The following is a 561150-nucleotide window of genomic DNA, read 5'->3' as shown; positions in this document are numbered from 1 at the left end:
CTTGGGTGAGAGATGAAACTGTATCCCAGTTGCGCAGATAGATGTTCATGCCGTTGATCGCTGGATTGTCTGGTCCAGACCCGATTATTTACAGACCGACGCCATACAGCTCAGATATTGCTGAGCGTCGAGTGCTGTGTAAAACTAAACTCACTCGCTCAATGGCGTTTGACGGTGTTTTCATGTAATGTTCATAGGGTTGGTGAGTGAGTTCCTGCCCAAGGCCGCTACATCCGGTTGCCCCACCTACACCAAAGGACGACAACTGCATCCTTACAATCGGGACAGCTTAGGATCTCGGATTAGGCTGTACTTTAAGAGACAGTGTTGCGACCGAGACGTCCTGTTAGAGGCGTGATTTTGTATTATTTGTTGTATACTGTCAAACAAAGAAACGCATAGACGATAAATCTTTTGCGAAGATGTTATAGTTTTTAACATGTATTACATAAATAGCCTTTAGTGCATGAAATTTGTCACCAGTTTAGAGGAAGGTAATGTCCATACGAACAAAGTGGATATATTAAGACGAAGGAGACTTTGAGCGCGATGGTGACGACGTAGAACGACCCCGACATCGGGTTTCCTGGCACTCAGACCAGTTTCTTTCAACCCGTTTCGCACAGTTTGACCGGATATCCTCTGAAGTCAAGGCACTCTTGCCGCTGTGCTCTCACCTGAGGCAGTACGATCACGCAACTGTAGTACCCGGATGTACCGATTTTGGGCTGTAGTGGTAACTCGAGATCTGCCGAATCGGAGGCGGTCATTTGTTATATCTGTTTGGTTGCAGCGAGCTGCAAACCATGATAATATCTTGCTCAGACTATCATTTAGACACCTGGCAAGATTGATCATCTCCAGCATGCATTCTTTTAGTGGTGATGTTCCGTTTCGCAGAGTCATGACGTGACCTTGTAACCTTCAAAACGAATGCCAGTTTCTGAAAGTGATCTGGATTTTATTTCCAGACTGTGAATGCTCTTTGTTGCACAATTTCAACTGGAAGGTGATTTCTGTTGCGTTGTGGCGATGCCTTTCTAATCCTTGTAAGAAATCTCATCAAAATCAACATTTTCAGGTAAAATTGATTTTTTTAATGTGCAATTGTGTAAAATCACGTTATCAACACTTTTGTTGCATATTTTGAAGATTGTTTGAACACAATAGGTAATTAATAGGGTTTTTAAATACAAATCGTCTATGCGTTTCTTTTTTGGGAAAGTATATCATACAGACTATATCCTCAGGGACGATTGGGACACGTATGGTTCAGCAATGGATCCCGATTCGAGCTCTACAGACAAGATGGAAGGACCCGTGTCTATCGCGATGAGGTGAACGCTTCGCGGCAAATTGCATACATAAAGTGTGGCGGGAGTGTAATGTTGTATGGAGCCATCTCAATGGCACTACAAGCTCGTTCCAAGTCATGACTGCATTTAACTCAAAGACTCCAAGAAATGTATGTTCTTAACTTATAAGTCATGCTTTAAAGATGAGAAATTTGCAGTAACTGACAAAACCCAAAGAACTAAATGTCTTTTTGTTTACTTTTGTGCAGGAACTAAAATAACCACGAAACTTTTATAAATGACGCTTCCGAATTATTTACGGTGATCGATCGCTTGTAATAAACTACCTAATTCCAAACACTGCTATGACCCTACACAAAATACAGCTACTGTGCCTCGTGGGCATGTAATAATAATGCATTAAGTGCATTTTCCATCCGTTGCGGTAGCTCAAAGGCGCTGATTATTATTATCTCTGATATTCCAAGGTGTTTGTGAGGCGTTAGGAGGTTAATGGCCACGTCACTTATCCCACCGGGTACCCATTTTCTGCTGGGAAAACAGATTCAATTTTGAACAAACTCACTTGCCTAAGGTGAGACCACATGTCTCATGTTCTTCCTTGTCGGGCAGGAGTGGAGTCCTGAAAACTGTCAAGTTGCCAAACACGGTCACCCACCCAAAGACACTCCGCGCCCAACGCTGTTTTAACTGCAACTGACCTAAGGTTTATGTACAGGACCACACATATATGTCCAAACGCACAAATGGTAAACTACTATCATACCTGTTATTTTCACATCTTCAGTTGCAGTGTGTAACATACATGGGGTTCATCAAATCCCCCTCGCCAACAAGTACTGTCACGGTTGACGCCTGTAGATTAGGTTTCCAGTTTGAGCATCTAAACTAAGGTAAATAAAGTTCGCATCTAGTGTTTGGGGACTATTACAAAAATGGAAAGTGAAAGTATTTTGGGTGTGACTTCCAAGCTGTCCTACCCAAATGCAACCTTGCAACGTGGACGAATCAGATTTGACGGCTTCCGTCGAGATGACCGGAAATGGTCGATACCTACAATCCTCCCACCACTGTGTTCATGCTGCTGCGCTGGCAGATTAAACCAACTGTTGCATCTCTACGTTATTTAAAGGTCACATGCAACCCAAAAATCAAACATAATTAAAACACACTTATCACTTATTCATGATATATAAATGGATTGCTGAATAAGAAATAAACAAATAAACAAAATTATAAGCGTCTAATCGCAAAGCAAACGAAGCAGCCGCGATACCGAACCCAGTCAGAGCCGGTGACTGTGCTCTCAAAAGTAACGAACCTTTCTCATTGACCGTTGGTTCATTTGCCGATACGTTTAGCCGGCTCTTTGTTTATGAATTAGGCGTTAATTGCGTGTGGTCAGTGACTGAAGTGCATTGCATATTGCCACTAACAGCAGTTAGCCATATTCAGTAGACAGACAGCCATCAACAAGTTATCGCAATCAACATGTTTATGTACACAATCAAGATTAGACTACTGCTCATGACCTCATACTCCTGGCAGGCATACTGTCTCTTGCTCCGCGAACCTACTCACTGCGCATGCGTTAAGAGCTCAGCGCAGCACAGCTGTTGAAACCACTTTTACCCCAGCGCTGGGGGTAATTTAGTGAATCGTTTGAACTCCGATTTCACAGGCTTTTGTTCATCGCGTCTTTTTTCAGCTTTATAGGATGAATTGGCATTTTTGATAATTTGTTTCGGTAAGTGCATGCCGAAAGGTATCAGAATCTGCAAAGTTGTTTGTTTTACGTTGCATGTGATCAGAGGCACAGATCCATGATAAAGGCATGCTGAAGGACACCCACCCGTGAAGATAGGGGTTCGAATTGATCTTCAGCAACTCATGCTAAACTTAAGGGATCAGGCTCGCTGACCTGGTTGACACGTGTCATCGTATACCAGCTACTCCGATGGGTGCTCAAGCAGGGTTATCGCCCTTTGGAATAAAAAGTCAGCCCATCCCAGTGAACGATTTTACACAGTCAAAACGGTGAATTTTCGTTGACATCAGTCACACACGGATCAGACTCTGGCATGCCTGGATACAGTGAAGGTAAGCCAAGAAGAACTTACTGATCAGCATATCTGCAGTAATTAAAACCTTCGAATTTGAAGAAGTTTATTGTTAAATTCCATTCACTGTCAACTTTCTGTTTAGTGTCATGGTAATATACTCGGAGATATGTTTAGATCTTTTAAGAGAGTTGTTTTTCGGCCCCAAATTTGTTGCAAACTGCATTTAAAATATCCCACTTTTAATTACGGTTTTCGGTTTCCAACATTTTATGGAAATACCGAAATTTAGAACAAAATATTTTTTAACATAATTATAACTTTCCTAGTTTGGCTGCTATTTGATATTTGGTTTCAAATCCTGAACACATCCTTACAGTTAAAATCACAAATATTTATCTTTCACTTTCAGTGAATTTAGTGAACCGGTAGTGTTCAGCGAACAACCATGTTTGTCTCTATTTCTTTGAGTAAAGTTATTCCGAAAAATCTGCAGAACAGCTGAATGGGATACGAATATTTACGCAGGTATTTCTATCTTTGTTCCCGAAATGATTATGGGTCATTTGGGTATTGTTCTGATATATAGAATATTCATGTAGGTCAACCCAGTTGCTGTCCCTCACCCAGATCAGCTCGACATTAACAGTTGGTATAGACACCGATAGTCTGTCTCACAGTCCCCGAACCACAATATTTCCCTCTCTGCAATGCTAAAGCTAAAGCAAGTTTAGATTTCCCCAGGCTCTGAATCTCTGCGTTCCTGGGGCTCCTTGTCAGTTTATATAATTTACAATCAAAATTGTATATATTCAGAGAGTAAGCGTGAGGGCAATCCTGCTTCCGTAGACACTACTGATACACTACTGAGGCAAACATGTTGTGGCTGTTTCAATGCAAATATGTGTGTACATCATGTCAGCGTGTTACAGACGCATTACCTGGTGATAAGCACCCCCAGTTTTTTCGCTTATACGATCGGATCCTACGGTTGGAGACACAGATATGTGTCCCATTAGCCTCTTTGAAAGGCAAAAGTGTTTTGGGGCGGGTGTGGGTGGGTATGGGGAGGGAGGGAGGTGAGGGAGGGCTGGTATTACAACGTGTCAAGTCCATTACTGGTATCCTTTGCTGAGCGCGGTTTGTGCCGCAGTACAAACCATTAAAATAGGTGTATACCTTTGATGGTGGCGATATTTCATTTTGACATGAAAAATATTTTTCGAACCGAAGCGAGGAAAGTACGTTGCTAACCTTTGCTCGATTTGCATGCGTGTAAGAAAACTGGTCATTTTCTCTATGCTGCGCAAACCATTTGATTCACTAATATCTCCCCTCCGTCATGTTGCTGGAATAGTGCCAATAGCGGCCTACAACTCATTCACTTCACAAATATCCGAACGCAGACTGCTATATAGCTTTAAATAATATTGGGACAAGCAGCGTTCTTAAAAGAACAGGGGCGGTGGGGAAGCCTAGTGGTTAAAGCGTTCGCTCGTCACGCCGAGGATCCGGGTTCGATTCCCCACATGGGTACAATGTGTGAGGCCCATTTTCTGGTGTCCCGTGATATCGCTGGAATATTGCTAAAAGCAGCGTAAAACCAAACTCACTCACTCACTTAAAAGAACAGATTTGTTACTACTGAGCCTCGTGGTGCCAATCACTGGAGTATCTGGTCCAGACTCGATTATTCACATACTGTTGTCACATAGCTGGAATATTGCTGATGTGCAGCAATAAACAGCAAACATGTTACTGCTAAGGTCACCTTATCCCATAAGTGTACATCGATGCTCATGGTGTTAATCACTGCATTGCCTGGTCCAGACTCGATTATTTACAGACTGACGCCCAAAAAGCTGGAATATTGCTGGGTGTGGCATTAAATAACATTCAGGCAAACCTTTGTATGCAGGTAGCCTTTGCTTGATATTTTAAACAGTCACGCATGTAACTGCATGTGCTCCACATAATAAGGTATTTATTATCAGCAAGAAATTATTCACACCTGTGAAGAGACTGAGATCGTTCTGATTTAAGTACACTAGTAACTTGGTTGCGTTAGTTTCATTGACGTCAAAGTCCCACTGTAACACGTCGAAAAAAGAGTCCAACGTAAAACATATTTAGTAAAATGATCTTCAAATAGCTTTACATTATATCATTCATCCAACTCCCCAACCCAGAACTGGTCTTCAGAAACCTACGCTTTTCGTAAGACACGTCTAACGGGATCGTGGGATCAGGGTCACTGACTTGACTGACACATTGTATCCCAGTTGCGTAGATCAGTACTGATGATGTCAGTCGCAGGATTCTCGGGTCTTTGTTTTTTACAGCCTGCTGTCATTACTCCGCAGAGTGCGTTTTTATTCAAGAAGCAAACAAACAAAACACGTGTTTGATGACACATGTCATCGTATCGACGATCAGTTGCGTAGATCGATGCTCATGATGTTGATCACTGGACTGTCTTGTCAAGACTCGATTATTTACAGACCGCCACCATACAGCTGCAATGTGCTGTGTCCTACACTGAACAACTGACACACAAACAAACATGTGCGCGACATTGTCTCCTCTGGAAGTCTTCGTACAAACTGTAATGGACAAAGTCAGTGCCTCGGACAGTGATCCTTTTGATCCTGTGTACATGCATAACATATTTAGAAAGTATGGAAGACTCTATGAAACTATAACAATATATGCCGCTGCGTTTACGGATGTGAAGTATCGGACACCGACAAACCATGACATGATAGTACATATAACATGTTAAGCCTAATAAACCCTTGAGCGGCGTTAAACAACCAACCTGGATATACCTTCAGTCGAACATTAAACACACATTGCCAGCACATCCCCACGGGTACCCATTTTACAGCAAGGTGAACTGAGAAAGTGTGGATCTAAGTATCTTGTCCAAGGATACTATGCAAATTTACGCACCTCGATGCCGGAGCCTCGGCGCCTCCATCTTGGATCGGACCTGGGACATCAGCGTTGATAATGTACGCAATATAACAAATGCCTTTTTTTATGATGAGACATATATTATTTTGTTCTAACCATTGTCTTCGAAGGAAGGGATTGGGACTACAAATGCGCCCTGTTTCCAAGCGTGTGTGTTATCGTTGCACATTTTGATGATTACTGACATATTGACAGACTGATAATCTTTCATATATATCTTGTACTACAGTTGTCATACAACTGACAGCTTAATATAAAATAATTACACATTTCCATTTGAAAAATGGTCAAATGTAACGTGTTGTATTTAGGATTACACTTTCTCAGTCAAGTACAAATTCTAGTACTTTCTGGGGTTGAGTCTCATCCGGGATTCGAACAATTGTGGAAGTCATGGTGGTTGAGCGGGTTGGGCGATGGACTTGGTGTTTGACTGAAGGTGAGGGTCCCGGAATGGACTAAAGCACTAGGATTGGTACTCTTCTGAGAAAGTGAAATCCCAAATAAAATATCTGTTAATATAAAATATATGTCATCCCCAATCACAAAAATATAATTTGGTGTACAGTGTTCACAATTTGCAAGTAGCAAGCAGCAATACAGGGCATGTTCACACATATTCAAACACATTCACACAGATTTACTAAATGTCAACAACAGTGACCGGACTGATAGAACCGCGAGCCAGTGTTTGTCCGACTGGACGTTATCAAAGTTCATTATCAAATGTCTCCTGTTATATCAAATTTCCGATTTTGTTTTTTTTTTTTCAAAACGATCCTGCGGCAACGGCATGCCGATCTGTGACGAAGCATTCTGGTGCAAACAAAAAGGGGTCAATGACAGCCCGGCGACACATGCTTACATAATATGTCATTGACATGATATTGGGTCACATCCGCCCAGCTACCATACACTGCGAGTTAACATGTACTTTACCTCTGTTTGACAAACACCCTCTTATCTCCCAGTAACAGATAAAAGAAATGAGGTCAGTTTCAGACTGGAGCCCAGTTTTGAGAGACGCTAACAAAACGTGAGGCCTCTGGTATAAATAATTCGCTTCAGGGGATTTTGTTAAATGGCGTATTTTCCAATGAAAATAAAATCTGTCTTAGTAATAATACTGAGTATACTTTTGGTCAGATCCAAACTAGAACCAGCCTTTAGCAACCCATGCTTGTCGAAAGAGGCGACTAACGGGATCGGGTGGTCAGACCCGCTGTCTTGGTTTAAACATGTCATCGTATATCAGTTGTCATGTTATCACTGGATTGTCTGGCCCAGACTCGATTATTTACAAACCCTCGTAAGAGGGCTGGAATAATGTTGAGTGTGTCGTTCAACAAAATAGTTTTGAAACCATTCCTCGTGACATGTCCCAAAATTATGTTGTTGTATTTAAAATATCCCCATTTGGGACACGAAGGACGCAAAGGTAGTGTACGTGTTTCTCAGTTTTTGCTTGACGTTATCAGTACTCATGGAGGAACTAGAAATGCTGAAATAGAACATGTTTGTAGACATTTTTAATTTTGACTCTATGTTTTGACATTGTTGACGGGTCTATTAATAAGGTAATTTCAACAAACGCCTCATGTAGGTTTGACTGTTTTGACACTGTCGACGGGTCTATTAATAAGGTAATTTCAACAAACGCCTCATGCAGGTTTGACTGTTTGCAATGTGTGAAGTCAGACCGACCGGCCGAGACGGGCTAGATTTCTGACGGCCGGTCTGAATTCACATCTGGCCATTACGATGGTCTGGTATTTCCTTTTTAAAATGTTACATCCATCTGAGAAAATTCACCATATTTTGGAGTCTAGTCTGTCTAAATCCTTTTGGGGCTGGTAACGTTTTGAAATTGCCAGCCTTGATGCCTGACTGGGTTGTGGGCTTACCTCATCAGGGAGACTTTAAGGTACTGTAGCGGCACAGAGTAGATTATCCCGGCTTGAACTGAGAAAGACTCAACACCAGTTGTTCCGAATGCACTAGAATGAACATTCGTTTTCACCCGAGAGCGATAACGCTCCTTTCCAAATGACGCAAGTGACGGTCACATTGCGCGCTAACAACTTACGATATCTAAAGACAGAGGCAAGTTCACGTTTTGCCTTTCTGCACCTTCATAAAAAAACGGTGGTTTACAACAAAAACATTTTAACTAACACATGTTTTGCGGGTTTTTTTCTGTGCCCAGATATTTCAAATTTCAAAGTAACATGAACGTGAGAAATATTTGAATAAAAAGGTGCAGTAAATAACACATCTAGTCCCAGAAATGATTATCAGATTGTAGTACAAGCAGAGTTGTTTGTTCTTGTTTTTCGTTTCTTATAACATATCCCAGAGTCCTGCAAAGGGTTAGACCAACATGTCCGGTTTGTTTGATGGCCCGACAGAAAATGCCGGACGGAACAACCCGATTATCCAGCCACAACGAGCGGCTGCTTTGAAAATCTGAACAATATAATATAAGGCTAAAGTAGACAGTTATCATCATTATTCAAACATCACAGTGATGGGACCTAACGCCCTGTTGGGATTCTGTTCCCCAAATATTACCCCTTAGCAACCCACGGAGGCTGTAAGACAAGACATCATGGGTTCGCATCCAATGTTTGTTCCGAACAGGACTGGACTTTTCCCGGCATGAAACTCAAACCCACGTTGGTAACCTCCTACTGTCTTTATATACTTGGAGGGGCGGTAGCAATCTCTCACTCACTCACTCCCAAATCCGTCGTCTTGCCACTATATTACTGGTAAGTTGTTTAACTCTCTGAGTCGAGCAGTTGTTTAAATAGCAACATATATCTTTTATGTGTACTGTTTTTTATTAAACATTTCTTCGGTATTTTCCCGTTTAACCATCCGAGAAATAGTCGTACAAGACATAGCACATACTGTCTATAGGAACTCCATTTCAAGTGTGTACGGTGCATAGGATAAATGGCATGTGTAGGTATGAGCAGAATGGATATTAAGTAAAAACATGCTTATCGTAAATGCTGGCGTTGTAACAAATACAAGCGTTGTACACTGCTAAATGTCAAGTGAGATGTGGATCATAGGGATTGATATTGTAGAGAATTTTCATATTGCGATGCGAAAGCATTTATTGCGATATGTGTTGTAGTATATTGCTGGAGGTTTTTTCCAAACAAACAACTAACTTATGATGGAGTTAAGGTTTGATTTATAAAGCAATAAGACAACAAAGTCAGTATGCTTGATGGAGTTTTGATACAAACCTAATCATAACCCTTATCAACAGTTTCCGTCTACCGAAAGTTTTTCAACCTAAACCGGTAAATACCGGTAAATACCGGTAAATACGGGTAAACCGGTTCTATTTCCCAGCCCTGCTGGATCACGACAGACTTCATCCGGGCAATCACAGGCAGTGTGCGTTTTAACGAAATCATAGCACGTTTCTTGTAAATGATTCTAAAGTTATAGCATTAATTTTATATTTGTTGGGGTTATTAAAATGCGTTCCGTCCGTGCGTCTTTTCCAAAGCAGATCTTTAAAACCGTTCACTATTTCTTCACCAAACCTGGCACATAGATAGACCCGGTAGCGTACTGATGCCTTTTGGTAGTTTTGGATTTCTGCATAAAATATTTTTTTTGCGTTTTCATGGCAACACGTTTGGCTTTGTTATGAAACTGGTGTTCGTGCTCTTTTCCGGAGAAGAACCTTAGAAGCGTTGAGCATTGTTTGGTGCCTTTTGGTATTTTTGGAATTCTGAATGCAAATATTGTTTGTGTTTCCATGTCAACAGGTTTGGCTTTGACTGAATTTTGTGGTGGTGCTCCTTTCTGGGGCAGAACTTGAAAAATCCTTCCTTCCACTTTGCCGTATAGATACCAAAACATTTGACATAATCATAACTAGTGGTCATATTCATGAAGAGCCGTTGCGGGGGATATTGATGACTTTGCCTTCTTGATTATATCTTGCACCTGATTGTCACAACAAAGGGCCAGGAAAATAACTGAAGCAAACTGTCAATCACTTTTTCACTTTTTTATGAATTTCAAGAAATAGCCATCAATTTACGCTCATTCCACATGTAAAATGAACCAATTCAAGACAAGAGTACAGGAATTCGTCTCATGTCATTTGTATGGTGTTTTACACCAACCGAGTCCAGTAGACCCGTAAAAGATTGGGTTTGTCTTCTGTAACCCATGCTTTATGTAAAATGCGACCACCAGGATCAGATGGTCAGGGCCTAGATTTCCGAAGCTCTCTTAGCGCTAAGATAGTCATAAGTTAATGTTAATGTATGACACTTACGACTATCTTAGCGCTAAGAGAGCTTCGAAAATCTAGGCCCGCTGACTGGTGAACACATCTCATCTTATCCCAACTGCGTAAATCGATGCTGATGATATCAGTCACAGGATTGTCTGCTTTTTGGTATTTACAGGCTGGGAAACTGCTGACTGCGTTTTTATTCAAACAAACAGACAAACAAACCATTAGACAGTTTTTTCCGCCTTTAACCTCGAGAGATTGTGGGTATTGTGTTGCGTTGGGTGTTGGATCAGCAGAAGAGATACACCTCTGTCGCCATGACAGTTTGTTACCCTTACAGTCTATTTATTGTTCCAGAACAACTTCAACAGCTCGTGAAGACGAGTCATGAGGTGAAGAAAATGGCGCACTGCCCGTACAGCAAGTTCCCAGTTGGGGCAGCCCTGCTGACGGATGACGGATCTGTGTTCACAGGTTGGTCAAAGTTATGTACATAAGGGTCTGTTATAAGACCGATGGCCGTTCAAAAACGCTCATGGCATCTCAGACGAACAAGTTTTCCTCACTTTATCATTTTAACTCGTTTTAAGGATCAAACATGTATAACAAACACTTTAATGGTCTTGTTACCTTGGTTTCCACAAGTCCCTACCATTGGTGCCAACACTTTACGACCTAGTAGAGACAGTCCAGATCGTTCTGAGAGAAATTCCAAATAGAGTCTCTTGCTCAAAGTCTGTTCCAGTTAAGGACACTTTATTCAAGGCTTCAAAAAACAAGCCAGGCATTTGAAAAAAATGAAACAGGCCTCACAAATGCATTGGTCCCATGTAGGGAATCGAACCCTGGTCTTAGGCGTGACAGTCGAACGCTTTAACAACTATGTTAGGTCAAGGTCGAAGCCGCCTGATGTCTTAGCCTGATGTGGTAGCCTAGTGGTTAAAGCGTTCACGCGTGTCGCCGAAGACCCGGGTTCCATTCCCCACATAAGTACAATATGTGAAACCCATTTCTGGTGTCCCCCGTCCTGATATTGCTGGAATATTGCTAAAAGCGGCATGTTACTAACTCACTTGCGTATTCAACAACAAAACAGGTCCTACATTGAATCCGACTCTTTTAAATGTACAAACAGAAAGATTGCCTTTCATAGGAAGAGGGAAATGTGAGGAATATTCATTTTAATATATAGACAAAGTGTATGTGAGCACACACGCACGCTGTTTCTGCAACATATCAGCTTATGTTGTGATATTTGAAGACAGAGCCCAGTCAAACAGGACATGGTCACCGAGCAAGGTTTCTTTGTTGGTGCTAATGTTTAGTAAGTGTCATGTTATTTTTCCTGAACAGGCTGTAACGTCGAAAATGCTTCAAGTGGCCTGACGATTTGTGCAGAGAGAACAGCCATTGTCAAGGCCGTGTCAGAAGGTCATCGGAGGTTCAAGGCCATAGCAGTTGCAAGGTAACATTGTGAAAATAGAGGGGATAATACCTCATAAAAGTGGTTATTTCAAATCAGGTATAGCGCATTCAGTTGCGAAACGTATCAATGTTCAGGTTGGTAAGTCAAATATTGTTGTATTAGTAGTCGCGGTAATAGTGAGTGAGTGAGTGAGTGAGTTTAGTTTTACGCCGCACTCAGCAATATTACAGTTATATGGCGGCGGTCTGTAAATAATCGAGTCTGGACCAGACAATCCAGTGATCAACAACATGAGCATCGATCTGCGCAATTGGGAACCGATGACATGCGTCAACCAAGTCAGCGAGCCTGACCACCCGATCCCGTTAGTCGCCTCTTACGACAAGCTGGGTCGCCTTTTATGGCAAGCATGGGACCTTCACGGGTCCGCGGTAATTGTAGTAGTAGTAGTATCTCCACTATTGTAGTAGTAGCAGTAGTAGTAGTAGTAGTAGTAGTTTCTCCACTTTTAGTAGTAGTAGTAGTAGTAGTAGTAGTAGTAGTAGTAGTAGTAGTAGTAGTAGTAGTAGTAGTAGTAGTAGTAGTAGTAGTAGTAGTAGTAGTAGTAGTAGTAGTAGTAGTAGTAGTAGTAGTAGTAGTAGTTTCTCCACTATTAGTGTAGTAGTAGTAATTTAATTGTAGAGGTAGCAGTGAGTATTTAGCTTTCATGTTTTACCTTGATGTATGGGTATTATCCTAGGTAATAAGATGTTTTAAGACGATTGACATACTGAACAGCAATAGAGACGCAAGTTTCGAAAAAAAATGAAATCTGATGAAAGAAAGCTTTCATGTTTATGGCTTCTGATTAAGAAAGTTGACGAAAAGCAAGAGTTGCGTTTCGTTTTTTCTGTCAGTATATATGAATTTTTAGTTGTTTGTTTGTTTGTTATTTTAATGTTTTTGTTCTTTGAAACTATATTATGGACTAACCAATTGACAGAAAGTAACCCTGAAATGTAATACATGAAAAATGTGTATTCATTGCCCATTGCATTCTCTTCCCACAGTGGTTACTTGTCACGTCTTCCTACGTAACCTCTGTTCTAATACGACCCTTTCATGGTGCGAGTGTTCAAGACTCGTGATTGGAGGCAATCAGATTTAGTAGTGCAATCAGTGACCTTGTTTCAAAAGTGATCGTTCGAAAGATCTCGGTAATTTCAGGATACATCGTGAAAACTCGAACCTCTTCCCGAGCGCGATATTCAATTGTTTCTTCTAGACAGAACTCAGTCACGTCATTTTTGTTTCTCCACATTGCTTGCATTTGTCAAGTTGAATCTAAGTCGACGTAACACGTGTTCTGATTGGACAGAAAAAAGGGAGATAAATATGCTGCCTTTTTTGCCGCTAGGGGATTTTACGAGAACCGCGAAATATGGCCGTATTAGAACAGAGGTTCGTAGGAAGATATGACAAGTAACCTCTGTGGGAAGAGAATGGGTCCATTGATATTAACCATATATATATGATTGTCTAATTAACAGTGATGTGAAGGAAATCGTCATTGCGCCGTGTGGTGCATGTCGACAGGTCCTGGTGGAGGTGAGCCTGATTTGTTATCATTATTCGTCCTTATGTGTATATAAATGTGACTTAACAATGCCGTGAAGGCAGTGAAATGGTACATTTCTCAATGGTAGACAAATTAATTTACATTTTGCATTTCCGGTTATCAGATTTGACTCTTTTGCTGCTGTTGCTGTCGTTGCTGTTGTTATTATTTATGCCTCTCCCGCCTGTCTCATGGTTACTTACAATATCAGTCACGTACCATTGGACCAGGGCCATTATTTTAACCTTGGTCTCTGTTAATCAGGCTAACTGAAGCAATCAACATCAAAAGATACCGACCCCTGATTAACAGAGACCAAGGTTACCCCATCCCCACAGCTTACGATGAGCTCATCAAACCACTCTAGCCTACTATACAAACAACCCACTCTATGCCCCTCACTGGCTTACTTAGTTATCATCACATCGTTACTTGTATTTATACTAGGCTCTGTGCACCACTGGCTTCCATGTTATCCTTTTATCCATTGTTAACCCTTTGTCTTTATCATCACTTGTTAATTAGTTTATGTATATATATCGCCTGTTCTCTCCCTGTATCATTTACACTTTGAAAACGATAGAAGAACCTGTATCGAAACGTCGTGTTCCAGTATTAAAGAAGTTGTCCACCATATACAGTTATCCTAGTCCGTATGTATAAGAATTTGCTTGCCATACTGGACTATTTACAAGCCTCCTGCATAAAATTAGAATATTGTCGAGTGACGCTTCATAGAAACTACCCACACAGACGAATCAGTGCAGGTTGCACGGTAGACTAACTAAGATATCGATAATTTGATACACACAAAATATTCCTTTGAAATTATGTTCCTATTAAATACCGGGGCATGGTAGGCGAGCTTCCTAAGGCGCCAGACTGGTGATCCAGCGAGGTTGAGGTATCGGGTTCGAGCCTACCTGTGACCGGGTATAAAAAATCTAGGAGTCAACTTTGACTCTTTCAGCGTTGTCATAATCCTTAGTGTACAGTACACAGGTACTGTACAGCCCTGTGCACTTAGGAGAACCCACGAATCCCTTTATAGATGACCAGATGGTGGCTACATGAACACATGCATTGTGCAGTAAACTTGGACAAAACTTGTGACTATGTATCCCAAACCACCCAGCTTGGAGTGGGTACCTCGTAAGGATTGGGAGGCCGCAATAACTCGGAGTAAGGAGTTGATGTTGATAAAAAAAATATGTTGTTTAGATTGACATGGTCGAGGGGAAAACACCGGCACCTTGACCATGCCGTAGTGCTTAGACGTGTGCGCTAATTGATTATCCAGTTATAATAAATTAATAAGATACCCCACTGAGATGGGACATCCGGGCCTTAGGAAACCTAGACTTGCTTTGTTTAGGGGCTTTAACGTAACAGAACAGGTTGGAGGAAAGGGGAGATAATCCAGTTCAGGGATTATGAGACAGACCAGTTGTAAGAGCTCGTACTTCATTTCAGCTGCCAAGGTCCACTTATCGATGGTTTAAATCTCCATCACCTGTTCAGGACCTCAGCGATATAGTTTGCGAATACAAAGCCTCAGTATTAAAACCCGTGAAGATCTGATTCAGAATTGATCCTCAGTAACCCATGCCTGTCGTAAGAGGCGACTGACGGGATTGCGTGGTCAGGATCGCTGACACGTCATCGTATCGCATTGGCGTAGATCGATGTTCATGCTATTGATCACAGGATTCTCTGTTCCTGACTCGATTATTTACAGACGACCGCCATTTAGCCGGAATGTTGTTGAGTGCGGCGTAAAACTAAACCCGTTCACTCACTAGTACGTGTAAACGTGTAATTTTTAGCTTCGAAGAGATTCTGAAACTATATATAACTGTTGCAGTTTGGCGTCGACTGCGATGTAATAATGACCAAACCGGATATGACGTACAAAATAATGACAACGAAGGAGTTACTTCCCTGTTGCTTTGGACCTACCGATCTCCAACGGGAGCGAGCTGCATAAACTGGTGATTTGACAAGAAAAGCTATTCTAGTCAGTTAATTTTAAGCCAATTCCTGGTGTCCCAGCCGTGATGTTGCTAGAATATTGCTACAAGCGGCGTAAAACTAAACTCACTCACTAATGAGTAATCATTTTATCACCGCAGTTGACCACGTGGCCAAACGAAATTCAAATCAAAACGGGGCAATGGAAACATGTTCTTAGAAGGGTTGTTGTGTGCGTTATAACCAGCCTGGCTCTATCCAGGGAAGTGTAATGGTTAGAAAAACATTTTGGCAACCCTGTGTCAAATATATAACATCCTATATGCAACATTCATTATATCCAGAGTAAACTGTATATTCTAGGACAGTAAATAATGCCCCCTAGTCTGCTTGTAATCGTGTGTTTATTGGCAAAAGTGTCGAAAATTCATGCATTTCTCATTTTATGTAGTTATTAGTTACAATTTGTTTTTTGTGCGTTTGTGATGTACACAATACTGTTATGTTGTTGGCTGTTCAGATGCATTTGTTTTAGAAACTTAGGGGTGATGGGGTAGCCTTGTGGTTAAAGCGTTCGCACGTCACGCCGAAGACCCGGGTTCGATTCCCCATATGGGTACAATGTGTGAGGCACATTTTCTGGTGTCCCCGCCGTGATATCGCTGGAATATGTGTAAAAGCGGCGTAAAACCAAATTCACTCACACTTAGAAACTTAATTTGAAAATGTCAAATATAATTTGTCACATTAATGACTGGGAGACCTGTGACCTATTGCAACACATTCAACATTGGATTCGGCAGGTACGCTATAACCGCGTCGGAGACAAAACAATTGTGAAAAATATGAAACGTCTTTAGGACATCTTTTGGAAATGGAAACACGACGTTGTTGGTGTTTAAATAGAAAGTACGCGCATTTTCATGTGTTAGCTGCTAAAAGCGTGTTCGCCTTGGTTCAGTGATTTTTTCAGATTTTCGAGCTTTTGTTCGTTGTTTAGATTTAGTTTATCTAATCCCTCAAAGTTTGCCTCAAAAATGAGAGAGTGACATTGTCGATGTGAAGGTCATCAGTGGAGAGGTACTGTTATCCCCCACGATGTGTTTTTCAGTCAGTAGCTGTGTCTAACGATGTACATCCTCATCCATTCCCTTTGTGCATGTATGATTTCCGCTGGCTTACAATTTTCTAAACAAATGCTTTTTAGGTTTCCAGGACCACGACAGCATTTACTATTGCTGGGATATATTTGTTCTGTTTTGTCGTGTTGCGTTAAAGATGTATGTGTTGTTTAAAAGTTTTTGTAAGTCATGATTTGACGAACAAAGAGTTTGCCGCTGAGTAAATAAGTTTTTATTGTTGTCTTGTGTTATGTTTAATCATTGTAGGCTTCAGTATGAGTGAGTGAGTGAGTGAGTGAGTTTAGTTTTACGCCACACTCAGCAATATTCCAGCTATATGGCGGCGGTCTGTAAATAATCGAGTCTGGACCAGATAATGCAGTGATCAACAACATGAACATCGACCTGCGCAATTGGGAACCGATAACATGTGTCAACCAAGTCAGCGAGCCTGACCACCCGATCCCGTTAGTCGCCTCTTACGACATGCATAGTCGCCTTTATGGCAAGCACGGGTTGCTGAATGCCTATTCTACCCCGTGACCTTCACGGGTCAGCTTCACCATGGTGTTATTATATGCTGACATTAAAGGGGCTGTAGGGTAGTCTAATGGTTAAAGCGCCCACTCGCCGCTTCAGTTTCCCACATGGGTTTCAGTCTGCAAAGTCCGTTTCTGGTGCAGCCGTTGCTGGAATATTGCTAAAAGCGACTAAAACCATACTCGCTCACTCGCACAATCACTCACTCACCCACACCCATTTCAGTCACTCACTCACCCAACTCACTTTAAAGACACACAATGATCTGACCCTGGTAGCAATTCGGTCAGGATCTATGGGTTCTTTCATAAATGATTCTGCTTCATGTCGTCACTACCTCCAAACTTTGTTCTTTGCACGCAAAACTGTCTCGACACTTGTTCAAATGTTTCAATCACTCAGAGAAAAGCTCGACGAAGGTTTGCTGATTAGAAAGGTCAGCGCGAGTTCTTGCCCTCGCTCTTCGGATATTTAGAGCGAGCACATGAATGTAATCACCACATATCCTACAAGCAAACAGCGCGGGAACATATCCTAACATTTGATAGTCATGCACAAACTTCACCTTGGAGAGGACATTTACACTCTTTTGTGAGGTAAATGGGGACTTTTAACGACATGTTACAGCGATGCAACAACCTCAATATTCGTTGAGTTTGATTGCAATAAAATGTTGTCAAATTCAGCTAAAAATCATAAAAACACACCAGCAGCATGTTTGATTCAAACAGCCAAACAAGAAAACTAGTGTATGTGGAAGACATCCCATGCAGCTTGTGTCTACGCTTCCTGTAAAAGAAGTTACAGACAGTAATGAAGCTTACCAACTTCACCATGCCACGGCGCAGGCCGTTGGACACACGCCAGCAGCAGCGCCATTGCATGGTTACAAAGTGGTGAATCCATAGGAAGTGTTGCTCGCCATTCACAGACTGAGGGACAAGTCTGAGTTCAGGACAAAGCTGGAACTGGAAGACCCAGAAAACACCAAGGGCAGATGACCGATATGTTGTGCTCCAAGCCCCTGGGAATCGATTTACAACTGCCATTGTCCAATTGCCACAAGCCGCATGGGAAGTCTGTCTTCCACATGCACTAGGCTATTGTGTTTGGGCGTTTGAATCAAACATGCTGCTGGTGTGTGTCTTGCTTGTTTTTCGCTGTTTTTGACAATATTTTATTTAACTGAAACTCAAGCATCAAGCATGGTGTTGTTATGCTTCAGCACCCTTGTTCTTCGCTGGTTTTTACAATGTTTTATTTCACGTCAAACGGATTTTGAATCAGTTGTATGACTGCAAGTTCTAACATGTCGTTCAAAGAGTAATTTAAGCACGCAAATTTGCCTCATCACGTTTCGGTTTATATATGACTATCAATTTTAGAGTGACCCCACACGTTTGTTTGCAACATAATACGGTATGCGTCGATTTGGAATTACATTATTCGTTGCATTACTTAAATGTGCAAAATATGGAATAAGATTAAAACTTCTAGAAAGGTTTTTGGAACTAATACATTATGGCGTATACAGGGATGAGCTGTCGGAAATGCTGTCAGTGTGCTAGCTATTCTCAGTATTAACAAGATAGAAATTATATGCTATGAATAAAACCACTTGCTCATCGGGTTATCACTTGTCTAAATTCTGTGAATTTTTACTTTTCCCAATCTCTCGACTTAGCTCTCGTGCTGGGGGAGGTACTCACATCTCTGAAAGTGGTTAGCGATGAATTTTTTATGGAGGGGCATACACAATGTGAATGGCCACTTACTGCGGCGTAAAACTAAACTCACTCACTCAAAGATATTCTGTCGCCAACCCTCCGTTGGGCTCCGAAATGTCATTGAAACAAGAATTTCTTTCTCTAAAAGTACGAAATGAATGTGTTTCGTGACACCCAATGAACATTTGTTTTGTCCAAACATGATTTCCGGACAATTTCAGAAACATTTTTTGTTGTTGTAAATTCAAAATTGTATAATACTTTCGTATGTTTTCTCCTGCCATCTTAGACATGTTATTTGGTTCGAACGACGTTATATATATATAAAGGTTTATTAAAACGACAAAAGGGGACGTATTATCCAATAGGTGGCGGTTCAAAACAATCCAGTGATTTAGGCAGTAACTAACGGTACAGTTTCACAGGTGTGTCTGGTTCCCAGGACCCAACGCTAGGAGTTGAACCCAGGCTTACTTTCACCCCCGTAGTGAAACAATGTTAGGAGTTGAACCCAGGCTTACAGTCACCCCGTAGTGAAACAATGTTAGGAGTTGAACCCAGGCTTACAGTCACCCCGTAGTGAAACAATGTTAGGAGTTGAACCCAGGCTTACTGTCACCCCGTAGTGAAACAACGTTAGGAGCTCAACCCAGGCTTACTGTCACCCCCGTAATGAAACAACGCTAGGAGTTGAACCCAGGCTTACAGTCATCTCCGTAGTGAAACAACGTTTGGAGTTGAACCCAGGCTTGCTGTCACCCCCGTAATGAAACAACGCTAGGAGTTGAACCCAGGCTTACAGTCATCTCCGTAGTGAAACAACGTTAGGAGTTGAACCCAGGCTTACTGTCACCCCCTTGTGAAACAATGTTAGGAGTTGAACCCAGGCTTACTTTCACCCCCGTAGTGAAACAACGTTAGGAGTTGAACCCAGGCTTACTGTCACCCCGTAGTGAAACAACGTTAGGAGTTGAACCCAGGCTTACTGTCACCCCCGTAGTGAAACAACGGCGTCTTTGTGTCCTGCTGTCGTAACACAGTGAGCTAGTCATGCCATATGCCAGAACACAGTGTAGTGTGTACAAAGATCATCGTCATCATCATCGTCGTCGTCGTCATCTTCATCGTCATTGTCATCACCATCTACAATGCTTATAGTGTACAGTTCCGTTGTACCTACAAAGTTCAATCACTATTTGCAGCTTGTATAATTTCGTCTACTCCCGTTAAACTACAACGAAACCCAGTTTATGTTGTCATTCTTGTAAAGTAAGGTAGTTCGTGAAGCTCGGCGGAATAGTTCCGGTACCACTGACCTCCCTCGACCTGCCGTTTCCGGAGATCGTCGAACCAAGTGCCTTCTGGGAGGTAAACATCACGTGACGTGGCCCCTTTCTCCAGTACTGGCGCTACAAGCAAGTCATTGCCTAGGAGATATTCGGAATCAATGGTAAGAGCGGCCTCGTCTTGAGGGGCTATCCACCATATTGGACGAATGATTGGTTCGCCGGTTCTTACCGACTCTTCAGCAAGTTGTACAAATGTTGATGTATAATTCTCGTGGAGCTCAGTGTAATACCGCGTGATTTCAACCACAGTGTCGTTGTTGTAAACCCAAGGAACGATTGAGAATTGAAGAGATGGGAGGAAGGTATTGAGTTGCATCCATCTTATAAACAGTTCTTCATCCGGGTAGTTACGTGCCTCTAAACCGGAAGAGTTGTCATAAGCATTACCGCCAATCATGTCCGGTAGAATAAACGGGTATCCAATCAACCCCATTGTCAATGCACAGGGAATAAGTGTCTTCAAACCATTATTGTTATCCCACGTGGAATCTTTATCCATCATGCGCACAAATATGGGAACACTCTGACTTCCGGCCCCAACTCTGACTTCTTGGCGCCTTACATCCTGGTCAGAGCGGTAGGCTAAATCTACCCATTTTCTGGTGAACACATTCGGGTTTAAGTACGTTTTGTTGACGCTGTAAGCATAGGGGAGCCATGCTACTTCACCGGCGTCAAACTTGAAGGAGCTGATATTGTAGGTGTCTTTTAGAAAGTTGGTCTTATTGATGTACCAGTCCACGGCGTAAGGGTTCGTGACATCGAGTATACCTGACAGACGACCTCGCCACCAAGATGTCAGAGCTGGAAGTTTGCGCTCTGGGGCTCGAACTAAGTAACCTAATTTGTCGGCTTCATGAAAGGTGTTGGAATCTATATTAAAAAAGGGATGGACCCAGACAGTCACCCTGAAGCCATCTTGATTGAGTTGGGAAATCATTCCTTGAGCATTCGGGAACTTGTCCGTTGTGAAGTCCATGTCGCCATAAAAAGTTGTCCAGTCGTCGTCAATCTCAAGCTGGGAGTGACTGAAGCCGTTGTCGACGATGTCTTTAGCCAGTTGTAGTACCTGTGTTTGGTTGATGTCTTTCTTGTACATGGCCCACGTCGACCAGATAGGGGATCGGAATAGGCGGCGATCGGGGACGCCTTCAGGGCGGGGAATGTAAATCTCGGACATGTAGTCATGAACTACCCGGATGTTGTCAGCTTGACAAACGGTGTAAGAGAGACGAGGTGGTTTGTTGTCGATGTTGATGTAAGGTGAGCGTTCAAATTTCGCCAACATACACATTCTGTTGCTGTTTTTCTCATTGAAACTCAGATAAAGGGGAATATTAGAATCAATGAATATACCCAGTCCAGCTGATGAAATGAAGTATCTCTCCAACACACCACCATATTTCCCGGCGTAGGAATCGGTGGCAACATAGGGCGCCATCTCCTGTTGTATCTCATTCATTGGCCAGTATTGGTGGTAGTCCTCAAATCCGCCATACCAGTGACCATGTGACAGTTCCACACAATCCTTCAGTTCCTGTGACACGCAGTTTACCGCCTCCCAGGTGACATTGTAACACGTGACCCTATCGTTTCCTGTCTTGTACACCTCCAACTTCCGGTCTCTTTCCCAGGAGAGACATACGTCAACTTCCGGATGGTTGCAGTCCTTATAACCTGCGGGTGTCCAATCATAACCCATGTAGATCTCCCCAGTGGTGACATGGTTATGACGTACAATCATGTGCAGCGTATTCTGTTACCAAAGGAAAAACATACATTACCATTTATCTTACCTCACACATGAATGTCGCTTTCAGATTGGCTAAGGGCTATTCTATTATTTGCAATGTACCCCGCTTACAGGCGATGTATTATTTTCAATGTACACCGCTGGGAATTCCGAACTCTTCCGCTACTTCATAGTAGTACTTCTTTGTATCGAATAACATTGAAACATGCATGTAGCACGGAAATTACCGATGTTTTGCTATTGAAAATCGATGGAAGGGAGATAACTCTAAATCTGTTTACCTTGTGTCGTCTGTAAAATGGCGATTCGCCTCGCATTCAACAGAAGTGTATGTCAGTATATACAGGGGTATATCTAAATAGACTGAAAAACACAGAGCCAGTTTAATGCCTTCATGTCCAATGCATGCATGTATGTATGATGGTATGTGTGCGTGTATGCGTGTGTGTGAGTGTAGTGTTTAGCTGCCCATTGACCTAAGCATCAAGGAGGTTGTCAGATTTAAACTTTCTAACTCGATGACAACTCGATGAATAATTTTGTTGTTTTTGTTTGGGTTATTGCACCTTTTGAATGGCAGGAGAAAATGTTTTGATTCTCCTTGATCGACATTTTGAAAGTTGATGACTTGTACAAAAGGTAGGATGATTTGGGGCGGCACTATCTTTGTTGTATCATCGTCCACGATGCCACGGATACAGATTCTTACACCACTGTCAAGCAAAAGCTAAGTGTTAGACTAATGTTTGTATAGCTGTTATGAGATGTGTATATTTAAGTGCAATGTGTGAATCCCCTTTCTGGTGCTTTCTCATGAAGTAGCTAACCTTTCTTGGCAATGTTTACGCTCACAATACGTATTAATCGTTTCATTTCGACATTTCGACATACACTGCATAATTCTTCATCCTTCTAACTAAACAGGATGCAACAATTCACAGAAAGAAAGATGTTTTTCCTGGCTCACGGACAAATTGTAGCGCAACAGATCGAAAGTGACCAGTCTTCTTATTTGCGAGCTAAGCGAGCAAAGGTTGGCAACGCACTTCCCCCGCTTCGGCTGGGAAAATATTATTATGTTAAAATAGATCAAAGGTTTCCCTCCCTTGAACCGATTTGATTTGATTATAGATTGGATAATAATACCACGAGTGATGTTTAAAATGTTGAATGAAATATATTTACGCTAGGAACTACCAGATATTAGACGTTGACCTCGCGTATAAGGAGACTAGTCATTTTCTCTCTGTTCCGTAACCCTATTTGCGCCATCGTTTGCCTGTGCCTGGCTGCTCAATATATCCCGAAGATGAATATGACCACGTTAATCCCTACCTGTATATGAATTTCTGCGTCTCCTATTTCGTACGCGTCTCTTATTTCGTCTTTTTGTTCATCACGTGTTTCCTCCCACACGACAACGCCAACAACAACGACCATGACGGCAACTGCAGCTAGAGCAAATGCGACAGCACAACGTCCGCAGCCCTTTTGTTTTGAGGCCATGGTATCTGCCGAAACAAGGGGGTGACAATGTCATTGGGTTAGCATCTTAGCCTAGAGCAAGGTACTGATAGCCTAGAACAACCCACAATGTTACCCTATAGTATTCCCAGATATCACTGAGAGAGTTGTTTCGGCAAATACCTAATACGTGTATATAAACTATAGATGTTGTACTTAAATGAATGTGTTGAGATATGATTCTCTTACAGTCTAAGTGTCTTAGAGTCTATTTTTTGGACCTCCTTGCTCTGCAATACACGACTGAATGCGCCCAGGTAGTAAGAACACTACCGATCAAAGTTTTTAAGAAATCCCGTATCCCAATATTTGACCACTTCCTTCTTCATCCTAAATATTTCTGAGTCTTTATTGGTTTATCCTGTCCCTCATTAGTCCCCACGCACTTCCAACTGAGATAAGACCTGGGTTGTGGTTGGACCAGTATAAAACATGAACATTTTCCTCCGACAACCACTGTTTTGTGTCGCCCTGCGTGTATAATGCTGGTTATCGTCATAGAGTGTGCGGACCGTTAGGAGGAGGTGATCATTTAGGATGTCAACATATCGTTCATTAGTCAAATTTCCTGTGAAAATGCACAACGACACAACGATGTCACTCTGTGTGATAATATTCCATCTCACATGTGAAGTTTTTGGCGTTGTTTCATGGTTTCTTGACACAGTTGGGACAAGCCATAAAAATGTCTTCAGAAAAGAAAACATTATTCCAATCTTGATTTTTCGTGAGCCCTACACCAGTGTAAACGTCTTTTTTGTGTACCTTTAATCAATGGGAAGGGAATTCCGCGCGTTTTCACGTACATGTAGTTAAATCATCGGAATTCTTGTGTAAGGGTTTCATTGCATACCCGACGACTTTCTCTATTAATAATCACATTGCTGATTTTCCCAACGCTTTCCATTTTCCCCTACTCACAATCTGACCAAGTCGCCTGCGGTCCCTGGTGCTGAACTTCTTTGGTCTCCCTGTTCGGTATACTGCAATATATGTCTACCAGCTATCATTTTTGCCTTAGTCACATCCCTTTCAAAACCATCCAGAACCCGCTTTCTTTTCTCTTCTACAGTCATATCTGCCATATCAACAAAGGAAGCCGTCTGCCACAGCAGGGGAGTTAACTCTTGATGTAGTAAGATTCATACTTAAGCAAGAGTTGCCTCCCATATTGAGTACCTTACTACTTATTGTAACATATTTCAAAATTCTATTTCAGTATTTTGAAACATAGATTTTCGCATTAATTTCTAGAAAAAAAAACTGTACATAAAGGCACTTCGTAAAGACAATACTGTTTACATAGAGCATGACACTTTGTTTTCTACAGCAATGCACTGTGTTAGCCTCGAGGAAAGCATTGTGTTACTCAAGAGAAAGGCAGTGTTAGCCTCGAGGTAAGCATTTTGTTACTCAAGAGAAATATCGCTAAAAATCTAATAACTCTACTGAATTTTTTATCAGGTCATTTCATAAATATATCAGTGACACTCTCTCCGACTTGGTAAGGTATAATACACTTTTAAATCACGCAAGATTATGGCCAGGGCCCACTTGCACAAAGCGATCTTAGCGCTACAATGATTGTAATTCCCATTCTCCAACATAGGCTTAAGATAGTCGTAGCGTTAAGATCGCCTTGTGCAAGTGGGCCCTGGTCAAAATGTTCATCATACTAGCATACTAATGAGGAAACCCGTGTATGCTTTCAAATTTCGGGCAAGTGAATTATTTTGCGGGGTAGTAACGTTTACGTATATCCAGCCCGACTGACTAGCAAAATTCGGAAACTGGTATTAACCCAGAGGAAGATAGTGTGCGTGATTTGAGTAAGATTGTATATGAGCCTGGAAAAAGGGCATTGTATTCTTCTAGAGCAGGACATTGCATTCCTCTACAGCAGGACATTGCATTAGTCTAGAGCAGAAAAGTGTATTAGTCCAGATCAGGACATTGTATTAATCTAGAGCAGGACACTGCATTAATCTAGAGCAAGGTATTGTGTTAATCTAGAGCAGGGCATTGTATTCGTACAGAGCTGGTCATTATGTTAATCGAGAGTCGGGCATAGCATTTGCCTTGAGCAGGACATTGTATTAGTCCGGTGTATGACATTGTATTATTCTACAGCAGGGCAATCCTGACTGTTGTCCCTCTGATGGGGGAAACTGATAGTAAAGCGTATTTCTGAAAACGAAAATTAACATAATGACTTTGGCATCTTTACTCACCTTGACTGTTGTACCCCACACTGCGGCAGGCGACGTGTCACGCCCGTATCGCCAATGCTAAGTTAAGGAACGTTAATAAACATCGTGAGTGGCCGTTACGTGGCTGAAGGTGTATTTGCTATATCAACACTGATAAGTGGGTAACCAAGGGCAAAAGGAATTTTACATCTAGATTCCTCCAGTAGCCGTTTCACTAACACTGCACCACCTTCGCTCGAGAACATTTGAGAGGTTTTCTTAAACCGAAAGCAAGAGACCTGCAACACTGTAACACATGTAATACTTATCATTTACAAACCCTTGTTAAGTAGTTCACTGACATCATTTTATGTTTTTGTGACTGTTCGAATGAGCTTTAGTACAATAGGTGTTGTAAAACATATGTCTAAGCTACATCTTAGCTTAGCGTCTGCCCCAACCCTCTGTAATGCTTAAGTTCTAAATGAAGTAAGTCTGGTTTTCTTTAGGCTCTGAATCTCTCACCTCAATAGAGTTTCCAATCAATTTTAAAAGATATTTGTGTTTTTCAAAGATATCAAAACTTCAGAGACAACATAGGTTGCTGGCATATAGCACAGGGAGCTTATGTGATTTCCAAAGAGTGTAGTGTGAGTGAGTTACGTTGTACGCCGCTTTTAGCAATATTACAGCAATATCACGGCGGGGGACACCAGAAAATGGGCCTCACACATTGTACCCATGTAGGGAATCGAGCCCGGGTCTTCGGCGTGACGAGCGAACACGTTAACCACTACGCTACCCCACCGAACCTCAAAGAGTGTAGGCGAGTGTAAGATAGATATACTAGTGATCTATATTGCATCACCGGATCCACAGAGGGTTTGCAAGGGTGCGTACCCATCCCAACCACCCTCTTCCCCTTCTCAAGAAGCTGTATCCACCCAAAACAAATTCTGGTTGAAACCAAGTCACTAGATATAAACGTACACAATCTTTACAATCCTTCCATTCTTTCATGAACTTCCACAAGCCATTCCGACAACCACCTGGAAAATACCACTCATGTATTGAATACTAAATATTGTTCGCTGTGACTGTTTCTAGGTTAGTCAGAGCATTACCAAGGTTAACACTTTGTACCCATGTGTGGTATCGAATCCGGGTCTTTGGCGTGATTGGCGAACGCTTTAACCGCTAGGCTGCTCCACCGCCCATGTGAGCAGTCTTTCGGTGAATTGATTCAGACCTATAGTAAATCGACTGTGTAGTCCGATGTGATGCAGGGCGCATCTAATTACCTCTGTGAGGAAAGCAGGGATAGGGGAGTGGCTAGAGCGTTCGCTCGTGCCTTTAAAACACTAGTTCGATTCTCCATGGGGACAATGTGCGAAGCCCATTCCTGCTGTCCCCCGCCTTGATATTGCAGGAATATTGCTAGAAGCGGCGGAAGACCATGCTCACAAACTCACAGAGCTACGATATCATACCTTGATCGATAGATCAGTGTTCATTTTCAGCATCCTTGGAAGTATCCAAGCTATGCTTTTATCTAAGGCGGTTTACAGATACATTCCTATTGCATCCTACCGGGTACCCATCCACTACTGAATGAAGAGACAATGAAGAAGACTACTTAACGTCTGTGTTAATGTATGTGAGTTAAGATCACCTGAGCGCTAAGACAGCCTTACGTCTGTGTTAATGTATGGGAGTTACGATCACCTTAGCGCTGAGACTGTCTTCGCGGGGGAATTAGGCATTACGAACAATGTGGTGTCATGGAATTAGGCATGTGCACACAGTGCAACCTCTCTAAGCCGGACTTTGCGATTCCTGGGATCATTCATCTCTAATATACTGGAATATACAGCAGAATGTTATGTCACACCTGGATTCAAAAACGCTTCTGTAATGTCAAGATTTTCACCACACTTTATCCAGTGAACACTATATTAGGAGAGTTAAATCTTGGAGTCACAAGGCTGGCGCTTTTCTGGGCGTCAATGTGGGTAGCACAACAAAAGAAAGGTACGATGTTTCAGAAAAGTGTTTAATTCATTTACACTACATCGCGCTCTTACTAACAGCAATATGACGGATGAGTGTGTGAGTGTGGTTGTACGCCACTTTTAGCAATAATCCAACAATATCATGGCTGGGGACACCAGGAATGGGCTTCATGCATTGTACCCATGTGGAGAATCGAACCCGGGTCTTCGGCGTGACGAACGAACTCTTTAACCATAGGGCTACCCCACCGCTCCCAATCTGAAGCGCGGGACAGAGGCTTCAGGGAGGTTGTGGGTTATGAAAGATGCAGGTCAGTGTTTTGTTTGTTTATTTGTTTTCAACACGTCGCACTCAAATATCTTCCAGCTACATTACCGCGGTCTGTAAATAATCGGCGTGATGAGCGAACGCCTCGGCATAGCGTTTGAGACGTTACTCATCCGTACGCTGTGCGATTTTCCAATATTATGAAAAAAATGACTCTTAAACCTGATTTACGAGACATTGTAAAGTTTGTTTTTCACGTGACGGCAAATGTCGGACCACAGTCTGTGTACCGTTTGATCGGCACGGTGATTATTCGGGTGAGTTCGAGTCGGCAGCGCGTGTTATTCACAATCATACAGACCTGCCGGCCTGTATATTGCTGCATATATGTTCACAGACCTCGTAGACGAGAAACACTGTAGGTACACCATGTAGGCCATGTCTGACACACAGCAACATGACACTGCTGAGTACACAGGCCGTTGGGATGTACCATCACCAGATCTTCAACCGAGCTTGTCTATTTTTCAGTTAAAAAGGTCAGGGCGTCCCACTAAGCGAACTGAGGACAAGAAATATTTCATGTCATATGACATGGAGAACACTCAGTAATCGAATATGTACCATGTGACAGTGAAACCTCGATAAACCGGACACAACTGTCCGGTTACCAAAGGTGTGAAACTGCTGAATGTGTTGTTTTTTCAAGGTCTTCACCTGTCTATACATCTATCAAAAGCCCAGCAGTTTATGTCAAGGAAATACCCACGATCAAATACCAGAAAAAGACACTTCCTTAATGATTTTCGCTTTCTAAACGGTTTAATCCGACCTATAAATGTAGTGTAATACAACCTCAAAGCATGCAGGTTTTAAACTGAAATGAAAGTGATACTGCATACTGAGTGACTTTCTGAACGTTATGCACGTGCATTAGATATGCAAATCCTGTATCTGTATGTGTGCATGAAGTAGCACATGCGTTTCCATTAAACGCATATATGTAATATCTTAGAAAGAACATATTTCCAATAAATGAAGACTAGAAGATCCAAGTCATGCTATTTCTGACTTATTTTTTATGTATTCCGAACAATATAAGTACTTTGAAACAATTTCTATTTTAATTTCTGATAAAGGTCCATGGTCCAGTGATTGATATCATGAGCGTCGATGTAGGCACGTGGAATATGAAGCTATGCGTCAACCAAATCAGCGGACCTGGCCACCAGATCTTTTAACTGCCTCTCACAAACAGTGTCGCCTCTTCTGATTTGGTTCGATGGGATAGCCTAGAGACGCCAGTCACGTCAAAGACACGCCAAAGACCCTGGTTCGCTTCCCCACATGGGTACAATGTGTACAGTCCATTTCGGGTGTCCCCCGCCATGATATTTCTGGAATATTGCTAAAAGCGGCGTTAAAACCAAACACACTCACTCACTCACTCACTCAACTCGTCTGATAGTCAGACCAGCTCTTACCCAGATCTTCACAACTTCGTCATTAAAATCGACTCAGCACAGACCAGTGGATCCAGGAAATTCCCTGGATCACCGAGGATGGCACAGATAGCGATCAACACTATATCATCTGACACTGAACTGTTTACTCTCCTCCTTCCGTATGTTTGCTGTGGTGTACATTGCCAGGCTGAATAATTCTCGGCGCCATTGTTGGTTTTACCCTGACACAGTTTCTTGCGCGTTCAATGGCATAATACACAATGGACTGGGTTTGCCTTTACAAAGCGCGACAGGTGCGCTACATGCACAGAGGTACAGGGGCGTGAGAAGTCCACCACTGAAGCTGTAGGTGTTGCGGAGTAGTCGAAACATACAGGTACGTTACGGCAATCTTTTTACAACGTCTTGCGTACATCTAACAAGTGAGACAGTTTTATGAAACGTGAATATTTAAAATTCCAAATGAAAGTACGTAGTTCAAACAGAGGCGCACGTTCTTTTTCAACGTTTGACCTCCATTGATTTATGGGTTTAGTTGAACGCGGTATTAACTGCATTTTTAGCGTAGTGTTAGGCGTCTCAAGTTGACTACAGCAACTTAAGAAAGCCAGCAATATATGTCGTAGCGAAAAAATTGAAAGCTGTTGAGTTTTGAAGGTTTCTGAAAATGTCACCTCACGTGTAATATTCAGTACGTCATGTGTGTGTGTGTGCGCGTGCGTGCGTGTGTGTGTGATTTAACATACATGTATAGTAGTATCTATGGTGCTTGTCTTCGTCTGGGCAATTAGCTCATACTTGTACATGTAATACTTTGACGATGACGATGGCTTATACAGTACATAATACACACATATACATGTATGAGGTGAGCGGAGATCCAGATCATACCCCAGGGCGTTTCCTTCTAGCGGCACTTTCCTGATCGCGGTCGTCCCTAAACACAGTCGGAATACCGGACTCCGTCTTTTCAGTATAGATATGAACATATATTTGGCAACAATGAACAAAGACTCAACAATGGACAGATAGAGAAACAATAGTACTTCCTTCTACAGCACTTGATGTGATGACAGACACAGCTAAGGGAGATGACCAATAAAAGCCATAAATGTCATATGCAGTAATTAACGGAAGTGACAAAACAAAACAAAAAACAAGAACGAAGAGGGTGGCTGACAACACAATGTACACTGCGGTGTTGATATAGATAAGGATTATAGAGTAAATAGTAATAAGTCTCATAAGACTTGGATACATAGATTTAGGTGTTTAGAAATATTTGAACGATGGCTGTCCTGAATTTGACACCATGACATCAGTAAAGAAGATGAATAGACGTGTAAGCAAGGGTGTATGGACATCATGTATTTCAATGTGAAAAGGCAACTTATGGAAAAGTGTATTCTTGTGTCTTGTGTCCACCACAGTGCCTACAACCAGACTCCTATACAATAGCTTTGCTTCAGATATCGAAATAACAGTTTCTGGAGGTGAAAGTTTGAGATGGACAATCTGTTGTGGGTTAACCCACATATGAACGTGCGCCATTGGGTATGCGGGCTGACATGAATAATTTTTAGGTCACCATGATTCACGTTCCCAGCAATAACAGTCCATTTGATTTCATTTGATACGATGGATTGCTCAGCAACTTTTTATTTGGAGTGAACATCAGGGTTTGTCTGTCGATTGGTGTTAGTTGTGTAACTGGTAGTAGTAGTGGTAGTAGTAGTAGTAAGAGCAACAGCAACAGTAGTAGTTGGTACAAGTAGTAGTAGTAGTAGTAGTAGCAGCAGCAGCAGCAGCAGTAGCAGTAGCAGTAGCAGTAGCAGCAGCAGCAGCAGTAGCAGTAGCAGTAGAAGTAGTAGTAGCAGTAGTAGTAGGAGGAGAAGGAGGAGTAGGAGTACTAGCAGCACTATTAGTAGAAGTAGTAGCAGCAGTAGTAGTAGCAGTAGTAGTAGTAGTAGTAGCAGCAGCAGTAGCAGTAGAAGTAGTAGTAGTAGTAGCAGTAGTAGGAGGAGGAGGAGTACTAGCAGCACTATTAGTAGAAGTAGTAGCAGCAGTAGTAGTAGTAGTAGTAGTAGCAGTAGTAGTAGGAGGAGAAGGAGGAGTAGGAGTACTAGCAGCACTATTAGTAGTAGTAGTAGCAGCAGTAGTAGTAGCAGCAGTAGTAGTAGTAGTAGTAGTAGTAGTAGTAGTAGTAGTAGCAGCAGCAGCAGCAGTAGCAGTAGAAGTAGTAGTAGCAGTAGCAGCAGCAGCAGCAGTAGTAGTAGTAGTAGTAGTAGTAGTAGTAGTAGTAGCAGCAGCAGCAGCAGTAGCAGTAGAAGTAGTAGTAGCAGTAGGAGGAGGAGGAGGAGTACTAGCAGCACTATTAGTAGTAGTAGTGGTAGTGGTAGTAGCAGAGGCAGCGGCATCAGCAGTAGTTAAGCAGTACTCACTGACCATGTAAAGTTATCATACCTTTAATATAAACAGCTTACCGTAGTTCCACCTTGTCTGCTTCAGGTGCAATGGGATCCAAGCAGATCAGCGGGCGGTGGGCACTCATATTTGGTCTGGCGGCCGTCGTCCTCGTTGCGGTCATCACCGGGGTTGTGGTGTGGCAAGTGACGCGGACACAGCAGGCAGAAGAAACAGAAGAAACCCCGCCCTCGTCACGTGATGTGTACACTGTAGGGGATGCCGAGCTGCTCTTGCAGGTTGGTTTGCCTAATGTGTAAGAAAGTGATAAGCATTTATGACACATAATTGTAACAACCCAGTCTATGTGCTGGCCAGTATACTGTATGCCTTGTCAGATTAATACCCTCTAACCTGAGAGCGGTTGGGTAGCCCAGTGGTAAAAGCGTCCCAATGTTACCGGGTTCGATTCCACGTGTGGGTACTAATGACCCCAGAATAATAGTAGTGTGTCCACGGTCGTGATGTTGCTGGAATATCACAACAAAGTTCAGCAAGACTATCAAATAAACAATAGTTAAGGAGAATGCTGACACACGTTGAAAACACATAATCATGTGGGTTTAAGTGAGTGAGTGAGTGAGTTTTACGCTGCATTTAGCAATATTCCAGCAATATCACACAAGATATGGGTTTCACACATTGTACCCCTGTTAGGTCTCCAGCGTCTTTGACCTATAATCTACCCCATCGTACTATGATGGTTTAAAACGTCGAAATGTTGCGTCCTCGAAACCCATTCAGGCAACAATCCACCCCGTACCACGACCCCGTACCACATGCCTGAATCTTTATTTTATTTGGCCGCAATTAACCAAACATCTTTTTTTCGTTTGTCAGATCGTTTCAGTATACATCTAGTTGTGTGCTTAAATATATATTTCTCTCTGAACAGAAGCCAATGGTGATGAAAATACGCCATAATGGCGCGCTCACCGGGGAGATCTACATGGGTTTTGACAAGAGTGACGTTCGTCATGATGAATGCAACACTGCGTCTGACGTATGTTTGTCGTGGGACCGAGACCGGAAGTTGGAGGTGTACAAGACGTCAAGTGACCAGGTCACGTGTTACAATGTCACTTGGGAGGCGGTCAACTGCGTGTCACAAGAACTGAAGGATTGTGTTGATCTGTCACATGGTCACTGGTATGGCGGATTTGAGGACTACTACCAATATTGGCCAATGAATGAGATACAACAGGAAATGGCACCCTATGTTGCCACCGATTCCTACGCCAAGAAATATGGTGGTGTGTTGGAGAGATACTTCATTTCATCAACTGGACTGGGTATATTCATTGATTCTAATATTCCCCTTTATCTGAGTTTCAATGAGAAAAACAGCAACAGAATGTGTATGTCGGCGAAATTTGAACGCTCACCTTACATCAACATCGACAACAAACCACCTCGTCTATCCTACACTGTTTGTCAAGCTGACAACATCCGGGTAGTCCATGACTACATGTCCGAGAAGCACATTCTTCGCCCTGAAGGCGTCCCCGATCGCCGCCTATTCCGTTCCCCTATCTGGTCGACGTGGGCCATGTACAAGAAAGACATCAACCAAACACAGGTACTACAACTGGCTAAAGACATCGTCGACAACGGCTTCAGTCACTCCCAGCTTGAGATTGACGACGACTGGACTACTTTTTATGGTGACATGGACTTCACAACGGACAAGTTCCCGGATGCACAAGGGATGATTTCACAACTTAATCAAAATGGCTTCAGGGTGACTATTTGGCTTCATCCCTTTTTTAATATCGATTCTCGAGCTTTCTACGAAGCAGCTGAGCTTGGTTATCTGGTTCGAGCCCCAGAGCGCAAACTTCCGGCTCTGACATCTTGGTGGCGAGGTGTTCTGTCGGGTACCCTCGATGTCACGAACCCTTACGCCGTGGACTGGTACATCAATAAGACCAACTTTCTAAAAGACACCTACAACATCAGCTCCTTCAAGTTTGACGCCGGTGAAGTAGCATGGCTCCCCTATATTTACAGTGTCAACAAAACTTACCTAAACCCGAATGAGTACACTAGAAAATGGGTTGACCTGGCCTACCGGACTGACCCGGATGTGCGACACCAAGAAGTCAGGGTCGGGGCCGGAAGTCAGAATGTTCCCATATTTGTGCGCATGTTGGACAAAGACTCAGTGTGGGATAGCAACAATGGTTTGAAGACACTTATTCCCTGTGCATTGACAATGGGGTTGATTGGATATCCGTTTATTCTACCGGACATGATTGGCGGAAATGCTTATGACAACTCTTCAGGTTTAGAGGCACGTAACTACCCGGATGAAGAACTGTTTATAAGGTGGATGCAACTCAATACCTTCCTCCCATCTCTTCAATTCTCAGTTGTTCCCTGGGTTTACAACAACGACACTGTGGTTGAAATCACGCGATATTTCACAGAACTTCACGAGAATTATACATCAACATTTGTACAACTTGCTGAAGAGTCGGTAAGAACCGGCGAACCAATCATTCGTCCAATATGGTGGATAGCCCCTCAAGACGAGGCCGCTCTTACCATTGATTCCGAATATCTCCTAGGCAATGACTTGCTTGTAGCGCCAGTATTGGAGAAAGATGCAACGTCACGTGATGTTTACCTCCCAGAAGGCACTTGGTTCGACGAACTCCGGAAACAGCAGGTCGAGGGAGGTCAGTGGTACCGGAACTATTCCGCAGAGCTTCACGAACTACCTTACTTTACAAGAATAACCACATAAATTAGATTGTGTACAAGGTTCTGAGGAACAGCAATTGAAAATAGTGGGAAAACAGCGGACTTCTAACTTAGTTCTGATACGATGTACTTGCAATGGCTTGAAGTGATTTCACTGGAGACCCTCGGATTAACCTGGGTTTCATCTGGGATAAGATGCATATGAGAAAGAATTGATAAGATTTATTGACTGATTATGGTTCAATAACGTCTGAATATGAGTTGTTATATTTGTATAATAACTACATGTAAAAGTAGAAGCCACAAAACAACGGTTGCTCAAGGGAGATATCCTTTAGCTGGATCATTGAAGTGGCATCCAATAGCTTCAAAGGGAGATAACTGACAATCAAAGCAGTATTCAGTCGAGCTCCGTTGTCTCCAGCTTTTCTTTACTAACTCTCGATCACGGTACGTATGTCGATGTTTCCGCACGCGAGGAGTTCGAGTCAGCTGGGTGGGATTGTACGTCGCAAATATCGATTTATCTTTCATCAAACAACTACTTCTTGATCTTTATATTTCATGGAACGTATGTACCAATCCCTTTATATTTATTTTGCAACCTATGTACTAAATATTTAAACGAAAATGCCCTAAGAACGATGACCTCAGAAATAAAATAAAAAGTAGAAAGTTTCCTGTGGGGACTGGCATATTTTTTTTGTTATTGGCCCGTTTCTAGAGAGTAAAGCAACTGATGGTGTTACATGAAATCACGAAGTTTGTTCATAACTATTTTCCCCTTACCACCTTTTAAACATATCATTGAAGATCCCGGGTTGAAATGGTCCTCTGCAAACTATGGTTATCATACAACATAACGGGATCTAGTGGTCAGGCTGGTTGACAGATGTCATCGTACAGCCTTGACATGCCACAGTGACACAAATGGAAACCTGCTCACCAACTCACCCTTATGTATATAACAAAATCTATTGCAGATACGACCCGTGAAGGTCCCGGGGTAGAATAGGCCTTCAGCAACCCATGCTTGCCACAAAGGCGGCTATGCTTGTCGTAAGAGGCGACTAACGGGATCTAGTGGTCAGGCTGGTTGACAGATGTCATCGTACAGCCTTGACATGCCACAGTGACACAAATGGAAACCTGCTCACCAACTCACCCTTATGTATATAACAAAATCTATTGCAGATACGACCCGTGAAGGTCCCGGGGTAGAATAGGCCTTCAGCAACCCATGCTTGCCACAAAGGCGGCTATGCTTGTCGTAAGAGGCGACTTAACGGGATCGAGTGGTCAGACTCGCTGACTTGGTTGACACATGTCATCGGTTCCCAATTTCGCAGATCGATGCTCATGTTGTTCACTGGATTGTCTGGTCCAAACTCGATTATTTACTGACCGCCGCCATATAGCTGGAATATTGCTGAGTTCGGCGTAAAACTAAACTCACTCACTCATTCACTATTGCAGACAGGTACGATGTGTGGTCTGTCCAGCAGAGGTATTCTGGACTGTGCCGAACAACGGCGTAAAATTTAATTAGGCCAGAGCCTATTTATCAAACAGGGGCACGGAGGCTAGCCGTTACTAGCCGACTTAACTGTAGAGTCAAACACTCATTGTCAGAGTGTTGACATATTATGTTTTCATCAGCAATGAAAAGCGCGTTTCAGGGCCTATTGCACCGAAGATCCCATGAGTTACCTCCCTTCCATTGCGCTGCTCTCACAGCTATAGTCACTTGCTGGTTACACTAAACTCATTTTTTTTCAACAGACTCCCATAGTAATGTGTTCTCTAAAAACACTATGGTCTGAAGGCTACAATAAAAGCAAAGAATTTGGCATGTAAACCATTTCATTTTCCGAGTACAGGAATCTGGGTCCCCCAGTTCCACACCAAATGGTACATCCTTGAAAAAATCTGTGCACACATTCAGCACAAGTCATCGTGTTAAAATAGGCAGTTCTAATTATTGGAAAATATGGTCGGTTTTGAATACTGGATGTACATTTGAATAACACAAACATGTTACACAATCCAATCACGGGTGTCTGGTGATTCAGTATACACAGAAGGCACCTGGTGTTGTATAGCATTATACATTAATGTTGTATAGCATTACTCCATCACACCATATGACACCTCGAAGGCACAAAGGATGATTCCTTTATCGCATCAATAAGAAGCTAAAGTGCTCGCATGTGCTCAAGTATGAAACGTTTTCGTGCTTTAACTATAATAATTCAGGGCGTGTATTTTAATTCGTGCTTTAACTATAATATTTCAGCAAATATTTTAATTACACTATACTACTCGATGGTAGAGCGAACTGTATTTCATTTCTAAGATGCCATTTGAGATTTGATTTGATAAGTGCCGAGGCAGAAAACAAACAAAAAGTAACACATGATAAACCGTTTGATGACGACCCACTGACCCTTCTCTGAATTATTTTAATCACATTTGTGATTGACGTATACCATATGGGACAATATGAATGTAAAAAGTATGCATTATTGGCTGATAAAGTACTGCCAACGCCCTTGGTCTCTCACCGAAGTGTGTTGTATTGTTGGTTCTCGTGTGTCATTGTTGGTTCTCTTGTGTCATTGTTGGTTCTCGTGTGTCATTGTTGGTTCTCTTGTTCATGTGATAGTGTTGTTTCAGTTGTTCATGTAGTATTGTTATTTCTTTTGTTCATGTATTAATGTTGTTTCTCTTGTTCATGTTGTATTGCTGTTATTGTTGTTCATTTATCACTGGTCTTTCACTGGTTGATGTGACTTTGATTTGAAATAGGCACTTGGTTTACAGAACAAAATGAGGCTAAACCGATCTCCGAAATTACGGAAATCTGAGTGACATGGCTGTGTCGGCATGGCTGTTCCCCTTCCTTATACCACATGGCAGGGTAATTCAGCGACCATGAAATGTTTCCAGATAAGATCCTTGTGGCCCGTGATACAAGCATTAGTTTGCCAGACAGCTGAACCTCACCAATACGCTCAGACACCGGACAGTTTATATCACGCATTACGAATATGGAGCTCGGACAAATATGCACCGTGTACCTTGTGATGTGTGTTGCTGCATTGACTGGAGGTGCGAATGCAAATAGATCACAGATTGAAGTTTTGAAGGCGCAGATAATACCAGAAATCAACGCGATAGTCAGTAAGAAACTGGATATCTTGATAGCAGACTTGCGCCAGGGTTTGCAGGCTGATTTGAAAGCCCAACTGAAGGAGGAAGTTTTGGATGAAATTCGGAAGATGTTCCCCGCTAAGATGGATGCAGACTGGAGTAACGTTGCTGAACAGGGCAGATGTGACCTCCCTTGTCAGAATGACCTTGAACTGTTTACCTCCACCCTTCCCACGTCATCCGCAATAACAACAATTCCAACGACGGAACGCCCTAGAATCTCGCCAGCGTTGCTGGTGGTCGATTCGGACCGGAAAAACTTCAGATTTGTTGATTTGAAGACTGCGAAGGTTTACAGATCTCGAATTGGTCGTCGCCAAGTTGTCGACGTGACATACGACCAGACACATCAGGATATATATTATATAACAGCCGACTCCATCTACAAGACAAATCTGGTGACAAAAAGGGAAATAGAAGTGTGGAATTGTTCTGGAAAAGGAAAATACATTGCAGTGGATTCGGTAAAAAGGGTTCTGTACTTTATACAGGAACACAGCAGCGTAGGAAACGACATCTGCTCCTTGGACATAACACGTGCTGACGCGAGTGCGAGTTGTTTCATCCTTTCGGAAACTGGATCTATCCGAAACAGGAAGTTCGCTGTTACTGTGGGCGGTGTGCGCGCGCCTCTCCAAGGACTGTTGGTCGATGGTGCTCGTGGGCGATTGTACACATGGGCTCTGTCGCAACACCAACAATCGCTTACAGTTATCACACTACAAAATAACAACACATTAGTGGAAAAAACAGTAACTGAAACTTTCCTTGATGATAATCAGCTGCTGGCTCTTGATGAAACGAGTGGCGATGTTTTTGGTAATAACTTTATGGAAATTCAGAGGAGATTACCAACCACGACCACCTACACTTTCCTGCAAGATATTCCACAGGAACTGACGATGCATGATGGGATTATTTACATCGCTTATTATGCAGAGAACGACCTGGACACGGTGGACCTCAACGGGAACAGGAAAAGACTGAGGCGGATGCATAAGACCTCGAAACGTACCGTTAGATCGCTTTGTGTCGTCCATTAGAAAAAGCCATGGTGACTTAATGTCACGTATGCGTTGATGGCAAGACTATGTTAAACACAGGTATGGCAGAGCTTCAAATTCTTTTTTAAAAATCACTTGCCACAGGGCAAGTGACTTCAAGAAAGTAACTTGTCCTGACTAATGTTCCACTTGTCCTGATTTTATGACACAATGTTAATGTCTGATGTTAATTTTTACTGGACTATCCATCGAAGATTTCAAGGAACGATAACTCTATTTTATTATTAACGCGAAATTTAATGGCTACATAATGAGCAGATATGAAATGAAATGAAAGGAAATCCAAGTTCATTTATAATTTGATACCATTAGTGGAAATTATCTAGAAGCCCACGGACAAGTAAGATGCCATTATTTGACTGCCCGAAATAAAACTGACTTGACCGGGGATGGAATTTTACCCCTGTTTGGTGGAGTACTGCCGGGATCTACGTGAACACTTCGAGTTGTCCGAATTTCGATACAACAGCAAAATGAAGGCCAGAAATTACGCAGTGACCAAGCTTCTTTCTCACGAGATAACCGTGAGTTCGACACAACATTGCTTGGCTGTTGTTATGGACAATTGTTTTGATTACCTGTTCCTTGCTCGATGCTTATTGGTTAGTCAGAGGCTTCAGATTCACGTCTCCCCTAACAGATGCTGCTTTAAAGGCCACTTTTTCTAAGGAAAATGGCGCTCCTTCAGCGGACAGACTATGGTGGTATTCATGCCATCTTCATCATTCAGGCAGTTTCACCAGTTTTGAATAAACATGATTTATCTGTTATGATTGAAAGTAATTCTTCTTGATGCTAGTTTGTTGTTTAACGTCCCATTAGCACTAAAATACCACTTATCTTGCAGTTCATCAACCCTTTCATTTCTTACTGAATACAAGTGAGAGCGTGCGCTCATGGTAGCAATATACAAATAAATGATTCCTTCTTTAGAAGTAAATGGAAAGTGATCAGTAAAGTTAGGTAATAATGAGTGAGCTGTAGAGGTAGGAGGAAGGGAAGGAATGGCAGTAGCGGTAACAATTGCTACTAGCACGAGTAATCGCAGAGCAGCAACATTAGCAGTAGACGTGTTGGTGGAACTAGTTGTAGAAGCAGTAGTAGTAGTTGTAGTAGTTTGTAGTAGTAGTAGCAGCAGCAGCAGCAGTAGAAGCAGTAGCAGTAGTAGTGATAGTAGCAATAGCAGCAGTAGTAGTAGCAGCAGTAGTAGTAGCAGTAGCAGTAGCAGTACCAGCGGTAGTAGTACCAGCAGCAGTAGCAGTAGTAGTACCAGTAACAGCAATAGTAGTAGTAGCAGTGGCAAAAGCAGTAGCAGCAGTAGTAGCTGTAGTAGTAGAGCAGCGGCAGCAGCAGTAGTAGTAGACTGAGTGAGCGAGTTTAGTTTTACGGTGAACTCAGCAATATTCGAGCTTTATGGTAGTGGTCTATAAACGGGCCAATGGACCAGGCAATTCAGTGATCGACGGCATAAGCATTGGTCTATGAAATGGGAATACAATGACATGTGTCAAGAAAATCAGGGAACCTGACCACCCGATCCCATTAGTTGCCTGTTGTGACAAGCCTGGGATATTGAGGACCAGTTCTAATCATCACGGGTCTTGTGTCAAGGACAGATGGATGAATATTTATTTCACAGGCGCCTGAAAAGATTATCATTGAATATAATTGTGTGTATGCACTTCGAACGCAAGTTCAAATCTTCATATCGTAAAACTGTCGCTTGGCATAAAAATATCGAAAGTGGAACTATTAACAGCATAACACAAGCTGAAATGAAATATTTTGTACACATCCTTTTGTAACTATTGTCGGATTTCATTACTAAAAATTTTGCAGTAACGATTAGCTCCTCCGCTCAAAAGTCGGCTTATGAACAGTCTAAGTAAACTTATCCTCAGTACTTTTCGTTACACTCCACTACTGAGTCTAACAAAACCTTATGGGGGGTCGCGTCAGGTAACCTTTGAGATTGACCAATCAGACCACAGCTTACCAAATCGCGAAAGTGCACATTCGCACATTCCTTTTGAACTTTTTATCTCGAAAAGGTTCGTACCCGAACGATTCCGAATGTTATTAAGCGTACGATCGCTTCCAGGTGATGCACACGGCGTACGTACAGCCATGACAACGGTGAGTAAACAGTCGCTGAAAATAGTGTTTTTGACAATATTCAAGGATGTTGTCTTGCGGAAATATTAGCTAATGGTAACCATGTCAACAGAAACCCCAAAGCGTATATACTGTAGGTCAAATAACTGTGTTATATGCTAATTTTTGTTCGTGGAGAGATCTGTGTCGGTGACCTGAATATTTTGAATGTCCCTCCGATCCCTAAATAGTAGCCGTTGTCTGATTGGTTAAATCTATTTAACCGTCTCGCGTTTGATTGGACTGTGATTGGTTGCTCAAAGGTTACCTGACGCGACCTTCTACTCGGTTTTGTTAGACTCAGTGGTGGAGTGTAACGAATTACACTGAGACGAAGTTTACTTAGACTACTCTTTCTGTTGCTGTTGTTCGTGTAGTTGCTCTTGGTTTGATTCTCAGTATACTCTTTCTGCTGCTGTTGCTTGTGAGGCTGTTTTGTTGTTCAAGTAGTATTCTTCAGTTAGCCTGATTTTATATCCTTTCTATTAACATATCACATCAGTGTTGCTGTTTTTACCACCAACATTTTGCACATTCGCAAGGTTTACAATTATCACATAACTTAACGGACAGCCTAAACTTCGCTCAAATAATGACAGAGTGAGTGAGTGTGGTTTTACGCCGCTTATAGCAATATCCCAGCAATGTCACGGCGGGGGACATCTTAAATGGACTTCAAATACTGTACCCATGTGGGGAATCGAACCCGGGCCTTAAGCCTAACCAGCGAACGCGTTAACTACTGGGCTACCCCATCACCCTCGCTCAAACAAACCTACGCTGAAATACGTCCCTATGACTTTGAGCGAAGCTCTCCATATGTAATGTTGAAATGTTGTCGACAGAGATCTAGTATTAATTCATACAATAATCGTCTCTCTCGAGCCCCGATACCGACCGCGTTTAATGATGTTATTCACACGGGTAACAAAGCCATCGTCATAACCGGCTGCCTGGAAACGCTAAGCTGCATATTTACTTAGCGACCATTACCCTAGTAACATTCAGAGGCAAGACCAGATTTAACAAAATTGGCGATAACCTTGTCGTTTCTGATCATCGTGGCGTCGCATGTTATCCAAGTGACACACGAATTCTGAAATTTGCGCCCTGATTTTGACTTATACGTATACTCTGCTGTGCATTTCTTGCAATGGCAATGGGAGGATGCTATGTGCCACTAATTGTAGCACACTAACACGTCCTTAGGGTGGCCCAATCGTCTCAGACGCAGCAATTCGCTGTTAGTTGGGTCCCTTGGCAACGAAAACCCCATGCGATCTTTGAAACGAATCCCTGTTGACCCCAATCCTTTTTAAGGTTTGTCTGCACCAAACCCGTGCTAGCAGTTTTTGCCAAAGTTGGTAAACGATTGTTAGAGAGTGAGTTAATTTTACTCCTGACGGGGAAACCCACTTACTTCTACCGGGTACCCATAAATGAAAACGGACAGATAACTGGCAAATGAGTTTGGGTTTGGTAACAATTCTAAAGTGACTGCTCCGCTCGACTAAGTCGCTATGTATCAGTGAGTGGGCAATATTCCAGCAAAATCAGGGCGTTGGACACAAGATAAGGGCTTCACACATTGTACCCGTGTGGGGAATCGAACCCGGGTCTTCGACTTAACCAGCGAACGCTCTTATCACCAGGCTACCCCACCAGCGTTCCCGCTTATATGATGTGCGAGTAGACGAGCAGGTGAGTGAGCGGGTTGGGCGACTGAGCTGGGCGGACGAGTGAGCATGGCAGGCGAGTGGGCTGAGGGCGGGCGAGTGAGCGACGGGTGGGCAAATACGCGAGGCAAGCGGGCGAGTGAGCGAGTGAGCGAGTGAGCGGGCGTGTGGTTGGATAGTTTTGTGGTTTAGACTGGTTGGGTGGCCCGATGAGTGAAAGAGTTAATAAATTGGTGGATTGTTGTGCCTGTATACTAATGGTAGAGTAAGTCCTTTTTAAACAGTTGGTATTTTTTACGAACCATCTGCTAAATGGGGTAGGAAAGCCTGGCGTGGTGTACATTTCGTTAAATCCACGAAAAGCACGTTTATGGTGCTGAGAGAAGTCAACCTGGAAAATGCGATCCCTCGATCTTAGATTTTATCCTGACACCTCATGGTTGCTCCAGTAGTAAACTAACTTTAACTGTCTGAAAATATATGTTTTGATAGAAACAAATTAACAACGATATTGAAAAGGTGCTCTAGTCAGCTGAGAGATTCATTAATCTGAAGAAAATCTAGACTTGCTCTGCTTGGGGATTTGCTGTAAGTAGCAACATCACCAGTTGCAGTATCTTTAGTACCAGTAATAATAATAATAATAGTAATGGTAGTAGTAGTAGTGGTGGTGGTAGCAGCAGCAGTGGTGGTGGTGGCAGTAGTAGTAGTGGTAGTGGTGGTAGTGGTAGCAGTAGTAGTGGTAGCGGTGGCGGTGGCGGTGGTTGTAGGGGCCTTGAACCTTAGATAGCCCCAAGGCTAAAATGGCTTTCAACACGTAATTCGTTTTTTGTCTCGACAAACAGAGACGCAATAACAAAGAAGAACGTAATAGTTGTCAATTCATTTTATTGTAAAAGTAAAATATCGTTGTAAAGGAATTCTGATCCGATGCATATAACATGTAACGATAATTGCGTAAAACACGGAAATGCACAATGATGCAAGTATATATTACAGAACACATTACGATATACACGATTCTCTCACACAAGACGCCCATTCATCCGTGGATATATATGGATAGAAATAACCTTATTTACAAACATCACATATACAATTTCAATGACAAAAACATTGTTGTGTCCAGTTCGGTTAATTCCAACTGTGGATTCATACCTGAGCGTGTCGAAAACGGATTCTGGACTATAGGGTTATACCTGTAGATTTTCGTAAATTAAGAAATTCAACCTTTGGAGTTGATGATGCCTTATCGAGTCCTCGAAAACTCGGATCCGAAACCCTACGAACTACAACATGAAGTATTATTAAACTGAATCATTGCATGTTCGTAAGTTTGGAAAATCCAGCTTTGTCATTTATAGATCGAAAACACCTTACTGAATGTCGAAAACTCGGATCCTGAACTTAAAGAGCTACAGCATAATGAATTATGACTTTGAAGTATTGATTGTTCGTAACTTTCAAATTCAAATTTATAGGGAAGCGTTGTAAGACAATTGCCAGAAAGACTAACCGCTTAACCGCCAAAACGACAAGCGCTTCACATCTCTAGACATGATTGTGAGAGCCTGTACAATACATTCGCCATTTCCTTTCAATGCACAAAGCAAAACATGTACATTTCACCAGCCGAACTAGAGAATCGAACTGGCGGTGACACAGCCTATAGTTTCCAATGCCCCAGTCTGTCCCTCTCAAAAGGTCTATATGTTCAAGCCCACTCATACAACACAGGTATATAGTTACAACTGTCACCTCCCTTTGATCCAGTCTAAGGCCTCATGAATCACAGTGTGTTGCTACCTTTTACTTTGCGTGACTGGAATATGTACTTAGGAGAACAGAGAATATTGCCCTACACGAAGAATTTCACCACTCATTTTCTCAAAGTACGAAAAAATAACCAATCATTTGGTCTCTAGCATGAAAACATTGTCCCAGGTTATTTGAGGTCGAAAGTTATGAGAAATGCAGTTAAACTGTACTGTTTATGGGCTTAGGGACCGATCATTTATGACGTACGATTCTAAAGTTTTGGCATCATTAACGTACTGAACAACGCGGCCACTTCTAATGCCTGTAATGAATTGTAATGGATTACCCAATGTCCCTGTTTTTACCACCCTATCCTGAAAAAGACAAAATGCAAAAAAAATATTATTATTTATAATATCATTTCCATTTTGTTATGATAAAAATGTTATTTTTTTAATGACACTTCTCTTGAGATTGTCTTGGGTTTATGACCCTCCCCGTTTCCCTCGACACAGCGTCTGTAATAAATGAACAGTCCCTTATCTTAACAGAAGCCTTGGCTATAAACTCGTGTACATCGAAAACGCTCTAGAACTGTCATCGGTGTTTCCACCTTTCAAGGACATACACAAGGACGTTCACAAGGACGGCAGAGACATGAAGGAGCAGTGTCATCAATGGTAAAAAGAATCGGTAATCGTCACTGACAGGGATATCAACGGAAACACTCTCCTTGAAAGTATTGTTACTCCATAGTTATCTTTGACAGTAATATCAGCTAAAAATTACCTTTAGGAGTAATTTTAATCAGTATTATCGACAGTTCAAATTACCCATGAGAGTAATTAATAATTATCATTGACAGACTGAGTGATATCAATAACAACTTATCATTGATAGTAATGTTTATCAAGAATTAGTTTTGATGGTAATACCAAGAATTATTACCGTTGAAAGTAATATTATTGCAAATTGTCGTATCCAGTCATCACAGATAATTATTTCCAAGAACAATAGAAATAGGTGGTGTAATAATTTTATGATAAAGGATATTATTAATGCTGATTGGTCATTTGGGATGAGATGACGTCACTTTGTTTTGTTCGTGACGTCAGAACAACAGGATCACTTCAGTGAGCCTTCTCTTTCCGATACACGTAATTTGTTTGTCAAATCACAGTACATGCAAATCAAAATGGAATTCGTTATTATAGAATACCTCACAAGAGGCCATGGACTTACTGCATTCACTCACTTGGAATAAAATAACGTCATTTCACTTGTACTCTCAATATTTGCACTTGATATCATCGTGGAAATGCTTGATCAGGGCACTTGAATGTCCACCAATCACAGTACGCACACTGTAAAACCGGTTACTCTATACCGCATTACGTCCAATCGTTTTTATACACGGTGCGCTAAAATGTTTCTCAGATGTAAAATCTCCTGCGTATAACATGACGGTATGATTCTTCCACAGCAGGACCAATAGCTCAAACAGGGTGTCTATTTGTCATCAGTTGCCATTCCACAATTATCTCCCCTACACACTCATGACGTTAATATCGGCGTTCTTGAGAATGTCATCAATCGCTGTTTTACAATTTCGCGAAATGCCGAGATGCCGCCGACTGAATTTCATATTGATTAATCAGAGTTCTTAAGCAGAGGTATCTCCCCTACACACTCATGACGTTTATACCAGCGTTTTTTAGGATAGCTCTGGCGACGTCAACAACAATTCCGCTTGTATATTTTACCATGTCGGCATCAAGTTCTGGGAAGTTGTCGACCCAGTGTAAAGACATAGTGTCATTCTGCCAGCTGAACTGACGGCCTGGCTTGTTCTGGATCAATCGAGACCTATAATCGCCCTGCCAGGTAGGGTGGCAATTATGGTTGAGGCATTTGACTTGAAGACGTGAATTCAGGAACATCTGTTCGGGATTAAGTTCCACTTCATGGTATGACAAATAATGATCCAAGAACCAATAGTCTTTCCCGTAAAATTTTTGAAAAACACGTCGCAGACTTTTCAGATATCCTGAGTTTCTTTTCGCCATAAGCGTGCCGTGGTTTATCGACTCCGGCCATCGTCCATGCATGTGCCAATCAGGGGAAGCAACTGCGCTGTATCCGAACAGCTTGTGGGGCACCTGTTGTGTCCACAGTACATTGTGGTCGTTGTAAACGCCACCATATTTCAGAAGGATGTCCACGCGCATCGTGATGATCGCCATGGAAACGGACATCTGTTCACCTGATTCAGTTTCCGGAAACTCCCTGTAGACGTATACAAATCTGTGGTCGGAAGACAAGCGTCTCCACCAAGTACCTTGAGGTGGAAGAGGTCCGTGGATGAAGACCTTCTGAAAACCGGCGACGTAGATGGAACTCAGCATGCTTAAATACCCTGTGAATTTGATGAAAGGATCTTCGAGGCATATGTAGTGAGCAATTCTTGGTATTGGCGACTTAAGGTCATAATTCGGCTCGATCTGACGGGAGCCATACATGACCACACGTGACAACGTGGAGAACTTGTTCCGACCCTTCCAAATGTCTTTAGGAAACAGCTCTCGACTTACGGTCACGCAGATTATCTCCCCTTTCTTGTCCCTGTTATATTTCATTTCAGAGGCGCATGGTTTCAGGCCTCCATGTTCCTCCCTCCCTTTGGCCATTACAACCTGCAGCTCCTCTGGGGTTTTGGGGTTGTTGAAACTAAGCCGCTTACCAACCATCAATCCCTCAAGGAAATCAGTGTGCGTCCGTGCGTATGCGCCCGTCACAAGCGGCAAGCTTCGAAGATGGACTGGGAAGTCTACCAAGATTGCGTCTTCTGGGGTGTAAATGCCGCCATATTTATGCAACAGATTCATAATCAAGAGAAAACGACCTGCTCCCTTTCTGTGACATGTTGTATCATTGATTCTGTGTAACAGAAGATGTCCTATTTCTGCTATGGATTGGTTGAACCATCGGTAGTACTCCTCAGAGTCCGTTGTTGGCAGTTCCTCGAAGTGAAAGTAAACTTTGTCGGGCTTGATTACTCTCACTGCACTTTTTAGAGCAAGGTAATGTTTGAATTCAAAATGGCGACTACCACACCATACGTAATGGAGCGTTGACGGAGCGAGGTCAGGTAGCAGGTCATTGCTGGGGTCATATTCAGGTGGAATGTCAAGGTCAGTTGCTTCTGGCTCTTCTTCCACCTTTCGAACTGCTTTAGGAAAGCGGTTATTGACAGTGTCAAGGATGTATTCATTATCGACGATGTTGCCCCTGTTGACACGTGCCTGCATCATCTGTAACGTCGCGTCGTTGAACGCCATCACCAGTATACACAACAGCACCGTAGTTACCCAGAATGCCGCCCGCTTGGTCTTCCGGCTGCGCGGTCGAATCCGGACACAGAATTTCATGAACTTCATCCTGGTCGTCGCTGCAACAGAAATATGTAAATGAATATCAATAAAACAAATTACCAACCAAACAATTTCAACAGACATGTTTAGCAACGCATTCCCGAAAAACAACAGTGTCAAAGACGCTCGCCCATGAGTACAGGTGGTTAATCAGATTTGATATCTGTTTTGTAAAGTATTTTCTAAAAGTGTCTTAAATGATATATTACCCAGGTATTATCACAAAAATGTGTTATAATTCTCCAATTTGCGTAGCAGTACGCAGTAGTGAGTGAGTGAGTGAGTTTAGTTTTACGTCGCACTTAGCAATATTCCAGTTATATGGCGACGGTCTGTAAATAATCGAGTCTGGACCAGACAATCCAGTGATCAACAACATGAGCATCGATCTGCGCAATGGGGAACCGATGACATGTGTCATCCAAGTCAGCTAGTCTGACCACCCGATCCCGTTAGTCGCCTCTTACGACAAGCATAGTCACCTTTTATGGCAAGCATGGGTTGCTGAAGGCCTATTCTACCCCGGGACCTTCACGGGTCCAGTACGCAGTAAGGGATGTTAAACTAATATCGAAGTACTGTCCAACAGTCTTTGAAGGCCCTCTGCTTAAATGATGCATGCATTGTATTGTTGTAAATTGTAAACAACCTGAACGCTATGGCATAATATACCATTAAAAAGGGTGGGGATAATCCATTATGCGAGCATAGCAGAAGCCATTGCCAATGCATATGAGAAAAAATATATATCCACACAGATTCCAAAAGGAATGGAATAAATTGCCACGTTTTACCCCAGTCTCTCTTCATCATGCACTTCCTCCTTGGCTTCATCATGCGTTTTATCAGACTTGTAAATCCAATATCCCCTACTTTGTTAATGGTTTACAAGCCCTGTGCACAAATGATGCATGCATTGTAATGTTGTAAACCTGAACGCCATGACGTAATATTGTGCTTATGCCATAGCGAACTGTATTGAAAATGTCATGTCAAGATCTACAGAACTATTTCCGATTCAAAGAACTATAGCGTTAGTCTTGTCGGCGCTTAGTCAATGTTAAAGTATGAAAGTTGAGGCATTCATAGCTCGGCACCCTTCACGGAACGACGTCCAATTTTGATGAGAATACCCCTCCTTAAATAGATTTAGAATCTTCGTGTTTGATTGACTGCGTTGAATGTCATATTGACCGTTATAAACACGCTTCAATGTTTAATGACATATCTGGTATTATTCACCGCGTTCACATAACGTGCTTTTAAAGCACGCGGATGACCCGATAATACATTTATACAGGAGTGACACAATAGACGCCTTGCTTGTCGCGTCTTGAGGGTGGGTCTCGCTGTGATAGCTGACAGGAGTCCCACCCCATACTGACAACGTTAGTGACAGAAATATAGAGACTTGATGCACAATTAGATCACCCGATTTCCTTCATATTGCCTTCATTTAGGGTTGGGTGAAAATATTTGAGGTGATCGCACAGTGATTCAGATGAGTGGGAGAGTGTATGTATTGATTTCGATGGTTTCACTGGCCGGTGGGATGAGGTTTGAGAGAGAGAGAGGGGGGGAGAGAGAGAGAGAGAGAGGAGAGAGGTTTTCCTTTTCGGTGGGGAATAAGGAGTAGAGTAAATAGAAAAATAGATGGGATGAGAGACAGACTGATGGAGGAGAGAGTGAGAGAGGCGAAGAGTGGTGGGGGACAGAGGGCTATGGGTTGAAAACGAGGAGGAAAAGGCAAATGCTATCCCAAATACATTAAAACAGACAATTTTACATAAACGGAACACCTGCGAAATCGAGTCATGAATGCCATATGGGTTACCACTAAGACAAAATATGTTGTATAGTGAAGAAAACTAATACCTTACCAACTATAAACATGGTGTACTCCCGAAATCCTACTCCTATTGGGACGCGTGGCCTCTCCTACTGTGCGTGAACGCTGAATGACTTAAGGCGCGTGAATGGCAAGCTTTCTAACAGTACAGTCCCGTTCCTGATTCACTGGTGCGCTATGAATGCTGGGATTGGCGTCGTCACAACCGCTTGATACAAACACTACTGCTTGCTATATTTGGTTGGTATGTAAATACACCAATGAGGTAAATACGTCATGGGCTCCTCCTTTCCTTATGACGTGAACAAACTCATTTCGTAACTCCGAGGTTTTCTTTAACGTTCACCACACTTCTTATTCCAACGCTAGTTTAAATCTTCAGATTGTTAAACTTTTCTTTAATATAAAAAACTGCACAGCGGAACTATTAAGAGCAATAATACAAGCTAATTTATACTAAACATTTACCAAATCGGCTTATGGGTGGCATAGTGTTATATGCTCTCGCTCTTCACGCCTAAGACCCGGGTTCGATACCCCAAATGGGCACAATGTGTGAAGCCTATTTTTTGTGTCCCTTGCTGTAATATTGCCAATATTGCTAAATGCGGCGTATAACTACACTCGTTCACTTAGTAGTTACAGAGTTTGGGCAGCAGAGTTATTTTAGTAGAATAACAGAAACAATTATCAGTCGAAAAACGGTACTAATAATTGATGGAACCTGCTTTAATCACCATCGCGAGATGGTGCAGTGATGACCTCCCATCAAGGACCATACATGTATTTGGGGCAGTCCATGCATGTACAATACTGAAGTCCAGCTGATTGCTGTTGGAATAGTGTGTGAGTGCTTGAAGAAGTTAAGATCTCTATAAATTTAGGTTGATCGTTGTAAATCCGTCTTGATATGACCGTCTGTTTTTTCACGGGGTGACAGATTTACTGGTGCCATATACGTTTTTTCGCTAAAATCTTTCCACGTAGTATATTCCAGTCTGGGCATGGAAAACCTGCGGTCGATAGGATGAGCACGACTAACAGACAAGTCAAACCCTGTCAACTCCGAATCAGATTTCACCTGGATAATGACGTGCTCCTCACTGATACTACTGGGATAATACTATGCGGCGTAAAATAACATCGATTCAGAAAAAACATGTGAACATATAGCAGAGATGTCCAGAGGTGCGCAGTAAACCATACGCGACTCAAGGACATGTTATTGGCTTATGAAACGATAATATTGTCGATTGTATATTAACTGTAATTTAAAATGAAACGATAATATAGTCGATTGTAAAACTAAAGCATATGAAACGCTAATATAATCGACTGCATACGAACAATAATTTATATACGTCGTTAATATAACCGACTGTATATAAACAGTAAATTAAATATGAAATAATAATATAGTCGTTTGTATGAAAACATTAATTTTAAAAGTGACACAGTAATGGTTTGGTTTGGAAACAGTATGTCGCAATTCAGCAAACTGAAAAGAGTGGCAATGTTCAGTTACACAACAGGTCAATTTTCTGATTTAAAAAAAAATGTTCTCCGATTCTGACATATCAAATTTACACAGTGTTTAATGGGGAACAAATCAGAAGCTGTGACACTTTGGCTCCACGACTGAATACACGTGGGAACGAACTGTTGGCGCATATTAATTAGATAGCATGTGATTCTGTGAGATATTGGTACTCATACATGAACAGGTCAATATATTCCATTGAGGCTAGAACAGGTCAAGCAAATCCGGTCGTGTATAGATACCTGTCATGTGAAAATACCTACCTGTGCGCGATATATTTTGTATGGATGGCCGTGAACGTTCTACACCTGCATTTAAACTGTCAATCTCACGAGGTATTTGTTTGAACGGGTTGTCGTAAGAGGCGACTAACGGGATCGGGTTGTCATGCTTGCTGCCTAGGTTGACACATGCTATCGGTTCCCGATTGCGCAGATCGATGTTCATGCTGTTGATCACTGGATTGTCTTGTCCAGACTCGATTATTTACAGACCGCCAACATATAGCTGAAATATTGCGAAGTGCGGCGTAAAACTAAACTCATTCTCTCTTTCAACGGGGTGGCGTTGCTGTTGGCAACAGCAGCTACCTCTTCAACTAATACTGCTACTTCAACCTACCAGGACTACCCTGACTAATGGTAATGATAATAGTAATGACATGACTACATTTTACAATTTCTTATACCATCAGTAGGCTAGCGCTTAGTCTCTGACTAGATAATATAAGAAAGACAGTAGGGCAAAAAATGTGGTTTGAGTGACACTTTATCAGGGACTTTATCACTTTGTTAATTGAGTGACAGACTTTATCAGGGTCTTTATCACTTTATTAATTGAGTGACAGACTTTATCAGGGACTTTATCACTTTTTTAATTGAGTGACAGACTTTATCAGGGGCGGTGGGGCAGCCTAATGGTTAAAGCACCCGCTCGTCGCACTGAAGACCCGGGTTCGATTCCCCACATGGGAACAACGTCCGAATGTTCTCCGCTGTGGTGTTGCTGGAATATTGCAAAAAGAGTTAAAACTAAACTCACTAAGTCTCACATCATTATGATTATTGCTGTTTGTTGTTGATGTTGTTGTTGTTTTTGTTATGTTGTTGCAGTTGCTGATGTTTATATCATAATTAGCCTGCTACACCCGCAAGCCATAGACTACTTCCAAGGTATTTCGACAATGTTGCATTGTTATCGAACGTAATGACATTCAACAAACATGTGGAAAACGTGCCGCAGAGCTATACAGCAGTAAATCGAATGACGTCAGACGTCCTACCCGTAGCCACGCCCACATGAATATGTCCGATCATGCTGCACTGTACTTCTACGACTTAATAGGTTGTGAAGCACCCGCTGCACAATCAGCACTCGGCTACCGAACCGCACTACGAATAAAACGCAGTGTTGACGTTGGTATGTGCTTGAATGATTTATACAACAAACGGGTTTGTCACTCCAACTGTGCAACAGCAGACTTAACGCGTTCACAAAGCTCTCGTGCCTTCTGTAGCCTAACGTACACTTACGACATCCGTAGCGCAACGACAGCATCGACGGATCCAGAGGAGGGGTACAGGGGTGCCCACTCCTGCCAGTTCTAAAGAAAAGATCTTTCAACAAAAATGGGATTTTCGCGTATTATTTAATTATTGTGTACAAGGTTGACGTACGATTAGATCGGATATGTTGCGCTTGTTACGATGCAATACCATTTGATGCGATGACAATCAATCGCGTTAATCGTAGAAATTTTTGGAACAGTCCAAAATATGTCTACGATCAACACGGTTGCCACGACTGACCTCAATATATCTGATAATATCTGATGAGATCTGATAAGATAACAGCGATTATTCCGCGATTCAGACCGCGATTTCAGTCATGGCGTAAATCGTGATAATGTGTACATAGCATGACATGGGTCCGCCAGGGGATGAAACAGGCGGTCGTTTGTGATGTGGCTAAATTGTTCCAGTGCTCTCAATACTTCACCATCTGCTGGGGTCCATACCACAAAGATATGTCTCAATTGGGGTCAAATGGATATTCCAATGTGACCCAAGTAAAGAAATGAGCTATTACAAGAAAAACCGATTTATTTGTCACGGGGATGTGGCCATACGGCTATGAACCTTTCTGCCTCCTACTGTCATACTGCCCTAGAGAACACGTGGCATTGCAGAGGAACGATTTGAGTACGCAGGTCGCTTAACAGAATTATGCACAGGCGTTCTACGTATACAAGTGTTCACAATGTGTTAAATTGTTCAATTTGAGACGCGGGTATGATGGGAGGAGATACCTCATTTTCAGTAGCGGGTGGGGCAAAGGTTATGTATCAATATAAGTAACAGAATTGCTGAGATTTGGCGATGGGTCATTCAGCCGTTTTCATTTGAAATGCTAAACGTTCACAAATGAGGGTATGATATGTTCGGCTATGCACGGGTGTTGTCATGTACATACAATAAAATGCAATAAAAAAAGGTCTGTTTTGAATAGGAAACGCGGAATTAATGGTGATCTGAAATTTGTAGTGGTGCTCCATTCGAGCAGATATATACAGGACAGGATAACAGGGAATATGAGGACTGTGATGTAAACTCATGTGCAAAAGAAAGTATACCTCTAGTGTATATGGTGGCGAATATGAACCACAGAAATTAGTGATCTGTTTCATAAGAAAATAAATTTGTAACCATTTTATTTTAGCGTTTCATGCGACAACCTTTAAAGATTCAAATCCTTCCATGAACTGTTTTGCATACATATATATATGAACACGGTGAAACTGTGTGATCTCATCGAAATCGTATCAGAGTGAGTATGGTTTTTCGCCGCAATATGGTATTTCAGCAATATGATGGCGGGGGACACCAGAAATAGACTTCACACATTGTATCCATGCGGGGAATTGAACCAGGGCCTTGGCGTGAAGAGCGAACACTTTAGCCACTAGCCTACCTCCACCGTTCCGATTTCGTATCGATAAAAGGTGACTATGCTTGTCGTAAGAGGCGACTAACGGGATCGGGTGGTCAGGCTTGCTGACTTGGTTGGCACGTGTCATCGGTTCCCCATTGCGCAGATCGATGCTCATGTTGTTGATCACTGGATTGTCTGGTCCAGACTCGATTATTTACAGACCGCCGCCATATAGCTGTGATATTGCTGAGTACGGCGTAAAACTAAACTCACTCACTCACCTCGATTTCGTATCGTTGTTGTTATGTAATAACGACGTTCCGCTTGTCGCGATACTAAATAATTCAAACAGTTTCTTCTGTTCGCAAGAATTCCAAATGTGTGTTGATTTATGTATCAAATCCATATCACTTTTACAAACATGGGAAGAATTACACTGCAAGTATTGGGGATGCCAGTTAAGTAGGAGTAGAGCATTCCCTTTTGTCCAAGCGATATCCAATAAAACATCTATTCACGAACAAATCTGTCACGCTATTTGTTCGTATGCAAACTTTTGGGTATTTCATACAAAACAGTTTGTTGGTTTGTTTCACCTCTTCCCGACAAATAATTCGTACATATCTGAATAAATAACTCTTTTCATAATTTCCAACCCAAATACTCAACAGAAAGATCTTGTAATGCTAATCAACACAGCAAAAACTGTACTCCTTGAAAATGCAGGTTTATCCATATGAACACATACTACGAAAAGATATTACCACCTTTTTAATATTTGCTCAAGTAAATCAGCCCACAGATTGCCAAGTGGTATGGTAACCGTGGACCTTATCTAACGGAAGGGCGGGTCATACGGGTGCTCCTAGGAAACAAAGTGGTTGCTCGGTTATCTACAAAACAAACGTTTCGTATTAAACGAAAGTGAAAGGGCGCGCCTCTAAAATAACGCTGGACAATGACCACCATACACACAATATTTGGTTTCGTCACCGAATATATTTAGACAACATATAACAAAACCGCTAGCTGTAACTATGCCGGCGCGTAAATAAAATTAAATACCAGTTCTCTCTCTTGTCACAATACTAGCAACAGTATAATGTTACAATTTCAACAAGCTTCAGCAAAGGCTAGACTAATTTGTTGACAAGGGTAATTGGATTGGCTGTGTCTTGTCGGATGGAAAGAAAAAGCTTAGAACTGCCCTGATGGTGGAAGTGAAACCAACACCTTCTTGTAAACAAGGAATAGAGGTACCGTTAGCTGTTTAAGATGAGGACAGTGACAGGAGACTGGGCTCGTCTATATTCAGGATCTGGCTTCATGTCGTACAGAGAAGGGACATCCCTCAATATCACATGGAGGAAATGGAATTCCTTAGAGTGTGATATCGCGTTGAGATGCAGAATAATAACGCGTGTTTTCGTGCCCTGGGTGAAAGGGGTCGTGTCTAAGATCCTAGAAGGTTCAGTAATATTTGCCTTGCAATATATATTCAGCGTGCCGAACGTGTCGCATTCAAAGAATTGCCTTATTAGATCAATTGCTTGAACAAGATAGGCGCAAGCAGGGCAGATTGCGACAACTAGTTTATCATATTTCATACCATAGGTTGGAGACCTTAAATATTTCAGGTTAAAAGTATTTAAATTCACTGAAATTAAGTTATCTTTCTCGCACCTAAACAAACATATTAGCACATATGTGAAATTTAAACCGAAACGAAATTACGTCTTCAGCTCAAGGCATTTGTGTTCCTTTGAGGCTTGTGATAGAAAACGTTTTCTCTGACGACGATTGTAATATGATCGGAAGTTGTTCCTTTCAGAATCTTTGAATAAGAAATAGGAATCCACACAAACAAGTATGGCAATTATCTCGGACGTACCATGGTGTAACGGGGTGTGTCTACAAAACTAATTGTAGGGGTGGCCTCCACATCTTCTGCTCAGTCATTACGTGTACAGCACGTAAGTATTGTTGCTTTTTTAACCTGTCCCGCTGCTCCGATTAGTGCTTGTGTTTGGGTCTGTTTGCGCATGTTCGCGTTCCTATGTTCCACGAACGCCAAACGTGTGCGACATGTGTCCCGAGTATTCTCATATGTTCGGGAGATGCTCTGGGGATAACCACCCATCGCCACGAGGACTTCCGTTTGTAGCCAAGACACTGCCCCGCACCACAACAACTGGTCCACCCGGATATCTCAGGTAGCATTCAGAGTCCAACGTTAGTAAACACTGGGCCAACGTCTGAATGCTACCTAGGTAACCACCCCTCGCCACCGGGACTTGAACCACCTGTTGCCAAGACACTACCCCTCACCACGAAGAGAACAACTGGTCCACCCGGATAACCACCCTTCTCCACAAAGATTTGGTCCAACCGTTAGGCAAGATACTACCCTCTCACCACGAAAACAACTGGTCCACCCGGATAACCATCCCTCGCCACCGACACTTGGGCCACCTGTTGCCAAAACACTACCCCTCACCACGGAGACAACAACTGGTCCATCCGAATAATCACCCCTCCCCACCGACACTTGGACCACCTGTTGCCAAGACACTGCCCTCTCACCACGAAAACAACAACTGGTCTATCCGGATAATCACCCCTCCCCACCGACACTTGGACCACTTGTTGCTAAGACACTACCCAGACTCGAATAACCATCCGTCGTCACGGACTTTGCCCGATACCCGGATAACCCCCATCCACACGGAGCCACCAACTGCTCGACACCCGCATAACCATCCCTTGCCAAAGAGACAGTAAGTGGTCACCACCTCTGCTACCCTTAAACCCTTCAAGGATCCAGACATCCACCTCAACACCTCTTTCCTCGGCGAGTTTGCTGTCTACACCTCACATTCATCAGTCGAGGTGCATCCCTACCGATAATTGCAAATAAAGATCTTATTTCACCAACAAGGACTCTTTGTACAGCTACATGTTGCACGCATAACAGAACATCAACCACACTGGGGTTTACATAATTTAAGTCCTCCACATTCCGTATCGTCGTAATGGGCTATTTAATACACAAAGGAGTTTCCTTTCAAGCTGTAGCAGAAATTTTAAACCTATGTAAACATACAAAGTTTTTGTCAAAGTGAAAAATCACAGACCCACCTTAAAGCTATATTTGACGTGAGGATGAATCGCGAGTAAGTGCTTTTTAAAACTGGATTTTAACAACAGCAGCGTGTGAATAAAATATCGCACGTGCAAAAGTGGGTGAATCATCAGTCGTTTTTGAATAATCGGATTGTGGATGAAGCGTGACCAATCACGTACATGTCACACGTTCATTTGTCACGTACTATTTCGTTCCTCAATAGCGGACATGACATCGATAAAGGTCTTCGCTCGGTTAACACGAAGGAGTAGGTTCACAGTGTGCGCCCAGTGCCTGTGACGTCACTCCGCGAGGTTCGCGTACCGACGTGACAGTGTAACGAGATATACACTGTCGGTGATATTAATTTTACCGTGGTATCTGTATACTGGATTATTACCGAAGAAAATAAGTTTTGTATCACTGGTGTCTGATTACAGATATAGTCGTTATTCCCCTCCTACATAAAAAGATGGATCATTTTCAACAGCAGATTTTTTTAAAATACATGTAGTATGTGCCACCATTCCCAATTGTTGGATACTTCGTACGTGCATTCAGTACAGTTGTCAGTACATGTTCGTTGTACGAACATATTCATAACATGAAAATATCAGTTAATGATGTACTCACATGACATGCACGTCAGGAAACAAAGAATCCTTCGGACATTTTCCAACATTATACACGAGTCAGCGGTCTCTTTCCTATCGCGCTGGGGAGCTTGCTGGTCTGACTGGGCTTTTGAGGTTGCGCGTGAAGCGCCCACAGTGAATTGCTGGGAATACTCATTCGGGGCTGGTGAGATTTATTTAACGGCCAAGACTTTGTGAACTAATCCTATTGTGTTGAAATCAAGCATTGCGACAGAGAATCTGGCCATGCGACAAGTCAGTGATTCCTACGTTTTAAGTACAGTTTATTGTTAAGCTCGACTGAATCTCCACAAAACGAAAACGGTTGTTGAAATAATTACGCAGACAAAGATACATTTAGACATTGCTGATTAAGCATAATGTGGAAAGGATTCTAAAGAGAAGGATGATTGTACGTGGTGATCATAACATAAATAAGCATAATGGTTTACAGAAAATATGGATATTATATTACTTGTAAAACTTTATTGACGAGGAGGTAGATCTACAACAATATGTACCACGGATGGTGAAACATTAGCGATATTAATGGTAACTGTTATTAGGTTGTAGAGATTTTGTTTTTAAGATTTTGATTAAAATATTTTGACCCAAACTATGCAATGTAAGCCAGAGCACATAACATTTTAATGGAAAAAATTCAACACAGTTGACTGTTCAGCTTATACGCTTCAGCTCGGCAGCAGACATACGTTCAAATTGTTTCTCGCTTGCAGAAGGTTTGGTTGAAAAAGTTCTATATATAAATATACATGTCGCGTGAAGCAAATATTTGACTACAAGAATCTGCTCATGCATTTCTTACAGCAGCAAGACGCTTTGAAATTCGTTTGAGTACATTAGAAATGTTTGTACGTCATATATATCATTAAACGTCGTTCATCGTGTTGTGCTCCGGGGTATTATGCAAGTACGTTTGTACTGCAGAGGCCTTCAAACAGGATTGCACTAGTCCACCAGTCCCTATTTATTAAATCAAACAGACCAGTGATTATACCGTTCTATACCCAGTTTCAGCTCGCTGTTTCGTCTACATCAAAATTGAAACCTGCTGTTAACAAACGACTTTGGTGAAACGTACGCTTGTATACTGAACAACAAAAGAAACGCAACGTCTTTTGTCAGAATTAAAAATAGAAGGCATGAGCGCTTACTTTTGTCTTTTATTTTTTCGAAACTTGCTTTTCCTTTGCTGCGCAGTGTATTTTATTGATACATGTTGATTCATTTTTTTTAATTTTTTTTTTGTACACCTCAACGTATATTACTCTAAGACAGCGTACAGAACAAACGCAGGATGATCGGTTTTGTACTGTGCCCAACCTTGGATTCTCAGTTATGTTGAAATATATTTTCAGGTGTTCAGCTTCATGATTTATACATATTTACTGCAGAGGCTTAGATAACATTTCATTGGCTAATTACATCGTCGGCTATACAAGGTATTGTTAGTAAAAATGTTTTAATGTATTGTTTTATTGTGTTGTCTTCAAGTAGATAACCTGTTCCTCCGCTACATGGCAGGTATATTGCTTACTTCAGCGAAAAGCTATGTTCACTCACTACAACCTATTCCTGCTCGATCGCCAAGTTAAATAATATTTCATAAAATGTCTTAGAATTATTCATGTTTAGTAATAATATTCTATTACTATGTTATATTTTAAACAATATTTATATTTATTAATATCATATTTTTTAAAGAAATGTCGTATATGTATTCCTGTTTATTAATAATATCCCAGATATTTAAAAAAATCACTGTTTTGTAGATCTGAAGGCTGGACATTTCACATACCAGATTTTCTTTCTGTTTCTTGTTACTTCATTCTGTTTTCAATAAAACAGGGTTGAAAGGTCACAAGTCTTGACCCTCAACACATTGTCCATTCATTATTAATGATCGCACTAAACGCACGGCACCATTTTCCCAGGAAGGAAGAAAGAGAAAATATGCATTGGGGGCTCTTATTGTGCTTCAGCGTTCTATTGATCCTGAAACTTCAAATGACCACCAACTCCCACACCTCCATCCAAGGTCACGCGGAAGGTCACCCTTGTCCCAGGCTGGGCGAGATAAATGACATTCGTTATTCAACAATGGTTCCAACACCAATCATTTTTACGGGCTGTACGGCCTCAGTGGATAACCATTTTCCCAGTATTTTTATTGATGTCTTGTGAATTATGTGATTAAACTTTGAATTTTGATCTTCTTAAATGGCCCGGAATAATCCTTTGTAGTTAGAGTTGAAATGACTTTATTTACATGATTATCGTTCAACTGAAGCTCAATGTGCATATGTGTCAGAAATCGTTGGCTAATGTCTAGTTTTATCATGTCTCACAGTCCTTGAACCACATTATTTCCCCTACTGCCCAGCCCTTCTCTGCAATGCTAAAGCCCTAAATGAAACAAGTCCAGATTTCCTCGGGTCTGAATGGCTCAATTCACCGGAGCTCCTTTTCATTTTTGTCAAAATTTTATTCATTCAGAAACTAAGCATTAGTCATCCTTAGTTTCAGCACTAGTCTGATCTAGTTTCATCCTCCACGAGTGGTGTTTTACTTAAAAGTACAGGTTTTCTCCCTTTTCTACAGAGCTTGTTTACAGAGAGGAATTAGGTAAGCGGTACTAAAGAAAATGTAAATGCATGAGATAAAAAGGTATATAAATAGTATACATAGGCTATGAATATATATATAACATACATACATACATACATACATACATACATACATACATACATACATACATACATACATACATACATACATACATACATACATACATACATACATACATACATACATGTGTTGTGACAATGTCCAGAATATTTACTATCGAGAACACGCCCAGCTGAGATTGTCAGTGAAATGTATTTATAGTATTTCTATTGTTTATCTTACCTCACACATAAATGCCGTTTTCTGATTGCAATCACTGTTCTGTAATTTCAATGCCTCACTTACAAACAGGGTACATTTCAATGTACCCCGCTGCCAATGGCAATACTTCGTGGTAGTGTTTCTTATCTCGAATAACACTGAATCAGTGATGCACGGATATTACCGATGTTTTGCGAATGCATATCGATGGAAGGGAGATAACTCTAAATCTGTGATTTCTTGTTTCGTCTGCAAAATCTAGCAATGGCTACGAAAATATTTATTTCGCATTCCAATAAGTAAATTTTGACAAAACGTTCAAATGTAGTTCCTGTGAATAATAAGGGGAATAACACCGCGCGTCGACTTCACTTAGACAACACAAACAGCAAGGTGCAAGATTCGATTCGTGTGATTCACACAGGTTGACTGAAGTGTACGATCCGATACCGATGTATCCGATCCGTTGTTCACTGGTCTTTCGGGGTCCATCGGTTGATGTACCTTCGATGTTCTTTATGTTGCCCCCTCCCTTCTGGCTCAGGAACATAAACAAGCATCGAGGGTACATCCACCCATGATCCCCATCGTAACCAGTGAACAACTTACATTATAAAAAAACACGGGAACATCCAAAGCAGAGGGTGCATAAGTTTAATGACGCTTTGGACAGTACGATGTTGACCGACACGAGGATAACGTCTTGAATATACGAAAACGTTTGTTGAAGCTGTCGCCCACGTTAGAACCAACAGGCTGTATTTGTAAGAAATACGCTGCCAATGATTGTTATAAATGTATATTTCATCTGTATTTTAAACTCCATAATCAATACGCTCGTAATGTGGCGTTACTTCAGATCTGACGCTTGCATTTGAAAATATTCCTGAGTCTATCTACATACTGCCAGCGTTCGTAGTAGTGTGATATGTTGTATACAGCTGTAGCAGTATTAATAGTGCTCAACTGGGATTCTTAGACCAAGACAAGCCCTCCTCGCGCCCTAAGTATTTTATATATTTATATGTACTGTCTTCATCAGAGATGCGTTCACAATGACACACCATACTTGTCTACAAGGCACAGCATTGACTACCCCAACCCCATCATCACCGTCGCCGTCCTAGGTCAGTATCCCCGATAACCGCCAAACAGGTCGAGGACAAACTCGGCTGTATTGCTCTGCTCAGCCAGTGACAACGCTGTTCACAGGGGCGGAAACAACAACTCCATGTTCTGTATTTACGACTTCTTAAACTTACTGGACATTAACGTTATTGAGTATGCCCAGTTATGGGGAATGATATATTAGCACAATACAGAGGCATTCTTAAGTCAAGGTTATAGTATTCACTAGGGAAACGTCACTTCTTTAACGTTCAGGTTCAGCGTGGGGCGGTGAAACCGGCAGGTGGCGCTAGCAACAGAGCGGAAAAACAAACGAGAAATCCGACTTCACATACAAATGAAAATGTACACTTGCAAGCGTATTTGGCGTATCAGTTGACATTAAAACATATCTGGACAATACCTGGGCAGGTACGTGTGCACTGGAGCTAGAACCCTGGGTGTCTCGGTCAGTGTCAAAGGTTACTTCCGCCGAAAACTCACATTAACGTAGGAGGCTGATATCATGGAAACGATTTGAGTTAAATATGGAGTCTGTGTGTCTCTTTACCGACTGTATGTAATATTTTCCCACAAGGATGCAAGGAAGCGCCTTCAAAAATGCGTTTGCTTTGTTTTGTTTGTTTGGGGTTTTTTTTTTCTTTTTTCTTTTTTTTTTTTTTTTTTTTGTTTTGGTTTTTTTTTTTGCTTTGTTTTGTTTTGTTTTACATTTCAGCTACATGTCGGCGATCTAAAGTGATCGAAACAAGAGGGTCAGTCTTATTATTTTAAAGATTCATTATAATGTTGATTGTGTCAGTAACAAAAATAAATACTTTTTTGTATTCTGTATAGGTAGCTTTGGCACAACTAAAATTAATTTCACTCAGAGCCCTAAAATGACGTGCTATGGTTGCAACATAGATGTCACGTGGTACGACGCCAAACTACTTTTAATAGTTTTATTGTGATGGTTTTAATGGTGTTATTGTGAGAGTTTTAATAGTGTTTTGTGAGAGTTGTAATAGTGTTCTTGTGATATGAAACCTATTTTAGTTGTTTCGTATTTTGGGTGAGTGAATGTAGTGTTACGCCGCTTTAGCAATATTCCACGGCGGGGGACACCAGAAATGTTCACACATTGTACCCATGTGGCGAATCAATGAGCGAATAATTTAACCACAAGACAAACCTACCGGCCTCGAAAAGACAAAGAGTGTTATTGGTTAAATCCAAACTGGTTCTGGGAGACGCTCAAATTACAATTACTACATTTAGTCTGTGATAATGGCCGACATTATACCTAGAACAACTTCTCATTTGAGATAATTGGCCAAATCTGTCGCTTTCATTGACAATGAGACCATGGCAGCATGTGATAATTGGTCATAAACAATGGCCTATTCAGAACTGAAACAAGAATTCGACGTCATGTATATCAACACCGAAAGACAAATTAATTACTCTTGCAGTTTAGGCCCAGGTTTTAAAAGAACCACATATCTCAGACGTGACCGCGTTGTTCCATTGGGTTCTAATTCTGACTGATTGATGAAAAAAGGTGTGATGTGCCGCCAGCTATAAAACAGAATTTTCTGAATTGCTCCAAGCTATAGCACCTGTGGTAGGAGACTCTTTTCATGTGTCGATCGCTTGAAGGAATGACAATTTTGCATGTTTAATTTAATTAATGCACAAACATGAACATGTTATGTTAACTTATATTCTCTTTATATGCATGTGTTGGCATGTGTGTTTCACGGGACTTAATATTTCGCAGAATATTAACAATGTCCGATATTTACTTATATATAGCGCATGGCAGCAAAATATAATTAGAACAATAGAGACTTTTTTGTTGCGGATCATCAGTAATGAACGACTGTATGATGTGTTTTCCTTAACAAATAGCTTTATGTTTACAAGTAATCTTTACTTGTGTAGGTTAACATCAAGAAACTATTGTTTGAAAATAACTTTCCTGATTTTTTTACCTTGGTTGCTCGCGAGCTGATAAATATACATGAGATAGCTATGCTTTTAACAAGATGCGACAGATAAGGACTGTAGTTTTAAGATGTTCTTAACTAGTTTGGCATAAACTGAATCCTAAATCAAGTTTTTTACATCCTTCCCAAGAAATACATCGTTCGATCTAAATGATAAGTCACATTTACGACCATATTGAGACCATACAACAGTATGTTTAGATACCCTATAGATCTTCGTTAACCCAACTGTAAGCGGGGACTAACAGGATCGGGTGGTCAGGCTACCTGACTCGGTTGACACGTCATCGTATCCGTTTACGTAGATCGATGCTCATGATGTTGGTCATGGCCTGTCTAGTCCAGGCAGCCGCCATGTAGCTGGAATAGTACTGAGTGTGCTGTTCAACATCAAATAAACGAAACATTTTTTTCTGATATTCATGGATAACAATGTAATACAGCCGAAGATCGCCGAGAATTTTATCACCTTCATGAAGCCACGTTTGTGCACAGCGTAAGTGGCATTTCATTGTACATTTACGACAACCGTCAAGCGTGCTGTTTCCTCGTCTGGTGCGCCAGCTTTTCAACCAATACTGTCGATAAACTAACCAGACAATTGAAATGTACTAAAACTATACGTTTGACCTGTCGTTATCCGAAAATAGGTCGTATTGTCGTAAAAGACGGGCCGGTTTCTTTACACTTACTGTCAAGACAAGATGATAATACATACTCAGGTATCGACTGCATGTTTAAGTGCATTTTTCGAAAAGATTTTATGATCTGAACAGAAAACTTGATCTGCTTGAAAACATCGATGGCTGAAATACACTGACTTCATTGACCTTTGATGTGTAGAAAACACGAGGAAGCCTCTAGGTACCTGCTTCATATTTTGATTCATGTATCAAGATTCACAACGACAAAAACTCACTACAAGGCTGTATGACCAAAAAAGGTGATTTCAATTTCCCTATAGTCAAGTTCTCTTTCATGTCGAGCAATATTCCTACAGCCACTGACTTTGATGTTTGCATTCACAATCCAGATTCAATTGAATATGCGCTTTTTACAGGATTTCACGGAGGTTCTTGCTCAGAGCCTTTCCAATTCAAGGCTTCACTCAAGCTCTCAAAGTGTGCATGGTAAACATGTCGAGGACATTTCAAAATTGGATGCATATGTATTAAAATATCATGTCCGTTGCAAATTTCCTGTTTTGCCTTTTTCGATATGTTCATGTGATTTTAGGATGCAAAATTTCGTTGTCTTTGCATGCGCTTGGTGATGGATCAGTTCATCAATATAAGAGTGAGTGGGTTTAGTTTTACGCCGCACTCAGCAATATTCCAGCTATATGGTGGCGGTCTGTAAATAATCGGGTCTGAACCAAACGATCCGGTGATCAACAGCATGGTCATGGATCAGGGAAGTAAGAAACCGTTGTCAGCGAGCCAGGCCCGATCCCGTTAGTCGGCTCCAACAAGCATGTGTTACTGAAGGCCAGTATTCTAACCGGAACTTCACGGGTCACATATTTTGAGACTATGATGAATAGAAATGGAACAATAAGGGGACGAAAGGGCGACAATGAGGAGTTAAGCGCAACTCCGCTTTCAGTAATATTCCAGCAATGTCAGAGAGGGACACCAGAGATGGCTTTCACGCATTGTACCCATGTGGGGAATCGAACTTGGACTTTCAACATGAGGAGCGAACGCTTTAACCACTAGGCTACCCCACCGCCCCGATAATGAAAACAGTAGCCAGAGATAAGATGGATAACACGTAATAAATTTTCTAATTCAACGAACGGGTATTTAAATCATATAGTCTGAAAATTATTTACCTATTCACAACAGGCATTATAAAGCGCTGAAATCCTCACGTTACCATGCACTACTAACGAATACATTGTGCATAACACTAACATCTCGGCAATCAAAATAAGCAAACGAGCGCGTGACTTATGACACCCCACTTGTTATGTTTTATTGCCATAATGTATGAAATAAGAGGACCCTTACATTACATCGTCATGCCTGTGGCCAACTGTACGTCGTGAAGCACGGAAATATAACGCCTATTTCATTTTATGCTCTTCGCAAACGCGTTTTTTATCATGGATTTTGTTATATATATATAAAAGTCTTGTCGCGATTTTATGGCGTCTACCAGTGGTTTCAGTTTCGGAACTAGAAATTGAAACGGATGATTGTCTCCTTGGTGTCAAACTGTTAAACTTCTATTTGTTAGTCTGCTTTCGTGTATGTGGTTATAAATTCACACAGTGTTGAAAAGCTTTCGCATGGTAAATCGTCATCATATGTTTGGGTTTTTTTATTCTGTGTTATTGTGAAGGCAGCCAATATCATATTTTATATAAGACTTATACGCAGAAAGGTGCTTAATCTGTTCTCATCTAACTTTAAGACTTTGTGAGTAAGGTATAAGGATTCTAAAATTCGAGTCTTGAGCATGGTGTACGCACACAATATATCGTCAGTGAATGTTGGTTGGTTTACTGTTTAAGGCGAAGTCCGTAAAAGTCAAACTAAATATAGTGGTGTGTAAATAACCCAGTCTGGAGCAGAGATTCCAGTGAACAACAGCATGAGCATCGCTCTACGCGATTTGGATACGATGACAGGTCAAGTCAGCCAGCTTGACCCCCGATCCCGTGTCAGTGACTGAGTGAGTCGGGGCTACGCAGCTTCAATCAGTGCTCCCTCACTTTCACGACGTGGGACACCAGAAATAGGCTTCACACAATTTACCTTGCCACAAACGACCCTGCTAACCTGTGGCCGTAGAAATGATCTCAGAGGATCTGGGTTGGTCGGAATAGGGATTAACACAAATACACGAATACGTTCAGTAACGACAGCTTCAACAAGTGCTTATATTTTTCCTGTAACAAATATTCGTCGGTATTAATGTGACAAAAAACTACGATTTCATATTTTTACAACAATTTTCTTGGTTCAGTGAATTTGCATAACGAATCTTGGCGTCTATTCTTCTCTAATATCAGAGATCCCGTTGACATAAAGTCACCTGACATGAACTGGATACCCCGCTGATAATGTCACTCCATTTCATAACAACTATTAAGACTTCTGCTATTATATACGAGAGACCTATTTAGTGCCGCCATGCAACTGGTACCTTAGCGGGTTAATGGGAGCATATTATTGCCTTGAAATCAGAGAATACTGATAAAGAAATCAAAAGCTTGGAGGTGGTAATTATCCTCTGAAATATCGTTATGAAGTTAGAATACATGGGCTGTAATTGTAGCACTGAACAAATACTTAAGCTGTATCCATTATAGGTAAAAATCAGTATGGACAAACGGATTGTGTTATTACACTCCCAGCAGTAGGAGAGCTGTATTTCTCTTGAACAATACCCAACGGTAAGTGTTTGAGGTGTCGCCGAATGAAAGTGATTGACCAGTTAACTAAGCCAACTCTCTGTGAGAGCTATAAGAAAATATCGGGTTAAACTCTTTTAGATGACACACGCTTCTTATTCTTATTATTCCGGCAGATTATTTGCGATAACGGGAGACGACCCGATCCACGGGGTTATTAATGATGTTAATCATTTAAAAGAGGGTAATATTAGAGACATGTTTGATCCTCCCGAGTGTTACTCAGCAATATTAACATTCGTTTCTTAGATTGCTTATATGTGATGGAAATATTCATATAAATATTCATATTCATTTCATTAAAATGTACTTTGATATGCATTTCGATGTCGATTGGCGGTGTGTTTTTGAAGGTTGTAGTCAAAAGGGCCAAAGGACAAAAGGGCCAAAATATTCCAAAGGGCCTTTGACTTAAGGTAAAAAGAACATTAAGTCATACAAACTTACATATATATTATACATTTGATTATATTAGTACTTATTATTTCTGTATATATTTGTATTAATGTGTAAATAGTATAACAATTAATAATTTATAGTGTGATCATCGTGCACTTCTAAAAGTCTATTTGACTTTCCGTTGGCCCTTTTCACTTTCCTTTGGTGCTTTTGACGTGTTCAGTTTTGGCCCTTTTGTCCTTTGACTCTTTTGACCTGTTCCCTCTTTTTGACACACACCTTCGTTTTATTTCACTTTATCGGGATGTAAGGCTGGGCAAAGCCCCACATGCCGCCGTCAGGGGACCAAACAATAACAAAGGCGCACCCATGCATTTTCCTCGTTGTACCAGGAGTATTTTGACCAAGTCAATAATAACGGATCTTCATATTTTACATATTTCATAAGGAAGGGGGTATCTTAGGTGCACAACAGAACTTACACGATTACATTTATTTACCGATGATTTAACCCACCATTTTATGCTAATGGATAGATAAAATAAACAGTGATTTTATTGTTTGATTTACAGAACCGCACATTGAAATTTATTGATATAGCTCTTAGTACGACGCAGTATGTCGTAATTATTACGGGCCTGTTTCAAATATTATTTACTCATTTATTAAGAATATATTCTGCAATAAGCGTAGTGTCTATGCAAATAATATTTTTCTGTTAAAATGTGACAAGACTTATTAAATGAAAATCGGGAATTTGCTAATATCACTGACACTAATTCATTCAGATATGGTAAGACTTAATAGATTGCACGAATGTTATCACCTACCTGTTCCTCTCAGTATTCGACGTGCGATAGTGGGTGGTTCCAACGGCACTTGAGAGGGTAACGGTTGTGGGAACAAACTCATTTACAGGTGTGTCCCAGGTGTGTTGAGCAACGTTCAGATCGCTGTTGACAGTGAGACTGGCCTCACAAGAGCTAAGTCACCATTATAAAGCACGCGTGGAAGGCTCCGCCCCTTTTTTCTGCACAGTGGGGTGCGGCGGGGTTACGCTTTGTCGTCTATTCTCTTTCTATTGTAAAGAGATTATCTAATCAGCTTGGCTACCTGGTGTGATTAACTATTCAGATGTTAATACAATAGGGATGACATGCGACCCCGTTTTAGTAATACTTCAGATAAATATTTTCACTCTGAATAAAGCATATTGTTTTGGGTTGTTTCCAGTTTGAAAAGCCAAGACACTTAACTATCAGTAGTCTAGCGGTCTGGAACTGATATTACAGTTTGTGTCTAGTTTACAGACATGAAGTTGTAAAAACTTGAAATCGACATGATAGCTACAGTCTGTGTCAAGTAGTACTCAATGACTAAGTTAACGTTAATGTACGCTCGAGGGCATTGACTGTGTAAGGGACCGTCTATGTCTTAACTCCTGAAATCCGCTTCAAAGTGAATTCCGCCTTCCTACATGTCCCTTTATCCTCGGAATACGTTTTAGTGTAAATGACCTGAACTAACGGGAGAAAATAATTCAGGTAATTTTGAATACCGGTTTTATACGTCATATAGTTATGCTTGAGATTTGAGGTGAAATTTTCTCGAACACCAAATATCAACGCTATTTGTTAACAATTTATTAACACATACTCAACTCATGACATTGTACGGATGCATTTACGGGCAACGAAAATGATGCCAAGTTGGAATTACTGATATTAGAAAACGACAAACCACCATTGTGAAAAGGGAAAGTGAATTACACCCGTTATTAAATTTACTTTCCTTATTTAATGTGGTGATTTGTCGTTTTCTAATATCAATGATTTTGAGTTGGTATCGTTTCTTTTCCACGTAAGCTTAGTACTTTGAATTTGCCATTATCTAAAAGTTCTTTACGAATATGGAAGCAGTTTTTGCGTGTATTCCATAACATCTGATTGATGATAAATTATCAGAAACAAATTATTCCTTTAAAATCACCAAAGCTGTATCATGATCCCTTAAATCCAATGGGGCATCACAAACAAGGTATCTTTCTTTGTTGGTGAGGGTTCATTGTCGTAACATATTCTATGCATTTGGCAGAAGGGAATGACAAAGCCCCCCTCCTAAATATAGACATTTGGTTATTCATACTGTTTCTCAGGTATTCGACCACAAAACTATGTTTTGTCTGGGAAGTGAAAAAACAATGTTACAATCTGCGTCACCAACAACAGTGAAGTTATATTATGCACGTAATAGAGGAATGCGTACGTTGGAAATTGTAGAGTATACGTCTTGTCCGGGATATGACGCAGATAAGTCCGGTTTAGACACTTTCTAGATCTTCCGTGATTGTAGACGGACAGGTTAACTGTATCAGCCTTACTTGTGGTGAAATAAATACGACACGACTCAGAGACGTGTTACAAATTTTAGCAACTCCATTGAGATTTACGAGTGATTTTGAAAAGGAAAACAATTGAAAGATAGAAAAAAAGTAACACCTTAAACTTAAATCAGTACTGTAACCATACGCTAAATGTGTAAACATGAATTATATTTAAAGTGTAGGAATGAATTAAGTAAAAATCGTAAACCAGTAAAACAAATTTCAGGTAAATGTAAAGTCAGTGATTACAGGGGAAAATGTAAGCATGTAATGCTTTACCGATAACACGTAATTTTATAAGCTCAACGGGGTGTGCGTGCGTGGAATGTCAGTGACATACAGTAACCAGTCAGTTCAAAACAGACAAAAAAATGTCGAAGACCATTCTAAGAAGGAAAACACTTTCGTACCATTCAGATTTTGGTAAAAGAGTGCAAATTATAAATCCCCCACTGCCGGACTTTTTAATTGTCCTCTACATGTATAGACAGCGGGTAAGGCTAAACACCTGTTGTCCACAACGTATTAATCCCTATTGTTTTGATCACTCAGTCCCTTAGCCGAGGTGTCAACACTACCTGGTTAAGTCTTTGTTTTAAACGTCTAATCTCTCAATGGTGTTACGACCCCAAAGGGCTTAATCCCAAGACCACCCCATGCAGCTAAAACAATACTCAGATCCGGTCACAAGGGTTTGTTTTTTCCATTATGTCATTATTTGGGTTTTGAATGTTGTTTCTTATACTTGTCAGCCATGTTGTGTCCTGTGTGGCGTTCACGCTCACACTGTCAGGTATTGTGTTGTTCCCAGGGCCGCAAGATATACGTTTAATGGTATGAATTTAAAGCACACTTTAAATCTTTAAACCAGCATCATCATTACCTGTAATCAGTATATCAGTATAATCTATAGTCCGTTTGTAGAATCATATCACTTGTGCTTGACTGTACCCGTGTATTAAATGTAATTATTAACCAGCTATACGTTACATTTGACCATTTTCAACATATGTCATATTTGGGATTTCACTTGTGGAAGACTTGTGGAAGTCGCGGAGGCTGAGCGGGTTAGGCGACTGACTTTGTGTGCTGGCGATTAGGTGCCTGACCCTGAGGGTGCGGGTTCGAATCCCGGATGGGACCCAACCAAAGAAGTACTAGAATTTGTACTTTACTGAGAAAATGAAATCCCAAATATAACATATGTTGCATTTGACCACTTTCTAAATGGCATCGTCTAATCATTTGACCATTTTCAATAACTAAGCCGAAGTATTTCAGTCACATCATATATCATTATTTCTTTACTTGAAGTAAATGTAGTGGAATCAGAAAAATAGTGCCTACTTTTACATCCACGGATATGACCGAGAAACTATTGTATGCGGTAAAAAGCGTCTAAGCAGGTTTGTTGAAATGGATATATTAAAATATGTTCATCGCTTCAGTGTTAAAAGCACTTCATAAGTAAAACTGACAACAGTCAATACAGTTTCAGAAACAACCCACAGTTACAAACAATTAACTGTAAGACGTGTGAAAAGTCTTTTCTACCAGACGCAATTAAAATTGCGAATTCGTTACCTGACGACCCCGCGAATGTAAACATAGTAGGTGATATTTTAAACTATATTAATCAATTATGAATCCAATAAGTGTCCTGACCTGAAATATGGTAACCGATTTTGTCAGATTGTACACAGTCGTCATAAACTGGTCTGCAGTGATCACCTAATGCTAAATGCGCCGGTGGATACAACAATAAAAATACACTGTCTCTTCACACGTAAATTGTATACTGCTATTAGAAATAATGCATACTTTTGGGCAAATGGTCACAGTCTCCAAACTGCGATACACCGAACAAAATAAATAGCAATTATCTAAACAAAAGGTAATAAAATGTAACTACACATACCATTTTAGTGTATGTCATTTTGGTTATTTAATTCATCCGGTCTTTTTTACTAGTTCTTGCATGTTCTGTTGAGTGTCATATTTGTACTAGTGAGGTATTAAAAAAGACAACGCTTTGCTTGTTCACCAAATCAGATTCTCTAATGAAAAAAATATTTTAAGCAAACTAAAATAATCGATTTGCAAATGCTTGGGCAAGTCTGGTATGATTATGACTGCAAAATCTAAGAGGCTATAACTATATGTTTACCTGCTGTCACTGCAACACTTATATTGTACTGTTAATTGCATTTTTTGCTTCATTTACTTATGAACACACGAATCAGATTTATTTACCCATGAACACATGAGTTGTCAATTGTTTTCGTTTACTTGTACCCTGTACCCTGTCCGGTGTACCCTGGTTATACTTGTACCCTGGATATAAAGCCATGTTTATGCCAGAATGGATTTCCCGTCTTTATAATACCACCCTGGATATAATGCCACTTGCCAAGGGTCTGGGGGTGGGGATCATTTTCCCCTAGTTATAGTGTCAATTACACTGGCTGCATGTTGTATACAGGAGGGATGCATGTTGTATACAGGAGAGATGCATGTTGTATACAGGAGGGATGCATGTTGTATACAGGAGGGATGCATGTTGTATACAGGAGGGATGTATGTTGTATACAGGAGGGATGCATGTTGTATACAGGAGGGATGCATGTTGTATACAGGAGGGATGCATGTTGTATACAGGATGGTGATTGGAGCTAATCGCTATGTGTTGTTATTACTGGAAAATGCATCCACTGTCCTACCTGGTTATATTTTGTCCTGAACGAACGGTGGCATTATAACCAGGTTATGATGTATGTGTACAGTCAGCAAGACGACGACGAAGACGACGATGACGACGGTGATGATGATGATGATGATGAAGATGATGATATCCTCTCTCAATGTTTTTCCTAACATTGAATATACCAGCGGATTCAATACTCACGTGGGTATATTGAGTTCATTCCATTTCTAGTATCAGTCCTCATGAATATTTCTAAGAGCCACACAAACCCACAGGGGGAGGGGGGACCTACTGGTGGAAAATGCATTCGCTCGTCACGCCGACGACCAGGGATCAACTCTCCAAATGTATACAATATGTGAAGCCTATTTCTGGTGTCCTCCACCGTGATATTGCGGGAATATTGCTTCAAGCGGCGTAAAATCAAACTCACTCACGCACTCACTCACTCACTCACTTTCTATGACAGTAGTCCTTTGTTCAGCAAATATTATTCCAAAATGGTGTTGACCTAACATCGTGAGACGTGCCTGCGTCTGTGTCAGGCTGTTGAAATACACCGGAGTGAAAGCTTCTATTGACACTTCTATTTTCTCTATTGTAAATGCATACTGAAAACATCACCCCGTTTTGTCTGGTGAAACATTACAGCTATATCACGCATTATTACCATGTTGATTCAGGTATGTATAAGCACGCGAATTTTGACGACCGAAGGTCTTCCATAGATCTCCTCTCAATAGTGTGTTTGTACTACTCTGTCGTTTATATATACTTTTGATATGAAATGTGACACATGCTACTAAACATTCCCCTCAGCACAATGGAAACTGTAAAATGATAGGTATCACTTAACAAATGTTATGCTAAATTTTGCTTGAATTTGGTGTGGAACAAGGTTGTCTTCTGTCACCGTATTTATTTTTTTAATAATCACGATCTGTGGACTATAGCTGGTGTTATTAGTGATGAAGACCTGGTCGGTGTTCTTGTGCTACTTGCTGATACCACATAAGTGAGTTTAGTTCTACGCCGTATTCAGCTATATTCCAGCTGTCTGTAAATAATGGAGTCTGGACCAGACAATGCAGTGATCAACATCATGAGCACCGATCTACGCAACTGGGACACGAGCGTGTGTCAACCAAGTCACCATATTTATTTGTTTGTTTGTTTGTATTCCCCGCTTGAAGATATTCCCCGTGATATTGCTGAAATATTGCTAAAACAAGAATACTCACCCACTCACTATTCCCTAGTACCGGCCACGCCCTGTTTTGACCTCTTCATGTCGGACCACTGCGCTCCTATGATACTACGCAGACACTTAGTCTCAGAAAGTTAATGGAAATCTTTTGATTTCGCTTGCTTTCACCTGTGTTGTTTTGTTCACAGACCAACAGTGCCTCTGAGTGATCACTTTAAGAAAGCGTTTAAATTGATTTTTTGTCAGTCACCAACCCAGATGAAATGAAATCCGTAAACCAACGGTACAGTTAAGAAAAAGGGGCGTAACTGCCAACCACGGTAAGTTCGCAGTGAAGCATATGAAGAATGCTCATAGGACGCGTAATCGCACCGCAAACAGTCGGGTTCATATTTCTAAGCCATTCAAACTCTAGAACGACGCATGGCTGTAAATAATTTAATTGACATGCACCTGTTGTTAAATACATCAATACATATATCACCCGTACTGTTGAACCTGGGGGGTACCAGGGTGGTGTTGTTGCAAATGCTATTATAATTCACCTATCAAATGTTTAGACTCACCAGAGTAAATGTAGCCATTTACTTCAGTCAACTGTTCTATTTAGATTTCACAAAGTATTCCATACCGTTTAAAGGTACTATTTACACGTTAACTGATGTATTGTAAAACAAGTTCGTAATGTTAAAAAGAGTATTGTCATTAGTTCAGTAAATGACGAAATGCTGAAAATGTACCAACTGAAACAAAACTTTACACCAAAGCAATTTGATGCATGATCTTCATGCAGTTCATCTGGGTAAGGTTTGCAGTTGATTCCACCAAGTTAGAGGAGAAATTCATCTTCGATGTAATCATATCCAGTATGAATGCATTAAGAATGAGTGAGTGTAGTTTACGCCGCACTCAGCAATATTCCAGCTACAAGTATATGGCGGCGGCCTGTAAATACATGTAATCGATTCTGGACAAGACAATCCGGGGATCAACAGCATGAGCATCGATCTGCGCAACTGGGAAACGATGACATGTGTCAACCAAGGCAGTGAGCCTGACCACCCGATCGCGTTCGTCGCCTCTTCTGACATGTATTGTACCTCTTTATGGCCAGCATGGGTTGTTGAAGGCCTATTCTACCCCGGACCTTCACGGGTCGAGTGTTTTAAGAGAGTGTAAACTTGTGACGGGGAGTATATGATGGAGGAACAATATGCCAATATCTAACCTTGTAGATTTTCCATTTACCGTTTACTTCATCAGAAACGCACGCATGCACGCATGCACGCATGCACGCACGCACATGCATCATGACTAGGAGGTTATTTTTACGCCGCACTCGGCAATATTCCAGCTATATGACGCGGTCTGTAAATAATTGATTCTGGACCTTACAATCCAGTGATCAACATCATGAGCACCAGCCTACGCAATTGGGATACGATGACGTCAATTATGTGCCAGAGGGTTATTTTACGCCGCACTCAGCAATATTCCAGCTACATGACCGCGCTATGTAATAATTTATTTTGGACCTGACAATCCAGTGATCAACATCATGAGCACCAGTCTACGCAATTGGAATACGATGACGTCAATGATGTGCCAACAGAGCCTGACCACCCGATCCCACGTCAGTGAGTCGGGGCTACGCAGCTTTAGCAACTATCCCCGAACTAACACGGCGTGGGACACCAGAATAGGCTTCACACAATTTATCCGATCCCGTTAAGCCGCGAGGATCAGTTTTAACCACGGTCTCCCACCATGGGCGAAGTTTGACAATGTGCGTTACATCATTAGGACCTATATTGTCAAAGCTCTCTTAGCGGTAAGATAGTCGTAAAATCCATACTTTAACATTAATGTACGACTGTCTTAAGGCTGAGAGCGCTTCGAAAATCTTGGCCCAGTACCGTACACTGACGCCGTGTTTCACAATGGCGGTGTGTCATTCAAGGCGCACCCTTCTGCCTTGAGATCGACACGTTGCACAGTGTCAAATCCAACGTTTGTTTGCAATTCAATAAATCCCATAGTCTCATGGATAGACGCGCATTAAATGTATAGTGTTTGCATAGACTCTCCTCCAGGTGATTGTCATGGCTTCTAGAGATGTTTTTTTCTTTACGGTTGTAATAGCATTCTACATGGGCGTGCGTAGAAAATACCCGCTCAGATAGTCTCTTTGTAATTTTTGACAGATTAAACAAATTGTGAATCCTCACCGAAACGTCTCCAGGCTACACCACAAAGGTGTGTACTATTTTGCTGACTCACCAATTTCTAGAATGTTGATCAAATGTTGTAAAGCCCCTCAACAACAATCAGTCAATGCAATTCTGAACAGATTTTGTTTCAGTGTTCGATTGCTTTGTATAAAACTTAAGTAAGTTATCGCTTGTTTTCTTCGTGCCGATGTCTCTTGGCGTGTCAAGTGTGTGTTTCCAAACAACACACACACGAGCACGCGCGCGCACATACACACACACAACACAACACACACGGACACACACGCACGCACAAACACACACACTCACAGCCAGAGAGATAAAGACAGACACTCAGAATTAAATCAGACTCCATACGTTTTAAATACGTATACAGCAATGTCATGGGGTTATTCAACAGCAACAGCAAACACAAAAAAACGAGAAAAAGATATTACACTTGAGTCCCTTTCTCAAGCATTTAATGGAAAACGTCCCGGGTAGCACAATCAACCACTGATTCTGTTAAAATGTGTTAAAATGCTCATTTGTCGATCCACACAATGCACCTTTAACCATACAGTTTATGCTCTGGGCTTCCAAGGTTACTTGGGAACAAAGATGACATGCATCACAGTCTTCTAGAGCGCCGCAGAACATCGTCAGTGAGGTCGCATGTTTTTCACAAACTGGCGAAATAAACAAAACGGAACTTGGCTCAAGAGGTAACCTTCGTCACCACCAATATGGCTGATTGGATACCGGTCAAGGATCTGACCAGCTGAGCTACAAAAATATGAAACTGTTATAGCTGTTTCCTATTTCGAATCGAACCCAGGTCTTCAGCATTAGGAACGGATGCTTCAACCGATGGGCTACCCCACCGCCCTTGGTTTTTCTATATATGCTAAGGTATCAGGGTATTTGTTGTTTCTGTTTTGTTTGTTGTTGTCATTTAGTGCTTCACTCAGCAATATTCCGGCTGCATGACTCAGCCCTTAATGAATGAATGAGTTTAGTTTTAAACCGCAATCAGCAGTAGTCCAGCTATATGGTGGCGGTCCAGTGATCAACAGCATGAGCATTGAACTGCGCAGTTGGGAACCGATGACATGTGCCAACCAAGTCAGCGAGCTTGACCACCCGGTCCCGTTAGTCGCCTCTTACGACAGGCATGAGTTGCTGAAGAGGATCAACGCAATTGGGCTAAGATGACATGTGTCAACCACGTCAGTGAGTCTGACCACCCGATTCCGTTATGGTTCTATATATGTAGGACATTTTCCATTTTCTGATTCTCTAGATCAGAAATTTTAAATTTTCTGGTTCTGTATTCATTTTCTCATTCTCTATATCAGAAATTGTTCGTTTTCTGATTCTATACATTAGAAAAATCCTTTTTTCGGATTCAATATACGAGGAATTTTCCATTTTCTGATTCTATATCATCAAAGACATCAAAGATTATCCAGATGGTGTATTTCCATTCTGTCATGAAACAACCAAAGTTTGCTGTCTCATCTTGGGTGATGTCATGACCACATCGTCCCTTTCTGTAGTTTATTGGATGTTCCTGTTTAGCGTTGCTCTAATCGAAACAGCCTGAAAAATTAAATCCATCCAGTCTCGACCAGTTAGTCTAGGACTAAACAATTCAATGACACGATAGCAGTGGGGCGGTGGGGTAGCCTAATGGTTAAAGCGTTCGCTCGTCACGCCGAAGACCCGGGTTCGATTCCCCATATGGGTACAATGTGTGATTCCCATTTTCTGGTGTCCCCCGCCGTGATATTGCTGGAATATTGCTAAAAAACGGCGTAAAACTAAACTCACTCACTCACGATAGCAGTAACTTTTGTTGAAAATAGTAACGATAAATAGGGATTGTAGAATTTAGTATTTAACCGTTCTACAGAATAATTTACGGAAGGGGTGAAGGGACCTGATGAAATAAAACTTATCTTGAGCGCACTAATAAGTATGTTGAGCGCACAAGTTAGTATGTTGAGTGCACAAGTTAGTATACTGAGTGCAGTAAAAAACCATTCTTTCCCGCAATAAACTCCTACTCATGTTCATGCTTAATTCTTATTATGACATTACAAACAGCTCGACCTGCTTTATAGCAACGAAGTGGTAACATCAGTTACAAAGAATAGTATTAACAACCATAGAGACGGTGAGCATTTACATAAACCTTATCAATGTCCATGCACGCTTTCACACAGTCTCATCATAAGCACCCAGTTAACTATGGAATCCGAGAAGGGACACTGTCGCGTTGTCGCGTTGTCGCATTGTCGCGTTGTCGCCCTCTCAAAAACAATCACAACGAGGCAAAAATTAACCAAGGCGCGACAACGCGACATTTTGCCCATTCGTGGCGATGTCGCGTGTCGCGTTTTGAATAACATTTTCTCTGTTCCTACAAATTGCGACACGCGACATAGCGACAATTTTCAAAGTCAAAATATGTCGCGTTGTCGCGTTGTCGCCCTCACAGAAACAATCACAACGAGGCAAAAATTAACCAAGGAGCGACAACGCGACATTTTGCCCATTCGTGGCGATGTCGCGTTGTCGCATTGTCGCCCTATCTAAGATATGTAAAAGTTCACCAAAACGCGACAATGCTAAACTATTGACCACAGTATGCATATAACATATTGACTAAGACGCGACACGCAACAATGCGACAAAATATATGTCGCATTGTCGCGTTGTCGCCCTTTCCTGCTAGAAAGTCAACAATGTCACATTTGAATATGTCGCATTGTCGCGTTTTAGTCAATGTTTAGTTTTTTCTTTACACATCTTTGATAGGGCGACAATGCGACAACATGACATATTTTGACGTTGAAAATTGTCGCTATGTCGCGTGTTGCTCTTTGGAGGACAGAGAAAATGTTATTCAAAACGCGACATGCGACATCGCGACAATGCTACGAATGGGCGAGATGTCGCATTGTCGCGCTTTGGTTAATTTTTGCCTCATTTTACTTGTTTTGGGGCCTCGGAGTGCGACAATGTCTCTTCTCGGATTCCATGCCTGATGTTTTTCGACAAGAGACCAAACATGGCACCCCTGTGGCACTATTGAAGTCAATATTTTAACAAACCGCGACGCGACACAGTGCGACAATGCGACATTTCATCAAAATCGCTGAGTGACAAGAGTGACTCAGTGAGAGACGGAGAGTTGCTTTCTGGCACCTCAAGGGTACGCACTCTGCCAAGCGATTTCTTTCTAAGATAATGATGACAGTGCATTTGTATGGCGTTTTCCCTATACCATTTTCAAATAAGACCTTAACTGTCTTTGGGGTCTCGGAAGGTTAAGTGATATCTCATGCTACCTGGATACGCGCCGAAACATCTGACATAATCATATCTAAGCATATTCATGAAGAATAGTTTGCCATTTTGTGGGATACTGATGACTTTGTCTCCTTGTTTGAAAATGTATGGGCATTCTTAGAGTATGTCCCACCAAAGTCAGAGGCTTAGAGTTAATAGTCAACCCGCAACAGTTATATACTTATTGAAATGAATACTCGAAATGTGCCTACATGCGTTGTTTTATTGTCTATACGTTATCATGAATTATTCGGGCCCGTGAGGTGTCTGGTATGCTAGCAACATTTTGGATCAATAGCCCCTCTGGGACTTGGGGCACAAACATTGACCATGTACTGTTGTAAGGGGTAAGATGTACAAGATACACAGAGACCTCGGACACATACATACATTACGGACTGTGTACGTCCATAGGGTGTGAGATGTACAAGACACACACAGACTTACGTAACATGTATTGACTGTGTGCTTCTGTAAGGTGTGTGATATACAGGGTACACACAAACATTCAAACATACGTTCGTTTCTACTTCTGTAAGGTGTGTGATATACAGGGTACACACAAACTTTCAAACATACGTTCGTTTCTACTTCTGTAAGGTGTGTGATATACAGGGTACACACAAACTTTCAAACATACGTTCGTTTTCTACTTCTGTAAGGTGTGTGATATACAGGGTACACACAAACTTTCAAACATACGTTCGTTTCTACTTCTGTAAGGTGTGTGATATACAGGGTACACACAAACTTTCAAACATACGTTCGTTTTCTACTTCTGTAAGGTGTGTGATATACAGGGTACACACAAACATTCAAACATACGTTCGCTTTCTACTTCTGTAAGGTGTGTGATATACAGGGTACACACAAACATTCAAACATACGTTCGCTTTCTACTTCTGTGAGGGGTGAGATGTAAAGTATACACAAAGCCTTGGGACACATACATTAATATTAACTGTATAGTTCTGTAAGATGCGAGATGTAAAAGACACACACAGTCTTAGGTCACTAACATTCATTGTGTACATACAAAGTGAGATGTAGGAGACAAACACACGCTTAAGTCACATACGCTCGTATATTGACTTGTGCTTCTGTAAAGTGTCATTTATACAGGAAACACACACAAATACATTCACGATGTGCTTCTGTAAACTGTAAGATGTACAAGATACACACAGGCTGGGAACACATACCATGACTGTGGACTTCTGCAAGGTGCGAGACGTCCGAAACACATAGACTTTGACTCATAAATTGACTGTGTACTTCAATAAGGTGTGAGATTTACAAGATACACACAGACTTGGGACACATACATTCACTGTGTACTGCTGTATGGTGTCAGGTGTACAAGATACACATAAACCTCCACACATACATTGACGATGTTCTCCTGTACGGTGTAAGATGTGCAAGATATACACAGGCTTGGTACATTAACATTGAGTATCTACTTCTGTAATTTGTAAGATGTACAAGATACACACACACTTTGATACATACATTGACTGTTTACTCCTATAAGATGTTACATGTACAGGACACACAGACCTTCACAAATACATTGACTGTGTACTTCTGTAAGATGTGAAATGTACAAGATACACACAGACCTGAGACACATACATTTACTGTGTACTTTTGTAAGGTGTGAGATGTGCAGGACATATACAGTCTGAAGTCTCATACATTGAGTGTGTGCTTCTGTAAGATGTACAAGATCTACACAGACTTGGAACACATACATTGACTGTGTCCTTCTCCAAGGTGTCAGATTGCAAGTCACACGCAGGTTTTGTCACATACATAGACTATGTACTTGTCTGATATACAAGTCACATAAAAACATGCATTCACTATGTACTTCTATTCTGTGTAAGACGAAGAAGATACACACAGACCAAGGAATTATAAATTGACTTTGTACTTCTGTAAGGTGTGAGATACAAAGACAATGACAGACCTGGGACACATACGTTGACTATGTACTTGTGTAAGTTGTCAGATATACAAGTCAAGGAAAAAACTTTGAAACATGATTCAGTATGTACTTCTGTTCGGAGTAAGATGTAGGAGACTCTGTACTTCTGTAAGGTGTAAAATGTGCAGGACACACATATTTGTGTGAGTGTGAGTGTGAGTGTGAGTGTGAGTGTGAGTGTGAGTGTGAGTGAGTGTGAATGTGAATGTGAGTGTGAATGTGAGTGTGAGTGTGAACGTGAGTGTGAATGTGAGTTTGAGTGTGTATGTGAATGTGAGTGTGAATGTGAGTGTGAGTGTGAATGTGAGTGTGAATGTGAGTGTGAGTGTGAGTGTGAGTGTGAATTTGAGAGTGAGCGTGAATGTGAATGTGAGTGTGAGTGTGAGTGTGAGTGTGAGTGTGAGCGTGAGCGTGAGCGTGAATGTGAGTGTGAGTGTGAATGTGAGTGTGAATGTGAGTGTGTATGTGAGTGTGAATGTGAATGTGAGTGTGAATGTGAACGTGAACGTGAATGTGAGTGTGAGCGTGAATATGAATGTGAATGTGAATGTGAATGATTTACCTGAAACAGTGTGTTATGTTAATGAGAGACGCTGTTTGCGATTCACCAAGTACCTTACAAAACACGTTCACATAATAAATCCGACATCTACTCTCTTTCAAAGACATCATTGGTGTTTTCGGCACTTCATGTCGAGACATTTTGGCAGTAGTCGTAATGTAAAGACAATTCCTGTGTTAGAATCCGTTAATTCCGTTAATCATGCCGTGGTTCTTGAGTATTGCGCGCAAACGCAAACCTAAATGTGCTTGTAAACGTTTGTCTTTCAACATGAAAACGATACAGTGGAAGCTGTCTAAACCGGCACTCGTCGGAACTGAAGAAATAATCCAGTTAGGGCAACGTGCCGGATTGCAGAGCTGATGATAAATGTTCAAGCCACAGACGGGACTGAGATTTTGTGTGTGTGTTGACACCTTGCCGGATTGAACAAGTGCCGGTTTTGACAGCTTCCACTGTGTATTAAAAGTGTAGAAACGTCTTCCTCGCGGTGAATGCGCAGTATGTCCAGACAAGAGTAGAGAGATCGACTATATATGGCCAAACCAAATTCATCCGTTCATAGGGGCGGTGGGGTAGCTCGCTACCCTGAAGACCCGGGTTCGGTTCCCCACATGGGTACAATGTGTGAAGCCCATTTTCTGGTGTCCCCCGTCGTGATATTGCTGGAATATTGCTAAAAGCGGCGTAAACCTAAACTCACTCACTCACGCATCAGTTCATTGCGACAATTACGACGTTAGACAAAATATGCTAATGTTACTGATCAAATTATCGCCATTGATCGTTGTAAGCAGGGGAGCCCCAGCCTGCCCTTGCAAGACACTTCAGTGTCAACCACACCATCATATCCTGATGGTGACATGCATAAAGTGATAGATGTGGTTTGGGTGTTCCAGTGGTGTAGTGGTGGATGTAGTTGTGTCGTAATTAGTAGCGTCTGTGCTGCATCCAACGTTGAGTCGGTGGCTGTGGTGTCTAAATGTAGTGGTGCATGTGGTGGTGGTGCCCCATGCATTGGTGGATGTTGTGGTGTACCCATGTAATGCCGGTGGTGGTGTGCCATGTATTGGTGAATGTGATGGTGGTGTCTCATGTACACGTGTGTTGATGTCCGATGTTGAGATGATTTCTCACTGTAAACAAAAAGCAAACCAAACATAGTGAAATTAATACTGCGAATCCACACAATTTTATCTTGCCAATTTAAGTTTAAGAATTTTATTCAACTTAGGATTAAATTTGTTTAACAAACGATTATTATTACTGGTTTGTGTTGCAAGGAGGCAAGTGCGCAGTTAGAACAGGGAAATAGAAGCACGTGCGGTACGTGATGAGCGTTAACTTAGAAAAACCCAACTTCTCGGCGTTATATTTAATGTGCATACCCCCTCGCAATACAAACAAAGAAAGTGATTTGAAATTATGATCGTTTGTTAAACATCTTTCATCCCCATTTGAATAAAATTCTTGGAATTAAATGCTCAGTTGTCAAGGTAAAATTACGAGAATTTGCATCTTATTTTCACGTTATTCGGTTTACTCTTTTGTTTAAAGAGACATTCATCGGTACGTTTTCACGGCAAACAGACTATAGTGACAGAATAACACGAGTGAGTCACGAAAGCGAAGAGCAGTGATAAGCACATCACAATTTACAACATTCCCACCCACGGACGACAGTTTGTTTTAATTCATTTGTATAGAACGAGCCGTACACCTATGTTACTTTTCGTTTAGCATGTAATTTTAGTACAATGCGTCATACCTTTACCCTTTGTCGATTCCAGCTGCACACTTTATGCGAGCCCGCTTGGAGTCTGATCACCGACTCACAGTGATGTGAAATATTCGTCGTAGGGTCAGAAAGTCTGGAAGTCCTCTAGAGGCAGGACGACAGCAAGGAAGCCGACAGAGAACCGGGCAGGCAGGTTTTCAAGAAAACACGCTTGTTTACGATAATGTCTCATAACTGTATAGTGCACACTCATGTGCTTCAAGTATCCAGCCAAGTAGATAGATAAAAAAACCAGATACTATTTTCAGCATGAAAACCGAGAGGTAGTGTGGACTAGTTGTTTAAGTGTTGGCTCGCCATGCTGAGTGCCAACGTTCGAGTCTCTACTTAGGTACTATGTGTGACGTCAGCTGCAAAGACATCCGAATGTATCCCTCTTAAATTTCGTTCGTCAAATCATTTGACCTGAATATGTATTACTCGTGATAAGGATCAGTTTCAACGGTTTTTGTTAATTGTATCTGAACTTAGTGAAAGACACATGACATGCCAGCACCTGATGCCCACCGTTGGAACATTGCTGAAAGTCAAACCAATCTACATATAGCTTACGCACGGCTCTTTTTCTTTGAGACGCAGGAACACTAGCACATTCTGGATTTGGTGTTGTGTCCCTCCAACCCCTTCTACACCGACTTCAGTACACTGATTTTTTTTCGGGAGACCAATGGGATGAGCTTTTGTCTGACGGTGGCTCCATAGTACGTCCGCTGTCCGCGTAGCTCCCCGCCGACTGTACATGGAGTAGGTTTGGTGCTAGGGCCTGATTGTACAGTCAGGATAGTTGTTAAAGCAACCCAGCTAGTTTAGGGTTGGCACACTGTGACCCCAGTCTTTCTCAGCATTCCCCAGTAGGCCCAATGCTGACTGCACTTGACTGGTAGATTTCTCAAAAAAAGGTGTTTTTTATGTCTGGTTTTACGTGTCGGGCTACAGTTACCTTTGACCTTGTTCAAATCTCAAATGTGAACAAGGTGAAAAATTTAGACACACAGCAACACATGCGGCAACAATGTTGGTGTTTATATTCGAGAATCTGTTCCATGTTGGCAATGATGAAAATAAAAAACGTAATCCACACAGCTGGTCCAATTGTACTTGTTCTTGTTTTGTTTTTGAAAGTTGTGAACTCGAGAAGAACTGTTTTTGTCCATGGGAATCGGATGTGCCAGGCTTTATCGTCGTGTAGGAGTGCTTGTTATGCCATATACTGTCATACACTGCTAAACACTGCCAACAGCAACAGATCTCACTTTTGTTGCAATATCGTAACCATTTAATAATCAAGTTGTTATGCAGGGCGGTATAACGTCAGATGCCATCAAATCCTGGGAAGGGAGACACCAGAGGGGAACGCGTTGATAACGGGGAGGACTTGGTTAACTGAGTGTTAGACTCTACCTTCAGAATACAGCACCACAAACTTTAAAAACACGTCATAATACTCTTTTATTGCATGTGATTTTGTTCAAAAGCATGCTCTTGATGCCCTATGACGCCGACATAGCAACAAGGTCGTCAAGCTCAGCGAGTGCGTAAAAGCTCCGCTCAGTGATGTTCCATCTCTACCAACCATGTCATTGCAGAAACCCAACGATGTTGTGAGTTTCCTGTAGTAGTTCACCGTCGGATGCGCAATTTTTTGCAAGCACCGGTTTTAAATTAGTTTTTCGTTTTTGCAAACAACCAATCGCTATGCTCACATTTCTTTGTATTGAGAAGTGCTGATGTGTTATATTTTGTGCATTTATATATTTTGTATTTTTTAAATTTAGTAAGAATGCCCTACACTGGTCACATTTTGCCATATTCTATTATTCGCAGTTTTGGTCAATTTAAATAATCTAAATATACCATATTTTATATTTCGGTTCCAAACGTAACTTCTTGTATCAAATGAATTATAAATGTAAACTAAAATATATTAGTTGCATTGTCGCGCTTTAAATGATAATGTTTGCCTCATTTTGCTTGTTTTTGAGAGGACAACCGCGCTACAATGTCCCCTCTCGGATTCCATATTTAACTCTATCAGACATTGTATCGCTTGAAATTTTCCAAAAAGGATATAAGTTTGTACATTTAGCCAACAGTCAAGCAAACGTGTGTTCCCGTAATGCCACTACATGCTAAACACGAAGTTGTACGCTCAACATACTGACTCGTGCGTTCAGGATTAATTTTATTTCATCACGTCCCTTCAACGCTTCCTTTGTAATTCTATTACAACATTACATGAACTGACTTTGTTTATTTATATATATATATACACACACACACACACACACACACACACACACATATATATATATATATCGTACATCTGCATATACATGTATATCGAAACAAGTTTTTTCACTTGTATTCTTTGCAAACCGACTGGAATAGGGTGGGTTTGTTAGGTAATGTAATGTTCAAAGGTGATAAACAGATACTAGCTATAGAGTGTCAACAGGGAGTTGTTTGGCCAGTGAAGTTGTCGTTTTGAAGAAATTGATACCGAACGTTCCATTAGAATTTAGTCTTCGTGTTTGTTATCATCAGTAGACGAAAATATACAGACAGTAAATCCACAGTCCCAAAATTCTGAGAAATTATACATGTAAAATATTTTCAGAAAAAATACATCAGACAAAAATGTGAGTAAATATACATCCAGTGTAAAAATACATTATAAAAAATATGAGAAAATACACATCCAAAATAAATATGAGAAAATATGCATCAGGAAAATTGCACGAAAATATGCATCCCCCAAATTATGAGAAATTATCTATCCCAAACGTGACAAAATATAAAAAATACAATTAAAATCATGAGAAATTATGCATGCAAAAATTGTGAGAAGATATAAATCTAAAATATTATTTATGAATTCCAGAATAAATTTCATTAGCCATAGCGCTATATGGCTTTATATATCACTCGAATCTGTTGATTCCAACTGTAGAATCAACTCATATAATCAACAGATGATTACATTACACCGTTTCTGTTTATTGCTACTTAAAAGCGAACTCATTGTCGCGTCGATCACACGTACTTTAAGCATTAAACTTGCGTTGTTTGGGAGCGCAACGGTGTGTGAAGTATTGGGAAATGATGAAATCGCTGCTCTTGTAACGTCTTTGCGATCTAAGGAGCACTCCTTAGAGTTGGTGTCGTTGTCCAAGAGACCAACAAAAAACAGGGCTACTGGGTCAGATCGTTTTATGATATTCTGTATACCCACTTGACACTACTTACCGGGAATTGAACCGGCAAATAATGCAGGCGCGTGACCCTTATTGTGGAACTGACATTGGTCGGACCATTATTCTGGAACTGGGTATTGAAGAAGTGTCACTTGTGACAGGAACCATTAAAACAGTGGTCAAAGACCGACATAATTGTAACGTTATTTATTATGTCTTCCTTCTATATATTGCACCCAAGAAATAGTGGCCTAATTTCGTTTATAGCCCTTAGTGTCAGTGATGTGTGGTATAATACATGCCGTGGACTGTTTTGTTTGACGCGGGTGGAAATACCTATGCTCCAGCAGACATTATGTTTCTTTACCAATGCAGGGAAATATTTGCATTATTTATGGTGTGATGGTCCTTTTGGACATTGGTGTTGTTCCTTTTGGGAATTAGTGAAACTGCCTTGCCTAAAGCGTTTATTGAATAAAACATTAAATTTCTTCACTATTCCAGAACAATATATTTTTTATAATATATAACGTGGGTTGTTCTGTTTGGCACTGACGGACATATCTCAGCCCTAGAAGTATGGATGGATAAAAGCGTCAAAATATTTACCATTTTATCTGTAGACATACCTTAGTCCTTGATCTATATTTCGACTAAGTAGTGAAAATATCTACCATTTCAATACAAAGCGTTTTTATATACACTTTAGAGGGTTGGTCCCGTTCACCATAGTCGGGCATACCTCAGCCCTTGAGGCGTTCATTGACCGAGACATTAAAATTGTTCGCAACTTCAGTACACAAAGTTAACACGTTGATTTTGTGGGGACCAGCGTGATCAGAGGGTGCAGTAGGTTTAATGGGTGTTCAGTTGACCCCGTACCCCATACCCTGAATAGAGACATTCCGCTACTGTCGTCTGATGGCAGCATTCAATCATATCATTGACTTTCAGATCACTGGGACTAGGCAAAATATGACACCGCGAAACCGTTAATCCACACTGCATCGTTCAGTTAAATTGAACTATTACGAGTAAGTTTATATTCAGACCGCCTTTACCAATATCCAGCAATACCAGGGTCAACAGGGCCCCTATTCTCTAAAGGACCCTAGCCCTAAGGTATCCTAACTTTGATCCTAGGGTCTGGGATAGGTGTCCTACCTTATTCTCGAAAAGTATCCTAGCGCTAGGATATCCTAACTTAGGACAAATACTAGGATAGGTTCTGACTTGTCCTATGTCCATCTCAGTGGAAATAAACATGGTGTGGTACTTGTTTGTTCACTAATTTTGACGTTGTGAAAGCTTAATTACAGCTGAATTTACAACAGCACGCAGTTTTTATGAGTTAAGAAGATTTTGTGAGTTTATATCATCAATTTATCAGTTATGAATAAGGCTTACTTGTTGCAATACACATATTCTTTAGATCTACAACCAATATGTATTTATATTCTTACCTATTCTATCCCTTTTTTAAAAACATGGGTTTTTTCTGTCACATTCATCTGAAATGTCTTCTGTTTTTTTCCTAAGTGAATTTTCACTTTGTGAGATGACGCATAATGAAAGTTCAAGTCATGATAATCATTAAGAAAATCAAATGAAACTATTTTTTGCGCGTCTTAATTCTTTTTTGGCAGACTTTCAAAATCTGACGACAAATGTTATGTCCTATTTTCATAAATTAATCTGATGTGATGAAAATGTTAAATATGTTAACACGCAACAATACTTAGATATGATAAAATAATTTCGATCTATTCGAGTACAAGTTCACTCTATTTTTCTGGATACATAAATATAATTAATTACAATTTCTTTTAGATCAAGTAAGTCCACCAAAAGCTGAATTTCACCACTTTCAAACCTTTTACTTCGATTTCTAGTCTCACCTTTTGTCTTGTAAACGAGATAGTAGCTGCCCTTACATGTGTGTTTTTCATGCAATGAAGAATCGATGTTATTTAGGTGAACTTGATGAAGTTTTTTTTCTTTCCCACCTAGTGAACAGCTCGCTGCCCTAGCTAGGATCTGTTACTCAACTTAAAACAAGGATAAGATCGGCTCGAGAACGGGTCTTATCTTAACAGTAGGATGTCATAACTCCTGTCCTAACTAGTTAAGATCTGTCTTAGCTGGGACACTTTCGAGAATAGGCACCCAGGAATCGGCTCCATACATTGTACCCACGTGGGGAACAGAACCTGGATCTTCGCCTTGACAAGAGAACGGGTTTTCTTTTTCTTTTCTTTTCTTTCTTTCTTTGCCGTGATTGTAAATATTGAGAGCAACATCCCGACAAAATAACTTTCAACTCCAGTATATGAACAAAACATTCCGGTGCTGAAAGTTCATTCGGTCCTAGTTCTACCGTCTAGGTAAGCAGTGTAAGAGTGGGTATAGTTTTACGCCGTTTTCAGAAATGTTGCAGCAATATCACGGCGGTGGACACCAGGGACAGGCTCCACACATGGTACCCATGTGAGAAGTCGCACCCAATCAATTCATTGTCCTTTGCTTGTACAACGTTTAAAAATAGTTTAACATACAAGTTGGGAAGGGTAATTTACAAAGCTTATCTCTGGGAACACATGACACTTTTTTACCCAAGTATTCGCGTAATAATCGTTTTTAAACAAAATTACTCTGTCAAAGATAACCATTACAAACTGATAGTTAAATAGACATTTTCACATTTAGCTCTTTTTTTGTCAATTTTCAGTTTAATAAAATTACTGAGCATTTTTCACTTTGGTTTCTTTATTTCACATGATAAAATTGTAATATGAATCTGACATGTTACATTCGTCATTGATATCTTTATATCCACCGCTCTTGGCTAAGACGTATAACTAAATTATTTCCAATGTTTCGTGCAAAATACGTAAGAAAATTCTGTTGCATGGCACAAAGCATAAAATCACAAAGAACTGAGATGGCAGCTTTGTCTATTTGCACCTACTCCACCGTCTTGGCATGACGCTGCGATATGTTACCACTGTTTGATCGAAAACAAATCTACTTGCCGAAAAGAGAGTTCGATTTCTCCATAGAACGGACAATGGCATTCTGAAGGTAAACTGTTTCATGGTGAGTAAATCTATTCAATAAATCACCCCTAATGTCCGGCAGGGTGGTATGGAAGAATGGATTTGCTGACTCGGAAAAGGAATTTTATCGTAGCTTTAAGTCTCCGGAAAATGTTGTTTCTATAACGCTGCCATGCATTCCGTTGACGGTCGTTTACATTCGTGAGTGATAGGCGCTTTATCCCAACAAAGAAGGTGCCTTAAGATGTTGTGGGATTAAAGAGTGAAAAGGTCTTTGTGGACGGTAAGGGTGTAGGAAGCAGATGAGGCGGGTTATATGTCGCGTTTGAGGTTATTGTACTATTAAAGTCACGTGTATGCGGGCGGGCGTGCGTGTGTGTGATCGTGCGTGTCTGTCTGTCTGTTTCATGATTAACGCCTCATTCAGCAATATTCCAGTTTGATGTCGGCGGTCTCTAAATAATCAAGTCTGGATCAGACAATCCAGTGATCAACAACATGAGCATTGATCTGCGCAGTTAGGAATGGATGGCATGTGTCAATCAAGTCAGTGAGCCTGACCACCCAATACCGTTAGTAGCCTCTTACGCTAATCATGGGTTGCTGAAGATCAATTCCAACCAGGATCTTCACGGTCACCTCCACGGCAGTAATTATGATGCAAGTGCAACACTGAATAAGGAACATGAGTTATTCAGCTGAATAACACTTTTCAATTTCAGGTGTGACAATAATAGCCAGCATGTACAAAAACTACCATTTTCAATTTTTGTTCATTCATAATATATGAAGTGGCGTTCGTCTACACAAACACAAAATATATCATGATTGGCTGTTTTGCACTAATTTGTTTTCGTCTATTTGTATGTGCAAACTCGCGCATAAAACTTCAATCTAACAAGACGATAGCTGAGTCACGAATTTCAGTCGCGCAGCAAATGCTGAAAGGCTGCGCATGCATTCAAAGATTTTTATAGATCAAATTTAATGTTTGAAATTTATATGAACCTCATGTCAGCCTGGCGAGCACGAACACATTATACAGGCTTTTGTTCGCATCGGAATATTTTTTTTTAAATTCAGTGATGACGACCACCCCTCCTCAGCAGCTCAGGTGCAAAACATCCTAAAAGGGTGTGACAGCCATGAAGGATCATTGTAATGCTGTCCCTCTAAGTTTCTCTGTTCAAATCCTCCCCATGGCTTTGTCACCGAATTAATGGTCCCTGTGCTAATATTTACGTCACAAATCATGGGATATCTACAAACTGTAGACCTCCATCCGGCTGTGTGCAAGGTCAGTGAAGCAAACTTTATTTGCATCAGATTCCCATTAGGTCGCATCTATTCAGCCAGCTTGTATACGGATATGCATGACTCATGTACTTATTTGTTTATTGTTTGTTGGTTTGTTGTTTGACGCTGTATGTAGCTATATATCAGCTATATATCAGCTATAAGGTATACGGTTTGCAATTAATCGAGTCTGGGCCAGACAATCCAGTGACTAACAGCATGAACATCGATCTACGCAATTGGCATACGATGGAATGTGTCAACCAAGTCAGCAAGCCTGACCACCCGTTAGTCGCGTCTTATGAAAAGCATAGGTTCCTGTAGGCATGTTCTAACCAGAATCTTCACTGTTCTCTGATCTGTTTTCAGATCCATCGATTCATGACTGCATGGGCCATTGCTGAATGTTAATCCTGTGTTCAACACAACCACACACAAAAATCAATAAGTACAACATACTTGCCTTCACTGCTAGTGGCGGCGGTGTAGCTTGGTGGTTAAAGCGTTCGCTCGTCACGCCGAAGGCCCGGGTTCGATTCCGCACATTGTCTGTGTGTCTGTCTGTCTGTGTGTGTGTCTGTCTGTCTGTGTCTGCCTGTCTGTCTGTCTTTGACAGGAACTTGTCACTGTCAATATCAATATTTATAGCCACAGACCCTCATGCTATTCGTGCTGTTTCTTCCTTCCGCCGCACACAAAGGCTATACACCTTTCTTCGTGAAACATTCACAAGCTACACACAGAACACCTAACGTTTTCCTGTGTGTGCCCGAATGCTTAAAGTTGTACAGCGGGCTGGACAGGACAACACATTTATATAAACGGAACGTTTAATTAGCCAAATATATTCCACAACACGCTTTGCGTCTCGACTTGTATACACTTCCACAGTAGTTCCGGATAACGGGGAAAAGTTGCATTCTGGGTAGACCGAGTTCCTTTGCCGTGCGAGTGTCTGAAGCGGCCTCTGTGGATAACGTGGTCAGCGAAGACCCAAGGTGTAGGTCGGTGCTTTTGCTCCGAAAAGTTCTGATTTATTTTATTTTGTTTCAGTCTTGCATGCGAAACAAGAAGTATCCTTTTACATCCGGGTTAGAAGTGGTCCCAGTACCCCGTGTCGGCGACTTTGAGGCCATTTGGGGGAGTTGGAGGACGTCTTTGGACGTTGCTCATAATGTTGCATAATGTCAATCACTGATCATCAATCAATCTTCTGACCGTTATCTCCCATCCTGAAACAACTGATATCATTCACAACCAACCTGTGTTATTCCTGCAAAAGCCGGAAAGCCTTTGGATTCTGTCTGGCCCGATTCTGTGAAAAGGCTCAAATAAGAGATGGTGAGGCATTTTAGTAGGATTTGGTTTCCAGGTTATTTTTTCTATTTAAGAGATGCCGATTACGAAATAATACCTTACCCAGCTGAAAAAGCTTTTCATCCTCAACATGAAAAACAAGATGGCAGCCAAAATCGCCTAAAATAGTGGTAGGCGTGCACAGTATTTTTGCCTATGACACATCTCTATGTTATCAATTTTGGACCCTTCACTCTTTAAGATATTTACAGAGTGTGGACCATGAATAAATAGTTTTCTCTTGGTATCCTATTTTTTCGCTTGGTGAAATAGATTGGATACCAAACACTACTAAAACTGCCTCTTGTGTTACATTTATCCACAATCTCCGTCTAAAATCAATTTATTGGTCTACTTCCAACATGTATTTCTCTGTGTTATATAAATCATATCGGTCTTAATTGACATACAGTATATTCGTGAACTCATGTTTGTGATGTAGTGTGGATAATGCTAGAGTAATCCAGGGTTAACCCAGGTTTGTCCTTCACATGGTGACAGGCTAAGAATGTTTGGAGGAATGGTTGGATCGGGTGTTGCCTCGCACTTAGAATGTCTCACGTCAGTGTTGCAGCTAACTCGTAACAGTAGACACTGAGAACTGTAAGGTTATATACTGCATTAATCAATTCAAACGTATGTGTTTAATATCATATTTAGGAGCGGTGATTTACACCTGGATCGGCTCCGTTTGTCCATGAGATCCATTCAGGTATTGAGGCTCCACTCGTCTAAACCGTGGTCACAACAGTTTCTGGGTTTGTTCTGGAGGGTGCTTGTGAGTGCAACTTCATAAGCAATGTTTCTTTGAAGTGAAGGTCATAGCAAATATTTGGATCGTCTAGGACTGGAGAATCTGACCATATCAAGGTCGAGTGTAAATACAATGCAGTTTATTTTATTTTCCCTCCGGGTTGTGTCGATGTCCATTTCAACATAAAAAAAATGAAAATGTTTTGCTGTTTCCTATTTCAAGTGAATAAATAATGAATGTGGTTTTATACCGCTTTGTGTCAATATCCCAGCAATATCACGGCGGGGGACACCAGGAATGGGCTTCACAAATTGTACCTGTGTGGGGAATCGAACCCGGGCCTTCATTTGACGAGCGAACGCTTTAACCTCTTGGCTACCCTATCGTCCCCAGCATAAGATTCAACATGGATGTCCAGTACGGTTCCTACTTTAATTTTCTTGTAATAAGTACCAGTTTTCAGCAATTCACGGAACATCAGATAATATTTCATGTGCTCGGGACTCAAAGGACAGTGCTTCCCAGCCAGTTCGTTAAATTCGTTAGGAGGGTGTTCGTTATAAACACACCAAAATGAATGAATGAATGAATGATAACATTTCGACATAGATTCTAATGTCGTTGTCAAACAAGTGAAGAATAGAATTGATCTTCAGCTCATTGTGAGAGGCGACTAACAGGATCGTGTAGTCAGGGTCGTTGACTTGATTGACAAGAATCGACATATCTACTTGCGTCGATCGATGCTGGTTAAGTGTAAAAACATTTTGGGTTTTCATACTCCTCTGATGGTGAGACCTACGAGTCCTATTTCATAAATAAACGTGGAGTTTTACATCGTTACGCATTGGCCACATTTTCTAGCCAGAAACAGCAGTAATTGTGGCTTGACGGTTGAATTTAGTATGTGACGAGTTGTTCCCCTTAGATCGCGATACACAAACCACATGGATGTCTGAGTTTGTGTGCTTTGTGGGACGATGGGGTTGTCTAGTAGTAAAGCGTTTAATCAATGCCCAGAGATCGATTCCGAACATCAGTACAATGTGGGAGCCAAACACTCGTGTCCCCAGCCCTGGTATTGCTAGAATATAGTTGCAGATAAATCCAATCCAACACACTCAAGAGTCAGTGTGCGAAGTAGTTTCCAAATTTTGCTAGCCATTCAGGCAAGCTATGCCTGAAAGTTCCTCGGCAACAAAATAATTCACTTGCCCGAAAACTCAATGTGGTAACTAGGCTAAAGATTACAAAAGGTGAAATAGCGTAACAAACAAGTGACCCCATGAAAATTCACTCTCCGTCGCCAGGTGACTGGAGATTTACTGGCCCTACTGGATCTTTACTAGACACGGGCTTGCGGACCAGCAGCTATTTCGCACACTGTCACGTTTTGAGTATGCGTGCATGTGTGCTTGCCAGTCGCGTTGCAAGTCATTTTTCGAGTAAGCCCAGTAAGTTGTAAACTTTATATTTAGATAGTATTGAGGGCTTGCCCAACTGCTTTAGCAACAATCATGTGTAATAACAGGCTTTTTAAGATGGTAACTACACCACTGCTTGCTTTGTTAAGATACTTATTTGAAATGCCTATTCGTATTTGTAAAAGACCCCACACGAATAATACCTTGCAAGATATTTTACGGTCTCTTCACAAAGTTATATCTTCTGAACGTTCGTGTTTGGTTGTTGCAAAAATTTAGTTGGCTTGTTGGTTAACTCCGCACTCAGCAATATTACAGAAATATGGCTGTAAATCATAAGATATGATTTACGACCATTCAACCATTGTCAACCATTCGCCACTAACAATAAGCATGGGTTGACAAATTCTAACCCGGATCTTCAAGGGTCGTCGAAATAACACTAAGTGTGAAATAACATATTCTTCCTTTCCACATAAACTCGTGTGGATATTTCCACATACATGTATATATATTTCCACGAGTTCATGGGAATGGCTATCTGTAATAATCAAGTCATACTCGTTGTTGCTGTTGTTGGTGGTGGTACTGGTGGTGAAGGAATTTCTACTTGGTTATATTCCTGGACCCCGTTCCTCATTGCGATTGTATCGTTACAACTGTCTGTTTTTAAGTATGGGAGTTACGACTGTCTTACGTCTATGTTAAAGCAGGGGAGTTACGATCATCGTAGCGCAACGATCGCTTTGAGGAACGGGAGCCTGAACGAACGTAAGAAAGAGAACTAATGTGGGAGTGAGTATGGTTTTACACCGCTTTTAGCGATATTCCAGCAACACCACGGCTACAATGCTATTAAGAATCCCTATCGTGGACATAAATAGGAAACAGACGTTCCTGCGCCTTCTGGGACGGTGGGGTAGACGACAACGACGACGAAGGTTCGATTCCCAACATCGGTACACTATCAGAAGCCCATTTCTGGTGTCCCCCATCGTGATATTTCAAAGAGAGGCGTAAAACCATTCTAACTACTATGTCTTCCATGTTTCCGTCCCTGCTTACTATTGCAATATACTTTGGGAACAAATATTTATTTAAGTTACAAAACCTTTTGTGCGATTTTGTGCTTCGTTCATAGGCGTCGTTCCTGTGATTTCCGTTTCAAATATCCCATACCAGCTCACTGCACGTGCAGTCCGCATTTTTTATCCCAAATGATGTTTTGACAACCCAATTTGACAAGGGCTCAAAGAAGCGCCAGCGACTATCCTGTCTTGCAAAACGTATGCAACAACAAAACTACTCAATAATTGCAGGTAATTCTTGGAGGTATTGATTTGCATACCATAAATCACCAGTGTGTACAGTGTGGCTCACACCATATAGCAGAATGAGAAAAATCAACAATGCCCTTGCCCAATATTTTATTTTCAATATTCCAAATTCGTGACACTCAACATCATGTACTGGAAAACTGTGCAAATGCAGAGTCTTCACAAACTGTGTCACAGATGAACTGTACTGTACTGTACACATTATTTCCCGGTTGTCAGCAAGGTATTGGAAAGGACAGTTTGACAATTTCCATGTTGGGAGTCAGTCGAGGGAGAACACCCACCAGCCAGAGATTCAGTCCTAAGTTCAATTTCAGCAGGAGTGCGGCGTAAAACTAAACTCGCTCAATTTCAGCAGTGGAGTTCCAAACGGATCGTCTGCTTGACATTCTGTACACAAGTAGTCATTTTAGGCCTTCCTCTACCCACTCAAATGTCAACTGAACATGTTGGCCCAAATCACGCCATTTGTGAAATAGCCTTTAAATGTACCAAAGTGTTGGACAAATGCATGTGAATGGCCACATTTTCTCATGTCTTATAGCTGATTACTCCATTCTTGCAGCTGAAATTACAGGTTCCTTTAACTTCTTGCTTATTTTCTGCATAAATACGATATACGGCAAGAACCCGAGTTTCTCTTTCACAATTCCAAAGTATTCTCTAAGACATTTCAGCCAGTCATGACTGTGGTTGTATTCGGAGTCTGACAGGCTGAATGCTATCAAGGTCAGGAATGTTCTTGTCACACAGGGGACATGTTAAACCAGGGTCTGCTTTGTAGTTGCTCTGAAAAAAAATACATGTACAAATTAGTACTGTCCTTAGAGATATAATTCTTAACTCACACTCACTGTACGCCTATAGTTATTTGTGAAAATATAAAAAATCTGTTACGACCTGAGCAGGAATATATGCTTACATGTATACAGTAGTAGCAGAATACATGCACACAGCCAATCTCCTGCGGGTCTACTGGCCACTCCCCACACACACCACATGAAGTCAGATGGTGTCGTGACCTCTCCACCAGAGGGCGCTGTTTAGTTTGACGTGGGAATATCCAGCGTGTCACAGTGTTCTTGACTCTCTGTATGTTGACTAGTGGGAGGGCAAAGAACAAAAATTCCTGAGGGAAGAAACAAGATTTGATTCAACTTACAAAATGATCTTTAAGTACAAGGTCTCTTCTGGGCTAAATGGAAATTTTCATGGTTCCGCCAGGGAGATAACTCTAAATCTGTTTTCCCTGTCATCTGCAAAATCCAGCGATGCATACAAAAAGATTTGTACCCATGCTTAAAACAATTCAAAATTTAACATTGAGGTGTTTGGTAAGATAAATATGTTGTTCACTGGTCCCTAAGGGTCCATGGGTTGATCATCCTTGATATCTCCTGGGTAAACATTCCAATAAATCTCCACTATACCCTGAACAGCTTAAACGGTCTGAGGTAACAGCCCTTGTTTACCTTGTTAAATGCTGGTGTCTGCACACATGGCTGAGTAATGCAGGACAATGTATTACTCAGCACTGAGTTAAACAACGTGTACTGCTACTTACGGAGAAGCCGTGCCAAAGCAGCTCTCTGGTCATGAACTCAAAGCTGACCTGAAGCAAGAAAATGTTTTTAAGGATGAGTACCTGATGCATGGAACTTTCACCTGAAACATCAGAAGTAGTCAAACTGATAACACATAAGCATTCTCTGCAGTTTAAGACATTCCGTAATGAGAAAGTAGGGTTTTATGCTATTTCGAGTTACTTAATCATTTCTCATTTGAACCTGTAAACATGGTTCATAAAAACATACAATGCTAAAAGCGGCATAAAACTGCATTCACTCACTCTAGCGAACACTGTTAGTGGAACTATCTTGAGACATTTCCCTTGTCAGTGTCCTTCGGGCTAAAAGTGTCAACCTATCAAATAGTGAGGTTCATCAATAGATACTACAGATGGATGTACAAATCTAGCCTCACACCTGTCTCAGGCCCTGCCTCTGCGGGAACATCGACTGAATACCCAGAATCCTCTCCACAAGACTGAGGTAGCCACCAAGACGTAGGAACATCAGGAAGTTAACCAGTGTCGCCACCTTCATTGTCGTCTCCGCCCACTGCAAGTACTTCTCTATCTAGGACATGAAAATACATGGTCAGTAAGCAGCACACAATCTTCCCGCTAAGATGACCAGGGCTCACATACTCTTACTGTTTAAACAAACAACAGAAACTGCATCAAGAGCACTTTGCTGAACACAATCCTGTACTGTAACTGTTCTTGGAAACTACAGATCATTCAAAATATGGTCATTATGAAATATGTGATGGCTGAATTGCTGCAATTTTGTGACCAGTCCGAGCAACACCAGATAAAAAACCAACAAAATCATACCCTATCCTCCAAATTCTCAATGCGAAGTAATCTGACAAGGTCATGTGATCGGTCTCTGAGCCAGGGACAGCCAATGAGGAGAAGGGTGTACAACCACTTCTGTCGACTGGACATCCATGTCTGTGATCCCTTGGTGCCTCCGTATCGGATGTTGAGGATCTGTTGCCCAATGGAAGCATCCCATTGGTGGATGGAAAACTGAAATAGATCACCATAAAGTGTGTGAGTGAGTATGGCTTTAGCAATATTCAAGCAATATCATGGCGTGGGACAAGAAAAATGGGCTTCACACATTGTACCCATGTGGGCAATCAAACCCAGATCTTCAGCGTGACTCTTTGACCAATAACCCCACCACTCCTGATGATAAAGATTTATTTGAAAAGGCAAAGTAAGGTCTAAGTTATTCAGTTAATCAATATTGTTAAAATTCTTGAATCCGCTACTTGCTGGTAACATATATTATATTTGGGACCATACCTTCTTCAGTAAAGTATAGATTCTTGTACTTTTGTTGGGTTGAGTCTCATACAGGATTCAACCTTCCCATTCTCAGAGTTACACACCTAATCGCCAGCAGTCAACTGTCTAACCTACGCAGCTTTCACAAAAATGGAAGTCAGACAAATGGCCGACTAGACAGTGGAAATTGTGTATCTCATGATAAGTGTAAACTGGTACTGCACCCACAGCTGAAAGCTATGAATACACAATGCCATTTAGAAGAAACCATAATCCCAATTATTACTTGCCCATTGAAGATACTGCAGTTAAATATTTTTATGGCAATATTACACTAGTGTAAAACCGCTTGATGCATGAATTCAAAATGGTTCAAAGATGTGATGTCACAATGCTAATGTCTCTGTCGCAATTGTATTAGACCTTGCTTGACACGCATTTAGCTGAGAGTCCTCACACTGTAGGCAATTTCTGTCAATTTATGTTGCCGAGTAATAAAGAGAATACTAAACTCGCTTACATGAAATACCGTTTACGCTCATTTGATACCAAATCATTAACTCGTTAAATAAAAAAGGTATTACATGGAAGGTTGTTTAGTATATAACATGTTACATTTAAACCACTTTCTAAATGGCATTATGTATTCACGACATTCCTAAGCAGAAAATGCATAAAGAAATATCAGCTTCTTCACCATAAGACTCTGTGATTGGTATATACCATGGCACCAAACATGGTCCCAGCATATTCCCTCCTTTTTGTGGTTTTGTCAAAGCTTGCATAACTTGAAGTATTCAGATATGTCCCTTCACCTTCTACACAACATGGATATGTCATTTGGATGCTTATAAAGCAAAACAACATAAATTTAATTTTTGTTTTCTCCTTGTAGCAGGTAAGACCCCAGAAATGCTCTTGCATGGCACTAATCCATTGACTATTGCCTATCTACACCCTTATCTACTACCTGAGCTGCATGGACACAAGGCATAACAAATACATAAGTATGTTTATTCAAAGTTCACCCATACAAAGCAATAGTATTTTGAGGTTTTAAACACCTGCTTTCAAGAAGTGACTTTATTTCACACGGGAAGACACCAGTGAATAACTCGTCTTTAGCTACCCATGATTGTCACAAGAGGCAACTAACAGGATTGGGTCGTTAAGTTCGCTGACTTGACACATTGTCATCATATCCCAATTGCGCTGACAGATGCTCATGCTGTTGATCATTGGATCCAGACTCAATTACTTAAAGACCGCTGCCTTATAGCTGGAATATTGCTGAATGCAGTGTTTCCAAGCTACCAACCAATGGGAAGATACAGAACACTCTCTCATACTCTCCCACTGACTTTTGCAGACATTGACCACAAGGGCACCTCTATAGATAACAACTTTTAATCTACTTTTGATATGTAAGAATGTTCATCTCCGATTGCTTCATGTGACATTGAACAATTTACTACATATGCCTGGTGCACGGCCTGAGCAGGGTATAACTCTTTGTGAGAGAGATTAGATCCATTTATATAACCAGCCCCATGGAAAAAGCATACATTTATGGCAATCAGTGAACCATACACCAGTGGTCCACTAGTCAGAACCATGTTAGTAAAATATATGATTGAATTTCAGTTTGTCTTAGTTGTATATTTACATAAAGAGAAATTTATACATTTGGTAAGATAAACTTGTTGAAGTGTCATGATTCCAGGTATACAGGATTGATCTATCTGGTCTACGGCTCTCATCATTGATAAAATCTAACACTGGTCGCACAAAACCCTGCATACCCCTCATCACAAGGCTTACAATGTCAAGAATGGGGAATAGGGGAACCATGAAGCAGATATAAGATTATAAACAAGGGGTGGTTGGTGAAGGCACACCCAGAGCAAGTCACAAAAGTGGAAACATGCACACTACAGAGTGACATTTGCTTTTTCTTTATACAGAATTGGGTCCTGATCCACAAGCATTGTACACTACATGATTGGCTTATGAATGGCGTAATGCTACAAACACTTAGTGGATCAGACGCACACTGTACTTCTTTAAACACCTGAACCCTTGTTGCTTTGGCAGACCGCTGAATCATCCTATAGATGACATCCTGACCTCGGCTGCTTGCTGATTGGCTTAACTAGTAACCACTTTGGTCATGTGACATGGCGTCTTCATCTGCAGATCCTTAGTTTGAATCGGCTCACTCTGGTAGCCAAGTGGTTAAGTGTTCACTTGTCACACCAACAATCTGGGTTCGATTCCCCTACATGGGAACAATGTCAGAAGCCTATTTCTGGTGTCCCCTGCCTTGATATTGGAGGAATATCTCTTCATAAAAAAGTAATGGATTTTCTAAAAGAGACCTTTCAAGACATGCAAATGAACATTAATTCATTAAAAATAACAGATTTCCTGGACAGACCCAAGCTTTTCCAATCTTTGAAATAGAAATGATACAAAGATGATGCTCATAGATATTTTGACAGATATCAATTAAAAACAAAAATATTTTTTTTGATTATACAATCCATATTTTTATCAGATGATTATCCAATAGTATTTTCACTTTCAATTTGATCAGATAAATAGAGATGTAATACAAAAACAGCATGATAATGTAATGGAACTAGTCTCCAGAGAACCATCAAGTATCAAAAGCATGTTACAAGTAATCAAAATGAAAGAACAATCTTTATGACATGGCTTATCAATCCCAAAATGATCACAATTTTCTCATGCATCATTACACTCAAAATGCATACGATTCAGTTAAAATTCAACAATAATAAACGGTAATCATAATCATTTTAGATACAAAGACAGGGTTTTAAAGAGAATTACTTTGTGTTCAAACTGAATATGTGCATATATTGTAACATTTCTGGTCATAGATTGAAGACGACCAAAATAACTTCAGAATATTAAGGAAGAACATTTTTTAGTCTAATCATCTGTGATAAGTCTCATACTTCTCAATGTAATGGTAAGTGTTTGAATGCAATTTAATTAGACTATTGATAATCAATAAACCTACCATTCTGCCATCTACAAGGAAATCGGTTTACCATCCACATGTCCACTGTTACCAGGGTGACAACACAGAGAGCATATCATGATTTAATATTTCTGAAAATGTTACATTAATGATTGATTAGGGCAATTAGCATGCAATAAATGGACCAATGATAACAGATAATCAATATGTAATTACCAGTACCAAGTCTCCTAAATATGATTTGATATGAAATGGGAGACAACTCTTTATTCCATATCAGGACAACCAGCACAAAGCCTGGCCTGTATATTCTTTTTGTATTTGATTTTTTAGGGTTTGCTTGTCATGCTGAAGACCTGGGTTCGATTATCTACATGGGTACAATGTGTTAAGCCCATCCCTGCTGTATCCTTCAGTGATATTGCTGGAATAGTGCTTTAAAGCAGGGTAGAAAAACACTCACTCTTAATGTCTGGTGTATGTGCATACTGTAGGAACACAGCAGAGTGAATGCTCTATCACTCTGTCACTCGACTTGCCCATTCACTCACTCTTACAGAAATTGCCCCCAAGAAGAGCACAAGTCAAATCAAAAGTTACAAAGCAACATTGCCAGTCTGCCTCTTTCACCTAAGGGAGCAGTTTGAACTTAACTATATTTCCTCTTTATGAGGTGCAGTGCCTAATGGTTAATGTGTCTGCTCATCTTACTGAAGACCCTGGTTCCATTCCAAACATGGGCACAATGTGAGAAGCCCATTTCTGGTGTTCCCAGCTGTGAAATTGTTGGAATGTTGATAAAAGTGGCATCAAGCCATACTCACTCATTCATTATGACAACAAATATTCATGTAAAATGTCACTGAAAATGGCAGAGCAGCTTCTGAGATGGAGCATTTGGGTATTTCACTATGGTCAACTGGCAAAGCTGAATACAGTTGAATACACTGGTAAAAAATAAGTTTTCCAACCAGTTTAAACAACATCACGTAACATCAGTGTGCAAAACTGAATCTGACCTGCTAGCCAGTGGCCTGTAACTCTTCACACCCACTGGCCCAATGGATAGTAAATTTTCATGGGGTCATTTGCTTTCTTAAGTATTTTACCTGTCAAAACCTTTAGCCTACTTTCTACATTCAACTTTCTGATAAGTGAAATTCTGTTGAAATTTTAGTAACTTTCAGACATAGTTAGCCTGACTAACAAAATTTGAAAAGTATTTTGCACACTGCATGATATGAAGGATATTTCAGCAGAAATTCAAAATACCAGACACTTAACCATCAGGGTATGATGACATGCAATCATTCAAGTCACTGACCGTGAACACATTACATCACAAACATTGGTTGCTGGGGATCTATTGTTAATCAGAAACCCTACTGGGAAACAAGCAGAAGTTACTAGGGAAATCTCAAACTTCCAATCTCTATAGGGAAACAAACACAGGTCGCTAGGGATCTATTCCACCTGAAAATGTCTGGGGAAGCAGCCTTGGTTATAAACAATGAAAAGATTGAATTTTAAAAATCCTGCTTAAAGCATCATTTTCTATACAGTTCCACTGAAAATATTAAAAGCTGGTTTCTTAAAGGAAACGCACAACATAATGGCTCATACTTTAAGGCATGTTACATAAGTTTATGCAAACATTGCATCAATATTTTATATTTTGATCTTTGTTACACTGGGCTGTTAGCGACAACACTGATGTCGTCAAGTAACAAATGAAAGTTTGTAACCAGGATACAAATATACATTGAAAAACAGCACGCACATTACGCACTATTTTTTGGTCCCTTTATTTTCAATACCCCGCCAAATGATAGAGATGTTATAGAGATAGTCTTAACATGGCCATTATTCCTTTAATAGATTTCTTACGACGGTGACAAAACAGGTCCCCGCTGATTTGCAAGGTGATTTGAGTGTATAGGCTCAATATTGACTAAACTGCTATCTGGTAACGACCAGGGCGCACACAAGGCAAAACCCATTGATGATCCAAAACAAACAAGAGTGGAGGCAACCAAAATGTATTTATAAACAAAACGTGATTAATGGTTGCTACGGTTAAAACTGGTTGTCAAGGAAAAATACATACATAAATTATGTTCGAATCTAGATTTAATATTGTCTTACAACCATGATATGGAGGAGAAATAACAATGCTGTGACCGGGTGAGTGAATTAAATACGGGTCATATTGACAGCCACAGGTTGGAGCTTGCCGTGTAGTACGACAATATATACACCTGCTGGAGAACCTTGATCAGCTATAATGGCAGATACTTAATCTCCGAGTGTGAGCGGGATAATCTTACACTGGGTACAGCACTGGTCAATAGATGTTATCAATGCACTGTGGAACTGTTGTCACGGATGGATTGTTGCGGTCGTAGGAGCACTCACGTTTTGTAGAGCTACAGCATGGTGGGTTTAAATCTTTGTGCTTGACTGGAGTATTTACTGTGGGCGAGCGAGATGTGAAGGGCTGTAAATGCCGGTTAAGCGGGGACATTTGGATTGCAGCCATGTTCAATATGCTGAGTTGTTCTGACCTGAGTGATAAGGATATGTCGTGATAATTATGTGCAAATGTTTGAGGACAGTATGAACTCTGAGCGTGTGTGACTGCTGTCATGGAGGGAGCTGACGGACAAATCAACTTAGAATCACATTCCCATGTGGATGTTGAGGGGGCACCTGCAGACACTGGGTCTCAACCATCCACAGTGTCTGAAACACCTGTCAATCAGCCATCAGATGGATCTGCAGATACTGATGATACTAGTCTTGAAATCCCATTGGCTGATGACCAGACCAGTGAGCCAATCAGGGATGGAGGTGAAATTCGAACCCCAGACCAGCTGATCATCCATTCACCTCCCCCACCTGAAATTTTCGTATCCTTGCCAGAGGATGAAGATGAAGGTCAAGGTCAGGGTGATGAAGAGGAAAGTGAAGGTCAGGAAGATGAGGAAGGTCAGTCATTAGATGTCAAAGATTTACAAAGAGCTGAAACTGACAACCATGATGATGATGATGATGATGATGATGATGATGATAAGAATATAACTGTTGTTGAGGACATTGTTGCCGCAGCTGAAGACAACACTCAGAATCTGCAAGGGAATTCACACGAAACAGAGAATAACGAGTTTGATGATAATGATGAAAATATTGGCAGTGTCAGTGATGAAGAACAAAATATCGCAGATGACTCCCTCAACAGCTTTGAAGACAATCAATCAGGTAGTACCAACTACATGGACATGTCGCCCAGATGTATTCCGAGTCTCTCAACACAAATTGTATCCAGCATGTTGTATGGCGACGCTGACGACCTCCTTCAAAATGTCAAAGATGACGGTCAGTCATCCGTGGTCAGTGACATTTTTACTGATGTGAGTATCAACAAGATTCAAACTGGTCCTACGCCAACTCAACAAAGCAGAGTTCCCTCAACGTCCCTCCCGTCCTCCAAGAAAATGTCACCACCCAACAGCATGAAAAGCATTGGCTCAAAAACGTTTGGCAGTCCAGCCTTCTTGAACATCCAATCAGAGAAGGGCTTCTATGTAACAAAGACTCCCGTTGGCTACTATCTTGATGAAGAGGAGGCTGAGGTAAGTGGTCAAATATTCAACAACAAATCTGAATTATCAACTAATTATTAGGGGTCAAATGATGCAGCAAGGTCATGATACAATGCATAACACAGAACATTGGTCATGATGCATTGTTATACACATTTCAACAACAAATTGTGTTTAAGTGTCTGGACTAAATATATGTCAGAGTGATAACAAAAGGAAGAACCAGCTGCAGACATGTTCATAGCAATATTCTTGAAATGAACGCAAAATGTTAATTGCCACAAACTTATCTGAATTACTGAAAAAGTAGCAGGAAATGTATTTTAAGGAAGTGTATCATCTTGTATTGATATAAAGATAACATATTTAATATGATCTCATAAAACCGACAATTTACCAGCGCACCAGACTTGTTTTACCCTAAAATTTGTTTTTATATCAACTCTTTTTAAACTGATGACTTCAGTGGTCTCTGTGAACATGCTTTGTTTGTTGTTCAGTGCTAAACAACAGTCCAGCTGTATGGTGCAGTCTGGAAATAATCTGGTCTGGACTGGACAATCCAGTGACAACATCATGAATATAGTTGAGTTAACCAAGTCAGACAGTCTGACCACACGGTCAAGCTTGCTGATGAGTCGTCGTATCCCTATTGTGTAGATCGATGCTCTTCAAACAAGATTTATAATGAACTAATCTTACCAGGTCCCTTCGAGTTTGCTATAATCATCACATCTCATGTATGATGCAGTGTTGAAATTTGAAAATACTGATTCTAGCCAAAATAGCTAAATGAAAAAATATTCCTCTTTTTTTGTGAATAACATTCTTCATTCTCCATCATTTCAATGCATGGTAGCCTTGTAGCTAAAGCGTTTGCTTGACACACAGAAAACCAGAGTTCGATTCCCCACATGAGTACAATGTGTGAAGCCCATTTCCAGTGTCTGGTGATATTGCTGGAAAATTGCAAAAAATCAGCGTAAAACTCATGTAAACAGCAGTGAGTGAGTGTACTTTCACATAACACTCAGCAAGATTCCTGCAATATCCAGCAACACACTGTACCCATGTGGGTATCAAACCCATGACATGAGTGCAATAGCTAACCCTTCCACACAAAGGTACCCCACTCCATGCAAGGACCATATATCAACATGGACATTTCCATCGATGGTCAGACATGTCTATTGTCAACAGCTCACCCACACCAACCTGAAGTCTCTCTCCTTGTACAGTAGATTTTATCTACTACGTTTGCAGACCACTCCTACTTGCACTGATAGCCTACCTCACGAATAAACTTGTTCCCTCAATTCTGGCTGAACATACCGCTATGAGTTTTCATATGGTTACTACAGTGGTATTTTGAAACAAATTTCACATGTTGGACCTAACTTGTGCTAAAATCTGACTCTACTTAATGGTAATGGTACCAATCTCATATTAATCTTCAAAAGTGATACCCACTTCTCCATCCTCTACCTGCTTCGACAAATAATTCTCTTACATGAGCAGAAAAAAACCAGCAGGCTATACAATTTTTGGGGTAGGTGTATTCTTGAAATCTTTTTTACGCTTGAGATATGAATCATATTCAGCGACCACGCTTGATATTAGAGGCAGCTAAGGGAAATTGTTGATCTGTTTGGCATGTTTTCTAAAGACATAGATCGATGCTCATGATGTCAGTCACTGGATTGCCAAGGTTCAAACTCAGTCAGTTATACCTCCTTATTATACAGCTGGAATATTGTTGGTATGGGTATTAAACAACCAACTCAGTAATCACTCCTTTTCTGAAAACCCTGACATTGAATCAAATCAAATCAATACAACCTTTACGATCTCGTTCAACCCATCAATTATTCAACTCTTATGGGTATTGTATAGAAAGAGTTGCTGAGGTAGCAAAAGACCTTGTTTTGATTCCCACATGACTATAACATCTGACACCACTCTCATATTGTTTCATGTCATGAAATTGCTCTCAACCAAGTTGTATTTTCGTTTCACTCTTACCAACAATCAGTCCCTTACACAAAACACCCACCCACTCACCTACCTACCCACTCACCCATCTACCTGACCACCCACCCACTCATCTTCCTACCCACCATCCACTCACTCACTCACACACAGGTGTCGTAATTACAAACTCTCAAGATATTTGTACTGAAAAAGTTTTAAGACATGCATCCAGTCAGTTTACACAACATGCATGTGCCACTTGGAGCCCATTTGTGAAAGGAGACTACTTATAGCTAACATAAAGGATGGCCAGCTTTGGTAATGGTGACATGTATTAACGGACACTAGGACCTATATTATTACTTTGAAAGCAATGCTAAAATACTTCCAAATTTGAGAATATAAAAACTATAAAACAAATCTCCATTCCAAAAACAGTTTCCCAGTTTGCCTGCCAAGGAAGCACAGAAACCGGAACACATCACCAGATCCCCCATCAGTTAACATTATTGCACACAATCCTTGTTCTTATGTCTTTCATTTGTCCTGAACTGTCTGATGTATGCAAATATCCCCACGAAATATTAATCACTGTATATGAATCATGTAACATGTCAGAAAATACACAACAGATCACACCTCACATTCTCATATCATAAATTCACCATCAAACCTCCCGTTCTTTCAGTTTCGGTGAATGTTAATTCAGAAACACTAAAACCCAATGTCAGGCTGACCATATCCCTGGCTACAAACCAACAACAGCTAGATTACACGATTTCTTGCCATTGCTATGGTTACCTGCTGACACAAATGCTTGACACATTTGTGTATTTCTGATCAAGTCAAAATGGAAGTCAATGCTAATGCTCAAAACTGTTGTCTTGTCAAGCAATGCCACATCAATTAATGGTTCAATGGCCAAACTCTGCACACACAGGCTACATAAAGATCATATTGGTGAGCAAAAATAGCTGACATACAACAGCAGCTGAAGCAGGTTAACGTATAGACTAACAACTACTCTCTCAAATGAACATATTTTACTGAAAAAAATCCATGGTAAAAAAAAACATAATATAACGAAATGGAGCCCTGAGACTTTCTTCATTTTCATTTTTGAAGCTAAAGAAATCTAGACTTGCCACATTTTTAGACTTGCATGGTCTTTCTTGGACATATTTGCTTCAGGGTCAGTACCACAGTCTACTTAACCCAATAGTGAGTGAGTGAGTTTAGTTTTACACTGCACTCAAAAATACTCCAGCTATATGGCATCGGTCTGTAAATAATCGAGGCTGGACCAGACGATCCAGTGATCAAAAACATGAGCATCAATCTGCGCAATTGGGAACCGATGACATGTGTCAACCAAGTCAGCAAGCCTGACCACCCAATCCCGTTAGTCGCCTCTTATGACAAGCATTGTCGCCTTTAGTGGCAAGAATGGGTTGCTGAAAGCCTGTTCTACTCCGGGACCTTCACAGGTACTTAACCTAATACATACACATTCACTCATACTTGTAAAACAACCACCTTCAATATATACAATGTTATTCTTAATTTTATCGAACTAAATGTTGATAAAATCATAAAATGTTTATGCAGTTTAAAAAACATGAGGTATGCAACTCTTACTGAAACAGAATAACCTGAAATAAGTTGCTAGGCTACAACAATACTGAAATGTAATGATACAGTCAGATATCATACACTAGTAACCAAACAGGGTCCAACAATACTATTGAAAATTTCAGTAAATCATGAAGGCAGTAGTTTTTGTCCATGTTAAATTTACACAAAATTATTCGATTTCACGTCATTGGCCGGACATCGGCAATGCAATGGTCATGCAATGTGTGAAGCCCAATTCTGCTGTAATAAACAACAGCAGCATAAAAACATACACACTTACTCAGGTTTACCCAAGTCAACCGTAACCTCTATGAGATTGGCTTTCAGAGTCAACATTGAAGCCTACATCCACATATACAATGGGACATATCACCCATAACTGAGACATGTCACATTGTGAATCTCCACATACAGCTACATCCCATGGCCCCATCCACTACACACACTCGCTGAACTCTGTGATCAGCATGTGGCTCACAGATAGCCCTGGATCTATTAGCTGTAAAGCTATTTAAGCTATGTATTTTTTCACTTCTACTGACCACCCCTATGGTCATGTGTAGAGAACGTCCGTCCCAAGGACCCATGAAGGCTTGACGTAGACTAGGCCTTCAGCAACCCATGGTTACTATAAAAGATGACGATGCTTGTTGTATGAGGCAACTAAGGTCATTGTGTGGTCAGGCTTGCTGACTTGGTACATGTCATTGATTCCCTACTGCGCAGATCAATGCTCATGTTGTTGATCACTGGATTGTCTGTTCCAGACTCGATTATTTACAGACCGCTACCTAGCTGGAATATTGTTGAGTTTGGCGTAAAACTCAACTCACTCACTTACTCCATCCGAAGAGCAAAGTTTCTGAGGTTCATCCGTGGGTGTGTTCACACACAATGGTATCGATAGATCGTACGTGTTGTTCTCCTGCCTGGCACTGGGAATTAAAGAGATCAAACAAAACACAAATCCCTCTTATCATTAAACTCATGTTCAAATCCAGTGCTGGGATGCGCACCATTCACACAAAGTTCAGTTTGTTGTAATTGTTGTTTGATGAACATTCCATGGCAAAAACATTCGTCCATTATTACAATTGGTGTTTGTTATAAACATGGTTTACTGTGTGAAAAATAGAGGATACTAAATGACCTGTGTAACACCATTTCTACTAAATGAGCTAATGATTTCATATCAATCAAGAAAAGCAACTTTGATACTAAATATCTATGAGTTTCATGAAAATGGTCTTTCATGGGCATGAATTTAGTAATCTATTTATTACTCGCCAACATACATTGTTAGGAACTGTGTCTGTCAGCTCTATGTGTGATAACTCTCAGCTTTCTGTGAGTCAAGCAAGGAGTAATACCATTACCACTGCCACAGGGGCATTGTAATGTCATAACTGTGAACCTTATGACGTCATACGTTTAGCAGTATTACACTAGTGTAATATTGCAGTAAAAATATTAAACTGCGGTAAGGGTGAGTAATAACAGCACTTAACATAAAGATATAATGTCATAGGCAGATTTTTCAGTGGATTTCATAATGTTTCCAGTCTAATATTACCGTGTCTGCACAGTCGGACTATGAAATGCATAAAAAAATCAGCAGTAAATATTGATTATGCTATTGTTCACCGATACGACAACGCATCCCACGACACCTCGATACAATCAGCCCCTGAACAACAACAGCCATCAAACCAATAAATAGACTGTCAACCGATGTCAGTTTCCCAATATCCATCATTACATTGTGTTCAAACATGGCTGTGAGTTGACACAATAATAGGGCGTTAATCATGGCCACTTACATCTACAAAAGAAATCATTCATGAACACAATCAATAAAAAGCATTTCTCAGCAGGTGTCCAAATGTCGTCAGTGCTGTGCATTTTCAACACTTCAGGTGAAAACCAGGTGGAAATCAGGTGGATATTTTAAATAATCTACCCTCAAATGTATCTGGTGTGAATCAGGTGAATTTCTGATTCTTAATTTCAATTTTGATTTAAATCATAAATCTTTTACACAGATGAATACATTCAGACAACTATTTATTCATTCACCATGGGTAGAATAAATCCCCTGTACCTCATTCTACAAAACAATTGTGTAAAAATGATCGTAACTCCCAACCTAGGCCTAGATTTTCAAAGTTATCTTAGTCCTAAGACAGTTGTAAGTCAATATATGGCACTTATGCCTATCTTAGCACTAAGAGAGCTTAAAACAAATCTCGGTAATGGTACACAAAATTACAACAGTCATACAGCATCAACAACTGTGTGAATCCCAGCATAGTGCTAAAAGCTTGTCATTAAATTAGTCTTAGTTGCCGACTAGTTTGGTTACACAGTGACTTTGTGCGTTATTGCTTGATATGTTGACCACTGGTTTCATCTACCCTGAATATATCTTTTACAAGGAGCCATGATGTGACTTTAACACTACAGATTGCAGCGTTAAATTCCATTCCCTCCCTCTTGGTAGAATTGGTCTTCTGCAAATTGGTCATCAGTTACCCATGTTTGTTGAAGATGGACTTGGACTGGACTGGGGAGTCAAGGTTTCTGATTGGGCTGATGCATCATTGCGTATCCCAATTACTCCAGCTGCATCCTCGATAATCTCCTTGGATGCATCTACGTCTTCTTCTTATCTCCCTAAGCTGGCTTTCTATTCCTCAGATGTCTACGATGGGCAGTTGTTTGAATGTACAAATCACAACTCACTTTTGCTTCTGAATTACCTAACCAATTAAACTTGGAAACACAAATGATGCAGAGCTGATGTTTTACTCTGAACCTCTCTGACAGAGGTAGAAATAGTTCTTGCACACATATTTTTAAAGATTGGGACCTGTCATTTTGTCTGTATGATTTCAAAAAATCTTAGCTGTACTGCCAACAAACCTCCACAGCTGTGACCATCTTTGTTCACACTGGCAAACTAGGATGTAACAGAGGCTCAGCTGATTGGCTACTGGAAAATGCAGAGCAAGCAAAGGGAGGTAACAAAATTATCAGGCCAAGCCAGAGATGCGTCCAGGGTATAGTGTAGATTAATCCTAACATATACCCTGGAGATTATCGAGGATTAGGTTGATGCCTACCTGTGGACTGTAGGGTCGAGCGTGAGTTATTAAAGGACCACAGTCAACTGGTATATTGCTGAGATTGTTGTTAGACAACAAGCTCATTCATATAATCACCTCTTTTTTGCAGTTTGATTTCACTTTAGCTGAACATTAATTAAGATTTTTGTGAAAACATCACATGCAAACTGACATAGATGCAAACGTAACCAAAAACATTTTACTCGCTTTCACAATGATGACATATTACCTTCTATTACCTCCGAGGGCAAATATATTGGGGTCCATATTTTTCATGCTATGCCCTTGCACAAAATATCACAATGTCACAGTAACATGACATCATGAACGATGCTATGACGGCACTCTTTTTCTGTGACATTGAGTTCTACATGCAACGACGGCAGGTAGCTAGCCTATATCGGAAAGTAGATTTGGGTCTATTTTTGGTAATAAACAGAATAATATATTCATGCCAGTGTCACACCAAGTTTAGGACACTCATGCCTAAATATCGGAATGTCCCTCACTCTCACTCTGGAAATATCAACATTTAGACACTCGTGTCATACACATAGTATGACATGGACACTCATATAATATCCTCCACCTTTATCATACTGTCTCTCGCTAACACGCAAGGTCAAGGTTGCATCCCTGATTTATTGTTGCACCCTCAACTTCGACACAAAGACTCTTAAATAAATCTTAAATAATACATTTTCACAAACATTATGATTTCTATCTGACGGTAAAATATCACCATGAGGTAGTTTCATAAAATCATGAAAATAGATCGATAAATGTCCAAAGTGGTCAGTTCTTGGCGAACACATTCAGGAAATAGCTAGCCTTTTTCAAACCCTTCTAGCCACTTGGTGTATAACATGTCAATATGTTATCAAGCTTGATAACTTGGGTGTCTAAACAAATAACTGGAGGCTTCACAACAGGATAGGTCAGAAAGTTGGTAAGGCCACATCAACTTAATTTTATGGTGAACACAAGTTTCACCATCCAATTTTACTTGGAGTAGAACATAGAGAGAATGGGTGAGACAGCAAAATTTGTTTCCAAAAAAGCATTTATTAGGAGTTTTCTGTTCATAGTAAATATACGTTGATGCACCTCCTGTATATTTTCTGATTTGATCATTGAGTATTTAAATAGTGAAGCCTTGCAAATACATGAATGTATCCGGCTTACTCCATAAACAATGAGCATTACAAAAGTTATCTAATATCATATTTTTATTCAAGTTTTAGTTCATTTTTCTGATTGTAACATTTCCCTTTGTTATGACTAAATGGTAAACTCCAAAAGTTTATAATGTGTGGCCTAAATATTCCTCAGTATATATTGAAAATGTTACAGTGAAAGGCCACTGCTAAATATGTTATCAAGTTTATATCCTTCATTCTTTTGTCTGTTGTGCATGTCTTGGTATTTTGGAATCAATAATCATATGTTGTATAAACGAATATATTCAATACCAACCACCAGAGATACAAATATTCCCCTTAGGATAAGAAGTTAAACAAAATACAGGGTTACATGCTAAACATTGTATACTATTCATATCTGTGCTTTCATCTTATTGATCAGCCACCACCTTTCAGTTCCAAGAGAATATTCCAAATATTGAGTTTGTTCCGTTTCCTCTCTGTATCTTTTTCGAGCACAAAAATCAATAGGACTGGTCAAAATGATCAATAATCAGAAACACTGTCGATAGAGAAATTATTAATGATTATCAGTATGAAAATTGTGATATTGATAGTATCATACAATAACTTTTGCGATAGAAGAAAGTCTTCTCATGCAATATACAAATTTAGGATATTGTTCATGGGTTGCTCTTATATAATATTCATGAAGCTGTATTGTTAGTTATCCATGCAAAACACAAATCACAAGTGATTTGAAATATTTCATTTCTTCCAGATGTTTTGGGCATTTTTGCTTAAAATTACGTCTCCATCATTTATTCATAATCCTTGCATTTTTAGCTTATGATTATTGACTGCTATGATCTCAATCGATAGCCGGTGTTAAAAATCAATCATAGCAGCTATCAATTCATCTTGTATTGTCCCTTACGTCTAAGTGACATCCCTTCTCACGCTCCACTGTCTTTGTGACATTTTCACTGGAAAAACATGACTCTCATGTATGAATTTCATCACACTTTCATCACGTCTATTTTCAGCTGAATATTCAACGTGTTAACTTAAACATAATCGTTCTCAGTGGGCATTCATATTTTTCTGTTTTTTTAAGCCCTCCATTATTCTCTCTACACATACCCAGCAACAAGATCTTACACAATATGGATCAAATTGTTAACTATTTTAAAATACCGATCAATATTTATAACCGTAGCCTCCACCTTCACTTTATAACAATGTAGGTTTCCCTAACACTTCAGCTCGTGTCAAATTACGCATATCAGACAATAACTTTGTCTCATAATTTTTAACTCTTTATACTAAAAATGTGTGCCTGACATTTTAAATATCAAGAAAAATAAGCCATGGAAATGCCAAAAAATATTTTATTCAGAATTCCATAACTATCAAAAGGCACCAGTACACCACTAGACCAATCTATGTGTCAAGTTTGATGAAGAAATATTGAACGGTTTGAGTTCTGCTCCGGAAAAGATAAATGTGCATGAACGGACGGGGCGCATTTTAATACCCCACACAAAACGCGTTGCGGGAGATAACAACATCTGAAGAATATATTTCCTTTTTCTTTCCAAATCCAGCAGCTAGTTAAGGCAGTAGTCAAGTGACAATGAGCTTTTGTCTGCACACTGACTAATAGGAAGAGACATGAAATCCACTGATTTTTCTGTATCCCAGCAGGTAAACAAGGGCCCATGATTGTAATTTACACCTGAATGGGCACTTATGAATACCGCTGACAGAGCATGTTGGTAAACAAGTTCTACATGCCTTTGTTTGTAATTACCTGGAGTATCTATAGACACTTTGTGATATACAATGTTACCACTCCAAATATGTTATATTCTCATGGTTCCATATGTCAGAAAGGAGAGCATTACTAAGGTTTCATTTCACACAAAAATTGATAAAAAAGTAATACTAATCCAGAAGTGTTCACTTGGCATCCTGCATGCTACCATGTTTTAAAAGCCTGTGACTGTCAATCACTGTGAACTTCAATGATCAATGTCCAGTGTGAGGATTTACATAATCACTAATTTCCAAATGTGTGACCAAGTTATTAAAATTACATTCACAAAAGATTTCACAAAATACATAAAAAAGAATTTTTGCTCAAAACATAAAATTAATATACGTGCATCCACTTTGAACTTATTTTAACCATGCAACCAGGGCCTTGGCACTTACATACAAGGAATTTGGAGCCCTGTGCTTAAAAGTACCAAATGTGACAATACGAACTGATCTGAATAGTCGTTCTGAAACCATTCTCATTTCCACCACCAGACCTAACATGATCTCATAAATGCCTTGAGAATGCATGAATGAATTATAGATATGTGTGTTCACATCCGCATGGCAACTGATGACATCTGAACTAAATATCCAAGTACTGATACTACGTGAAAAAGATGACATCATAGATACAACATGAAAAGAATGATATTACAAATACAACCATCCTTGATATCTCCAGGGTATACATTCCAGTAAACCTACACTATACCCTGGATGCATCTACGAGAATTTTATTACCATCCTTGGTTGGCTTCACATTCTCACAGTGGCCAATCAGCTAAGCTACAGGACAGCAGTTGCAGCTGCAAAGGTTTGTTTGCAGTGCGACTCAGATTTTGGGAAATCATACAGACAAACTGTCATGTCCGAAACTTTAGCAAAATATATGCAAAAACGCCTTGTATCTCTGCATGATTTGTGTTGCCAAGGTTAATTGGTTACATACCTTAAAAAGTGACGGTGAGTTGTTCCCAGTGTAGAAACCTGATTGGATAAAAATCCAGCCAAGGGAGGGAATAAAAATATCAGGCCATGTCGTAGATGCATCCAGGGTACAGTGGCAATTTATCAGAACGTTTACCCTTGAGATATCAAGGATGAGATACAACATGAAAAGGATGACATTATAAATATAACACACAAGGACATCATGTTGATGATGCTATGATACTATGCTACACAATGGCATAACATTATGATAAAGTTGTTTTTAATAAGTTAGTGTGGTGTTTCATAGTTGGTCATTGTTTTGCAACAAAATAAGAAACATTAAGTGTCTGAAAATCCATAATGGAAGGAGGCATTAATTAGGCTTTTCAGCAACCCATGCTTGTCATACGAGGTGACTGATGGGATTGGGCAGTCAGGCTCATTGACTTGGTTGACATATGTCATCATATCAAAAGCGCGTAGATCAATGCTCATGCTGCAATCACTGGATTGTCTGGCCCAGGCTACTATCTAGACCATTGTTATTCAGATGGTTTGTTTGCTGAGTACGGCGTTTAAGGAACAGCGAAACAAACCAATCTACAATTATTTATACAATTACTACATGTCATCAGTTAACGTTCTCATGGAAAGCAGGCCTAGGTGGTATGCCAGCTGAAAATGGTCAGTTGGTATATCCATTTTGATACCATTGGTCTGTTTCTAACAAATTTTGGCTTCTGGCTGGTGAACATTACATCCAATGTCAAGGACAGACACCTGCTTCAGATCTCCACTTTACGAGCTTGATTAGACTCAGTGCAATCCAATCATAATGACTGATTTCAGTCAGATTAGTGCTGTAACTCACCACAGCTTTGGGGTTTCATAATGTTATTTCATGTTGGGAGTATTAATCCTTCATTGCTGGTATGCAATATATAATCCCTTTAGTCAGGTACATGAAAAAAAATATAATCATGCGCACTCAGATTATATTCCGAACTAAAAACGTTTGACTGGCATTTTTCGAAGATGCTATTTGACAAACATAGACAACTTTCTGCGTTTCACTGCAAAAAAGAAAAAGAAAAAAGAACAAGGATAAAAAAAATGATGAAATCCAGAAAATTCTCTGTTCATGAACTTTCTGATCACAAACATCTCGTCCACATCAGAAAGCTGACAAGCTATTGATGTCATCTCTGGTAGCTATATAAAAAGTGGTACAGTGATCAAAGATACGCTGAACCCAAGTCAATGACAAAGAAACATTCAATACTGACCTTCCAAAGTACAAACTTGAGCAGGGCGTTTATTTCTGGGTCGTATGTTGTCAAAAAGCTGCTCTGTAACACAAGTACACAAATAATGCAATTAATTAATGGTTGTCTATACAAGTTTACTTTGTCCCATAAAGACCCAGGTTAGAATTGGTCTTCAGTAACTCATGCTTGTCAAAGGAGGCAGTTAACAGGATTGGGTGGTCAGCCTCACTGTCATGGTATCACAATGGTAGGTCAATGCTCCTGATATTTAATCATGGGATTGTCTGGTCCTTATGTTATTTGTTTACAGACTGCTGGCATATTTTCAAAATTGCTCATTCTGGTATTAAACAACAACCTAACCCATATCCTATAAGTGACTTACACAATCCTAAGTTTGAATCTAAAGCTCAACCTGGTTACAACTGGTGGTTTACCAGCACCAGCTTCTGGGACATAAAGGGGAGATAACTCAAAGTGCTGTGGGGAAGATTAACTTCCTTGTTTTATCCATTAGACCCAAATTTAAGATAAGCTTGTCTACCTAATAAAAAATGTGTTAAGCCTGACAAATCAGAGAAGCATTGAAAAACATGACGCACCTTACCCTGGTATTTTCTAAAACAATTTCATACTAGTTATTAAGATGATGATCACTTGGACTGACTCCAAAAAAATATATAAGAAAGACTGAAAAACAGGCAAATGTACAAAGACTGCATATAAATGCACAAAGAGTCCTTGAAAACACTGTCAACATAACATCAAGTGGTTAATTGAAGTTTTCGAGGCATCAAGATATCCCTAACACCGACAGAGATTTTCTTATCTATCAATCAATGAAATCAATACCATTTGATTCATGCTGATCTGACTGGATCACCCCTGGGTTACCAAGAACAGGGCTAACCAAGGGGGCATGTCATAAGGCTTTGTAGTATCTAAACATGCTTTTTAACTATACTGAGATAACTGTAATGATAATTAAATTCCTATTTCAGCATATATTATTCATCAAAGCAAATACTTGTTGCCGGTTAAAAGAAGGGCACATGTTAACCATATACATTTCATATATTATTGTTAATGATTCATGAACCTTTTGAAACTGTCCCTGATCTAACTGAATATGCACAGGCATGCAAAAGGCAATAGTACAAAGTCACTCCAGTACAATGGAGAATGTGCATAAATGCTGATTCATTATTAGTTACATGGTGTTTAAAAATTTTGAAAGGCTGAAAGGAACTCTTGTAAATTCCAAAATACAGAAGTTACAAGGGGTTACATTGGCTTATAAGCCCGATAGGTGTTAATTTCAAATTGCAAATGGTCAGTATTTGCCGACAGGCAGGCAGACAAATAGGTGTCATTAAACCAGACACTGAGTTTTCTCTGCGACAGAGTCTGCTTGTCACAATCAATATGTTTTTTTGATGTAACGAGTAAATTATTTACTAGTTTATGTACAAAACCAAGATTAGACTACTGCTCACGACCTCATACTCCGAGCAGGCATACAGTTTCAAGCTCCACAAACCTACTCACTGCACGTGCGTTTTGGGCACAGTGCAACATAGCTGTTGAAACCACTTTTTCCCCCAGCACTAGGGAAAAATTTGTGAATCGTTTGAACTCCTATTTCACAGGCATTTTTTCAACTTTATAAGTTGAATTGGCATTGTTGATGATTTGTTTCAGTAAATACATACCTAAAGGTATCAGAATCTGCTAAGTTGTGGTTTACATTGCATGTGACCATTAATGTAACTTATCTCTCAAACAATAACATTCAGCCTTCAGCAGAGTGAGACACAAAACATTTCGCCATGATGTTTCCTGAACGGTCATAAAGGGAGACTACTGAGGATGACTTAGTTTATGTTAAAAATTATTGAATTTAATTTTTGGTTAAATGATAAGTGAAATACAGAAATATATTACTTTTTTGGATGCATTTGTTCATACAAACAAATACAAAAATATAACAAACAATTGTATTGGTCTGTTTATGCCCATGATTCTATATTCCAAATCTAAAATTTCGAAGCAATCAGACATTTGGCAGTCACATTCCGTCTAAGGTAAAAAGTCATTCGTACAACACCTGTAGCGTGTCATGTGACAGATTTGACATGGTTTTGTATGCTTTGACTATTGACCAATCAGAATATGACAAATTTATAGGGTAATAAAATACCATGTTTCATGCCATTTTGTCTTATTTCAAGCTCTTTTATCTAATATAATACAGAAGCTTTTTTGACAGTTTGTTATGCCATAATTCTGTGAAGACCCGGTTTAGAATTGGTATTCAGAATCCCAAGCTTGTAAGCGGCAACTAATGGCAGAGAGTTCTTAAGCTTTTTGAATTGGATGTCTCTGTATCCCAAATATGTAGATCGATGTTCGTGGGGAAAGACTTGTTTCTGTTCCCCAAAACTGCCAAACAGCATTAATATTGTTAAGTGCAGTGTTAAACAACAAACATTCACGCCATGTCCCTAGAGATCCCTGGCTTGGCAGGTCCTGAAAATCTCACAGTGGTTGTAAAACTGTAAGTTTACTTATAAATGGATGAACAATTTCTTAATATGGAGAGTGATGTTTCTGTGCAGGTTCTAACACCATTATATCAAACAAGTGATAGAACAATACTGATACACTGCTCTCACTATAATATACATGTTGTTCATCCATATATTGTTATCCTTCCTTAGTGCTGCAGCTTCTAAATCCTGAGAGGCTGTTGTAAAACGTGACAAGTCTTAGTGACCCAGTTTGACTTTGTCATTTACAGATCATATTGCTGGAACACTGCTGAGACTGGCACTAAACAAATTCAACCAACCATCAATAGAGGTTTCTGCAATGAAGGTGCAATATTGCCCCCTGTGTCATACATATTGATGCTCATGCTGTTGATTACAGGGCTGTCTGTTCCAGAATCAATTATTTAGAGACCGCCACCACAAAGCTGGAATATTGTTGAGAGTGGCGTTAACTAAACTCATATAACAGTACACTCTTATGAAGTTTATACACCATGTTTATTTATGCATGCCTCACATGGGAATTTGCTTGATATGCAAAATATCCATTGTGCTTATCCATATACACTTCACATAGATCATTTTACCAAATAAATGCCTGTCAAAAACATATTGTAATCAGTTAAAACTGGAATTCACCCCTAAATCCTTAAGGGACATAACTCTTGTCAATTGGTTTTCTTAAAAGTTTTGAGACTACACAAGGAAAAGGTATGAAAATGTTAAGATCTGAAAACAAGTCAAACTTTTTCTAAGGTGTCACTATGGGGTATTTCCAGCTGTAACCTGATTATCACCAAACTGATATTTTATGTGCAAAATCTCTTTACACTCATGAGCAAAAAATTGGTCTGTATCATTATAGTAACTATATGTATATGCATATGCATGACAAATTGTTTGTTTTTCAATTGTCATGATGTTTCCTAATTGTAAATAATATTTGGATGAAATGTTGAACTTAGTACTGAAAGTAGACATGCATATATTTGTAGACTTTGTCTCATTGCTATATAATGTATTTAGATGATATACAGCATAATTAGACCGATTCTATACATACAGTTACAGAATTGTAACTCATAATATTTTACCTTGATATATTGCTATAAAGATAAGTTTGAAAATAGTTAATAAACCAAACACATTAATGACATATGAGCACTTTCACTGTGGTCATATTCAGAACTCATTGCATCAGGAGTAAATTATGGCTGCACACTTAGAGGCACTATCATATGGACATTAGGCTAGTTAAGTTGCAAAATTACTACATAAAACATGAACTTTTTCACACTGTGGTCACTACCCACACATATCAAACAACTCTGTCCGCTCATATACACAATTTAGTTTTCTTTTTTCTGAGCACACAATAGAAAATTGGATATAAATTATATTGGGACAGACGCTTGATCTGGGAAGGGAGACTTCTGAGCTCGGATGTCTGAGTGTGAGACACAGCCTGAGCAAGTGCAAGTGCTTCAAAGGCCCATTCAGATATTATGCATTAAAATGCATTAAAGACTGAGAGTTCTAGCAAACAAAGCGTATCAGGGTAAGAGTTCCGCTCGTAGCCCCCTCCCAAGTATTTTCAAGAATTAATATCATCCTACAAGTGACTGAATGCCATTACAATACCTGGTGGTATTTGAATATTTTGTTGAGATGTGTCTTGGTCAGTTGTAGTACTTCCTGATCTAACTCAGCAGCATCCAGCTGAAACAGAATATTGTTTGCCTGTGGTAAAAACACGCTTCCTTGTTCATACCTCGCCGAACACAGAAATGTAATCACAACCACGCCATTGTTTGTACATTACTGTGGAGTTAGGCTAAATTGGGGGTATCAGCTGAGTAGGAATGAAATTTGATTGTAAACGCATCGAAAGCGACAGTCATAGTAGAAAACTAACAGGGAAATATAAATCAGAATTAATCTGATTTGTTCATTAATGATCAAGCTTCCTTTCAAATTCAATATCAACACCTGTCAAGGCAAATTCAGCATGAAAATTCAACTTACCTGACTTACTCTTAGTGCTGTAACACGCCCATCCACGTTTTCCGCCATTTTGTTTGTTTATAAGAGGTCTTCTGAAACGAGCATTATGATTGGTGAATAAACCAAGCTTTATGTATAAGCTATTATGATTGGATAAAACAACTTTTATTTTCAAGACCACTAATGTTATTTTGATTTTTACCCGTTTCAGCCAGCAAATCTAAACATATTAGCCAGAATACAGTATGCACAGTTGACAATGAAATGCTTCTTAAAGATTATTTCTTTGATATAGGAATTGACCGTGAAGCTCTGGTTTGCCGACATTGGTGACTAATCGCATTATAACTCGCTAATCCATCCGACGTTTTCATAATGTATGCTGGTTGTTAAGAGCGTCGAATCTAGCAGACGATATTGTTATCAACCAATAGAATCTCATTATAGAGAAATTGGGATTGTACTTACGCCAATTATAACCTTTCTTTCATCCGTCCTTAGACTGGCGGGGGATTAGAATGTAAACACAAGTTACGACCAGCTGTTAAGCCATGTATATAAATTTGATTTGATAAGACCGAGGCTATTAAGGTCCTTGTGATCAGTCAACAGCACTCCGTCCGCTGCAGGAAAGGATTGTATTTTCGATAAGGTAAGTTCAGCAATCGTGTAAATGAACCTGGTATCGTAACTGCCAGTGTCAAATAGTGAAATACTTTGTTCAGCAATGTTCTCAAACTTGCTGATTTTGCGTACCATAACTTTTTTTTTCGTTTATACGTTTTATTTAATAAAACAACTGTGCAAAATATCACAACTGCCAGCTAGTCTTAGTAGATGCGTGTCCACAGGTAACAAGCCAGTAGAACTAAAACTTTAAAAGCCATCGTTACTTATTAACAAGAAAGATTTTAAGGGTGGCTGATTGTACACTGACAAAAATGCAGAAATATTGTTTTTAGTACATGTCTGTTTGCATTATTCAAAAATATGAACTGACATATATAATTTATATTCAGATTTATGCTGTTGAAACATGTATACTGTGGTGTTATGTAGATATAAAGCTTAGTTTGAACAAATGTTCCATATCCAAAAGTTGCGCATGAAAATAAGAAATGCCAATCAGCTATACCATAAATTGGCTTCAACATGCCCCAACACATGAAGCTATGTAACATTCTCCACAATCACATCTAATTATTTTAAGGGTATTATTTTATTAAATTAATTATGATATACATATTTTTCTTTGTGTAATATTAAAAAGTGATCATATTTTAACATCAAAGTGTCTGCAGGTCAATCCAATTTGCATGTTTGGAGCTATATTTACATAAAGGACTCCAATACTCAGATTACATGCTGAGTCAAGTCTATTCATCAGTACCTTGCAACCAAATGGACCTGTCAACTTGAAATTTCTTATTTATACATCAAATGTCTCCTCCTAATGGACATGTCTTTTTTTTAACTTTTAAAAGTTCTTAACATTTTATTTGAGATGTTTTTATTACTTGATTGTGGGTTCTACAAACCTACGCATCCTCAAAGCGGAGCAAAAACTAGAATAAATATTATAAGCATTTTTATGAATGCAGAGCCTTTTCCAGTGACTAGGATATCACACTGCACCTAGTATGTGTTATAACCTTTTCTCAGATATATCACTCGAGATATCAGTTCAACAAGCCAGAACCTGTGAATTACACCAGATTTGACTTACCATAGTCACTATAATAAGTGTCCTCAGCATCTTGTGAGTAATGTTTATTAGTTTCCCCAGAAGTTGAAAATTTAATGATGCTCTGCTAAGGTGTATGTGACATGAAAAAAATTATGTATAATGGGATATATAAACACATATTATCTATTTTTTAAACAATTCAGTTTTATCTTTCTGTTGTTTGAACTTTGTTTCTTTTGTTCACTACTGATCAGTTCCCAACAGAAGGGTAGCCCAGTGATTAAAGTGTTTGCTTATCATACCAAAGACTCAGGTTCGGTTTCCCACATGGTTGCAATGTGTGAAGTCTATTTCTGGTGTCCTCTGCCATGAAACTGCTGGAATATTGCTAAAAGCAGCGTAAAACCAAACTCACTCAGTCACTTTCAATGCCAAATTTCTCACTCCAATTTTCTAATCACCCAGGGAGTTTTTTACAGCAATTATGGTACTACGTATGGTGTACATGGTTGTGTTAGTGCCTGTTTCAGTACCGAGTACATGAGATCTAATGTTGACATTATATTGTTTAAACAAGCTTGTCAGGTTGATTAAAGTTCCTGTCAATAATAGAAGCATATAATGGGGTAGACAAGTGGTTATAGAAATTGCTCATCACACCAAAGGCAAAGTTTAGTTCCAAATCTTGTTAATTAACCAGTTCTGGTATCCTCCATTGTGATATAGCTTGAATATTGCTAAATGCTGTATAAACACTTTACTTACCATTCACAAAGTAGGGAAAACCAACTTCATATTTCTAAATCATGGGTATGTTTAGCCCATGCTGAAGAAAATTGTGAAATCTTGGGAATTAAGTTTCAATCAAGTTGAGTGATTTTATTTTTGCTGATTTCGTAATGTCGTTACCTCAAACATTAACCACTGCAGGAGGTGAGGCCTTTGGATCTCTTCCAAACAGGAGTGAATGAATGTTGTTTAATGCCAGTCAGCAATAGTCCAGCCATGTGTTTGGAAGAATGATTTTCAATGATAACTAGAATCTACCAGCAATCATAATTTAAAAAAAAAAAGAAAAAAAAAAAAAGAAGAATCTCACCAAAGTGTTTTTGATTGTATTTTTTAAATGACTTTCAATTTCCAGTATACGTCAACAAACTGTCAAGACAAGCTCTAACCTCTGAGGCTATGTAATGTTCAGGGTAGTTATACAAAGCAACCTCATTATAGTGAGTACAGCTGTCAGAAGTCTACGGTCAGGCATGGGAGTTGCAGTATCTTTTGCATTGCGATCTCTTTGTACAATGGCACAGTGCACAGTAGGCAACAGTTTGTAGAGCAATAATTCAAAACAAACATATATTTTTCTGAGACATTTGCTTATTTCATAACAAGAATGATATTATTCAAAAGACACATTTGACAAGATATGGTGACCGTTGGAGTGCTTGAATAATACACAGGTTCAGATATTAATCCAGTCACTGATAACATTGAAGATCTAGATAAACAGCAAGATTACTGTATATATCAGTGTATATATCAGAGTGGAAAAACAGTCATTTGTCTCTGTCATGGACTTCATGTTATATATAGATTCAGCTAAGCACTGGATTAAACTAATATGTACTGAGAAACAGCCATGAAAGTGTAGGCAGTTATGAAGATATATTATTTAGAGTACTACTTTGTCTTTTTATTTAGAATTATCTGTGGAATGCAAAATTAAATATTCATGAAAGTGAAAGTTATAGCTGTCAATAAGATCAATGATACCAGTTTTCAGAAACGCAACTATGAACTGTTTGAAGAATATTCCACCATACAGTTGGAATATTGGTGTGTGTGTCATAAAACCAAACTCACTTGAAGAATATTAGGCCATTTAAAATTGCCAAATAATTTTACACCATATATTTTGGATAGACCTTCCCAGTTGTTGTAGTGTCATATGGCCATGTTAAGTATGGAGAATAGCTTTAATCCTGAGAGCATCGCATGTTATGTTTTTTCCTGCAATGTGGTGTTTCCATGGGCAGGTAACTTAGATTGAAAAATGTGCCCAGGTCATCAAGCAGTGTACGGGTACCCAGTGGGATGGTAAGGTGACTGTTAGGTTTCTTGGAACTTCCAGACAGAATGGGGTGTACGTTTCCCAGGGAGCTGAAAACAAAATTCAGGTTTATCCTTTGATCAGGGTATTAGTAATGCAGAACTCTGAGCATTCCACAGTGAAATTACATTGCAATACACATAGGTAGCTGTTAGAAATTATGAATCAAGTAAGCATGATAAGTAAATTTTTGCCCTGTAATTATTACCCGTGTGTTGTAGCAATAAGCATAACACAAACACTTCATTAATGTCATTTTAATAGTTACATTTTTAGCCATGGCAAACACAAAACATTAGTTTGTCACCTGACTTTAATAAACAACTTAAAAAGGACTCCAACTTAAGTCTGGAATGATTGAGCCTGGTTTGATTGCCTCACTTAACTGGACAAAGAATTATTCTGGGCTCCTTTTTAATTCAATTTATTTCCTTATCTGTTGATAAGGATTTTTGCAAGAGGTACCTTTTTTTCATGGACTAAATGTCAGCCTAACAAATGATATCCATGAGCAAAACCTCCTTGATGATGTTGTTTTTAATAAAAACATTCTTCAGTGTTAAGAACTGACATCGCAAATTTGTTTTAAAATTGAAGTATGCGTAATCTTGGCTTTGGTAATTTTGTTTTAATCCTGGCATATCCAGTACTGCATAAGACTCTTGACTGTACATATTGTCAAGAGGTACAAGTTGAGTTCATGTAATTTGTTAATCCAATTCACGCAGATTCACCATATTTTCATTCCACACAATAGACAAAATCTGAGCCCATAATGAATTATTTATTTATTTGTACTTTCACAATCTTTTTATCAGACCCAGACATGAAGAAAAGCTGACTTGCAAATACACAAGTCTGAACAAATCAAAGCTTTACACAGTTACACGGTGCAATAAGGATTGAACAGTGAAGAGGGTATCTCAGTGGTTTCTAAGAAATGTCACATTCAGTCCCTCTCCTGTCTCCTCCCCCTCCATATCTCTACCCTTGAGGTTGTTTGCCACCCATAGACTCATTTGGGCCTTGTCCCCATGAAAGGGCTCTGTGTGTTCATTGCAGATCAATACAGATCAATACTTCATCGATCCGACAAGATTTGTTGGTCCCACCAAATACACCTCCATGATACAATAGAAGCGGTTGTATGTCTAGTTGGAGCCTGTATACGGAGTATATCAGTATATATCTGTATACAAGGCACCTTATAGTGAATTGATAAAACCGTTTTAACAGTGTCACAATGAAGTCTCTCATTCTCAGCTTGTGGAGTCACAGGTAGGTATTTCACACACATTTTATGTCTAATTACTTTACATATATGAATGATACTGTCTATAAAATTTGCAGCTGACAAATTTGTATTTTTTGCCTGTTGTAAATAAATTTAATATCATTTATGTTCAATCACACTTTATAAACCATACAAATGTTAATATGTATACTGATGTTTCATGATCACAGTGTTCTCAGGATTGACTATTGCAAGAAAAGAAAAGTTTAAAAGGAAAAGCAAAATAAGTACTGTAAGCCAGATATATGGAGTGCATGTATTTAATGAATTGCTTGTTTAACATTTAAGTGTGCACCGTTTTAAAAATGAAAGCACTAGATGATTCAAAAGATATATTGAATATGTGCTGTATTTATATTTGAACAATTGTTATATTTAAGTATGTTGATCTTCACCAAATTCAAAATAAGATCACTCACCAAATCACTCACTTGCCAATGTGATATTAAAACCTTCTCAAACTGCCTTTTGTAAATGAGAGAAAATAGTACCTACCTATGCATAGAGTGGTCAGGTTAAAATTTAGACATGGATACGAAGGTATTCACAATGTTTCATGATAATATCATTATTAATTCACCTGTAAAAACTAATGATAATTCCAATGGTATGATAAACTGAATATGTTGCTTGTCAAACCTAAATTATTTGCTGGCAGGTAAGTTTTGGTTCGGTCTGGCAAAATTTACTTCTAAACACCCCTGTAGTCTGACTGAAAGCCTGCTATGAGATCGCCATATCTATGGTAACATAGACATAAAATACACAGGATTAGTGAGGATGTTCCTGCTTACTCTACATTTAAGCAGGGACCATATATCAGATTATTATGGTCTCTGATTCAAGTGATTGATGCATTGATTGGTATCAATTTCTGATTTCTATTTCTCAAAATAAATGGACTGAAATTATGTTGTGATGGTTAGTTAGACCAGACCAATTTTATTTCTTGTTTTTCACATCAAAAATAAGAAGCATAATAAAGATTAATTTTCCCCCTCAGTGAATAAAATCCTAATGTTAATGTGATATATGTATAGAAGTAAAAACCTCTTCAAATCAGTGGAAACCTGAACTCACTCAACTTATTTTTAGTTGATATAAACATACCAAAAGAGTTAACATGGAAACTCATGGGTTTTTCCTTTTGACTGGTTATTTTTTTTTTCATCTTTTTTTCTGTCCTGCCTTTAGGTGTTTTGAGGGGAAAATCCGTAAAACACGAAATACAATTGGTCTGGCCTTATACACCTCACACTTTTGTGGAGACATGAAATGCAGCTGAAGGGAGTATGTCCCTTCTTACGCACTCAATAGGCATTCATACAGCACATCTGACTATCTCAAAATTGAACTATAACATCAAGTTCTGAATGTGAAAAAATAAGCCATGAGGCTATTGTGGATCGATGTGATACTGTTGGATGTTCCTCAGGTACATACACATGGCATACTGAACAAAACAAAACATGCAAATAGACTTGGATCAACCTCTTTCAAATCAGATCTTTTATTCCAATACAAAACTTTCCTGCAGTAAGATCTCGAGAGACCTCCACTGGAGGTCACATCAGGGAAATTGCCCAAGTAGTGCCAGACATCTCTGAGTTGAGGCCAGGCATTAAGAAAACATGGACAAGGATATCTCTTCTGAGTATCAGAGGGAGAGAGATCTTATTTAAATGAGATTTTATTGTGAACCATTCATTTTATGCCACTGCACTGGTAAACATTAGCACAGTAACATGGAAAATATTCAGGTATTCATGAGTGATTGCATTTGCGAAATCACATTATGTTAAGCCAAAGGGCATAATTTGCAAATATTCCCAACAGATGAAAGATTAAACATGAGACTGATAAATAGTGATCATAAACTTACATTTTAACATAATGAGCACGTCAAAGCATATGCACAGTGCAATGTGGTTACCATATTTGCCCCAGCCATTTTGGGTACTGATACTGGGAGCAATGATCAAATAAAGTCATATTTAGAGACTTTAAGTGGCAAGATTCAAATTAGTTCAAGCATTGGTGATATTACACAATAATTTCCCCTTTCATAAATATAGCCATAATGTATTATGTATATTTGTTTTATTTCCACAATCCTTTATCAGACCCAGGCAAAAAAAAAAGCTGACTTCAAACACACAAAATCAAAGTGTTCCACAGTGCAATAAGGATCCAGCTTTGAAGTGGTATCTTGATGGTTTCTAAGACATGTCATATTCAGTGCTTCTTCTCTTGTGTTTTTCTGTTATGTTATTTTTAATATACAGAGGGCCGTCAGTATAAATAATGGGTGCTTATATGGCATGTATGGTAAATCATTTCAAAAATTTTTTGTCTTGTTTCTATGACATTTTGCAAAGTCAGCAGTATCCTCTGATGGTAGGTTTGAATCCCAGATTGGTCCTGATGCCATATCAGGATTTATCATCACCATGCCAATACACACATTTCACCTCATCTGAGCTAGGATGTCATTCTTGCTGCCATCTGAGCAAGGATGGCATTCTTGCTGTCATCTGAGCAAGGATGACATTCTTGCTGCCATCTGAGCTAGACTGACACTGTCTTGCCCATGGTGTAATTCCTTTGGTCATGATGACAAGCCATCCATCCTTGAATCAGAAAGTTTGTGGTTTGAATCCCATCCACTTGCACCAGTAACACTTTTTTTCCAAAACTGATTGACAGACTTACTCACTCCAAAGACTAAACAGCATATTCTTATAGCATACTCAGAGTGAGTGTGCGAGTGAATGAGTTATACTTTACGCCACACTCTGCAACATTCCAGCATCTGGCATCTGTCTATAAATAAGCAGATTTGTACCAGACAATAAAGGGATCAACAGCATGAGCGTCAACCTGTATAATTGGGATACAATGACATGTGCCAATCCAGTCAGCGAACCTGACCACCAGATCCCATAAGTCGCCACTTACGACAAGTACGGGTTACTGAAGATCATGTCTAGCCCTGATCTTCATGGGTCTCAGCAGTAGTCGTAGAAGTGGTTGCAGCAGTAGTAATATTTGTCAAATCTGTGCCCACCGCATCCTTTGTTTTGGTGTTGGGATTATCTCTCTTGGAAACGGGTTATCTCCCCTTCAGGATTTGCTGAAGGTCTTACAGTGAACCAGGACATGTAAAGGCCTCACATGAGAAGATTAGAGCTTCGTCATTAGAACTCTGTGAAGTCCACCAACATAGTTCACAAACATACATATTTTTCATGCTACCTGACCTTTAACATAATAATTCCATTAAAGATTAAGAGGTTTAGTGGGAAGCCTAATCGTCTTGTTGCCTCGAGTTTCATATTACTGGTTATTTGTCCGTAGACTTATGGTAAGCTGTAGAGTGTATTATTTGCTGTAGGGAGAGATATATGGTGATTCTGTATGTTTTATTTCTTTATCTGTGTATTTTACATAGGGCCTGTTGAGGTCAGTGTTTAAAAGCTCTTTAGTGTTGTGGTTGTCTGTGAAGGATAACACATTTGGCATTGGTTATCTCTTCTATTAGCCTGTTGCCTGATTTGTAGCTTTAGTTACTTGTTATTAATATGTTATAGTGAGAGTACCATTTTCTGGACAACATCTTTACAACTGTTAGATCATGATGAGTTTGTTGTTTAACACTACACTCAGCATTAATCCAGCTAACATGGAGGCAGTCTGTAAATTTGTGAGTCTGGGCCAGACCATTCAGTGTTCAACAAGATGAGCATCAATCTTGGAGCCTTACCACCAGACCATCAGACCTCGACAAGCATTGGTTGCTGAAGTGATCAATTCTAACCTTGCCTTTCACAGCTTGAAGCCAGTTGTGACAGTTACTGTTATATAATTAAGGGGATATAACTCTTGTTAGAGAACCATAATTCGTTGGGCTCAAAAGCGGTGAATTGCTGTCTAGCTCAAAAACTAATAAACATGACATACTCATTGTAACGTTGATCATAATCAGAACGTGCGAGAAAGCATGGAGACAGCACAATTTAATGAATAAATAACTTTCTTGGCACATGTGCAGATGGTTCTCCAACACCTGGCTGTGCCTTTCTCTGCACTCCTCCCTCATAGTAAACAATGAACTGTATCAGTATTTAAATGATACTTTGTCAAACAACTTTCTTATTATTAGAGCAAAAATTCTGCAAAAAAAACTCAAAGAGTTGGTATGATGTTTTGATTATGATCAGTGTTTCATTGAGTATGTTATGCTGATTAGTTTTTGAGTTACATTGCAATTAATCAGTCTGCCTTTTAGCCAAACAGACAAGTGGGAACAAGATGATGTATTCATACAATGTACTCTCCTTATGAAGAAACTTTCTGTATCAATTTCCATAGCCCCATGCCCTCACAAATTACTCTTGGAGTTAAGATAGTTATAACTATCAAACTTCACCACTTACTTCACATAGTCGGAACACTATGATTGCTCATGGAGACTGGATCCTGGGTCTGTAAATGGACAGGCTCTCTACCGTAGGTTAACTGAGCCATTTCAGAGTCATGACATAGTTACCTCCCCTTCAATGAAGTGCTACTGGTCCAACACAATCTTTATTTAGTAAATGTTTGTGTTTGAACATCAAATATTCATACAATCCTGTACATTGAGAAATATGTTTTCATGAGGAGAAATGATATGGTCATGAAGGGGACAAGTTTGCTCTCGTGTTTTTTATAATCCATGGACATATCACATCATCTTCCATATGCAATCTCTTCCTCTCTGATGTTCCAAATGCTTTGTTGTATTGTACGCATGTTTGTTCCTGAAAACCTTTCTATGTTAACCTTGAAAGGTAACTGGATATGTTGAATTCCCTGTTGTATCAATCAGTCATCCAAAATGTGGAATATGAAAATTTAAAACTTCCACATTTGAGACCGTTCATAGTTTATGGCTAGGGGGTGTGATGATGATTTTTATGGAAGTGCACGTACAATGTGAATGACCCCCCTAAAATTAATGTACAAAGTAAGTGACCCCCTATCCCCTCCCTACCTGCTTGTCATGTACAAAATCATTGAACCCTCCTGCAGAACATGTGTACAAAAGTTATCACACACACACACCTGCACACACACACCACCCCACCTCACCAGAAAAAAATGGGTACCCCGCTAAAACCATAACCACTCACCTTAGCCATAAATTATAAATGGTCCCTTATACACTTGCTGCCTGGTAGATTTAAAACAGGAACTCAGATACGAAAATATCAGTGTCATATTAAATCATCATCATCATCATCATCATCATCATCATCATCATCATCATCATCATCATCACAGTTGTTATCATCATCATCCTTTTGAAATCTTTGATGGGCATTAATAGAAATTGAACACATTAGAAAAACAAAATTTATGGATGTCATCTTTATTGTGAGTAACGTTATTTTTTGGAGTGTATGCTTGGTCCTTCATAAGGTACCTTCCTAATAATCTTCGCATGCTAGTCTTGAAATGCAATACTGTAATACCAGTTTTCTTTGATAAGCATCAAGATCTGGTGATCATTCTTAAATTAAATGTAGATCTTAACAGATTCAGTAAACAGCAATCAATTATTGGTGAGTTCACATTTACATATCAAATTGCTTGTAGAAAAGTATGACAATGGAAGGTTGATTTCTTTGTTAAACTTTATCAAAGAATAATACTGAGGATACCTATTATCTTGTGATGTTTTTGGAGTAAACACAGTTGCCATGGGAAAAACTGGAAAATTGATGCATGTTTTGTTAAAATAACTGATTCTGCAAATTCTTACGTTAACAATCAGAAGTGAGAGGACAAGATCGAAAAACATGCATGCCTATCATAATGGAAGCCTAATCGCAAATAAAAATCATTCTGTTTGTTTTAAAAAAATTAGTGGACACACATAATAAAATTTATTACAGTGCTCACAAAACAAAAACATTCACAATGACGGTATTTCATAAGTAAACAAAACAAACTTTTTATTGATTTATGAAAATAGATTTCACCCCAACATTATGTCATAGCAAAATACAAAATCAACAATATGTTCTAGTTTCATAGTCATGATGAGCAAAGATTTTCATCAGATATTCCCTGTCAACAAATATGATATTTAAATCAATATATTGATTAGTAGATCAGTTAAATGATATGACTGTTAATCCCTTGTATGCACCATGTTTGTATTCTCAACCGCTAAACATGCTGAGCCTGCTCTTGAGCATATATTCTGCTGGAGAACATATTGATAAAAAATAAAAAGTGCTATCTATTTGGCAAAATAAATCAATACTTCAATAAATGCGTGTGTCCTGCGGTTACCAAATATTAATTCAGTTGATATGTGTTCAGATCTTAAGTGTTTTTTTTACTTGTCATACTCTATGGGTTGACAAGTTCACTCTGCCGAAGGAGGTATATTAATAAAAGAAGGTATGTTTAATAAACAACATTGAAAGATGAATGTTTCTAGAATAATGAATGTGTTTATTGGTTAGTAAATATTGTTTCTCATGATGTGTGATACGATGTGTAAGTTGGAATTGACATACTCGATTTTCAGACAAATATGCTCTGCTTAAGATGGTATGTTTATAAACACAAAATAAAAAGAGGTATTTATGAAAAACACTGCATCATGAACGTCTCCAGATAGATAAAATAGATAAACGTTTTCAAAGGTTAGTAAATATTTGTTTCACTTGATGTGTGGTCAGATGTATGAGCTGTGCTTACATATTCTGTTAGATGGCAAATACACAACCTTTAACAAAATCATTAATTTGGACATGTTTAAACATGTATTATTTAGGTTTGGCTAAGTATAAGTTTTTTTGCAAATGTGAAAAAAAGATAACTGGTCTTTCTACAGAATACGACTCTAAGTTTCCAGGTTTACTGTTAAAATAAATATCTATGATAAGCATCAGTGTTCCACAGGGACACATTTCTCTTAGGTTAAGTCACAGAACTCTCTTCTATTACAGTTTCCCAACACCATTATTATGGCTTGAAGTTACATGTAATATTTTATATAATATGTTTTCATTAACATATTCTCGTTTGCATATTTGTAATAACTTTGATCTATAAATATGTATCTTTTTCACTAATCACACTGAATACCTGGAGAAGCAATGTAAAAAAAATTATCCCACCATTCTCTCCAAGGTAGAATCCTGAGACATCAGCCAATGAGGTGACAAGCAAATACCCAATGTAATTATCTGGGTGAATATAACCTCATTAATCCCAGTCTGTGTTGATGTGGTCCCCAGCACATGGTTCATTACTTCTGTTCAGAAAGGGAAACATTTGTTGTGATCTACTGGGCAGGCAGACATTACGCCTTCATATCTCCCACATAGACTGTCACACAAGGGCTTAATTGAGCAGGTAACTGACTTGACTCACAGTTCACAGATTCCTGCAATATGATAAACCGTTTGTGGAATAAAATATACATTGTTACTCACGGGTGGGTTGGAGGTGGGGGTGGTGGTGGTGGAGTTTGGGGATACTTAGTCAGAGGTTCAAACACTAGTCACTCCAGGGACAGGAGGCTTCTTCAGGTTTATAAATGAGCTGGCTCTTGTTTTAGTTCAATATTTCTTTTCTTGTATATTTTCAACTAAGCAAATGTAACTGTCCTCAAGCTGATAACAGACATCCAGCCTTCCCAGTACCTTGTCTGTCTCCCAGAAAGTAGGGACTAAATTAAACACTATGCCAATCTAGAATGGTCTAGATTGTCTGAGTATTTATTCAGAGCACAGTTTGAAGATATGTATTTGTATACATATCTTTAAAAGAGATGCACAATATAGCTGAAATATTGCAGATGTTAAATATGAAATTCACTTAAAAATTTAATTTCATTCATGGGACTAAATTGTGGAGGCAGAGTGTGCAGTCATCTTCACCTGCTTAATAATGATAATAATACACTTGTGCAGCACTAATTTCCAACAGGTAGTTGCTCAGTGGTGCTTCACTAACTTTAGAATAAAATATACAGTGCTATTGGTTGAAGAGTTAGGTCCTCAAGTCACGGTGGAATGACTCCACAAAGTCCTCAGATTTTACAGATGTTGGGAGGCTGTTCCACAGAGTTGGAGCCACAACTTAAAAACCCTTGCTAGCTAACTTTGTCCTCAGAAAGGGTACAGAGAGCTGGATTTGATCAGATGTGGAGAGTCTATGGGCAGTGATATGGGGAGTGAGGAGGGCCTTCAGACCTGGAAGAGTGTCACAGTGGAGAAGAGAAAAGCAGGTAGTGAGGGTCTTGAAGGATATTCGCTGTTTGATGGGTAACCAGTACAGTTCTCTGAGAACTGGAGTTCAGGCATTATATGTTGAAAAAGCATTATTTCAATATGACCTGACAATGTATTATTTTAAGGGATCTAGGATAATCCCCACCTACACAATTACCACCTAGGACAATTTACACCCAGACAATCCCACCCCAAAATAAAAGTAACATGAAGAACATAGTTCAATTTCAACATTTATTCATTTTAACATATGAACCATATAACAGTATTTCATATAAAACAAACATGAACTATTACCTTCTTCTTGACATGCTTTAGTATCAGTTTTACTGATCCTATTTAATACATAACAAATGATAGCATTTAAGTAAGGAAGCACCATTTTGTGACATACATAAGGTTGCTATAACTTTTAATGATATTGCCATGTTTGCATGATATTGCCATATTTGCATGATATTACCATGTTTGTATGATATTGCCATGTTTGCATGTTTACTGATGTAGCGTGAACTCAAGTTCTCTACATTCTAATATTGTGGGCACCACTTCGTAAGAAGTCTAGACACTGTCTGTTGGGATAGTCTGTGGCGATTGACTGCGTGTGTCAGACGTATGTGTGAGTTCATGCAGGACACCAAAACACTGGTGTTTGAGAACCTTGATTGACAAACTACACTGTCCAGTCCGTTTCAGCTCACAGTGGTAGCTGACAACTCCATTCTTCAGATCCTTGTGTCTAACCTACCAATACCCCCTGAAGTGAACCTTCTTGACACCTTTCTGCGACATAACTCTACTTGGTGGAAGTGAGGTGCATTTGGAATACAGACCATTTTATGTACAACTCTAATTTACTACAAACACTACTGAATTAGATTAATGCTGAAAAACAAAAGGATGAAACCTGTAGAATTCTACTGTTTTTCTTACAAAGTATGTATGCTCACCTTATAAGAACACTCACTCTAAGATTCATCTCAAAATATGTATACTTAAAAAGTGGCACCCAAGTTTATATTTGATCAAAGTGAATATTGCACAAAGTAAACCCTTCATGTGGTATGGTGGGGATTGTAGTGAAAATAAGTGGGTGGGAATTGTCCTAGGTGCGAAGTGCCCTAGGTGGGAATTGTCTGGGTGGGAATTGTCCTGCACCCATTTTAAGGTTTGTGTTCCCAAATGTAATCGAAGCAGTTGTCTCATTTTTTAACTGGTGTCGCCATGTGTTAAACAGTGATATGGTAAATGTTTGTCAGGACTTTACAGTGTTTCTAAAATAACTGTGTACTAAGGACATTTAATATGTATTTGTTTAAATGTTAGTAATGTTAGCCATCTGAAATTCTCAATAATTATTAAAAAACCTTAATATCTAATTTTGTTTATTCCTCCTGAGACAAATTACAAACGGTTAATGAGGTCCTATGTCACATATCACAATGGACAGGCTTTATAGTATTTTTTCTTCTCAGTTAATGTTTATATACTTTCAAAAATTAAAATTCGTTTTTGTTTTTGATTCCTTCTTTTTGTAGCACTTTGTTATTCTAAGGTGGCGCCCAGAGAACCAAGTACCATTTCAAATGGCTTGGGCCATTCAGTTCATAAATTCATCGACTGTAGCCAGAAGAAGATGTAGTGTGTGTTATTTTCATGTTTCCTAGACGTATGGTCTACTGGAGAGATAAATATAAACATTTTCGTCTCTGAAAAGATCCAGAGAAACACGCATATTTTCTAATTGCTAAAAATCGGCCACATGTCCCCCAAATAAGCTTGTTGCCTGGAATAGAATCCGTATTCGGCAAAAAGTCATTAATCTATGCCATAGAAAAAGGAACAAACGGGAGGTTGTAACAACAATTCCACATATTGTCCAAATCATTTATAGCTGATTGACTACAGCTCAAGTAGCCTTTATGTTTGTATCTGGGGTTTGCGCAACATCTCAGTCTCACTCTCAAAATCAATAATTACAAATTAATTACAGCAAGCAATGTCATATTCATAATTGGGAATAGTGAAGATTATGAATATGTAGATTTTTTTACATTCGTTACTTACAGAAACTTGTAACCAATAATCGGTGCTTAGGGTAATGTGAAAACTATCGCCCGATATATCCAGATACAGTCATAATTCGTAATCTATAACGAGTCGATATTATTTATTAGTCATTAAACACATCAATTTCCTGAACACGCTTGATCAAATACGACAGCAAGGTGATCCATAAAGAAGATACTGAGCTAATATTTAAGGCTTTTCATTTTTGCCTCGTCAGCGTTCTGCGCTTATGGGACGGGTGCAATGAAACTATACCTTCTGATTTTGTCCTTTCTTCGTAGTTAACTGTCTATGAACCATTTTACGAGTCTAACATGAAATTATGACGGTCAATTGATCCTTGAATGAACAAGAGAAGTTCCGGGAGCTTACAAACCTTGTAATTGTATTGGTTTCTTCATAAAGAAGAAAGAGCTACTGAGAGTAGACTGGCTTGCCTGCTGTTCAGCTCATGGGCGCACCCACCCCAAGCAACCAGAAGACCTAGAACGAACGATACACGATATATTTTACATGACTAATCTAAAATACGCATGTATGTATGGTTTTATGGTTTCATTCAACGGGGTTGAGTTTCGTGACATATTTGTTTTTGTAACTTTCAATTTCTTCTTTGGCATTCTAGAAGTTGAGATGAGGACAAATATTATGGATATATAACGTATTTTTTAATATTTTTTAGGCGACGTTTCGACATAGATTCAGATGTCAGTCTAGTGGTACATGAAAAAACTTCAGCTATGAATTAGAATCCTTGTCGAAACAGAATAAAGATGTCGTATATACGCATAAACATTGTCCTCATCATTGCACGATTCAAATGAGTTTTGCTGTGACAATTTTCTGAAGAAACCGCGTGAATTGTTTCTTTTAATAAATCGTCGCTGTTGGGAGTGAAATTAAATGAAATCACGCGTTAAAAGGAAGGATATGGTGAGGCGCTGATTTATTCGAGGAGCACTTTTAGAACCACAACTCGTGAGGACGTTTGAGTGAAGTTAACCTACCCTAATCTAGCTAACCCATCCCCCTACAATTACGTAAAATAGTATTATGACGTGTTTTTAGAGTTTGAAGTGCTGTTTTCCAAAGGTAGGTCTTATTCGGGAATAGTAGTTTATCAAAAATAGTACATTAATCATTGGATTCGACCTGAATTTCCCTCAAAACGAGGCACGAGTGGAGACAAGTACCGGAAGTGTCAGCCACGTTATCAATGACCTTGTCCTTGCGGTATGAGTAATGTGTTGGCAGAGTTCCAGGATAGACCTTCAGTATACGCATTGAGTGGTTAATATACAAGCCCACGGTTGAGCTTCTTTGAACATCATTGTTCAGTGGGACAGATAAAGGCGGTTAAACCTTGAAGGATTTAATAAAGATTAATTTGTTACCTCTTGCCCCCTGGCTCGAGGCATAAGATTAACTCATATTTTTGTGAAGCAATACAACAGAAGTTATTAAGTGCTTTTAACTTCGACCATGTATTTCGGTGTGTTGGAATAGGCTTTTCTTGGCTCGCGTTCACATTAGGGAAACCCCCAGGTGTTTCCTGGTGAAAATTGCTCGATATCATGTCCTGGTCAAGTGCTCATACTATCAGTCACTAGATTGTTGAACCCAGACACGATTGTGTACAGACCACTGTCATATCTTTCTGAAACGCCACGGTGTGGGGGTGGGGTAGGGGGTGGTAGCCTAGTAGTTAAAGCGTTCGCTTTAGTAGTGGCGAGTGGTCCTGTGCGTAGTGCTCAGGTCACCATCAGTTGATGTTAAGCACCGTCGAGCTTGGACAGTCCTTGGATGGGTGGCCGTGTTTGGCAGCTTAACTCCTGAGATTTTCAAGGAATTCGGTACTGCCCCACAGCGAAGCACATGGGAAACATGTGATCTCACCTCAGGCAAGTGAGTTTGTTCAAATTTGCCTCTGTTCACCCAGCAGAAAATGGGTACCCGGTGAGACAGAATCCTGTGACCATAACCTTCTAGCGCCGAAGCCTGGGTTATCCGGGGCAATGATAATCAGATTCTGATTAGAGCGTCCAGTGAGCAACTAGTCAGATGGATACAAGGCGCCATATAAGTGAATTATTATCATTATTATTATCGTCACCCGGGTTCGATTCCCCACGAGGGTACAATATGTGAAGCCTATTAATGGTGTCGTGATATAACTGTGATGTTGCTAAAAGCGGCGGAAACCTGTTCTTGCTCACTCACTCACTCTGAAACGCCAAAGGGACACAAGTCTGCAAACCAAATTTCGACAAATACGTCACCACTCGCGCTTTTCGTAAATTCCAAGAAGAGGTATTCGGCTTCTACGAAAGCGAAGTTCCACTGGATCACTTGTACCTCCAGAACCCAGTGGTAGCCTAGTAGTTGATGCGTTTATTTGTCACACCAGAGAATGGTATTCTCCCTCAGCGCTTACTTTTTTTTCAACGGACCTCCAGACCCGGCGCTCATTAGAGATCCGACTTTTATTAAAATGCCGGTCACCTGTACCGTGCCATGTGGATGACAGGAAGTTATGATTTAAGGGGCCGTTCCATAATGTATTATTTTTCGACCAAGGGAGAATACGTTTGCGAAAAAATGCAAAGGTCTATAACCGGCGCTTATTAAAGACCCAGCTTATTTCTTAAGCACTACGTTATCCACGGCGCTTATTGTAGACCCAGCGCTCAACAGAGGAAATGCGGTAGGTTCTTTATGAGAAGATAATTCGTTGTGTCTCCCATCGCGACTTTGTAGACACGTGTCCAAAGACCCCGAGGATTAGTTACTACATGTATCTGAACGATCTGAAACCTAAGACGCAGACAGTACTATAGCCATGAAACTATGTGTTGCAATGTGCCACATCAAACAAAACAGACCCGTGAAGATAGTACATCTGGAATATCGCTGAGCTAAAAAACAAGTAAACAAAACAAACATCAGTTCTCTCCATTAATATTTGTCCGTTTCTGATAAGCGCCTTGTTGGGTCATTGTCTTGTTTCAACAGGTGCCCGACACTGACCATAATCTCATAATACCCAGGTTAAGTGTTAATCTGATCAACGTGAATCCATTCATCCGTGTCATCTATAGTTAGCCCTTCGGTAAAATATACAGCCATCGTTTTGTTGTTTGGTTTGTTGTGGGGATTCTAAAGAAACTAAAGCGATCTTGTGACGCGTATTTTACTGATATTAACGGTATTACTGTATAATGTGGAAACCAGAAAGATCTGCTTTGTAAGCTGAAGCGATTAGGAGTCAGTAATGTCATATATTAGTGTGACCTTATCAGAGCAGATATAAAGGAATATACAGGAATTAGTTTCAGAACAGGCGATCCTATCTGTGGTGATATTCTTTCACTGAATAGAGTACGCCGACATAATTCTGTCCCGAATTCGCGTCATTCCATACACCCGGACGTCATCTGTTTACAGACTCGTGCAACGGGGCACCTTTGAATAAACAATGCCTTAATTGTTTAAAACTACCTCAAAGAAATCGGTCTTTCAGCAATATTACACTCATTAGGGTGTCCCGTGAATAATCTGTAGTGTAGATGTACGAGCAGAGGGCCCATACATGTTGTTTGTTGTCGAACAGTAATATGCCGTCTATATGGCGTCTGGTCCAGACAATCCAGTGATTATCATCATGAGCTTGACCACTAGTTAGCCGCCTCTTACGCCCAGCATGTGTTGCTGAAGATCAATTCTAACCTTGATCTTCACAGGTCAGTGTCTCCTGATAACATGTTAAGAACAGTTTATATTTTCCCCGCACAAACTGCTAAATTCTTGGCATCACATTTCCAACATCTGAACGCACATGGGTACAATGTGTGAACCCCATTTCTGGTGACCCCCGCCGTGATATTTGTGGAACATTGCTAAAAACGGCGTAAAACTAAAGTCAGTCACCCACTTACTCCCAACATTTTAACTGCTGTTCGTCATCTTGAATTAATGATGTAAGACGCTGTTCTCCAAATGATATTCATGGGTTTGCTGAAGGACAGTTCTAGCACAGATATTCACGGGTCTTGCCATACGTGAATACTTCATCCAAGCTTGGCCATTCTTGTAGGACCAACTCATGGAGTGACACGGAATCCTGTCAGGAATTAAATTTGATAAGTTACTGTTTTATGCCACATCTTTTGTGACCTGCAACGTTAAATACCTATGTTTTGATATAATTTCGTAGCCCGCTCTGTACATGTTTATGACAGCAGTTGCCCACGTGAACCCACAAAATGGTAGTGATTGCAGCAAAATGCAATTTCCAATATTGTCATGCACAGGACCTTAAAACAAACACACAAGTGTAAATATGATCCTTCAACTTCTCAATAGTCCCGTCAAGATGTAAAAGTGATATTGTTGTCAGGTATATCACCACCTCAGGTCGTATAGGAGACCGGTTTTATGATCGTCATGCTCGATCAGCAGTTTATGGATATTAGTCCTGGAACACACATTATGATTTCCTTGTGTATGACGCCCCCTTGTGTGACAGGTAACGTGTGGATACCCGTTATTATACCCTACTTACACCCTACTTATATATCCTAGAGACTGGTTATAGCGTACAACGCCCACTAGTCGTGTTTTGATGCTCTGTGGCCATATACACCAATATCTCCCTGGGAAAGGTTATGGCTACAGGACGCTTCCGTACAAAAAGTCCTCTACGGTTCTGACTTGGCGCAATACGGCAATACGTCCATATATCCTACTAATATCTCCCGAGGAGGGGTTATTGCTTTCATACATCATGCCCGACTGGCCTGTGACTTGATACTACGCGTCAGTATGTCCTATCTGTTTGTCCGAGGAACGTGCTAAAACATCTGTGCAGAGGCAATGCATCGAGCCTTGCCATTATCCTTGTTTATGAACTTCACATACATTTCTCAGGGGCAGGTGATAATTGCTATATGAACCAGGGTGGGGTTGTTCAAAACAATACGTACCGCTAAGGTGATCGTAACTCCCATACCAAACATAGACTTACGACAGTGTTCGCACTAAGGTTGTTTTGTGCAAGGCCACACAGAGCCCCTTTGTCTTTAACTGGACTTTACTCAATTAATCTTTGCTCAGCACCACTTGGCAATGGCATATGACAATTGAATTTATCAAGTTTCGCTATAAAGTATTTTAATGAAAAACGTGTCAAGTGAATCCTCGAAGACTGACGGATGTACTTTGCCACATGCAGCGAGATGCAGCGCCGAATGTGCGTCGTATTGTCAGAGCTATTTCACAGATAGGTTCTAATACACTTGCCGAGAAGTGTTTGTTGAAGACATGTTGCGAAGGTCATTGAAGGTTGGCCATGCTTTTTGACAGGTGACCCGTGAAGATCGCGGGTAAAATAAGTCTTCAGCAACCCATGCATGCCACAAAAGGCGACTATGCTTGACGTAAGAACCATCTAGCAGGATTGGGTGGTCAGGCTCGCTGAATTGGTCGACACGTCATCGGTTCCCAGTTGCGTACATCGATGCTCATGTCGTTGATCACAGGATTGTCCAGACTCGATTATTTACAGACCGCCGGAAAATTGATGAGTACGGCGTAAAACTAAACCCACTCGCTCACTTTAGACACGCACGAACCTTTGGCCTTTTACCCAACGCCACCATACTGGTGTATGACACGTGACGAGAGGACATCCGTCAATTAACCTTCTCTCGCCCGCAAGTTTGACGTTCGTCTGATATTTACACAGACCCGCCCTGGAGCTAACATATGGTCCAAGTCTATAACATATGTCTGTAGAAATTCATACTTAAGTTATCACACCATCTAACTGTCATCACACGTTTGGATTGCTGACCCGGTGAAATACACGGATTGGATTTTGGAAAGGGTTGTGTTAATCAGAGATTTATCATGGAGCGCCAGTGAACTACATGCACAAGAATACTGGAAAGTTTTTTGTCTATCAGAGATTTACCTATACCTACTACAGCTACTCACGGGGCCATGCCGTCTAAAGCCTGCGACAGATGACCGCAAATAATCCCAGAACAGGATTGTGTATTTCCTGGTCCAAAGTTTACAGTAGTTACAAAAAATGTCCTGGTTTTGTCAACTTTTCTAACAAAATATTATCCAAATTTGAATGCCAAGGTAATATATCCCAGCGCACAATGAGTTGTTGCATATGAGTAGCGTCGCTTGGGCACAAAAGATCATAGGTTCGAATTTCGGTTCGTCCTGATAAAGGTTCTAGGTTTATCACCACCTTTGGAAGGATTCACCAACACAGAGTTGGAGAACTGCAATATGTCGGGTTTCATCTTCAATAGCAAGCTAGAATTATGCTCTATATGCTCTATATGCTCTCTGAGGAAACTGAAATACTGTTTAATTGGGCGTTATATTCACCTCGTCCCTCAGTTACAAATCTGAATAGGTGATGAGTTCTAGTTCCCGATCCACAAATCGTTCGTAACGTTACATGTCGTAACGCCATAGTCCAGCATAGGTTTACGACATGTCGTAACTCCATAGTACATCATAGGTTTACGACATGTCGTAACTCCATAGTACATCATAGGTTTACGAATGTCGTAGAGCTACGAACGTTTTGTGGATATGAACCCATGCTGCTAGATTTAACAAGAGGTTAGCAATGGAAATACTAAACATTATCGGGGGTCTATCGGGCGGCAATTATTGACAATACACGGCAATTATTGACAATACACGAGCCAGTACTCCGGTGCTTGTCTGTCTACGGGATACAGGTACAAAGTTAACCATGCTTGATTAAAACTCTTTAAGGCAACTATAACTTAGGTCCATTATATACATTGTTCCCGGTTCGCGGGGGGAGGAATACCCAGAAGTGCGTTTAGTGACCGATTAATCAGGCCTGACGTTGGTAACAATACTGCGACCGTGTTACTCAATGGCGGTCAGAACTCCCCTGGCTCTGTGTAATCGGGCTGAAACGTACTTAAGTACCCACAGATATGGGTATATACATTTGTGCTTGAACGGGCTCAGTGCTCAGCTGGTGCCTATACTGATTAAGGCGTTCGCTCGTCACTGGGAACACCGGGGTTCGATATCCCACTTGAGATCAGTGTTGTGGTGACCCTCACCATGACATTGCTGTAATGTTGCAAAACGCGCGTAAAACTTAACTCACTCACTCACTCAGAACCCAAATGCAACGTCACTGCCAAGTATCTGCCTACACTCGATTATGGCTGTACCACGTGATAGCGCTAGACGTAAAGTTCCGAAGTCGTACTTCAAAGGCCTTATAAGGCTGGAGGGAGTTCGAATCTCGGTTTGTTCAAATCATGTTTCAAGGTTTGCTCATTGGTTTAACTGACGTAGGCGTGTCCTATCTGCTTCTCCTCCGCGCTCTCCCGACGCCATGTAACTAATCAAATCTGGACCAGACAATCCAGTGATCAACAACATAAGCGTCGATCTGCGCAGTTGGGACAGGATGACATTTGTGAACCAAGTCAGCAAGCTTGACCACCCGATCCCGTTAGTCGCCTCTTAAGACAAGCATACTCGCCTTTTATGGCAGGCATGGGTTGCTGAAGCCCCATTCTACCCCGGGACCTTCATGCACGTGCCTTATGTTGCTGTATTAAAAACCATTCCTACTCAAATCAGCGTAATTCTCACGCTCTCTCACATACCGTGTGGATCATTATGATAGATACTACTTATTGAGATCTTTTATATGTAACAGAGTATACTCTTCTTTATAAGGCGAATTCCACTATGTATCTATCAATAGTATTTGTCAAGATGTAGTCCTATGTGATAATTGTATTCAGATGGAAATCTGACTACTTCTTTGCGGCATTTGGTTGAGTTATAAACATAATTTTTGGGATTTTGGGATTTGGTGATGAACCGCCATGTGAAGTTCTTATCACATGAAAGTGGGCGTGCACGTTCCTCTATATCCAATATCGTTAGGATATAAGAAAATTCAAATCAGAAAGGAATTTCAAACTGAAAGGCATTTGTTGTGCCTTTATTAAATTAATGTCACCCTTAGTACGTTAAGGTGAGTGAAGTCCTTTTCTGGTGTCCTTCTCGGTTTTATTGCTGGGATATTGATGAAAGTGGAGTGAAACTAAACTCACTCATGCAAATACGTGTACTGTTTCTTAAGAAATTAGAATGTTAACTCATGAAAAGCCTACAACTCAAATATATTAGATGCACTTTACAGCAAGCCACTGTGTTAGAGTCCCAATAGTGATTTTGGCCTGAGACAGTGATTAATATGCACATAAGGCGTTCAGTGAGTACCCCAGACAGTCCAGCGTGCTCGCCATATCACGACATAGGTACACATAATGCTATATTATCATACACGACAACAACCGGTGTCTCTTAGTACAACCTTGCGTGACAACCAATTGAATAATAACCAATCCCTCGAGAAAAAAGGGAGTTCAGTTGTCCGTTTGGTGTGTTATAAATGCACGAAGTGTACGTAAAATTGTACAATCGTATGCAAGGGGAGGTAACTCCGAAGCGGTCCTGGCAGTCGGTGCGATTTAGCGGCAATGCTTCCTTCATTAAAGAATGTAAATTCCGCGATCTTTTACATGCATCATATATGTCGGCTGTCACTGATGCAATTGAATCATTTTCAAAAGGGTTTATTTTTCAAATGTTGTGGCACATGTATAACCGTGTGTAATAATGTAATATAAACTTTAAGTATATACTTTTGGATTGAAAGTGTAAGGTGGGGTGTACGTGCATACATGATTAATGTTATGAGTTCAACGAAAAGTGGTTTTATTCTTTAAAAAGATAATTGTTTTACACAAATCCCCTCTTTCCACGTTTCACAGTGTTAATTTTGTGTTGTAAATTTGACTTGATTGTAATTTGCTGCTCTACTCCTGAAACATCAGATACCGTGTTTCTGTTTCAACACTGAGTACTCTCACAAACGTTTGGACGAACCTACTGAGACAAATATAAGTCAGTGCTGTTCAAATTATCTTACAAAGTCAGTTGCTTAGTGTTTCAATACCTTTACCACCGTGACAATCACTGGAGAATCAACTGGGTCCCAGGGTTGCCTATCGAAGGTGCCAGAATAATCAGCGCAACAAATCCATCTGCCTACAGCGGTCATATATTCAGCAGGGCAGCAGGTGCGCGTCCTTGTCCGCACGTAGCCTGGCAAAGAAGCCAATAGATGTCTTGTGTGTTTGTATTATGCGCATTAAGCAAATCTTATCAAAATCTGATCTCAGTGCTCGCTAGCGTAGATCTAAACATAATAATATTTGTATAAGGCGCAATGCTGTGATATATCTGTGAGTGAGTGAATATATCCCTACGCCGCTTTTAGCACTATTCCTAGGCCTAAATTTACGAGGCTGCCATACACATAGCGCTAAGGAAGTCGCAAGTGCCATAGATTAACATTAACTTACGACTATCTTATAGCGCCAAGAGAGCTTCGAAAATCTTGGCCCAGCAATATTACGACTGGTGGGGACACCAGAAATATTTCACCCATCGTATACGGGACTTCGGCGTGACAAGCGAACGCTCTAGCCACTAGTCTTCCTCCTCCTCTGATATATCTGTGTATTGCCTAAAAAATAAGGTGTTAATATATTTTATGTCACTATTGTATTGTGGCTGAGGTGAGTGATAATGATATTTGGAGGTGGGTGGATTGATAAGTCAAAGAGCGTAGGGACCAATCATTTGATGGTACCAGGAGACCAAATGCGTTTTCAGCTCCATGCACGTGCTAAACTAGTTATTTTTCCCAATTAAGACTGTTAGGTATCATATATTTAGGGATACCCTGCAACAATGGATTTTGCTAAATATTTGATATGCTACCCGGAATGAGCCACTGAACCGGGATGTGCCATGTGAACATTCTCTAATTCTCTTCTGCAAATATGGTTTAAAATAAAAGCTAAATATCACATGACTTTATGGATTAAACTATATCCAAACATCTGTGAAGATCCGTGTAAGACGTTTTACTTAGCGCGTCGTTGTTGTAAGAGGCGACTACGGGATCGGGGTGTCAGGCTGAGTGATTTGATTGATGCATTGCATCGAATCCGATTTGGGGTGGTGGGATAGCCTAATGGTTAAAGCGTTCGCTCGTAAGGCTGAAGACCCAGGTTCGATTCCCAACGTGGGCACAATGTGTGAAGTCCATATCTGTGGTTCCCCCTCCGTGATATTGATGGAATGTTGCTTAGAAACCATGTAAAACAAAACTCACCCACTGAACTGCTCATGAGGTCAGTCATCGGATTTGAGGGGTGACAGACCCTTGTCATAAAGCAGGAATAGTGCTACATAAACTAGAAACAACGAGTGCGGCGTCAAACAACAAACACGACCTCAAAAACATGACAGTTCTTGCACACCCGCGACCGTGTCTTGTACATGCCGCACGTTATGCGTTAGTTACATCCGTTGCTGTCGAAGCATTTTCTTCTCTTGCGTAATGAGGATCGCAAGTCCATAACTCATTGTTAAACATTCTATTTGTGCGAAGCTATGTTTGTTTAAACCTGTCTATCCTGATGTATCAATTTCAAAATCAACTTTTATTCACAAGTCAACTTCTAAACAAAGTCAGGTTTTTTTTATCTTTTCAGTCTTCGATTTTACCACTTTACCATATCTTACAGCAGTGGCACCGACGGCCGTCTCTGTCTGTAGGTACAGCCATGTTTGCTTTGTCGAATTCTTAAGGTGATTTTGTCCAACCTATGACGCGCGTAGGGTATCGATGTGTATGAGCCGACCCGAAGATATTGTTCGCGGGAGAGAGGGACAGACAGGTATAGACTTGATAAATCTCACATATCGAACATCGCCATATTGGTCGCAGCGCCATCTGTGTCGCAGCTATGTCCGTGTCAACATGAACGGAGATATCGACTGCAGCGGGAGGGGGAGAGAACGACAGCATCGACGATAGTTGTGTCTACGGCTGGTATGGGCTAGAACGTCATATTGCTAGATTCGTTGCTTTTGTAGAAATAGTAGTAGATTAACGCTGTGTGGCTTGGAGGAGATGTCGAGAGAGGACAGAGATCATCGCTTGGAGAAAGTTATACAGGTGGGCCTGTTCGTGGTTATATATCTTCGTGTATACCTACTTCAATTATATACGGTCGCTCGCTCGGTTTCATGATTTCTGTATGGGGTATTTAATAAGATAAGGTTCCCATGTTATAAATCATATCGACTGATACACGTGCATCCATGTGGCACATAGTTACAGTATATTTGATGCTTGCTCAACACTGAAATCTGATACAAATCTTGAACAATATTGAACTAAGTTATTTATAATAAATGGATATGGTTAATTATCGTATGGCCTGGATGTCACTGCCATTAATTCATGTCCGCTGTTCTCATTTACGTTCTTTTTATACACTGCTACACGAGGAATTGTGAAAACTGAAAACCGGTGAAAATATCACCATAGAAACATGACGCTATGAGTGCGAGCCTGTTATTATGGGTTGTCCCGAAACTGTTATCTATTTATAGAACAGGAAACTTCGAAGAAGCGTTTGGAAGTTTTGTTTGAATGTACAAAAGAAATTGATGAAAGTTCCCAGAACTAGAAAACTGTAGGATGAGTTATTTGCAAGACAGGAGGGGGTCACCTCCTGTAAAGGATGACTTTAGTTTCTTGGGTAGCGGAGACAGAGTACGTCGTCACTTGGAGCTGACGTTAGATGATTTGGTAGGAGCATGCCGACTTGCAGTTATCAGTTTACTGTTACATCAACGCCATTTTCAATACGACTGCTTGCGGTTTGTTTGCATGCTTGTTGTTCAATATTTGAACTGTTTCGCTTTGCTGGTGCTAAGTGCTTTGATGTGTGCCTCATTAGAAAACAAACTGTTAAATACCTCCAGAGTCGAGTGTGATGCAGATAAAATATTCAGCAATGATTTTCGATCATCAGATCATGACAGTGATCTGTTGGCCCTGTCGCCGATGTAGTGGAAGTTTGTTTGTAGTGTTAGACGACCAGATTTGGCCCAGAATTGAAATTACCAGCGTGCGACGTGAGGAAATGTCAAACAAATTGTATTCGGGTGGATTGATCGGTCACAGATGACTTGAGATGGAATGTGAATGGAGTCGACACGCCTGATTAGATAGCCATTGTTGCGCCCAAGTAGCCAGTATGGCGACTGCAGCCTCTGATTGCCTCCTCCTACACTGAAACCATACGTGCTAACCTTACCAAAAATGGAACCAGACACAATTAACCTGAACCAAAACTGACACACCAAACAAACACTATTGCCATTTTCTGAATCCTTTCAAATACATTTACAGCTTTTGATTTCTTGGACACATCCAGGATTTTTTTCCCAGAAAACGAACAGGGTCCACTCGTCCAGTTGTATGTAAATGAAGAAATGAACTTGTTATCAGAATGGGTTGTATGTACTCAATATCATCAGATCATAGAGGAAAACCCACCCTACCCCTTGATCTGCCACTGATTTTCAATTCTTCAACAACTTGTCAATGTCCATGTACAATATATGAATGGTTAAGTCTGTCCATGGTCAACTGTCATTCTCAGAAAACTTGGATTCATTGTTTGAAATCATTCAACCAACTTTCATGTTTGCAGGGGCTATGGGCAGCCTAGTGGTTAAAGTATTCACTAAATTGTCACACCAAGGACTCATGATTTTGATTCATTTCATTGTATGTAACCCATTTCTAGCGTTCCCCGCCATGATATTGCTGGTGTGAAACCAACATCACTCGTTCAGTCACCAATTCATATGTGCAAACACGAATCAATTTATAGCAATTTATCAGCTGAAGAAAATATATGGGCTTAAATAATGTCATGAAGTTACGTTTAAGGTTAGTCATCTCATTCTATGAACACGACCAAGGAACCCACGTTGTTTTTAATACTGAACAGTATGTGAACAGTGTAGGATCAGGCTGACATTGGAAGGAGAATTTAATGGGGAGTAATTGTGTGCATAAATACATATTGTGGGTTCTTTAAGAGAGGCTAAAGTAAGAGTTGTAATTTCTTCCAGGTCCCTCATTAAAAGGAGACCAACTTTATAGACTAGAAATAACTAGATTGTAGAGGTTAGGATCTTCTTTGTATTTTGTTTTTATTATCTCAGTTTTGGCAGTAAAATTTGGCTTATCTAACCTGGGAAGAAATACTACTTTGAAAAAGGTATAATTTCCCAGTTTTTATTCCTTTTACATTAATGCCTGATTGTATTTTTAGAACTGATGTTTTATGTTGTGCAGGAACCTTGTAGAAGTAGAGTAGACAAATATTTCTAATGAATGTTAACATTTTTGATGATTGCCTACATTCAGGCATAGATAACTTTAATGAAAAGTGACATAATGTTTGCAAGGACTCATTTAGGCTTGTGATGTTTATCAGTGAAGGTTGATCACTTTATATTGTGTAAATGTAGAATGTGCAAGCTCAGCGAAATGTATTGCAGCAAATGTTTTGCTCAGAAATAATTGTAGTTAGATGAGAAAAAACTATTCAGACTGTTTTGGGAAATTTGGAGTGTAGAATTACATGTTCATGTGTTATTTGATACGACAATGCACACATTAATTACATATTTTGTTGCAGTAAATATTTGAAGCATGAAGGAGTTGTTTGGAAGTCCATAATTTCAGAAAATGCAAGACTGTTAAGTAGCATTCAATAACTGTGACCAAATTACGTCATAATCATACGAAATAAAGTTATGAATCAAATATGTTTTCATATTAGCCATTGAAATTGTTTTAAATGTTTTTATTCCGTGCTAATAGCACATTGTATGAATTTTCCCCAAATATATTGTGTTTGTGTGAAGATGTAAATGTGATTAAATATTAAGCTGACATCTGTCACAAACACTGCAAAGACATGGAACCTGAAAAGAATTCTTTTAAAAAAAAATGTCAAATAATCAAATAAATGTTCAAAATGGAACTGCATTGAACATAATTTTCTAAACTAATGCATCAAACTGGGAAATGTGTGCCACCTGTCTGCTGTAAAACTTTGTGAAACTTCACTGATGCATGAATTTTAAAACAACTCCGCAAGAGCCATAAAATATATGTTTAGAGGATGTGAATGCTTATCTGTACCCCCAAAATACATATAAATTCCTTTGAGAAAAAATGTACATGTTCTCCCTCCCATTTTATTGTGTTAGCAGCCATGTCACTAAGGTCTTTGCCCTAAAGGATTAAATAAATAACACATTCATGGTAAAGTAACTTACATATAAATTAGTTCTACATCTCTTTGTCACCAAGATCAAGGGACCGGTTGTTTAAGTGGAATGACCATGTTAAGTGTGGGCAAATGTCATGTTTTATTCATATTTCTTATCTAGTACAGGATATAGGTCATTGTGTTCCCTGTATTAGATATCTATGGGTATTGTATATCCCTGGATAGGTAAAGGATATACTGCTTCATATTTCCCTAGTGAGCATTGTCTGTCAATATGAAGTTTTGTGTGTTTGGATAATATATTTTATCCTGGACGGAAAGACATTGACTGATCACACGTCTTTTGTGCTTTTGTAATCATTGATGAATTCATGAATCATGGTACATGAATCATTAATATGATCAGAACAATATCTTCAATATGATCTTTATTGATTTGTATCCTGTGGCTACTGATGTCCAGAGAAAACTTGATTAGATTTCTGTAACATTGTAAGTTCTCTTTAAGCCATACTCTGTCTGTAAAACTGTATATAAGTTTAAATGACCTAGAACAAAGATTGTACATGTTAATTATATTTAAATTAAGGATTGACTGCATATTAATTGAGGTTCATTAGACACAAACTGTAATTCAATCAGTGTTAGATTTAGGTGAAATTTTGAGTGGGTCCAAATTGATGAAAATAATATTTCTAGACCCCCTCCAATGTTAAATAGATGGGCAGATGTAAAATAGAGGGGATCCTCACTGAATTTGATGAGTCAAAACACTCCGAAACCCTCTCTTGAGCCAACACTGATCAATTATTGAGAAAAACGACATCTGTCCAGTTGTCACAAGAGTACTATTTCAAATAATAATTATCACCAGAATTAACCATCAGCTTCCAACATATGAACACTTTGACACAGAAACTTTGGAGACCCGAAGACATGAACCAAGGCAAATATTTGTTTTGAAAAGGCAGGTGTTTCTGCAGGCCCTTGCATATACCAAGAACATTCACTCATTCCTCCTTGGCCTGAGGTCACGAACAGTGGTTTGGACAATCCAGAATGTGCATGAATGATGCATTAATAATCCATGCATGATAATAGAGGTATGCAGACAGGAATCATTCACTGGAATTGCTGTGAAAGGAGTTGGTTTCATAAGAGTCCAGGTAAATGAATGACTAGTTTACCTTTTCAGAATGTAGATAATAAAATGAACTCACAAACACATTATTCATTCATTTTGGTGTCCCATGCAATAGAGGTTAATATGAGTTCATATGAACTGAGATTTGTGACACATCACACAATGTATCTTAAACTTGACGTGCGTGAAGCTACACTTGATCAGAAAGAGGTTCCATAAGTATATATAAAAGACAGACCGAGGCTGACATGTCCTATATTCTTTCCAGTTAGTGGAGTAAATAAATGTCTGTAAATATATTTATTGAAGATAGATTAATAATTCTTAATTCTCTCTACATGAAAAGCAAGAAGCAATTTTGTCAGGAGCAATATGTTCTCTGTCAGATAAAACATTGTGCTTCTAATATCAAGGACAAGTATTAAAATAGTGTCAGTATTTATGATGACAATATTTGAATCTTTGGAAATGCTTTGATCAAGAGGTCAAAATGGATGTGTTTTGAAATAGGCACTGCAGGAAATATATACAATTGCCGTTAAGCTGAAAATGATATCGCAGCTTGTGATTTGTTAACATGAATGACAGTTCCCATTCATCTGAGGGCTGTCATTATAGTGCAGTGTTGCCAGTACAAAATTAAGTTCACATATTTCAGTAGAGGCTGTGAAGCGTAGACTATTACAAAGCAATATTTTGTGTCTGTTAAAATTAGACATGCTCTCTGAACTTTCTTTTCTTGGGAGTGGGCAATTGAGTGTTTGTATTTTGTTTTGGGTATTGTGGATGTTTTCTATGAAGTAATGTTGTTATAAGAAGAGTGGTACCTGTGCACTGACGCAGAGAATAGCTCCACCTATCATGAGACATGTTTGATTTCAACACAGTATTTATTCATTGTCATTATTTGTTCATTTAGGCATCAATTCAAAAAGATACGTGTTTAATTAATGAGTTTCATTTTAAGCTTTTTTTTTAGCAATATTCTAGCAATATCCAAGCATGGGGCACCAGAAATAGGCTTCACACATTGTACCAATGTAGGGAATTAAAAAAGTGTCTTTGTCATGCTCTTTAACCACTAGGCGATGCCACCTCTCCTGAATTGGGTTTTTACACCGCTATTAGCGATATTCCAGCAATTTCACAGCAAGGACACCAGAAATAGGCTTTACACTTTGTAGCCATGTGGGGAATTGAACTTGGGTCTTCGTCATGACAGCTAGCTTTAACCTCAAGGCTATGCCACTGCCTCTGAATGCATATCACAGAGGGAGACTTTATACATGTTTGATAAAAGTCCTTGTTGAAATAATTCTTCAAAGTGTCTGGATGCCATGCAGAATAACCTCTGTGTTCCCAACACCTTCCCAACAAGCTGAGCTATTATCATTTGCGATAATCATATTGATTTGTACCTTAGTGACGATTATCACCTGACTGTTAATTTGAAACCTCAGCTTGCTATAGAAAGATGGCATCTAAATTGGCAGATCACATGTGGTGTTTGAAAGGGTTAATTAAACACCTACATAAAATGCAAGGCAGAAGTAAGGGTTAATTAAGCGGACAAATGTGGTAGGGTTAATTATGAAAGACTTGTCAGGCTATCTGTGAGGGTCTTATTAAGAGTGTCAGTCGCCTGTGAAATAATACCGCCTTTATCAAGATAGGCCCTGCTCCCTTGTCACCTATTGGCCTTGTACTTCAGGAGTACATATTGTAAGACAGTTTTAGTAAAGATCATTGGAGCAGCAGCAGGGGGCTTAGACAGTGTTGCACTTGGTAGATTTCTGAACTACAGTAGTTAATTTCAACAGGAATGATTTTCACCTGTTAGTGATTTTCGAGATCAGCCTTGCCTGCTGAAATAGTCATTAGTCTGCATTCTTGCATGAAACTCTTTCCAATAAAGCATACAGAGATCTCAGTTGAGTGGTCACTTATAAATATGTAATTTGCAAAAACATTGATGATTGATTTGTGGATAGCAGTGGAAATAGGCTTATGTTGTACTGGGTAAACTGTAATGTTTTGCAAGTATGGTATAATTTAATTTAGCAATGAATTCCTAGAGGTGAGTCAGACAACGATTTTGTTCATAATTGTTCTGTTTAAAATGACATAGTAGGTTAGATAATATCCTGAGATCAATCAATCTTGCTGAAATCTTGCTGACTGGCTTAAAACAGCATTCCCTTGCGTACTATAAATCAGTATAATACTACATAGTTCAGTATACTTTACTTTAAAGTCTACTGTTTATTCATGGAACATTGTTGACATTTGCTTGTCATTTATAACTTCTGATCAAGTTAACAGCATTAGATTCCATTTAATCACTCTAATGATCAGTGATTTATGTACGATTCAATAATATGTGATCTTGAAAAATCAGGTATGGGAAATGTTATTATTTAGCTAAAATTTGGATGTTTTTACTTCCTGTTTTCTGAAACTTACATTTTGAAATATATTTTCTTGAACGTAGTGTGGGTAAATTAAGCATAAATTCCTCTTCCCCTCCTTTTTCGGGCATCGAGGTAACTAAGTGGTTGAAACGTTACCTTGGCACACTGAAGACCTGGGTTCGATTCCCCACGTGGATGCAATGTGTGGAGCCTATTTCTGGTGTTCCCTTCCATGATATTGCTGGAATATTGCTAAAAGCGGTGTAAAAATACACTCGCTCACTTTAAGGTCCTAGTTTCAACTTGTCTGGAGTAATGGAAATGTATTTGCAGATTTTCTGTGTAAAACTACAGTCACTCCTCTCTATAAAACACACCATTACATCCATTGAATATCAACTTATTTATGCTTATTTAGAAATGTCTACTGTGCCAAATTTGTGGCTGAATATGGGCTGATTCCTCGGATAAATCCTCACACGGTTATCAGTTTATCAGTTGTGGCTAATGCACATGTATTTACCAGAAAAGTGTCCATTTTTTTATGTGGCCTGACCAATATATTTCCTTGTTTTATTTACACAAAACAGGAACCAAAGATTGACAAAAGTGCTAGCTGGCATAGGAGTTAACAATACTGTGTCCATCTGAAAACTATCATTGGTCCGTATTCCCTGGGTTGTTGTTATCAACTCAGCATTCCAATTCTCTTCTGGTCAAGATGGCTGACATGTTTTGTCTTTAAATATTTTTCTTTCATCCAGACTTAAATGACATTTTTGTTAGAAGCCGTCATACCCATCTTGTGTTCTTACCTGTCTAGCCTTTGTACCTGTCTAGCCCTCATACATGTCCAGCCTTTGAATATAATTACTATAGCTTGACTTACTGAAGTAGTAGTTCCTGTGGTCTGACAGTTAACACTGGTATTTTGACAGTGTACGACAGATGTGCATTGGTCTTTAGCAAACCATGATTGTCACTGGAGGTGACTAGCACAATTGGATGGTCAGACTCACAGACATTGTTGATATGTGTCATCGTTTCTGAGTTATGTAGATCAATGCTCATGCTGATCTATGCTTGATTAAACACGAATCACTTCCATATTGCTGAATTATTGCTGAGTGTTACCTAAAACAACAGACATTGTATCTGCTTATATTGTACTTACGACATGTAGCACAAATTTGAAATGGGGCACACATCTGGTGGACAGAACTGTTTAAACATTTTCTAGTGATCTTGTTTTGGAGAAAATGTTTCTTCTAGTCGTTGTTATTAGGAGCAAAATGATTCCCTTCCTATAAACAAAATACTGAGGCTGGTTCTGTGAGAAGACAAAACTGTTCTGCAAATGTTAATAGATAAAATAAGTGCTTATCATATTGTTTGATATTTTAATAATAGAATTGTCTTTTTGAAATAAAAATATTAGTATGATGGGAAATATTTATTTAATGATTGAATGCGATTCTGCAAATTGCTGATAATACAAACAATTTCGTCAAATATTCCTGTGTCTTCTATTAATATAAAACTTGCTTAATCCTAATACCATATTCAATATTTTTTTTCATTTGCAGAAATTAGAAGATTCAGTTCTCCGTGACAGCAAACACTATACGCTGAGGGGTGACGACGGAAGCTCATCAACAAAGGTCCCTGCTCGTATCCGAGAAATAATCACACGAAACTTGGCAACAGATAGACTGGCTTACACGAGCGTTGCCATGTCGACACCAACCCCTCAACAGTTGCAGGAGGAGAACCAACTCCTTTCGAGCGAGCTGAACCGCCTGGAAGATCAGCTGGCGGCAAGTCGGGCGGAGAGGGATGAACTTGGCATCAAGTACAACGCTCTCAGTGAAAGGGTAAGCGTCATTTTTGTTTCGAACGTATTCCACCATAACGACTGAAGCAGAGTATAAATGTCAGGACCAGACAATCCATTGATCAGTACAGTGAGTAGCGATCTATACCATTGGGGTGCAAGGCCACTGTAGCCTGATAGAATTGGGTGGTCAGATTGGCTGACTTGGTGAACACATGTCATCATGTCCCATTTGGCTAGATCAATGTTCATGATGTCGATCACTGGGTTGTCTGGTCCAGACTCGTTTCTTTACAGAACCCATATAGCTTTAATTTTGCTGAGTGCGAATTCACACTCACTCACTCATTCTCTTCAAGCTATCTTCCCACATTATGCAGATATAAGTGAAATACCTTGAACCCAACTATTTTGGTTACTGACTGTTGATACTCATGCTGCTGATCACTGGATTGACTGGTCCAGACTCTGTTGTTTACAGAGTGCTGCTATCTAGCTGGAATGTGAGAGAGGGAATTATGATTTCAAGTTTCACTGGCTTTTCTTCAGCCATCTTGTGACCCAAACTCACTGACGTTCCCACACATTGCTTGCTTGTTGAGTAAAGTGTGCTGTCTTACCCAGTGAAACCAGCTCTCTAATTAGCAGATCCTAATCTCTGCAGATTACACAGACCAACACCTATGGCCAATGTGGCTGATACACGGAAGATATTTAAGATATTTTAATTATTGATCAGCAAATTGCTGATGGCCAATGACAATCTGAATCACTACACTGCAGGGTCAGGAGACTTTATTGATAAAATCGGAATAAGACATTGAGCCCGATTAGAAACTGCCAACAGGCATATTATACACACTGTCAGAATCTCTTGATCTAGTGATGTGATTATTTGCAAAACAACCATTTGTCATCAGTCATTATCTGCCCTTTGAAACAAATCTCAGTTCACTGACAACCGTAACGAATGATTTATATGAAAATCCAGCTATTTTAGTAGCACTGTTTAAATCCAGAGTATGTTATACTACTCAAAAGAAGTTAAGAAAGTAGCCAACTGTTTCAGATACATATATAATATATAGTTTACTATACTCAACAGCAAAAGAAATGCTGGATTTGAAAAAATAAAATTTAAAAAAAGTAAGCATTCATATTTATGTCTTCTATTTAAAAACTTCACAAAAAGCCAGAGTTGTGTTTCTTTTGCTGTTGAGTGAGTAATTCCATGACTGAGCAGCTATAGTACTATAAAAAATAATGTTGTAAAGTTCTTTTCAATAGCATATTTACAACCAAAACCTTCAGCTGACTTTAAATTACCTTATTTCACAATTCTGTTCATGGTATTTGAGAGCACATGACAAAAATAATTAAAAAATGTCAGGTTATACAATATTAATTGATTATAATATCGATTTTCTAATTAAATGTTTAAAATGTTCTGCACTCTGTTGATGTTGTAAAGAAATTTAGAAATATGTATTTTTGGATAGGATTTAAGAACCATATATCATTTTCATCATTATTACTCCTCTGTCCCCTTGCTCAATTTATTTTAAAAACCTTAGATGAAAAAATGAAATATTAATAGATAAAGTCTTCATTACATATCAGATTCTTGTATATTTGTGGAGAGAAATATATTTGAGGTAATACCTATGCACCTCGTTAAAGCATATATCTTCAATCTGTAAAATGATTTGAGATCAGAATTACATTTAAGATATTTTTTAAATCTAGATAGATCACTCCACATCACTTCGAAATAAATGGGTGAAATTCTAATGTGTAGTTATTCATGGCCTAAGTAGTGTGGACTGGTTCACAGAGAACTAGGGTCAGGCTGGGCTTGTTTCGCACGTCAAGTTACACAGGTTTAAATTGTTTAACATGATGAATGACCCCTGGGGAACGTGAGATCATAGTTGCCACTGGTGGGGTAGTAATAACCACCACGGATGGAGGAATGCTGGGTAATATTTCATGCGGCTAATCTTCGGATATTGATTATCAGCGAAAAAAAATTGTAATTGACTTCAGTTTGGTCTTTGTTAATAGTTTTGGGATCATTGCTGATGTAATCGTGTTTGAACTTGCTGTTTTTGTTAAGATGAATATAATACTGGTGTGGTTTTCTACAAACTTGAAGTGGTTGGGATCACAGAGGGACCCATTAGCATGCTGTTGAACCATGTCAGTGAAAGTGGCACCTATACATTGGCAGCACTAACTCCTGCCTGTTCCCATTTGACATTTGTGTCATGGCAAGGATTTTGAAAATAATAAATTTACACTGGCTTGTAGGAAAGGAAAAAATTGCAAAATTACAAGATTTCTTTTTAAAATGATGAACCAAATTATAAATTGACTTTTTTCACTTTTAAGCAGGAGAAATACAGATTGTATGTACTGAAACAGCAATAAATCAATTTCTAACAAAATGTAGGACTAGTAATGAAATGAAAAATATTTCAAGCTGTGAAAGAAAGTAACTTGTCCTGACTAATTTTCCACTTGCCCTGATTTTTATGACATAAAATGGTGATGAAATTATGAAAGAATAAATCAGCATTGTATTTGTTGTTGATGTTTAGTAGACTGTTTATAGAAAAATGATAAATAACAAAGAAAGATAAATTGGAGCATTTAATGGCTACATTTTGAGCAGATATGACATGAAATCCAAGTTTATTTGCATTATGAAACCATAAGTGGAAATCATCTAGTAGCCCATGGTCAAGTAAGATACCATTATTTGATTACCTGAAATGAAAACTGACTTGTCCCGGGCATCGGGCGATGGGATTTTTTTAACCCCTGTCTGTGATGTCATTGATACTATGATGTCATTGCCTCTATTATAACATTGACACAATGATATTTCAGGTGAAATAAGGGAGCTACTGTGATGTTTTAGCTGTCATGATCTCATTGCTATTATCATGTCCTGATACTGTGGTGTTTTTGATACTACATAAGCAATAATGAATTTTCTTGCCTCCTTCAGACGCGGACATTATTTGTCCGAAATGGAGCCCTAGATTATGTGAGTTGAACTATAGACATCACTAAATAACCACAATAATATATGCAACACTATATAACATGTAAAGTAGTCTAGCCAAAAAGCACTAATACTGATGTACTGCCATGGCATGTTTAGCACTAGTTAGATCTGCTTTATCATACTCATATTATCATCACAGTGGATAGAAATAAATCTGACTTAGTAAAGAAAAACTGTGCAATTTTAGAAAAGCTCTTGGGACAAGGTTCTTCTCTTTCCATATAAAACACATATTTTTATTCCATGTGTTATGTCTGGAACAGCAAGTAGCTCAAATAGTTTCAACAGGATGGGTATCTCTTGGGTACAGTATTTATGCCAACGTGGGATGTGTGTTGGCCTGACATTCAGTCTTGAGTCCATTGCTGTATTGGATTGTCTACTGCATTATGTTCCTCAGTATGTTGTACTTTTGTAAATACCTGCTCATGTCTCACAACTTCTTTGCCACCTGCCATTTTGTTGAATGTTGCTGTATCTCACTCAATACACATACATGTTGTGGAGGAGTAATTTTGCTTTCTTAGACACAGGAATCAGTGACTAATTTTATAATTTTTGTTTGATTTGTCATATATAATAACAAAATGAAAACCAGCATAATTTTGAAATGTGCAATATGCTGATATATTCCCCTTAAATATACATATTCTTTATAAATATTATCATATGTCATGCTGTTCCTTTACGTACCTGTGAAGATCTGGGTTAGAATTGGTCTTGAGAAACCCATGTTTGTTGTAAGAGGTAATAAACAGGGTCAGGCTCCTTGACTTGGTTGACATTTATCATCATATCCCAATTGCATTGATCGATGCTCATGCTATTAATCACTGGATTGTCTGGCCCAGACTCCATATAGTTTGAATAGTTATATAGTTATAATAGGTTAAGCAAAATGACCAACTAACTGTACCACAAAGTCGTCCATTTCTTACAGATGTCCACATGAAGTATATGTTTGTATCTGGTAAATAATTTTCATATTGCTTGACCAATATTGAATATGGAAAATATAATTTTGAAGATTCACTAAGAATTTGCCATTGTTGGTTGATGACTGAAACCAAAAGCTGTCATGTATGGCAATAGTTGAGTAATGGTGTTTTCCTAACAACTTAGTGGTATGTAGTTCAGACCTGCTATTTAGGTTAGATTTCACGATAACCAAATCTTTTCATCTGAACTTAAACTTCAATCTATAGCATTACATTCCTTATAGGGGTTAGAACTGTATGATTACAGAAAACAGTATTACAAGTTTAAAACTTTAGAATTTGTATTTATGTGTTTACTTTTTTAGACAACAATTTTAAATTCATATAATTATTGTATAATATTTATAATTTTGTGTGTGTGTGAGAGAGAGAGAGAGAGTGTGTGTGTGTGTGTGAGAGAGAGAGTGTGCGTGCGTGAGAGTGTATATATCAAGCATGTTCCTTAAATAAAATAGCTTTAACTTAGTTTAATAATAACATTTTATATTACAATATAAATAATGAAGATCAATGAAAAAATATCAATCTGTTATTAATAAGTGTCAGAGAAGTAACTCTTAGCAAAAATCTCACAGTCACAAAAAGATACTTGACATCACTGGTGCCATATTTCTGTATGGTTTATTGACAAAACAGTGTCTTTTCATCAATTTAGAAGCACCCGGAGAATACAGACCATGTTGTGCTTTGTGTGTAAAAATTAGAAATTATTTTATCTCTCAAAACCTTGTGCATGATAGTATTGATGCCACGATTTTCATATAATGATTATCCTTAATAATTCTTCCCATCAATGATATTTCCAAGTATCAGTCTTTTAGCCAGTCCTAACATTCAATCCTGAATGTTACCGATAATAAAACAGAAACAATGATTGTATTGTTTCATGTGTCCACAGAATGTTGATCTCTGACTTGAGTGTTTAGTCTTGGGTTCACCAGCATAGGTACAGTCTCAGCATGTTAAGCAATAAAGGCTTGTGTAATCGATAGCTTTGCAGGGGACTCCGGCTGTACCGTAAACATGCTCACAATAGACTGTTTTCCTTACAACAAATAGCATATCCTGGGTAGTCCTTTAGTGGTTGGTTAACCTCTTGAAGTTTTGTTTGTTTATTGAGTTTTACCACTGAAGTACTACACCTGTATGACAGTGGCCTGTAAATAATTAAGTCTGGATCAATGTGTCCATTTATCAATATTGTGAGCTATAACCCAAATTGACCAGTAGGATGACATTTGATGAAGGTTGACTACCACTGAATTATCTTGCATGACCAATCGAAATACATATACTAAACACCTGTGAAGGTTCTCAGTGCTTGCCGTAAGGGCGACTAACCGATCAGGTGGTATAGGTTGCTGACTTGGTTCACACATGTCATCGGTTGCCAGTTTCACAGATTGATGTTCATGCTGTTGATCACTGGATTGTCTGGTCCACATTCAATTATTTGACATCTCATAAACGTAAGCATTCTTGTTTATGTCTTCTCCTCAAAAACTTGACTTAAAGCCAGAGTTTCTTTTGCTGTTCAGAATATATACAGAAGTTCATTGAACCTTGAGAAAGTCCATGGGATTAGGATTCACAGTTCATTGGAAAGATGGAAAGAAACCAGATTTAGGCGTCATGAACATTTTGAAGATAATATTTTTTAGTGGATATTGAATTTTATAAGTGATGGCCCCTATAATATTCATTACCTTCTTGGTTTAGTATGGTATGAAAGTTCCAAATATTCATGTTGCAAATCTTTAAAGAAAGCCTGTAGTATGAACTGGATTCTTATCAATATGATGAGGTGTGATAATATTCGTATCCTGATAAGATTCATATCCCAATACAGTAGGTTTATGTCATAAGTTTGCACTCTACAGATGAATTTTAGACAGCAAAGTTGGGATAGTACAGGGAATCAAAATATAAGTAGACTTTCCCACGAGGAAATAATAGACAATCCACATAGACTGGTTCTGCCATTATTCACATATTTCTCACAAATGTAGAACTTGTTATGTAATGCAAAGTAATGTATTGTGTGTATTGCGATTCAGCAGTTGTAGTTACATGTATTGTGTAGTGGACCTTGTATTGTGCTAACATAGTGTTTCACAATGATACTAACCTGATTAAATGCTAACAATATTATAGCAAATGGATAGAAGAAGCTTACAACTATTTAGCATGTTGAGTATTGTGAATTACTGCCAAATATTGCACAGATGAATGTTCACAACCATTTTACTGACCATTGATATGAAAGATGACACAACATCAAGCATTTGTGTTAAATCACTTTATTGTAACAACTGGATACATTGATCACTAGCATATATACCATCTACTTGTTAAATGCATGTAACAATCAAATATCCACAGCTACACTACCACCAGGTGTTGGGTAAATGTCTGTATTAGTTCATTATTTAAGACAAACTCTGGTGTGAAATATGTTATGTGTCTGCAACTGGATACAAAGACAATGGCATATGTACCAGGTAAATGTTATATAATATGTTGTATCTAATAGCTGAATGTCCACAAACAGTGCCTGGACCAGGTTCTGTATAAAGGTCCATATTGTTTCATCTTTCAAGAAAGGCTTGAGTGTTAAGTGCTGGATACAAAGACGATCGCATATATAACAAGGAACTGTTAAATGAATACTTTGTATCCCATAGCCTTATGTCCACAACTGAAAAAGAGCCAGGTTCAATATATGCATTCATATTGTTTCATCTTTCAAGACCTGGGTGCTAAGTGCTTCCGTTGTATCCAATAGCTATATGTCTACAGCTTACACAGGCCAGATGTGTGATAAATGTCTATATTGTAATGTTACAAATGGCCATACAAGCCCCCAGTATTCTACTGTTTCTTCAGTGTGCTCAAATCCGGAACACCTGGATTCTATTCCATATCTTGTTTGACTTGCGACTTGTTGTATTTGTTCACGACTTGACTTCAGTATGTCTTGGTCAGTCGTACTGAAAGGTCAACATTTGTTGGAGTATGTTCTTCAGTGTGTGGTGAATTGGTGGACATTTTTCCTTTCTGTGGTCCCGTATGTGAAACCTGTACCTTTGTAAATATGTAGGCCAGGTGTCACGATCACACAGTGTAAAGTTGTATGCTGTCTTGACGTTGGCTACTGGTTGTATTCACAGGGAGTAAGTGGGAGGGATTGATTCCAGCTTTCACAGACTCTGCTTGCATTACATATTGACTGCCTGTTGAGGAATAACTCAGTTCTACTCAATTGGCTTACATTCTGTAGATGTTAATTATTGTATGTTTAGTCAGCTATTGAAGTCATGAAGTAAGTTATTTGATATTTATGTTACATTCCTCAAATTGGTGATTTGGTTGGTGCTAGTTTCACAGCTTGTAATTATTCTTTGCTTCTCAAAAAAACGTAAGGACTACCTGATTCTTTCATATTACCAAAGCTAAATAATTCATGAACAGGGCGGTAGGGTACCTTAGTGGTAAAAGCGGTCACTCGTCACGTCAAAGACCCACATGGGTACAGTATGTGAAGCCCAATACCTAGTGTCTATGATATTGCTTGAATATTGCTAAAAGTGGAGTGAAACTAAACTCACAGGCAGTCAGTGATGATCAGAAAGCTTTACGATTGTAATGTAAAAAAGTTCGATTGTACATAACATTTTCAGTGGTGTACGAAACAGTACTACCCCTAGGGTTCACTGTTGTGATTGTAGTGCAGCAATAGTTCACTCTATTGCAATAGCGTTAGGTTAGCTTTCAACTTTTTAAGTAGTATTGTGAAATGGTTAGCCCACTCTAAGGCTTTGTGATCAGATATATTCATTAACTAAATATAAATCATGTAACAATGTAACTTTTTGAAAAAAATGTCATTATTGTCAAAGATTACCATTTTCCTCCATGATGCCACTCAAAGAGTCAAACCAAACAGATGCAGATGGATGCTCATGCCGTTGATCACTGGATTGTCTGGTCCAGGCTCAATTATTTACAGACTGCCACCATATAGCTGAAATATTGCTGAATGCGGCATAAAACCAAACTCACTCTCTCACTCACTCAAACCAAAAAGAAGATGCTGACATCTGACGTTGGTAATTCTTGCTAAGCAAAAAAATAGTATGTTAAGTTACCTGCTCTTAAATTCATTTATGTTCATTAATCAAAGGTGTATTGTTATCACGGACACACAGAGGACTTCATTAAGAGCATTGAAAAACCTGCTATTGTAGTCATGCCTTCGCATTCAACAAGATCTTATAAAAGATGTCTCACCAGACACTCAAACATCCTCATCTGACACGAGCATATATTTCCCATGACACTCATGAGTTAACTACATCAAATGTCAACAACATAAATCTTAGCCATTGTCTTCACCAGCCCAGCGCAAGACAGTGTATTGTAATCACTGATGGTGATATATTGTCATATACGACACCCATGAGATACGACCGTTATTTCCTTAATGACGGTCTTCAGATATTGATGAATATACAGTGTACGCGATGCTCCGACGACTCGGTAGCTGAACCAGAAACTCTCCACATTCAACATCCATTAAAAAGTACATCTCAGTTCATCAACACTCATTCTGAGTTTATGATTCCATTTTTTGCACATTAAATTGAACTTGTCAGTTTCCTGTGGTAAATATTGCATGTTTGTTTGTGGTTGATTTGAACTGTTCTTGTAACTGCAGAGTGGCCTTGGAACAGCTGATGTCAGGTGTTGTGATATTTAATATTAATGATTCAGGTTATGAAACAAAAATATTTTTAAACTCAGTCACCCATGTCATTAGAGAGTACACTTTCATTTGAAGCTTCCTCATAAACTGAAAGTAGTTGAAAACATGTAGCACATCCATTATGCGTATTCCCTTAATATTCTCACCATCCTTCTAATAAGGTGTCGCATAGTTTCAATGATAAATATTCCAGCTGATATGGTGCAAAAGATTTTGAATTTTTGAAATAATGCAGTAAATAGCAGTAAATGAGTGATGCATTTTTTTTTTCAGAATGTATTGTGTGTTTTACAAGAGGGTTATGTCTTCTACTGCTAGATGGTGTAGTCATATACTGGGTAAAATAAGTTCGGGATATTGGTATTCTTACTCATGATTGATTTTTCATCAGTGTGTCAAAGAGTAGATAGATCATTATTCATAATTTCAAAATGTATATATATCCCTAACTATTTTTGTCCAGTATATAATGTCTGAATGTCTCGTCTATTTAAGGATCATGACATCTTCAGTGTTGGTTTTTTTTTTGTTGTTGTTTTTTTTTGGGTTTTTTTCGTTTCTTTTATTCATAGAGAAAATACACATTTCTTCATTTGTTATTTATGTGTGTAAAAGTATGGATGGGAAAGAGATTTTTTTAACGATTTAGTATTAATGTGTGGGATGTGATCTACATGTCTATATTATGTAATGGTTTATGTGTCTACATGTGACCTGTGAAGGTCCCGGGGTAGAATAGGCCTTCAGCAACCCATGCTTGCCATAAAAGGCAACTATGCCTGTCGTAAGAGGTGACTAACGGGATCGGGTGGTCAGGCTCATCGGTTCCTAATTGCACAGAACGATTTTCATGTTGATCACTGGATTGTCTGGTGCAGACTCGATGATTTACAGACCTTCGCCATACAGCTGGAATATTGCTGAGTGTGGTGTAAAACTAAACTCACTCACTCACTGACTCACTATCTACATGTCATGTTACATAGAGGATCGGAAGAGCAGAGAAAAGTTGATCAATAAGCCAAAACATGCTAAAGATGGTTTTTGTCCTCCTGCTTACAGGGTCTGTCAGTACAGGGTCTCTGAGAGGGCCTTTCATGCATATGTCAGTATATAAGAACAATATCTTGAATGTGACATCAAAGCCCAATCACCACATTTTTGTGATTTGTGTCAAACATGGTTTGTCTGGACCCCTCTCCTCTGCCTGCTATCGTCCACTTGGGACATCCATGCCAGTTGGCAGATCTTCAACTTATTTATTCTTACTGGAGATCTATTTCGCCTCCTTGTATCTCACCGAAGCAGGATATTAATGAATATAACTGTCAATATTATCTCCCAGTTGGTGTATACTGATAGCTGGAGTTTGCCTGGCAGCAACTTATCTAGGGTATAAAGCTACTTTCCTAGCAACCGAGAAATGTGTATTGTGTCATGTTATTGAATGTCAGGAAAAACTTCTCTTTGATATTCAGGATATCTGTCAAGTGGTTATTTTAGTCTTTCCACTCAATCTACCACCATTTGATTTTTTCTGAACTTTGTGGACAGTTTTAGCAGCTCCACTTTCCTTTTTAAATTTTTGTTTGTTCTTTAATAGTTTTTGTCATTTGTGATTGGTTAAAAAGGTTTGCATTTTATAATATTGAGGACCCAGACTCCACAAGGATGAAGTTTTTATATGTTACACTGAAGGTCAAGTTCCAAAAACAGCATGGGAACAATGTGTTAATCGGTTTTCTCATCTCTCTTGTGTTTAGTGTACAGCAAAAAAAAAAACAGTGACAAACCATACTCACTCACATGTGGATTTTCATCAACCTTGTGTCGAGAATATTTTCAAGGTTGTAAAATTTTAATCTACTGTAGGCTTGAAAATGAAAATGCCAAGAATAGAATTGTCTAGCTACTCATCTTTATATTACATATTACAAGTTGTACAGAAAGTAATTCTGTCTAACACTTATGTGGAAATTGATGGATTATATAAGATCGGCTAAGATTCCAAGCAATGCTCCTTAGTATTAATTTGACATACAATCTTTAGCCATAATTTACATTTTTAAAAAGTAGAAGGTAAATTATCGTCAAAGATCAATACTGTCATGTGACCTCTACTTCCTGATCTTGTAACGATTGTCACTGTTCTTTTGAACACCTTGTACAGTAAACCAATCTTCTTTGTTTCTTTGTCGGAGTTGTAGTAATCTTTTAACTATGTCAAAAGAAATATGCTGATTAGCAGAAAGCAAACAAATGAGTCCAGGTCAAATATTCAGTAATCTCCGATGCTGCTATATTGTAGACAAGCCACTGATCAAAGCCCTGCAAACCGATATGGGTTGCATATGATTGGTTATAGAAATTTAGTGAAGCTTATCACATCTAAAACCTGCGAACCAGTCGTGCTATTGTCTATATCGCCAGGCTGACGTTCTTGTTTGTGTTTGCACTGCATGAAGTGAGAAACAAGAGGCTGTTATAAGCCATATTGGCCCCATACTCAAGCAGCAAATCATTTCAATGGCTGATTGAGAGGGGTTGATGTCAAACATTTTCTGATAGTCGCCTGAGACAAAACCAGGTAAGCACTCCTAATCAGCCACAATCAACTGTGCCTAACTCGAGTACTGTCAAAGACAAAGACTAGGATTTAACACCGCCTTCTCTTAGAGTTGTTCGTGCCATGGCCTGACCTCACGGCTTAAGAAATAGTTCCTGATCCTTCTCCAGTGCCACTTTCGGATACTTTCGTTTGTGTTTAAGTCTTTTTATTCCTGTGAATTGGCGCACACGTCTGCATGGACATCCATATACTTAATGAATAGAGTAGCTTTCCAAAATTTACTCTCTTGTTTAAACAAAAGAACTGCAATGGAATTTTCAAGGCTGGCAGTCTAAGAAACTTCGACTATGAACGTGATTGTTTTTGTGTATGGTTGAAGTACTGCCCCAGCCGAACCTTGTGTATTGCCCATGTGTTCAAGTTGAATTAAGGATGTGAGAAGTTCTGTGTGAGCAAATATACTTGGATTACACGTAACTCAGTTCTGCTGACAATTGATACGTCTGGAACTTACCAGCCATGAATGCTGGATGGGGATTAGGTGAAGATAGATATTGTTTAACTTGTGTCAACTCACCCGTCATGCTACCCGTTGATGTCTTGGGAAACCCTTGGATTGTTACCTCCAGATCAGAGACAAGAATCGCATTTGTACTGAACTGTTTTTGATGAGGGTATGGAGTCATAATTTTGGTCTCAAAGTTCCACAGTTTTTTATGTTTGGAACCTTGGAAAATAGATGTACTGGAAACACAATATGAATGGACTGTATTGAAACCCAAACTACTTTCCTGATGCTTGGACATTGTACTTGTTGACAACTATCAACTGGAACATATATTTTCTCAAACGCTTTACCTTCAGACTTTTTCCAGAACTTCTTTTTCGGAACATGCTTCTTGCCAACAGCTGTTTGTTTGGACATGGATATACTGCTTGTGTGATGACTGGGTTTTAGGATTTTGAGATTTTGGCGTCTGGTGTAGTTTTGATTGATTGTCGTGAAGCCCCATGATGGCCAGCAAGAAGGAATTGCAGTGTGTTGATGCCACTGAGAAGGACACAGACGAAAAAGCAACTGACAATGGCCCTTCTGATGAGCTTGCAAAAGTACGAGCTAATCTTCGAAAAGCTAAACCGGAAGCGTTTGGTCCAGGATTTGTGCAGAGAAGGATAATTGAAGCAAGTATTTGAAGGCATTAAGATTGTAATATCAAACATCACTTAAAGTAATTTTTGTGAACATCACAAAATCACTGTCTGTAGTATTCATTTATTCAACTTAAAATATATCTTCTGTGTCAGTATACTTCATCACCATGTTGATTTTCCATAAACAATTTGTATTCTAAAAAAATCAACTAAACTAGGAGTATTTTTTGTCATTGACTTCAGATTATTATTTTAACACTAGTGACTAGTGATACCAGCTCACAAGTTCATGTAATTTTGTATTCTAAGTCAACCTGACATATAATTAAACCCTGAATGGTGCTTATGTATCATATTTTGAACTTTGTATGGTAGACTCGTCCACGGCATACAGTCAGACACTTGCCGCGGGAACATATGTCTTGGATCCTATCCCATTTAGTGACATTTTTTCAACCAATGAGATTGTAGCACACACACACCCATTCATTCACAACGGGGCTCTGCAAGGGCACGGTAGTTTATGTCAGTACATGTGTCCTTGTATTGTAAGGCATGTTTAGAAAATTGTGCTGCTGTATCGTGCATCACAGGATTAAGTGTCTTCTACTACATTTGGAGGCAGGTCTGTTATTACCGTCTCTCTGACGGGACCATTCATAATTAAATGCTATGGGGTGACGATGATTTTGGTGGTGGTGGGGTGGGTCACCCAGTTTGTTCTGGGGAGCTATGGGCTCATCAATTCTATACACATGTATTTTGTGGGTAGGGGGAAGGGTGGGGTTGTCATTGATTTTGTGCATGACATGCAGGAGTGTTATTTATTTATTACAGAAGGTTTTTTTGGGGGGTGGGGGTGGGGGGAGGGGGGATGTTCATTCATTTCCCTCACCAAGACAGCAAAATTCTTGAATTAAATTTTTTATTTCAACATATTTGACATCCAACATAATATTAAGCAATTCATGCATAAATAAAAAACATAGAAGTATTTTTATGACATAATTAGTGTCAGTGTTACTGTAACCATGGTAACAGTTCTTTAAATTATTGGTAATATACAGGTAAGCCTCATACAGGGTAAGGTTTTCCATGTACAGGTGCATATAGGTGTATACAGGTACCTATTTGGAAGAATAAATATGCTCAGGTACCTGTGTCAACCTTGTCTAGTTGCTTTAACCTTTCTTTCCATACTGACATTGCACCTAATGACTGAAGATAATTAATGGCCTATCAAAGGTCCCTAAAGAAAACACCCTGTTGTAGACATACCTGTCATTAATTACCTGTCAGTTATTTATAATTACATCATCAAAATACCTGTCAGTAACAACCTGTTATTCTTTTGTAATTAGTGAAACTATGCCTTAAGAACACCTTTCAGTAATTACAGGTCCTTATTTTGTAATTAGTGTTAAGAGGTGCCATGGTGTTGTAACAGATAAATTGGGTGAGTGGGTAGTACCTAGATAATCTCTTGACTGGGTTAGAACGTTCAATTTACCTCAACGAGAGTTCGTGCTTTGCCTGTAATTTTCTTATTGGATCAATTAGTGAGTTGTATGGATCAATAAATATTCCAGCTTTTTTATCGGAGACTTGCATGATAGACATTATTTGAAATTAATATCATTGTTTATTTTAAAATGAAGTGCAGAAAGAGAAAAATGTTGTCATCATCTTTGATGATGATTTTAAAATTTAAACTGAAACAGTGCACAAGTGCGATGTGAAATTCAGAACCTATGGAAAAACTAAACTTTTAGAAGTTAGATAAATAATAAGAAAGGTATAGTTGTTTTATGAATGACATGTTTTATATTATATCATGATGTGGTTTATATGTGCTTGACAGAATCTGTGCCAAAATATGCAGCATCATGGTATAATATAAAAGTTGTTATCCATAATGTGTCAGACCTCTATTTTTGTTTTATTTAGAGGTATAGCTTTACAGTGAGTGAGTCATGTTTTATGCCACATTCTGCAATATTCCAGCTATGTGCGGCAGTCAGTATATAATTGAATCTGGACAAGATAATCAAGTGATCAACAGCATAAACATAGATCTACACAACTGGGATATGATCACATGTGTCAGCCAAGTCAGACTTGGTCGTCCCATTAGTTGTCTGTTATGGGTTGCTGAAGATAAATTCTATCCCAGATCTTCACAGGTCTATAGTATTACAGTACGGCCAGGACAGAAGAGAAAATAAGACTCTTGACTAGCAAGCATATAGCTGTGTGAAACGCATGTGGGATTTCGCCCTGAGCGCATGTGTCATAATTGTACAAAGGCAAGACAGTGTGACATGCTGATGATCTATCTCTTTTGTAAATAATATTCTTTTGATTACAATACATGAAAGGGAAATATCATCTTGTCATAAGCCTGTTGGATGTCTCTATGGTTTTACCCTTGGATTTACTGTTTCATCCACTGTTGTATCAAATCTGAATTATTCAGACTTTTGTTTGGCGATCTGACCAGGGTGACCGCTGTTTATGCTTTGGTAAGCCAGATAATTACTGCAATTAGCCATGTTTCCTTGACCATTGATGCCATCATGGCTTATCGATCTGCGGCCATGATGGGTCACCCATTGTAGATGCTATGATCCTGACAACTGATTGTATGCGAAGAGGTACAAATCTCTATTGATTGTCAATTACTTGGATCGTCAGGTGTACATTTGATACAAATAGGAATACAAACAGTTACAAACGTTTTACAAACATTTTGACACACACACATGAAAACAATCCAGTGTTTGATACTATGTTGTCTTCAAGACTTATTTCATGTAGGTGTTTGTCTTTCTGAAGACCTGGAAGTATATGTTGAGACTTGTAATTGTGGCAGACTTTGTTTAGGAAGTGAAGCACAACATAATCAATTACCATGCTTGGTGAGAGAAGTAAGTTGTCCAGATCAAACACTAGCTGTAGCAGCAATAGATCAAACATGGACAGTGGGGACCAGTCATTTAATATTCTGCATTTCAGTCTGCGATTTTAAGGAAATATAATCCAGCCATGGTTTTACCAACATCATTGTTTTACTAGAGGCTCACGGGGAATATAGGGAAAATGTTTGCTTTTCTTGCAAATATTTTTATAAAGAATGCAGTCATTTGTTGGAAAAAGTAACTAATTACTTGTTTATGTTGGAAGGAAATATTTGGGCTCCAAACCCAGATACCTCTCCACCAAAATGAAATGGTTCTTCATATTTGTCATTTTGTAAGGGGAAATATGTCGATGATGACAGTTATTTTACTAGAGGCATATATCACTGGAACATTTTTTGAAAGGATTTTATTAACTTTTGAAAACATCATTAAAGTATGACTACAAAACATTTACAGTTCTATACAATTTTAGATGGCTTTAGGTTGCAATCAACCAAAGGTATTTCTAATACTGCTACCCTCACAACTAGCTTCGGTGGCAAATCTGTTAAGGAATCAATATTGATTGTATTAATGCTGACTGACAAGGGATTATTGACACAAACAATTTGTATATGCTGACTGTGGTATTATGGAAACAATGTCTTTTTGTTATTGGTGATCAGCATTGTTGACAAAAAGATGTTATTGGTCCAATTTCGGCCACTAAATTCTGTTGCATTTTTTAATTATTAATTATTTGCCATTGGTTAAACATGAAAACTTTTGGATAAAAACTTCAGAGACATGTTACCATTGTATGAAGAAAGAATAAGACTAGACTTTTCAAACTGGCATACTTAGATATACCCTGCATGTAAGTTAATTGGGTTTTATTCCACTTTCAGCAATGTTCAAGCAATATATTGTTTAGATAGAACAGGCTTTACAAACTGTTACAGGTTGGATTCAAACATGAGTCTGTAGATAACAAGCAAATGTTTTCACCACAGAGAAAATCCATTGTCCTATGATGTACAGTTAGTGTTTGTAAGATGTAAATTTGTATTACACACTCACTTACACTCATCAGACATGTTGTCCATTTGAGGTGGATAGTGTTGACAATGCCGTTTTGTTACAAGACGGATAATCAAAGGAATAACTTTCTAATTATTTTTGAAAAATCACCATATCATCTTTCAGTGCTCACTTAAAAACTTTAACATCTATGCATTCTTGATATCAAAGTTAAAAACATTTAGTTATCCTGTTTTAGCTTATATACTCACAAAGTGTATGTGGACCCCCAAACAATGCTTAGTTCTGTGAGATACACTTGTGTCCATGGAATGCAGAATATTGCGACCATTGGTTGAAAAATTGGTTTGCCTTGATCTTTTCTGTTTCTGGATGTATATTTCTACCAATGCTTGGGGGTTTCAGTGGAGTTGAAATGAAGGAGGACCTGCATTATTTCTTTCACCCGTACCATGGTCTCAAAGCTCTCTTAGCGCTAAGATCATCATAAGCATTGGTGGATCCAGAGAGGAGGCAGGGGGTTTGCATTAGTGAACCCCTTCCTTTCAAAATTCCTAGATCTACCCATGATGTGTCATTGACATTAACTTACAACAATCTTAACTCTAAGAGAGCTTTCAAAATCTAGAAAATGGAGTGGTTGAGTAGCCTAATGGTTAATATGCCTGCTCATCTTGCTGAAAGCCTGGGTTTGTTTCCCTATGTGGCTACAATGTGTGGCACCCATTTTTGATGTCTCCAGCTGTGATACTTCTGGAATATAGATAAAAGGGATGTAAAACTATTTTCAGTTTCTTATATCAGGGTGATTGGTAGCCTTGTGGTGAAGCATTGCTCACCTTGACCTGGGACCCTTGTATCGTACTTGAAGCCCATTTCTGTTGGGATATTGAAATGAAATTGCTGAAAGTGGCATAAAAACTTGGCTACTCACCTGTCACACCTGCTGACATACAGCAATACCACTGAAATACTTTAGAAAGTGGCATACTCATTCCTTTGGTAAAAACACCTGATCCTTGCCGCCACTGTCTGTGGCTTGACCTTGACAGTGGACATGGCTGACCAGCACTGATTTCATTGGAACATTTTCAGCCATATCTGGCTACCAAATAACCATTCTCAATCCCCAAATAAATCTCAGTTCTTTGTTGTATAACATCTAATCACATGGGATGGATTACTGGCAGATCAAGGATTACTTTAAATGGTAATTAGCTAATCTTTGAAAGGTATACCAGCTTTACCTGTAATTACCCATTTACCTGTAATTAGGGAGCTGTAGACACCATTGAAACAGATTGCTTACAGCTTAGGAATGTCTATTGTCCATTTTGTGAGCCTGTTGCATGTAATCTAATTAGTCTTTGTTAAGAATAAAACAGTGATTTTGATGTGTCTGTGAAATTGGATCTGTTGGTTCTGCATGTGATTTATGCAATAAAACTGTAATTATTCATATTTTAGTTTAATTGTCAGTAAATCATTATTTATTTTTGAAATTACTTCTGTAATATATGTATGATGTTAAGACTTTCATCTGCCAGTGATATGAAGTCCACTGTTATATTTTATTGTTTTATGGACATAATGTCAATAATGTATATTTATGTGTCAATTTTGGTTTAATTGCACAGTTTATCTGTCATGTATGAACGCTATTTAGAAAGTGGTCAAATGTAACATGTTACATTTTGGATTTCACTAACTCAATAAATTTCAGATTCTGTAACTCGGATAGATTCAGTTCCTTCCAGGATATAAACCACTCTCTCATATCCTGAAGCAAAAAAATACCCTGTATAGCTCTTCAAATATATTGTAGTTGGCAAAATTACTCCAGTTTCTAGGCAATCAGAGTCCCTGCTCTCTTTACGATATTATATTAAGATAATTTGACAGCTGTTCTTGTGGTCAATATTATACTAAGATAATTTAACACCTGTTTTTGCAGTAAATAAATATATTAAGATAATTTAAACACTATTTTGCAGTAAATGTTATATTTACATAATTTAATAATTCAGTTTGATGTAATCAAATAATTTCTCAGAGACTGGATGTTTGTCTGAGCTGGTAGGCTCTGTTGTGTTAAGTGTAATGTAGTGTTGTGTATCTCACACCTTCACTGGGGAATAAGCAGATCTACCGTTTCAGTGCTAGAGTGAGATATTGTACATGTAATGATATTACCAATATCACCTGGGGTGCAGTAGGCCTGGAGATTACTTACTGACCCATGTATGTAACAGGTAGATCTAAGACTTGAGCTGAGCAACAGGGGATTAGTGTAATTCCTGCTACCTAGGTCTCGTTAGTGTTTCCATGGACGCCAGGTACAGGTAGGTTCCTTATCCTGTCAAAACATGTCTCGTCAGGAGTATATAGGTGTGGAGTTTACGTTATGGCAGCATTCGATCACAGTCCTCAATCGGGTAACATGGCAGCAGAGTACGATCCTCTTGTCTTGGCTGTGAGTAGATATACCACTTCCCTGGATACTTCTTTCATTGAACAACAGCACTCTGTTGGATTGACATGTTTATGATTGAATTCACAGTGCTCGGTGAAGGGTGGTTTTCATCTATGGATTTATCAGTGGTTTATGTACCATTTTGGCTTTAGTGGAGGTTCTTGCTTTTTGGGGGATTTGCCTTTGTGCCTACGGCATATTTGATATAGCTTTAACTTTGTTTAAACAAGATTTACCCTCAAGGAGTTTGAATATTTTATGCAGTAAAAATGGAAAAACAAATATTTGTTGAAAGATAAATTTGTCCGTTTTTAGTTTGAAGTTATTTGTACAGACAGTCATGTTTAATATTTTGTCAAAGAATATCTTCAGAAGTGCAACAAAATTTTTTATCATAGAATGTATGAGAAGTAGACATTAGTGTTTTGTTCAGATGTACCTTAAATATGACAACATCACGTGTCAATATTTTGGGAAAAATGATAGTTTTTATACTAATACTCGCCTCATTGTAGGAACAAATCATGCTCAATCATTACAGATTGTAACAGATTTCTGTCGATAAAGACTTTTTAATAAATTATGCCAGTGGAGCCATAACTGTTTTGCAGACAGTCTGCACATTTGTAGATACTATATCTGCCACAACTACCTTTAATGTATTTGTGTCAGGAACTGCATGTTAAATTACCTGGACTGTCATTAACTAGAGTGCAATTTGAGATAAGGTTGACTAATGGCTATGTTGTCAACATTTATGGCTTAGAGACCTCAGGTATAATGACATGGGTTTTGACCTCTTTTAGGCAGTCTTTTAAGAAGTCTTCTAACAAGTCTATTCAGTATGACAGGGTCTGTCCTGCCAACATCAAGTTGTATGTAGTCAGGGCAAAAGGTGTCTCATTTGTTCAGTTTTAAATCTTAATAATGCTTTTTTTCAAATTTTGAAATTGAATGAGCAATCTATGTAAATATGTTTGTTAAAGTACAAAGTGTGCATATGTGCTTTCTTTCTTTTATTGCATCATATTTCCTTTGATAGATTTATGTATATTCAAGATGACAGCTGGAATAAACCTTGTGAAAACTGTCATAACAATATAGGAACTGGTTCATAAGAAAATGCATATCTAAATCAGAGGTATTCCCAGTCCATTTTGTAGAATTATTTTCATCAGCAAAACCACATATGAAGGTAGCGATTGGTTTTTCTACATAGTGGTCTGCAAGTTACAAAGAACAGGAAGTGCAACACAAGTTACCATTCTTTTTTCAGTTTTAACCATGTTTTAGAATTCATTTAAATAGTAAAACAACATGTGAAAGTGGCAATGGGTGTGTGTTAATAGTGGTCTGCAAACTGAAGGGAAGTGTTACAAGAGTTACCATTCTTGTTTCAGCTGGAGCAATCCCTGAAGGGAGATGGCCCCGATGCTGATTCCCCTTCCAAGGGGCTGGTGCAGCAGAACATCGAGCTGCGTCGGAAGCTGGAGGAAGAACACTCTAGCTACAAGAGGAAGCTCCAGGCTTACCAAGATGGCCAACAGCGCCAAGCTCAGCTCGTGCAGAAACTACAAGCAAAGGTATTTGAAGAACCCCTGGAATGATGGGAATTGTTGTATGATTTGATGTCTTGGGAGTTATTGTTCAGCGGTTCTGTAGTGGTATCTCAATCAAAGATTTATTCATTTGAACTCAGGAAAAATGACGAGTAGTGGTTGGATGTCTTGGGAATTATTGCTCAGTTGTTGAGTTCTGTTATCTATTCGGAAACACTGGTCAAAGATTGAAGTAGCTCTTATTATTCCAAGGTGGCACCAAAGCTACAAGTGAAGATATTTGCTGTTCTTCACGAGAACAGTCAGGATTAATTATAGTGTAGGGTGTTTTTGGAATTGAAGGGGTTCTTTTTACATGAGTAGTTGTGGTTCTAAAGACAAATGCTCATTTATGATGACTTTCAGGTGAATGATTCACATGCCCCTGCATGTGTTTGCAGTGTGTAGCACCAGTGGGATAGGTTAAGCCCACTTTGCAAATGCTTGGTGTCACAACTTTTTGATAGTGATTCAACTATTCATACAACTGACTCTATAGTAGAGATTTATTATGAATGTGACACATTCTTTGGTCATATTCACTGAAAGGTTGTGATTGGCCCTTATGACATAACCTTTTGATAGGCTGAGATAGTCCTGGAATTAACAGGTAGATCTAAGAGAAATGCTTGGAGTACTTCTTTGGTATGGAGTTGAAGCCTAAATGGTTTATATTCTCAGGTCAGATATGATGGTTTCCAGCAACTTATTTTGCTTTGTAAGAGAAAAAAATCTTAATAAGTATCAGTACAGGAAGTTTTGATGAAGGGTTGTAGAATCAGTGATTTTAGACAGTGGTTTTAGTACAACTCAGATGTGATAGTTTCCTGCAACTTATTTTGCTTTGTAAGAAAAAGGATACTGACTGAAAAAGTTGTTTTACAGCTTCTTCAATACAAGAAGAAATGCCAAGAACTTGAAGATTCAATTCGAGGAAACCAATACGATATGCAAAGAACATCTGTTAAGGTAATTAATATTCATTTAATCATGGTAATAATTCTGCCCTTTATAATACAGGTCATTCAGTACAAGAAAAAGTGTGAGGACTCAGAACTGCAATACCAAGAGCTAAAGGCTCAATATGATAGCGTATCAGCGGTAAGCTTGTGTCTGTGTGCTGTGATAGTGCTAGCCCAACAACTGGTTAGGATGAAGACAGCCTTCTATCGTCCTCACCTGACATCTCTCACTTGTTCATTTTGGCACTTCCGTGAAGTTTCTTGCAAAGTCTTGTATCTCATGTCACACTTTGGGAAAGACTTTGAATTCACACTTTGTTGCAACAGTGCACATTATTTTCATCTAAAATACGTTTCATCACAGTTTACAATTTTGTGGCATTCACACTAATATTTGTTGTCTTAAATGTCGGAGAGTGGAGTCGCAAGGTGCCCCATTTCTGGTGTCCCCTCCCTACTCGGATGTTGGTACCTTATTGTTGAAAACGACATACAATTATTCTCACTAACTCACTTGTTTATGTGCACTACCTTAAGGACTAAATGTTAGTTATACATGAAAATCAAACTTGTTATAAAATGAAGTGTTTTTATGCTTTTTGCAATAAGTCCAACTCTTTCGCTGTGGAATTAGATCAGAGATGTTGCTAATGAAACAAAACTGTATACACTATCCCCACAACTCGGAAAGCGTTACCCTTGTTAGATTAGCAGATGAATTAAGTATTATATTCATGTTAATCAGTTTCTCAGTACCCACTCATCTGTTTTGGAAAGCATCTGTCAATCCTTTCATCCATCCATCTGTCTGGAAGTCTCTCTGTCCATCCTCTTATCCATTAATCCATCTGCAGAATTTCCTTACAATGCTCAGACCCACAAGAATTCCTTCTGTATTTTCACCAATGATTTTCCTGTTCCAATTGGATATGACAGGGTAACGAGCTTAGACATGTTTTCTTCTTGACTGTTGTGCTCCATGTTTGATTTGCTCCTTATTCATGAACTCTGATGGGATGTTTAATCTGTATTCACGGCCCCACTTTCGAAAGTAGCATTACTTCTCACTTGCACACACTAATGTTGCATTCAAATGAAAATGTGGAACTGCAGGAATCCTCTACACATGTATTCAATAGCTAAGGTTTTATGGCCTACACAAGTTGTTTGCTCTGTTCAGCTTTTGAATTCTTTAGTCAGAAAGTCAGAAAGCTAATATTGTAGATAAAACCATCACTCCTATCATTTTCTCCATCAAGTGTCTTTACTGTTTCCTGTGTCCATTAGCCCATTTCTGGTGTCCCCCTGTCATGATGTTGCTAGAATATTGCTAAAAGCGACATAAACCAAACTCAGTCAGTCAGTCACATGTTTATTATATGATAAGGTTCCAAACATAGGCTTGCTTCTTCAGTTAAGAAGTACATCAATTTTATGCCCAAATAATCAGAGTTAACATCTGATCACATTTTACACTTCCTTCATCCATCTTTCTTCATTAGAAGTATGTGTCCATCTTGTTTACAATTCATCCAGAAGGGAGTTGATCTGTTTGAGTTGTCTTTGACCTTGGTTTGATCCTGACCTTCTACCAGCAGCTTTCGACACTGGAAAGTGCAGAGACGAGACTGAAGTACTCCGAGGCTGATCACGTGATGGACCTTGAGACAGCACTCATCAAGCTGGAGGAAGAGCAACAGAGGTCAGCAGTTGATGCAGTGGTTATCCTCTTTCTTTTGAAATGTTTCATATTGGCTGAAAATATTTCTTCAAAATCCTGTCCACCTTAAAATTCTCTGAAAGATATTACCCATGTTAATGGTGACAAGATGTAATGTCCTTTCTGTTTTCTGCCAGGAGCTCAAGTTTGGCCCATGTCAACGGAATGTTACGAGAACAGCTCGATCAAGCTACCTCAGCCAATCAGCAGCTTACGTCGGACATACAGAAACTTACCACTGACTGGCAGCGAGCTCGTGAAGAACTGGAGGCAAAGGAATCAGAATGGAGGGAGGAAGAACATGTGAGTTACCGTGACAACAACAATTATGATAACTTCTTGGTACATCTCGCTGTCTAAATTTTTCCTGTGGTTGTATCGTCATGTCTGGGCGTTTATTTTAATCTTTTTATTTTGCAGACCTTCAATGAATACTTCAGCGCTGAGCACAGCCGACTCTTGTCTCTGTGGAGAGCAGTTGTAGCGTTCCGTCGTCAGTTTAGTGAGATGAAAACTGCAACTGAAAGAGATCTGGCTCACGTGCGCACAGATGTCACCAAGGCAGCACGCAGCATGCACTCCGCCTGTCTGAACCTTGGTGCCAACATGCGCAGTTCGGATACTCAGTCTCAGGTATGTCTTCAACTCCCATCATGGCTGAATGAAATATTTTCAGCTTTGCCCCCAAATTTTATGAGTGAACCAAACATTGATACCAGATAAAACAGACCTTTCTTTTGCAAATGTATACAAAATAGAATAGTTTTAATTTAAGTTTACAGAAAACAACATGATTTATTTGTCTTGTGAGCAGTTACATTTATCAACATTTATCAATTTGCCATTGGCCAGGTTTTGGTGGACAGGGAACGTAGTGAGAAGATGGTGATAGAAAACCAACTCCGTGAGGAGATCCGCAAGGTTGCAGAGATCCAGACTCGCTTTGACACTCACAGCTCCGATCTGTCCGCACGTGTACAAGAACTGACCATGATGAACGAGCGTCTCAAGATCCAGCTTGACGAGAAGGAAAAGACTGTCAACACTCTGCAGAAGACCATTAACCAGCTTGAGGGCAACGCCAGCGAGGTCTACGAGAGGGAGGCACCTGAAACTGATACCGCTCGTCAGATCCGCGAAGAAACTGAAGCACTTCATTATGCTCTCCGCAACATCGCTGAAGCAGTTATCAACGATGCTGACAGAACAGTGGATGACAACGAACCAGTCACTTTACCCGAACCTTCAGTCCGATCTTCATCGCCACTCAGGGCAAGATCAATCTCACCAAGGTCAAGGTCACCTGGCATGAAGAGTCGATCCCCAACTCGTTCACCTTCCCCACGAGGGCGATCCCGCTCTCCCGCTTTCGCTGACGCCACCTTCTCAGCAGTCCAGGCTGCTCTCAACAAACGACAACTCCAGGTATCGGATCTCCGCGCCAAGCTGGGAGCCAGCCGGGATCACACTGCCATGCTGAGGAAGTCCCTGGACGATGGGCAGAATGAGAAGAGGCGTCTGGAACTACAGATCCTCAATCTCAAGGAGGACCTCGATAACGCGTGAGTAATTCAATCAGTGTTATATGCAGGGTGCCCCCATTTCAACAAAGGGATCGTAGCATTATGACCAGTTTAAGTATATGTGAAAGTCTTTTGAGTTACGATCAGATTAGGGCTATGTTAACTTTGTTGAACACTTCCGAGATTATAACAATCCCTTCTGATATGTCCTGTTCGCATTCATCTAAATTTGATACAAAAATACAGAGTGATACCTTGTTTCACTCTTAGGACTTAACTGACTTTGAGGTAAAATTCTTTATTCTTATAAAAACAGCCTTTGGTTTCTATCTTCTGTAGAAAGTTAGTCTCAAACCCATTTCTTATTCTGTTTTCTATTGTAACTGACCTTGTCCTCTCAGCATACTGCCCGTGAAAATTTTAAGATACAAAGTTGGATTTAGTCTTCTTTTGATGATGCAATGGTTCATCTCTGTCACAGCCACAGAGATAAGGAAGATTCCTTCCGTGACCGAGACCGCATCAAGAACGCACTGAATGTCACTGGCAGTGAGAAGTCACAGTTAGAGAAGGTGCGGCAGGAACTCAACGAAAACATCGAGGGACTCCATCGAGAGATCGAGAAACTGCAGGCCGCTAACTCTGATCTCCAGAGACAGCGGGACAACCTAGAGGATGAAAAAGAGGACATCCTCAAGGACAGGGAGAGAGGACAAAAGGAGAACGAGAGATGGTAAGGATTAGTATTTATATTAACATAAACCTCCCATTGGAAAAGCTGAATCAGTTGATTCACATAAATGATGAAAATGCAGGCTGATTGTATCATAAGTCTCCATCCCTAGTTATCTCATAAATACGACATGCACATTGTCGCAAGTTGGAGTTTAAATCCCAGACATTTCATCTTTATCCAGATCAGAATTGGTCCTCAACAACTCATGCTTGTCATAATGTGACTAATGGGATCGGGGTGTCTGGCTCGCTAACTTACTTGACACGTCATTGTATCCCATTTGCGTAGAAAGTGCTCATGCTGTTGTTCACTGGATTGTCTGGTCCAGACTTTATTGTGTACAAATGGCCACCATATAGCTGGAATATTGCTGAGAGTGTTTATCAAAAAACAAACCAAGCTTCATAATTGTCACTTATCTGTTGGGATGTAAATGAAATACTGTCGAAAAGTCAGATAAGCTAAAATTGTGAGTAAACAGAATGTGAAGTTGGATTATACACTCAGACACTACACTTATACACATGTAGTATGTAGGTTCTCAGCGGAAACATGTATTCAGAGTTACTGCTGACCCTGGTCCACAAAGAGATCTTAGCGCTAAGATGATCATTACTCCTATACTTCAACAGTGACTTGTGACAGTCGTGCTGTGGTTGAGTGTATTTAAAGAGTCTTCCTACAGCCTTGCATGTGCATCAATATTTGATGAGACATCCCAATCAAGAGCATGCAAACATTACAATACATTCACGCCTACTTTGCCCAGCCTATCGCTTCCTTGTAAAAAAAATCAATTGTCTTTTCTGTTAAACTTAAGGATCAATAATGGAATAATTGTTTTGATGTGAAGGCATGAATTGTTTAAATGTGGGAGGCCAGGCAATTTGTATACTTTGTATTAAAAAGAATTAGTGTCTGTAAACTGACAATTGAAAAAAAACTGTGTTTAAACTTAAAGGAACAACTTCAATGTTGACATCTTGGATTGCTATGTTTTAAGAATGTGCACAAACTGATTGTTACGGGTCTGCAAAGAACATGTTGAAGATATTCACTACAACCTTATGACAATAACAGGCTTAAAAATGAGACTTTAAAACATGGATGGAACTTTGGGAAGAAATGAATAGGGTCTAGAATTTTAGGCTCACACTCAAGACTTAGACTTAGGCTTTTGTTATAGGAAATTTTAAGTGCACATGTTTCATGACGAAGTTTTGCTAGACCCATGACTAAAGTTCTTTTGTTTCACTATTTCAGCCAGAAGATGATCTCCCAGTCTGAGACGAGGTTGTCGTCTCAGCGGGAGGAGCTTGTTGCCACCAAGGAGGCGTTGAACCGAGCCCTTCTCGACAAAGAAGTCCTTGAAGGGCAGAAGAATGAAGTTGGTGAGTATGGTCTTTATATTGTCTGTACAATGTGCAGTTTCTAACCTTCCACACCAGTAAAACCTGAATAATACTGGCAGTAATGTTAATAATGTTAGGATAATGCAGTGTTAAGAAATGACTTGTGATACATGCATCATCATTAGCAGTAATTCCTTCTTGTATGGGAGACAAGAAAACATCAAGTTCATTTTATTAACAGGGAAAAGTAGAAGAATTCTAAATTAGGATATTCTGTTAGTTTTACACAAATCAGATCTTTACTTATGTGAATAGTCAGTATTTTAAGGAATTACCTGATGCTAACAAAGATGACAATCCTTTCCCAGGTGATGCGCTGTCTAAAGCTGAGCTCCAGAAGGCAGAGATTGAAGTTGAGATCAACAAGCTGAAGACCGAGGAAGCTGCACTTCGTGATGCTCTTCTCAAGATGCAGGCTCTCAATGAGGGGCTTGGCCAGGACAAGATAGAGCTCAACAAGATCATCATTCAGGTACAAACCCACTCACTTATCCAAATAAATGCACACAAAGTCTCTACTTAAGTACACACTCACTCACTAATGCAAGTAGATAAGAACCAAGTGAAACAAATACACTTTCACTCGGTCATACTAGTAAGTACAAATCCACTCACACATACAAACAAATACAGTCTCACCTTACTTATATAGATAACTCCTTTCAAACTCAACTTGGTGACTCACACTTAGTTATATTTGACCAAAAAAAATAAAGAAAAAGCATTCAGAAATAAAAAGAATTTCGAACTCTTATTGAAGCATTTTGAAGGACATTGTTTTACAATATGCTTGACATCTCTATTTATTTATGAAAGCTATAAGACTGTACCTACTGTTGCAGATGGAGGCTGAGAAGGCTAACTTGGCCAGTGACAAGTCCGCTTTGGAACAGGAGAAGGCTGGTATCCGCGAGGAGCTGGTCCGTGTCGAACAGGAGAAGATGGATGTTGAAACTGAGAAAATTGGTAAGTCATTCTGGCAAAATTGGCTTCAGTTATTTAAATAAAGCTCTAAATTCTTTCATTTCTGTAGATTGTGAGTCATAAGTGGGAGGAATATGACCAGTTGTATGATCTGTACTTCATGGTATTAACAATTGACTTTTGTTGATCATCAGGTCTGAACCAGACTCTGGAACTTTCGGAGTTGACTCGTCAACAGCTGGAGGAGGAGATCCGTTCCTTGAATGGCGAGAAGGCCAATGTGCAGGCTGAGCTGTCCATGGTGAGAAGCAAATATTGCAAATTCAGATATCTATCACACTATCCACATCCATAACGATCAATCATTTACTGGTTTTAGCTAAAAGAATGATCCTAAACAATTTTTTATTTAGTAGCACCACTCTCTCTTTTAAGTAATACATTACAAGGATTTTTTCATGCATCTATGGGGTAATGGGGTAATTTATTTGGTAAAGCATTCACGCATAATACCAAAGGAAAATGTTTAATTCTCTGAGTACAAAGTTTGAAGCCCATCACTTATGCATCTTGGTTTCTTGAAGGTTTCACGTCAGAAGCAAGCTCTGACTGATGAACTGCTGACGGCAAGGAAGGATCTTGAGCGCAACCAGGCAGCATATGACCGTATTGTCAAGGAGAAGGAGATCTTGATGACCGAGAAAGGCGAGCTTGTGGTGCAGGTGACTGCAACCGAGAGGGAGAACCGATTGCAGAGCGAGAGCGTGGCCTCTCTTGCATCTGAGAAGGACCAGCTTGAGGCAGCATTGTATGAAGCACAGCAGAACGTGCAGATGTTGGAAGTCAGGAAGTCACAGCTGGAGGGAGAAAACCAGGAACTCATCGTCCGCAAGGAGAACTTACAAGGTCAGGGTCCCCACACATGCAGATACATATCAGAAAAACTAGGATGTCTGAAGCATAGCATGTAAAAAGATGACTCTTTGTTTCAAGTTAAATGAACTTTTCATGTGTCCATTGTTTTATGTGTCACAGAGCAGCTCATAGTGTCACAAAGTTTTTGTAGCCAGGGACACAGTTGTATGTAAAAGTCAGAAAAAGTCAGAAAAAAAATAGCTTGTCACTGAGTACAAAGGTTAGTTTGAACAATGTTTTGAACAATTTATGTTGTAGCTGAGATCCAAAGACTTGTCAAGGAGAAAGAGGCTGACCTCGATCGGGCCGAACACCATCGCGAGGGTCTCACCTCTCGAATGCAACAGATGGAGCGTGACCTGCAGATGGCACTCACACAGGAGAAACAGTCACATGAGGAGGATGTTGAGAGACTCAGTCGAGAAAGGGTGTGTGATGTATCCCTTTGCAAAATCATAACACTTCAATTTGAACTTTATCAAATGTGGACTTTAATCATTTTCACATCTTTTAAAAACATAGATTGATGGTTTGGTCAGCCAATCAGATGCCACAGAATCACTTGCAATTTATTTCAGTACGTTCAACAATATGTTGAGAAAGTGATCTTGATCACAATGTATTGATATAAGTAATGATGTAATCGGTACATTACAGGATTCACAGAGGATGCAGTTTGACAACGAGCGTGAACAGCTCCTCCACCATCACAACCTTGAGAAGGAAGACATGAGTGGTCACTTTGACAGGGAGAGGGAAGAACTCCACGAGAGTCTTGCTTCACTACAGCGTGAACGAGACGATGCTCTCCTCATGGCCGAGAACGACAAGCAACAGGTAAGTTGGTGTTTTGTGATGATATTATATGAAGACTGATTGTTTATTCCGAATCCCTTGGTTACTTGTTACATGTTTTCTTTCCTGGCATTTTCAGTAGATCACAGTTGTAATGTAAGAAATGACTACCACATTTGAAAAAATTCAACATGTTTAATTTTGTTTAGAGTTCATCAAATTGATAATTGAACTCTTCTGCTTCAGGCTATGTCCATCTTGGAGCAGGAGAAGAGCACTCTGCAGGAACGCTTCTCCCAGCTTCAGATCGACCTGAACACCACCAACACTGAGTACGACAGACTGAAGCGCGAGTACCAGACCCGTCTTGAGACTGACCGTAGTAGCATCAACAGCCTTCAGTCTCAGCTGAAGAACTTCCAGCAACAGTTTGAAGAGACCACGTAGGTTGCTTACAGTCCTTAATGTGTTTGATTGGACATGGCCTGTGCATAATATAGGCCAATATTGAAACAAACAAATTCACTTAATGACCTCCAGCGGTCTCTGGTGTCACAATGAGTGAGTGACTTATGAGTGAGTGACTTTTCGCCTCTTTTAGCAATATTTCAGTAATGTCATGGCGGGGAACATTAGAAACAGGCTTAACTCATGGTAGGGAATTGAACCCAGGTCTTCAGCATGGCAAGTGTATGCATTAACTACTAGGCTACCCTAGTCATGGCATATCTCATGTGACTATAATCTTCTAATATGTCTGCTTTGACTGTTCGTGCTGTGAGCATTCACCTCATGAGTGGAGTTTGGTGCAATAGAAATGCACACATTATTGTTAAACTACTAGCCCTCCCATGTGAGGGACTATGTTTGGTCATGGTCAGACTTCATATCTTTCTGTCCTTTCCTCAAGATTTTGAAACGATTTAGTTACAACACTGGAAGTATATTAATGGGTGTTCTTTTTCTCCAGAGAGGGACATGAACGTGAGGTGAAGGATCTCACTCTACAGATCCGTGAGATTGGCCGTCAGCGCGAAGGTGCCCTCCGTGAGGTGGCTGAACTCAAGGTTCAGCTCAAGCTGGTGGAGGAGACACGAGATTCCATCAGACGAGACCTCATCGACGCCAACAGGAAGATCAGAGAAGGTAATTTATTATTTAACAAGATGATTAAGTGCCCAAGTAATATAAACTAATATTCCCTCCAGGCAAAATATAAAAGATGAGAATCATGAGAAGAAATATATCAATTTCAAACTGCATGGATATATTTATAAATATTTGATGATGATCATTCTTTTTTTTTCAGCCGAGGAGATGAAGGATCAGCTTCGCAAGGATGTCCTTGACCTCAAGCGCGCTGTTAACGATGAGATCCATGAGAAGGACGCTGTAGGGAAAACAGCAGATGACCTTCGCAACAAGGTGAAGAAGGCAGAGGCTGATAAGACAGAGCTGAATCGCGGACTGCAAGAGGCTAAACAGAGGATCACCAGTAAGTTCACACATTCATGTTTCAAGTGATCTCATTGGCTGTAAATTATGAAATGAGAAACCAAATTTCTGTTGCTGGTTTATGACTGGTAGGACTGATGCAAAAGATATACTTTTTGTACATAGAAAGGTTGGGATGATGATTTGTGGGTGCTTGGTTCAGTGCAAATAATTGATGCAAAGATGTATTCTCATTTTATTTGACTGATGCACTGCTCAAAACAGCAGAAATTGTTTCATGCAAATGTTCTTCTTCTTCTTCAGTTATGGAGGATCAGAGGGTTGTCATGCAGAAAGAGTCTGGTGACCTCCGTATGAACCTAAGAGAAGTTGAGAAGGCTCGTCTTGAGGCTCGTCGTGAGCTGCAGGATCTGCGCCGACAGGTGAAGATGCTTGACAGTGAGCGCAGCAAGCTTGGCAAGGAGGTGTGTGACCTGCAGGTCCGAGTTGCTCGGGATGAAGACAAGGAGGAAGAGTCAAGGAAGGCATCATTCGACCTCAAACAGAAGGTTGTTGAGACTGAGGCAAGCCGTGAGGCTCTCCGCAAAGAACTGGCCAACCTGCAGAGAAAGATGGCTGAAATTATTGATGAGGCTCGTCTGAAGGAACGCGACTACCAGCTGTCAGTCGAGGACAGCCGTCGAGGAGAACGCAAACTGATCGACCAGTGCAAGAACTATGAGATCTCACTTGAGACCACCAATAATGAGATCTCCGATCTCCGCCTGAAGTTGAGTGGGGCAGAAGGCAGGGTTAATGCCCTTGAAGCAACCCTTGCTCGGCTAGAGGGAGCTAAACGCGATGTTGAATTCAAACTGAGCAGCATCGTGTCAAGTCTACGACGCACTATCGGCTTCCGACAGGACATGCCACGTGCTCGCAGCCCAATCCGTTCTCGAAGCCCAAGTCCAAAACGATCACGACCAACATCTCCATCCAAAGGTAAAAAGTACCTCATTGTCACAAATTCAACAGATGTAACATTAATACGCTGCATCAACAAGAGAAGAGTAATAAACAGGAAAGTTCATCTCACAGTCTTTATAGCATCAGATACACAAACATTTGCGTCCACATTTTTTAAGCATCAAAAAATATGTTGAAATTAATATTGATCCCAAGTTACACATCTTCACCATACTTGTTTATGTTTACAATATATGCTACAAAAACTTATTTACATCTCAACACTCTTCTACAGGATTCGACAGTACCTATGCTACCACAACTGAAGGACGTGGCTCCCCAATCCCACGCACAGGATCACCCACCCGATCAGGCAGTCCTCTCCGATCTACCAGTCCACTCCGTAGTCGCAGCATGTCCCCAATGCGACGTGACGTAGCCGCAATTGATGTCGACCCAGAAGCTGTCCGTATGGCCCTCCGAGACTTCATGCAGCAGCTGGCTTCCGCTGAGCGAGAAAGAGTAAGTATACGTATTAAAACATGGTCTCTGACCTCATTAAACAGCCATCAATCTATATCTTTATGGTGTGTGGGAATTTTTGTAGCTCTTCTTGGATGCTGGAGGAGGGGTAGCCTAGTGGTTAAGGCATTTGCTCATCACTGAACACCTTCTATCTATTTCCCACATGGGTATAGTATATGAAGCCCATATCTGGTGTTAAAGCTGGAATATTGCTAAAAGTGGCATAAAACCTAACTCACTCACTCACTCACTCAGTGTATGAAAGGACTTTGTAAGGATATCACTAAATTGAAACAAATAGCTCTTGTGTCATGTGACTGCTTTTCTGACGGTGAAATTCGATTGGTTGCAGGATGATGCCATGGTGCAAGTGCGCAGCATGGCCACACAGGTCAAGGACACGGAAGAGGAGCGTGATCGCACAGAGATCCGTCTACAGCAGCTGCAGAAGTCCCTTGGTGAAGTTGAAGAAGGTCAGTGTCGTTTGATAAATTTGTACTTTCGTTGGGGAGATTTTAGTAGCAATTTAGTCGTGATTGAATGGAGTCATTATTAATGATGGGAGCCTGTGGAAAGATAAGCACACCAGTGGCAGCGAGGCACATTTTCAGGGTACAGTAACTCATTTTGACTTCAAAATCTCAATAATTCCTTTGTATGCCTCTAGAAAATCATCTTGTGGTAATCTTCAGCCTGGTGGTCAAAGCATTGACTTGTCACACTGACGACCCGGGTTTGATTCCCCTACATAAGTGGGATACTGGAATACTGCTAAAAGTGACATGAAACAAATTTCGCTCACTCACATGTAATGATGATAAGGTGGCCCTTTGATCAAGTCATCAGGCCATAGTCCAAGGTTTGATTCCCCACATATGTGTAACCCATTTCTGGTGTCTGCCTCCGAGGATATTTCATAAATACTACAGAATACTGTATAAACCCAACTCACTCACTCACTCACTCACTCACTCACACACGTACACTCACTCATTCACTCACTGTATGCGTAGTTGATAGATCAGATGTGTTTAGCTTTAGTTGCACAGGCTTGAAGGAGTTGTCTCCCATTATTCTTCTGCCATCATGGTGTTTTGACTCGTGTAAGAACCTCTTATTCTGTAATGTACACTGGTTTAGAATGGTTTTGTCATAGCTGTGACCAAATTACATCAGCAGCCAATTTGTATGTAAACATCTTTGTCCATTGTAAAGCATGCTGTTGCATATACTGATTTACACCCTTGCTGCAACTAGTTGCAAATATTGCTGAATATTGCTGGCAAGAGCAACACTCTTACTCACTCGCTCACTCACCTCATAACTCTCTTAAATATTCCTGTTTTGATATATTTTAACAGTCTTTTTGACTAAGCATGCATCAACAAAATGAAGGTTTTCATGATTTCATATGAACGGTTCATTTACTAAACATGCATCAATCCAAAGAAACGCTTTCAAAATTTCATGTAAACTTTTAACAAGAACTTGGTATGTCAGGTAAGGATGCACACAATGTAGTGTAGTTTTGTCACTTTTAGGAATTTCCCAATGAATGCATTGCAACATCACAAGAACCCCATTGTACCATTGTGGGGAATCAAACAGCCTTAACTGTAGTGAATGAACACTTTAACCAGTGTGCTACTAGAACACCCAGTACATTAAAACAACCCTCCCTGGTTTTATTAATGCATGTGTTTCTCTTATCAATGCGATCTGACCTCCAGTGAGCAGTTGATTTCAACAATCACTTAAGTCCTGTGTTAAGGCAAAGCTACTATAAAACCCTCAATACCGATTTGTTGCATCTGTTATGAAGGACTTGTCAGGATAATAAATAGTGATCGATGACAGCAAGTGAGACCAATCTCGTCATGAAACTGTCATCTGTTTGAGAGGGTATTAGTGTTATCTTAAGAGGAGGTACTATCTGCGGAAAGCATGCTTTAGTTGTTGGGGTTGATGGAACTCATTCTACCAAAAAATACAGTAATCTCGACACCATACAACATTCACAAAAACAATTTAACCAATCAGTGTGGGTTTTTTTCACATATTTCCATCATTTTGAACTCAAATTTAATTTAATTGATTATTAAAAAAATGCACTAAACCGTTCAGTAACATTCTTGGTGAAAGGATTAGTAAATAATTTGAATTTGTATTATGGGAAGGTTTAGCGGCAATGATATTGTTCATATTGTAGGTCTTATGATATTCAAGGGTTTTGTTTCTTTGTTTCGTTGTTTAAGGCCACTCTCAGCAATATTCCAGCTATATGGCGCTTTTCAAAAGCAGTCAGACAGACTTGTATCTCATTTTATTAGCTTGGATCCTATACCTCAAAGTATGTTCCTATATAATTCACTCATTCACATGGGTCTCTTTGATGTTCAGCATTTTGCTGACTTGACAAATATTGATGACAAGTATGTTATTTCACACAGACTTCAGTCTATTTGATCCATGTATGATCGAGCACTGAGGCATGCAATAGCTAATCAAACCGATCTCAACTCAACACTTGTGAAATATTCCATTAAGGCCTAACCAACATCAACACAAGGCCGTATTAATTTACAATTCGTTTGTCACTATTATTTGACTGGGATTAGTCCTTCAGTGGTGAGATTACACCAACAGTATATTATATCATCCATGTTGAATAGACTTGGAAGAAAGACATACTGATTGTCAGAAGGTTTATAATTGAATTCTGTACTCCACGCAAAGGGCATTGAATAAGTTGGGACAAATCGAACACAGACTAGGGTTTCCAAGATTGGATGTTGCTTGGATTCCATAGCTCCTTATGTCAACACTTCACTTTTCTGTATTCCCCAGTACCTGGCTGAAGGTCAGTGCAGGCTTAATACAATCAATATTTATCGGAGAAGACTGCTCCCCTCCATGATCTAGACTAGTATGGGCATGTTTGAAAGGTTAGAAGACCTCATTGTGAGAGAGATATGCTCTGACTTATGGCCCCAGTAAGGTCTGTCACCAACACCAACTTAGGAATCTAGCTGCCGGTGAAAGATCACTGGAGATCCGTGGAAATGATTTACAGTTGTGACTAGTTGTAGGCAACTATTACTCATTCTCAAGCGGCCATTTTGTGACACAAACTCAAGGCAGTGATTTTGTGAATATGTTGTGAAGATATTTAAATGCAGGTGTTTAATCCTGCATATTTTGGCAGCAATGAATCAGGATTCAGTGCAATAATGGAACATTGAAAAGGAATATTGCAATACTAGCTTTTCACTGCCACGCCACTGTAAGGAGCTTTGTGACTATGTATCGTATATACCAACTACCCTCCTATTACCTAACACTGCCAGGATTTCTAACCACATCCCAAAAGCGATCACAAGACACAGAATGTATTTCTGAAGGATCTCCGGTACCTGTTTTATCAGAACTTCCATGTCACGATGGTTTGTACAGTTGTTGCTTGAATTTTAACTGTTTTCTTTTGCAAAATCATTGCAATTTATGTTTCATGTGACCTGGCTTTGATATTATATCAATAATGCATAGTTCATATTTCTACACTTTCATTGCTGTTATTGTGTTTGTTTTCAAAAATATTGTTATGAACATTGATAATTAATTATTTTTTATCAGTTATTTAAATAATGTGTTAGGTTAAATAATATGTCTGAGCAAACTAATCACTATTTGGTTCAATTTTTGTGGATTATATTATAGGATATGTATCATTTGAAACTGGTTCTCTGGTATCTGTTCTTCCACTTTCTGTGATACTTTTATTGAAGTGCTGTCAGTAAAATTTATATATTTCATAAGTGGATCTGATAAACTAATCAGGAATTGGAACTTCTTTCTTTTTTTTTAATTTTCTTGAGTTCCTGTTCAATTTGTTACATTCAAACACAGTTACAATAGAGACAAGAAAATGTATAGAAATATCCTCTGCACAGGCGATGGTTTATGTAACAGGTGATTCATTAGAGAGGTCGTTAATGATATTATTGCATTGTTATCTGTCAATCTCATTGTGTATCTGCTCAATGACTGGCATGAAATATTGTCTCAGGTGCGACATTCTCAAGATGCTTTTGTCCTGTAATCAATACACTCTTGTTTCACTGCATATGACCAGGATGAATAAATAATTGGCTAGTGTATCAAGTTCCGCTTACATTCTCCAGGTGGGCGTTCCTGCTGGAAAATGAGTACTTAACATCGTTGTGGTTGTAGGTGAAGGACATTTGTTATTGGTAAATCGTGCATCAGGAAATGACTAATTTAATCACTAAAATGTTTGATAATATTCTATGTAATATAGTTCTTGGCAGATAATGTAAACATTTTATGATATTTCATGTAATATATATTTCCATAGATGACAACATTTAATGACATTCTATATCATATCATATATATTTAAACAGATGATAAAAACATTTTTTATATTCAATGTAATATATATCTACATAGATTAATGTAAGGTTCTCGCTTGTTTAGCTGTCAACATCAAAATCCAACTAGTATTAAAGTTAATTCCTGAATTGTAGGGGTATTTATTCATACCTGCCTTCCAAAGATGCTATAGAATTTTATGATTCTGCAAGTGAACGAAGATTTGAATGGTCGCTGTTGATACTTATAACCATTCTACAAGGAACGGTATACTCAAGCATAAACACAAAGATCAGCCAAGGGGCAACATAAATATTTATGTATATTGCCTTTCTCTCTCTAAGTGGTATGGCACAATGTTGTCAGGTCACAGGGTCAGTTTAATTTGCATGACAACAAATCATCATTGTACCTGTTGAATGGGTAATGGTGTGGTATTTGGAGGGTTCATTTTGTTGTCAACAATCTTGTTGCTCCACTACACTTAATTGTATTGACTTGTCATGGCCATTTGGACCTTTTGACCAGTTTCATGTTCTGAATAACTAGCAGATCAAGCAACGGGCTTGTGAAAGTAAATTCAAGATAGTTGGCTGCCTCTGAACAAATTTTAATAATATAACCCTTTCATGTCTCTTTCTTGAGATTAATGTACCTCTTGAAGTCTTTGAAGGGGGTTAACTGTAAATTGCTGATGAAGCATAAAATAGTTATACTCACCTGTGTTAGAAATAAGAATGAAATTCAGACAGGTATAATTTAATTATAAATTAAATGTTTAGGGAGTTTTAAGATTTATAAGTCATGTTTGCTCAATGTGCCATAATTTCCCTGTGGAATTCTAATCAGGACCATTTTCTGTATTGTCTTGTAAATTAAACTAATGTTTTGTAAAGTAGACTAGGGCATTGAACTCAAAAGCCTTGTACTTTCTGTTATATCGCTTTTGGATCTTGGGATAATTTTCAGATTGTATTATTTGCATGAGGCTGTTTCTTGTATGGGAAGATAAAGAGTGATTAATATGTTCCAGGATTCCGAAACTAAAACTACTTATCAGTTTTACATTTATTTCAATCTCTTAGATTTATGTGTCCCAATGATGCAAGATAAGCTGTACTGGTGAACCAGGGGGTTTAGTTGAGCCCCTTGTCATTGGCTCATTTGAATACTGATTAAAATATATTGGTATTCAGTGTTGGATAATTCAGTTGAAATAACAGATTGTTTTTGATGTGTTGAAAATAGCGTGTGTTAATTTGGAGTTCCTATTAAACACACCCGAAACAATAGATGGCAAAAGTTGTGTGGAAAATGGCATATGAAAACAGAACTTCAGCGTCACTGAAACTGAAATAACATTTGTAAATAATTAAATAAATACAAATGCATTTAGTTCCATTTTGAGAGACATTTGATACAGTGTAATAGTTTATATAATAAACAGACTGGAACGATAATTTAATGATAATTTTAAGTCTTACATTACCTTTCATTCAAAATTAAACAATTTGGAGTTTTTATGCAAAGGGTAAGATTTTAGTTTTATGGAATGACTTTGATTTTTTGGTTGAGATAATCCCATTGTGTCCTGATTACAGACAAGCGCGGAATTGATGGCCGTCTCGCCAGCGCCCAAACAGCTCTCATGCTGCAAGAGGAGACTATCCGACGCAACGAGCGTGAGAGGAAGACGATGGCTGATAAGGTCAGCGCTCTCGAGAGGAATGTGGCTGCCACTGAGTCCGAAAAGAGACAACTGCAGGTTGGTGTAAACATCTAATGTCACCCAAACCAGGGTAACAGCTTTGTGATAAATCTGATGTAAATCTGATTGGAAATAATAATTTCACTCACTGTATATCGGACAAAGGAGTTTTGTTCCTAATGTATGGTTCACTGACCTATTACAGAAATACATAGGTGTTGACATTGCACCCGTTTGTGTTTTAGTAATGTTATGAAAATTTGAAGCTTCAGTTTTTGATGAAACATGTACTTGACCTTTCAGGAAAAGATTGCCAAACTGAAACAGTCCGAGTCGAAGTTGGAGGAGGATAAGAAGACAATGAGATCCTGCCTGGATGATGCTGAGAACAGGTGTACGAAGTTGGAACTGACACGTCGGTCCATGGAGGGTGAAATGCAGAGGCTGAAACTGGCCATGAATGACAAGGAGACCGAGAACCAGGTAAATACAATAAATATTCACACTCATTGATACATGTTATAAATACACACGCTAATAGAATCAACAAATATGTCCACTGATTGATGAACATGAGAAATACTTCCTGTGATAGGTACATACAACAAATGTGCCCTCTGATTGGTAAATGCAAAGAAATCTAGCCACTGATTAGTGTGTATTTTGTTCATTTATTAGAAACTGAAAACAAAGTAAACAAATTTGTGTAGAGTTCCAGATTTATTGTTTTATTTTTTTAAGTTTGATCTATAAAAATTATTTGAAGTGAAGTTTGGAATTATTAACAGTTGAAACATCTTGTCTCCTGGTATATACTTCCATTGTAGCACCTGTCTGAATTATGTGTGTGATCTTTGAAATCAATTGCTGCCTCTCACTGCTAAAATGACCCTGTCAATCCCAGTTAATCAAAAGCATTGTTGAGGTTTTATAAATATTACATGAGAATTGCCCTGGCTGCTAATTAACTGCCGCAGTCTGATCTCAGAGGGCTCAGACTGCAGCAGATGTTGTAACACACCAGATCATGCTGTCTGTGTATGCAAGAGGCTTTTGTAGTTGTCTGTGAGGGTTACACATTTGTTTCTGGCATGGATCAACGTTCACAGAAGCGTAGCAAATCGCCCAAGTCAATGGACTTGCTCCTAAAGCATGTCAAGTCCAACTGTTTCAAGCTGGTAGCTGTAGGAATTCAGAACAGGCCGATGAAGGTGTGTGTGGCTTTGTGCCAACGTGTGAGTGCAGTCAAACCTTGGACATGTTTGACAAAGTAATTGTAGCACTTATGTGATGGTAACGTCCATTCTTTGACGGTGGCTTATGATGATTGTAACGCTAATGCTGCTTAGTGGAAGGGGGCCCATGTTCACACAGCCCTGTTTGGCTTTCATTGGATTTTGTTTTGTATCTCCAAATATGGACAATAGTTCCAGGACTGTCTTTCAACTTCAGGTAGTGGTATCTGTAGATTGTGTAACCTTTGTTAATCCTGTTTCCAGTTTTAACTCTGTTTTATTCCATCTTCCAGGTCCTCCAAGACCGTGTTGAGAGTCTCAACAAGCAGATACAGGACCTTGAGACCAAGTCCCAGTCCCTTCAGTTGACTGTTGACCGCATGAACATGTCCTTGGCCAAGACAGAAGAGGAAGGTCACCACCACAAGGACAAAGTCCAGTCCTTGAACATGTCACTTTCAGACAGCAATGCGGCCATCAGCGAGTTGGAGGAACGGGTGGCACAGCTTCAGCGTACTCTCACCAGCAGCGAGCAGGACCGACGAGTACTGCAGGAGAGACTTGATGCCACCAGGCAGAGTCTGAACGATGCCAAGAAGCAGAACCACATGTTGATGGAGAGAATGCAGGCACTGCAATCTGAGCTCGAAGACAATGAGGTCCGCCGGTCCGAAGTGGAGGGACAACTCCGACAGAGCCATGGTGTAAGTATTACATGTATAATGATACTTCCCTAACAGCACTAATAACAACACTCACAATCTAAGAATATCAATCGCAACATGAAATGAAAAAAGTCAGAGGTTGTGATATAGATTATTTATATCTGTTTAATTGCTCAAAGATTGACAACCAAATCAAATTACCCCAAATCCCACTTTGTGTTTCCAGATGATCGTACAGAGGCAGGAGAGCGAACAGGAACTAAATCAGCGAGTCAACAAACTGGCGATCGAGAGACAGAGCCTGTCTGAGCGGGTTGCATCCCTGTCCAGAACCATTGCCAATATGGAGTCTGAGAAGCGTGAGGTGGAGAGATCTGCTGTCAGACTGGAAAAAGACAAGTCTGCCTTGAAGAAGACACTTGATAAGGTGATTAATGCATTCTTTGAGGCAAAATACAAGAATACAAAATTCTTAGAAAAGGCATAGATTGTGTTTTAAGTGTCATTATTTCTTTGGTTGTTGTATAACACATCACAAAATATTACAACCGATACAATTAACAAATCTGCAGGTTGAGAGAGAGAAGCTCCGAAGTGAAGAAATTTGCTCCAAGACTGTTCATGAACGAAGCAGCCTAGACCGAGGTCTCCAGCAGCTTGAAGCCGACAATGTTGAGTTGCAGCGTCAGGTGCAGCAGTTGCAGGCTCAGCTGGCCGAGGCAGAACAACAGCATGCACAGAGGTAGGGGAGATAACTCACTTTGGCTCAGCTAGATGGGGCTCCTTTAGGCATAGCATCTCTCTCAGTCAGTTGTTTAAGTGGAGGCACTGAGAAAAACAACAAGATTCATGTTGGATATGTTTGTAAATATTCCTTGTATTTCACAGAAAAGAAATAACCGAAATAAGAACTTTCTCCCTAAATGGCACCCAATGACTTTTAGCTCTTGGATAAACCCTTGAATACCATAGATGATTCAATAACAATATGTCATCTTTCATAGTTCAGCATGTTTACGAAGAAAATGTTTTTGTTTCTTGGGAGGTCACAGTGTACTAAGTGCCTGAACACTTAGTCATTAGTGCAAAAGTCTTTGAATGCTTCTTATCGTTTGTTGTATTGCCAAAGCATTTTTATGCAAAAACATATAAGTGCCTCATTGAATCTGTGCAATGCAAATCTGAAATAATAACACTTTAAATAGCAGTTGTGTTATTTCATCTAATCTCATCTTCTTCTATCCCATTAACTTAGCCAGTGCGAACTTAACAGAGACCATTTAGCAAGGTATCTCATGAGCACTGCATGAACGGAATGCTAATCACATGTGTCGATATGGGTTTTTCTGATAGTGTCACTTTTTCCAACTTTGGAGGAAAAATGTTGTGAATGATACAGATAGGGAATAACTGCACTTATCACTGCATGACCAGGAATGTGGATGTAATGTAGGAGCATAGATAGGGAGAAAACAGACATACAGCATGTCAGCATAGATTTATTTGTGCTATGCTCATCAGGTGAACACAATATGCCTTGTCATCATCACAAGCATGACAAACTCTGTTAATCATATTTCACGATTTGTGCCAAGCATGATTTCACATGATATTTTACCATTTTCATATTGTGGAAGTTTCACTTGCAGTGTAAATATGATTCAAATCATTAATCCCAAATACATTTCAGTGTTTTTGTGATCGTTTAGGAGAATAAAATGAAAAGAATTTTGAATGGTCATTGATTAAACTGATGTCAATAGCCGGTGAAGATAGCTGATGCATTGAAAATTGTTGATCCAGTGGGACTCAGGTTCTTGGAGTGAAGAATTCAAATTATGCCACATCATACCCTAAATGTACTTGATTGGTTCCTTGCCAGTAAAAATATGGTCTACTGATCAATTCACCAAGTGACTTACCAATGCCTTTAGACCATAAAACTCTACATACTGCCTAGCTGAGAGATAAAACATCCTAGCTTGGGGACTGACCAGTGCTTGAAAACCACTCTATATACACAGCCTAGCTATGAGATAATGTGTCTTGACCATGTGGTTCTCTGCTTCAGGTTGATTGACTTGACCACCAGACACCGTGCTGAGACTGAGATGGAAACCGAACGTCTCCGTAGCGCCCATCTCCAGGCAGAACGTCTCCTTGAAGCCAGGGAGAGGTCACACAGGCAGAAATACAAGGGACTTGAGGAAACAGTGAGTAAAAATTAAATTTCAACTTTAAATTTCCTTTTAAACATTTGAATATCTGTCTAAACGTTTTTCAGGATTAGTGATAGTCTTTGAGACTTGGGCCAAAGATGTAGTCTGTTGAAGTCGATATGAGTGTTCAGAATTCTACCTTAAAAGCACAGATGACAACATTCAATCGGTGTATAAAATCCATATCTCTCTACCACCAGGTGGCGACACTGAAAGACCAACTGGCCCAAGAGATCAAGAAGCGTCAGCAGTACATCGCTCGCAGCGTTAGAACTGGTGATGAGATTCGTGACATCCGCACCATCCTTGACAACTCCCTGTGCAACGTCACCCGTGACTCCAGCCTTGACCCCATTCTTCTGGAACATGAGTCTCGCAAGCTTGACGAATCCCTAGAGATTCACTCCACATACCCTGTGCGCCTTCCCCGACATAGGTCACCTGTCCGAGGCTCCTCCCCTGTCAGGCTGAGTGGCATGCAAGCATTCCGTAGAAGTGGGCGTAGTCCAGTCTCACTCCGACAGAAGATAAAGCAGTAACATCTGACGTCAACAAATGAAATTTGACTGTGATATTTTAGCAATGCTGTCTCATATTCATGACTGGTCAGATAACAAAATCAAAGGTTTTATTCTTCAGTGTGAAGAAGTAAGTGAAATTGATTGGGAATATGTACATGATTTTGACCAGTCTGAATCCCTACAGGAAGCAAGGATGCTTTTCTAACAACTTTCCTGTCTATGCAATGTGTGAAACGTATCATTAGGTCAGCAGATGCCACCATTGCTGGTATTGTCATCATGTGAGAGAGTATATCATTTCCGTCCATAATCGAAAATCTAGTTTTATACACAGAATGTAATGACGAGTGACGTGCTGTGAAAGAACTTGTTTCTCGTCTTCATTTCATTTTTTACAACTGTTTTCTTTTTCTTTTATTCTCGCATAACTTGTTGCCCAATATTTTAACTTTGTTTGCAATCTTTTCTCTGTATTTGACTTTTTTGTCTTTTTCTCTGTATCCGGATGAAGCCAACAAGGGAGGTAACTCCTGTTTGACAGCATTGTCAGCTATTGTTTTGTTGTAGTTGTGTAACAGTATTATATTTTACACTGGTATGTTCTGCTGTATAATTCTCCTAATACAGGCTGTGATATATTTATTTAATGAACATATTTGATAATTTATGTATTGTTTTCAGTTATGTTAGAGATATATTTAATCCTGCACAGAGTTGGATCCTTGCACTAGTTTTGCACAATGGTTTGTAGACATTTTTCAGTGATAATTAATGTGTAAATCAATAATGATATCATTCTACCCCCTATGAATAGTCCTTATATGAAATCACTGAAATGGTTGCATGTTGATAGCATATTGACTGTATTATGTAGTTGTTTGTTACTGTGACGACCAAGAGTCTATGAATGTTAAAGATCAATCTGTGATCAATCTGATCCATTGTTGAGATTTGACGTTTTAATATGTACTTGTCTGTAGGCTGAACCGGTCTGGTGTAGATCTAGTTCTAACAATTGAGGACCAATCATTTTTTCATTGGATCACTTTTTCATGTATGAATAAAGTGTGTTTTAACTCAAAATGTCTAGTGTTTTACTTCTACAAGGTAGTACTACTCATTTAATTGGATCAACTGTTAATCAGACTGAAGCACTAGCCCCAATGATTACAGTGACCAAGCTTTGGTCTGCTAAGGTATCACATGAGTTTGTTGTAACTTGTAACAAAGTTGCTCCTCATTCAACCACCAGGATCTGCTGACCATTTTTTTGTGCTGGGTTCCATACAGTTTTTCTTTGGGATTCTAACGGACACACACATACACAGATACATGCATGCACACATGGACAAACAGACACATCTTTCTGATGTTCAGACAATTACACACAGGGACAGGTCTACTAAAGTGGTCGACAGCATCAGCAACAGTAAATGAAATGTGTGCATCACATCCCACAGTCATGCAATGTAACAAAACTCAGTCCCTCTGACGTCATCCCTTGCAAAAGTGCTTAGGGTAGCCTAGTGGTGTAAGCGTTTGCTGATCACCCAGAAGACCTGGTTCTATTCCCACATGGTTACCATGTTTGAATCCCACTTCTGGTGTCCCCGGCTGTGATCTTGCTTGAATATTGCTACAAGCATCCTATAACTAAACTTACACAAGTCATTCACCATTTCAGTGTGACTTTAAATCTGTATAACATATATTAATGATATTTAAAACTGACATGTTAAAGTTAGAAATTCTCGGGCACATGTTGACAGTGTCTCCATTTAAACATGGAATCATTATATCTAGCTATTTAAAATATAAATAGAACACTTGCTTTACAAATATAACACATGTTCCACTTAAGCACTACAAAAGTTGAATTACTAAAACACACCCTCCAATTGTTTGATCGACATTCTTGACGTTGGTGAGTCAATAATAAAGGGTCCTGTGCTGGGAAGGCTAAAATTTATTTTTCAGATGTCACTGGAAGGCTAAGATGTATATTTCTGATTTCTCAGGGCAAATAATTTCCATGTACTGCCAAAGCTAAAGATGGGGAAGCATAATCTATGATGGGAATAGATAGAATTCTTGTAAAACATCGTTATAGTCGAGTGTTTATCCTCGTCTCTTATTTAAAACTTTATTTAAGTGGCGTTTGTATTTAAGATGTATTTAATTAGAAACACGTAAGGGCACAATAATTAACGGGAAGCTAAATCCATGTCGAGAATAGGTAGAGTTCTTTTCAAAACATTACTATAATGTTATATTTAAGTAACAAGCTGACACCGAAATCTCACACACATGCGAAGGTTAGAGTTAACTGCATCAAGTCAATTCATGGAGGATGGTCACTTTATTTGGCAGCAAACAGTTTTTGCCTGAATGTTGAAAAAGTAATAAAACACAACTTTATGGATAACAACATGTTTATAGCACAGAGCGATGTTTGAACTTTCAGTGTAGACCCTTACACCATTGTCAAGCTAAAGATTGTGAAATCAATTAAGGATATAAAAAGGTAGATAAATTGTGTGATTATTATGTTTACTCATGCTTGTAAGATGAGAGACAGAAATGGACAGTCGGACTCCCTGGCTTTGTTGAGGTTTAGTGCTTTCACTGGATTGCCTGGCATTCAACATATCACTGTGTTATATTTGGGATTTGACTTTCTCAGTCAAATACAGATTTTTGTATTTTAGGGGTTGAAGTCCATTCAGGATTCGAACCCACACCCTCAGGGTCAGGCACTCAATTGCCTGCGCAGAAAGTCAGATCTAATCCACGTAACTGCCGCGGCAAACCTGACTACTGGTTTGTTGCAAAACTCAGCAACATTTCACTTATATTTCTGCGGCCTATAAATAATTGAGCGTGGACCAGACAATCCAGTGATGAACAGCATGAGCATCTATCTACACATCTGTCATGTGTCAACCAAGTTAGCGAGTCTGACCACCCGTTCCCGTTTGTCTCCTGCTGACAAGCATGGGTTACTGAAGATTATGCCTAGCCTGGATCTTCATGGGTCTGATAACTGGTAGTTGCATTTCATCATACCCTGTGTGATATTGATGGAAGTTTGCTAAAAGCAACATTAACACTCTGTTCAAAGCAATAAATCCTGTCAAGTGAGTGTCTGAGTATGTTTTTATGTCATTCATGCCATGGACACCATAATCAGATTCGAACTGGGATGTTCAGGATAAAGCTTTGAACTGAGATTTATTTGACAGCACCAAACAGTGCAGTCAAATCGAGAAACTCGTTTCTGTCATGTCCTATTTTTACATAAGATTTTTGTATTCAGTGCATTAGGTGCAAATGTTTAGTGAAATTACGATCGCACTGGACATCTACAAGTTTTATTGTAAAGGCATCTTGAGTAATCAAGTGCTTAGCTTTAACACGTGTTCCAAATCAAACATCATTTTACCTTTTAGTCAACTGGCCAAAGAAAGGGTTCATTGTCATGTTTTTGATGTGCTATCTGGGAAGCGATTCCTGGAAGTAGTGGTCGTGGTTGATGCCAATGATGGAGCGTTAATCAAAAGACAAGGCTCAATTATTTGCAAGTCACCATTATAGCTTTCATATTGCTTTATGTCACATATATATTGTCTGATCATATGTTTTAGAACCACTGAGTGGTGCTCACTCAGGCTGTCACAAGGATTGTTGCGCCAGACAATCATGGTAAATTCCTGAATGATGGTTTGCTACTTTCATATGTTACATGTATATGATATATCATATACTGATATATATATTGTAGCGGCCATAAAACTTCTGAGTCCCGTGCTGGGATTCAAACGACGGCCACCTAGTCCACATAACCAAAGAGGTTAAACCCATCAGCAAGCTGAAAAGGTAAGGATGCCATCTTGGGATGAGGTAAGGATGTCATCTGACAAGGTAAGGATGTCATCTTTGGGATGACTCCACACCCTGCTACAATATAATATATCAGTATGTGGTCTCTGGTAAGTGTCATGTTTCACAATTGCTCATGCGATAATCTAGACACCAACAGATGTTCTTAGTGTCCAGGGGCGGTGAGGTAGCCAAGTAGTCGAAGCGTGGAGATCACATGGAAGATCTGGATTTCATTCCCCGTCATGGGTGCAATATGTGAAACCCATTTCTGGAGCTCCCTGCCATGACATTGCTGGAATTTTGCTGAAAATGATGTAAAACCATACTCATCAATCGGGCAATGCCACTTTTAACTCATCAAGTCCAAAAATGCATAACATGATTTGAAGATTGTGTTATCCATGTGACGCAAAACTAGTGATCCAGCGAGTTTGAGGTGTCGGGATCAAGCGCACCTGTGACCGGGTATGAAAACCCAGTCAGCTTTGTGTGCAGACTCTTATGGTGTTGTCACGGCCCTAGTGTGGAATATACAACCCTGTGCACTTAAAAGAACCCACGAATTCGTTGATTTATGATCAGATGGTGGCCTCATGAATACGTGCAAACACATAGTGCAGTAAACATGGACAAAGTACTCTGACTATGTATCCCAGTCACCCAGCTGAGAATGGATACCTCACAAGGATGAGAAAGATGCAATAACCCGGTGCCTCTAGTAGTTGCAAGAGTTGTATGATTCGTGGGGAGTTGAGATTGATGATACAATGTGCCGCTGAGATTGACATCCAGTGGTCGAGGGGAAAATGTCAGCGCCTTGAGCGTGTACTCGTTGTATGGATATGTGCGTCATATAAATATCCCATAATAATAAAATGATAATAATATTTTGATGACACAGGTGAACAATCGCGACAAAAATGTGGGTGATACTGAACATCATGGAGTGAGTGAGTGAGTTTTAATTTTACGACGCTTTAAAAAAAAAAGAAAGGGAAAAACAGAAATGGGCTTCACAGATTGTACCCATTTGGAGAATCCAATCCGGGTATTTTTCGTGACGAGTGAACACTGTAACCACAAGGTTACCCTACCACCCCGAATAACTGAGAACTAGAGAGAAGTTGGTGCCTGTGAATAATTTCAAAATTAGAACAAGGTTACCCCCTACAGTTACAAAAGTATTGTTATCAGATAAATATGTACCTGCAGTTGATTTTTTCATCAGGGAGAGACGATTCATATTGATAGATTTACATGGCATAGAATAGTATTAAAAACGGCAAACGAACGGTAAATATTACTAAAACTATATGCAAGGATGGATCATAGAAAAAGGGCAGTGGGCTACCTTTAGAATACAGCGCCACAAATTTTAAAAACATGCCATTATACTCTTTTACATAAATTCACAAAAACAAGTAGGTGATTAGGGGTTGACTTCCACCTGTATCCCTCCATAAATTTCATTCTAGTCAAATCATATCACCTGAATATATATTCCTCATCTGATAACAATGAGTTTTAACAAGGTTTCTTAAATTGTATCTTAAAATTCAGAAATACTTCTTAAAATGCCACTCTAAGCAAGTTGTTTCCTCACTGTTAAAATATTTGGGAGAGGTGATATGGGCGGAAGTCTTATCGATTAGGAAAGGTTTGCCTAACCCTAACGTCCTTATGAGATGTTGTGGTGCTGTATTCTAAAGGTGCCTCTAGGCATGTCAGTTCTGCACTTAATCATTTTTTTAAAAACCCGCCTTTTGGAGGCAAAAGCAAGGGGAATCCCAATCCTGAGAAGGAGCCAATCACATTTTTGCAGACGTCACTTCCGGTAATGGCGACCTCCTCTGCAAGCATGGCAAGTACGAAAAGGTAACACATTTACAGCCATTATTACATTACTTATGAACATTGATGAAAACTACTTTCTTTTTCACGTATCGTTTCCTTGCTTATGTTATCGATCTGAACGAAAAGAATCCATTGTAACATGTCGTGTTGTAGTATTTTCTTGATCTGGCTGTCGATGTCAACATTCACCACGTGGGTTGTGTTTCAGGAAATTGGCAGATTTGAGCGTGGATGAATTCATGTCTGGTGACTTTGACAGCGATGGCTCGTCGTCTTCAGAGCAGGCACCTGTTCCCGACGTTAAAAGAAAGAAAAATAAGAAGAAGAAGAATAAAGGGAAATCCGTAGCGTAAGTTGGAGGAAAATCTTTGGGCTGCCAGTACATGTCAGTTGTCACCATGTACGATAGTGCCCTTTCAAGATGATCTATCGTTTCCCCAGTGATATGTTTTAAAGATTTAAATGTTTATGTATTTAGGTCTGAACATTGCTGGTTCTACTACAAATTCAAATGTTCATGAAGACCACATGATTACACAGCGAATGATTATGAAATAAACCTTTTTGAATTTTTTTACGTTATTTTACGCTGGATGGTGTGCTTGTAATTTGACCCTAAACATTCTTTAACCGAGCTTTATTCAGACATCTTCAGTCCGTTATCCAGACATGTTTAGGAAAACAGCATAATTTGAATTGATAAAGAATATTTTAGACCATTTATAAATATAATGTTCTGATTTCCACAGAACATTCATTCATGATCATTTTGTACTTAAATCATCAAACCAAAATATCAGAATCTGATTTATCATAATTGTAGAGTCTCTTCAGCTTTACAGATGAAAAAAATATTTATGCAGAAAAAAATAAGTTTGTGCAAAAGGATATATTTATGGTGAACAGGTCATTATAGAAATTAAAAAGGGGTTTTGATTACAGAGAAAATACTGCAAGTGTTAAGAAACAGGAGAAACTCCCTGAGAAGAGCATGAATGTTTCAACTGCAAAAGGTGACCTGCCAAAATCAGCAAAATCTAAACAAAGTATGGCTGAGAAGCTCAAGGAAGCAGATCCAGAGTTTTATAAATTTCTTGAAACTGAGGACAAAAAGTTGCTGGAATTTGATGAGGATGTTGATGATGAAGATGACAATGAAGATTCAGAGGACATGGATGATGAGGGTGAAGAGGATGATGACGGGAAAGACTTGGAGAATGCACTTCTTGCTCAGTCCAGTGATGAAAGTTCTGATGATGATAGCGAAGGAGGAGGAAAGTTTCATAAACTTCCTGACAAACTTGAGGTAGGGTGGTTTACCTGATTTCATTAATTTACAAATAATGAAATGATGACTTTGTTTGTTTCATGCTTTCATCCCCAGGATCTTACCAAGCAATTTTAATTTGTGTCCAGTCGATCTTCTAAGAACAACTTAACACTTAAATCTTTGCAAAGAGCTGGCTTCATGTATGTATGTGAGTGCTAATTAATATCAATTGCTTATCAATTATTTGATGTCTAGTTCTTCCTTATAATGGTGATCGGTTTGTCATAACATGTTATGTATATATACTTAAGTGAAGGTTACAGTTCACTTGAGTATTTGATGAATTCAACTTTAAAGTTTTGTGAACTCACTTTGTTATTCATGATCGCATTCACTAGAATTCATAAGTTTCATGAATCAATACTTATCATGATAGTTTGATACCCTTGTCGTGATTAGATGTATATCACGATACCTGTTTTTATGGCATATTGTGTAAATTTTAGTTACATTTTGACCATAAATATTTCATATTTCATAACTGTCCCTGAAAAAAATCAACATGATTTTATTCTCGGAGATTAAAAAGTTCTAATGTCCCATCTTTTTGCATGAAAAATAATCATTCATAACATAAAAAATGATATAAATGCAAAATGCATAAACATAACATATACATATTTAAACTGACATTTTCGAAAGTAAATATTGATAATGTAAGGCAAAGAATTTGAAACATCAAGGTCTTACAGTTGAAACCAGTACACATTGCTCCATTCCAGAAAAATAATGAAGCGAGCAGACAATGGAATGATGTCACAAATTTAATCAATAATATATTATGTTCAACCACTTTCTAAATGGTGTTAACTGTAAGAGAGAGTAGACCAAGGATTTTTAACTTCTTTATTTATGTGCTGGAGAGGCTTTTCTTGAAACAATCATGCCACCATTTGGATGATTGCTTGGTAAATCTGTTGAAATCTCAGCTGGATTTGTCCTTTGCAGTATAATGGCATGTAGCTTGCTGCTCATATAGTTTTCTCTTTGAAAAGTTTGCATTAAAGGTCATATGCAACGTGAAACACAACTTTGCAGATTCTGATACCTTTTGGTATTTGTAACAAATCATCAAACATGCCAATTCAGCCTATAAAGTGGAAAATTGCCACAAAAGAAAAGAAGCCTGTGAAATTGGAATACAAACAATACACTAAATTTACCCCAGTGCTGGGGAAAAAAGTGGTTTCAACAGCTGTACTGCCCGATGCTCATAACACATGCGCAGTGAATAGGTTCATAGAGCTTGAAATAGTATGCCTGCCCGGAGTATGAGGCTGTGAGCAGTAGTCTAATCTTGGTTATGTACACAAAAAAGCTAATAATCTACTAGTTACATAGAAAAAAACATGTTGATTGTGATAAGAAGACTCTGTTACAGAGAAAACTCAATGTCTGGTTTATTGATACTTGTAATTATATGTCTGCCTATCTGTCTGCTTGTGGCAATATGCAACAGCTTCAATCACTGACCACATACAGTTAACACCTATCGGGCTTAGTCGTAAACAAAGAGCCGGCTAAGTGTATCAGCAAATGAACCAGTGGTCAGTGGTAATGGTTCGTTACACTTGAGTGAACACCAACAGCTCTGACTGGGTTTGGTATCGTGGCTGCTTCGTGTCGAGGGAGGTGAACCCAAGTACAAAATATTGCATTTTTTATTTGCGATTATAGGCTTATAATTTTGATATATTTTTTTTCTTAATCCGCAATGCATTTTCTATATCTTGAGTGAGTGATAACTGTGTTTTAATTATGTTTAATTTTTTTTCTTGCATGAAACTTTTAGCACAACACTTTTTTCAGGTTGCCAGTGATGGCAGCGAGGCTGAGGATGATGAAGATGAGGAGAAAGTCAGCAGCGATAAGCAGATCAAGGTCACAACAAAGATGGTCAAGACATGGTCCAAGTCTTTTCAGGTGAGATTCATTGGCGTAAGAACGTAGCCTTAGTATGTCATTGTTAAGTTTGTTTGTTGTGTAACATGCAGTCTGTTGTATTCTGGCTTTATGGTTGCATTGTTTGCTGGGTATGAACCAGCTTAATACAGCACCCCGATGTATGCAGTATGCTTTATTTGCTATGTGGTATGTAAAGCAAGAATATGAACTCAAAGTAAGTTCAAGAACTTCCTACCCCTTGATATAAATTATTATCCCCCACAATGACTTTTGCATGGGGTATTAAAATGCACCTCATCCGTCCATCCTTGCACATTTATCTTCTCTGGAGCAGAACCAATCAATATCTCTTCAGCAAACTTGACACATATATTGGTTTAGTGGTGTACCAATGCCTTTTAATAGTCTTGGAATTCTGAATAAAATATTTTTGGTGTTTCCATGGAAACAATTGTGACTTAGACTGAAGTTGGAGGTAATAAAAGGGATATTGATGACTGTGTCTTCTTGCTTTTAATATGTGTTGGAATGTAAATGAAATTTTTGTGACTTCATTCAAGAACACATTGCATTGACTTCTGATTCTAATCAAATCATGAAATTCCAAATTGTTATAGGTGCTTTTGTGTTTTACATTCTTCTGAAGACTTTTTTTTGTCCTCTTTCAGTCAAGCCCAAGCATTACAGTTTTACGAGAAGCTATTTCTGCCTTCAAGGCTGCTGTGAGGAAAGCGAGTGAGAAGCAAGGGGAGACAACCAAGTACAAAGTCGTTGGAAGCAGTGGTAGGTGGAGAACAGACTAATGCTTAGTCTCTGAATATATAGTTTGATTGTAACAAATAAACCTACTGAATTTGAAAAGGAACACCAGTGAGTTGGGAGATTCAGAACCTGAAGAAATGTAGACAAGATTCATTTAGGATTTTGCAGGGATGGATGGGCAGTAGGGAGAATAATGTGGTTCAGGAACTGTGAGAGATAATGATAGTCAAAGTCGCTGTGTTTCTCTTTGGGTCTTTGGGGATGGGTGAGAGGGTTTGTTTTCTTGCTTAGTCTGACAGCTGTGTGACTGCAGTTTGTAAGAATTTGCGTTTGACCAGACAAACAGATGATTGGTATTATGAGTGCTGGATGGGTTATGTGTCCCCTTATACAGGGAGCAGGCATCTGTGGCTCTGAAATCCATATCCTGCTGTTTGTAAACACCCCTTGAATTCCACCACATCAATAGACATTATGGTGGATGGGGTGAGATGCCCACAAAGTATGATACCCTACGATGGCTCTAAATCTTCAGTTGCACCTGCTTATTAGTTATTTGTACAAACTGTTGCAGTGTTTAACGATGTTGTTCGTCTGTGTCTGATGGAGGTCGTCCCTGCACTCCAGGGCATTCTCAAGGTGCCCGATCTGACACAGCTCCAAGCACCATTCTCGGCCCAGAACGCCAAGTGGAAGAAGCTACGCGTAGACATGAAGAGCTACATGGCAGATCTGCTGACTGTAAGTCTGTAGTCCCATGGTAACAGTTGGCCTGTGATAGATTCTGAATGTCATCTACCCTTGAAAATCTGAGTTAGAATATTCGCCTTTGATAGAGGCGACTTAAAGGATCAGGTGGTCAGGCATGCTGACTTGGTTGACTCATGTCATGTTCCCAGTTACACAGATCATTGTTCATGCTGTTGATCACTGGATTGTCTGGTCAAGGTTTGATTATTTGCAGACCATCACCTTATAGCTGAAATATTGCTGAGCTTAAAACTAAACACACAAACTCACTTTAAATGTCATCCACCCATGAAGATCCAGGTTAGAATTATGGTTCATTGTAAACCCAAAGTCACTGTGTTCTGTAATCTGATTCATTGAAAAACATGATCAGATGGTATTCTATTCCCAGAAACTGCAATACTATTCACTGCATATTGACACATAGAAACATCGCAAACATCGTTGTGTCAGCAACAGTGGTGACATCATTCAAATCATATTGTGACGTAAAGTTAGAATGACGTCACAAATGAGCAATTCCAGATACTATCATGGGAACCAGCTGAAACGGCCAGCTGATGACACTTCACTGCTGTACCAGTACTTGATATAAAGGAGTGCAGTCAGGCTCACTGACTTGGTTGACACATGTCATCATATCATAGTGGTGAAGATGGATGCGCATGCTGTTGATCACTGGATTGTCCAGGCTTGATTATCTATAAATATTGCTACGGTGTTAAACAACAAGCCAACCAATCTAAAGTCATCTATTTCTTAGACTTCTGAGCTCCATTTCCAGACTTTGACTGCATCTATATATGATTCTCTGTTAGTGCCGTGATTTGGTTGTAAGCAGTTTGCACTTTACATTTGTCCAATCTCAGGATCCTCCTTATATATATAACTTTAGAAATTCCTTTCTTAAAAGACTAGTTCAGAACACCCATGAAGATCCCATTTAGAATTGTTCTTGAGCAACCCATTCTTGTCATAAGAGGCAACATACAAATCGGATGGTAAGGCTTGGTTGACACGTCATCGTATCCCTATTATGTAAATCATTGCTCATTGTGTCTGTCACCAGTTTGTCTCAGCCAGATTCAATTAATTACAGACTGACGCCATATAGCAAGTATCTTGTTGACTGTGGTGTTTAACAAATGAACAAACAAATGAAAAGACTAATTTAGAAAATAAGCCAAACAATAGTTTAACTTTTACTTGTCGTCAGTTATGTAGCTGGTCATACTGGAATGAGACAGTCCTGTTCACAACATTCACGTTTTCTGAAAGCTTCATACAAATCCAGTTTGTAGCAAACATGAAGCATTAGGCCTCAAATTCTGCTAATGGATGAATGTGAAATGTTTTCTTTTGCAGTTGTTGTCTGCCCTCTCAGATGCTGCCATGTTGAATGTGATCTTGAAACACATCCACAAACTTGTCTCCATGTATGCTACGTTCCCTAAGTTGGCCAGGCTGTTGATGAAGGTGGGTTGACAGGAAGGGTTGTAGACAGGTGTGGTTGCTGCCCTTGGTTTGATCCCAGTTCAGCAAATGTGTAACTCATGTTTCTGCATAACATGAGTTATGGATTTTAAAAAATAACTTTTGATGAGAATTTGAAGTTTATTAATTTTTTCTTATTGTGTCTTCTGGATTGTGATACTTGTTAAATTTTACAAATGATTAGCACATCAAAATGCTGTATTTGAATATATGCTTTCTTTAAAGTATCATTTGTTCATATTCTTACTGAAATTTCTTATCAAGGATCGTTCAGGATTATTCTCAAAGCCCAAAATGGTCACCATGATGAAGTCTTTGTCACCTTCAAGCCAGTGGAGTACAAATATCCTTTTCCATCGCCCAGACTGTTTTAATCATATCAAACATCACTGAGGTGATGTATGACAAAGGTTATATATCCAACATATCAAGAATATTTTCTGATTCTGTGATGAAGAAACATGAACCCATGTGTCCATGTTCCAGAAAATGATCCTGTTATGGAGTACTGGGGAGGAGACGACGAGGGTGTTGGCCTTCCTGTGTATCAACAAGCTGGTGAGGATGTTGCAGGAGGCCATGCTGGAGCCATGCATGAAGGTGAGGGATTCCTGTCACAGCCTGGTAACTTTGGTGCTTTGTTTATGGTGTATTGTTTATGGTGTTGAATTGTTTACCTTTGCTGCTAACCAGTTTGTTGAGCAGTTATCTCCCTTTCCCTGAAAAATATGTAACTGTAAAGAGTTGCTTCCCTTAGCTGCCATGAATTTGACTCTTCACAGTTGGTTTCCGCTTATTGAACTTAACCTGAAACACTCACTGGCCAAACTGAACCGTTGTGACTCTTCCAGGAAGCAAGAAGTATGCTTGGCAATCCATGTCTTAGAACTGTAATTTGAGTAATCCTTTTCACTGGTGGATGTTTGATGCTATATACAATGGAAGCTGTCAAAACCAGCATCTGTCCAGTCTGGCAAGTTGTCAACACCCACGTAAAATCTCAGTCCCGTCCGTGGCTTGTACATGTATCATCAGCTGTACAATCTGGCAAACTGTCTTAACCGGATTATTTCTTCAGTTCCAATGGGTGAGTTTAGACACCTTCCACTGTAATGTGGAAAAAAGGGTGTTAATTCGGGCACTTGTTCCTGAAGTCAAATATTTTCAAAAGCAAAGTTACTATGGGGATGCAGTGGGTGAGCTGGCTAAAGCGCCAAGCGGGTGATCCAGCAAGGTTGAGGTGTTGACCGGGTGTAAAAACCTTGGAGTCAATTTTGTGTGCAGACTCCTCCCTTTTTGTCACAACCCAAAGTGTACAGTACACAACCCTGTGCACTTAAAAGAACCCACAAATCCGTTGGTAGATGACCAGATGGTGGCCACATGAATATATGCAGGTGCATCAATGTGAAGTAAAGTTGGACAAAGTACTGTGACTATGTGTCCCAGTCCACCAATCTGTGAATTGGGTACTTCATTAGGATGAGAGAGCCACAGTGAACTCGGTGCTCCTAGTGTCAGCAAGAGTTGTACACTGCGAAGGGAGTTGAGACTGATAATAGGATGTGATGCTGACATTCACATCCAGTGATCGAGGGGAACAGAAATGAGCACCTTGAGCAAACACTAGTTGCATGGATATGTGTGCTCAAAGACTTCTTGCCTGTTAGTAAAATAGTCTCCCAAGCATAACATGGAAAACTAAATATGAAATATAGTCTGGGTAAATGACATTGGTCAAGTTTTTTTCTGATTGTCTGATTGTCATCCGGAATGAGAACACTAGCTTTCAAGAACATCAGTACTCTGTGTGAAGAACTGGTGGACTCCAATCCAAGAAGTACTTAAAAGTAGAATGATGTTTTAAAAAGTGAAATGTGAGAATTTTTTTTATTGCTGACAAATGATTGTATTGCAGCAAATGTACATGGCGTATGTGAAGAATGTGAAGTTCACATCTCCAACAACGTTGCCGCTGATCAACTTTATGCAGCGTTCACTGGTGGAAGTTTTCCTGCTTGACTCTGTTCTCGCCTACCAGTACACCTTCATCTACATTCGTCAGCTGGCCATACACCTTCGTAACGCCATCACGGTCAAGAAGAAGGTGACATTGCCTGTTTCTATGTGTTCTGTTCAATCTCTATCTGAACTATTCAGGTCTTCAAAATTCAATGTGCCGAGTTGCCCCCCCTTTATCATGTCAGTCACTTTATATAGTGTTTAATAAATAGTGCAACACATATTTCGCTTGAATAATTTTGGAGAATTTTTTTAAGAGGGATAATTATAAGTCATTATTTATTTTTATACTGTAGTTCAAACTTAGGGACCTATTAAGGTCCAGGGTAGAATAGGCCTTCAGCAACCCATGCTTGCTATAATAGGTGACTATGCCTGTTGTAAGAGGTGACTAACAGGATCAGATTGTCATGCTTGTAATCAAGTCTGAACCAGTCGATCCGGTGATCAACAGCATGAGAATCAATCTACGCAGTTGAACGTGTGTCAACCAAGTCAGTGAGTCTGACCACCCGATCCTAGCGTCTTGATCAAATGTGACTCTGTTCATCCGGTGGTGAATGGGTATCCAATATGTCAGATGGATGTAGAAACTCCTTAGTGCTGGTAGACATTTTGGTTGTATACTCCTCAGGAAGTTTAGACTAAAACACATACAGCCTCATAAGTCATCACAAGAGAACATGGAAAAATGCAGTATATCAATTTACTGGCACTTTGTTCACATTTCATCATATTTTTATTCCACTCGTAATTCCAGGATACTTGTCAGGCAGTGTATAACTGGCAGTTTGTCCACTGTCTAGAGCTGTGGGCGTGTCTACTCAGCAGCTCACAGTCTGACGATGTCCTCCAGCCTCTCATCTACCCTCTCACCCAGACCATTATTGGAACCATCAAGTGAGTCACAGTTTGTTGAAGCTGCTGTCAAATCTTTTGTAGTCCAGATCTACAGTATCCCAAATGCTTGGCAGGCGGTAGGGTAGCAGTGTCACGCTGAAGACGTGGGCTCAATTCTCCACATGGGTATGGTGTGTGAAGCCCATTTCTGGGGTACCTAGCTGGGATATTGCTGGAATGCTGATAAAACTAACTCGTGTATAAAACTCACTCACTCACTCACTCACTCACTCACTCACTCACTCACTCACTCACTCACTCACTCACTCACTCACTCACTCACTCAACTGGTTCAAAGTTGTGATGTCACAGTGTCTCTGTAGCAATGGTACACTATGAGAGTCCTCACACTGCAGGCAATTTTCTCGCAGTTTCTGTCAATTTATGTTGGTGAGTAATAAACAGAATACTAAACTCGCTTCCGTGAAATAACAATTATATTAAACTTGTTAAAGATTTAGTATCAAACTTGCTTTCGCTGGTTTGATACCAATTCATTAACTCGTTTAATAAATATGATATTACATAGAATGTCATTTAGTGTCCTCTATATCTTTCACACCAAGAATTCAATGTATCATTTGTTTTTTTAAGGCCAGTGGAGCTCTGTCATGTAAAGTAACAAGATGTTCCAGTTGCCATGGTTACATAATATATCTCTGCAACAAAATTCAGAGTGCTTGATCTTTACATTGCAAATGTGAGTGGTTAGTTAAGAAAAAGTGATTTTTGTCTGGCTGTCTTTTATATTCTTTTATATTAAAGCAAGTTGTTTCCGCACATAGGCTATACGTTATGAGTTGTTCACTGGATAAAAGGGGAGAAGTTGGACCACTGAACACCTTATTTATCTCACCAAACACTTCAATGTGTAATTGTGGACTGTTTAAAGCACTCATATTGGATCCTAATAAGAAGTAACTGCGGATGGATCCACCTTAATTCAAGAGACCTTCTTTTTTTGGGTGGTTTGCTCGGAGTCCCGGATTTCTCAGAGTCGTGTTATGATGTCAAATTTTAGATCATTTTTGCCACAATGTTCCGAATTAAAGTGAAGTGCGACCGTCACGCTTTGTCACGCTTGTGTGTGATACCAGCATAGTGTTCTGTGAATGCCCTGTATAGTCTTATATATTGCTAATGTGTGTTATTTGTGTTCAGGCTTCTTCCTTCGCCAAGATATTTCCCTCTTCGGTTCCACTGCGTGCGTTGTCTGAACACGTTGAGTAAATCTACTGGAACTTTCATCCCAGTCTTACCATTCCTGTTAGAGGTAAGTCGCTTCTATTTTTTGTGGTTATCATATTTACTCATATTTACATTTCATAGTCATAAACCAGGTTTTTGTTTAAAAGGGCTTTGATGCTTTAAAATGATTTCTGAAAAATATAGCACCATTTGTTTAATGTATTTCAGTTTATTATTGACTTGAAGGCCAGTGTATCAATATATTGTGTGTTGATTGTTGTCTTGTTTCTCATGGTATGTAGAGCAGTGTGGCAGTGCTGTTGGATGTGTGGCCATCAACAGTTCCCTTGAACCATGTGTAGCTGAACAATAGACAGGTCTTTGGTTAAGGCCATATGTATTTATTGTGTTTGTCTCCTGGCTCAGGGGGCAGTGGGATAGCCTAGAGATTAAGCTTAAAGTGTTCGCTCGTCATAGACCCAGATTTGATTCCCCACATGGGTACAATGAGTGAACCTATTTATGGTCTACCCCACCGTGATCATGGTGATATTGCTGAAATATTGCTATAGGAGGCGTAAAACCAAACTCACTAATTCCTGGGGCTTCCTTGTGCTGTCAAGAGAAAGCTCAGGGTTTCAAACCCATAGACACAAAAGATGGTGTTGGGGTGGTAGGATTAAAGTATTCCTGACTTGGATACAATATGTGAAACCCATTTCTGGTGTCTCCTGCTGTGAAATTGCTGGGATATTTCTAAAAATGGTGTAAGACCATAGTCACTCACTGGCTAAAGATGGTACTTGTTGATACCGATGTTTGGGAATTGGTGTTTGGGAAACATCATCATCATCATTATGGGAACTGAGTGTGTTTGTGAAAATGCTGCTTTGGACAGCATTCCTGTTAATGTCCAAGCAGGTCTGGGAGGTATACAGATATGGTGCTGACAAACCTAGATTCAAACCCAGAATACCTGTGAAGATCTGGGTTACATTTGGCCTTCAGCAACTTACGCTTTTCATAAGAGGCAACTAACGGGATCAAGTAGTCAGGCTCGGTAAAATGGTTAACACGTCATGATATCCCAGTTACATAAGTAGATGCTTATGATGTTGATCCCTGGATTGTCTGGTCCAGACTTGATTATTTACAGACTGCTGCCATATAGCTGGAATATTACTCACTCACTCATAAACACAGAATCATATGTTTCTGGCACCCCCAAGGGATGCAACTCTGCTCAACCAGTGTGTAGTGCCTTAAGTCAGACAACTGGCCTTCACATCAGGACAAGGTTCAGTGTTGTGATGGGATGGGATTGTATTTACGTTTAATATGCACTCAGTATCATAACAAGGCTGTGAAAAAAATATCACAATAATCAAAACAATGGAATTAGTAAGTACTTGTGTCATACCTGTTTATTTAGGTCAGTTAAGTGCTTCGGAGTGCATGTTTGTCATTAAACAATGAGCATGCTCAGTTCACACTGCTCTTCATACTGTCAGGAAAAGACAACTCTGTATTGACTGTATATGCTGTACGTTTTGTAGCTTTTGTACATATATGTCACATGCAGCAGGTTTTCCACATACATACAGATTATTGTTATTTTGATTTTCTCAGAGATTAAACATTAAACCATGTTCTGGGCATTAATTCACTGTGTAAACACCCCAGTCCTCTCCTTCATTTGAAAAATTGTCTATGTTGTTCTGGAGCTTAAAACTTGACAATTGTGAACAAAATTTATTTCACTGTACAATGTGTGTACAATGGCAGAGGAAACGGAAACAGAAGAACCAACATTACTTCATAATTGGATTTTATGTGAATGAAATTGTTGACTTTTCTAAACATGTCAAAAAAGATAATTAAATCCTTCATATAGTTATGTATTTGGTGAGAAATTTTTCCAATCACTTGGCAAATACATGTACAGTCAAGTCTTTTTAATCCGATCTTTTATCCGCCGCTTTTGTTGGTAAAAAATTGAATTAACATAATTTAGTCTTATTTATTCAGTCAGACATCCTAGTAATTCCAACAGTTAGCTGTGCAAGGGACGACATCAGATTAATGAGACTTGACTGTAGTTTTAAATTTGAAATTTAAATTGAAGAGAAACCATTGAATCCTGTGTTATATCAGGAATGTGAAAAATATAAACATTGAAATTGTTTGACTCTCCTGTCAAAACATTATGACATGGACTTAAATATGACAACTTGCTGGTTGGTCCATCACTTGTGAAATTCTAAACATACCAGTTGTTTTTTTCTCAAATCTAGCCATTTAACTTGAAACATTTGAAAAGAACTGAGAGCTAGTCCAAATTAACAAGTGATGTATATCCCTATGTTTTGTCTAAATGAATAGACAATAACACCATTTTGACACATTTGCTGCATACACAAATGAAAACATAATTAGATTCATGTTGCCCAAATTACGTTAATTAGAATATACTTTGAAAAGTCACATTGCTAAGATTTGTGCCTGATGCAGAATACCTAAATTGTTTAATCTCTGATTGTGCCCTTTAGATGTTGTTTTTCAGGGGAAGGTAGGTAATTATAAGAATTCATGTTACTGGGGTGCCAGCAAAAATTCTGCAACAGCAGAGAGAGACAACAAAGATTTCATTGCAGAGAGAGGACTTCTTTTTTTCAAAGATTCAAGTGACAACACAGAGGAAATACTGGAATGTTTAGATTTTTTTCATTTCACAACAAATGATCAACATCGATTTCCAATGATTGTCTTACTCTTGTTGTACTGGTTTCAAGGTAACTTGAAAAGAGTTACCTCTCTTATATCAGGCCACGTTTACACTCAAATTCTCCGAAGCAGCCATAAAATATGTACAGCTGCATTATTAATTTTGTCTGCAATGACAAAGCAGATTGTTCTTCAGACAGTAAACAAACAGTCTATTCATGCCAACTTATCAGTTACTTGACAAATCGTAGTATGCCATTTTAATTAGTTCTGTAGGTCCAGATATGCATTGTTAATTTCTCAATATTTATGATTTTTCCAATATCATTGCATGAAAAATTCAGGTTATTCAATATTGATCAGTACTGATTATTGAAGAAGTGAGGTTTAAATATCTGAGTCACAGATAATCTATAAAATAGTATTCGAAAATAACTGACTGAATCACTGTGATGCACGGTCTGAAAAACATTTTAGTCATCGGGAGTGATATGAATACTTGTGTTTACTTCTTCCAGAAATCCAATAATCTACCCAGTTCTGACAGACAATATTGAGTCATCTGAGAGTAAAATAGTAATTGAGTCACCTGTGATATACCCTACTGTTCATCAGATGAGTTTGACTCACTGGTATTTGAGTCACAATGTATACACTATTTAGTAGTCTTTAGAGTTGTCTCCCTTGGACTGAGCATGGCGAAATGTCAGCAAAGGGTTGCATCATCACAAGTCGCAACGGACATGTTTTTGGCAAGGTGCCAGCTTCAATCTCATTCATGTCTGTCAGCCCAATTGTCGCTGGTTATATTTCATTGTACTGATTTGAGCCACTGCATTTGTTTGTCTACATTTCTCGTATTATGAATCAGACAATTCTCATCCTAACCTGGATATGTTCAGTTACGTGACAGAAGGTGTTTTGCCTTTAGTTGGTAGATTTTGATTCATTGATTAGCATACATAAGTAGCTTTTGCCAGATTGCCTCTATACAATATGGGAATGTATTTATTGTGTAAGGAATTGAACAGTTCCATGATAAGACATACTGAATTATTACTTGTGGAGATAGCTTGCTGATATTTATTATGATTATATTTTTATTATCATTCTTTGTTGTTCTCAGAAGAAAATCTGCCTATAGAATGATGCGGAAGTTGAGGCTGACAGTGCAAGAGATTGGTCACGGAGTGAATGGTTAATTGTAAATTAGAACTACTGTGTTCTCACGAGCTTGAAATGGCTTCATTTTGAATCTTGTGAAGTTCATTTGAAGGAAGGTGGAGTACCTTAGTGGTTTATGTGTTCATTCATCATGCAGAAGAACCAGGTTTGATTCCCTGTACGGTTACAACGTGTGAAACCCATTTCTGGTGATTCTTGCTATAATCTTCCTGGAATATTGCTAAAATATTGAAAAAAATGTCATAAATGGCATTGATACACTTTCTTCTCCAATTATTCTCTCACTCCATGACATAGCTGAAATACTGCTCAAGCTAGTCAGAAGCCAAATAGTGTTCAAGCTGATTCACTGAATAAATGAGTGAGTGTGTTTGGTTTTGTGCCATTTTTAGCAATTTTCCATCATCATTATGGCAGGAGCTCTAGAAATGGCTTCACATGTTGTTTCCATATTGGGAAACAAACCCTATCTTCCGTGGACCAATCTTCATGTTGGAATGCGAAGAAATGAAATTTTTCTTTTAGCATCAGACAGTGCAGTCATGTCAAGAAACCCATTTAGGTCGTAGCAGTAAAACTCTTTATGCTCTGGAATTTGTAACACCTAGGCTTGAAAAGAAATTGTTGATAATGATATACATGTGGTCGGTTTGTTTCTAATGTTTGGGTGTGTAGTTCAAATGAGTCAGTCGTTGACAGGCGGAATATTGCCGCATATTGAGATCAGAGGTGTTTTGGGGTGTGTGAATGAAAGGAGAGAAAAAGTCATTCATGAACAGCATGACAAAGCATGCCTATAGGAAATGAAGCATTTGTACCACAACACTGGCTGGGTTTGATCAAAGAGGAAGACATTTTGTTGGCTGATATTATTAAAACGCTGAGTGAGTGAGGTTGAACAATATATAAGCCCAATTTGGGTGTCCTACATCGTGATACACTCACTCACTCACTCACTCACTCACTCACTCACTCACTCACTTTTCAGATGTTATTGCACATGACTGTTAATATTACACAACACATAAATAACAAGTAATAAATATATATTTTTCTGTAATCACTCTCCCGTCTAGACATCAGTTTGCCTCATTATGTGCTCTGGGTGTGTGACAGTTGACTTGGGCTAAATAGAAAGGTTACGATTTACAATGACTTAACCATAACACCCTCAATTCCCAGGACGCCCAAATTCCTGTGCTGCATGACTTCACATGTATATATCAGCATTCACCTAGCTACGATGCTTTGTGTATAATCCATTTAACAGCCTGAATACTTCCGTCTAAGAGTCCTCGGCCCTTTTATGTCAACCATTTAATGAGGCGAAAATTTCAGTCATACGTTAACTCACTTTTTCGTCTGTTGTGATCATATTGATTTGGGAAACGTAATGCGTGTCTAGTGAAATTCAATGCAAGTTTTTATAAACCCAGAAATCAGGCATTAGGTCACGATCCTGATTATGTGTTGACGTAAATGTCGGCTAAGGTTACCTGTTTGTCCTTCATCGTGAGCCCTAGTTGCTCAGAGAGACGTTTAGCCTCTGAGATTCGTACATGTTGATAAGGCTGTTTCTATTTCATTTCTATTTCATCTGCAAATAGAGTGTAATCTATACAACATAACTCACATTCTGTTGATTATGTGTGCAGAGTCAGATTTCAGAGTGTCTTGGTTTATTGACTTGATCATGAAATTTGGATAAACACACATTTCAAGTACATGTGTACCTTGATTAATGATTTACATGATTTTTGGAAAATCTTACATGATAGTGCATGGATAGGTATCAAGTTACTTGTTATTTTGTGTGTGATTATCTGTGTTCAGGTAATGTAGTTTGTTTGTGTCATGTTTAAATTATCCCAAGGTCATATGTGATGTCAGGCTATGACATGAAAATCATTTTATGTTTTCAATGTCAACACTCTTGTCTCAAAATAAGGTGCATCTCTGAGATTGTAGTTGAATGTAATAATACCAAATTAAAAAGCATGTATGATATCTTTTGAAAAATATCCTGAGATTTATATTTGCTTTAAATTTCAGGGGGTAGAATAGGCCTTCAGCAACCCATGCTTGCCATAAAAGGTGACTATGCTTGTCGTAAGAGGCGACTAACGGGATCGGGTGGTCAGCCTCGCTGACTTGGTTGACACATGTCATCGGTTCCCAAGTGCGCAGATCGATGTTCATGTTGTTGGTCACTGGATTATTTACTCGATTATTTACAGACCGCCGCCATATAGCTGGAATATTGCTGAGTGCGGCGTAAAACTAAACTCACTCACTCACTCACTTTAAATTTCAGTCTAAATTCTTTTGTTGTAAATATGGAAAAGTGAATTATGTTTTCGATCAGTAAAATTAAACATATTTTTATCTACTTTTGACTGTCTGTTTGATCAAATTGTGTAAAGAATTTGTCAGAAGTTGATGGACATTAAATGCGTGTGAACTCTATAGTGGGGTTCTTTTATGATTGTGCTCATTGGATCGTGGAATATTGTGTGAGAATTGTCTAGTGAGACTAGTGCGTGAATTGGCTTGACCAGTGCATGAATTGGCTTGACTAGTGCATGAATGGGCTTGACCAGTGCATGAATTGGCTTGACCGGTGCATGAATTGACCAGTGCATGAATGGACTTGACAAGTACATGCATTGGCTTGACTAGTGTATGTATTTGCCTTTCTTTAATTGACCAGTGCATAGACACGAGCTATGTAGAGGAAATAGAAACTGTTATACACTGACTAACAAATATTCATGCTACTGTACAAACACAAATATCATTCTTGAAGAAGTCATGGCCCCTGGAAGTTCATGCCAAATAGAACGACATAGTCTGATCTACACATTTTAGCATAAAATAGTTTTACAACTTGAAGTAATTTCATGAAGACTTTTAAACCACAAGAGTGAGTTACACTTTAATGTCGCATCAGCTTTATTTCAGACATGTAGCATGGCAGTGGGGTAGACTATTTTTTAAAGCATTTGTTTATCACTCTGAAGACCTGGGTTCAATTCCCATATGGGTACAATGTGTGAAGCTCATTTCTAGTCTTCCCACCACGATATTGGTTGAATATTGCTAAAAGCGGCATTAATTAAGCTCACTCAGTCACTTATCCTTTCACTCACTCTCTCACTCGGACATGTACTGACAAGTAATCAATATGACGAAAAAGAGTGGCACGGTGGGCAATGGCTATAAAGAGTTCTGTCCCTTAGCCACCAGGATCTGCTATTCAAGAGTTTGAATTACAGATTAAGTAGAAACTTTGATTTTCCTGGAAACATTCTCAAAGAGAAGTAAACTGTCCAGTTTATTTTTGAGAATTTGCTTATTGTTTTTGTAATAAATGAATATCAGTTTAATCGTGGGTCCATGACCGCACTTAGCCCAGTGAACTTTTTATCGTCACACAGACTTGTTTCCACGCTATGATTTTCACGCTGACTGGTTTAACGGCTGTTGGAGGTCATTGAGCTTCAGGGCTTGTGGGGCAGTAGGTCATGTCTATCTGTGGTATTCATCACTTCAAGAAATGTAATAAATCTATCGACTAAACTGTAAATGACAGTTGTGTTCAACAATGTATTATGACAGAGTCAATGGATGGAAATTCGGGCGTGAGATTTGAATACACACTGACTATTCAATGCAATTGCTAACTGCGGCCAGAAAGATGGATGGTATGGTCAAGATTTCAAATGGTGTTTAGGAAAATTCACAGGTGTTCATGTGGGATTTGCCAAGACTTGTCGGCTTGTTAATCCAGTACTACAGTACTAAAACGTTCATTTGAAATACACGAGTCATTGATCTCAATGAGTCTTCTCAATTCCACATTGTTGCAGGTTCTGAATGGGAAAAGATCATCTTTGACCTCTTATCCAAAACTTCCATTTTTTTAAAGTATTTTTAATTATCAGAAATTCAAATTTCAAGTTTCAGGTACAAATTGGTTGAAACATTATGTCCATTTACTCTCATGGTTTCCCAATCCTATATTGAATCATGTTGATCTGAAACATCCTCTGTCATAGAAATTGTCCATGAAGATCTTCATCAAAGCCATCCAGTAAGTTGAATGATTAAAGGGGTGGAGAGGTAGGCTAGAAGTGTAAGTGGCCACTCATTACACTTAAGATGTGGGTTCGATTCTCAATATGACTCAACCTATATGATGTGTTTCTGGTGTCTGTGATTGTGATATTGACAGACTGCTGCAATATTTGCTGCAAACCTTTTCTCTGCAAACTATCTATCAGTTCATCCATACATCTTCTCAGATATAATGCCCAAAGGTATTAGATTTTTTATTTGAAATGTTTGCTTCCCATCAAAAGTGTAGATTCACTAGTGTAAATATAACCACTACCTAATTGTTTAAAAAATATGCAAAATATTCCACACTGTTTAGATATACTGTTTACACATGAAATGTGTTGTAAAGATTGTGAAAGATTATTGTGAAGAGTTCAATAAATGATGAAACTTAATGAAAATTTTCAAATTCTTAACAAAACTTTAAACCAAAAGGCAGCTGTTCACATACACCATATTTGAACATACTTTTCAGCTATTTTATACATGATCCTTGTTAGTGGAGAAGTCAATCTTCAGTGAGACCTACAACTATATGTATATATCCATGACATATAGTGACTATTTTCAGTAAGTCTAATTTAAACTTTTGATGGGAAGTATATCAGGATATGGACTGACTGTATCCAATGTATTAGGCATAAACTCACTGGGACTATCTGGTCCATTTGGCAGAGGTTTGACATGGGGGCTGTTTAAATGAAGTGATCACAACTCATCAATAAAACCTCGTCATATTATCAGAAGTATGTACCAGAACCATAAATAATTTAAGGTTATAACAAGTTATGACTTGTGCCTGGCATTTTTGACATATCCAATATAAGCATCTCATAAGCCAACCAATTTAGGCCACTTCCTCATATCTGCATTTTTTTGTGGACCTTCTGAATGATTCATGTTCGTCTGGCTATGTTTATATACACAGTGCCTAGAGGGCTCGTCTGTTTGGAATGTGTCACTTCCAGGGTGACACTCCTCATAATATGGGCACGAAAAGTTAAAAAATGTAAGCGACTACTTTCAAGATATTTTTTGTTTTAATGAGTTTCCTGTACATTTTAAGTGCAATTTTCATCATGGCTTCAGTTCTCCACAGAAGTATAATATCTAATGCTTGTGTCAGGTGTTTTTACCGCCAGGGTCCCGATTCTCGAAACAAACTTAAGTTTTTGTGCAAATCGCAAACTGAGTTTGACAATTTGAAACAGCTGAATTTTTAACTCAACTGTATTTTTTTAAATAAAAAGTCCAAGCAACTAATGAAATCTGTCGACAAAACTCAGATTGTCCACAAGTTTGAGTTTGATACCGATTTCCATTCATTCTGGAATATGCATGTTCCTGCGTTTTCCCAGACTTGACCAAAAACTTGAACTTAAGTCAAAACTCAGACATAAGTTTGTTTCAAGAAATCGGGGCCAGGTAACACAGGTGTTTGGTTGGCCCAGTGGTTGCAGCATGTCTAACGACCTGAGTTCGGTTTCCCACGTAGAAATATGAAGACTATTTCTAGTTTGTGCATTCAAGTAAAACTGGGCTGTGTAGTAACCGACTGGTTACAGCATATACATTTCCTGCTGAAGACCTGGGTTCAGTTCCCCATGTAGCAGGGATGGTGATTATCAGTGAATCTGCGGAAGTCAACGGATTTAAATGCAAATCAATCGATCCTGGACCCCCTTCGGGCTTACAGCCCCCAGATCCCCAGCTGATTTTCAGCTGAATTCACTTTTCACCTGTTGCCATCCTTGGCATAGGTACAATGTTTGAAGCCCACTCACTCACTCAGTCGCTCACTCACTCACTCAAATATCACCCACACACTTACTCATTTTAGATATTCCAAATCACTGTCAACAATCTTTTAACAATCTTTAACACAGCTTATAAATAACATACTTTATCTTTCTGTAATTACCCTCTCATCTAGACATCAGTTTGCCTCACCATGTGCTCTGGGTGTGTGACAGTTGACTGTCAGTCAAACACTGTCCTTCACAATGAAGATGTTAATAATCTGTCCCTTGCCATTTTCTGATGTTCTGATTTTCATCAAATTCTTGGTTTCATTTATATTTTTGAAATTATCTTAAATAGAATGGGTACAATATGTGAGGCCCATTTTCTGGTGTCCCCCGCCGTGATATCGCTGGAATATTGCTAAAAGCGGCGTAAAACCAAACTCACTCACTCACTCACTCACTTAAATAGAAATAAATAAAGAAAGTAACAGAAATTACCTGTCTCACTGTTTTGGAGTAAATTAGATTAATTAGCTAACGAGATCATGAAGCTGAAACTGTCGGTGATTTTTTTCTAATTTAGTATTTCATGTTCCCAAGTTCTCTTGCCTACTTTCTAAATCCACCAACAGACATAGTCTACTATTTCAGTAGCATTTCAAGTCAGACAAAAGCAATCATACCATCAGTTTGTAAACAGGACCTGTGATGACATTTAATCACGTTTTCAGAGATAAAAACATGTGCCATTACGTCAGCAAACCCTTGGCAAGAAGACAAATATGTCAGCCAGACCATAAATTCTGCTTGACATTTCCCCACCTCCCTGGACCAACCCGGACCACGAGTAGCTTATGCAGACTGAGGAATGTAGTCTTGTAATGAAATCTAGGTCTCAAGGTCGTTTTTGTTTATACTCTAATGACCTTCGCTTTACGCAAGATTAAAGTTACATGTAGGTATTTCATAACAGACTTTGATTGAGATCATGACATGATTGTTTTGTAGAGCTGTCCCTGAATTATTTATGAAGTCATTAATAGTCTCACTAACGATACGTAGATTTATGGTGTAATTTAGTGATATTGTTCAGTTTGTTTTTATTTTTTAAATCCTATGTGCCACAGCTTTTTGTTTTGCAGCTGATTTTTCACATATTTTATTTCAGCTTATTTTTCTTAGTTTCCAATGAAGTGGGCATATTTACTGGTGTTTCATTTTTAGGATTATTTCTGAATCTTTCCAATTTGGTATCTGGGGGTATATATGCTGCAACACTCTTTTTTTGACTTTGGGAGATGGTGGGATGGCCTAGTGGTTAAAGCATTTGCTGATCATGCCTGACCTTCAGGTTTGATTCCCCAGATGGGTAAAATGTGTTAAGCCTGTTTCTGGTGTGCTCAGCTGTGATATTACTGGAATATTACTAAAGGCAGCGTAGAACCAAATTCACTCACTGCAAAAATATTTACAAGTTTATTATAGAAATACAAAAGACTTGATTGTTCTTTGCATCTGTGGTATACAGTACAGTGCTCTTTTATTTCAATTCTCCCTCTGGACATGTCACGGATCAACGACACCATGTTGGCATAGTGTGTTAAAACATGAATTTCCTGTTCAGATTGAAAATATCTCTTTTGGTAATTGGGTATCAGTCTTGGGGTTAAAAATTATTATGATTTGAACATGCGATAATGTATTTCAATGGATCTGTTCAGTAGGGCATCAGGTCATCACTAGGGGATATATGTTCTTAATCCCCACTAATGGAGTCATAATCTGTATACTGTCACAACACTGTACTCTTTTGTATGGAATATGGTCCCGATCTTGAACATGTAATAACAGGCATTGTAGGGGCCTTCACCTGCAGAAATGTGTCAGATTTATAAAGTTGACAAAAGTCTTGCAAACGGTTTAACCGTACAAGACTTTTGTTGTTTGGTCTCTTTTGGGTTCTAGCCAGTTCATTGACTGTGATGAAAATAAGTAGAATCTTGATATGTCGTCACTTGTTTCATGTGATGGATGGCGGGATACTTCTCTCATTTCTGATTGGCTGAAAGAAGGGCAGCAGGTCGTTGCTCCTTTGTCACTGCAGTTGATGGTGCCACTGACCCGTTCTGGTCTGAAGAACATGCTTTTTGAAGAGGAAGTCGTGTATCATGTATGTTGCATTCATACAGGTGATGGTTTAATAGCTAGGAGATGCGGAACAGGTGATTTGCATGCTGATTAAATTCAGCAGGAGTTTGTTAATGAGAGCACATGAGTAACTATAAATTTGACAGATAAGGTGTCTGGTAAGTGGATCAGTGTTTTCACACAGCAGCACACAGTGACACACAGAGACACAGACCCATGCAGACACATACAGAGAGACACAGACATACATAGAGGCACTGAAAGTGTAGCCTAGTAGTTAAAGCATTCGTTCGTCACACCAAGGATCCGGGTTCGATTCCCTACGTTGGTACATTGTATGAAACACATTTCAGTTGTCCCCACTGTGCCATTTGCTGGAATATTGTGGTGTAAATCTAGACTCACTCACTAATACTGACAGACATACAGGCCTATACACAAACTATTTCACTCATTCTTTCATTCATTCTTTTTTTACATCGGTATGTATTACAAAAACAGATATTTCCTTTTGCTGAATATACAGCTATGGCCTACGTAATATATTATTTAGTTAAATGTTTCTAAACTGTCACAGCTGGACAACAGCTATTGTATTAACAACTGATTATTAAATCACATTTGTTTCCAGTCTTTGACAACAGGTTCTAAAACAGACAAAAATTGATGTGGATATTTTCATATTAGTGCCATAAATGTTAACACGATCTGACTTGTAAGAAATAGCGATGTTATATGTTGCCATGGTAATGGTGCTCAGATGACGTAAACTGGTTCCCAAATTTAGGCTCATCACTTCTGTCACCATGACAACTGTCGTTTGGATGACGATTGCTCAGAGAGTCACCTAAATAGATTAAATTCTTTCTGGCAGTTATGAAAATACATAACTGTGAAGGGCAATGTTTATCAGTAAATTGAAGGACATTATAAAAATATTTGAACAGGAACCTTGATTTCCCTAACTTCAGAATGTTGTGTGTTTTCATTGAGTTTATAGATTCTTTCGTCTGAAACGGTGTTCATTGTATTCTGGAATGGAGTAGGTACGCTTTGTGGGATGTGATGTACGAGATGGATGGTCAGGAATTAAACAAGAATTGGTATGTTGTGTTTTATCACCCACTGGTGTTATATGGTGGGTGCTCATGATATCAGTCACTGGTTTCTGAAGAGGATATATAGGTGTAATTTCAGTTATGGAGACTGTGTGATGTCATGACAATGTTCTCTATTGCAATCTATACATTGTGGTTCAGTCATCATCTTGTACATGTAATATGAGAATTGAAGGTGCCTTGACCATCTGACCTGGCTGGTCATACGGCAGGAATATTGATGATTTCATAGAGCACAAGGGGCAATAGGGTAGCCAAATAGTTAAAGCATTCACTTGTCATGCCGAAGAACCGTGTTTGATTCTCAACGTGGGTACAATGTGTTAAGCCCATTTATGATGACACCCGCCATGATATGCCTAGAATATTGTTAAGAGCATCGTTAAAATCAAACTCACCCATTCAACTTTCTCTCTGCTGATAATTTTATTCAGCTTTTTATTTGCATCTACCTTTGCAAACTGATTAATTATTCCCAAACACTCGATGTTGCGCATTGAGTTTTTCTTTCTCGCTTCCTCCTTAATTCACGTACATGTAAATCATTTTGTTTCATTATGCCTTAGCATATTTACTGTCAGCCTCTATGACTCAGGCAATATTTTTTTATGTTGGAAATACAATAAAAAAACTTCCCTCAAGTTTCTTTCAGCAGTTATTTACACGAGCATTAATGTGTTGTACTTTCTGGGTTCTTTTTGTTTTGTTTTTTTACTAAAAATTCAAATATATAAATTTGAACAGATTCCAAGACAGTATTTTCAGCAGTGACGCCGACTTGATTTGTTTGTTGATAGTTTGCTAATTGCCTTGCTGGAAACTGACACGGAAAGTTGCCTAAATGGCAGGGAGGGCAGTTTGTTGACAAACTTCAGGACACGGTAGTGAATCTGTTAGCAAATTCACACATTCTCTCACGTCATGACCTGCTGTCGTCACGGAAAACTTTCATCCTAATTTCTAACGTAGAAACACAAACGGTATTTCACCAGACGTACGCTTTGACTTCATCAACATTACCCCAAACAATGTCTGCGTACTGACCGAATTTCTCCATCACCAAAACCCAACATAGCACGCCCAAAGAAGATATGAGAGCAGTCCGCCATCTCTGCAAATATTTGCTGGTCAGATTTCCCCGGACCTTTCTGACCAACCCTTGACCGAGATGCAGCCTGATTTGAGTCATGAGGTTTTAGGACCAAGTGGGTGTAGGTAAACATGACCGTCTGCTCCACATGCATGCGTGGGTCTTCGGCTGTGGGCTGTCGATCGACAACCATCTGCTAGATATTGACAATCATGTATGTTTACTTGCCTTACTTTTCGTGCTGAACACTTAGCTAGAGCTTTATCAGTGTTTATCTTTTATATGTAGAAATGGATTTCTAAATGTACCCGCTGCAGAAAAACATCAAGTTAATTGCGTAGGAAACTTCTTTTCTGCTGACACTCAGTAAAGGAGTCTTTGGGAGAAAGTCGGCTAGCGCACAAATGATTATTGGCAGCTTTGATGAAAAGCCTGGGATCAATGCAAGATTTTCGTGTGCTGATGTTGACGTCAGTCACCATCCATCTTGGACTTCAAGGACAATGTTTTCAACGTCTAATCATATTATTGTTATATTTAGACCGAGGATGATTGATACAACTATTTTAGGACAGACCCTGATACATAAGCCTGAGGAAACAATGCTGTCATTTATTTTCCGTTCTTCATAACAAAATCCTGTTTTCTTTTTTATTTCTAATATTTTGTTACTATGTCTTCTCTGTTGATGAATATTGTTTGGATATTTTTATATCTTGTTTATTAAACACAGTTGATAATATAATTCTGTTTTGATAAAACTAAATAATGTTCCATCACTTTTATTTTATATCAAATTCTGTTTCGTTAACATTTGATCTTTTCCAGTGTTTAAAAAAAGACAACAATTTCATCACTTTGTTTAATCTTTACAAAATGAGTGTTGTTTTGGAGAATAATGTGGAAATGTCATGGAATAATTTCACTTGCATCTGGAAATATCAGCTGGAGTGTTTGTAAACAAAACCATGTGGAGATTGTACAACGCAATATGGTGGTATCGATTTTGGCGTCAAGGCATAATATGTTAGAACTGGTTTGAGTGTCCCCATAACCAATTAGTTTAACTTGCCATGTCACCTAAATGTTCTTCAGAGTTAAAACAAGGTTTTATTTGCTCTCTTCGTATCATAAATTACACCAATACATTCGAGTTGCACCTGTTTTGGCACAATGCCAACGTTCAGGCTTGTCCTTCAAACCTTCCGTGCTCTTCATTTGTTCCTGAATTACCTAACTTGGCTAGACAGAAAATCAGTCACAAGGAGCTCTTTCATTTTGAGAAGGCAGATATGAAAGGGCCCAGACAGGCTCCAGGTTTCATCAGGAAGTGGTAGTGTTGTAGATCTATTTCAGACACCAAAACAGACTGGAGTACTCGGGGCCCATTAGACTGTCAATACTGAGATTTATTTTGGAAGATGGGGAGGAGAAGAGAATGCCAAGTTCATACTGACAAATTTGACTTTGGTATTGAAGAGATAAAAATCCAAACTGCTTTTGAATAAATGAAATAAATCAAGCATGTGAAAATGTATGTAATAAAGAATTGAATATAGAAATCAAGCACCTGAAATGTATGAAATGAAAAAATGAATAAAGTAAATATGAAACATTGTATCATGGTATAACAGTCGTTATTGATTAAGGAAAATATATAACTTTGTATAAAGATAAACCCAATATTGATTTTAAAAAATATAAAGAAAATTTAAATAGGTAGGAAATTAATTATTGATAAAAGAAATTACAGAAGATAATGAAAAGGTTTGAAATCAGTTAATGATAAAAGAATAATCTAACAGGAACATCATTCCTGTATGAAATAAGTGTACAATTATTGAAGCATTGAATAAAGAAAATCTGCAGTAACTGATGTTGATGAACAGAGTGAGCTACAGAGTGTAGTATGGTTGTACACCGCTTGTAGCAAAATACTAGCAATTTCAAGACGAGGGGCACCAGAAATGTGCTTCACATTGTACTCATGTGGGGAGTCTAATCTGAGTCTTGAATGTGATGAGCGGACGCTTTAAGAAGAAGGCAACCCCATCACCTCCATGAAAACAGTGTTTCAATAAAGAAAGTGGTTAAAATTTTTGCTTTCTTGAACCAGACATTGATATTTCAGTATGTGTCTTTTTTTCTTTTTAGTTCTGAAATTTGGTCCAGTAATGTGCAATATTGTTGCAAAATGTATTAATAAATGTAATGTCACTGTTCCATTTTTACATCACCTAGACATTACATGGATTAGTCTTACTGTGGATTTGTCTGGAATCTGTGGACACTAAAATGTCACAGTAATATACAAAACTTTGGATAATTTACAAATTGAATGGAAAACCGTAGCTCAGTTTATATAGGACTCAGACTTTGATGAAGATGGAAATATCAGTGCCATTGATGAGTGTTTGGTGAAAATGTCAAAAGTCGTAAGCCTTCAGGATTGTGGACCTGATCCTGGAGTCTGGAGATACATGAATCGGCTCTCAGATGTTGCCATGACTTTGTTTTTCTGAAATGACAGGGCTCCGATACTATTGTAATGAAAATAATGTTAAGAGTGATGGTTCACTCACTCACTCACTCACTCACTCACTCACTCACTCACTCACTCACTCACTCACTCACTCACTCAGGAGCCTCAGAGAGACAAGATTTTCAGAACTGACCTTGGGAACTTGCTTCATTTCAGGCTAAGCATTGTAGGAAAATGTAGGTGGTTGGGAAAAACGTGTGCTTCAGGGACTGTGAGACAGACTTTGGGACTCCTTTCTAATGACAATGTGATTATTTGCTACCATCAAAATTATGTATGTATGTGTGTATGTATATATATATTCAGAGACTAAGCATTAGTGTAATATTGTACTACAAGCAAGATGTGAAGGTTTGTGATGGTATTGTCATTTTTGTCGGGGTTGAAATCTATAAAGTGAACACTACATTCTTAAAACGTGCCTTTGTTCAGAGATGGAAATTAATTTTCATGGTGTCAAGATGTCTGGGTCTGTTGTCAAGAAAGATGTATTTAGTTTTCCACAAAGCCACTTTTGAGTTGGCTTGATAAGAACCCAACTAGACTAATGGATGACCTTTTTGAAAGCGTAGATGGTATTTTTAGGCTTTCCTAAATTAGAATTTTTAATATCAGTTTTGATTTGATGTTGTGTGAGGGTAAACACAGTGTGTCAGATATCTGGTTTATGATGATTTATGGCAGTGTGGATTGTACTTGATTTTTATAAATAGCTTGACAGAGCTGATTGACCTGAGGTCCACCTTGATACTGAGTTGGTATCGACATGGTTGGCATGTTAAACTCATTCACAGATAAGGACTGTAGAACTATTCTTTTTCATTTATATTGCGAATGGGTGTGATACATACTAGTCTTCAAATAATGCTGGCTGGCTGGACAGTGACTATCAAACTTGTGTTCCAAACCCCCCATCCGATTTTGAAAAGGATGGGTTCGAACCACCTGAACACACACAAACTACCAACAACAACAACAACCACCAACACAACCCCTCTCTACTACTATTCAGTGAATCTCTGAATCCATTGTGCTTCTATTGTGTTTTCTGGGTTTGCGATTCACACATGGGTACAATGTTTGAAGCCCGCTTCTGGTGTTCTTCACTGTGATAATGCTGGAATATTGCTAACAGACGTTTGAAACCATACTCACATCACTCTACCTCAACACACCCCGATACATATACAGGCCCAGACGTGAAAGTACAGGGTAAGATCATAGTAACTAGTCTCCATGGAATCACGTATGCGTGCTTGCTAACATGATTGATGCAAATAATCAACCCAATTCAAAGATCAGTGTTCTTAATATTAATCACTGACCTGCCTGGCCTAGACTCAGTAATTTACAGCTATAAAAACTACAAATATTGAAGCAAAATGTTCAGTAAGCGTTCATTTACACAAGTTGAAATCAGGGGAGATAAGCTGATTTGTTTCAGTGTGCCAGTAGGAGGACTGATTATCTCTGTACATGTAACGGCATTTAGGGGATTTCATGTTTTGCTGGACAATACCCACCATATGATCCTTTGATCAAACTGCAATTTGGAATATAGCTCAAGGTCACCGATTTTGTTCACAATCACAGATTAACCATGATTAACTGCATTAAACCAGCTAATACCAAAATCTTTGTCATATCAGTGAATTAGTGAGTGTATCCTTCTGATGTTTCTAGGAAGTTGGTCAAATCGCGGATTATTGTGTTGTCGCAGTTTCTTAACCCTCGTGGTGATTCATGCTGCATGATGGGATTGTTTCTGAATGATCTTATACCACACATGGGTGTAATGGTGACCCAATTCTCTCTGGGACCTGTATGTGTGATGTGTATAGTTTTTGGCTGTATTTTGATAGTTTAAATGGTTTTTGAGCAATCATGAAAGGTATAGAGGGTTGTGGGGAGACCGAGTGGTTGCATCAAAGTGTTCGCCGAATAAGCAGTTTTGATTCCCCACATGCAAACAATATGCAGTGTTTGCCCTTACGCAAAAAACCTGCATATTTGATGCACATATTTTCTCAAATATGCATCACGGTTGACGCAGCTTGTAATTTGCTATTGTTTAAAACTGTTTAGGCTATTGAGTGCCAGTTAACTGCTCCGTGCTGATAAAATACCTGATCTGCCTTACCTTGTTTTTGTCGTGATTAAACTATCACAGTCGATGTCTTGATGAAAGTTCCAAACTGAAGTTAACTAAAAAAAACCATGTCTAATCATGTCCTCACATGACAGCAGGGAGTCATGTCATGATCCCTGAGTTTTCATGCTTAGGGCAAATACTGAATATGAAACCCCTACTGTGATTTGCTTGAATATTGGGGGTGGTGGGGTAGCGTAGTGGTTAAGGCGTTCGCTCGTCACGCCGAAGACCCGGGTTCGATTCCCCACATGGGTACAATGTGTGAAGCCCATTTTCTGGTGTCCCCTGCCGTGATATTGCTGGAATATTGCTAAAAGCGGCATAAAACTTAATTCACTCAATTAATAATGCTTGAATATTGCTGAAAGTAAAGTGATCAAAACTAACTCACATATTCTCTCAGTGAAAGATATTTCAGCTGAAATCTGCTATAAAACCATTTTTCACATGATTTTAGCAATTCATTATGGTGATTTGTACTGATTGTACATTAACAGAGAATCATTCCTTTCAAAATGACACTGGTACAGCGCAATCACCCAGGACTGCTTGTTGCTTTTGTTAATGTCTTTTCTCTCATGACTACCTGGATGATATCCCAGAATGCTTGAGTTGCAATCTCTGCTTCACGCCCCCCATAAGCTCAACTGGTATTCTAAGGGCATATCCGTACATTGATCAAAAAAGGTGAAATACATTATTCGTCTTGGAATATAATGGAACAGTGTAATATTTGTGACCGATTAATATTTCAGTTTTTCTCATAAACTGACTGCAGAATATGTCCATCTTTCTCCTTATAACAAATTCAAACATTTTGAAGTTTAACTTCACGAAGCGGTAGCTAGAGATTGAAAGAATACTAATTCAGTGTACATCATATGTTTTTGCAGTATAATCCTCGGATTAATAATTTAATATTATGTTTTGGTACACTTTGGAACTTCTGAGAAAAGGTCTGATTTTAGTGATTGTTTTTAAATGACTGTAATATTTAGACATTTTATAAATTTCCTTAGTGTAAAATATCCCGTCCAGAAAATAAAATAATGGTCATGTTGTACCACCTCACGTTGTATCGAATGTATTTATTTTGGACTGTATGTGACAGCCTATCTGGAGGCTTCTAGAAATCTTGCTTGTCTGTGTATATACGTATGTATAGCACACGTGTCGTAATCAGGTGAGTTAGGGTCAGTGACACAAAAGGGAAGAGCTGCCATTGAGGAAATTTCCATCATCCCAAAGAATATTGGCATAAGAGATTACAAAGTCTGTATATGCACCGTATTTAACAAATTTGAAGTACAGGTGTTGGTAAGCTTATCTCATTATTTTAGAAGCCATTTCTCATGACCTTTGCTTGTGTGTGGTTGGAGTGAGTGAGTGAGTGAGTTTAGTTTTATTCCACTTTTTGCAACATCATAGAGAGGACACCAGAAATGGGCTTCATGCATTGTGCATGTAGGGAATCGTACCTGTGCCTTGGACATAACGAACATACATAGGACAAGAGTAGCTAAGATTAATCCTGAGGCCACCCCACCTCCCGAGAAGTGCCAGAGAGGATTTTTAGTTCCTAAGTCACATACGGTGCTATACAAATATTGTATTTCATTATGTTCTTCGTATGAATATGGTATTTGATGAGTACAAAGCATCACTTGGTAACAGATCCTTCTCAGGCGAATACCAAGCTTGGACCAATCTCTCTATCTCTCATAAAATCAGTGATTCATCATGAGGCATGAAATCATGACAAGAGACCCTTGTTAGCTTTTTACCAAACGACATGGACTTCTGTCAGCGTTAAAGCAGAAATGTGCTTATGTCATGGATTAATTTCATCCCCATGCACATTAATTACAGCTAACTATGATTTTATGGTTTTGATTAACTCCAAGGAACCATTAATTTCAGTTCATTTTAACCATTCTTTTTTGTACACATTGTGACAGATATATACAGCAGGTGGTCAGGCACCACCCCCATCTCATTTGACCTCTTACATTGACCAGTTTTAGGTGGTGCAGTTTGGTGTGCACAGTTTCGTCCATGCAGCATGTCAGAAACCAAAGTCCATGCAGCATGTCAGAAACCTTTGGGTTCAAGTCCTTGCCCTGCCCTTCTTCAAGGTCGGTCAGCAATGTTCCTGTGATTGTAGACATCTTCCACCGCATGTTTTCAGTTTCCAGCTTGAACAGTTGTATATTTCCTTTTTAAAGTATTTCTGTTGTGGCATTTGGCATTTATCATTATCATACTTGTGTGCACACCTGTTTACTTGACTAACAGGATCGGGTGGTTAGACTTGCAGACTTTTCACACTTGTCATGACTGATGCTCATTCTGTTGATCACTGGATTATTTACAGACTGTCATACTGATGTCTGGTGCCATAATGTTCAGCTCTTCTCAAAATGCTGATTGTAACTTTTTTGTTATCACGACATGATAACAAGAATGAATTACGAGTAGAACGTTAAATATGTTCACTATGGTATATATCTAATGTACCACCCAGAGTTTGTGTAACTGGGACACACAGAAGCATAATCTATGTGTTCAAAAGCTTAGACTTTTTTACTGGACAGGTCACATGGTGCGGAAGACGTTTATGTCATATTTTGTAGACACGCCACCTTGACGTGCTACAAGGTCAGAATAACCTTTTGATGTTTGATTTTAAAAATTTATTAATCACTTATATATTATGTGTTTACAAAATCAGTTTGACCTGATAATGAAATGATATTTTGCCAATTGTCAAATTTTCTTCATTCTTCAATTTTGACAATGTTTGTCTATTTTTGTAATAACATCATCATTTTAAGCCAATGATGGCAGATTATGACACAGGCTTATAAGCTGACAAGTCCACAGCAATCCATTTTTTTAAGTCGAACATCAAGTACTGAGAGTATCTGACCACATCATGTTTAACTACAATCAGTTCGATCTGAGAATTAAATGATGTGTTAATTGTAAACAAATATTTTTTGGACAGTGTTATCAGTTGGTAAATTCTCTTGATTTCGAAAATTAGAACATTGTTTGTCAATTTTTGTAATGTGTCCATTTCAAACCATGTCTGATGACGACACTTTCAGTTGAACAAACTCACTTGCCTAAGGTGAGACCACATGTGTCATGTGCTTCGTTGTTTGGAAGGGCTGAAGTCCTATCCTTATTGTGCAGATCAGTTCTCATGCTGTTGATCACTCGATTATCTGGTTCAAACTCAATTATCTGCAGACTGAATAGTAATGAAACACTGCTTCCATATTGCTGGAACGTTGTTAAGTGCTGCACAAAACTAAACTCTAGCTAAAATATTGCTGAGTGTGTCCAGATAACTCATCCTCCTCCTCACAGTGAAGCTCATCCCTGCTATGATATTGCTGTTATAATGTTTAAACCAACATTAAACTCTTTCACTTTCAAAAACCTTTTCAAAACTTCAAATTTGATAACGTTTCAGTTTTTCTATGTTTTAGATACACAACTGAAACCAGAATAGTGATGTTTTGTCCAAGTTACTGAGTTTGTTTAAACATATCCTGTCAGATCTACACAATGACTAGTCTGTCGGTTGACAATATACTGGGTGTGTGCCTCCTGTGATTCAAGATCGTGCTGAGTGTGTTTGTATAACATATGTTATGATGGTGCATGACACTCAAATCCGGGATGAAATGAAGATAGTCTGAGAAGTGTTTTCTCTGGGTGGGGCTCTTTGTTGCTGCGTGGCTTGGTGAGAGACTGCAGAATGAAACAGGCCTACCGTCATATTGCGAGAATATTGCGAAACATGTCATAAAACAAAAGTCATTCATGAACAGCATGACAAAGCATGTTAATAGTAAATTAGAAGAAGCATTCTGTAGCACAATGTGCGTTGAATTTGAGAAAGAAAGAGAGAGAGAGGGGGGGGGCTGGGGAAGGAGAGAGAGAAGGAGGAAGAGATAGAGTAGAACAAAACTTATAGACTAATAAAGACAGGGATTGTGAAAGTAGGAGGAAAAACAAGGGTGAGGCATTGAGGGAAAGAGAAGATTTTGTCAGCTGATGTGAACAAAGAGAAATACTATTAATCCCCACTTACTCTCTCTTCACTCTCTCTCTCTCGCTCACTCACTCACTCCAGAATAAAACCCATATGTTGAACAGCATGGGCTACTGCACTGCCAATCTGGCACTCTCTGGAATAGTTCAGGGATAATAATGAAACACAGGAGTTAAAACATTTACTTGTCCTGCCAAAGTCCTTGGTTTAGTTCTCAATATGTGCAGCCTGTTGGTCAGATTCATGACTAGTGTACAAGTATTCATCAACTGAATAACCTCTGAAACTATATGACTATGAATGTTACATTGTGACGGTTATTGGGTTTTTTGTTCAAATATATTTGTCATAATTTCATCTTTTTATGTTAAATTACTTCCAAGTTATACTGTTATATTCTCCTAAATTATAAAATAACATTTGAACTGTTCGGTAACTACCAACAACAGCAATGCAACATCTGTTAATTAGCAGAAAATAGAATTATGAAAATGAGAATTAATTTGCCATGAGGACTTTTTTTAATCTATTATTAGCTGATTATTATTTGTATTCCTATTTTTCCATTATTTACTAAAAAAGTCTACATTTGAGTACGGAGCACACTGTAAGCAGACAAAGGACAAGGGACTCTCATGTGAAAACATTTAGACAATTCGGCCCAAGTGCACCTGTCCTTGAATGACATAATTTAAAAAGCGCTACCCCATCCTTGTCTGGCACTCTGCCAGCCATTGGAAGTAAGCTGTTTTTGTTTGGAGTTTATTTTTGAGGCATTCTTGTGTGAACGATCACCTCAATCCTGGAGAGTTCCTCATTCCAGGAATTTGGCTGGGGAGGATGCAGTAGTCTCATCATCGCCATTATCGGTATGATGCCGACTTGCCAGGGGAGTTCCTTCAGTGTGGAGAATGTGTTTGTTTGGGTTTTGTTATGGTCTGATAAAAACAGATCCTTGTTTAACTGGTACAGCTGTTCGAATTTTTTCAAGTTAAATATTTAAACTGATGATGCCATATTTAGTCAGACATATTCTTGTTTGAAATAAATTATGTTAAGAAATATTTCAGTTCACACTTTTTGGACAAGAACTGGTATTAAAGCAGTCAATTTCTTATTAATCTCAGCATCTTTCTGTGCTCTTCATTGTTATGTTGATGTTGAGCTTCTCTTGTTTATATGAGAAGATTTTGCTCTGTATTGCTGGATGCTTTGTATTGTCATGATTATTTCATGTTTGTGTCATATTGCTTCATGTTTTTGTCATGATTGTTTCATGTTTTGCCATCAGTGGGTCATGTTTGTGTCATATTGCTTCATGTTTTGTCATGATTGGTGTATGTTTTGCCTTCAGTGGTTCATGTTTGTGTCATATTGCTTCATGTATTTGTGATATTGCTTCATGTTTTTGTCATGATTGTTTCATGTTTTGCCATCAGTGGGTCATGTTTGTGTCATATTGCTTCATGTTTTGTCATGATTGGTGTATGTTTTGCCTTCAGTGGTTCATGTTTGTGTCATATTGCTTCATGTATTTGTGATATTGCTTCATGTTTATGTCCTTATTGTTTCATGTTTTGCCATCAGTGGGTCATGTGTGTCTCATTGCCTCATGTGTTTGTGATATTGCTTCATGTTTTTGTCATTATTGGTTCATGTTTTGTCATGATTGTTGTATGTTTTGCCATCAGTGGTTCATGTGTGTGTCATATTGCTTCATGTATTTGTGATATTGCTTCATGTTTTTGTCATTATTGTTTCATGTTTTGCCATTAGTGGGTCATGTGTGTGTCATATTGCCTCATGTGTTTGTGATATTGCTTCATGTTTTTGTCATTATTGGTTCATGTTTTGTCATGATTGATGTATGTTTTGCCATCAGTGGTTCATGTGTGTGTCATATTGCTTCATGTATTTGTGATATTGCTTCATGTGTTTGTCATTATTGGTTCATGTTTTGTCATGATTGGTGTATGTTTTGACATGATTGGTTTGAGGTCATTGTGGCTGATTTATAGTTATGGTGTGAATGGTTTTAGGTTTTTAGAATGAAAATTTATGTTTTTGACATGAATGAGTTGAGGTTTACATCATGAAAGTTTTGGGTTTTTCGATAAGATTGGTTTGAGATCTTTGTCATGATTGGTTTGACATCTTGGTCATGATTGGATAATTAACCTGGTAACATAAAATGCAGATGTGAACTCATACATATAATCTTTGTAGTTAAAGATATACTAATATCCCCTACTTTTTTTTAATGGTATATTTTAGTCCATGTGTGTCAGTGGATGAAGGAAGCGAGTCGAGGGGCAATCAGTACAAAAATCCCCGGTGGAGAGCACCTCTTAGCGAACTTCAAAACACACATAGCGTAGGTTGGCTATACTGCTTCTCCTCTCAAGTTATACCCTCAGGTTTATAAATAGTTTGCATAATCCATTGTGAAACTTTAGAAATTGCATTTTTACCAGGATTTTAAAAAGGGGGTCATTGTCATGAGTCCTGTATTTTCAACAGGGGCTTGTTTGTAACTACTTGAGCTACTGGCAAAATGACGCTGTCTAAACCCGCAGCTGATGTCCACGGAGATAACAGCATTTTGTACCTGGTAGCTATGTGCCATGTTTATGAGGTCATCGTGACCTTAATGATTTTTTTTTCCCCTGACCTACTGACTGAGTTTTACCCAGTTGATGTTTAATGTTGTGTGTTGCTCAAGCAACAGTAAATTTTCATGCAGAAAAGACCATTTTTTTCAATAAGATTTATTCCATGAATTTCATGAAATTTTAATGAGGTCTGTGGAATGATATTTAAACAAGGCCGTGCTGGACTTACAGCATGCTGCTAGGTCATATTGCCATATTTAAAAGACTTTGTACCAGTCTTCAGGTAATCTGTCAGTGTACCTTCATATTTCTTCATGATTTTACATGAGGTTTTTTTTTTACCAAAAATGTATCTTTGATAAACTTTTATGGAATCTGTTTTGATGGTGATCAGATGTTTGTTACTAGTGAGTGAGTTTTATGCTGCTTTTTAGCAATATTCCAGCATTATCATGGCGGGGGACACCAGAAAATGGGCTTCACACATTGTACCCTTGTGGGGAATCGAACCTGGGTTTTCGGCATGATGAGCGAATGCTTTAACCACTAGGCTACCCCACCACCCCTGTTTGTTACAATATCATACAAAAAACAAAAACAAAAAAACCTTATTCATTCTGTAATGCCTTCCTCTACCAATATATTGCATGAATATTGCTAAATCTGCATGGAACTGTACACACACACACACACACACACACACACACACACACACACACACACACACACACACACACACACACACTCACACTCACACTCACACTCACACTCACACCCTTGCCCTCACCCTCACTCTCACTCTCACTCACTCACTCACTCACTCAGTAATGCCCGATCTCAGCTGAACTTGTGCATTGTTTCAGAAGTATTCCCCCCACCTCTTTCCCCACCACACCCCCCTCTCATACCACCTCCCCACATTTCTCTTTTGTTCAGTCTTAGATCAATTTCTGACTTTATGACACAGGTCGTTTATCAGTCATTCATGTCCCCCAGAGCCCATGTACAGACATGTATGATCATTTCTCACTAGTGTCACATGCACCTGATAACAAATGTATCACACACCTTGACAAACATGTAGACCAAATGCTGTTCTGATAAAGAAGAATTTACTCTGCAATAAACTAAGGTGGAGCCCATGCTTTGAAGAGTTCAGATAACATTCTGCAGATTGGCATTTCAGGGCCCTGTTCTACTAACCGATTTTAGTGCAAATGCGATCGTAAACACCCTTACTTGGAATAATCTTGTGATAGTCGTTGCCGTAAGGTTGTTAAGTGGAACGGATGTGAGAAATCTAAACCCTGTTCTCTGGGTCTCTGGGTGGTGTGATGCAGAGGATTTCAATTTAGAGAGTTGTGCCCCTTATGTGTAACAGGAAGATGTTGCCTGCAATGAAAACTGTCTGCAACTTGTCTAATTGCAGGTTTCCCTCAGACTTTAGTTGAAATTCTATAAGATAATTCAAAAACTGTTCAAAATCATTTTCATCTCAACTCTGATGGTGGAATAATGAATGTTTGCAGTTATTTACCTGTTTGTTGTTTGATGTTTCACTTGTCATCTGTATGACAGGTTTGGTATTGGTAGGAACTATCCACATTGTCGGTTGGTTGGTTTGTTGTTAAAGAAAAGCAATATTTATGGATGTCAGCTTCTTTATTGAGAATATATATTTCCTCCTGATACTCCCTGCCATTCACCTGATGAAGGAGCTAGGTTAGTTTTATGCTGCACACAGCAATGTTCCAGCTATATGGCAGTAGTCCTTAAGTAATCGAGTGTGGACCTTACAATTCAATGATCAACAGCAGAGTATCAGTCATGACATGTGTCAACCAAAGCCAGCAAGTCTGACTACCTGATCCCATGAGTCAACTCGTATGACAAGCATGGGTTGTTGAAGATCAATTCTAACCCAGATCTTCAGGGGTCCCGCTTCTGATGTGAAGCATGGGCTGCTGAAGATCAATTCTAACCCAGATCTTCACATGCCCCACTTCTATGAACAACCATGGGTTGCTAACAATTGGTTCTAATCCGGATCTTCACAGGCCCTCCAGCTAACTAACCAACCAACCAACCAACCAACCAACCAACCAACCAACCAACCAACCAACCAAGATTTTTCACCACTCTTAGTAATATTCCAGAAATATCACTACATGGACATCGTATAATGGACTTCAAATGTTGTACTCATGTGGGTATCGAACTCAGCTCACCAGTACAGAGGGAATGCATTAACCCACTAGGCTAACTCAACACTTTAATTGTTCTATTGGTTCCCTGTGTGTGTTTAAAATGGTGGTTTTACTAAAGATACTCACCACCTTAGGGCTGAAATATTGCTGAATGTGGCATTAAACAAGCAAGCCTAAACCAAACTAAAGACATTTGTTTTTTGGGGTTTTGGGGGGAAAATATTTATTTATTGAAACAAACTGGAACAAACTGGAAATTTTGCAAGAGATTGCATCAGATTTTAGTGGGTTTAAGGTCAGTCAAGTAAATGAGTGCAGATACAGATTTGCATAAATATTTTTAGCGTGTCACGATCACAGCAGTTTGTCACGATCCCTATGGGGAACTTAATGGTGAGAGCCACAGATGTGCTGAAGGTATAAAAGATGGGTCTCCTTTTTTGAAATGACAGATAAGCAAATTGTGAAAATGTCACATGTCTGTCTCGTGATTTGCTCAATAAAAAAATTCTTATCACATATGAGCATGACTCTTGACTTGAGGCCATCTTGAAGGTCACATTGTTTCTGGTCTCATGTTGGGGCAGAGCTGAATGCCTTATGTGTGCAGTGATAAAAGACTCAATTAAAAGTTTGTGGTATTTTGATATCAAACTCTCTAAAACAATAATAGACATTCCTGACATATTGGTTTTGACATGAGTTCCATTCTGCAATGTTAAAGTAAAATGGGCTAAAAAGAAATAGGTCGGTTGTATGTGTGGGATGGATTACCTGGATACCGTTGGGTAAAGAGTAGGACTTGGGTACCCATCTCAATATCCAGACCCGTTATGATCATGTAATTAAGAGATTAAACAATGTAATATGTTATTTTTCATGATGAACTGCTTGGGTGACCTTGACCTTATCTTCATGGTCACCACAACACTTTTCAAACGACTATATCAACATGGTATCTAATAAAACATTGAAGCCAATGTCTTGAGTGGAAAGCCAACATTTGCTGATTATGCTGTCATTTCAGGCATCTTGCATGTGACCAAAAAGTAGTCAATATGTTATGAATATTTCATTCTCCTTTAACAGTGGGACACATAGCTATGTCAGTGGCAAACACTTGTTTTGGTTGCATATTTTGTGTCACAATGCATATGTAATGAAAGACTTAAAATGTCAATTTGCATGTAAATGACAATAAACCTCATAAACAGTATTCATGTTGCTAAGTTCAACTGATTATGCACTGGTGTCATTTGTAGTCACACATCTTTGAACAGGAAGAAATTTAAGAGTTCCAGCATTTTCTACAGAGCACCAGTGCATCGTCACACATTGCAGTGAACTACACAAGATAGATAGTTTGAAGGTCAAGCTCACTGTCATAACAAGTACTCTTGACAGTAAACCTATAATCTGTGACAACACATGATAAAATGTTTAATGTATCACCCATGTATTGATATAGTTGATAATGATATGGTTATGAATTGACGTCAGTTATGATTCCAGTGAATATGCTAATCAATCTCTACTGTAAGCAATGTCCATATTTGGGCATTTTCATGTAGCAAGTCATGTGACCAGAGATGTGATTTTGAAGTACAGATCTAGACTCGGCCTAGACCTGCCCTGTCAAACTTATGGCAACATGTAGGATCTTCTGAAAACTTAATCAAGATATGATTCACTGGTGGAATATTGAATAGAGTTTGTGTTCACTTTAATAGAGTGAAATTAATGAGATTACATATGCAAAAAATATATGCATTTAACATCATGATGTGACTCTCAGAATTATTATGGAGTAGCATAGTGACCAAATCATCTCTCATCATGCCAAAGACCAAGGTTTGGTTCTCCACCTAGATAAAATATGTGAAGCCCATTTCTGGCGTCCTCCACAGTGATATTGCTGGAATGTTGCTAAAAGCGGCATAAAACTCACTTTCTGACAGAATTATTCATCTTCTTACTGTGAACATGATCACTGGAGTACAGTTTGAACTCATGGAACTATATTGAACCAGAGATTTCCTTGCAGTTGAGGTATAAACATCTCGTTATGGGCAGTTTAGTTGTTAAAGCGTTTCCTTGTTACACCGCAAGTCTGGGTTTGATTCCCCTCCTGGGTACAATGCATGAGGCCCATTTCTGGTGTTCCAGCTTAATTGGGTAGAATTTCCTTACAAAAACTGACATTATCTGTTTACAGATAATTATCACATCTTTACATTGTTTTAATTTGGACTAATGATCTTGTAAAGGCATTCAGGAGTGGAACATTTATCTAAAAGCTGCAAATAAAAGATTTAAGCAAAAATATTCACAGGCCCTGTAAAGGTGACAGATTTGCGATCCTGTCTTGATTCAGTCAAACTTTTATGTTTTGTGTGAATGAATTATGTATTTTTATTTCTTTGAAAAGAAAGAGACATATGTTCAGGGGGAAATCTTTTCTTAGAAGTCCATGAAATATATCTCTTCCAACATGTCACTTTTTGAGTGACATGTGTATATTTCTGTCTGTCACTTATTGTTCATATCAAACAGATCCCTCACTGAAATAGATGTGTGTAAATTTTTATTATTCTAGGCTTGAACTAGGAGCCCACGGAACATGTGTTTGTTCTCAGGGTTTCGAGTGCAAACTTCATTGATGAACCCTTGGGAACAGCCCACACCTTGTTTCTTTACATAGAAGTTTTCCTGTCTAGCTAAAGTTTCTAGTCTTATCTAACGACGTACACAGTCACCTCATGTCGTCTTGTTTGTTCCAAATAATGTTTAATTGCAAAAAAATATTATCTGGGTGAATGTCACTTCAATGAAGTTGTCATGGAAAGTTGGCCAGATAAAGAAGTCCTAAATCACTTTAACTGCAAGAAGTCAGAAATAATAACAGAGAAAATTGGGCTATTTCAAAAACATATTTTTCTTGGAAAACAGTGTTTTTAAGCATTTGGAAAACAGTTCATTTGGATGGTTTCTAAAGTGGCAAGCATGGGGTGGGGTAGTACTGTTGAAAACTCACTCATTCTCCCTGTAGTTATATCTTATTTATTGCCATCAGGACAAAAGTGAAAATGTTGACTTTGAATATATTGGCTCCCCACCTCTCCCTCTTTCTCATAGACCTTTTCTTTGCCTCTCTTGTTTTCTCTCTTCTCGTTCCCTGAATACTTTCCTTCTTTTTTCTCATATACTCTTTCAATCCCTTTCTTGTTCTTTCTCTGTACTACTCTATCTTCCCTTCCCTCCTCTCTCCTTTCCTTCCTCCTCTTTTTCTTTCTCCTCTCCCTACTCTTTCTCTCTCTCTCTCTCTCTGTACCTATGTATACGTCTATACTTCTTATTTCCATTTTATTTCAGTATAGTCTTCATATATTTCTAATCTCCTGTACACAGTTTAAGTAGAAGGCACTAGATATAAAGATATGAGAAGTACAGGTGGAAAATACATACTTGTGTACAGTAACCTACATCTCACGATGATGGTCCTTATCTCTGTTTGCGAGACTCCTTGTGTACGTAGCAAGGACAGTGTTGAACTAGGTATTCCACGATTAGTGGATTGCCTCTCCCAAGATAACAAGCTGTTCAATAACAAAAGCCAGATGTCCAAGTTTTGTTTGTCTCATTGATGCCCATCGATTCATTTCATTATATTTATTAAGTAGTAACGTTTGTAAACAAAGACTGCGGTAGTCATAAGGTCATTCTTAAGAAAGGGTCACCTTTGTGCGTTTGGAGACTTTGTCATGACAGTATGACAAAGCATGATATGTGTTGACTCCAAATTTTGTTTATTTTGTGAATACTTGACCTAAAGGGAGTCTGTGCTTAAATAGGTCCCTAGCAACCTGTGCTTGTTTATGACATGAGAAACTTGATTGGATGGCTGGATATAGTGACTTGCTTTGGTGGTTTGGTTCATGGTATGCCTGTCATAGAAGCCTGAAAACATTGGACATTTCCCAGAATATCGTTTGGGGCAGTTGGGTAGCCTCATGGTTAAGCATTCACTCATGATGCTTAAGACCCAGGATCGATTCAGTAGGAAAAATGTGTGAGGCCCATTTCTGGTCTTTCCCATTGTGATATTGGTGGAATATTGCTAGAAGCGGCGTAAAACTAAACTCACTCACTCACACAGTCATTCATGCATGATATTGTTTGTTTGTACTGCCACACTCAGCTACGTGCTCCCATCTGATAGTGATCAGCAAGGAATTGTGTCCAGACAATCCAGTGACTGACCATTGGTGGACACAGTTGTGAGGTGATGTCATGCATCAGCAAGCTTCGGCAAACTTCATCCCGTGATCCCTATCATCATTGCATCCAAGCTGCATAGACAGTGCTCATGATGTCAATCACTGGATTTTTTGTTCCATTCTTGATAAATTACAGAGTACCAGGTTTATTGAAAAGTGTGGCTTTGAACACCAAGCATAAAATTCAATCCCTCTGATATTGCTAACTAACAGGAGTATCAAGCAATACTCTCTGTGAAAACAAGATCAGATGGCCATAGCACTTAAGAAAGCCATTTACCCGTATTTACACCTGTTTGAGTTTCAGTATTTTCCTGACACAGGGAGAATGATGTAACTTTAAGGTGACTTCAACTGTGCCCTAATTCTGAGGTTGTTGGGCAGTTTGTGTCCCAAAGCCAGTCCTGTCAGAATGGGGTTCTCTTAGATTCCGCAAGCAACTTGCAGTTGTGTCCTCAGAGTGTTTGTATGTTCACCTCTACTTCAATAATTCAGTTTACTTGTGTACTGTGACTGTTAAAGGACGAGAGGGGGTGGTAGGGTAGCTGAGGTTGAAGCATCCACAGAACTCATTTGTCATGATCGGGAAAGAAAAACTGTTACACCTTCCTCTTCCTTCCCTTTCTCCCACTTTCTCACTCTCTTTTTTTGTTGCTCTCTTTCTGTTTCCCTCTCTTTTTCTCACTCTCTTGCTTTTTCCGTCTTTATTGCTCTCTCTCACTGTTGTCCTCTCACCCGCCATTATCTCCTTCCCTTCTCTCACTCTCTCTCCCCTATCCTTCATCCTTCCCTTTTCTCTTGTTCTCTCTCTCCTCTTTCCCTCTGTCCCTCCTTCCATTTCTTGTTGTCTGCCTCTTTCCTTCTTTCTTCTTTCTTTCTCTCACCCTCTCAAGTACAATTTCTTCTAAAAAGCATTCAGATAGAAACTGTTATGACTGCCCCAAAGAGGTCTTTAGAGTCCAACTTGATTAGCAAGAGATACGTATTATGTCTGATAACATTGACTCAAGTTGTGTACTGTTGTGTATATTACAGTGATTGTTATCACAAGTAAACAGCATGTGGTAAACATTTGACAAGGCCAACGATCTAGGACACTTTCTGAGGTCACTGACCAGTGTCTTGGGTCCATATTGAACGGAAAGGGAGATGTTTCTTACAGCTGTTGCCAACCAGTGTTTCAATCTTGCATTTATGTGAACTTAAGGCATTGTTTCTTTTTTTGCTTCCTTACACGGAACATTTAAGGTGTGTAAGGGTGGTTTTTGTTGAGCAGTCTAGAAGTTTCTAAATAAGTTTATCATCCAAAGCTGTGTCCACAGGACATATTGCTTGTGTGAGATGAAATGATATCTCCAAAGTGATATCATTTTGACAACAGATTTTGTACAATGCTCTGACAATGCTTGATGAACTAGGTGACGTCACAGTGGTATCACATTTGTTTTACATGTTACGAGATTTACATGTTTCATGGAAAACTAATGAAGAGTGATTTTGGATGATAAATAGAATCTTGCCCACATATCTTCTGACATCAAATCTATCAGCACGTGTTAATAAAAGTAGAAATATCCTTGGCAAGCCTTTGCAACTTCAACTCGTGATTTATATCAGAATACTTTTGTGTGAGATTCTCTACGTAAGTTATATGCTCCACTTTTGACCAGTGAAGATCTGGGCGAGATCTTCAGTGACCCATGCTTGTTGGAAGAGGCGCCTATCAGGATCAGGTGGATATGCTCATTGACTATCGTATCCCCAGCCTAAGTAAACGTAGCCTCAGTAATTTTCATTACACTACACTACTGAGTCTAACAAAACCTTATGGGAGGTCGCGTCAGGTAACCTTTGAGATTTACCAATCAGAACACAGCTTACCAAATCACGAATGTGGACATTCGCTCATACCTTTTGAACTTTTTATCTCGAAAATATTCGTACCCGAACGATTCCGAATGCTATTTAGCGTACGCTCGCTTCTGGGTGATGCACATGGCACACATTACAACCATGACAACGGTTAGTAAACAGTCACTGAAAATAGTGTTTTGGGCAATATTCAAGGATGTCATCTTGCGGAAATATTAGCTAATGGTAACCATGTCAACAGACACCCCAAAGCATATACAGTGCAGGTCAATTAACTGTTTTGTTTGTTTGTGGAGAGAGATCTGTGTCAGTAAACTGAATATTTTGTATGTCCAATCCCAAAGTAGTAGCTGTTGTCTGATTGGTTAAATCTATTTAACCGTCTCGCTATTGATTGGGTGGTCATAGGTAGCTCAAAGGTTACCTGAAGCGACCTTCTATTAGGGTTTGTTAGATTCAGTCGTGGAAGGTAACAAATAACACTGAGACACAAGATTACTTGGACTGATCATATCCCAGTTGTGTAGATAGATGCTCATGCTGTTGACCACTGGATTGTCTCTTCTCAGTTGTTTACAGACTGCCACCATATAGCTGTGATATTGCTGAGTATGGTTTAAACCTGTTCTCACTCACTCACTCACTCTAAGTTCCTTGACATCGTTGCATGAAATTATCTTGTGGGTAGAACTGTACTCTGTAGCTGTTTGAAACCTGAACCAAATATATCGTGTACTTCCTGTGCAAATATCCATCAGTTCAGATAACAGCTTTTTCTGAAAGTGAAGGGTCTTGCGGTTCCTTCTATAATAATTTAGAAACTGTTGTGTGTTTTTTTGTTTTTAAATATGTTCGTCATTCTTCGAAGGGCATGACTAGAAGTGGAATGCATGAGGAAAGCAAGATTTATGGATGTCAGTTTCTTTCTTGTGACTGTCTGGAGCCACCCACAAAGGTCAGGGGTAGAATAGGCCTTAAGCAACTCATGCTGGCCATAAAAGGTGACTACAGTTGTCGTAAGAGGCGACAAATGGAATCTAGTGATCAGGCTTGCTTGTTGACACATGTCATCAGTTCCCAATTTCGCAGATCGATGCTCATGCTGTTGATCACTGGATTGTCTGGTCAGGTTGATTATTTGCAGACCCACACTATATAGCAGAAATATTGTTGACTGCAGCATAAAACTAAGATCACTCACTCACTGTCCAGAGCGTAGTCCTCATCAGGTGAATGCCAGGGAGTGTCAGGGGGATATATATTCACAATAAATATGTCAACATCCACAAGTATTACTTTTCTTCAATGTGTTTATTTCAGTTGTAATGACTCTCATACAACAATGACACTGAGTGTTTTGCAAATGGGTGAACATATCCTGGCCCGATATCTAGTGTCACAAACACATGCAAAGGTTAGTCAATTGTTCACCTGGGAAAAAGGTAGGTATGTACAGTAGAAGTCAAAATAGGGATTTGCAGTGGACATCATGTTTATCACTGGAGAACAGGTTTTGTCCAGAACTTACCATTTTGATTCTGATTTTCAACTAGTACCATGTCTCAATGTCTTTTGGTATGACCTGGCCAGGGATCGAACCCGCAACCTTCCACTCTTGAGGTGGACACTCTAACCACTACACCACTGAGTCTTCCACTATCATAATGATGAGTACAAATAACAGAGGTATTCCCACAACACAGCAATCAATGAGGTCGATAGCAAGCAGGCTTGTCAGGTTGATGTATTGTCCAGTTGTTTTCAAGACTGCTCTCAAATTACTCATTTGCACCAGAAAAACAAACATCAGTATGCCAGCACCAATTAACCCACTTTCTTCTAAAACAAATATTGTTTTCGCAAGAAGAAATCGAAATGTCTTAAGGATCATATTACTTGAAAAATGACTGAACAAGGAAGTTACAAATTACTACTGCTTGTACTACTAAATGTGGCATGATGTTTACTTTATTCCATCATACAAAGCCTTTGTAGATCAGAGTTAGAATTGGTCTTCAGTAAGCCATACTTGTAAGAGGCAAGACCTGTGAAGGTCCATGTAAGAATTGATCTTCAACAACCCATGCTTGTCGTAAGGGGCAACTAACGGGATTGGGGGTTCAGGCTCGCTGACTTGGTTGATACATGTCATCATATCACCATTGCGTAAATCGATGCTTATGCTGTTGATCATTAGATTGTCTGGTCAATATATTACATATTATATGGTTACATATTATCACCATATAATTGGAATATTGCTGAGTGTGGCATTAAACAACAAATCAATTAACCAACGACCACACACGGTATGCTCATGATTATTCCAGAGGGCTGAAGGTTGGTCTTTCAGTCCTTGCTCTCACTCACTCACTCACTCACTCCTCACTCACTCACTCACTCACTCACCCTGTCTGAGACTCACTCAAAATATAACAGAACTTACTTGTGACAGTTTTGGAGTTAATTAGATTCATTTGATTAGAGAGACCAATGAATATTGAACAACTTTTTATAATTGACTTATTTGTGTGTTTTAATTGTTTGTTTGTTTGTTTGTTTGTTTGTTTATCTGGGATGGATAACATTGTGATTTCATATTGGAAGGAGGTAAAATATAGAGTAAAATGGAGATTGGAATGTCGAGAGGATGGACAACAATATAGATGAACAGCGTCTTTATTGCTATGAGAGTAAAGTTTCGGTGTAGATTCTGTTATGAACCGAGTGATGAACAGCATAAGCACAGAGGAGTATACTACACACAAGTTAGATAAGATGCTTGTAAAGTACAATAGGGACTTGGAAGCCAGACACAGTAACGGCACAAGGCTTTGATGAAAGTAGAAGGTCGTGGTTTGCACAAAAATACTTCATGAAATATGAGTTGATGCTAAGTGTTAAAATTGATTATATGCACAGTTAAACAGCATTTCTACTCTAAATATATTTTGTGGCTTTAATTTATGATAACCATAAAAATGTCAACCTTTTTCTAAAAAGAGTCAAAATTAACAAAGAAAATTCATTTTCACAAGAGCAGCTGGGTCCACTACTTCTTTTCCATTTTGGTGTGATAGATGTGGTCCATTGTTACATTTTTAATTTATATTTTCCAATTTCCATTTATGGACCAATGAAAACCATAATTTCTTATTGGCAACAATGTATTCCAAACTCAGTGCTTGACATGTGAAATGAGTTTATGTGTGACCATTAATTTGAATAAACAGAAGGTAACATTCAGACACTTCAAGTGTTAAATTGTAATTATTATGTTTCAAATAAATTGTAAAATAATAACTTGTTTCCACCAATATGACCCAGACTGTCATGTGTTAAATGCATGACAGGGACGTGTGTGGTTCGTGTAATTTGCACTATTACTGTCCAGTCAGCTCAGGGGCAATGGGTCAGCAGAGGTTGTTGAGTTTGCAGAAATTTACATATAGATTGATACATGATAGAAAGAGTGACATATATTTTCTAATGAACAGCTTTTCAATTGTGTATTGGCTACAGATGTGTTCTCATGTACTTCATGATTTTTTAGTATGTTATTGATAAATTGTTGTAGTAACAATTAATGGTAGAATTTGAACATGTGAGGTAACAGATATACTAATGTTTACATTGCAAATATATCTGTCTTGAGTAAAATATATCTTACTGGTGAATTTTTACATTTGGAGAGAACATGAAACAGACTTGACTAGGGGGATATTTTGGAAGAATTATGTTTCATGTATTTTTTATGTTTTGATATGTTTAAACAAGTATATATTCATATTACGTCACAGAATTCTAAGTTTGTCTTGCAGGTGTATGAGATGGACTTGTGTGTCAAATCAAATGCTGACCGTGTGAGACGTTTTTCTCATTCGTACATTTGGGTATCGAAGGTTGCATTACATGCTGTAAAGTTCTGTCCCTTAGATGTACATATATCTAGACCACTCACTCACTCCATCGATCAATCAATCATACACTCACACACACACGTGCACACACACACGCACGCACACATACACACACATACACACACACACTGAATCACTCCTTCAACAACACACGTTCACATTCAAACACAGTCACACTCACTCACTCTCTTATTCACTCATTCATGCTAACTCACTCATCAAGTTCACATTCAAACACAATCACACTCACTCACCAGCACACGTCTACGCATTCAAACAGAATCTCGCCCACTCACTCACTCACTCATAATGTCAGCATTGATCTACACTTGTTTGCAACTGTTAACACATACCAGCTACGCAAAAATATGGCCCTGGTTGGGAGACAAGCCAAAAGGATTAACTTTGTACTGAGACACAGATAAGCTCGCCCATCATAAGGTTGATAAGTCTTAAACTGTGAGATTCGTAAGACTGATGAAAGTGCACTTCTGTACCTCCAGAAAGACAAGTCACTGACCCTGTTGGTCTTGTATTGTCGTCATTGAATGGTTTGACGTCATGCTCTGTCTAATTTATGTACCGTCATTTCAAGACAAGGAGTACCTATACATAAACAAGCTGGACCTTGGACAAATATGATATGTGTTGTGTGGAATTCGGGGACCCACGTGTTGATTCCGGGTTAAACTTGATCTGGTGCAGTCTGTGCTTGACATGCAAATGAAACTGGTCATGTAATTAGGTTTGGCGACTTTGAAATATGTCATCATGCCCTGACAGTATGGATGGGGGTGTGTGGAGCTTGTTGAGGTGTGGAGCTTCTATCCAAATGGCTGTTTGGAACCTGCATTTGGGTGGGAGGAATCATTTCTGTGTGTGGAGTTTTCAGGTGTGATGAGCTCTTGATGAGGTGGGACTAGCATGTCAATGCACGAAGTGTAGGGGCAGATGGGACCAGCATGTGGGTGTGTTGAGCGCAGGGGCGGATGGGACCAGCATGTGGGTGTGTGGAGCGTAGGGGCAGATGGGACTAGTATGTGGGTGTGTGGAGCTTGGGACTAGCATGTGGGTGTGTGGAGCGTAGGGGCAGATGAGACTAGCATGTAGGTGTGTGGAGTTCAGAGGTAGGTGGGACAAGATCGGTGAAGCCTAGGGGCAGGTGGGACTAGCATGTGGGTGTGTGGAGCTTTCATGCAAGTGCCTATATGGAGATTGCATGTTTGTATGCAAGTGTACGTAACATTTATGTTTTTGCTTATCTCATTCAGAGACGATTGTTGTGGTTTGATGCCTCTTAGTTACTCATCAGAATTCCCAAGCTAATGGGTGAGAGTATATTATTGGCCGATATCTCTTCATAGATTCAGCAATAAATTGGTTATGAAAGACTGTAATGATGACCTACAGTATATCACTTTATTCATCACACAGCTGTAGCCTGAATGAGTCCTGTAACTGTCTCTACATGCTCAATCTTCGAGGACAGAATCATCACTCACAGAGAATTTCATTCAATACAGAGAGAGCCTTGGGCTGTTTTATGACAGTTTCCTGCCAAACACTTCAGTCATAATCAGCAGCAACAATTTCTTGATAGTGTATACAGACCTTAGATTGTGTATACTGATTTATACTGACTCAAATTCATGTATACTGCCCAGTCTAATTGTTGTGTACTATCAAGTTGACTTAACTGTCCAGTTTGCTCAGAGTGAGTGAGTTTAGGTTTACACCGGAAATGGGCTTCAAACTTTGTACCCATGTGGGGAATCAAACCCAGGTCTTCGGGATGATGAGCAAACACTTGAACCATTTGGCTACCCTAAGACTCTCCAGAGATAACAGGTCAGCATTTCGGAATGGTTTGACTAGTGTGTCAGTTTCCTCAAAATTAGCCAAAGCAATCATTGTTTCAGCTGCCAAACAAACACTTGTTTTAGACATCATCTGATTAAAACCATTAAAGGATTCAAGTTAGTAAATTGTGTCACTGTGTGAACTCAACATCGGTGTCATTGTCAGAAATCTATTCATTCTTTTTTTTAATGGAACATTGTAGCAATTGTCAGTATAGATATTTGTACTAAAATATGTCATCAAGATAAATCTTCAGGCATCACTGAACTGTGGAACAATGTTTTTTGTAGAAAAATAGTATATAACATTGAGTATTGTTACATATATCTTTGACTTGTGCAGTCCCAGATGGTATACCGGCCTATTTATGACAAGGTCATCAGCCTTTCTGATAGTCGACCTTGAGAACATTATCCTGCAATGGCCTATTGACAATAATTTGCATCTGAAAGGTAGTCGTAAATCATTCATATAACGTCACTGACCTTAAGTCTCACTAATGCGAGAAACTACCGATTTTGTGGTCCACAGTGTTCTGTTGATATTCATCAGTTTTAGGTTGGTTTGTGGCACAACGTCATGATTGATGTTGCTTTGATGCTTCCTGAAACTGTAGGGATCTCTGCTGTACCATTGATTGGGTGAGTTGGTGTGAGGCATCTGTGGCAATGGGTTTCTTCCCTTTTCTGTGACAGGATCAGCTGTATGTGATTGAATAATAAATTTGCAGTATGCGTTAACAATATATGTATGTATTCAGGTTCACTATTTATATTTCTGAAATTGCTTGGTAAGTAGAGGTATGATGATATTTGTTGAGACTTCATTAATGGATGATAGAAACAAAGAATTAACGATGCATTGTATGTATGTGTGATTATCGATAGTATAGTTTTTGACTTCCGTTGATAAATGCGCAACTCAAAATACAGGAAGTACCAGATTTGGTCACTTTGTTTTAGAGATATCCCCCACCTTGTTACCTCTTAAACAAACTTGATCTGGGTGTCCAGTTTCTTGTCAGTTCTCAAAAGAGACTGAAACTACTTCATGTTGTTTTTCTTTTATATAAACTATATATTCAATTGGAAAATGACATTTTCAAAGAGAAGAAATACTATTGCCATACTGAAATGATCTTCCGCATCCAAATTTAAGCTCATGATATCAATCACTGGATTGTTTGTTCTTGTCAAAAACTGGAATATCTCTGACTGAGTCATTAAACAAATAATGAAATGAACAAATGTGGTATTTAAAAACTCAAATCATCCAAGCTTAATGCCTAAGTCTATATATGTAGGCTTGCTCTCTTTACTAAATGGCTGAATAAGTTACGGCGTACAACTGAACTGAATTCAACTCATTAAACGAGAAACAGGAAACTCATTTGTGTGTGTGAAAAGAACATAATGCTTGAATCGCATGAATTTGAACTGACTGTCGATAGAGGGTACCTATGAAGGTCCCGGGGTAGATTGGGCCTTCAGCAACCTGCATGCCATAAAAGGTGACAATGCTTGTCGTAAGAGGCGACTAACAGGAGTGGGTGGTCAGGCCTGCTGAATTGGTTGACACGTAGCATCAGTTCCCATTTGCGCAGATCGATGCTCATGTTGTTGGTCACTAGATTGTCTGGTGAAGACTCTATTATTTACAGACCACTACCATATACCTGGAATAATGCTGAGTGTGGCTTAAAACTAAACTCACTCACTCACTGTCAATAGAGGGGCCTTGGGGTAGCTTTAGTGTTTGCTTGTCACACCGACAACCTGGGTTCGATTTCCCAAATGGGTGCAAAGTGTGAAGCCCATTTCTGGTGTCTCCTATTGCTGGGTTATTGTTAAAGGCAATGAAAAACTAAACTCACTCACTCACTCATGGCCAATAGATTCCGAGTCAGGAGATTAAGGAAATTGAATAAATGAATAAATCACTAGATGCATCAGCTCAATGATTGTGTGCTCCGTATTTGCTGGATATACCATGAATATAGCTAGTGATGCATGCATGTAAAACGTTAATGCACTACCAAATGCTTTCATGCATTCATACAAAACATAGCTCTTTTCTGCAATATACAGATCTCGACCACTTACCATTTTTTCAATATTTATAAAAGTTCATACTCTGTATTATCCCGTGTGATAATCTTTATTGAATAACCATGAAAGAGGTGTTAGTAACAAGAATGGGATGGATGTGTATGAAGTTGTATTTACTTGTGGTATACACTTGTAAAAGTCTCAGGGCCACATGGTATTGTATTGAAATGTATTGAAATAGTGTATTGTCAACACCTGTTACCAAGGGCGAAACTGGCCGCCCTGTTGAAACATCTGGGACAACGTGGGTGGGATAGATAATAGCTGAACCACTAGTTTAACCTTCACCGAGACAGCAGTAATTTAGGACCTGAATGCAATAATTTGGTCATATGAAAATACAGTGTTGACTTTGTAGAAAATAATTGCTTTGTGTACATCCAATATTTACCTCAGTTTCGTCAATTATGGCAACCTACACCAAGTCCAGACTGGCTGTCTTCGATTTATACTAATTATATATTTCTGGATGTTTACACTCTGGCTATACTGTTGCTATGTCCCAAAATATACATAGACCAAACGTCGTTATTGTTCTTCTAATCTAAAGCGGATCCTTACTAATCCATTTAATTGTGTTTTTCAAGAAATAATTGCTTTTGCTTACAGTGCTTATAAGCTAATCATTTCTGCAGTTTGTTATGATTTATGCTATGACGACAGTGTCTAGACATCACCGCAACGCCATTGTAACTTTGCTGCTGCAGCGAGCTTGGCTTGTAGGTGCTGTATGTTTGTTGTGATGATGCAAGTCCGTCTGTGTCAAGGTGCCCGCTGGAGGCTGGCGGTCAGTGGTCTTCGTGGCATTTGACCATACTGTTTCACTTGTAAGGCAAACAGGTTTCAGAGTAGAATTGTTTAAAAATAATTTTGGGATGTAGAAGTCATTTCATGTTACATATATCACATAGTTCAATTTAAATTCAATAGTTAAATATGTTTGCAGACATTTATTTACACACACTTTCTAGAACATATTTTGGTTAAAGAACCAAGGAGAAATTCTCTTTCATCCAATCTGGGCATTCATTCTAGACTGTTAATGTCTGACAAAATTTTGAAATAATAAACTGATATATTTTACTGACTTCAGTATATTGTATTGATTAACAGCTTACAGTCACATATATATTCTGAAAAAATAATGTAGAATGTATTATGATTTTTCAGATTTTATATTACTTTGTATATGATGTTTTCATGAAGAAGATGATCTGTTATTGGATAGCATGAACGTAAAAAAACAAGTATTTTGTATGGAACGAATAATACTTTTTTCACAAGTTGAAAATTAAAATATGGCAATATTAATCCCCTAGCCATGGCACAAAAACAGACGAGATCTAGACAATGAGAAGGAGAGATATACTACGCAGTAGAAGGGCTTGAGTATTGATTATTGCAACAAGCAGACATGGAGACTGTCAAGGTCACTGTGACTCGCAATTGGTGCAAACTGCTAGAAAATGACAAATAATGGTTTATTTATACGAAAAATATGGAATTTCTGAAAGTCTGTATATTGTATTGATGCTAAATATGACAAATGTATAAGTGCATTTGTTGTTTTGTGTTTTCACTGTTGTTTACATTGTGTCGGGTCGCCATGTGACTCGTGTTGTGATGATGCAAGGCTGAGCTAGGCTGCTCGTCCTCTTCGTCTCTGCCCAGGCGAAGTGTTTACATCTGAAACAAGCTGTGTGTGCTAGAACCCTGGTTGGCATTTAGGCATTGAAATATTTGAAAACTGCTTTTTTAGAAGAATTTGAATAAACAGAGAGAGCATTATCAACCCACAGTGTAATGACGCTTGTTGTTGTGAAGTGTATGGAAGCAGGTGCTTGTTCTAGCAATGCTGTAAGCAGCAGTGCATGGGCACGTTGCAGCCGTTGTTGTTGCAGGTGAAAGTGATGAATTTATGTCTAAAGATTAAAGACCTGCATAGTGTTATTACTCAGTTGGCTGGAAATGTCAGTAAATTTTCCCAATTGGTATTATATGTTCTATCCATGTCATTTTCTCTACCATTGCTCTTTTTCACTTGTATTTCATCAAAAAAAACAAAAAACGAAAAAACATTAAAGATGACAAATGCTTAACTTTATATTACTGCATGGCATGCTATGTTAGCAAGGAGTGTTAAGCTAGGGAATATCTCTGATATTTAGAAAATGGGGAGTTTATGAAAATATCGGTATTGGGGTATCGGCTGGTCTTTTTTTTTCATATTTGACAGCCCTGGAGTAAAGCCCTGTCTGGTATCACAGTTAACACTGTGGCCATAAACAGGTGTACTGATATCTTGACATCCATCTATACCTCATTATCAGCATATTCATGCAAGGAACAGATGGCTTTGTGCTTAATGCTTATTTCCCAAATGAAGCATTGGGCAGATGACTGTTTTCTGCCGCTAATGGTTGAACAGTTGTAAAAAGTATGCCTTAACAGTTTGAGTATGATAAAAAGTATATTTTCCATTTACATTAGTTGATAATGAGATTTAGTCCTGATGTATAAAATAATGCATATTGTATGGAAAATGAATATTGAATGTCTGGAATATGAATCTGGCAAAGGGTTTAATGTCTGTGGACAGGTGTTGATCAACAACCTAGTTTGTGTGTATGTGTGTATGATGCTTGCGTGCATGAAGTGGGACGGGAAGTGTCTTCTACTGCTCTGTCAGCTTCATGTAGAGTGAGTGAGTTTAGTTTTACACCATTTTTAGCAACAACACAGCAGGGTACATGTAAAGTAAACTTCACACATTGTTCCCATTTGAGGAATGAAAGAAACACACACACACACACACAGACAGACAGAGTGAGAGTGGATGATGAATAGCCAAAGACTCTTGGGCAGAGAGTTGAAAGGTTGAAATATGAATTCACCCAATGTCAATGTCACCTTGATCCGTCAGAGTCTTAATGTTAGTTGCCATATATATTCATCAATTCAGTTCTATTTCTGTTTAATTTACATTCAGATATTGCAGTTCCCGCTCTGAAGAGTTGCCGTAACTGTGTGGTGCATACCGAGCACATAATATCACCTTATGGAAGGGCTTCCTTTAACTGCGAGTGACTAAGTTAAGTTTGATGCCACTTATAGCAATATTCAAGCAGGGGACACCAGAAATGGGCTTCACACTTTGGCATGAAGAACAAACACCTTAACCACTAGACTACCCAATGCCCCCCTGAAAATTACAAGTAAATCTTGTAATCATTACTTCTTCCTGTTTGATTTGTGGCAACATGTCACTTGTCAGCATGTATGCAAGAATTGCTCTCAAATGAGCTAAGGTCACACCCATCTCCTGCCCTTCCACAGATGTATTGATCACTCAGATACTACACGTCAGGCTTGGCCTTTCCACATAGTGTATCCACAGAGGTGGGAAGTATTTGTCATCTCACCTGTCCTGTCACTCTGTCCAAGTACATGCGGACTTGATGTTAACAATTTCGGTATGTGTATCACATGTAAACTGTGAAATAAGTACGATTTCACTATGTGTATCACTTGTAAACTGTGAAATCAGTACGTCATGGCTGGCCTTCCCAAATTGTGTATCAGAGGTGAGAAGTATTTATCTTCTCACCTGTCTTGTCGGTCTGTTTAAGTTCATGCGGACTTGCCGTTAACAGTTTATGTAAGTGAAACTCTTCAGCTTGAATGTGTACTTTATGTATGATTGCCTTAAACAACAAACACTTGATCGGACAAACTGTACATATTTGTGTTAAACTGTTCAATCCAGAGATGCCAACCCATATGATTTTATTGTAAAAAAAACAACAACACAAGATACATGACTACAGTAGCAGTAAAAGTATACGAATTAGAATAAATTATCAAATAGCATACATACTAAACATAAGAAAATTCAAGCACATTTTATTCAGTATCAAGTTAAATATGGATACTTGTTTCTGATTTTGGTGAGTACAGTGTTAGCAACACTTTTGAAAAGTTAATAAGTTACATCAGTTTGGGAGCAAATACTAATTGGGCTATGCAAACTACACAAGTTGGATATGATGAACTGTCAACAAACTCAGCATGCCTCCCCGTCTCTTACACCATGCATAGTTTACAGAAGACCAGGCCCCAATTTCTTGAAACAAACTTAGTCTGAGTTTTGACTCGAGAAAATACATTCCCCAAGTTGTACTGAAATTGATATTTAACTAAAAAATAGTAGACAGTTTGAGTTTTGTGAATATATTACTTAAGTTGTTTGGGCGTTTTTTAATTTAGAGAAAATATAGCCGAGTTAAAATTTCAGAGGTTTCAAATTGTCAAACTCAGTTTGAAATTTGAGTATAAGTTTAAATTTGTTTTGAGAAATCAGGGCCAGTTCTATCCCAGATCTTCAAAACACAGACAAGGCAGAAGGGTAGCCCAGTGGCTAAAGCATTCACCTGTCACTCAGAAGGTCCGTGTTCGATTCCAGATACAATTACTGTGTATGAAACCCATTTCTGGTGTCCCCCACCATGATGTTGCAGGAATATTGCAGAAAGCATGTAAAACCATAATCAGACACTCACTGTAACAGATACAATTGCATGTCTACTGGTAACTTCATGGAGTGTACTTCCACCCTGACTAATTTGTGTTAAGGAAAGTGATAACTGACATCCTGTCTTCTGGACAAATGGCTGCTGTGTATAAATTAGTCTAGTTACATTTCAGGGAGCCTGTCCAGATAATATCTTTGAAAATTCTGCTCAATGTCATGTCATGTTTTCTTGCCTACAAACTGCCAATTCAGGAAATGTCATATTATATAAAGTCATTTTTATTTTATTTCATAGTTTAGTTGAAACCTCCACAGAGTTCAAAACTAGGTTTAAGGTGTGCCCTAAATATTACTGATGTAGCATACATAACTGGTACGAAACATCACAAACAAGCTACGTCAAGCATCTCCCGCAGTTGTTAGGGAGTAGTAGTTTGAAACACACTAAACTGACTGAGGTTACACAAAATATGCAGACTGCAGTCAGAATGTAGGACGAGTCAAGCACAATGAAGGATTGCAATATGTTTTTGTTAACAAGCCTTGCTGGCTAATAAATTTTGCAAGTAATTTGTATACCGGTTTTGGTCTGTGCTATTTTGTATCTCTGCATTGGTGTGCTGGAAATAGTGAGTGAGTGTGGTTTTACACCAAATTTAGCAATGTTCCAGTTATATCTGCTAGAGACATCAAAAATGGGCTCACACATTGTCCCTTGTGGGGAATCAAACACAGGTCTTTGGCAGGATGAGCAATGATTTAACCGGTAGGAACTGGCATTAACAGGTCATGGCTGGTGCCATTGTACCCTGATAGTGATCGACTGATAATCATTGGTTTGCATAGTCCTGGCTAAGTTATAAAGAGGGCGTTACCATACTGTTGAAATATTATTGAGTGCAACGTAAACAGCGAACCAATTTCTGAAGCCCAGCCCACTCACTCACTCACTTTTGCTCTCTCTTACTCTGTCTTTCTCTCACTCTCTCACTGTGTCCCTGTCTTGCTCGGTCTCTGTCTTTCCCGTTCTCTCAATCAATTTATCAATCAGTCCTTTTAGTCATGCAGCATAATGTTAAAAATCTTCGTTGGATAACGCTCTCAAATATTCCCTTCTCATAAGTGGGCTCCCTGTGATTTTTCTGTCAAGGACGCTCATAGCAAACTTGTTTCCACACATACTTATGTTCTCATCACAGTATGTCAAAGCCCTTTGAATTAAACGTAAAGAACAAAACATAGACTGTTGTCACAGACGGATGCATATACATGTCTGTTGATGCAGATGACACCAAGCTTCTCTTTATGATGTCATTACCTTACAAACCTAGTTTGCCTTCAGGGATATTTAAATACTTTTAAAAATATAAAAATCAAATTTACATAACATGCAAGTTGTAAGAGGGAACATGGCTCTTTTCAGACTTTGAATCTTATAGTTTATAAAGAATATGTAAGTTCAAATTCAGTGCAGACATAGGAAACCTACTGAAGCAGACATTGCCACTTGGGCAAGTAAAAGCGCCTACAGCAGTGCAGTGAATGAGATTTCATGAAAGAAATACTGAAGATAGACACCGACTGTGGATAAAGGGATCAGTCTATATCGTAAGTCATGCGGAACAGGATGTTTTGATGAAAATAGATCTGGTTTGTGAGACCAACATTCTTCTGTCCTCTTTGACACACCCCAGTTGATAACCTGATGTACTTTTAGGTAAGCTAGACGTGACCTCCTAGTCATTCATTCCCTTCTAGGAGTGGTTTGTGTTAGATTATCTACCATAGTAGATAATTATCGTTACTGAGACATGAGACGAATTTACTTTTTGCCATTTTTTTATCTTATATGCTTGAAAAGAAATCTAAAAATATGACATTTTGCTGCATTTCTTCATGTAATAATCCCAGATGGGACTCAACCTAAAAACGTAATAAATCTGTGCTTTTCTGAGAAGGTACAACCCCAAAACTAAAAATCACAAATTGATCAGTTGATACACTTTTCTGTACAGTTGTGCAAATTTGTAAAAACTAAAAGGTGAGTTAAAATTTAAAGTCAAAACGGCAACATTTCAGCCGTATTGTGACTGGAACAAGTTGCACTATGATAAATATACTCATGGAAACAAATAAGGGAACACATGAAAGTCTTCTGTTCTTTCCAGAGTTTCACCCTCAGTGCAATATATACACATATTAACTGGATCTGTGGTAACATGGAGAGCGTTATTGTGAGGGATGACTGTACCCTGTGAAGAAGCCTGGAGACAGAAAAGAGAACACTTGTACTTTCATGTGTTCCCTTATTTCTTTCCATGAGTATTTTATTTAAATTATAAAAACCTGTTGACAAGGGATAGTAATAACAAGAAGAATTTAAAACAAGCCCCTATCTCAAAAAGTGGATTTCTAAACTGTATAATACAGTATATAAGCAGACTGTAGATCTCCAACAACTGAAAGTAGATCACTGTACTAGAGACCATTGGGACTAACAGTACTTTTGCTAGATGCATGGACCTGAGCTAGATATTATATCATTCCATGAGCTGCTGGCGATGGAAGTCAAACAAGCCATCACATGAAATCACGAATATGCTACGTTTAAAAAATATAGTGAGCTTAAATTCATTGCGAATGTAATGGGACGCTGAAAAGACGCCAAGCATGATGACTGGTGAAAAATATAAGAGTTGACTGACAACATCTCATGGGAATTTATGTTGTTTTGATGCAGAACCAGATGGTTTTGTTGAACAACTTGGCCTCAGCAGCATCAGTCAGAGACTAAATGATAGTCAAAACTGTGGAAACAATGAGGGCATTTGGGTAGCCTAATGGTTAGATCGTATGCTCATCACATTGAAGGCCCAGGTTCAATTTATACATGGGTACACTGTTTCAACTGCTGACAAGATCATGGCTTCAGTTTTCGGGGATTCTGCATGAATCCTACAAGTGCATGACCTCCCGATGCAGATATGATTTGACAGCTGTAGTTAAATTAAACTTCGACTAAATTTCATAGAAAAGGGACAACAGATGCGTTACGCAAGAACAGAGCACCTGTTCACAGGTGTGATGATGGCATGCCTGCACTGCATGACTGCAGCATGGAACTCACTGAGCATCCTCTGAACTTACCGCACTCAACCCATGAAGGTCAAGGTCTTCGGCGAGTGAATTGGTATGGTTTTATGCTACTTTTAGCAATCTTACAGCAATATCACGGTGGGGTTCACCAGCAATGGGTTTCACACATTGTACACATGTAGGGAATCGATCCAGGGTCTTCAGCGTGACGAACAAATGCTTTCACCACTAGACTACCCCACTACCCCTCAGCAATCCATGGTATCGGGTGGTCAGTTGTTAAACTATCCTAAACATTAGCCATAAAACTCTCCACTTTCAGAGGGACCCGTAAAGGTCCCATACTTGTTGTAAGAAGAGACCAACAGAATCAGGTGGTCAGGCCTTGACTTGCTTGACACGTATCATCGTATTCTAACTGCAAAGATTAATGCTCGTGGAAGGGGGTGGGGAGGTGTTCATGGGTTATACACTTTTGAAGATCACATTGAATGATTTTTTTTTTAAATTTTTGTGCTTTGGCAGAGCCAATGGGGAGTTCAGGGGGTTCAGTTCCCCAGACTTTTGGCACCACTAGGAGGCAGCCATCAGAGGATACTTAGAAAATAATTTGGAACCAAATCCATCAAAGTAGTCCATGATAGTTAAACTTTTTATGCCACCATTCATATATTCACCGCAATAATTATGGAAACACAGTATTATTTGATTAACGGCAATGGAAGCCAAGACGAAGAAGCCCCAACAAGAAAAATGCCACTTGCGTGGAAGGATTTTACTGAATACACTCACTGAATACACTCACAGACACTGAGTTCTGAAATATGATTCTGGCAAAGGGATGTTACTCTGTACAACATTGCTCAAAGCAACTCACTCACTCACTCACCTCTAACATTGTCTGCATCAATAAAATTTAAATCTGTCACACTGGCATCAAGTCATGAAAATACAGTCAAAAGAAAAACAATCAAATCATCTTAACTTGCAAGAAAGAGTAGCATAGAGACTTTTTGTTTCCTGAAACTGAGCTTATCTTGACTTGCTGTCTATTTTGGACATGCATGGACTCAAGATCATAGGGTAGTCTGGCACAGTTCAATTCCCCTCATGGGTGCACTGCTTGAAGCGCTTTCCTGTTGTCACCAATGGCGATATTGCTGAAATATTGCTAAAATAGGTGTAAAAATAAATTCACTCACTCACACCTGAGAAGAAGGCAAACATACACTTACAACATGGGTGAAGATAAGAACATTTTCAGTGTCTTCATATTGTACATCAAGGGCTTCAATTGTATCAAGTCAAACATCCTCCTTGTATATAATGCTGTGCATCACTTGCTTCATACAGGAGTTTCGTCTATTACTAGAAAGATATCTAGCCATAAAATGCTTCCTCTTGGAAATATGAGCAGTCAAGGTCGGATTTTATTTCTTGTTTACAAAACATTTTTCCATTGTACTTGTGTGTGTGGTTCAACCAGAGATCAGACATGGAAATGTGATCTCTGGCTAGTAGCCAAGGGGTAGTTGAAGTGGGGTATACCCGTAATTTGAGAAGTGCAACAAAGGACACCGAAACCAAGGAAAGTGGTCACATGGTAGTGTCCCCTTGTTAATGCCACAACGCCACGAGTCGGCCCTCACACGTGGTAGGGCTTACCTGTCTCCAGTGAAACTCGTCTCTCATGGTTCGTGTTACAATCACGTGCGTCATCAACACACTCGCGGTGTGATAGGAAATGTCGCGTCTCCTTGTTCAATCTGGAAGCATAATAAAGGCGCAGGTAGAGGCCATGGCTTCGATAGAAATATATCTCGTTTATTTCTGGTACCGCATACGTCACTGGGTGCTATGTCTGGGAGAAGTTCGTCTTTTTGGCTTATAGTCAAGGGCGCGGACAAATTCATCCAAGTGAATTTGGTCTTGGAGGGATTTTCGACTGTTTTGTACAACAGAGCCAAACTATGACGCACTACTGACCAAACATGCAACATAGTTACGTAACCAGGATAACGGGAAATGTATTTCTGTCCAGCAGATCAATGTTTTAGACGCATTTGTCTGTTTGGACCGACAGCCGCAGCTGGATGCAATTGCACTGGTTATATGCAGGTTCTGAAATGGTAGAAGTTCAAAGGGACATGGACTCAAATAAAACATTTATTCTCGGAGATATTATCATGAAGATAAAATATCGTGTAAAGAGGCACACAAACAAAGAATCAAGAATGCAAGTGGGTTTCTACAGCCAGAAGAGGGAGGGAATGGAATGTTTGTTCTTTAATGGGGCAGTTGGGTTGCCGACTAGTTGTCTAGTTGGTGAAGCGTTCGCTCGCCACACCGAAGACACAGGTTCAATTCCCCACATGGGTACAGTGCGTGAAGTCAAGTTCTGGTGTCCCCCGCCGTGATATTGCTGGAAAATTGCTAAAAGCGGCGTAAAACCATACTTACTCAGGTCTGATGTCGAATTCGAAACGAAGTCAGTGCAAATGTTCCAAAGAATGTTTTAATTGATATAACACAATATTTTCATATTCCATATCTTCAGACCGGAGAGGTATTGGTCACTTCATCTGTAGTCGTATTAACGGCGCACCTGGCTGCCATGGCAACGTACTGAATAACATCACAGCGAAACGGAATGGTTACTCGCAATATAACAAATTACAGAGATGAAAGAAACATCGGGGACATCAGCACCATATTTATTTTTTGAAAAAAAAATACATGCTATGTGAAAAAGCCGAGCGTGAATCAGACAATTTTTTACCTTTCGTATTATTTACGCGTAACCGTGAATTGTAATATACACTTACACTTTACAGAGCATGAGGATAATCTGAAAGTGTCTTGACAGCAGTGTCGTGCGTGCGCGGGAGCGTGCGTGCGTGTGTAGTTATATCTTCTTGTCCGTCTTTGTGTGTGTGTGTGTGTGGGGGGGGGGGGGGTGTTCGTCACTACTTATCATTTATGTGATCAGGGAGACTCTAACAGGATTATCCCTGATGTGATAAAGTCATTGCAAATCGTCTGACAATGAAACTTCCCATAGATATATTAACACCCCACCACGTGTTACGCATCTTGCAGCAACAATATTTTCCATTATGCAATGTAATGTACTTCGCTAACGTAATGATTCACACCTTGTCTGCTGTGTACCCCAACTATGTCACAATTAACACCCTGCTTTGTAGTGTAACCAGCCCCACCCCTCCCCCACCGCCACCCCTCAGTCGTAATTAACACCCTGCCCCAATACGCTGCCACAGCGTCTTTCATATGTGACGTAACTACTCCCCCGCTCTACCGGATCCGATTGCCAGTCTGCCATACAGACCTGAAGCAAATATATCCAAGAAAGCCAACGTAAGTCTAGAAAATGTGGCAAATCTAGATTTCTATGGCTTCTGGAAACGAGGAAAGTCTCAGGGCTCCTTTTACACATCCCATGATGACCAATTCTAATCCAGATCTTCACGGGTGTCACAAGGATCTTCACAAGGAAGACTTGTTTTACTGTTTGAGGTCTACAGATTGTAATACAGAATTCTCATTAGAAAAGATTATCCAATCTTGACTATCCTTATAAACATATTACGTCTTTCTCCCTTTGCTGTAAAGGGAAAAGGATGTGTAACAATTATATGAACAGATCTGACAACACCAGGTGTCCATGACAACCCTTTGCCATTCATTTGGCAACAACATTCAACGTCCCAGAAAACGGAACGCCATGTGATAGCCGATGTATTATCTGAAATCTTATCTGGATCTTTGTGTTGCCTAGGTCAAGGTTGGTCGCTCATGGCGTTCGTCAAGCGTGTCCTGATATTGGGTACATTCCGTCGAAACGAGATGAATCATGTCGGTCATTAAACTGTTTGTTTATAAATCTTCTATATTGGGTACATTCCGTCGAAACGAAAATAATCATGTTGGTTATTAAACTGTTTGTTTATAAATCTTCTATTGACCTTAGCTATTCCAACAGACACCACCAGCCGGTGATGGCGTCCCACTCATAATCCTGTCCGTATTACTTAAAGATTTACAAAATGACAAAGGACTGCTGGCATATCGACGACTTGAGAAGCACGTGTTGGATTTACGCAAAAGCTGTCGTGAAATGAAAATTGAATATCAATTGAAAATCTGTGACGGGGTCGATGAACTCAAGACACGAACTCGTGATGTCACTCGGGTCTCGTGTACTTACTTTACCTGTGTTGAATCAGGGATAATCTACAACTCTCTATATAGTCTCCCTGCTTGAATCAAGGACGTAAAAAACAGAACATGTTGATCGAAACGTATGACAGAGCGTACTATGATATGCTAGGCTTGAACTCAGACGTCTTCAGTTTTGTTGTATGATCATTTAAACGTGCACTTTCAAATACATGTACAAACGTTGAATGGGTTGGTTAAGTTTTACGCCGATTTGGGCAATATTCAAACGATATATCGGCGGGGACACCAGGAATGAGGTGGACACTATGTACCCATGTGGGAAATCGAACCCGGGTCTTCGGGTTGACCAGCAGACGTTTCAACCAGTACTCTATCTCACGGCTCCCTTTCCGCACTGACGTGATATTGATTGTGGGGAATCGAACCTTAAGTGGTGTGTGAGCGCTTTAACCACACGGCTGTCCTACCGTCCTGTATAGTTGGAGTTTTACGCCACACTCAGCAATATTACAGCAATATGGCGGCGGTCTGTAAGTAATCGAGTCTGGACCAGACAATCCAGTGAATAACAAAATGAGCATCGATCTGCGCAATTGGGAACCGATGACGTGTCAACCAAGTCAGCGAGTCTTACCACTCGATCCCGTTAGTCGCCTCTTACCAAAAGCATAGTCGCCTTTTATGGCAAGCATGGGTTGCTGAGGGCCTATTCTACCCCGGGACCTTCACGGGTCCCTGTATAGTTGGAACTACACTGAGTGACATGATAGTTAAAGGGAGTGATCATGCAGAGTAAACCCGTTGTAACATATTTATGGAAAACCAATGTCTTTCTCGTCACGTGTTCTCAAACAATATGTTCCGTTGTTTGCTGTCACCATTGTAGACTCATGCTCAGTCTCTGAATATATGTTATTTTGATTGTAACAAACAAACCCATTTTATTTGAAAAGGAGCCCCAGGGAGACCAGAGGTTCAGAATCTGAGGAAATCTAGACTTGCTTCTTTTCAGACTTAGCGCTGCAGAGAAGGCCTGGCAGTAGGCAAAATGTGATTCAGGGGCTGTGAGACAGACTATCATCAGTGTATTTTTTTTTAATAAGATACGTCACAGTGCACTGGTAGCCATGTGTGTAAAATGGTGGTGACCGTACTTTCGAATCCAAGCCTGATCACTGTCACAGTTTCGAATCAATCTGAACGAGACTATTAAGCGCACGCGTGCACCAAGTTGCAAGGGCATAAAACCCAACCACTCACCCACACCGTTGAAGGTGATACAGATGTCATAAGCTGAACGATGGCAATGGGTTTTGTTTACGTTATTACCTCTTAAGGAAACTGCTTTTCGCTTAAGTCCCGATCAATTGTGAAATGATATACAGGTATATTCACTTGCTGTTGTTACACACTATATTGTATTTTATTTGAAACTTCGTTTCTACGTTTGTAAAATGTCTGATCACCATTAAAGACACACCTGTCGGTCCTGCTTGCCTCAAATAAAAAAAAACCCGTCGGTCCCAAATGACCATGTGAAATCTGTGTTGTATATTATACTTTAGTATATTTTTACTTTGTGTGGGAGAGCCATTACCTAGCAGCACAGTGTTGACCTCTAACAGACCCCTCATTACAACGGGGCATGAACCACTCAAGGGTTTCAGTGACATTCAAATTATGTGACAGACGTCATGCTGACCAGAAAGTGAACTTTAGAAAAAGGACCAATATATCTGAATATTGACAGCTGTGACACCTTGGTCTACGAAATATGGTAATTTCCGATGAAATATCTCATGGCAACTGTCACCATGATTTGCAGGGGCACCTGTTCGAAGGTCAGCGTTTTACGAAAGCAATATGCATCAAAAACAAAGTCAGGCTTACCGTTACAAACAAAGTAAGGTGTAATAAAAACTAAAATCAGATATACGATTAACAAATTAAATCAATTACACAACAAATAAAATCAGGTATACAATAGGAAATAAAATCAGGCATACAATAGAGAATACAATCAGGGTACAATAGAAGATACAATCAGGTATACAATAACGAATACAATCAGGTGTACAATGGCAAACAACATGAAAAGAAACCAGGTATAAGGACAGTAGCAAACGAAGGGGAACAATAACAAACGGCAGAAGGTAAACAATAACAAACGAAACAAGGTAAACAATAACAAACACAACTGGGTAAACAATAATAAACAATAAGAAAAGGTATTCATTGCATAGAAGGAACAGCGGTAACATTCTTTAAACTGCATTTAGAAGCACAGTAGGTGCAAAGATATAGAAATGCACAGATACATTTCACATATAAATGTACATTAAAACAGTTTCACAAAATATGTGGGATAATGCCAGTGAAACAAGATGAGAAGTAAGGAGGCTGTGGTAATACACAGAATTCATTTACAATTGTAAATATGACATCCTTTGGAAATTTTATGTGGTGGTCATCTGCTTGTAACAACTATTAAGAATTGTTCCTTTTCACAGAGTTTAGCACAATCTTGATCCTGATTAAGGATTGTTTGTAGAAGTGATTCTCAATATCACCTCGAACATCAAACTGGAAAGGGAACCGTGAGGTAGCCTGATGGTTGAAGCGTCCTCTCGTCAAGCCGAAGACCCCGGTTCAATGGGTACATAGCGTGTCAAGCCCATTTCTGGTATTCCCAGTCGTGATATTGCAATAGAACATGCCGGCATAAAACCATATAACCATGCTGACTCACTCACTCACTCAATGTGGAAAATGTCCGCCCAAGAACGATAATGTCGAACATGTTAAGTTCAAGATCCCGTATATCATAATATCAAAATTACTACTGCTTTCATACCTCAAACGGTCATGAAGCCAATTTCTGGTCTTCCTTCCCTCTTCTCTCTCTCCGTCTCTGTCTCCCTCCCTCTGTCTCTCCCCCACCCCAATATTGATGGGATGTCTAAGTGGCGTAAAACCCACCCACCCACTCACTCACTCACTCACTCACTCTCTCTCTCTCTCTCTCTCTCTCTGAACGGTCATATCGAAACTGTTAAGTGTCAATTCCATATATATCTGAAGGTCATATTTCAGGTCACATGCTGGTATTCATAAAGCCCACACTATCACGCGAAGTGGATCATCCAGCCCCTGACATCTCATTGTTAATGTAAATTACTACGTCACGTGCTGGACATTTGTGTCATATGACTGGTCAGTATCGTATTGTTGCTCTGGTCAACATCGTTATATTACTCTGGTTAGTGTAATATCACTGTCCAAGCGACATTTAAACCCATTAGAAGATGGAGCACAACACAGACACTTAAAATTAATCTGCTGATAGTTGGGCTGTGAGGGGCAGCGTCCTTGTAATTCATCTTGAAGCGACACATGGGGGATACAGTTGACCATCAGGGGAGGAGACAGGGAGGTGTCCCCCTTCATCAAGACGAAGTACATCTGTATTCAGCCAATCCCCCTGATGATAATCACTTCAGAGAGGAAACCGCCCGCATAATGCAGTGTCCGTCATTTGACCTCTAATTACGCTCAAGGTCATGTGCTCACGGCCAGACGGACTCACGTGTCGCGTCAATTCGTTGTTTTGTTCAACAACCGGAACATTTTTTTAGTTGATGATTTGAACGTTCATTGGCTTGGCCAGGGACAGATTTGGGTCGGTTTTATTCACTTTTGGGTGTAATAATTTTAAAAACAGCACGAATTGTAGTTATTTCCTAGCTGGAACTGCGTTAAACTAAAGGGACGTCAGAACTAGTCTCAGGGCAAACATAATTCAATAAATATGAGCGATAGAAGCCTTTCCATATTCATAAGAAATTTCTGCAGTCGATTGTTTGATTAGGGCTACATAAAGGTCACGTGTTAGTGCTGATAATGTTCGCAAGAATGCGGAAATTATTTAGAAACGGGACCCGAGAAAGTCCGGGGTAGTATAGGCCTTCAGCAACCAATGCTTGCCATAAAAGGCGACTATGCTTTTGGTAAGAGACGACTAACGGGATCGAGTGGTAAGGCTCGCTGACTTGGTTGACACATGTCATCGGTTCCCAATTGCGTAGATCGATGCTCACACTGTCGATCACTGGGTTTTCTGTTCCAGACTCGATTATTTACAGACCGGCGTCATATAACTGGAACATTGCTGAGTGCGGCGTAAAACTAAATTCACTCACATTTAGAAACGGACAGATCTTTAAGTCTGTTACGTATTGCAAAAGGGGATTATCGGGTTTCACGTAAATTCCCCTCGGACTCTTCGTAACTAAGGGCGGTATATATCGGTGGTAAGCCTAGCTCACTCACTCACTTGGGATGATTGATTTGGCAAAGGAATAACACGCTCGTCACACCGATCCCGGGTTCTGTTCTCCATATGTAAAGACCATTCCTACGGTGTTGCATCGTAAAATGTTGTGCACTCCTTGTTGCTGCCATGCTCGGAAATGCTGTGTCTTATATCGTTCTTGAAACTTTCTTTATTTGCTTGGTTTTTTTCTTACTTACATTTTATCCAAATCAAACTGACAGACTCGTACCTTTGTACAGGAAGTATACTGTGTAGCTCCATTGCACCGTCAGACATACGCATTGGGTGGAAAACGATTCGTAGCTACTCGCCTTTTCCCACGACTTACAAGAAGCTTGAGCATCCGGGCTGCCGGAATGACACGAGCAGTTACAAATGGAAAACGATATGTCCCGGAGCAAATTCCGATGCATCCTGCTATCATTGGTTTTTTTTAGAATAAATTCAAGGCACAGGCATAGTTCAGCAAAGTGCCCTCTGGTGGCAGAAACGTCACAAACGACGCAAGACACAATGGCTCAGACACATACTGTCACATTACGAACAAAACTCGTCATAAATGTGACACTAGACCATTGTGATATGCGAGACGAGGCCCATCATGAGTGAGTGACGTCATTTTATTATGATGTCATAGATTACGTTGCATTGCTTTTCTAGGCGAGTTGGCGACCGCAAAGGGAGCCGGGAACAGGCTTACTCTTAGACCCAACTAGCAAGATACGATAAATGCGTTTACAAACTAAGAAAACTGAAAGAATTTTTTGGATGTCAATCAGAATCTCATTCTTGTGCTTCTGGATATTTGGGGCATGACAATTCGGCGATAATAGCTAAGTGCTCAAAGGATCGATCGTGTGAGGTTATCGTGTTAATCTACTTAGAGTAAACGAGGCGTCTTTATTGTGGATCATATTAAGTGAAGCAGATGATCCAGGGACGGTTGGATAGTTTACTGGTTTGGACGTCCGCTCGTCTCGCTGAAGACCCGGGTTCGCTCCGAAAATGTGTACGATACTCGAACCTTATTTCCGTTGTCAACCGTCTTCACTTTGCTAGGATATTGCTAAAAATGGAGTAAAACCGCTGCAACTCAGATGGCGTGATTTTTAGATAATGCCTTGAGGTCAGGCAAACCTTCACCCATGTTGTTTTTATATACAGCAAAGACAGACAGACTGTCTGTGCGTCATCTGCTCGTTTGCCGTTTGTGTATTTTATCTTTGACGTCATTCGTCGTCTGCTACCTGTTGGGCGCCATCTGCCGATCACGTGGACACACCTAGCGCTGAGCAATGACAGCTGGCAAAGCTTCAGTGAAGTTGCATCGGTATGGTTTTGAATATGTGTGTTCAGGGGACGATAACCTGTGAACTATACAGTATACGACATTATCAGTCACAAGCGGTTGTCAATGGAGATGGGACAGGAGCTAGTTGCAACATTTATTGGGAAACAACAAATATTAGTGATTCCGAGTTTTGGTATGGTATGCCAAATTTGTCCTTTTAAGGAAAATGCTGTAAATGTGTTGCTACCAAATTGTTCGGATGACGTCTAGAAATTTATTTGTTACGTCATGATGAGTGGTTGACGTCATATCTCTCACCATATCTCTCTCATCTTCTCACCAACGAAGCACTGTGGCGTCATGTGGTTTCAGACGCCAGGTCAACATTGAAAATCGATAAAATTCGTGTCGGAAAGGTGTGAAATAGAGGATATTACATAAGTGCCCATGTCATACTGTGTTTATTACATGACTGCCTAAATGTTAGTATTTCCCCATCGAGAGCGAGGGATATTCCGATTTTCAGGCACGAGTGTGATACTACCTATCACACGTTTATCCTTACTTAAAGCACTCACTATGCGTGCGTAATATATGTACATATGGAACATCAAATGTGAATTTCTCCATTACTTTGGGGAAACCAACTGCAGATTTTGTGCAGATAGCTGCACAAGCATCATGCATCATATTGCCAAGAAAAAACTGTAAATATCGTGCATGTGAACAGCTGCGTTTTGGTGTAAGCTTTTGTAAAGAATTTGCCAATTTTCACTGATTTTCATCATTTACTGAATAATCTTTTCAACGTTACGAATTTATTTTACAACACATCAGTGCTTGTGTGAACAGTTCCATTATGCAGTATGGAATATAACATTTTACAAAATCTAGAGTAGAACAGTTGACTGAAGCAGGTAGCTACATTCACACGAGTGAGTCTAAACCTTTGATGGGTAGTATAGAACGATATGGACACAAATATAATATTCTGTATATACTAAAGTCGTCAAATTGAATAAAATAAATCCAAATCTGCTCTCAAACAGTTTGCCTTCCCGCCGTCGACGTATATAAAACGCAACGTCACAAAAGAAATATGACGACATAGCATTGTTCATGACGTCACCTCACAATGACAAATTTATATTTTGCCTTTGGGCATCGTATGAAAAATATGAACCCCGATATTTTCGCCCTGTTAGGTAGTAAACACGACTGTTCTGATGTTCCTACCCAACTGGGCAATAGAAAATTGAATAAAAAACTGTTTATGTGTCGGATGATGGCATTACTTGAGGATCATGGTAACTCCCACACTTTACACAGAGTTTTACGACTAGTCGAAGCTTTGTAAAATAGGGCCTTCAGACGTACAGACGTCCTACAGAGTCTGAAATAGATATATTCAAGAAAGGCAAGCCATAAATATCACAGGTAAGCACGCACGCACCCTCATTCACCCTCTTTTACCATTCCCCGCTTCATTCACCCCCTTTCATCTCTCTCTCTCTTTCTCTCTCTCTCTCTCTACCGCCCCCCACCCCCCACCCCCCAATCCCAATCACTGTCGTCTGTGTGAGTTTTGTGGTCCAAAGTTCACAAAGCCTTTTACTTACGTCACATGTCTGTCGGGGTCACCGTGACCTGGTTTGAACTAAGTCAGGTCAGTGTGCCGTCGAGTAAAACTATATTTTTTCACTTCTGGTTTGCCAAATCTTTCAGTGATAACCCTTGACCAATCTGACTTTCCTTTACAAGGCCGTGCAGAATAAATCATTAAAACACCCACGTGAATGTGCCTACCGTATATCAATCACGAATTCAGGAACTGAAATTGCACCGTATACTTACGGTGATTGGAGCTGATGTGAACATTTATCATAAACTTTCTCTACCTCGACTTCAACTTCGATTTCCTTTGACTATACAGAATATACTGAGGTTGCGCATGTTACTAATTCATTAAGTGATGTTTTGTTTTGCCATAGCTCGGTACCTTAGTAGAGGCGGTGGGGTAGCCTATTGGTTATAGCGTTTGCAAGTCGCGCCAAAGAACCCGGTTCGATTCATCACTATTATACAATGTGTGAAGCCCTTTTCTGGTGTCCCCTGCTGTGATATTGCTGGAATGTTGCTAAATGCGGCGTAAAGCAGGACTCACGTAAGTGTATATTTGTTTGTTTTGTTTATTTGGTTGTTTCTCTAATGTCGCACCCGACAAGGTCAGCCATATGACGGTGGTCTGTTAATGACCAAATGATTGATATCATGAGCTTTGATCATGGAAGTACGATGACATGCTTCAAACAAGTCAGTGAGCACTGACGACCACCCGATCAGGTTGATCGTTATTTCGACAGCTTTGGTTCTGGAAGATGAGTAGACTAAGGCTTAGTCTCTGGATATATATATATATTATTTTGATAGTAACAAACAAACCCAGTTTAATTGAAAAGGAGCTCCTGGGAGACTTCAGACCCTGAACCTAAGGAAATCTAGACTTGCTTCATTTAAGGCTTTAGCACTGCGGAGAAGGCTTGACAGTAGGCAACTGTCACGGCCACAGTCACAGTCATAGTCATTCAATCATAGTCACTGTCACTGTCACTGTCATAGTCGTAGTCATAGTCAGTCCCAGTCCCACTCCTTGTCACAGTCACTGTCACAGTCACTGTCACAGTCACAGTCACTGTCACAGTCACAGTCGTAGTCATAGTCAGTCCCAGTCCCAGTCCCACTCCTTGTCACAGTCACTGTCACAGTCACTGTCACAGTCGTAGTCATAGTCAGTCCCAGTCCCAGTCCCAGTCCCAGTCCCAGTCCTTGTCACTGTCACTGTCAGTCCCAGTCACAGTCATTGTCACAGTGACTGTCAGTCATAGTCACTGTCCCCGCAACCACTTTATTTTCCCTCCCGCCTTTCCCTTTCAGCACTGCGAGAGCCTTTAATGTTATGAAGCAAGTCTAGATTTTCTCAGTTTAAATCTCCTGTCTCGTGGCTCCATTTGATGTAAACGGAATTATTCATATATATCCAGGAACTAAGCGTCATTTTCCCCATACTTAACTGGCTGGAGGAACGCGGAGCAGACGAGTGGTTAATGCCCCAGCATGTCTAGATTCCCCCTATCTCACAGGGCTAATTTTTAGTGTAAATAAAATTGTTTTATTTTTAAATTTAGGGACAATGCCTAACTCCAAAAAAAAACGACTATTGGATTGTGTTTTGAAGCTCGGTGACCTTGTTGATGGCGGGTCGTTGTGACCTGATGGCGTGAATCGGTGATCATATATCCAGACATGATTGATTACTTGTACGCAAGATATTGCTGAGTCCAACATTCAACAACAAAACAAACAAAGAATCGTCGTATCAGTATGTTAAAACAGCTAGTGAAGTGCATCGTATCCATGTTGAAAGGCGCCATGCTAGTCACCAAACAACATATTTCATTGAACCGACAGTTTGGTGACATGATCGGCAAGTTCATGTTCAAAGTTTTGCTTCCCTCTACCTAGGGCGCAAGGTAGTGAGGTGGTCAATGGGGTTGCTAGTCACGCAGAAAGTCAGGGTTCGAATCCCTAAAGGGATTCCGTACATGGAGACCATTAGCGTGTCCCTTGTTGTAGTGTTGCTGGAATACCGCTGGGAGCAGACGAATTCTTCGGCCTATATCGGCTTTCGTTGTCTACAAGACGTATCCATCACATCTTCGTTTTAAAATAATGCCCTTCGGGCTGAGAAGAAGAATAGACGTCCGTGTTGTTTCCCATGTGTTCCAAGTTGCTCAGGTCGATGAAATTAGTTTCGGCGAAGACAGTCTCGACAGACATATGCAAAGGAAGTTCTCTCATCACAAGTCCTCTTTTGCTGCAGGGGGCGTATAGACACTATACAGGAAGGCTTTTAGACAGTCTCTCGTGATTTCCCCTCCCTACCAGCCCTTCCTAAAGCCCCAAATGAAACGGTCTCGAATTACCATGTCTCGGTTCATTTAAAACGGATTTGTTTGTTCAAAATTGTAGATCTTCGGAAACTATGCCCCAAGGGAGTTTTGTGCGTGCATACGAACCATTGCTTGTACGAATGGGAGAAGTCCAACTTTGTAACCCTTGTTGGTTTGCTGTTTAACGTCGCAATATTCCAGCAATATTCCAGCAATACTGCGACGGTTTGTAGGTAATTGAACATGGACCAGACAATCCAGTGATGCATGTGCATCAGTCATCGCAGTTTTCATACGATGGCAATGAGTCTACCACGTCAGCGAGTCTGACCATCCGACCCCGTTAGTCGCCTCTTACGACAAGCATGGTTTGATGAAGATCAAGGCCCACTTGCACAAAGCGACCTTAGCGCTACGACTATCTTATGCCTATGTTGGAGAATGGGAGTTACAATCATTGTAGCGCTAAGATCGCTTTGTGCAAGTGGGCCCAGTTCTAACCCAGAGCTTCACGGGTTTGTGTCCCGTGTGTAGTTATATCATTGCCAGATGTGCAGTGAGAGAGCACTGCGTGTGTGTGGCACCATGTCACATATGTTAGGAGAGCATCGTCACGTGTGTTGTGAGGACCTTTTAACGTGAACAGAACGCCGTCACACACGGCGGCGGCGGCATATATAGGGTTACCTTCCGTACGTCCGCCCACCTGTTCGTCCGTCCATAACAGGGAATGTAGTCTATCCACTTCTCCACAAACACAAAAAAAACTCTGTGGAATTCAATAAACATACACATGTGCTTTTTAGGGACTCTAAAGGTGTGTGTCTCATTTGTTGATATTGTGTTTTGTGTATTTTTCCACTTTTAATGCCGTTTGAACTTACATAAAGTTTTTTAATTTCTCTGTGAATATAGTGGGGTTTTTTTAGGGACTCTAAAGGTGTGTGTCTCATTTGTTCTCACTCGAAAGATGTGCATCTCATAGTTGCATAGATGTTTATTGAACTTCCTACAACAGCAGGGGCATACGTGGACACAATTTTGTCTTGTTAGTTACGTATTTAACAGTATTGAAATCAAAGATATTAAAACAAAACATGAAAAAATCATATTATGACAGATTGAATTTTCAAGTCGGTGTATGATCTTCTAAACGACATCCAAAAACATGGCGTGCTTACGGTTTGAACATCTAAACTGACCTTGAAAGGTTATGCGAAATGTCCAAGTGAAGAAAACCCAAACAGTCTTCCTCAATATGCACAAACGTCTGCACAAACGTCGGTACAAAAACTGTGTAGTGACGTTTGACGCTGGTAGAAAGTCCATCCCCGGGCTGTCATGTCTGTCATGTCGTATGATTTTATAGCAACATTTCAATGTTAGAAAATAAAGCGGGGACTTTTTTCCGGTGGACTTTTTACTTTGGCTTCATTGCCGGTTCTTTTCTGCCCATACTTTTTTACCTTGGCATGCTGGGGACTTCATTGCCGGTTCTTCTTTGCCCATACTTTTTTAACCGAACAATGGCAGACTAGGCAATGGCGAGCTTGTCTCTGTGTGGGCCATGCGCATGCCGAAAGATTTTATCCACGGACGGGTATTGCCTAAAAAGGGCGTAAGGCAATATTCACTCACTCCAAGATGATGTTTCCAAAACGTAGTGCTAATGGAATTACTAAGTGCCCCACGTGGCTTGAGTATGGAAATCACTGACCCATGTTGAATCTGCGACAAGCCTCATTTATTGCGAACCATTGATAAGTGAACGTAAGTGCAGCGTTGTGTTGGCGAATTAAGTCAGTCATCATGACACAGCAGATTTTAGTGACAAATGTTCGGTCTGATTGTCATGGAGTATCCGGCAACATGACTTGGCTAATACCACGGGTAACCAACTTTGATGTAAACTTGAGGATTGGGCGTTTTATAGGATTATTTTGAAATACACCCTGTTGCTTGTTCCATTAGATACTGGAAGATTAACTTATGTGTTCCAAGCGGCACGAATATCGTGGGACAGCCGTCTTTGGCTGTTTGCTCGAGCCGGAAAATCAACGTAGTTGTCTTTAGGTGAATCGTAGGTTTCGTCATAGTGTAGAAATGTGTAAACTGCATCAATTTCCTCTTTCCCACTCACTCACCTCACTCTCTCTCTCACTCACCCGTGAAGGTCCGGGGTAGAATAGGCCTTCAGCAACCTATGCTTGCCACAAAAGCCTACTATGCTTGTCGTAAGAGGCCACTAACGAGACCGGGTGGTCAGGCTCGTGGACTTGGTTGACAAATGTCATCGGTTTCCAGTTGTGCAGATCGATGCTCATGCTGTTGATCACTGGATTGTCTGGTCCAAACTCGATTATTTACAGAACACCGCCACATAGTTGGAATATTGCTGAGTGCGGGGTAAAACTAAACTCACTCACCCTCACTCACTTGTGTATAACGCCCATCTCTGTTCTGCTTCTGTTCCCCCGCTTTGATATTGCAAGGTTATTGCGAAAAGCGGTGTAAAAGTCAATCCACTCAATCACTCTTGTCGAACACGTTCATGGCAATCGTTTACGTGACCGGATACAAGTGTAAGATGTACTGATGGTGATGGCACGCGTTCTTCATCTTATTTTTCAATTTAAAAATCCAAACAAGTTCTATCCTCTAAGCACCAGACAGTTTCTTGGCAGCAACAGTTGTCAAGTGCTGACGAAGAGATCAAGGTCTGGAGGCGAGCTGTTTAGGAACCTCAGCATGAAATTTATCGATTTTTGAGGTGAATTGGTTTCCATCGCGATACTGGACTACCGTCTAAGCTTCGGACGTCAATCTACCAGTTGGTTATGTAAAAATTGTGTTTTTACTTTTTGAGAACTACCCTAAACCCCGGTTGTAAATACGGCAAGCTTAGAGTCTTGTCTGGTCAGGGCGAGATTAATCACCAGTCTATATATCTCAGATCGATATCGTCTGACTTTCTGATTGTTCCGTACAGACGACTTCCGGTCATCGTCCAAAGGTGCCAGACACCCATTACAAGACGTGTGGGCAGTTCGGTCAAGATTGCGTAGGTCGAGATGTCTGGAAGGGCAGCTGCTCGACCAAGCAGACGACCAGCCGCACAAATGGAGAAAACATGTCGCAAGGTTGAACTACTCGTCACTGAAAACTGAGTCAAGTATTCGTGTTGTGTTAGGGCCGCGGGCAATGGGTCTACTTCTAGTATGTACAAACGATTAGTCTAGGAGAATATGTAACATCCATAGCAACAACTGCCTCGGTTTGAATAAAGTAAGGATAAAAAATAACAGCTTCATTTAGGACGTTGCATTGACAGTGCTGGGCGGAAAACAGACTAACACATAGTTTCTGAATGTTAATACTTTTGATAGACAAAATAATTCCTTTTACTGAAAAGGAGCCCCAGTGAGATGGAAGATTCACAACCTGGGGAAATCTAAAGTAGCTTCATTTACGGCTTGGCATTGCAGAAAGGGTTGAACAGAAGGGGAAATATTGCGACCTTGAGACAGACTAGGCGGAACGGACAATGCTGTCGTTCTGAGACTATAAGACAGCGTAGTGCATTTCTCAGAACTCCAAGACTGAATGCGAAAGGTATATGGAACACCTTCGGTAGTGTCACTATCCTAAGTGGGTTGTGTATTTCTCTATCCTTTGATAAAGTTAAAATGCCGAAGAATGAATATTACCCACTTTGGATGCTACAGGTCGACTTTTATGGGCTCTGTATAATCTCTGATCCCATTTTCCCGAAGAAGTGCATAACATCAATGTCATTGAGCCATTTATGTATAGTCCTGAGTGGGACTCAACCCCTAGAAGTACAAGAATCGGAACTTTACTGAGTGATACTGTAATCCCATGGAGATTATAATGAGCAATTCGTTGTCTGAACACCAATTCTACACGCATCTTCACGGGTGTCTCTTTCTTTTGGTAAGAGTTCCGCTCGTAACCCCCGCCTGAAGTGTATTCCATTTATTAGGATTATTTCGGGGATTTAGGGTAGGTTTAATGTTAGGTTTTATGGTTGGGTTTAGTGTTTAGATTCAGAGTTTACGTGTCGACTTTGTATCAATTTTTTTTTTTTTATCAAAGCCGCATACCTATATTCTTTGGCACTGAAGTTATAAAAAGCGGTGGTTAGGGGCGGAAATCTTTCCTTTAGTTGTTTTGTTGCTAACCTTCGACCTCATTGTGACATGCGTCAAAATTATCTGTGGACATATGCCACACTGAAAAGTCTGGGTCGTGCCGATGTGAAAAACTGATTTTGAATAACCCCCAAGGATAAAAATGTCACCTGCGATGGTCAAACTCTTTCAAACAGTCCTCATGCACGTGACTGTTTGATAACATATATTCTGCCAGTAGGTATACTGATGATCAGTTAACGGAGGCATGTGTTGCTCAATATCTCCCATGCAAGATGTGTGTGGCAGATTTTCAGAAGCGTGCAGATTAACCCACATTTCACACGATTACCACGATCATGCCGCGTGGTATTCGGGAGACGGTCACTATCTGAACGCTGGCATCTTGAACGACGTCCTGTGAAGGCAGGCAGTGACAGGTTCGCTGTCTCGATCATACTTCACTGCGCACGGCACGCGCGACACCAGGAAGTAGAGCCCGGAAATACTCGTGATTGGTCGGAGTGTGTTCGGGAAAGTGTGAGATGTTTTCGCGGATTTCTGACAACTTGTCAACCGTTCTAAACCCGTGATTGGTGCAATTGCAGCTGCGGATGTTTTTGTCGATATCCGACATAACACCTATCAGATTACTGTTAAATGTCCGCGTTGTTTGGTTGTGTTTTTTTTCTGGAGATTTGTACATAAATGAGTTAGGTTTTTCGCGACTTTTAGCAATATTCCAGCAATATCACATAGGAGGACACCAGAGTGAGTGAGTGAGTGAGCTATGTTTTACGCTTTTAGCAAAAGTCCAGCTAAATCACGGCGGGGGACATCAGAGTAAGTGAGTGAGCTACGTTTTACGCTTTCATCAAAAGTGCAGCTATATCACGACGGGGGACATCAGAGTGAGTGAGTGAGCTAAGTTGTAAGCTTTTAGCAAAGGTCCAGCTAAATCACGGCAGGGGACATCAGAGTGAGTGAGTGAGTGAGTGAGCTAAACTGTAAGCTTTTAGCAAAAGCCCAGCTAACTCACGGCGGGGGACACCAGAAATGGGATCCATTAGGGGAATCGAACCCGGGTTTTCAGCGTGATGAACAAATGCATAGCCACATGGCTAGCCAGTTTTCCTTAAGAGATTGGTAAGAGTTCCGCCTAAATATTCATTCAATAAACCAGAACAGGTATAAGAAGAACGATCAGTGAACTTATTTCAGTTCTGGAATATTACAAGATGGAAATTTGCTATGCAAAATGAGAGGGGTACGGGCGGAACTCTTTCCGAAGTGCCACCACTTCTGTACTACCTGTATTCACCCAACTAAGGACCCGTGAAGGTCACGGGGTAGAATAGGCCTTCAGCAAGCGACTGTGCTTGCCGTAAGAGGCAACTAACGGGATCGGGTGGTCAGGCTCCCTGACTTGGTTGACACATGTCATCGGTTCCCAATTGCGCAGATCGACGCTTGTGGTGTTGATCAACTGGATTGTCTGGTGCAGACTCGATTATTTACAGACCACCGCCATATAGCTGGAATATTGCTGAGTGCGGCGTGAAACTAAACTCACTCACTCACCCAAGTAAGTGTGAAAGAATGACCCGTTGGACCCGTTGTTCATAAAAGACCGGCTTGTCTAGCACACGCTCACATATTTACTGGTGGTAAAGGTGGACTGCTGACAATTCTCATGTGGTTCGTGAGATTCGGGAACTATTGAGAAGGTACATGGATTCAGTTCAGTCTTAGGGTCACTTTCGTCGACAGCCATTCAACCAACAATAATTACAAAAAGGTGTACCCGTGAAGATTCCGATCAGAATTGATCTTCAGTAACCCATGCTTGTCGAAAGTGACGACTAACGGGTTGTCAGGTTTGCTGAATTGATGGGCACATGCCGTTGTACCCCAATACGTAAATGGATGCTCATGCTTTTGATCACTGATTGTCTGGATCATTTACAAAGCGGCGCCATATAGCTGGCATCTTGTTGAGTGCGGCGTAAAACGTAACTCACTACGTAAGGGTGAACGAAAACATTTTCAATTTTTGTTAATTTCCGATTTATTATCGGTAAGTCAGCTTCAGTTCGCACCTTTTCTTGAACTTGTATTGAGATTTTAGTTAAAGGGGCACTGATGCGGAGCGAATAATGTTTCTCGCCAACGGTCTAATTACGAAGTCAAACCGCAAATTGGTCAGCGCCCGCGCCTTCGACCGTGACGGACAAAGGAACTGGGCTCCTGTCCATATTAGCAGAATTTCTTCACCTAAACAGTCGGGAGGCCGGATGCCCATCATATGCCATTTCTTTAAAAATATCCATGGTATTCCTTGTTTGATCGTAACCAAATATCCCAGCAGTGTAGTTCTTTTCGGATGCTTGGATGGTATAGTTACTGATCCAATTTGATCCTATTTCAGTGTTTTTAACCTGATATTTAATCATGTTACATGAAAATATGATGTCTACAGGCACGTAGCCATTTGTTTCAGTACGGAAGATTGCAAAGCTTTATATTTAGGTAATTCTGAGTGTTGGTTCAGCTGTGATAGCAAATATCTTACGAAAATTTTGGTAGCTATGGTAGCTACAATGGTTTATTATTTATGATAATAAAAACACATAGTTGATTTATTTGAATTCGTAAACAAAAAACGATGACTTTGCCTTTGGTAGAGAAATTTGAACATTTTCTTACGTAAAAAACCCTTATTTCACCTATTTACCCAAGTACACAGCAAATGCCCGTGTGTATTCCTTATGTAACGAAATTCCGTTGGTATCCTCAAAACAGTTTCGGCCCATAAGTGTTTTCAGGCTGCATGCGACACAGAGATTACATCTTCCTTGCTGTAACTCGCGTTTGGTGGTGTAAACCTACACGTGTTATTTGTCATCATTCTCTTTATGGTCAATTCATGAATTTATAACAGGTATAATTAGTAGTAACACAACTTCGGTTACTCAACAAAGGTTCCCATTTGGCATTTCTCCTGTCTTTAGTAAATACATTATAAATTATGGTCTGTAATGGCAAATGTATTGTATGTTATGTAATATGTGCATGTAAGTGATGCAAGAGGGTTTATCAACTAAGTTACAAAAACAAACATCGATCAAAGGATTAACCGATAACTCACTGATTGATTAATTACTTTTATCTTTTAGCGGATTTGTCAAAAGGCAGTGTGTGTAGATGACTACACCCTGTCGTAAAGTGTAAGTGCAAAAACAACATCCTCCCTTCAAAGAATTAACCACCCTTGCGTTGATTGATTGATTGCTCATTATTGGTTAACTAAATTACTTAGAATAGTGGACATCATACAATTAGTTGCCAGGTGTGCTATCTTGGGAGACCAATCAGAGGTTTATCTGGTTTTCACCAACGAAAGACGTAGTTGTAAGACACGCGACACAGAGCAGGATTACTTACCAGCTGCAGATGAATGGAATACGATTTCTTTTACGTGGATATTGATGGATACATTCCTGAACAAGGTAGTAGCCTGACATCGTTGCTATAAAATTAGTCTGTTTTACATTCATTTTTTTGCATTTTGTTTTAATTTATTTGTTGTAGCATTCAGCAGAATCTGTATGACAGAAAAAAAACACTAGATCGCGTATGTGTGTGAAATAGGATCCACATTGGCATTCTATACAATGTATAAATGTTGCTGTTATGTTAGAAATTTACTATGAGTATAAGCAGATCGTGTGTTCTTTTATTAATTTTCAGAATCATACAAGTATGACAATAAACTAACTAGGGTTATGAAACAAAATATAGAGACGTTTTCCGTCCTAATAGTTTTTTTACCATTTCTGCCACGGGCAGATGATTAACCTTCAAAGTGTTTCATTTGTTTTCATAATACATTTGGAATGAAGTAAAAATGACTTCACCTCAGTTGATCTGTCTATAATTAAACTATCAATTGCGCTTACGGACTGCGCAGCAGACGTCACGAACCAGTCACGAATTCTGGGATATCATCCGGGTACACACGGGAGAAAAACAATAACAAAAGTTTACACCAGTCCACGGAAATTGCTCCGCATCAGTGCCCCTTTAAGTCTTCAACATTCAGGAGGAAGCAAAAGGAGAGAGATAGGTTGTTTATTTGAAACCCGCTTTCGACAGAAGAATTTGTTTTGAAGATTGTCAGTTATTTTTCTGCATTTCACAAATATTTCTTCTAACCAAGCCGGATGCTTTCATATTTTCTGCGATTCTTAATCCATCTGTTACCGTTGTTATCATGAGTTCCTTGTAATCGCGACACGAAGGCGGATCTTGAATGACGTCACCGTTTTATCGTTGGCTGTGATTGGTCAACACTTTGACATATTTCCTGTGACCTTGAGCGAAGGGTCAACAAGAGTTTGTGTTGATACCATCTAGTATTCTGGACCTCTCGGCCTTCACTAATACGGACCTGTAGATCTGTATCGATCACACTGTTACACTCATTTGAGGAGTTTGAACACGGGACAGGATTTCAATTAGTTTACACGGAAGGAACGCAAACAGTTTGTGTTATGCGTTCAAATTCTTTAACAGCTTAGAGAATTACAAACATGTTTAAAGTAAACAGGATCCAAATGTTCCATGCTTGTCATGATAGCTAATATTGATAAACTGTATAAACTGGATTTTACTGAGCTCAGTTGCGCTTTTAATACGTTTAGCACCTAGGAATGTAATCCCACTGCTTCATCTGTCATTAAGGACCCCCAAAACTGAATTACAAACATGTTACCCTGTTCTATTCAAGATAAACCAAATTTATTAAATTTAAGGAACACGCTTAGAACGTACAGCCGCCGGGAATGTTGGTGAGTGTGGCGTAAAACCAAGCTATACTAAACTAAACTAGAACATACATAAAATTTCAATCAGAAATTAGATTTGACATATACTGCAAGAGTAAAAAACACCGCACTTACTCCACTAAGCCACTTGGGGGTAACCCAGTGGTGAAAGTGCTCGCTCGTCACGCAGATGACCCAGGTTTGATTCCAAACATGGGCACTATGTGTGAAGCTCAATTTTGGTGTCCCCAGCTGTGATATTGCTGCAGTATTGCTAAAAACGTAGAACTTAACTCACTTGTAGGATATTGTCCCTGGTTCAGCGTGCAACGTCTTCATAGGGGCACTGGGTGGATAGTTGGTGGTTGGATCTACGATCACTTCGTACCTAAAGATTTTGTTATTCAGCCTTGCCATCAGTGTTAGCGGGGATTTAGCGGAGCGTTAGCAGGTACAGCAGAGGAAGCGGATGGTTAACATGTTCACCTGTTGACATGAGAACATGTAAAGTCCATTTCCCATGTCCGCAGGTGGGATATTGCTAGCATTGACAAGAAGAAGAAGAAAAAGAAGAAGACTTTTTTTATTAAAGTGTCACCAGTTGTACATCGTAAAAAGCATCATATAGTATTGGCTTAAAAGAAAGTACAACATCCGACCAACACGGCCATTTAAAGGCAAGAGTTAAAAATAAGAAAATAAATGACCAACAACTATAGTTGTTCTAACAGTGTAGTATTTGAATACTATTGCTAAGTTGATTCCCTACGTTAAGAGAGTGAAAAGTGAAGGAAAATGGTGAAAAGGTGGGTTAGCTCGTGAGCTGACGACACGTAAACATGCGTAGGGGTAAAGCGGCTGTTAGCTTATTAAACTTGCTGTCTTGCATAATGAGAGTGACCTGGCCAAAAAAAATAATAATATACCGTATAGTGCATCGCTGTGGTAAATTCATTTAGATTCCAGAGATAGGTAAATTATCTCCACGACATGAAGAGCGAGTGAGTAAATCGGATTTTGAACAGGGTGTTTGTTCCAGGTTAGAATTTGGCGTTTGTTTAGATGCAGCGAATGAATGGGTGAGTATGGTTTTCACAGCATCCCAACAATATCACGGTTGGGACATCAGAAATGGATTTCACACATTGTACCGAAGCAGGGAATCAAACCCGGCTTTCGACGTGACGAGCGAACGCTGTAGTCATCAGGCTACTCTATCGCCTCGTTTAGATGTGGAAGTGGTGTGGAGTCTTTGAAAGCCGGCCTCGACTTTCACTACTTTCATGGATCCCATGGGTACGAAGGATGCCGACGATCCTGGAAACACATTAAGGGGAGACTGGGATTCGAACCCATCTCTCACCCTTATGTAACGTGGAACACCGATCTGGAAGATTATATTTCTGTATAAGGATAAACGTTAAAAACACAAAAGGTAATGTAGATGTTTCCAAGATTATTAATTTATCATTTCAGAGTTTAAAGTACACTCTTGCTCATTCATGAAGCCTTTATGTTTATTCAAATATGATTTCAAACGAAACAAATTCTGTCCGTCCGTCCGTGCGTCTGTCTCACTTTGTGACAATATTTTAGAACACATCTCCTAAACTTTACATGGTATCACTATGATACCATACCGCAGTTAAGCATGAATATCCACACATTATGCTGACTCCGACCAGTCCTTTTTGTACCTATTAGTGCCGAACGCAACGCAGAGACCAACAAATAACGTATGTTAACGTCGTTTGGTATGACGGGGCCGGGGATCGAACCCGCTACCTTCCGCTCTCCGGATGGGCTGTCTAACCACTACACGCCAGAGGCGGTCCCGTGGAGGTGGTTTTGTTGGACAGCAGTGAAGGAACACTTCCGACACAGAACTTCCATACGTGTCATCTTGGGTAACTAGTGTGCCCACAAATCAATTTTACTCCTTCCCTCCCCTTTCCCTGGCTAATATACAGGTGATATACGGTCTAGTCACACCTGGCAGTTGTTCAACACCATGAGCACGATGTATACCATAAGGTTGAAGGAACACTCACGGTGCTTTTGTGTCGTCTGTCGAGAACCCACGTGTCGACACAGTTGGTCAGAAGTGACTGCGAACGTATAGCATGTGTGTAAACACGCACTACATTCAATATCTTAGCGGAGGAATCTGAGATGTCCCAGAATGTAGTTCAGTCTTGTACGAAAGCAGTTAAGTCTTGTACGTTACTTTTAGAGGATTTCGAGGAAGTAAAGTTTGAAGACACAGTTTCGGAAATTATGATCAGAGGGTATTGTTTAATATCACCTCGTGAGTATTGATTAGAATGTGCCAGTGGAATTCCCGACTTTCAATACAGTTCATGCCCTGATGAGACAATCAGTAGTAACATTATCACCGAAACATTCTGTTCCTCATTAAACAGATGTTGAACTTCGACCTTTGTGTGTATCATTTGCAAATGCGAATTCGGGGCATAGAGGTAGCCAAGTGGTTCAAGCGTTCGCGCGTCGCGCGAAGACTCCGCCGAAGACGTGCTTCTCGAACACCAAGCTTCCCTGTCAATTCTCTCTCGAAACAAATAGTTTCAATATTTGTGTCAATATTTTAAAGATAGTTTGTCAAACAACTTAGTTTTATGTTTAAGATATGGTTTCCGCAAAAACCTCGCAGAGATGGTCAGAGGTTTTGATTATGATCAGCGTTTCATTGAGTACATGTATTATATATTTACTAGTCGAGTTAGATTGCAATTCATCCCTCCGCTTTTGAGCCTAACGTACTGTACCTTGTGTACATTTGCAACCGACATGGTTGGATGTACAAGGCTATAGTCTGTCTGAACCAATGAATTTCACTTTAAACAAAAAAGTAAGTCAAAGAAAGTGAAATTAAGATTGCGAATCCTCACAACTCTACCTTGTCAATTACACATTTAAATCTCAGAATTTTATTTAACGCAGGGTAAAAGTTATTTAACAAACGATCACAGTTACTGTTTTGTATGACAAGGGGTTATGCGCAGTAGTTGGAACAGTGAAACAAATGCGCGTGGGTAAAGTGATGGGCGTTCACTTAGACCAACCCGAAATGTTCTCGGTGTTTCATTTTATGTGGGTATAAATACTGACACCGGTGGACATAATACAGTTGCACTATCTGAAATAGTGTGTCCATTTCGAAGTTCTGTAGTGATAAAAGCAGCTTTTCTTCACATTTACTAATGTCTTTCTTCGTATCTGCAGAGACCATATATGGTTTGTTTGGTTACATGTGGTTTGGTTAATTTGATGATCTTGTGAATACTGTTACAAGGATCATCCTTTTGAATGTTGAGGTCATGCAAAGAGAGCTGGGAACAGCCAGGAGTTTGGTGTTAGCGCACTCGTAGTGTTCAACAGATCAAATTACTCCATTACATAGTTGTCAAGATATAATCAGCTTCGGAACTAATAAGGGCTTTGTGTGAGCGAGTACTATTAACTGCAGGTTGTATTTACCATACAAACCGAACCCGAATAACCTTCCATTTCATAATAGTTGAAAGCCAGACCAACATCTGCCGCGCTTGCGCAGTTAACCTATGTAGTTGAATTACACATCATTGTCGCATATGATTGGCTGGAATAGGACGTTACGTAATCAATGGCGTGCGTTTTTAACCGACGAAGTGACGTTGCGTAATAGGCATTGATCAGTCGGTGACGTCACAGCCACGAGGACGTGTGTTTATGAGGTTTGCGTGACGGGTCACGTGGGATGACATTAATAGTACTACTACTACTACTACGTTGTTGATTTTCGTACGACCTTGGCTATGAGTCATGGCCACGAATAGACTGCTGGTCAAGTCGGGGACGCGACCTGGCCGAGAGCCCAATTAGCACGAATGCTGATTACAAATCAGCTGTAAATCCAGTGGAGCAACATCACCTTGTTACAATTACCTACACAACCTGTGTGGTAGGTAATACGGAGGTAGAACTGACACAGACGTAACAATGATGTTGTAATGGTTTGTAAACGAAGAAAAAATGTTGGTTTGGTTTGGGGGTGTTTTTTTCAAAATCGAAAGAATTCAAGGGGTGACAGCTCTTTAATGTCCAATATTTAATAATCCACCCCATGCAAGTGATGAAGCACTCTCAAAACGTTCATTATCGTCATATCAATACTGACTCCGACAAGTTTTTCAATCGTAAATCAAAAATGAACTTTAAATTCGTCGATTGGATTGCCTTTTAGAATATGTAAATTTAATGGAAACAAACAACTCGTATAAAGACCAAGCGAGATTCAGAGGCTGAAATCTACATATGCATTATTTGGGGTTATATAGCAGAATGGGAAATACTATCATTCAGAGATGGTGACAGACATGAGTTCATCTGTATCCCGTTGGCATTGTACTATTGGTGAACCAGGTTAGATTACTGTCAAATGGGTTCTACTGAAACACTGCCGCTGGCGACGCTTAACCTCTCTTTCAGTTGCCCTTTTGAACTAAATATAAAAGTACGTGAGAGAGGGGTGGGGGTGTGTGTGGGGGTGTAGGGGGGGGGGAGATAGGAGTCGAATCTATTCAATCTTTATGTGACAGGTATACTCTTTTGTTTTTGATAATTACACCGAACCATTACAACCAAAAGGGAATTGAACCCGTTCCCCAAGTGACATACCAGAACTTGAACCACTGGGCTACATTAAATTCCAGCATTTGTTGAAACGATAAGGAACCATCTGCGTTTCTGCGTTTGCAGCGTGGACTGGTATTAAGGAGGGTCCCCTCTGGTATTTTAGCAAAATTATTTTTGCTAAAGCCATAAATGTAGCTAGTCTAGTTTCAGAAAACAAGCGTTAATCTATGCCCCCGCCCCACCCCCACCCCCTCCATCGCCTGTCCCTTTCCCTCCTCTTTCCTCCTACCTTTCCTAACTCAATGATGCATGCGAACATATTCTAGTTGACAACCAGTAATGTGTTCTCTGACATCAATCTGCTTCATTAAATTTTCATTAACACAAAGATTTGGTTATTCGTGCGGAAAAGACAATCGCTGCGTGGTGTTAATGGATTTGGGATGGCTTACGTTTGAAAATCAAAATTCTTCAACCGAAATCCGATACATGGAGCATTGTAGCGTCCATTTGTGTTCGAATTATTCAAATTCTGGAACACACGTATTCCCCATCAAGGGCCCAATCTCCCCCTAAATACCCCAGAAACAGATACGACTCTACTCTGTGGATAGTTTCAAAGATAAAAGGTCAAGCCTCTCGAGGTGTGCTCCTCCAACGCACATCGCCTCCTCATTAGCATAATGGCGGGAATATGATCCCAACATGCCGTCTGCTCTTCTCCATGTCAAGCGCCACGCGCAGGTTACGAGCAGATGTTTTACTATGTTTCGCCACGTAGTAGGAATTTGGCGGGAAGCTGAAGCCGTGGTATCGATTACCTCCATGCTTTTACCGCCAACGGGAGCGAGTGAGCTGGGGGTTTTCGCAAGGAGGATCGGGATGAAGCGTAAGGAGACAGGTCGCTTGTAGACACTCGTAAACTTATTGTTGATACAGTTTAGGCCGCAAAATGGCGGCCGCATGTCCTACTGGCCTTCTTCTGACCTGGTAGGATCCGGGGGCAGACGTGTGAACTAAGGCACGAGCTTTTTGCCTCGTTCTGCTTGAGTTGGCTAGTGAAACAACTTGTTGCCATCAATCTCAATTAAGAGGTTGTTCACCTGTGATGCTGTTGCTCATTATTGCGGTCGTCTGCCGTCTTGCAGATGCTGTTAAGTAAGGTAAATGTGATTTTGACAAGACATTATGAGGATGCGGACTCTCTTACCCGAGTCAAAGTTGAAATGATGTCTCTTCTCCCACTGACATCCCTGTCCCCACCTCGACCATCCCACCCCATTCCCATCCCCTACCCCACTCGAACCATTTCCCCTGATTCTGAAACCCATGTATTGTTTTCACTTGAACTCTTATCACACACCTTGAATCCTGCATACTTCTGAACACTTGCCTGAAACGCTCAGGTGTGTGATTCGAGGTTAAGTCACTGAAATATATAATATGATGGAAATATTTAGAATTAGCATTGGAACATCTTACAAACACTATTGTTGATTTACAAAAAAATGTTTGATCCGCATAGCATATAAAACCCGAACCGTTGTAGTGGACTGGTAATCTGATATAATTTATTTATGCAGGTCATACATGTGTTCCGCCGTTTCTCGTGTGTTCTGTTCCGGAATTCTCCCGTGCAGACAAGCAAAGGTTACGCTTTGGCGCATCCTGCCCTGTAAGAGGTGGCAAGCAAAACATCCCAAATTGTTCTCAGTGGTAATCCCCACTGTGTTGTGATATTTTTGTGTATTTGTTTGTTGGACGCAACCCTTAGCAGCATACACAGCTATTTCATCGTAGTTTCTAAATAATCGAAAAGTCCAGACATCACAGTGATTGGGTGAGTGAGTGAGTTTTACGCCGCACTCAGCAATATTCCAGCTATATGGCGGCGGTCTGTAAATAATCGAGTCTGCACCAGACAGTTCAGTAATCAACAACATGAGCATCGATCTGCGCAATTCGGAACCGATGACATGTGTCAACCAAGTCAGCGATCCTGACCACCCGACCCTGTTAGTTGCCTCTTACGACAAGCACAGACACCTTTTATGGCAAGCATGGGTTGCTGAAGACCACCTCTAGCCCGGATCATTATTGGGGTGCAATCATAGTTCCTCAAAAAACCAGATCTTTATGAAAGTGCAAGTATGAGTATCCGAAGGCGATTAATCCGGATCTTCATGGAAGGGCAAGCATGGGTTGCTGAAGACCACTTTAAACCCGGGTCTTCTTTGTTGCGCATGTATGAGTTGATAAACACTTCCGGCCTGGACCTTCATTGGGGAACAATCATAGTTTCGTGAAGACCGATTCTAGCCCTGCATCAACAAGGAACATTCTCCACCATAGTCTCGTTTCGGAATTGGAACAATGATGTGTTTCTTTTGTTGCAAATTGTTGGTCGCATGTACTGTTTATTAACCTAGAAATTTTGGTGTTTTTTAACCGGTCCTGTTTATTGTTGGAATAATGCGACACTAATAGAACTTTGTATATTTTGTCTCATATATTCTAACATAGCTGATACTCAAGTGTAAAGACTGGAAACGTGACGTTGCTTAATAACGTCATAAAACTACAATGGTGATTTACTGTTTCGTATCATATCTTGAACCTGCAAAACCTTTTCTGTAAAATGAAACGGAAGCTATAACTGCATAGCACATTCCCTCGGTCGAGATAATTTTAACCCGATTATCTCCTGGAGCTGCGCAAGGCAATAGCTGTTATGAAGGACTCAACATGTTCTCTTGTGTCACGTGCCTGCTGTCGATTCCAAGGTTTCTGTCCTGGTAGCAGCCACGGCTAGAAGGCCGTACACCTACGCATATCGTCACAACACTGCCGGAGTATTAGCTTGTTCTATATTAAGGAATCCTTACACGTGAGTGTGGAGGAGAAATGTCGAGTTGGATGCGGATCTTGTTATCATCGCACTGAAATAGTTCCAGCAATTTGTCTGATGAAATATGTGGCTTAAGGAAATGGTGGCGTAACAATATTCAGCACTCTCACCTTAAACAACGTTTTTGATTGGTTTTCTTGAGTTTTAAGAACTACCTTGTGCGTGTGTGCCTGAAGGATAGTGGCTCGATCCTAAGTTGTGTCCGACTAAAAGACTATGAGTGAGTGAGTCTGGTTGTACGCGCTCTTTGCAATATTTCAGCAACATCATGGCAGGGTGCAGCAGATATGAGCTTCAATCATCGTAACCCTATGAGGAATCGAACCTGTGTCTTCGGCTCCTTTATACGTTGAATTATGTTACTGCTTTCTCTGCCTGACGCACGTCATTAACTGGATGAAACCGATCTGCTGGAATTATTATACCACACCTACAAGGGGCAACCATGTAAAACTGCGGTAACAGGGCGGTATGGCTTCAAACCAAACCAAATGGCTTCTACGCGCGCACGCACATAAATGCATGTCGTTTTCACCTGGCCTCATATTTCCCCTGACCTCTATTCACCGCATCACCTTACCTTGAACCTAAAAAAACTAGCATTGAAAATGAATATGTTATACCTAAGCCTTTTTTCGCTCTTCAGCTTAACAAAACAGGTTGTTTGTTCGTACATGTGTATAGGTTTAATATACGGATAGATGTCGCGTGACATGCTATCACAGCTCGTAGTGGTGCGGGTAATAGTAGCACACGACACGGCAGACGACACCGGATTGGAAGCAAAATTAATCATCATCATATTGGCGTCGACCTATTCTCAGTAGAATGTTATTAACCGGCTAATATGACACGACACAAGATCTTGATATAATGAAGGTGAACCATCAATTACTGGATACGTTCACTGGTTTCTGTTTCGCATTGATTCCATATTGTGTTGATGACAAATTAAGCTTTGTCGGCCATCTTTGGTCTGTGGAGTCCATTGAATCCAGTGGGTCTATTTACTATTACTACAGCAAAAATGAACGTATGTAATTAAACACAAGTCATTACCGTCTTTCCAAACTGCTGGTCGACATGATATTTTCCCGTCATCCAATACGCCCAAGAGCCTGAGGTTCGACAATCCTTGGACGATCACATTTTCCATTTAGTCATCTCACGCCACTATAATACAAGTGTAGATGTTTTGCATGGTTCTGAATTTCTCATCTCACTGGGGCTTCTTTTCTATTTAAATGTAGTTGTTTGTTTCAGAATTATGCATACTGAGAGAAATGAATAAAGGAACACTGAAAAAATCAGACGTACGGTTAATGTTTCCAGTTTTCGTCACTGGCTTTGAATAGCGTTGTGGGAGGAAATCTGTGAAGACATAAAGGGGAATTGCCTTGAAATGTGTTCCCTTGTTTGTTTCCTTTAGTATATACATGTATTAGAAACTGAAGGTCGATCAACGGTCCCCACTTCTTATTTTCGAGCATTGTCGGTGAGAACTGAACCATTTCTTTTTTACCAAAGCTGAATATTTCTCGAAGATCCAGTTGATTTCCATAGAATTTAATAACCGTTTGAAAGGTATGGTCTTGTCGGTGGGGTGTTTAATTGTTCAATTGCAGGGTGGTTGGTTACTTTTGGCCTGGGCGAATATGAATGGTGCGCCATTCGCTGTGGTGTTAATGCGGAAGGGGCGGTGGGGTAGTCAAATGGCCGGAATATTGTTAAAAGCGGCGTAGAACTCAATTCACTCGCTCTTTTCACGTTGAAAGAACAATTTATCCAAACTACAACTGTTTTCTCTGAGAGTTTCGTTCGTCATGTCGAAGACCCTTTCACTGAAAAGAAATATTTCGTTGAAATAACAATTTGACCTACATCTACGTTCTCTGAGAGTATCGCTCATCACCTCGAAGATCCAGGTTCGACTCCCCACATGGGTACATCACGTGAAGCTCATTCTGGTGTTCCCATTCGTGATATTGCTGGAATAGTGCTAAAAGCTGCCTGAAACTAAACTCACTCACTCCTGCGAGAGGAGTGTTGATAATACACTTCGTCCATTGGTCAGAATTCGAACTGCGACCATATGGTATGTTTTGTTTTTGTGGGGTTTTTTTCTGTTCCAAGAATGTAAACATATCTGTGATTGAATGTATATACTGTTTTCCAACACTGATATATGCGATACGAGTAATAACACACCCGTCCATTAATCCCCTACGTCATAATCGCGTGCGTGAAGGACATGCGTAGTCTGTCACATGACACGTCGCCCTTGGGTGTTCCGCGAGACTGATCACACGTCATAGTGATTGTGAAAACAGTTAAAGGTACAGGTGGTCGATAATACAGGTGCAATACAAGTACGCACTGGGGTCAGCATAGTGGGGCACAGTTGGTGCACATCCACACCTTTCCACTCGGCGTTATCGACCGCCTGTTACAGAAGCATCTTTTGCGTGGAAATAAACACGCATGATGGCGCCATAAACGTAGAGTACATCACCTTACATCACAACTGATGTAGATTTCTATTTTATTGAGTAGTAGGGTTCCATCAGAGCTAGCATATGAGATGTGGCACAGAAACATAATTGTACGTATCCTTACTTCTCCTGCTGCTGCTGCTGCTGATACTACCACTCCTCCTCCTCCTCCTCCTACTACTACTACTACTACTACTGCTGCTGCTACTGCTACTACTACTACTACTTTGTTTCCATTACTACTGCTGTATCGTTGCCATCACAACTGCTACAGCTGCTGCCATCACAACTACTACTAGTACTACTACTACTACTACTACTACTACTACTACTACTACATCTGTACTATGTTTATACTACATCTACTGCTAGTACGATACCATCTCATCCTTTTGAAAGAAACAACGGCGTGTTCAAGACAGCCATGTCCTGCCAAACCCTGATTGATCCGGATAGTCAGACTAGATGGCGCTGTTTATTGTGTATCATTGTATCTAGTTGCTAATGGTAACCATCTCTCATTTATCTGTTCGTTACATTTACCATCATGAAACAGGAATATTGCGAAATATGGCGTTGCTCAACAACGCAAACCACTTCACTGCTTCTACTCCTGTAGATTTCGTCATGGACACTTGGAGAAGACTGTCTTATACTTCGAGTTACATCAATGCTCATTATATCAACCATTACATCAGCTGGATTATGAACTGACAGTGAAGATATAACTGATCATCATATTTGAGCGAGTGTATATCTGCTCTTATATATATTTGAACAGACATATGCTGTATATCGGTTATTTTCTGTATGAAAGAGGTCGATCGGGTATCTTTAGTGGTTAAACCGTTCGCTCGCCATGCCAAAGACCCGGTTTCGATTCCCACATGGGTACATTTTGTGAAGCCAGTTCTGGTGTCCCCCTCCGCTATATTGCGGGAATATTGATATAAGCGGTGTAAAACTATACTCATTCACTCTTCTGGCTGAAAATGTCGGCTTAACCAATTTTGAGCTTTCAGCAATGGCCTGAAAGTGTAGATTCCGGAATAGCATCTTTTCGTGGAAGATTCTAATGACTGTGGGGGATTTGTGTTGATGGTGATGCAACCACGGCACAGCACAGTAACCCTCAACAGATCGATACTCCTGCATGTCATGAATTATTAAGCGACGGACTGCATAACGTGCAACGTTCAAACTCGCGAGCGTGCACCTGCATTAGGTTCACAGACTAGCACTAGGTGGCGTTTCTCCAGGTCCTGGAAGTGCACGGGACTTTTCCATTATCATGGGCCTGGGAATTTTCCGCGCTTCTGATAGCGAGTCCTCCTAGATGCTTGAGTCTAGACAAAAATTGATTTTCTAATAAAACATTCGGGACCGTGAATATGTAAGAGTGTGTGGAATTCTTGGAAGTAGAGGCGTTCGAAATATTGACAGTGATATCCTCAGTTCTCAACAGATTTCTGATTCATGTAATAAAATTTGCATATCTTGTGCTTGAAAACGAACGTCATCATACCTAAAACCTGTTATTACTCCATTCCGTACCGTACCCGTGCAAATCCGGATGAGTGCCCTTGTACTCAAACATCCGTTCAACACACCATCGCGACCTTCTGCATCCTGTAGGGTATGAAACAGCAGCCATTGAGCGAACCAGTTCAAATTGGTCCGTTCAAATTCATCTCGTCAGGCTCAGGCGATTCCAGTGTGAAGGGCCACCATGAGAATTATGTCGTCTGCCCCGGGTGCCTGACTTTTACAACAGGTGCTTACAAAATCCGTACTTTGACGCGGGTACATTTTTGGTGCATGTCGACGAACGTCTCTTGGTATTGTTGTCTGATTAGGTGTCCCACGTCGCCAACAGGTGCTTACAAAGTGCTCAGAACAACATGGGTGAATTTTGGGTGCATGCTGAACGAATTTTTCATGCAAGTGCATTGATGAATGGCTGCTTGGTTGACTTTTGTTTAGTGTATTGCACCGAATGGTAGTGGAACGACTCACTGATATCAAAGGGAAACGAAGTCAAACTCCAAGTAGAGCGTTGGCGCTTTGTCGAATTTTATATTTTAAAAATGTACGTTTGAATTTAGACGAAAGATCGTTTGACATGTTTGTGGTTGTTGCCTTCATTTGAATATGTGTATATTGTAGCTTTACACGTATCATATAGCTTAGTGGTTAAAACGTCCGCCCGTTACCAAAGACTAGTGTTCGATTCCCACATGGGCACAACGTTTGAAGCCCATTTCTGGTGTCCTCCACTGTAATATTGCTGGAATATTTCCCAAAGTGGCTTTGTCCGGATGTCGGAATTCGGTTGCTTGAGCCCTGACTGTTTCATGTCAAATGACGACATGTTGGAGTAGCCTAGTGGGGTTAAAGCGTCCGCTCGTCACGCTGAAGACACGGGGTCGATTCCCGACGCGGGTGGAATGTGTGAAGTCCATTTCTGGTGATATTGCTGGAATATTGCTTTGGAAGTGGCGAAATGCCATACTTACCAAATGAAATTAGAAGATGATATTTTATGTTAGCCTGCCAGGATATCGGAGTATGAAATGGAATAAGATCAAGAATTGGTGGGCTGATTGCGATATTTGTGTTTGTCTCAGTGGGCTTGCACAATAAGACCGATATTATTCCGAACTGGCCCATGAAGCATACACCCATCCACCTAGCCTGCTGCAGGATCCATTCCCCAACCCCCAAATACGCCTTACTTTGATAAATATCGTTCCAGTGACCAGGTCATTCTGTTGACAACCCTCGCAGTCGCCTCTGCTACGAAGGACGTGATCATTGACGACCACAACATACGCCCTCAGCGCTTAATCAATAAGGATTCCAATAGTACAACCAGTGTACTTTGGCTTTGAAGTACAATCTGCAAGGCCACTCTGCTCGCTAAATTGTATCTTACATATGTAAGAAGAAAGGGTGCGCCGCCGTCCCAAGTAATCATGTTATATGTGGTATTGACTGCTGTAGGCGAATGACAACGCCAAATTGGATTAGGCGTGCGGACGGCAGAAATGAAAAGACCTGAGACACGGCGAGATTTGGCTTTATTGGCAGTCGTGTACTTTAAGGCTCTTTTTAATGAATCTGGTTGTTGATGTGCAACGTTGCTTGAATGAGTGAGGGTCTAAGAACGCGGTTGTACATATTGTACCAAGTGGAGTATCGCATATGGGTTATGGATGTGGCTCAGACAAGCTTGGACAAACAATACTGCAAGTTTGGTTGTTAAAACATCAAGTATTACTTTTCCGAATTATTTGAATCCTCATTGGAAAAAAACACCACAAAAAAAACAACAACTCACGCACGCACGCACGCACGCACACACACGCATGCTGTCAAAATCTGGGGACACACACACAACACGCTCTCTCTCTCTCTCTTACACACACACACACATATGCACAGGGGCCTGTGGAGTAGACGGTGGGTGTTATAAAGTGTGCTCAATACTCATTAGATATGCCGTCAAGTTTTTCTCATCCAGATTCAGTGAGCGCTGAAACTGCGAGTCACGTGACTAGAGCGTCCTGTACACCTGAGGTTGTTAGCTGGTGAAAGCATCATGATGCGTGTCGAGATAGTACTATTAGTTGTGGCTATAAATAGATAAACACGCTCGAGTGGAGAGCTCGTGATTTCACTCACGTAGCATTGTTTGGCAGACAGTATTACACACACGAGCAACTAACATTGATTTCCATACATCCATTTTCAGCTAGTCCAGAAAAACAACATTACCACGTGACTTGCTAATTTTAAACTCACATAATGAGACTTCTTACAGTCATTGTTATGATACGCACAAATTCAACTCATCGGATGTACACACATGTGATTTATTTATGTGTCCGGTGGAAACATGCCGTTATTCAATGTACATGTATAAAGAATATTAACTTAATGGTCCATGTTCCCTCATTCGCTTATACCGTGCCCCGATTTCTCGAAACAAATTTTTACTCAAAATTCAAATCTGAAATTTTAACTGAACTGCGTTTCTAAAACAAATACTCAAACAACTGAAGTAACCTATCCACCAAACTCAAATTGTCTACTATGTTATAGTTTAGTATCGATTTCAGTTCATTCTGGGAAATGCATTTTCCTACGTTTTCTCAAATTTTAGTAAAAACTCTAACTTAAGTCAAAACACAGAGTTAAGTTTGTTTCGATAAATCGCAACCAGCAGGACTGCGTGTGAGGGCGCTTAACAATCTCTGAAACAGAACCCTTTTCATTTTCACGCGCATCTTGTCATGGAATGTGTTTACAAACACTATGTTGTGGTCAGTTTACCAAGGGTCACGTGCAAGGTCAGAGAGGTCACCTTACGGCCAACAGCGAAGAAGTTTCACGCCACGGGTTCAGGAAATTATCTCTACAAGCGAGGCCGGCAGTGACACTTCATAAACACTTGGGGGCTGACCATTTACTCTTACTGCGCTGTAGTGCATTTAAGACGAGACACTTTCTTTACGTCATACCGTAACGCTTTGTTTAAACATGCCGAAGAAGTCTGATTATTTACTATGTACACGCAGAATAGATCAGGTTGTTTTCGCCCGGGCAACCCGACGTTATGCCAAGATGTTTGGATGCCATAGTTCACTACAATGTCATATAATCAACGTCACGGTCATTGACTGTAGTGCATATTAGTATATCTTAAAAGTAGGTGTTTCGCGGATGGAAGTTAGTCACACCCTGTTTACCTGACGATGTTGTTGTCGTGTAGTCGTGTACTTAAATATACAATTTAAGAGTCCTTACAATTAAAAAACAGTTGAGAATGTTGTGTCTCTCTGCTTCGAGGAGAAACAGAGCAAGATCAGAGCCCAGTTGCACAAAGCGATCTTTGAGTATCTGAAGTCTATGTTGGAGAATGGGAGTTACAATCTTTGTAGAGCTAAGATCGCTCTGTGCAAGTGAGCCCTGATGATTCAAATAATTCAGCTATTTTATTGATATCGGTCAGCTGAGTGTGATGTATTGGATTAGCAATACACAGGGCACAAGGACACAGTGTGGGGAGGAGAGGGGGATCTGTGTGGAAGAATCATTCTCTTCTGTGTATCTTTGCATAGAAAATCTTTCCTAAGGCTGATGATGATCTGGGTTGTATTTGAGTGAGTTTAGTTTTATGCCGCACTCAGCAGTATTCCAGCTGTATGGCGGCTGTCTGTAAATAATCGAGTCTGGACCAAACAACCCAGTGTTCAACAGCATGTGCGTCTATCTGCTTAATTGACATAACCAAGTCAGTGAGCCTGACCACCCGACCCCGTTAGTCACCTCTTACGACATGCATAGTCGCCTTTTATGGCAAGCATGGCTCGCTGAAGACCTACTCCACCCCGGCTCTTCACGGGTCGGTTATATTTGATCTTTACCCGCTCGTGCTTGTCACACGAGTGAGTGAGTTTAGTTTTACACTACGTATTCCAGCAATATCACGACGGAGGACACACGAAATGGGCCTCACCCATGGTGTATATGTTGGGAATCGAACCTTTAGGTGTAACGATCAAACGGTTTAATCACTAGGCTACCCCACCACCCCTTGTCATAATGTGGGCTAGCGGGTTCGGGTGGGCAGTGGTTCGAGCCCATTCCAGGTGTTCCCGCCTTGGTATTGCTTGAACATTGCTAAAAGCGGCTTAAAATTATACACATGCTATGTATGCGTGATAAGTGTGGCGTTAAACAACAAACAAACAAACACGCTGATGCGTCACGATTCCACGTGACGAACAAACGCAACACTGATGAGCTTTGACCTACTTATTTGTGATACCAACGGCATGCTGATACTCTGACGATGACTAACGTTCCATTTTTCCACGGACATGCGTGGACCTTGTACGTCGTAACGCTCCCTGTGTTTACACTACATGCATATATCACTGCGACATGTACAAACAGTTTACACACACTTGACCCATATACCTACACTAACAATCGTCAGTACTGCGCATCTAGGTTAGTGAGTGAGTGTTGTTTTACGCCGCTGTGGGCTGCATTCCACCAGTATCGCGGAGTCTGGAAACGTTCTTCTCACATTGCACTCATTTGAGTAATCGAACCCGTGTCTTCAACGTGACGAGGGCAGTGAGGCAGCCACGTGGTTGAACGTTTGTTCGTCGCGCCGAAAATGCGGTTCGCTTCCTCATATGGGCACAATGTGTGTAGCCCCGCCGCGACATTGCGGGAATATTGTTATCAACGTTTCCTTCATGAAAAAAATCCAAACTTTTATGAAAACTGTCCGGCATGTGACATAAGCTGTGAATTTGTAATACTTTAAAACCTATGTTCCGTTGGTCAAAAGTCTGTGGCCATTATTCGCGTATTTGTTGTTTACTCCCCAATCACCTATAGCGTCGACCTGTATATAATCAAGTCTGGACCAGACAATCCAGTGATTGATGTTATGAGCAACGATCCATCGACATATCGTGTTTTGAGTTAAAATACGATAGTGTGTCCCGGTGATTCGTTCTCTCTCTCTCACACACACGCACGCGCGCGCGCACACACACACACACACACACACACACACACACACGACTTAAAACCTGGAAGTATCAGATTTAATCAACGTTTTGTGTATCGATTTTGCTTTGTTTTTACAAGGACTCGATGTTTATCCCGGGGATGAGAAGCCATGAGACGTTCTGTCACAACTGTGACGAGGACGTCACAAGGTCACAGCGTTGTGATGACACGATGGCTAGTTGGGCTTACTTAGGGAATCTTCTACAGGTCGTTCCATTGGTATCAATACGTTGTGGGAAAACCACATCAAGACCGAAACAAGTCTTTATTGATAAACCACCACGTCATGTGATATGCTGAGAGGGAAGTAACATTTCCAATAGTTTGAGGATTAAACAAACCAGAGGAAGTTCCAATCCCTTGAAGATAATATTTTTTTTAATGTGAAGCATCTGGTATCAGAATTTGACGTGCATGGGTGTCCCGTCTTTTAATGAATAAATTCGTTCGTAAACAGGTCAGATTACTTGGGCGGTAAATTACAAGGAATATAAATTGCTAATTGTTCAACAGGTGTTAAAACTGGTTATTTTCCATTTAGTCAGTTGTTTGTATGAGTCATTAAAAAACTGGGCTGGTTATTGTTGAATCTGTTGTTGAGTGAGTGATACTTAAGAGGTGCTTGTAACATTTTTATGTGATCCGAGGTGATGTTTGCAACAGCTGTTGATACCAATGATATATTTCAAAATACATCTGAAGAACACAACGAATTCGATAAATTTAGAATCAATTAATTTTCTTTTCAAATACTTCAGATGTATTTTTTTTAATATTCATAATCCATCTCCGATGAGATAAGTTTGTCCATCATTAGTTGTCAACAAAAACAAATATTTCTCATGAGTTTCATAAATTTATTTTTGGTCATTGTCTTTTTTTCGTACAAATCTCTTTTATGAAAGTCAAACATTGCACAAAAAATAACAATTTCATGACAAAATATAACACATTTGCATTGGTTGTGCATTGATAATGCTCAGAGTAGCTTGGTAGCTGTACAACATAGGAACGCTGGCAATCCGCCATTCTCACTGGGTCAGAATTCTACACATGTTTGTTGTCGTACTCATCGCCTTGCCGAGTACGGGAAGAACGCTGCGATTGGTCATTGACTGGTGTATTAACCAATCAACGCAGTGCAAACCTGCCGCCAAATTGACGTAGGCACAATCGATCCCGTGACCCAGCTAAATTTAGTCCTCCGTGATGGAAAATTTTCAATGGGCGATTTTGGAACAATAGCGACAGGACTGGACACGTCGGTTGCTTTAGCAACTGATTAGACTGGGAATGTTATCAATCACCACCAAATCCAATTTGAAAATATTTTAGAAGAACCAAAGTATGGCTGAATATGGTAAACATTTGTGGAAGTCTGACCCAGTTATTTGGAACAATATGGAATATTGACTTTGTCAAATTAACACCCACGCCTTCTTTCATACCCGTAAATAATACACACAACAATTGTCACTTGACCATGAAGGCAACTTAACAATGGAACAATGAATTTGAAACAATACTGTAATACATTTCAAATGTATTACAATGTATGCTCAGACACTCCATGCGCGCCCCGCCCACTCACGCTTTCACTCCGCCACGTTGCCATCTTGCGCTCTCTCCATGTTTACAAACACAAACACACTGATAACTTTGTATTCTGAATACAATGCATTGCTTATTGGTAACAAAATAAATTATTTCTCTGGCAGATAAATAAATATACAGGCACGTTGATATTTCACGAGAAATTTTAACTTAGGAATAAATTAGCATTTAAAGGCAAATTGGAATAGGTGTCGTTCATCTCGGATGAAACACTCTAGGAATACTGGCTAGGGGAGACAGGATACAGAACAGTCAGAATAATTAAAGATACATTACTATCAATAACTACAATAGACAATACTTTCACGGACCAACCTGGGTGGACAAAAAGTCCTTAAAATAACTGATCCTTTATAAGGAAGCACACAGATATAATTCCGTTTTCACATCGTTTTACATAATTTGCATAGTCTTAAAAAAAGTCCAGGTAAAAAAGCACATCTTTTAAAGTTCGTTAAGCCAGATTCGGGCGGCAGCACAGATAAAGTCTTTGGTGTGAAAAGCAGGAGGCTGTAGAAGTCATTTAAGGGTCTCCTTCCCTCCAAATAGTTCAGCATTGTCTCCCTGGTAACCCTCCCCTGAACCGTCTCGGTATGCGATGGCTCGCGCTGTGAGACCGAGTCCGAAGCGATTCACGTGCTCTCGACCGTATAGAGAGTCCTGTAAACGCAATAGCGTACCAGCTTCTGAAGTGAAGCATAGACAGTCAGTTCAATATCACATTGTGAATTGTCCATAGAATTGTTCACTCTGTCAGCTCACGGGCATTCCTTAGGGCAAGGAACAGACCAAATCACTTCACGTTTTCTCTTCCCCTCGCGGTCATGACGTACACGTCCTGTATGACATGCAGCAGTGCTGTCGGCGATGTCCCACGGGAGACCGTCGCTGCGGTTGAAGCGTTTCCCTTTTCCATGGATCTCGCGTCTCATGGTTCGGGCTCTTCTAAACTGCTGGTGTCACTGCTTGTGGACACGGAGTCGTGACTGTAGGACTCGGCGTCTTCCTCGCTGTCCTCCTCAGGAGACTCCTGAATTGGGTCCAGGTTGGACATGGTTGAGATGGTCCTCTGGCGTTTTCTTTGGACCATTGGTTTCGGCTTCCGTTTTGATTTCGATTTTGAAGAGCTCGATTTTGTCCTTCCCCGAATGTACTGAATCAAGGAGGTAAAAAATCCGTTCTTTGAACCTTCCTCTTTGGCTTCTTCTTTGGGCATCTGAAGACGTTTGCCGGTTAGAGCAGCTTCCGCCAGGTTGGGTAGGGAACTGGAGAAACCGTTGGGTCCTGTGACTTTGGACTCGCACAAGACTGGCAGGGATTTGGTTCCATCAGCCTGGATAATGTAAGTGTAGGTAAAGCCATTTCTGTCGCGAAGAGTCACTCGGTATGTCTTCGTGTCAGGTCCGCCCGCCTTGGACTTCATCGAAGAAGCGTGTTTACAGTGTTTTGAATGCTTCGTACTACGCTTGTTAGCTGGAGTGACGAATGGCATATAACCTCTCGTAGCGTTGGGATACATGGCCATAGACGCTGAACAGCACTCTCAGATGTAAATATCAACAAACGAGTTGTGATGTTGTCGCTCTGAAAGTCAGCGTGGTTCTGGTGTGTGCTCGTCGCTAGTCGTGCTTTTACAACCGCTACTCACAAACTGGGCCAATAGACGACCGTTGGCAAAGTTTCAATTGACGTCTGTCTGGTTTACGGGCGAATCCACTATTTACCGGGATAACAACACGTGACTCGCACGTTTGTTTACATTCGAAATTGGAAGATTGTTATATTTGAACACACCTATCTTATTCGATACATTTTACATGAGACTTTAGCATATCTTGACAAGGATCCCCTTTAAAACTGATTTTTCACAATATAAAACATGTTTTCATGTTTGAGTCTGATCCCCAGGAAATGGGCTCGTCCACTATGATAATAAAGCTGGCAGCTTGCCAACGCGGGCTACGTTCAGGTCACATGGTTTCGATTCACAGCAGTCATGGTCGAGTCTATTATGGTGTGTTCGGGAACTCACTGGAATGTTTATACCAATAAACAACATGTTTATTATTTGTTTGAGTTGACTATTTTTAAATTATAAACAAATTCAGTGCGCTGCAATCCAATATGAGATGTTTGTGTATTAATTATAATAAATTCACAAATCGGACAAATATAAAGCAAAACATATTTTATTTCACAACCTATCACCCCTCGGACTTGTTGGTTGGTATTTGGCCATGAATGGCAAGCTGAAACCGCGCCAACACAGACAATCGATAGAACTCACTAAAGGAATACGAGCACACTGCGAACGTTACTATGTGTGCCTAAATCGATTTGTTTAATAATAACGTCAAGGGTATGACTGGTTTGGAGGTTCGGGATAGCTCCGAACGATAGCATGCCCGATCGAGACGCGCGTACCTCGTGACTCTTGTCAAGTTTCGTGGTGTGTCTGCCCTGGGGGGGATTTCTGTGTCTGGCCGAACAGGCTGAGTGGGTGAATCGCTGACGAGGTGACTGTGTCAGGACGAGACAGTTTGCACTAACCCCAAAAGAATTCACATTCCTTGATCAAATGACTTCTAAGAAAATCGTACATATTTCCAATTCTGTACGAAACAATATACCACACATACATGGTTTGCGGTTATTTATACACGACAAACTAAAATTAAAATATGTCGTATTATTAATATGTTAAACTTGCAAAATACCTAACAATCGTTTGTGTACTTGAAGTTGTTAGTTACGAAACTCTATGTCCTCATGGCTTGTTTAGGATTCAGATGTTTTGTAAACAGACACAAGGCTCCGCGTTCAACAACGAACCTCAGCACCACGTGAAGCTCATGAGTCCGGTTCAAGCGATCATCGTTATGAAGCACGATCACGTGGTGATGTTATTAATAATTTATTGTTAACGTGTAAGATACGTTATTCATACAGACTGAACGATTCAAATCATCGTGACTGGCAAAACGTGCCTTCGCGGAAAGGGTGATGCAATTCTGTTATACCCCAAGTAGATCTGTTTAATGGTTTAGCCCATATGTGAATTTCGTCTCTAAGGGTTTATGTTATCAATATCCAAATCTTTATAAGCATACACATTTATTTATTTGAATTAAGATAATACAATTTTTTACCTTGGCAACACCAAGGTTTTGTGGAAACCAAATTCCTTTATTCTCGTGGGTGCATGCTTGATAAACACGTTGACAACGGTGGTACGTGTTTCTAGAAAATCCGAGTCTGCATGGTATTTTACATATATATATATGTGTGTGTGTGTGTGTGTGTCTGTGTGTCTGTGTCTGTGTGTCTGTGTCTGTGTGTGTGTTTTCTCAAGTGGCAAGGATGGGATAAAGCTAACCAGAGACAAGACGAGTCTTTGGCCCTTCCGCGAACTGAAAGACCCCACGTTCCCGCCTTTTGCCCGAGGGTAACGATCGATTCACTGGGGCACTAGGTCAACGCCTCGGCAAGGGCATAATTCCATCCGTCACGGGAGGTGGACATGGAAAAATGGTTGTTCTGTGAGGCGGTTTGGGGGACTTAATTTATGTTACAGGTCACGATATGGGAATAAATATTCTTGTCGTCTGACTGTGTTCCTGTTGTCTCAAACAGGTGTACGAGTAGACCATTTGAGTAGCAAGCCCAGGTAATAAATAGCTCGTGAACCATGCTTGAAATAGATAAAAATATGTTTTACTGAACCTTCTCTTATGAAAGGGAACAGTTTCTGTGATAATAAAACATATGTAAAAGCACGTGTCCTTTGTGTATATTCTGATCAGTATAGACATATGAATTACTTCTCAGAGGGAAGGCGCTTACTTCAGAAGTCGCCCATATGTGAGGCTGCCAGTCCTTTTTTGGATTCTCGATATTCACCGCACTGTTTGTAGACCCAACTGAGCAGTACACAAACAAAGAAGTACATATTGGTGGACAAACAAACAAATTTCTTTACCCATTATCCTTTTCTATTTCGTTTCGGTATGTATTCTCCTATCGGCTCACACCCTTCTTTGAGTGTTTTGGCTGGCATTCCTAAACTGAGTTGTTATCAGAAGAACCTAGGTGCAGTTCAACCTCACACTCACTCACTCTTAACTGACATTTTTGAGAAAAGAGAGAGAGAAAGAGAGAGAGAGAGAGGGAGGTGCACACACACTTTTTTACATTATTTTGAGATTTTCGTCGATGGAGACAGATTGGCATAACTTTCTATTAGTGACAATTATACAGTCACAACGTATTCACTTATTATTAAGTTTAAAACTTTCTACTTTGTGTCTCATTAAATTACAAAAAAACAAACTTATTTCCCAACAGATGTTGACGGAAGACTACAAAGCGAAATGAGGAAAGATCTGTTACAATTTTCTTCCAGTAACAACTGACTTGCCACGTGGATGTACCAGAGACGTTCAACAACATACGTCAGTCGTAATCTTTGTTTAGCTATTTCAGGAATTGTGTAGCTAGGTTTACACTGCGTGTCTGACATTTCCATGGCCAAGAATCGCCGCTCCTTCCCCTCTTATCACAATATGTTAGAACTGATCGGGCGAGCAAAATGAGTTGTTCTCTTCATGCTCTTATCAACGAAAGGTGTAGCCCGAGGTTGATATTGAATCATTCATACCCGTTACTGAGCGCTAGTGCAAGTCCCGCGAGGCACTCAACCATAATATTGACAACGAATGTTTGTATACAACCTGCTTTGTTTGCTATGGTATCTAGGTATTACATAGCCACTCCCCCAACACCCGCTCCCGCCATCCCGGGGTTTCACCGTTGACAGATCGTTTGAATTTGATTGGTCAGTCAGCCGAAGGACTTCCTTGAATGAGAGCTTAATTCCGCGAATCTGAGCGTGTTTCCTTTCTGGGTTGAGATCCCGGTTGTAAATATGGATTTGTTGATCAAACCTAGTTAATATGAAACAAAATTTTGAAAGTTAACACTACTGCTTTTGGCCGTGTCAATGTACAAATCGAAGTATTGAAACCCTAATTGGAATAAAACCACAAGGACCACGTCACTTGGATGAGCTAGAACACGGATGTGTTTTTATCATCGGGTGCTTTTGTACGAATGTTTGTAAACAACTGCGTTGTAAATAAACATGACGAGAAGTCAAAGGGGATTGCGAAACATTACCTGTACATACAATTGTGTCAGGTTTTTGGCCATGTGCTACATATTTGATGACCAAACAGACAACATCGTCACGAGGTTAAAGAGATAATGCTTTTCCTACAGAACGTCGTGACTGGCTAATCACGAATTTAGTCATAAACGAAAGGTACGCGGCCAGTCATGGTACACAGTTTTGAATGAGAACAACATGAGTGACACGATTTGGGAGTGAGTTCTTTAAACTCAATTCAATACTAGTATGTATAACTTTCACGTTGACTTCTTCAGCGGTCCATCACATTTGATCATGGAAGATAGTTTCGGTTGGTAGGTTCAGTATTACCTATATTGTATCCGGGTAACAATAATATACTATACTGTTCCTGCGGGTAACACATCAGGCCAATTCATAATCTTCTGATACATATATTTTTTAATTAGATATGAGTTGTATAAAAAGCATGAGCATTCCTATTAGATAGTCTCTTACTACGGAAAGCGAAGGGTAACTGGTAGTTACATTCACATTGTATACATTCAGAACAATCCATGCTGTGACGTGTTTAGGTGTGATGTGCTCTGTCGTGACGCAATAATGTAAATAAATAAATATTTTGATACACTCAACCACAGTTATATCAAATATATCAAGATATCAAGTTATATCAATAGGTCCACTAATTTCCGTTCGTGAAGGCTACCGATCGATATACGGATTTGATCTAGAGTATACAGTTACATTTAGTGACCGGGTACTGGTGGATGTAACGAAAAAGTCTTTTAGTGTCGACTACTATATTAAATGATTAGTTCGTTATATCCATCAGTTCGTTAGAAAAGAGACGAACAAATTACCCGATTATTTCTTCCTTGTATATGCCGTATATCAGTAAACACGTGTTTATGAACATGGCATATTCTTTTTAATAATCAAAACAGTATGACTTTGTATATTGTTTAAAACATAGTGAGACTACATTGGTGATGGTCACTAATAGAACAGATGCAACTGACATACTGCAGTTATTTTAAATTTAACATAAAATATTTAGAGTTACAAAGAAGAGGAAGTAGCCTTGTTCCAAGTATCCCTGAATGACCGCCCACAGACGCCTGTTTGCTCTGTCCGGGGCGGTAGAGTAGGCCAGTGGTCGCTAGTAACGCCAAAGGCCCGGGTTTGATTCCCCTGTGTGAATGTGTGAATTTTCTTGTGTCCCCCGCTGTGATATTGCTGGAATATTGCTAAAAGCGGCGTGAAAACTCTCACTCACTCACTCACTCACTCACTCACTAACCGTATCCCTATAATGTACAATAGGTTGTACGTTTTTAAGGGACCATCTGTTACATACGACATGTATATACTTTGGGTTTTTTTTGGTTCAGTCAAACAGTTATTGTCTTTGAGGCTTTATAAGTCTATCGACGTACCAGCATATCACAGCATACACATTTAAAAATAAATGTTACTTTTTATTGCCAATGATTGATTTACTCTCAGCGGAAATAGCAACATGTGATTGCTCCTTTTGTAGTCAGATAAGCTGGGTCGGATATACACCGAGCTGACCTGGTTACGGCTGTGAGAAGCGAAGGATAGTTTGTGGTAGATAAACATTTATGTTGCAGCAGTTTACGAAGGCCTGTCAGTGATCGATGGCGGAAACGTACATGCGGTGACGTTCCGTGTGTTCTGACTGTGTTGGCGGACAGAGGACAGATGTCACGATAGACCACGTGTCACATGTTGTGAAAATACCTTACATGGAAGTAAAATGAAAACATCCTGAACGATGTACCAGTTGTCAAATAAGTCAGTTATATGAGGGAATGAGTGCTTGGATGTTTTCTAAGTCTATCACGTGTGGTTGTGAAGAAAAATGTGATTTTTGTAAAGAATTAAATTGGTTGTGAAAATAATGTATACCAACTCGTGGGTGTGCTAATGTGTGTGTGTGTGTGTGTGAGAGAGAGAGAGAGAGAGAGAGAGAGAGAGAGAGAGAACGAATCACAGGGACACAATATCGTATTTTAACTCAAAAACACGATATGTCGATGGATCGTTGCTCATAACACCAATCACTGGATTAACTTGGTTGTCATGATAATGTAGAACAAATCGTGGGTGTGCTAATGAGAGAGAGAGAGAGAGAGAGAGAACGAGAGAGAGAGAGAGAGAGATTACATGATTGTATAAAAGCTCATATAAATCACCTTGGCATCCTCCCTGAGTTACATGTTTGACCGAAGTAAATGAGTGTTCCATATGGGTAGAACTTTTCAGTTATGTAATTCAAAGTAAGATAAATTTGCATAAATCTAAGTTTAGTTAATGTCACTAATCCCATGACACGACCTCGTGATATTTTTTACGGGGCATTCCTCACAATTTCACAAATACATTTGGGCTAATCACGTGGAAAAGCCCACCACGAAACTTAGTTTTGTTTACACAACATACATGTTTTGTTGTATAACGAAAATGTATACAAATCCTATCGTTGACGTGTCAGACTCCGCAACGTGGCATACGGCCTACATAGGTGGGGCGTGTGGCTGTAGATAAACAACTTGCACCGATGAAAGCGTAAATGTGCCACCCACTATGTTTCAACTGGTACTGAAGTTAAACTGCGGGATCGCCCGGCCCTCCCATATCTACGCTGTGTCTTGCAACGACATGGGAATGCGCCCAGTTTGTGACTCGACGTCTATATTACGTGTCGGAAAGGAATTTTATAAACGACCTAGTTGTTAATGTTTCATAACATAATGGAGGAGGGTTTTTTTCTGCAAGTCTAAACACTTACGTCACGTTACGCTCCAAGATGAGAACGACCCATGTATTGTCACGGAAAATAGTTTTCTTAAAACCAAACGTGGTTTACTTTTATCTCAAAACACAAAGTCATCCTACATAGGTAAATTAACAAAAACGGCAATAAAGTACACCTGTATTTTTATCCCCCGCAACGCGATATTGATGACTGCGTCTTCTTGTTCAAGTGAAGAATAAGCCACCCCGGTAGCAGTTAACAGAGCAGATCATTAATATGCCCACAGCCTCATACTGTTGTTTGAATGGTTGTATTTTTAAACTGCAATATGAATATCATTGTCATTGTAAGATTGTCTGTATACTTATAAAAAAAATTTTCATCTCCAACTAAGAGATAGTGAGTAAATGATGAAGTAGAGTAACCAAAATGTTTTCTTTAATCTTGTAACTTATTTTAAAGGAAGTCTACATTATCCACTTCTTAAAAACTACTCTATGGGCTTCATTTAGATTACACATGTGTTTTGTAGGGACTCTCTAGGTGTCCTCTCACATTTTGATTTTGTATTTTATGTCTTCCACTTTTAATGCTGTTTTGAACTGACATAAATTTTGTTGAATTTCTCTCTGAGTATAGTGTTATAGGGGATGAAGCTATCCACTTCTCCACAAAAGCTGCTCAACAGAATTGGCTGAGGTTCTGCATGTGTTTCATTGGGAGTTTAAAGGTGTGCATATAGCACCTTGTTCATCCAATTTCTTGATGAACAGATGTTTGAACTTTGTTGAATTAGGTTCTGTTCTTCCTGTTCATCCCATACAGCAAGGGGTGTACTTATCCTCTTCTCATAAAAAAACACCACACAAAACTTATTTAGCTAATAATGTCTTTTATAGAGACTCTAAAGGTGTGCAAACCAAACATAGACGTGCACTAGTCGTATAGGACATGTTTGTTTCAGACTGGGTATGACAGGTGAGGTATTTTATTGCAAACCCTTATGAATATTCATGTGCAAGGATTGGTGTATCTGATCCCTTGTGACAAGTAAATACAAATTGCAATCATGCAGTATGGAATCAGTATTTTAGTCATAGGTTAAACAAAAATATTACCTTTACACATGACCAAAATATGGACTGTTCAGATTCCATAACTGCAGGCAAAGGGTCACATGTACCAGAACGAAACTTTTAGCCACCACAAATATATTTTGACATTTGAAACAAAAAATTCTAACAAATGCTTAAGTTTGAAATAGAGGTTTTTTTTAAAAACCTTCAACAGTGGTATATTGTATTGCAAGTATTTGTCAAAAACTGACAACTGTGCATAGGTGGATCCAGACAGAGGGGGTTGCAGGGGCATGGTGTTTTATCTGTTGTCTTGTTGATCCTAGTGTTTCCTAGTTTTCAAAGGTGCAGTGCAGAGTTATGTCCCTTTGGTACATAGGTTTTAATCCTGATTTGCTGGATTATTATTCTTGGTTTGTTATTACCTTAACTGTACGTCTGATTGCCTGGTAAATAACTGAGACCTATATCCGTTAGATCCTACTCACTCACTCTCTCTCACTCACTCACTCACTCACTCACACTCTCACTCACTCACTCACTCACTCACTCACTCACTCACTCACTCACTCACTCACTCACTCTCACTCACTCACTCACTTACTCACTCATGTCCAGGGTCATACTAAACAGTCTTTCTGAGTGAGTTACATTGTCACAAATATCCTTTCCTGTAAATGAAATATGTTTATCACATAATAATCAGTGGTATTAAAGTGACAAACAAGTCCAGTAAACATGACATCACAATCTGATAAATATGACATCACAATCCGATAAATTTTACATCACAATCTGATAAATGTGACATCACAGTTAGATAAATATATTATCAAGATACCCAACAGGTCCCACTTTAAGGTCCATTCATCAATGTATGCATTTTCAGCATTTTTTTGCCAGCAATGTTTGGGTTTTTTTGTTTTGCATCTTCCCAAAGAGTTTAATGTGTGTTTCCACTGACAAATAAGGCTGTAAATCATTGTACACTATGCGAGACAAAAGGTCACTCACTCGAACAAATTATCCATATTTATGGGTGTTTCTGCAGACAAAGAGGACTTCAAATCTTTTGGCACAATATGATAGATAGGACAGCAAGTTCACTCAAACAATAAACTCATATTTATTGGTGTTTATCGTATTTGAGGGAGGAAGGGTAGCCTAGAAGTTGGGTGCAATGTTTGAATCCCATTTCTGGTCTCCCTCGCTGTGATATTGCTGCAATACTGCTAAAAGCAGCATAAAACCCAACTTACTCACTCCCTCACTCCAATTGTCAGACACTATACAATCGATGGAGCAATTCCCTTCAGTATAAATTCATACCTTCTTTTCTTAAGTTACTTCTTTGTGTAAAAGTTGGTTTTAAATCTTAATTATGAATGTCACTGTGTGACCAACTCTTCTTACACTCAATTATTGACATATAGCATATGTAATATAAGTACTATTAGGAATAAAAAAAATGTATAATGTTGACAAAGGCTAATATTTCGGCTGATATGATATTAAATTTTAACTCACTAATCTTCCTTTGCTAGTATATTTGTGCAAAAATATTTTCGCATCGAAAGTTTTATATGAAGGTACACCTTGACACGGAATGTGTAGCTTCAAAATATTGTTCTATTCAGCAGGCCCAAACTCGACATCTGACCCGCTTAAAAAGTGTGGCCTTGTCCAGATCCTTGTGACTGACAATGTAGACGATAATGGCAATAACAGGTTAGAAGGTAGTCTGTTGCTAAAAATAGCCAAATCTGGTAGCTTTTCGGCTTTAAGAATATATTTATAGTGCAGGTTTATGATTTCGTATATCGTATATCATACTTAGCGTTGTTTGTAACAGTGCCATAAATCTTATAAGGAGATTATGATTGTATTGTGTGTTTGTATTCTGTCCAAGGTGTGTCTCTGACAACAGGCTTACAGTACTGTAAACATTGTACCTGATTCTTTTTTAACAGATAAACAACAGGTGTGAGCCCTTACCTTGTCATCACAACTTCAGAGTTAAAAATGCTACTGTTATTTGATGACGTTACTGTAAAGATTCAGGTTAGAATTATGCTTCAGCAATGTGTGTTGTAGGAGGTGACTAACAAGATCAGATGGTCTGGCTCGCTGAATTGGTTGACACATGTCATTGTATCCCAGATTGATGATGATGCTGTCAGTGGATTGTCAGGTCTGCATATTTGCAGACTGACATCATGCAGTCTGAATATTGTTGAGTGCAGTGTTTAACAAGATTATGGTTTGATTTTGTTGATTAATGTCCCACTCAGCAATATGGTGACAGTCTGTAAATAACTGAAGTTGGACTAGACAGTCCAGTGATCAACAGCATGAGCATCGAACTACTCAGTTGGAATATGAAAACATATGTCTGCAAGCCTGACCACCTGGTTCTGTTAAATACTTTCTATGACAAGCATGGGGTGCTAAAGGCCAGTTCTAACGCAGATCTTCACAGGTTTAGCAAAATTTTATAACCCAAAGAAGACTTGCTCAGAGGTATCAGTTCTAACTAGACAACCTCAAATTGCATTAGGTTAATCTCCAAAGCATACACACGTACTCTTTCAGTGTGACATAGAAAGAATTCCTTATTCTTACACTGAAATGTTCTACTGTCAAAAGTGTTCATACACTATTTGGGCATAAACAAGAATGTTTCAATGAAACAGAAAACAACAAGAGTCACCTGAAATATTTTCCAGTGAAACCGTCATAGGCGTCTGTCTTAAACATATTGATGTTGAACCAACTGCCATTATTGAGTCAGTTACCCCATGTTTTTTTATGCATTGTGATACAAACATTGATATGAGACACTAAAAATACACAATGATGATGATGTTTACAATCTGTATTGCGGCAGTGGCCATGTGGTAAAAACATTTGCTCATCACACCAAACCCAAAAGATCTGAGGTTCGATTCAGTTGGGTACAATATGTGAAGCCCATTTCTGGTGTCCCCTCTGTGATTTTCGTGGAATATTGCTAAAAGCAACATAAATCCTTCTCGCTCACACACTCACTATAATCAGTATTTCCTGTTTAGATTTAATCTGAAACATACTTGATTATAACATGTTTTATTATCACTTCCTCGGTGCTTTAATGTTCATTACCTTACTGCACCGACTGCAGATCAACGAGATGAATTCCCCGTCAATTTATAGTTGATTAGGGATTAACAAGACAATAAGAGTCAGGTTGGAATTACCACTTGCATTGTCTGGTCATTTACTCAATTGATTAGAAACTGCCTAATCAATAATGTGTTGAAAACAACACTGACTGCTATTTCAGGTCAAATTCCAATGTTAGATGTGATTAAAACATATTTTTATTCAGTTGAAATCATGATTCATGAAGAAGTAAACTTGCTTGTGTAAATATGTCTATGGGGAAAGGTTATAGGTGGATGTGTGTTGAGAATAGTGATGGATAAAGTGCATAGGTAGCAGAAGCCTTTCCGTTGAAATCAGTGGTTTCTGTTAAACAAAATGTAAGGAATAGATTGAGGATGGATGGATGGTTGACTACGTAGATGGAGGGGTTGATGAATGGTTGGGTGGATGGAAGGATGGAAGAAAAGATGAATGGTTGGAGGGATGGAAGGGTAAATAGATTGGTGGGTGAAAAGATGGATGGAAGGATGGTTAAACAGATGGAAGGATGGATGAATGGTTGGATGGATAGAAAGATGAATGAATTGGATGGGTAGAAAGATGGGTGGATGAAAGGATGGGTGGATTTGTTGGATGACTGGTGGTTTTTGTAAAACAAAATACAATAGAAAGAGAATGAAGATGGATGGAACGATGGCTGAATGGAAGAAAAATGGATTGGAAAAAAATAGATAAATAGGTGTATTAAAATATTAAAATGTGATGATTTTTTTTTTCTTATTAGATGCCTTTGGGTAGCAGTATTCTCTACTTGAAGAATGATGCTCATCCAAAAAAACATGAAGTCTAATTATATACTGAGACGAGTATATGGACCAACTTCTATATTCACCAACCTCTAGATGAATCTCAAGAATCTTTATATTGAGAATGCTCATACAAAAACAAAGAATCTATGAAAGGTTTGTCAACCAGATGTACTGTTTCTACTGAACCAGAATTCACTGTATAAAGTTCACATGCATTGTTAAGCTATTAATTAGTTTCATTGAAAGAACCACCGAGCAAAGGTCATATGGAAGTTCCGTGTATTGAATGAAATGTAAGTCCAACATACATCAACCCTTTTTGTTTCCTGATTTCGAAAAATAAGAGACGAAACATGCAGCTCGTATTTCCCCCACCACCCTCTCTGAACAGGAATAAAGAGTGTTATTAGCATAGTTTAGTGGGAGTTAGAGCTCCACTTATTGGGTGTAATTATCATACCATGCTGTTAGTGATGTCGTGGATACAATATGCATTGATTTATTAATGTATATGCATTGCTATTGCTCATGCTCTAAGCTACAACATATTTATTGGCAAATCCATGTAAAAACAACATATGAAACTCCCCAAAATTTCAGCCAGACAACAGGGATGGTTACATGTAAAACTTCCCTGACCGAAACTTAACAACCTGCTAATAATTTAGGTTTCACAAGCAACGTATTTTAGCATTCTGTTGGAATTCATCGTTGTTTTTAAGGGTGATTTAATAATGATTTATAATCCTGAAATATGATAACTATCTTGATATACATTTCTATACTTTAACCTGACCATCAGGCAGGCAAATATGAGAATGTGGCGCTCCAGTCAGGCAGGTATTTCCAGCACTGGTAGAGATAGTCATGATATTGTATATACCACACAAACAAGACACACCAGAGGTCAGAGTAACAGTATATGCCAATACAAATGTGTTGAATAAGCAAGGACAATCTGGAGATCTTCTTGATTTGTTTGAAATTGGATATATGACAGCACATTACTTCTATTATCTCGAGTTCATTATTTGTAAACAGGAGGCTAAATATATTTTTGGTGATAAAACTTTTGAAAATGGTACATTTGAGATGAAAGTGAATTAAATAAGGAGGTTTTACTGCTGAATATTTACTACAAGACATGAAACAGTGTTGTTCATCCTCAAGGACTGAGCATTGATCACCGAGATTTATGTATTATTAAGAATGCTGTAGTTAGACCACAGCATGTTATAAATTATTTATTTTTTTTGTTATTTGTATGCAGTGTCTCTAGGCCAGCCAGCCATTGTGTTTGTGAATTCATATGTCAAACATAGATTGTTGGGGTTGTCCTCTAACACCATTTCCAGCTGACTAAAAAGGTACTTCCCAAACATGAACAGAATAATGTAGTATGACTGCGGTGTATGAACAAATATGGTTCATACAGTGACTCTCGGAAAGCCCAATTGTTCCACGCTCAGGTGACTGTGCACTGGACGCCATGCAGGAAACTATTTGGTACATGTGTACTGAATAGTATGTGCATGTGGTTTCACCTGTTGTAACCTGATATCACTGATTGCAGTAAGTGTGTGTGTGACTGTCAGTATCTGCATGTGTGCCTGTGGTTCTCCTTCTGCATGTGTTTGTGGTGTCACTTGTGCATGCGTGCATGCTGTTTTCACCTGTTGTAGTCATGGATTAAAAACCATTGATTAGTTTTTTGGTTTCAGGTAAACCTCCTCTTACATTTTCAAAATGAAATATGAAGAAAATGTTCAACAAAATACAATTTTATATCAAAGTTATATAGGAAAGTGTTGTTTAATTGAATATCAAATACTATTTTTACAAAGCCTCAACAAAACAATTGGAAAATTAAAAAAGGAACAATTATACAAAGCATTATTTGCAAACATTTTTTAGAGTAAACTATGAATAAAACTAGTGTTATTGTATTTGCTAAAATTTCTATGAACCGTTCAGACAGTGGGTTTTATGCTGTTTTAAGGAAAATAGCATCTGTATCATGGCTGGGGGCACCAAAAATTCAGTCATATTGGAATACAGTGTGATGTAAGTTCTTCATTTCCTGGTCTTACTTCATAACTTAGGGAGAAAAAATAAGGGATTGGTCACCATCTGGATTGTTTTCAAGGAGTGTTAAACAGACAGAGTCCTGCTGTTATCTGTTTCCTGTATTTGCCTCATGAGAATTAGTCACATGGAAGATAGCATGAAGGGTGGATTCATGTGACAGGTATTCTCCGACATGAAATTTTGGAGATTTTTTTTGTTTAGTTTTCTTTTGGTATGTACCATGTCTGTGGTTTTGCCTCATCTGGATTTGAATGTTGGCATGTCCGAAATAGGTTATATTTTGTCAACGCCATAACTGAGCATGTGGTTCCACCAAAGTGAAACCTGTATCATTCAGGGATGTTGAACCATAATTAATTTGCTGTGCTATAAACAGAATACAGTTGAAAACCTCATGAAACTCTCTCACTTTTAATATAAAACAGAAAATACCTATGTACGAAAATCATTCTGTGATTTTAGCCATAGGTTCAAAACCAGAGTAAAATTCTCTTTGGTCTTGTAACAGCAGATAATATTCCTCATAGAAATATCAAAATATGCAGAAAATGATGCTTTTTACCTAAGTCTTGGTTAGTTTTAAATTTAACTCAGTTCTTTCCAATACTGTTAAAATGTTGATGCACGCAGAAATGTAAATGTTCTATAAATAATAGTTCTGTTATTTTATAAATAATACAAGACTCAGACTGTGAGACAGGCAATACAAGCTTTGGCACCGAGAGGTCCATGTTCTTATATTTACCAAAGACAGGAGCAATAGAGCACACAAGGAAATAACAGACCATGTATTTTGTCTTCATGTTTTGTTTCCAAGCTTCTTGATAACCATGTGTACAAAATATTGTAGTGTTTTGTCAATGATACAAGACTCAATGCAAGCTATGGCACCAAAAGGTCCAAGGCCGAAAGCGATTGTAGCACTAAGATGATCGTAAATCTAGCACTGTAACACAGATGTACAACAATCACCTTGTGAAACAGGCCATTAGGTATTATATACTCTTGGAAAGAAGTAAGGAAACACATGAACGTACAAGTGTTGAATTTCACCTAGAGCATGGCAGATACCTTGTGATAAAACCTGGAAAAAGTAAAAAGGAACGTTTGTATACTTGAGTATGTTACAAAACACAGGAATAGCAGAATACACTGGACAACAGACCTTGTTTTCATATTTTATTTATAAACTGGTTAACTACTGTATGTAGAACAATATTGCAGTCCTCCATTTGCACATTGTTAACATAATGTGAAAAAATGCTAGATAAGCTGTCAAGCTGATTATTTTAAGTCTAGTACAATAACCCAATGTTTCGCTCAGATGCGTGGGTGTCACAAGGATGGTCGATTCCCACACTGCAACAAAGACTGTATAGTTTTTGCTTGCTGTATTTTATGTGATTTTCCAAATTCTCGGCTATCTTGAGACCTTGTCACTTTATCTTTCAGAGGAGTCACACGTTTTTCTACATCTGTTGATCTATGTACTAGTTAAACTGTATATTGTCATGTGAAATGCTGTATCCACCATTACCTTATCAACACGCCCTCAGTGATACATCAACTAGATAATGATGTATGTCGATATCTAGAAACTTGTTATCTTTCGTGAGAACAATGAGCATCTTATAATCAGGATCAGCCATTTATGAAAGGGGGTTAGGGTGGGGGATGGGAAGTGGGGGTAATAGTAAGGGACATTATGAGGGGCCTGGCTCATTTAAAAGAATTCCACAGCAAAATTGGTGAGGGGGCATCACCATAATGGACAAAAATGGATGGCCACTATAGATGAGATGTATGAAGAGAACTACACAGTTACATTAAAGAAGAAATATTGTATATAGAATATTATGAATAAGACTTTTTAATTATTACTTACTGGGTGGGGCATGATGAAAATATGTTACTGTATGTAATTGCATCTGGGTTTCGAGTGTGGGGGTGGAAAGTAATAAAATATAGTTACATAGAAATGAGTATCAAGTAAAATATGACAGTCATAAGACCAATTTATCACCCCCATGATAAGTGACCTCACCCTATGTATATTTATAATGTGCATTTCATTGTGGGGTTGATATTCACTATCTTTGTGGTATGCAATAACATGGTCTTACACCAGTGTATATCTGTATTTATACACTGATAACACAGCGCCAATGATACTGATTTTCTCTTGTCTGATAACTGACATATATTGTGCAATGTCAAGTCACGTTTGTTTACCAACACTGCCATGTGTTCAAGTAGGTACAGTTTGTAGCCTAGATCCTTGTTATACCGAACTTTGAAATAAAGTTAACCTCTCAGATAGGTAGAATATTTCCTGAAACAATATTTTGAACGCATAATGTTAACCTTGCATTGAACTTGGTAATGTATTTGCTCTGCTCTTAGTAACAGTCACAGTGGGGGACACCTGAAATGGGCTTTATACATTGTACCCATGTGGGGAATCGAACCTGGATCTAGGGTGTGATGGGCTCACCATTTAACCACTAGGCTACCCCACCACCCTCCTAGTGGAGTCATACTGACAATGTCTCTGGAATTTCAATCTTTAGTAAACCTGACTTTAAGTGGAGTAATTTTTTGTTGAAGTTGTTGGTCATCCATCAGCATTTTTATTTGTTGTTGTTTTCTTCAAAATCTCTAAAACAACAAGGCTTAAAAAAACGAATCCGTATGATACAATGTCTATGATAATGGTATACAAAATTCACGTCTGACTTACTTGTTTTCATTCCAAGGACATTTGCATATCACTATCCATTTTGAATTTGTTCACATCTCCAAATATTAATTCTTAGATCCATAGATTTGTACATAATACATTTTTTTCTGAAGTTAAAATATGCTGTTTTGAAAACGTGATCTTGTGTTGTGTAATCATTCTCAACCTTCACCTCCAGCATGAACCTTTGACCATATTGATTTTAAAAAACAGTTGAGCGCTCACCTTTCGGAAACTGCACTATCTGATTCTGTCTATTTTGGTCAAGCTAATGGAATCGTGTTGGTGGTATTCTTTCATGTCTTGGGAACCAAAACAGCATTGTGTTTGGTATGTTTGATTCAGACCAAAGGACCATTTCCTTGGATGTCTTTCAGAGGAATCCATGGCCATCTTGACAATACAGTCTGCACGTCAAGGATAACAGTGTTTGTTTTGTGTATGTTTGTGCTTATGTCTTTGAACACATTGGACTGATCTGACAGTTTATGTTGCTTGAAATATCTCCACCAACACCATTAGGGCATTTTTGTTGTGTTTCGAGGGGCAGTGCGGTTGTCTTCTTGTTCGCCAAGCACACTGAAGACTCAGGATCAATGCCCCACAGGGGTACAATGGAAACACCCATTTCTGGTGTTCCTTGCCTCGATGTTGCTGGAATGTCACAGGAGTATTCAATCACATGCTTTATCACTCACACGCTCACTCACCTACTTTATCACCCACTCACTCAGACATATGATCATAGAAACAATAAGCTTTGGAAAGATGCTAACGTGTCCCAACATTAATAGAACTAATAATATATTCATGACATCAATGTTCACCTTTTCAAGGAGGTGTTAAGCATCAGGGGCTCCTTTTACAAAGCATCCTTTACTATGGTTAACCTTAACTCCCATTCTTTAACATTGCACTAAGGGTACCTAGGTCTTAGGTAATCTTAGTGAAATGTTCAAGAATGGGAGTTAAGGTTAACCTCAGTAAAAGTTGCTTTGTAAAAGGAGCCCCAGGTGCTCTGTTTTGACTGATTACTACACATTGTTTAACACTTCACCCAGCATATTAGCCCTTTCTGTAGTGATGACCTGTAAATTATCAAGTTTGGACCAGACCATTCAGTGATTGACATCATGAGCATTGATTGGGATACGAAACCATATCAACCAAATCACTGAACTTCAAGGTCCCATTCTTGCATCTATATCGTGATGCTAAGTGGAGGTATTATTCACCAGTGAGGGAGTGACTCTACACTCAGCAATATTCCAGCCATATGTGGCAGTCTGTAAACAGTAAAGTCTGGCCCAGACAGTCCAATGTTCAACAGCATGAGCATCTGTCTGTATGATGGGGAACATGTGTCAGCCAAGTCAGCGAAAAGCCTGACCACCCAATCCATTAGTTGCTTCTTACGACAAGCATGAGTAATTGAAGGCCAAGATTGTAACCAGACTAGCTATTCTCGAAACGTTCGTAGCCCAACGAACTTCTTAAGCCCATTCTTAACACATTGGCTATGATCAAAGTTAAGAATTCTTAGGGCTACAAACGTTTTGAGAATAAGGGCCCAGGACCTTAACAGGTCCATTATTAATCAGCTTTTCACAGGGAGTTAAGATTATAATGGACATCAGATGCGTGGAAGCATGTGATATGTTCTATATTTATACCACCTGCCTCTATTTAATAAAGATTGGATTCAGGATGCACATGTATGTATGGATGGATGATTGTCCTATTATCTCCATTCCTAACAGTATGTACATAGTAAACACTGATGTAGAGTCATTCTTCTTCATATCCTGGTTATATCTAACAGTCCATACGCTGTAAACACTGAAATTAATTCTTCGCTATGGGTGTGTGTGGGTTTCAAAGTGTTAAAGTACTATATGAGGGATCATTTTAACTGAAACAAGTGATCTGTTTGAAAAAGACATTTTAAAAGTGCATATAGCTGTTGACACTTAAACATTATCTTAAAATCTGTGGGATTTTTTACTGACTTTGGTATCACATATTTTTATGTTTTATATTTATGTTATAAATTTCACTTCTTCAGTTATGAAGTCATTTTTCTTTGTTTGTTCACGTGAAGCAATAAAATGTTATTTTCTTGCCACCAGAAAAATGCTTGATGAAACAGTAATCTGTAGATAAACTAACCTTCTTCTACAAATTGCTTTTTTGCTCCTCAAAATTCAGCTTAACTTATATCCCGTACAGTTAGAATCTACATTTCAAATATTCTTAACTGTGTGTGTAGTAATACTACTTCCCTGATTACGTATGTTTACTTAATTGTTCTACTTATAACAAGGTCACAGGTTTAGTATTTCATCATTTTCTGGCTTGTGACTAGACTTGGATTTAGGAAAAAAGTCATGTTACTATCCATAGACATGATGAAATGTCATGAAATGTTTTTCTTTTCTGTCTGGACGTGACGGTTTATGTATACAACATACTTATCGTCATGACCAGTAAGTAGGTGTTAGGCATATTTTCATTTCAGTGTAATACATATGATTTGTAATCCTCACATGAGAAGTCTGTGAATTAACTGGACTTATTCTGTTCAAGGAATATTGAACATTTAAAGAAAGCTATTGACATATATGCACAAGATCATTAGTCTGTAGTTGCATGATCCTTTTAAAAAAAAATATGGTGGAATTTTCGTCATAATATTATTTGATATGTGCTGTGCTTGTGTTTCATTCCTGTTGTGTAGTAAAATCTAACTTGTAATCATGTTGTTTTAGTTTTTAATTTGTTAAAGTTAAATTAATGATTGTGTAAGTCAGAAGAAAAACAGCTCTAGAACAGCAGGACAATAGTTGACATTCTTCCAAACATTTTAACATAAAATGTATCTGTCACAAGGTTTTGACATACATTTCCATAGCAAATTATTATTTTCTTACTTCTGAGAAGGTTCAACATGAATTCTATATATCTGAACATTTTTCAAGGCATTGAAATTGTCTCAGTAAATTCAAACTCAAATAAACAGGTGTTATTTGGCTTACTACTGATATAGGTATATCCCACGTGATAACAATGTCAGGGAAGACGTCTAGTGTTTGTCGTCGGGTGGTACGTACATAACGATAATAGTCTTTGGAATGTCGCATCATGTAATACACACTGTTGCAAGGTTGAAAGTACATGCTACGTCATCCAGTGTAATACATCAATGACCATGTGACCACTGCTCACGTGCTTAAGAATCTGTTATCTATTTACGAGGGTGCTGGTAATGATCTATAAATGGCCTGATGACATGTGACACTGGTTGAATAGTTTGGTTTTTTTGGGTTTTTTTCTTTTTACTTACATAATTCTGTGAAGTCAAAAAGAAATTTACACCTGCTGCTTGGAAAATGTTGGTTTCAATGGTTAGCCATAATTTAGACTTACATTAATTCTGAAGATTATACTTTTTGTGCAGGAAAACCTATATCAAATATATTTGCAGGTGTATTTTGTTGAAACTGTACAATGAGGTTTTAAGGGAAATTACATCAAGTAGCAAGGGCTGTTTTGAAGAGCTCAGTTTTAAAGTATGAGGTATCTAACCTACAGGGAGGCTACTTAATATAAGAGTTGTTTTTTCACTAAATGACCAACTGGACCTGATCAACTGAAGTTGAGTAATAGCTTGCCATTCAATGACGCTTTGACTAAGTTTAGTGCGGTTCAAAGTAGCACGCACTCACTCACTCACTCACTCACTCACTCACTCACTCACTCACTCACTCACTCACTCACTCACTCACTCACTCACTCACTCACTCACTCACTCACTCACTCACTCACTCACTCACTCTCACTCACTCACTCACTCTCACTCACTCACTCACTCACTCACTGCAGTTTCCTGTCCTTCCATGGCATAAACATCTGTTCTTTAGCTTTTTGAAGGTCACATTTCTGATTATACAGTCAGATGTTCATATTTGTTGTACAAGTATGGTGTTATCAATGTACCTTCTGCCTCTGAAATCTGATTGGTTGCTTCAGTCGTGTGAGCGAAAATGTCCGCTCAAAATACATCTGTCTTGAAACACTGTCATAATTACATCAATTTTCATGCTCATCTGAACATTCAAAATGTAACTTTCATTAGAGTTCAGGGGTGGTTGAGTCAAGATTCATACATGAAATTTGCCCTGTGTCTTTTTTTTCATTTAATGTTTGAAAAGTTTAATGAAAATATTTTTAAAGACCTCTCTGAAATTTCTAGGTCAACATTCCTAGGACACCAAATTAAGTTATCATTTTATAATTTGAAGATTTAAAATGTTTCAGTGTGACATTTTCATATATATATTTTTTAAGGCAGTGTCATACTTAAGCCTGGGAAAATATATCCATGAAAAGTCTTCAAGGACTTATTTTGCAGGTGTTCCTTGAGAGGTGTTTGTTTGATCACACGTATAGTAGGTCAGAATGATGTCACACACTGACCCTTGTACCATCTCTCGAAGTCATGCCCTCTGGTGGCGACCTCTACCCGATACTCCCACATCGTACAGCAATGAATGAAAGCATTCCTGGCTTGTTTACCCGTTCTGGGATGGGTAGCCCATTTACCTTGGAGGTCACTAGCAAAGGTCATAGACTACATCCTGAAGCAATGAAGTCCGATCTGACAACACAGCACACCCTCTTGTAGACTTTGAATTGCATCTCAAGTGTATATTTGTGTTTTAGAGAAAAACAGCTGATCTTTGAAAAGACTATTGTGTAATCCAGGAGTGGAAAACCTTTCACCCTTGTTGGGTGCTTTTAGACAACATTCATGGTTTTTGTAAGTAAAGTCGGTCTAGGGAGAAGGATGTAGGTGGTTTTATCCCCAGTGGAGTCATACCAAAACGTGTGAAGTATTGTACAAGTGGTTATCCTGCCTTCTATCCAACTTTTAGGGGAATTAGCAGCAGTGGTTGACTGTGAGTCAGTATGCTGTAGCGATATAAGCAGGTTGTCTATGTTAAAACAATGGTGTGGATTCTGACTCGACCGACACTATGAAATGAACATTAGTAAAAACGAATTAAATATACACATGTACATGTATACACACATGCACATGGCTAAGTATAAGCAATAATCTTTCAAGTGGCTTGAAACCTCATTTCAGGAAATTTGGACCAATGGCATGGGTTGTCTAGCAGCCAAAGAACTAAATTTTGGATAGGTTCGTAAACATTTCTGATTTCATTTTTTTGAGCTGGGTCATTGACGATAGCAATGATAAGGATCCTGTAGTGTCAGCTGGTATAACCCAACTCAGTCAAGGTCATTGACCGCATGTCCACTTGTTTTTTCCCTTGTGAAACATTCTTAAAGCAGGGTTCCTGATGGTGATTTTTTTTTCAGTATAACAGTACTGGAAAACTTAAGAATACATTTACAGCACTGAATGGTATTTAAAGGTATATCAGTAATCTTGTGTTTTGTTTTATATATGCACTACAACATTGCTACTCTTAATCAGTAAAACAATACTTTTTCAGATAAATACATCCGTAAAGGATTTTAAGACTGTCCACCATTGCTGTGGTGTGTTTCTGCTGTTTCCTAATTTTTCCTACCATACCATGCACATTTTCTATCCACACATACGCCAATACGGCCCTTATCTAGAGCCCTGTAGAAGCAATTCTTGGTGTCTTCTGGTGTAACTGCTTTGGACCAACATATTCACTGAAGATCTTAGATGGACAGATTCGTCAGCACCCATTATATGTTCAAAAGTAAGACATACCCTTGACCCAGTGATAACTGTGTCCTTAAACATTTTAACCCATCTATCCTAAAATAATATTGAAAGAGAAACCTAACGAACTACAATCAACAACCAGCTCTGAATCCAAAGTGGAGTGTCACCATGAAGAGTAATTGTATGAATATTCATTACACCTCCGTGCCTTCCACTGGATAGACGTTTATCAGTCTCTTGCCATATGACACGTGAGGTCATCAAGTCACGTTTCTTACAGGTCACATGTCAGTCACTTGATGACATTCTTTTCAGTCTTCAAATCTCTATAACTGTTTTGTGTTCCTTACAATCTTTGAAGCAAGCATTTGATTTTCTTTTTCAAGGCACCTACTAAAATACTATATTTGATCATTCATGTGAGATTTTGCAAATGGGTTAGTACCCTGTTGTACCTGTGAAGACCCAGGGGAGAATCGGTCTTCAGCACCCCATGCCTGTCATAAGAGGCAACGGGATCATGTGATCAGACTCACTGACTTGGTTATCACATGTCGTGTCCCATTTGTGTAGATAGATGCTCATGATATCGATCTCTGGATCAAACTTATTTATTCACGGACTACTACCATATAAATACTGCTGAATGCAGCATTTAACAACGAAACCATACAGATAGTAGAATGTATCATACTGTCAGATCAACTTGAAACGCTCTGAGTGTGGACAGGTTGAGTGCTTGTCAGTATTACAGGATAAATTGTGTTACATTTGTATCCAGTATTTTATACTTCCTGTACAAACAATCCAGTTAGCTTCAGATCACATGTGTACAAGAAATGTTTTTGATCTCTTTTTTCGGTACTTCCTGATTTAAATCAGATTATTGCATCATATTGCAATGAATACTTTGCTCGAGCTGTAAAAGTTGATCTCACAAAAAGGCAGTTTTGTGGTGTATTGAAATATTTTATTCTCTTCGAAAGCAATGGTGCAATAATGTAATCTCAATGCATTATAACCTAGTTAGATAGGTGCAAGATTATAGTCCTGTTTTTATCATGATTGGTGTTTACATGAGATACTCAGATCAACATGACATGATTGTATAGTGGAGTTGATTAGTTACAATCCTGGAAAACAGGGTTATGCATTTGCAGAGTGTCTTTGGTTGTACATTGCTTTTAGCAATATTCCACCAATATCAGGGTGGGGACAGCAGAAATGGGGTCTTGTCGGTACCCATGTTGGGAATCGAACCCAGGTCTTCAGTGTGTTTTGCTGAATCTTTAGCCTTAATGTTCATTTGTTCATTAGCATTTAGTGTGCACATGAAGATTATGTTTTCTAATGTAAATATCATATATTTAGTTATAGAATGGGTTTTGAAAGTCTGGGCTTGTTTTACACCTTGTTGGTTTTCAAAACAAATTCTCAAACCTAATTGTTTTTAATAGAATTTCAAAAATTTTATTGCATACACAGACGTTTAGGTGAACGATTTGCAAACATGGATGAATAGCCCGTAATGCATCTTCCTTGGAAGAGGGGCTGTACTGTAGCAGGGTGGACAGAGTGCTGATGCACCATGCCAAACACCTGAGTTTGATTCCCACATGGAATAAGTGTGTGAACCATTTGGCAGCCTATCCACAACCATAATTCCTGGGGATGCCAGAAAGTAGAATCCATCACCTTGCCGTCTGATGTGTCTGATTAAACCACTTCCATGGAATATGTGAGTGTTGTTGTTGATTTTCAATGCCACAGATGTAAATTCATGCCTCGCTGCCTCACCCACTCACACAATCACTCACTCCCTCAATGACGCAGTATGTAAACACAAATGGAACTTGAACATGACATGCAAGTATCACAAGAATCTAGTATCATACACACTGAAATGCTCTTAGATATTATCAGTTGTCCAACATGGAAGTTTTCATGTTCCTTCTCCTGTTCAAACACAGGAACTCTTCCTCAGTTGATGTCATTATATGTACATTTGGCCATAATTTAATTATTTAAACAGAATATTTATGTACTTCCTCACCCACGAGATCTGCTATCATTAAGTGTCTGGGGAATACAATATTTCTGTGAAACAGGAAGTTCAGAATATAATTTCTTCATCAGTATATGCACTGAAAAAACTATTTTTAGTTTGATCAGGAAATCGTGATACACATTTGTTATTTGTATCTGTGATGTTTGTTATGTTTACCTGAAGAAGTTCAATGTTTAATCTTTGGTTGTATATGACCTGAAGCAAATGTCTGTGCATCCTGTTTGACCTGAAACAAATGTCTGTGCATCCTGTTTGACCTGAAACAAATGTCATTGTGTTCTACATGACCTGAAAAAAATGTCTTGCGATCTATTTGACCTGAAGCAAATGTCCTTATGATCTACTTGACTTGAAAGTAAATGTCCCTGTGTTCTATAGGGCCTGAAGAAAACATCCTTGTGTCCTGCTGACCTGAAGTAAATGCTTCTGCTTTCTATATGACCTGAATATCACTGCACAGAACACCTGGAATGGGCTTCACACATTGTACCCATGTGGGAATCGAACCAAGATCTTCTGAATGACACCCCCACCCCTGATTTCACAGACCAAGCACCAGAAAACCACCTTTACCTGTACAATAAAGGTTGAGTGCTTTGTCAAGCATTATGTCATACAGGATGAAAATTAGTGTCAAAACTTTAAGGGAAAGTCCCTTGCAGTTCTTTCCGTTTGCCCATACTATGCAGATGTTTCATGTAGATAATGATTTAAGTGAACAAACATGTACTCCAATTTTTAGAAAAACTGGAGAAATTTAACAGAATAAATTCTGTTTTTGGAGATTACTTTATTTCTTCAGAAATTAATGTTATCAGACACGTGATGACATGTATATACAAGCACTCATTTTTGTATGAAACCATGAATAATACAGTACTATCGTGTTATCAGTGTGTAGAGTGAGGTCATGTGATAACTTCCTTATTTCCTCACACATTGTCATCAAGGAGCAGCGACAGAGCAACAGCCGTCCTCCATGATTCCTCAGAAACATCATGAAATAAGGGACCATATCAAATTTGATTATTTTCTTTTTCCTAAATGGAAAATGATATAAACTGACACTTTCTTAAGTACAAAATCTGTACAAACTTTTCAGGTTTAAATAATAATCATGTAATTTTTGTTTACCATTCTTTTCATCACTAATTGTATCCTGTAACAAAAATATGCTGTTTATGTTTTGATATGACTCCACCTCCACCCCTTATGTCCCTGATTGTGTATTTATTCCCAAGAAATGTTATTTTGAATGGTAAATGTTATATGAGTCAATAATTATCAACAGGAAATTGAGAATGGATTCTTTTGTTCCCGGTAAATGAATTTACAGTTCCGGCTGCTTTTATGAATGCTTGCATTTGTTGATTATTTTATCTTTTATGCAGTTTGTACTAACATGTAATGAGATATTCATGTGAATTTTGTTTAAGATTGTTTGGAATAATAGATAGCATTCTATCTCAGAGGATCCGCTTATTGTCACTGTTGTGTGGTGTGTAGCTACTGAATAGTGTACAGAGTCGGGAATGGGAACATTTTACATATGCAAGGCTCGATTTATGAGATGTTATCCTACTTGTACCAAGTGCAACCTAACATTAAAACCTAGTTGTACAACCCAAATTCCAGTTACAATGTAGTGTGTTCAAATGTCAAGGGTTTTGGTGCACATAAACATAGTTCCATGACGTACAGAGGAGCACGCCTCCAATTCGTTGAAATTTCATTCTCGGGAGAGATTGTGCACTTTTCTCAAAAAGGTCAATTTAAGGTCATCAGATCTCGAAATGAGTAGTTTCAATGACTGGGTTTCCTTTATAACGATGTCAGTAAATGATTTATGGATTTGTACATCCCTTGAGTATGCGTGATCTTTAAATCATAATGTGTTTTTTGCTAAATATTGCTTGGAATGATTCTTGGGTGTTTTGATGATTAACTGATCATTAATGTTCTGTCTTACTAGTATTTTTGCTGTATAATCTACAGAGCGGGGGTTGGGATTATATTTATTACAGTTTTTTAAATTATGTTAGAAAATACTTTGTACATTTGTGTTTTCAGAACAGTGATACATTGAATGCCATGAAAAAGGACATGCTGTGAAATAAAATTCAAGAATTCTGCTAATTTGTGAAGAAAAGATACCATACATCTCAAATCAGTGAGCAAAATATAGATCTCTCATTGTCAGGAAGACTGCACAGCACAGATTAATGACTAAGTAAAGTGTGTTAAATTGCCATTTGTGCTTGTGCTTCTCATACACTTGGCTGTTCCTCTCTGAGACTAACAGCTAGTCTCTGAAATGAACATATTTTACTGAAAAAACGTTCATAGTGAACAAAAATAATACAACGAAATGGAGCCCTGAGACATTCTTCATTTTCAGAAGCTATGGAAATCTAGACTTGCCACATTTTCTAGACTTGTTTGGGCTTTCTTGGATATATGTGTATATACTTCAGGGTCCTCTCTTTGCACTCTTCCTTTGTAGCAAACGGTGAAATCTGTATCTGAATGATAATTTTTCAAAGAACTTTTTTATTTTAGGACATGAATTCTGCAACAAACAATAGCACAGTTGGTCTGATGTTTTTATTATAATCAGTGTTTCATTGAGTATTATATGTTTGTTAGATTTCTGATAAGGCTTCAATTCATGGGTCAACTTTTGAGCCACACTGCATCCTTTTATCCCTCCTTGAACAGACATATGCTCTGAGATCAATCAATCGTTTGGTCCAGAGTTATGTATTTACAGACAGCCATTATATAGATGGAATATTCCTGAGATAAACAGGAAACAAATTTTGTTACAGGTCTGCCCATTAAGACTCCATAAAGTGCATGTTGATCAATAGCAGAAGGCATCTTGTCCATTGATACTGCTGTAATGGCAGACGAGTACATCTCTCATTGGTCATAACTGCTGCAGCAGATGGATTCTTCTCAACTTAACTTCACAAACACCATCATTCTTGTATTACATAGCATGTCTCAGCACAGTGTTATCACAAACAACATGTGTCACACAATATGCATGATGGCTGTTTGTAACGGGGTCTCGTCTGGTAGGAAGGAGCCAAAACCTTGACCTGCATACAAGTGCAATAACTTATGTGCACTTTTAGACAGAATTTGTTTGAAATGAAGCCTCTTGGTTTTTTGTTGTTTGGATTGGAGTAAGACTATACTAGGATTTGAGCAGCTAATGAGAGAGCATTTTGATGTTCATTGCTTAAATATGGTATTAAATCTTCTGAAAATATTTTACTTTTTATACAGTGACTATTGTGATGAAATACTGCCAACCTGATGACTTTCAGAACTTGTCCTGCCAAAATGATGCCTTTCAGACCCTTTCCCACCTAACTGATGCCTATCAGACCCTTTTCCTGCTTAACTGATGCCGTTCAGACCCTTTTCTGACTACCTGATGCTTTCAGACCTTATCCTGCATATCTGATGTCTTCCAGACTCTTTCGATACAGGGCCGAATAGGCCTTCAGCAATCCATGCTTGCCATGAAAGGTGACTATGCTTGTCGTAAGTGGGATCGGGTGGTCAGGCTCGCTGACTTGGTTGACACATGTCATCGGTTCCCTATTGCGCAGATCGATGATCATGTTGTTGATCACTGGATTGACTCGATTATTTACAGACCGCCGCCATATAGCTGTAATATTGCTGAGTGCAGCGTAAAACTCAACTCACTAACTTACTCACTTACTTTCAGACCCTTTCCTGCCTGATGCCATTCAGACCTTGCCCTGCATAAGTAGGACCTTATATACCTAACTGATGCCGTTCAGACCTTATGATACCTAACTGATGCCTTTCAGACCTTATGATACCTAACTGATGCCTTTCAGACCTTATCATACCTAACTGATGCCTTTCAGACCTTATCATACCTAACTGATGCCTTTCAGACCTTATCATACCTAACTGATGCCTTTCAGATCTTATCATACCTAACTGATGCCTTTCAGACCTTATCATACCTAACTGATGCCTTTCAGACCTTATCATACCTAACTGCTACCATTTTGACCATGTCCTGTCTAACTGATGCCATTCACATCAAGCCATGCCATGATGACCTTCACTGTGTCATTGCAGTTTAAGAGATGAACACTAGCTTAGCCACCTAGTCTGTCTGGAAACACCTGTCAGCGACCTTGAGTAGCTATCATTACATGAGTTTTACAACCACCTGTAGTGGCTTTAACCATTTCAGTCAAAACATCACATCTTCTTGTAGTTTTCACCGAAAAAGCTTGATCAATGCACTATTTAGTCCTTGATTGAAAGTACCATACATACTCAACAAATCTGCAGACAGATACCTCGATTATTCCAGATGATTCAGCCAGACTCTATCATAAATTATTAACAGCGTCAAAAGCGTTAATGCAAAAGGTAATTTGATGCTGAAACGGCACAGTTGATATTATCTGAAATTGAAAAACAGAACTAATTCCATGTCATGATCTCGCTGTTGTTATTGCTGACAATTCCCTAGGAATTAATTTCTTGATGGATTTTTTTACAAAATTATCATGGATAAAGTTCAGAAAAAATATGTACTGTATAGATTTAGAAACATGTATCTATGTATAGAGATGTAGGCCCTTAACATCTGCATTACAGAAGGGGAGCCCTGCAGTCAGCAAACTCAATTTGCAGTCTTCATCAGAAACCTGTGAAATGGGCTCAATTCTCTGGTAATCAGCATTAAGTGTGGTGCCACTGTACCAATTTTTCTGGGCTTCATGGAAGTTGTCAGCACCTCAGACCATCCATTGTGTTTTCCTCTTCAATCAAGCTTGACGAATGCTTTATCTCTGAATAGATATACTTTTGGAAAGATCAAAGAATTCCTTGTAAACTGAAAAGGAGCACCAGTGAGATGGCTGATTCGGACTTCACTTAGGGCTTTTGTGAGTGAGTTTAGTTTTACGCCACTTTTAGCAGTATTCCAGCAATTTCATGGTGGGGGACACCAGAAATGAGCTTCCTACACTATAACCATGGGGAATTGAATCCAGATCTTCAGTGTAACGAGCAAATGCTTTAACCACTAGGCTACCCCACCACTTTTTAGGGTTTTAGCATTGTAGAGAAGGCAAGACAGACGAGAGAGTAATGTGGTTCAGAGACTGTGAGACAGACCACATCAGCAGACCCATTTTAACATTAATGAAAGAAAACTTTCAAAGTGCCACTTGAACCAAACTCACTTACTCTACCGGATGAAATGATTGTAAATTTTCATACATATTCAAGAACCCTGAACCATTACTGCATTCAATATAAAATTTAATTTAATTTTATTTAAATATTGAAATGATAGTAAATTTTAAAGTATATTCAAGAGCCCTGAACCATTACTGCATTCAATATAAAATTTAATTTAAGTTTATTTAAATATTTAAATGGTAGTAGATTTTAAAGTATATTCAAGAACCCTGAACCATTACTGCATTCAATATGAAATTTAATTTAAGTCCATTTAAATCTATGCTCCCCAAAACACTTGATTCTTTGCTAACAAGGAGAGACAGTATTTTGTACTGAGTGTTATTTCAATGTTGATGTCTGTATTCAGTTATGCAGTGTCAGCATAATTGACTATTCCATCAGCAGAAAGAACAATAATTCAATTTGTGAAAATCATGCTCTGGTTGATAAAGTCTGCCAATAGTGTGGGATGGATACACATCATTTACCATCAGTTTGATGGCAAGAGAACTGTGAGCACACCTGTTGTGTAGGCACTGATTTGTTGGTACTCCAAAGGCTGATATTTATGGTCAGTTATTCATGAAAACACAGCTGTTGTCAAGGGCCTCATGTTTCTTTTGGACTCAAGGATTCATCTCCATGCTTTAATCTTCTTTCTTGGTCTAAAATAATATATACTTCCTTATTTGGGATGTTGAGAGTGAATTATGTATTATTGACTTCAAAGAGATAGTGTCAGGCAAGTAGTCACTCTGATTGCCTCGTGTCTGCCACATGTTGAACTTAAGTATTCAATCAGTTAATAATAGTAAGATAGACATCCTTGTGTTTAAAAAATAGCAAGCACTAGTTGCGTGAATATGTGATATATATATCCTATATGTATCATATAGATTCAGTCACTCTGGTACAGTGTGTGGTGGCCTAGTTGTTAAGCTTTTACCCACGCACTCACCATTGTATCAATTCATTTTCATTTTCATCCCCATTAGGGTTGTACAACCCATGTTGTCTGTGAGGTTGGGAGTCATTTTTTTTTCATCCCACTGGGTACCCACTTATGGGTTTTTGAACAGACACACATTGCAAACAGTCACTTGCCTGAGGAGACACCACACCAAATCCTTAGAAACTCTCAGAAGACAGGCAAACACAGGTGCAAGCATATGTTTTATGATACCAAGTTTTTTTTATCTTGCTCTTACTTTGATATTAAGGTTAAATCGCTTAATACGATTTGAAACAAATGTCTTACACTCTATTTCCAATGTCATTATCACAATGGCGATCTGATCGTGTGTTTACATTTGCTAAACTGTATCAAGGTCGGGTCAAGCTGCGTCCAAGATGTTATGTAATTATCCGTGGCTGAAGGCCAGCGCTTAAATCTGTAGCGCCATACAAGCCATGTTGGCGATGTTGCTGTGGGAACGAAGTGGAACAACTATGGTGTAGTTGTAAATACATATATAATTTATTTAGACAATAACTAGCGAGTGACAGGGAATGACAGATTACAGGTTTTTCTAATTAACATGCCCTGGCAAGAGAATTACATAATCAGCATAACACTGGGAAGATAATCTGTCACCTAAATGGATTGGATCGTCACTCTCAGTGACTTGATTGATAAAGGTCATATTGCTCTATGGCATGGAATGGTGGTCATAATATCAATCACTGTATTGTCTGATCCTTATTTAATCATTGTCAAAGGTGGAATATTATGATGTTTTGTATGCAAGCTGGTTGATAATGGTTATGTTACTCTATGGCATGGATTAGTGCTCGTAACATCAATCACTTCGTTGTCAGATCCAGATTTGGTCATTTACACAGCTGTGATATTGTGGACTGTTGCATGCAAGCTGATTGATTTTCATCCATCTCAGTCCTTTTATGATCTGTTCATCCATCTTCCAATTCAGTCCATTTGTTGTATCTATTCATTCATTTCTCCAATCGTCCAATCGTTCGTTGATCCATTTCATCATCAACCAGCAACCTATTATCCACCATCTCTCCATCCATCCATTTCTTCTGTCCATCACCTCACCACCTGTTCTTTTCATCATCATTAATTCACAAATTCAGCTATTTCTTTAGTTACTGACAATTCATCATATTTACCTTTGTATTGTTCAGGGGAGTATAACTGTTTATCACCTCTACTTGATATTGTCGTTTTTTTCCCAGTAGTATACATGTGTTATCTCCCTGCCCTCGCTGTCCACTTGTCCCACTTCCAACCAATGGGATTGCACACTTGTTGTTTTCATGATTCACAGCCAACTGGTCCAGTCCACCCTGCGGCTACTTGGGCTGGGATTGTCTAGCAACAATACAAGGCTGGGAGGGTATATTGAGTATATGTGTCTTTGGGTGTGGAACCGGAGGTGTTGAGTATACTGAGATGTGGGGGAAAACAGATACTAGAGGATATGGTAGTGGCACCAATGCCATGTTAACTCAAAAATAAACTGTATGAATTTCTGTTTTTTCCTTATTCTGATAAATGGTCTTGACAAACTCTTGTATCCTGTTGCTGTCCATGCTTCTACTCTGGAACACTCATTTTTATCCCCTTCTCCGACCTAACATGTCATTTTTATCCTTTCTCAGGCCTGACATCTCATTTTTTAGCTGAAGCATTTATTTTACATTCTCAGCCCTTGCACACCATTTTTATCAATTCTCAGTGCCAACTGTCTCATTTGTATCCATTCTAAGGCATCCTATCTTTCCCCATTCTAAGCCCTAGTCTCTCAGTTCCATCCATTCTCAGCCACTGCCATTTTTTTCCATTCCCACTCCAAGAACATTATTGTTCCCATTTTCAGCCATAGTACCTCATCTGTACCCAACTCCACCCAGGATCCCATTTATCCCACCTTTGGCCCAAGCACCCCATTTTTATCCATTCTCAGCCCTAGCCATAGCATTTCACTTTTATCTATTCTCAGCCATTGCACCCTGATTTTATCCATTCTCTGCCCTAGGCCTAGCCCAAGCCCTAGCATCTCACTTTTAGCCATTTTCAACCATTGCACCCTGATTTTATCCATTCTCTGTCCTAGCAACCCAGTATTATCTACTCTTAGCATAAGCCCTAGCATTTCAGTTTTATCCATTCTCAGCCATTGCACCTGGTTTTTATCCATTCCTATCCCAAGCATCTAAGTTTTATCCATTCTCAGCCCTAGTTTTATCCTTTTTAGGTCCTTGCATCACATTTTTTATCTGCTCTCACATTTGTCATCACATATTTATCCATTCTCTTCTTCTCCATCTTCTAAATGCCAGCATCCCATTGTTATCAATGACCAAAGTGAACATTCTTGAAAGTAGACAGATTCGACAGTAGTGAAAACAATCATGGTCAGGTAAATATGTGTTGTTTTGAGAGGATAAAACAACATCAACAGACAACAGACAAACAGATCGATACAGACACTTGTTAAAGTCCCTGTCATTCAGGGTTTGTGAGACAGAATGAAGGATTCCACCAAAGTAGGCCATGGTGTCAAAATTCACATAGTGTTGACAGATGCCTTGGAAAAAAGGCATCGCCAGTCAAAGAGTCCACAGAAATCAAACATCCTATGGGATGGAATGGCCATTTGTTTGTGTCTTGACTACTTCCGTCAATAAACACTGTCAGAAAGACTGATTCGATTGAAGTTATTCGGAAGGTCATGCAGAAGGTCGTGTATTTTTGCCTGAATAACTGGCAGTATAGAGAACAGTTACATGTTTTTCTTCAGTGAAAACATTTCTATGAAAACCTTTCACTTGATTATAGCCAAGTTGTAATAAGTTTTATAAAAATTTGGTGTTTTGTGTGTCAATGAGATATTTAGAGCCATGCTTATCTGGTATTGATAGAGCTCTGTTTATGTTTGAATATTCCAGTTTAAACTGGTGTAGCATGGGCATAGGTGGGTGGGACTCAGACGGATGGGACTTGGGTATATTTATGTATAATATTAAGAAATTATGTTTGCCTCTACCAGAGCACTGCGACATGAAAAGAGCAGTGTATCCTCGACACAAGGCTAAGAGTGATCACAGGCTAAAACTTGACCAGGGTAGAAGAACAAGACCAACTACACATTTGAAGGACCATCTCTGTGATCAATACTCAGTCCTTGAGGATGAAGAGTACCATTTAGTAAATATTCAGATGTAAGACACTCCCTGTTCAACTCCCTTTTCTTTTAATGTAATAACTTTCAAAGCCTCACTACCACAGAAACATTTAACCCCCTGTTTACAAATAATGAGCCAAATAGTATATACAAAAATCTGCTATGTTATGTGCAACTTCAAAGCAGAATAGAATGTGTTCAAGAACTGTTCTTCAGCACCCCATGCTCGTCGTAATCAGTGACTAGCGGAATCAGGTGGTCAGCCTTGCTGACTTGGTTTACATATGATTGTACACATTTATTGCTCTACAGACTCATTATTTTTTTTAAGTAGCGGGTGTTTAAAAAAAATCAAAAAAAAAAATCGTCATTTCAGTAGCCAGTTTTGTAGGACATTTCAGAAACTTAAGCCCATCCCCTATTTTTCCAGCCAAGGTGTAGTGGTCTGGCGGCTTTTTGATCCTCCGATCTGCCTGCTTACAATGACTGGCTGTTTTAGAGCTGTGAATGAAAGCGTCTAAAGGTCATGGGATGTGTACAGTAGGAAGTCAGGTCTGAGACTGTTGAGAAAAACTTTCCATGCCATTTATAGGTTTTGTACATAGCGCTTGGCTGATGGAATGTCAGGGTGTCAAGACAAGCCTGAACAAAGTCACTGTACCTTATGACTTAGCAATACTGGATTGTTCAAATGATTGTTTGTTACGCAATATGTCTGTTATCTTGCCTCAACAAGAAGAGGCCGGTTTGGGTCGGTACTGCCTGGATATATATAACACTGTAGCTATTCAACTGATCTCGTCTTTTACAGGAGATAATAAAGCGTTTTGATCATAGATAATATTTATCCTGTCAGGTAACTGATATAATGAAGCAAAATTTTTTTTATGAATTCATCCACCTGTCCCGTTTGAGAGCAGTGTGTCCACCATTAAATACCTACACCTTCTTCAATGATCTGAAAGAGAATGACACACAGATACTCACACATTCACACACATACTAGAACACACGCTCACACAGGCTGTGGGGGAGTCTAGTGGTTGAAGTGTATGCTTGTCACACCATTGACTCAGGTTCAACTCCCCACATGGTTACAATTTGTAAATCCCATTTCTGGTGTCCCTTGCTGTGATTTTGCTGAAAAATTCTGCTAAAAGTGGCATAAAACCTTAATCACATATTAACACAAGCTCAAACATCTTGTTTATACACTACTTACCCCCGTCCACACATATACACACACACATTGAGAGATATGCATTCAGTCCCACATGTATGCATGCATACCATACACATGCCACATACATTTATTCCCCTTTTTTTAAACCCCCATCCCCCATACCTCACACTCCCCCAGTATTTATCCCCTCCAACAAAACACTAACACATTGCCCAACACATATAAATCACATTTAAACTCAATCCATTCAGTCTCCATCCGTTCACCCAACCCCAAATTCCTGAGAAATCTCACAAAGTGGGTCAAAGCACATCCTGTTCAATGACTGTCCCCCAGTCCTCTTAAGGACGCAGCAGGATATATTTTGTACAACAATCCTCTTTTATGGTTCTTACCCTGCCACTCTGTACACTATTATCATACCCTTTGCAACACCTCAGATAATAAGAATTATTTTTTCCTTTCCAGAAATATTTTTACTGCGGGTAAAATGTTATGGAAAATCATGAGAATTTTTATTGTATTTTTTTGTACTGTGGAGTTCAGACAAGTTATATTTGGATGTTAAATATAACTGCTAACACGAAAGGCAAACATAAGATAAGATGTACCTATTGTGAAAACATTCCCTTACAGAAAGAGCCAGTACAGTAGATATACATACGATATGAGGTACATTAAACATCTCTCTATTTTGGGACTTTAATTTATGTAATTCTCACCCCCCATCCCACTATTCAAGGATTAAATGTAAGTCAAGACTTATCTCCATATCTTCAGCTCAAAAATAGTTTGCCCCCAATCCTAACCCTTGTTCCATCCCTTTCCTGAAACAATTGTCATAGTAATAGGGCCCACATAATCCTAGTTAAAAAACTTTACATACCTGACACCCTGTGTCCCCACAACCTCATGACTCCCTCCAAGTTCTCTTAGCCTCATACCCCTGACATTGATGACCCCTGGGGACATCCCCCTCCCTGTGTCCCCCAAGACCTTCTGACTCCCTCCAAGTTCTTTTAGTCATATATCTCTGGCATGCCTGACCCCATGGGACACCCCCAACCCCCTGAGTTTCTTTGCTGTTACCTAGTAGTACCCAGATATGCCTGACCCTGGGGAGGTCTTTCCCCACTCCTTTCCCCTTCCCTGCTGCTGTGTGTCTCCCCCCCAAGTTGCCTCACCCACAAAACATGATAGGAACCCTGACATGCCTGACACTGGGGTGGGGGGGTGGGATGATCTCCCTACAGTGTGTTCCCATGTACCCTTGCAAGTTGTCTGAGCCACATAACCTTATAGGAACCCTGACATGTCTGACACTGGGATGACTTCCCTACTGCAGTGCCCATGTACCCAGCGACTCTCCGCCTCTGACCTCATCTGGCATGCAGGAGGGCTCCCATTCATTCACAATGATGTGACCTCCCCTGAGGTCATGTGATCCACTTCCTATCAACTCAAACCAGCTGAAAGCCTTCCTACTTGTTTGAACTTGTTTAATGAGCTGTAAAGTTTCCAGGGGACATTCTGTGAGGTTTGATGATTGCATTCTCGCATCATGGAACATACTGGGTACTTGAATTGCACTTAAGACATGTTTTCTGACGATATTTGCAAATTTGATTAAGGTTAATATTTAAGTAGAAGATGGCTCAAGGCTTCTAAACAAGACTAGTGTACTTGCAATCATTTTCACTAACACATGGCTGAAAAAGAATGAAAGTACTAGTATTTTTTGTAAGGCAATAAAGGATCTTAAGTTGGCTTAGATCTCAGCTATTTGTATAGTTACTTGATTCTCATAATGGCTTTTGGAAGAGGCTCAGGTTTCCCAGTGGTTTGTAGTCTGTAGCCGCAGTGTAGTCTGCAGAGTTGTGTCCCTTATTCCTGCCAGGATTCCATTACCTCAGCCTTTCATCTAACAGAAAGCTGAAATACTGGTCAAACTGTCACTCAGTAACCAAACTCACTCACTCACTCACTCACTCACTCACTCACTCACTCACTCACTCACTCACTCACTCACTCACTCACTCACTCACAATCCTTATGAATTATAGATGCACTGAGGAGGAGGTGTGTGGTTGGATCCCTGACTGAATGATATTGGTTATTCCCACTTTAGAGTTTTAGAACACTTTTACCAATATTTTGCCAATAATACAACAAGAGACAACAGAAATAAGCTTCACATTGTTCCCATGTGGGGAATCAAACCCAGGTCTGTGGTGTGATGAGTGAATGCTTGAACCACAAGGCTACCCTATCACTTCTTAATAATAGTACAATGCAGCACTGTACAATTATGCCAGCCTCAGCCTGTACTAGTACAAGTAGCCAGCAAAATTTGAATGCAACATTCAACTCCATTTCATTCTATAAATCAATATAACTGAACATTTTTCAATGCCTCAATAGATGCTCTGCCTTGTTTTTAAATCGACAGAGTTCTATATTGTAAAGGTCTCCATGTAGATTGTTTGTATTTTCCTATATACAGTTGTAAAAGTTCGTGCGTACTTTGCACCTAGTGAACAGGACGTGTACTTCAGTGTGGCATTTGAAACAGGTTTTAACTGTTTGTATACAAAAACCATTACATTTGTATGTACGAACACATTGATCCTACGCTGTAATTTCTTTTTGTTGTAACATCGTAATGACAGCTGGAAACAGTCGTGTAAACAAGAATGTTCATACGCTTGACGTACTTTTAGTATACAGTTCTTCAAGGTTATTGTCTAGTAACCTACTTCTTGTGCAGTAGGGTACCCTAAAGGTTAAAGAATTTGCATGTCATGATTAAGTCCTGGTTTCGACTCACAACATGGGTACAAATTGTGAAGCCCATTTCTGGTGTTGCTGGAATATTCGTAAAACTCACTCACTCACTCACTCACTCACTCACTCACGGAGTAGAATAGGCCTTTGGCAGCTTTGCTTGTTGTAAGAGGCGACAAATGGGATTGGGTAGTCAGGCTCGCTGACTTGGTTGACACATGTTATCTGTTCCCACTTGTGCCGATCAATGCTCATGTTGTTGATCACAGGATTGTCTGGTCCAGACTCTATTATTTACAGATCGCTGCCATATGGTTGGAATATTGGTGAGTGCGGTATAAAACTCAACTCACTCACTCACTCACTCACTTGGTGCTAGTGCCTTTGCTCCTTGACCAGTGACCAAGGAACATGTTTCACTCCCTCCCTCACTCACTCTTAATTCCTAAGCAGATGCTGGTGATTGAACACCCCCACAGTGCTACTGCTTACATGCTCCTTGACCACTGACCGACAAACTACATCTGTTTAACACACATCACATTCCCATATCCTACTTTCCTAAGTACTTATTTGCCCTTCAAGATCAATTGATTGATAAAGACTTGTCATTTATCTGAACGAACCCAAGACAAGGATCATTAATGTCAACACATCTATAGTTCTCTAGCCTTGTTGTGAAGGTAATCAACAGAAAGGGTAGCGCCTCACGCTTATGCACTTCAAATGTCTGCCAGGAGTTTGACTCAGTTTTATCTTTTTGGTTTAAAAAATATATATTTCCTTTGATGACATATCTGTATATACATTTACGTATAACAGTTTCTTATAAATAGTTTCATTATTTGTTTGACTGAGCATATCCTTAGCTAAATTTGGAAAGCTTTTTATGTCAAGATGAAAAAATGTCTCAAGACTACTCAGAAAAGGATCACAATTAAATTGAGGGTTTTTGGCAATATTCCATCAATATCATGGTGGGGAACCCCAGAAATGGCTTCATTGTGCCCATGTGGGTGAACCCAGGTATTTGTCATGAGAGGCAAAGTTTTTAGCCTCCAGGCTATGCCACTGCCCTTTTTAGGGAGAGATGTATTTTCTGATTATAATATATGTATGAGTTTCCATGCCTTCCTTAATCAATGATCATGTTGGTGTTGCCAAAACATAGGACGATGGCGTGGAAATTTCCAGAAGCTGCCAAATGTTTTCCCTGTTAGAGAGTAAATATTCCCAGAATATCCACACATGACAACAATGCCGCGGGAAGAGAATGGACAACATTCCCTGATCCTGACAATGACCCAAATTGGGACATTCCATCGATGACGACCAGTTTCAGAAGCCAGACAACAAACACAACACGGCTTCTCCATATTGACATGTTCGTGGTTTGCTTCTTGTCTGGGTCCATGTTGTTTGAAGTCAACAGTCTTTAACAAAACAGATTTAGACTCTTTAACACTGTATCTTCAAAGGGCAGTGATCTCATTTGTGTATCTGGTGTTAAACAAAAAGAAAAAATTATGAAAACATGCAGTTGCATTGCTTGATTTGTTAGGAGTCAGTGAATTTAGTTCTACGCTGCACTCAGCAATATCCCAGCTATATGGTGGTGGTCTGTATATAATCGAGTCTGGACCCGATAATCCAGTGATCAACAGCTTGACCATCAATGTGCACAATGATTTGTTTGGAACAACAGGAGAATCCTCATAAGTAGCTAATTAGTGGGAGGGTATTAATAGTGAAATCCCTCACATTTTGCCTGTAGCTTAGCAAAAGTGTAATTTTGTGCTTACTATATTCAGATAATTAAAATCCATAACGTAATATCACTAGTTCTATATTTTATGAGTTATTTTAGTTTTTATTAGAATTTTCAATGATGAAAGTTATCATTTTCTGTTGTGAATTGATAGTGAACTTCTATGGCTTTATATGTCCTACACAAAGAGAGCAGTAAAAAACTGGTTTTGTATTTTATGCATTATATATTTTTTATTAAAATTTTCAATGCTGAAAGTTATTATTTTGTGTGGCGGATCGACCTTGAACCTTTTGTGTTTTTATGTTAGAGACGAACTGCGCAGTAACACACCAACTCTGTTATCAGACATAGCTCAGTCAGTCAATATTAATCAACCACTTTCTATGATCTCGACATAATTGAGTATGCTGACACTCAGAAAGACTTTCCAGATGTTCCAGTGTGGGAGTATTTGAAGGTGGACTCGTCTCACCTGCACAGGTGTGACGATACTTATTAATCATTACTTTGATGAATACATGAATATGAGTATGTTTATTTCTGTTTTTAGATATTCTATTAAGTGTTAGATGTTGGGATTATCACTAGTTATTCCTGAATTCAGCTTGTCTCAGATTGACTCTTTTGTTTTCATTTGAAGTCTGTTTATGTTCTCATTTTGTTCATGATAATCTGAACCTTGTTTGCTACTGAATATCAGTTCTTTTGGTGGGTTAGTGAAGTATCACAGTGGTTGAAGCACTTGCTTGTCATGCTCAAAACCGGGCTCGATTCCCTTCATGGGTACAACACGTGAAGTATGTTTCTATTTGCTTGAATATTGCTAAAAGCAGCTAAAAACACAACTTGCTGTCTTTAATCTTCTTGGATAATGTGCTCTCGTGTTCTGTTGAGCTTTAGTCTGTCATGTGTGTTTGCCTTTTGGTCCTCTACAAGGATGTTATTAAATGTTCTCAAGTCTCCTTCATGGGTTGTTCCAAGTTGTTATTAATATATACCCATTGGTCTCTTTTCAAGAAGAGTTTGAAGAAGCTGTTTAAGCTGTTTTGGGAAGATATTCAAGTTCTTCTTCGAGGTTGTTAAGTTCTGTTGTACATGGATGATTGATTTTAGTCTCAAGGCGAGGTGAAGTGAGGTGAGGTGGTTTGAAATGGGTTTAATGTTGTAGAATATGTTGCTCATATGACAACGTTCATGCGTATGAATGTTTGTCTGTTTGTATTAGCTCAGTGAGTGAGTGCGCATAGTAGTTTCTGTTGATTACCTTTACGAGGCCAGAGAACTAAGGATGTGTTGACATTAATGATCCTTGTCTTGGGTTCATTCAGATAAATGACAGGTCTTTATCAATCAATTGATCTTGAAGGGCAAATAAGTACTTAGGAAAGTAGGATATGGGAATGTGATGTGTGTTAAACAGATGTAGTTTGTCGGTCAGTGGTCAAGGAGCATGTAAGCAGTAGCACTGTGGGGGTGTTCAATCACCAGCATCTGCTTAGGAATTAAGAGTGAGTGAGGGAGGGAGGGAAAGGTGTTTCTTGGTCACTGGTCAAGGAGCAAAGGCAAAAACACTTAGTGATTGAGTGAGTGAGTGAGTGAAACATGCTTCTTAGTCACTGGTTAAGGAGGAAAGGCACTAGCACCAAGTGAGTGAGTGAGTGAGTGAAACGTGTTCCTTGGTCACAGGTCAAGGAGCAAAGGCAATAGCACTGTAAGTGAGTGAGTGAGTGAGTTGAGTTTTATGCTGCACTCAGCAATATTCCAGCTATATGGCAGCGGTCTGTAAATAATCGAGTCTGGACCAGACAATCCAGTGATCAACAACAGTAGCATTGATCATTGCGCAATTGGGAACCAATAACATGTGTCAACCAAGGGAACCTGACCACCCGATCCCGTTAGTCACCTCTTATGACAAATATAGTCGCCTTTTATGGCAAGCATGGGTTGCTGAAGACCTGTTCTACCCCGGGACCTTCACGAGTCATGTTAGCTCAGACTTAAGCTGGTTTTATTGTGCTAGCTCACTGAGATACCATGCCACAGTTAAGCATGTCTACCCCACTCGCATACATTATGCGGACTCCAAGCCGATCAGTCCTTGTTGCACCCATTAATGCTGAGTGCCCGGCAGCGACCAAGTACCATATTTTTACCATCTTTTGATATGACACAGCTGGGGATTGAACCCATTAGCTACAGCTCTCCGGGCAGACGCACTACCCACTACACCAAGGAGACAGTCATTTCCTCAAAGGATGCTGTAGTTCTGTAAAGAGGATTTTTTATAACTCTTCTTAGAGGATGTTCAAAGTTTAAGTGGCATGTTAGACATTGGGAAGTACAATACTACCAAATGTATGGATAAAGTCTTTGATTTATTGAGGGCGACATTTCAGTACAGATTCATTATTCTGTTGTCACCATCAAACTTTACAAAACTATCAATTTATATATCCAAAAATTATATTTACTTTTCGAAAGGTATGCTTATTCATATAATAAGAAAAGTTAAGATACTTTATGGAAAACAACTTCTTTGATATATCATAATGCAACATTTCAGTATAGATTGTTATACCACTATTATTCATCAAGTTCTAAAATGCCTATCAAATAACAGATATATTGTTTTAACAAGCCAGATATACTGAGGGAAATAAATAAGGGATCACATGAAAGCACAAGTATTCACATATTTTTTTCCATGTTACTTCACAAGCTTTATATCACATAGCTTGTGAAGATATCTGGAGAAAGTAAACGAAGGCTCGCCCTTTCATGTGATCACTTATGTTTTTCCCTCAGGGTATTATTTTTAACTTTTAACGACATTCCTGCACTGAATCCAATCAAGTACACCCAACATAAGCTGGTAACCAAAATACATTTATTAATGCATTCCTTACATCTGGAATTCATTCTGATTATACCAACATGCAGTTGTAGATTGTGATGACAAACTAGTCAATACTGTTATTATGGGGACCATATGTTGTATGTTTACAAGTTTACCACTCACACGTCAGACCAGCCAGTGAGTACGAACTCTATATCACAGCAGACCGGTAGTTCACGTCAGTCGAGATGAAATAATATGTTATTTGCAATTACCTACTGTGTCACATCTTGCGGTCCTGTATTGTATGCACATGCCGGTAGTGTGGGTGTAGGACTGTTGAGGCAAATATACTGTAATGGAGTTATCTGGATACCAAATAGGATCTGTATTATCCTTGATGAGAGGGAATTCTATGTTAAGGTTATTCCTTTGAGGACAAACATATTACTGCTGTCAAATATTGTATGTGTGTATTTGTTTGGATATTGGTCTGAGTGAGTGAGTGAGTGAGTGAGTGAGAGTAGAATGGGTGAATTAGGTGTCAAGCCACTTTTAACAATATTGAGGCAGAGGACACCAGGAATGGGCTTCACACATTGTAATCATGTGGGGAATTGAACCCAGACCTTCAACATGATGAGCTCAAGCTTTACCCACGAGGCTACCCCACCGTCCTGTCTGTCTGTGTGTATGTTTTTGTGTCTCTGCCTCAATTTGTATTTGTGTCTGTGTACATGCAGAAGTGTGTGTGTGTGCTGGTGTGTCTGTGTACATGCAGAAGTGTGTGTGTGTGTGCTGGTGTGTGTGTGTGCGTGTGATAGTGTCTGCATGGACTTGTTAGGGCATGTATTTACTCTTACATTTGATGATAAAGAGAACAGTCTTCAAAAGTAATGTAGTGTTGATATTACCCATTTAAGGAATAGAATTTGAAGCATTTCCTAGTTATTTAAGCTTCTCACAAGTTTGCAATGAAGTGCCAATCTTTGTCTACTGGATAAAAACAGACTTAATGAAACTATTTGGTCAGGATGAGTAAATATCATATTTGATACTTGGTCTGTGCATTGATGCATCATTGCATCACTGCCTCTGCACATCAATCAGTGTTACCGCTGCTATGTCAATATAAAATCCAAGTCCTAATGTGGGGTGTTTACAGGTCAACAATATTCATTTAGAAACCATCTAATAACATGGAACTACATATAAGGACTTTTATTCCATTAGATGCAATGAACGGTGCTGATTCACCAGATGGCGACATCTTTGACTTGGTGGGGACCAGGTCAAAATGTCACAGGACCATTTTTGGCTGTTGTGTATCAGTGACTTATAACAGCTTCTGTTAAAAGTTTAACTAAAACATTCTGAACATGAATATGACAGCCATGTTGTGTATTTTTGATATCTGTGAATCTGATCACAAAAACTGTTATCTCATGCAGGTAGGGTTTTTCAGGTGTATATAAGCACAGACATGGTTTTGAGACAGCCCTTAAGAACAATGGGCACAGTTTAAATGAAGATGTTAACATCGTTAAGCAAGTGGTTATGGAGCTAGCACCTACATGGAAATGTTGCATAGAATGTGATAACGAAGTTGTATGTCCCCCTTGTTCATCGCATCAAAATGCAAAGACAGTTGCTCTGTTATTTCTCATTGCCATGACCTTCAAAGGTCATTGACACACTGGTGAGGCAGTAGTAGCATATTCACTAAAGCATTCACCATTCAGATGGGAAACCAAGGTTTGAATCCTCAGCTAAGTACGAAATGTAATTTCAGGTGTCTAATGCTTGAAGTGTTCACCTTTCATGTTGGTAACCAAGGTTTGAATCCTCAATGGGTAATTTCATATGTCCCAAACAAGGTATTGCTGGAATGTTAGCTGGAAATGGAGAACATGAAGCTTGTTTCAAGGAAATCCTGCCGTCTGTCCCATCACTAAGAATTTTTTCTGGACTGAGCTTGTTATTTCATATGCAGCTGTGCAATAACATGTATAGCTCCTGTAATTATTACTGAACCATTTGTATGATTTGTTTGTCCCATTACCAACCACTGGGTTGTTTAGGCAACATAGCTATTTACAAGCTGCAGTTGTATGTCTGGAACAGAGCTGAATATGCCAGTAATCAAGATAGCGAAAAAATGAAAACCACCAAATTTTTTTCAGAGCATGAATGTTCCAGCATCATCACAGAAGTCTGCCTTAGCACCAGCCCACACAGGCAGGAGGTTCACCAGCAAAATTTATGTACCATGTATATTCGCAAAAAAAATTCCAGGAAGAGGTTATCAACCTTGTATTTTGATGCCAAGGGTGTGCAGCCCTTTCGCTTGGTAGGTGTCCTTAAACCGTGACTGGCATCGAGTCCAAAGCATCTGCGTCACGCAACCCCACCCCCAAGCCCACTCCCACCCCACCCGTACCCCCTGCATGTTTCTGTTGATGTGACAGTTGATGTTATCAGCTTTGCATGCAACATTACCCGAGATCATGACTTTTCCAGATTGTCTTCAAGGAACATAGAACGCAGCTGAAAAGAATCGTGACTAGCCCTCAAGGACATGTTTTTTGTTTTGTTTTTTTTAAATATAACTTTTCAGGATTGAAAGATTTTCTGAGACATTCATTTTGTTCGGTCTAGTTCTTGTCAGATCTAGCACGTACTAATTTTATGGTCATTACAGCAATCGTCAGTTGCAAAGATGTCTTTTATTTAAATTCAACAAGGACTTGCATTTTCAGAAAGTTACATGTATACTTCTCAAAGAAGTCAAAGATTTGTATATATGTTCATTATTACAATGATTAGATACATGACAGCAATACACATCGTTAAATGTCTTGTTACCAGGACGTGTGTACCTACATTTGATTCATGTTATTGACCACCAGTTTGTCATAACTATTACCTTATTACCAATAACCACAGTGTTATTTTTGTTTACTGAACAAATGCAAGGACAAATAGGATTAATAAATAATGAAGTGTTATCATTTGGTGCTTCACAGATTCAACAGTACAAATATTATTAATATTTATTAATATTTATTGATATTAAACTTGTGATCAAAAGCATGAAAGTTCTGTGTATTGAATAGGACCAACAAACTTGATTGATGAAAACGACAAAAACCTTTCCATAGCCTCAAGACATTTCTACCAAACACAATGCCAACTGCATGTTTTCTGTCATGTCATGATCATGTGGTTATGGATTATTACGGGGCAGTGGGGTAGCCTAGTGCTTAAAGCATTCGCTCGTCACGCTGGAGACCCGGGTTTCATTCCCCACATGGGTACAATGTGTGAAGCCGATTTATGGTGTCCCTCGCCGTGATATTGCTGGAATATTGCTAAAAGTGGCGTAAAACTAAACTCTTTCACTCACTCACTATGGGTTATTACCAGATAGTGATCATGGCAGGCGTAAGCTAACACGTGAGCATGTCTTGCCTCCACAGTGGCAACATCACAAATACATGCAGAGGCATGCCAATTGTGCCATGTTGTTCAAGTCATTGTATATTCTGTCACAGTCCCTAAACCCCATTAGCAAGATCAAATTTTCTCAGGTTCAAAATCTCATATGTCACTGGGGCTCCTTTTCAGTTTAAGTGGAATTATTTTGTTTCTATTAAAATCATTAAGCCATGAAGTGAGTGAGTCAGTTTAGTTTTACGCTGCACTCAGCAATGTTTCTGCTATATGGTGGCAGTCTGCAAATAATCAACTATGGACCAAACAATCCAGTGATCAACAACATGAGCATCAATCTGCGCAACTGGGAACTGATGATATGTCTCAACCAAGTCAGCAAGTCTGACCACTCAATCCTGTCAGTCACTTCTTACGACTATCATAGTTGCCTTTTATGGCAAACATGGGTTGCTGAAGGCCTATTCTACCCTGGGACCTTAACGGCTCTAACCCATGAAGATGCTCATGATGTTGATCACTGGTTTGTCTGGTCCTGACTTGATTATTTACAGACTACTTACATATAGCTGGAATATTTCTCAGTGCAACCTTAAACAACTGCCAGCTATAAAAAATATGCATATTGAGAGAGTTTGGTCAAAGTAGGGACCTGACATGTCATGACATAATGGGGTAATGTCAGAACTGGTTGCCCTGAGAGAAAGACAAGGAAACTTCTCTTCCAAACACACAGAGAAATGAGGAATGAGGACAAGACAAAACATGGCTTCAACCTTGGGAAGTCAAATCTTTGATAGTGCATGCAGCTGCAGTTATAAATAGAACCATTGCAAGAAATGAGAACTGGTGCAGATACATTCCATTCCAAGCTGGATCTCTGCATCACTTAGAGTGTTTCTGGTGATAGATGAAGATACAATCTTGTACAATGTTGCTGGTGATAGATGAAGATACAATCTTGTACAATGTTGCTGGTGACTGATGAAGATACAATTTTGTACAATGTTGCTGGTGATGGGTGAAGATACAATCTTTTACAGTTTTGCTGGTGATAGGTGAAGATACAATCTTGTACAATGTTGCTGGTGATAGGTGAAGATACTGTCTTGTAAAATGTTGCTGGTGATATTTGCAAACTTTGTTATCCAGTGGTAATGGTGATATTTGCAAACTTTGTTATCCAGTGGTAATGGCGATATTTGCAAATATTGTTATCCAGTGGTAATGGTGCTAGGTGCAAACATTGTTATCCAGTGGTAATGGTGATAGGTACAAACATTGTTATCCACTATTACTGCGATAGAGGAAGACATTGTTAAATGTTACTTGTGAAAGATGCAAGTGTTATTATACAGTGTTACTTGCGATAGAAACAGATATGCTGTTATGCCCTGATTACAATTAATGAGGCCAACATATGAAATACCATCAGAGTGTAGCGCTGTCACATGAACACAAATTATTTGCGCATTTAATTATAAGTGGTTGTTCATAAAGTACACATTATAATGCTAAGTGCCTAACATATAAAGTATCGGTATGAAAAATGGAGTTAATGGAAATCTTTCAGTGCAACAAGTTTCAAATACCCATCAAAATGTATACCGTTTAGCATTAATAGCAATATGTAGCAATGAAGAACACTAAGAACTTGTGCTGACACCAGGTGTTTTCTGGATAAGCGAAGGGGCAGTAGGGTAGCCTAGTGGTTAAAGAATTGGCTTATCACGCTGAAGACGTAGGTTCAATTCAACACATGGGAACAGTCTGTGAAGCCCATTTCTGTTGTTCCCCACCATGATGTTGCTGGAATATTGCTAAAAGCAGCTTAAAACTAAACTGACTCTCTCTGACAGCTATTGAACATTGTGCAACAAACTTCTCGAGTGTAGAGACAAGGATGTGTGCATTCAATACATCACATAGCATCTTCAGGGGGCGTATATGCTACCAGTGATCCTTGCAGAAAATAGCTTGCATTCTACACTGCTACATTATATGGATTTATTTGCGGAGTAAGCAAAATGCTTGGTGAACACAGCACAGTTGACATCTAATACCCGCCAGCAGTTGCATCCTTCACAGATTATGTTTCCTTCGCCTAAACAAGCCTGCCGACACCAGTGTGTGTCATGGAGACAAGGTCGTGCGTGGGCAGGGACAGGGACAGGGTAGTACAGAGCATGTAGCCGAAGCATGATCACTCTTGTGCAGCAGCTGCAGTCCCGACACTCTGTATATAGATCTGGACTAGGTCATGTGACTAGCTTTGTAAATAAACTGTTGCTGTTTGCAACTCGACACAGTCACCAATATTGTTGTTTATGTGGAAGATTCTTAACAGTATTTAAGGGATGTTTGTTTTAGGACAGAGGAAATGAAATGCAGCAAATATATAATGTATATTTATATTTATATATATAAAAATAAATATGCTTTTTATTTTTCCCACTGTTAAGATCATATAATTAGTTTTACACTGCATTCAGCAATGTTACAGCTACTCTGCAGCAGTCTGTAAATAATCAGTGATCAATATCATGAGCATCGATCTACGCAAGTGGGTTAGGAGACACATGTCAACCAACTTGGCATACCTGACCACCCGATCCCATTCGTCACTTCGTACAAGCATGGGTTACTGAAGATCAATTCTAACCCAGATCTTCACATTGTTGTATCTCTGGTGGGAGGAGGTGGACCTGATGAGAAGAGGTGATATTATGAGGGGACTATTGACCTTCTAATGCCACACATACAGCTTTGGTTGTATGATCCCCAGGGAGTTGAGACTAAATGTCGCGTGGTAACTGATCCATCAACCAGATAATAATATCAGCACAAATGTGTTTATGAAAGCCATCAGTATATGTACACACATTATCATTGTATATGTCCTAGGTTAAATAGATAGATATGCATTTGTATATATTCTAGCTTAAATGAATAGATATGCATTAGTATCAGAAGAAAATGTATGATTGGACACTCTGTAGAGGCATAATTAACTCGGTAAAGCCATACGACGTGTCTCTGGTCTCACACACATTGAATAAGACAAGAGCCTGGAAGAAAATATTGTGTGTGATTATAACAACACACAGACCAAATTAATATGGTTTTTGTGCTTATTTTGCTATTACAGAAAAGTCAAATAAGAGTTTTCATGGTCTTTCAGTGTCTATATAGGCAGATACTGTTTTGCACTGTAAGGATGTGACTGACCTGCCATTGAGCAGAAGCATTTTGTAATTTTAGGAAGCAAAATGCCCAGGAACCATAGAATATGGCCGATTTTCACGTTCTTGGAACATGAGTTCTTGAAATGAATGTGAGATGGGTGGGTGATTGAGGGAAGGTGTCCAGAGCTGAAGGAGCAGAGGGTAGCCTTGTGGTTTAAACGTATGCATCATGAATTTGGTGTCGCGCCCATTTCTGATGTCCCCAGCCATGATACTGCTGGAATATTGCTAAAAGTGGCACAAAACCCAACTCACTCACTCACTCACTTCACACACTCACTCACTCACTCACTCACTCACTCACTCACTCACTCACTCACTTCACTCACTCACTCACTCACTCACTCACTCACTCACTCACTCACTCACTCACTTCACTCACTCACTCATACCTCAGTAACATATTGCTGCTCTTAGTATCAATCACTGGATTGTCTGGTGAGACTTCATTATGTGTTGGCATATATACTACAAACCTTGTGAATAATAAACATACTGATGGAAGTAACTGATGGATGTCCTTTTGCCCTGACCACTTATTCTGTATCTTAGTGTGTGAGTGGGTTTAATTTTACACCTCTTTAAACAATATTCATCAATATTGCAGCAGGGAACACAGAAATTGGCTTCACACAACATGCCCATGTGAAGAATTGAACCCAGGTCCTTGGTGTGATGAGCAAACACCATAACCATTTGGCTACCCTGCCACATATTTCAATCAAAATTTGTATAGCAAACTAGGACTGTAATAATCTAACATTCCTTTTTGGTTATAATTTTAGTTTGCAGTAGAATATTGCAAATATCGCAATGAAAAACAACCAAACAGACATTGTTGTATATTTGTGTGAGGATTACCAAGAACAAATGGCTGTTGTTTACATGAATGAAGACGTGGGTGGGTTCTGTTTCCCTTGTTTGTATGATCACACGAGACTGTTGGTTCATCATTGCCCTTTCTGCGTGAAATGCTATATTTCTCGGTGAGCAGACGCAATGAAAGGAACTCCCAGCATGCATCGATTACCGTATACATCTATGTTAAAGTAACTTTGCATGTTACAGTTGTCCATGGGACAATTTCCATGAAACTAAATCATTGTTTCTTCACTGTATGAAGCACTGTTTATTTTACAGCTGAGGATGTGGTTGGGGTTTCCTCATCACTCCAAAGTCCAGGGTTTGATTACCCACATGGCTACCATGCGTGAAGTCCTTGTCTGGTGTTCCCAGAATATGAGAAAAACTTATTATTACATTTGGGGTGATGGGTGAGTTTAATTTTACCCCACTTTAGCAATATTTTTGCAATGTCACAGTGAGGGATACCAGAAATGGGCTTCACACATTGTGCCCTTGTGGAGAATTGAACCCAGCGTGACTAGCAAACCACTAGGCTACCCCATCGCCTCAATCACTCTTGACTAATGCTTAGTCTGTGAATATATCTAATTTTGATAGTAACAAACAAACCCAGATAAATTAGAAAGGAGTGACTGGGAGACCAGAGATTCAGACCCTGAACCCGAGGACGTCCAGTCTTACTTCATGTAGGGCATTAGCGTTACAGAGAGGGCTTGACAGTAGGAAAAATAATGTGGTTCAGGAACTGAGACATACTACCATCACTCCCGTGATATAGGTGTGAAGTCCATTTCTGGTGTCAACTGCCATGATATTTCTAGAATACTTATTAAAACTAAATTCACTCACTCAAATTTATGATGAAAATCAACATGCCCATCTTGAAAATAACAGGCTGGTCTTTAACCTCAATACCAGGGTCTGTTGTTTGAACTTCTGATTTTATAGTATGGATTTATTGAGGTAAGTTCTCCTGGATTTTGTGTTGATGTTCCTAGCTGTATGTTGTTGTATTACGCATGGAGATCATTTTGCTGAATGCTACAGACAGAAATAGGAGTCTGTGGATGCAGAAGCTGTTTACGTGGGAGTGTCTTTGGGTTAATGTCACATGATGTTGGACCAAATCCAGATCAACTGATTCTGCATGCCAGTTGCTGCAGGAACAGTGTGGAGGAGAGAATTCTGTAGATACTAGACGTGAAATTATTCAGTCACGGTTTGTGGGCCAGAAATCTCTTGGTATTATATCAGTGAATGTGGTTTGACAGCAAACAATGTTGTGTCTTTGTCATGGCATCCTGTACGTTTTAGGAAAGTGCCAAAAGGCGTGAGGTAAAGCAACCTCCTTATCTGCTTAATACCCATTTCACCATCATCCACCTCTGTCCTCTATCTCATCTCACCCATACCCATCTCACCCACACCCATCTCAGTCTTCTGTCTTACCCACCTCACCTTAGTCCTCTATCTCATCTCACCCACACCCATCTCATCCACATCTATTTCAGTCCTACATCTCACCCATCTCACCCACGCTCATCTTAGTCTGCTGTCTTACCTAACTCACCCACAACCACTTTAGTCCTCCATTTTGCCAGCTTATGAACATTCATCTCACCGACATCCATCTCATTTGACCACCTCACCCATATCCATCTCATTCTTCACCCACACCAGCCTCACCCACATCCATCTAATTTCTCCACACCATCCACACATGCCTCACTCCACATTCATCTCATTCCTCCACCTCAACAGCCTCACCCACATCCATCTCATTCCTCCACCTCACCAGCTTCACCCACATCAATCTCATTCCTACACCTCACCAGCCTCACTCACATCCATCTCACCCACATTCATCTCATTCCTCCACCTTACCCCTCAACAGCCTCACCGACATCCATCTCACCCACATTTATCTCATTCCTCCTCCACCTTTCCCCACACATGCCTCACCCACATCCATCTCACCCATATCCATCTTATTCCTCAACCTCACCAGCCTCACCCACATCCATCTCGCCCACATCCATCTTATTCCTCAACCTCGCCAGCCTCACCCAAATCCACTTCGGTCCTCCATCATGCCTATTTCACCCACAGCCATCACAGTCCTCCGTCTTACCAGCCTCACCCGCCTCACTCATAACTACCCTAGTCCTCATTTCACCAGTTTGCCAGCATTCATCTCACTCACATCCATCTCATTCTACCACCTCACCCACAGCCATCTCACCCATATCTACCTCAGCCCTCCAATTCACCCACTTCATGCAATAATTCATCAACACAGGAAATCAGATATACACTTGTTTAAATATCTTACTGACATCCACATTTCAAAAGGAAACAATTCAAAATATATGCGGCATCAAATGGAAGAATTGTAATGAAGCCCAATTACTTGACACCAGTATCCATGTTATTGAGTAAATATGAACATCAGTATTGATTAGTAAAATATTAAAATGTAACATATTGACTTTTATGGGGGTGTATGAAGGAAGCAAGTGATTGTTGAAAATTTGACGACAGTGATGAGATTATTTGAAGCTCGAGCGTTGTTTTCTATTTTGAGAATGAGTGGGAGAAAACAGTTTTATATGAGTCTGAAATGGCTAAATGTCCATGTGCTGACCTAGTGACATTTACAGGACTCACATTCAGATGTAGTAAATATACACTCCTACGCACAGAGCAGATCTAGATATACTTGCCTACATACAATAGGCTCCTCACTCATATCAATTAATACTCAAATGATCATCTTTAAGGTCACAACAATTCTATTTCTTGTTTAATGGATTTTGTCCCTCGGAAACATAAAGGCAGATGGTGATCAAAAAATAAAAATAAAATTTCCCATCAAAGTAGTAATCCTTTTGAATACTCAAATTTTTACTTTTGGCAATTCACGAAGTGAATATGGGTTAAAAAAAAGCCTAAAAAGTATTTTCTTGTGACTTTACATTTTTAGCCAATAAAAAAATTTGGATTTTGGCATGACGAGATATTTTTTTTTCTTCTTATTCTTGGAAAAATACAACAAGCAGAACCGTAAAACAAGAAATAAAATTTGTCTGGCCTAATTCAGTAGGATTTTTTGAAAATGTTAGAAATCTCGAATCTTATAAGAGGTGGGTGGGTTTGACTCCCCTTTAGCAATATTCATCCAATGTCACAGCACTGGACACCAGAAATGGGCTTCACACAGTGTACCTTTGTGGGGAGTCGAACCTTGATCTTCGGCATGATGAGCGGACACATTTACCACTACACTACCTCCACCACATGGTCTTATCATTAGAATTTGCATGATATAAACAGTTAACTTGTGTGTCAATTTGGTCTCAATCATTGTGCATGGTTAGGAATTGAACCCAGGTACCTGTCGTGACATGTGAACCGTTAGGCTACGTCATCGCCCAACTAACACTTAGTCTGTGAATATGTCTAATTTTGATAGTAACAAACAAACCCAAATAAATTGAAAAGGAGCCCCAAGGCAACCAGAGATTCAGAACGTGAACAAGAGGAAATCTAGACTTGCTTCATTTAGAACTCTTTAGGGTTACAGAGTGGGCTTGGCAGTAGGGAATGTCATGTGGTCCAGTGATGAGATGAGATGATACCATGACTGTTCACAATCTTGTGCCTCACAGGCAATTTGTATGACCCCCATGGAGCTAAGAATGGAAACTGAGTTCACAGTCAGCCATTGGATGGGGCTATAAGGGTTATGTTTTAGCATACATTAGTGAGTGAGTTTTCATGCCATTTTTAGCAATATTTCAGCAACTCTGTGGTGGGTTACACCAGGAACGTGCTTCACACATTATACCCATGTTTCTGCATGTCAAGCGAACACTTTAACAATAAGGCTGCCCCATCGCCCCTTGAGCATGTATTATTATGAAAGTTAGCCTCGCTCGCTCACTCACTCACTCACTCACTCACTCACTCACTCACTCACTCACTCACTCACTCAGGCAACTAACATCAGATGTTCAATCCTACCTGTTGCCTTGGAAATGAAGTCAATGACCACATAAAAAAGACATGACATTTGTTATGACAGTAAAATGCCTCTGGAGGCCATCCAGTACATCTTAGTGACACTAATGACTTGTGTGAACCTGGCCTAGTATTCTTAATATCTGCTGCAACAATATCAAGTAGATTCTTTAAGACTTTATGAATGGTTACACAAAGGAGACTGAAAAAAGGAATTGGACCAAGTTAGATAAGTTAAAAATTAGTATTCTTAAATATGTAGTTATCTGTAATTCTCTTTGTTACCTTTGCCGAGGGCACAATGTGACACGTTGCCAACAGCGCTGCGACAGTTACACTTCCTGACATTATTAAATGACCTCAGTTGTTACACTGAAGGTTCTTTAAACTTTCCTTTATGTAAAGAATGCAAAAACATTAGTGCCAATTGTGTTTACGTATTTTTCTAGCAGGAGCTAGTAAAGTTAGGAAATAAAATTCATTCTACAAAAGTATGGTCGTATGTGTTATTTTATTCTATTTGAAGCCCTTGAAATAAATGTTGTGGCAAAACTACCACCAGAGAATGGGTTTCATGCATTACACCCATGACGGGACTCGAACGTGATATTCAGCATGATGAGCAGATGCTTTTGCCACAGGGCTACCCCACTGCCCCCTACATAAACCAAAGGGAATTGGCTTTGTAGGTTCAAGTTTCATAGGAAGTACTATTGATTAAGGTACATGTACCAAAGTTAGCTCTGCATGATCTATCACGGCAGTCAATGACAAGAAACATTTCTTTCGTACTGTAAAAGGGGCTGGTAGAGTTGTTCAATGGTTTGAAGCGTTTTTGAATATTGAAGCAAGTGCTTTTAAGAAATATTTCAACATTAGAACTGACAACAACTTACTGTCTTATTTTTATGAATTTGACAATACTACTGTTATCAGTACATACTGTGAGGCCTTGGGGCAGCCTTATGGTTAAAACATTGATAATGCTGAACAGACGAGGGTTTGAGTGGTCCTTATGGATGTACTGCTTGTAGCCATTTCTGGTGTTATACTCAGTACTCTCACTCCCTCCCTTGCTCACTCACTCACTCACTCACTCACTCACTCTCACTCACTCACTCACTCTCACTCACTCACTCACTCACTCTCACTCACTCACTCACTCTCACTCACTCACTCACACACACTCACTCACTCACTCACTCTCACTCACTCACTCACTCACTCACTCACTCACTCACTCACTCACTCACTCACTCACTCTCACTCACTCACTCAAGCCAACAGTGGTATACAACTAGACTCACTCAAACCTTATATAGTAATGTTAGTTGATGGAATATTATCTCAGCCATGAGATATTAATCCTAGTTAAAAACTTCACATTAACATCCTGTAATTTGAGTAAGGTTTTTCAAATAATGATCGATCCCTAAACTTAGGATTTAATTTATATGTAGGAACTCATAATTAATTATGTTCCACTAGTTAGCTGATATTGCCAATTTTACCACATATTATGTTCCCAAGGACCATCCATTAATCATAAGAAACCAGAGGGTGCAGGCAGCCCCTACAGGCTTAGTTACCTTCATCATGATAACAGTGTGAAAAGCCATTTCAGGGTGAAATCCAGCATTGTTATAAATTGTTTCAATATTGTACTCAATTTGAAAGTAGAACAAGATCCAAATGGTATTATATATGCCTGTGTCGAAGTAGGCATCAAGCTAAACCACAATCAGCCCTGGGAGCATTGATGAATGCTATGGAACCTTTTTCTGATTGGCTGACGTATTCACAACCATATATGGTCATGAAACGGAGGTCGGAGTGATTGATGGTACTCTCCATAATCAAGCTGAGAATAAAACAGTCGTAGGTTTGGAAACAGAATATGTGAATTTGTGTGCAGAGTTGTTTCTGACAGGAGGAGAAAAATGGATTTTACTTGTAAAGATTTTTAAACATTCATTTTGACAGGAAAATGTTGCCTCAAGATATCAGACATCTGACATGGTATTTCAAATATGTCTTCATGCCATTCTTCAGGTTAAGTAATATTGTATAAGAGCAGGGGGACTTGTTTTACAGGAACATAGAGAGGAGCAATATTAGTGCAACAGTGCTAAGACAACCTAAGCCATTGATTTTCTCAGCAAACTAGACAATCGTTTACATCGGGAGAGGCACAGTGCTTGTAAAACAGCCATATTTAGACAGCTTCCCTGACTTAGTGCACATTCCAGATGGGCACTGGGTCACTAGAACAGGCAGCTCATTGGAATCAGGGCAGAGCAGACGGTCAAAGTGTGGAGCAGACGTCACACTCATCTAACTGATACTAGGAATCTGTGTCTTCTCACATGGTTCCAAACTGACAGGAGATTAAAAAGTAGAGCTTGCATTTTTTATGTAGCCAAATAGTTATAGCAGGAATGTGTGATATAGACAAAAAGGCAAAATACTGAGCAGACATCACACCCCTCAACCACATATCTGTTTTTATTCACTCAGTGCCAAATGTTAAAGATAGATGTATATATAAAATGGTATAATTTGGTAACAAAATTATGAAGATACCATATGGGCAAGATCTGGAATAGTAGTGAAGATTGTAGGTATATGGCCAAACCTTTTCCATATATTATGTCAGGATGTGGAAAAAAAATGTGTCAGAAACTACCAAATCATAAAAGAAACATTTCCCCAGCTAATTTCACATCTAGTTCAGCTAATGACTTTTAGATCAGCTGAACTTTTTGTGCCGAAGGTAATCATGATATGTAGATTAATTAATTTTTGCCTGTTTGTTCTGTAAAAATCAAACTTATTAATATCATATGCTAGAAACAGAGATCTTTTTCTGTACCATACAAAATGTGATGACAGCTGTGAAAAAACGATTGAAGGTAAAATATTCATTCACCTTTGCTGTGATTTCAAGGTCATGCTGTGTCACTTTGAATTGAAATTATCCATCACAAAGCATGGAACATTCATCAAGGAGAGGAAATACAAGCTGTATCCGTGATAGGAACAATTTCAATATAAGTATTTTCATGCTGAAATAACTGTCAGCTATTAGTAGTTTTAACTTATGTTTGTACTGTGTCTATATTTAGTGCCTCTCCTGCACTTCAGATTGCCAGTATTGTGTTTGTTTGTTGTTTGTTGTTTGTTGTTGTTGTTGTTGTTGTTGTTGTCACCCTGGCACATAAAACAGAACAAGAAAATAGTCATTTTTGCCCAGGGGTTGTTTGATGGGGAACTTGTCAGTGAACATTGTTATATTTTGCCAATAACACACGTGACAGTATCATTATGTTTGCCACAACCACCATATCTTCATGAAATAATTCATCAAATTTCTGATTGTTCATATGATTGAAATAATACCTTTCTCCCTCTACAAAAGTCACTATTTTTCATAAACCCCTCAACTCAACCACCCACAGATAGACAAAATGGAGGCATGCACAAATATGCACATGCCATGCACACACACACACACACAACCCCACACATACTCCCATCAGTGTTACACACATATCATCACATGTGTATTTTCGTGGGTTGTACATGGGTTGTTAATTATCCTGAAGCATTCCCGTCATGCCTTGCTGGAACATGTGGCAAACCGGCTACAAAATGTCAGGCTGATTTCTGGCACTTGTCCAAGAACTCTACTTGCTCTACCCTCAGAGTTAAGTCAATGAACTCATAAAATATTTGTATCAGTATTGTCATCCAAATCCAGCTGCCCTCAAGTATGCTAGATATTCATGTTTAGAACCAACCAGCATCCCAGTTATGGAATATTTATCTTGCAAAACCTAAGCAAATCCCGGAATTATACTCATGCAAGTCTGACAAGCTCTGTTCCACAAAGAAATGTGCATTATCCCAATCCGCATAAATTTAAGGAGAAAGACATTCTTGAATAATAGATTTTAAATGAAGATGCTCATGTTTAGCAGCCTCAAACTCAAATGCTGGGATAATGATGGATCTCAGTCCTAGAACCACATTTTTCCCCATCTGCCCAGGTCTCCCTGAAATGGTAAAGCCCTAAGTAAAGGAAGTCTAGATTTCCCCAGGTTCCAGAATCTTTCAACACACTGCTATCAAAATTACATATATTCAGGGAATAAGCGTTAGTCTACAGTGATGGGATAACCATCCAGGAATGTAACACAGTTGACGTTTCACATTCTGGTCCAGAGCCCGTCTGCTGTTCTGTGCAGTAAATTCTCATTACACTGCTGTAGACCTCAACAAAAGTATACTTGCTTGTATATCTACATTATAGTCAGAATATACACTCATCCCTGAAAGGGTATAAATGAGATGGATTATTCCTAAAAGCGGTGTAAAACTATGTTCACCCACTCTTCGGCATTCTGTGTTTCTTAAACGTGTAAACTAATAAGATCTGGTAGTCCTACTGACTCAGCTGACATGCATTAGGCTAACCCAGTTGTAGGCTGATGATCGTGCTATTAATCACTGGATTGTCTGGTCCAAACTCTATTATTTACAGACCACCATCATATAGCTGGAATATTGCATTGTTCAGTGTTAAATAATGAACAAACAAAATGTTATTATATGCCTTCTCCTATAAATTATTGTTGTGAACCTGGGTTTGACACTGTCGGGTATTTGAAACATTTCCATCAAAATTTGGAAATCCATCTTTTTAATCTTTGTCATCTCGATAACCATTCTTCTCATTATTTCTGCCATCCCTTAATCATATACTAACAATTGAGTTGAACAATGGAATTGAAGTGATATTCTGGATTTGAACACAACCCTAACAACCCTGTGCAATGAACTGGTGGTCATATTTGGTGAAATCGGTGGTCAGATACTCTGATTGTATAAATTGTTTATCACAGTATCAACCACAGCATTGTCTCGTCAGAACTTATAAAAGATTCATACAGCTACAAAACTGTGATAAGACAAACTTGGTCTGGAAGTACCAGGGGTCGATTTTGGAGTGGTGTGATAATTAAGGCGATTACGGTATGCTTGAATCAGATCCTACTTATGTCTACCTGCATATGCATGACATCAAGACACTATTCAGAACAGTCTGTCCCACTTGTCTCCTTGGCATGTCACTCAGAACAATAACCTACTGACATATCATGGCATATCGGCGCTTGTGGCGCTAACCGATTTGAATATCTGCCCGAGGTTCAAAGAGATACACATAATCAGTGTTAGGTTAACATGACCCTGTACATCTGAACGTATGAATTACCGCTGCCCTAGAAAATATTATATTTGTACTTTAACTGTGATTTATTGTTGACTTGTAGAAGCTGTCTGAAAATTTGACACATTTATAAATGACAAGTATTCTGTTTGGTGTAATTCCCTATTTTGACTTGTAAAATTATTCAAAATTATACATTCAACTCTGATTTTCTCAGAAATTTTTTTATGATTGTGACATGAACCTTGTGGCTGTTGAATCTCTGCAAGATGAAACCTATGAAAATACGGGGTACAATTATTCTACTGCAATCCATGCTTGTGGTGAGAGGCGACTAGAGGTGTCGGGTGATCAGGCTCTCTGACTTGGTTGACACATGTCATCATATCCCCCTGGATTGTCTGGTCCAGACCTGATCATTTACAGACCACTGCCATATAGCTGGAACACTCCAGAGTGTGGCCTTAGACAACAGACCAATCAAACGCATTGCCATGAGTGATGCATGTCGCTATACCCCCTTCGCTGAGATCAATGCTCATGATGCTGATCATTGGATTGTCTGGTCCAGACTTCATTATTTACAGACCACCATCTTTCAGCTATACCCTTGTATAACCATACAAGTGGAATTTTATGCCATGGACACCTGTTGGTATCATTTGTAATCACTTTGTAGCTCAGCTTATCAAGCAGTGTTGTAGCAATATTGTATGAGGCAGTTTATCACTTGGTATGATAATATATCATCAAAGTATATGGTATATGAAGGCAGGAACTACAGCACATGATAGCTTGATGACGCAGACGATTCCTGCCAACATTGGTTAGGACTCACACAAGGACTCAGCAAGGTGCAATCGATATCCTCAGTATTGAATAACACAGTGACTCTGGAAAGTGCCTCCACAAAAGTGCATAATATGACATTATTAAAGATGCACAGCAGTGTGTAGTTGATGTAAGACAATGTGATAACAAGAAGGCGTATGCAGTTGTTTATGATATCATGAAGCTACATGTGTAACAGTATGTGACAAGTACATGCATAATTTGTGATAACAGAGATGAATGCATAACAATGTGTGATAATGATATGCATGCATAACAATGTGTAGCAACAATGATGTGCATGTATGACAGTGTGATAACAAGGATGTGCATGCATACAATGTGATGATGATAATGTGCACGCATAACAATCTATAAATCAATATGATGCATGCAGAACAGTATGGGATGACAATAACTCGCTTGCCCAACGATATTTGCTAGGAAGGTGAATGCATAAGAACATGAATTCAAAACAGTTTGTTTAACACAAGATTATTTTTATAAGGTCACAAAATAAATCCCATATGACATTTTTCTTTAGATGAAGGTACAGTAGAACGAAAAAAAAGAGCCAAAATTTTTTCAGGATCAGCTCGTCACCATGACACATTGATATTTCTATATATAGATACTTCTATATCTTTGTAACTTTTAAATTGTGTTTGTAGTTTACAGAATATTTCCACTGTTCCTTAATGGAATGCTATGCCCTGCCCAGGGTTGCTTGGATACTGGGTTAGTTAATATATGGCCATTATGCTCATTTGTATTGTGTGTAACATTTCATTGGTACATGACAAAAAATTATGTCAGTCTACATGTAATACATCATTTAATCCTGGACGCCTGTGATGCCAAGTTGAAGGGTACAGTGCTGCCAAGGACACTCTACAGCACGTAGCAGTGCCATGTGACATTGCACTGTTGCCAATGACAACTACTCCAGCATGCAACAGTCAGTTGTGAGAAAACGTGATAAATGAAAGTCAAGGTTGGACAAGTATTTTTATCTGTTTCCCTGTTTCTTTTGCTGCTGAGACTTGTCATCTAGTTCAGCTTGATATTTTTAAATTCAAGATATATCCTATTCCTCGGAAATATGTCAAAAGCATTTAAGAACAGGAGAGATGTTTATTTTGGTACTGATAATTGTAATGTAGGATTCAGGATTGCATTTGTTAGATTTCAACATAGCTTTCTATAGTCATACATTTTGAGAATCTCAACAAAAAAATCTTCAAAAAAAAAATAAATAAATAATGACCTTGAAGTGATTGTTTTCAGCCATATTTAACCAACATTGCCACTATCGCAGTGGCCTTGAGACTTTCATGTCTTATTCCAGGCAATTAGATAACCAAAGGCCTTTCTTGTGGGTAGTTAACTGAACAAAACATTTACATTCAGAGACCAAATGTAATTTGACATTGTAGTAGAATGAGCATACTCTGAAGCCATGCATGGAACACTCAGAGTCAGTGTGAAAAGATTATAAATCCTGATAGCTGTTCATTTGTGATAATATGTTTCACAGATACAGACCCATGGTGTAGCTTAGTGGTTAGAATTAAAATCCAGGTTGATTCCAGGATACAATATGTGAAGCCAATTTCTGGTGTCTTGTGTCATATTGATGAAATATTGCCAAAGTGGTCTAAAATTCAATTAAATCACTCATGGATGTACCTTATATCTTTTAATGCATAAATGCAATTTTCAACAAGATTTGTGAGGATTGAAAAATGTTTGATCTGAAGTAAAATGGGACATGGATCTAATGAATATGTTTTTGTATTTTTTTCATCTGAACTTAAAGGGGCAGGGGGTGATGGGGGAAACCATGATTCCATCCCCAACTTGGTTACATCTGGTGTCCCCTGCTGTGATATGGATGGAATATTGCTGAATGCAGCATAAAATTAAATTCACTCACTCACTGACTTAATTTCTAGTATTTAGAACATTGTCCTGGCATTGTAGGTTATATAGGTTAGGACCAGTGCTCTATTTGGTGAACACCATATCACTGTGCCTTCCAGATGTTCAAGTCCAAGGACGTCTTCATAACTCCCTTCTAGAGTTTCACACTGGTCAAGGTCACAGAACCACAGGAACTAGTTCATCACAACTGACATTAATAATGCTATATTGGCAGAGTGAAACATTCATGTATATTGCTGTGTTTACGTTTAAATTTTCCCACTAAAGACTCAGAGGAGAGGTTCACATTTTTGTTTGAAACTGAGGATTTTCAGTTTCAGTTTCAAAAGTTGCTTGAAACTGGTATTTCAAAACACAGATGTCTGCGAATGTTGTTAGTTTTGTTGAAAAACTGGGGTTGGGAAAAAATTCTGATCTTTTTACCAAAATTTTGGAGATAACATTGAACATATACATAAGATAAATTCTGTTAAAGATAAGAAGCATCCCAGGTGGCTTCAGTTATTCCAAATGTTTTTACCCAACACAAGTTTTGTTCCATAATTCCAACCCATATCAAAGACTAGATACCAGTGAATAACCAGAGAGGTGTTACCAATTGGCACACGACTGACTGATTCGGACAGCCAATCCTGGGTCTTCCTCCTGAGCTGTCTGATCAGAAACCAGTCTTGAGGCAAACTGGGCTCCTTCTTTGTAATGATGGGCTTTAGAGTGGTCTGTAAAAAGGGGAGATAATTAGTTTTCTGTGACATAGCCCCAAAGGTTCTATGGCAGATAACTTAATGATTTTTGGCCAGAAGGAAGCTGGATGACATTACTTTGTTGCTACATAAAAGAATGTGTTTGTTTTTGTTTCATTTTCAAAATCATTGATTACATGTTCTTTTCAGATCAGCTACAGGGAAAAAGATATTTATCAACAAAATGTGTTCATTTGGTGCTGTCAGCAAAATGCAAAACTGAAAAGTTTCAGAGAATTTAATTTGTATGTGTTTTCTGATCTATAAATGTTCTTATTTTCTGAAATAATTACATATATCTTTATGGACAAATTTCTATACTATATAAAATCTAACAAACATCAACCATGTTAGAGTCTGTATGCTGCGTTTTAAGTGTATTGAGTAAATAAGCCCCAAATTAAATCATCGTTTCACAGGCAAAACATGTTGATCAGTGGCTTTGACATGCCATGTTATAACTGAAACATTGTTCAAAAGTATCTTTGAGTCACAACTATGACACTCAATTTAACAGCTTGTCTCTGAAACATATTTCACAGATAAAACACTTCATAATAACAACATTTTGAAAAATAATGAATAGCATCCCAGAGATTTTCTTCATATTCAGAACTGTGAAGTCTAGACAAGCCACATATTAATATATGTTTGCATGGGCATTATTTAGGAGATAAACACGGGAATGCATTTGGAACCCGTGCTTCAAATACTCAATAACACCTGGAAATTGGCCAACACATGATGTTTATCGACATTGTAAACACAAAAGTAAACCAAAGGGGTTTTAGTGTCTGCACTCGTTTACATCGAATATGGACACAGCAGTGAAGTGTCATCAGCTGGCCGTTTCAGCTGGTTCTCATGGTAGCATCTGGAGTTGCTCATTTGTGACGTCATTCTAACTTTACGTCACAATATGATTTGAATGACATCACCACTGTCGATGACACAACAAAACAATTGTTTACGTGTCAATACGCGGTGAATAGTCTTTCAGTTTCCGGGAATCTAATACCATTTAATCATGTTTTTCAACCAATCAGATTACAGAACACAGTAACTTTTGGTTTACAATGAATAATTATTTCAGGGTCTGTGTGACAGTCTGTTATCAATAACTATTGTCCATACTCTTGCTGTGATTTTCTTCATATTCAGAACTGTGAAGTCTAGACAAGCCACATATTAATATATGTTTGCATGGGCATTATTGAATAATTATTTCAGGGCCTGTGTGACAGTCTGTTATCAATAACTGATATACGTCAAGCATAAGTGTTTGACAATTCCAAACATGTGTTGGGTCAAAAAGATAATCATCCTTGTCTTAAAATGTAGGGCCACGATCAAAAGAGTTCTGACCAACTTGCACATATGACCTGTGAAGGTCTGGAGTAGAATAGGCCTTCAGCAACCCATGCTTGCCATAAACAGTGACTGTGATTGTTGTTAGAGGTGACTAATGGGTTCAGGTTGTCAGACTCACTGACTTGGCTGGCACATGTCATCAGTTTCCAATTGTGCAGATCGATGCTCACGTTGTTGATCACTGGATTGTCTGGTCCAGACTCGATTATTTACAGACCACCCCACATAGCTGGAATACTGCTGAGTGTGGCGTAAAACTAAACTCACTCACTCACTTGTACACATACTCCAGCTGGATTTTCAGTCTTTTATGTCCTTCGATTTGTTTGATTGGCATTATTAGAAGTTGGTGAGTAATAAGAGCGTAAAATTCTTTATGGATACCAACTTCTTTATTACATATGATGCAACATTTCGGTATGGATCCTTATGCTGTTATCAGGTGCATTACATTACGGGGAGCAGATTACAATGGCACACTGGCATCAGTAGACTGCGATGTCATGCAAAAAGTGTACATCGTCGTCTGATAATGTAGTGTCAGTGACTTTGATCTTTTAGCGAAGCTTCTGAGAAGTATAAAGGAATACACTTTGTATGACTTGTGGTGAAGTGAAAGTGTCCTAAATAATCATACTTTCCAAGCAACATGCATGTGCATTTATGTGCATGTGCTTGTATTTTGAATAGGTGCCGGAAATCAGCATGACTTTTTGTAGCTGCTGCGACAATATTCCCCTAGCCATGTTCAGCATGTACAACCTGAAAAAAATAAAAGAGTGATGAAAAACGGTTATTTATTCTTTGTGTTTTGTATGTGTGTGTGTCGGTTTGGATGTCTCTCTTCAGAAAGACAACAATCCACTTGGCCACCGAAACACACATTATCTGAATCAAGACACTCAGATTATGCGAACCATGTTTAGACCTTAATATATATAGCACAAACGAATATTCAGTAGATCCTTTGGGTGCTCTCATTCAAGTCACTGATAGCTTAAGTGTTGAATTTGTTGCAAAGTAATTGCCATTGACTTGCAAGGATAATGAGTGGAACCTCTCGACTACTCTGGAGTAAATATTGATCGTGTTTAATGGGGGATGCTTGACTCCACATTACTGACCCAGTAGAGAAACTAGGGCTCGTTGAATAACTCTTGTACTCTGGTCATAAATATGGAAACTAGAATTATTGACATTTGTTTAGTTAGTAGGAAAGTAGTATTCTTCCAATGTGGCGTGTTGCTGCTGTGATGATTTAGTTCCTGTTTTGGTCAAGAAGTGTCTATTTGAGTCTTGGAGTCAGCATACCCTACTGATGTCTATCAATGTTCATAATGTCAGTCACCGGATCATCATATCCATCCTTGATTGATCATTACTGCATGCAGCGTTAAACAACAAAGACAAATGAATATCTTGTCTGTAAATGTATCATGTAACTGGTGTCGACCCACCCCCATTGATATTGCTGGAATATTGCTAAAAGCAATATGAAACCATACTCACTCACCCACTGGTACTTTGGAACAATATGGTTGCTGTTGTCAGTTGCTAAGGAGTCAGCATCTGCAGCATGTTATGTCTTGAAGGCTGTTTATTGTTTGATCTTCTTAGGTACAGAGTTGTATCCCTTTGGCATGCAAGGAACTTGGGATTGTGGTTCAAGTAGGACAGTAAACACCATGCATGTTGGTTACACCAAGAGTACATCTGTGTGTGGTGGGGTAGCTGAGTAGTGAGAGAGTCTGCTCATCACTCTGTAGACTTGAGTTTGACACCCTACATGGACACAATGTTTGAAGCCCATTTCTGGTGCTTCCCGCAGTGATATTCCTGGAATATTGCTAAAAGTAGTCTAAACCTAAACTCACTCACAACACCATATTGGTAAGCAAGTAAGATTTGCATCACATCAGCTATGAGCTGTCACTCGTATACAACTTTATTCATGATCAACATTTTAATAATGGCGATGTTTCGGTATCGATTCAAAATATATAGTTTTCAAGCATGATAGGGTAATGATGGGTGTATACGATTCAACAACTGCTAAAGTATTCCGTCTCAAATATTTGTTGCCTGTCAGATAGAGATGTTTTCTTTCTAATTTTCCTCTGGTTGTCCATTGGCCATTTGTGCTCACAATAAAGGTCCTTCTCAACAATTTGTGATATGTTTGTTTCTCGTTTCTGTAAAAGTTATATTGTGATCAAGTAGTGCAATTTGGGTTACCCTTGGTTGTCTGAATTGTAAAACATATGTGATGGTTTGTTACAATCGGATTGTTTCATATCGTCTTCCTTCAGGAATTTCACCTGGTATATTGAAAGAATGTGTGATTCAGAACCTGACATTATAAATTAACGGCTATATAATTACAGAAAAGGCGTCACTTTAAAGGATATTATATTATGCAGGTACCACGAAACAGACAATGTGTACCGTTTATATCCATTATTAAACTTACTCTATGTGAAACTAGGTCAGTTAATCTACATGGTATTGCTTACCCATTACTCATTGTCTCTCCCCATTACTGATTGCCATGGTAACCTCAACTTAGGTGCTAATGTAATTTGTATGCGTGTATCCAGGGACACACAGCAGAAGTTTTATACTGATCTCATGCCGATCTAAAACATTCTGACCATGGAGTCTTCTTATGCTTATTTGCATGTAGATAGAGACATTATGATGTTAAGCTCACTTTAGTCTCACAACTTCAGACCATGGAGTCTTGTGTTTGGTATTAGCAGAGACCATATAATAGATATGGTCTCTGGTATTAGTGATCCAAGAGGGACAATATCACAATTACTGCAATGTCACAACTTCAGACCATGGAGTCTTGTGTTTGGTATTTGTGATCCAGGAGGAACAATATCACATCCTACAATGTCACAACTTGAGGGTGTGGAGTTTTGAAGAACAAGGTTCGATTCCCCACATGGGTACTATGTTTGAAACCCGTTTACAGTCCCCCACCCCCCACCTCCACAATGATATTGCTGTTTTATTGCTAAAAGGGACGTAAAACTAACATTTAGTGCTTTAGCATTACAGGGATGGCTAGGCAGTAGGGGAAATATGTGGTACAGGGACCACAAGACTGACTGATCTTTTCTACAATTCTAAGACCGAGCATCCATGTGTTGTGGATGGTGTGTGTGTGTGAGAATGTCTTGAGGGCAGTGAAGTTCAGCAAAGTTCCAGCTGATCTAGGCCAGTGGCTATTGGTCAAGGAAGTGGGTTAAGGGCTGGCCTGGTCAGTCTTTGGTCATGTGACCTTTGGATTACCACCTCTAGGTCAGCCTAAGGTCACAGGGCAAGCAGAGCATGGTGGGCAATGTGCTATCTCCTTGAGAAATGCTGGTCAATATTTGCTTATGGGAATCTTGGGTTTGTTGTTGTTTAGCGCCACAATACCCTGGGCTATGTAATGGTGGCCTGTAAATGATCAGGTTAGACAATCCACTGATTGATATCATTAGCATTGATCCAGAGCGGCAGGATATGTTGACATGACATTGACCAAGACTGAACGGGTCGTCATTGTCGACATTGGTACTACAGAAATGTAGCCTAGACGAAATCAAAATACATGTACCCAAAACAAAGTAAAAAATGCAGAAATGTTGCCTAAATGAAGTCAAAATACAGAAATGTTGCCCAAGCGAAGTCAAAATATAGGAATGTAGCCCAAATGAAGCAAAAATACAGAAATGTGGCCCAAATGAAGTCAAAATACAGGCATGTAGCCCAAATGACGTCAGAATACAGAAATTTAGCCTGTGTGAAATCAAAATACAGAATAGAATTAAGTCAAAACACAGAAATGCAGCCTACACTCTATAGCCAGTACACTTCTCCATGGAACATTAGAACACTAAAATATCTTGTATCTTGCACCCTAAATAGGGTATGAGTCCATATTCCACAACACACACCCCCAAAATTTTGTTCATGCTCAGCTGATAACGAGTTGAATTGTGCACAGCAAAATATTTGTTACTGTGTAAGCTCATCTCTTATTAACTCATCTTATTAGTTCATCTGTGTTAGATGACAATTCCGATCAAGAAGACGGTTACATTTTTGTATTCATATTTTGGCTTTGGTAATGCATCTGGGACACACGTCTGTGACCACTTCAGCTGGACTATGTCCATTATGTGCCTCAGAACTAGAAAGTCTGGTACAAAGTAAACAATTAAACTGATATGAATCCCAGCAACAAAACCAATATGTAGAACAATTGCCCTTTCAACCCTGGTATTATCTTGTTAGTTTCTTTTAATGGTGTCTGTCTTTCCCTTATGCAGAATCTGAGGAAAGCTAAACTTGTTTTATTTAGGGCTTTAGCATTGCTGAGAGAGCTTGGCAAAGGGAAAATAATCTGGTTCAGGGACTGTGAGACAGAACAGACTAACACACAAATCACTGGTCAGTCAATCACTGCAATGGAATTCTGCGTGTGTACTTTTGACAAATGAAATGCGTCAGCGTCAGTTTATTTATACACCACTTGTTTTTCCACGTTTGTACAGTTTCTAATGGAAAGGTCATGCATTTTCTTACCAAAAGGTCTTTGACTTGGCAGCAGCTGCAGCATTAATGTTCTCAGACCTCATCAATAAATGAAATCCCTATACATGTATACAATAATTGACCTTTGAACTTCTTGAGCAACAGATCTCAACACTCTCTTAAACTCACTTGAAAATATTTGTAAAATGTACTGTTTTGATCATATGGATATACTGTACAAATTGTATTTTCACAAACACACAAAATAGTTGCACAAAGTTAGCTTTGATTGGGATAATTAGGTATGAGAATGTTTCAATTTATCACGTAATTGTGTAATAAAGCTCCCTGATAAACTTGGTATCCAAATCTGATAAATATGCAAATTAGGTCAAAACACAAATTAGCAACTTTCACAAAACTCCATACATGTGTGAATCCTAAAACAATAACATATTTTTTGACAACATTCTGGCAAATTTACATTTTTTTTTTGAATATGTAGTTTTTATTTCACAAGTGGAACGTATAAATATTTGGTGAGTGCATGCCTGAATTTATTGGTATATTTGATATCATAATATTTTGTTATTTGCATCAGAGACCATATACCGTATATGGTCTCTGTTTACATGTATAAGGTGTATCGAGTCATGATGTATTCAAACAACTTAAAATGATATTTTGACTTGCCAATGGTGGTTTGTCAACAATAACCTATCCTGCCAAGAGTGTTTTTTTTTTTTCTTTCTATAGAAGACTAATCCTCTGGTGTGGTGCAATACATGGAATGGAATTTGGATTTGGGAATATTTCTATACAGGTTTCTACTATTAGATCTTTGAACTGCAGGTAGAAATGATGGCACATGACATCCATACAATTTTTCTTCCTTAGGTATTACTGTTGTTTTTCCGACAATTATTCATAGGAATTATAAGGTGAATAAACTTTGCACCATAATCTCACTATAAGTTGTAAGCAAATGTAGACTGGTCGTTTTTATTTTCGGTAGGTACATAAATATTATATTAATATTATTTGCAAGTATTTCAGCAAATATTAACGTTGAGCTTTGCAATATTTTGAATTTAGTGTGTGGCATACATTTATTCTATGTAGATACTCTTTTCAAACTTCATACATTCATGATACATGTAAACTGAAACCAATGTAGGTTTCATTTATTAAGAACCGAGTGTAGAAAAATTCTCTGATGTGCTTGAATATATATTTCACATGTAGCAAACTAGAATCAATACAAAATATGCAATTTTTTAAAAATCCGAATTCCTGATGCAGATCCATTCCATCTTTTACATAATACCCTCCCCAAATTACAGGTTTACACAGAATGGTGCATGAAATCAAATATAACATGGTATTGGAATCAGGATGCCATTATTGTCCTGTGAGTGCTCTTGTCACTTTTCCCATTGAATGAGCTTCATTGTAATTTGATGGGTACTGTGCGTGTTCCCTTAGTAGATATGGCTGGCTCAGTTAGCCTTAGCAGGTCATCTTCCAAGGGTCAACCAATAAGGTCAAAAGGTCTACCCGAGGAGGTCAATGACCGCTGATGGCATTGTGCCTCCCTGAGTCTGTCCCATGCCTTGACACCAGATCTGGATACCAATTTCTAGCGCCTCATATTTCATGGCTTAAGTGATATGCCAGTCTCATCCAGGGCACATCTCCAGCATTTCTGTGCCTTTTTTCCAATGCCGTGTTAAATTTAGGCTCAGATTAATCAGGATCTGGTATCTGAGGTTCTATGCTCAAATCATGCCAGTTTTGTCTTGTTTCATTTACACTAAATGTTAAATAATGTGAATTGTGTGATTTCTTTTTAAATAAATCTGAAACTGTTGATAAATGCCCTGTGAATTGTGTACAATTGATCCAAAGGAGTTACCAGCTTGATGAATGGATTGGAATATTTATAAGGCATGGCTTTGTAGATGTCTGGCTTTACAAGAGTCTTGTTCTTTCCTGGGATGTCAATACTTTTCCCTGAAATAACATCTTTTTTTTTCTTTTTTTATTTGTTTTGGGGAGGATATGGGCAGGTGGGATTAGATTATATAATTATTACATCAAAGTTAAATTAAGTTAAAATTATTATTTCTACATAACATAATTGCTTGATACATGTCCTTTAAGTAGACTGGCAGCTAGACTAACTTGTGTAAGAGTAAAATTAACTTGTCTTCTCTATTATGTTATAAGAAATTCAAGGATCAGTGGCCAGCCATTTGACACAGGCAAATATGTCCTCATCAGTTTCAGTTATACACTTAATGGTCAACAATGTCACCTTGATGTTTCAGTAGAATGGAAAGTAGTTCAGTAATTGTGCATGAAGAGATTCGGGAACAACCTGACTGTCTCCTCATACCCATTTTGTGTATTACAACTTTACAGCATGTTGATTGTCATTTGTTGTACCAGATCAGTATGTGTTGATGCTCATGCTGACCATTTGCACAGGTTGAATGTGAACAGGTCATACGTAAGAATTGAGCTGTCTTTAACTTGTTTTCAGTGGTAAAGTCATTGGTTTGTTTACCAGAAGGTTATTTGTAGTTTGTTCAAGTTTGATATCAAATCTAGATAGGTATGATCGGACACCTTTTCATAATAAAAAAAACCTGAATTGATGATTTCAGTTTAAGAAATGTACTATTCAGATTCCTTAAGGAGTGTGTTGTGTTTTTATTTATTTATTTATTTATTTGGGTTTTTTTTGCTGCTTTAAGAAATATTCCAGTATATTGATTGTGATTTGTTGTACCCGAACTTTATGAATTACTGCTCATTCTATCAACCATTGGTTTGTAGGACAAACATGAATATGTACAGGTCAACTGGTGCTGCTGAGTGTCAGCTTGAATTTACATTTATTGATATATACCTGTCATACTGCTGCGAAAAAGCTGTTTTGCTCGCTAAGATAAATAATTGATGTACTGATACTATTCTAAAGACAAATCAAGGTAAATATGACAGCCACCATGATTAGTTTAGTATGTGCTGAATAAAATATATTGCTTCAACTCTAGCGTGAAGGAACTCATAAAATATGCACGTGGATGCTATGCGATCCGTTGAAAGATCGCTTTTGCCGGCCCAGTGCCCTAGTGACATACAACCACTGCACAAGGTCGGCAGTAATTTCAATGTGGGTTTGACAGCTGTGTTTGATGATAGATTAAAACTAGTCAAATGTTACAAATATGGTTTGTATTTTTTTGGGCTCGTCAGCAGCCTGCATCTGTGGGCGGTAGCAATAAATATCAAGATAATTTCATCCGTCTGTTCTGAGTTCTATTATTCCTCCATTATGATAACCAGTGATGATATTTGTTAGGATGATAGCATCTTTTCCTGAAAACACCTGTGAACTTACAAAAATACAGACTTTATTGTTAGTGAAATATTTTGAAAATATTTTTCATCTGATGTTCAGTTGATAATGCTTCAGAAATAGACAAATTCAATGAAACATCCACTTTCATCCATTAAGGATTTTCAGACTTCTATTAAGTCACAGTGAATAAATTATTAGATTTGTATCTATTTCATTTTGGAAAGTATGAAGTGGGATATATTTTGGTCTTTATGTATTGTTGTTATATATATTTATTGAAGTTATCTGCATGAATTACTGCCTGTGAATGTGATTCACGGTGAAGTTATGAAATGACAAATGCAGTGTGTTTTGTCACCTAACAAATAGTGCAGTGGGGTAGCCTTGTGGTTAAAGCTTTCACACAAACTGAAGATGGGTTCATTTCCCCACAGTATAGTGTGTGCACCTTATTTCTGGTGTCCCTGTCATGTTATTGCAGGCATTTTGCTAAAAGCAGCATAAAACCATACTCACTCATCTACAAACAGTGGGAAACAGATGACTTTCATGTCTGTAAGGAGGGGGCGGTGGGGTAGCCTAGTGTGTTTAAGCATTCTGGGTTCAATGCCCCACATGGGTACAATGTTTGACGCCCATTTTCTGGTGTCCCCTGCCGACATATTGGAATATAGATAAAAGATTGATAAAAGTCGCATAAAACTAAACTCACTCACTCACTCACTCACTCACTCACTCACTCACTCACTCACTCTGTAAGGCATCTCAGGACTTTGACATGATGAGAGATTGAGTATTCTTGAGGTGATCAGAATCAAATAATCAACATGATGTTGCCTGAAATCATTTCCACAAATTAGAAATTGGAAACCTAAAAAGTTCTCTGCCTTCACTCTCATTAATATTCTCAAATTGCATTGTTTGTGACAGTCACTCAGATCCCAACTCTTCCGAATAAAGAATGGAAAAGAAACCTCAGTTTCCAAATATATGTTCCACCCCAAATACACCTATCCTCATTCCCTATCTTCAAGTGATGCAAGATTGTGATAAATTTAGATCTTATTAAAACCACCTTCTCATTAATTCCAACAAAATGGATCTATTTCGGACATGACAGTTGCTGATGGTGCAATGATATTTGCCTCCTCAGGGTATGATTATAGACTCATTGGAAATATCACAGAAATAACATTGTTAGTCAAGAATAAACCTGCCTTGGAGAATGTCAGTTTCCGATAAGGGCAGATAAAAGAAATGTATTGTGTCATGCAGTGTTCGTACTGGCTTATTTGGATAATTCATGCATATGACCCATTGATATTTTCATTGTAAATTCAGTTGATTGTCAGTGGGGTAGCCTAGTGGTTAAAACATTTGCTTGTCACACTGAAGATCCAGGTTTGAGTCCCCACATGGATACCTTGAGTGAAGCCCATTTCTGGTGTCCCCTGCCATGATATTGCTGACGTCTGAAGGTCTGGGGTAGAATAGGCCTTCAGCAACCCATCCTTGCCACAAAAGGCACTTTTCGTAAGAGTCGACTAACGGGATCGGATGGTCAGGCTCGCTGACTTGGTTGACACATGTCATCGGTTCCCAATTGCACAGATCGATGCTCATGTTGTTGATCACAGGATTGTCTGGTCCAGACTCGATTATTTACAGACCGCCACCATATAGCTGGAATATTGCTGAGTGTGGCGTAAAACTAAACTCACTCACTCACTCACTCACTCACTTGGTTATTTGGATAATTCATGCATATGACACACTGATATTTTCATTGTAAACTCAGTTGATTGTCAGTGGGATAGCCTCGTGGTTAAAACATTTGCTCGTCAGACTGAAGATCCAGGTTTGAGTCTGTACATGGATACATTGAGTGAAGAAAACAACTCATAAAATTAATACACTCCTTCTCAGGATGGTTCCCATTCAAACAAGTAGGGGATACTCCATATTGTGAGCATACCACTAGCCGAAAAAGTAATATAAATCCATCTAGATGAACTTAACGTGTCTTCTGAATTTTCCTTGACTTCATCATTTGAGCTTGATCAATCTTGTAAATCCAATATCACCTACATTTTTTAATGGTACATAACTGGTAGAACTGAGTGGTATTTTTAAACTGAACAGGTTGAATGAAAGTATTTTCAATTTATACCCTTCTAACAGTTTATTAAATTTATTGAGACTGTTTAAAGTTGTTTAAGGTTCATATGGCTTAAGAATACTTTATTCTTCAAGGTCCCTCATAAAAAGTAAGATTTATAGCGTCAACCTTGAAAAGCATTAAAAATCACAAAAGTTTTGAAAAAAAAATGAATTTGCACAAAATGATTTACACTTGTAGGGGAAGGTATCAAATTTCTTGATAGATTTTTATTCCAGTTTGTTGGTTCTGAAAAATGGTCTTGGTTGAAAATTTGTGACCTTCTCACTTTTGTTTGTGTGTAACACTAATTTATGAGTTGCTGGATTTACAGCCTTAAGCAAATAAAAGGATGAAGCCATGAAAATGACAAATGAAATCCTTTAATGACGTGATGATGTCTTGCATTGTATTGTACCAGGTTTTTACAAACACTGTAACAGTGATTTGTTACTCCAATACTTTGTGACACCATCTTGTATTTCTAATTCACAACTGACACAGTTGTCTTAATATTCTCTGATATTATTCACCTGGAAACTAATTATGTATAATCGGTCAGGAGTAGGCTGTTGATGGTCACATATTGTTTTGGTCATTATGAGATATGTACAGATTAATAAGACTGTAGTCCTCAGCATGATCAGAGTGTTGTCCACTCTTTGATGTATTTGTTTGTATTTTTCAGAAACATCAAAGTCAAACAGATGGAAAATGTTGTAATAAGTATTAGAACAGGATCATTGATCGAAACCGGGTATTAACTATTAACAACTAATAGTGTTGTTTCTCTATTGACTTAAATCACAAAATGCCATGTTTGTCTATAAAACATATTGATCGAAAACATATGTTACCATCAGAATTTGAACCCACGCCATTTGCATGTGAGTTAATAATGTGTTCAGCCATGACAACAAAGACGGAATTAGGTAGAATTAAGAATTAGATGTTCAGATACATCAAGATCAATCTACTACTCCAAGAATAATAGGACCGCCCACTACTTTCACATTACAATATTTATGTGTCACACTGCGAGAGATTAGCTGGAAAGAATTGAGTCGTCCTTAACTTGTTTTGAGTGGTATACTCATTAGTTTGTTTAGTTGAAGGTCTTTGTGTTTTGTCCAAAATGTTATTTCAAGTACTGTTACTTCAAGTATCTGATATAATTTTTAAAAGGAATTTAGAAGTTAATGTTAGAGTAGAAGACAAATGTTATGGATAATGCGGGGTTTTTTTAGGCTAGTTCTTGCCCCTTTAAGAAATTGTTATCCATTCAATTTTGTCAAACATTGATGTGATTTAACACCTGTTCATGACAAGGAAAAGTGGAATTGATGATTTGTGTGAAAAAAATACTCTGTTTGGTGGAGTTGGATTTTTGCCACTTTTAGGAGTATTGTGGCACGATGGGGACACACTTTAACCATTTGGCTACCCTATTGCCAGTTTCCAGAAGGATTTAGTTGAAATAAAATATGATCTTGGAGAAAACACTCTTTAATTAAAAGCAAAATTGATTTGTAAATTTCCTTAGTATTCCTTAGAAATATTTGACGTCACTGATGTGACTAAACTTGCAGATACCACTGATAGTGATCAGGTTTACAATTTCAGGGCCCACTTGCACAAAGTGATCTTACCACTACAATGATTGTAACTCCCATTCTGTAATATAGGCTTAAGATAGTCATAGCGTGAAGATCGCTTTGTGCAAGTGGGCCCAGGTCTTTTTGTACATTAAAAGATCCACTTACCCAATCACATCTCTCTCTCTCTCTCCTTTCCCCATCCCCAACCCCAACAGGAGAGAATACAAGCAGAATAAGAATATGAATCACATCGTATCCATATTGACGGAATACATACGGTATCAAAACCTCATTGTATCGTTACTTTCTAACCGTCTCTTTAGCTAATAACGGCTATCCCACAATCACCAGTGATTACTTTATCATATCTCTTTCGTTAGACAGCTCTGTTAATTATCAGGAGGTATCCGCTATTAAACAGTAACAGAAAGCAGGTGTTTGTTAGGTTCAGGAACACTGTTATCAGAGTTCACTGTTTGTCTCACTGTGTTGATGAGACTTCAAGCACGTCTGTTTGAGACAGGTCCTTAAGGGGATCACATGACACCTTACTATAATTGTTAGCCAATCAGAACATTGGCAGGACTTTGCTGGTGTAACTTGTTGTTGATGTAAAACACAGTACTCTCTCACCTAGTTTCTTGTGTTATGTTACGTTTTCCATTTCTGTGCAAGTCTTCCTTAGATAAGCTGCCAGACTATTTCAGGTATCCCAAGTATATTTAGCCTGCTCACTAATTTCAAGGTGATGGTAAAATCTGATTAATGCATCAGAAAAAATTGTACTTGTTGTTTCCCTGTCCGGAGCTCTTCATGAAAGGCATTAAAAGATTGAAGATTGGCCAACCTAAAGTTTAGGTTGGGTGTCCATGTTAGATTATGACATGGTATCTCAATGACCTAGGACAGTAAAGCATTTTAGTCAAGAATCTTTATGTTTGTTGTTTAATGTTGCTTTCAGCAATATTCCAATTACATGGCAGCTGTCTGTAAATAAGCAGGTCTGGACCAGACAATTTAGTGATCAACATCATGAGCATCGGTCTACATAATTGGACACAATGATATGTGTCCACCTAATCAGTGAGCCTTACCACCGAATCCTTTGCAACAAACGTGGGTCAGTGAAGACCATTTCGAACCTGGATCTTCATCAGTATATATCATTATGCTTTTGTGAATCAAATGTTGAACTCAGTTCACATCTCTTAATTGTTAGATATTCTTACGTTCTTTCCTATGTCAATTATATTTTATCCAGCTTCTTATAAGAGTTTTGATTGGTTCATGTGATAAAAAAACGTGTACACCCATCACGATCCGTGAGCAGGGAGTACAAAAGTCATATCACCCCGCCTCTCATCCGTGACCACTCGAAATGAGAAAAAAATGCACCCACGATCTTTTAGTAACATACGCTGCATTAGGGGCAGATGGTGTCAACATGGCAGCAAGGAAACGTTTTGCCACAACTGAACATATTGTTTTCAATTGATTTAGTAAAAACATTAAGTTAGATGAATGCGTTATCACATAGGGAAATACAAGGTTTTGTCAGTCAGTCTGAAGGTCTCTTACTTGGGACTGATAAAACCCTGTATTTCCCTCGACAGGATGTGATAACTTATAATATCACATTTTGGATCTCTCTATCTCATGTATAGTCATGTTGTTTGACCTAAAATAAGGACACATGCTTCAGGTTGAGATGTGATTCCACAATATTGTGATGCTAGCCATGGAATAGTAGTGATATTCAGAATAATAATCAGGTTCTGTCCGCACAAATAAGCTAGGTTGTTGACATTCAACAGTATTCACCATCCTGGGTGTCCTTGTCCTTTCTACAGTGAGTGAGTGAGTAAGGTTTACATCACTTTTCGCAACATTCTAGCAGTGATCATTAAGCTACAATAACATGCAGTCAAACACATGACACCCTGAACTGATCCGTTTTGTTGCGTCTCACTCTCCATCACTCTCTTTCTTTCCCTTCTCCTTCCTCTCTCCCTCTTTTTCTTTCCCTTCTCCTTCCTCTCTCCCTCTTTTTCTTTCCCTTCTCCTTCCTCTCTCCCTCTTTTTCTTTCCCTTCTCCTTCCTCTCTCCCTCTTTTTCTTTCCCTTCTCCTTCCTCTCTCCCTCTTTTTCTTTTTCTTTCGCTTCCTCTCTCCCTTTCTTTCTTTCCCTTCTCCTTCCTCTCTCCCTTTCACTCCCTCTCTCTTTTTTCTTCGTGTGGGCACATTGTCAACCAAAATCTGCTTAACAGGGACCTAGTCTACGTAGAACCCCCACAGGGAAACAAACATAGATTCCTCTGTGCCTTCCTGAAAGTTACAGTGAAACGGATGGTGGTTAAATCACTTTGTCTCAACGAATACGCAGTGTAGTATAAACATGTTGTTGATCTTACATACTAAATGCTCACACATGTTTCAGTTGCCTATTTTAAGGGAAGTGTTTCTATTTTGCAGTACGTTCTGTAATAATTATGTAAGGTTCAAGATGTATTAGGAGGGTGTAATGTCTTAAAAGTGTTCTCAGTTACACCAAGTGTCAAGATTGTAGACTGCCTTTGTCTAAATAGCTGGGTTTTTTTGTTTGTTTGTTTGCAGTTAATACTTAGAGGTCAAGGAAATGTCAAAACCCCTTCCGAAAAAGAGAGGAATGTTGACCTGTTAAGAGTCAGCATGGATATAATTTATCAACTTCAAAAAAAGATCAAGTCTGTTATATTTTTGGATCATAATTCTGACAGATTTAGTTGTTTTCTCCTGTTCTGGGACGTCAATTATTGTTGTTATGTCTAGATTCCAAAAATAATAGCATTTGAAACCTCCGCTAACTTTCAGGGTGCGAAGTTGTGTCCCTTATACCTGTCTGGATCTGCTGGAGATGGGTTGGTTCAGTGTTGCTGTTACAAATCTGTGGTCAACAAAATATGGAGCTTTCATTTAAAAGTCATTATTTTGGGGGCTTAGTGATAAAGAACCCACTTCAATCAAGTGAACAATGTATATTTGATTTATAGATTCAAAATATCTCAAAAAAAGAAAAAAAACAGATTGTGAGACATTCTATGGGGAGATCTGGATATAGCTGGTTCTACTTTTGATTCTTATCTACAATTCAAGGTGTGCAAATATCTGGTTCTACTTTCGATTCTTTGCTACATTTCATGGTGTGCAAATATCTGTTTCTGCTTTCGATTCTTAGCTACAATTCTTGGTATGCAAGTATCTGCCTCTGCTTTCAATTCTTTGCTACAATTCATGGTACGCAAAAATCAAATTCTTTTGGGCCACTGGATCTATTCATACACATGATGTAGAACTAATACAACAAGCAGTCAAGTGTTGGTATGCATTTTTATTGATATTTTAAGTTATTCGATAAAACTTCATGATATTTCTAATGGTCGGTCTGCACTCAAAAACAGATTTTTTGTTCTTTGAGTTGATGTGTAGCTTTCAGTGTAGTTTGTCACACCATACTGTATACATGTACTCTTGCTGTCACTCACGCCATGTTTTGGTGTAGGAGGAGGACAGACATGTCAGAGGGTTACCAAAACATGTCACAGTCCCAGGAGGGTCGTAAAACACTATTTATCATCCAAAACTGTGTTCTACAGGAGATATTGTTTGTGTGAGATCATGCGATATCTCCTAGGAAATATTGTTTTGTGCAATGCCCTGACAATTCTATGATATCATGTTCTTGATGACATCACAATGCAATGACATTGCTGCACTACAAGTTTAATGGTAGTACAGTGTTGGGGGATGTAAATATTTCATTTAAAACTAATGAAGAATGATTTTTCATGAAAAACAGAATTTCACCCTTGTGTCTGCTGATATCAATTATACCAACACTCGTTGATAATGGTAAAAAAATGTAACTTTTATCAAGTCATGTTGAGGTAATTTATATCAGTAGACACTTAGGTGAGATTCCTATATACTTAGTTTGGGAAGGTTATGAAAAGATGGAAATTTTTTTTTTCAGTTATCTCATGAACAGTTATGAATTTTGTCAGTATATTTTTAAAACATTGGTATATCATAATTGCATGCTATCATCTGCATAATTACAGCTCCAGTGAGGGAGTGAGTGTAGATCTACGCCACTTTTGGCAAAATTCCAGCAATACCACACCAGGGGACACCAGAAATTGACATATCTACAATGGGGAATCGATCCTGTCTTCGGCGTGGAGACTGTATGTTTTCACCACTTGGTACATCCAACATGTGAAAACATGCGATCTGAGGGTAAAAGATTATGAAGTGCTTCTGCATTTCCACTTTACAGTGAGGGTCCTCATGAAATGTATGGGGACAGATGAGCCTCATCCATGAAGCCAAAGATATCATTTAACAAAGCAAACAAAAACAAATTTATTCAAAAGTTGTTCTAGATTCAATATCGTCTTGATAAATAATTAGATGGTCAACTGCAAATACAAACACCTTCTAACAGGTCAAGTAAACAAAATATATGAAACGAACGTCCTGACAACGTTACAAGTACGTTACACCAAAGTATGAAAAATACGTTGCAAGGACGTAGCGAGAACGTAATGTGTAACGTTGTGGCAAGGTTGTGATATGACGTTATCCTAGGACGTTCTAATAACGTCCTAGTTACGTCATTTCCCGACGTAACCAAACCCTGACGTAAACATAACGTTGTGGGAACGTCGCGTGTTAGCTGGGATCCATGAAGCCAAAGATATCAAAAGGGTGATAACTCTTATCATCATACCCCATTTGCATAGATCGATGCTTATGATGTTGATCACTGGATTGGTGAGGCTCACACTTGGTTATTAACAGACAGCCGGCTGAGTGTAGGGTTACACAACAAGCAACATTATTTTCAGCTCATTGAACATTTAAAACTCTGGACAACTCTCCAAATCAAATAACAGTCATGAAGTTAGGGTTAGAAATAATTGAACACCTACTTTGGAGGGCCATGAGAAAATGGAGATTTGAAATAAGATATAAGTTGCCCTTGCCATTAAAAAATGTGTACAAGGTTCCTTCAAAGAGACAATGTGGAGGGTAATTATTCTCAGTACATTAGTTTTCCCCCAAACCCCTAAGACCCCTGCTGTAAGGTTCATTCCATTTGTTGTCTTCAAAGCCATTTGCAATCATACAATGGTACATAATTTTTAAATTTGCAATATCTAATACAGATATGTATCATTAAATGATAATATATGTAAATGACTGGTCCCTTGTTTTACTGGATGCTCACCTTGTTCTCACCATGAACTCCACACCACCTGACGTACGTGCCAGTGTGTGTGTTGCATCAGCAAGGCGATGGTTGTTGTAGTTGTAGCTGATGATAATGATGATGTGTTGGGTGCATGAAGTCTAACTTTGATTGGCACTGGCACCAGGAGGACCAGCGTATTCAACGAATACAACAGACACGCTACACTGAATGGAAGGTCGTTCTCTAGGTTCACAGACAATAAACCTGAAGGTCGTCAATGGTTTTCTCACAGGCCACGAACCAGATTTTTTTCCTTCTGTCCAGCCTTTTCTGTATTCATGTCCTACCCAAGACTTGTAAAAGCGTTTAAAGAAATAATTAATAGTTTAAATGATCATTTGTGAAAAATATAAATAACTGGCATCCGTACTTGCTTCTTTAAAGGATAGAATTAACTAAACACTCTGTACATCCATAGAGCAAGGCAAGTCCAACCAGTGCAGTAGCAGCGATCATAAATGACATCAGTCATGTCAGTTGCTACTGTGATATAATGCTTGAACATGTTCTTTAAGTGTTATATAGTCGTATTTAACAATCCCAGGATCCACATGATTTTCACTTTTACTCAGGTCTTACAGTCACTAGCATCGGAAGTTTGGCCAACGTTCTTGGGACAATAGGGACTTAAATATTTTCTTCAGATGGATTTACACCATCCCTTCAGCTTCAATTGTAAGTGATGTTAGTCATTTATCTAAAAACTGCAGCTATTCTATGATTCAAAACAGCAGGATATATGAGTATTCTCTGATTGAAAGGGGACTATAGTAGTCTTTCTCACAGTCCCTGAACCGCATTTTTTCCCTTACTGCCAAGTCCTGTCTGCAGTGGTAAAGCTACAGACCCTGAAGCAAATACATCCATGAGAGACCATAAAAGTCTAGAAAATATGGCAAGTCTAGATTCCCTTAGCTTCAGTGAAAATGAAGAAAGCCTCGGGGCTCTATTTCTTTGAATTACTTTTTTTCACTATGAACTTTTTTCAGCAAAATATCTTCATTCAGAGAATTGTTGTTAGTCTATGGTAAAGCCTTAAATGAGGCAAGTCTAGACTTCCTCAGGTACAGAGATGTGAATCTCTGCTTCTCCTGGGTCTCCTTTTCTATGTGAGCTTGTTTGCTACTATCAAAATTATATGTATTCAGAGAATAAGCATTAGTCTAGAGACAATAGTTTTACATTACTCCAACCCCATATTGAGTACTGCTAGTACAGATCACAGTAGGTGTTCATGTGTTGTCTATCTGTGAAGTATCCCCATCAAAATTTATAAGTCAAATCATTTTTTTAAATAAATGAACTTCTGTTAAAATGATCCTTTAAGGTGGCTACAGTACAATGATTATAGAACTCGGTGATTGCTGCTTGAAATGGATCCTGATATTTGACTGGTATTATTGAACACAGTTCATCCCAAGTCTACCAGTTAACAATGTCAAGGTCCTGAAGGAAACACTAATGGAAGGTCACATGTACGGTTCACAAAACAGTCAATGTGTTCTTTCATCGAAGTCTTAGATCCAGTATTTTCATTCAGTACAACAGCAGGCCAGTACTAGGATGTCAGTCACATGACACCACATTTGACCAATCACAGACCCCAAGGCCATGATGGACTTTGATGGGGAGATAACTCTGGATAGTATTACATGTGCTTGCTGGTGTTATTGTTGTGAATGGGTAGTGATACACTGTTAGCTTTTGAAACATTGAATACAAGGGTTGGTGTTGAGTGCATACAAGCAGCCTTGACAACTGGTGTTTCAATTAATTGAAATAATCTAAGGTTGATCGCAGTGATCAAGCAATCGATCACATATTCTCATAATCGAACACAAAGTATTTTGGAAGCATTGTTTTAGTGTTTGAAAAACTTGACAATGGAACATATGTTCCGAAGTTGTAAGTCCCAGAAAACTTATTTCACTAACTGAAAAGTGACAACTTAATATTTTTGGAAGACTCCAAGAAGTTTAAATTCATGATATATAGTTCATCACTTTAGAGTTACAAGGGATGTGAAATTTGCAAAAGCAGTTTTCTCAGTTTGTAAATAACACACAACAGAGAACCACGTTATACTTATCTGCAATAAGCTGAATAGGATAATCAGTACGATTTCGTTTTGGTTAAGAACTAAGCATCAATAATGAGATTTCAACCCATTCCCAGCTTTAGCCATGGAATCAACTGATTTCATAATGAACCGAGTCTAGCAAATATGAAACATGCTACTGGATAAAGTGTGTATTGTTTTATCAATACCTTGCGGTACAATATAACCATTTCCGTTCTGATGTTGACATGTTTATGAGACCAGAATACATCCAGTAAGTTATTTGTTCAAACTGGAATATATATCTGTGTCTTATTTTTGTTTTATATTGCACTTCTTCAACTCTAGGTACATGATGGCAGATGCAAATACATTGAATAATGTATGGACCAGACAATCAAATGACTGATATTGTGAAGGGCAATCCACAATTGTCGCGGCACAAGGACTCACTCACTCACTCACTCTCACTCACTCACTCACTCACTCACTCACTCACTCACTCACTCACTCACTCACTCACTCACTCACTCACTCTCACTCACTCACTCACTCACTCTCACTCACTCACACTCACTCGCTCGCTCACTCTCACTCACTCACACTCACTCACTCACTCACACTCACACACTCACACTCGCTCACTCACACTCACTCACTCACACTCACTCACTCACACTCACTCACTCACTCACTCACTCACTCTCACTCACTCACATGTAGTAAGGCTCACTGACTCGCTTGTTGTCCCTTCTTCTGTAACCCATGCTTGTGGTAAGGGGCAACTAACAGGATCAGGTGGTAAGGTTCGCTGACATAGTTGACATTTCATTGTATTCTAATTGTGTAGAACAATGCTCATGCTGTTAGTCACTGGATTGCCTGGTTCAGACTAAACTCACTCAGTTATCTGCCCTTCACACACTCGCTCATTCATACCGCTAACCTGAATAACATGTCCCACGAGCTGATCCTATTCTGACCTGTGCATTTTATCAAAGTTTATAAGTACATATTTGTGTCATCATTCATTTTTTCCAATTAATTTTGTTTGACAGTTTTCCATGTGTCTGACAAAGTCACAGTGATCACATAGTTTTCACAGTACAGCTGTTTTCCCCAGATCAGAAAGGTGTTTGTAACACCTCTGAGTCCATATGTCATGGCTGTGTTGATGACATGAAGCTTGTCATCATTGTCATCATGTTTGAAACAAGCAATCTGATATTTATGACAGACAGACAGGTGTACATTCCAGCATTAGTTCACAGTCAGGAACATAGCACGATCCTAACCTATGATGTCAGGAGAAGATCATCATCTCTAACCTTATGCACAGTTGTGTGGGAACTAGTAGATAAAGGGTAACAAACAGATTTTGGTGAAATAAGTTCACCATTTTTCATTGTTTCATCATTACATTATTAAGCAATGTATTGTGTTGGAAAATATGACAGTAAAGTTTTCAGCGAAAGGTATGCAACCCCATAATGATATCCGAATAGAATACTTCCCTGGCAACTTATATTGGTGTTATATTCAACCAAATGGAGCCAGATGTTGAGGCAATGTGACTTGATTGATTGAATGGAAATCATTGTACACCAGCAGCATTGATGTTTGTTCACAATCAGTATCAATCACTGGATTGTCTGGTTCAGATGCAACTATTTTCAGGAAAGCATTCTCTGCCAAGAACTGCTTTTTTTTCACATCACTTCAGAAAAATCCAAGTAGCAAGTTTTTCATATTTGTCATGGAAGTATTACGGCATGGTTTGTTGTTCTCAGTGTCAATCCAGACTGGTTCAATTGTGTGGTTCAATTCTGGTATGGTATAACATGTGAAGCCCATTCGTGGTGTCCCCTGTCTTGATATTGCTAGAATATTATTATAACCAGTGTAAAACGATACTCACTCATTCAGTTAATGTCAGATATTTTCATATCACCAGAATATTGCTGAGAGTGGTCACATTAACCCACAGACACACATGGCCAGAAGTTACCTTTTACATTTCTTCTTAGTTTCAGAATATGTGGCAACTCATGGTCTGAGTGAAGTTGGTAACTCTTTGACTCAAACAGGGTTCTGTGAGATGCTATGGTAATCTTGTAATGATTCCTTCAGCTTTGGATTATGGTACTACGTCGCTTTTAGCAATATTCCAGCAATATCACGGCAAGGAACACCAGAAATGGGTTTCACGCATTGTACCTATGTGTTGAATAGAACCCAGGTCTTTGGTGCGACAAGCGAACCACTAGGCTATCCCGCCGCCGCTTTTGAATATGATGTGTGGAACCCAAAACTGTGTATAATGTCACCAGAATATTCCGTCACTAATAAAAGTAACAGATTGAAAACAGAAGACTGGATGACATATGAGCTGAACATGTATTTTGTCATAAGTATCTTATTTCCAAATCCATACTCACTCATTACGACTCTTTGAAAACTGGAGAGTATTTTTTGGTTATTGGAGGATGAATAATTACCAGTAAAACACAAAAGAATAAAATGAATTCAGTTTGGTCTGTATTTCTGCTCACATGTGCACATGTACTTTGGCATAGTTTATGTTTTATCACAAAACAGGACAATAACAATATTCAATCACAATGTACACGGCACTGAAGCCAAATGTATTGATAACAGATGATTTGGGAACAATGTTTTACTTGTATGTCTATATAAATGTCTCGACTACCAATGACATCAATGTATCGTCTGAATGAATCCCCATGTTTCCAGTATCTGACCCCTGATAAATGTCCTTCACCCCACCTGTTGCAATGACCATCAAACAATAGGCTCCGTAACACATGTGACACGGTTCATGTGACCAGACACAGGTGATTACTGTCCCTGCTTGAACTGCTTTCAAAACAAACTCATAAAATGCATTTATTTTGTCATTTATATTGGAAGTGATTGTAAAAGTACATGGGTTGAACTGTTGCTGGAATTGTCAGATTGGAGTGTGATGGTTTGATTGGTCGGGTGTATGATTTTGATATTGAAACTTTTTCGTTATTCACAGTTCGGAAATTGTAACTTGTTTGTCTTTCATCTGTGAAGTACTGTAACTTCTAGGTGTGCTGGTAATTGTAACATTGTCGTCATTTTGTGGTGATTAATGTAAGTATTTCTTTCATAGGTCCGATACCATAAATGATTTTGGCTACTTACTGAAAAATTGTTATGATATTTTGGTAATTAGTGTAACTTTGTTGTACAAATTCTTAAGAACCAGTAACTTTGGTTTAATCAGTGTATGAGCTAATGGTAGCGTTGTCATAATTCTTCAGTCATGACTGTAACTTACTCCTTGACAAGTATTAGATGAGCCACGACCTGTCAAATGACGCCAATTTGCATGTATGGGAACGTCCTCCAGAACATTCCATTTCAAACAAGGTTGTCATCTAAATATTGAAAAGTTCAATTTCCTCGTCTCGATGGTGTTTTGCTGAACCAATTCGATATTAGAATTTGGAAATTTTGAGTTATTCTCTTTCCCACCATCCCCGTCCAAAATATACTGAAATATTTCAGTGTGTTAAAACCATATTGTGGACTGGCTTTTGAATGCCACAGAAGTCACGTTTTCCTTAAGTTAAACCATATGCATGTACTTCAGCCTTGGGGTACTGGGACAGATTGGTCTGGAACGCTTCCTCTATGGTAGGCGTAACAGTCAGGAAGTGGAATTGTGGGATTAATGGAACACAGGAAAGGATTTTATGAATCGAATTCCAGGTCATTTAAACGAGGTCAGGATTTTTCCAGTCAAAACAATGGCTGTCAGGTGTATTTAGTGGTATTGATGGCAAGTGCTGGACCATCTTGCACCCACCTGTGAAGCACTCACCAACGCCCCTTTTAGTCAGCTTGGATGTCGGTCAAATTACGCACTCGTGTAACCCAGACAGGCAGTATTGTAGTATTATTGCTTCAGTATGGCCAACATTTCCCACTGTATATCGTGGGATATGATTGACTTGTGGACACATTGTTTCCCTTCTTAACACAATATGTTTGTATGGGTTATGTTAGCCTATACATCCCATACCATGGTGTCCCGCCCTTGTCAACAATTCATAACATGTGGGGGTTGAAGTGCGCACTGGATTGTCCCTACTTAAATGTCATGAAGAAACTTAATTCTTTTTATATACAAAACACCCGTGTATTCAAGATCGATTCCCTTAGGGATTCCAAAACTACAATGATTCCTATGATTAAGTTATTCCTCATGATAGCATCAAGTGAATTATTTATGTGAGTGTGTGAGTATAGCTTCACATCACTTTTAGCAGTATGAAGATGGGGACACCAGATATGGGCTTCACACATTGAACCCAGTGAGGAATAGAACCCAGGTGTTAAGCATGATAAGCAAACACTTTAACCACGGGACTGTTCACTGTAAGTAATTGTGAGAAATGGAATTTCTAAATTTCCCATCTGACTGGGGCTCTTTTTCACTTTAAATGGGTTTATATTTTTTAAAAAAAATTATGTATATATTCAGAAACTAAGCATTAGTCTGGGAGCAGTGTTGTCTCTGAATGTATATAAATTTGACAGTACCAATTAAATTGAAAAGGAGACCCAGTGAGATTGGATATGCCCCATGCTCCTTCCACTACATGATTCAATGCCACATCATTCACGTCCCCCAGTGACAAATTCAAGGACAAACAGCTTCCTCCATGAGTGAAACTGCTGATATTATAAATCAGTTATACATCAAATAAATCTTTCTTCTAGTAGTGCCTGTTAAACCTTGAAATATCTCAAATACTGTTCAAACTAGCAGCCCCAAACTCTCTGCGTATGGTGTGGCATTTTAAAATAGTTTCTTAAGTTTATGATTAATAAAATATTTTGAGCCTTTGACAAACTGAATATGATGGGAAGTAACCAGACGGGCAGAAATTCCATGAGAAGGCATTTAGGTTTGGAAACCTTGTCTGGCAGAGTGCATATAGGAAATGGAGATCGTCCTGTGATAACACCTAGTTATGATCCTACAGAGGAAGCTTATTAACCGAATAATTTATGATTATCGCTGAGGCCCGCCCTCATCCTAGATTACTCAGGCATGTGGAATGAATGAAGCGTGTGTAAGTGTTTGAGTCGCAGCACTGATCACATGTGAAGCTTTCATGCATGCCTGAAAATGGAGAGCTGAGTGAACGTGCTGTGAAAGGAGTACGCTGAGCATGTCACAGGAACTGACAGCAATTAAATACAGACTTATGAAATCTAGCTACTTCAATGCATGGTCAGCATGAGATGAAAATAACTATTTCTGAAAAGGGCAGTACCTAATAACATTTTGAATGCACTTAACCATCAAATAGTAACAAATATAATGATAGGTACATGTAGCATTTTCTCCTTGTCCGTTGGAACTTGACCACCGCTCATTGGCCATTGACTTTTGCCCATTGCCCACCACCCAATCCCCACTATGTTTTGTCCAGTGACCTCTATCTTTTGCCCTCTTGCCCACTATCTTTTGCCCGATGCCTTTAACCACCTTCAATTTCCACTGTGTTTTGCCCACTTCCCGCTATCTCTTGCTCATTGTCCTTTTGCTCATTGCCCACTATCTTTTGCCAATAGCCCGTCTTCCCCCTCCCCACTATCTTTGTCCCACTACCCACTATCTTTTGTCTGCAGGCCACTATCTTTGGTCTACTACCCACTATCTTTGGTTCACTACCCACTGTCTTTGGTCAACTGCCCACTATCTTTGGTCCAGTGCCCACTATCTTTTGCCCACTGCCCACTGTCATTTGCCTGTAGTACACTACCATTTGCCCATAGTCCATTATCTTTTCCCCCACTGAAGCGATAGACATTTTATGATTTAATTACAGAGACCACTGAGTTGAGAAGGTGGTCAGATTGTGTCATCACAACCTGACAGTGTGAATCACTGCTCATAATATCAGTCATGTTTCATACCCCGCAACACGTTTGCTGAGAGGTAATATTTTGCACTCTGTCCATCCACGCAAATTTTTGTCTTTTCCTGATCAGAACATAAAAACCATGAAATATTTCTTCACCAAACTTTGCAAATAGATAGGTCTGATGACGAACTGGTTCTTTCTGGTAGTTTTGGATTTCTGAATAAAATATCTTTTGGTATTTCCATGGCGACAAATTTGACTTCTGCTGAAATTGATGGTAGTGCTCTCTTTCGGAGTAGAGGACTTTAGAGCCTTTCAAATTCTCTTTTTCCACTTTGTGAGCATTAAAACAATTGTTTTTGCACACAATTCATCAGAATGCACAGCATACGTCCAGTGTACCAGTTGTTTGTTGAAAAAAATGAAGAAGAATTTTGACAGTGGATTCCAGATTTCATTTTCAAAATGTGTCCATTAATCCCGAATGACACATAGTTAGCCCCTGAGAGAATGCACTGACTGACAGCTCAGTGTCTGTATGGTGCATGTTAATGTGACCTGTCTGCTGTGGTGCTGTTGTCGGACGCCATACATGCTGCAGCCGTAGGCAAATTTACATAATCATGACAGCATGCATACTAATGCTCTCGGTCTTGGTGCCCGACTCTTGGTCACTGATGACCCACAGATTCAACCATTTAGTGATTCCAATGCTGGGACAGAGGCAGGTCATTCTATGGTCAAGGACAAGTAGGTAAAGGTCGTGTGCAATAAGCAAAGGACTTGTTTGAGTTTCATTTTAGAAGTTTATGCGTACAATATTGAACAAACTTTATAGATAACAACTTCTTCTATTTGGTGAGTGTGAGGTTTCGATACAGATTCTTGTACCATTGTGAAGCAGAACAACAGTACGAGAATCTGTACCTAAAACGTTGCACCTATGAAATTAAAGAAGTTGTTATCTATAAAGTTTGTTCAACAGAATAAACAAATGTGCTGATGACGTTGGTGTCAATCAAGACATTTTGCTGGAGTGAATAAATAATCAAGTGTTGGAGTTGTTTCTCATGAATGTGCAAGTTTCTTTAATTTCAGAGCTTTGGCAGACTTTCATTGCCTAGCATTCTTATAAAGTCTTCATACTGAACATTCTCTGTCATACTTTAATTGATATGCTTGAAAATGAAGTTCTATAAAAGGCTGAGTTATCTGTGCACTGAATCAGGCTTGTGGGTACAGTTATGATATTGTTGAAAATGTCTCGCAGTCCCTGAGCCGCATTATTTTTCCTGCTACCAAACCTTCCTACAAAGCCCTAAATAAAGCAAGTCTAGATTTCTTCAGTCTAGTTCTTCATTTCCAATCTCACAGGGTCTCCTTTTTGGTTTCAATGAGATTGTCTGTTGTGATCAAAATTATATGTAGTCTTACATATACTAGCCTATATTGGGGAATATGTGAGAGTTCCACTGGGGCAGTTGTATGGATAAGGTGTTAGTTTGTTAGATATGAGGTTTTTCTGGTACTCCCTGCTGTCGTATTGCAGGAATATTTTTTAAAATGGTGTAAAGCAATATTCATTCATTTTATGAAAGATACATTATTTCTAAATCGCTATATGTCACAAGTGCTGCAGTGATTCACCCAGACCTTGATTCGATTCATTTTATGATATTGGACCCTCTGTTCCATCATTTTCAATTTGATTTTCAATTTGAAGTGAAAACATCAGATTTCAGTTAAGTCTCAGAGTTGACTTTTTGGTGTGTAGTCCTTGGTGATGTCTACTAAGAGAATTCTCATTGGATAATTAGCCCAGCATCACCCAATCACATTTCACTTTATTTCTGTGCTTGAAACTGCTTCAGTTGGAGTCAGAAGTATTTAAGATAGGTATTCAAATATCAAATCGATAATGTGATAATGGTTGTCAAAAATTAAATTGAAACTAAGGTGTTAGATTCAATTTTCGATGAATCAGCCCTAATTGTCAGTAATGTAAAAAAGACGATGTTCTGAAGTTGTGATAGTCCTGGTGCTGAAGCTGTTACAAATCCATGTTAAAATGTCAAAGTTGTGACACTTGTTAAACATTTTAAGTCTGTTTCAAAGCCTAACATAACAGCAGACATAGAACTTTAATGTCTTTGTTTAGCAGGTCTAGAATAGAACAAGTGCACTTGTCTTAGGTTCAGAGCAGCGAGTTTTAAGTCAACGTAGCATAGAATGTGATAACTTAAAATAGCATTATGTTTTTGTTCTTATGTAGTTAATTTGTAATAAACCACTAGGCTATACAATTTGATTTGTGTTATCTACTTAGTGAACTGGATCGTTTTTCAATACGTGTGTAATATCACAAGCCTCCTACAAGGGTATCGACCATACAGCTACGTCCTTGCACTCAGAAATCCGCAACAGCTGGTTACAGCCTTTTGAATGGTACATACATTAAGCCATACCAGAGCATCTTCACATCACTTTAAGACCTGAACATAACTCATTTTTATTGCCTAGGAAGTTTTTTCACATTTCCCCGTGTCATTTGAAGAATGTCTACCAATAAAATGGCATGCTGAAGTTTACATTGTACTATATTTAAAAAGGACATGTTAGTAACGAACAGAAGGATATAACAAACTAGTTTTGACCTTGACCATTTGCTGCAAATGTTTTTTAAATATTTATGATGAACTATGGTTATAATAAACTAAAGTAAGGTCCCGTTAACTTTAGTATAGTGAGTGAGTGTGTGAAAGAATTTTATGCAACTTTTAGCAATATTTCAGCTATGTGGTGGCATTCTGTAAACAATCACTACTGGATCAGGCAATCCAGTGATCAACAACATGAGCATCAATCTGCACAACTGGGAACCAATGACATGCCACCGAGTCAGCAAGCCTGCTCAAGTGTTCATTCATGAAGGAAGGTGGTGGGGTAGCCTAGTGGTAAAAGCATTCATTCATCATGCCAAAGACCCAGGTTCGATACCCTACATGGGTACAATGTATGATGCCCATTTGTGGTTTTGGCTGTGACATTGCTGGGTTGTTACTAAAAGTGGCATAAAAACTAAATTCACTCATGCGTGAAGGTCAGATACAAGTGAGTACAACATTACAACTATACTGTACAGGCGATGTCTTTGGGCGATAGTCTTCATACCATTGACAAGGGATTTTGTTTGTCACACATACAAGCATGTGTGGAATTGAACGCGAATCATTGACATGTAAATGTCACCAGTCATTGACCTTTGCAAGGAAGGTTGAATAATGCTGAGTAGTGCATTTCCTTCCATGGATGTTATCATACGTCATTGAGAAATCACGTGATTGTGTTTCAGAATAAACAAATTCCTGTGATGTCGCCAAATTATACCATGTAATGGTTGATATTGTTTGGATAAATAGTTTGTAAATGGTACAAATATTTAATATAATCATTGTAGGACATCATTGTAGGACTTGTTTGGTGGATTAACACAACATGAATGCTTTGACCACTGGGCTACCCCAGCATCCCTTTGTGCTTCTGAAATTAATTAGGAGATAAACATACTGTGTTGGAAAATCAGAGGTATATAACGAAATTATAATAGCTCTAAATTTGATTTAAAACTGAATGCGTAGAACATGTTTTATTACCTGAGAAGACCTGGTGTCATTACTTATTCTCTGTGTTCTTTTCACACCTAAGAATTCCCATGTATTTTAATCAACCAGTGAAGATAGGATTAAAATTGTGACTAACAGGATCAGGTGGTCAGACTCGCTGACTTCAGTTCCACATATCTCAGTTGTGTAGATCAATGCTCATGATGCTAATCACTGGATAGTTTGGTCCAGATTTGAATATTTTCAGCTGGGATGCTGCTGAGTGTGGTCTTAAACAACAAACAAATAAATTAGTAAACATTCATCATGTATTTCATTCAAGCTTTGATATTTCTTGTTTCTTGAAAAGACAAACGTTTACATGACAAAATCCTGTATTGTTGATAGTGCATTCACATGGATTGCCTGCCATTAAATATGACTGTGCCTCGCAAGCTATGACAGCAGGGGTGTCTGAGTGCTTCATGCTTGCTGAATACAAATGAAAGTCAAAGCCCTGTTTATTACAGGTGAAATTAAAAATTTAGTGTTATTAGCATATCTAATATAACTGACATCATTATTGGACTTGTTTGGTGGATTAAAACAACACCATACATTCATGGATCCAGAATTGTCACAATAATTTCATATCATCAAAATTTTAAGACAAAACCTGTTAGTTATTCTGAGTGAGTGAGTGAGTGAGTGAGTGAGTGAGTGAGTGAGTGAGTTTAGTTTTATGCAGCTTTAAGCAATATTCCATCAATATCAAGGGGGGCGTACCAGAAATGAGCTTCACACATTGGGGAATCAAACCCAGGTCTTTTGCATGATGAGTGAATGCTTTGACCACTAAGCTACCCCAGCATCCCTTTGTGCTTCGGAATTTTATAATCAATGAGCTTTGTTGTCTTGCATGTTATTTACTGCAACACTCCACTACAGTCTTAGCTTCACATCTAATGACAGGGTAGAACATGTTTCAATACCTGGGAACACCTTGTGTCATTACTTATTCTCTGTGTTCTAACTTTCTATATTTTGCCTTTTCACACCTAAGAATTCCCATGTATTTTAATCAACCAGTGAAGGTAGGATTAGAATTGTGACTAACAGGATCAGATGGTCAGACTTGCTGACTTGGGTGCCACATGTCATCATATCTCAGTTGTGTAGATCAATGCTCGTGATGCTTATTAGTGGATAGTTTGGTCGAGATTTGAATATTTAGAGGCTACCATGATGCAGCTGGGATGCTGCTGAGTGTGGTCTTAAACAACAAACAAATAAATAAGTAAACATTCATCATGTATTTCATTCAAGCTTTGATATTTCTTGTTTCTTGAAAAGACAAAAATTTACATGACAAAATCCTGTATTGTTGATAGTGCATTCACGTGGATTGCCTGCCATTAAATATGACTGTGCCTCGCAAGCTATGACAGCAGGGATGTCTGAGTGCTTCATGCTTGCTGAATACAAATGAAAGTCAAAGCCCTGTTTATTACAGGTGAAATTAATAATTCAGTGTTATTTGCATTAGCCTGTAGATATATTCTCCAGTATCTATCAGCATTTTTGGTTGAAAAAGGGATTTTTTTAGATGGTTTGTCTCCAAACCAACTTGAATGGAAAACTGCAAACTCCTTATATTTGTTCTGTCCTAATATAGAGTTAGCAAATGGGTTTGGGTTTACTTTATTTCAGCAATAATATTCCACCAATATCATGGTAGGGGACACCAGACATTGGCTTCACACAGTGTACCCATGTTGGGAACTGAACCCAGGTCTTCGTCAAATGCAGCCGCCACTTGTATTTTAGACTACCCCACTGGCCATCTTACACAGAGTAGGGGGCGGTGGGGTAGCCTAGTGGTTAAAGCATTAAATAATAATAACACACATTTGTCTGTATGGTTAAGAAATGTAGAGTAGAAATAAAAAACATGGTGGAGAAATGGATTTTTTTTTTATCATAAAAGGGCGCTGAGGGGTAGCCTAGTAGTTAAAGCGTTCGCTCATCATGCCTAAGACCCATGTTTGATTCCCCACATGGGTACAATGTGTGAAGCCCATTTTCTGGTGTCTCCTGCCGTGATATTGCTGGAATATTGCTAAAAGTGGTGTAAAACTAAACTCACTCACACTACACAGAGTGGACAGTTAACAGGAAGTTTATATTGGCAATCTAAAATTTTGTTTGAATTCTTCAAAAAGACCATGTTTGTTAAAAGTATCCCTCTCAACAAACGTTTGTCTCCAGTATATCAGTCTACAGTTGTTCCATTATCCATCAGGAAATTAAGGAGGGCACTGGGGTAGCCTCATGGTTAAAGTGCTTGCTTGTCATGCCGAAGACCTGGGTTCAATTCCCCAAATGGGTACAATTTGTGAAGCCCATTTCTGGTGTCCTTGTTGTGATATTGTTGGAATATTGTTGGAATATACCTAGAAATGGCATACAACCATACTCTATCACTCATGAGAATATGAATATGGTTTAAATACACATTTTATCTCAATATCCTTTCCACAAGCGTCAGTGAGCTTTTCCATTTAATGTTTCAGGGTGTATCATGATAGACTCGTACAAGGACAAGAAAAGTTCAGCCAAGAGTATGAAAAGGGGGCCAGTCATTATTTTTAGTACCTTAATACACCCTTCCCTAACACTGACCAACCCACCATACTCATTAAACGACTCATCCCTAGAGGTTCTTTAATGCAGGTGTGATGTGATCTCATTACAGTACTTTTTATCCCTCCAGGACAAACATGAAACAGTAGTATTTATAATTTCCAGACGAACCTGCCCAGTCAAACTATTGAACCAGAGACCTGAATTGCCCGATGATGAAACGCAGTAACTATATTCTGTGTCCACCAGTTGAGAATGGCGGCATGATAATGACTACTGCAGTAACGGCAGCCCTCAGGGGCGCAGAACCAAACGACTTCCTTTGATGCACCATAAATACCAGTTGCAGACCATCCTGTCTCCATCGGCCCTGTATTAATAGCACCAAGGTCTAAATTTAGGTTTCTGGGAGAAGAACTCTATCTCTCGGTGCTAAAGATACCTTTCAGATTATTTCGACCTCAGGTTATCTTTGGTGTTGCATTCTGGGAGTATGAATAACGAGAAAAGAATGTTAATATGCTCACAAGATTAGTGGAGATCCATGGGGGTGTTTGTTTAGGTTTGCAGTTCGGACCAACTACAGTCTAGGTCTGAGACGTAAACAGTCGCAGGAACATATATCCTTACGCTGTTATTGTATCCTTGCAGAATATTTTGCCAAACTATTTGCACTTCCTCAAAATTGGCAGGAGGGGGGTAATGATTCAGTTTAGTGCATTTAGAAATTGCAGGTGGAATTTGTCAGTAGTAGGCGTTACATCAAAGATAGGACTCCAGTCACTTTGATACAACGGCACCACTTTTTACTTTGCTCATCAACTCATTATATCGAGTAGCATTATTAGACAAGAGAGAAACATATGCCTAGGAGTTTGAATGTGGGATTCCCATCCATAGTGCCATGATTCACTTTTCAGAGTTGTGTCCCTTGGAGGTGGAAGGATCCTATGCCATGGTGTTTGAATTTCAGATTTTGCCTGGTCGTAATTGCCCTTCAACACACCCATGCTTATTGTGAAAAACACCTACTAGGATCAGGTGGTCAGGCTTGCTGACTTGCTTGAGACAAGTCATCATATCCCATAAACAGATTCAGAGGGGGTGCCAAGGGTGTGAAACTCAATTTCTTAATATAATGTGCACACCCCACCCGGCCACCCACACACACCCTTTCTCAAGAAGCTGTATCCACCCCTGTATCCTAATTGTGTACATCGATGCTCATGCTGTTGATCACTAATTCAGACAGATTAGGGTAAATACTGTAATCCATTGCTTATACTGTAGAAATGGCCACAGCTGACACTAAAACAAGGATGGGCTGTATATTATACAAATAAAGTAGTTGTTTTGTTTTTAACCTGTGGTGATTTACTGTTACTAATTTGCAGTAACCTTGACAATAGTATAGTTCTACTCTATGGCAATTTATTTATGGCTGAAACTGTTTGTGGTAGAGTTACATGATCGTTCTTGGATGTTCTCATAAACTTGTGATGAGGTTGTGGATGATGGTGGATATGTTACAAATGTACTTCTGTTGACAACAGATAACCGGTTTCTCTATTCATGCTGAACGGCCTTGCTTTCATACTGCAATAACACAATAACATGTTGTGGGGGAACACAAGGTCATATTTACTTATTTGATATTTTGTGTCGGAAAATTGCTGAAATTTATATTTTATTTTTTCAACTTTGTTATTATGCTAATTTTATTAATATAGACATATTTTTTTTATGTGATATGCAAAAGGGGGATTGTAATTTGACTTCCGATATTCATGGGAATGTTGAGGTCTAGGTTATGTTTTGACATATCAGTGTGATTAATTAATTTATTAATTAATACTTCATTATTTATCTCATCAGGGGGTGATGTGGCCCAGTGGCCTAGTGTTCACTCATTATGCCAAAGAACTGGTTTGATTCTGACATGGGTACAATGTGTAATGACCATTTTGGTGTTCCCATCGGTGATATTGCTGGAATATTGCTAAAAGTGATGAAAACCAGTACTCACTCATTATCAAGATGTTTCCCGAAATACCAGTTTAATTCTTTCTCTTAATCCTCAATTCAGTGTAGAAATAAGGAAGAGAATTTTATGGATGTCAACGTCTGTATTATGAGGAACCCAGCTTTTCGGAAATAATTCTCAGTTATTAAATTTCTAGCTGTAATAAATTATTCATGCTTGTAGAAGACTATTTAATGCAATGACTTCCTTGTTGAAACATGCCGTACGTTTTTATGACACACATTGTGATGGCTTGACACGTACATACAGAAAGGACTGACATGTTGACAGGGAAACATGCCAGATGCATGCCATCAGTGTCCAACTTTCATGTCTGAAATTATATTGTCTTTCCGCTTGTAGCAGAAATATCATGGTACGCAACACCCAAAATGGGCTTCAAATATTGTACCATGTGGGGAATCAAACTCGGATCTTCGATGTGACGAGCAAATGCTTTAACCACTAGACTACTCCACCATTTTGTTATGATATACTGAAAGACATAAAAAAGGGAACATGTGAGAGAAGCACCGGTTTGAAGCATCAGTTATCAGTTATTATTGATGTGTTTTTTCAGTTTCATCAATATCAGCTCTAAGTTCCAGAGTCAACCAATCCTCTATTATATTAACCTCAGTTCTAAAAACTTGTTCACAGCTTTTGTCAATGTCGGATGTAAATCTTTTGATAATGAAGTAACAATGTTGTCGTAACCATGGCATTAATGCCACATATCAGTTGCAGCTGCAAGGTGCATGCGTTTTCCCTGATTGTCTCTCACATATTGTAAAAGCGAGTAAGTCAAGCTAAGAAAAACAGATTTGCAGACGATAGTTGTCAAGCAGAGAGTTGCATCCAGTGACCTCAGATCCTGCAAAGGATAAATACGTCAAGCTGACTAGTCAAAAAGGCTAGATCACATAAACGTAAGATCCTGCAGGCGATATCCATCAACCGATGGTTGCATCTAATGACAACATTTTAAGGATCCTGCAAATGACATCTGCCAAGCAGAATATCACGGACCAGATCAGATCTGCTAATAATAAAGGAGAAGCTAAAGGTGCATCTACTGACCACTGCAGGTCTTGGGTAGGACGACAGTCAAAATGAGTAGACCACATACTGTGAAATTCCTGCAGGCGTAAAACATCAATCAGCAGTTGTATCTAGTGAGCACCACAGATCCTTCAGTGGACACTGGTCTGAATATGTGAGTGAGTGAGTGAGTTGGGTTTTACACCACGTTTTGCAAAATTCCAGCAATATTATGACGGGGACACCAGAAATGGGCTTCACATATGTGGGAATCGAACCTGTGTCTTCGGTGTGTTGAGCGAATGTTGAACCACGTGCCTACCCCAGCTAAACTGTACCCACGTGGGGAACATATTGTACCAGGAACTCTTGTAATAAGAAATGTTCATTAATTAATTAATTAAAAAAATTAAAATAAATCACACTGGTTGTTCTACTTTGGTGGGTTTGTAGGAAGTATTTCGTTGTCATGGAAACATCATATTTGATTCCTTGGTACTCTTGTAACACTGACTGAGCCAGAAAGTGAAAAAAACCCAACCATTTCAACTCAGGTTTCATAAAAATACCAAAACAACTTCTATATCTTAGAGGTAAATGCTTTATTTGTCAGAAATGAGGATTTACAAATAAAATATATGCCGTTTTTGTCACCTTTCTGTTCTATTATTTTTTGATGAAGCATCATCACATGAAATATAGCTTCAATGGTGATTAGAAGATTCTTTTTGATCATGGTGGCAATGAATCATATTAATGTGTGTCAGTGTGTCCAAACCTCTTTTGCATTATCTGCAGAACATATTAAAAGCATGTTCTCTTAAGTGTTCTGTGTTATAAAAAATGTATTGATCAAAGCCAATCCCTGTCTCATGTCTTAAAAAACAATAAACATGATCAAATCTTCTGAACCTGGTTTTGTGTTGCATCATTCATCAAGCTAAACTGAGACACTCTCAGTAAATGATTATTGATTGATTATGTGCCTCTCACCTTATGTTCACCTGGTTGCCATGACAACATGTACCCAGGTAACCTGCTACCTGTGTGACTATGAAATATGCATCCAAGGCAGGTTCCCACGTACCGGGTGGTTGTAAACGCTTGTCAATGGCTGGATCATAGGTATTGACCCGATGCATTATTTGTTCATGTCAATGTTTTACCCTTAGTGACTCACAGTCACTCATGCGTACAGCGGAGTGAAGGTTTCAATTCATCACAGCATTCTTGATGCTAATGTCATTGTCGTTAAGAAGATATGGGGAGTGTTTGTTATGATATATCTGATCCTTGACCCTTTTGTGTTGAGGAAATATTACAGAATATAACAGGATAGATATGGGGGGTTTTTATCATAAAGGGGCAGGGGGTAGGCAGGGATTTACTGTATATTTAGCATTCTGCTCTTTCTACTTCCTTCATAAAAGTGAGTTTAGTTTTATGCTACGTTTAGCAATATTCCAGCAATATCAAAATGGGGTGACACCAGAAAGGACTTCACACATTGTACCCTTGTGGGGAATCAAACATGGATCTTAGGCATGATGAGCGAACGCTTTAACTACTAGGCTAACCCTCAGCGCCCTTTTATGATAAAAAAAACCCCATTTCTCCACCATGTTTTTTATTTCTACTCTACATTTCTTAACCATACAGACAAATGTGTGTTATTATTATTTAATTCAGTAGAGATCACGTGTTTCTTCAGCTCTATCTTCCCATTAGTTACACAATTATTATAATTAATTTGTACCAAATACATTAATTTGAACTCAGCACAAATGTAAAGATTTTCTATGTCAAACTAGAAACATTAATTTGATTAATGACTTGTCCATTATGTAAACATAGTGATTTTCTTGTCAAACTGTAAAAATGAAATTGATTAATGACCGTTTCATAGCAGTAGTTGTAGGTTGTGTGTACATTTTTCTGTTTCCCATATCCCTCCGTCAATTGCAAAATAATATAAAGTTCTCTTTTCTCAATTTTCCCCACAGATGTCATTAATGTCAATGTCGTGATCTGACCAAAAAATGCTGTTCCTTTTCGGCACTCATAAAAATGCATGTGACCTTGATCTGTCTTCTTCCACATATGTTAACAAATGTTTCCAATGTAGATTGGTTGCTAAAGCATTAGCTCATCACTATGAAGGCCCAGATTCCTTTTCTAACATGGGCACAATGTGTGGAACCCATTTCTGGTGTCCCCCTCCTGTGATATTGCTGGAGTATTGCTAAAAAAGTTGTAAAACTAGACTCACTTTAAAAAAATAAATGCTTGTCACCATGGAAAGACGATCCATTGATTTGGTGCATTGATGTATGTTGATTGCATGGCATTCACTGTACCCTTCCCCTGTTCTTCATCACATCAACCACTAGATTCTTTGGTCCAGAGTCAAATATCATCAAAAACACAGATCATTGCATAGCAACCATTTTTCAAGGTCAAAATGGTCATTTTGGCTTCAAATGTCTTTTTTTTTTTGTTTTTCAAATATACAAGTATTTTTAAAAAAAACAAAACAAACAATATGCATATGTTGTAATGGCATTTACCACTGTATGTTATGCCAGAATAAATATGTATAAGTTGGTTTTAATCGTCAGTAGATCTGAAGTTAGGAATACTATGGCACAGTCAAATTACAACTAAGTGTAGGGGTTTGTACCAGTAGTAGTTACAAATGGCAATAACAAATGTATACATAGAATTAATTCTTAATCAATTCCTGGAAATGTGTTTCCCATTCTGTTGAACAAGCCCCATCCCGACATTGCTCCATTATATGTAATAAGAATGTGTAGTTGCAGCTGCAATGTAACACAATGTAACTATAAACATGTTACATTGTGTTACATTGATCACTGGGGTTGCGTAGGCACATGCTATAATGGTTGTATCCCAGCTTCCATTAGCATACAAAGTTTTTGAAATGTCAGCTTGCCAGAATGGCTGCCGATTGCGTGGGCTTTTTGTCAAGAAAAGGTCAAAGCACCAACACTACCCATTTTTATATTTCCATATTTCCAGTGAATCAATAATCTTGGAGCTGCCTGCTATTTCAGTCTATATGAAACTGGCTGATGTGTATAAGTGATTGAGAAGGCAGATATTCAATTGTGTGCAATGTTATGTCGGTGACTGTCTGACCAGTAGTACAGCTCAGCACATGGAAATTTCCTGTGTGATCGTAAACAAACAATGACAGCATCTGGCACTGCATCAGTACATATGTTATAGATGTGTACATACAAAATATTGCTTAACAATAATACCAAAATAGAGAGAATGTCAGATGCAGTTTCTTCATAGCAGTTTAATGCATGGTGATAATACAGTCCTTGATTTGGCTGGTACAAAAATACAGTAGATATTATGTGATAATAAACAAACATTGTTTGTATCTTGCATCACATCAGCACGAGTGAAAAATACAAAATCAACTTAAGTGAACCCGAATACATCACCACAAAGAGAGAATATAAAATGCTGTACATAGCAATTAGTATAAATGTGACTGTGAAAGTATAAAGTATTTGATTTTGTAGGAAGATTTATTGTGGTAAAATAGTCTTAATAGATTTGGCTTGTACAAAAATACATTAGATTTCTGTATTGTTAATAATATCTTTAATGAAACTACAGGGTCCAACTCAATTTTAGAGCATCTAATTATGTGCCACTTGTTATTAATTACTTGCTGTTGTTAATGTTAATCTGCTTTTGTCATAACATCCCATGCGTATATAATTCTCATCACTTGGATCTGATGACTCAAGGAATCGACATTGAAACGTTGCTCTATGCAATTAGCGAGTTGTCATCTATAAAGCTACATGTATCGTTACTGGCTCACCAACTTCAAGAATGCTGGGATGGAGGGTAGCCCAGTGGTTTAAGTGTTGGCTTGTCACACCCCAAGACCTGGGTTCAATTTAGCATGTGGGTACAAGGTGTAAAACGCATTTCAGTGTCTCCCATTGTGATATTGCATAAATATTCAAACATGTCACATTTTTGCCATTCCTGATGTTTAGCAGTCTTCAGGCATCTATTTGGATTCGATGTTACATTTTCCAGACTGGCATTTGTTTTGTTAAATATGATTCTTAGGACCACATGTTAATTTTTGTGGCACAGTGTATCAGCATTGCAGACTTTTTTGTTGTTCCATATAAGGACTATGCTTGGGTGAAGTTCAACAAAATATCACCAACACAAAGTATCTTTTTCTTATGCTGCTGGGACAAAATACCCCAAAGACTTGAATTGCTGTCTGTAGCTAAATTGTTTTGACTACCATTGAACTTTCTTGTTTGTTTGTTTTTTCAAGTACATTCAGGGTGAGACCTGTCTAAGCCAGTACAAGATGGTTGAGACATTAATTATGGATATGCTCTTTGGTAGGTTTATTGTGTGGTTAAATGCTCTGTCGCCACTGCAGCTCATTAACTCGAGGCAGACATGGAGCTGGCAATGAGCCAAGAAATGATGCAACACTTCAGACTCAAGTAGCTCTGTGATGTAAGGGAGGTAACTCTTGTTAGACCAATTTTTATGGTCTAACTACACCTAGGATATAAGTGAACATCTGCAAAGATATCCAATGTTTTTAATACGACATCAAAGTTTAGTATGTTTGTCTGAGAACTCAAAGAGCATACAAGGGAAGCAATACGTTTGCTAACTAATGTGTACGTTTGTAACAAAGGTGAGCAAATGATGAAATGTCAGTTCCTGACTCGAAATAATGAGGGGCTGAGGAGAATTGTCCCATGAGGAGATGCATCGTATTATCAGGGAGTTTGTAATGTTGTCCTTACTCAACTGAAATAAAAAACACAAGTTAGAATCGATGGTAAATGTTGTGTTGCACCAAGAAACATAGACTGACGCTTAGTCCCTGAATGTATATAATTTTCATAGCAACAAACAGACCCATTTAAATTGAAATGGAGCCCCAGTGAGTTGGGAAATCATAAAATGTGGATGATATATAGGCTGATTGGAGTCTGAACTGTGGGAAATCTTGAGTTACTTCACATAGGGCTTTAGCACTGCACAGAGCACTGCTTGGCATTCGAGAAAATACTGTCTGAGACAAGTCTGCTGTTATACATACTGTTTTGGGGTTTGTGTGTGTGTGATTGTTTTTCATATTTCACTTTCAGTTCAAGAAATTATTGAAGAGGACATGTTGTTTGTCTTTGAACTTTTTTCCTTATATATATCCCCATTTTAATTTAGACCTTATTTTTCAGGTGTTTGAGCTGACTGACTTCAACAAGAAGCACAAGTCTGTCAGTTTTAAACCCTTCAACTTTGCCTGCATTCTCAAGTTCTCCAAGAAACAGCAGGAGGAGAAGGTCTTCAAGGTAGAATCTCTATAAAACCAACAAATTAAAAAAATAATTTCCTGTTCTTTTTTATCATACTATGTTTAAAATTTTCCAATTCATTTCTTTATGTGTTGCTAGTAATATGTCATTGATACAAGGGGTGGTGGTGTTAAAATGTTCGCTTGTCACACTGAGAACCCTGGTTTGGTTCCCCACATGGGTAGAATGTGTGAAGCCCATTTCTTGTGTTCCCCGCCGTGATATTATTGCTAAAAGCACGATTCCATATTCCTACAGTAATCCTACCTTGGATGATCTGAATGTAATAGCCATCATCATCATCATCATCATCATCATCATTTGACATCTCGTAAGAGAGATCTAATGGAATCGGGTGGTCAGGCTCATTGCCTTGGTTGACACGTGTCATCAACTCCCAGTTGTGCAGATCAATGCTCATGCTGTTGTTGACTGGATAGTCTGGTCCAGTTTATTTACAGACCACCACCATATAGCTGGAATATTGCTGAGTGTGGTGTAGACCTCAACTCACTCACTCACTCATCTGACGTTGTGTCTCTAGGATGGGCTTGTGGATCAGCTGTACGAACTTCTCCTGGAACATTTCAACATCCACGCCAGCTCCATTGGCTTCCCAGAACTCGTTCTGCCGGCTATGTTGCAGGTGAGGAAACTTTACCTGTTTTAGTTTAGAAAATATATTTCAGATATTTGCAGACTATTTACCTGAGGACATTTCTCATGTCTTATTGAACTTTATAGTTTCGAAAAAAAAAGAATTTCATCACCTTTCATAATAAACTACTAGCTTGTGATTGCATTCATTGACATATCACAATAACTAGAATCAGTGCTCATGATATTAGTCACTGGTTCAGTTATTTATAGATTGCTGTAATACAGCTGGAAGATTACCAATTGAGGTGTGCATCGATGCTCATGATGTCAATCACTGGATTGCTGGGTCTAGTGTTTGTTATTTATAGATTCTGTGACATAGCTAGACTATTTCTGTGCACACAGTGTCAATCACTGGATTGTCTGGTTTAGTATTTATGGATTGATGTTATATAGATGGACTATTGTAGTGTCAAAGAAAAAACTATGCCATTTTTTCACATTCGCAGCTAAAGGACTTTTTAAAGAAATGTAAGATTGCCAACTACTGCAAGCAAATCCGTCAGATCGTGGACAGGGTGGAGGAAAACGTCAAGTACATCACTCAGCGTAGGAAAGCCGTAACCTTTGCTATCAGCGACACCAAAGCTGTGGTATGAGCATCTTGTAACTGTTCATGTGTTCATGAGTTGCGGGGTCAAATATACTTTTTACATCTCACGCTTGTACATTATATTAATGTCTTATGATTTTAGGTCTGAAAAAAAAAGAGATGAATTTCTGGATGTATATTTGTCCAGTATTTGTAAATACATGTGATGAAAGGGCTTGGGAACATGAGCTCTACCGCCTAACTTGTCAGTATCAACACAAACACACAAGAGTTATCCCCCTTGAAGTGATATTTTATTCTGATTCATAACTGCCTATTCAACATTTCAGTATTTCTTATATTTTTTTATTCTCTTAAAAATTGTATATAGCTCTGTTTGTGAAACTTTATATTACACTGAAAAGAGAGCAAATAATTATTCTATTCCTCACAAAATATGCAAATACATACCATATCTTACAGAGATGACAACCCTATCTTGGGCCTAAGTGTAATACTGGATGTCAAAACGTGTAATGTAGACCCAAAAAGTGTAATAGTTGTCTTCTGGTCCCTTTGATATAGTGCATTTTTTCACAAAAAGTAATATTCTAGACAGAAATACAGGTCACCAATCATGATGAAACTCCATGTATCAAAAACTCATTGGACAAGTTACACAAGACACTTTAAATCCTTACACATTAATTGGAATGAGTGTGATTCCAAGAATAGGCAATTTCTATCAGTGTAAGGCCATTCCTTAACCCATACATGAGTGAGTTACAAAACACTTCCCTGTGAAATTTTATCCACTTTATTAATTTTCCTTAGACTAGTAGAGAAGCATAATTTTCGCATATTAAGTGTAATGGCATAATTAATTGGTCAAAATCTTCAGTCAAAGTCAAAATACTTACACCAAAATTGTAAGGACTGACATCTCTGTGGTTTATGTTACACTTTCTTATTAAAGTACAAATTCTATTACTTTTTGGGGTTGAATCCTATCCGGGATTCAAACACATACCCTCAAAGTCAGGCACCACATTGCCAGCACACAAAGTCAGTCGCCTAACCCACTCAGTTACTACGACTTCCACAAGAATGGAAGTTGGACAACTGGTAGTCAAGGCTTTGGACTTTGTGTACCTCTCTGATAAGTTGATTTATGCCTTCAGGATGCCTGGGAGAGACAGTGTTCTACAGCAGGTGCCCCTCTGGCCAAGTTCTACACAGGATGGAGGAAACTCCGTGACAGAGAGTTGCAGCATGAGATTGCTGGGAAAGACAGGGTACGGGACACCTTCACTGTGCTTTACCAAAATATATCCTGCCAAATCTTGACCTTGTCCTTTTGTGATTTATTCAAAAGAATTTTAGTTTCAACTTCAGAAATATTTTAATTGACCTTATATAACTGTTTTCTGTACTGGTATAGCCTCATAGATATACCTATGTCTTGAATACATTGATAAGTCAAATTTATTACTTGGTCCCCAGAGATCTGACTCGTTGCATTGTGACTGTACTAGCAAATGATTAAATACAAGATCAGCAGCACAGGCAATGTTGGCCCACATGCCAACAAAATGAGACATGTAATGACGGAAAAAAGAACCAAGAAATGTTGAGTCCCTGTGATCTCAATGAAATATGATTGGAAATGATTGGAAACCATGGAAATGTAGTTTAGAGATCAACTATCATAACTTTCATGCGACTTACCTTGTTTGTACAGATAAGCTTAGATGACAACATCCCGACCATTGAGAGACCAAAGATCTTGCCCAAAGCCACAGCAGAAGATCGGAAGAAATTCTCTGAGCTGTTCGATTCTGACAGCGATGATTCCAATGATGATGAAACAAGGTATGGGATGTTTTCACTTTTGTACGTTGTTTTGTCCAATCAGGCTTGAAAAGACCAAAGTTTGCAATGTAGACTTGAAAAGACAGCAGAATGGGTAAGAAAAAGCCCCGAAATCGGGAAGCACAAATGTTAAAAATGTTGCAATGAAGTCTTGAAAAGGCCTTGAATTGAACAATGTTGGCTTTAAAAGTCCCTGAATTTGGCAGTCTGAAGGCAAAACTATCACACTTCATTCAATTAATTAGTTACTAAACTACTCTCAATAAAACAATATTTCAAATTCTCTGATAATTTTCATTCTAAATGGAGTGGGTTTTTTCATAAAAGCTCAGCAAACTTTCAAGATCCTACAATTCAGTTCTGCAAGTTTCTTCTGGTTCATGTGACCTTTTCAAGGATCACATGTTTGATCTTGTGTTAAGATGTTTCAAACTGGAGTAAGCACTGAACCTAGTTAAGGAATCTACTGGTCCTCGAGCCTCTACAAAGTGATGGCCATATTTTCAGGTTTCTGCCTCGTAAGGAGCGCCCTGTCAAGAAACAGAAGACAGCCCCAGGAGACTCAGAGGACAGTCAAGATTACAGGCAAGATGGTTTCCAGGGAAAGCAGTTCCACAGCAAATTCAGCATTTCTGCAGAAAGATAAAAAAATATTCACAGTTATGATTTCATAAGATTGTTGCAATTTTGTGTGTAATATTGCTGAAGACGTGGAACATTGCTTACTCCTTATTGTGATCCACATTATCCTTACAGCTTTCCCTTCAACACTTTTGTCACAAATCGCTTGATGAATTTTTAATAAGCATGTCATTCATGCATAGCATAAAATTTATGTCTGGTGCCTCTAACCTTCAGGATTGTTCATGACCTATTCAACTGTTTCCATTCATTTCCATAATGTCTCAGGAATGAAAAGATAAATTTGCATGTTGTATAACAGTGTGGACATAGCTCACCTGGTAAGCTGTCAGGATAGCAATCTGAAGGTTGCGAGTCGATCAAGTAATTAGATGAATCCATGAAATATAGTGGAGAAATGAAAAATATCTATTGAATTCTATTAATCTATTGAATATTTCAGTGATTTCGACAGTGATGAGTTGGAACAGTTAGCTCAGTCAGCCAGTGAAAATGACGACGAGGATAGTGAAGATGATGATGAAGATGTTGATGATGATGATGAGGATGATGATGAGGAGGAGGAGGAGGAACCTCAACCAGCACAGGGCAAGCAGAAGAAGTTTGCAAACAAACAGCAGAAGCAGACATCAAAGTCCAAGCAAATGGATGATGACAGTGACCTTGACCTTGAGGATGTTGTAGAAGATTTTGAAATGTCTAATTCAGACTGATATGACAAGTTGTAAATGTGGGATAGATGATGACTGAGTTTTGTCATGCAGATATAATTACTTTCCTTTGTTTAGAACTTTATCAGACTTTAGTTTCCTAATCTTAAAAGGTTTCAGTTTGGGCTCATAAATTTATGGAAATCTTAATGTATAAACTTTTGTTCTAGTTTTTGTTGTAATTTTTTAGAGTAAGTCATTAGAAGTCAGTAACAGTGCCTTCATTTAGTCTGAACATTGTTTTAATTATCATTAAGTGTTATTGTTAATAATTATGGATATTGTATTGTTCCATCATGTATGAAATTATGAGCTTGTATGAAAACTACAAAGATTTGGAAATACTTATGTCTAGAATGAAATAAAGGTCATGAAGATGGTGTTCGATGTCATTAATTCCATGAGGTTCCATTTAAACCTTATGTGAGATGGAACTGTGACTGTTAATATTCTGGTAATTTGTTTCCAGCTCTCGACAAACCGGCCTGGCTTTGGTTCGGTTTGTTGTTGCATGCCACTCTCAGCAATATTCCAGCTATTGTGTAAATAATCAAGTCTTGACCAGACAGTCCACTGATCAACAGCACAAGCACTGATGTACACTGTGTCAAGCAAATGATCAGGCCTGACCACCCGATCCCATTAGTTGTCTCTCTGTCTAGAGGTTAAAGCGTTGGCTCATCACACTAAGGACTCAAGCTTTATTTTCCACAACCTGATAGTTAAAGTGTCTGCTTGTCACATCAAAGATCATGTGCATGGCTCAATAATCCAGATTAGCAGACCTTGTCTCTCATCAACACATGTTGAAGTTTATAAGGTACACGTTTTTGTGGAAAATGACCCGAAGGCAAGGTTTCTGGATATCTGGGGTCCTGGTATTTGGGGACTTGCTGTGTAATAGAGTAACTGGCTGGACTCAAAACACAATTTGTTATGTGCAGTAGTTGATTAATAAATCAAATACATCTGTCATGAAATACATAGGAAGTCAAACACACCACCTCAGCTTAAGATGGCTAGTGGTTGGCTTAAACATGTATATACTGAAAGGCAAAAGAAACATACTATTGAAAATGATATTTAAGTATCGCTGGAGTATTTGAACCTTCTCTTCTTTTTATATCCATACACTAACAGTCAAGTTTGAGGAAAACATTAATCGTGGTGGTCGTATAGCTTGTTTTGACAAATAAAGTATTGTTTGAGATTGACGTTAGAAGTGTGTTTTGTTCATGGAAAGAGAAGAGTTCACATAAGCGCAAAATTGAAATCAAATGTGCAGCATGCATGCATAAATTGCCGGCGTGAGTGGCAATCATTCAGTTGTCTCCTGAACATCACAGTTGTGGACAGGTTAATGAGAGATCAACCACAACAATCCACTGGCAGTCTAGATGGTGGTCTGTGTGCTAGAGTCTTTGCTAATGGCTTTAAGTGTAGCCTACATAACAGTTAGCACTACAACACCACCAACAGCTCTGATGATTGTCCATGTAGCGGTCGACGCCATCTAACCAACACATCACCAGGCCTGTCATATATCCTCCATCAACACATGCAAGACCGGTTCGCAAGGGCCGCAGAACCATTTATATGGAATTTCTTTAAGTGTACCCTTACAAGGAACCATAAACACATGTGATATACAAGATACTGTAAAAGAAACTCTGAATTTGTTTCCATTAAGCCACTCCATAACAAAATTTCCAGCAACGTATCTTTATTGCCTGAATACGAGAAATGGGGATCAGTAAACAAGCCAGAGGCTATTGCAAACACCTCTCACATACAACATAGATAAAAGAAAATATAGCTGTGGTGACGTCATGTAATAGCCATTTGGATGAATGAGTTTACTTTTACACTGCACTCAGCAATATTCCAACTGTATGGCGGTGTTCTGAAAAAAGTCAAGTCTGGACCATACAATTCAGTGATCAACAACATGAACATCCATCTGCACAACTGGCAACAGATGACATGTCAACCAAGTCAGGGAGTCGGACCATCCATCCAATCCGTTAGTCACCTCTTACCACAAGCATGGGAAACTGTTTGTGGCAAGCATGGGCTGCTTAAGACCTATTCAACCCTGGATGTTAAGGGGTTGTGGCAAGTATGGGTTGCTTAAGACCTATTCAACCCTGGATGTTCATGGGTTGAAATCATCATCTCAGTAAGTGTAATCATTATACCACTGACAATCCTGTATATCAATCAAACTTCTAATAGTATATTGCAACGATTATGGATTATGGCGAACTTATGGAATTGTCCTTGCATCTTGCAAAATTGTGGCATTATGTTTCATATTTTAGCATTGGACATAAACAGGAAATCTACCTGATAAATGTTCAGAGCGCTGCACTGATTTCAAGATTTTAATATTGGTTTGTAAGTTTCAACAGGAAAGAACAGAGTAATATAAGTCTCGTCTGATCAATGATCAAATCATAATTGGGGCAGACAATTAAGTATTACTATGATTACAGTATAAGCAATTTGTGCATGGTTTCCACAGTTTTCTGAGAGCATAATCATCTCATCTCAGAGGGTTTATCACTCCTAGGTGTTCATGAGATGGTATCTGGGCGATGACCGATTTATTCACTAATAATTCTGGCTTATAGCTTTAAGTTTAGAATGTATAGTTGTGGTTTTACTTGGATTGAAATCGACTAGCCATTCTTCTGAACAGTTGGATGGGGGAAGGTGGGGTAGGCTAGTATTCACTCATCACACTGAAGACCTATGTTCGATTCCTCACATGGGTACAACGTGTGAAGCCCTTTTTCTGGTGTCCTCCACAGTGCTAAAAACGGAGTAAACTAAACTAACTCACTCCTGTTTGGTATTCTTGATAAATCCTTATTTAAACAAGCAGCAGCTGTTTTAGGATCAAGGACTATAACATACAATGTCAGCAACAATATCATAAATTTAAAGTATGAATAATTGGAGTCCCAGAACTGATCCTTGGGGGACACCTGCTAGAACTGGTCTAGTTTAGGATTAATAACCATTAATAACAACCTGTTGACGCCGATTTTCTAAGTAACTTTTGAACCATAGTTACAAGGTACTGTTAAACCATGTGCTTCAAGTTCAAGAAATATATCTTTGTGACACACCATGACGAAAGCCTTACTGATGTCACAGAAAACGGCACGTACTTCCTTTCCATCATTACTTCAGGATCCAGGGATTCCACAAGCATTGGTTACTGAAGATCAGTTTTTACCCACATCGTCGGGGATCTGAGCTCATAAGGAACAACAAGCAAGTCAGTCAGTCTTACTAGATGTGACTGAGTGAGTGAGCGAAATCGAAATCGTATAGATACCTTGGTATCGCCATTTCAGATCATTAACTTCAGTGTGGTCTTCAGTTATGTTGAACAAGTTCATCAATCCTGTTAGTTCGTATTAAAGCTGGGTTTTTTTTAATGAGTGAAGGTCATCGTGTAGAAAATATGGGAGAATATATGTACATGTTGAAATATGTAGAAAATCTTGGTACCGATCCACAAACCGTCCGTAGCACTGCTCACCAGACATTCGTAAGCCAGTGATAAACTATAGAGTTACGATGTAACGTTACGAATGCTCAGTAGGTGGATCAGGACTAGATTTCCGAAGCTCTCTTATCGCTAAGGTAGTCGTAAGCGCCACACATTACCACCAACTTACGACTATCTTAGCGCTAAGAGAACTTCGAAAATCTAGGCACTGGGCCTGGATTTTCGAAGCTAAGATAGTCGTAACTTAATGTTAATGTATGGCACTTACGACTATCTTAGCGCTAAGAGAGCTTTGAAAATCTAGGCACTGGATTCCACGAAGCCTCAGGTTGTAGGTCATCACTCGCCCATTTCCGTAACCTCCAAGAAGACGGCTTGTCCCGGAATAACACGAATGACTCAACTTATGTGGTTGTAGGTGACAGACCGGGAAAGTCACGTTTCAAGAATGACTGTTGCCAGGAAGGCCAAAGTTCAAATAGATTAATGAATGGATTACCGTAACCGGTAAAAGAGTGTTTCCATGACATGTTTTTCACAAGAAACGAGACCCGTGAAGGTCCCGGGGTAGAATAGGCCTTCAGCAACCCATGCTTGCCATAAAAGGCGACTATGCTTGTCGTAAGAGGCGACTAACGGGATCGGGTGGTCAGACTAGCTGACTTGGTTGACACATGTCATCGGTTCCCAATTTCGTAGATTGATGCTCATGTTGTTGATCACTGGATTGTCAAGTCCAGACACGATTATTGACAGACCGCTGCCATATAGTTGGAATATTGCCGAGTGCGGCGTAAAACTAAACTCGCACATTCACAAGAAACGAATAATCTTTCCTGCTCACAAGCGTGGTGTTTAAGACTGTCCCTATTACTGATTCTAAACCACGTGATATAGCATTGTTTTCACAAGAAACTTGCTCTCTTGCAACCCACTCTGGATCCGCCTATGATGTGCCACCCTAACATTTACGAGATGCAAATGTAGTAAGTTTATTTCAGCGTGAGCAGTCTCTCACAGACGTTGCTTTCCTGAGACTGACCAAAACTATTGTCGAGAGAGCCACATGAATTTTGGTTATCTATTTCGGAAATGTGGCTCTCCCTGCATGTAACCGACTGTTACGCCACTGGGTTAGTCAAGAGGAACGCACTGCACCTTTCCCTACATTTTCCGTTATATCCCACTCTGTCCATAGTCCCAATTTGCCTACATCTCAGTTTACGTACAAAAATTACAGTCAGAATGGAAAATCAGAATTTTGGACCTACAGCATAATGGAATAACCCATTGACAAGTCACTGAAGGGTGGCTAGGTTGTTGGGTTTGGAAAAAGGGTAATTAATGCAGTTTCACTTACACCAAATGATATTATTATACTGGTGATAACGAAAGGCAGGTCAAAGTTCCAAAGGTGAGGTTCGTCAGTGTATCTACATGTGTAGCATATCTTGAACCCCATAACCCAATAAAGATACCTAAGACATGCACAATGACATTACTTGGGGTTCTCTTGTTAGTAGTAATCACCGGAACTAATACTTTAGAAACTTGAGGCGAGTCTGGCTCAATGATCATTCACTGGCGAGAAAGCAGCGTGTTCGCTGGTCCTAATTGCATTAACTGTATGGGTAGGATATCCAGCTCATAAAGATCTGATTTGGTGGTGGTGGTTAAGGGAAAACTAACAGCAAATCGGTACATCAACGAAGATCTTGCATGTCATATGGTCATGATTATGGACCGACAGAGGGAGTTGTTCCAGCGTGACAAGCATTCGTAACTACTCGTGTCATTCCGGCAAGCCGGGTGCGTCTCGTACCCATTCGTAACTACTTATGTCTTTTCGACAAGCCGGATGGCGAGAGGCGAGTTACGAATGCTTGACAACGTTACCTGCATACCATGGTCCGCTGCCTTGCCAATTCTAACGTCAATGTCTTGTCATGGCCTTCCCCATCTAAACCCAATGGAACACCTCTGAACTAAACTCGACTGACATGTACGTCTTTTGTGCAAGACCGTTGTGGGTCGCACACACGTCAACTTCAAAGCACGCCTCAGACATTTCAACTATTGGCCATCTCACTGCAGGTAGATTGGGGAAGAGCGACTTCGGCGACTTATCCAATCTGTACCGAGACTTTGCAGTATACAAATTGCACTGACTTCGACGCCACATCTGCGGACGCCATCAAGTAATTAAGCAGAAACATTAAAGGCGGATGTTGTGTTAGTGAACTCTTTGTCCACAGACGTGAGAATTTTCATCTTTTTACCAATGAAATTACAAGAAATGAATGCGCTTAATGTAACGCAATTATTTTTTCGAAAACTGACTTATGCGTTCTTTTATCGAAGTGTGTTTCTGATCTTTCTTTGGTGGACATAGTGATTCGTCGTCCTTTGGTACTAAATTGAGTTTTTAAAGTTCCGTATAAAGACAACAGTTTATGTTTCATTTGGCACATATTTTAAACCTTAATGTACGCATTTAGGTCTGTGGTTTATGTCACATAAACGTACAGTGCCTTTATAAAATAACAATCGTTTTCTCCCTATGAATGTCAATACAGCGATAAAAACTGACGTACAAAAGAAACCAATCAACACTAAACATGAATTTCGAGAAACATCCATCAAACGTAAAAAAACCCACAAAATTTGTGTGTTTGGGCAAATGATTCACAAATTGTGTGTTTGGTATATCATACTGACCACAGATTTCAAGTTTTTTAAAGGGAGTTTCAAAATATTTTCGAAATTACGCTCGCAAAGTTGTTAAGTTTCTTTTGTACGTCAGTATAGCACCTCACAAACCGTGAAAATGTTCAAAATAGAAGTAGCGCTGATCTGGTGACATTTCCATCGTTTAAGCAACACATCTGGAGAATAGGATACGTTAGTAGTAATGCTATACAGTAAACTGGATGACGGGTTCGTAGTCTGTTTGCAGTGAAAACAGATGAATTTCTCTTTAAACAAAAGGTAAATCAAGTAAAGTGAAATTAAAATTGCGAATACTCATACTTTTACATTTTCAAATGAACATTTAAATCTGAAAATTCCATTCAGCTTAGAATAAAAGTTGTTTAACAGTCGATCATAGTTTCAAAGCGATATTATTGGTTTTGGGGGGTGCAATATCGAGAACAAATAGGGTTGGTCCAAGTTAACGCTCATCAAGTACAGCATGCACTTGTTTCATTTTTTCAACACCTGCGCTAACATTTGATTAATTTCTTTTCGGCAGAAAATCTCCACTGCTTTTCATACTAAATTATTTTCACTCACATTTCAATTTTTGGGATTTGTGAACCACATATGAGAAAAGATCTGGCCCATGTGAGCAAATATGTTTAATTGTTTTGAACCGGTTTTCATTGTAACGTTTGGTACTAAACCCCTAGCAATAAATAAACATCTCAAGCACCTGATCAGACGCCACGCATCTGGAAAACTTGAAGAAAGCATAACAATAAGATACAATATGATAGGATGTGGCCACACTGTGTATTTTACATCTGTCACTAAATTTAAAACAGGCAATAAGCTTAAATGCACTGGAAAATATTGCATATCCAAACTGCTGAAATGCTGATTGCAACATGTGATTGTGTGAGCTACTGGATATTTTGTTTCCTCTGTATGTAGGTCGAAAGCCTAAAAGACAAGAATCTGCTTCTACGTACACTTTATAATTTTAGAAATGTTGAAAATGATATTTTGTTTTCTTTTTTTATAAAAAAACCCCCAAAAAACATTAAGCCACGTTCATTTCTTTGACCGTAAATTCTAACTTGTTTTGCATTTTACTGAGGAAATACGTACATGATAGTAAGGGTTATGTTGAAAATGATATGTACGCTAACAAGCTTTATGGTGGTGGTGATACTGTATTTATCACTTAGGCTGGTATGAAATATATGTATGTATTTTACTAAAGGAAACACTGTCTTACTAAAACAGATGCATCTCGTATGCATTATTGTTGTCAGTCTCTGATGTTTTTATATTGCATCATATATTCTTCCTACGTGGGGGCATCCCAGAAGTTCACTCATCGTCAAAAATACCGGACAAGATTGTTTACGTAGACTTAATTACGTGAATCCAGTCGATTTATTTACGTGAATCCAGTTTCTGTTGCTTAATCACAGTGGTATTGCGCAAAACCCGCAGATGCTTATTAATTGAAACTCTAAACTGAGCTCCTGCGCTAAGATTCGTTGCAGCGCATCAATAACAATGAACCAGTAAGGACCATTGGCCAATCAGCATAGAGGAAAAAAGAGTGTCCGGTGCTGTTGTTAACATCACATGGACTTCCTGGTTTGTCGTGGTGCAAAGTAATCGGAGAAATTATATCGATATTTCTTCGTATTGTGTTGACGTATTTGTCAAGTTCGCTACTAGGATCCTGTTGCACAATGCAGAGTTTGATTATTTCAGTAATTGCAATTGTACACGTACTGACATTTCTGGAACCAGTAGGAGGATACACAACTAACACTGGGTGTTCGTTTCCGAAATATTCTGATTCGGCAAAGGATTATCCCAAACTCAAACCATTCATTGGAAAAAGGTGCTTACTTATCGAAAGTAATGTGTGTGTTGTTTGTGAAGATGACACAGTCTTTAGGCGACTAAATTAACTGACACCAGTCGCTGATAACGTTGTTGTTTTTTCTTTGTTGTTTGTCATTTTCGAAGCAATACCATTCATGACCTTTTGATAACTTCCAGTTTCAAGTTGAGTTGAGAGATTTAACATTTGGACTTTAGTCTTATTGCCAGCTGTTATCAGTTTTTTGGGCTAGAGTGCACTTTATCAATCGCAACCTGCGTGGCCTGCTGTAGAGCAATTAGCTCGCTATAACTTATAAGTGATTCTGTGCACTAGTTGTAACTCGCTGTTTTCTTCGCCATTTCTGTGAGTCTTGGGGTCAGGTACCCTTTCCAATCCTTGAGTATCTGACTTTTCTTAAGACTTGTGCAAGGTTTAGGGTATGTCACCCTTTTCTATCCTTTGGGTTTAATTTTAGGTACCCTTTACTATGCTTAGGTTTAGCGTATGTCACCCTTTCCTATCCCTTTCCTTAGGGTTAGGATTTAGTTTTTGGTACCTTTACAATACTTAGGGTTAGGGTATGGCATCTTTGTGATCCTGGGGGTTAGGGTTTATAGTTTGATGGACCCTTTTCAATCCTTAAAGGTTTGACACAGCTTTGGAGGCAAGCAGATCTTACCAATCTGTATGGTTTAGGGTTAGACCTGACCATAGGGTAGTGTAATTCAATTGTATCCAGTTGAAACACATTTCTCCCCATCCAGTACTCATTAGTACAGTACCAGAAAAAAATGAATGGGAAGGGTGTGGCACAGTGAGATGGTTTGTTTTTATTTCTTGCACTACCACTACACTTCTGTGTTCCCGTGACGGTCCGGGATAGAACAGGCCTTCAGCAACCCATGCTTGCCATAGAAGGCAACTCTTCTTGTCGTAAGAGGAGACTAATGGGAGCTGGTGGTCAGGCTCGCTGACATGGTTGACACAGGTCATTGGTTCCTAATTGTGAAGATTGATGCTCATGCTGTTGATCACTGGATTGTCTGGTCCAGACTCCATTATTTACAGGCCGCTGCCATACAGCTAGAATATTTCTGAGTACTAAACTCACTCACTCATTTACTATGATTCACTGTTATAGTGCTTGTGGTCCCGAGGTAGAGTGTCTACTAATTACATCACTAATTAACAAAGTCAATTATCAGGCGAAGAGTGTGCACTACTTCCACTTTTTTAATACAGTGCGTGTGATGTCTGTATTGTTCCATCATGTGGTATCCCAATGCTTTCGTATTCTTTCTGGAACTTCTTGCATTCATAACTAAGTTAAAGCTCACCTGTTTGTTATGGTTTATTATTTTATACCTGGAACTCAGACAGGCTTTTACATTTCCAGCCCAAACATAGCCTAATGAACATTGAATCATGCCTAGTTGACTTTAACATATGGGAAGTACAGCACTTTGCTGGATTACTGATTATTGGACGCTCCACCTAGGGACCATGAGCGCCTTCACAGTTAATGAGTACTCGTTTAACTGACTATAAGTACAACAGCATGAGAAACAAAACCAAACCTCTGCACATGCTTGTTTTGTTTCTTGTGTTTCTACCTCGATCTCCTAAGGATCGTAACGGGTTGTTTGCCTCTTCGGTGGAGATCGGTGGAACATGAGACAATATGTGATACAGCCAGGCAGCTTGGGTGCTATTGTGAGATAACTGCTCCCTGGCTCTGGCTGGCACTGCACCCAGTAAACTACATTATAGCTTACGTTTGACTATTTGAACTTTTAGTTTGACTTTCATGGACCTGAGGTGGTGGGGTAGCCTAGTGGTCAAAGAGTCCACTTGTCATGGCACAGATCTGAGTTGATTCACATTAAGAGTACGATGTGTGAAGTCCATTTCTGGTCTTGGTGTAAACTTAGGTTTAAATGTGTAGTTTTATGGTTGGTTATCCTTAGCTTTTAGGTTCCCTTCTTTTCAAGCTCCTATTTCACGGCTTTATGTTCCAAGTGATCAAAACACCCGTTACATGCAGTTGCCATTCTCTGTTTGAAACTTGAAACTCTATAAATTTGTGCTGTGTGTTTACCGTTACATGCAGTAGCTATTTTCTGTTTGGAACTTGAAACTCTATAGATTTGTGCTGATTTTCCTCACATTGCATTCAATTAATGTGTTAATAGAGGTAGCTTGTCAATAATTGATAACAGTATGAAAGTAATAACCACCCTGTCCACTGCTGTCTTTAAAAAATATGTAACATAGAAAATACAGGGTGTAAAAGTTTTATGATTATGTACATACTTTCTTTTCTGTTCTTTTAGCTATACGGTTCCCGATCCCTCGGGCAAGTATGTTTATACTGTTGCCATCTGTGGTGCTGTGAATGGGATTGATAATGTTGGTGCCATACAAGTGGATACAAAGGATTCAAAGAAACCCCCTGTCATCCTGGGATATTATAACAATGCTGATATCATATCTGGAAGTAAGTTGATTAAAGAGGTCCCCAACTGTATTACTTTGGAAAAAATATTTTGCTTTACATTCTGACTCTGAGAATACTGGGGCTATTATTTTTTATGCTGTAGTGACAATTGAATTCTTATGTGCATTGATTCATCAGCAATGATTCATCAAATTTGAATGTTTTTTTACCTTTTTTTTTCTCAAATGCATATGAATAAAGTGTTTAAAACATGGTGCCAACTATAACCCTACCCTGTTTTATGTGAAAAAGGAGTGTTTTAGTAATGTTTACATCAATCACACGGTTCAATATAAATACCTTGTAATGTGATGAATGATACATATTTTGTACAGGATATATTGTACCATTAGCCTTATATTGAGATACTGTTAGGGACTGCTCATAATTTATGGCTAGGTCATTTGATGTACCATGTGAATCCCCCACCCTCCTAATATTTATTTGCCTAACTGTAACCATGGTAACTAATTTGTGACCTGCACCTGCATAAGACTACACATCACCATGAAGATTCATGAGAGAAATAATAATAAATTTGTTGAAAAATATTTCGAGATCAACTGCCTCTAATAATATGTGTATTGCCAGCTGATTGGCTGTACCTCGAGTACCTTGGAGGTCATACCTACAACCGCCACTGCGGTGGAGAAGGGCGTCGAGCAGTCATCATGTTCACTTGCGATGAGTCCATTTCAGATGTGAGGCCAGTTCAGAATTTTCTTTTGTAACTGCTTGTCATTTCACGATACTTTTGAATGTGATATTCCAGGCCAGAGTAAGTCTTCAGAAACCCAGGCTCGTGTATTTGTGATATTCCTGGCCAAAGTAAGTCTTCAGAAACCCAAACTTTTATGTTTGTGATATTTCTGGTCAGAATAAGCCTTTAGAAGCACACACTCCTGTACTGGGGATCTTTTGGGCCAGAGTAAAGTCTCCAGTAGCATTTTATTTTGTGTCTCTTGTTGTTTTGATGTTCCTCATGTGATATTGCTTTCACATTTTTTAGCTGCATGCCCAGATGATTATTTTGGAGGAAAACAACAACAAGTCTGCTGACTGCTACTACCTGTTTGAGTTGAGTCATCAGGATATCTGTCCTACGAAGCCATCCAGTAACCTCAGCCTGGGGTCCATCTTCATCATAGTGTAAGTTGCACAGTAGAGAACTTGGTACCAAGGCTAAGTAAACTAAGGCTTGTTACACTGCTATACAGAGTCTAACAAACCCAATTATTAGGTTGTGTCAGCTAAGCTTTTCAATTGACAAATCAGAACACATCTTACCAAATTGCAAAAGCTGACATTCACTCATATCTTTTATTTGAATGCTATATTTTGTACAATCTCTACCAAATGATGCACATGCAGCACGCCACAACAGTGAGTAAACAGTCGCTGAAAACAGCATTTTCTGTCAATATTCAGGGTTTTGTAGTAAGCTGGTGGTAACCATGAGACAAGGAAGCCGAAATATCGGTGTTTTATACAGATTTTTGTTTGTTTAGAGATCTGTATCAGTGACTGGGAAAGTTTGTTAGTCCCGCCGAACCCTAGACAGTAGCCGTTGTCTGATTGGGTAAATCCCCTCGGTTGTCATAGGTCGCTCAAAGGTCATCTGACACAACCTTCTACTAAGTTTTGTTTGAGTGTAAGCAGTGCAATGAATAATACTGAGCTTAAGTGTGACTATACACTTCATGTTCAAAATCACTTCCAAAGCAGCAGGGTAATTTGGGTTTGCCAGTTACAATTCACGTTGTGTCTCCGCGTGGGGGTGGTGTATGGGGTGACGAGTTTACTCCCTGAAAGGAAGAGCCATCCTTTCTTCATTATTTGCAGATGAAGTTACAATCGTATCCCAGCAGACCTTTCAAAATAAAGCTGGACTGTTGCATAGTGCAGTGGAAAACAAAAATATCGAAAAACTCCAGTGCTGATACTTGTTTGCAATATGTAAATAAGCAATTAAGCATGAGTCAGGATAAGGAAAAATTGATACTTATCTTGATAAATGTGTGTAGTATGATTTTGATCACAGTCATGTTGTTTGTGTCAATGCCAATTTGTTTAGGTGAAAAATTGGTTTTGTACAAGACCTTTGCAGAATTTGGCAATTATGTTCTGTAAAGATCATCACATACTTAAGAATATTAAAACATTTTGCTTAAAAATTATGGGAAGCGTGGAGGGGTCAGTGATTTTGTACATGGCTTGCAGGGGGGTCACATACATAGTTCATAATATTTAGGCAGGTCATTCACATTGGACATGCTTCTCCATAAAAATCAGCAGCAGCATGACTCTTTTGTTGCAGCTTTTTCAGTTTGATAGCTGTGTACCTCTTCTTCGGCTTTCTGTATCAGCGGTTTGTTCTTGGTGCCAAGGGAATGGAACAAATACCGAACTACAGTTTCTGGGTCGATTTTGGAAATTTGCAGGCGGTGAGTAACTCAGTCGGTCAGGTTGGAGGAGGAGTTAGAGATTTGATAGATCCCCAGTACCCCTAACTGATTTTCTCGACAAGAATACACAAATAGTTCCCTATGTTGGAATTCCCAGAAAGAAACTGTGAAGATCTGGGTTAGAACTGATATTTCGTAACCCATGCTTTTCGTAAGAGACTACTAAGGTTATCAGGTGGTCATTCTTGCTGACTTGGTTGACACATCCTCGTGTCCCAGTTGTGTAGATCGATGCTCATCGTGTCAATCACTGGATTGTGATCAGATTGGATGATTTACAGGCTGCCACCATATTGATGAAATATTGCAGAGTTGGCATAAATGTAACTCACTAACACTCCCAGAAAAAAAGAGATCTCCGGAACACCATACAGGAATTCCAGGAAACAATGGACTTTCAGTACCCCATATCAATATAATATAATATCAATCTCAGCAGTCTTGTGCCATTGCTTATACAATTAACCCTTGGTTTTAACAAGGGATGGTGGGGTAGCCTAATGGTTAAAGTGTCTGCTCGTCACATCGAAGATCAAATTTAGATTCCCCACATGGGTACAATGTGTGGAGCCCATTTCTAGTGTAAAAGCAATGTAAAACCATACTTGCTGATTCATTTTTGTACAATCTCTCTCTCTATGTGTAGTGGTTAGAATGTGCAGCCTGAGAGCGGAAGGTCGTGGGTACAATCCCTGGATGCCTCATAGCAAAAGATGATATAATGTGGTACTTGTAATGGGTATAAGGTCTGGTTGACTCGGAGTCAGTGTAATGTCTGAGGGGTATTCATTTGTAACTGTTGCATGGTATCTCAGTGAGCCAGCACTATAAAACCAGTAAGTCTGGACTAGTACAAGCGGGCCACAATACATTGTCATTATATTACTGAAATATTCATATTCTTGTGTTATTGAACATTGTGTAGACAGGTTCTGAGAAGTATGTTTCATCCAAAAACAACGTATCGTGACTTTATTTTCATGTCATGTTATGATGTTACTTGCTCCCTCCCCCCACACTCTCTCACTCACTCCCCCACTCACTCTCTCCCTCACTCACTCCCTTCCTCACTCACTCCCTTCTGCAGTCACCAACCCACTCTCTCACCCATTAACTCACCCACCCTCTCACTCACTCACTCTCACTCACATTCCCCACTCATTCTCTCACTCACTCTTTCACTCACTCCCTGACTCACTCTATCCCTCACTCAAACACACACTCGCTCAACCACCCACTCACTCACGCTTACCCACCCACTATCTCACCCATTAACTCACCCACCCTCTGACTCACTCTCACTCACTCACTCTTTCACTCACTCCCTGACTCACTCTCTCCCTCGCTCAACCACCCACTCACTCGCGCTCACCCACCCACTCTCTCACCCATTAACTCACCCACCCTCTCACTCACTCTCACTCACTCACTCCCCCACTCACTTTCACTCACTCCCTGACTCACTCTCTCCCTTACTCACCCCAACCAACTCACTCCCGCACTCACTCTCACTCACCTGCTCTCTGCCCCTACCACTCACTCACTCACTCCTCCACCCACTTACTCATTCCCCTACTTACTCCCCATTCACTCACCCACTCACTCACTCTTTGTTGTAGGATGGGTGTAACTTTGTGTGCCGGAGTGGAGAAAACCGTGGACCTCGGACCTACAAGGGTGTAGGGGATGATCAACTAGACGATGTTGAGGAGAGAGACGACCACCTGCTGCCGATGTAGTGGGATGGCTTACAGTGTCATTGGGTGGGTAGCGGTGGGATGGGATGAAACGGGGAAAGATGAAGGTAGACTTATTTGCCTTAAGGGGTCTATTTCGTTCTTGTATTCTGCAAAAATACACACTCTCGAACTATGTAGACACTGAGTTAATGGGGTGGTGTAAGATGTGAAGTGTAAGGGAACCAGTTGTTGGGGTAAGGATATGGTGACAGAAGGGGTTGGGGAGGCTGTACATAGTCATGGGAAGATCTTACAATATCTGTCCTTTCTACATGGCCTTTACAGATGTCTCAGGACTTTACAGATGTCTGTTGATTCCCTATGGATGGCAAGGGATTCTTGCATGACAACTGTGGTTGATCATTGAGTGGGTTGAGGATTGGAGGGGATTGAGGGGGAGGTGGCACAGTGCTGCAGCTAGATGGTGCAATTGCAGGATTCTCACTAACTGTGGTTACCATAGTGTTTTATTTATGAATATATGAGCCAACAATGACAAAAATTTATAATTTGTAACACATTTTTATATATCCAATATGTAATTAGTTTCAAAGTATGAGTATTTTCACTGAAAACTATGTCAAACATTTGGAAATTAAAATGAAATATTGAAAGTATCAGAATTGAAAAAGAGGCTTCCTAAGCTCTGCGCATTGCTATTACATCTGTTTGCATATGAAGTTGATCACTTGATCACTGTACAGAGCTTGACTTGACATGGTTATTGGTGCACATTTTCTGAAAGTAGGGGCAAACTGGCTCCTTCGAAGGAAATCTGGTTGCAGCACAAGAACCTTGTTCTTGAAAGATTATTTCAAAGCAGAGCGAGTTGTAAAGGATTGTAACATGTCAAATATGTTTGATTTTCAGGAAATAGCAGAAACATTTTGTTTACTTTTTGCGTAATTGTCAAATCTAAGATGTATATTTTGAACAGGTAGCCACAGAAGGAGACCTAAAGAGTTATGGTTTCTTTTTTCATTTTCATTTTTCTCATCCAAAACTTTTTTTACTTTCATATGAAAGATGTCACCCCAATGACTGATGACATGTTACTGAATGAAAGTGTATTGTTTGGTTGGTTTTAGTATAGGCTCACAGTGTGGGTTGTTTGACACAGGTATGTGCTTTGGACAAGCATGCAGTGCTTCAAGGCACATATAAATATTGCTAACAATGTGAGACCCGTATAAAAGCTTTGTGTACATTCCAGGAAGAATCGTGACATTTGACTGTACTGTTTTCATGCAGAGTGGAAGTATGTTAGGTGCATTTATATCATTGGTGTATATAAGCGTTATATCACTAGAGTTGATTCTTGTAGCTCATGCATTAATTTTGTATATAGGTATCAGCATGGAGAGATCGGAGTGAAATTATCACAAAATATTCCTGGCTAGGTGGGCTTGCCTTCAGTTTCAAATATCTATTGTATTATGATCCACATGTGTGTAATTTTTTTATTTTCGACAAATAAATATTACTGGCAGGTTTGGTTGTAACCAATTCTGTGCAAAACAAACAAATTTCTGTCCATTGAGTTTATCCTACTGATGTTTAGTGATAGTTAGTATCCTGGACAAAAATGGTTAGGGATATTTGTAAATTTTGAAATTATGAATAGGGATGTATTTATTCATTGACAAACTGGCAAAAAATATCAGTCATAAAAATGCCAATATCCCTAACTTATTTTGTCCAGTATATGTATGTAATAGGTACGTGCCCATGGTTTTCATGTAATCTGTCAGGTCGAAACCCGATTATTTACAGACCGCCACCATGTGGCTTTATTATTGCTGAGTGTGGCTTGAACAGCAAACAAATGATGAAAGAGATTCTGAAATATTTATATGGAATAAGCCATAACTTTTGTAGCGATAATCAGTATGTCATTGATTTCAGATGTAAACTAAATTTATTATAATCAGTTTTGTGTATGAGAGGTGGTCGGCATATACATACATGTCGTTGTGGTGCTAGTTTCTGTTTTCAGTAACAGAATAGCTTACATTGGTAGATTTCATAGTCATGTGGCATGTTCCAGATTTGCCAGAACTAATTTGTGGGTTTTCATGTTGTTACTTGCTTTAATATGTGATAATAGTAATCAGAGGGGACTTTGGAAATAGTTGGTTACAGTTGTTGGTACATTATACCAGTGTTGGTTCAAACCGTTGGCGCTTTGTATTTCTGTTGGTTATGTTCGTCGGTAAGATGTGTCAGAGTTCATATTAACCATGTGTTCTACTGTACAGTGAAACTCAATCCTTCAACCAAATACAACTCTGGATTCTTTGTAAATGTTTCTTGTATCCAGAGTTATTATTATATTTTCAATTATAACAATACAAGTGCAATGCCTTAGTTGTATTGATACTATTTGCAAATACCTGAGTTGTATTGATACAGTTTGCAGTTCTTGAATTGTGTTGATACAAATTAGCAATACTTGAGTTGTATTCTTATAGGTTGAGGTACAAAGGTTGTATTTGTACAATTTGTAGTACCCAAGTTGTATTGGTACAATTTACTGTAGTTGAGTTTTATTGCTTCAATATGCAGTACTTAAACTGTATTGGTATAATTTGCAGTACTTGAGTTGAATTACTGTTCACTGTACAGGAGCTGTATCAATACTTGATCGGATGCTTGTGAAATGAATCGGTACATGCCTTTTTACCCCATTGTTTTTGCTTGAACTTCTCCATGTTCCTAAGGTCCGGCTAGGATTATGTTGTTACCATCAACCAGATGGTATTAATCTTATATTAGTGATATAGGTTTTTCTAATTTATTATGCAGTAAGATTTAGCATTTGTATTGTGAAAAGGTTAGATTCTACTATTGCCAGACATGGTATTCCAAATGTTCTAAGCATTTTACATTTTGAAATGCTTTTTGAATTATAGATTGAATCAACTCTCTTTACTCTGTTTTGCGGGCATCCTCGATACCTCCAGGGTATGCATTCCAGTAAATCTAAACTATACCCTAGATGCATCTACGTCTTGGCCCAATAATTTTCTTACCTACCTTTGCTGGCTCTGCATTGTCACAGTAGCCAATGAGATAAGCAGCTGTTATAACTGAACCAGGCAGTGTCAAAAAGATAGCATCGCAGCAATGAAGGTTTGTTTGCAAAGCGACTCCGATCTTGGGAAATTGATACAGACAAATTGTCAGGTCCGACACTTTCAAAAAATAAATGCAAGAACTCCTGCTACCTCATTCAGGGTTCCTCTGCATGAATTGTGTTGTCAAGACTAATCGGTTAGATAATTTAAAAAATAAAAGTGGGTTGTGATTGGCGTGTGCAGCTTCGTAGCATAGACACCTGATTGGATAAAAAGCCAGCCAAGGGATGTAAGAAAATGTACGGGCTGAACCGTAGATGCGTCCAAGGTATAGTGGAGATTTATCGGAACATATACCCTGGAGATATCGAGGATGTTTTGTGGGATACATTGATGAATTGTGACATTCCAAGTGCAAAATCCACACCATATATATCTAGCTGCCTTGTAGCTATCAACTGTTGTATTAATAGCATTTGAACTGTCCTCCACTGCATGTTATCTGAAAATATAACTTTTTTATAATTGTTTATGATTATAAGTGCCTCATATGTCAAGTTTCTAAGCACTCAGGGCTATTATTGTGTTAAATATGGTATTAAGAAAGTGATATAAAATTAGATTTTTAAAAATTCTTGGTAGTTAGTGAGTGAAGGAATTGAAGCTTGTCTGAAATTTCTATTTTGGGGGTTTAGAAATGCTTTTTAAAGATGTTTTAAGTTGAAAATCATGTTGTGATTATGATATTGTTAACTTTAAAATTGCCTTACTTTTGTTGATAGATTGATGGTAGATTGATATCGGTAGATTGATGGTGCATTTACCCTTTGATTGACTTGCATAATGAACAAAGATATTAGTGCTAGTTGATGTGATAGTTATTAATTTCTGTGTTCCCTAGGTGTATTTTTTTCTTGTTTATTTTCCCTTGTTTTCAGTAATAATGTGTGTATTTCAAAAACATCTTTCAGTAGTGCATACTTGACCCTCCCATAATGTTAATATAATCTACTCTCAATGTTATGTGGTTGGCATGTTGACTCCTCTAAACTAGCCTTCATAAAATACTGATAGCAATGTTTGCATTGGTTCTGTTATAAATTAGTAAAATAAACTTGTTGGTGATATTGTAGGAATGCCTGAAACCTGTTTGAGGCAGATTAGGACTAACGTTGACCCATTGTTAGTACCACCAGCTGTTTTGGCAACAGCTGTTTTGACAGTAATAGTTCTGTCTGTGTCTGTTTTGCATTTAAATAGAAATCTGTACTATCATCTTCACTTCTTAGTCAGTGGTTAGGGCTGATTAGGAACATATAGGGCCCTACTGATGGATTTAGTTTAATTTTATGCTATATGTATGCCACAGATGTGTAGGTATTTTCTATTTAAGTCAATGTTCTGAATACAATTCAAGAAATATTAATATATTTGATTTTTTGTTTAATCCCAACAGCATATAATTTTGCAAAGGTATAAAAGAATTGTTTCATATTATTTTTTTTATATAATGTTGAATTTAATTATGAGATATTTTTTTTTAATTGTATCATTAACCCTTGAATTCTTACTTTGTTTGATTCTCAGCTTCTTTTATATTTAATGTTGAATTTAATTATGAGGCATTTTTAAAAATTATATCATTAACCTTGGAATTCTTACTTTTTTTCATTCTCAGCTTTCTGCATTTGAAAATTGGTTTAAGATGCCAAATCCCCCCAAAAGTAATTTGTAAAACACTGGAAAACAATGAGTCCTTTCTTTGGTGATTCAGAAATAGATGTCTTCCCAAGGAGATTTGAATTGAAGTTTTTAAGAGTAGTAATGAAGAAATAAAAAGTTAAATTTTTTTCTGGATTGCGCTAATCTAGATTTTGTACTCTTGTACAATTGAAGTAAACTGAATAATACTCATAATTTAGAGCGCAGCTATTGTCCATTACATACTTACAAAAATATAAACAGGAGTGAGAACTAACAGGTTAAATCTTAAGTTATTTTGTTTTGGTGAAGAATTTCGTGTTATTTCGTGACAGGAAATCTAGATATTTCTGTGTATTTGAATAATTATGATACCGATTTGTTTGCGGATGAGTTTTGTTATAGTGTATAGGATTTAGTGTCAGTAGTTCTCTTTGTATATTATAGGGTTATATTTATCGTGTGGAATGCACAGTATTTGATAATTGTGTGCTATTGTCAGATTCTGCTGGACATTGGCTGCTAGTTTCTGATGCCTGGCCATGAAAAATGACCAAATTCAGTCATGTTTCTTTCAAATACCCACACCACCTTAACACCAGGAATAGGGTAGCATGGTGGTTAAAGTGTTAGCTTTTCATGACAAGGTCCAGGTTCGATTGCCCACATGGGTACAATGAGTTAAGACCAATTCTTGTGTACCCTGCCATGATATTGCTGGAATATGCTTGTATAGGAACTGTCACCACTCAAAGTTAAGTTTGAATTTAGTGCCATTTGATAAGTAACACTGTAGTAGTATGAGCATAGAACCATTATCCTTGTTTTGCCTTGTTTTGTTTAGTCCTGGATATATGATGTTGATTAGGAACAGTTGCCAAGGAGATGTAGATGCAGAATAGTGCTCTATTCGAGGTGCCAGTCCAGTCTGAAAACAGATATGATACTGCTCTTCATGAAGATCTGATGATACTGCAGAGCTTGTTGGGTGATATTTCAGCCTATCAGCATCAGGCTTCAAAATTCAAATTAAAATTACCAGCAGAAGTGGTTTCATGTCCTAAAAACAATATATCAACCTTTTCTAAAAGGGGAAAGGCGACTGCTGTGAAAGGTATTGCTGCATTTGATATATATACTTTAGAACAATATTTGAGGGTATGGAAAAATGCAGAGATGAAACTTAAACTATTTATGCTACTCATAAGAATTTAAGGAACCACCTGATGATTTTATATTCCTAAATGACAGCAGATTAAGTATAATCTTTAATTCTTTTGAGTGGTATATTAATATTATGGACTTAAAAGAACTGGTACAAGTACCTTGGAATTTTTAAAGAATTTTGCTCAAATTTTGCCGGGTATCAAAATATGGTCACTCTAAGTCAAAGGTTTGAACAGTAGATGTGGGTTGTTCTTGTTTGTGAATCTGAAGCTTTCCAACTTTTTAAAACAAAGCCAACTGATATTCTTCCTGTGCTTGTGGTCTTCATTCATTCATCTTTCTGAGAATATATACATTTCATTGTGGATGTCTTATTTTTAGTAAACTCATACCTTTGATTAAAAGTATCATTGAAAACAGCAACATGTCTTTGAGATAGCGCTAGTTTCTGCTGAAGGTTGAGAAAGAAACTCCCCAAGTATTTGGGTGTACATTACTTCAGTTTTGAAGATGAAAAGTATCTGATCTATTTATACTGGACAAAATATGTCAGGGATATTGATGTTTTTGTGGTTGATATTTTATCAGTGCGTCATTGAATGGATAGATCCTGCATAATTTCAAAATTTACATATCCCTCACTGTTTTTTGTCCAGCATACAATGTCCATGACTAATTGATATTTTACAGTTATCTTCACAGGAAACTTGTTTAATTCGGTTTAGACATTTGTATACAAGGATATCATTAAAGGTCACATGCAACCAAAAAATCAAACATAATTAGAACACAATTATCACTTATTCGTGACATCTAATATACATTGCTGCTTGTTAAAAAGACAAATAAACAGAATTATAAGCATACAATCGCGATTCAAAAGTGCAATATTTTGTATTTGGGGTTACTTCCCTTGAAAAGGAGTCCTTTGGAGACCGAACCCAGTCATAGCGGGTGGCTGTGCACTCAAGTGAAACTATTGCTTCCGATTGGCTGGTTCATTTGCTGATACGCTGAGGGCTCATTGTGTGTTCAGAAAGATGATCTGTTTGATGGGCATTTTACAAGTATGGCTAGTCACTAGAAAGTAAGATTCTTTATGGACAACCACTTCTTTTATTGTACTTGATGCATCGTTTCAGTATGGATTCATATACCGTTTTCAAACAAAATCATATACACTAGAAGAAGTTGTTATCCATAGAGAATGTATATAGAGATGTTGGGTTTTGTAAATACACATTCTCTGAATGTGAGTTCGAACAAATCAAAAATCCCAGCAGAGATGGTGAACTACTGTGTGACTGGAAAGTGTCATCCGTCCAAGTACAAAGCAGGACTTTAAGCTGACAAGGGTTTGCACCAGTTTCCCTCTAATCCAATCATCCAAAAAAATGGCTGTAGTTTGTTTGCAACCCACAGACATAAAAACTTGTCATGTGTACAAGTATCACACCTGCTTAATTACATAATGTAGAAGAGACAGGACTCGGGTGCATGGGTCATAAATCAATTTATTTTGTTTATGGCGTATAGCCTGATAGGTGTTAAGTTCAAAATGCATGTGGTCAATGTTTGAAGTTGTCTATTGTATATTGTCTTTAGCAGACAGACAGGCAGACATACAGGTGTCAATAAACCAGACATTGAGCTTTCTGTGTGACAGAGGCTACTTACTACAATCAACAAGTTTTTATGTAATGAGTAGATTATTTACTTGTTTGTGTACACAACCAAAATAAGACTACTGCTCACGACCTCATATTCTGAGCATGCATACTGTTTCAAGCTCCACGAACCTATTCACTGCGCATACGTTATGAGCGCAGCGCAGCTGTTGAAACCAGTTTTTCCCCCAGCGCTGGGGGAAATTTAGTGAATCGTATGAACTCCGATTTTGCTGGCTGTTTTTTTTCATCGCGTTTTTTGCAATTTTATAGGCTGAATTGGCACTTTTCATGATTTGTTTCGGTAAGTGGATACCTAAAGGTATCAGAATCTGCAGAGTTGTGTTTTATGTTGCATGTGACCTTTAGGTTTGAGATTATTTAAAGTATTTTTGTATGAATGTCTTGTGGCAATGAATGACTGTTCTCATGATCACTTAAAATACTTATCTGATTCTTTTACATCACTATAATCTACTGCATTATGACCAATGATCTATAGTTCTATATAGTCTTTGTGTGAAATCATCTGCTACCATCTCAATATTTTTGTTGTGTGTATTCTGTGTCAAGCAAACAGTTATCACTTGATTGCCTTGGTAGTCGTCATCATACATATCTACATAGGTTTAAATGAGCAAAACAGTTCTGAAAAAAATAGAAAAGAAATTAATTCAACACCATTATGTCCCAGATGAAATTGCAAAATTGATAAAAATTATGAATGCGTGTCTTCATATTCCTCCAGCTGTTTGTAGTTTATTTCTGGATATTAACATCTAATTGGCAGAACTTTTGATTTAGTATCTTGTGCAACTTAATGCAAATGTTTGTAATTCAGTTACATTAGAAAGTGCAGTTCAGTGTTTTATGTATGTTATACCACTGCTGTTGAGTGACATACTATGCTACTCAAAAGGAGTTAAGGATGTCAGTTGTTCATATTGCGATAGTTAATCTGTCATGGAATCACAGAATAACCAGAGAGTCAGCTGGTCCTTAACATCTTTTGAGCTGCATTTGTTTTATCTGTATATATATTATCCTGAAACCATGAACAGACACTGATGTATATTTCTCTGTATTACATACACAATCAATTACGTGGTTGAAATAAAAGTATTCATTTCTCACACTTCAAAGCTGTTGTTGTTTTGCAATTAAATGTGTACCCGATATGGCTGTTTCAAGTACTGGTTTTCTTGCATAAGTCAAAGCTGCATTTGATGTGGCCTTGAACAGTACAGTGGATGCTGTCAAAACCAGCATCTGTGTAATCCAGCAAGTTGTGAACACCAGCATAAAATGGTTCCTTCAGTGGCTTGTACATTTATCATCAGCTTTACAATCCAGCACATTGACTAAAATGGATGATTTCTTCAGTCCCAATGAGTGCCGGATTATACAGCTTCCACTGTAGTTTTGTGCTTCTTTGTAACCACTGTTCATACTAGTGTGGAACAAAAGAACTGAGTGTTTGTTACTGTCACACTCACCAATAATCCTACTCTATGATGTGATTCTGGACCAGACAATCACATTATTTATAATTCATCCACACATTTTGTGCATGCATGCATAAGCCCAACCACCCAATCTTCATACAACACACAATTTCCAGAAAAAGCACACAGGCCTACTGTCCAGACCATTCTGAGTATACAGTGGAAGCTGTCTAAACCAGCACTCACTGGGGTGGGACAGATAACCCGGTTTAGACAATGAGCCAGATTAGAAGCTCTGATGATAATTGTAACAATGCACAGATGGGATTTTATGATGGTGTTAACAACTTGACAACTTGCCAGCTTCCACTGTAACTGGAATGATTCTGTGAACACCAAATACCGTGACAGAAAATCTAAAGGGCCCTTTAATGTTGAGCTATACAAAGGAGGAAAGCCTGAAGTGGGCAGTTACAGTTCTCGACTCAACATTCTGTTTTGAGTTACGTCCTCCCCACCATTTATCGATCACTTTCCCCATAGTTTTATCACGGAAGTAATTTGGACATGTTTTTTAAGTGTTGATGCTATTTACAGGGGCTTGTATTTCTGAAAATAATATGTCCTGGGTCCAAAAAGCATACACAGATATCCATATACCTATGAAGAAGGATACTTTGTGCGCGTTACATCCCTTTCTGGGTTTATAGGTGATGATTTGGACACCTTTCCTAAGTGTTGATGACCATGCCTGGATGGATCAAACAACATATGGTCCTCAAGAACAAAACAATTACATTGTTAAATGTTTAATATATATACAGAATGCCACTTTCTTAAAGAAAGTAACACCTACCACTTTCACACAAAATGATTCCTCCTCTGAAATGGTGGAACTCCACACAAACAATTCAGCCATGGACAAATGTTTGGAAAAATATGTATCAATCAGATAAGTAGAAAACACTTCCCATTCATTTGCTTCTAAAAGCTTAAATTCTACGAGACTTGATCAGCTTTTTAACCACCATCAGGGTTAGCAAGCTGACTAGGAACATGGAATCCTCAACGGAAACAATAAGAAAAAGTGCCATGGCATAAGTGTCATTGTCTACTGTTCATGTGAGTTATCGGGTTCCTTGCAGTTTGCGGTCGTATTCTGCCGCTTCCTTAGCTCGGTCGATGCGGGATTTATCCATGGGTACATAGTACCAGCCCTTGTAGTCCTGCCGGGAACTCATGAGATCCTTCACTTTCTGGTCCAGAAGCCTGAAATAATGAAATGTTTTATAGTATAGTTGAATACTATTTGTGCTGACTGATCACCAAGTTGGCCCATAAAATAATGAAGTTTTGACCAGTTGGTTGGTTTGTTGTTTAACAGAGCACTCAGTAATATTTCCGCTATATGACTATATCTGTAAATAATCAAGTTTGGACCAGACAATCCAGTGATCAACAGCATCAACCTACACAAATGGGATAGGATGACGTGTCAACCAAGTCAGCAAGCCTGACCACCCAATCAATGGCATGGGCTAATGAAGATCAATTCCAACCTGGATCTTCACAGATTGAGTCTTGACAGAAATTGATATTATGAAGAATAAGTGCATGCCAGTGTACTGTGACAACTGAATCCGACTTGTATGACAAGCACAGGATGCCAGAGGACCTGATCTTACCTAAATGGTAATATCTGAAGTTAAGTATTGTTTAGCAAACACTTTAACCATTAAGTTACCCCACCGTCTGCTCAACAAAGGGTCACAGTGCTATGGTGATTGCAACGTCAATACTTGAAAACAGACTTGCAATTACTGCAGCACAATCTCTTCCTGAAATTCGGACCATGGTTATAAAGTAGGATTCAGATCTATTATTAGCAGATCATGCATGGCTTATGCAAATAATAATTAAATGATTCAAACTGTGGCATCAACAGTGTCCCATTTTTCAAATCACAGATCCGTTCTTCTTTGTTTTCAAACATATAAAAATCTCACTTGAATTTTCTTTTCTCATTCTGTTCATGTAAAATATGAAGTGTCCTCTCGTATCTCTGCTCTGGTGATTCGTAGACGTACTTAGCCAAGAAGCGTACTATAGGACTCTGAAAGTAGATATTTCATGACATTTTTACATCACTGAAGTGTGAAAATCACAGCTCACATGGCTGAAAGTTAAGAATATACAGTTCCATTTAGAAAGTGGTCAAGTGTAATGTCATATTTGGGATTACATTTTCTTGATAAAAGTAAAAGTCTAATCTAAAATATAACGTCTTATATCTGACTACTTTCTAAATGACACTGTATATTTGTATCAGTATAGTACTGATGTTACAACATCATGGATACATAAACATTCCTACCTTATGGTACTCCCAGTGTTTGGGTTCATAGTCTTCAGGGATGTCAGAGAGCTCAGCAGGACCTGTAATAGGAACAAGAACATTGACTGGTTCTTAGTAAGTTTTTAAGTCCTGTACAAAAATAACGTCATACAAATTAGTTGCTCTGCACCAAGTTGTCACTGATGCAAAAAAAAAAAGATTCCATTACTGCGATCAAAACTGGATCATCATAGGAATCAAATTGTAACCATAGTGTCTGGTTTGGAATTTGCTGGGTTTTTTTTCAGATTGTTGATTAACACTGCACTGAACAATATGCCAGTTATATAGCAGCAGTCTGTTAATATCTGAGTCCTGATCAGACAATCTAGTGATCAACAGCATGGACACTGTACTACAAAACGATGGGATAGGATGACATGTGTTAATCAAGGCAGAGAGCCTGATCACCCAATCCCATGAAACGAGCTACAATTAGAGAGAGTTTGTGATTTGGGGAAAACAATCTCATTAAAAAACACATCATAGTTCTCGCTACTGTTCAAACAAACATCTCAGGCCATGATGCTACATGTCTACCAAGTCATTGACCAATCCCATTAGTCACAAGCTGGGTATTCAGAGCAGATACTTGTTGTGCGACGGATTCCATAAAATTCGCGTTCACTTGGACAAACATTTGAAACAGATGACTCTCCACATCCTGGAGTGAGTTAGTTTGGTTTTACACTGTTTTTAACAATATTCCAGCAATATAACTGCAGGGGATGACAGAAATGGATTTCATTTATTTTACCCATGTGGGGAATTGAACGCAGGTCCTCCTTGTGAGGAGCAAACACTTTTACCACCACCCTACTGCCTCTCCACATCCTGGACATCAGTGACTTTTCATAAGTTCATAAAGAATGTACAATTATCTACTGATGTCATACTATAGTCTTGAGTCCTAGGACCCTAATCACAAAGCATTTGTAGTGCTACGTCATTCATAAACCAGTGATGTAGAAAAGAAACTGAAAGAGAATTAGAGAGCAATGTGGCAGTAAAACTTCTAAAACAAGGCCATGTACTCAAAAGAGATAAAATGAGACAAGTGAGTGAGTGTGTTTAGCTTAACACCGCACTCAGCAATATTCCAGCTATGTTGGTGACGGTCTGTAAATAATCGAGTCTGGACCAGACAATCCAGTGATCAACAACATGAGCATCGATATGGGAACCGATGACATGTGTCAACCAAGTCAGCGAGCATGGTCGCCTCTTAAAGCAAGCACGGGTTTGCTGAAGGCCTATTCTACCCCAGGACCCTCACTGGACAAAAGGAATCACAACTGTACAGTGACCTAAAAGTTAATAGAACTGCTGACTTGGGTAACCATCTGCCTTGTGGGTAACCATCTGCCATAACCTTGTGCATGATATTCAGCATGAAGAAATCCCCATTACAAAAATTGTAGCTGCTCTTGTCTCTCAAAATTTGTTGGATACATAAACTCACCTATGAAGACATTGGCATAGAAGATCAGTGCCAACATTGGTACCATGCCAATAACGATGAAGAAATGCTGAAAGTTAGAGAATTTGGTGAATTAGCCACAAGGGGTACTTTCATTTCACAAAGATGACATCCAGGTATGACTGACATTAACTTCCATGCTCTTACACTGACTTATGACAATGATAGTCTTTTGATAACTCTGTAAGGCCCTGTATCCTAACAGCATTAAGTAAGCTTTTTTGACACATTCTACTATAAATTACAATGTGCAAGAAGCAAATGTTTCCCAGTAAAATGATTTCCAAATAATCAATGCCTCTCTTTGACAGGGATTTTGTCAGGAAAATATTCAGTTAAGAGATTATTATGACATTAGTCGCCTGTAACAAAAATGGATAGGATGCTGAAGAAGAATTCTCATCTGCATCTTCACTGGTTGAAACAAAAACAAAAAACGAGCTAAAATTAGAGAGAGCTTGTGACTTTGGGGAATCCAATCTCATTAAAAAACGCATCTTAGTTCTCGCTACGGTTCAAAGATTTCAGGCCCTCATGTCACAAAGGTTGCTACCTATGCCTACCAAGTCACTCTGTGAGGCCCTGCATGCTAACAGCATTAAGAAATGAAAGTGTACTTTTTTCACACATTCTGCCATAAATTACAATGTGCAAGAAGCAAATGTTTCCTATTAGAATGATTTCCAAACAGGTTAAGCTCCTTTTTGAGAGAAGGATTTTGTCCACGAAAAATTTAATTCAGAGATTTTTATGACTTTAGGAAATGTAGATAAGACATATTTCAATACCATTACCATGATTAGGAAAACTTAAAAGCAGTCAGTACCCAGGTAAATAAATAGATCTGAAAGCTAATTGTATTCTATAACCAATCCTTATTTCAGCAGCTGCCGAAAGTGAGTGAGTGAGTGATTTCAGTTTTATGCTGCACTCTGCAATATTCCAGCTATATGGCAGTAGTCTGTAAATAATCGAGTGTGGACCACAATCCAGTGATCAACAGCATGAGCATTGATCTGTGGAATTGGGAACCGATGATTTGTGTCAACCAAGTCAGCAAATCTGACCGCCTGATCCTGACAAGCATAGTCGCCTTTTATGGGAAGCATGTGTTGCTGAAATCCTATTCTACCCCATACCTTCATGGGTCCTGCTGAAAGAATTCTAAATCACAAAGTCAATTAGGGTTAAAACAACAACAAAAAGAATTAAACTTAAAAAAACCCAAATATCTACAAACCATGTCATCCTTCCATCGCTCCCACTCAAAGCGGGAAGGCACAACTTCCAAGGTTTTCTTATGGTCTCCCATCTGCCGTACTACAACTTTAAGAACAAAGCACATATTGTCTCAATATCTTGCTTAAATGAATGCATGAACAGTATCACTGATCATACACTCAGTGGATTCTTCAGTTCATGTTTATTGCATAAACAGAAATTAGTACCTAAATTGTTATATAAACTGTTTAGCGTCTGAGTTGGGAAGGCATAAAATCATCAGTTATGCTGATATAATTTGTTCTTTTTGTCACAGTAATGGTTTACATTAGGTGTAAGATGAATTCCATGTTCTGTTTATGTGTGGATATATGAAGATATATCACATACATAAGACAAAAATGCCTTCATTTATCATGCTTATGTACACTTTTTAACCACAGTTTTGATATAACTTTATTAGGCTAATTTCTTGAAACAACAACAACAACAACAACAACAACAACAACACAAACACATTACTTTGCCTTGGACATCTCCTCTGTCATGATATTACAATGTTTTATTCATTACATTCATAGTACTAATACCTAAGCATCTACAACATGATGTACCCATGTGCATCATGTTTTCCTTTTATATCAGGCAATGTTATCAGTTGCGTGATGTGACGTAATCCATACTGTGTTCCTTTATGTCATCAATAACAGTGACACTATAACATTAGGAACTTTATATATAACCTAACCCTAAGGATAATTAATTTGTGTTTATGGTAAAGAGTGAGTGAGTGAGTGAGTTTGGTTTAACGCCGCTTTTAGCAATATTCCAGCGATATCACGGCGGGGGACACAAGAAAATGGGCTTCACACATTGTACCCATATGGGGAATCGAACCCGGGTTTTCGGTGTAACGAACGAACGCTTTAACCATTAGGCTACCCAACCGCCCCTTATGGTAAAGATGTGTCATCTCCCTATGGATTGGGAAGGTAGGTTAATAGAAAAGATGTCAGCTCCCCATGGATAGAAAAAATGTGTTTTATAGCAAAGGCTTGTCAGTTCCTCAGACCAAAGGAGGGGATGTTAAGAGTGGCCCATTCTAATGGTGTTGTGATAGCAGCAACTCATTGTAAATTGCAGTTAGCAAAATTCCAATAACAGTGAAATATTGCTCACTTTAGTCAGGTGGCTTTCACACCTGATGGGGGAATGTCAGAAATTGTGTGCCACATTCTAACCTTTGATGGGCTGAACCAAAACCCTGGCAAAATTTACTGATTAAAATTCTATCAAAGTAGGCAAAGACTACGCCAAACTGAAGGACTATTAGCAAGACAGATCATGGTTTACTAGGAAAGATAATCGGCAAAGTCTGAGGTCGTCCTACAGTTTATGTCAGTAGATAAACCGAAACCATACATGCAATACGCTGTATATATATATTTATGTATTTATCATATTTATGGAACTCAACCGGTGCCCGCGTCAGAATTGATATGAACAAGATTGCCTTTCCCTGCTTATTCCAATACCATTGCAAATGTACCTGTACTTGGTGTCTTAGATGTGTTTGCAAGCAGTTGTGCCCGAGTACAGGCCCTCAAAAGAAGCGAACGGCCCCCCTGCATAGAGGGCCTAAGGACACTCAAGACCACCATCTTGAACGTGAAGGGCACGACAGGTGCGCACTGAATAGTTTAACATGATGTTCTAGCAATACAATTTTATTTCTAGCAAAGGAAAATTAGTATTCCATGAATATCTCCAAGATACATATTGATTTTGTCGTAATAAAAACTTTGAAACAAAAACACGTACGTTTCGAATTTTAAGAAAATAAAAGTAACAAATTATGTTTCTTGTACATCACGTTGGCAACAACAACAGAAAAGCATGGACTTGTTAGGATCTATCTTAGGCTCTATGCAAAAGCCGCCGTCAGTTGGCGATGCAGAGAAAAAGAAAGCTAAAGGTTGTTACTTTGGAGTGGCGCAGAATGACTCAATTACTCAGTAATAATTTCGATCTTAGATTTATGGCATGTTACACGTAACACGAGAAAGTTTGACATGTTTTTATCGTGACTCTTGACTGGCTGGACTGTCAGTGTCACGCATAGATTGTCATGAACTAATTTTCAGTTAGTAGAAGTTGTATTGAAACGTGTATATATATTTTCCTTTATATCAGGCAATGTTATGGCAACAGATGTCCAAAGGAAAACTATAAGACATCATTACTTGAAAGAGTAATGCAGAATTATTCCCAAATATTGCGAAATCATACTGTTATGTAATATGGAAACATTTCGATGTGCTAGACCACATTCAGGTATCTGTACTAGAACACTTGTATTCGTTTGACATCTATTCTCTAAGGAATGGAGCCAGTTTTGTTGACAGAGAGTGTCAAAATATTACATGATGCAGATATATGGTTCACACATGACAGTCACAACAAAGGGAAACAAACATCCTAAGAGATTCTCAACAACATTCATTGTGATTGTCAAATGTAACACTACACTAAACCACACCATTTCCTTGCAGGACCCTCTTATTTACTGTAAGGATGTTCCCAGTTAATTACATAATTAATTTTGTCAGGTTAAACCTTAACAGGTTATAACATAAAGCAAAACAACACGAATTTGTGGACTGTGTAATATCTACTCACCTTACTGTTATAGACGTAAACATCAGCCATTGTGGAGTTTCTGTTTTTTCAGAGCAAAAGGAGCTGTTTGAGAAGCAGCAGGAAAAGGAAAAACAGAAACTGAATGTATTTCGTGAGAAGGTGAGAAGCATTGGTTTGTGGGTCAGCCTGTTTGTTTCTTGGTAAATGATTATATTGAGCCATGAGAAGCAGAAATGAGATACAAATATGTTCTGTTATTTTATCCACTTGATCAGAAATCACAACACATTTTTATTACATGAACAATGTAGGGTAGTTCTAGCTATGACACAAGGTTAACTTCTGTGAGAACATGCACCCTGTGTGACATCAAAATTTTCTGCAACCTGTGTTCAGTATTGTTTATAGATTTGGTCTCAAAATTTATTTCTGCTGTCCTTACAGAGGGTAGTCAAGTCTTTTTTGGCACAGCTCTGTAACACAGCTCCTAACACCACAAATAGCCGCAACATAGCTGATGCAGCGTTAATCACTATTCACTTACTCCTGTTAACCAGCAAGTGAACATGCAGTATATGTAATTAGCCCCAGTGATCAGCATCAGGCAGCAAGTGAGAAACAAGACTGCATTGATAATGACAACAATTATGCAAAATAACACTTGCTCACATATTCTCCTGAAATGCTAGACACACTCTGCCTTATTGAATTTCAATGGGCTCTTATAGAGAACAATGTCTGTAACCATGGTAACCATTTTTCCTATCACATGATATTTTTGTTTGTTTTTATTGGATCTAGATGCAGAAACAGATCCATGAATTCATCAAAGACAGTTCAAAACAAAAGTACAAGTTTAAACCTATGGACAAAGTACTACGAGCTATTGTGTAAGTAGACACCACAAGTTCCCTTAAGACAATGGGTGCAGACTCTATACTTTTCTACAAACAATGCTTACTCTCATATTCTAATTATTGTGTGTGGTTTTGGTTTGTTTATGTGTTGTATCTTGTCATGTTTGGCCAGCAATATTCCAGCTGTATGGTGGTGCCCTGTAAACAACAGTGTCTTCACTAGACAATTCAGTGTTCAGCAAGATTGTAAGATGAAGTTGTGTCTTTTGAAAGAAAATGATTATAAACAAGCTGATGCTCTATCTGTTGATTTTAAATATGATCAATGATAAAATTGTTTCAGACATGAAGTGGCAGACGTAGCAGGATTGACGTCCTTCTCATTTGGTCAAGAGGAAGAAGACAGATATGTCATGTTGTGGAAGAAGGTACTTATGCTTTGTCTTGTCTGCCAAACTTCTCCACATCTTCAAACACTTAAAGCAGTGTATCAACCTTCTAGAAACCATTTCCTAGCCAACAGATTCCTGCTTTCTGTACCTTCCTGCAAGTGGAAGATGTTTGGTGCCAAATTCTTCATATAGGCTTTGGAACTGTCTTCAGATGCACTCCTTCCTTGACTACCTCTATATCTGGCTTAAGGACTCATCTGTTTCATAGTCACCAACAGTTGTTCATATTTTTAGTTTTATGTGCATATAGCAGCTATCTAATGAGTCTCAATATTATTATTATTATTATGTTTTACAGATTAAGATAGATATGCAGCAGAGAGGGTTCGGGTGATCCTGGCACAGTCAGGTTGGTAAGGCTCATCATCAACTCAGGGTCCTCGCCCACTCTACACGCAGCCCAGACAGCGAATGGGACTTCTCCCAGGAAACGCTGCCTAGTCGAACCCACCAAGAACTTTCTGGAGAATGTGAAGGCTCCCCAACACTGCAGCCTTCGGCATTACCCAGATTGTCAGAAGGGCTGTGCTCCCTGTGGAGAACCCAGGCACTCTCCTGATCAGCGCCCAGAGATCAGGAGGTACCAAACCAAGGGCACCGAGATCAATGGGGAGCCTGAAGACAGTGTACTTGGGATGCAAGCGAGACATTTCAAAGCCGAGGTCCACATATTTATCATGCTTTTCCTGAATCTTGCCAATCACATTAGAGTCAAAAGGGACAGAAAATTCAATGATATAAATAATTTCATTGGCTTTATCAAAAAGGACAAGATCAGGTTTATTGGCTGGAATTCGTCTCAGGCTGTATATTGGCCTATTCCAGAGAAGTTTGAAAGCATCATTTTCCAGGACTCCCTGGACATGTTCAGGATTGACCTCGGGGTCAAAGCCACAGGCATGACGGAGACGATGGTAAAAGCTGCAAGCCATGCCATCATTTAAGGTATGCTGTTTGTGCCAAGGAAGTCTCTGTAAATTCATTGCAAAAACGACATTTCATGTTAACATTTTGATTAAAAATCACAATTTGATTATTGCGACTGGGAAGTGACTGGTCCTGAGCAGCAAAAAGGAAGCCCTCAGTGTCACATTTTGAGACCAGCCTACTTCATCCAGACGAAGGAGTCGGTTGGATTGCTGTTCTGTTCCACACACTGCATGTACACACGATACAATGTCTTCTCAGACATCTTCTCCACAAAGAACCGACTCTGGGCAGACTTAGTAAAGGACTTCACCTGGTTTACTCCCATCGCTGTACCATCCAGCAGTACATCGCCATCAACAATATCAATCTCAAATTTCAGATTGTGTCTAACAACCTCGGCTCACTTAAAATAGCTGTGGAATTCCTTGCTTTCATCATGAATCTTGATGTGCATCACCAGAGGATCATCCAATAAATAAATATGTGCAAAAGTACACAAGAAAATTCTGTCATGAAGAGCCTCCACATTAATGAAACCCTGACCTCCAGAATTGATTGGCATATATAAACGATTGAGAGAGGAATGAGGGTGGTGTGCTCTGTTATCAGACATGATCCTTCTGGTCAGGCGGTTAAGACTCTGGATGTCTTGTTTGGTCCAATCAACTACTCCAAAGGAATAGGAGAGGACTGGCACAGAGGAAGAAGACAGATATGTCATGTTGTGGAAGAAGGTACTTATGCTTTGTCTTGTCTGCCAAACTTCTCCACATCTTCAAACACTTAAAGCAGTGTATCAACCTTCTAGAAACCATTTCCTAGCCAACAGATTCCTGCTTTCTGTACCTTCCTGCAAGTGGAAGATGTTTGGTGCCAAATTCTTCATATAGGCTTTGGAACTGTCTTCAGATGCACTCCTTCCTTGACTACCTCTATATCTGGCTTAAGGACTCATCTGTTTCATAGTCACCAACAGTTGTTCATATTTTTAGTTTTATGTGCATATAGCAGCTATCTAATGAGTCTCAATATTATTATTATTATTATGTTTTACAGATTAAGATAGATATGCAGCAGAGAGGGTTCGGGTGATCCTGGCACAGTCAGGTTGGTAAGGCTCATCATCAACTCAGGGTCCTCGCCCACTCTACACGCAGCCCAGACAGCGAATGGGACTTCTCCCAGGAAACGCTGCCTAGTCGAACCCACCAAGAACTTTCTGGAGAATGTGAAGGCTCCCCAACACTGCAGCCTTCGGCATTACCCAGATTGTCAGAAGGGCTGTGCTCCCTGTGGAGAACCCAGGCACTCTCCTGATCAGCGCCCAGAGATCAGGAGGTACCAAACCAAGGGCACCGAGATCAATGGGGAGCCTGAAGACAGTGTACTTGGGATGCAAGCGAGACATTTCAAAGCCGAGGTCCACATATTTATCATGCTTTTCCTGAATCTTGCCAATCACATTAGAGTCAAAAGGGACAGAAAATTCAATGATATAAATAATTTCATTGGCTTTATCAAAAAGGACAAGATCAGGTTTATTGGCTGGAATTCGTCTCAGGCTGTATATTGGCCTATTCCAGAGAAGTTTGAAAGCATCATTTTCCAGGACTCCCTGGACATGTTCAGGATTGACCTCGGGGTCAAAGCCACAGGCATGACGGAGACGATGGTAAAAGCTGCAAGCCATGCCATCATTTAAGGTATGCTGTTTGTGCCAAGGAAGTCTCTGTAAATTCATTGCAAAAACGACATTTCATGTTAACATTTTGATTAAAAATCACAATTTGATTATTGCGACTGGGAAGTGACTGGTCCTGAGCAGCAAAAAGGAAGCCCTCAGTGTCACATTTTGAGACCAGCCTACTTCATCCAGACGAAGGAGTCGGTTGGATTGCTGTTCTGTTCCACACACTGCATGTACACACGATACAATGTCTTCTCAGACATCTTCTCCACAAAGAACCGACTCTGGGCAGACTTAGTAAAGGACTTCACCTGGTTTACTCCCATCGCTGTACCATCCAGCAGTACATCGCCATCAACAATATCAATCTCAAATTTCAGATTGTGTCTAACAACCTCGGCTCACTTAAAATAGCTGTGGAATTCCTTGCTTTCATCATGAATCTTGATGTGCATCACCAGAGGATCATCCAATAAATAAATATGTGCAAAAGTACACAAGAAAATTCTGTCATGAAGAGCCTCCACATTAATGAAACCCTGACCTCCAGAATTGATTGGCATATATAAACGATTGAGAGAGGAATGAGGGTGGTGTGCTCTGTTATCAGACATGATCCTTCTGGTCAGGCGGTTAAGACTCTGGATGTCTTGTTTGGTCCAATCAACTACTCCAAAGGAATAGGAGAGGACTGGCACAGCAAAAGTATCGGTGGCTTTGACAACAGCATGAGCATCAATCTACTCAACTGGGGTGCAGTGATTGAATTTCCACATGAGTACAATGTCTAAAGCCTAATTTCTGTTATCTCCTGCAGATGATATTGTGATGGCATTGGTAAAAAAATCAGTAAAAGAATATGTGGTCACATTTTTCAGGAGTTTGCTCCTACGGATGATGAGTTGGCAGCATACAGACGAGGAATGGAATGGGACCCAGAGAAGGCGAAAGAACTTGCCAAACAAAAGGTGCCCAAACAGTCATGTGACAACAACAGTTTTATCATTGCTTTTATAGAATTATGCAGTGAAATTATGTAGCTCTCCCAGTCCAAAATATTTGAAGGAGTTGGAAATGTTTGATCAGCTGTACACAAGACGTTAGTAGCATCATGGCTGCCCCTGTACTCAAAAGCAATTCATGTTTAGATGGATGTGTTGTCGGGCATATTGTCGCACATGTCGGATGCATTGTTGGATACCTTGTCGGGCGCATTGTCAGACATGTTGTATAGTGTTTGGTCATGGCGTCAAGACAAACATATTTGTCTTTCAAAAATGTATAGTCAAAATATTTTAATGTTTTCATCTACCCATTGTTTTGAAACATCCATCGAAATTTAGTATATTCGAGAGTTTTAACTTGAGACAACTTTCGTAGTATTTTCTGACCAAGTCCAAGACGTGAGAGGTCAGGCCATAAAATGAAGTCAGTGTAACAAACTGATATGATATTTGTTTTGGCAGGAGATAGAAGCTCAGTCTGAAGCCCAAAACTTGAAGCGTAAACATGAGGAGGTGGCACCCTCTAGCAACTATCGAGAGAAATACAAACATCTAATCGGTGAGGAAGCTGCTAAGGATGCTGCCAAGTCCACCATTGCCAACAAGTCTTATGGTTTTGGTGAGTGAGGAATTAGTGTTGCTTATATTCTTGCTTTTATGATGTTTTAATGGAAAAATAATTGTCACAGAATATCATTGTTGGTACACTTAGGAGATAAACATTATGTGTTGGCCAATTTCCGGGTGTTATTGAGTATTTGAAGAACGGGAATGCATTTGGAACAGGCGGCGTCAGCCAAAGGTTTCAAATGAAATATTCCCGTGCTTCAAATACTCAATAACACCTGGAAATTGGCTAACACATGATGTTTATCGACATTGTAAACAAAAAAGTAAACCAAAGGGGTTTTACTGTCTGTATTCGTTTACATCGAGTATGGGTACAGCAGTGAAGTGTCATCAGTTGGCCTTTTCAGCTGGTTCCCATGGTAGCATCTGGAGTTGCTCATATGTGACGTCATTCTAAATTTACGTCATAATATGGTTTGAATGACGTCACCACTGTTGATGACACAACAAAACAGTTGTTTTCGTGTCAATACGCAGTGTATAGTCTTGCAGTTTCCGGGAATCTAATACCATTTGATCATGTTTTTCAACCAATCAGACTACAGAACACAGCAACTTTTGGTTTACAATTCTGTATGCTCCTCTCTCTCTCTCTCTCTCTCGCTCTCTCTCTCTCTTATGATATTTCACAGGATTATCCTTTATTAATGTTGAATGAATGAGTAAGTATGGTTTTACACTGCAGACAGGGATGGGACACCAGACATTGTACCCATGTGGGAAATCGAAATCAGGATTTTGGCATGTAACCAATAGGCACATTTATCAATGTTGCCAGATGAATGTGTGATGTTCTGTTTCCAGTCCCAAGTCACAACAAGAGAGACCAGCGTACAATTGAGCAGGTGCTTGCAGACAGTCGGGCCAAGAAGAAGCTGAAAACGGAAGGGGATGCTGCTGTTGATCCACCAGAGGGCGCTGCAGCAGAGCCTGATTTGTCACAATGATACTGTCATTAGGTTTTAGCACATATTTGTTGATGTTTGTTTTAATTCGCTGATGTAGAACACAGAACCACTGACTATTAGCGAAATGGTAACATGTCCTGTTGATACTGTTTGATGTAAGAGTAAAGAAATCATGGGGTTTTGTACAGAAATCAAATGGAATGGTAAATACTGATGTAATCATAGATTTTTTAAGCCTGGGATGGAAAAATGTGTTTGTCATGTATTCTGTTATGCTGATGGCTTCAATACCTACCATGCTAAATTAACACTCATTGTTCTTATTAGGGACTGTTCATAATTAATGGCATGTACAATCTGAGTGAACCCCTTAGAATGTATGTGCAAACTAAGTGACCCCCTTGCATGTCATTTGCAAAATCAATGAACACTCCTTCCAATTCCCATATGTTTTAAGCATATATTTTATAAAATACTTATGTAGAAAACTGCTGACCCCCCTCGTATATGGGTATAAAATTGATTACCCCTACCTCCCCAGAACAAAATGGGTGACACCCCCTTAAAATCATCATCATCAGAATAGTGCAAAGAGCAACATTTCGATGTAGTTTATTATGCCATTATCAAGCTTAAAGTCTACATTGATATGTGCTCTTTAATAAACAAGAATTTTGTCATCAATAAAAGTGCTTCATTTTTGACTCACTAACATTTAGAATGCCATTAGATGTGGTATACATTGAAGGGTGTGTATGTTGATCAATAATTATTAGTTTGGGAAGTAAGCTTAAAGTAATATGAATGCTTCAATGGGGGGTCACGTGTGTGGTTTTGTGTTAAACACCAGTCTTGTTTACGTCAAGTGATAACAAAGGATATATTGTTTTCTCAGGAGTGTGTACAGATTTCTGTATTTAATCTTCCTTCGTCACCGGACGTATTCATGGGAAAGTGTATTCAGGGATCTCAGATCATCCTCATGTATCAGGGCTGTTTTTACAGGTTTTAGCGGGTCTCTAATTCATTCCAATCGCATCTGTTACTGTGCTCATCATTGAGAAAGATATGAATCTGTCTCATTTGATGTCATGCTGTCATTGCGACATTTGTAGGGTTCGGGTGGCCCAGTCGTATAAGGAATTTGCTGTGGAGAGTTGTGTCCCTTGGAAACCTGTGCCTATGGGTTTGAGTCCTGTTTTGTCCTGGTTCTAGGTTTTACATTGCAGTGGTTAGAGTATTTGCTCCTCATGCCTGGGCTGACCCGTGAAGGTCCCGGGGTAGAATAGGCCTTCAGCAACTCATGCTTGCCATAAAAGGCAACTATGCTTGTCATAAGATTGGGTCAGGCTCATTGACTTGGTTGACACGTCTTCAGTTCCCAATTGCGCAGATTGATGCTCAAGTTCTTGGTTACTAGATTGTCTGGTCCAGACTCGATTATTTACAGACCGCTGCCATGCTGTGATACTGCTAATGAATGACAAATGAAATACATGACACCACTGTCGCTTAATCTAACTTTATTTCTTCACAGTCCTCAGTGTCAGTGATTGGTTCAGCATTTACGTCCGCTAAAAGAGTTAAGATGTATTTGTACAGTCCTGGCAATTGCCTTGATATATGTGGATGGTTCTACCCTATTATGTTATATGTATGACTTGAATTGATTGTCCAACTCTAGCATATTAGATTTGTATACAATTGTATAAACACTGTGTCTAACACCTGTCTTTTTGTGTTGATCTTATTATTTACAGATTACCAACAGATTTTTCATTGTTTCTTAAGCCTTACATCATATTGCTGCCGCTGATAAAGGGGCCAAGGGTAGCCTAGTGGTTAAAAGCTTGAACACGTCACACTGATCAGGTGCCTTTTGAATGGTCTCGTCACTGTATAGAATTACTTCCCTTGGACTCACCAGACCCTTGTGGGTTTATATGCATGTTTGCCAGATTATTTTGAGTAAGAAGTGTAGAGGACAGTTCAGTGATGATGTGTGCTGTCAAGATGTTTCATTTTCAATTCACTTTACAGAATACGTTCAGGTACGGTCTCCGATGATGGGAAAAAAGCTCCAAAACATGCTATGTTAATCTAATTATCAACCTAAGTTTTTGCTCGAAACCCATCTCGCTCACTATCAACATATATATCTTATGAAAAAATTAAATTAAATTAAATGGCTGACAACCAACTCACTGCCTCAAAGAGAAACAGATGAGGATTTTGCCTAATACTTTTTAGGTTAAAATTTGGTGGAACGAAGAAAGACATACTCAAAATTTCCTGGGTGTTGTATGTGGGAAATGGTGACAATACATACAGAAATCTTTAATCAAACAGAAGAACAAGCCAAGTATCAGAGCTTCCATGATGTGTGTGACCTCAAGGAGTCTGACCACCCAGGCACCTCAGTCTAAGTAATCAGTCTCAGCATTAGTCGTTACACTCCTCTACCGAGTCTAACAAACCTAGTAGGCGGTCATGTCAGGTAACCTTTGAGATTGACCAATCAGAACACACACAGAAATCACAAAAATGGACATTTGCACATACCTTTTGAACTTTACCTTAAAAAGATTTGTAACCAAACGATTCCAAATGCTATTTTCCATAGGCTCGCTAACAAGAGATGCGTACGAAGCACACTACAAAACTGTCAGCAGTGAGTAAGCAGTTGTTGAAAAGAGCATTTTTGTCAATATTCAAGGATGTCAGCTTGTGGAAATATTAGCTAATAACCATGTCATCAGAAAACCCTAAGCGTATATACTGCAGGTCAAATATGTGTTTTATGCAGATTTTGAGGGATCAGTGTTGGTGACTGGGCAGTAGAGGAGTGAAACAAATAATACTGACACAAAGTTTCAGCATGATGATGAGCAAATGCGTTAACCCATCTCTCCTGATGCAGCTGAATTATTGCTGACTTGAGTTAAAACTTCAGTTTGTTTCTAGAAATCGGGCCCAGTTGAAGGTAAGTAATGTTGCGCACAGAGAGTCCTTGAATGGCTGACCGAAGTGAATTCCTGAGTGTCAAGGATGTTAGTCTTGCCCCACAACGAAGCACACTGGATACACGTGGTTTCACTTATGGCAACTGCGTCTTTTTAAAAATTGTTTGTCCAGCTGAAGATGGGTAAATGACGGGATAAGTCATGTGATTTTACGTGTTTGGGTCCACTGAAAAATTTGAGTGATATTAATTATGACACACTCTTTTGGGATTGTCAGAAAACTGAGTGGTTGTTTGAATTTCAAGGGTCACCATATCCCAAAGTTCGGTTGCCCTCTGTTGATACTCTGAAAACAACATGAAAACAAAGGAAAGCTTTATCTTTGAATATTCGTTTATTATGACAATTTGGTGACATATACACATGTCTACAGTCAACTCAGATTTTCTTTACAAAAACTGTTACATGTACTTCTGGCACAATCAAGCACATGACCTGCTCGGATGCACTCTGCATGCTCTCAACCAGCTTCTAAGCTACAAAAATAACCCTACGTAAGGCAACATTTCTATAAATAGTCATTCATAGCTTCCCTATCTGCATATGAACATTATAAAGCCCTGCAAGAGCTTAATCTAAGAGCCCTACCGAAAGAGCATGGTTTAAGAGTCTTTGTATGGTTAGGATGTACACATACTCATAGGAAAAAATAAGGGAACAGAAAAATATGCCAAGTTTACTGCTCCATACAACACTGATGTCTGTGATCAAAATGAACAGCAAATTTTTACTCTCTGGTTGTCATCTTCATGAAACTCTATAATGTTGTGTAAAACATGTATGTGTTCCTTTACTTCTTGCCATCAGTATATTATGAGAGTTGCACAATAGAATGGCAATGAAACATAAAAATAACAGTAATAACCTGTAATCTAAAAGTACAGGTGAGTGAATGAGTTCCTTGAAACATGATCTGACTATATGTTTGGTAACAGTTCAATGGGTATCATATTTGACAATAGGATTGGCTACGGCACCCAACATAATTACACTATCATCCTGCCATATGCAGTTATGTAAAATTCTTGTATCTTTACACCCCCAAAAAAGACAAGCTTTCTTTGAAATGTTGTCGAGCCTTATCAAAATGGCTCTACCACTGCATGTACTATACCTGTATGACTGAAAACCGACGTACGAAAGATGACTCAAATTTTAGAAGTCCTTAGTCTCGTTCGAAAGGGCAAGGACTTTGATGTCGCCTGGAGAAACTGACAAAAATTAAAACGAACTATCTTAACTTACTTTCATATATGCATAAACATGTCACAAAAATCACTTATGAGGTAGAATTTATTGTAATGCTAATTAGTCTTCCTCATCCTTGTGACCTTTCAAATGAGAAAAATGATATCACCACTCAATCTTTGAGACAAGGGACTGGCATTTATCAGAGGGGTAAGGGTCACTTGCACTGAAATAGGTCCTACAACTGTAGCATATTTAATATTAACCCCCAAAGAAAGAAAAAAAAGAAAAAAAAAAATATATGAAAGATTAATATTAACTAGCCCCAATATCATAACTGAATTCGGCAGCTAGTTAAGTTCCCATCAATCTTGTGGTTGAAGTTGGTGAATAAACAGTAAAATACAGTCAAAAATATAAAATTTATCAATAAGTCATAAGTTGAGATCTGATAATAAATTAAAACATATACCGACTCTTCATCACTGAAGTAAAAGTCCAGCTAATAACTTCAACAAAGCAGCCCTAAAACTTGTGCGTTGAAGGTAAAGGCAAATCACAAAATTCTCAATTCTTTTAAAAGTGGTTTGAATGTGGAATCTGTAGAATGGTAAAGCATGGATATTGCACCGTAGATGGGAAATGTCCTGTTCTGGTGTTTTGGCGATGATGTCACAGACAACTAGCACCTAAATTGGAACACAGAGACAGTTCACCTGGACATGATGGAAGATGGATGGTTGATGGATACGCAGCATTAGTGAAAACATATACATTGACATTATTCACACATCATCATGTTTCTTCTCCATTTCAGCAACAAGCTTAAATATCTATTTCAGAATAAGTGCAAGATTTATGTTACGTAACAATTAGGCAAAACATTTCAACATATTTGGCTGTAGTATTGACATATAAAATATACTTGTTTAAACAAACAATAAATGATGCACGCAAGAGCAAGTCAAATGGATGGACATAATTTGTATCAGCAGAGCAAAGTTTCCATGCCAACACTCATTAAAAATCATCGATATGTCTTATCACAACTTCGTACTTGACAAAGGGAGGCAACTCTCATCAACATAAAAAAGCACATATTAAAACTGTACAGGTGAAGAAGCTTTGTACAAGGACAGAAAATAATATACAATAGCGGATAAAGTTTGTACAAAAGGTTAAAAGACATCAGGATAAATAGCCGAGTCCATCCGAGCAGGTTTCTCACTAACGGCTACTAAAATCAGCCGGTCTCGCATACTATGTATATCACATACTCCAATGGCATTCATTCTCACTCTCTCTCTAGCAGTCATACTGGTGTTCCGCATTTGTACAAGGCATTCATTAACAAGAGAAAACCACTCAACCCAGACACCAATGTAAATATTAGTTGCATTATCTCAGGTTCAGTCCCAAGTTGTCGCTCTCGTTACAATTATTGAAACAATTTCTATCATCTACTCTAACTAAATCGAAAAACTACCATACCACAAGTATGTAAGCAAACATGAAAAGAAAGTTTACAAACAATTCATCAGTATTACCAAACTAACAATATACCATCATCTCAAAGACAAAAACTCATTATTGTCCACGTTGAGCAATTTTCTCTTGTTTTCAACGTAAACATGTTTCACTACCATGCATAACTCAATCTTAGCATGTCCGTAAGACATTACACTCATATGTATTACATAACTAATCGTAACATGTACTTGTGACGTAGGTCAGATATATTATGTAAATCAGTCAATCGTAGCATGTAGGACTTACAACTATTTGAGAAGATCCAGCTGTCATGCCACAAAGACCGAGTAAAAAAAATTTCATGTAGACTTACGTCATTGGAACATATTCGATAATTTATGCAAACATTGTAGCATGTTCGACGACTTATGTACACATCGTAGCATGTACGCAAACTGCACACGCATGAGTGTAGTACGTAACAGAGGAACTGCTTGTATAAACATGGCCTGGAAAAGCAAGGGCAGCCAGGGTGCAGAAGACTACAAACAGGTCACCTTTTAAGTCCTCAACTGATGTTTGACAAATGATTTCCAGCTGTTCAACATCCATTTTCTTATCAAGGCACAGTAACTTTCAGAAATTTATTTCAACAAAGAAATTATGCTAACACTATCTAAATTCCAAACTTATTATGGAGTTTGATCTTCTAAATCACCTTGCTTAACAATCCTTCCAAAAAAGGACAACTTGATAAAATTTTCAATTTTCTTTTTTTGCTCAGGGTCAACTGAAATTATGTCAATAATAGCAAAATTGTCATAAGTGATTAGTGAATTTTCTAAAATCTTGAACAAATCAGTCAAATTATGCAATGTTGTGATGCTTCCGAACAAAGAAATTCATTGTAATTTCTCATTTAAATGAACTGGATTGTCATAACCTGAAATAGAACTTTAAGACAAATCAAAAACTAAACAAACTTCTATCTAACACATGATTGTGTGAAACTTAAGTGAAACTTAAATGAAACTGAGCTCGAAATATTTTCATTTGGATGCAGCTGGGCAGTTTGATATGTTACTCAGGTCAAACTCAGGACGATGACGTCACCATCAACAGATTATGATGTCATCATGAGTGTTTGATGACGGACATGCTGGCCACTGAGACGGAATATTGCATGCCAAGGATGCTGGGATAGGTGGGAGGGGCAGTGCTAAAGGTGGCAGGACATGCTCAGAATGTGGCTGGGATTGGGGTTGCAATGCTTGCAGAATTCTTTCCAAATGGTGTCTAACATGTTTCCATTTCTTCCCAAAAGAATTGGATTGAACCATTAGATACAAGCATGTTTATCAACACCCCAAATGAAAGAATTATGCAGTTAGTTCAGAGAGGTAATGCATGCAAACAAGCTGATGTGAACTGAACAGCAAGAGAAAAGGTAAAAGAAATGATAAAGTACTTGAGTTGCAGCAAATATTTTGGCAATGGATAGACAAGCAGTTTGAAAGCATGCATTAGGTGACAGGACAGAAAACAAAGAATCAAACAGATGAATGAAATGAAAGGGAGATAACTGTTGTGGAAACTGAATACCAATTTCCAGCATTCATGTCTTCTATTGCATTCAGTCAAGCTACACACCTACTGGCTTCTTCAAAAATAACTTTGTATACAATGTTGTGTTCTCTCTCTCTCTCATGGACAGGATTCATTGGCCGGTCTGTCCTCGGTGCTAGTATCACATGATGACGACACGTCACATGACTAACCACGATCATGTCTATTGTGCACACCCACCCATGTGAAATTCAAAGCAAGGCTTTGAGAAGTCCAACAGAGGTTTATGCAGCAGGGTTAATTGCATGATGGGAAGGAAAGAGCGTCAGAGAGCGAACGAACGAACGAGGCGGGCGGGCACTGTAGAAGGGTTAGCGTTGTTAGAAGAACGAAGTGGGTTAGATGTGAGATGGCGGGCGGGCGGGCTACGGGCGGGCAACGGGCGGAGGGAAGAATGCAACGGGCAGGTGGCAGACAGGCAGCAACTTTCCGTCAGTCAATCGTGGTCGGTATGTCCTCAATCTCTAGAAGAGCTACAATAAATAACAACACCGTAGTCATGCATTAAATACACACAGGTTTACAAGAATGCGCATATGTAGTAACACAGTAGGCTGAAAATGATCAAAGAAAATAGATAGACATGTTTCAAATCAGATCCTTTGGATGAACTTTACGTTCTCGGGCCAAACTGTTGTTGTATTCTTCCAAGCAAGTTTGGACATGTTATAACACTGCGGATAAGTAGTCTGCAGTATAACGTTTCACTCTACACTCAAGTGATGAGTTCTGGCTCACTGGTGAATTGCTCAATCACTCTGCATGCAATACAATCAAGCTGATTGGCTGATGAGTCAGTCACATGACCTGGACATGTGATGAATCACATGACATCCACAAAGAACTCACATGGATTTCCCATGGCCATTCTAAAGGACTGCCTGCTCCCACTGAGGTCAGCTGGCATCTGTGCTAGAGGCCCAGGAGGTGGGGGGAGGCTACGATCACTGGGGGCGCCTCGTCGCGCGCTCGCTAGGCTGGCTGTGTCGGTATCGCTGCCGCCGCCACTCCCAGCAGGACTAGCAGACTTTCGGTCTGACTTTTCTTTCTCCTTTTTGCTGCTACCAGATGCACTGCTCCCTGAAATGACAATCACATCTTTGACGAAACAGGCTTTGAAAAATACACAAACTGACACTAAATTGTTGATTTCATGCAGACACACTCAAGACGTTCAAATGAATGTAAATTTTCTAACCATAATGCATGCTGTTGACACTTTTTAGTGAAACATATTTACATTTTTTTATCTTCATCATTCAAATTTGTAAAATTAATTGAAATTTTGTTCAATAATTAATCATTTATGACTATCAATTAGCATGTACAATGATGATATGCAACAGACTACCAAGAACAACCTACTCCAAAAAGCTATTAATTCTACATGTTAACCTAGGAAGTGAAACAACCACAGAGTAATGTCACACTAGAGTTACCTCCCTTCACCAGGACATGAGAGACACCACAGTTTGAAATACGTCACATGACAACACAATGAAGGACACAAGTCAGCCCATGTTGCTGGTCTATGCTGAGGGACCTTGTTACTTATTTTTTAGCTGACAAAGCATGTTTTCCCCGTGACCCATCATCATTAGCCAAGAAGCAACGTGATGATATTTCTGCAATTCTTTTACAATTGACTGTTCCAATGCTACCATAAAGAAGACAATCCAATTTAATGGCTCATACAACTAAAAACCCTGGAGTGTTGAAAAGCAAAATTGCCACTGAAAAATTCAAATCATGAAAAAACTAGTAAAAATAAAATGAACAAAAAATTATTAAAAATATAAAAGATAAACAATAAGCAAACAAACGGCGAGCAAGAGCTTATCTGGAATACAGACATCAATTAAAAAATGCAGAAATGAGAAGTGGAATAGATGTCATTCCTCTACAACTGTTCCACTTGCAGCGAACCCAACAATGATAATAGGTCAGTTAGGTCTTTAATATCTGCAACATTGCTCCATAACAACCAGCTGATTCGAGGACACCGTACATTAACAAAACAGCCTGCTACAAGGTGAAACAACCACTGGATAGAGGGAAATCACAGTAACAATGTACCACAGCTCAACTATACCTGAACTATGAAGGAATTGTGGGAAATAAAACAACTGGTGATGTAACATAAACAACAGCATACATATTCTAGCATTCCGGCATGATTGAGTTTAATACAGCTGTGACTAGTATTTCAGCCATATCATAGCATGTCTACTTCATTCTGCAGGAGGGGATGCATACTGAAGATCACTTTGGAGAAATCCTTGATCGCAAGCAGTGGATTCTAGCAGCTAAGTGTTCCAGCTTGTGGCGATGATTTTCAGATAAGATGAAGGTGCTTGGTGACGATATTCAGGGATGATAACAGATGTTTGGCAACAATGAAATAATGACATGCCACAGACAACATCATGATAATTCTATGAGTAAGTGAGTGGGTATAGTTTTTATGCCGCTCTTAGCAATATTCCAGCAATATCACGGCTGGGGACTTCAGAAATATGTCCCACACATTGGTCTCCCTTTCTTAAATTGCTCCTGAAACCTTTGGTGTCAAGCAACTGCTTTTACCAAAAGGCTATCCAATTGCTCCTTATGATAATGAAGCCTCTGAACACATGATGATGCAATGCTGTCTCATTACCATGGCAACACAATATTCCAAGGTACGAGATAACAATGACAAATGTCTTAGAAGAGGCTACATGAGGCCAAGGTCCATACGTGTTGTATCAGGATGACGATAGTGAGATGATGGTGTTCCGTGCAACTGGTCACTAACCTGTCTTGTTTTGACTCGCGGACGTGGCGGCTTGTGCCGTGGTTTTGACACCAGGAATATTGTTGTTAGGTTCAAACGTATCATCATGACAGAGTGTTTTGTGAAGGAACTTCTCGGCCGCACCGTGCCAGTGCCGGGGGAGACACAAACATGCATTTTGTACTGGTAGTCAGAGAGAGAGAGAGAGAGGGGCAAATGTCAAATACTGGATACCATGGTAACAATGTTAGTTACTGTGGCAACCACATTTTAATGTCAATGTTTACAAGGATTCTAGATGATAGATAACTGTACACATTCTTTCTTCAGGCCAAGCATCTGCTGACGCAATTTCAACAGTTTGGAGACAAGTCCCACCCCAACAAAATAGCAACCCTAATTTAATTAGTCAATTAGAAGTTTAGGACCGAAGTTTACATTCCAGTTATAGTAGTCATAAGGGTGACATTTAAATATTTACTCAGATCTTCAAAATAAAGCAGTATCAAGTGTACTACTATATGGGCAAAAGTATTACCATTGATTTATAATCAACTGTGGAGCTTTGATCACAAATCTGCATAACCAGCAGAACTCATTTGATTTTCTTGAGTATCTTCCACTCTCAAATTCTAAAAGCCATGGTTGCACTTTACAGTGGATTCGGCACTAAACCTGCGATTAAACAATGTCATTAAGAAAGTGGTCAAATGTAACATGTTATATTTGGGATCACACTTTATTAGTAAAGTACAAATTCTAGTACTTTTGACAGCTTTCTAAATGTTACTGTGTAATCATAGCTTTTGGCTGTGGGAGCCATGCCAATTAACACTTATCAGTATGGTACACAAAGCCTGCAGCCTAGACTAGCAGTTGTCCAACTTTCATTTTTGTGGAAGTCGCAGTGGCTAAGTGGGTTAGCTGCTGACTTTGTGAGCTGGTGATTAGGTGCCTGACTCTGAGGGTGTGGGTTTAAGTCCCAAATGGGACTCAAATACTAGAATTTGTACTTTACTGAGAAAGTGTAATCCCAAATATAACCTATATTACATTTGACCACTTTCTTAACGACATTGTGTAATCACAGGTTTAACATTAATGGGATTATTCTTTGTTGAAATTTGGATAAAATTTTAAGGTCTTCGAGATTGCTGTATCAGTAGTTGAAGTTAAGGGGCCAATAAAACCTTAACATTCTATATTAGGGTTCTCGGGTTGACCCTCAGCTCCTATGTATTTTTAACAATGGAAAGACCAGGAAGGTCCTAAATGCATCATTATCTGCCTTTCACATGGTTTCTCATCCTCAATTATCTCCACTATACCCTGGATGCATCTGTGGCTCTGCCTGATGATTTTACCACCCATCTTGGCTGGTTTTTCATCAAATCCGCTGTTTATGCCAGGAAGTTACTTCCACTTATCAAAATTATCTAACTGATTAAACTTGAAACACAAATGATGCAGAGGTATTCTGAAAGAGGTAGGAGGAGTTCTTGCATATATTTTCATAAGTTTTTGACCTGTTAATTTGTCAGTATGATTTCCCCCAAATTTGAGTTGCAGTGAGAACAAATCTTTGTGGTGTGACCGCTTTTTGCTGATACAGCAGGGATGGAAATATTTCTTGAATTGCTTATGTAAAATCACTTGCCCTGATAATTTTTCCACTATACCAGCCAATTCTCTTGTTGATTTTTTAAATAAACAACATAATTAACAACGGAAAGTCAACTGGACACCGGTACAGCGTGATATACAAATTAGCTTGCCCGACAGAAAAAACACTTGACTGGGACGTCAAGCAATGGCTTATTTCCACCCCTGTACTGGCAAGCTCAGTTGTAAAGAAGGCTTAGCTGATTGGTTACTGTGAGAATGCACAGCCATCAAAGAGAGGTAATATAGCATAGATGCATACAATGTATAGTGGAGATTTATCGAGGACGATGGTTTCAGTAATGGCTAAGTCGGACATGACAATCAAATCCCCACGACTGAAAGACTGGTGCAAGTTATCATCATGTTACAGTTCATCATGTATACAACACAAGATTGGTGACTACAAGAACAGGAGAGGAAATCAATTGAAGATTACCCATAGATAGTACAAGCAAAATCATATTTCACATACTGATTTGTGTCGAAAAATCATTCATATTATGAAGAAAATACTTGAGGATGTCTGCTGGTGTTTTTTTGTCTTCACTGTTGAAACTAAAGAGTCATGAGTTGGGATTCTTTTGACAATGCAGTTTAGGTCTATCGCTCATGTGTCGTGCAAGGAAAGTCACAGAGGTATGTCAAGAAACAGTGATTTTTCAGGCAAAATTTTATGAGAGGTGTATTGCTTACTGAAAAAAGCAAACAGAAGCATTATTTTATCCAATGAAATCACTGTGTGCAACAATGTTCTAAGGCATCAGAGCTCCATTTTAAAGGAATGTAATTGTGCAGAAGATTTAAGATTTGAAGGAATTTGAACTTTTTCAAAAGAATGCTATAAGCATAGAACACTAATGTTACATAAAAAAGATCTTTCCTGAAAATTTCAAAGTTGCATCCAAATGTGGCAGGTAGTAAGCATGCAGTAAAATGCGCAGTAAAACTGGCATCCGAGTGACATCAAATTCATGTGTGAATATTGAGAATAGCAAAATGCACTAAGAAAACACAAGCAGACATCCAGAAGATAACCTGTATTTTCTTTTTTTCATTTGTATATTTTGAAAACTAGACAGATAAGCTGACAATGACAGCAAAGTAAGCCTGCAAAAAACTGCAAGTTGAAGTGCATAATAACTTAATCTTGTGCTTTCATAATTTGCAGTCACAGCTTGAAGACAGTTGGGAACATTTCTCAATGTGATAATTGAGGACGAATTCTTGCATCTTTATCCTTAGTGTGTCAGAGAAACCAATATCAAGCAGGCAGAAAGTAATAGCAAGCTGATGATGAACACTACTGCAGAAACGGAAGTGGCAGTGCAATATGGCTGAGCAAAGCTGCACACAGCGAGCGAAACTGCTGTACAGCACTGGTGTGTCATGTCAAGACGAGACAAAGGTATGATGGGTAGGTAATGTCTGCCCATGATGATGAAGGTGACTTGTGAACATAGAGAGTTTAACATGCCAGTATGGTGATGACAGTCACTATCTATATATGAAAATACTAGGACAACTACTATCTGCTTTCCAAGATGCAATGTACATTTCTGCCAAATGTTATTATTTCTGTTCACAGGTTATTACATTTTGTTTTGTTGATAAAAATATAACTTGTCCCAAAAATATATAACAAAATTAAAATAATAATGAACATTCAGAAGGCATGACGAAAAAATCTACTAAACAGTTAGACCGATCAAAAAGTGTATATTTTGTCCATTTGGGACCACATTTATGAACCTTGGTGTTTGGTAATCCACAAGCTGCAGCCAAACATCAATGCATTAAGGACAGAAAAAAAAAATAATAAAAAATAAAAAATAAAAAGATTAATTCAAAAGTCATTACAGTTAGAATTGAAATGTGGTTAAACATTATTCTCTGAGAAAGAATGAAGGCAAGATAGACATATGTGGAAAATGAACCAAACAGAAAAAACAAAACAAAAAAAAAAACCCAAAAAACAAAACAAAAAACCCCACAACCCCAACCTATTCTATCTTAAACTGATTTAATAATAGTTGAATGATAGGACGTAAAATGATACATTCATCATCCCTTCAGCTGAACAAAGACCTACAAGACTTCCCATTTTGGGTTACATCAAAATGACCTTTCATCCAACCAATCAGATATTGCTTAGCAGAACAAAGGAACTGACCACCATATAAATGTTGATATGACTATAATTAGCATTTCCTGTTTAAAATCATGCAGTCTTGGAAACAGGTGGCATTCTGAACTGACGGATTCAGTCAAAATTCCCATCTCTTGCTTCGATACAATAAAAATTTCCATGAATATACAAAAGAGAATTTCTACCAATCAGTTTCCAAATTCTGTACAAACATCTTTGTCCTTACATTCTCAAAGAGTAATCTGAAATGAAAGTCTCCATTTTGAAATACCTGAAACATACCTCGTGAAAACTGCTTCCTGATTGGCTAATGTTGGGTTCAGTCTAAGTTCAAGAAAGGTCATTCTGATATAAACTATGACAGGATGTCCTCATTGTACAGCGACAGCGAGTACTGAGATCTGCTCTTCATATGAATATGAATCAGCAGTGTCTACAATCATTCTATAAGTAGCTTGTGCCATCAGTGAGGAGTATGTGAAGAGGATGCGAGATGCAGCTCCCACATCCATTGAGGGGACATATGATTCAGTGTAAGAGCAGACAGAGGTGGCCTAGTTGAGTATGTCACGTTACAATGTGTAGAGCGTATATGCAACACCATTCAGACATCATGCAGATGAGTTTAGCAAAACAACAAAACATTGGAGACTGAAATCATTCAACATATGCTCATTTTAACAACTGACAACCAAGGAAAGACTACTCCTAACAGTTTCACATGGCAAATGTCTTCACTTAATGGCCCCTCAGTAATCCTGATGCAATGAGAATATATGCATTGTTCTTGAAAGGAATACAATTACTTCATAAACTTGATATTCTAACAATGCATAAATAAAATGAACACAAGAAGACAAAGTCATCAGTATCCCCTGCAATGGCAAATATTCTTCATGAATATGTCTACAAGTTATGATTATGCCAAATGTTTTGGTGTGTATATAGAAAGTGGAAGGAGAGCAATGAAAGGTTTTCATTGAAGTCACACTTGTTGCCATGGAAACGACAAAAATATTTTATTCAGAATTCCAAAACTACCAAAAGGCACCAGTGCACCAGCAGAGCTATCTATGTGCCAAGTTTGGTGGAGAAATATCAAACAGTTTTGTAGTTCTGCTCCGGAAAAGATAAATGTGCACGGACAAACGGACAGATGGAGCTCATTTTTTATACCCCTTGCAAAACGTATTGTGGGAATAATAATCAATAATGTCTCATACCCAGGAACAAAATGAACACAATACAAAACAGATTTGAAACTAAGAAATAAAAACTGTCAGCTAAAACATCACCAATCCCATCTTAAGTCCTTCAAAATTGAATTATCTCCCTTTGAACTAATAAATTGCATAATTATCTCCCTTACATACTTTTGGTGCATGCTGCACAGCCAACATCATTCATGGGATTATTCAACCACAAGCCATTTTGACCATATGAACAAGAGCTTTCCTGACAACTAGTTCAAAAACAAATTGAATGAAGCAAATTTTTGTCAGGAACAAACTTCATTTTGCTATGATATAAAAAATATCCTGATCATGTTTAACAGTACAATACTGAAGATTTAGTCTGTACAGTCATAGCATTGTGTGAAGTTAATATGTATCCATTTTCAATGAAAACCTGTAATCTACTATGGGCAAAATACACAGGACAACACATTTTCCACAGGCTTCTGTTGGAGTTAATTTAAAACTGATGTTAACTTTATCTAGTCGGCATTAGTTGCAATGGAAGAAAAATTAGTGGCAGCGTTATGGGCAATGCATTAGATTAGCAGATGGAGTTATGGAACAGAAACATTTTCACAAAAATTTGTTTCCACTTTCATAATTCTTTGACACACTACAAAATTAACAATACATGAACACACTCATTATTTTACTAAGACTATTCTGCTACAATTTGGTCTTAATCATGGAATAATATCAAACTAATCAATCAAACTGGATGGGACCATTTTCTGAACTTTGGGTGCAGTTATTTTTTATTTATAAGCACTACTAATACTACTGACAAATAAGATCGACTTCTTACTTGCGTAATTCCAAAGTTTTACTACTGCATGCTAACAAGAAACATACTGGCAAATTTGAGCATACCATTACATTTAAAGCACAATATGAACACTGATTTAAAATCTACACACGAAATTACTGATAAATTGGAAAAAATATATATCTACAAGCTAAGTTCAGAATAACTAGATAGGGTCACCCTTTGCTCTGTTGCCTGCTGCTGTGTTAGTCAAATGATCAATTTTGAAAGAAAACATTTACGTTGAACTCTGGCTGCTTCCTTTGACAACAAAGTTGCTATTGCATATAATATTTTATGTGTGTAACAGTCGCTGAATGTTACTCATCAGTTGACATGTTTGCCAGTTGTTGAAAAGCCTGACAATTTGAAGAAACATCTCCATAAATGTTTTATTCATACAGATTTTCAACTGTCCCATCAAAGTCACCTAAGCAAAAAGTGGCATGTTTTAAAAAAAGAAATAAATGTTTTTCTGTCATTACAAATTAGAAACTTGTTTCATTTCAAGGGTGGGTAAAGGAAGGGCAAATCATGTGACTTAACAATCAGCAGTCAACTTTTTGGAGGGGGTTGATGGAAGTGCAAGGAGAAGACTACAAACCCAAACTACTCGAGGAATTTCTCCTCCATGCAATATGATGTCTGCTCCCATGCATGGCGTGGGCGGTGTGCTCCGCCAAGCTACGGCTGTGGGGTTCACACGAGGACTGCTGATGCTGATGTTTATCCTTATTTTCCCAAAGCTTGCGCAAATGATTGTATGTACTAACTAAACATGTACAGTCTTTAGCAGCGACTGAAATCAACAGGAAATCAAAAGAAAATCACACATGTTGAAACAACACAGTACAACAACTGGCATTCCTGACTCGTGACATGAACGAAGCGAAGTGTACAAGCAACTAAACATGCAGAACAAGCAACACAAAGAAGCATGCTGATGTGACCGAGAATGAATGTCATGCCTGGTGAGTGAAGGGAGGGGAGTGAGTGTGACATGCTCAGTTCTGATGAATCATCATCATCATCACCATCATCATAACCATAAATCTTAAATCACATTTACAAATTAATCATGAATAATATCTAGAGACTTCCATATCTTTATCCTCGGCAAACACTAACGACCTTGACCTTACTGTTCACAATGCAACTGTTAACAAAGAACCTTCACATACCATTGCTACTAAAATCAGAAAATTTGTGAGAGATTCCAGTATGAATAATGAAAGGTGCTCTGAAGCAGAGAAGCAAGTCATCTAACCAAAGCTGAAATTTCGAGCTGACTAAGCATGTGTTGCAGTGACCTTGCAACCAAGCAAGCAGCCATGAAAGCACAATTGTCACTAAGACAGCCGTGGAATGTGGCAATGGCAAATGAAATAAGCAGCAGCTAGGAAGCAAGAGTTGCAAGCAACGGTAAGACGGACTTGCCCGTATCATGCTACTGCAGAGTAAGGAACAAACAAACAAATCAAAGTTAGCCTTTGAATTTCACATTAGTACAACAGCAACAACTAGTAAAATCGGTTCATCGGTCCACTCTCTAGTCAAACATAGTCTAGTCTTGAAATTGCACAGTAGTACAACAGCAACAGCTAGTAGAATGTGTTGGGTTTTTTTTCAGTCCACTTTCTTGGTCAACATATCCTAGCCTTTGAATTTCACTGTAGTACAATAGCAACTGTTAATAAAATCAGTTCATTGGTTCACTCTCTTGTTCAAAATGACGTTATTCTTGATATATTTATACAACTGCAACAATTAGTGAGATCACTGTCAACACTATTTTCCAACTTGCTTTTGAATTTCACGGGAGTGCAACAGCCACAAGTAATAAACTCAGTTCTTAAATCACCTGTCCCATACATCCTGGCTAATTCCGGATGATGTTGTTTTTTTTCATGGCTGTGCTTGTTGAGCACATTTTATTGTAACACAGTTTATTGTAACACAATAGTTATCTCCCTTTGACTTTAAGGCACTTATCATTTTTCAAATTTTCGTAAAGGAAAAAAACCCAACTGATCTAAACAAATGAAAACCACTTTGTCAATATTTACCATTCACCATAAATATGCCCATATCATTCAATGATATTCTAAGTCAGTCATGTCCATGGTTTGGGGTAACACACGTTTGTTCTCTGTCCTTATTCAATTCACTTTCATATATCACATAAAAAAGTGTGCCATAGGCACATAAGTATGTATTTCTTGAGCACTAGCAAGGCTAAATATTAGGTTAGTAGAAGCGAATCACCCACAGCCATTAATATCTAATTGGCAAGCCAATAACATAAATAGTGATATAATGTTTATTTTCATCACAAAAATGGAACATAGAAATATACATCTAAACATGTATTCAAGTTTAAGCAAATTGAAATTAAATACTTTTTAACTTGTCTCATATTGCAAGCTTAAAAAAGCAAAGCGAGAAATCAATTGGCAGAAATGTTGGATTCTCTGCACAAATTTCCTTGTCAAATTGATGAACTCCCATTACCAAAATAAACTGACCAAATCTTAAGATTCTTCTTGGTTTTGAAAGGACAATACCATTTACATTGAAAGGGGAGACAGGCAGGTATATAAACATATATAGCAAACTTTCTTCAAAACAGCAACCTAAACAATAATGACCATATTGGTAAGATAATAGATCTGAACGGACAATTCCAATCACCCTGAAAGGGATAATAAGTAGGAAGATATTCTACCAAAAAACATTCTACTGCAACTACCACTGCCGTACCTGATGCACTATGGACACTCCCTGCACTGCCATTACCTCCGCCACCAGGAGGCACTGCACCGACAGGTGGGGGCGGCATGCCATCGACGAAGCTGCCGACGTAGCTGGTGTTGTCAGTGCTTGTGTAGCTGTATGGGGGTATATAGCTGAGGTTCTGGGGCAAGTAGTTGGAGCTGCTATAAGGGTACTGATTGTTCCAGGCAGGGGGCGGCAGGGGGGCGAGGGTGTCGCGATCGGCTTCCGATACAGAGTCCACATCTTCAAGACTAAGTGATGTCAGATCTGGAGAAAACACAACAACCATAGAACATTTTCCACCATTTAAGATGCATTATTCCTATAGATGCAATCAGCATTACTTTAGCAGATAATATTGTTACCTGTTGCTTAATGTCAATCTCAGCAATATTGATCTAGCTATGTGGACTTGGCCTTTAAATAATGAAATCTGGATCAAACAATCCAGTGATTGATACTGTGAGTATTGATCAATGAAAGAACTGTTTGACCACATCAAGTAGCTTTTTATCTTCGGCATTACACAATGCTAATTCCTACAAATACTGATACTACAAACATCACTGCCAAATCAATAATGAACTGCCTCAGAAACACACACACACACACACATATATATATACATCAACAACATGGACAACAAAGAGGCAGAACATTCAATGTAAGAAATGTAGGGATCAACCTAATTCACATTTTGCATTAAATGTATTAACTGCCGTCCACATCACTCAAATCATATAAATACACACAAAAATATTTTCCTTTAGTATTATTTGGTATATTCTAGTACCATTCAGCTGATATTTGATTCCAAAATTTCCAATCAATGACACCATGGTTTATAACTAGTCTACCATTTTATCAACTGATTTGTCTGTGTGGGAGTATATAGGAGACAAATGCAACAAGAGACAGAATGCTCACCTGGATACTGTGGAGGACCTGGAACAGAGAAGGGAGCAAGTGTAGGGCACAGTATAGAACATTGTATAGAACACAGTACAGGACATAACATAAACCAGTAAGTGTTTACAACAGCTGAGGTTGTTTTCTCCCATCAGCCATATTACATCTATAATAACACAACAGTATGTAGTCGGTTAGACAAACCACTGGTTTACATTAAGAGCAATCTCTCAGTATAATGTTTGATTGATAATGCCATACTCAGCAATATTCCAGCTATGTAATGGCGGCCTGTACATAATCGACTAGACAATCCACTAAGAGATAATGTGAAAACAATCCTTTCACAACAGGAAATCAACCAAGTCACAGACTCCTACAACAAGGTCAAATCTGACTTTTCCTGTGAGCATAATATGCTGGGTATCTGAACCAGAGTTTGGAACAGAAAGTGAGGGTTAGACAACCACCTGACAGTATTAATTGTCAGTGGTGTACTTGAAGTTGGAATCCATACCATGCAATTCCTAAAAACTGACACACAGAGTTTGGCCTAGAGCTCCTTCAAAAGGGTTTCAGTCCTGCAATGGTTTGACAGCCTCATACAGAAGAAACCCTACATGTCAGATATTTTGTTTACCATCAAGTACATGTATAGTGTTGACAAAACAACATATATTATCAGGGTAGATCAAGGATTTAAACACTGAAAATGATTAAGGATCACAACTGTACCACAGAGATCTCCAAAGACGTAGTAGCACTGTTCTGAAAATGTCAGCTTGTTGACTGTGTGCCGGATGTAGCCAGCCTTCAGCAGATTACATGCATATTTTCTTGCATCTCTCCGGTCGGCGAAACCCTCCACATGCGTAAAGAGCCAATCTACAAGATCGGAACCTGAAGAGGAAAATTAGTAACTTGACTATCATGTAACACAAAGTTAAGAACTGCTAACCTGTAGTTGATTCAGTGTCATCTGTCTAAGACAAAATATCATGACGATGTTCTGCATTTATAACTCAATGAATTTTATGCAGTTTTTGCAATATTCTAGCAATATCGCAGCAGGGGACATCAGAAATAAGCTTCACACCCAGCACCCAAGAGAAAGCTTTCATCAATATTCTCCCTCAATGCAGTCTTTGATCAAGACACAGCATCAGTGAAAAGAAGAAACACTTGATTACAGCTGTACTGTGAGAGCTAAACTATCCAAGGGCTATCCAACTTCAGCAGCAATTGTGGCCACTACATTCCAAATTGGTTGTCTCAAATGAGTAAGTTTAATGCTGCAATTTAATGGGCAATTTTGCAGCTTTATTTTGGTGACAGATGTCAAATACAAAATTTCATAGATCTAGAACATGAAGGGAAGGCTCACCTATAAAAGCATTTGGTATTGTTATTTTGAGCCACATTCTGTCTCGGATTTCCAGCCCTGAGTCTGGTTGTGCCATTGCCTTGACAACGGTTGCCATGTCAGTGTTCACTGTGAGATTTAAGTCATCAAACCCTGAAAACAAAACGTAGAAATAGTAAAATAAAGTCATCTGAATAACCATAAAAACACATTAGTCATACTTCCTGAAGGATGCTTCGAAGTAAGAGTCATGTCATAGGCACTTGGGAAAATGTTATATTCCTTGCAACACTTTCTAGGCAGATGAATAATCTTACGTTCTGACTCAGGTATAGAGCTAGTTAGTGAGGAACTAGTTGACGTCATATTGCTGATTGAGGTGCTGGGTCCGCCACGCCCCATGTAGTGTTCCCGCATTGCAGTCGTGTGAGCCACCCACGCCGATGGGTCGATTGGCCGAACTGGCTCCTGTCTTGGAACTGTGAAATAACCTTTGGGGTTCGGGTCCCAACATTTGGCAACGACTAGTGTGATTGGACTGAAATGAGATAATGTAAATCACTTATGACAAAGCAGTTTATAAAGGATAATGGTCATATCTGGACATTGTTAAGTACTACACATCAAATTCGTTCTACATGCCAATTTTTGATCAGCAAATAAGGCTGCTTAATGCTTTGGCTATTTGACACCAATTATTATGGATACATACAGGGATGAGAATGGAAATTTTCATTTACAGCTGAAAACTAGTCGGAGGTTTGGGGGCAACCGGCCCCCAGCCAGGTCCAGGGCGGCGAAGCCCCCCGGAAGCTCCTGGGATTTTGGCATTTTACACACTAAATATGGCTTCTAAAATCAATATTAACACTGTATATATATTTAGACGTTTCAGAAAAATGACCCTGGGGATGTAAAAAAACGCGGATTTCCGCGGATCCGCGGAAATTTCTCATCCCTGTACATAGTAACATTTTGCAAAACTTTTAAAGTTAGCTATGGCATTCCACCTACCCCGGTTTCTGTACTGCCTCTCGTAACGTCCGTACAGCATCATCATTACTCATGTTTTCAAAACTGATACCATTCACCTCGAGAATCATGTCCCCTGGTTCAATCCGGCCATCTTGAGCTACAGCACCGCTGAAATGAAATACAATGAATTCTCATCACTGAAAAGACCTGTCAACATATCATTTGTTGATACTGGTGGCAGTTACATGTAAGTAATCAAGTCTGGACCAGACAGTCCAGTGATGATCGTTTTACGCAACTGGGACACAATGACATGACAAATAAGTCACTAAGCCTGACCACCCAATCCTGTTATTTGCTTCTTATGACAAGCATGGGTTACTGAAGATCACTTCTGACCCACATCTTCATGGGTATCATTCATTGTGCATAGAACTACATAACTGGGATACAATCACATGCACTGGGTTTGTGACTCTGACCATCGATCCCTTTCCCTGTACTTTCATGACCTAGCTTGTCATGGCAAAAGCAGTCAAGTAGGAATCAAGTGATCAAAATCTTCAGTTTCAATCTCATGTTGAAAGATGTGGCATACTCACCCTTTCATGATGGAGCCCACATAGATGCCGCCATCCCCTCCCTTGTTACTCTGTCCCACAATACTGATACCCAGGAAGTTAACTGTATCTGTAACACAAACCAACATCACTGTAACAAAAACATCACTTAACTTAAATTCTGTCACATACGATCACTCTTGCTTGAAAACGGTATAAGAAGCTATACCGAAACGTCGCATCATAGATCATAGAAATCACATGCAATCTGACATACAATCCCTACATAAACATGATTCTCAAACCAACATCTTCAGTTCACACAATATTACTTGAACTTGGAAGTCTCCACTGTTGCACACAGACCCTACCGTAATAAAGGCCATATTTCTTTCACATGAATGTCACCATAACAAAACAGTATCAGACTTTCACACAAACCAGCATCCCTGAAACACACTAACAGAACATATAGTATAACATAAACTTACCCATATTAAGTGTAACTGTTATTATGTTGAGAGACATTGTAGAATCGGTTATACTGCTAAATGATGAGGCCTGAAACAAATGATACACAAAATAACTAACTCAATATCACACTGCTTTAGCTGATTTGAAACAAAAAACGTTTCTGACAGCGAGTGGGTGAGTGATTGAGAGTGTTTGAGTTGCGTTTTTTGCTGCTTTCAGCAATGACCCAGCAATATAATGGCGGGGCACCAGAAATGAGCTTCCCGCATTGTGGGGAATCAAAGCATTCAGCATGATGAGTGAAAGCCTTAAACAACAGGATACCCAACTGCCAGCTTTCTAAAACTGACAATAGATAGCAGTCTTCAGTACTGACCTACTGCAACAGCAGTTTAACTTCAGAAAATGCGAACCTTGGAACATTCTGCTCTAAGACTTTTGGTCACATTTGATAACATCTGAGTGAGTACTTTGTTGAACATCACTTTTAATAGTATTTCAGTTATATCAAGGTATGTCACCTTCATGACAGTACATAACCAGTTGTGAGGTGAACATAATACTGTCAGATATGATGACACAATATTGTCAGTCTGCCATTGTGACCATTCAATCCTCCATATCCAGCTCTCTTACAATGGGCTGTTTAAGACCAATTTTCGCCTGGCATCAACACACATAGGAAAATAACCAAACAATAGAACAAATCAATATCACTATAAGACTAATTGCAAAAGAGCTTTTATTCTTGACTTAAAAAACTGCAAGTTGGAAAAGAATCTTAGACATCATCTTACTCTACTGATAGGAGGCGGCCGATGTCTCCTCCGCCGTTTCCGATGGCGACCATATCGTGATGACATTCCTGTTGTATCAGTAACTGTTGAAAACCTGTAAATACAAGATAAAATGATTTGATTGGCGCACTGGGTCTGACACTGCACAGATCAGTATCTCAGATAAAGTATGGCAAGCACTAATGTTGAGTTCCCAAGTGATTCCACATCCATTATCCAATAGCCATGTTGACCAACCATTCCCCAGGGATGTCTGATACACTTACTAACCCAAATAGTGACAACATATGATGCTACTTAATGTGGGTTTCTGCCTAAATTGGCCTGAATTATGTATTGACATATACAACAATCTACTGAACATATTATTTCGTATGTACTTAGTCATAACCCAGAATAAAAATGGACCTATATACAGGGATAAGAATGGGAATATGTAAAAAACGGGTAAAATGTGCCAAGGGTGTAGGGGGTCGCATGTTAATGAAATTCACAAAAATGACCTAAGCGCAATCATATTCATGGATCTGTGGATAATTTTCATCCCTGCACATATTCGATTCTTGTGTGCGGTGATGATGCTTTCCAAATTTTATCAATTCAACTCAATTGTCACTTCTGTAGACTCTACCCTGAAAATAAGTATAACCAGGAAAAATGCTGCTTAACTGTATTGCCCAATTTGACTGTGATGGATATTCAATAGTATACAATAGTATACTGGCAACACCATGCTTTTCTAAATGATGCTTCCTGAAGTGATAGAAGTTCTACAGGCCTTAACATGGGTAAACCTCTAGCTACTGGAATAATGCCAAGATCCATCCCTGGATGGTTGCGCTAATGTGCTCTAGACGAGGACAGAGAAGCATATTAACAGCTACAAGAGACAGCTTCAAGAGGGTCTCTGAGGGTGTTCAATATTCAGAATCAGAGTCAAGGGTCCTTGTCACATTCCTAATGTCATATGAGGCAAATCAAGTCACTTGGCCTGTAACAAGCCAATTTTTGTGTGCTAGCCTTATAGGTTGGAAAGCTTTATACTTCGATAGTATTAAGGGCTTGCCCACCTCAAATTTTTAGCCAAAATCATGAGTAAGCCTAGGCTTTCCTTTACATAATGGTAAGTATGTACCTGCTCACACCTGAGCATTACTGCTTTTATGTCCACACATGTATTTGATGGTTTGAATCATAGCCCTTTGTGAATCAAACTTGTTACTCGTGGCCACTAGAAGCAGATATTCTGATTTTAAAAAGGACAGAACTTGTCTGATATTATCAAAATGAAATATGAAAAATAGATACACTATAAGCAAAAAGTGTAACAACTGTCATTTGGCAAAAGCCCTCCACAGGCTTGTCAACTAAAGTAAGGTTTTGTTTTGCTTGGATTTGTTGTTTAACACCATTTTAATATTATTTCATCCATATGGGAGCTGTCTGTAAATAATTGAGTGTGAACCAGAGAAACCAATGATTATCAGCAGCTCATGAGTGGCAGTTTGAGACACTGTTGTGATACATTAACAATGTCAAAGAATTAATTTTGTTTTGTTTTTTCTATAATAAATAATATATGAACCACTGACTACTACTACTACTAGCTATTTGTATTCACTACCCTCTTTCTTGATACGTACTGTATTCACCTTGTATTGATTTCGCTACAGTCCTCGTGAGTGTCTATGGACATACTAATGGCGATCTATCAGCATTGATTACTTGCTGACATTAATACCAAAATGTGAAGCATATACTGTGATTGGATGATTATATTGTCATAAATAGCATCATAAATACTTCTGACGAGCTCTATTCCAGTAATTTTAATGCCATCTGTTGACATCCAGAAGGTATTTTATTTCTCTTGGACATAGCGTTAAATGACCAAACGTCACGCATTGACCAATTGATCCTGTGACAGCTGGAATAACGTGAAAGCTAATCAATCCTCTGATCTTACACATTCTACAGATTTTGCAAGAATAAGAATACACGGTTGCAAAAATCTCTTCACTGTATGATTTATATGGTCATCTCACCTGCTATCATCTTCTGAGTCGAAGAAGCTGGTGGTTTCGAGATCACTGCTCATCATGGTGGACGTCTCATACTGATGGGGGCCAGGAGGCCGTTCTCGATGTCTTTCATGCTTTGCATGGCCATTAATTCGGGGACCTGAAAACAAAAGTATTCATTGTAACTTGTGTCAACTAAACTATTACATCTAGCGTCGTGTAAAGTTTTCTCTATGGAACATACATCATTTCCTTCCCATGAGAATGAAAAACGTTAACAGAAATAGCCTCTCAACAAACTAACGGCTGTGCTAACGTTAATCATGATGTAAAGAGGCAAAATTCACTACAGATTGCAGTACATATTCTCATACTGTGTTTTTCGGATGCTCTGTAATATTCAACGTTTCTGTGATTAATCAAACGAATGGAACCTAAGTGTTTAAGATGTTTGTTGTGATGCAACAGCAATCGAAATGCGTATGATGTAAAAAAAACACACATACTAAAAAGTTTTAACACACACACAAAAAAACCCAACCCCCACCCCACCTCCCCCCAAAAAACCACTACCAAAAAAAAAAACCAAAACAAACAGATTTCCCCATTGCAAAGTGGAAAATCACACACACACACACATCCAAAACAACACAAAAAATATATGTTTATTTCAAACTTGGCACTTTCACTTGTTTCTCTGTGCTAACGTCCAATAATGCTGCTATTTTTAAATAACTCAGCCTGAACAAAGCACTGACTTCTATGGTTAAGGTGTTTCATCCCGCTGTGTGTTGGCATACAGCTAAGCACCTTAAGTGGAATATGATACACACAAAACAAACTCACACTGAAACATGTATATACATACAGCAGCATACAACACCTAAAAGAAAACACTAACATGACATGTTATTGACAATTCAAGTCTTTGTATGGAATTTAGATGTGATACTGTAAAAAGTTGAGAATTTATTGATGTCAACTTCTTTGAATATGATGCTTCTGCATAATTGTTCCTCATTCACCTGGTGAATGAGAGAATACCAACTCTGTGGCCTCTTGTGTTATTCCATTTTTGTAAATAAAATTATGATTAGCTTCTTGTGACTTCGTACTCTTTGCTGAGTTAATTCAGCAAATACTCAGCCATTGCATAGGGGAACTAGGACCTATAACGCCCTGAATCAAGCTAGGGAATGTTAGCACTGACAATGCCACGACCATATATTTTTGCCACACAGTCCTATATGAATATCTTTTCTACAGTGAAGACTATTCTCTAGTTGAATCATTTCATGTGAAAAGTCAAGGCAGCAATAAATGGGACAAATACACCGGGCAGGCAACTCTGACCATATGTAACTTTGGATATTGAGGAAAAATAACTAATTGTAATGACTGGTCACATGGATAATCAATTCAAAAATGTTTGCAAAATTGTGAAGAAAAAAGCAGGAAAGATCACATATACAGTATGCTGCTATGAAAAGGAGAATTTAAGCTTTCTCACCATGCAAGAGAGTAAATCCATAACAACCATGTATATATTTGGATAGAAACAGATCCTCGTAATTAAATGAGCGATTGAAAGTTGTCTACACCAACCAAACCTATGTGAGAGCAGGATACACCAGCCTTTTAAGCCTTACCCAAACTAGGTGCAACAATCCTGTCTATGCTCAACCAATACAAACAAAGACGTTCAACAGTTTTTGCCCCTCTCTATTTCAGCAGGAGTATTTCTGTCCTGATTCAGTGTAAACAGATGCATACGTCAGTGAAGAGAGAAGATAGCGATTACAGAGCTGAATCCCATCCTCACACGATTCATTAGGCCGTTCACACGATTCATCAGGCAGTAACAAGCGCTACTTCAAGCTGGCTCTTCCAGATGGTCCACTCACACTCCACACCGCTAAACATCACCAACAGTAACAACTGGATGTTCACCTCTAAAGATCACTGGAAACTTCACTACTAAACATCACCAACAGTAACAGCTGGCTGTTTCACCAGTAAACATCACCTACAGTGATGACTGAAGATTTATTGGTAAACATCACCTCACTAACAGTAACGACTGGAAACTTCAACATTAGATATCACCAACAGAAACAACAGAAGATTCACTGCTAAACATTGCCAACAGTAATGACTGAAAACTTCAACATTAAACATCACCAACAGTAAAGACTGGAAGATTCACTGTTAAAACACCACCCAAAATAATGACTGCTAACTTCACTACTAAACACTTCCATGGATCATACTGCTACACCTTCAGTTATGGCTAAAAACATCATGGACGTTTCACACCTACCATAAGGGCTAAAAGCTAAAGCACATCTTCAGAAATATTTTGATTTTTGTTTGTTGTTTAATGCTGCAAAATTCAGCAATATTCCACTTTTATGGCAGCGGTCTGTAAATAGTCAAGTTTGGACCTGACAATCAAGTGATCAACAGCACGAGCATCAATCTATGCAACTGGGATACAATGACATGTCTCAACCACCCAATCATGTTAACTGCCTTTCATTACAAGCATGGGTTGCCAAAGACAAATTATAACCCCGATCTTCATACTACCTACAGGAACAGATAAAATGTCTTGGATATTTCATGAGTGCAGTAATGACTAGAAGCTAAAACACTGATCTCCTTGCCCGGGTGGGCATAGAAGGAATATTATCTACCTCACTAACTCAAACTAATGGTTAAAATTGTGAACTCCACAAGCTGAAATTTAACATGAGAGCTTGCAAGAGATTGGATCAGACGAACGAGTGGGTGTGAAATATGATATGCATTGACTGGTTAATAACACTCATCACACTTGATGACTAATGGTCCCGGGGTAGAATAGGGATGCAGGTCCTGGGGTAGAATAGGTCTTCAGCAACCCATGCTTGCCATAAAAGGCTAATGTGCTTGTCGTAAGATGCGACTAACGGGATCGGGTGGTCAGGTTTGCTGACTTGGTTGACACATGTCATTGGTTCCCAACTGTGCAGATTGATGCGGATGTTGTTGATCACTGGATTGTCTGGTCCAGACTCGATTATTTACAGACCACAGCCATATAGCTGGAATATTGCTGAGTGCGGCATAAGACTAAACTCACTCACTGATGACTAATGAAGGATTTATCTATATTAGTTGTGACTTTAGAAATGAGGGAGAGAGTGAGGTTCTTAGACAAGTTGTGTCTTTCGTAACTTATCAAGAAGGGGTGGACAGTGAGCTAGCAGTTCACACATGTAATGTAATGAATGGTAATGAATCAAACATGATTTGTTTCTAGTAGTTTCATGTAGCAATATTCCAGCTATGTGTCTGCATTTAATTAATCCCCGTATCAATGTTATCCATCAATTTAGGTAACGGCTCTGTATATGTACTGGGCAACTCGTCAACAGTGAAATTATACTCCAGCAAATACTGCCAGTTAGAGTGAGCACAGCATCAATTTGACAAATCAATTTGCGATGATGTATCAATCATTTACGGCAAAGAAATTAATTCCACAAATATTAGTGTGATTGTTGAGCTCAAAGGTCACAACCCCATCAATGTCGCCTCTACAAGGATCTGGAGGAAAATGTGACAGTTCAACTAAAAATAAAACAGTCACGTCCTAATTGGGCTGTTACTGCCCTATCAGTTGAGGGCAATCACCATCAAACAACAATCACTAGAGATTCTTCCATTGATCTGGCCAAGTGATTTCACTGCCTACAATCTCATACAGGCTCACCACCTCCCCAGGGATCTATTTAGGGTCAAGTTGCGTCTTCCTTCAATACTGTATAGCATAAGACCCTTATCACCTTGGTTACATGCCAGTACTTAATATATGACACTCCAACCTTGGGGTGGACTTCACGGCTTCCTTCTAAGCTGTTCAATCAGTTGTTAGACAAGATTGATATAAATCCTTGGCCAGATAAATCCGTAAAAACTTCTTTAAGCAATATTCCAGCAACATCATGACATGTGAAACCAGAAATCTTGACTTCTTTTACATTGGCCTATAGAGTAAGCAAATTATGTCTATTTTTTGTTTCTGTTTACTTATCACTTTCATGTAGACAATGAATCTCACTAATATCACACATAAAAAGTTATGAGAGATGCGGTGAATAGTTGAAGGTGGGAACATTGTGTGGTTGAGGGTTGAGTGTGAACACCAAGGCCAAATGGTTGAAAGTTGAGGGTTAACACCAAGGCCGAATGGTTGAAAGTTGAGGGAAAACACCAAGGCCAAATGGTTGAAGGTTGAGGGTGAACACCAAGGCCGAATGGTAAAGGGCTGAGGGTTGAAGGCTTATGCTGAATGGCTGAGTGTTCAAGAAGGAAGGTGTAGGTTGAGTGGTTGAGGGTGGTACACTGAAGCTAAAAGACTGAGTGTGGAACATAGGTTAAAGAACAGACAAAGGGACACAGGCTTAGATGGGAGGGATGACATAGTGTTTGTGGGTTGATGAATTGGGTAAAAATTGCAAAGCTGATGGCTAGAGATGCACAGAGGATGATGCTTGAAAGGCATTGATAGAAGGCTGTCACAGAAATTAAAGAGTTGTTAGCAAGCCTTCTGGGCAACATCAAAAGCTACATCCAAATCCAGCTACCTACTATTCCCCATCACACGCTCTGCTGGCAATATTTACAGCCTGCTCCAACTGCATAACTGTACTGACATGGGTGGAGCCTGGTTAACTGGCGGCCTGGGCAGGATCTACATCTAGCTACTCCCACTGCCATCCTCAATGTGTGCCAGCGGTTCCTTCATCCCCCATTAAAAGGTATTAGCGTGGCATTAGCCTACAGATCCCTAGCTCTACTCTGTACTGATTCCGTGATTGCCATCTCGCTCAGAGAATCACCAGCAGCTGTCGGGATTCTGGGCCTTGTCAGACAAAACCAACTTTTGTGGATCTTGATAGACTCTCTCCATGGTTTGGATGGTATGGTGGAATAATGTTAGTGTCTGGATATATATAATGTTGACAGAAACAAATAATTCCATTTAAACTGAAAAGAAGCCCCAGTGAAAAAGGAGATACTGTAGGCAATCTTGACTTGCTTCACTTATACCTGATTTTTAAAAATATGTCATCATACATACAATTTTTAATGAATTCTGTGTACTAGTCTCATATTGTTTCCATGTCACTGTACAGCATATTATTTGTGAATTTGTTCTGATATGGAACTTCTATGAGTATTTCTATACTACTGTACATACTCTGTTTATAGTTGTAGTTCATAGAATAATGTCACTACTTCTTCATGAAATACTATGCAATGAAACATGTTGGCTTTAGCACTGCAGGGAGGGTTTGGCAGTAGGGGAAAAAAAATGTGTTTCAGGGACAGTGAGACAGACTAGGGTTGGTGTCTGTAGTAAACTAATGCTAGTCTCTGAATATATAAAATTTTGACAGGAAAATAACATAAATACAAAAAACAAAATTGAAAAGAAACCACAGTGAGATGGGACATCCTGAACCTGAGAAAATCTAGAATTGATTCATTTAATTGCAGAAAAGGCTGGGAAGGAGGGGAAATATTGCACTTCAAGATATGTGAGACAGACCAGTAAGTACAGCAGCACCAGCGAGAACGACTACAGACCTAAGAACAGTGAGCCGTATCACCCATCAGCATTATCAGACTGGATCAATAATATTTATATGGCTTACTTTTAGACTATTTGAGTTCATGAGGTCAGTTTGGAATATACAGACCTGCTATCTAATAAGTGAACAGAATTGTGGATGATTACTTTCTTCAGTTATTTCTTTCCATATATTTTTCTAAACATGGACCTGTTCTTCATCATTTTTTCACTTGATCATGTCACTCAGACTTCAGTTTGTATGAGGAACTATATAATTTCAACACTGACGTTTCTCAATATCAATTTGTAACCTGCAATGAAAATATTGATAACCATCAAACATAATCACATGTAATTTCCTTAAAATAAGTTTCCAAATTTCCCCCGGTGATGTTTTTCGGTGTAAACTAGAGACAGTTCGAAGATAAAGTTAATGGGTATTTCATAGAACTTATAAAGCACAACTAAAGGCCTTTGATCCTTGGGCTTGTGGAGGCCTATCTCCTACATTTATTAGTGGATCTGTTTTGCCTATTTAGTCCGATCAAGTTGTGCCAACATATACACCTAAATAATCATGTATCTGTCTACCAGGCGTTGTGATGCTTTTGGCTAGAATTCAGCTACCATGCCTGTTGTAAGAAGAAATGGCAGGGATGGATGATCAGGCTTGTTGGTCTGGTTGATGCATGTATATGTGTCTCGACTACTTTGATTGATACTCATGTCAATCAGTGGATTGTCTGGCCTGCACTGTTTACAGTTCCCATCATTTAGCTGTAATATTGCTCAGAATGTGTGCAATAACAAACCGCAAACCTGTAAGTCACAACCCATGCTTCCAGAATAAACCACACGGCCATGAATATAAACATTACATATTTATCTAAGATTCTTATGGTAAGGGCTCCACACAGGCAAGAAACATTATTTTCCAAATTGATTTCTTTCAAATGAAAAGTTCCCATACAGACAGGCATTGTATTACTGTCTTTATACAAGGTATTCAACAAATACAAGGAGTACAGTTTCCATTGCCAATAAGTGAAATCCGTTTTTAGTAACATTCTTAATCTTGTCAGAGAGAACAAGATGGCATGTCATTAAGCAATGACAGATTTTATTTACATTGTCAGCAATATTCCAATTTCAACCATTTCAGTGTGCCCTTTCTAATATGAAGACAGATCAGTGGTTTACTTGAGGTGAGTAAGTATGGTTCCGAGTCACTTTTCGCAATATTGCAGCAATATCACAGTGGAGACACCAGAAATGCCATTTTCACATTGTACCCACGAGGGAAACAAACCCAGGTCTTCAGCCTTCAGGTCTTCACTCTTTAACCATTAGGCTATACCACTGCCCTTAGTTTATATAAAGAATGAATGACATGAGGAAGGTCTTGATCTTTAGTCTACCATATTCTCATCTTGCAGTGATTGTGACAAATGAGCAAGGTTTAGGCTACCTTTAGCAATATTCCAGCAATATCATGGCAACAGACATAACGAATATGTTCCAAACCTTTAGCATGTGAAACCCCTGGTATCAAGTGTGACGCATGAATGCTTTAACCACTAGACTACAACACTACCAATACTGTGATAAACTTGAGTACCATTCTCTCCAAGAATTTCCTAAACTTGAACATTTTTCTACTCCTCCAAAGCAAGACGGAAATAACTGTCGTAAGAAACTTGTACTTTAATCTTTACACTGCAACTTGTTTAATTTCAAACATGATTTCCGAAAAGCATTAGGTAAATACGTTACAATTATCCACACAAACATGATTTCTGAAGAGCAAACAGTAAATACCTTACAATTATCCACACAAACGTGACTTAAAGACGTGTTTCATACAATGGACAGATTGAGTTCAAACCTGCGATTCCACTGTAAAGATATTCCCAGTGTTTCAACATCCTCATGTTTTCATGCAATCAGACAGCAGCCCATCCAAGCAGGCAACGTGGGCATACTATGAGACAAGTGCCCCCCCAACTGGCAACGTGTCTATTGTGTTGCTTCTTCAGCCTCATTCACAGTCTTTATTGTGGCTCTATTTGAAGAAGCCTACTTGCATGAAATTCAATTTAGAACGGGGAGAAAAGTAAAGTGTACATAGTCTATGACTTAGAAAGAAGTTGTAAATTAACTGAGATGCATTTATTTGTAGAGAAAGTTTTCCAACGTAACACATACCACCCTTCAAACCGTTTTCTTTGCCAACAGAAAGTACTTAACCCTATGGCAAATGCTACGTCGTTTCACCATTATCCATCCTTGAAAACTAACTAGGATAGGCTCCAGTCTTTAGCTACACAAACACGGTTTAATCATCATGGTAATTATGAAGTTTCCCTTCTGCTTTTCTTGACGATGAAGTAATTTTGGCAAAACATCTCAGGAAATTGTCCTCTTTGTTATTCATGAACCAAAATACACAATTTTATGAAAAATGATATTGTCAAGATACCATAAACAGACAAGAGCTGATTTTGAAATACATACGAAACCAGAGATCTTCATATCAATGAAAGCATGTCTTGGAATGAGACAAATCTCAACTCTTCAAAAACCGATTTCACATTGAGCATATGCATAAAACAGCAAGCAGGAGAAGAAAAGAGCATGAAAAGAATGGTATAGCTGGAGTCTGAGCAGTTCCGCCCCGCATGAGCTGTGGGTGTACATGCTGTAGGCATGGCGGAGAAGAGCCAGCTGTTGTCATCAGTCAAACTGCAACAACATTGTGACAGGCGCCAGCTCGTGCATGAAGTTTAGTCAAGGTGCCATTTTCTCACACTGACATCCTCTTAGAACATTCAATAACTGACCTGCGGTTCCCTGGTGTGACATGTGGAATATTGCTGTCTGCTGCATTTAAGACCAGTCATTCTTTGTGGAGTGAGTTTAATGTGGTTTTGAACAGAAATCCAGGTATATCAAGGCATGTCTTTGAAATGCAAAAGTCTGACGTGGTACAGGTCTTAGATGTTTAATTTCTTTAGTCAAACCCAAGCATGGCTATGGTGATCTCAAACTTACAAAATAATTGTCTGAGTAATTGGGGTGAACTTTGATTCAAACCCATCTTTACACATTTTTGGCCTACTAAAGAGACACAACTTTTAATAGTGATTACTGCGCCTTAATTGATGGTGCAAACTTCACCCATGGCGTTGTCATCATCCGATACAACATTGTTCTATAGCTTTAGAAATTTTGAAAATATGTATAACATGTTGCCATAAAACAATTCAGCAACCTAGAAACTAATCACATTGGAAAGGCACCTATTTTGACTGATGATTCTTAGGTATCTTGTTTTAAAATAACCATGAACCTAAAGCTATAATGACAAGAAAATATAACAACCTTATACATCGTCAGGCAACAATTTCATTTCTGCAGGCTTCTAACTTAGGCAGGTGGACCAAGGAAACACATCATGTATTACAGCACATAATCAGGTCATCTAAGCACATGACCACGATCAAGCACATAATGACATCACCAATGACAACCAAGCACATGATGTGGGTGGCACTAAGCTGGTGGAACATAGGATTATGGGATATAAACATCAGAGCAACTGCAACATTCCACAGAAACAAGAACTTCATACTATTGAGTACTCATGATGGACAACATCACTGAACATGAAAGAACTAGGTGTTCCTTTACTTTTATCGAGTGGTACATATCCATACATATTCTGATAAAAATAACAGTGGATGATTTAGGGCCAGAAAATTTCATATGTTTATGCACTTTCACATGGTCAGGAACTAGAGCCAAAAATGACTTAAAATGATATTTTGAGTCAGGATGCATAAAACATGAAAATGTAGTGCAGTGCACAAGAGAAAAGTAAATTTACAGCAATTTCAAGAGGTGCTTTTCAACCATGAACCCCAAAAACAAACTGTACATAAGTTAAACAATCAAATGCTCTCATGCAAAAGAATGGAACATGTTGACAAGTACGCTAGTGAATCAGTCTAGGCTATACTATGTTTTCTCACAAACTAAACTAGTCAGCCTGAGGCTATGTGTTTGAGTCAAGGTGCATGATGTATAACATCTACACTGCAATAACTGCTAGCAAACGAACTTGAAGCAAAGCCTCAGTGCAAGACAGGCATGTGAGTATTGTTGGAACAAAGGTGTCTGGAAGCGTAAGTGTCAGCTGAAATAAGCAAGAAGCTGGGTGTTCTCACACCTTGGTGCCATGTGTTACAATCATGTGCCATGTGTTACAATCATGTGTTACAATCATGTGCAAGATAACAAGAACAAGTGAACATAGCAGCAAAAACGTGCTAAGTGTGAGCGAACGTGCATGTTTCGCTGCATTCATGCAGTTGGCAACACCAATGCTGTGAGCTGAGAAAGGTGAAGGTCTTACCGAGGTGGGCGGTGTGTCTGTCCCTATACTGACTAGAATGATTATGTCGCGAGCTCCGGCTCGAGGGTCGGTCTAACACAACCAAAGAGAGAGAGAAAGACAGGTCAGTCTCATGCTACAATCAAATTAAATAACCATACATGTGATAATACAAGGGCCAAAACAGGTGAAAGTCTCTAAGTCGGGAAATATTTCAATCACGCTATGACAGTTACAAAACAGAGGGGGAGATAAACACATCCATACTGAACTACTCTACTGCTCAACATGATATATTTTTTCTCTGTACAAACAATACCGTTTTTCCAAGACATAAATACTACATGATAAATTTCAAAAATATTTAGCTGGATACAATTTGAATCTTTTCAGAACATGCTGGTCAGAAACTCTCACATCCAAATGCAACGTATTTCATTTTTACAACCCTACTCTGAAAATAGAGAATCAGATCCCACAAGGGAAGGGGCAGTTTTGTTGTATCACATGTATGACCCTGTTAAAAACAGATAATATCATGTCATGCATCATTTCTGGTCACATCAAAACTGAAAGAAAAGAAATAAATAAGCTACAAAGTAATCTTACCCATGCGTTCATAATAAAAACGTAAGTAAAAGCATGTTGAATATTAATATTATTTCTGTTGGTCTGGCTTGGATCATGCAGAACTACCTGCTATCGATTAGGAAAACAAATCCCTGGACAAATGCAATCTTTTATGTTGTATTCTGTAGCACATATGAGTCCCTTAGGCCTGCACTTACATGACATGGTATGGATTTGACAAATCGAGGAATGATACACAACAAACTAAATGGTCTCATTTGTTTAAGATTTCACTTATGAAAGGAGCATAAACAACTTAATCTAAAATAGTTCCGAAACAATCTTTAAAGTTGCCTTGAAGGATCAATGACCAATAAAGACGAACATAATCAAAATGTTATATGCACCATCTCAGACTGGACTGAAGAGTTAGAACATCAAAACTATAAATAACTTCTCTGGTCATCCAAACGATCTGGTGAAGAGCTGTCATTTACCTACAATGACAATTCACAGATCCATCCTGAAGTATACTAATCTTTGACTAGTGGACTTAGGCTAATTTCAAACTCTGAACTGATCATGACCTTTTGTCATATTGAAACCTTCCCTCTCATACATTTGTTGGGGTATCTCCCAGAAGAAATTACAAAGTCTCTTCATGTCAGTTCTACAATAGCATCTTTCAAAATGGCCACCACTTGATGCTATCTGGTGGACAACTAGAGACATGTGGTAAGCAGCTCAGGCTGCTACCAGACAACTACTTCTGATATTTATCCTTATGCTCTTCCTATGACAGGAACCACATCAATCAAGAATCAGTACTAATCAAACTACCATTAATATTCATTAAAAAGATCAGCCAGTCTCGTGTAGTTTGTCATCTTGACAGTCTCCTCGTTATCATTTGTCTGAACTTCAAAGCAAAACTAGTTCCAGTAGCTGACGCATATTTTGTGCTGAACAGAAACTTACCTAAAAGATATGATTCTGTTTGAAGTATAATTGTGCATATGTACTTTAACTTTTCCATTTAGTTAGGGTTTTATTTCATTATAGCACTTTAACCAACTTTTGAAACCTCACTATCAGGAACGTCTGACGATTGATCCAAAGAGTGTTACATAAGAAATAGATGAAAAGAAACATTAACAATATTACTGCCCACAAAAGATCAAACTGAAGTTGAACAATACCAATTTCAACGCCTTCACCATCAGTTGAAGATGTGTCAAGTTACAAGTGCTAACATAAGCGATGTCGATTTAGCCTTGAGGTGATGTCACTTTCATGCTCTCTCTAATTGTTCTCAAAGGATTACCAGAAAACCCAGCTTTTGTTTCAAAGATGTTCATGAGGTAAGGAAAGGAATTTTTATAAAACATATTCAGAAAAACCTTTGCAATTTACAAAGTGCTGCCCAATTAACTTGTAACCTGATTACTTAATTAAGTGATTGAAAGAGAAAGAGTGAGTCATGTTTTATTTTCTTTGAGTTTCATAACACTCACGAAAGTGATAGATGTCTTGAAAATGTTTTCACACTTGGTTCCGACATGGGAATGGACCCCATTTCTCTGATTTGACAAGCCAATGCTCTAACAATGATGCTACCCCAACACCAATTTGATGACAAGGTGATTATGTTTTTTTAACAAATTAGTAAATTTCCAGCAGAACATAATACTACGAAAGGCTCTAACTAAACAAGCAAAGAGCACATAATTTTATGATTTCTAATACTTTCAAATTTATATTGTATTGTTAAGTTTTCAGCAGGTTACATGGAAGATTTGAAAAAGATTATTTCCTCATGTTTTAGAGCAAGAGAAATTGTTCGTTAGGCAACAAAATGGTGCACCATATTCAATGCAGAAAACATCCTTTCTATTTTGATGAAGATTAGCATGATAAGAATACTGACATATTTCATGAGCCAAATGTCACGTGTGAAAAAATCACACATCCTGTATTTTGACACAAGTGATCATGGCTCAAAGATAATCAAAACTACTATAAACTAAGACAATCATACTATTAAATAAGCCCGTAACATTCTACAAAAAGATTCTGTCGTGCTGAAGGTGAATGTCATAAACCATGCCATATGAGTGATTGATTTCCAGTTACATCATGATGTGTGTCAGTTTCATGTAGGAAGGAATGAGTTTGTGAGTTTATTTTTATGCTGCCCTCTGCAATATTCCAGTTATATGGTGGCGGTCTGTAAACAATTGAATCTGGACCAGACAATCCAGTTACCAACAGCATGAGCACTGATCTGCGCAATTGGGAACAAATGACAAGTGTCCACCAAGTTAGCAAGTCTGACCATGCAATCCTGTTAGTAGTCTTGTTATGACAAGCAAAATTGCCTCTTGTGGCAACAATTGATTTCTGAAGATCTATTTTATCCAGGGTCTTCACTGGTTTGTAGGAGAGAAAGGTGATGCCACTTAGCTGAAACCAATACATATATGTATGGTTCTTAGAATCCCAGAAACATACTCAGGGCAAACCAGGTTTAAACCCTCAGCCCTAGGATTCTGGGGTGTCAGACGATTTGCCCACACACAAGCAAGGCAAGGTCATATCTATGCAAGTGGTTCTTTATGTATTTAGAATAAGATTACAAATTTGCAAAGGTCACTGGACAGCCTGTCTGCTGGATATATATACATGTATGTTCTCCGATATTCATCAAGATTTACAGACAGGCTTGCTCTCTGTGGGAAGGAGAGGACTTCAAAGTAAGACAGGAATCCTCCACGGGGATACTTGGTTAAGATTGGAGTTTGAAAGATCAAAGGGATTGTTAACCTGTTGAGTCGACAACGACTTGTGCTGAACACACTGCCTTCTGACAGAACGGTTCCAGTCAATCACTGTGGCAGTATTGTCTATATATTTACTGGGTATCAACAAACTTATGATCTATGCTTCCCTTGTTGCAAAGCTAGCTTACAGACGATCTTTAAAGTGTCATCACATCATCTGCACCTTTTTAAGGCTGGTGGAGGAATCCGTATGCAGAACATTCCGGGACCAACAGTCATTACCTTATGATCTTAACATTATTCCCTCATAATATCGTAGAGGTGGGGTAGCCTTGAGGTTAGGGCATTTGCTCCCCATGCAGTCAGCGATATACTAAGGATAAAGGATCTCAAATCAGCGTTTGGAACCACTACTCTGTGATTCTGACAAGAGACATAATTCTACATGCCAGCTCGTTTTGATGGCCCACATTGCCCTTAAACTACACAACCTCAAACCAACCATCTTGGCGCTTTAGATAACAGTTACCCTGTCTGCATGTGTACACACTGGAGCCAACACCAACAAAATACAGTCTGTACTCTGTATCCTTTGGTTGGGAAACTATAAGAGACAATGGTAAATTAAATAATAGGCAAACTGTACCCACAAAATTTTCGACCTTGTGACTTCATGCTGAATACCAGCATACTATTTATTAACCTAGGTTTGCAAATTTGAAATAAAGGAAAAAAAATTCAGTCCAACTGGAAGCTGTGCATACATGCTTACATAAGTTAATTAATCAGATACAGTATCATAAGATAAAGTGAGCACAATTACAAACACAATGGCAATTACAAAATCTATTACAATCAATGACAATACTATCATTACACCCCTACATATTAGTCAATACATCAGTTAAAACCAGTCCACCTAAAAACAAAGTAGTTGCATAGAAAACATTTACGACATTCTCTCTACTGTAAAACTGGTGTTTCCCTTGTTTTTACCATCAGCATAAACAGCAATATGCATTTTAAGAGAAGCTAGAATACTGGAGAAGATATATGTTTTATGTGAACATAGAAAGGACATTGTGGTGAACTGCATAAAAGTAAACGTCACGTTTTATGAAGGATGTTTTAATAACAAACATCTACAGCCTCCCAAAAGACAGTTATTCTTCAAAAGCTAACTATTTTCACAATTTTCAGGATGAAATTGTACAAGCAGTGAATAGAACAGGTTCTATGGAGACAATCACTGGTTCCCAAGAAAATGTTATAGAACTCCAGAAAATCAGATGTTGATAATGACCCTCATATTGCCAATAAATTGCAAATATTCCATCAATGTTTCTCCTTTAGTTCACTTAAAGGTTAACACAATAAGGATGGTGACATTTCATGTGTTTTACTATCACACCCCAATTAGTCTCCCAGCAAGTGTTACATGATCGCCAAGCCATTATCTTATGACTAATATATAAAAACATAATCCTTGACAAGCAAATATTTTGGACCAGAACAGGACACAGAACCAATACTGTTTACAATGGTAGTGCTTTGAAAATGTCATCATCCCTGGAGGCATTGAAAACCATGGGGTACAGCACCAAATGACTGGCTCCTATGTCAACAAAACTACACTTCCCTTCATTATTTCACAACATGAGCCCAAGTGTCCCATTTCAAAAGCCCTTATTACTTCGATTGTTTCCTGCCATTATGACTTTTTAAAGTTAACAACCTTTGACCTACATAGCACATAAAACACCATTAACACACCAAATTTACCCTTGTGAAAAACCACTGCACCTTTGCGTCAAAATGAAAACATCACTGAACTTACGTAAACACTAGCACAAATCTTTTCAGTAATTAAATGTTCAACTTTATACAGATTACAAGATTGACAAGGGATATAAATAAACATTTCTGGCACTTTCATCCAAGGCTAATTATTTGTCCATCAGAAACACATTAAACCATTTGCCATCCTAACAAAAACATATCTTTTTCTTCAGGCATCACTGATGGGGGGAAATTTTTGTTCAGTTTCAATTTTTCACAAAATTCCCAGAAACACCTCCCTTCGAGAACACACGATAAAATGATCAGAGCCTGTAGCCGATGTAAATCACTGTACCGAACTACTGAGTATTTCAAATAGGATATCCTATTATCATAACATCATACTTGAATGTGCTGGCATAGATGTATGTTGACAGAGGTATTCACGTTACCATCTGACTTTTCCCTCGCTCAGCATGGCTCCTGTCGCACATGTGTTTCTTGCATTGCTTTACCCTATGCAGTGTGCTTTAACAGATCAACTATAGGCCTGTCACAGCATCATAACCTCCTCTGCTCACTAAACAAGGCTTCTGTACTCTCTGCCTACAGACTCATGTCTTCAATACCTCGTATCGGAGGGTTTCAACACCTCCAACTTGTGGTCTTAGTTCAGTGCAAGTTCTCCACACCAGAAACGGTCTTAACTAATGAGATTTTTTTTGTCCAGATGTAATATATTTAAAAGTAGTTAAAAAGTCACCAAAATAATTAATCTGGTGATGAAAAAATGCATACAGGAAGCTTCTATTTTTGGGGTACTGTTCTATATTGTCATGAATATAGAAAAAGAGTAATACTTCAAACATATGAGTTCAGAATAACTTGTTTCAAAGTATTATTTGAACCACACCTTACCCAATGAGCCAGAGTGAGTATAGCATGTAGAAATCCTTAAATATTTATAAAATTGTTATGCAAAAGCCCCACTTTATAGTATGAAAAAGACAACCATCAGTGTGCCAAAGAGAGGCTACATGCTGCGGTAATTAATCAGCTGTCAGTTTAATCATAAAGAACTGAAAAGATAGGTTAGTATTGACACTAGTGCTTTGGTGCAAAACCTCATTGATCTGAACCCAAACTTAAACAGAAATTGTAAAATCAGAAAATATGCTGGCAGGTTGGTAATTAGTGTCAAGGGAATCTTCCTGGCTGGAAGATGAGAGCCAAAATCAGTGCTGTCAGCTTGGCGATGAATCAGTCACACGAGACCACTGATAAATTTGCATGCACATAAACTCAATGAACCAAAGGTGACAAGTACCATCCCATGCACCCTGAAAGGTACACATTTCCAGGAATAAAAACTCAACTGCAGCCAACCAATTTTATTTCTTGCTTATAAAAATCTTCCTGCCCCTAGGTTTTCTTAGGACAAATATCCGTAAATCGAGAAATAAACCTGGTCTGGCCTAAGGTTTGTCTGACTAGAAAGCCAATGGAAAATGATCATTTGGTGCACAGAGTACAAATTTCTTGGCATGATGTTTTAACCGTTTATGAAGACAAAAACACATTTTAGAAGTTGTTTAATTAGAAGACCAATGGAAGATGATCATTTGATGTACGGGGTCTTTGGGTCTACCATGGAGACCCTACTTCATGGATGTTAGCTTTTGGAAATGAGGATCGTTTCTCATGCTATTAGCTTACATGGAAACAGGTCATAAGTCGAAATTTCAAGGTGAACTTTGACAAAATGAGCACAAAGACTGTGGTAAATATATTTTTTTGTTGTTGTATACTCTAACAACTTCTATCATTGATGTCAGATTATGACAAAAAAAAGATAAATTACTTTTGCACTCAAAACATATGAAACAACTTGGGAAAACTGAGCACGAATTACAGTTTTCTGTGTGCGCCGTGCCTCCAGCTTAATTACCAGTCGTTATCTTAACTACATCTGCAAGTAAGAACCCTATGACCCATAATTAGCCATTTCTACATTAGTCAGTTCTTGATTCATTGCATTTTGATATTTGCTCAGATAAAACAGAAATAAACACCTTAGCAATTACACACAGAGATACTGTTACATAATGTCCCATCAGTGCAGTCCCATAAAGTTTAATGATCAAATGGGCATTCATTGAAAGTATATTTTGAAGAGCTCTTCCATGAGACTGCCACTTAAACTGCACTGAGATACACTCTTCGATGGATGGGGCTCAGGTGACAGGGTCAGTGAAAATCATTTTAATCTGTAATTTCACCCTTACTTAGTTCAGGGAAGTCATGGGTTTAAATCAACTGAATGCTTAACCACTAGGCTACCCCACTGCCTAAAACGGTGAGCTTAGTTTATGCAGCATTCAACAATTTCTAAGTGTGTCTATGTCTGTAAATAACCGAGTCAGGACAAGCCAATCCAGTGAGTAATAGCATGAGCATCGACCTGTGCTATTAGGAAACGATGATGTGTGTCAACCAAGTCAACGAACCTGACCACCTGATCCCATTAGTCACCTGTTACGACAAGCATAGTTGCCCTTTGCTGCAAGCACATCCCGGATATTCAGGGGCGGGCCCCAGATAGGGTTAAGGGGTAGCAGAATGGTTAAAATGAACTCTCCTCATACTGAAGGCCCGATTTGATTCCCCACATAGGTACAATGTGTGAGGTCCATTCCTGTAAGTGGGGTAAAAACCATACTTACTCACTCACTCAAAAACACCTGTCTGACATAAAAGGTGACCACCGAGATCAGTCAGGATTGCTGACGTGGTTGATGCATCTCATCATATTTCAATTAGACCCTGCCTGTCAAGACATCAATCTGTTAATCCATATCTCTGACTTGGTTGTTGTATGTGATAACATAATGCAGAGCCCCCTGAATTTTTAAACTCAACTGGCTCCTGTGATAACAAAACATAAAAGGTCACCCACCAAATAAACCAAACTGATTCCACAGATAAGTGAAGGCAGTGTCCAAAGATTGTTACAGACGAGAATTTAGCCATAGTCATGGGTTGTTGGCACTGACCAATCCCTACAATGTTTGCCTTGGCGCCATGGAAACAACCATGGATACTGAATATCATGTTGGATTCTTATATACTGCTATTGGTAGTTCCATGTTAAGTTTCTACATTATCAACCTTCATATTCTCATACAAGCCTCGAATCTTAGGTGGTATGTTATCAGAGATCCGTTAAGCTTTATCTTGACAAAAGTATTGATTTTTTGGTTATTGATTCTTTGATCACAGCAGCTTTAAACAATAAATCAACTAATAAAATGACAGCATGCCCTCAACTCTTACCATTCATGACCTACTGACTACAACAGAATTTCCAAAACAATGCTAAACCTTACTTTGCATGAAGACTTAATCCACAGTTACTTCCCAAATGACTTCCTTTCATGACTTACTTTAAAAGACTACAAAACTAACTTTAATTTCATGTAGGTTTACACTATGAACTGGTGCTTAAATGTCAAATAAACATCTCCAAGTATTTATGTTCCCTGAAATAACATTCTACTTTAATGTTTATGAAGAAATACATAAAAATATATTGACCAACCTCCCTTGAAAGATACAGATCCAAAACATGCCAGAAAATACCTTGCCATAGAGTCTCCTCAATGTCAAAGTCCTCATAAAATCGACTATTCATTCTGTCAGAACCGAAGATCTTGCTTTTGTCCCAAGAGAATATCTGATTCTACTGCAATCAACACTCCCACAGATAGACACTGACACTGGACTCAATGCTTAGTGTTAGTCCTGACACAACATGCTGTAAATCTCACATAACATTATTGTCTCATATGATATAAGACAATACTGTCTGTGTGATACAACACTATTGTCTGTGTGGTATAACACCCAACTGCATGGAGTCTGATATACCCTGTATAGCTCAGCTACTGGGATCACATGTCTGTGTTTGCTTAGCACAGCACTAGGTAGGAAGGACAAAGATACTGTGTTTACAGGACTGTCGTAAATTGACAAAGACTACATGTCACCCTTTAATGGCTGCCAGTTGTGATAACAATCCAGTTGTTTGTATACTAGAGATCAGGAACGTACACCATTAAGGGTAGATATTAATCTCAAGAAGGTTTCAATACCTTTATTCGCATGATTAGAAGGGATTAAGTTCCTGACTAATCATGTCTACCAGTTGACAGGTATTAATACCCATACCTATCTACTGCTACCTCTGTGTGGCCCTAAATGTTTATCACACTGTTAGCTGCATGCACAAATGGGTCGGCTGGAATGATAAATACTAGCACATATGGGTCATATCGCTGAATAATCCTTCTTCTATTCCATTCCTGATGTGGCCATAAGTTAGTTGAGTTTCATGCTTTTTGTGGCCATAACACAACACAGGGGAACAGGAATTGGTGTAATTTCAGTGAAGAAAAAAAATAAGAGCAAAACAGAAAAAGAGTGATTACTTCAAACCAAAACCCTTCTTTTAGTGTGTAATTTTAAGATGTAGGCATTAGGTCAGGAGTACAGGGAACTTGCATGTTTCTGCTGAAATGACTCAAAAAAAATTGCACAACAAATTAAAATGTTAATGTATAAGTATTTTATTTTTAAAAATTCTTTTCTTCAACAATACATATCTTATATTTACACATTATGTGTGAAACATGCCAGGGTTGTCTCCCTTGCTACCTGTATCCTGACCCCCACATCGACTACCCCGGGGCCTCAAGCAACAGAATCTCAGTTTATCACGGCAACATTTTCCTGTTAGAGTCCCATGACATTTGGAGGTGTGTCGAGTGTGTTATTTCATGTGGTCGAGACGGAAATCAGAATGAGGCTCAATCCTTATCCGAGTGGCATCCTGGGAAGATACTCAGCAGTATAAATAAACATCTATCCAATCACGTTTAGCTCTTCACCTGCTTGCACCCAGACAGGGGGTGTTGTATCAGGGTCATACATCACTATATACAAACTCAGTTGTGGCAACGTTTCAAGATCATTTAGTGTTTATTTTACACTGGTGGCATTAAGTCCACTGTTTGCTTCAGAGTGAGTGAGTGAGTGAGTGAGTGAGTGAGTGTGGGAGTGAGTGAGTGAGTGAGTGAGTGAGTGAGTCTGGATGGAGAACCACAGTCTAATTTGAATCAGTCTAAGTGAACTTATACTCAGTACTTTTCATTACACTCCACTAATGAGTCTAACAAAAACCTTATGGGAGGTCGCGTCAAGTAAACTTTGAGATTGACCAATCAGAACACAGCTTACCAAATTGTGAAAGTGCACATTTGCACATATCTTTGGAACTTTTTATCTTGAAAAGGTTCGTACCCGAACTATTCTGAATGCTATTTAGTGTACGCTCACTTCCGGGTGGTGCACATGGCACACAAACAACCATGACAACGGTGAGTAAACAGTCGCTGAAAATAGTGTTTTGGGCAATATTCAAGGATGTTATCTTGCGGAAATATCAGCTAATGGTAACCATGTCAACAGACACCCAAAAGCGTATATACTGTAGGTCAAATAACTGTTATATGTGAATGTTTGTGGAGAGATCGGTGTCAGTGACCTGAATATTTTGAAAGTCCCTCTGATCCCTAAATAGTAGCCGTTGTCTGATTGGTTGAATCTAATTAACCGTCTCGCGTTTGATTGGACAATCATTGGTCGCTCAAAGGTTACCCGACACAACCTCCCATAAGGTTTTGTTAGACTCAGTGGTGGATATACGAAATACACTGAGACTAAGTTTACTTAGACTGAATTTGAATAGACCAGACAAATTTCATATCTTGCTTTACAAATATTTCTCCTCAGAAATCGCAAAAGCAGGTTTTTAAGAAAAAATAAAGAAATAATGTCAAAGTAATATTCCTTCTGAATCTGATATATTAAAAGTACTTTACGTTTGGTAATTTATACAGTGTGTGGGTGCGTGCGTGCGTGCATGTGTGTGAAAAGAGTTCTTGTAACTTGAAATTTTTGGCCAATAAAAACATCAGGATTATATTTTATGGGCAGGGATAATTTTTATTTTTCTTCTTATTCTTGAAAAAGTATCACCAGCGGAGCTGTAAACCAAGAACTCAAGTTGGTGTGGTCTTACAATGAAACCAGAAAAACATGTCAGTGAGTGAAGGCATGTGCAGGAGAGTGAGTTGGTTGTTGTGTCACTTCAATGTAATTCTAGTTGTAATAACATTTCTGTCATATCACCTGGAGCTGAAGTAATGGAGGCCTTAACTATACTCATGATGTGGGTGTTCAGACTACATCAGTTTTAATCCATCTGGAACAGTATTTCTTTCATGAAACATCACAGCATGGGTCTAGTGCTAATAAAGAAACTGCCAGTCCAACTAATACAATGAACAGGTTTCACCTTGAACCCTGGACCAATGCTTTGTTTCTGAATCTATATAATTTTGATTGTAACAAATAACCCCATTTACACAGAATCTGTAGGTGAGTGAGTGAGTTTGGTTTTAGTAGTATTCCAGGTACCCCTCTACTCCTTGCAGACTATAGGGTAAATAATATGTTTCTAGGACTGAGAGACAGACTCTTTGTACAGATGTAAGTGCAATACTAGATTACTGGTTTCAGGCATGCCAAAATGACAGAACTGACATCTCCATGCTGTAAAAACCCCAGATAAAATCTAGAATAACAAAATCATATCAATTTGTCAATTTATCCCCACATCTGATTTGTACAGATCAAACATCATACCTAAATTCAGTGTTCACGAATAGTGTCTGACCCTCTGACAAATCTGGCAGATTTGGCAATGGTCAGACAGAAGTCCCCAACCTGCTGGCCCCAGTGTCTGACTGAATATATTACAATGACTTTGTCTGAAGTTGTTATTTGTGGCATGTGACACTTATTCACTGTTCATAAATATATGTTTATAATGTTTGTCATTGTATAATGTTAATAATTTCAATGCCAATTATGAGAAATGTTAAATCTGAAATGTGTGCTTAATTTTATTCTGTGGGTCCTGTGAATTTTCAGTGGGTCAGACAGACATCTGAAACTTACAGGACCCAATGTCCTGTTGCTTTGAAACACCATTCGTAAACACTGAAATTATTAAAATCCAAATTTATTTTCATATGGAAATTTGTAATATTTTTCAGATTTTCTTTTCCTGATGATTCATATTTCATATTCCAAAATGTATTCATCCATCATAAATTCCCAGCATGGGAACAGTGTCGACACATTTTCTGTACATTACCTAATTGTTTTTATGGTCTTGCTATCAAATTAATCAATGTCTCCCTAAAGGAGTATATGTATCACCCCAAACTGGAAAACAGCCAAAAATATTTTCATGCCCATACCTGACAGTGACAACCAATTCATGATATGTACTTTCTCAATGTATTTTTTTTGTTATGAGGCAAAAACCCAACAACCAAACCAAAAAAAAATCCAATAATTTACAATTTTTTTTATCCTTTAGGATCTGAACACTATTAAGCTTTTAGGCAAAATATTCTTGATTAAACAACTTCAACCATCTCATCCCACAGTGGGTGCTAATACCGTAGTTCCTCTATTTGACGTTGAATACACGATATGCCAGGTGGTTTCATGTTCCAACTATCAGAAGCATTTAGTGTACTTAAAAAATCTATACTGATAAGTATCAGTGAAGACTGATTGGATCATGGGAAAGAAACTCTAATCTCTTGCATTATAGCTCGAATGTCTAAAAGAATATGATATCAAAGAAATATGATGTGTTCTGGGAACTGGACATATATATGAGCTCTCATATGCTAACAGAAGCCAGATAAATATGAATATTACTGTACATGTGGAAAGATAAGTGTAACAATTTTCTGATATTTAAACAAGCATTTCAGTGCTCATTACTATTTAATGTCAATCTAAGATGATGTGATTTGACATCATACTGATACTTTGTTGACAACAATATGACATAACATCCATTGTTTACGACAGCACACCTGAATAATATGCTCGCTTAGCAATGTTTCACAATAGATTTGACATTTCTTATTTACTTACTTTTCAAAATTATTTGCCATTTTCTGAGGTTGGAATGGGCCACTGCCCTTGTATCAATAGTAAACTTCAAAATTGAAACAGGCTATTTTTCTTATTCTAATATGCAAAATGGCCCATGGCCCCTACCTTTCCCAATCCCAATCCCTAACTGGAACACACGATGGCCGTAATGACCAAAGCAACTAAATGTAAATGTTTGTTCTTGGTGGCAATTTCAGAGTGCCTGAGGACTTATTTGGCTTTGGAACCAAAAATGGAGACAAGTACGGTTACTCAGGTCTATTCTGGTAACAATTACTGGAGACTATCAAGGGGTACTGGAAACCGAGTCGTCAAAAGGTGTGTAAGTCCAAAGCCCCTTTGAACAAAGCGACCGTTGTACCAAGATGATAGTAACTCCCATATTTTAAGTTATCACATAATGTCGACGGAAATACAGGGTCTTATCAGTCCAGAGTAAGTTTGGAGTACAACCTTACGAGGGACTGATAAAACACTGTATTTCCCTCGACACGATGTGATAACGCATTTATCTAGCTGCATGTTTTCACTAAATCAAAACAAAACAACACCAGCTGATCGTTTGACCTCAATGCACTGCACGTTACTAAAGGCTTGTCGATGCACGCCTTTCTCACTTCGTGTTGTCACCAAGGCGTAGCGGGATGATATGACTTTCGCAGCGGGAGTATACGACTTTTATACTCCCGCTGGCAGATTGTGATGGATGTACATGGTATTTTATCAGAGTCACGAAGACCAATCAAAACTCGACATTCTTACATGAGGTTAGATAAATAGCCTTATGACTGTTATAGAGCTCCAATCTCTTTGAGGAATGGGGCCCAGATGTATTTTCACTAACTAATGTCAGTCATACAAATGAAATCTATTTTTGCTACTATAGTACCCTGATTTAAATTTAGAATAAAATTCATGGGGTCCTAATATTTCAAACTGTATAGATTCTAATATTCTGATTCACAGTAAAACGTGAAATTCACAGTTGCTCAATGCTGCACTAAGCAATTATTCAGCTATATGATGGCATTCTGTTAAGAAATGAATACGGACCAGATAATCTAGTGATTGGCATCAGCCAAAATAAGCCCAGAACTGGTCATAAGAGTTTATCACTTTGATTAAACCAGTGAGTATAGATATGGATCTGACAAACCTAAACACATCATCAAGGTGCTTTCAGTATTCAAATTCATTCTCATAGGTTTCTTGCCTGTCTAAGCAGCAATGGCAGACTTGACCCTCAACATAAAGCATCCTTATCTCTGGGATATATACAAGTCACTGACTCTGCACGATGATATGCCATATACACCGAGAACAGTAAACAGTATAGTAAATAGAGATTAAGGGAGAAAACTCTACATACCTCTCCTTGCCGCTGCACTGATGACTGAGTCCGTCTCTGTACATGTGTCACAAGTTTCATCTCGACTCACAACTGATGCATTTGCACTGAAATAAACAATACAATTTGTGAATATATTCTTTTCTTTAAGAACCAATTTGCAACATGACTTTGATTTATATTTTCTTACATACTGGTGAGTCAAAAATCTATTTGACGTGTGTGATTGAATTCCAGGTCAGAGACTGGCTACATCATGGCGAGTGGTCAGATGATGGACTTCTTTCTTGATTACACTTCTCATGGTTCAGTGACTTCATCTATGTTTGTGTTGCCGAACAGTGTTTGGGAGGTCACTGTAGCTACAAGCAGTGAGCTGTTAACTGGATATTATAACGGATTGTCTTTGTAATTCATGAATTCAAATTAACCCTGTACTGTCAATGAACACAATAACTTTAAAGTGCATTTTCCTTACATCACTGACCACTGTGTTGAGTAAATATGTTGTGCATTCTTTGACTTCATGTCACTGAACTCTAGGTAAAGCTTGAGTAAGGGAGTAAGAAGACCTTTAGGAATATTCAAGTACAATAAAAATGAGCTCCTTTAATCTACCCTTCAGGAGTGGGTGAGAGCCAGTTTAATTCTACGCTGCCTTTAGCAATATTTGAGCACTAACATGGTTGGGACCCCAGAAAAGGGCTTCACATGCTGTACCCATGTGGGGAATTGAACGTGTCTTCGGCATGTTGAGCGAACGCTTAAAACACGAGTCTACCCCAACATTCTGCTACGATTCTGGAAGATGTGAAGGACAAAATGTTTTTTCCCTTGAAATGGCACTACAAAATGTTTCAACTTTACAAACAAGGAAGATTCCTTCATTCAGTAAAATAACATGATCATCCTATATGAGATCCTCCCAGAAAGTTATTTCAGGATATCGAAAGAAAATCCTGCACAACCACTACACATGCAGTTCATCCAATTTCGACATTCATAGCTGGAGGTAAACTTTCAGCTGAAATTCTTGGTCTACAACAGTAACAACAGCCTGAGAGCAACAGCTGCTCAATGGCTTAAACAGACATCTTGATTTCAATCATGGAAACTACGCTTGGCTTGACTCTCTTATGCAATGAAAGCAAGCACTGCTTCTTCTGCACTGTTTTGACAGATGTCACAATGCTGGTTTGCAGCAAATTCCCAATTATTTAGCTTGTTCCTGAATAGTCAGAACCAGAGCCGGGCCTTCAACAATGAGCCCAAATGCCATGGGTTATTGTCTCAGTACACAAGGAGTCAGGATACAGAAGCGATGTAAGTGTAACAGTGTTAACCTCGTGCTACTGGGGTTAAAATTCAATATTAGGGGTTACAATTCAATATTACTGAGTTTCAAAATCATTTGACAGCCATGGACCAAGTGACCAAATATGTGTAGGTTGTCTTGAATAGCAGACAGCAACAACCCAGCAACCCAATATTTCACACTTTCAAACATTACAGTGATGGGCACTACTACACCAGTGAGTGAGTGAGTGAGTGAGTGAGTGAGTGAGTGAGTGTGTGTGTGTGAGTGAGTGTGTGTGAGAGAGAGAGAGAGAGAGAGAGAGAGAGAGAAAGAGAGAGAGAGAGAGAGAGAGAGAGTGATGCTCACAAAGTATTACACCCTCCCACCATGTAGGACTTCAGTGTGGTATATAGTTGCGGAAAACCTTTACACCCTGTATCCATGTTTGGGCAGAAAAAACCTGTGTTAAGCACCACAGGCAAGTGCTCCCACGACTGGGCTCAACCTACACCATACTTAACGTTTCGAACCAGTGAATGTTGCATTACGTCGCTTTTAGAACATTCCACCAAAAGCATTGGAAACAAGAAATGGGCTTTACACATTGCACCCATAAGGGAACTAGAACATAGGCCTTCAACATGACGAGTGAGCACTTCTAACCACTCAGCTACCCAACCTCCCAGACACTGCTGTAGTACTGCTAAATGCAGCTTAAAAGATAACCCACCTTCCCCCTCCATATAAAACAGCAGTAAATCGTGTGTGTGCTGTTCCAGTGATTGTTATTGACAGCCAGAGCATGTGCTTATTCCCTCATAATGGAGGATTTACTGAAGTATGAAAGTATCCGGCAACTGGCATAATATTGCGCCACTCCAACATGGTTCAATGCAACAGGGTGAAATATCACTCCAGTGACTTTTCAGTCTCATCATTCTACATTCCCAGATTCAATCACTGGAACGTTATGGAAAACATGTTTGATTACTTACAACATGTTGGTTTTACATTGCTGTTGAGTAGTTAGTGCAAACAGCATGGTATATTCTTGTTGGTATAATATACTGAAGCAAGCTGACTGACAGATTTATGCTAGGAGAATACAAAGCGACATATACTAATGTTTAGTCTCTGATAATATATAATTTTGATAGTAATAAATAATCTCTCAAAACTGAATAGCAGCCCCAGTGAGACGGGAGCCTAAACCTTAGGAAATATAGACCTGCTTCATTCAGGGTTTTAGCTTTGCAGGGAGGGCTAGACAGGAAGGAAAATCATGTGGCTCAGGGACTGTCAGACAGATTTAAGCCAACACTTGTCATTTGTCTTCACTGATACTAGTTTCTGATATTCTACATGAAAATTTGCATAAAATCCTTGCAGCATGATACCTTACGCCATTATACCTGATACCATTTGAGATTTCTTCCAGAAATATTCAAATAGCGACAACACAAAGAGGTTCTATGAATCAGACGAAAGGCAAAATAATGTCAATCAATATACTAATTGGTACACCATATTTCCATTCAATAATTCTAATATTTTTTGTACAGGACTAGAATCCAGCACTCACTTTCACTAACGACAAGGCTTATGTGATGACAGCATCTTGTCTTACACTTCTTCAACCAATGATGAACTTCCATTAGCAAATTGCCCCAAGTCTTCGTTAAGTGAAGTCAGGTCTCAACTTTTTCACTTATCATAACTACGGAAAGTATGTCCAGTGGGCAAACCAAGAGGTCAATATACTTACTGAAATGATGGCGGCCTGCTGTCTCCAATTCCCCCAACCCTTTCCGCAGGGAGAGGGACCACATCTCCTGCCTGGGAGTCGGTACATTGTGACTGTGTGTCTGATGCACTGCTTTCTGCTGGTACCAACTGTAACACAACATGATAATCAGTAACAAGATTAAATCAGGCTCAGAATCATCTTAAAAACTTCGGGCAGTCTGGGAATCAGTGACATCTGCTCTAGTGACATTTGGATCTAGAGTTAGTGAGCTAGTGCGCTTTTATGCTGCTTTTAGCAATATTCTATCAATATAGCAGCGGACGACATCAGAAATGGGCTTCACATATTGTAATCATATGGTGACTTGAACCCACCATCTCGGCTAACTTTTTAACTGCTAAGCTACCCGACTGCCCCTGAATCTAGGAATCACAACATAATGGTAATGACAAAGGAGACCTATTCTTATTATTCAAACACTGTAGTAGGTGCAGCAGAATTAATGAGAAATTGGACTCCCATCCCCCCAAACCTGTAAGGAAATACTTAGCAGGGTATAAACATTTTTTTTGTCAGTGTAAACAACAGCAGGGAATTAGGTGTGTGTGTAACATTTTGGGCAAAACTGAGGTGCTCCAAACTGGTGCACAACTAATCACAATGACTGTTTTTCAGAAAGCCTCATGAATTTTTCAATTTTAGTAAAGCTACAGAAAATCCATGAGTAAAGTAACACAATTCCATAAAAATAATATCTTTGCGACTTTTATCTCTGGCAAAACCAATGCAGTTGCTCAAAATCTGTTAGTTTCCCAGCTGCAGGCAGAAATGAAACTATAAATAATCATGTTAAAACAAAAAAAAAAAATGACGAATCGTTCTCATATTTCTTTCTGTCCTCACTGGGCTAAGTCAGTCACCGATGTGGTAAATACATCCAAAAAATATTTAATTTTTTCAAAGAATGTGATGCATTTCAACCTTCTAGTTGTGGGATATCAAGATTTTACTACTACTTCTACAAATAAATGACCAAATAAAACGTGACACATGGAGAATCTCTACTGAAAAACAACATACTGAAAGCTTTTCCATACCATCTATCCTGTCAAGAGAGTAAGAATTGCCACTTAATACCCACATATCCCATTAACATACTTCTTTCAATCCATAAAAGCATTAGTTGCAAGAGAGGCTGGCATTTTATCATGGCAAGGTGTTTTAACATTCTACATCAAATGGTGGACATCACATGGCAGAGGGTTCATGTGTCTGGGTAAGATATCTGTACCTCACTAGCCACCTTAAGGCACTGATATATCTCAGATTCCAATCTGCTTTGAAGATCAACTACAGAAAATTGTGATCGCTAGATATTGTGATATGTTCATATTTGTGATTATTTTCCCTGAAGTTAATGGGTATTTCTTAACACTGCATTCATTGCAATAATGTGCAGCAATAATTTCAACATCTTCCATATTGTTGGCCCTCTGTGAGCTTAGTTTTATGCCGCACTCTGCAGTATTCCAGCTATATGGTGGTGGTCTGTAAATAATTAAGTCTGGACCACACAATCCAGTGATGAACAGCATGAGCATCAATTGACAACTGGGATTCGCCGACATGTGATAACCAAGTCAGTGAGTCAGACCACCCGATCTTGTTAGTTGTCTCCTATGGCAAGCATGGGTTCAGTGAAAGCCATAACATTAAGCATAATTTTCATCTTGGTAACTGTAATCTCATTTGTAATAGATATCACCAACAGTAAGTCCTGGTCTGATATTAAATGACGTAGTAAATCTTAATGTTATTCTTTGTGACCTGTAAGTCTACTGTATAAAGAAACACTGTGTGGCAGTCTTTCCTACCGATGAGCGTGGTAGGGAGAGGCATTAAGAACCTGGCACCATACACTACATAAATAGATCCAATGTTTTGACACTTTAGGTGCATAACATGTAACTGAAAATGCTGTGTATATCCCAAATACAATGACTGGTTGATGTCTTCATGCATGCTACATGACAGCTCATGTTGAGACCAGCCTCCACATTTTGCCACAAGTTATCACTATAATTACTGATGACTTTTAACATCTTCCCTTCTACCCTTGTAACCAGGCAACGCACAATTCCTGGTGCTGAGCTATGCAAAGTTATATTTTGTACACCTGACAACTAATGCTATTTCTGTTAATTACAATATTCTGCATAATTAGCACCACATTCCTCAAGGCACCCAAGAGCATTTCCAGACCATTAGGAGTATTACATGACCAATTAATGCTCTCTGTTATAGTGCTCGGGCCACTTAATCTGATAGACAGTAGACACACAATCACTCTTCTGTGCATGGAGGATGAAAAACGGCTTGACTCCTAATCAGATCCTTATTTTAGATGGTGTAACTAAGGTTTGCCTTTCAGCAAAAACTCTCAAAAATCTTGTTTTACGCACTGCATTTTGCAACTAGGTCTGAATTTGTCTTTGGGAAAAATGCTTAATAACTTGGACAGCTATTCTCAAAAGGTTTGTAGCCCTACAAATTTATGTTGTGAGTTATGAATTCTTTGGATAGCAAATGCTTCGAGAATAAGGGCCCTGAAATGTGAATACATTGGCCATTGTGATATTTACTTGTTGGACACCAGTTAGCAATTTCAACCTTATGGCAACATACTGTAAACAGGTTTGGACAAGACAATGTAGTGATTGATGTTTAGAACAACCATCCAAACCACTGGGTTGAGAACTCAACATCAAATCAACCTACTCAACATCCGATTCAACTATCAACATCAAATCAACCTACTGAACAGCCAACTCAACATCTAATCAACCATCAACATCGAATCCACTAACTTAACATTCGATTCAACTAACTCAACATCAAATCAACTATCAACATCAAATCAACTAACTCAACATCAAATCAACTATCAACATCAAATCAACTATCAACATCAAATCAACGATCAACATTCAACTAACTCAACATCAAATCAACCTACTCTACATCCAACTCAACAAGCCTAGCCATCTAATCCATTAAGGCTGCCTCTCCTGACCAGCATATGCTATTGGGGACCTATTCTGACCCAGAGTCCCTAAGGGGTGGTCATTATAAACTGAGCTTAATGGACAGATGGTCACTGTAGTCGCAAGCAAGGACATTAATTCGAACACAAAGTTCAGTTATTGCATTTCGGTCTGACAAACTTAGCTAATCAATGTCAATATCCATTGTTTGTCCATACACTTGTGACTTAGCCCCAGGGTACTCAGCCTTCAAAATATTCTCACGCCTGAGAAAACCATATACACAACAGTAGAAATTCATACATGACAGTCCTCATTGACAATCCATTTTTAAAATAATGAAAATGATTTAAAACTTAAAGTTTCATTTGCTGTGAATTGTAAGACAAAGTTGAAAAAAGTTCAGCAACACAGCTAACATTTTTATTTTATTCAAAACAGGACTAAATACCAGTAGCAAGGGACAATGAAATAAACTTCCAAGTTAAGTTGCTGGAAACCTATATCCTTACTGGGAATCCCTACATCTGAGGTTTTTGCTATGGGCAGACCCATCAATAATCTGAAATCTTGATTATTTAAAAAGTCAAGCATTTCTAACAATCTTCACTTTCCACAAAAAAATCTGTTACTTCAATGACTATCACTGAGATTTCACCTGCCAAAGGCATGTTGTGATGTTGGTGGAGATTGTGGTATCGCATCCAATTTCTGTTTATTAAAGGTTCAATTAATAGAGTGTCTCCAAGGCATTCAGTTCCGTTCAAACCCAACAGTTGGCTCCTGCACTTCAAATTGGTGAAGATAGGCATCAATTTCCCCATTTACAATTCTGTTTACATTAACTGGTTACAGAATACTGACATATTTAAAGACTTCAGCAACTTTGCATTATGCTTTCATTTTCATATGTTAATTTCACCAAAACAGGTTCTGTCACGAGACTTTCTTATTTAAAGCAGCTTTGCATTTAGTATGCAGCTGAAGCATTTTACCTTTTGCAAGAAAAAAAAGTTAACCTATGTCACTAAATATGTGGTCTGAATGATGATGCATTTTTGCGAGAGACAAGTTACGTTTCTTTCCACAGCCTGAACCATAACTTCATTGACATTATTCTATTAATAAAACCTCAGGTTCCCCTAAAATATGAAATGTTTGGATCCTGACTGCTATCTGAGATGGAAAAACACAATATGACAATTCTTTTATGCTGCTGTTGCTTGTCAAGAAAACCAAAAAGGTTGACACTTACAGTGACCTTGGCAAAGGACATGTTAGTGAAGTCAAAATGTCCAATGCTTCCACTCACTAAATATGTTGCTTTTTTTTTTTTTGCACGTCCCATATCCTCAAGATAAACATGCCCATAAACTTCCTTAATCCATGAACAAACCTTGATATTCAGCTATATACAGACCTATTTGACACTCAATGTCTGATGGTTGCCATGACAGCCATCTTGAATTTATCTTTCAACTGAGAGGGCTCCCATAAACATTCGCTAAGAACTCAACAAAAAAATGTCATAGGCAATGGCATGGAGTCGCCATTGTAAAAATAAATTGTCTGCTGTGGCTGCCTTTGTTGATCTTTTGCAAAGAAAGAACCTAACTCCCTTGTAGTCAGGGCCATCAAGACTTTTGCGCAAATGATCTTGATGTGTGACGATATAAAGAGTGGAGTTTCAGCTGGAAGTGTGAGGATATGTATAACAGACTAAAATCCAGTGTTTCCAGTTGGTTCTAGCGAATCACTCATTCAAAGAAACTACTAAATGTTGCTGTGATACATGAGGAACACTGAAGATTAAATGAAGAGGGAATATGTTCAGGTCAGTGAGCTCCTTTCTGGACATCAGGACTGACAGCCCTTGAATTTATTGGAAACATAAACAGCATATCTTATTACAGAATTCTTCCTGTGAAACAGAAAAAACTGAAGTCTGGTGATAAAGGCCTTTAACCAAATTTGTATTTGGAAAACAGTACCTTATGTTAGAAAACAACACATAAAAAGCAAAAAAGAATGCATCACAGTGTTGTTTCACAATCACACTCAGAAATATTCCAGTTATAAGACAGTAGTCTCATAATAGTCGTGTATGGACCACAATTGACAGCATTGATATATCAAATTGGAATACAGTGACATGCGGTGATATAGTCGCTGAGCCTCTTGTGACAAGCATTGGGTGCTTAACCGATCAATTATATCCTATACTCGCATGAACTGAAGATGGAAACACTACAACTAATAATACATCAAGTTACATCTCTTAACATACAACGTCCTCGGGTTATTTACATCATTTCTATTTCTCCTCCTAGGATACCCAGTGAGACCTATCTTCTTTCTCATTGTCTGGCATCTGAAAACATGACCAATCAAAGGTCCAATGTTTTGTGTCCCGTTTCAAACTATGGCTCTGGTTGAAGGTAAAGTAACAGATCTTTTATTGTGAAGGATGCTGGTGGAGGTGCTGCTGCTGCAAATGATTCTAATATATACACATATAAAAATTAATTATTCTGCACGTGCCAACAAAACTGTGACATACGCCTGCTATTAATTCTCATTATGGATTATGATCTAATAAATTTTAAATTAAATTAAATTAAATTATTTTTCCTAAAAGTTGATACCAGATAGATAGTAGACAATGACTAAAACATGATATTTTAAAACAAAATGATATGATAGTTTAATTCAGACATCATGAGATATTGATAACATTCATTTTACAAAGTGATCAAAATTTCCTATTTTCATATGGGTACTTATTTCTACAGTATTTAATGCAGGATAATGTGCACAATGATGAGAGACGAGAAACACATAAACAAAAGACACCCCCCACCCCCACTAGTCCAGTAAACTCAGCTAACAACATGGTTACACTAAAACATACAAAAAAAATGAAGGTAAGAGCCTTATTTGGGCTAGTAGCCTCAAAGGTTTGGGCACAGATATTGAACAACAGCCCTTGACATGTTGATGGCACCGTTGGAGCAAGCATACAAGTACTGAGGCCAAGCACCTGCTAAATAAAGAGTGCGTGATACGAAACCAACAGACAATTTATTACCATTCTGGAGGTAATATAAAGTTTTTCAGTGAGATTCAACCCAGATTTTTTTCAAAATGTCTGCAATCATTACATTTCCACAAGTCGCAGACGCAGAACAACAAATATTCAGACATAATACCATAAAGTACAACACAATCCTGCACGCTCTCACATTGTGTTGTGAATGAACTCAGCCAACACCAGGTCTTTTCTGATAAATGAGAGACGGATTCTACTCGCAGAAGGCAAACATCATCAAGAGGCTCCAGAATTGGAGACATTTTTATGAGAAGTTCTCCAGCATTTCTGCTCCCTCTACTTTACGAGTTTTTCACTGACAGATAGTCCCTCCGACCACCACAGACACTCAGACCCAGCCAGGCTTACATCCAACTCCAAGGAAATAACTGGGTATCATTTATCATTGGACATTATCGCAGATGGGAAATATGGCTTTAACATTGACTGTATTTCCTGTAGCCTCTGACTTTAAGCTCGAAGATGAAACATCACGGGGAAACAAATTGTACAATAAAACTAGATAACTAGTGAGCTACTATCCAAACATTGAAACTGAGGCAATCGCAGTCGTCCAGTTATTTCCCCAACACCATTCTCATCCCCTATTTTATTTGTTCCTCTTAATCCATAAAATTCATCATCTCATGAAGCTACCAGTTGTTACAGATGAAACCCAACACTAACAGACAAAGATAGGAATCTCTGGTCTAGGCTGTTTGTTGCTCCATGTCTAAGAAACGCTGTCATTTCAGTTCTATCTGTAACAAAGCCCCAGATCTCAATTGACTGGCATTGTAGTTTGGATGTCAAAGTTCATACACATCTAACCTAAGAATATATCTTGGAATGGGCACTGAAAGGTATCAGGTTGAAGTCAACTTAAAAAATACGTGTAGACTAACAACACACGTCACTGAAATTAACAAATTTTATGGAGAAGACAGTTCCTAAATTATAATCATAAAATATAATACCAACAGATTCGTGGGTTCTGTAAGTGCACAGGGTTGTGTGTGTGTGTGTGTGTGTGTGTGTTTGTGAGAGAGAGAGAGAGAGAGAGAGAGAGAGAGAGAGAGAGAGAGAGAGAAAAAAAAAGTGGAGCTGTGAAGGAAAGAGGACTGCACTTCAAGGCAACTGGGATAGAATTTGCAAATGTCTGCTTCTGTCATGTTAGCATCAATATTCAAACCTAACAACCCCAGTGTACTTCGGCTGTCTTCTGCATTTGGCATTTGAATCTGGTGACCTTAAAACCTCATTTTTAACAAAAGTTAAAAAAAAAAAAAACACCCACAGGGCTTTTATGATAAATATTACCACCTGTAATAGAGAATAAAAAGTTTTGTTTTTTCCCCCAGATAATAACTATTACATTGTACCAATGAACTTATCACTTCAAGAAAAACTTTTTCCATTATTCAAATCATCAACATTCAGACCTTATCACATCAAAATTGATGTGAAAGCTCGTGCTTTGAATGGGAAAATCTGATTTCAAATATGACAACCAATCACAAGAATGGGCCCTCCATGCTGTCATGATGCTAAATGACCTGTTAGGTATTTTATTATGAATATAGTACAAACGTTTATTCTTGATGACCTCTACTCTTGTGACCCTACAAAAGTTACGACCATGAATATTACACGCAGAACCCGCTAATGAACCAGTCGGGAAAGGAATCGCAAAAAATGATTCAAACAAGCCTTGAACGAATCCAAGCTGTAGTTTTGAAAATGAACTTATTAAACACACATGCCAGGTCTGCCATCACGCTGACAGTTTTCACAAGCAAATGGTGGTCGGCTGAGGAGATGAGGTTGTCTAATTTCTGCGTTCTCAGCAAACAAATCAGATTATTCGCTTCCAGGGAGGCTGTGTTAGGCTACCCACATCCATATGGGTGTAGTTGCTCACAGCTTGTTTGTTTTCAAGTTTGTTTGCATAACTTGTAGCAACATATACACTCTAACAAAAGTACAAATAAACCGTATATGTAGGGTTTCCGTTAACAGAATTATCCTGATATCTCACAGTCGACTCCCCATGTTTGTCCTATAATATGGAATCCTATGTATTCTCACACATTCCTGCTGCCCACTGAAACTCATTTCATTTTGAAGTCAGTTGGTGAGAAAATTCAAGCACCTGTCAAACATGTAGAAAATAAACAGATTAAAAGTTGTAGTATTTCATGCTCTTGCTGGTCTTCATATGTTTTTTGCATGGTTAAAAAAACTAAAGTAGAATTGGATAACTTCACTATACGTAAGTGTCACAATTTCTTCTCTCACTATTTTCACTCGTAATCTGTTTACACAGCATTCCAATTCACAGCCTCATGAACTACTTGGATTTTTATTTGCTCCACATTCGCTCTGTACGCAACTACACTACCGACCTTTTGACTGGGTCCTGTATCACAATGCCATTATACCTATATCTAGACAGTACAAAGTCTGTGTAGTTACTGAATGAGTGAGTACGTTTAGTCTTATGCTGCACTCAGCAATATTTTAGGTATATGCCGGCGTAAATAATCAAGTCTAGACCAGACAGTGGGGATATGAAGACATGTATCAATCAAGCCAACAAACCTTACCCTCCGATCCCATTAAATGCCTCTTACTACTACTTACTAACCAGTCCTAATTTCGCTCTTTAAGGGTTGAGTAGTCAGAGAAGCAACACAGTCATAGAGCCATGCTGAATGTCTGTATACTGTTGAACTTGTGTTTCACTTAAGGATGAAAGTCTATGGTATATTCACTTACTCATGATGTTAGTATGTTCTGACTTCTTAATCTGAAGCATGAATCTACACAGTACCAAACTCAAAGTTGAATATATTTTCTACTGAAAATACTAACTACTAACGCCACAGCCTTGTAAACTTATGTTCTGTAGCGAAGTGAAGCCTTAGTAAGTAATAGTTTAATAACATCAAAATCTACAGACAAAGATCCTTCTGGTCACATTCGAGCAAGTGGATGTAGTTATTTTGGCATAGACTCCATTTATCCACCTTTATGAGCAAAATACGCACATGGCCCATTTCAGTGAAGCAGATGTAGCAATGCCAGTGTTATCCCTATACAAGACAAACACAGAAAATCGTTTATAAATCATACACCTTGTCTCCTACTTTATACGTTATTGCTGATTACATGTACAGCTATGAACACTTGCCTATTTCAATCATCTTGACTAGTGAAAAAAGACCCCATAACTGCAGGCATTCGTCATGGCTAAGGAACATTCTTATGTACCAAAAACAAAAAAAGTTCTAGTGTTTTGCAAGTTTGTGTGAATGTAACTGAACGAAAATTAAGATTTATAACGGTCCTTACTCTTCCAACCAGTTTACTTAGGGAGCAACCATCTGATGAGAGAGAGAGAGAGAGAGGAGAGAGAGAGAGAGAGAGAGAGAGAGAGAGAGAGAGAGAGAGGAGAGAGAGAGAGAGAGAGAGAGAGAGAGAGAGAGAGAGAGAGAGAGAGAGAGAGAGAGAGAGAGAGAGAGGGGGGAGAGAGAGAGAGAGAGAGAGAGAGAGAGAGAGAGAGAGAGAGAGAGAGAGAGAGAGAGAGAGAGAGAGATGAGAGAGAGAGAGAGAGAGGGGGGGGGGGGGGGGGGGCCAAGATTCAAATAATAGAGGAAAAGGAATCAAGCCTCTCTTAATATTGATCACTGACATGCGGAGTAATATGGACATTAACAGATCATTGAAATTCACAGTTTACCGAGAAAGAAACCTCCCTTGACTTAAATGCTTAAGTCTGAGTACAGAAAGTTCTTATTATTGCTGAGCAAATGTTAATAACATATATGAATGGCCTAAACTGTAACAGCTGCTACACATGGTGACATTCATGCATGGACTGAATACGCTTCAAATGAATCAACAAGAATTACTATTATCTCTTCAAATGAGTTTGAAGTTACTCTTAGTCAAGAAATGTGTCCACAGTTTTAAAATTTAACTTAATAAATCCTTGTCTCAAGGGTATTTGAATGCATAAAAAGCATTTGTTTAAACTCGTAACAGTTACAGGTGTAAAACATTTCACTGACCTATAGAAGGTAGCTTCTCCAAAACGGTGTGCAATAGGTTTGTGTCTTCATTTGCCTTGTCTGCACATATATAATCCACTGATAATATATGTAATCCTTTTTTCCCCCACATTTTTCTAAAATACAGCTGGCATTGCATTCTGCTTCCTCATCTGAAGCCATTATAAGAATTCCAACTTCTACAATTTCTAGTCAAAATATTTATCATCACCATCACCATCATCATCATCACATTTATACAGTGTCAATCTGAATGGAACCATGTATTGTCAATTTCAACTAGGGACCATACAACTCCTGCTGCCACTGAGTTCATGTGGCTTTCCCATCTCTATGAGGTACCCATTCACAGCTGGGTGGACTGGGACACATAGTCACAGTACTTTGTCCATGTTTACTGTATGTAGCTATACCCACAGTTAGGTGTATGCATGTATTTATATGGCCACTGACTGGTCATTACTCATTTACCAACGGATTCTTGAGCACTAATCTCCAAAACCTATTCACACCTTAATATACATCCAACAAATCAACAAACATCCTAATGATTCCCAGTACTGAACACTGCGTTCTTGGAAACAAAGGCATAAGCATTGTTTAAACATCCTCCATGTTCTAATTACCCTGATCACTTGCTGCTGGAGTGAGTCAAAACCTTAAAATACACAAATTAAATGTCATAAGCATTTCCTCAATAGATCAGTTTCCTCAGACCCCAAATTGCCACCAATACTGATGGGACTCTCCTTTGCCAGGGTCTGGTTTCTTAACAGTGTCACAGCCTCGTCCCACCCACCCTGACAATACTCCTGCCAGCGCTAACACAATACATGGACAGCCTGCCTCCATTACTGTTAGTAAACACTAAAAGGATACAAAGAAGATTAGTGTCAATCGAGCATAGCTCCTGGCAAGAAGCTCATCACTGGCAAAAATCTTATTCATTGCTTTCGGAAACAGGTGACACTGCACCAGTGCCCTGCTTTACCTGGAGCTCACGTCAATGGATGACTGATCGCACCTGGCTTGATCAGTGGCATGTTTTGTTAACCAGCGGAAAAACTTCCTTATTTGGATATGAGAAGCTGAAAATCTTTAATTTTGCATTCACTAACCTTGAAGTTTTCATTTTTATTACAATCTTATTATAGCCATTTTTATCAGTATCTCTAGAGCATATCAGTAGTCAGTTCGAGACTGTAGACAGGAGATGTTCACTGGGAGGGGTGATTATGTAAGAGTGAGTGAGGGTGTGTGTTGTGATTTTCCGATCAAATCATAAAAATATGCACAGATCATTTAACTACACCCTTCATAACACACAGAAAGTAGAATCAACACATTGATTTCCAGACTAAAACCATATAATAGTTGTTGTGTTCTTTCATAATAACGATGTTGACTATGTATTTTCAATCCTTATTTCAAATAATAAACTTCTCCATAATCTGATTCTCACAACAATCACAATTACATCAGCAGGCATTTCACAAAACATACCTTCAATATATTCAATATGTGAACACAATTCTCAAAAAACAAAGTAGGTAAAACCTTAAAAGTGTACGTCAAACTTTGTCTATCTATGCCCAAACTTTTCATCTATGATCATTTCCAAAGGACTTCAGTGATAATACAAGGGACTTTCTTTGTTAAGTTTTCTACATCAAACAAAATTTGACCAGACCTTTATGATGGATCCATTCCACAAAATTACCTAATAGATTTTAACATCACTGTCAGTTGAAATGAGCGTTTCTTCAAAAGTACTCTTTTCAACTCTACTATATATACAAATTTCTGCATGACAGGATCAGAAAACCCAAGCATCACTTTAACCAAGTGAATAGGTATTTCACAAGAACCCCGTGTCAATAACTGTACAGCTGAGAATAGGCTTGGCGGCAGTTATTCTTTCTTTACAATTGACAGTAACCTCGTCTCATGAGCCATGACTGACATCATATAATCAGTCACTGTTGATGAACACTGACAAAGGCATTTTCAACACATACACAAAACATACTTGGCCCAGTGGAAGGTAATTGATGGTGTATTGGTAACCAGTTGCCCTATTTTCATTGAGACTAAATAGTTATTTACCCTTGCTCAATTAAAAGGTGGGTTACAGATGGAGTATTCTGCTGTCTTCTTTTGTAGTTACCTTGCAAAATATGAAATGTGCATTTGAAAGTTCCAGAAAAGTATTAGTGAGCGGGGGATACAGCATCTTAACTATGATAACCATCAAAAGTTTCGACTCATGTCATGTAGCCACTTACTTCAGTTCACTGTTCTCAACTAGATTTTTCAAAATATGTATACTAAAACCAGTTCGTAATGTTGAAAGACTAATGTCATGAGTTCTTTAAAAGATGAAACGCAGTGAAAATAGGCGAATTCTTAACGAATCTTCATACTCAAATGCAGATGTTCAAATGCGTGATATCTGCACACACTTTTTAGTAATTTGATGTGTAATCCTCCGTGCAGTTGATCAAGAGGTTTGCAGTTGGTCCCCCTCCAGTGAGTGGAGAAATTCATCTTTGATGTAACCATATACATACACATAACATATAATGATTGCTTTAAGTGAGTTTAAATTTTTGATGGGTAGTATATATATATATATATAAAAAAAAATTGTTTTGAAAGTTCCCTTTCAGTGAGGGGGAGCAGCATTATAACTATGGTTGAAAATTTTTTCTTTTACATAACTTAGTTTTGAAAATTCCACAAAAGTACTAGTCAGTGGGCACAGCATTATAACTTTGCTTGAAGCCCATTTCTGGAGGATAATGCCCTGAAATTATTCTAAAAGGGACACAAAACTATATTCACTCCCTCCGGCACAGTCTTTAACAGCTGGGTATAGACACAAACCTCACACAGTTTTTCCTAATCACTTCATTATCACAAAGAGGTCATTAATCATGGTCCAGGACAGACCATAAATAGAGTCCTGAATTGTCAGATGATTTTTTCATAGCTGCTGGGGTCCTCCAAATAGATTCCATGATTCAAAAGTTTAATCAGGTAAACAATAATGAAAGTGAGACAAGTTTGGGCTTGTAGACAATATCTGGTCTTGGCACTGATTGATAATCCACTGTTATCAACAACTGAATCACAAGTGGACCAAAGAAACAGTTAATCCTCTTATCAACCCCCCCCCCCACGAAGAATAATTTATGGTGCAAATCATGTTGCTTCAACAAACAACTGAATAATCTGTGTTTAATTTAACACCACCCTCAATGACACTTTAACTACATGACCTTGGTCTGTAAATAATAAAGCCTGGACCAGCCAGTGGTTGATGTCATGAGCATCATCTCCACAGATGGAACTCAAAGAGTGACCAAGCATGGTTTCATGCTGCTAAAAGAAACATTCCAGCTATATCACAATGGGTGTGACGAGTGATCTCTTCAACCACTAGACTACCCCAGACTGGAACTCAAAGAGCAGCTATGAGCAATTCTGACCACCCAATTATGATAGTTGCCTCGCATGACAGGCCTGCCACAAAGAACACATTAGAAGAGTTCATGTTGCATAAAGGTCTATGAGAGGCTAGACAGGACCTTTGAACCCTCATTCTACACTGGTATCATAAAACTGTACACTGCACCATTTTCAACAGAAACCACACTGCATTTCTCTCACACAATTTTGCTGATGGCAGGAGTCACTGTCATGATGACAGCCTTGGAGGGTAATACTTTGCAAAAGCTATTCACTGAGTTAGGGTGACAACAAAGCATAAACCTCCTTGCCTCATAAACCACAGGGAATGTCATCACCTCTGACAGACCTGCAGATACTGGTAGCGCCCAAATTCTCATTGGCCTAACACCTGTACAATACACAGAATATACACCAGGCAATCAACAACAATACACACTTCACACCTGAGATACATAACTGGCCCACACCATCAGGTTGATAGCTAATACACAACACCACAAACATTCCACTGAACTAGTTAAGTGCAAAATAGTAAAGAAATCAGGACCAGCAGTAGCAGGAGTCTCTTCTGTGCTGTCTCCTCCACTACTTTACCGGTAAAGATCTGGATTAGAATAGATTTTCAGTAACCCATGCTTCTGACTAACAGCATTCAGTGGTCAGGCTCAATGATTTCGTGAAGTCATGTCTTCATATGCCCATTGTATAGATCATGCTATTGATCACACGACTAGCTGGTCCATACTCGATTACATACAGACCAGCATTAAACAAAACAAATCATTACTACTAATATTTCGCAAGAGCAATTTTTTTTATTGTCCTAAAATATTATGGAGGCTAGTCATAAACACGAGAGATGTTTAAGTAAGAAGTATTTTTGTTCTCTTATTATGACATACATCTCATTAATAAGAGGTCTATGTCTTCCAGTAACAAGCAGGCAGCAAGAAACCAATAACCTGAATTGGACCAAAGAAGCAGTGGCTACCACAACACAGCTTTTAGCAATATTCCAGCAAAACCACAATAGACACCAGAAATAAGTGATGACACCTAAGTCTGCTAAAATGATGTTAGAGCCATGTTCAGTCTAGACGACTCAAAAATATTTTGCACTGACTGGCATCCAGCTGATTACAGTGCAGTAACAACCCCTGGTATACAAGGAATACAATGACAGTTGCACATTGTTACACTTACATTTTCCCCCACGACAGATAAAAATACAATATCATAAATCACTAAACCTACTGACTGATATAGATCTGTCACTGTAGAACTGTCACAAAAGCTATAAAAATGAACCAACCTTAGACATTACGCCATAACTAAATCCCTTCTGGGCTATACAAATAGATAACACTGCTTCTCATTACACTTTCAGAATATAATGTTCAGCCAGGGGATATGCAATCAAGCTGCATATTAAGTTTATTTTACATCCTGATTTCCCTCCATTCCAACCTAAATTTGCCATCATGTTGATGAAAGGGATAAAAAAACTAGACAGAGTGAGTGAGTGACTTAAGCTTCTAGTTTTATGACACACACAGCAATATTCCACGTATATGGCAGCGGTCCATGAATAATAGGATCTGGACCAGACAATCCAGGGATCAGTGGTATGAGCATCCATCTACACAAGTGGGACAAGACGCCAAGTGTCAACCCAGTCAGCGAACTTGACCACTTGTTCCTGCTAGTTACCTCTTACAGCAAGCATAGGTTACTGAAGTTCATTTCTAACACAGATCTTCACTGGTTTGAATAAAGTCTAAGAGTCATGAATACTTCTATCGCTGCCTTTGTTATTGAAAGTCAGCACGATCACACATAACAGCGGCAAAGTCTCACTGAACTCAACAATTCACATCTGCAAGAAAAATAAAAACAGCGTACACAATAAGTGCCAGCCTGCAAGTGGAGTTCTGTTTATCTCAGGCTAGGATTTTAACTAGAACATCTGTGAAATTGTGTGGTCATAACTTATACCTTTTTCAAAAGTATGTCAAGTTTGACTACTTCCGACAGGAGTCTTCATCTAAGCTATTATGGATACATGATGAAACCAATATTCTAATTTATATTTTTCTAATATTTGAATGATAATGTATTGCTTGTAGTCATGATACGCGCCAGTATGATAAAAACATAATAAGGTGCTGAACTCCATTCTGCACACTGCATGCTTTAAGTGCATACAAATAAAAAGATAATCAAATGTAAGCGATTAATAAACAGATGGGTCTTTAGGCCAGATATAAATGTAGTTCAGTGCATCTGAAGTGAAGCTGAAGACAGTTCCACAGTACAGCACTCGGGCTTCTTAACTCTACTAATGCTTAGTCTCTTACAATATAAAATTTTTAAGAAATAATTCCATTTAATTTTAATTGAAGTGTCAGTCAGATGAAAAATTCAAACTTGCACCTGAGGAACTTCTAGACATGCTTCACTTAGGACTTTTGCATTGCAGAGAGGGTTGGGCGAAAGGGAAACACTATGATTACAAGATGGATCAGGCCTGTGGCAAGTATGTTTAGTGTCCTTCCCTAACTCTCAAATTTGCACTGGTTCTTGAGGTCTGAAAAACATGTACTTCTCAGTGTATCTGTTTCAATGACCTGCTGTGTTTTAAAATGAAGGACTCAAGAGTTTAGTCTGGGCTAACAGCTTCATACGTCTGTGGGTCCTTATGGCAGTATGGTAAGGTTTTCCGATTTCAAACACAGACAGCAAAAGAATCTAACATTTTTCATCAACAAATCATTATATCATACAGTCAAATGCTACTGTGGCCAACTTACATGTGCCAAACTTGTGAGCGTCTTTAAGTAAAAGCTTTGTCAGTACATATTTTCTGTACAGATATCATTTTGTGGTAATGTTGAACCTGGGATAACTTGAATTACATGTAGGTCTCTTCCATGCTAACGCAAAGTGGATCACTGTATAGCAAAAAATATGAACGTTTAGGACAGAGCTGACAAAAACTACAAGAACTCAATGTCCAAACATGGCTTGCAACTGCTTGGTTACTGACCCCTAGATAGGCCTTACTTTGTGGTAATGTCAACCCTTTGATATCTTGATATATGTGTAGCTGCCTTCAATGTTGATACTAAGTGTTTGACTGTATAGCAAAAATATGAAAAACAACATATTTCTCTGAATCCTTAGGACTAGTGCCAATTTCTCTTGCTGCCCCAAAATATATTGATCCAAGAACTGGACTAATATGTTTGGAGTGAGTGAAAATATTTGATGGGGTTTAAAGTTACATATTGGCAAGAGATGCAGGAGAAAGAAAGCAGAGAAACTACTGAGGGTCTTTAGCTTTAGGAGGATGACCTGAGTGCTTCTCACAATCAGTCCATGAGAAATTCAGGTGCTCCTCTCATGTCAACACCAAAATGTTTATACACCTGACCTGGTTCGTAAGCAGGTATGCAAATAAAAGATGCTTGAGTTTATGAGTATCTCGTGTGTCTCTGATGCGGGCTTGGCCTACTGGATTGGGTCACGCCAGTTCCGCATAATTGACTGTCCAAATAATAAGGATTTACAGCTGAAGCCATCTTTCAGAATAATACAGACAGTGTTCATGGTTTGTGGTGTGTGTTTATGCTTGGCTAGAAAAAGTAAATAACGTAAATGTAACCCATGTCATGCTCGGTTCAACTACTTTCCACAATAATCAAATGATATGATGGCTTGAGTGAGAGAGGATTACGCTGCTTTAAGTGAGTGAGAAAGATTTTACCCTGTTTTTAGCAATATTAAAGATACACCATGGGGACACAAGTATGACTGAGTTTGGTTCAATGCTGCTTTGAACAACAGAAATGGGCATCACACATTGTACCAATGTTGGGATTTGAACCAGGGCTTTCGATTCCCCACACTTTAACCACTCAGCTACCTAGACTATCCCCAGGGAAACAAAAACATAGCTTCACACATTGTACCCAAGTGAGAAACTCAACCTTATTTTTCTGGACGAAGAGATGTTTTACCCCATAGAGAATTTAGATGCATTTTATAACATCTCCGCTTTTCAAGATGTCAGGATTCAATGACATCACAATAGCTGTAGATCACCTAAAACTGTCCTAGAGGAGACTCTGGAGTCAGACTGAATAGATTGAATCATATTTATACTGTAAGTGAAACAGGAAAAATGATGAAGAAGATCAATACAGCATGCACAGTCTTCCACCAACATCAAGCCACCTCTAGAAAGATCTCCAATACACAGCAATGTCTGTAAAGGTCTTCAGAACATAGAACTTAGTTCACAAAAGATCTATATTAACATTGCAAAGTCTGATGAAGTCCATGATCAAACATGGCACACTGCTTTTCTCTGGAGCCATGATGGCAAACAAATCCACGAACTCAAAATAAGACACCGGTCCAATCCTTCTGAAAAAGCTGTCATACCTCATTACCAAAAGACAGAGAACCTGGATTTTTTGGAATACTGCAATCAGATTTGCAGACCAAATCCTTCAAGTTAACCCTGACAGCAGTCCCACAAATCACAATGACTGAAATAATAAAGCAGTTTCATGACTCACAAACACAAACAAGGTGACTAATGACCCAATCTCAATGGCAACACTACAAAGTGAAGGGTCGTGTCTGGGTATCAAACTTAGGCCTGCAAGTCCTTACCCATTACTATACCAACCACATATGTTTGATTAATTTCAATAGCTACTTCAGTTACAGAACAAATCCAACTGCCATCATACAATCAATACCAATATTCAGACTGGGCTAGCAATAAACACTTTATTATGAATTTACAATTACCCCTGATTTACCATGGGAATACCCCTGAGGCAGATCACATTGGTAAACTGCAATAAACTATGAGTCCAATAAACACCAAGCCTTATCACTTCTGCATGAGTGTTGTCTGATACACTGTGAGTTGGTTGGCAATCAGGCACAGGGAAGTGGATTAACCACCCATGCTTCATTGCATGGAGGTGCTAAATCCGTCAATGACCAATATTCCAGCATAACCTTCAATGGTTGTATCACTTTAAGTGATGATAGGGCATGTAGGTGAAATATATACTAAAACTATGATTTACTGTTATCTGAAAGATGCTTCCTCATGAGAAAGCTAAAAACACTTATCTGTTAAGGATGTTGTTTTTGAAAGGAACAGATTATTTTCAGCATAACTTCCTGAAATTTGGCAGCATACCTTGGTTGAAGTACTCATTTAACATCAATGAATCATCTTGAAAAACATATCCGTCAATGATATTTCTCTCTTCATAGAATGACATCAAATTCTAGATAACTTGATAAAAAAAATTACAGCAAAGTTAGATGTTAGCTATCTTATTTTCTATAAAATGACAGCAAATGAGAGTTGCTATCTACTAATGACCTTGACTGTCACATCTCCAGAAATGCCAATCCCAAAGTAGTTTCAAGGATCAAAATTAGTGGTTTGACCATAAAATTACCAGTCAACTAAATAAATGATGGATTCCAAAAAAAAATATGACACTAATCAAGGGTAAAGCTTCAATTTCAAGAGCAGATTTACAAATTATCAGCATTACATTTCTTCTTGTCTTCCCTTTTCAGCGAAAATGTTGATAATCGATGAAAATATGTGTTTTTGTCTAGAGATCTGAATTGTAATGGATTTCGTAGAATTTCTAGTCCGTAGTCTGAGAGTATAATTTGTAGCGACTAAGATAAAATCGAAGAGGTTGGTATCTCTGCATTCCATTTGAGTAGGCTGAATGAGTGAGTCAGGCCTAAAAATAGTTAAATTTTATGTTATGCTGCTTTTAGCAATATTCCAGCGATAACACCAAGGGGACAACAGAAATGGTATTCCAGCAATAACATCGAGGAGACAACAGAAATGGTATTCCCGCAATAACACCGAGGGGACAACAGAAATGGTATTCCAGCAATAACACCGAGGGGACAACAGAAAAGGTATTCCAGCAATAACACCGAGGGGACAACAAAAAATGGTATTCCAGCAATATCACTAAGGGGACAACAGAAATGGCATTCCAGCAATAACACGAGGGGACACGTAACAGAAATGGTGTTCCACCTATATCACCAAGGGGACAACAGAAATGGTATTCACACTTTGGATCCATGTGGGGAATTGAACCCCAGTCTTCAATCTGAAATGTGAAGATTTAAAAACTAGGCTACCCCACAGTCCCTTGATTAGATTGATGCTCATCTACACAACTGCTGGATTGTCTAATCCATACACAAGTATTTGCAAAACCTTAGCTAGGATATTGCTTAGTTAAGTTTCAAAGAACAATCAACCAAACAAACCTTAGGCAAAAAGAACAACTTTTTGAAAGTTCCTTGAATAACTCAAGATGATTTGGAATTTTGGTATGCCTCTCACAATGTTTTTCTGACTACGACTGTCTAAACGGTCAATCTGCAGTTAAAAATGGTAAACAAGTAAATAAAAGGTACACAACTAAAGCAATAAATGCAAAGAATTAATTGTACATGAGACACTTTACCAGTGCTTTACCAATGTCAATTTACAGTTGTTTTTTCAACAGCTCCGTTTCCACAGTGAAAGGACATTGATAAATGGGCTTACCCCATATAAATACCTAGACTCTGTTTCAAATATGTATTGTTTTACATATATAAAACAACATACAAACTAAATCTAACGTCAAATCAGTAACGTATAATGTACATCAAGGCTACATGACAGTTGCTTAAGTCACAGACAGTTTGTGGCATAGATCACTGTTAAGCCTCTTCAGTGTGTGCATACTCAAGTCAACCATTCATGCACTACATACAGTCAACACTCCAATTTTGACAGATCACATTCAATCAGGGGTTTACCATGAATCCTATATTTGAGGTCCCTGGGACGCATACTTCTAATTTTCGTGGTCTTGAACTACAAAACGGGTCCCAGATACTTCAGTATTATTTTTAATACTATGTTGTAATTTTGTTGTAATTTAGGTACTTTTATTGTATTGTGTATCATGATAATCACAGTGTTAGAGCAATTAAATCACAAATGATACCATAACATGGCTAGTAGCAGACACAGTGATAACTTATTGTAACTTGACCAAAATGTTTACAAAAAGTATTTGACCTTTTTCTGTGTCCTTCTGGACGTGTAAATAAATATTGTTGCTTCCATTGTTAATTCTGATGAGTATAGGATGCAGGAATTAGCATCCCACAAATCCCTGATTTACAAACTACTTACTGCATCCAGATCCTCCATACTTGACAGTCATGTCTGTATGTAACTTTTGAAAGACTATGGACAGACTTTCTACTGCATACAAATACATACAGTTACATACTAGATACTTTCCAAGTGAACAGGGAGACAAGACGGATATTCCTTCCATTCTGGCATCCATGTTTAGATTCATAAATAAGCCTGACAGAGAATGAGTGAGTGAGGTGAGTTTTAACGCCACATTCACACTATCAAGACAAGGCAATGGAATGTGGGTGTGAAGAAACCTCAAAGCAATTGCAGGTATGAGATATTTAATAATTTGAGAAAACTGGGTTCGGTGTATATAATTTCCAAAACCCAGTCAGGGTGACCAGAGTTTCAAATCCAAGATCATGGCGTACATCAAACTGACTACTGGGCCACCTAAGTCCCTCCATAATGATATATGACTCACTATGACATGACAATCTCATCTCTTTAATCATGTATATCTGATTAACTTCAATGTGAATGCATGGTCAACTTCACAGATGAAGTAATTAAATATTAACAAATAACCAAATCATGAACCATATCCTCTCTCAGCTTCATGGCAATGTTAAATCAGTCTATTTCCCTGAAACAAGCGTTCAAAATTTAAGAGGGGCAGGGGTGAGGAAGAGGAAAAAAGAAGGTGGTGGCTATCTTGGAAGCTTGCTGTTACAGTTTTTCAATCCAAGGGATCTCGTAAATCTTTAAGTTTGGAACATTGGAGTAATGACAGGGACCTCTTGACTTTCATGCTTAATTTACACAAGGATCGAGCCACTTCTCTCTCCTGATATGCTCAGGCCACAGTCAAATATCAAGTTAATGGAGCTGGACAGCCAGAAGAGCTGCATTGTACCTACTTCATCAAGTTACCACTTTAGTCAGAAATTAAGAACCAAACTAAGAATGTCAAAGTTTAAATTTCTTAACTCACTCCAACAAAATGCACAGGCTCAGTATCACAATACATAAATATTTCAGTATTCATTTCTTAATGACACTGCCAACAGCATATTTGAAACCCCCCTAAATAGCAAAACAAATCAAACTTATTTTACCCATGTGATAAGAAATTCCCAAATTCCAAGACTAGAACGACTGAATAGGACCTAACATCATAGCAGTTAAAAAAGGTTGTTGCTTTTTTCCTCAGCCCAAAACAATGCAAACATAAAGAGCTTCAGTTAAATTCAAATTCACCACACATCTGAGACACTGACCACATGGGCCAGACTGCTAATACAATGCTGTGAGTTTAGTTTTATGAGGCTTTTAGTAATATTCCAGTTATATCATGGCAGAGGTCTCACACATGATCTTACCTGAACTTAATCTACAATACTGTACATGGGGTCTACTACTATCATATTCTGGAACAAAATTAGAGTTTATCTACATCTCCACACATGGTTTACAAATAAATCTATAGTCAATGAAAGTCGTGATGTCGCTATTCAACAAGACTTGGCATAAAACCATTCACTGAGCATGATGTCCAGGATATCAACATTCATTCCCATCAGTAGTGTCTGTAGATCCATGCTATACTCAGTTAACTCAACACAGTTACAAAGTATTTTCAGAGAAAGCAGAAATTCTGGCTTTGTGGAAACTTTGTTGTGTTATCACTCTCCATATATTCAGGGCTCCTTCTAGCCTTGATCTGTGTAAACCTATCCTTTATCCCTGCTGAACTACAAATGGAATTTGACAAACCCCATCCTCTGAATCACCTTCAATCATTGTAAGTGCCCCAGTCCTGCAACAAGTAATTAGCAAGCACCTGCACCAGCATCCTCATTAATTACCATCACCCGATTCTGACACTAGCCCGAAACACTTGCTCCAGATGGTCCAGAGCTTGCACTTCACATCATTATACTTTGAAGAAGAATTTACTGCTTTAAAGTTCAAAACACTTACGTCTTAGACATTGCTAAAACTCCAGGTGGGAACAATCAGATCCTAAAGAAGATATTGGTAAAGAATGACATTAACTTTTGTCCTGACAGTACACAACTGCCAAACACTGTCAGTCACATCATCCAACTGTGATTGAGTGAGTGAATTTAGTTTAAGATTGCTTTAAACAGCACTGTAGCTAGACCAATTGGAAATAGTGCAATGTGGGAGGTGTGATGTCAGTCTTACACATTACCACCTCAGGTGAAACCCATGAGCATGATTCATCACTCTGTGTGCATCTGTGTCACATGTGAAATGATATTGCTGATACAGCACTTCCTTTTTTCTAAACAATTCATATGCCTGGACAAATATAGAGAAGTATATGGTAAAACTGTTTGAAATTACTGTTGGACTTGATGAAAATCTTGAAAGATTCAGAGCAAATACCACCTAACTTTATAATTCTAAACAACGGATGATTCCAGATTACTGATCACAATAACTTTGGGACTTCCTTCCTTAGCAGGATTAATTGCAATTTTCCAAGAACCTGGTATTGAGCAGTAAGGTAATGTGAAAAGAAATCTAAAACACCCAATTTAGGGCTTAAGATTTCCCAACAGTATGGCTACTTGCTGATCAATTTGATGCAGATCAAAGGTACAAAATCCACTATGTTAAGTCTAGAAAATAGTTGTAAATACATCTTAATCTGGAGGCATAACTTTTCCTAATACAGGGCTGGGGAAATTTTACCAAAGGCATCAAGTTCAAATTACATGTGAATCTCTACTGTGGTTTTGCATAGAATTTAAGAAAGGGATCCAATTTTTAAGTCAAACTAGATTCAACATGGAAGGTTCAGTGGATATCAAGAATACAATCAGTAACAGCCAGGATGGATTTCACAAAAGAATGTTAGAAAAATATATGTGTCTCTGTCTGGTTTTATATTTAATCAATAGTCAACATAACTAGTTGTTGACACTAGCTGGAAACTAACTGATCATTAAACTGCTCCTTTGTAGATACACATGATGTAAAAACATATGACATTTTCATGCACATCAAAAATACTTGCCCAAGAGACAACTCTTCCATTGAAGCAAGGCAGGTGTGCCTCATCATCAATTATTTCTTCTTTAACAACGCTGAAAAAAAAAAGAATTATAAATAGATAAATAGCTTTCCAAAACACTCTGGAAGGGAGACATCTGATCGGATTCTTCGATTTTAAACCATGACTTTTTGTGATGGCAGAGTCAAGAAGCTCATGGGACCCGCTCATGGACCTGTGAGGTCTGCTTTTATTATTTGAATAGATGAACATTGTAAACCTAATAATGCATCTGTATAAAATAACGGGCTATGTCGCACAGCCTAACTTACAACATTGAACAGAAATCTCAAACATGCAATAAACAGCACCATATACTAGAGAACAATGAATTGTTGTATATGTATGTAGCTTTCACCTTCATGACTGTCACACAGACAATAACTAATATCTTATGTACATCAGTGTTTGTCACCCAAATGTTTATTCCTGGGTAGAACTATTTAATATAACCAGTTGGCAAACATGTCTATGTGTCTTACAATTCAAATGCACCTTTGAATACAAATGCTTCAGCTTGATAAAAGAGTACTAATCATGTAAATATTATTATTTATTAGATAACAACTGAACATTCACCATATGGTGACTGAGATAATACAAAAGTCATGTTGCATGTGTATGAAATCTGGGTGCTATTCCAACAATATGGACAGATCAATATTGGACCAAATGCTTCTGTCAACTTGATTATCTGATACATTTATGTGTGTTGTATGAAAATATGTGTGTAATGTGCGCCACAACATTTTTTCTTCATTAGCTGATAACAAGACATGATGAGTGCTGCTAAAGTTTGCTTTCCTGAAAGCAAAATCATAATTTCCTCAAATTTAAGACGTATTTCTACTCATAAAGAAACCACTATCACACAAAACCATACAAAACATGTTTTGATACGAACAGATGTGAGATAGTCGTAAGGTATTCAAAAGCACTAGCAAATTAATCGGTACAAATAGTCGATTGTCTACAAAGAGGAAACTTATAAAAGTCAACACTGACAATGAAAAATGCAAAATGAATGAGTCTGCAGAAAGGACTGGGGAGCTTCTTTTAAATTTCAACCAGCTTCCTATACAAATGGCTTGCTGTCAGAGAGCATCGAAGTTCATTCATAAAAACTGCATCTTAGTTCCAGCATGTGTTTTTGGCGTTTCTGGTAAATGGATTTTATTTCCTGCGTTCAAATTATGTGCACAATAAAAATAAGATACTAGTGACGCACACTGCTGCATGTCGTTAGGATTCAAGATTGCCGATTATCCAAGAACTTACCCAAAGTCATCATCCATAGACTTGAAAAAGAACTTGTAGTTCGGGCGGTTGAGAGCATTTTTAAAATCCCCTAATGTGACGCGATCGGCCGGGACGGGAAGCTTTATAAGATATGGAGTATCCTCATCGTCTATATGGTAGATGATTTTCGTCTCCCCCATCCCGGAGGAAGCACGGAAACAACTAATATCCCGATGGTGATCTTGGATGAACAACAAAATGGCGACCAAATATTTTCCCAATGTCTCTCACTGTCTGTCAGAAAGAGGCTCGACGGGGAAAGAAAGGTCTCACATCCATCTCCGCACACGGCTCTTGATTTAAGTGCAATTTAGTTTTGAACCGATTGCAAAGTAAGTTTTTCTAAAGAATATGAAAATATAGTGCATAAAATCACTTTTCACACCAAACAGACTAACTGCACAGTGTATCGTGTTTTCTTCGGAAATGAAAGCCAGCTCCGCACTAGCCTCGGTGCATAGTAATGCAATACCTCCAAGTATTGATCAAATTTTGCACCAATGTAGCTTGATCGAAATGAATGTATGCGCGATGAAAACTTTTCTATGTGTGAAAAATGTACGCAGCTACCGATTTCACCTGCGATCCGCCTCCAACTTTCGCTAAAGATGTAGTATAAATAATAGGATGTGCACTATTAGTAATCAGTGGGGGTCGAACAAAAAACGGAACAGCCGTCAACAAGACTAGGGCCTCAGTTATCCATCTGTACTTCCGAAACGCTGTGTGTATCATCGGGTGACACTTCATCCCGGACTCGCGCACCTGCCGCTGAATAAAGATATTATTTTCAGCTTGTTAAAAATACAGATGTAAATTCTTCCGAAACCTATTGTATGTTCATCGCGAGAAAGTAAGATTTAGGTGTCCTCAAATGAAAGTTAGGTTTATTGATAATAATAGTAACTGCGGGCCTGCGAAAGGTTTGCTGACCTATCCTTTAGGAAGAAAGTTGATGTTAGAAGTGTCAAAATTTTATCAAGAATAACAACGATCCGTCCCTTTCCCCTCAAATCAAAGTAAGTAAAAGTTTAAAATTTACAGTGTTCCTTCAAGCAGCACTACTGAAATGTCTATTGTTGTTGTCATTTTGTCACTAGATGCGAAGGTATGTACGATAAGTAGGCTGTTTCTTAGGTCCTGTTTCACTGGGTACTACGAGTTGTCAAAAAGATATGCCTTACACATCAGCTGCCGACGATTTTTTGACACAAGCCTAACCAACATGCAAATATGTTTATTGCTTTTGTAGCTCAGGTCAGTCATACTGGCTTTAATGATCAATCCAATACTGTTAGACGTGGATCTAAAATTCTCCAGACAAGTGGATGCTGTTAACTAGTGTAAATTTAATCTTAAAAAATCTTTGAAGATTCCTGATCAGAAGTATTCTCTAGGAAACTATGAAGTTATAAGATGTTGCTTAATGGATTGTGCGGTCAGACCTGGTTTCACATAACCTGGTATTGATAACATGTATCGTTTCTCAGAATGTCAGTCACAGGGTTATCTTGTACGTTATTGACTGTTTACAGGCTGTCCTCTCAACTGCACTCAGTAGCAAGAACATCAGGAAACATATTTGACATAAATAATCAAGTGAAGTAATAATATACTGATAATAAACTTCCCTGTGGTAAAACCATCTTTTAATAAATATACCCCAGCCCTAGAATTCTTTCAAAGACTAGTTCAGAAGACAAAATTCATTTCCGTGGTCCTCAGTGTATGCAGTTAATCCTGCTCAGAGAAATGTCTACATTTTCTGACAGTTTTATTCAGTGCCTGTTTTAGCTACACCATAGCCATGAGTCTGTGAGGACTGTCATTAGCCTTTTACTTGCCCTCAGCACAGTTTAGAAGTGTACTCTAGGTTAGGATATTGGGGGTTTCTTGTACCCCTTCATCATTAAACAAGCTGTCCTCCCAGAAAAACTGAGGGGTCCATTTTGTAGCATTATTATATGGAAGTGTTTAACTTACAGTCTGTGCTGTTTTCATATATCATATTGCTCATCCAGGGTTAAGGTTACTATTAACACCCAGCTCCAGGGATTCAGTAATTTTGAAGTTTTGAGTATAATTCACAAAAAAGAAAAGTACTTCACATGCCTTCCACAAGTTAAGGTAGAAATCTGTTATGTTAAACACATATTTACAAACTTGAGTCTATAAAATTGAAGTCATTAGACATTATGATTTACAATATAACCATATTATGCTAAACTACTTTTTTCTCACTTAAGCAGTTATTTACAAATGTTTGTGATAAGGTTGGAATATTGACAACTTTAGCTTGCATAACTACATAATATTCACTCTATGTTTGCACAGTTAATTGATGTTGCCCAGTAATGGAAGTTGGTCTACGAGTTGTGCGGGGACCAGACTGGAAGTGGGGCATCCAAGACGGCGGGGATGGCCACACTGGCACAGTTGTTGAAATCGGTAAACCGGGCAGCACAACATCTCCGGACAAAACTGTTGTGGTACAGTGGGACTCTGGTGCCAGAACCAACTACAGAGTAGGGTATCAGGGTGCCTACGATCTTCGGATACTAGACAATGCTCCAACAGGTGATTATATTCAAGGATTATCAATGATTCCAAATCATGTGCTCAGGAAAAATTGGGTTTATTCTGTTCTTAGTTGGGCTTCATCAAACTTGCTATTTTTATAAATGTTTTAACATTGCATCTGTTAAACTCGTGAGAAGTTAAGTAAGTCACTTGACCAAGCTGTCACAATTGTTTCAAACATTTGAAGTGTATAAGGAAGTTTTAAATTCTAGCATCTTTATGTGAGTGAGTGTGTGTGCGTGTGTGCATGTGTCTGCATGTGTGTGATATTAACAGTATGTTGCAACTTGTGTTTATCAAAGTATTGCAGTAAGCACAAAATTCCAGGGCAATTATTCCAAGGTGTTATTTATGAATTTAGGAGACTGTGTTTTTCAGATTAATGGATGATAGGTTTATTATCCGGAAATGTGTCTGAGTCATTTCAGTCGCAATAGTATCTTTCTTGTGATGGTTTTATGTACTACTCTTTCTTTTTTATTCATGACATCGTATCTGAATCATTGTCAGGGAAGTGTTTAACACAGTTACAGAAATATTTTTTTGGTGTGTTTGTTTATCTGAATGTGTATGGGAATTACACTGTTGTCAGGATGTATCCCAGTCTGATGATGGATTGATTTGACTTGACTTCTTGTGAGACCCAAACACAGCCAGACCTTGTTAATGCTAAATGACTGGATTTGCCTTACACTACAATGCTATGGGTTAAACACCCAATTCCAGTTTCAAATGTCATTCCTGGGAATATCTGGAAAATTGTTTTGAAAACCTAAAACTGATATTACCAGTACAACATGATAATTCTGATTGTGTTGAAGTGCCAGTTAACACTTTGACTATTGTCTCATAAGGCATTCATGGTTACCCTTGGATCATATTCTATACCTGAAAGGGGTAGTCTAGTAGTTAAAGTTTTTGCTTGTCACACCAAAGACCTGGGTTTGATTCCCCACATGGGTGCAATGTGTGAAACCTATTTCTGGTATCTCCTGTTGTGATATTGCTGCTACAGTATATTGCTGAAAGTGGCGTAACGTCGCACTCACTCTATGCTTCAGGGTTTCATCACCTGTGACAACATATCCCCCCTTTGTGCTGTATTATTTTAAGCCAACAATTTAAGCCATGGGTGCATTCCTACAAACTTGATACCAAGCTTGATGAAATTTAAAGAACAAATAACTCAATTTTTTGGTACTCCTTTTACCACTGCATATGAAAGACTTCTGGTTAGTCATAAACGGAACACCATTTTTGTTAAAAAAACAATTGCGGCTATTTAATACCAAGGGCTTAAAAAATGCTGTCTGCTTGTCTCTCGGCCACAAACGAAACCGCAGACAAGTTACATAACTCTGTCACAAGAGCCCTGCAGTGATGTCATAGAAGGAACGATTTTCACTTAGAAAATGTGTTGAAAGCTCGTCATTTTGCTGATTTCTTAATGTCACCAAAGACATGCCGAATTGTTGTGTTGCCGTCAGTTCCTCCTGGGGATTGGATGATGGTGTAATTATGCACAGATTTCCACTGAACCTTGTAGTTAGTGCTTAAATTGGTTGTTTGTGTGTGTGAAGCGAGCGTTGTGGGAGCCTGTGGTATATACTAAATCGGATGATTTGCCCCCTACCTCACTCCCAGGATATATAATGGCGTTCAAGTTTCATCAAGTTTATAAAATTAAGACTGCATACTACACATTGCTGACCAAAAGGATTTTGCATGAATATAACGCTTTCTTCCTCGGAAGCGAGGTTGTGGTCAAAGTGAGAATATTATCGTAAGTAATATTATGTTGCCCACCACCTTGCTTCCAAGAGTGAAATTGTTATGTTATAAGCAATGTCATGCAAAATCCTAATGTCTATCAATAAAATACATATTTCACTACCACCGAAAAGTAATTTTGATTTTGTAAGCCTGTGAGAACAAACTTCAGTAGCATTTATCTTCAGTTAGTTCGCTGCCGTTTTTGAAAATCGTGAAGTCATGGACTAAAGTCCTTTGGAATTCATGAGATTATGGTTTGTTCTTATCAAGTTAGAAAATCAAAACTACTTCTGCTAGTAGTTAAATATGTATTTAAATCATAACCAAAAGGAATTTGCATGACACAACTTGTAAGTGTAATATATGCTGCGCAATAAATTTCTTCACTTGCTATATTTACTTGGTTTGTAACGTTCACTCACCAGTATGTAGACACTTGTCAGTATACGTCTTTATATTTGGTCTCATAATCCTAACTACGTTATAATCATACTTGTATGCATTTTGAAACTTAATCAGTTACTTAATCTGCGTGTTAATCGGTTAATCCATTGATCGATCCAGGCATAAGAAATGCCAAGTGGGGACCTTTGTTGGGTAATCTATGTGGTGTTACCACTACTTATACCTGTTATTAATTCATTAACTGAGCATCAAGTGAATGAAGACAAATAACGTGTAGGTTCATACCACCTAACACGGATTACAACCTAATGACACCAAGTGATTTTGACAGAATCGTCTATGAAAACAAGGGTTTTAACTTGGAAACTAGGCAAAGGAAGAGACAAAACTCTTTATAATGGGCAAGATGATCATGACCTTCTGCTGACAGATAGAGTGGTCATGACCTGATGCTGACTTTATAATGGATAGAATGATCGTGACCTGATGCTGACTTTATAATGGATAGAATGATCGTGACCTGATGCTGACTTTATAACAGATAGTATGATCATGGCCTGATGCTGACTTTATAATGGATAGAATGATCATGGCCTGATGCTGACTTTATAACGGATAGAATGATCATGGCCTGATGCTGACTTTATAATGGATAGAATGATCATGGCCTGATACTGACTTTATAACGGATAGAATGATCATGGCCTGATGCTGACTTTATAATGGATAGAATGATCATGGCCTGATGCTGACTTTATAATGGATAGAATGATCATGGCCTGATGCTGACTTTACAACGGATAGAATGATCGTGACCTGATGCTGACTTTATAACGGATAGAATGATCATGGCCTGATGCTGACTTTATAATGGATAGAATGATCATGGCCAGATGCTGACTTTATAATGGATAGAATGATCGTGACCTGATGCTGACTTTATAATGGATAGAATGATCATGGCCTGATGCTGACTTTATAATGGATAGAATGATCATGGCCTGATACTGACTTTATAATGGATAGAATGATCATGACCTGATGCTGACTTTATAATGGATAGAATGATCATGGCCTGATACTGACTTTATAATGGATAGAATGATCATGACCTGATGCTGACTTTATAATGGATAGAATGATCATGGCCTGATGCTGACTTTATAATGGATAGAATGATCATGACCTGATGCTGACTTTATAATGGATAGAATGATCATGGCCTGATGCTGACTTTATAATGGATAGAATGATCATGGCCTGATGCTGACTTTATAATGGATAGAATGATCATGGCCTGATGCTGACTTTATAATGGATAGAATGATCGTGACCTGATGCTGACTTTATAACAGATAGTATGATCATGGCCTGATGCTGACTTTATAATGGATAGAATGATCATGGCCTGATGCTGACTTTATAATGGATAGAATGATCGTGACCTGATGCTGACTTTATAATGGATAGAATGATCGTGACCTGATGCTGACTTTATAATGGATAGAATGATCATGGCCTGATGCTGACTTTATAATGGATAGAATGATCATGGCCTGATGCTGACTTTATAATGGATAGAATGATCGTGACCTGATGCTGACTTTATAATGGATAGAATGATCATGGCCTGATGCTGACTTTATAATGGATAGAATGATCATGGCCTGATGCTGACTTTATAATGGATAGAATGATCGTGACCTGATGCTGACTTTATAACAGATAGTATGATCATGGCCTGATACTGACTTCATAACGGATAGAATGATCATGACCTGATGCTGACTTTATAATGGATAGAATGATCATGGCCTGATGCTGACTTTATAATGGATAGAATGATCGTGACCTGATGCTGACTTTATAACAGATAGTATGATCATGGCCTGATGCTGACTTTATAATGGATAGAATGATCATGGCCTGATGCTGACTTTATAATGGATAGAATGATCGTGACCTGATGCTGACTTTATAATGGATAGAATGATCGTGACCTGATGCTGACTTTATAATGGATAGAATGATCATGGCCTGATGCTGACTTTATAATGGATAGAATGATCATGGCCAGATGCTGACTTTATAATGGATAGAATGATCGTGACCTGATGCTGACTTTATAATGGATAGAATGATCATGGCCTGATGCTGACTTTATAATGGATAGAATGATCATGGCCTGATACTGACTTTATAATGGATAGAATGATCATGGCCTGATGCTGACTTTATAATGGATAGAATGATCATGACCTGATGCTGACTTTATAATGGATAGAATGATCATGGCCTGATACTGACTTTATAATGGATAGAATGATCATGACCTGATGCTGACTTTATAATGGATAGAATGATCATGGCCTGATGCTGACTTTATAATGGATAGAATGATCATGACCTGATGCTGACTTTATAATGGATAGAATGATCATGGCCTGATGCTGACTTTATAATGGATAGAATGATCATGGCCTGATGCTGACTTTATAATGGATAGAATGATCATGGCCTGATGCTGACTTTATAATGGATAGAATGATCGTGACCTGATGCTGACTTTATAACAGATAGTATGATCATGGCCTGATGCTGACTTTATAATGGATAGAATGATCATGGCCTGATGCTGACTTTATAATGGATAGAATGATCGTGACCTGATGCTGACTTTATAATGGATAGAATGATCGTGACCTGATGCTGACTTTATAATGGATAGAATGATCATGGCCTGATGCTGACTTTATAATGGATAGAATGATCGTGACCTGATGCTGACTTTATAATGGATAGAATGATCATGGCCTGATGCTGACTTTATAATGGATAGAATGATCATGGCCTGATGCTGACTTTATAATGGATAGAATGATCGTGACCTGATGCTGACTTTATAACAGATAGTATGATCATGGCCTGATACTGACTTCATAACGGATAGAATGATCATGGCCTGATGCTGACTTTATAATGGATAGAAGGATCATGGCCTGATGCTGACTTTATAATGGATAGAATGATCGTGACCTGATGCTGACTTTATAATGGATAGAATGATCATGGCCTGATGCTGACTTTATAATGGATAGAATGATCATGGCCAGATGCTGACTTTATAACGGATAGAATGATCATGGCCTGATGCTGACTTTATAACGGATAGAATGATCATGGGCAGATGCTGACTTCATAACGGATAGAATGATCATGGCCTGATGCTGACTTTATAATGGATAGAATGATCATGGCCTGATGCTGACTTTATAATGGATAGAATGATCATGGCCTGATGCTGACTTTATAATGGATAGAATGATCATGGCCTGATGCTGACTTTATAACGGATAGAATGATCATGGCCTGATGCTGACTTTATAACGGATAGAATGATCATGGCCTGATGCTGACTTTATAATGGATAGAATGATCGTGACCTGATGCTGACTTTATAATGGATAGAATGATCATGGCCTGATGCTGATTTTATAATGGATAGAATGATCGTGACCTGATACTGACTTTATAATGGATAGAATGATCATGGCCTGATGCTGACTTTATAATGGATAGAATGATCATGGCCTGATGCTGACTTTATAATGGATAGAATGATCATGGCCTGATGCTGACTTTATAATGGATAGAATGATCATGGCCTGATGCTGACTTTATAACGGATAGAATGATCATGGGCAGATGCTGACTTCATAACGGATAGAATGATCATGGCCTGATGCTGACTTTATAACAGATAGTATGATCATGGCCTGATGCTGACTTTATAATGGATAGAATGATCGTGACCTGATGCTGACTTTATAACAGATAGTATGATCATGGCCTGATGCTGACTTTATAATGGATAGAATGATCATGGCCTGATGCTGACTTTATAACGGATAGAATGATCATGGCCTGATGCTGACTTTATAGCGGATAGAATGATCGTGACCTGATGCTGACTTTATAATGGATAGAGTGATCATGGCCTGATGCTGACTTTATAACGGATAGAATGATCATGGCCTGATGCTGACTTTATAACAGATAGAATGATCATGGCCAGATGCTGACTTTATAATGGATAGAATGATCATGGCCTGATGCTGACTTTATAATGGATAGAATGATCATGGCCTGATACTGACTTTATAACGGATAGAATGATCATGGCCTGATGCTGACTTTATAATGGATAGAATGATCGTGACCTGATGCTGACTTTATAACAGATAGTATGATCATGGCCTGATGCTGACTTTATAATGGATAGAATGATCATGGCCTGATGCTGACTTTATAACGGATAGAATGATCATGGCCTGATGCTGACTTTATAACGGATAGAATGATCATGGCCTGATGCTGACTTCATAACGGATAGAATGATCATGGGCAGATGCTGACTTCATAACGGATAGAATGATCATGGCCTGATGCTGACTTTATAACAGATAGTATGATCATGGCCTGATGCTGACTTTATAATGGATAGAATGATCACGGCCTGATGCTGACTTTATAATGGATAGAGTGATCATGGCCTGATGCTGACTTTATAACGGATAGAATGATCATGGCCTGATGCTGACTTGAGGCTTTATTACAGACAAGATTATCATGACCTACTGCTGACTTTTAACAGACAAGATTATCACATCTTGATGCAGATGATGTTTTTTTCAGGTGTGAAGCACACCAACATTATCTGTGATGCGTGTAAGAAGCAAGGGATCCAAGGCATGAGGTGGAAATGCACAAAGTGCCATGACTTTGACCTTTGCACTCTCTGTTATATGATCGATAAACATGACTTGACTCATTCCTTCATGAGATTTGAGTCATCCAGTTCGAAAGGGTAAGTCTAGTCGCTAAATTCTTTTGTTCTAAAAATTTGTTCCATCTGGCCTTTTGTTTTATATCATATATATGTTATATTTTCTAACATGAAAGAGTAATAGAAATGTTCAAGAATATTTAAATTAGTTAAAGATAATACTTCGTAGAGGAATTTGCCCGATCGGTGATTTTATCCTGGTTTACAACTGAAAGAATTTTCATTGCTTGTATGCAGGTTTAAAATGACGAAGCGAATGGTTGCCGCCAAAAGTCAGGCGTGGGGTATATTTACTGGATCTCGAGTTGTGCGAGGACCAGATTGGGACTGGGGTAACCAGGATGGTAGGTTGTCTTGCGAGCTCAGTTTACTTCATCCCTTTTTCTCTTACCTTCCTTCTCATTTGGGGGTGGTGAGGTAGCCGAGTGTTTAAAGCATTCGCTCATCATGTTACAGGTGACATTTCCCTACAATGGGTGAAGTCCATTTGTGAATTCCCTTGCCGTGAATATTGCTGGAATATTGCCAAAAGCGGCGTTATACCATACTCTCAGACTTATCTCATTTGTTCTCTCCCTCCATCCTTCCATTCACTCACTCACTCATTCACTCACTCTACATATGAATTGTAATGAGTTGTATTTTCATATTTTTCTACATTAATACAGAAAGCTTGAAATAGTGGAGGTGGTGGGGTAGCCTAGTGGTTAAAGCATTCGCTCGTCATGCCGAAGACCCAGGTTCGATTTCCCACATGGGTACAATGTGTGAAGCCCATTTTCTGGTGTCCCCCGCCCTGATATTGCTGGAATATTGCTAAAAAGCGGCGTAAAATTAAACTCACCCACTCACTTGAAATAGTGGCTAAAACTGACAGTAATCATGTTAACACTAGTGTAATAACTTGCTTTTATTATTATTTCATAGTGGAAAATATGGAGTAAGAAACAGTTTTCATTTCAACTGTTTACCTCTTGTTCATAGTTACATTTTGATATTCAGGTGGTGAAGGAAAAATAGGCAAAGTTACAGATATCCGAGGTTGGGATTCCGAATCTAGTCGCAGTGTGGCACATGTCACATGGTCATCGGGGTCAACCAATGTCTACCGTGTTGGGCACAAGGGCAAGGTCGACCTGAAGTATACACAGCCGGCAGCTGGCATGATGTACTATAAGGATCATCTCCCTGTTCTGGGTATGTCATGTTTAAGAAATGGCTGAATACTGTAAATAAGACGCTCATATCATGAACACAGGTTCTACTTCCTGTAAACATGGTTACATGGTTACATGGTTACATTGTCTCTCTCGGTAAAATGTTGTCAGGGAGACTCTACTGTTGTCAAGGAGACTCTACTGTTGTCAGGGAGATTCTACTGTTGTCAAGGAGACTCTGCTGTTGTCAGGGAGACTCTACTGTTGTCAAGGAGACTCTACTGTTGTCAGGGAGGTCTACTGTAGATTTATTACAGGCTACAATCATATGGATTATTGCCTTGTCCAGTGTTATAAGGATAACACTATTTTTCAGGTCATTATCATTTGCAGAAGCCAGAGGTCTTTCATTAACTGCCCCATTATTTAGCTGAAATGGATAGAATTTTCAATGAAATAAAACAACCAACAGTGTTGGTTTGAAGCATTTGCTGCTAACAACAAATGACAGAGGTCACTGACACACTTTTACAAATATGGAAATGTCATAGAACAGAACAGAGGATCCAACCCTGACTTTTGCTCATACTTTTAGGCACCATTTTTTTTCAGTGCTCAACAATGTTAGAGTTCCAGTCAACATTTTTATTGTTGTATGTTGTAATTTATGGTACAATTATTATGGTTGACAAGAAAGTGCATAGTGGCACAGTTACATGTGACGTATGTGAGTCAGACATATTGTCACTGTTGAACCCAAGTTCAAACAAGCTGTAGGTGATTGAACATCAAAAGCTGAGCTAATACAAACAGACATGATAATGGCACATGGTCAAACAGTTTGGGAACATTATCAAGTAGAGGTTGACCTCTGATTTCTGAAAACATGCAGGCATTTTAATACTGTAATTGACATTATGTAGACAAAACATGCAACTTTCACCAAACACCTTGGATCTGCATCACCTCTGCTGTCCTTCCATGTGAAGCTTATATATAAAAAGAATATAGATCAAGGTGGCAGTCAACCAACATGGTCTTTCTAGATGTACAAAGCTCTTTTAAGCCTAAGATCTTGTAACTTTTGTTGTAGCATTCTTACCTCCTATACTGTAACATTGACATTGATAGTCATAGCGGTACAAGAGCTTTGTGAGTCATAAGTTCAGTTTAAGATATCCAACAACCATTTTGCTTTTACAGGTGAATTTGTTGAAGTAGCAGGTCCTGGAATCGTATGTCAGTTTAAGGTCAGCGATAAAGTTCGATGTGACCTTGAGGTAGAAATATTGAAACAGATGCAGGAAGGTCATGGAGGCTGGAACCCACGTATGGCCGAGGTAAGATCCTTAGACACAACCACAGGCTTTCCTTGTCTAAATGATACAATCATGTATAGATTCAGCATGTGCTAGGGTTGACTATCGAGTGAAAAACAACTTTTGCAGTAAGGATGATTTACTCAGGGATTGGAAAAGAGAACTTTGACAAGGGGTCATTTTCTGGGTTAATAGCCATTTTGGAATTTGGAATGGGCCACTGCCCTTGTATCAGTAGTAAACTTCAAAATTTTAATGGGCCATTTTGTATTCTAATCTGCAAAATGGCCCATGGCCCCTCCCCTTCCCAATCCTTGTCTACTGCAACATACTACTGTGGTAGCGATAGTGTAATGCGACCAACTATTGCAGTACTATTACAAGAGATTTTTTCTCCTTGAATTGTCTCATTTGAAGTCATTTCCCAAATGAATGTGTTGTTTCTATGAAATAAAAACAAGCTCAAGTGATTTCAGTCCCTTGCAGTAACTGATATGAAACTTTAAAGCCAGATCAACAGTGTCTATTCTAGGACGTGCGATTTTGCGATGCGCGCTAATAATAATCAAATCGCCCCTCATAAAAACAACAGAGCAAGAACACTCGCGCATAGTAATTTGCTCCCTACCTATCATAAAAACATACCACAAAAGCTTGATATTGACAAGGAATGACTTTTTAAATCGGAGTCGGCCATAGAGTCAAGTTCGAGTGACAACATGTAAACATAACAGAGTAACCTCCCTTGGTTAAAACCACTATCGGCACTGGGGAAAGGAAATTCCATTCGTATCTGTATGAAAATAGATCACATATTTTTATGAAGTTATGATTTGATTAATTAATTTAATTGACGTTAGACTATAAACACTAAACATAGTGCATGTGTACAGCGCTTGCAAAACACAGTTTAGTCGATCTTTTTTTAGAACATCAGTTCGTTTTAGCTTCGTTTTCGAAATCAGACAGTATTATCACTTAAAGACGACAAGTGAATACGAAATTCTTATTTACAACTGATTGTGGTAATTTGGGGTGATTGATGTCACACAAAAGAATGAAAGTAACAGACTTTTTGCACAAAATAACACTGAGAAAGCAACAGTGTCAGACCGTCTCCCCAGACCGATACATCTGTTAAGGAGACGTGTGAATCGAAATGCGAGCAAAATCCCGAGACCTACCTCGGTCCCTCCAACTCTTAAAAAACCCAAAAACAAGTGTTTTCAGAAAAAATGGTTGAAAGAATGGCCATGGCTCTCTCAAAATGAGCTTGGCTCAATGATATGTGACTATTGTAGCCAAAATAAAATGATCAATAGTTTCACTGGTGGTGGTTGCAATAACTTTTGTACATCCACACTATTTTGAAAGACAGTAATACAGGTATTCCCCTACATTTTTCAAATCCCCCCTCCTTTTTTTGTGAAGTGGCAAGAAATCCCCCCAAGATCTTCCGTTCTAGAATAGACACTGGATCAAGTTTGTTTAAGGATGGCAGGGAGATAATTGGAGTGATTGAGTGAGTTTAGTTTTACGCTGCAAGCAGCAGTATTCAAGCTGCATGGCAGGGGTCTGTAAATAATTCAGTCAGTATTCCGACCACCCAGTCCTGTTAGTTGCCTTGTATGGGATAAATTAAATTGAATGAAACTGATACTTCCTGTATTTTGTGCTAGGCATTTACCGACCATCAATTAATAGCTATTGGAGACAAACAGCTGCTGTCCATCAACAGTTCAGTGCATCATGACAGCCCTACCTGGTACTGTAGAAATGCTCAACTATGTGCAAAGTTAGGCATGAAAATGAAAGGGTCTGTGTTTGCTGCAAGATTGAATCGTATGTCAGGTAGAATCAAAATACTGTGTTTCCTTGTGACATAACTACTGCCTGGACGATTAATCAGCCTTTGGTGTCTGGGGACTCATGACGTCATAGCTGTGACATGGCTGTGCCACTGAATGGGGTAATCACTCATTCAATGAGTCCTCATCATCAGATTTTAGGTGGGGGTTGCCTCCTAAAGTAAAACAAACATTGAAACAAATCAGAGTGACCCAAGGAACACTTTTAGTGTACGTATATCACTTCAAGGATAGATGTTTGCAATCTTTTACATGACATTCAGTGAGACGATAAGGACAAGCCGCGTTATGTGGAAAAATCAGTGATTTAGCCCACTCAGTTGTCAAAGCAATAACAAGTATATCATTTCTTACATTCGACCATTTTGTAAAAGGCAATGTGTGCTGCACTGAAGGTGAGAACTTTCAAGGATTGCTCATTTCTCTGTCAAGTGAAGCACTAGAGTCATAGAGTTTCTAATATAGGGATGGAAATGATATTGATTCCAAGAAAATGTTAATATAATCTGTTCCAGTACATTCATAAAGTGGGTACAGTGCACAGGATAACTGACCGAGGTGATGTACGGGTGCAGTATGATGGTTGCAGCAACCGATGGACATTCCATCCTAGTGCCCTTAACAAGGTGCACTTGTTCACCCAGGATGATGTTGTGAAGATAGTTGATAACGAACAGCGGATTAAAGAGCTACAAAAAGACCATGGAGAGTGGACAGACACCATGAGAAATGTGAGTGCATAAATATATTTTCAAAATCTAGCAGTTTCTTTCTTTCACATTGACAATTAATTATTGTGCATTTAATTATTATAGGTACACATCTACCTTTATTCATATTTACTGTCAGCTGATGTAATGAGATATTTAGGATGTAGTATGGGTTTTATGCCACTTTTATCAATATTCTTATAATATCGTAGCAGTCAATGCCTGAAATTGGTTCACACAATGTACATATGAATGGAATTGAACCTAGGACATAATGAGCAAATGCTCAAACCTCAAGGCTACCCCACCTGTCCTGGAGACACTAAGGAATGTCCTCACTGTGTTGACAGTTGACATTTAAATGTCAGAGCTGGGGATGACTATGGCAACTTTATCCCCTTACTTTCTGCATGATAAAATCGCTGTACTTAATTTGCATTGATTTCGGTTTGGATATTTGATCTGATATTTGATCAGAGGACTGATGGGACTATATGTAAGTACACATACAGTAGTCTTCTAACCATGTATGTCCTGTTTCCCTCACAGACATTGGGCAAGATGGGACGGGTGCTGAAGGTGTACACAGATGGAGATCTGCGGGTGAACGTCGAGGGACAAACCTGGACGTTCAACCCTGAATGTTGTCAGCTTATACCACACGGGGCTCAGGAGATGAATAACACCATGGGCAGCCATCGAGACAGGCCAGAGACAATACGTAAGTCTTGTAAAATATTACTAGTGTTCACGATGGTGTTTCAAAGTAACAGGACATTGGGTCCAGTAAGTTTCAGATGTCTGTCTGACCATTCCACTGAACATTCACAGGACCCATAGAATAAAGTTAAACAAACATTTCAGATTCTTATAACTGGCATTGAAATTATTAACAAGTAATGACATTATATGATAACAAACATAAGATTTATAAACAGCAAACAAGTGTCACATGCCACAAATAACAACTTCACTCAAAGACATTGTGAAATATTCAGTCAGACACTGGGGCTGACGGGTTGGTGATTTCTATCTGACCACTGGTGAATCTGCCCGATTTGTCAGAGGGTCAAACGCTATTTGTGAACACTATTACACCAAGTTACATTTACTAAATACCTTCCATTTGAAGTTTTTAACAATCTTTCTGTTGTCTGCGTCTTCCTGTTATCTATTCATGAGATTCCGACAAAGAATGTGTGTATCATAATGTGTATCATTAAACAAAATCAGTATTACATAAACAAGAAACGTACCAGGCATGAAACCTTACAGTGACAATGGCAAATGATATACGTTTGGATAGTCTGTGCCAAAAGCTTTTGTTTCTGCCTGTGCAACGTGGGGCGGTGGGGTAGCCTAGTGGTTAAAGCGCTTGCTTGTCACACCGAAGACACTGGTTCGATTTCCCATTTGGGTACAATGTGTGAAGCCCATTTTCTGGTGTCCCCGCCATGATATAGCTGGAATGTTGCTAAAAGTGGCGTAAAACTCACTCACTCACTCGCTCGCCATGGTGTAGCTGGAATATTGCTAGAATTGGCGTCAAACTAAACTCACTTGATTTCCATTGTTGTCACATGAATAAGTATCCGACAAAGTGACAAGGCAAACATATTTTGCTAGACTGGGACTTTGCACTTGTGGCTGAAGTCTCCGACTACTGATGTAGTAATCTCCATATTGTAACATCATTGAATAACTGATTCATGTTTCCTGGTTTCCATAGCGACCCTGACAGCACTGTTAGACCAGCTGGTTGAGCTGCGGAGTAAGCCGGGTCTGGAGACTGGTCCAGACCGTTTGGTCCGGGAGGCAGCACAAGGACATGTGGACATTGTTCGTGAGATCATCACAAAATTTCCGGACAAGGTAATTAGATTATCTGTGTCAAAGCAAGCAATGGAGATTATTTTCTTGAACAGTGTCACTGATTGTCACAAGCTGTGATTTAAGTCCTTGGTGTACTGATTCACTCTTTTGACCTGTCGTCTTTTTATCATTAGGGTCAGCGGAATGACCAACTGGGTAAAGAGCTCACTGTACAGTAGCAACAACGATGCTCCTGTTATTTAGTTCATTTCTTGTGACTTTCATGCGATACTAGAACATTGCATAACGTAGTTAATCCACAATCAATCTGTCATCTGATAGCGTTGTATCTTATTCATGCATTTTATGTTTCAAGGTTGATCAAAAGAGTTCAGGGAAAACTGCATTGCAAGTTGCGAGTCACCAAGGTCACCGAGAGATTGTTTCGTTGTTGCTGACAGCAAATGCTAACTTAGAACTGCAGGATGAAGATGGAGACACAGCACTTCATTACTCTGCATTTGGGTAAGGGAGATAATCTGTTTTATTTCTTACCATTTGGGTAAGGGAGACAATCCACTTCATTACTCGGCATTTGGGTTAGGAGAATCGTCCTTGTTACCCAGCCTTTGGGTAAGAGGAATAATCCTCTTCATTACGTGGCCTTTGAGTAAGGGAGATAATTCTTTTTATAACTCAGCCTTTGGGTTCGGGAGATAATACACTTTATACCATGGCCTTGGATGAGGAAGATAATACACTTTATAACATGGCCTTAGCGGAAAAGTGTTATTGTTGACTTTTACATGTCAGCGATTTGACACTGTCATGCAATTAAATTAACAATCAACAGTCACTGCCAACAATCTGAACTTTTTATAAGCTTTGTACAAAGGTTTGAATCTGGATCACTTCAGACTTCACTCCCATTTCAAGCGGTTTGCCATGGTATGACTGAAATAGTTGAAGCAGACGATAAAAGGTCACTCACTCACTCATCAGAGGGCAGGGTAACCCTGTTGTCTAAGGCGCTTCAGTCCGCAGTGCACAGTTATGTACCCTTGATAAATCTGGGTTCGATTCCCAGTGTTGACACAACCATCTGTGATATAATGTTTAAAGTTGAAAATGCAAAATTTTGAGTTAATGGTTGCTCATGGCCACCATTTTGTTCCAGTAACCAGCCGTTTGTGATGGAGCTGTTGCTGCAGAAAGGTGCTCAAATAAATGCCCTGAACAATGGTGGCTGCAGCACACTTCATGTAGCTGTCAACAAACAGCATCTACAGTGTGTCAGTGTCTTGCTCAAAGAAGACTGTAATGTTAATATACAGGTGAGGAGGATCACATTGTACTATGTTAATCTACAGTTGAGAAATATCACATTGTACTATGTTAATATATAGTTGAGAAGGATCACATTGTACTATGTGAATATATGGTTGAGAAGGATCACATTGTACTATGTTAATCTACAGTTGAGAAGGATCACATTGTACTATGTTAATCTACAGTTGAGAAGGATCACATTGTACTATGTTAATCTACAGTTGAGAAGGATCACATTGTACTATGTTAAGATATAGTTGAGAAGGATCACATTGGCCTATGTTAATCTATAGTTGAGAAGGATCACATTGTACTATGTTAATATATAGTTGAGAAGGATCACATTGGACTATGTTAATCTACAGTTGAGAAGGATCACACTGTACTATGTTAATCTACAGATAAGAAGGATCACATTTTGTTATGTTGATATGGTTGTGAGAAGGATCACATTGTGGTTTATCTTACCTCACACTTAAATGTCTTTTTCTGATTGGCAAATGGCAATTCATTCATTACTTCATGGTAGTGCTTCTTTATCTCGAAAAACGTTGAATCATGCAAGATGTTTGGAAATTATCGATGTCATGCAAATGCAAATCAGGGTCCTTGGGTTGATGTACCCTCGCACTTCAGACTCGGGGGACATAAACATCGAGGGTACATCAACCCATGTTAATATACAAGTAGGAAGGATCAGTTTGGTTTTTGTTATTGGCATGTGAAAGGGATCACTTTGTGCCATGTTGAGAATGGTTACTTAGGTAACCAGATCTCTACTACAGAGTTGTGTACCCTTTAACTATCTTTCCAGGATGCTTATGGTGACACAGCCTTGCACGACGCTATTGGGAAAGAAAGCCGAGAAATTATTGACTTGTTGATCAACTTTCCTGGCATTGACTTTACCTTGAGGAATAAGCGGGGGTTCAATGTTTTGCACCATGCCGCCCTCAAAGGCAACAATGTGTAAGTAACTGTGGAAGATGAGAGTTTAGTTTTGCGTATATTGAATATTTTCCCATTTCAGGCTGAAGAAATGTACATCAGAAATGTCTGATGACTGTTTTGAGTTCTTGGGCCTGCAAAGAGTGTGTGTGTACACAAAACAGACAGTTTGCCATTAGAATTGTCAAGTTTCACTGAAATGTCTTGCATCCAGTCTTGTGAGTCACTTCCCCACTGAAAACTGGTGCTTATTTAAGAATGACAGTTCAAGTTATTCCCATGTATTCTGTAGTGTTAAAGCTGGAGGACGCTTGATTCTGTTCTAAGATGCCAGAATTAATACTTATTGACAATTAATGTAAGGCAGAAAATAAAATGGTGCCGATGACTTCAATTACAATCCTTCTTCAGGGCTGACTCTATTTACGAGTCTGCCACATTATGTTAAGACACATGTTAGCAAGAAAACAAATGGCAAAGTAACATTTATGCAAGAAACTATTTCCTCTTTATTTCAAAAAAGAAAAAAAATTCATTTTTTGCAGAGCCACAGAAAAAATTTTGATAAAGTGTCGCCAGATCGTAGACATCAAGAAAGACGATGGCTTCTCTTCATTACACCTGGCAGCTCTGAACGGACACAAAGATGTCGCAGGAACACTCCTGGGAACGGTGAGTTGAGATAGAACAATGCTTGAATCTGAGTAAGGATGGTATTTAAATGTAGCCACTTTCCAGAAATATAATGGGAGGGACACCAGAAGTGGGATTACATTTTGAATCTGTGTGGGGAATCAAATGTAAATCTCAGGCGTAATGTGAAAACACTGCCTGAGGTATACATGTCTCTGGCATTTATCAGTTGGGGCACTTGTCATTGCTCAGCAACTAACAGTTCCCAGACGATGCTAACCTTAACTCACCCGATTTATCATGTGGCTTGTGGAAGCGAGACGCTGTGCAGAGTATTTCGGTGGAAAGTCTATGGGCACGTCTTGAACAGACTAGCATGAGTGATTAGGACCTTGTGTTCATTATGAAGATATTTGAACATGGAGAATGGTTTCTTTATTGCTATGTCTTGACATTTAGTTGCATCAGAAACTAGCAGCACGCTAGCTACTTTTTGTGTCATCACATGCCTGTCAACAAAGCCTTCTATGGAAGTTTGACTGGATGTGATTCCCCCAAATCTACAGTGAATATGAGAAGAATAGGACTGAATTATCGCCATTACAATTTCCTGTTATGGGGGAAGTTATTGGACGTAATTTGGAACAGACGGCAGAATCCAGCATGGTCTGACCCACCACCGTTTCCGTCGGATTCTGTAAACAGTTAAGCATGAGTCAGGATAAGGAAAAATATGTAATTTCCTGTATAAAATTGATATTTTATACTTATCCTGACTCTTGACGAAAGCCGTCCCAGCCGCCCCTCACAGACACGCTGAATTCCTATATTCTCGTGTGGGGCGATTATAGGAGAAAGTGAAGTACCATGGCCGATCAGCTGACCATGTGCATGGGAGGGGAGGTAATACATGGGTGAGTGTGAATTTTACATTTGTTTCTTTTAGAAGGGAACTTCAAGGGATTGCAGGTGTTCCACTACCTTTGCCTGGAAGAGGAGATTAGCAATTTAAGCATTAGTCAGGAAAAGGAAAAATTGACCATGATAGTATAGGAGGTTGGTCATAGGATTCAACCAAGTCGACGTGGTGGACAGACTTGTTGACTTGACTCATTGCACGTCACATAGTAATCACAAGGTTTGATTGTTCAGAGGCGTCTATCGGTTTTGAAATTCTTCAAAGGCGTCTAGAAGTTGGTACAGTAATACACCACAAATCTTGTGGATATCAACTTATTGATACATTTTTCACAACGTATCTGATAGAGTTCTTGACCCTTCTTTCACGTGAAAAATATGTCAGGAAGTGGTTATCCATAAGATTTGTCTTGCATCTGTTTGAATAATGCTGAACATTTGTTGTAAGCTAGAGCTGTTCATCACAATAGACACAGGAGATTGTGAAATTATGCACTGTTGTTTTATGTGTTTTGGTCAGTAGTAAGAACAATGTCATGTTTGGCATCGAATTCCGCCTAACTGTGAATAAGTTTCATTGTTCATCAGCCAAATATGGTGCTCATGGGTTTCACAAAGTTAGTATAGCTGCTTGAAGACATCCTGCAGGATATGCATTACTGTAAATCTGCACTATACCCGGCATGCATCTACGGCAACTGAGAGAATGCATAGCCAGGAAAGGGAGGTAATAATATCTTTGGTCAGAGCTGTAGATGCATCCAGGGTGTAGTTGACATTTGTTGTAATGTATACCCTGGAGATCATCGAGGAATAACAGTGCTCACTAGTTTCACAAAATTGGGAGGGCTGTTTAAAGACATGCTCCAGGATATGCAGTACTGTAAGTCTCCTCTGTACCCTGGAAGCATCTACAGCTTCTGTGAGAATGCGTAGTCAGGAAAGGGAGGTAATGAAATCATCAGGCCGAGCAATAGATTGGTAGAGCTGTTTAAAACTGGTACTTGCTATGACCCTGCATGACACTCGACACATATCATACATATTGGCTGAGGATAAGTACACCATATCTGATTTTTGGTTTCATGTCAGACTGCAACGTGATGTCTTGATGCATTACGACTGTTGAGTTTGCCCAACACCTCCGACCACCCCTATCCAACCCAAATATGCACATTGCTGCAATCAAACAGTAATATTCAACTATACCACACCAAGTTTGTAATCCTAAATAAATGATAGCAATTAATTCCCAGCACATTTTCTGACTCAGTTACTGTTGTTTTTTCGAACTTCAGGGCCATGCTGACATAGAGATCCGTAACAATCGTCAACAAACCCCGCTGTTGCTTGCTGTGTCACAGGGACACACAGCACTCATAGAGCTGTTGGTCAGCCAAGGCGCCAACGTCAACGTCGCAGATGAAGACGGTGACACGTGCTTGCATCTGGCGCTGATGAGGCAGACTGTAGCTACCGAGAAGGAGAGTTCTCCGACCTTGGATGCAGTGAGTATTAAATGTGTATTGTTATATATAGTTCTATGAAGAAATCTTCAGTTATGGAACACAGAGTAATTCATAGGACATGTCAGAGACTGGAATAGGTGAGATTTTTCTCATGTTCCTGAGGACCAACAATTGAGTGAGTTTAGGTTTATATATGCTGGAATTGATTTATTGTATTGATTGATTGACTCCAGGGAGTGAGTGAGTAAGAAAGTGACTAGAACTGTTGTGTATGAAATATGAATATCAAAAAAAGAGGTGTGATATTGATTGATTTTTTTGCCTACTGCTCTTCAAATAATCTTCAAAGTACAATTCCTTAACATGGTTTGATCTTGTTTTTATAACATGAATTTAATATACTCTTTAAGATTCAATGTCCTAAACTTGTAATAGCCAACTATTTATCAGATTCGGACACAGCTTGGAATGACAGATGAAGAGGAACAGACGGGAGCAGCCATCGCTTGCTACCTGGCTCAACAGGGGGCGAATCTCATCCACCAGAACCACCAACACAAGACACCCCTTGACATCATCAGCGATCCGCGGGTTGAGGAAGTTGTCAAGCAGTTTGCTACAGCTTAGTATGTATATGGAATAGTACATTTTATAAAACAACCATTTTTAGCTGTCTGCATTCCATCCTGAGTGGGACCTTTGGAGATCCGGGTTAGAATTGATCTTCAGAAACCCATGCTTGTCATAAGAGGTGACTGTCAGGATCAGGTGGTCAGGATCAGTGATTTTGTTGACTGCACCCCATTTGCAGTTTCAAAGATTGATGTTCATGCTGTTGATCACTTGATTGTCTGGCTGAGCCTCGATTATGTACAGACCTCTGCTACTCTCGAGTTTGAGAGAGTGAACCTTTCCAACAACTCGCCACCAACATTGTTGTCGAGAAATAGGATCGGTCTCTATTCTCACAAACTTTTCCATCAAACTTTTGGTGTTGTCAAATTCAGGTTTGATGTTTGAAGTGTTGTGAAACTCATGTTGTTCAGAAACAACCAATCACAGTCAACCAGACTGTCACCTGACCACACAGATAGTGACATCGCGCTTAAATGACATGAAAGTTTGATGTGTGAGAACACAAGTTTTGACAATTTTTAAAATTTCAAGTACATGTGTTGTCAAACCTCATTTTGTCATGTGAAAGCCACTAAGGATCTTGAAAGTTAGTAACTCTGTGTCCTCATGACTATTTCATGACTCTTTGTTTTGTATTCACATTACAACCCTACCATTTTGGTGGGATATATACCCTAGACCTGTTCTTTTTCACATTACGGGTATTAATTTTTACATTCCCACCTCCACCCCAATTTTTTGACAATGTGATTTGCTGTTCTTTCAGTGCCAGTGGTAATCGCACGGAGCTCCCAATGTGTCTGGAGGGAGAGGAAGTGGTGGAGTGTGAAGTTTGCTGTGGAGAGCGAGCTAATGTGACGTTTGAGCCATGTGGGCATGTGATAGTATGCGTTGAGTGTTGTGTAAAGATGAAGAGATGTCTCAAGTGTAAAGTTCCCATTGAGATTAAGCGGGGACCAGGTAAGAATATTCTGACTTATTTTATGTATTCTAGAAAAAATATGAGGTGATCGAGTCTGGTGGTCAGGCTGTCTGACTTGTCATTGAATCCCAATTGTGTTAATGTCATCGATAACACTGGTATTAGCGTCAACAAAAATTAAGCAGTCTCGTGTAAACATCCTGGTTAGAAATGGTCTTCAGCTTGTTGTAAGAGGTGAGTGATAGGATCGAGTGGCTTTGGTTGACAAATGGCATCATATCCTATTGCGTAAAATGATATTGATTATGTCAAGAACTGGATCATTTGGTGAAAACTCAATTATTTACAGACTGCTGTCATAAAGCTGGAATATTGTTGAATGTGGTGTTAAACAAAAAAACAACAACACTGGCAATGGCTGTGGTATTACTAATTGATATTCTAAAAGTGACGTAAGACTTATTATTAAAAAAAACACCAGTAGAATGACAAAGCAACAAGACTAGCAAATGCTTGTCTCTTCTTTTTAAGATGGCTGTTCTTTTCGTTCTAGTTCACAGACAATCAACAGTAAACAATGATAATGTTGACACTGGGAGTAATATTACCGAAAGCAACAACATGAATGTGACTTAAGACTGTAATTAGAATCCATCACAATGATGGCAAAGTAACATGACTAACAGATGTCTCTCTTGTCTATTTAAGATGGCCGTCCTGTTGGTTCCAGTCGACAGCCAATCAACGAAACAGATGCTGTAATACTGAAGAAGAAGCTTCAGGAAATGGAAGAATCTCTAATGTGTCCAGTGTGTATGGAACGAAAGAAAGACACAGTGTTTCTTTGTGGACATGCTTTATGTGGGAAATGCTCGGACGCGTTGAAGCTATGTCCAATGTGTCGGAAACCAATTTCTAAAAAGATTCCACTTTACCAGTGATTGGTGTAGTTTGATGGAAAGTTTTCCAAAATACTCAAAAATACCAAGTTTATCAGTGCTCCACCAGAAGTTTCATCATCATCCCATGATGCATCATAATGGTGTCAAACCTGCAACAGTCATCCGTTAAAAGATGTGTTTTCTGTGTGGCGAGTGTGTATAAGCAGTGTTTTATCACATTGCATTTACTAATGTTTTTAAAGATAGATGATCATACTGATTTGTGAAACAGCTGATTTGGAAAGGTATGATTATGAGAGTTATGTCCTACACACAGTTGAAGAGTTATTGGTTTTATATCCACCCATGATGTTACATTAAGGTATAGTGTAATAGGAAATGTCAGTGGGACTGCTATGTTCTAGGTAATCTGTGCTTCTGTATCTTCATATGTTGACATTTTTGACAAGCCAGGTGAATGAAAATTCATCATTAGCAACATTGTTTCAGGTGATAAGATAAATGATGACTTTGTTGTACAATGACCAACTGCACTATACAATGAACAACTGTATCATTGTGACAAGTTGGATGAAATACAATGTGATGACATCACTGTAAAATGAACACAACTGCATCACTGTGACAAGTTGGATGAAATACAATGTGATGACATCACTATACAATGAACAACTGCATCACTGTGACAAGTTGGATGAAATACAATGTGATGACATCACTGTAAAATGAACAACTGCATCACTGTGACAAGTTGGATGAAATACAATGTGATGACATCACTATACAATGAACAACTGCATCACTGTGACAAGTTGGATGAAATACAATGTGATGACATCACTGTACAATGAACAACTGCATCACTGTGTTAAGCTGGATGAAGTACAATGCATGATGGTGACAGTATACTATATGGATACAGCAGTGTTGTGTGCTGGACAAAACATACAATGCATTGCTCACTGCTGAACATGAATGACTGCAATAATGTGACAAACCTGATAAAGGAGGTGCATGTTTGAAGATCAACCCAAAAAGAGAAAGTAGGGTAAAGGAAAAAGCATCATGGCAACAATATAGCAAATTAGACAAAGGACGATGCATCATGGCAACAAGATGACAGCAAAGTTGAATGAAGGATTATGCATCATGTCAATGGTTTAAAGAGCTGGATGAAGGACAAAGCATCATGGCAACAGTGTAAGAAGTTGGATGAAGGGCAATGCATCATGGCAACACTGTAAGAAGTTGGATGAAGGACAGTGCATCCTGGCAACAGTGTAAGATGTTGGATGAAGGACAGTGCATCCTGGCAACAGTGTAAGAAGTTGGATGAAGGACAATGCATCATGGCAACACTGTAAGAAGTTGGATGAAGGACAGTGCATCCTGGCAACAGTGTAAGATGTTGGATGAAGGACAGTGCATCCTGGCAACAGTGTAAGATGTTGGATGAAGGACAGTGCATCCTGGCAACAGTGTAAGAAGTTGGATGAAGGACAATGCATCATGGCAACACTGTAAGAAGTTGGATGAAGGACAGTGCATCCTGGCAACAGTGTAAGATGTTGGATGAAGGACAGTGCATCCTGGCAACAGTGTAAGATGTTGGATGAAGGACAGTGCATTATGACATCTGTTAAAAGCTGGATGAAGGACAATGCATCATGGCAACACTGTAAGAAGTTGGATGAAGGACAGTGCATCCTGGCAACAGTGTAAGATGTTGGATGAAGGACAGTGCATCCTGGCAACAGTGTAAGAAGTTTGATGGAGCACAACACATCCTGGCAACAGTGCAAGAAGTTTGATCGAGGACAACACATCCTGGCAACAGTGTAAGAAGTTTGATGAAGGACAGTGCATCCTGGCAACAACGTATGTTGGATAAAAATGAGAACAATATACAATATGTAAACTGCAATCTTGTGACAAAAAGGGTGAAGCAGAATGCGTGGCAACTATCAGATGCTGATCCATGAAATATTGTTGCTGGTACCATGTGGAATTACTTTTAAAGGTCTGATGAACAAACCAGGCCATGGAACAAAATGAAGCTGACACCTTACAGATTATGCCCTGTGCAGGTTTATCTAAGCTACCGATGACAACCTCCAGCAGGTCAACAATCCTCATCACTCTCTGAGTGTTTAATTAAGGGGAAGTCATTTTGCAAGTGAAACTGTAACGTTGGTAAATGTAACATGTTAAATGCAGGGTAAGACAAGTATAACTGATATGAATATTTTTATTTTGTATTTTGACTTATATTACAACCACTGCCTTGGATTCCGTTTTGTATAAAAGGCAAAATGGAGGTGACAGTTCTTTGAATGGCTCACTGAAACAAGCAATGATGTTAGTCTTTTAGCTAAAAGGGAAAACATTTCCTGTCTGATCTGAAGGGACTGCACCTCCTAAACTTTGCATAAAAATATAACATAATTGAACATGGTGAACATTTCTCGTTTAAGAAATTCACTTATTATTGAAACGGAAATACTCAGTTGTTTAAGTTTATGACTATGCTTAGATATTTTGAGCTAGGGGGCTTAAATGACCTGCAACACCTTACAAGCCAAACGTTCTGTAACATGTTTTTCAAAATAAGGCCAGGTATATCATGGTGCTGATAGAAGACATCTTGTTTATTTTATGTTGACCTTTTGCACAGCATTCTCTGAAAGTGCTGCATTCTGGGATAGCAGTGATTCCTTGGATAGCACTGTCTTTATTCCAGTGAAGATTTGTTTATTTCTAAATTGATGGTATCCTAATTAGAATTCTAATAAAGAGTTAAAGTGTCCTAAGTAGTAGTTAAACATATTGAACAACTTCGTTGCCAAACAGTGGATGAAATCAAATGATAGCCATGGCAACTTTGTGTGTTATATATATAGCATGTACAAAGCCTGCCAACTGTATTCTGTATAGTCATCTCGGATTTTCATCAATATCCAGACTTTTGGGAGGCTAAGGGATCTTTTAAAGCATGGTCTTACTTTAATTTCTTATCATCATATGTGATTTTATACCTTCTCTTTATCTTTCCTGTGTTTTCAATGTGACTTTCACAGTGCAATGTAATTAATAATTTTGTGGATTTCAAATGATCTAGTTTGGGCTTGTCATGTTATTCTTAAGGGCATTTGATTGTTAGAATACTGATTTAACATTAGAGTTACCTCCCTTTGTATTTTTTTTTAATCTGGTTGTGTCTTAGTGTAGGGTGGTACATGTAATGACAGAATACAATGTAACAGCCTGTAGGGATATGTCTGATTTTAAAATGTCCCTAAATGTAGGGCATGTTCACGAGAGCTGCCAAGCTGTGCTAGTTCATTCTGACAAATTGCTGTTGCAGAACGTAATCAGTGTGATAAATCATTCATTGTTCTCAAGAGATGTCATTCAATTTTTTACACCAACATTTCTACACTAAAATGAAATAGGAACAGTTATCTTCATCCTCAAACAATCACAGATCTTTCCCAGTCACTTCTATG

At 39.0% G+C, this 561150-nt stretch overlaps 12 protein-coding genes across 23 annotated transcripts; 7 read left to right on the top strand and 5 right to left on the bottom strand.

Moving 5' to 3' along the window:
- Window positions 1-2906: 2906 nt before the first annotated feature.
- On the top strand, window positions 2907-16981 carry LOC137268364 (cytidine deaminase-like). Of its 2 annotated transcripts, none has more exons than XM_067802921.1 (5): window positions 2907-3416; window positions 10983-11099; window positions 11979-12090; window positions 13581-13638; window positions 15513-16981. In XM_067802921.1, the coding sequence occupies exons 1-5, from the start codon at window positions 3398-3400 to the stop codon at window positions 15633-15635; spliced, it is 429 nt and encodes a 142-aa protein (XP_067659022.1). In that variant the 5' UTR covers window positions 2907-3397; the 3' UTR covers window positions 15636-16981. The 2 variants fall into 2 exon arrangements, with proteins under 2 accessions (XP_067659022.1, XP_067659023.1); XM_067802922.1 differs by having other exon boundaries at window positions 2907-3063; window positions 15513-16980.
- A 2344-nt stretch (window positions 16982-19325) lies between these two features.
- LOC137268545 (myogenesis-regulating glycosidase-like) lies at window positions 19326-25950 on the bottom strand. Its single transcript, XM_067803112.1, has 3 exons — window positions 25865-25950; window positions 23445-23620; window positions 19326-22112 (listed from the first exon to the last, which is right to left on the bottom strand). The coding sequence occupies exons 2-3, from the start codon at window positions 23613-23615 to the stop codon at window positions 20256-20258; spliced, it is 2028 nt and encodes a 675-aa protein (XP_067659213.1). The 5' UTR covers window positions 23616-23620; window positions 25865-25950; the 3' UTR covers window positions 19326-20255.
- A 6131-nt stretch (window positions 25951-32081) lies between these two features.
- Window positions 32082-34780, top strand: LOC137267750 (myogenesis-regulating glycosidase-like). Its single transcript, XM_067802198.1, has 2 exons — window positions 32082-32270; window positions 32927-34780. Exons 1-2 carry the CDS (start codon window positions 32082-32084, stop codon window positions 34778-34780), a joined length of 2043 nt encoding a protein of 680 aa, XP_067658299.1.
- Window positions 34781-43715: 8935 nt separating this feature from the next.
- On the bottom strand, window positions 43716-58189 carry LOC137268843 (uncharacterized). Of its 2 annotated transcripts, none has more exons than XM_067803407.1 (2): window positions 58111-58189; window positions 43716-48050 (listed from the first exon to the last, which is right to left on the bottom strand). In XM_067803407.1, exons 1-2 carry the CDS (start codon window positions 58157-58159, stop codon window positions 46285-46287), a joined length of 1815 nt encoding a protein of 604 aa, XP_067659508.1. In that variant the 5' UTR covers window positions 58160-58189; the 3' UTR covers window positions 43716-46284. The 2 variants fall into 2 exon arrangements, with proteins under 2 accessions (XP_067659508.1, XP_067659509.1); XM_067803408.1 differs by lacking the exon at window positions 58111-58189 and adding an exon at window positions 49914-49981.
- A 38470-nt stretch (window positions 58190-96659) lies between these two features.
- LOC137268361 (peroxisome biogenesis factor 2-like) lies at window positions 96660-122643 on the bottom strand. Its single transcript, XM_067802918.1, has 8 exons — window positions 122534-122643; window positions 122150-122227; window positions 117975-118037; window positions 98985-99182; window positions 98572-98724; window positions 98151-98198; window positions 97509-97715; window positions 96660-97375 (listed from the first exon to the last, which is right to left on the bottom strand). The coding sequence occupies exons 1-8, from the start codon at window positions 122579-122581 to the stop codon at window positions 97268-97270; spliced, it is 903 nt and encodes a 300-aa protein (XP_067659019.1). The 5' UTR covers window positions 122582-122643; the 3' UTR covers window positions 96660-97267.
- LOC137268359 (rootletin-like) lies at window positions 105027-201939 on the top strand. 6 transcript variants are annotated; one of them, XM_067802912.1, is made up of 30 exons: window positions 105027-106088; window positions 157388-157675; window positions 160649-160687; window positions 178007-178189; window positions 179090-179173; window positions 180765-180868; window positions 181024-181189; window positions 181307-181519; window positions 181739-182448; window positions 182891-183142; window positions 184409-184536; window positions 184866-185029; window positions 185400-185523; window positions 185676-185782; window positions 186066-186387; window positions 186655-186824; window positions 187054-187233; window positions 187438-187634; window positions 188162-188337; window positions 188501-188686; window positions 188950-189627; window positions 189887-190113; window positions 190469-190589; window positions 196110-196273; window positions 196520-196699; window positions 197745-198155; window positions 198343-198543; window positions 198689-198858; window positions 200188-200329; window positions 200536-201939. In XM_067802912.1, the coding sequence occupies exons 1-30, from the start codon at window positions 105102-105104 to the stop codon at window positions 200872-200874; spliced, it is 7413 nt and encodes a 2470-aa protein (XP_067659013.1). In that variant the 5' UTR covers window positions 105027-105101; the 3' UTR covers window positions 200875-201939. The 6 variants fall into 6 exon arrangements, with proteins under 6 accessions (XP_067659013.1, XP_067659017.1, XP_067659018.1 ...); XM_067802915.1 differs by lacking the exon at window positions 105027-106088 and adding an exon at window positions 149005-149098; XM_067802913.1 differs by lacking the exon at window positions 105027-106088 and adding an exon at window positions 149550-149737.
- A 4629-nt stretch (window positions 201940-206568) lies between these two features.
- Window positions 206569-417847, top strand: LOC137267976 (nucleolar complex protein 2 homolog). Its single transcript, XM_067802435.1, has 18 exons — window positions 206569-206613; window positions 206801-206941; window positions 207535-207898; window positions 209732-209845; window positions 210496-210610; window positions 211164-211330; window positions 212705-212815; window positions 213320-213433; window positions 214752-214940; window positions 215616-215755; window positions 216917-217028; window positions 412103-412216; window positions 412764-412865; window positions 413329-413472; window positions 414593-414706; window positions 415153-415283; window positions 415791-415868; window positions 416368-417847. The coding sequence occupies exons 1-18, from the start codon at window positions 206576-206578 to the stop codon at window positions 416636-416638; spliced, it is 2559 nt and encodes an 852-aa protein (XP_067658536.1). The 5' UTR covers window positions 206569-206575; the 3' UTR covers window positions 416639-417847.
- A 6627-nt stretch (window positions 417848-424474) lies between these two features.
- On the top strand, window positions 424475-432139 carry LOC137267981 (cation-dependent mannose-6-phosphate receptor-like). The gene is made up of 6 exons (XM_067802442.1): window positions 424475-424743; window positions 427062-427225; window positions 427817-427926; window positions 428235-428374; window positions 429543-429669; window positions 431310-432139. The coding sequence occupies exons 1-6, from the start codon at window positions 424589-424591 to the stop codon at window positions 431427-431429; spliced, it is 816 nt and encodes a 271-aa protein (XP_067658543.1). The 5' UTR covers window positions 424475-424588; the 3' UTR covers window positions 431430-432139.
- Window positions 432140-441284: 9145 nt separating this feature from the next.
- LOC137267984 (NADH dehydrogenase [ubiquinone] 1 beta subcomplex subunit 5, mitochondrial-like) lies at window positions 441285-447317 on the bottom strand. The gene is made up of 6 exons (XM_067802445.1): window positions 447132-447317; window positions 445602-445687; window positions 444344-444410; window positions 442861-442922; window positions 442493-442599; window positions 441285-441755 (listed from the first exon to the last, which is right to left on the bottom strand). The coding sequence occupies exons 1-6, from the start codon at window positions 447241-447243 to the stop codon at window positions 441614-441616; spliced, it is 576 nt and encodes a 191-aa protein (XP_067658546.1). The 5' UTR covers window positions 447244-447317; the 3' UTR covers window positions 441285-441613.
- A 128-nt stretch (window positions 447318-447445) lies between these two features.
- Window positions 447446-456423, top strand: LOC137267983 (sperm-associated antigen 7-like). The gene is made up of 7 exons (XM_067802444.1): window positions 447446-447557; window positions 448314-448381; window positions 449024-449112; window positions 449423-449507; window positions 453027-453116; window positions 453615-453771; window positions 454587-456423. The coding sequence occupies exons 1-7, from the start codon at window positions 447479-447481 to the stop codon at window positions 454727-454729; spliced, it is 711 nt and encodes a 236-aa protein (XP_067658545.1). The 5' UTR covers window positions 447446-447478; the 3' UTR covers window positions 454730-456423.
- Window positions 456424-458028: 1605 nt separating this feature from the next.
- LOC137267977 (segment polarity protein dishevelled homolog DVL-3-like) lies at window positions 458029-534055 on the bottom strand. 4 transcript variants are annotated; one of them, XM_067802436.1, is made up of 18 exons: window positions 533397-534055; window positions 532083-532152; window positions 508157-508284; window positions 505116-505201; window positions 490539-490610; window positions 480526-480661; window positions 478481-478574; window positions 477701-477770; window positions 477252-477339; window positions 476689-476817; window positions 475992-476212; window positions 475696-475827; window positions 475047-475211; window positions 474330-474347; window positions 473388-473669; window positions 471232-471426; window positions 462847-463077; window positions 458029-462470 (listed from the first exon to the last, which is right to left on the bottom strand). In XM_067802436.1, exons 1-18 carry the CDS (start codon window positions 533555-533557, stop codon window positions 462430-462432), a joined length of 2319 nt encoding a protein of 772 aa, XP_067658537.1. In that variant the 5' UTR covers window positions 533558-534055; the 3' UTR covers window positions 458029-462429. The 4 variants fall into 4 exon arrangements, with proteins under 4 accessions (XP_067658537.1, XP_067658539.1, XP_067658538.1 ...); XM_067802438.1 differs by lacking the exon at window positions 471232-471426 and having other exon boundaries at window positions 533397-534054; XM_067802437.1 differs by lacking the exon at window positions 490539-490610 and having other exon boundaries at window positions 533397-534053.
- Window positions 534056-534336: 281 nt separating this feature from the next.
- LOC137267975 (E3 ubiquitin-protein ligase MIB2-like) lies at window positions 534337-560279 on the top strand. Of its 2 annotated transcripts, XR_010955017.1 has the most exons (18): window positions 534337-534436; window positions 535752-535994; window positions 542871-543042; window positions 543259-543365; window positions 544024-544218; window positions 545382-545518; window positions 547881-548096; window positions 548625-548796; window positions 549805-549947; window positions 550264-550412; window positions 551065-551221; window positions 552031-552185; window positions 552710-552836; window positions 555014-555223; window positions 555635-555810; window positions 556587-556780; window positions 557451-559344; window positions 559506-560279. XR_010955017.1 is itself a non-coding variant. In XM_067802434.1 (17 exons), the coding sequence occupies exons 2-17, from the start codon at window positions 535772-535774 to the stop codon at window positions 557681-557683; spliced, it is 2766 nt and encodes a 921-aa protein (XP_067658535.1). In that variant the 5' UTR covers window positions 534337-534436; window positions 535752-535771; the 3' UTR covers window positions 557684-560279. The 2 variants fall into 2 exon arrangements, 1 of the variants encoding a protein (XP_067658535.1); XM_067802434.1 differs by having other exon boundaries at window positions 557451-560279.
- Window positions 560280-561150: the final 871 nt, after the last annotated feature.

This window comes from Haliotis asinina, chromosome 16, assembly GCF_037392515.1.
Source record: "Haliotis asinina isolate JCU_RB_2024 chromosome 16, JCU_Hal_asi_v2, whole genome shotgun sequence".
NCBI classification, from domain to species: domain Eukaryota; kingdom Metazoa; phylum Mollusca; class Gastropoda; order Lepetellida; family Haliotidae; genus Haliotis; species Haliotis asinina.
The sequence above is the reverse complement of the archived record's forward strand: the minus strand, read 5'-3'. Positions and strand labels throughout refer to the sequence as shown.

Coding starts and splice junctions, on each gene's coding strand:
- LOC137267750 (XM_067802198.1), top strand. CDS start 32,082: ATGGGATCCAAGCAGATCAGCGGGCGGTGGGCACTCATATTTGGTCTG. Junction 32,271..32,926: donor ATGCCGAGCTGCTCTTGCAG/GTTGGTTTGCCT, acceptor CTCTCTGAACAG/AAGCCAATGGTGATGAAAAT.
- LOC137267983 (XM_067802444.1), top strand. CDS start 447,479: ATGGACTTGTTAGGATCTATCTTAGGCTCTATGCAAAAGCCGCCGTCA. Junction 448,382..449,023: donor TGAATGTATTTCGTGAGAAG/GTGAGAAGCATT, acceptor TATTGGATCTAG/ATGCAGAAACAGATCCATGA. Junction 449,508..453,026: donor ATGTCATGTTGTGGAAGAAG/GTACTTATGCTT, acceptor CACATTTTTCAG/GAGTTTGCTCCTACGGATGA.
- LOC137268545 (XM_067803112.1), bottom strand. CDS start 23,615: ATGGCCTCAAAACAAAAGGGCTGCGGACGTTGTGCTGTCGCATTTGCT. Junction 22,113..23,444: donor ACGCAGAAATTCATATACAG/GTAGGGATTAAC, acceptor CTTTGGTAACAG/AATACGCTGCACATGATTGT.
- LOC137267975 (XM_067802434.1), top strand. CDS start 535,772: ATGGAAGTTGGTCTACGAGTTGTGCGGGGACCAGACTGGAAGTGGGGC. Junction 535,995..542,870: donor ACTAGACAATGCTCCAACAG/GTGATTATATTC, acceptor TGTTTTTTTCAG/GTGTGAAGCACACCAACATT. Junction 551,222..552,030: donor ACTGTAATGTTAATATACAG/GTGAGGAGGATC, acceptor CTATCTTTCCAG/GATGCTTATGGTGACACAGC.
- LOC137268359 (XM_067802912.1), top strand. CDS start 105,102: ATGGAGGGAGCTGACGGACAAATCAACTTAGAATCACATTCCCATGTG. Junction 185,783..186,065: donor TGCAGGCTGAGCTGTCCATG/GTGAGAAGCAAA, acceptor GGTTTCTTGAAG/GTTTCACGTCAGAAGCAAGC. Junction 198,156..198,342: donor AACTCCGACAGAGCCATGGT/GTAAGTATTACA, acceptor TTGTGTTTCCAG/ATGATCGTACAGAGGCAGGA.
- LOC137267976 (XM_067802435.1), top strand. CDS start 206,576: ATGGCGACCTCCTCTGCAAGCATGGCAAGTACGAAAAG. Junction 215,756..216,916: donor ACCATTATTGGAACCATCAA/GTGAGTCACAGT, acceptor ATTTGTGTTCAG/GCTTCTTCCTTCGCCAAGAT. Junction 412,866..413,328: donor TTCTGCCGGCTATGTTGCAG/GTGAGGAAACTT, acceptor TCACATTCGCAG/CTAAAGGACTTTTTAAAGAA.
- LOC137267977 (XM_067802436.1), bottom strand. CDS start 533,557: ATGGGGGAGACGAAAATCATCTACCATATAGACGATGAGGATACTCCA. Junction 475,828..475,991: donor CTCTATACCTGAGTCAGAAC/GTAAGATTATTC, acceptor TTTTGTTTTCAG/GGTTTGATGACTTAAATCTC. Junction 463,078..471,231: donor AAATTCCTCGAGTAGTTTGG/GTTTGTAGTCTT, acceptor TTGTCATTTCAG/GGAGCAGTGCATCTGGTAGC.
- LOC137268361 (XM_067802918.1), bottom strand. CDS start 122,581: ATGGCGGAAAACGTGGATGGGCGTGTTACAGCACTAAGAGTAAGTCAG. Junction 122,228..122,533: donor CAGCACTAAGAGTAAGTCAG/GTAAGTTGAATT, acceptor ATTCTGTTTCAG/CTGGATGCTGCTGAGTTAGA. Junction 97,716..98,150: donor TGCTTTGGCACGGCTTCTCC/GTAAGTAGCAGT, acceptor TTCTTCCCTCAG/GAATTTTTGTTCTTTGCCCT.
- LOC137268843 (XM_067803407.1), bottom strand. CDS start 58,159: ATGTTGGAAAATGTCCGAAGGATTCTTTGTTTCCTGACGTGCATGTCA. Junction 48,051..58,110: donor TTTCCTGACGTGCATGTCAT/GTGAGTACATCA, acceptor TTTCTGTTGCAG/CGACGACCAGGATGAAGTTC.
- LOC137267984 (XM_067802445.1), bottom strand. CDS start 447,243: ATGGTGGTCTTGAGTGTCCTTAGGCCCTCTATGCAGGGGGGCCGTTCG. Junction 445,688..447,131: donor ATCTAAGACACCAAGTACAG/GTACATTTGCAA, acceptor TTGTTCTTAAAG/TTGTAGTACGGCAGATGGGA. Junction 442,600..442,860: donor AACACTGGGAGTACCATAAG/GTAGGAATGTTT, acceptor ATCTACTTTCAG/AGTCCTATAGTACGCTTCTT.
- LOC137267981 (XM_067802442.1), top strand. CDS start 424,589: ATGCAGAGTTTGATTATTTCAGTAATTGCAATTGTACACGTACTGACA. Junction 424,744..427,061: donor AAACCATTCATTGGAAAAAG/GTGCTTACTTAT, acceptor CTGTTCTTTTAG/CTATACGGTTCCCGATCCCT. Junction 427,226..427,816: donor TGCTGATATCATATCTGGAA/GTAAGTTGATTA, acceptor GTGTATTGCCAG/CTGATTGGCTGTACCTCGAG.
- LOC137268364 (XM_067802921.1), top strand. Junction 12,091..13,580: donor AAGGCCATAGCAGTTGCAAG/GTAACATTGTGA, acceptor TCTAATTAACAG/TGATGTGAAGGAAATCGTCA. Junction 13,639..15,512: donor GTCGACAGGTCCTGGTGGAG/GTGAGCCTGATT, acceptor TAACTGTTGCAG/TTTGGCGTCGACTGCGATGT.